The sequence below is a fragment of the Homo sapiens genome, chromosome 1, assembly GCF_000001405.40.
Source record: "Homo sapiens chromosome 1, GRCh38.p14 Primary Assembly".
Classification (NCBI taxonomy): Eukaryota; Metazoa; Chordata; class Mammalia; order Primates; family Hominidae; genus Homo; species Homo sapiens.
The window spans coordinates 244,325,864-244,753,156 of record NC_000001.11 but is presented as its reverse complement, the minus strand read 5'-3'; the positions used below and the strand labels follow the sequence as shown (position 1 = coordinate 244,753,156).

General features: G+C 41.1%; 5 protein-coding genes and 3 pseudogenes across 48 annotated transcripts, besides 24 other annotated features; 5 read left to right on the top strand and 3 right to left on the bottom strand.

Annotated features, from left to right (window-relative positions):
• Nucleotides 16,879-18,078: an enhancer, noted in NCBI's record as "MED14-independent group 3 enhancer chr1:244898381-244899580 (GRCh37/hg19 assembly coordinates)". NCBI's record gives its function as "activates an origin of replication core promoter dependent on BRD2, BRD4, P300/CBP and CDK7 cofactors, and independent of MED14, by STARR-seq in HCT116 cells {active_cell/tissue: HCT116}" and the evidence as "EXISTENCE:reporter gene assay evidence [ECO:0000049][PMID:35650434]".
• Nucleotides 16,952-17,816: an enhancer, noted in NCBI's record as "OCT4-NANOG-H3K27ac-H3K4me1 hESC enhancer chr1:244898643-244899507 (GRCh37/hg19 assembly coordinates)". NCBI's record gives its function as "activates a minimal SCP1, AML or CMV promoter by ChIP-STARR-seq in naive and primed H9 embryonic stem cells {active_cell/tissue: H9 hESC(naive and primed)}" and the evidence as "EXISTENCE:reporter gene assay evidence [ECO:0000049][PMID:30033119]".
• Nucleotides 17,327-17,636: an enhancer, noted in NCBI's record as "active region_2843". NCBI's record gives its function as "activates an Ori minimal core promoter by ATAC-STARR-seq in GM12878 lymphoblastoid cells {active_cell/tissue: GM12878}" and the evidence as "EXISTENCE:reporter gene assay evidence [ECO:0000049][PMID:35858748]".
• Nucleotides 22,142-23,456, top strand: C1orf202 (chromosome 1 open reading frame 202). Its single transcript, NM_001395959.1, has one exon. It carries the CDS (start codon nt 22,234-22,236, stop codon nt 22,780-22,782), a length of 549 nt encoding a protein of 182 aa, NP_001382888.1. The 5' UTR covers nt 22,142-22,233; the 3' UTR covers nt 22,783-23,456.
• Nucleotides 22,221-22,958: an enhancer, noted in NCBI's record as "H3K27ac-H3K4me1 hESC enhancer chr1:244893501-244894238 (GRCh37/hg19 assembly coordinates)". NCBI's record gives its function as "activates a minimal SCP1, AML or CMV promoter by ChIP-STARR-seq in naive H9 embryonic stem cells {active_cell/tissue: H9 hESC(naive)}" and the evidence as "EXISTENCE:reporter gene assay evidence [ECO:0000049][PMID:30033119]".
• Nucleotides 22,959-23,695: an enhancer, noted in NCBI's record as "H3K27ac-H3K4me1 hESC enhancer chr1:244892764-244893500 (GRCh37/hg19 assembly coordinates)". NCBI's record gives its function as "activates a minimal SCP1, AML or CMV promoter by ChIP-STARR-seq in naive H9 embryonic stem cells {active_cell/tissue: H9 hESC(naive)}" and the evidence as "EXISTENCE:reporter gene assay evidence [ECO:0000049][PMID:30033119]".
• Nucleotides 23,406-23,455: an enhancer, noted in NCBI's record as "active region_2842". NCBI's record gives its function as "activates an Ori minimal core promoter by ATAC-STARR-seq in GM12878 lymphoblastoid cells {active_cell/tissue: GM12878}" and the evidence as "EXISTENCE:reporter gene assay evidence [ECO:0000049][PMID:35858748]".
• DESI2 (desumoylating isopeptidase 2) lies at nt 44,124-100,031 on the bottom strand. 10 transcript variants are annotated; one of them, XR_001737208.3, is made up of 6 exons: nt 99,132-99,244; nt 66,488-66,560; nt 63,815-63,908; nt 61,137-61,278; nt 53,124-53,296; nt 44,124-47,601 (listed from the first exon to the last, which is right to left on the bottom strand). XR_001737208.3 is itself a non-coding variant. In NM_016076.5 (5 exons), exons 1-5 carry the CDS (start codon nt 99,841-99,843, stop codon nt 47,368-47,370), a joined length of 585 nt encoding a protein of 194 aa, NP_057160.2. In that variant the 5' UTR covers nt 99,844-100,031; the 3' UTR covers nt 44,124-47,367. The 10 variants fall into 10 exon arrangements, 7 of the variants coding, with proteins under 7 accessions (NP_057160.2, XP_011542505.1, XP_011542507.1 ...); NR_123735.2 differs by lacking the exons at nt 53,124-53,296; nt 99,132-99,244 and adding an exon at nt 99,802-100,031 and having other exon boundaries at nt 61,137-61,273; NM_016076.5 differs by lacking the exons at nt 53,124-53,296; nt 99,132-99,244 and adding an exon at nt 99,802-100,031.
• Nucleotides 53,139-53,339: a silencer, noted in NCBI's record as "peak808 fragment used in MPRA reporter construct". NCBI's record gives its function as "represses an SCP1 promoter by STARR-seq MPRAs in K562 erythroleukemia cells {active_cell/tissue: K562}" and the evidence as "EXISTENCE:reporter gene assay evidence [ECO:0000049][PMID:32103011]".
• On the top strand, nt 58,409-58,778 carry RPL37P8 (ribosomal protein L37 pseudogene 8; annotated as a pseudogene).
• Nucleotides 99,518-100,287: a silencer, noted in NCBI's record as "silent region_2016". NCBI's record gives its function as "represses an Ori minimal core promoter by ATAC-STARR-seq in GM12878 lymphoblastoid cells {active_cell/tissue: GM12878}" and the evidence as "EXISTENCE:reporter gene assay evidence [ECO:0000049][PMID:35858748]".
• Nucleotides 100,368-100,527: an enhancer, noted in NCBI's record as "active region_2841". NCBI's record gives its function as "activates an Ori minimal core promoter by ATAC-STARR-seq in GM12878 lymphoblastoid cells {active_cell/tissue: GM12878}" and the evidence as "EXISTENCE:reporter gene assay evidence [ECO:0000049][PMID:35858748]".
• Nucleotides 100,787-101,360: an enhancer, noted in NCBI's record as "NANOG-H3K27ac hESC enhancer chr1:244815099-244815672 (GRCh37/hg19 assembly coordinates)". NCBI's record gives its function as "activates a minimal SCP1, AML or CMV promoter by ChIP-STARR-seq in naive H9 embryonic stem cells {active_cell/tissue: H9 hESC(naive)}" and the evidence as "EXISTENCE:reporter gene assay evidence [ECO:0000049][PMID:30033119]".
• Nucleotides 109,882-110,435: an enhancer, noted in NCBI's record as "H3K27ac-H3K4me1 hESC enhancer chr1:244806024-244806577 (GRCh37/hg19 assembly coordinates)". NCBI's record gives its function as "activates a minimal SCP1, AML or CMV promoter by ChIP-STARR-seq in naive H9 embryonic stem cells {active_cell/tissue: H9 hESC(naive)}" and the evidence as "EXISTENCE:reporter gene assay evidence [ECO:0000049][PMID:30033119]".
• Nucleotides 112,653-301,915, bottom strand: CATSPERE (catsper channel auxiliary subunit epsilon). 23 transcript variants are annotated; one of them, XR_001737095.2, is made up of 23 exons: nt 300,823-301,915; nt 295,588-295,664; nt 275,543-275,616; nt 275,182-275,251; nt 273,373-273,440; nt 262,686-262,710; nt 254,078-254,155; nt 234,459-234,565; nt 200,343-200,835; nt 192,012-192,489; nt 180,385-180,827; nt 171,303-171,361; nt 169,218-169,293; nt 164,623-164,675; nt 161,426-161,476; nt 159,729-159,762; nt 159,579-159,658; nt 147,363-147,462; nt 142,831-142,917; nt 135,471-135,628; nt 134,898-135,069; nt 117,615-117,668; nt 112,653-113,229 (listed from the first exon to the last, which is right to left on the bottom strand). XR_001737095.2 is itself a non-coding variant. In XM_011544142.4 (23 exons), the coding sequence occupies exons 9-23, from the start codon at nt 234,539-234,541 to the stop codon at nt 113,076-113,078; spliced, it is 2,403 nt and encodes an 800-aa protein (XP_011542444.1). In that variant the 5' UTR covers nt 234,542-234,565; nt 254,078-254,155; nt 262,686-262,710; nt 273,373-273,440; nt 275,182-275,251; nt 275,543-275,616; nt 289,201-289,249; nt 295,588-295,664; nt 300,823-301,061; the 3' UTR covers nt 112,653-113,075. The 23 variants fall into 23 exon arrangements, 20 of the variants coding, with proteins under 20 accessions (XP_011542444.1, XP_011542440.1, NP_001124429.1 ...); XM_011544142.4 differs by lacking the exon at nt 134,898-135,069 and adding an exon at nt 289,201-289,249 and having other exon boundaries at nt 300,823-301,061; XM_011544138.3 differs by lacking the exon at nt 134,898-135,069.
• Nucleotides 128,604-128,804: a silencer, noted in NCBI's record as "peak807 fragment used in MPRA reporter construct". NCBI's record gives its function as "represses an SCP1 promoter by STARR-seq MPRAs in K562 erythroleukemia cells {active_cell/tissue: K562}" and the evidence as "EXISTENCE:reporter gene assay evidence [ECO:0000049][PMID:32103011]".
• Nucleotides 152,920-153,129: an enhancer, noted in NCBI's record as "active region_2840". NCBI's record gives its function as "activates an Ori minimal core promoter by ATAC-STARR-seq in GM12878 lymphoblastoid cells {active_cell/tissue: GM12878}" and the evidence as "EXISTENCE:reporter gene assay evidence [ECO:0000049][PMID:35858748]".
• Nucleotides 154,470-154,767, top strand: CYCSP5 (CYCS pseudogene 5; annotated as a pseudogene).
• Nucleotides 239,508-240,008: an enhancer, noted in NCBI's record as "H3K4me1 hESC enhancer chr1:244676451-244676951 (GRCh37/hg19 assembly coordinates)". NCBI's record gives its function as "activates a minimal SCP1, AML or CMV promoter by ChIP-STARR-seq in naive H9 embryonic stem cells {active_cell/tissue: H9 hESC(naive)}" and the evidence as "EXISTENCE:reporter gene assay evidence [ECO:0000049][PMID:30033119]".
• Nucleotides 291,634-291,983: a silencer, noted in NCBI's record as "silent region_2015". NCBI's record gives its function as "represses an Ori minimal core promoter by ATAC-STARR-seq in GM12878 lymphoblastoid cells {active_cell/tissue: GM12878}" and the evidence as "EXISTENCE:reporter gene assay evidence [ECO:0000049][PMID:35858748]".
• Nucleotides 292,258-293,457: an enhancer, noted in NCBI's record as "BRD4-independent group 4 enhancer chr1:244623002-244624201 (GRCh37/hg19 assembly coordinates)". NCBI's record gives its function as "activates an origin of replication core promoter dependent on BRD2, P300/CBP, MED14 and CDK7 cofactors, and independent of BRD4, by STARR-seq in HCT116 cells {active_cell/tissue: HCT116}" and the evidence as "EXISTENCE:reporter gene assay evidence [ECO:0000049][PMID:35650434]".
• Nucleotides 300,859-301,348: a silencer, noted in NCBI's record as "silent region_2014". NCBI's record gives its function as "represses an Ori minimal core promoter by ATAC-STARR-seq in GM12878 lymphoblastoid cells {active_cell/tissue: GM12878}" and the evidence as "EXISTENCE:reporter gene assay evidence [ECO:0000049][PMID:35858748]".
• ADSS2 (adenylosuccinate synthase 2) lies at nt 301,097-344,663 on the top strand. 5 transcript variants are annotated; one of them, XM_047447581.1, is made up of 14 exons: nt 301,248-301,522; nt 302,167-303,167; nt 315,389-315,491; nt 316,264-316,332; nt 320,562-320,612; nt 328,770-328,836; nt 329,097-329,204; nt 330,241-330,322; nt 332,861-332,987; nt 334,243-334,397; nt 335,405-335,529; nt 337,079-337,176; nt 341,721-341,870; nt 343,519-344,663. In XM_047447581.1, the coding sequence occupies exons 2-14, from the start codon at nt 303,165-303,167 to the stop codon at nt 343,569-343,571; spliced, it is 1,191 nt and encodes a 396-aa protein (XP_047303537.1). In that variant the 5' UTR covers nt 301,248-301,522; nt 302,167-303,164; the 3' UTR covers nt 343,572-344,663. The 5 variants fall into 5 exon arrangements, with proteins under 5 accessions (XP_047303541.1, NP_001352002.1, XP_047303537.1 ...); XM_047447585.1 differs by lacking the exons at nt 301,248-301,522; nt 302,167-303,167 and adding an exon at nt 301,097-301,146; NM_001365073.2 differs by lacking the exon at nt 302,167-303,167 and having other exon boundaries at nt 301,097-301,522; nt 341,730-341,870.
• Nucleotides 301,789-302,068: a silencer, noted in NCBI's record as "silent region_2013". NCBI's record gives its function as "represses an Ori minimal core promoter by ATAC-STARR-seq in GM12878 lymphoblastoid cells {active_cell/tissue: GM12878}" and the evidence as "EXISTENCE:reporter gene assay evidence [ECO:0000049][PMID:35858748]".
• Nucleotides 357,451-358,382, top strand: TGIF2P1 (TGFB induced factor homeobox 2 pseudogene 1; annotated as a pseudogene).
• Nucleotides 358,383-363,493: 5,111 nt separating this feature from the next.
• SPMIP3 (sperm microtubule inner protein 3) lies at nt 363,494-400,522 on the bottom strand. 9 transcript variants are annotated; one of them, XM_017000571.3, is made up of 6 exons: nt 400,423-400,522; nt 389,178-389,454; nt 388,401-388,469; nt 377,690-377,785; nt 374,518-374,714; nt 363,494-364,206 (listed from the first exon to the last, which is right to left on the bottom strand). In XM_017000571.3, exons 2-6 carry the CDS (start codon nt 389,204-389,206, stop codon nt 364,088-364,090), a joined length of 510 nt encoding a protein of 169 aa, XP_016856060.1. In that variant the 5' UTR covers nt 389,207-389,454; nt 400,423-400,522; the 3' UTR covers nt 363,494-364,087. The 9 variants fall into 9 exon arrangements, with proteins under 9 accessions (XP_016856060.1, XP_011542426.1, XP_011542431.1 ...); XM_011544124.3 differs by having other exon boundaries at nt 374,518-374,690; XM_011544129.4 differs by having other exon boundaries at nt 374,518-374,594.
• Nucleotides 390,638-391,463: an enhancer, noted in NCBI's record as "OCT4-NANOG-H3K27ac hESC enhancer chr1:244524996-244525821 (GRCh37/hg19 assembly coordinates)". NCBI's record gives its function as "activates a minimal SCP1, AML or CMV promoter by ChIP-STARR-seq in naive H9 embryonic stem cells {active_cell/tissue: H9 hESC(naive)}" and the evidence as "EXISTENCE:reporter gene assay evidence [ECO:0000049][PMID:30033119]".
• Nucleotides 398,125-398,643: an enhancer, noted in NCBI's record as "H3K27ac hESC enhancer chr1:244517816-244518334 (GRCh37/hg19 assembly coordinates)". NCBI's record gives its function as "activates a minimal SCP1, AML or CMV promoter by ChIP-STARR-seq in primed H9 embryonic stem cells {active_cell/tissue: H9 hESC(primed)}" and the evidence as "EXISTENCE:reporter gene assay evidence [ECO:0000049][PMID:30033119]".
• Nucleotides 402,513-402,572: an enhancer, noted in NCBI's record as "active region_2839". NCBI's record gives its function as "activates an Ori minimal core promoter by ATAC-STARR-seq in GM12878 lymphoblastoid cells {active_cell/tissue: GM12878}" and the evidence as "EXISTENCE:reporter gene assay evidence [ECO:0000049][PMID:35858748]".
• Nucleotides 411,176-411,470: an enhancer, noted in NCBI's record as "tiled region #4511; HepG2 Activating DNase unmatched - State 8:EnhW, and K562 Activating DNase matched - State 5:Enh". NCBI's record gives its function as "activates a minimal TATA promoter and a strong SV40 promoter by Sharpr-MPRA in HepG2 cells, with weaker activation in K562 cells {active_cell/tissue: HepG2 | K562}" and the evidence as "EXISTENCE:reporter gene assay evidence [ECO:0000049][PMID:27701403]".
• Nucleotides 411,176-411,730: a biological region, named in NCBI's record as "Sharpr-MPRA regulatory regions 872 and 4511".
• Nucleotides 411,436-411,730: a silencer, noted in NCBI's record as "tiled region #872; HepG2 Repressive non-DNase unmatched - State 7:EnhWF, and K562 Repressive non-DNase unmatched - State 5:Enh". NCBI's record gives its function as "represses a minimal TATA promoter and a strong SV40 promoter by Sharpr-MPRA in HepG2 and K562 cells {active_cell/tissue: HepG2 | K562}" and the evidence as "EXISTENCE:reporter gene assay evidence [ECO:0000049][PMID:27701403]".

Here is a 427,293-nt window from a genome sequence, read left to right as displayed (position 1 = left end):
CAGGCTGGCCTCAAACTCCTAGGCTCAAGTGATCCTCTTGCCTTGGCCTCTCAAAATGTTGGGATTATAGGCATGAGCCAGCCACTGCCCGGCTACTCCCTCCAAAATCTTGATGACAGCCTATGAATTTCAAAATGTTTCATGCTTGCTGTGGGAGAGGGTTCTGTGAAAGTCAGAGAGGGGGTGGAGAGATCACATAGAAAGGAGAATTAGGGCCAGGCGCGGTGGCTCATGCCTGTAAACCCAGTACTTTGGGAGGCTGAGGCGGGGGATCATTTGAGGTCAGGTGTTCGAGGCCAGCCTAGCCTCGAACATGGTGAAACCTCATCTCTAGTAAATATACAAAAAAATTAGCCAGTTGTGGTGGCGTGCCTATAATCTCAGCTACTCAAGAGGCTGAGGCAGGAGGATCGCTTGAACTTGGGAGGTGGAGATTGCAGTGAGCCAAGATTGCCCCTTGCTCTCCAGCCTGGGTGACAGAGTGAGACTCCATCTCAAAACAAAACAAAACAAAACAAAAGTAAAAAGAGGCTAGGGGTGGTGGCTCATGCCTGTAATCCCAGCACTTTGGGAGGCAGAGGCAGGAGGATCACCTGAGGTCGGGAGTTGGAGACCAGCCTGACCAACATGGTGAAACCCCGTCTCTACTAAAAATACAAACTTAGCCGGGCATGGTGGTGCATGCCTGCAATCCCAGCTACCTGGGAGGCTGAGGCAGGAGAATCATTTGAACCTGGGAGGCGGAGGTTGTGGTGAGCCGAGATTGAGCCATTGCACTCCAGCCTGGGCAACAAGAGCGAAACTCCGCCTAAAAAAAAAAAAAACAAAAAACTAGAAAAAGAAAAAAGAAAGGGGAATTAGGAGACAAAAGATTCGCCGAAATCTCAGAGGGAATGCTTTGGCTTTCCACAGGCCCTGGATTTGGGAGGCTTCCAAGCAAAGACCCTGTCCCCTGTCTGACATCAAGATTACACTAACATTTCAGTAGCCTTGACATACTGATGAAAGGATCTACCCAAACACAGTAAAGGAGAGAGAATCTGGTTCCCTCATAATCGTCGTTATTGTAGCCCATGAACATTCAAGGCTGTAGTTACCCAGTGTCCTTGGATATAGAATTTACTTTCCTAATATGGGAGCAAGGCCTTTCCTAGGATGCATTTATTTCATCAAAAATTTATATCAAAATATCTGGAGAAAACATTTGGTTCTCATAGTAAAGAGCAATTTTGAAATGTTTACCTTGCAAAGTCTATATATTAGAATGGAGTCAATATCTAAATACAATCTGTTGTATTTTGTTCCAATTCCACAGCCCACTTTTGGCCCAGTCACCTGGGTAGTGGCAGATGTCGCTGTGGGTGATCTCATTCTGTCACTTCATGTCTCTGCTTACAAATGTGTCCCCATTCACATATAGGGATGTCACTGACCCCGCCTTGCTGGGGCTGAGCACCAGCTTGATCTCCTCATCCCAGGGCGTGGCTGGCACTGCTCCATCTGCACCTGGTCATATGTCAGCAGGTGTCTGAGACAGAGGCAGAGGTGAGGAAGGTGACACGGGTCCCCTTGGCACCGTGCTGTCTCCCACAGAGCTCACTGACCTTTTGCCATCCATTCCATACCACACACAAAAACAGAAGCCATCTGTTCCCTTCTAGAGTACATCTTCGCATCCCGAGTTTTCCTGGGAGAGTTTCCAGGAGTTTGAGCTCGCCGAGCATGTCATTACCTCTAGGCTTTCAGAAGCAAAGGCACTGATGGGGCTCATGTATGAGAACCCACACAGGCTGGGGAGTGTTTGGAGCAGATGTGAGCAGGGCAAAAATGGAGGGCATTCCACGGCCGCAGCAGCCACAATGACGGAGCACTTGCTTCGTGCCAGGCGCGGTCTTCAGCCCTTATGTGCCTTGTCGTTTTCTTTGTTTGTTTGTTTCTTTGAGACAGAGTCTGGCTCTGTCACCCAGGCTGGAGTGCAGTGGCGCGATCTCAGCTCACTGCAAGCTCCGCCTCCAGGGTTCACGCCATTCTCCTGCCTCAGCCTCCCGAGTAGCTGGGACCACAGGCGCCCGCCACCACGCCCGGCTAATTTTTTTTTTTTTGTATTTTTGGTAGAGACGGGGTTTCACCATGTTAGCCAGGATGGTCTCGATCTCCTGACCTCGTGATCCACCCGCCTCCGCCTCCCAAAGTGCAGGGATTACAGGCGTGAGCCACCGCGCCCAGCGTGCCTTGTCTCATTTACTCCTCATAATGACACCATAAGAAAGGTAGGAATAGGAATCCCGTGTTCTGATGGGACAAGTGGGGTTTAGAGTGGGCCCAGTACTCGCACAACGCCATACTGCTAATTCAGAATCAGGTCTGTATGACCCAAAGCTTAGTTCTTAGTTGTACTAGTCTGCCTTTTTTTTTTTTTCCTGGATTTGGGGTACCATGAGCTATGGCCAAATCTGCTGTCATTTCTTTAGAATCTTGGGGAGGAGGAATGGAAGTTCTCACAGCTTTTTATTTTATAAGGTGAGCTCTTCTCAATTTTGGAGACTCCGGGTCTCTGGTGCTAGGTAGAGTTCCTGATCCAGGACTGGGTGGCCTGAGAAGAGTCTGCCGCTGCTTGGAGTCAGGGCATGTGGCGAGCTCTCCAGCTTCTGGGCAGCTTTTGGTCCAGGAGATCTTCCGAGGTATGTGCAGGAAAACCCCACCGGAAGTGCCTTATTGAGGAGGGGCTCTCCTCACGGCCCCAGTAGGGTAACAAATAAAAATACAGGATGCTCAGTTAAATTTGAATTTCAGGTAAACAAATACTTTTTAAGTATGTTGGCCGGGAGCAATGGCTCACGCCTGTAATCCCAGCACTTGGGAGGCCAAGGCAGGCAGATCACTTGAAGCCAGGGATTCAAGATCAGCCTGGCCAACATGGTAAAACCCCGTCTCTACCCAAAATACAAAAGGTAGCCAGTTGTGGTGGCAAACGCCTGTAGCCTCAGCTATTCGGAGGCCGAGGCACAAGAATCACTTGAACCCAGGAGGTAGAGGTTGCAGTGAGTCAAGATGGTGCCACTGAACTCTAGCCTGGGCAACAGAGTGAGCCTTTGTCTCAAAAAAAAAAAAAAAAAAAAAAAAAAATATATATATATATATATATATATATATATGCAACATCATTTAGGGCTTACTTACATTAGAACATTATTTCTTGCTTATCTGACACTGAACTTCAGCAGGGCATCCTGTATTTTACCTGCAAGCCCAGACCCGGGGTCCTCTGGGACTAGCCTGAGCAGCTGTGGATGGCGACAGGTGTCTGAAAATTCACATCTCTAGGCCAGGCCTGAGGATCTGTCTGCGGCTGCCCAAACCTTTGCTGGGGCCCTGGGTGGCCTGAGAGCATCTGCAGATGCACAGGCCTGGCAGGAGCTGCACAGAGACAATCATAGAAGGGCATCTTTGCATGAAGGAGCCTGGGTGCTGGGCTGCTGAGGAGGTGCCTCTTGGTGCCATGAGGATGGAACGACCTAGGAATAAGAGAGGCAAAATAAAATGCAGTTAAATGCCAGTCTGTCAGCGTATTAATTTGCAGAAGCCCCCATAACAAAGTACCACGAATAGGTGCCTTAAACAACTGACATTTATTTTCTCATAATTCTGGAGGCTGGAAGTCCAGTGTCAGGATGTCAGCAGGGTTCTTTTTTTCTGAAGCTTCTCTCCTTGGCTTGTAGAGGGCTGCCTTCTTGCTACGTCCTCACCTGGTCGTCCCTCTGTGAGTGCTCTCTGTTGCCCAGGCTGGAGTGCAGTGGTGTGATCTTGGCTCACTGCAACCTCTGCCTCCCAGGTTCAAGCGATCCTCCTGCCTCAGCCTCCAGAGTAGCTGGGACTACAGGCATACATGCCTGGCTAATTTTGTATTTTTAGTACAGATAGGGTTTCACCATGTTGGCCAGGCTGGTCTCCAATTCCTGACCTCAAGTGATCCACCAGCGTCCGCCTCCCAAAGTGCTGGGATTACAGGTGTGGGCCCCTGTGCCTGGCCCTAATCCCCTCTTCTTATAAGGACAGCACTAGTATTGGATTAGGGAACACCCTTACGACCTCATTTTAACTTAATTATCTCTTTAAAAGCCCTATCTCAAAATATAGTCCCATTCTGAGGCTTTAGGGGTTACTATTTCAATATATGAATTGGGGAAGGAGGTGCACAGTTCAGCCCATTACAGCCAGAGAAAAGTTCGGGAAACGTGTGGAGTGGTTTGTGCAGGGGAATAGTGCCCTGGGGACCTGGTTCATACCCACAGAGGCCACAGAGGCCAGGCTTGAATTGCAGTGGAAGGTGAGTCTGGATTTAATTTGATCAGCCTGTGATACTCCGGGAGCATGGAGTCATGGGAGGCTTGTGAGACGCTGCAAGACCGTTTTCAACCCGACTCCTACCTTCCTGAGAGGATGGCATGAGATCATTTCCCATCACTTCTCAGGTTTGAGAAAGAAAAAGAAAACTTTTAATCTGAGGAATGTGAGTACTTTTAAAAGATCAGGCCCAGAGAAACATTTAAAATGTGACAGAAGCTGCCTCTCACTCCCCCTTGAGCTAAATAATTTCCTCTTGAAGCCACTTGCTATGTGGGCTCTAGACTCACTGATGCCAAGTAGCCATAAAATGCCCTGCACTAGCATCAAATGCTATAGCTCAGCAACGTAGAGCCAATCAGCATCCAGTGTTCTCCCCGTCCTCCAGTGAGGAGTCCTGGCAGACAACCTTGTATCAGCCCACTCCTTGTTCCTTTTGCCTTTAAAAACCTACTTCTGAGGCTGGATGCGGTGGCTCACGCCTGTAATCCCAGCACTTTGGGAGGCCGAGGTGGGTGGATCACAAGGTCAGGAGATCGAGACCATCCTGCCTAACACGGTGAAACTCCGTCTCTACCAAAAATACAAAAAATTAGCAGGGCGTGGTGGCGCCTGTAGTCCCAGCTACCTGGGAGGCTGAGGCAGGAGAGTGGTGTGAGCCCGGGAGGTGGAGCTTGCAGTTGAGCTGAGATCGTGCCACTGCACTCCAGCCTGGGCAACAGAGCGAGACTCAATCTCAACAAAACAAAACAAAACAAAACCTACTTGTGAAAAAAAAAAACCACTAAAATAAAGAAATAAAACTGAAAGAGAAAAACAAAGAAGAAAGAAAAATAAAAAATAAGAAAAAGAAAAAACAAAAATAAAAAAAATTAAAAAGATAAAAACCACCACAAAAAAATTTAGGCTGTGCACGGTGGCTCATCCCTGTAATCCCAGCACTTTGGAAGCCCATGGCGGCCAGATCTCTTGAGGTCAGGAGTTCCAGACCAACTTGGTCCACGTGGTGAAACCCCATCTCTACTAAAAATACAAAAATTAGCCGGGCATGGTGGCGTGCGCCTGTAATCCCAGCTACTTGGGAGGCTGAGGCATGATAATCACTTGAACTGAACCCGGGAGATGGAGGTTGCAGTGAGCAGAGATTGTGCTGCTGCATTCCAGCCAGGGCAACAGAGTGAGACTCTGTCTCAAAACAACAACAACATAAAGGCCTGCTTGTAACAAAGGCCTAATGGTGCACTCCCCAAGGCAGCCTGGAAGTGTGTCCTGGGCTGCTCTCCTCACTTCGGCTCATGTAACCTCTTTACGTTCTATTTTATGCCTCAGCCCTTTCCTTTTAGTTCAACAGGTTCTGGTGATGTATGGGCCTTCCTCCCTTGCCCTCCCTCATGTCGGGCACAGTTGCAGGTGGTAAACTAGTGGCCGCATGGCAGTAGCTCTTCAGTGACAGCATGTCCCAACACTGGCACTGCAGTCACCTGACCCCTTTTGCTTCAGCATTGCCTGGTGCGAGGGTGATGGGGAGCTAGCATCTTTGCCTACTTTTCCTTTCACCATCTACGTAAGTAATAACCTGAGTTATGGCTTGTTGTTTCTACCCTCTGAGTCTGTCTGTAGGCCTTGCCTTGTGCCTTATACCACAGGAGGCTGGAAGCGTTGACAGCCTACATACAAGGAGGAAGCACCCAGTGGAGAAGAGAGAAGGAGCAAATAAAACATACAGCAATTCTTTTTTAATTTTTCTTTTTAGACGGAGTCTCACTCTTGTTGCCCAGGCTGGAGTGCAATGGTGCGATCTTGGCTCACCACAAACTCTGCCTCCCAGGTTCAAGCGATTCTCCTGCCTCAGCCTCCCTAGTAGCTGGGATTACAGGCATGTGCCACCACGCCCGGCTAATTTTGTATTTTTAGTAGAGACGGGGTTTCTGCATGTTGGTCAGGCTGGTCTCAAACTCCCGACCTCAGGTGATCTGCCCGCCTCAGCTTCCCAAAGTGCTGGGATTACAGGCATGAGCCACCGCACCCGGTCCACATACAGCAATTCTTAAAGGGCAATGAATGGGGTAGGGGAAGGACCAGCTCCTATGCAGTCATGCCAAGGTGAGGGGACAAGCGAAAGACAGTTCGGGTGTGATCAGAGGTGGTGGAAACTGAACACACTCCTGCCCGGATGATTGTGCAGACCAGAATATGCCACCCCAAAATATGCCTCTTTGGCATGGTGACCTAAAAGGAAGAAGCTGAGGCAAAATTAACAGAAGTAGAGAGATTGTTTGGGCCAAACTTGGGGGTGGCAGCTGGGCAGCATAGATTCAAGTTGCCCTGAATATACAGTCTGATGAGTAGCGGTTACAAGTGGACTTTTAAAGACAAAGAAGAGGCAGTTTCTGAGTTGTTTCTCAAGAATTGACATTAAAACAACATAAACTATTGATTGATTATACCTTGTTCTTTGTATCACAAATTCCAGGAACATGAAGATAAAGGGTAAAGCAGCTAGTTAGGAACAAAATGGCTTTAAACAACTACCGCTAGGCGTGGATGTGTGGGCAGCAGGACTGGTCCGTACTCACGTCTTGGTGGGCCTGCATACCTGACATAGCTCAGACTGCTCTGAGCTACTTTTCTTTTCTCATTTCCCCACTGTTGATCAAAAAGCTTCCCATGAAAGTGTCGGTGACCGATCTCTGCTCAGGTGAGAGTGATAGACATCCTTCATAACTCGGCCCTGGGAAGGCTTATTCCGAGATAGTTCTCAGTCAAGCCTCTAATTTATACAACTGATGTTGCTTGTTGAATCATCTCTAGTCTTCAGAATTTCATGCTTTTGGTTTTCTCAGAAGAAGTAAAACAACGAGAAATACATAGTAAAAAAACCTATTCATTTGGAGACTCAGTCCAAATTGTAGGAAAATAATAAAAACTCCTAACAATAGGCAGGGTTAGAATAGAATAACAGGTGTACTATGGTTTTCTTCTGAAACATAACTTTTCCCTTCCTGCAGTCCCCGTTTTTCCCAAAATAAATCTTACTAGGACTGATGTACTTGCAAATAAGTGTTAGTATTATATTTGGGCTGATTATTTGCATAAAGTACAAGAATAGTGATCAGCCATATAGACTCCTTTAGGTCGGCTTCGCTGAACCTTTCATAAGGAATTTCAAACCAGACTCTTAAAAGCCTCAAGGCTAAGAAGCCAAGCCAAGGATTCACTATTAGACTGTACCTGTAATACCTGTGCAAAATGGGTGAGTTCCTCTCTTCTCAGGGTCTCCAAAACATCTTGATGTTTTTGGGTCCATCAGAAAGTGACTTTTTTTTTTTTTTTTTTGAGACAGAGTCTTGGTCTGTTACCCAGGCTGGAGTGCAGTGGTGTAATCTTAGCTCACTGCAACCTCCACCTCCTAGGTTCAAGCAATTCTCGTGCCTCAGCCTTCTGAGTAGCTGGCATCACAGGCATGTGCTACCACGCCCGGCTAATTTTTGTATTTTTAGTAGAGACAGGGTTTTGCCATGTTGGCCAGGCTGGTCTCGAACTCCTGACTTCAAGTGATCTGCCTGCCTCAGCCTCCCAAAGTGCTGGGATTACAAGCATGAGTCACTGCACCAGGCCAGAAAGTAACATTCTTTACTTACTGCAAGATCAGAAACCTTCAAAGGGAACTGTGTACACAAGGTACCAGGCCACTTTTTCGAAGGAGATTTTAATTGACTTTGTAAAGTCAAAATCTCAGTTCCTCAAAGCAGTCTCAAGATATCTGAAAATATGCTATGAGAGTGAAGGCCTTGGTAAAATACCTAGTGTCTTGACTGGGTCCTGTTACATAAAACAGATTCTTATTGAATTTCTACAAATAACTAGATTGCCATAAAATACAATACTCATAGTTTCCAAAGTTTAGAGAAATGAGGTAGAGAGAAAGACAATTGTTTCAATTTTGTTCCTAAAGTTATATTTTACCTAATTGCTATAAGTTATAAGGAGCTCAAAAGAAAAAAGTTTTATTGACTCTAGGAAACAAATATAAAAAGATTCAGCAATGTTTCTAACAAAAAGTCACAAAAATCATTCCAGTCCTCTATCAGGTCAGTCCCATGCAATGAATTCTTGTTCTGCTTGATGTTGGGTTAGCAATCTTCATGAATGCATCAGTTTATCAGAGTTCTAAAAGTTTTTACTTAGTCCAATGATATGATCTCCAAAGTTATCAGAAACCCATATCCGGCCGGGTGCAGTGGCTCACGCCTGTAATGCCAGCACTTTGGGAGGCCGAGACAGGCAGATCACAAGGTCAAGAGATCAAGACCATCCTAGCCAACATGGAGAAACCCTGTCTCCACTAAAAATACAAAAATTAGCCAAGCATGGTAGTGCGTGCCTGTAGTCCCAGCTACTCAGGAGGCTGAGGCAGGAGAATCGCTTGAACCCGGGAGGCAGAGGCTGCAGTGAGCCAAGATCGTGTCACTGCACTCCAGCCTGGTGACAGAGCGAGACTCCGTGTACAAAAAAAAAAAACACACACACCATATCCAAGAGTACTTGTCAGGGCCCTTTTAATGAATGTAAACTGCTTTTTAAGACGAATCAAAGTAAAATAATAATTGTTTGTGGTTGACAAAAGACAGAGAAGTCATGGTTAAAGATGCAATTGACAAGGAATGTGGTTATTTCTATGACATACAACAATTTAGGCCAGGTGCCTAAACTGAATTATCACTTGGGCTAAATGACCTACTATTATTTTACAGGCTCATGCCTATAATCCCAGCACTTTGGGAGGCCAAGGTGGGCAGATCACCTGATGTCAGGAGTTCGAGACCAGCGTGGCCAACATGGTGAAACCCCGTCTGTACTAAAAATACAAAACTTAGCTGGGCATGGTGGCGGGCGCCTGTAATCCCAGCTACTTGGGAGACTGAGGCAGGAGAATCACTTGAACTCAGGAGGCAGAGGTTGCAGTGAACCGAGACCACACCACTACACTCCAGCCTGGGCAACAAGAGCAAAACTCCATCTCAAAAAAAAAAAAAAAAATTAACCATAATTATGTCTGACAATATCAAGACATATCAGAATTTTAGGAATCTCATATAATTTTGGGACACATATTAATAATGTATTCATACAAATATAACTCAAAGAAAGTTGAACACCATTTTTTATTTGACAATGTTTTCTGTATGATTTTAACATAACAAATAGCCTAACATGTACCTCTTAGCCTTCCAGGGCCTCCATTTGCAAAAGACTTGATTTTAGAATTTGAAATTTGATTTGGAAAGCATGTCAAATATTTAAGATTAAAAATACTTGATCAAAATAGAATCATAGGGCTGGGTGCGGTGGCTCACGCGTGTAATCCTAGCACTTTGGGAGGCTGAGGCGGGTGGATCACTTGCGGTCAGGAGTTTGAGACCAGCCTGGCCAACATGTTGAAACTCCATCTCCAGTTAAAAAAACACAAAAATTAGCTGGGCATGGTGGCACTTGCCTGGAATCCCAGCTACTTGGGAGACTGAGGCACAAGAATCACTTGAACCCGGGAGACGGAGGTTGCAGTGAGTCGAGACCGTGCCACTGCACTCCAGTCTAAAAAAAAAAATCATAAGTCACTGTAAAATAATAGTAGGTCATTTAGCCCAAGTGATAATTCAAAGATTTCAGAAAGCAAAAACCTTTGTTTTTTGATAGAGAGGAGACTCAGTTTTCCAAACAATCAAAAGACCTGGGGGACAGGATGGGAAGGGGGTGAGGGATAAAGGACTACAAATTGGGTTATGTGTATGCTGCTTGGGTATGCGTGTACAAATTGGGTTATGTGTATGCTGCTTGGGTATGCGTGTACAAATTGGGTTATGTGTATGCTGCTTGGGTATGCGTGCATCAAGATCTCACAAATCACCACTAAAGAACTTACTCATGTAACCAAATACCATCTGTTCCCCAATAACCTATGGAGATAAAAAAAATTTAATTAAAAAAATCAATCAATGTTTATTTAAAACAACAATAAAAATTGTTGATTTAAACAGCAACAACAAAAACCTAATAAAGATAGCATAAGACTACTAGAATCTGTCTTTCCCTCCTTTTTTTTTTTTTTGGCAATTTACTCAAAAGATGAACAAAAATCTTTTATTGCCAACCCCCCCCTTTTTTTTTGAGACAGAGTCTCACTCTGTCCCCCAGGCTGGAGTTCAGTGGCATGATCTCGGCCCACTGCAAACTCCACCTCCCAGGTTCAAGAGATTCTCCTGCCTCAGCCTCCCGAGTAGCCAGGATTATAGGCACATGCCACCACTCCTGGCTACTTTTTATATTTTTAGTAGAGACGGGGGTTTTGCCATGTTGGCCAGGCAGGTCTCGAACTCCTGACCTCAGGTGATCCACCTGCCTCGGCCTCCCAAAGTGCTGGGATTACAGGTGTGAGCCCCATGCCCGGCCTATTTTCTCTCTCTCTGTTTTTTTTTTTTTTTTTTTTTTTTTTTGAGATAGAGTCTCTCTCTGTCACCCATGCTGGAGTGCAGTGGCAGGATCTTGGCTCACTGCAACCCCACCTCCCAGGTTCAAGTGATTCTCCTCCTGCCTCAGCCTCCCAAGTAGCTGAAATTACAGGCGCCCACCACCATGCCTGGCTAATTTTTGTATTTTTAATAGAGACAGGGTCTCACCAAGTTGGCCAGGCTGGTCTCGAACTCCTAACTTCAAGTGATCTGTGTGCCTCAGCCTCCCAAAATGCTGGGATTACAGGCGTGCGCAACCGCACCGGCCTGTCTCTTATTAATACCATATGAAAATCATGTTCAAAGAGAAAACCAAATTCTATCTTTGTGTCAGTATATTATTCATGCTAAAGCTAATTATTTTTTTGAGAAAGGGTCTCACTCTGTGGCCCAGGCTGGAGTGCAGTGGCATGAATTTGGCTCACTGAAGCCGTGACCTCCTAGGCTCAGGTGATCCTCCAATATCATCAGCCTTTGGAGCAGCTGGGACATAGTTGTGCATCACCATGCTTGGCTAATTTTTTTTATTTTTTTATTTTTAGTAGAGACAAGGGCTCACTATGTTGCCCAGGCTGGTCTCAAACTCCTGGGCTCAAGGGAGCCTCCCATCTTGGCCTCCCAAAGTGCTGGAATTACAGGTGTGAGCTACCGAGTTCAACCCTAAAGCTAATGTTAATAAAACCTAATAAACAAATTAATTCATCTAATCTCAGTCAGCATTGACCACACAGGATAAGATTTCCGTAAACCTTTTTTTTTTTTTTTTTTTTTTTTTAGACAGAGTCTAGATCTGTCACCCAGGCTGAAGTGCAGTAGTGCAATCTTGGCTCACTGCAACTTCTGCCTCCCGGGTTCAAGCAATTCTCCTGCCTCAGCCTTCTGAGTAGCTAGGACTACAGGCGTGCGCCACCACGCCAGGGTAATTTTTGTGTTTTTAGTAGAGACGGGATTTCACCATGTTGGTCAGGCTGGTCTCAAACTCCTGACCTCAGGTGATTCACCCGCCTTGGCCTCCCAAAGTGCTGGGATTACAGGCGTGAGCCACTGCGCCCAGCCATACAAAATTCTTTTCATGAGATTAATCTTTCATAAACCTTCAACAACTTGGAAACCTTCAGCTTTGTCCTACACTTCCTTTCTTATATTGGCATTCCACCTTAAGATAAGAATTTACCACTGGGGACAGTGGCTCACTCCTGTAATCCCAGCACTTTGGATCACCTGAGGCCAGGAGTTCGAGACTACCCTGGCCAACATTGTGAAACTCCCATCTCTACTAAAAATACAAAAAAAAAAAAAAAAAGAAAGAAAGAAAAAAAAGAAAGAAAGAAATTAAAAAAAAAACAAAACATTAGCCGGGTGCGGTGGCGGGCACCTGTAATCCCAGCTACTCTACTCGGGAGGCTGAAGCAGAATTGCTTGAACCCGGGAGGCGGAAGTTGCAGTGAACCAAGATTGCGCCACTGCACTCCAGCCTGGGCAACAAGAGTCAAACTCCATCTCAAAAATAATAATAATAATAATAATAATAATAATAATAATAATAAAGGGGAAAGGGAAGTACCTTTTGTTGTTGTTGTTGTTGTTTGTTTTTTTGTTTTTGAGACAGAGTTTCGCTCTTGTTGCCCAGGCTGGAGTGCAGTGGTGCGATCTCAGCTCATCGCAATCTCCACCTCCCGGGTTCAAGTGATTCTCCTGCCTCGGCCCCGGAGTAGCTGGGATTATAGGCATGCGCCACCACGCCCAGCTAATTTTGTATTTTTAGTAGAGACGGGGTTTCTCTATGTTGGTCAGGTTAGTCTCGAACTCCCGACGTCAGGTGATCTGCCCGCCTTGGCCTCCCATAGTGCTGGGATTACAGGCGTAAGCCACGGCGCCCGGCCTGGAGTTTTATTATTACTCAAATCAGTCTCCCTGAGAATTCGGGGATCAGAGTTTTTAAGGATAATTTGGTGGGCGGAGGCGGGCAGTGAGTCGGGAGTGCTGCCTGGTTGGGCCGGAGATGAAATCATACGGAGTTGAATCTTGCATTGAGTCAGTTTCTGGTTGGGGGACACAAGCTCAGATGAGCCAGTTTATTAAACTGGGTGGTGCCAGGTGAGTCATAAATGCAGGATCTGCAAAATACCTCAAGCACTGATCTTAGGTTTCATAATAGTGATGTTATCTCCAGGAACAATTTGGGGAGGTTCAAAATCTTGCGGCCTCTAGCTGCATGACTCCTAAACTATAATTTCTAATCTTTTGGCTAATTTGTTAGTCCTACAAAGGCAGTCTAGTCCCCAGGCAAGAAGGGAGTTTGTTCTGGGAAAGGGCTGTTATTGTCTTTGTTTCAAAGTTAAACTACAAACTAAGTTCCTCCAAAGTTAGTTCCGTCTACACCCAGGAATGAACAAGGACAGTTTGGAGGTCAGAAGCGAGATGGAGTTGGCAAAGCTAGATTTCTTTCACTGTCTCAGTTATAATTTTGCAGTGCTGGTTTCAAGTGGAAGAAAATAGAAGAACAAGTGTTAAAAGAGGCAATTTGGGGAGATTCTAAGCTTTCTAAAAGGCCAACAAATTTTACACTTTTTTCAGCAGAAATTATGCCAACAAGGTAGGAAGCAAACAGAGGAATCAAACACATTTAAAAAGGGGTTTCAGTCAACTAAGAAAATTCCCAGAAAGAAGATCCAAAAGAGGAAAAAAGCAGGAGGGACTTTTTGTCTTTGTCTAAAAAATGATAGCCCAAGTGTCAGCTTTTAATTATGCTGAGTTCCAATCCTAAAGCTGTAAAAGCCATGGGTGGTGGCTCATGCCTACAATCCCAGGACTTTGGGAGGCTGAGGTGGGAGGATCATTTGAGGCCAGGAGTTCAAGACCAGCCTGGGCAACATAGTGAGACCCAGTCTCTACAAAAAATCAAAAAATTAGCTGAGTGTGGTGGTGCACACCTGTAGTCCCAGCTACTCAGGAGGCTGAGGTGGGAGGATCGCTTGAGCTCAAGAGTTCAGGCTGCAGTGAGCTGAGAATGGCCCACTGCACTCCAGCCTGGGCAACAGAGCAAGACCCTGTCTCAAAGAAAGAAAAAAATAACCCAAAAAATAATATTTTCAAATCTCTTATTATCAGATTTCAGGAAGGACAAACATAAAGGACGTCTTCCACTTGGTTGGTTTGGGTCTAAAACCAGTATTTTTTTTTTCCCAATTGTGTGTGCAGATGAATTATTTTAGACATTTCAGAGAATCTCTCTTTTGGCTACTGCTGCTTGTGGCTCTCCTGGGTTAGATGGTTTCACTTACCTAAACATTTACAAGAGAATTTCCATCAGCGCTATACATAAATCCAGCCGGTGTCTCTAAGAAGAGCACTTAGATTTTGAAGCTTAATTTCCCATAATTGATGAACTATTCTGTTTTGTTTTTTTTTTTCTTTTCCGAGACACAGTCCCGCTCTGTCGCCTAGGCTGGAGTGCAGTGGTGCGATCTCAGCTCACTGCAAGCTCCACCTCCTGGGTTCACGCCATTCTGCTGCCTCTGCCTCCCCAGTAGCTGAGACTACAGGTGCCTGCCACCACGCCTGGCTAATTTTTTGTATTTTTAGTAGAGATGGGGTTTCACCATGTTAGCCAGGATGGTCTCGATCTCCTGACCTTGTGATCCGCCTGCCTTAGCCTCCCAAAGTGCTGGGATTACAGGCGTGAGCCACGGCACCCAACCTAGAATTGGTTGTTGTTCTAAGCAATTAGGTTTCGAGGTGGTTTGTTATACTACAATAGACAACAGAAGTCATGAAACTTCTTCCACATTGCTAGAGTATTCTTTCTCTTTTTTGAGATGGTGTCTCTCTCTGTTGCCCAGGCTGGAGTGCAGTGGTGTGATATCGGCTCACTGCAAGCTCAGCCTCCCAGGTTCACGCCATTCTCCTGCCTCAGCCTCCCGAGTAGCTGGGACTACAGGCGCCCGCCACCATGCCTGGCTAATTTTTTTTTGTATTTTTAGTAGAGACGGGGTTTCACCATGTTAGGCAGGATGGTCTCGATCCCCTGACCTCATGATCTGCCCACCTCGGCCTCCCAAAGTGCTGGGATTACGGGTGTGTGCCACCACGCCTGGCCAATGAACTTTTCAAAAGTGACCAAGGTCAGGGATGTGGTTAGGGTCAAAATGTGACTACACCTGCCAAGTGGCAGCAGAGTGCTCCAGTTATGGGGGATTGGACCCTCATACCTGTTTGGGAGAGCAAAAAGTGGGTATACTTTCAGTTAGGAATAACTGGTCAGAAATGAAAGGCTAAGTCAGAATTTTCTTTTTTCTTTTTTTTTTTTTTTGAGACGGAGTCTCGCTCTGTCTCCCAGGCTGGAGTGCAATGGCGCAATCTTGGCTCATTGCAGGCTCTGCCCCCCGGTTCACGCCATTCTCCTGCCTCAGCCTCCGAGTAGCTGGGACTACAGGCGCCCGCCACCACACCTGGCTAATTTTTTGTATTTTTAGTAGAGACGGGGTTTCACCGTGTTAGCCAGGATGGTCTTGATCTTCTGACCTTGTGATCCACCTGCCTCGGCCTCCCGAAGTGCTGGGATTACAGGCGTGAGCCACCGCGCCCAGCCCTAAGTCAGAATTTTCAAATGATAGAAAACAGCTGTAATCTTAAAATCATGCTATGTAGGCCGGACGTGGTGGCTCATGCCTGTAATCCCAGCACTTTGGGAGGCTGAGGCAGGCAGATCACTTGAGGTCAGGAGCTTAAGACCAGCCTAACCAACATGGCAAAACACTGTCTCTACTAAAAATACAAAAATTAGTTGGACATGGTAGTACTACTTGGGAGGCTGAGGAATGATAATCGTTTGAACCCAGGAGGTGGAGGTTGCAGTGAGCCAAGATCGCACCACTGCACTCCAGCCTGGAAGACAGAGTGAGACTCTGTCTCAGAAAGAAAGAAAGAAAGAAAGAAAAAAGCATATTGTGTAAAACAAAACCACTGGTGCCTAACTGCCAATCCTTTGACTTGAACCTCTGCTGTGAGGCAGAGGTAGAATAAAGACAGTTCTCTGCATAGCTCTTTACACAAATTTCCTGTGCAAAGACAGAGACTGAGGCCCTCACGCTCAAAGACAAGAAAGCATTTGCAAAACAGCTCAGATAGTCTAGACCTTCAACCAAAGAGTGAGAGGTCTGAATTTAGGAGAACTCACCAGAAACACCCAACAGTGAAACCACCATTGCAAAATTGTAACTGAGATGGTGAAAGAGATGTCACCTAACCAACTCCAACTCCATCTTGTTTCTAACCTCCAAGCTGTCCTTGTTCATTCCCGGGTGAAGGCTGAACTAACTTTGAGTGGAACTTTTTTTTTTTTTTTTTTTTTTTGAGACACTGTGTCGCTCTTGTCACCCAGGCTGGAATGCAATGGCACGATCTTGGCTCACTACAACTTCTGCCTCCTGGGTTCAAGCGATTCTCCTGCCTCAGCCTCCTAAGTAGCTGGGATTACAGGTGTCAGCCACCATGCCCAGCTAATTTTTATATTTTTAGTAGAGACAGGGTTTCACCATGTTGGTCAGGCTGGTCTCAAACTCCTGACCTTAGGCAATCTGCCTGCCTTGGCCTCCCAAAGTGCTGAGATTACAGGTGTGAGCCACCGTGCCCAGCCAAGTGGAACTTAGTTTATAATTTGAAAGGAAGATGATAGCCCTTTCTGGAAAGAAACCCCCTTCTTCCCTGGGGACTAGACTGCCTTTGTAGGACCAATAAATTAATCAAAAGATTGGAAATTATGGTCTAGGAGTCATGCAGCTGAAGACTACAAGATTCTGACCCTCCCCAGATTCCTCCTGGAGGTAACATCACTGTTGTGTAAAATCTAAGAACAATGCTTGAGGTATTTTGCAGACACCACCCAGCTGGTACCACCCAGCTCAATAGACTGGCTCATCTGATCTTGTGGCCCCAGCCCCGACCCAGGAACTGACTCAGCACAAGAGGACAGCTTCGACTCCTGACGGTTTCATCTCCGGCCCAAACAATCAGCACTCCTGACTCACTGGCTCCCCTCAACCCACCAAATTATCCTTAAAAACTCTCATCCCCAAACGCTCGGGGAGACCGATTTGAGTAATAATAAAACTCCAGTCTCCGGCACAGCTGGCTTTGCTTGAATAACTCTTTCCCTATTGTAATTCCCCTGATTTGATAAATCGGTTCTGTCTAGGCAGCAGGCAAGGTGAACCCACTGGGCATTTACAATAGGACTCCTGAAGACAGAGAGTTCATGCTAGTATCAAGGCCATTTTCAGAAACAGTGGTGGTGTTAGTCTCGCCAATGCACCACAATGTAGCAGTCTCTTGTTGTGAGGTATCACTTGGAGTTCTTTGTCTCAGGACCAAGAAATTAAGGAGTGTGGATACAAAGGAAAGGGTGAGGTTGGAGCAAATGTTTAATAAGTGGAAGAAAGCTCTCCACTGCAGAGATGGGAACCAGAGGAGGGCTGCTGTTTTTACAGTTGAATGCAAAGGCTTTTATAGGAAACCGATGAGGGCTGGGCATCTCATTTGCATATGGTGCCAATTTCTGGTAGCTTCGCCCCATCCTCATAATGTGAATGTGGGCCCTTAGCTTGAGTTCATCCATATTGCTTTGTTCCCCTTACTGCACATGTGTCAGGGGATGGAAATTTCCATTGCGGGCATGTCTGGGCAAGTCACCCGTGTAGGCTTTCTTGTCTGTGCAGCTGTGGGCATGTCTTAGACAAGCCCCGCTGTGCAAGTTCCCTTATCTGTGCCTTCAGGCTGTTCTTTGAAAGGATTCAACTGAGGACCCACCCTAACTGCCTGCCTGACCGGATTTTTTCCTTTCTCCTTTCTCAGTGGGGATGAGGTAGGGGGACAGTCACTCTGAATCCTGCCAACTACACTGGATATGTCAACTTAAAAGGAAAAAGCAGAGGCAAAACTAATATAAGTAGAGAGCTGATTTGGGCCCAAGCTTGAGAACTGCAATCTGTGAGCATAGATTCAAGTTGCCCTGAAGATACGCTCCAATTAGCAGCAGTTGCAAGTGGGTTTTTAAATGGAAAGAAGGCCAGACGCAGTGGCTCACACCTGTAATCTTAACACTTTGGGAGGCCGAGGTGGGTGGATCATTTGAGGTCAGGCCTCCATGGCCACCAGTTTGGGCTCCATGGTGAAAACTGCCTCTACTAAAAATACAAAAATTAGCCAAGTGTGGTGGCGGGCGCCTGTATTCCCACCTACTTGGGAGGCTGAGGCAGGAGAATGGCTTGAGCCCAGGAGGCAGAGGTTGCAGTGAGCCAAGGTCACGCCACTGTACTCCAGCCTAGGCGACAGAGCAAGACTGTCTCAACAGAAAGAATAAAAAATAAAGGGAAAGAAGAGGCAGTTCCTAAATTGTTACCAAGAATTTGCACTACAGTTGGCTGGGTGCCGTGGCTCATGCCTGTAATCCTAGCACTTTGGGAGGCCAAGGCAGGCGGATCACCTGAGGTCAGGAGTTCAAGACCAGCCTGGCCAACATGGTGAAACCCTGTCTCTACTAAAAATACAAAAAAAAAAAAAAAATTAGCCTGGCATAGTGGTGGGCACCTGTAGTCCCAGCTACTCAGGAGGCTGAGGCAGCAGAATTGCATGAACCCAGGAGGTAGAGATTGCATTGAGCCGAGATCGCACCACTCCAGCCTGGGCAACAAGAACAAAACTCCTCCGTCTCAAGAATAAATAAATAAATAAATAAATACAATAACATTAAGCTATTGGTTGGCCATACATTGTTCTTTGTATCACAAATTCCAAGAGCATGAAGATAAAGGGTGAGGCTAGTCAGGAACAGAGTTAAATAATTGCCCCCAGGCATGTGTAGGAGCCTGGGATGATGTAAAGGGTCCACAACTGAAGTCCTGTAGCCTTGTGGATCTGGGCCTGCACACCTCACATAGCTCAGACATCTCTGAGCTATTTTTCTTTTCTTAGGTATAAGGATTATTTTGAGCTGGTTGTTTTGAGAAACAGCAGAGACAAGAGAAGCTCTGAAAACAAGAGTGGTTACCCTTTTGTAAGAGAAATTTACATTTGTAAAAAAAAAAATACAGGTGGGCCTGGTGCCTTACGCCTGTCATCTCAGCACTTTGGGAGGCTGAGGCGGGTGGATCACCTGAGGTCAGGAGTTCCAGACCAGCCTAGCCAATATGGTGAAATCCCATTTCTACTAAAAACACAAAAATTAGCTGGGCATGGTGGTGTGTGCCTGTAATTCCAGTTACTCGGGAGGCTGAGGCAGGAGAATGGCTTGAACCTAGGAGGCAGAGGTTGCAGTGAGCCGAGATCGCGACACTGCACTCCAGCCTGGGCAACAGTGCGAGACCATGTCTATAAACAAATAAATAAATAATCTCCATTTGTAAGAGTGTCTTCCTCCTGGTACTAGAAAGAGGAAGATGACTCTGCATCACTGGAGACTCTGATTATTGGAGAAGGCACTGATTTAATCTGTATAACAAATCTTGCCCTCTTTTACCCTTTTTATCCCAGGCACTTTCTCTTTCCTGGCCTCAGCTCTACCCTTCTATCTTTGGTTCAGTTGAAGATGGTAAGGCTGGATGCGGTGGCTCATGCCTGTAGTCGCAGCACTTTGGGAGGCCGAGGTGGGTGGATCACTAGAGATCAGGAGTTTGAGACTATCCTGGCCAACATGGTGAAACCCCATCTCTACTAAAAAAACAAAAATTAGCCTGGCGTGGTGGCGTGTGCCTGTAATCTCAGCTACTCAGGAGGCTGAGGCAGGAGAATCACCTGAACCCAGAGGTGGAGGTTGCAGTGAGCTGAGATTGGTGCGCTCCAGCCTGGGTGATAGAGCAGGGGGAGAAAAAAGTATTGGAGCAGGAACTAAAGGAAGTAAAGCACAGTTGAAGAGGGCCAAATGGGCGACTTGAGCGATCCAAGTGCACTGTTCAGCCTTTGACTTGGGGCTTTATACGTTGGCATGCTTCTGGGGGGCTGTGTTCCTTCTCCCAGTTCCTCCCGTGGGGTGGGCTGTCTGCGCGTGTGGTGGGCTGCATGTCGCACTTGAGAGCAGGGGCCGCATGTGCAGTGCGTTTACTGAAGTTGTGTGCATACTCATTTGAGTCAGCTGAGTGTTCCTAGAAGGTCAAATACCAGTTAAACTCCGCCGCTTTGCCTCTTAGTGCACATACTTGAGCCTACTTGCCCAGCTCCTGAGAACTTACTGGCAGGCTGCTAATCACCAGCATCAGGTGTTTTCTACCTATTGGGAGACCGCCTTTTCCTGGTGCCTGCTGTGACCCATTATTATTTTGGAAAGAAAGTATAACAACCACCTGACCATCACCTGGTGGTTGTCTCACGTTCCCGGCAGGGGCGGTCTCCTGCTCAGCTCATGTCTGCCTAGCTGCCTATTCTAACAAGCAGAGGTTGATCCCTACTACTGGGAGTGGAGTCTGTCAGGAGAAAGACGGGAGACAAATGTGGGGATGACCATGGAGGACCCAAGATTTCCAGAACCCATTTCAGGTCTTGGGCATCCTCAGTAGAGTTCACTTGTGGGGGATCCCGGAGCAGACCCTCAGAGCAAGGTGGAAGGGCCAGGCCCAGATGGTCTTGGGAGGGTGCTGGGTACACGGAAGAGCTGATGAAAACAGGCACCTTTAAGGCTGGGTTAGGTCATCCAGACCCTCCCTCTGGGCCTCTGCCTCTCGATTTGCCCTCCTCAGGGGCCCTGCCCATCCGGAACAGGGCCAGCAGCAGAGCCCCTCAGCACCACTGCTCTGTGCATGAGTTGTTAAGGAGAAAATAGGTAGGAGCAAACTTAGGAGCGTGAAGTCATTTTCATTCTTGTGAAGAAGGAACCATGGGCACAGGCTTGTCCCCAAATCTTCTACCTTGCTCAGGGCACAGCGTGTTGGTCTGGACTAGATGATGTAGTCACTTAAGGACCATGAAAGGGAATACAGAAGGGACACAGCTAAGCAGATGTGTTCCTCCCAGGGCCGGCCCAGTGTCTGCTGCAGGGCCTCTCCCGAAGGACAGGGACAGGGCCTCTCTGGTTGGCCTCATGAACAGTCCTGCATACGTCCTACAAGCTTGTCAGCATCTGGAGATACTCTGTCAGCTCTTCTTTTCCAAGCAATCCCCAGTCTTGTAGGAAATGCTGGATTTCCTGGTCTTTGCAAGGAATGGCTCAATTTCATGCTTTTCTGCCAGAATACTGGGATGGACAAACTTGAAGTCCAGTTTCTTCATAAGTGTCTATCCAGTGATAAAATTAATTTCCCATTTGGTAGGAGGGCAACAATTTCATTTAAAAAAATTATTTGCATCAATATTTGCATTGTATTTTAGTGCATAGCATGAACCCTTCATTCCACTCACTCTCCATGGGGAGGGGGCCCCACGGAGTCAGCTGCCAGAAGAGCTTTGGATACTGCCCTGCCCCTCCCTCCAGGGCTGTGCCCAGAGTAGCATTTTTTTTTCTATGCCGTGACATTTTTTTTGTATTTTTTGTAGAGACAGGGTTTCTCCATGTTGCCCAGGGTGGTCTCGAACCCTTGGCCTCAAGTGATCCGCCCACCTTGGCCTCCCAAATTGCGGAGATTATAGGCATGAGCCACCACGACCAGCCCCCATAGCAGCTATTATTATTTAACTTTGCTTTGGAGAAAATTAATAAGCACGAAAATATGTATAAAAAAGCAGAAAAAAGGAGTATTTCTTTTTTGTATTAGTTTTACAACATTTCTTCAAAAATCTTATGTTTGCAATCAGAAAAAAAATTATTTAAAAAAAACAATCATAGTCTTACAAGAAAGAGGCCTTTGAGTGAGGCGAGATGAAGAAAATTAGGTTTTGAGATCTTTCCTGAAACTCTGGTTCCCTGTTAACAGAAAAGTGCTGAGACCACCTGAAACCAGTTCACAAAATACAAATCTCCAGCGCAACACACGCCTGAGGCTGAAACCCACGCCTCGACCCAGGGGAGGCTGCGCAGCCCCCTGCTCGTGGACGCTGTGTGTCTTCGTGAACCAGGAGTTGGGCCCCAGGAACTTCCAAGATTCCTTCTTGTCCAGGTGAGGCCATATGTGTAAATCAGTTCGCAGCGAAATTTGGCCGACTTATTTGAGGGATTCCTTGGGTCGCTGGATTCTGGTGACCCCGTCATTGGCAGAGGGCGAGGGCTCTGCTGGGCATTGTGGGGTCACCGTTGGGGTTTCCTGGGCAACCCAAGCGCGTAGAGGGGGCCTGTGGGTACATTCCCGGGAGAGGACGCGAGGGGCCCTTTGGAGTCCTGGAGGCGGCAGCGTTGTTGTCCAGCCCGACGGTTCCCGAGATGTGGGCCCCGCGCTCCGAGAAGAGGCCTGCGCGGGCCATGGCGGCCCCCCGGTTTGGTGGCCCCCGGCGCGGCGGCGCGCAGCACGAGCTGCTGGAGAAGGCGGCGCGCCTGGAGCGGGGCCCCCCTCCGCGCGGGGATCCGGAGGCGGTCGGGCGGCGCGCGGTGGCCGGCGACGGCGGCTCCTGCTCTGGGTGCTGGTGCTGGCGGCGGCTGTTCCGCGGCCCGCGCAGGAAGAAGCTCAGGCAAGCTCACGCGCGCGCAGGCAAGGAGGCCCCGGAGCGCGGCCTGTGGGGCCCCTCGAGCCTGCAGAGGCTGCTTCAGAGGCTGGCGACGTGGAGGCGGCGCTACCTGCGGCGCAAGGAGCGGCCGGACCGGCTGGAGGAGATCCCGCTGCTGGTGCTGGACCGCGCGCAGGGCGGCCACGAGGCCGCGGCCGGACCCCAGAGCAGCGTCCCCGGGCGGCCCGCGCAGGCCGCCCCCGCGCGCCAGCCCCGCCGCCGGTCAGCCACGAGGAGCCGGTCCCCCGTTGCGCCCCCTGTGCACGCTCAGGATTGTTTTTTTCTTTTTGGTCAACAAAAGCAATAAATGAAAGTAACCCCAGCACCGTAGGAATGAAAGCACATGCAATGTTGGGGGGATGTGCATGGAAACCAAGGGTTATCTTGAGGTTCGCAGCGAGCTAAACGAGCCGCGTCCTCCTCGCAGCCTCTCTTTGGTCCGAGGGCCTCGGAGCAGTAACTAAAGCCTGCGGGTGCCGCGGAGCCCTGGGTTCCCCCCGCTGCGCAGTTGCTGCGGGCTGGGAAGCGCTGAATCGGGGGCGGATTGTCTCTTCCTAAACACTGCAGGGGAGAAGGTGGGAAACGGTTTTCAATCTCTGCAATGCCTTTTTTTTGAGACAGGAGAAAAAAAAAAAAAACCAACTATGTTGCCCGGGCTGGACTCAAACTCCTGGGGTCAAGCGATCCTAAGCCTCCCAAGCGTTGGGATTGCAGGCGTGAGCTACCACGCCCCGTCAAAAAAATAAAAAAATCGTTTAAAGCAGGATGCTGAGCTTCACATCCCACTTTGAAGTGAGCGAACTCTACTTTTATGCTTTTGTTGACAGGCATTTAGGAAGGGTGGCTTGGGGTGGGGGTGGGACAGGGGAGTTTGGAAACCAGGGCTAGACTTAGAAGAACAAAGGGAAAGGACTCCTGGAGGCTCCCAGATGGGTCTTGAATGTCTTCCTTTTCCTCATCAATAAAAACCTGCTAATGATACTCCGGCTCTACAGACTCGTGAGGATGAAAGTAAAATAGTAGAAGTGAAAGTGCTGTGGGGACTCTGAAAGCGCGACACACCTTACGGGTAGTTACTAAACTGTGATAATGGTCTCTCCGCAGGCTGTTCCCAGCCAGACTAGCATCCACCCCTCCCTCTCCCCTCACTGCCTCACGCGCCAAAGCTGGCAAGCTTTTCACTAGCTCACCCTTTTCTTCTTTTTCTTTCCTTTCCGTCTTTCTTGAGACAGAGTCTTGCTCTGTCGCCCAGGCTGGAGTGCAATGGCGCGATCTCGGCTCACCGCAACCTCCGCCTCCCGGGTTCAAGCGATTCTCCTGCCTCAGCCTCCCAAGTAGCTGGAATTACTTGTGCATGTGCCACTATGCCCGGCTAATTTTGTAGTTTTAGTAGAGACGGGGTTTCTCCAGGTTGGTCAGGCTGGTCTCGAACTCGCGACCTCAGGTGATCCACCTGCCTCGGCCTCCCAAAGTGCTGGGATTACAGGCATGAGCCACCGCTCCCTGCTCAGTTTACCCTTTTCACTAGCAAGCTAAAAACGCCAAACTGCGAGCCTGGAAGCTCTCCACTTGATTGTGCAGCTGTTGAAGCGGCTTTGGAGTCCCTGGCGCCTTCCAGGCAGGGATTTCCCCTCCCCGTTGACCTAGAGCGTCAACGCTGGGGAAGGGGCCAGCGTTTAGGGAGGTAAAGGTGGGAATATTGTTGGAGGCCAGGCGTTCAAGACCAGCCTGGCAACATGGGGAGGCTTCTTCTCTACAGAGAAATTTAAAAATTGAGCTGGGTGTGGTGGTGCGCGCCTGTAGTCCCAGCTACTTGGGAAGCTGAGGTGGGAGGATCGCTTAGGCCCCAGTGTTCAGCTGCGGTGAGCTGTAATTGTACCACTGCACTCCAGCCTGGGCAACAGAGCCAGACCCTGTCTTAAAAAAAAAAAAATCACTGGGGGAAGGGTGGGAGGTGGAGGATCATGATGCCTGATACTTGAACAGTGAACCTAGGAAGATGAAAAACAGAAAAACCAAGGTATACGCTAGAAAGCCGAGGCCAGGAGCCGGCGCCCCATAGGGAAGAATTCTCTGTAATTCTGTGACTTGGGGTTGGTTAGGTGCATTTTGTATTTCTCCTAGCTTCTTTATTCTTGTCGTTGCCCAGATAGATGAAATTGCTTTGTAGGTCTGTGATAGAGGAAGGCGTTTTTACCAGAAAAGCCACTAAACCTCATAGCCCCATCCTTAGGAGGAAGGCCATCCTGTTATCCTGCCTATAGCTGACTGGGCGGGGGGTCCCGTGATGCCTGAATTAAAAGCTGTTCTGTAGGTAGCAGCCCAGTTGAACCCTCTCTGCTTCGAGAGGTTGAAGCTAAGAGGCCGGTAAAGAAAAGACCGCTGGAAGAATGCCCAATTGCTGAATTCTCAAATCCTGGACTAGAGGTGCTGTTGAATAATGTGTAAGACATTCCACCTATTTAATGTTTTCTGGGTTTGTTTCCGAAAGGAAAGAGACAAACTACAGTTAATTCTCTGACCCTTAATTTATTTGAATGTAGCCATGCCTTTTTGTTTCGACTGTCTCGTGGCCCTCTGCAGTACTTCCTCTTCACTAGGCTGAGGAAATTGGCCTAGATTATGTCTCCGTCTGTGGGGACCCCTCTCTACTCACACACACACACACACCCAGGCTTGGTGTATAAGCACGTAGCATAATGTAAATGCTCAACTTATTTAGAGAATTTATTAGGGTGGTTTCACGTGTGTCCTCTGTCTCCCTAGTTTCACTCTTAGGTATCCACACAAAGCCTTACCTTTTTGGCACTGTGCTGTCGGCCTTCAATTGGCTCCTCTTGGCTGTTGATTAGAATGGCTGTCTCCCAGGGCAAGAGCAGAGTGGTAGCTTCTACCAGATTTGCTGGGTTGATACACCAACAGATGTCTCCCACTAAGGCCCCAATTCAGCAGAAGCATGGTCCTTGGATGCAGAGAGAGCACCCAGGCTGCATTACATTGTTGGGGTTGAGTACCTGCAGGTGGTTCCTTCTGCCACTGCCCCCTCCCTGCCCCACCTCCACCCCCAAGCTTAGGAATTTGCAGTATTTCATGGTGACAACTTTTATCTCTGATCTTGCAGAGCTGCATTAGGACCAGCATGGGACTTTTTCTTCCTCCCATATCCATCTTCTTTCTAGCTGAAAACCAGTTTAAAAAACCAACAAAAATGTAGTGCCTCATTATTCAGCCATCTGTGGTTGAGTGTTTTCTGGTGTAGATATTCCAGAAACATGTCTCTTGGCCACAGGAGGTAAGTCAGGTTGAGTTTTTGTGTTAGTGAAGCTCTTTTAGTTTCCTCTTTTAGAGACTTTTCTATCTAGCCTCAGATTCCTTTAAGGTAAAGTTACCTTAAAGGGGGGCCAAGCGTGGTGGCTCACACCTGTAATCCCAGCACTTTGGGAGGCCGAGGCAGGTGGATCACGAGGTCAGGAGTTTGAGACCGGCCTGGCCAACATAGTGAAACCCCATCTCTAGTAAAAATACAGAAATTAGCCAGGCGTGGTGGCCTGTGGTCCCAACTACTCGGGAGGCTGAGACAGGAGAATCGCTTGAACCCAGGAGGCGGAGGTTGCAGTGAGCCGAGACCACACCATTGCACTCCAGCCTGGGTGACAGCGTGAGACTCCATCTCAAAAAAAAAAAAAAAAAAAAAAAGGAATCTAGGGGAAATGTGTTTATTATAAGGAAACACTGTGCTGAAAATGGGGCTAGATCACAGCCCTGAGGCGTGTTGGAGCTGAGTCCTCCTGTGGGCTGAGCCTCCCTCCCTGCTCCCCATGCAGGCCTGTCCTCTTTCTCTCTTCCCATTGATAATCACTCTGTATCCTCCCAGACAGATCTGTCTGAGGGATGTGGTCTGATTGACTTTGGTAATTACCACCATTGCTATTGGTGAAGCCAGGCTACTTTCATGGCTGTCTTCCTGGGGTCTAGCTGCCTTTGGATCAGGGGTCCTACCCTTGGTCCAAACCCCTAGTTAAGAGAAGCCTAGTACTGCTTTCCTGAAAAGGCAGTAGGGGTGTGCTGGGTGCTGCAGAGTTTTCATTAGAATAGACTGTTGGGTAAGACAGGCCCCGTGATTGACATGTTCAATTTGAGTTAGTAAAACTCATGGCTATCATTGTGTTTAAGCCCTGAGAGGTGCCCAGCCAGAAAGAAGGAGGATGTCTTCAGCAGTTCTGCACCCTGAACTCTATGAGATGGGGTTTCTAGAACTGCTTCTGCCCTAACAGGTGGCTTGGCCCTTCCATCTTGCTTCCCCTCTTTCTAATTAACAATAAATTTTGGCCAGGCATGGTGGCTCACACCTGCAATCTCAGCATTTTGGGAGGCCAAGGTGGGAGGATTGCTTGAGGCCAGGAGTTTAAGACCAGCCTGGGCAACAAGGCAAGACCCCATCTCATTTTAAAATAATCAACCAATCTTTTTCTTTAACTATAACAACGACAGCATGACTCCCGTGTTCACTGGCTGTTCTTAGGTGATCTGCATATAGTTTTGTGAGTTTGACAGGACAAGGAGTCTTACTATGTATATATATATTTTTGAGACAGAGTCTCACTCTGTTGTCCAGGCTGGAGTGCAATGGCGCCATCTTGGCTCACTGCAACCTCCGCCTCCAGGGTTCAAGTGATTCTCCTGCCTCAGCCTCCCGGGTAACTGGGACTACAGGTGTGCACCATTATGCCCGGCTGATTTTTGTATTAGTAGAGACGGGGTTTCACCATGTTGGCCAGGCTGATCTTGAACTCCTGACCTCAGGTGATCTGCCCTTCTCAGCCTCCCAAAGTGCTGGGCTTACAGGTAGGAGCACCGGCTCTTGCTATATTTTAAAATAAGAATACAAGGCTCAGAGAGGTTGTACTAACTTCTAATGACCAAACAGCGATTTGGAAATATTTCTTATTTCAAGTCCAGTGCAATTTGTGGATCAGAAAAGCTGTGATGGCAGAAGGCCTTTGCAAATAGGAAATCATGTTTATAAGTTTCTGGTACATGGTTGGTGTGCTTATTGAGTGAATGAGCCAATGAAAGTACCTCAGGGAAATTGGGAAACCTTCCTTCCTTTGAAAACTCTTTTTTCCCCAAAGGGAGAATGTCATCAACTTCAGAGCTTGAAGGCAATTCTTTTTCTATTCCACGTACAGCAGGAAAGACACCAAAGGCTATGTCACACAATTTTGAGAACCCATTAACTCCACAAAGTGAGACAACTTGGTACATGAGAGTTTCTTTCTTTTCTCGATATGGTTTATTTAGACTTCTGATCTTGAAGGAAAAAAAGTACTATCTGTGCTGAATTAAATGGATCTAGCCAGCTTGTGGCTGGGGATGAATGAAGGGCCTCGGACTAGCAGGACTGGGGCTCCCCACTGACTATGGGACCCAGGGCCTGGTGGGCCTGAGCAGTCTTGCGTGGTGGTCTTGGGGACCTGAAGGAAGGGGCTTGTGGGGGACAGGGAGCCCCATCTCACCTCACCCCCCAGTGTCTTCGTGAAGAGGGATGTCAGCCTCTAGCAGACCAGTATCCTAAGTATCTGGGTGGTAGTGGCTGGCAGAGGGGGTCACTCATGTGGGAATGATGGGTCCAATCTATGATGCTGGGGTTCCTTGGAGAAAAGAATTCAGGAGACACTTTGAACTGTAGCGTCTGAAGGAAAAGGGGAGGTTGGTGGTACGCTGGGTTATCACTGATGAGCTCAAGAGGAGAAGCCTCATCTCTGCCAATAACTGGTCAGAGTGCTTGCTCTGCCACGGTCCTCCAAGGTACATACATACATAGGGCTAAGTCCTGGTGGTGAGGCAGGCTTCTGCCCCTGGGGAGAGAGGTAAGATTTAAGGCAGCCCAACATTTTTATTTATACAGGTACAGGTAGACCTTAGTTTACACAGCACTAGGTTCCTAAGAATTACTATGTGACTTGAATTCTTCTTTTTTCTTTTCTGTTTTTTTTTTTTTCTTTTTTGAGTCACTTTCTTTTTTTGTCACTCAGGCTGGAGTGCAGTGTTGTGATCTCAGCTCACTGCAACCTCTGCCTCCTGGGCTCAAGCGATTCTCCTGCCTCAGCCTCCCGAGTAGCTGGGATTACAGGCGCACACCACCACGCCTGGCTAATTTTTATATTTTTAGTAGAGACAGGGTTTCACCATGTTGGGAAAGCTGGTCTCAAACTCCTGGCCTTAGGTGATCCACCTGCCTTGGCCTCCCAAAGTGCTGGGATTACAGGCATGAGCCACCATGCCCGGCTGGTCCATTCCTTCTTCAGTGGACATTTGGGTGGTTGCTTCTACCTTTTGGCTATTGTGGATAATGCTGCTATGAACATGAGCAGACACATATCTCTTTGAGGCCCTGCTTTGAGGAACTGCTGTGTCCTATGGTGATGCTAGGTTTAATTTTTTGAGAAATCGTCCTTCTGTTTTCCACAGCAGCTGGACCATTTTACATTCCCACCAACAGTGAACAAGGGTTCCGTTATCTTCACTTCCTTGCCAGAACTTTTTGTTTTTAGCACTTTTTTTTTTCTGTATTTTTGGTAGAGACGAGGTTTCACTATGTTGGCCAGGCTGGTCTTGAACTCCTGGCCTCAAGCAATCCACCTGCCTCGGCCTCCCAGAGTGCTGGGATTACAGGCATGAGCCACTGCGCCCAGCCCCAATCTTCTCTGGAAACCTCTCTGAGAGTCCCTCCAGTGGACTCCACTCATGTCTCAGTGGCCAGAACACACCTCTAAACCAGACACAGCAGGGGGAATGGGATTAGCATTAATGGCCTAGCAACACCGACCTCTTCCCCTGGCCTGGAGAGAAGGTCAACCTCCCAGTCAGAGGAACAGCGGAGTAAGATTGGGGTTTGAGAGAATTCCAGTTCTTGCAGCTTGTGAGCGGTTTGACTTTGGAGGAGTGATTCAGCCACGCTGAGTCTCAATTCTGCAGCTCTAAAATATGGATAATATCTATATAGACTAGTATGAGGACTACATGAAAAAAATGCACATGAGAGGGCCTGGCTCATAGAAGGTGCTCACTTTTCCATTTCTTACAAGGTACCCAAGATGTGAAAAAGATCACAGGCTTCAAAGTAAGACTTGAGTTCATCTCCAGGCTCTTTGCTTTACCCAAGGCCAGTTATTTTCACTTCTGAATGAGGTTTATATGAGATGACGTAAAGGTGGGAAAGGTTCTCAGCAAATCCTGTTTTCCCTCCTTGGAGGCTCATACGCTTTACCAGAGAATTTGAGATGAAACGACCAAACAGGGAGATGTAGATGGGTCTGGGAAGAAGCTTCCCATGTCTGCTAACACAACTCCCCTCCCTCTCCAGCCTCCCTTATGTTCCTTTAAGCATGGGTGGCAGGTATCTGAGTCAGAAGCACCCAGGGAGTTGCTTGGCCTGGCCTGGTGGCTCATGACTGTAATCCCAGCACTTTGGGAGGCCAAGACAGGAGGATTACCTTGAGGCCAAGAGTTTGAGATCAGCCTAAGCAACAGTGAGACCCTGTCTCAAAAAATAATAATAATTAGCTGGGCACGGTAGTGCACACTTGTAGTCTCAGCTACTCAGGAGGCTGAGTTGGGAAGATTGCTTGAGTCAAGCAGGTTGACGTTATAGTGAGCTATGATCATGCCATTGCACTCCAGCAGCCTGGGAGATGCAGCAAGCCCCCATTTCCAAGAAAAGCATATTCCTGGGCTCCCTCCAGGCCTATTGACTCAGACTATTGGGGAGATAATGCCTATTGGAACCTGTGTTTTAAGAAGCTTCCCAGATGATTCTTAGGGATACAGTTTGGGGAACAGTTTGGAATGGGTAGGAATTGTAGGGGAATAGCCTCAGTGGACCACTGGCTAATTCTCTTCCGTCCCCCAGGCCCACCTCCTGGGAAAAGCAGGCCTTTTCCCAAGGCTGTGCCAAAAGTCTGCAAGCTGCCTGGGCACCTCTAGGCAGAACCAGTAGAAAGCGACTGTGGGGACCAGCAACATAGCAGGAAACTCAGATTCACAGAGGGGAAGTGTACTTGTTCACCTGTCAGGACTGGGACTATATCAGAAATTTCCTGTCTTCTATAACACCAGTAAATGGGGTTCTCCATGAAGCTAATGAAGTGCGAGCTCCACGGCCCTCACTGGCCAGGGCCCTAGAGTTCCAGGTGGGGAAGAGAAGCCTGGTGGCCATCAGGAAGGCTTTCCATGTGCACATTTCTGGTAAACTGCTTAAAGAGGTCCTAAAAACAAAACAAAGGGCGGGGCATGTTGGCTCGTGCTTGTAGTCCCAGCACTTTGGGAGGCTGAGGTGGGTGGATTGCTTGAGCCCGGGAGTTCAAGACCAGCCTGGGCAACATAGTAAAACTTCGCTTCTACAAAAAAATGCAAAAGTTAGCTGGGTGTGGTGGCACACACCTGTAGTCCCAGCTACTTGGGAGGCTGAGGTGGGAGAATCACCTCTGAGCCTGGGAAGTCGAGGCTGCTATGAGCTGAGATTGTGCCACTGCACTCCAGCGTGGGTGAGGGAGTGAGACCCTGTCTCAGAACAAAACAAAAGAAACTGAATGTCTGAGACTCCAGAAATTTGTTTTAATTTCTTTTCTCATTCTTAGACATGTATTGACTTTCATATTGTGTGAACTACAGACCATTCATCCTGCACACCAGTGATCTAAGATGATTATAAACTTAAGGCTGTTCCTTGCTCCCAAAATGCCCTTTTCTGAAGCAGCAAAGTGGGGAAGGGAAAGGCAACTCTGACACAGTGGCAGCTTCTAAGCATACTACCAAGCAAACCATCCCCAAAACAATTACCAATTATTGTGTGGTTTATAACAAGTAGAAGCAAAATATATGACAACAATTACACTATGAATGGGAGAGAGGAAACTGAAGTATACCATTTTAAGGCTCTAAAAATACACATGAAATATTAATAGTAAAATATTTGAATGTAGATAGTGGTAAACTAAACATGCATACTGTAAACTGTAAGCAACCACTAAAAAAACCCAACAAAGATACATAACCAATAAAGTAGATATAATAGAATACTAGAACATACTAAATCTAAAAGAAGGCGAGAAAAGAGGAACAAAAAACATAGAGGAAAAATTGTTAAAAAATAGTTGGTAGATTTAGACTCAATTGTATTGATAATCGCAGTCAATGTAAATGTCTAAGAACTCTAAGAGGCAGAGATTGGGCCAGGCGTGGTGGCTCATGCCTGTAATCCCAGCACTTTGGGAGGCTGAGGTGGGCGGGTCACTTGAGGTCAAGAGTTTGAGACCTGGCCAACATGGTGAAACCACGTCTCTACTAAAAATACAAAAAATTAGCCGGGCCTAGTGGACCGCGTCTGTAGTCCCAGCTTCTTGGGAGGCTGAGGCGTGAGAATTGCTTGAACTTGGGAGACGGAGGTTGCAGCGAGCTGAGATTACACCACTGTGTGTCAGGCTGGGTGACAGAGTAAAACTGTATCTCAAAAAAAAAAAAAAAAGATTGTCAGATTGAAATAAAAATGTAAGATCAAAATATGCTGTATTTAAAAAATGCACTTTATATATAATGATGTACACAGATTAAAAATGAAAGAATGGAAAAAAACTGAAAAAACACTAATCATAAGAAAGTTAGTGTCAGTATAGAAATATCAAAGTTGAGTTCGGAACAAGAAATATAGTCTAGGCGTGGTGGCTCACGCCTGTAATCCCAGCACTTTGGGAGGCCAGGGCGGGCAGAATATTTGAGGTCAGTAGTTTGAGTCCAGGCTAGACAACATGGTGAAACCTCGTCTTTACTAAAATACAAAAATTAGCCAGGCATGGTGGTGCATGCCTGTGATCCCAGCTACTTAGGAGGCTGAGGCAGAAGAATCGCTTGAACCCGGGCCTCAGAGGTTGCAGTGAGCCAAGATCACGCCACTGTACTCTAGCCTGGGCGACAGAGCAAGACTCCCTCTCAAAAAAAACAAATGAACAAAAAAACAAGAAATATAACCAAGGATAAAGTAGATTTTCATAATAAGTAAATGGTGAATTTGTCAAGAAGACATAATTCTAAATGTGTAGGCACCCAATAACAGAGATTCAAAACACATGAGGCAAAATTTGACAAAAACTCAAAATGCTGAAAATACTCCTTTTAAGATCAAAGTAGGCTGGGCGCGGTGGCTCATGCCTGTAATCCCAGCACTTTGGGAGGCCAAGGCGGGCGGATCAACTGAGATCAGGAGTTTGAGAATAGCCTAGCCAACATGGTGAAACTCTGTCTCTACTAAAAATACAAAAATTAGCCAGGCTTGGGGGTGGTGGTGTGTGACTGTAATCCCAGTTACTCAGTTACTCAAGCAGGAGAATCGCTTGAACCTGGGAGGTGGAGGTTGCAGTGAACCAAGATTGTGCCACTGTACTCCATCCTGGGCGACAGAGGGAGACGCTGTCCCAAACCTCCCCCCGGCCGCCTACCAAAAAATAAAAAATCTAGGCAACATTGTTTGGGAGGTCTTGGTCAAAGGCGTACACAAATTCTTTTTAAAGTTATATGGATTTGGGAGGAAGAAACAGAATTGTCATTTGCAGATGATACAACTAAGTAGAAAACTGCAAAGAATCTCAGATATGCTACTAGAACTAACAAGACAGCTTAGCAAGATCGTTAGATAAAACTCTGTCTATAAAAGTCAATTGCAACCACAGACTGGGAGAAAATATTTGCAAAACACATATCTGATAAAGGACTTGTGCCAAAATATACAAAGAACTCTTGAAACTCAAGAAAACAAACAGCCCAATTAAAAAGTAGGCAAAAGATCTGAATAGACACCTTGTTAAAGAAGATAACACAGATGGCAAATAAGCATATAAAAAGATGCTTAGTATCATATGTCCTTAGGGAATTGCAAAATAAACCCACTACTCACTTATTAGAATGAATAAAGTCCAAAACATTGAGAACACCAAATGCTGGCAAGGCTGCCAAGCAACAGGAACTGTCATTCGTTGATTTTGCATTTTGGGAATGCCAAATGGTATAGCTACTTTGGAAGACATTCTGGCAGTTTCTTATAAAACATGTTTAGTTTAATATGGTAAATTTATGTTTAAATTTTACTATACGATCCATCAATCATGCTCCTTGGTATTTACCCAAATGAGATGAAAACTTAAGTTCACACAACAATCTGCACATGAATTTTTTTTTTTTTTGAGATGGAGTCTTGCTCTGTCACACAGGCTGGAGTGAAGTGGTGCAATCTCGCCTCTTGGGTTCAAGCAGTTCTCCTGCCTCAGCCTACTGTGTAGCTGGGATTTTAGGTGCCCCGCAACCACACGTGGCTAATTTTTTTGTATTTCTCGTGGAGATGGGGTTTCACCATGTTGGCCAGGCTGGTCTTGAACTTCTGACTTCAAGTGATCTGCCCGCCTCAGCCTCCCAAAATGTTGGGATTACAGGCGTGACCCCCCCACTGCCCAGTCCTGCACATAAATATTTACAGCAGTTTTATTCATAGCTGCAAAAACTGGGAAGCAACCGAGATGTTCTTCTTCAGCAGGTGAATTGATAAAATGTGGTCCACATCCATATAATGGAATATCATCCAGTGACAAGAGAAATGAGCTGTCAAGCCACAAGACAAAGAGGAGCCATAAATGCATATTGTTGAGTGAAAAAAGCTAGTTCGAAAAGGCTACATACTCTTTGATTCAAACAATATGACATTCTGGAAACGGCAAACCTGTAACAGTAAAAAGATCAGTGGTTGCCGGGGTTGAAAATTGGGAAGGGATGAATGGGTGGAGCACGGGTGGTTTCTGGGGCAGTGAAACTACTCTATCATTTGTCATGTAGATATATGAACTATGCATTTGGCAAAATCCACAGAACCGTACAGCACAAACAGTGAACCCTAATGTAAACAATGGGACTTTAGTGAATAATAATGTGTGTGTGTGTGTGTGTATGTGTATATGTGTGTGTGTGTGTGTATATATTTGAGATGGAGTCTGGCTCTGTCGCCAGGCTGGAGTGCAATGGCACGATCTTGGCTCACTGCAACCTCTGCCTCCCGGGCTCAAGTGATTCTCCTGCCTCAGCCTCCCAAGTAGCTGGGACTAGAGGTGCGCACCACCATGCCCAGCTAATTTTTGTATTTTTAGTAGAGATGGGGTTTCACCATGTTGGCCAGGATGGTCTTGATCTCTTGACCTTGTGATCCGCCCTCCTCGGCCTCCCAAAGTGTTGGGATTACAGGCGTGAGCCACCGCGCCAAGCCATAATAATGTATTAATATTGATTCATCAATTAACAAATGTACTGCACTAATGCAAGATGTTAATAATAGAGAAACTGTGGGGAAGAGTGGTACGTGGGAACTCTCTGTATTATGTGCCCAATTTTTCTGTAAACCTAAATCTGCTCTAAAAAGTAGTATATTATTTTAAAAAGTCAATTGCATTTTTACATATGAGAAACAATGGATCAGAAAATATAAGAAATAAAAGATACTATTTATATTAGCAACAACAAAAAATGTAAGGATCCTAGGAATAAATCTAACAAAATACATGAAAACCCTTTATGGAGAAAGCTATAAAACTTTATTGAAAAACATTAAATATCAGTTCACATGGAGTGATATATATCTTTTTTTTTTTTGAGATGGAATTTCGCTCCTGTTACCCAGGCTGGAGTGCAATGGTGCTATCTCGGCTCACTGCAACCTCTGCCTCCTGGTTTCAAGCGATTCTCCTGTCTCAGCCTCCTGAGTAGCTGGGACCGCAGGTGCCCACCACCATGCTGGGCTAATTTTTGTATTTTTAGTAGAGACAGGGTTTCACCATGTAGGCCAGGCTGGTCTCAAACTGCTGACCTCAAGTGATCCACCCACCTCGGCCTCCCAAACTGCTGGGATTACATGCGTGAGCCACCGTGCCTGGCCAGAGTGATATATATCATGATCTTGGTAAAGACTCAATATCAGGCTGGGTGTGGTGGCTTATGCTTGTAATCCCAGCACTTTGGGAGGCTGAGGTGGGAGGATAGTTTGAGCCCGGGAATTCCTTCAAGACCAGCCTGGGCAAAAGAGTGAGACTCTGCCTCTACCATAATTAAAAACTGAAAAATATAAGGATGTTGATTCACTACAAGTTGATACATATATTCTTGGCCAGGCATGGTGGCTCATGTCTGTAATCCCAGCACTTTGTGAGCCTGAGGCAGGCAGATGACTTGAGGTCAGGAGTTTGAGACCAGCTTGCCCAACATAGTGAAATCCCATCTCTACTAAAAATACAAAAATTAGCCCGGCATGGTGGCAGGCGCCTGTAATCCCAGCTACTTGGGAGGCTGAGGCAGTAGAATCACTTGAGCCCAGGATGTGGAGGTGGCAGAAAGCCGTGATCGCACCACTGCATTCCAGCTTGGGTGACAGAGTGAAACTTCATCTCAAACAAGCAAACAAACAGAAAAACCAAAGTTGATATATATATGTATATATGTGTGTATATAGATATATATATATATACACACATACATATATATATACACACACACACACACCAGAATTCCAATATGTGTACACATGTGGGTGTTTTACTTGAAAAGCTGATTCTAAATTTATATGGAAGAGTAAAAGGCCAAAAAATAGCACGTAATAACTCCTGAATAAGGTAGGAGAACTTGCTCTACCACATAGTAAAACTTATAAACCTTCAGTAATTAAGATAGTGTGTCATTGGTCTGGAGAGAGTATTTAAATAGACTGATGGACCTACAGAGTCCAGAAACAGAGTCAAATATATATGGAAACTTGACTAATGGAAAAGTAGGAATTGTAGAACAGTGGCTAAAGGACAGACTATCCAGTGTATTGCGTTAGGACAAATAGTTATTCATACGAAAAAATTACATTGGCTCCCTACTTCACACACACACACACAATCAATTGTGGTTGAATTAAAGACCAATGCAAAAGACAAAATACTTAGAAAAAAATATAGGAGGGTCAGGCACCATCGCTCATGCCTGTAATCCTAGCACTTTGGGAGGCCAAGCAGGAGGATTGCTTTGAGGCCAAGAGTTCAAGACCAACCTGGCTAACAGAGCAAGACCCTGTCTCTTAAAATAAAAAAAAAAGAATATCTTTATGATTTAGAGGGAGAAACATCTCTTAAGATACAAGAATTATTTACTATAGAGAAAACTATTGATATATATATATTTTTTAAATTTTATTTTAAGTTCTGGGATACATGTGCAGAATGTGCAGGTTTGTTACATAGGTATACATGTGCCATGGTGGTTTGCTGCACCTATTAACCCATCTAGGTTTTAAGCCCTGCATGCATTAGGTATTTGTCCTAATGCTCTCCCTCCCCTTGCCCCCAACAGGCGCTAGTGTGTGATGTTCCCCTCCCTGTGTCCATGTGTTCTTATTGTTCAATTCCCACTTATGAGTGAGAACATGTGGTGTTTGGTTTTCTGCTCCTGTGTTAGTTTGCTGAGAATGATGGCTTCCAGCTTCATCTATGTCCCTGCAAAGGACATGAACTCATTCTTTTTTATGGCTGTAAAACTATTGATATTTTCGACTGCATTAAAATGGGCTTCTGTTTCTCAAAACACCTTATAGACAGTGAACAGACAAGTTTCAAACCGGGAGAAAATATTTGCAACTACAGAACTGTCAAAGATTAGTAGTCAAGATATGTGAAGAGACCCTGCAAATAAGAAGTAATAAATAATCCAGTAGAAAAAGGGACAAAAGCCTGGGTGAGGAGGCTTACGCCTGTAATCCCAGCACTTTGGGAAGCTGAGGCAGGTGGATCACTTGAGGTCAGGAGTTGGAGACCAGCCTGGCCAACATGGCGAAACCCCGTCTGTACTAAAAATACAAAAATTAGCCAGGTGTGGTGGCGGGCGCATGTAGTCCCAGCTACTCAGGAGGCTGAAGCAGGAGAATTGCTTGAACACGGGAGGCAGAGATTGCAGTGAGCCGAGATTGTACCACTGCACTCCAGTCTTGGCGACAGAGCAAGACTCTGTCTCAAAAATAAATAAATAAAATAAATAAATTAAATAAATAAATGGGCAAAAGATAAGACAAACGTTTCACAGAAAAAGAAAACTTAAATGGCCCAGAAACATATAAAGAGTCTAAACCTTATTAATAATCAGGAAAATGTAAATCAGAAACACAGCTAGATGCCAGTTTAATACCTACCAGATTGGCAAACATTAAAGACTTGGTCAGCATCAAGTGGCAAGGATATGGAGTAATGGAGACTAAAAGTTTCTGCTGGTAGGGGTGTCAAGTGTTACAGCCACTTTGGAAAATAGTTTTGATTGATGCTATGAAGCAGGAACTGTCAGATGATCTTTTAAATAATATATCTGGCAGGGTGTCAAGGGCTTTGATTTTTTCATCATGCACGTAGAAGAAAAGTGCACAGTCTTCTGATCTTTTCTTTCCTTCCTGTCTCCCTCCCTCCCTCCCTTTCTTTCTTTTTTCTTTTTTCTGGAGATGGAGTCTCACTCTATTGCCCAGGCTGGAGTGCAGTAGAGCGATCTCGGCTCACTGCAACCTCCACCTTGTGGGTTCAAGCAATTCTCCAGCCTCAGCCTCCTGAGTAGCTGGGACTACAGGTGTGCGCCACCATGCCCGGCTGTTTTTTGTATTTTTTTGGTAGAGACGGGGTTTCACCATGTTGGCCAGGCTGGTCTCAAACTCCTGACCTCGTGATCCATCCTCCTCGGCCTCCCAAAGTGCTGGGATTACAGGTGCGACCCACCGCGCCTGGCCTCATCTGTCTTTCAAGTGTGTGTAACTTTTAGGAATATGAAGATGTCATTTACAACATTATAACCAAGACAGCAAATTATCAAGACAAGCAGGCAGATAGAGGTTCTTTTTGGAGGTTATTTTCGCATGGTGGTTATTTGCACAAATATTTTTATTTATCAATTTATTTCCTAGAGTTGTAGGATTCTAACAAGACCCTGTTGCTCAAACAGAGTTGCAAATAGTGATGAATATACACATACATATCCACTCTTCATAGAACAAGACAGTTTTTATTTGAAAGTTCTTAACCAAATCAATCAGATTCTTTAGACCACTTTTGTGATACCGAGTGTCATCTTTCCCAGTGGCTGTGTGGGTGTCGAGCACCAGTTTTGATCTCTTTGACTCTTTTAGTTAATTGTAAAAAATATTTTGAAGGCCAGGCTCTAGAATTTCATTATACGACATTAGAAAAGAATAACTAGCTTGTGGAGCTGTTTGATTAGAAGATGGAGAGAGGGCTGAGTAAGACTTCATTTAATAAAAGTATAATGTCTTTTTTTCCACTTTAATAAAATTAAACCTGCACTTTCCTTACCATCTACCAATCCCATGTCTAGAGAAATCATTACATCTGCAGCAGGAGGTATGCATGATAATGTTCATAGGAGCATTGGTCATAATAGCAATAAAAACTGGCAATAGTCCAAATATCCGTTAGAGGTAGAATGTATGCATAAAATTGTGGCATATTAGTCCAACAGAAAACCACACAGGCCGGGCGCAGTGGCTCACGCCTGTAATCCCAGCACTTTGGGAGGCCGAGGCAGATGGATTACCTGAGTTCAGGAGTTCAGGACCAGCCTGACGAAAATGGTGAAATCCCGTCTCTACTAAAACTACAGAAATTAGCCAGGCGTGGTAGCGTGCACCTATAATCCCAGCTACTCGGGAGGCTGAGACGGGAGAATCGCTTGAACCTGGGAGGCGGAGGTTGCAGTGAGCTGAGGTCGAGCCACTGCACTCCATCCAGCCTGGGCAACGAGAGCGAAACTCTGTCTCAAAAAAACAAACAAACAAAAAACAAGAAAAACCCCACTATGTAGCAGTGAAAATGAATGAACTACAACTATACATATAATATGCATGAATTATAAAAATAATGTAAAAATTTAAAAAATAACTGAAATTTATGATTCCATTTCTATAAAGTTCAAAATAGGCAAAACCAAATCATATAGTATTGTCCAGGGATGCATATGTAGGCAGCAAAGGAACGATTACACAAAACTAGGATTGTGGTTACCCTTCCAGTGGGGGGAAGAGGAAGTGGCTGGGGAAGCCTACATGTGCTGCTGATGTTCTAGTTTGTATGCTGAATGGTTGTTCAGGGAGGTGTTCGTTTTATCACTTTTTAAATTGTACATATACTGGCCGGGCACAGCGGCTCATTCCTGTAATCCCAGCGCTTTGGGAGGCTGAGGCGGGCGGATCACCTGAGGTCAGGAGTTCGAGACCAGTTTGGCCAATATGGTGAAGCCCCGTCTCTACTAAAAAAAACAAAATTAGCTGGGTGTGGTAGCACGCGCCTGTAATCCCAGCTACTCGGGAGGCTGAGGCTGAGGAGAATTGCTTGAACCCAGGGGGCGGGGGTTGCAGTGAGCCAAGATTGTGCCATTGCACTCCAGACTGGGCAACAGAGTGAGACTCCGTCTTAAATAAAGAAACCAACCAACCAACATATACATTCTCTTGCATACATATTTCACAAGGCGTTATTTATTTATTTATAGAGACGGGCACAAATTCAGGTGAGCTTGTAGATTGGGAGATTGCCTAAATTGTCTCTGTATTTTCACTGAAGCGTAAAGCGAGGTTCTCAGCTGAAATGTGCGGGGAACGTGTGGGAGAGGTGAAGACGGAAGCTATGAGTGTCATCCAGGAGAGCAGAGGAGCAGGCTGACAAGGGACTATAGTAAACCATGGCGTGGTGTCATGTCCCCATGTGAGGTTTGTGGACAGGATGAGTAAACTGTAATCAGTCAGCCTAGTTGTGTGGTTTTTCTTCAGCAGCATTCAGCTCATCAGGCGCAGATGCAGAGAGGTCTCAGAACAGTACAGGGTTTGCCAGGCTATTAAAATGGAGAAAGGGGCATAGATCTAGAGGGTACTGAGAAGGAAATGATTGAATTATTGGCCATGGAATTTAGGCTGAGTGAAAGGAGAAACGAAGATGGGAGGGAGGTGATGTTAGGATTGATGGATTTGGGATCTTGATAAGTTGAAGACTTTTGGAATGTAGGGTACTAGCATGAGCTGGGAAGTTCATGGTTAGTGATGGTTAAAATTAAGATTTTTAGAAGTGGTTTAGAATGTTACTAGTGATGGGCCGGGCGCGGTGGCTCACGCCTGTAATCCCAGCATTTTGGGAGGCCGAGGCGGGCGGCTCACCTGAGGTCAGGAGTTCAATACCAGCCTGACTAACATGGTGAAACCCTGTCTCTACTAAAAATACAAAAATTAGCCGGGCATAGTGGCGGGTGCCTGTAATCCCAGCTACTAGGTAGGCTGAGGCAGGGGAATAGCTTCGACCTTGGAGGTGGAGGTTGCAGTGAGCTGAGATTGCACCATTGCACTCCAGCCTGGGCAACAGAGCAAGACTCCGTCTCAAAAAAAAAAAAAAAAAAAGAATGTTACTAATGATGAAAAGTTGAAGCCTTCAAAGAATGGCTGACATGAGATCAAGACATTGAATGGTTCTCAACTGAGGTCAGGCCTGCCAATCCCCTGCGGGATGAAATGTGGGGGATGCACAAGGACACGGGATGTTGCAGACTGTGGAGGGGGTAAAAGGCTGGTAACGTGCAGGGAGGGTGCAGAGATGCCATTAGGCTCATATTGCGGAGGATTGCCTAGCACGAGAATTGTCTTGCCCCAAAGGACAGAGCCCCAGTTAAGAAACACTGGGCTAGGGTACCGGACAGATCACCTACATGAACGTAAGTGGAGAGTGATGACAGGGAAATGCTGGAGACAAAGACAGTATGAGCAGGAAGAGGGACAATGAAGGGGAGTAGCTGGTAGAACTGGCTAGCACAGGTTTCACTGGAGCTGGAGGTTTTGAAGGGAAGAGGAGAAATTATTTCGAAGCAGCAATTGGGAGACGGAGGGTACACTTAAGGAGAGAGATTCTCAAGGGACAGCCAGGTTTCGGGTAAAGCAGAAAGGTCAAGAAACATTTGAAAAAATGGAGTCTTGGGTCATTTGCCTGTCACAGATTGAGAGTTCCAGAGGGCACATTGGAAAGGGGGGACAGTAAGGATGAATAGGGGTGCTGGCCAGATAAGGGCGTGTAGAGTTGTTGGGGATGAGTCTGGGGATGAATGGCCTGGGGGGCTTGAGCTTTCAGTGATGACTCAAGTGAACAGGATGGCCGCCTGAAGCGCCTGGCCCTGGCGGTCTCTCACAGGAGGTTGGATCTCATTTGGACAATAGTCCAGAATCCTTAGTGCCTGGACCAGGGGCTTCTAGGTAACTACTCCCTGCAGCAACACCAGAGGGTTTAAGTTCATGGTTCATGTTTATTGGGGTGGGTAGTCCTCGAATAATTTATATAGCTTGAGTCAAACCCAGTCAAAATTTAGAAAGTCTTACTGCACCTCTACTGAATTTTGGAGGGGAGTCACCTAGCAGGTCCTTCAGATAGTCACATGTCCAGGCTGCCTGACATTAACTCATCCGGGAACCACACAGAACTGCGTCTTATGAAATTCAGCAGTGCTTCTTAAACATGGATGTACTCATAAATCACCTGGGGATTTTGCTAAAATGCCAATTCTCATTTAGTAGACTCGGGGTGGGCAGATTTGCCGTTTCAGAGAAGTATATGCTTGCATGGAAAGAAGAGATGCTTTAGAATTGGCTGAGTTCAAATATGGGCCTTCCCTATGCCATCTGTGTGGTCTTGAGCTAAAAATCTCTCAACTGTCTTTATGTAAAGCAGGAATGATGTCATAGGCTGTTGTGAGAATTAAATAATGTGTGTAGTACTCAGCATGGGCCCAAGCACAAAGCAGAGGTAAAGATTTTCTTTTTTCTTTTTTGTCTTGTCCTCAAAACCCACAAAGTGACCTTCTGTGGATTATCAACTGCTTGCCAGGGGGTAATGCCAGGGTATTTCTGTGACACCCACTCACTGATCCTGGCAGAGGGAGAGGAAGGCATGAAAGTTTTCCTCAGTCTTTTTTTATACCTGAGTCTTGTGGCCTGGCTCCCATACATCTTATTCTGGTTTTTTGATCTGAAAATCCCAGCCCCACTGAAGTGGATATTCACTGGCCACATAGACTGAGAGTGCTAGGTAGACCAAATTGCTTTTCTTAGTCTGATTTATTCTTTACTCCCCTATCAAATGCATATTCTTCCGGTGGAGTAAAGCAGGCCTCATTCACTCCACTCCACTCCACTTTGAGGAGCCTCATGGGTGGGACTTCAGACGTACCTGAAGGCTGCCCAGGTATAAATCCCACAGATCACCTAGAAGTTTGGGGTGTGAAGGAAACAGTCTGGTAGCCAGTGGCTTTGGTAGAACCAGGCAACTGTAACTAAGGGAGGGGGTCCGGTGTCAGGGAAGTGCTCAAAGATGGGGGTTCTACTCCAGCCCTCACCAGTATGGGACTGATTCATTCTCTGTTGGGACCATGACACCTTCCCAGATCAGGGCAGGGCCCCAGAATACAGATGGGCTCATCTACTCTCAGGAGAATGAATGCCTTCCTGAGCATGGTGAGAGGAGGCTCTTCTCTCCTTCCCCTCTTGGCTTTGACAGGAAGGAACGACCAAGGGGCAGGTATGAGAGGCCTCAGCAATGCTCTGGGCTTTGAATCCATAAGGAAGTAAGTAGCTGTCTGCCACTGATTTACTTCCTGGAAAGTATAGCAAGAAGCTGTTAACCTTTATTAGCACTGACTTCTGCACAGTTATTATAGAACAAGGTCAATATCTGGGTGATCAGAACTTCAGGAGCAGGTAATGAAAAACACACAACAAAAGACCACTGTCCTCCAGATACTTGGCCTTCTTTCTCCAAGCAAGATCCTGAAATTGCTTTACCAGATTTGAATTTGTAACCTCCTTGTTATAGTCTATTAGGAACCTGTGTTAGCCTGGGGGAAGAGCTCCCTTTGTTTCTTGTTCTGGAGGCCAGAACAAGTAAGTTGTACATAGATCATTCTTGCTTAGAGTGGACAGGCATTGACAGGTCACAAAAGGCTGGTATTCATTTATTTAACAATAGTTAATTCAAGAGAAATTTTTGAATTAGTAGAGGAAAATATTGCTCCACAGTGTGCAAAAAGGCCAGTGGAGGAGAAAGGGGAAGGGGCAGGTTGGAGGTGCCAAGCATTGGAGAACAGGTCCGTAGGAAATGAGCTCATTCTCTCAGGCTCCTGCTTGCTTTGCTGCTTCAAGACAAGGGACAGTGTGTGCATAAGTCGGGGCTATTCCTCTGCAGGTCTGTTCCCTGCACTCTGGGGGAGGAGTCCGTTCTAGCTTGCCCCTCTGCCTCCATTCCCCAGAAGTCAGGGCTGGCACCCCTCCCTGTGAGCAGGTGTGGCTATGCTATCTGACAGCTAAGGCACTGGGCCCACAGATCTGCGCTCAAGATCAATGCAGGTGAATAAAGGTACATGTGCATGTGAGAGGAAGAAAGGATGGAGGGGCTGGCCGTCATGTTCCTGCCGAGCACACGGGATGCTTGGGTTTTAAAAATATACCTCCCCACCCCGCCCAACACAAATACACAACAGTTATAATCTGAAAGAAAGCACTATAAAACATTTCTTATAAAAGTATTTTTTAATAAATCAATGTATTTCAATGTTGTAACATGATAGCCCAATGCTATATCAAGGTAGCAAAAGTGAAGATTCCTGGTATTTTGATATAAACACTATGAATGACAGTACACTTGCATTCAACTTCACAAGAAATTATCTTCAGGTCCATGAAGATTCTTTGACAGCTGTAACACTTTTCAAACAGTAAAGATGTACATGTATTGAAAGAGAAGACAACGAAAGCCTACTAACTGATCTGGGCTCTAAACCATACTGAAGAGAAAGAGATACAATGGTTGTATGGCTAGCTTGCTGAAAAAACATCTAAATCTTTTAAAGAAAGAAAATACAGCATATATCAAAGTTACAGAGTAGCTTACAGAAATGGAGTCATAAGGAGACACACAGATTAGAACCCTGAAGCAGTGAATGTGTTTCTACCCGTTTTGTGATGGAAAGAAGCCATGGATATCGAGTCCTGCAGCTGTCTGTGGTGTTGAATCTCCTCATACACACAATGCTACCAATGGACTAAAACCAGAATTCCCTGCTCTGTACAAATGCTGGTGATGGGTAACTTGCTCTATTGCTGTGGGTCAGAGCAACAGCTGGCTGGATTCAGGCATCAGGACGAGGCTAAGATCATACACCACTGCCTTCTACACTCCTACAGAGTCACACTTTCCAAAGCTGATGCTCCCCTTGTAAGGGTTTAAAAAAAAACCCCAAGGGTATTTAAAGCAAACAGCAGAAACCAGAAGCTTCTGACCCTCTAACATGTATTACTGTCCAACCCACCATGAGAAGTATGTTCACTTGGTGACAACAAAGAGACTCCGTATCATATGTATGTTAATGACCAGATTGTTCATATGGGATTTTTCTTAACAGATTATCAGGTTGAGAATGATTCTTTTTCTCCAAGGGCAAGAAAAAGCTGGCTAAATGCTAGTTAATTAAATCCATTCTCAATTTTGAACTGTAGAGAAGAACCTGACTTGAATGAGATTTTCTAAAGGAAGACATTTCTTGCTCAACCTCAGGTATAATTAGATTATAAGGAATCTCACGTCCAGAATTTTATCTGCTGATTGTTAGTATGGTAGGTAATTGGCCTTAGGACACTATTTCTACTAGAACCCTTTACATTATTTTTAAACTCCAAATGCTGCAGATGAAAGTAAATACAACAAATGCAAGTAAATACAACAAAATAACAATAAAATCACTTGTGTGCTGACTTGCTGGATTCTGGTTAAGCACAGATGGGATGTTCCTGATATTCACTAAGAAGAGTCTAACTAATGGCTACTGTGTGTGTGTCAGTAGCCCAGGTTTAAATCATATATACTTGAATGAATTAGAAAACACTGTACTCCTCACATTATTAAAAATATTACAAGCAAACTGTATCCAAGGCTTTGTACTAACCGTCTGGGGACAGGACTCTCTCTTTTTAGTGAACAAGTCACTGCTAGAGCCTTAGTGTTTTGCCCTCATTTTTAGACCTGAACCAAGTCGACATCTCATTAAGTTCATATATTCCTTTCTTCTGTCAAACCTCTTGAAACAAGCCTTCTGCCCCTAAAGAACTGAGAGTAATTTGTAAAGGCTTTCCTCTCTGGAAACAGAACAGTCGAAAGCATAAATTAGGTTAAGTGGCTTCATTGTCCTCAGGCTAATGCTTATAACCCAAGGTTTATTTTCCCTATGAACAGGGTGTGCTTACGTTGATAAAATGAACCAAAATCAGCTTATGGAAAAGTTAAAAATACAGTTTACTGAAAGATTATGTATCCTCACACAGAGCAATAGCAAACAATCCAATCTAAAAGTTTAAATAAATGTCAATAATTTTAAAACTAACTATATTTTATATGTATATAAAGCTGAAGTCACTGCCTTGGATAGTGTTACACTGCATCCAATATTTTATGAAGGACATTCATTCTTAAGGCAGAAAAATTGAATTTGACATGTAATGACTTGGTTCTTACATCCAAGGATCAAACTAGGAGTAGACTGGAGCAGACAGATTCCTTGCTAACAAGGATTTACCTGTGGTGACAGTTTCATTCTTAGAGTATGTTACGTAAGAGACATACATTTGAGAGAACATATAAATATGAATCTTAAGACACACAAATATGATTTTTTAACGATTGGTCAATGAGACTAGGCATTCTATTATGTGAAATGAGTCCCATGACAAACGCCAACATACTCTTTCTGACATGGTACATAAAAAGTATAAAATATCAAAGAACTACTTTTTTGGGGTAGACATTAGATTCTAGTTTTCAAGGTTTAGTATAAAAGGTAGCCTGAATAGTTAAAAGCAGCTGAATGTCAACTCACTGCTACTTGGAAGGCTACCACTTAGGATATTCCCACACCATCAAAATCCTGTGCAAGGAGGAAATACATGTGTATTAAAATAAAAATGAAGCGCCTCCCCCAATACATGTGCAACATACTTGTCAGTTACTACCAAGAATATCTTGAACGAAAACCAGCTAAACTATAGAATGAGTGGCATCAAAGTCAGAGAGACGTAAGAACATACCACCCCGCCTAGGTGGACGGATATTTGGGATGAAAGCAGGTGTTCCATGGGCACCTGGGGAGATGTGCTACTCAGAGTGGAAGGGGGTGTGAAGAGGAACTGGACCCAGGGTTCCAAGCCCTCAGGGCTGTGTGCTCCTTCACCTCAGGCCAGTCTGATTCTCTGCATCCTGGTGCCAACAACTTTAACAAAACAAACACAAATCTAAAAGACCATTCTGAAGCAGGTGATGGTGACTATAACTGTTTAAGTACCTTTTTGTGTGCCTATTTATGCCATAGATCTGGCAATTGTCAGAAGTATACAAAGATTACCTGCCTAATTTTTGAAGACATGAAGATTTTCTTCTTTCACTGTGGCAGGAGTCCATGCAAGATTTGTAAACAGCGATACAAGATACTGTAAACATAACTTAACAGAGCTTGTATAAAACAGAAGAAATAAATCCAGATTTACGAGTGGATAAAAAAAACAGAGGGCAGCTTCTTACAAAGTTCTCCCTCCTGCGCCAAGTGATTTTTTTTTTTTGATTACAAATATAATCCTGAGCTGAAAAACTGGGATTTGGGGGAGAGCCATCTTTGCATACAAAATATCTAAAGGATGCTTCTCTGTTTACTTTTCTCTAGTGATATTCGACTGCCAGAGACAGTTCTGAATGTGTGACTTTGGAGACATTTATAGTTTAGTGTGGCGCCCGGGTCTGGAGCCTGCTGCAGTGCTTGCCACGGAAGCGGATGCGGCAGCATCCTCTGCTTCCTCCAGTTCATCCTGGAGTTCTTGGCTGACACTAGACTGCAGGGCTGCGGGCGTGAGCCACTCCTTCGGGAGGCAACTCTGTAGAAAGGGTATACAGGAGCTGAAGTAGGCAAGTCGATTGATCCAGCGAGGAATCTCTTTCCCACAAAGAATCTACAGAAGAGAAAGAGTTCTGTATTAGGTAAGAGAGGTTAAGATTACCTGGTCCACTGCCAGGGAGTGGAGGGTGGGAGGAGGGGGGCGGCGTACAGAGAAGCCACGGCAGACTAGCCTTCAGTGGTGTCACTCCAGGCTTTTGATAACAAGCAGCTCTTTACTCAGGACCTGGGCTCCCTACTGTTGGCTCCATTCCTTCCTTTCTAAAGAACCTTGTCAAGTTGCTTACTTTTCATATCTGTGAAATCAAGCTAATTTCACTTGGCTCCTTTCTTTGATCTCTGCAACTGCTGTGAGACACACTGAAAAGTACTTTGAACACACAGAAGACGCTTGTTAATACAATATATTATTAGAGTAATAGAAGCCCCAGGCAATTGGAAGAGTCAATCTTGGATATTTTCCTATTTGTGAATTCTTCTTTTTCACAGATTCTTTTTGACTTTCCCCTTTTCTCCAGTGTCTATCACTCCATTTCTCCTGGTCTACATTTTACCCCTTTACTTCTCTCCCTGACCCACTTGTTTCAAGGGGCTCATCCTGGTCCAGAAAAAACAGCCTGGGTGATAAGAGTGTCTCAAATTAAAAAAGTGTGGGCCAGGCGCGGTGGCTCACACCTGTAATACCAGCACTTTGGGAGGCTGAGGCCGGTGAATTACGAGGTCAGGAGTTCGAGACCAGCCTGGCCAGTATGGTGAAACCCTGTCTCTACCAAAAATACAAAAAATTAGCCGGGCATGGTGGTGCACACCTGTATTCCCAGATACTCGGGAGGCTGGGGCAGGAGAATCACCTGAACCCGGGAGGCGGAGGTTGCAGTGAGCTGACATCACGCCACTGCACTCCAGCCTAGGCAACAGAGTGAGACTCCGTCTCACACACACACAAAGTGTTTTCCCAGATGACGACCTGGCTCTGTGACTCCTCTGCAGAAGTAGGCCTAGAGTCAGACAAGGCATGGAAGCCTGGCCATGCTTCAGTCTGAAGACACTAGCGGGATAGAATACAAGTGCCAGGAGGAATCCCTGCCCGCTGATGATCTGCTGCTTCTATAGTTGCCCACTTCCTGTCCTTATACTGTCCTTAGGACTCTTGAACCCTTCCCCCCGCTCCTATTTCAAATAGTAAGAACTGGGTCTATTCTGTGCCCCTAACTTTATTCTTTATTATCCTTTTTCTCTTGTGCAGACAATGGACTGGGCTGCCGTTCATGCCCCACTGCCACTTTGTTGTTTTTGCCTCCAATTATACCAAAGATTATGATCATGTGATCTCCAAGTACCATCTTAGATATTTGCATATCTTAGGTAATAACTTTGGAAAGGGGTTTCACAGTACCTTATGTCTAAAAATTAGCTAAAATTTAATAAGTTGGCACCTATAATTATACAACGTGTACCTTTTCTCCCTAAAAGTTTAGCCCTACCTCTTAATGCTTATTACATTTATTTTAAATAGTATGTCTCTATCTTAACTATAGGGAAAGTCAGATGGTCTCACTTGAGGGAAGGTAGCATGTGCTAACCACTTTTGATTACCAAGCACCTATCACACTGCCTGTGAGTACAGAGAGGTAGACACTTAAAAATATTTCGGCCCAGCGCGGTGGCTCACACCTGTAATTCCCAGCACTTTGGGAGGCCGAGGCGGGCAGATCATGAGGTCAGGAGATCGAGACCATCCTGGCTAACACAGTGAAACCCCATCTCTACTAAACATACAAAAAATTAGCTAGGCGTGGTGGCGGGCACCTGTAGTCCCAGCTACTCGGGAGGCTGAGGCAGGAGAATGGCGTGAATCTGGGAGGCGGAGCTTGCAGTGAGCCGAGATCGCACCACTGCACTCCAGCCGGGGCAACAGAGCAAGACTCTGTCTCAAAAAAAAAAAAAAAAGTGTACATGAGGCCAGGCATGGTGGCTCATGCCTGTAATCTCTGTACTTTGGAAGTCCAAGGCAGGAGGATTACTTGAGACCAGGAGTTCAAGACCACCCTGGGCAACATAGTAAGACCTTGTTTACACACACACAAATTTGCTGGGTATGGTGGTGTGTGCCTGTAGCCTCAGCTACTTGGGAGGCTAGGGCAGGGGGATTGCCTGGGCCCAGGAGGTTGAAGCTGCAGAGAGCCAAGACTGTGCCACTGCACTACAGCCTGGATGACAAAGTGAGATTCCATCTCAAAAACAAAACAAACAAAAAAGAATGTATATGAACTACATCTGCTCTTAAAAACACTGCCAAACAGGCCGGGCAGGTGAGGTGGTATCTTATGCCTGTAATCCCAGCACTTTGGGAGGCAGAGGTAGGTGGATCACTTGAGGTCAGCAGTTCGAGACCAGCCTGGCCAACATAGTGAAACCTCATCTCTACTAAAAATACAAAAATTAGCCAGGTGTGGTGGCACACACCTGTAATCACAGCTACTCAGGAGGCTGAGGCAGGAGAATTGCTTGAACCCAGGAGGCAGAGGTGGCAGTGAGCTGAGATCGTGCCACTGCACTCCAGCCTGGGTGACAGAGCAAGACTTCGTCTCACCAAAAAAAAAAAAAAAAGCGCTGGCAAACAAATATTACATTGTACTTTACACCTGGGACATATTAGGGCTATCTGCCTATTTAGAGGTTAATCATGTAAGTCATGACTAAGACTATTTAGTTAATGTGATAGCGACTGTTGCCTATTCAACAGCCATTTCCCTCATTCTCCTTCCCAAGTCCTAATTTCATTCAGTAATCTACCCTCCTCCATATATCCATGTGCTACAGGTGAAGCTGACTTCATTCCAACCCCTGAGGGTGTGGCTTGATTAGCCTACAACAGAGTCCTATCTATAGCCACTTGGTTTTGTAGATAGTTTTACTGAAACACAGCCGTGTCTATTGGTTTATGTATCCCCTATACCTCTTAGGCTACAATGGCAGAGGCAGAGTTGGGACTATGAATAGTCCACAAGCCTAAAATATTTATTATCTGGCTCTTTCAAATAAAAGTGTACCAATCCTTGGTCAAGCCATTTATTTATTTATTTATTTATTTTTTGAGATGGAGTCTTGGTCTGTTACTGAGGCTGGAGTGCAGTGGCACAATCTGGGCTCGCTGCAATCTCCACCTGCCAGGTTCAGGCGATCCTCTTGCCTCAGCCTCCCGAGTAGATGGGATCATAGGCATGCACCACCACACCTGGCTAACTTTTGTATTTTTAGTAGAGACGGCGTTTCACCATGTTGGCCAGGCTGGTCTCAAACTCCTGACCTCAGGTGATCTGCCTGCCTCAGCCTCCCAAAGTGTCGGGATTACAGGCGTGAGCCACCGTGCCCAGCCAAGCCAATGTTTTTAAAACTTTGAGTCATGACCCATTAGTAGGTCACTTAGCATTGCTACCTGAATTTTTAAAACAAAACAGATTGGAGGTAGCGAGGTAACCATGACACATCTTAGTTACATGCCTGTGTGTGTGTAAACTGGGTCACAATGCAAAATGTATTTCTTAGGTGGCTAGTGATCAAATAGTATTTGGTTTATATAGCAAAATGAAATTTTGCATTTAAGCTCCAATCCAGCAATCCCTCTTCTAGAAAATCAAGCGTACACATATAGTGGTAAAAATAAAAAGATGTATGTACAGGGTTATTCATTACAACACTTTTTGTAACAGCAAAAGACTAAAATTAACCAAGTGCCATTAACAGGTTGAATAAATTATGGTACATCCACACAAGGAAGACTATTCAGCTAAAAAAAGAAGTGAGGAATATTTCTATATACTGTTACAGAATGTACTCCAGGATATACTATTAGTGAAAAAAGCAAAATGGAGAAAAGCATATATAGGATGCTCCCAAAATATAATAGTGGAACAGGCAGAGAATAAAATTTATAGACATTCCCGTTCCAAAAGGGAGAAAATGGAAGGAAGAAAGGAGTTACTAGTCCCAAACAATTCTGGACTCCAACATTAGGTTTCAAGGCCTGGGAATAATCTTCTATGGCCCTTGGCTCTGCCATCTGGAGATTCTATCCTCTGAATCATCCTTTTTCTCCGGCCAGTTACCTGCCTATAGAATTTTGACAGTCAAAGCATCTTCTTTAATTTTGTCCCCTCTCTGTCTCTTTCAGTCCAAGCTGGCAGTGTTTCTGCTAATATACCATTCTCCAAACATTGTGGATCTCTTGCGTATGTCATGGGATTGACTCCATTAGAAAAGATGTTCCTCCACAGATCGTTCCTGAATAATCCCATCTCCATTCTTGGTTTCTGTCGAGATGGTTGAGATGATCCACGAGTCACATATTTAATTTCTTCAGCAGTTAAAAGGGCGGGGGGGGGGGGGGGGGGGTGGAGGGGAAGGTGGTCCAGTCATGCCCTTGGCTTTCTCTGTAGCATCCTTTCCTAATAGTGAAGCTCCTAATTTCGCATCTTTTGCAATCTAGATAGGCTGAAAAATTTCCTAAATCATTAAATGTTGATTCCTTCTTGTGCTTTAATAGTTCTTCCCTCTATTGTTGTTCTCACATTTTACTATAAGCAACAAGGCAGGCTGCACCTTCTACACTTTGCTTGGAAATCTCCTCAGCTAAATATCATAACCACATAGAAATAAATTCCAATTAACTGTAAAACACATGAATTTTACTGTATCTATTAAGTCACAATCTAAAGATGAAAGAACAACAAAAAACCTTAACCTTCTATACTCATATTGGTGGTGCTTATGGTAACACTATTATTCTACAGCTGTTTTAGGTATAGAGGAGTAAAACAAATGAGCAATTATGTTTCTTGTTGCTGAGAATTTAGATTTCTGACATGGGAAAGATAAAATGTAGCTATCTCATTGATGAGGTTAAGTAAAAATTCTGTAGCCCAGATTTGTAGTAGAAACGTCACTATGAACCTGTAAAAAAGTCCTAGTTTCATCTACTGGTGGGGGTGAGGAGCTAGAAACAATTATCAATTCAGTAGTAGTGAGCAACCTGAATGCCCAGATAAAAGTTTCTAAATATTTGCTATTAGAAGGAAACAGTTCTGAGGTAGAAAATATGTAGATGAGCCTGGAATATCTTGTCATACCAGATAACAAAACGCTGTAGAAGATTACTAGGGACAAATCAAAAGACTTATGAGCCAACTTGAAGAGGCTCCCATGCATCAAAGATGGGACAAAAACAGTCATTACACTGATCCGAAACGAAAATACTTTTAAATCTGGGGAGGAGATATTCACGATGCTAAATTTTCAAAACAAAAACTATTTTGTGGGGAGAAAAAACCACTTAGAGAATACTAGGGAACTGTGTCAGGGATGCCCAAGACCCAGTTTTTCCACCTCGAGGTTTGATGATTTTAGAGGACTCATAGGACATAGCATATAGCTGTATTCACAGGTAGGACTTACCACAGCGAAAGGGTATGAAACAAAATTGGCAAGCGAAAAGGTGCATGGGGTAAAGTGTAGAGGAAAACAGGTTTCCACTCCAGCCTGAAAACTTAGTTTGAGTTTTTGTTTCAGAGGGACTACCTGAAGACAGTCAGTTCCATGTTGGTCCATGACATCAGGTTATCAGCCTCACGACTGTGGATGACATCTGGAGGTGTTCCGTGTGGGAAGTGCAGGAGCTGAGGCCACTCCCTGCTCTCATAGGTTTGAGCACAGGCTCAGCAGGCTGTTTGAATTCAAAGTGCTTGCAGCATCTTAAAAAGGTAGCATGGAAGTTTTTAGGGAAGAGCGGAAAGGCAGTATTGAAAAACAAAGATGATCAGTCTTTGCCTCCTTTGAGATTCCCTAGGTGCCAGGGTTTGTTTTTTGTTGTTGTTACAAAATCAGTATGTCCCATTTAGCAGTCATAGCTTCGCATTTAAAAAATTGTCCTCTACTCTCATCCAGACCTTTTGTCTGGAAGGGATATATTAAAGCGGGACAAAAGTTTTCACAGAATTTTTTTTTTTTTTTTTTTTTTTTTTTTTTTTTTTTTTGAGACAGTCTCACTCTGTTGCTAGGCTGGAGTGCAGTGGCACAATCTCGGCTCCCTGCAACCTCCCCCTCCTGTATTCAAGGAATTCTCCTGCCTCAGCCTCCCGAGTAGCTGGGACTACAGGTCCGCGCCACCATGCCCGGCTAATTTCTGTATTTTTAGTACATCCTGTTGTACATCCTGTTGGCCAGGATGGTCTCGATCTCTTGACCTCGTGATCTGCCTGCCTGGGCCTCCTAAAGCGTTGGGATTACAGGCATGAGCCACCGCACCTGGCCAGAAAATATTTTTATATAATGTAACCAGAAAGACATGCCATTTTCAGAACTGGTCAGAATTAAATCCTGAATTTTCAAAATATTTCAAAATGGTTTTAGAGAGCCACTCACTGCTTTCCTCCTGATCATTCATTTAGTAAGTGGCCTATAGCATCATTCCATTTCTGGAGACAGCTGCATTTAGTAATCAAACTGCCTTACTAAGGTGTGTGCACCAGTAGAAAGGTAGCAGAGTAGTGGCAAACTGGTAAGTCCACTGTTGCAAACGGCAGCTAGTCCAGAAGTCCCAAGTAAACACAGTGAAACTTTCCTAAGAGGTAGAGAGTAAGATGGGTAGGCACAGGGGTCACAGTCCTAGTGATATGCTTTCCCCTCAACATGTAGCTTTTGTCAGTAATCACAAGTTAGGAATGTAATCAGTCCCTGTATCAGAAATACAGAACAGATCAGCAGTTCGACTTCGTATGGTCCCACCAGAGAAGCCGGTTCCCATGGACACCTGTGATAATCCACGTAGTTCCATCAACATCCATTTTTTATAGTGAAGAGCCCCACAGAGGGGTATCCTGAATCTGCCTTGATCCCCAAATAGAAGTCGTCTTCCCTGAGCCTGTATCTCTTTCAGTTTAACACAGCTTGTGCTGAGACTGAAATAGTGTGTAGGAGGCAATGTCAAGTTTTAGCTCAAGCGTCAAGTCCAAGCAACTAGGATCTATGAATTCAGGATTCCAAAATATGCCAGAGACTTTTCTTTGGCAGCAGTAAAGCTGAGATGCTGAAGGGCCAGTCATGTTTCCAAGGCCAAGCAAAAAGCAAAGCTTTCCTAAGTGCTTTCTAAGACCCACTCAAAATTATGCACATCAGGCTAGAAAATCACCAGCCTCTAGGGTCAGACATCTGATTTTATATGAGCTCACTTGCAATTAAAAACTGCTTTAAAAATGTTTAGAAGTGTATGTCTTCCTTTTTCCAGAGGCTCCAATGGGCAAAAATCATAGTAAATATCATCGGCTGTGAGACATATTTTGCTTTCAACAAACGATTTAAATTTCCGTCTATCCTACAGCAGCAAAAAGCAAGGAAGCTGCGTCCCACTAACAACTTCTTTGCAGCATTGCCTTACTGAGCTAATCCCCCTCGCATCTGCGACATTACAAGCATAAAACATTTTACATCAACTTCTATCGTATATCCATAGATGTAATAACTGCAAAATACAAGGCCATTAACTGCCCCCGCTACCCCACCCTGGCCCGGCACCTTCCTCACTGCAGATGTATTCGACCCCTTGCAGTAAATTTAGCAAAAGGTTTAATATTACAGTTGCGGAGGAGACCCTATCTGGAATGGGGTTGAGGGCGTGCAGGTAGGCTAACAACTGAAGGATGTCCTCTGCCCTTTTTTACTTTGCTCCAGCCCTGAGAACTGATTCAACCTTTTTTCCTCCTACTTGTGAGGAAAGAGTGCCATAAATGTTTAACATTTTTGGCCCAACCAAAGCTCATCTTTGGGAATTTTTGGGCCTTTTTTCTTTCTTCCGGGAGGAGAGAACAAAAACTGAAGGTATTACCTGGGCTACACTTCTTTTTTCTCCTCACTGTAACCAGCATGGCCAAAAGTAGCCAGGTGATCTAGTGAGTCAGTTCTCCTGGAGTTGGATCTATCATTTGAAATTCGACAGGTAACTTTTACCTTTCATAACAGGCAACAGCTCAGCTGCTATTTCATATCATGGATAACTCCACAGCCATCCAGACATCAAAGGTTTTCCATACCTCTACCCATTTCATCCTTTCTTTTCTCAGTCCTTTTTTTTTTTTTTTTTGAGACAGAGGCTCCCTCTGTCACCCAGGTTGGAGTGCAGTGGCACGATCTCAGCTCATTGTAACTTCCACCTCCTGAGTAGCTGGGATTACAGGTGTGTGCCACACACCAGGCTAATTTTTTACATTTTTTGGTAGAGACGGGGTTTCACCAAGTTGGCCAGGCTGGTCTCAAACTCCTGACCTCAAGTGATCTGCCCGCCTCAACCTCCCAAAATGCTGGGATTACAGGCATGAGCCACCGTGCCTTGCCAGTCCTTCTGTTATATTTCTGTGAGTCAAAGGTCTCCACAACCGCCCCGTTTTGGTGATTTGCTAGGACTCAGGAATCAGCATAGCATACTCATGACTATGACTTATTACAACAAAAAGGTACAAAACAAAATCAGCAAAAGGAAAATATACTTGGGGCAAAGTCCAGAGGAAAGCAGGCACAAGCTTTAAGGATCCTCTCCTAATAGAGTCAGGTAGGATGTGCATGCTTAATCCCCCCAGCAATGGTCTGTGACAACATATATGAAATGTCTACCAGGGAAGATCATTACAGACTCAGAACCCGAGACTTCTATTGGGGGCTGGTCATGCAGGCGTCCTCTGCCAAAATCCCAGAGTCCCAGAGGGAAAGCAGGTTTTCAGCATAAACCAAATTAGTTGTACAAACAGGTTAGGCAAAGGGAGCCACTCTTCTCAGTTCTGGGAATGATGAGAACCTTACAGAAGTCCAAGCTCGCAGATGCCAGCTCAGGACCAATCCTGCAGGCAGGCCTTTCTAAGGACAGCAGTTTTAGGCCTATGATGGTAGTTAACTCTTCTGTATAGGAACCAACTTGTTTTTTGAAAACAAGTAAAGGGGGGAAGAAAGCATCTATCTTGCCCTATCACCCAGGCTGGAGTGCAGTGGTACCATCTTGGTTCACTGCAACCTCTGCCTCCTGGGCTTAAGCCATCCTCCTACCTCAGCCTCCCAAGCAGCTGGGACTACAGGCACACACCACCGTGCCTAGCTAATTTTTGTATTTTTTGTAGATGGGGTTTTGCCATGTTGCCCAAGCTCGTCTTGAACTTGTGTGCTCAAGCAACCTACCCGCCTCAGCCTCCCAAAGTACTGGGATTACAGGCGTGAGCCACTGTGCCCAGCTATCTTGCCTTTTCTATGGGGAATGTATCTCAGGGTGACCAGCTGTATGAACTTTTGTTTAGATTTGGATTCAAACTAACCGTTAAAAAATTATGACAACTGGGGAAATCTGAACGTTGTTTATTTGGATAATATTAAGAAATAGTGTTAATTTGTGGAGTGATAACATAATTTTAGGAGTTAATTTTAGGAGTGATGACATCATGTGGTTATGTTAAAAAGAATCTTTATCTTTTAGAGATACAGAGTGAAATATTTATAATTGAAATTAGGCCAGGTGCAGTGGCTCATGCAGGTAATCCCAGGATTTTGGGAGGCTGAGGTGGGAGGATTGCTTGAGTCCAGGAGTTCCAGACCAGCCTGGGCAATATAATGCAACTCCATCTTCACAAAAAATACAAAAGCTGTACATAGTGGCATGTACCTGTAGCTCCAGCTACTTGGGAGGCTGAGGCAGGAGGCTCACTTGAGCCTGAGTTCCCAGCTGCAATGAACTATGATCACATTACTGCACCCCAGCCGGGGCAACAGCAAGACCCTGTCTCTAAATGAAATCTGGGATTTGTTTCAAAACAATTTGGGGCTGGAGTGGTATCTAAGTTACAGTTATATAGGGGCTCATTATATTATTCTACTTTTATATGTTTTGAATTTTCTACTGAAAATAGTAATTTTACTTATTTTTTTCAGATGGAGTTTTGCTCCTGTTGCCCAGGATGGAGTGCAACAGCACCATCTCTGCTCACTGCAACCTCTGCCTCCTGGGTTCAAGTGATTCTCCTGCCTCAGCCTCCTGAGTAGCTGGGATTACAGGTGCCCGCCACCACGCCCAGCTAATTTTTATATTTTTAGTTAGAGATGAGGTTTCAACATGTTGGCCAGGATGGTCTTGATCTCTTGACCTTGTGATCCCCCGACCTTGGCCTCCCAAAGTGCTGGGATTACAGGTGTGAGCCACCATGCCTGGCCGAAAATATTAATTTTAAAAAGACATTTAGATTAGACGAGTGGCATTTAGTAATGGTAATGCCAGTCCTTTTGCTAGTGAGAGGTTCATAATTAGGCATCTGACACAATTCTGGCTGTAAAACATGGCTGCTTTTGGAAGGGTAGGGAAAAGGGAGTTCCAGAAAGAGTTCCACTGTTTCCAAAGGGAGAGAGACATGGTCTTTCTCTGGTGGTTGTGTTAAAATTGTTGCCTCTATCTGAAACCATAAAGGGAGCTGGCCTGCCGGTGGGGCCAACATCCCAAGGATGGCAGCTTAGAGAAATGAATAAAGACCTTACATCCCTATGACACTCACAGTTGAGACACTGACCACATTGGAATGGAGCCTGCCTTATTCTGGACTTGTTTTGTAAGATAACGTTTCCTCAATGTTTAAGCCACTTAGCACCCAATTCGAAGGGACCTATCTTGCAGAGTAGAGGCTGGCAAACTTTTTCTGTTAAAGGTCAAACAATAAATATTTTGGGCTTTATAGGCCATAAATCTTTGCTGCAGCTACTCAACTCTGCCACTGCAGCCGGAAAGCAGTCAAGGAAACAGGTAAACAAATAAGCATGGCTGTGTTCTAATAAAACTTAATGAATCTCTCTGGTCTTAGCCACAGAAGCAAGGTGACGAAGGCAACATCATCGTTTGGAAAGCGTCGCAATAAGACGCACACGTGCCACTGCTGTGGCTCTAAGGCCTACCACCTTCAGAAGTTGACCTGTGGCAAATGTGGCTACCCCGCCAAGCGCAAGAGAAAGTATAACGGCAGTGCCAAGGCTAAAAGACAAAATACCACTGGGACTGGTCGAATGAGGCACCTAAAAATTGTAGACCGCAGATTCAGGCACAGATTCCGTGAAGGAACACCACCTAAACCCAAGAGGGCAGCTGCTGCAGCATCCAGTTCATCTTAAGAATTTCAACGATGAGTAATGCAATAGATGTTCCGGTTTAAAAAAAAAAATTTTATGAATACTAAAGTTTGAACTTTACATAATTTATACATGTCACCATATAATACTCTTTTGGCTTTTTTCAGTCCTTAAAAAGAATGTAAAAACCATTTTAGCCTGCAGGCTGTACAAGGACAGATGACACGCTGGTGTTGGTTCAAAGGCCAGGCTATAGTAGTTTGCTAATCCCTGCTGTAGAGGAAGCATCGGAACTGATAACATTACGGTGTTAAATGATAATTCTTAGAATTTTTAAGAACAATTTAACAGAAAAGTACATATATCAACAATCAATTATTAATATAGTGATGATTTTGCTTATTTGCAACTGCTTATGACATACGTCCCCACACTATGTTGTCAAAGATATAAAAGCATACCAGTTTTACTAAACTTCATTAGAGTGCCTAATATTAATTTGCTTGTCTTCGTTATATGGGAGTTGCATCTATCATTTCAAATTCCAAAGGTAGCTTTTACATTTCACAATCGGCAAGAGCTGGTATTTCCATTTAATGGAATATATACCATATTTTATTATAATAGCTCCTTATCCCTCACTATCCAGAATTCTAGTTCCAGCACTGCCACCAACAGGCTAGGTAACCTTGGGTCAAGTCACTTAACTTCTGGGTCTTCCAGCTTAACAATTCAGCGTTAGGCTGGGCGCCGTGGCTCACGCCTGTAATCCCAGCACTTTGGGAGGCTGAGGCGGGCGGATCACTTGAGGTCAGGAGTTCGAGACCAGCCTAACCAACATGGAGAAACCCTGCCTCTACTAAAAATACGAAATTAGCCAGGCGTGGTGGCGGGTGCCTATAGTCCCAGCTACTCGGGAGGCTGAGGCAGGAGAATCGCTTGAACCTGGGAGGCAGAGGTTGTGGTGAGCCAAGATGGTCCCACTGCACTCCAGCCTGGGTGACAAAGAGCAAAACTGCATCTCAAAAAAAAAAAAGAACAAACAATTCAGCACTCATATGGGGAAAAGCATAAAAACTGTGGCCTAAAAAGATGGCTCCAGGGACATCCAGAATTGCTCTTTGGGCCCCAAATGCAAAATGGTTTTGGGGTTAGACCAGGGCTGATGTGGTGGTATAGATGCTCAATAACGTTCTTAATGTTTTTGAAGGACAGGATGAATTAGAACCAGAGGAAGTAATGGTAAAATATAATAAGCACTGGAGTAAGAAGTCCGGTCTAGTCTGAATTCTCTATGACAATCTTCTTTGATAAGTCATTTTCCCAATTGGGGTCTGTTTCCTTGTCTGAAAAATAGAGTGGATTAGGATGCTGTCTATTTCTCCACTAATTTTAGCACTCAACAGATCTTTGAAAGCATTCCATACAAATGTAATGCCTGGGGTCAAGAAAGCTCAGAACTACCTTCCCCCTGCCTGAAGACTGACTAGGTCACTTCTACGGTACTGATGCATCCGCTAGACTAGAGTGTTTCTTGAACCTTCACGTTCATATGAGTCATCTGGGGATCTTGTTAAAGTGAAGATTTGCATTCAGTGTATCTCTGGTGGGGCAGAGATAATACATATCTCACAAATTACTAGGAGATGCTGATGCTGCTGGTCCATGAAACACACTTTGAGTAGCATGGTAACAGTCTGTGAGAGTTGTCTGAAAGCTGTATTGTAGAAGCCATGAGGGAAGTAAAAAGGGCCAAGGAGCGAAGCATTTCTGCAGAGGAGGCCACTGAAGCAGCAGCTCGTTCTCTCCTTTACACCCTTCACAGTTTCTGTGGCACCTGGACGCTGCCACTGTAACCATCTGCTAAGAATCAGAAAGCTGGGAAGCTGCTTCAAGTGCCAATTCCCTAGACCTTACTTTATAATCTTTCTAATTTCTTTCCTCCATTTTCTTTTTATAGTTCTTTAATTTTGACCTAGTTTTGATCTTCTGCTTGGGATTCAAGAATTGAGAAGGCAAGTAAGTGCCTATGTGTTATGTTAGCAGAAGAAAATTTCAAGATGGAAGACACGAATTACTTATTAATAAGAGCCAGAAAAAAAAATTCAGCCAAAGAGAAACCTTAGTGGCTAAGAAGCAGAAGTTTCTAGGCATTTACTTTTTTAAAGTGAAAGTTTCAGGTTATAATAAAATAGAGTAAGAAGGGACCATTATTTGTACTTACTCTCTACCCACTGCAAAGTAATGAATAGAATTACCATTTAAAACTGCGGACTCTCAAGTTACCAACTCTGGAAAGGTCATTCATACAAGATTGAAATACAATACCATATTTCATACAACACAAAAAATCGGAAAAGAAGTGAATCAAGATCGAATATAGTGGGATATCAAGTATAGTGGGATAGCAAATATTTATTTGAAGAACTTTTAGGATAAAATTTAGCTTACCTCTGATAAAGCTGAAGAAAAATGATTGCAGTTTTTATGCATTAAATGATAAGCATTGCCTTTGTATTCTTTTCCCAGTTCTTCTACAATTTTTTCTATATCATCTTCTAGGAAGTCCGTGCTCCCTAAAACAACAGCTTCTCTTAAAGAACAAAAAGAAAAAAAAGAGAAAGAAAAATAAGGACATAGTTGTGTCAAATATTTATAAAAAGCATGTTTAAATACTTGCTTATTTCCAGGAATATTATGATCGACATAACAAATCAGGGTTAATATAACAAGACTAAAAGTGAAACAAGATACTTTAAAAGTCCTATTTTAGTTTCTACTTTTCTGCAATAAACTCTTAAGTATATTACCTATGAATACTACAAAAGCACAAGTCATTTTCTTTATGAAATATATGTCCTTATGTAACATGTAATATTACAGTTATTTTCACAACTATTGTATTAGCAGTTATATTATTAGGGAACCAGATCCATGCTGCAAATATTCCTGCGTAATTTCACTTGCCATTTAAGGGCTGGCCATAATGTCACCTAGAAACAAACTTTTAAGTTATCTGTCACTGTGCTGCAATGAGACAAACTGTCAAATCTGACTAAACGTTTTTTAAAAAGAAGGACCCTGGCCGGGTATGGCGGCTCACGCCTGTAATCCCAGCACTTTGGGAGGCCGAGGTGGGCAGATCACCTGAGGTCAGGAGTTCGAGACCAGCCTGGCCAACACGGTGAAACCCCCGTCTCTAAAACAATACAAAAATTAGTCGGGCATGATGGCAGGTGCCTGTAATCCCAGCTACTTGGGAGGCTGAGGCGGAAGAATCGCTTGAACGCAGGAGGCAGAGGTTGCAGTGAGCCGAGATCGTACCACTGTACTCCAGCCAGGGTGACAGAGCAAGACTCCATCTCTAAACAAACAAAAATTAAAAGGACTCCAAACTACTACCTTGGAAAGGCGACAGACATTATCCAAGAGAAAGTGGAATTTTAGTCAGATAAAAGGCATCCAAGGAACCTGAAAATACTTAGAAAATCCTTTTATCAAGTAGTCTTGCCAAAAGAGAGCCCGAAGGAGTGGATTCAGGATGGTATCATAGCACTTACGTGCGAAAATCTTTCAATTCAGTGATAGGCTAAGAGAACTATGAACTTAGTAGAGGGCTTAATGTGTAGCTCTCTACTGAAGTTTAATGTTGGAACCTCATTTCACTGTCTCTTTTTCACTTGGCAAGCCATCTATTATAGGCCCAGAAGTTTAAAGCTCCTTGAAACTCACATTCTAAATATCACTTTTTTTTTTTTTTTTTGGTGAGACGGAGATTTACTCTTGTTGCCCAGGCTGGAGTGCAATGGCGCGACCTCAGCTCACCGCATCCTCTGCCTCCCAGGTTCAAGCAATTCTCCTGCCTCAGCCTCCCGAGTAGCTGGGATTACAGGCATGTACCACCATGCCTGGCTAATTTTATATTTTTAGTAGAGACGGGGTTTCACCGTGTTGCCCAGGCTGATCTCGAACTCCTGACCTCAGGTGATCCGCCTGCCTTGGCCTCCCAAAGTGCTGGGATTACAGGCATGAGCCACTGCACCCGGCCCTAAATATCACTTTAAATACAAACCTCAATTAAGGAATGAAAATTTTATTATTAACATTTATATTCTCATTCTCAGCAAACTATCACAAGGACAGAAAACCAAACACCGTATGTTCTCACTCATAGGTGGGAACTGAACGATGAGAACACTTGGACACAGGGCGGGGAACATCACACACCAGGGCCTGTCGCGGGGTGGGAGCCTGGGGGAGGGATAGCATTAGGAGAAATACCTAATGTAAATGATGAGATCATGGGTGCTGCAAACCAACATGACACATGGATACCTATGTAACAAACCTGCACGTTGTGCACATGTACCCTAGAACTTAAAGTATAAATAAAAAAAATTATATTCTCACTGCTTTTTATTACTCGTAAGACTCCAGTGAACACTTACATCCATATATTTTAGGTTTATCATTACATGTAATACATGTACCTTAACAATGGATTCTACGCTAATCAACTGTTTAATTATTTCAAACGTGTAAAGTGTCCCTTTCATTGGGACAATAAAGACATTTTTAATTTGCTAGGTAGGTCACAATAAAACTTTTTCTCCTTTCAAACAGGAGATTGAGGGGAAGAAATCATTAGAAAGGAGTTTCCTGGGCTGGGCGTGGTGGCTCACGCCTGTAATCCCAGCACTTTGGGAGGCCGAGGCAGGTGGATCACCTGAGGTCAGGAGTTCAAGACTAGCCTGGCCAACATGGCGAAACTCCATCTCTACTAAAAATACAAAAATTAGCCGGACGTCGTGGTGCACGCCTGTAATCCCAGCTACTTGGGAGCCTGAGGCAGGAGAATCGCTTGAACCTAGAAGGCGGACGCTGCAGTGAGCTGAGATCACGCCACTTCTCTCCAGCCTGGGAGACAGAGTGAGACTCCATCTCAAAAAAAAAAGGAAAAGAAATGAGTTTCCTGAGGCAAACTTGAGTTATATAAAATGTCAGCAATTAAAACAAAGAGACATTTTTAACTTCTTGGGTTTGTTTTGATTTACAGAATGAATTCTGTATACCTGAAAACAAGCTATGGCACCTAAGACAGTGTAATAAAAATTATCCTCCCTACTTACTTAAATTTAAATGTTTCTCCTAGTTCAGAAGCATTTCCTGGGGAAATTTCAAATATTCCAGAAAAGGGGTAAGGATGGCCACCATAAGCAAATTCTGAAAAGAGAAAACTCATGATTTTTAGTATGTATCACATAAAATTTAACCAGAATGCTGAATTAGCTTTAATAATTGAGGATAACAGTGACACCATCTAAATATTTTTCAGTTTATAAAATGCTTTCACAAATATCTCACTTAGCTATTACTCGTATAAACAGTTGTCACAAAAGACCCGAAACTCAAATAACAGAAGACACTCAAAGATATTCTTGCCTGCCATATTTCCCTTTCTTATCATGGCAGGAAGAGAGTGATCAACACACAGAGGTATATACAGTTCTCTCTGCCTGTCTATATCATGCCAGTCTAGGCAGGTGGTCAGTTCAGTGTTTTGCCACTTTCTAAGTTAAAGTGATCCAATTTCAAACACATATCTTACTGGAGAAACTGTCTAGTAACAGTGAGTTTCATGGTTTCTGGGATAAAGACTATTGGTTTATCTTTGAGTAGGGTGGAACATTACCAAACCTAAAACACTACTCAATTCTCTTCATGTAAGAAAAAAATAAACTGCCAAATTAACACACATACCCATCCACCCTCCCATCCAATCACCACAGCAAGTCTTTTAGCTAGGATAAACTATTTTTTGACTGTACATCCAATACAAAATGTACATCAGATACAAACTCTGGAGAACAAAATGGAGAATAATTTTAGATAAAAAATTCCTGTAATTTTCTGTTATTTCACTTAGATATTTCAGTGGCTAAGTCTTAGTAGACAAATTTAAAGAATTCCAAACCATGCTTAAATCAACTTCATCACTTTAAAAATATACCTTAAAAGGTCTTAGAACAAAGCACAGGAAAGAACAGGCAGATACTAAATTTACTTTTAATTCAGACCTGTTCAAAAAAAGCAATGATGTAGTTTGAGAAATAAAGTGGCTATTTTGAAACATAATTTTTAAAGTTTTTTAGTGACAAAATTTTACAAAATATTGTAGATTATCAGGTTGGAAGGGATAAGATTATATTTGGATTCTTAACTTTCTCAATTATAGTACGGAAAGTCACAGACCCATTCTTTTATTTAAAAAGCAATCACTAATTTTCAGGAATATATTAATATTTGATTCTAGCTTTACTAAATTTACATGAACATGTTTTGAAACATGTTTCTAATTATTACTAAATAATTTTATGAAGGGGAGCAATGATTAGGGAGATAATAGAGCCACGGACTAGCATACAAGAACATTTGGGTTCAAGTTTGAGTTAATTATTAGCATGATGACTTCCAGCAGGTTTGGGCCTCAGTTTCTTCAGCTGAAAAATGGAGAAGATGGCACCTGCCCTTACCTAACCCACCATGATCATGTGGTTCAAAACTTGATGGCATTTTAAGAACAGTAACACATCACACAAATTCAAGAAATACACATGCAAATTTGGCAAAAGCCAAATCAGCCAAAAGAGTAACCCCACAGACTATGATCCCACCCACAGCAATACTCCCAAGCATGAAACTTCCAGCAAGAGCCCCTCAGTATTTCCTGGGATTATTTGGTAGATGCAGACTTTCAAGTAAAATAGAGCTTAAATGGCAGATTTTTATAGCCAACATTTAATATGCTAAACTTCACCTGGAAGCAGGTAAAATGGAATATAAAAAAGAGTATAACCACCATACTGACACATTTAAGTAAATGAGTCTTTTCTTTGTATTGGTTAAAACTGGTGTATAGTGTTCAGGGGTAACCCTCAGTAAACTGCAATAATATATTCTTAAGAGGTCACAAAGACTGCCTAGCTGAAGCGAACAAAGGCATTTCTGCTATAGGGTTAGTTTATAATTCAAAATGATACATTGAATGAAATCAGCAATGTGATCTGTCTTACGCAGACCATTACTATTAGTTACAACTTGATCAGGGGTAGATTATCTTGCATCAAGAGTAGGAATTAGCACAGTGGAAAAAAACTGTTGAAAACACAGCTGCTTGGTTTGAGTGACTCCTGACATGTTTATCCTAATAAAGGGTTTTAATAAGGAGAATGAAAAGGGCTGAGTTAATGACAAAGGGCATGATTAGATGTAATCATGGCAGGATTTGCTCAGCAATGTTTTTAGACTTCAAAAACTTATAGATTTTATAAGACGTATAGGTCTACAAACCAAATTTATTACTGAAATTCCCTCAGGAAATTGGTATTTCAAGTCTGACACTTTCTAGCACCAACCTTTCCGACCAAAATTATTGTTTTTATCATGCTATTTTCGAAATGCAAGGTTTCTTAGGAGCTCCAATATATATGAGAACAAAACAAACTGTCATTTTATGACAATCACAAAAGGAAAATATTTTTTAAAACATAGTATTTAGAATAAAAGATAAAGTGAATGAAGCAAATGTATATTCTTGTATTTTGAGTACTTTCTCCCCAAATACATTCTACTTTGGGCATTTTTCCAAAACGCAGTATAAATGAATATGGGGAGATTTTCTTCTACTTTCTGTAATAACATATGCAAGTGGTTAAAAAAAGAGAGACCTATAGTTATGATTTTGCAACTCTTTTAAAGTACAAAATCTTCAGAGAGTATATTTAGACTGTGTGTACACGTACCTCTGCCATAGACTTCAATTCCTGAATGAAAAACTCCAATTCCAATGGATGAGGTATATTCGTTCATCCAATACTGAGAAAAAAAGAAAGAAAAGATTCAGAATACCTGTTCATTTACAACCCAACTCCGCGCTACAGAAGTGACTGCTCCCCAGTCTTTCACTCTGAAACTCCCATGATAACGATCCAGTGGTCCTGTCTCTGTGGCTCTGTGCCTTTGCCTGTACCACATCTGGAATGCCTTCCTGGGTCAAAATAATTGTCGCGATTTGAGTATAAGCACATTATCTAAGGCTTCTAGGGGAAGCAATACAATTAAAAGCTTGATCAGTTTGTGGGGCGGTGGGGGGAGAGATTATATAAGAGCTCTGCTGTTAGTGACTTACACACACACACACACACATACACACACACACACAGAGTGTGCTTTCATATCTATTTTTCTCCTATCCTAAGCTTTTCTTCTTATTCTTTGGTGAGCTCCCTGAAAGCAGAAATATTTTATTCTTTTTCAACAAACATTTACGGCATGTATCATGTGTCCTGATTCAGCTCAAAGTTTGATAATGGTAATAATATAAGAATAAACAATGCACAAAGGTTAGAACAACATTCTTACTTCTTACCATTAGCATGAATAAAAACCTCCCAGAAAAGTAATATCTGAACTGAGTCTTTAGGAACAAATCAGATTTCCCAGTAAGAAAACTGGGCCATGGGGCCCATGGGGATGGACAGAAATGCCAGGAAGAGGGAAGAGGATGTACATAGGTTATATGATAAGAAATTACAGGAAATGACTGTGAAAGGGGTTAAAAAGGTGAAGTGGAGGGGGTTAAACTGAGAAAAAGGTAAATGAGTTAAGAGCTCACTAAACAAAACACTTAGGTAACACTCAAAAGTGTTACAAACCTATTGGATGTCTCCCAGGTTAGGGGACAGATAATTTATCTTTAATTGTTCTAGGTTTATTCAAGTCTTAACCTTGGCTCCAGACCCCTAGCCAGTCTTTCTCAGACCTACACACATTCTCACGCATTGCTGGAAGAAGCATAAATGAACAAGTCAGTTGTGTTTTTTTCTAAAATGTACCTGGGGCCGAGCGTGGATAAAAATAAAATAAAACGTACCTGGAAGAAGAATTAAGCAATCATAAATAAATATATGAAAACAAGGAATTTTCCCATCTAGAAATTGAAATATTCATTAAAACAATATGGCATTGTTGCAGGAACAGATCCTGGTACAGACCCTTGTATATATAAGAATTTGATATATGATAAAGGAGATATTTAAAATTAATGACAAAGTATGACTTACTAAAAGCATGTTGACAAAATTGATTATGCATAAATTTCATGTATAAAAATTCTAGTGTGTCTAAAAATAACTATATATGGATAGAAGGGAATAGAGTTTTAAAAATTTTAGGTGGGAAAAGACAACCTAAGTAAAGTAAAATCCTAGAATTTACAGAGGAAAATATCAACAGATATTCTACATAAAAATGTACAACTTTTTATTTTATAAAACTACATAAAAACAAGATAAAAAGATAAATAATATGCAAAAAGAGAGAATCTGTGTGGATATAACAAAGATTCATATGAGAATATAAGTATCCCTCTTGATCGGAATTTTTTGAGTTCCTGATTTTGGAGAGCCAGAATTTGGATGGCAAGTTAGGAAACGAAGGCTACATTTTTTTATGTGAATCAATTTGATTTTGGAAGGAGAGTAGTAAGATTACATACAGTAAGGATTCTTCAAAACATTTACCCAAATCTATTTAATCCCAGAGTTTGGGCAGCAAAAGTTCAGATATGAGTATACTTGTGAAAATCAATGAAAGTGACTTAACCATTTCACCTTCTGGAATCTATTCTATAGAAATACTAGTACATATGCAAAGCCATGTCCCAGGATATTAACTGTAGTTGTCTACAAGTACTGAAAAACTGAAGTCTAAATATCAATAGAGAAATGGCTAATTATGGTACATTCATATTATAAACTATCAATCAAAAAAAGAATAAGGTTGACTTGGGAAAATTAGCTGAGATTTTTTTTTTAAAAAAGAAAAAAGAATGAGGTAACTCGATAGATATTTAAAAACCACATAAAATAAAAAGATCAAGTCATAATATGTGTAGCATGATCACATTTTTGAAAAATAAGTTAGCCTGAGGATATACTTACATGTTAAGTATGGGATGACAAAATCAAACTACCACCAATTGCAACAAAAGAAAGGTCTGAAGCACCTGTGTTCAACTGTTAACAATTTGGCCGAGAGGAGTACACGTGGCTAGGGTGGGAGTGGAGGACTAAAATGCAATACTTTCAGTTTTAGCTCCATACATTCAGGATTGTTTGTTCTTCTAAATTTGATAAAGAGTATTACTTTTATAGTTAAAAATGTTATTTTAAAGTAAAATGCTATTATCTTAGTTTAACAGGTTTTTATTTATTTGAATCTTTATACTATAGTAAAAGAATAGGTTGCACATATAAAAAACCATAAGCATAAGACTATTAACTGCAGTATTATTTATGTTAGTAAAATGTTGACAACAGCCTAAATGTTCATTTATAGGGTCCTAGTTACATAAACTATGATATATCTATATAATGGAATACTCTTTAGCCATAAAAAGAGGGGAAGGGCTCAGTGTGGTGGCTCACACCTGTAATTCCAGTACTTTGGGAGGTTGAGGCGGGAGGACAGCTTGAGGCCAGGAGTTCAAGACCCCCCTAGGCAACACAGGGAGACCCAATCTCTTAAAAAAAAAAAAAAATTAGCCAGGTACCCGTGGTCCTAGCTACTTGGGAGGCTGAGGTGGGAGAACTGAGCCCGGGAGTTTGAGGTTGCAGTGAGCTATGATCACACCACTGCACTCCAGCCAGGGCAACAAAGTGAGACCCTGTCTCTAAAAAAAAATTCAAAAAGTGTTGGGGCAGGTGTGATGCTCTTAAGGAACTAAGAGGAAGAGGAAGTAATTTCCAGGATATATTTGTTAGGGAAACAAAAGCAAGTTGCAAAGTAATATATGGCAAAAGGCTGGGCGCGGTGGCTCACGCCTGTAATCCCAGCACTTTGGGAGGCTGAGGTGGGCGGATCACAAGGTCAGGAGATCAAGACCACCCTGGCTAACATGGTGAAACCCTGTCTCTACTGAAAATACAAAAAATTAGCCGGGTGTGATGGCGGGCACTTGTAGTCCCAGCTACTCAGGAGGCTGAGGCAGGAGAATGGCATGAACCTGGGAGGCGGAGCTTGCAGTGAGCCGAGATCACGCCACTGCACTCCAGCCTGGGCGACAGAGCGAGACTCTGTCTCAAAAAAAGAAAAAAGTAATAATATATGGCAAAGACTTAGACTCCTGAACCTTCTCCTAGGCCCATGTGTACACGTACTTGTAAAATCAGGTTTTAGCAAAGAATCTTGCTAATTCAGTTCAGCAAGAACCCCCAACCCTTGCTATCTGATCACCTCCATATCTGGTCAGGTTCCTCATCCTCCACCATCCCCCTGGTGATGCCAGATCTTCACTAGGAAATGTGTTAGGTTGGTTTAGCCAGAACCCCCCTGGATCCCTAATGTTTCCTCTTAGAAATTTTCCATCCACTGACCCTCCACCCTGCTCCCTGGCTGCAAATTCCCATTTGCCCATGCTGTGTTTGGAGTTGAACACAGTTTCTCTACTCCACTGCAAAATCCCATTGCCATGGCCCCTCTACCTATCACAATGGTCTTGAAAAGAGTTTGCCTTACTGTGCTTTAACAAATATCACTGAGTTTTTTTTTTTTTTTTGACAACACACTATATACATGCTTTTGTATGAGAATGTCTGTATCTACATCTTACAGCCAGCAAACAACTCCTGCAGACCAATCTGGCCCCCCGCCTGTCTTTGCAAATAACGTTTTATTGGAACACAGCCACGCTCATTTGTTTGCAAATTGTCTGCGTGGCTTTTATGCCACAATGGCAGAGTTGAGTGTGATAGATAACCAAAATATTTACTATCTGGTTATTTACAGAAAAAGTTTGTGTAAGATCCCTGTCATATGCAAATATCTATTTTTTTACAAAAAAGAAAAAGAAGAAAAAACCAGAAAATTATGAAAATAGTTACCTACCAGAGGTGGATGAAAGGGAAAGAGATAGGAGACTTCCTGGGATATCTTTTCATATATAGTTTTGACATTTGAACGATGTAAATGTTTTTCACAAAGTTAAACTTTGAAATAGAAAAAGAAGTGAGAAGTGAAGCCAGCTGGACTTCCTGGGTCAGGTGGGGACTTGGAGAACTTTTCTGTCTAGCTAGAGGATTGTAAATGCACCAATCAGCACTCTGTAAAAATGCACCCATCAGCGCTCTGTAAAAAACAGACCAATCAGCACTCTGTAAAATGGACCAATCAGTGGGATGCGGGTGTGGCCAAATAAGGGACTAAAAGCTGGCCACCCAAGCCAGCAGCCACAACCTGCTCAGGTCCCCTTCCACGCTGTGGAAGCTTTGTTCTTTTGCTCTTCACAGTAAATCTTGCTGCTGCTCACTCTTTGGGTCTGCACTACCTTTATGAGCTGTAACACTGACCACAAGGGTCTGCAGCTTCATTCCTGAAGTCAGCGAGACCACGAACCCACTGGAAGGAAGAAACTCTGGACACATCTGAACATCTGAAGGAACAAACTCCAGACACACCATCTTTAAGAACTTAACACTCACCACGAGGGTCTGCGGCTTCATTCTTGAAGTCAGTGAGACCAAGAACCCACCGGAAGGAACCAATTCTGGAAACAGAAGTACACCTCAAAACCGAAGTCAAACAAAAACAAATGAACCTAGTTGTGTATCAAATTGATAATCACACAGATAATAAAAAAGAAATTAACTTCTGAATACAGTATTCTGTCTATATACCCTTACTGAGATATATACTAAGGACAAAATGAAGTGCAAAGAAATCTCAAACTGAGACGTGTTGTTCATAGTGGTACTGGTGTAATTCCAAAACTATTTGTATGTACTACAGGACGTGTATGTACCAAGAGGTGGGCAGCTGTGGATGCAAGAGATCTAGGTTGTGCGTTCCTTATGAGAATCTAACAAATGCCTGATGATCTGAGGTGGAACAGTTTCATCTTGAAACCATCCTCCCTCCCCCGCCCCAGGTCCATGGCAAAATCATCTTCCACGAAACTAGTCCCTGATGCCAAAAAGGTTGGGGACTGCTATGCTCTAGTAGAGAGCAAGTGAGTACATATACTGATGGTGGGAACCAGAGTTGTCAGGGTAGTAGAGGGAGATAAAAAACACAGAAGAGGAAATGGAATGGAAGAAGCCCGTGGTACTGGATCGTAACGGGAAGCATCTGTATAAACTCATAAAGAATATATATTATTACCTAGCTTGCCCACTGAAGTAGAAGCAATGAACATACTGTCCAGATCTTGGTTTCTCTTCCTAAAAGGAATCAGGACTCTGGAGAAATGGTTGATTCAAAGTTAGGGCAAAAATGTGTAAGGTGAGACTTGCTCAAAGAATGATGGCCACATGTCAAGATTATAGAGAAGCTGGCCTAAAGCAGTTTTCATTAGTCAACCATGGGAAAAGGTGAACATCAAAAAGAATAATGATAATGGACTATAGCATATTGAATAAAAAGACTATCTCAGAGTCCATGGTAATACTTAAAAAAAAAAAAAAAAAGTAAAAGGAGGAAAGCTCTTTTTTTAATAGAAGCCAGCCAGCTAGTACAAGTAGACGAAAGGGCAAAATTAGGCAATCACCATTTTGTTGCCACCAGTTGAGTCAGGCAAAGATCATGGATGATAAAACCATTAGAAGAAAGGCTGTTTAAGAATGATATACACAATGTCTCAAAGTATCACCTCCTTCTCCCCTGCCATTTCTCCCCATTTGTTGCACCAATGTCACTTGCCAACCCCCACTATTTTTCCTAAATAACAAAGAAAAAAGATATCTTTGCAATGGAAAAATATGGTGTATATCACCTTATCAATACTAAGTGATTGAACTGAGCATCATTAATAGTTGGACCAATTGATATTATGTGCCTTTGGATGTGACGAAATACAAAAGCTACATTTGCTTTGTTAGTTTTCCTGTCAAATGTGTTAAACCAGAAGACAACCATAAGGAAAAATCAGGTAAGTCTGGACTATGAGACATTCTACAAGAAAACTGGCCTGGTCTTTTTTTTTTTTTGAGACAGGGTTTGGCTCTGTTGCCCAGGCTGGAGTGCAGTGGCCTGATCTCGGTTCACTGCAGGCAGGGCTCAAGCCATTCTCCCACCTCAGTTTCCTGAGTAGCTGGGACTCCAGGCACATGCCACCATGCCCAGCTATTTTTTATACAGACAGGGTTTCATCATGTTGTCCAGGCTGGTCTCGAACTCCTAGGCTCAAGCAATCCACTTGCCTTGGCCTCCCAAAGTGCTGGGGTTACAGACATGAGCCACTGTGCCTGGCCATGGATGGCTTGGTTTTTAAAAAAATATCAGTGTTAGCAAAGTCAAAAGAAGGCAGAGGAAGGGTGGGCTACTCTTACGGCAATTAAAGGAAGTGAATGAACCTCGACTGGATCCTAGATTTTTTGTTTAAAAAAAAAAAAAAAAGGCTAAAAAGAACCATTATTGGAACAATTGGGGAAAACATGAATATAGACTATATATTCAATAATACTACATCAATTAAAAACTTCTTGGGTGTGATAACAGCACTATGGTTAGGTAGAAAATGTCTTTTTTTTTTTTTTTTTTTTTTTTTTGAGATAGAGTCTCTCACTCTGTCACCCAGGATGGAGTGCAGTGGCGCAATCTGGGCTCACTGCAACCTCCACCTCCCAGGTTCGAGCGATTCTTGTGCCTCAGCCATGCAAGGGGGATTACAGGCTTGTGCTGAAATACCTGGATAATTTTTGTATTTTTAGTAGAGATGGGGTTTTGGCATGTTGGCCAGATTGGTCTCAAACTCCTGGCCTCAAGTGATCCACCCTCCTTGGCCTCCCAAAGTGCTGGGATTACAGGCGTGAGCCAACACGCCAAGCCAGAAAATGTCTTCTTGGGAAATACATACTAAAGTATTTAGGGATGAACTGCTATGTTTGTGACTTACTTTCTATGTGATCTGTGTGTGACAGAGTGTAGGACGGGTGTGAGAGAAAGTAAATGTAGCAAAAGGTTAAAAACTGGTACATCTGAATGAAGGGTATATACAGATTGTACTCTTCCTTCAACTTTTTGGGAAGGTTTAAAAAATTTCACAATAAAAAATTTGGGGGAACTAAAGAGAATAATCTAGTCCTCGCCTCCTTACAAGAGATGCATTTCTAAGTTTCTTGCTATCCTCTTACTTTCTCCCCCTTTTCACAGAAAAAGACCAGCCTGGGCAACATGGTGAAACCCCATTTCTACAAAATACAAAAAGTTAGCTGGAAGTGGTGGTGCGTGCCTGTAGTCCCAGCTACCCAGGAGGCTGACATGGGAGGATTGATTACCTGAGCCCAGGAGGTCGAGGCTTCAGTGAGCTGTGATTGTGACACTGCACTCCAGCCTGAGCGACTGAGTGAGACCCTGTCTCAAAAAAAAAGAAAAAAAGAGAAAAAGAGTGGAAAATACTGCAAGGTATCACGCCAGTTCACATAAAAATTTTGTTAGGCTTTCTCCACGTAGTGGTTTCCTTGGCAGCCAACTTCTAGGACTTAAATTGCCTTTTCCAATTGAGAAATCCCATTGTTTATACAGTTTGCAACCAATAATTTGGTCTGTATACTGTTGATTTCCTTAACGACAGCACCAAAAGGTTTCTGTTCCGGATGCAGGCGGCTCTATTTTAAAGTGGGCTATTCTCTTCTTGCAGCACAGCTTCTTTTTCAAAATATAGAATATTATCCAAAAAGAGATGTATACATAATGGTTTGGCTACAATAATCAAAAGGTTTTAAATGCTTAGTAAATGGAACATTTCCATTTTATGTTCAATATCACTTAATTTTAACAATCTCTTCAGTTGAGCAGTAAATAGCCTTCTGAAAGTGATTTATTGTAAATTTCCATAACAGGAACCCAAAGGTTTTATTAAAAAATGGGAAAGATATTCATGAAAAAGAGTTATGCCCGAATGTTGACTTTTGGTAAAGAATTAGGATGAGAATGAACTTATCAGAGTGGGCATCCTAAACTCAGAAATCTTTTATTCTCTGCCTTTTCACAAATGAAAATAATTTCTTCTATGCTTGGGGATTCCATGCTTAGAACTCCTATATGTTGCCTGAGTACTATACTTCTTCAGTCTGAAAATTCCTTGTATTCAAGATTTTACATTCTAAAAAATAAAGGTATATTTTGACACATTTTATAAAGGGGAAAACTGTAAAAAGAAACTTAAAAGCAAGAGAAATATTCCATCCACAAATGTGGTCAGTAGTTTGGAATTCACTATAATGAGATGTGGCCTAAATAAAGTTTCTAAAGAAATGCTGAGACAGTACAATGAAAATGAGTATCTGCTTGCTTTGCAAGTGGTACTGTTACCTCCACTCTCAGATAGAAAGTTGAACTATCAGGTCAACTGTTCCTGCTCAAGATTATACAAAGCCCACAAGTTGCTAGGAAAATGATTTCTAAACCTAGAGATATATTCCTTTGGACAGTATTAAACAGTGTAAGTCCACCCCTCACTCCTAACATCATCATCATTATTACTGTTATTTTTTTAGAGACAGGGTCTCACTCTGTCGCCTAGGCTGGAGTGCAGTGGTACGATCATAGCTCACTGCCTCCTCAAACCCCTGGGCTGAAGCAATCCTCCTAACTCAGCCGCCTGAGAAACTGGGACTAGAGGCATGCACCACCATGCCAGGCTAATTTTTTAACTTTTATTTTTGTGGATGCAGGGTCTCGCTATGTTGCCCAAGCTTGTCTTGAACTCCTGGCCTCAAGCAATCCTCCCACCTTGGCCTCCACAAGTGCTGGGATTACAGGTGTGAGCCATGCCCAGTACTGTGCCCAGACTCATTACTGTTATTTTTTTGAAGGCTCTGTTTCAATATTCTGTGCAAGGCAAAAATTAATGTTGACGTTGCTTATTCATTGTTAGCAATAATAATGATGAACTCAGTAGTTCTTTGTTTTTCACATTTCCTTATATTTTCTATCCTCAGAAAGGACCCCCAGAAGTTGAAGAGTTAATTTCTTTGTAAAGTTAAAGTAGCGATCTATTTACTGGTTAAAAATCTATGAAGAGACATCTCTACCAACCTAATGGAAATGAAAAGGATTCCAAGGAAGACTAAGAACAACTGTATGCCAACAAATTATATAACTGAGATGAAATGGACAAATTCACAAGCTACCAAAACTGACTCAAGAAGATACAGAAAATCTAAATAACCTCTAATGAGAAAAGAATGAACTAGTAATTTAAACACTACCCACAAAGAAAAGCCCAGGACCAGGGGACTTCACTGGCAAATTCTACTAAATTAAACAAGAATCAATACCAATTCTTCAGAAGCTCTTCCAAAATACAGAAGAAAGGGGAACACTTCCCAACTCATTCTATGAGGCCAGATAAACCTGATACCAAAACAAAGACATCACAAGAAACAGAGACTAATATCTATTATGAAAACAGACTCAAGGATTATATAACATGACCCAGTGGGATTTATCCCTGGAATGGAAGGTGGGCTTAATCTTAAAAAAAAAAAAAAAAAATTAATGTAATATACCATATAAAGGACAAAATCCCCATGATCATCCCAATAGACAAAGAAAAGCACTGGACAAAATCCAATACCCTTTCATGATATATATATATAAAATATATATAATATATATTTTATACAATATATAAAATATACATTGTATATATTTTTAAAATCTATTCAATAAACTAGGAATAGATGGAAATTTCCCTAAGCTGATAAAGAACATCTATGAAAAACCTCACAGCTAATATCATACTTAACGGTGAAAGACTGAATGCTTTCCCTTTAAAATAAAAAATAAGATAAGAGTGTCTGCTCTTGCCACTTCTGTTAAACACTGTGCTGGAGATTCCAGCCAGGGCAATTACTGAAGAAGGAAAAATTAAAGGCATTCAAACTGGAAAAAAAGAAGTAAAATTATCTCATTTTGCAGATGATATGATATTATATACAGGAAAATCATAAGGAATCCACTAAAAAATTACTAAAACTAATAGATAAGTTAAAAACATTGCAGGGTACAAGATCAATATATAAAAATCGATTGTAGGCCAGGCGCGGTGGCTCACACCTGTAATCCCAGCACTTTGGGAGGCTGAGGCGGGCGGATCACGGAGGTCAGGAGATTGAGACCACCCTGGCTAGCACGGTGAAACCCTGTCTCTACTGAAAATACAAAAAATGAGCCGGGTGTGGTGGCAGGCACCTGTAGTTTCAGCTGCTCGGGAGGCTGAGGCAGGAGAATGGCCTGAACCAGGGAGGTGGAGCTTGCAGTGAGCTGAGATCGCGCCACTGCACTCCAGCCTGGGAGACAGAGCAAGACTCTGTCTCAAAAAAAAAATTGATTGTATTTCTATACACTAGCAATAAGCACTCAAAAAATGAAATTAAGAAAATTCCATTTACAGTTACATAAAAAATAAACTTATGGATACATTTAAGAAGTTCATAAACTGTATCTGAAAACTACAAAACATTGTTGAAAAAAATTAAAGAAGACCTAAATAAATGGAAAGACATTCCACGCTTGTGAACTGGAAGATTTAATACTGTTAGGATGGTAATACTCTCCCAAGTTGACCTGAAGATTCACTGCCATTCTTGTCAAAATCTCAGCTGCCATTTTTTGCAGAAATTGACAAATTTAAAAATTCATATGGAAATTCAAGAGACCTAGAATAGCTAAAACAATCTTGAAAAAGTTATAGGACTCAGACTTCCTGATTTCAACATTTAGCACAGAGCTACAGTAATCAAGACAGTGTATTACTGGCATAAAGATAGACATACAGATCAATGAAACAGAATTCAGAGTTCAGAAATAAGCCCCTATAATGATGGCCAACTGATCTTTAACAAAGGTGCCAAGACAATTCAGTGGGAAAAGAAGAGTCTTTTCAACAAATAGAACTGAGACAACTGGAAATCCACATGCAAATGAATGAAGCTGGTCTTCTACCTCATGCCATATATAAAAATTAATTTAATGGATCAAAGACCTAAATGCAAGAGCTTAAATTATAAACTCTTGGAAGAGAAGCATATCTTCATGATCTTGGATTACGCAATGGCTTCATAGATATGACACCAAAAGCAAAAGCAACAAAAGAAAAAAATTGATGAAAGCAGAATTTAAAACTTTAGTGCTTTGAAGAACACTATCAAGAAAGTGAAAAGGGAAACCACAGCCTGGGAGAAAATTTTGGCAAGTCATATACCGACAAGGGACTTATATGTAGAATACATATAAGAACTCTTAGAACTCAACGAGACACATAACCCTACTAAAAAATGGGCAAAGGATCTAAAAAAAAGTATTTCTTCTAAGAAGATACGCAAATTAAAACCACCATTATCTATCATGTCACACCTACTCAGATGACTATAATCAAAAAGACAGATAATAACAAGTGTTAGGATGTGGAGAAATTAGAACTCGAATACATTACTGGTGGGAATGTATCATGTTACAGCTGCCTTGGAAAACAGTTTGGCAGTTCCTCCAAAAGTTAAACCTAAAGTTACCATATGACCTAGCAATTTTATTTCTAGGCATATGCCCAAGAGAAATGAAAATATATAGCCACATAAAAACTTGTAATTAATGTTCACGGCAGCATTACTTGTAATAGCCAAAAAGTAGAAACAACTACATGTTTATCAACTGATTACTGGATAAATAAAATGTGGTATTATCCATGAAACGCAATATGATTTCTCAGTAAAAAGGAATGAGGTATTTGATGCATGCTACCACAGGAATGAACCTTGAAAACATTATGCCAGGTGAAAGAAGCCAATCACAAAAGACCACATATTACATGATTCCATTTATATGAAATGCCCAGAATAGGCTACACAGACGGAAAGTAGATTCGTGGTTCTATGACTGGAAGTTTGGGAAGATATGGGAAGTGATTGCTAATGGGTATGGGCTTCTCTCTAGGGTGATGAAAATATCCTAAAATTGACTGTGGTAATGATGGCTTCACAACTGTGAATATACTAAAATTCACTGAATTGTACATTTTAAATGGGTGTACATTTTATATAGTTCATCTAGTATATGAACAGTATCTCAAAAAGGCTGTTAAAAAAAAAAAAGACCGTTATGAATAGAAGTAAAGTAAATCGGCCGGGTGCAGTAGCTCACGCCTGTAGCCACTTTGGGAGCAGAGGCGGGTGGATCACCTGAGGTGAGGAGTTCGAGACCAGCCTGACCAATATGGTGAAACCCCGTTTCTACAAAAATTACAAAACAAAATTAGCTGGGCGTGGTGGCGGACGCCTGTAGTTCCAGCTACTTGGGAGGCTGAGGCAGGAGAATTACTTGAACCTGGGAGGCGGAGGTTGTAATGAGCCGAGATCGCACCACTGTACTCCAGCCTGGGCAACAGAGCAAGACTCCGTCTCAAAAAAAAAAAAAAAAAAAAAAAGAGACAGAAGTAAAGTAAATCTATTAACTTGTCCCAAATGACAGAAGAGTATACCATGTTTTAGTTGGCAAACCTAAACAAAAACTCTTCTGTACATGCCTTGAGCCCCCGAGGATAAACATTCCTTTAGATACAGAACATACTTTGCTCCTTAAAGAATAATTCGGCATTATAACAAAGTTTTTCCTCTGTTAGCAAAATGTGAACCAAGAAATTCACAAAAAGTTTCCATTTCCCTGTTTTTATTATTAGACATGGTCCAATAAAGTTTACTATCAGTGAAATATATAAGTTATGGGAATGGAACTCTCAATGGAAAAAAAGTGAAAAAAAATACTAGCTACCATAAAACATTTTCTAGTAACACAAGACAGTCCAATTAGTTTCTTGAACTCTCTATACCCAATCAAAAACCTTTAAATAGGTTACTTCTTAAATTACAGGCTGCATTCCTAATTCTAGCCAGCTGCCTTCTAAAAACATCTGCTTTTAGTCACAAGGAAAACAGGATATAAAAAAGGAATATATCAAGAGCAGAAGAAAACAATTCTAAATATGTATTTTGGTCAGCCACTTCACATATGAACAGTAGCACATTTCTGAATAAATGTTTAGAATATACATTATGAAGCGAATAAATTAGATGTTTTTCTTTGGTGTGACGTTTTTTCTTAATAGATTCAGAGGAAAAGAGGGTAAGCCCTTCCAGGGAGAGTTGGTTAGAGAAAGAGATGCCCTCCAAATGCTTCTGCTCCTGTTAGGGCTTCCTAGATCTATTATTAGAGAACACGCCTGGAAGGCTCAATCTTTACAACTGGGCAGGCTGCCTGTGGAAGATGCAAATTTAATTCAAGGTCAGTATGCCTTATCAAGTCCTTCTGCCTCAAAGTCCTGCCAAAGCTATGCAGACAATATGGATGATGTCTATTTTAAGTGAATATTTAGTGAGATAACTGTAAAAAAAACCAAACCAAAACAAAAAAGCATATGAGAACTGAGCCTTTTACGGAATGATTTCAGTTGTGAAACTATCCTACTCCCCTACAATAATGATTTACTGCTGGCAGTTATTCATGCTGAAATAACTGCTATTATTATTATTATTATTATTATTACAGACAGAGTCTCGCTGTCACCCAGGCTGGAGTGCAATGGGGCGATCTTGGCTCACTGCAACCTCTACTTCCCGAGTTCAAGCGATTCTCCTGTCTCAGCCTCCAGAGTAGCTGGGATTACAGGCATATGCCACCATGCCTGGCTAATTTTTGTATTTTCAGTAGAGATGGGGTTTCACCATGTTGTCCAGGCTGGTCTCGGACTCCTGACCTCGTGATCCGCCCGCCTTGGCCTCCCAAAGTGCTAGGGTTACAGGCATGAGCCACCACGCGTGGCCAACTGCTATTAATTTTTGAAATCAATAGTAGTGTTTCTCAACGCTTCTCTAACCTGGTGTGTTAGTCCGTTTTTGTGTTGCTATAAAGTAATACCTGAGACTGGGTAATTTATAAAGGAGGTTTAATTTGCTCACAGTTCTGCAGGCTGTACAAGCATGGCTCCAGCATCTGTTTTTGGCGAGGGTCTCAGGAAGCTTCCAATCATGGTGGAAAACAAAAGGAGAGCAGGCACGTCACATGGCGAGAGCAGCAGCAAGAGAGATGGAGAAATGGGGAGGTCCCGGCTCTTTTAAACAACCAGATCTCCCATGAACTGAGTGAGAACTCACTCATCAGCAAAGGGATGGCCCTAAGTCATTCATGAGCGATCTGCCCCCATGATTCCAAGACCTCCCACTAGGATCCACCTCCAACATTTCTTTTTTTAAGAGATGGAGTCTTGCTATGTTGCCCAGGCTGATCTCAAACTCCTGGCCTCAAGAGATCCTCCTACCTCAGACTCCCAAAGTGTTGGGTATTACAGGCATGAGCCACTGCACCTGGCCTGGAGGTCACATTTCAATATGAGATTTGGAGGGGACAAACATCCAAATCATGTAACTTGGTTTTATCTTTTGTCATTACATTTAAAAATTATTTTACTACTGTCAAAACTTATGTCACATAGCATCTCTTCAGTAAAAATCTCCCTACACAGGTCAAGAGAATTTCTCAAAATTGCTATGAGGAAATTCATGCTTTTGTAGGATACCATAAAATATTGATATGTTTAACCTCATTTTACAAACTAGAAGCTATTTTTCTAACAGAAAATATTATAAACATGCAAAACAAAATCATAGCCAATAACATGTATCCATAAAAGACAAACAAAACAAGCTGGTGAACTAGATATAACTGGATGTTAGCAAGATTTCTGCTGGATAAGCCTTCATTGATTTTGTCGTCTCAATAGTAGCAGACGCCAAAAGTTTAAAAACACATACTTGAGAAAAATGGATAATCCACGACATTTTTATCCAAATAAAGCCCTAGAAGTTGGCTTTTTATTTGAGCTGGGGGAAGACAACTTTTATTTCTAGAGCTTGGTTCAAGTATAAGAGTACAGTTAGTATTAACATTCAGCAGACTAGTTAAAGAACTATTGCTCTCAGGCAGCTGCCGAAGGTGGGATGAAGAGTTACATATAATGACACTGGGGGCCGGCCTTGCAGAAAAAGGTTAGCACACAAAAGTGGTGCTGTACAAGGGAGGAATATGGCACAGAACATTCGAACCACATCTACTTAAGGTGGCTATATATTCAAGCTTACCCAGTGCCCAGTGCTGACAACTAGATCATCCCTCGGAGATTACACGAACAATCAGACGTTTTCATTTGAAAGTTAGTTTACAGTTTAATTCTTCTCAAACCCTTCCTAACATACCAAAGGAAAACAGTAAAGCAGCCAGATGCTACCACAAAATAGTATCTCTTAAACCGCGAAACAGTAGAAGAGTTACCACAACATCCCAATGTCAACTACCTATGTAAACCATTTGTACCGAAGATATCATTTGGTCAGTTTAATCCAAGGATCTCTTTCCCTTAGGATCAAACTAGAAAGCCCACAATGTCCCCCTAGTTCCAGTTTAGATTCCAAGAGCGTTTCTTCTATTATATTTTCATTAATCTCAGAGATTACTGCTTGAATTTAAAAAAGATTATCCAAGTATTGTAACTAACACAAATTGAAGCATTTGGACTGTAGTGAAGGCGGCAATTAGACTGAGTTGGGAGACCTATGTGCTTTGCCTTGGTTTGTTCATATGTATTTGATAACTTTTTAAGGTACTCAATCTGTCTCAAAAAGTGTTTGATTCTAATTCAGAATCCTGGAGCCAGAATGTCTTGGTTGAAGTCCACTATTTGCTAGTTGTATGGCTTTGGGAAAGATAGTTACTTACCTCTCTGTCCCTTGACGTCCTTACTTACAAAATGGGGATAACAAATACAATCTACCTCAGAGGACTGTTATGAAGAATAAATAAATTAGTATGTATAAAGTACTTAGAAGAGTGCTTGTCCCATAAAGATTATTATGAGTGTTAGTTGTAGCCAGAACGCGTATTTATTGGCAATAAGATCCTTCCCTCAAATTTTGTTCTACATATTGGGGAAGATTGTATGCATGTGTAAATAGACGAGTTCTGGTTATCTGTACAGTGTCAAAATTTTCAAGAATTTTTGGGAGTTGATGTCAAATTACCAAGAGTAGTGACTCACCAAAATGAATAGCAAACAATGGTAGAGTTAATTTGATTCTATTTAAAGACTCCTACAAGAATTATTTATATTCTGCCGGGTGTGGTGGCACATGCCTGTAATCCCAGCACTGTGGGAGGCCGAGGCAGGTGGATCACTTGCGGTCAGGAGTTCAAGACCAGCCTGACCAATATGATGAAACCCCATCTCTACTAAAAATACAAAAATTAGCTGGGTGTGGTGGCATGTGCCTGTAATCCCAGCTATTCCGGAGGCTGGGACAGGAGAATCACTTGAACCCAGGAGGCAGAGGTTGCAGTGAGCCAAGATTGTGCCATCGCACTCCAGCCTAGGAACAAGAGCGAAACTCCCTATCAAAAAAAAAAAAGAATTATTTATATTCTTGAGAAGTATAGGTCTCAGTGAAAGGCTTCTTCAAGTAAGACAGTAGTTTTAAAGGATGCCTATATATTAGTGAAGTACATGAGCAGAGGGCTGGAGAACCACATCTTACTTTGGTGCTAGGACCTTACAGCCCTGTACTTGCTTAAGTCCATGGAGATAGTAATTACACAGAAGGTGGCCAAGGAATGACCACTAATACTAATACACACTTACCTCCTCTGACACCATCCAGTGTCACTGAAGTCTAGTTTCTTTTTTTCTTTTTTTGAGATGGAGTTTCGCTCCTGTTGTCCAGACTGGAGTGTAATGGTGCGATCTTGGCTCACCGCAACCTCTGCCTCCCGGGTTCAGGCAATTCTCCTGCCTCAGCCTCCCAAATAGCTAGGATTACAGGCATATGCCACCACGCCCAGCTAATTTTGTATTTTTAGTAGTGATGGGGTTTCTCCATATTGGTCAGGCTAGTCTCGAACTCCTGACCTCAGGTGATCCGCCCACCTCGGCCTCCCAAAGTGCTGAGATTACAGGTGTGAGCCAGAGCAACTGGCCAGTCTAGTTTCTTTTTTTAAGCAAGAATAAAAAGGTTTTCTTATTAAGATTCTGAAAAGAAGAAAGTAAAATGTACAAGTTTAATAAAAACAGGTTTTCTGGCCAGGCACGGTGGCTCATGCCTGTAATCCCAGCACTTTGGGAGGCCAAGGTGGGACAATCACTTAAGCCCAGGAGTTCAAGACCAGCCTGGGCCACATAGTGAGACCCTATCTCTACAAAAAAATTAAACAATTAGCCGGGTGTGGCGGTGCATAGTCCCAGCTACTCAGGGGGCTGACGTGGGAGGTTTGTTGGAGGTTGGGAGGTCAAAGCCTGCAGTGAGCCATGACTATGCCACTGCACTCTAGACTGGGTGTCAAAGTAAGACCCTGTCTCACAAAAAAGGGCCTTTCAAAATATTTTTAAGAAGCATTCTAAAGTATTAATATGATAAAAGGGAAGAGAAAAAAATTGCAGAAAAATTATCCTCTTAAAATATGGGGGAAGGCAATAACTACAAAAATAAGTACAGTTACTTTTGGGCTCAATCTTGCCTCAATGGAAAAAACTGGCCTAAATATTTTCATTCATTATTTTAAAGTATTGTTTACAGAAACGAATTGATTGTGCTATATTACTGTCATGTTATTCTTCAGATAGAGAACGTTCATTAAACTTCATTTTTGTCAATGATTTGCCCCTCATCAGTTTAATAAAATTTTATGCTTCCTGCTTGAAAGTAACATTGACAAATGCCATCTCTTTTTTCTGTAACTTAAAACACTTAATATAACCACTTAGGGCCTGGGCCTGACTTCCATAAAAGATAGTATTAAATAATCTGGATAAGTATAAGAATAACCATTTCTCCTCAAAAACTAGAATCAGTGTTCATGTTAGAGGTTGAGTGAATTGAAGCAAGTGTTTGACTTATTTCTCAAAAAAGGGTGCTCAGGGAAAAGAAGACATTTCAATTTTTGAGTTTTTAAAAAGCCCCATATCAGTTGTGACTAGTGGAGATCGTGGGCTAATTACTGTCTTTGATGTAAGTTTACACTGTTAAACTACCTTATGAGGTCTTGTTGGTACTAATGCATTGAATCCAAGATAAAAATTGAGAAACACTATTCTAGAAAGACCCCCCTAAATTGTATGTCAGTTTAAATCTCATTTTAAAAAGACAGCATACCAGCAGATCTATAAACAAAGCAACTTTGATTGAACAAAACATAGGTATACCTCTTCTGCTGTGTCCAGAACTTTGCTAGACAGTGGGGATACAAAGATGATTAATTCACAATCCTTGTCCATAAGGAACTCTTAAGTATGTAAATAATCACAATTTGATAAGTGTTAAAACAACAAATGTATACATATAGTCAATACCTCATTTTGTGGATGTCACTCTAAAATGTACTGTCAGCTTTTTCTTTCATAATGAAATAGTCCATGTAAAATACGTAAATTATGTCAGGGATGTTCAGCCAAGTAATTTAACCAAGATCACACAATGAGTGACTACGCTTCAGCACCAGCAATGGCTTGTGTCTTTCAGCCCTCTCACTGGCTGGTCACCTCTGGAGGCCTGCTTCTCTCTGCTATCCTAATGGATCTCCCTAGCCTGTCAGGTGACAGGTGAGAGCCCTAAACCATTGCACTAGTTCAGAGTAAGAGTCAGGACTGAAGAAAAGTTAGGACTGAGGAGGGGGCAGCAAGAGGCTGTATTTGACCTTTTCCTCCTTGGTCAAGCCTGCTTCTGTTATAGCAAGAGGCAGTGTAATGCAGTTTGTGGTACAACCTGGAATCAGGATGCATGGATTTGTATCCTACCCCCTTTTTAGCTGTGTGGCCTTGGGAAAGTTAGTTAACTTATCTGTGCCTCTCTAAAATGGGAATAGTAATAATACCTAGCATACAATATCATTGTAAGGATCATGTGAGTCATTTTAACCCACCTCTTTCATCAGCGTGACCTGGATGTGAGACCCGGAGTCAAAGGAGAACATTTTGCAGCTGTAAAATTTGACTGCCCCACTGGATTTTGGACTTGCATGGGCCCTTTAACCCCTCTGTTTTGGCCAATTTCTCCCATTTGGAATGGCTGTATTTATCCAATACCTGTATCCCCATTATATCTAGGAAGTAGCTAGCTTGCTTTTGATTTTACAGGCTCATAGGAAGGGACTTGCCTTGTCTCAGATGAGACTTTGGACTGTGGACTTTTGGGTTAATGCTGAAATGAGTTAAGACTTTAGGGGACTGCTAAGAAGGTATGATTGGTTTTGAAATGTGAGGACATGAGATTTGGAGGGACCAGGGGTGGAATGATATGGTTTGGCTATGTCCCCAGCCAAATCTCAACTTGTATTGTATCTCCCAGAATTCCCATGTATTGTGGGAGGGACCCAGGGGGAGGTAATTGAATCATGGGGGCCAGTCTTTACCATGCTATTCTCGTGATAGTGAATAAGAATCACGAGATCTGATGGGTTTATCAGGCATTTCCACTTCTGCTTCTTCCTCATTTTTCTCTTGCTGCCACCACGTAACAAGTGCCTTTTGCCACCCGCCATGATTCTGAGGCCTCCCGAGCCACATGGAACTGTAAGTCCAATTAAACCTCTTTTTGTTCCCAGTTTCAGTTATGTCTTTAAAAAGGAACTAATATAGACACTGCGTCTGCCCTCAGGGTCACTACAGAGTGGGAAACTTAAAAAATCCTTATTGCTGTATTATTGTTTGATACCCACAGATAAAAGAGCAACAGGTCAGAATGAATGAGACTGATTAAAACAGTTCTTGTTCACTTATTTGTTAGGCTTAAAAGTAATATATTTCTAAAGAAGTTCATTTAAAAAGACAAACCTTCAGCTTGAGAACACGATACAATATGGTTGATGGTTAATAGAGATAAATATTAAAGTATATCACTAATTCTCCTCAGTTTGAATGAATGGGGACTATAAAATATAGCATATTCATTCACTGATTGGAGTGATAGAGTAGAAAGTAAAAAAAAACTGATGAGGCAGAAAAGAGTGGTGACAATTCTGAAAGAGAAGTCCTTGTATAGATAGGAGAGAGGATGGGTTCTAGTACACAGCGGAAGGTTTCATCTCAGATAGAGACATGGACAATTCATTCCATATGATCAGAGAGAACGCAGACTACATATGGTAAAACAGTGGTGGTGGAAGGATGAGAAAACTGCCTTTTCTTTTCTCTTCAGTGAAATAAGCTGTGAGGTAATCTCTGAAAATAAGCTGAGAGTAGGGAATGGGGAGAAAGTATGACATATTGTAGTTGTCTCGGAGAGTGGGAATGTCAACTGACCAGAGAAATAAGGAAGCACTGCTAGACAGTATTTAGGGCCCTCTTGGGGTTTGTGGTCACAATTGTAAAGTGAGATCTGTCACTATGGTTGTTTTTCTCTAGCCCTATTCAGCTGCCGCGGTGTAGATGGTGAGCTGATTTTAACTACGGAGACAAGTATGACAGAGGGAGTGACTGTAACAGTAGACTGCAGAATAGCCCAGATGAAGAGGGGAGCAAAGAAGTGATTATTTTAAGGAACTGGCTCACACAACTGTGGGGCTTGATAGATCTGAAATCTTCAGAGTAGGTCTGCAGGATGCAGATTCAGGGAAGAGGTGATGTTGCAGCTTGTCTGGAGCCAAAATTCGTTCTTCCTTGGGGAACTTAGTTTTTCTTTTAAGGCCTTCAACTGACTGGATGAAGCCCATCCATATTTTGAAGGGTAATTTCTTTACTCAAAATCTATAAAATTGTTACATCTAAAAAGCACCTTAGCAGCAACATCTAGACTGGTGTCTGACTAAAACTGGGTACCATGGTCTACTCAAGTCGACACATAGCATTAACTATGACAGAAATAGTCACAGAAAAGATTTAGGAGGCAGGGCAGTTTTTAGATCACTGTATATCCATGAGTGCCACAGAGTGCAGAAGTTAGTTCAGGGAGGGGTGTAAGATGAGGACAAACAAAAAGAGAATCAGCATATTTCTGGGTTATGGAGGGGATGAGATGAGGAAAAAGAAATACAGCATGACAGTTAGGAGCGCAGATTTTAGTGTTAAGAGCTCTTGTTCAAGACTGTGCTCTACCACTATGGCGTGACTCTGAGCTTGCTTTTCAACTAGGCCTCAGTTTCATCAACTTAAAAAGGGATAATAATATAAGGAAATGGCTTAGTATAGTGGCATACTGAAAACACTAAAAAAAAAAAATCAGGTATTAATATCGGAAGATTCAATATCAAAACTGATATCAAAACTTGCTGGAAGAGACTAGTATAATTCAACATCTAATAATGGTGCAGGAAGAGGCAGAAATGAATAGCACAGACAGTCTTCAAACAGACCTAAATATCCATGATAATTTAGTACAACATAAACATAGTATGTGCCACAAATTAACATGGGGAAGCATGGATTATTCAATAAACAGCATTGGGATAACTGGCATTCCACTTGGGAACAAACATGTAGATTATTTCTATCATTTTTTGCAAGGAAAAATCTAGGGAAGGACTGGAAGATGAAAGGTTATAAAAGACCAACAGTTTTGACCACATAGAACAAAATTTCTGTAAGGCAAAGGACACTTATAAATACACTTACCAAGCTTAATAGGGGATTTTAATTTATTTACTGTCATTTCATAACTTATATGCTTGGTCCTATTTGTATTTATTTTTGAGACAGGGTCTTGCTCTGTTGCCCAGACTGAGTGCAGTGGCACAATCATGGCTTACTGCAGCCTCGACCTTCTGGGCTGAGGCAATCCTCCCATCTCAGTCCCTTAAGTAGCTGGAATCACAGGCATGGGCCTGGCTAATTTATTTATTTTTTGTAGAGATAAGGTCCCACTACCACCCACCTCAGCCTCTCAAAGTGCTGGGATTACAGGCCTGAGCCACAGTGCCTGGCCTTGACTTCATTTCATATTGAACTTTTCTCTGTTTTTTCTATTACACCATATGGATTACGTCTTCGTTGCTCTTTTCCCTGTAGGTTTGATTTTCTCCCAATAATACATCTTAATGAAAAAAATTAACACATACACTCAAATATAATCTTCCAAAACAAGAATTAAGTATATTTACAACACACGTCCTTCTATATAGGGCTGCTACAAGCTTTTACCTCTTCTCTCTCACCCAAGGTTTGTTCAACATAACCTGAAAACTTAATTTTTAAAAATCATCATGCTTGTTCTCTTCAAAGAGTAATTCTGGACACTGGCCCTGTTTTTAACCACAGTTATAAGATTTAGCTATGTTAAATGAGTATTGATGGCCATGGCCTTTCCTTTTAGTGTAACCACCCCATTGTTAAGTTCTTAAATAATTTTTTTTTTTTTTTTTTTTTTTTCCTGAGACGGAGTCTCACTCTGTCGCCCAGGCTGGCGTGCAGTGGCGCAATCTCGGCTCACTGCAACCTCCGCCTCCCAGGTTCACGCCATTCTCCTGCCTCAGCCTCCCGAGCAGCTGGGACTACAGGCGCCCGCCACCACGCCTGGCTAATTTTTTGTATTTTTAGCAGAGATGGGGTTTCACCGTGTTAGCCAGGATGGTCTCGATCTCCTGACCTCATGATCCGTCCACCTTGGCCTCCCAAAGTGCTGGGATTACAGGCGTGAGCCACCGTGCCCGGCCAAGTTCTTGAATAATTTTTTAACCCCCAGAAAGGTATCTACATATTGTCTATGTCCTTTTGTACATGAATGACAACTGGAGAAGCTATAGTATTCAGACATAAATCTTTTCCCTTTTAATACTCTGTAGATAATGCTCTACTTTATTATTCAGCCTTTGGTATAAGCAAAGAGAAGTCTGAAATTAGCCTGATTTTGTTCCCGTGTAACTTTTTTGCCTTTGTGTATTTGTAGGATTTTTTACTTTATTCTTAAAATTTGCAGCCAGGTGCGGTGGCTCACGCCTGTAATCCCAGCACTTTGGGAGGCTGAGGTGGGCGGATCACGAGGTCAGGAGATCGAGACCATCCTGGCTAACATGGTGAAACCCCGTCTCTACTAAAAATACAAAAAATTAGCCGGGCGTGGTGGCAGGCGCCTGTAGTCCCAGCTACTCAGAAGACTGAGGCAGAAGAATGGCGTGAACCCAGGAGGCGGAGCTTGCACTGAGCCGAGACGGATGCCAGCCTGGGCGACAGAGCGAGACTCCATGTCAAAAAAAAGGAAAAAAAAAAACTGCAAGTTAAACCAGGCTTTGGTTGAATGGTCCTAACTTTTAAAAAGTTTTGCCTATCACTTGATCCTTTTGACCCTTCTACTTGAATTTCTGACTTTCTAAATCTTGTTGTTTTCTCTTTAGTTCCCAATCTAACTCCCTTTCTAGTTAAAAATTAGGAAATGGTGCTTTTCATTTTTGTGGAATCTATCCTAATCCCAGATTTTTCCCTTTCTGGTGGTACTGCTTGTTCTATTTTCAATGATCCTACTGAATCTACCTGAGAACTTAAATCAACAATTCCTTAAAAACTTCTCTTGTTTCTTGCTGTACATTTACTTAACAGGTAGCATGTGGCCCGATTTACAGCCTTGATGTTTGCTTACCCTCTGTCTGGAACACTTTCTCCTTTCTACATGGTATACTTCACCTTTCAGGAATGCCTTCTTAGTGAGGCCTTTCTTGACCACTCTCTTTGAAACTGCAGTAACCGGTAACTATACCATCCTGACTTACACTGTCCCTCCCCTTCTTTGCTTTACTTTCCTCTTTAGCACTAATTACCACTTACTATCTCATATATATTTTATTAGCTTTATTCTGTTTAATAGACAGTTTAGATAGATGAGTTTGGCATTATTTAACTATTTTCTGGATAAAAATTTCAAAAAACAAAAAACATCCTGTTTTCATCAATGGGGGTGGAGGGAAGAATATGATAGAAAAGATGTCAGTTCTTCCCAAGTTAATTTATAAGTTTAGTGCAAGCCCAATTAAAAAAATCTATGGACTTCTGGGTATATATCCAAAAAAATCGAAAGCAGGACTTGAATAGACATTTTTATTTTTATAAACCCATGTTCACACACCATTATTCATAACAGCCAAAGGATGGAAGTAACCTGTGTCTAATGACACTGAAAATTAGCTTGATTTAGAAAAAAACAAACAACCCCATCAACAAGTGGGCAAAGGACATGAACAGACACTTCTCAAAAGAAGACATTTATGCAGCCAAAAGACACATGAAAAAATGCTCATCACTGGCCATCAGAGAAATGCAAATCAAAACCACAATGAGATACCTTCTCACACCAGTTAGAATGGCGATCATTAAGAAGTCAGGAAACAACAGGTGCTGGAGAGGATGTGGAGAAATAGGAACACTTTTACACTGTTGTGGGACTGTAAACTAGTTCAACCATTGTGGAAGTCAGTGTGGCAATTCCTCAGGGATCTAGAACTAGAAATACCATTTGACCCAGCCATCCCATTACTGGGTATGTACCCAAAGGATTATAAATCATGCTGCTATAAAGACACATGCACACGTATGTTTACTGCGGCACTATTCACAATAGCAAAGACTTGGAACCAACCCAAATGTCCATCAATGATAGACTGGATTAAGAAAATGTGGCACATACACATCATGGAATACTATGCAGCCATAAAAAATGATGAGTTCATGTCCTTTGTAGGGACATGGATGAAGCTGGAAACCATCATTCTCAGCAAACTATCACAAGGACAAAAAACCAAACACCGCATGTTCTCACTCATAGGTGGGAATTGAACAAGGAGAACACTTGGACACAGGAAGGGGAACATCACACACTGGGGCCTGTGGTGGGGTGGGGGGAGCGGGGAGGGATAGCATTAGGAGATATACCTAATGTGAATGATGAGTTAATGGGTGCAGCACACCAACACGGCACATGTATACATATGTAACAAACCTGCACATTGTGCACATGTACCCTAGAACTTAAAGTATAATAATAAAAAAAAAGAAAATTAGCTTGATTTCTGTGGCATATACATACACAGTGGAATATTACTCAGCCTTAAAAAGGAAGGAAATTCTGATACATGCTGCAACATAGATAAACCCTGAGGACTATGCTAAGTGAAATAAGCCAGTCACAAAATAAATACTGTATTATTTCACTTAAATGAGGTTATCTAGTCAAATGCACAGAGACAGAAAGCAGAATGATGATTACCAGGGACTGAGGGGAGGGAGAAATGGGGAGTTGTTGTTTAGTGGGTATAGAGTCTCAGTTTTGCAAGATAAAAAAGTTCTGAAGACTGGTTGCACAAAAATGTGAATATACCTAACACAGTAGATTGTATAGTTAAAAACGTAAATTTTATGTTATGTGTATTTTAACACAATTAAAACAAAACAAAAACCTATGGAATTTTTTTCAGCGAGCCTTACAAAGTACTCCTAGAAAAGGAAATGAAGGCCAATAAAGCTTTGGAATAATAGTAAAGGGAAACTGGCCTAATCAGATTCCAAATATAACGTGAAAGTATAATAATTAAAACAGTGTGGTAATAAGGCTAGAATCAACAATTCCGTATGGGTAAGAATTTAGTATTATGATTAAGGATGACATCACAATTTAGAGAGGAAAGACTTATTTCAAATAATGTGGGGCCAATTAGTTGATTTTTAATTTATTGTTTTTAAGTTACTGTCACATCTATACCAAAATACATTCCAGATAAACTAAAACAAAATTATTTTCATGCATCCCATTGTCCTTTTATTATTATTTTTGCCTTTCTTACAGTTTAAGATTATTTTGGCAGTTTCTCACTTTACATTTTATGAACCAACTGGCTGACATTTACACAATAATGTTGCTTTGGAATTCAAATAATCTTGTAGAGAATTCGACAGTCAACAAACGGAAAGTGTAAGTACATCCCATCTTAAGAAAAATCCGACCGGGTGCGGTGGCTCACGCCTATAATCCCAGCACTTTGGGCGGCCGAGGCAGGTGGATCATGAGGTCAGGAGACTGAGACCAGTGTGGCCAACATGGTGAAACCCTGCCTCTACTAAAAATACAAAAAAACTAGCTGGGCATGGTGGCGCACGCCTGTAGTCCTAGCTACTCTGGAGGCTGAGGCAGGAAAATTGCTTGAACCCAGGAGGCGGAGGTTGCAGTGAGCAGAGATGGCGCTGCTGCACTCCAACCTGGGCGACCTCTGTCTCAAAACAACAACAACAACAACAAAACAACAACAAAAAAAGAAAAATCCATAAAACAAAGAATTCATCTAAATAGTAGGCTCTCTGGTATTTTTAAAGTATCTGATTTACAAGTTTCAAATGTTTTGTTAACTTTATCCACCATTATAAATGTGACCATGGAACTGATATACACTGGAACGGTATGCCACTGCAAGTCTGAAGGGGTTTTAGTCACCAATACGCTTGGACCCTACTGGCATCTGAGTTGTATTTTTCAAATACTTCAAATTTTCCAGCTTAAGTTACTAGGTCAATATTTATTCTATGCCAAGTCGAGTGACTGCTATGATGAAACAATTTTTAACTGAACATTTTTGGGTTTACAAAACACCTTTCATAGATGGCACTGTGGCAGAATGACTCCCCAGAATGTTCCCAGAACCTGTGAACATGTTACATAGCAAAGAGACTTTGCAGATGTCATTGAAATTATGGACCTCAATATCAGGAAATTATCCTGGAATATCTGGGTGGGTCTCAATTACCTGGCCTCTTAAAAACAGAAAACTTTCTGTGGCTGGAGGTAGGACAGATGTGGAGGAAAGTGAAGTCAGAGATATTTGAAGCATAAGGATTCCACACACCATTGCCGGTCTGAAGATGGAGGACTGCATGACACTTGAAGCAACTGAGAGAGGATCCCAGCTGACAGCAGGAAGGAATGGGACCTCAGACCTACAAATATAAGCAACTGAATTCTGTTAACAATCTGAATGAGCTTGGAAGCAGATTTGCCCCCAGAGCCTAACACCTTGATCTTGGGCTTGTGAAGACTATAGCAGAGGAACTGGGCTAACCCACCTGGTCTTCTGATTTACATAAGTGTGAGATGATAAATTTGTGTTGTTTTAAACTACTAAGTTTTTGGCAACTTGTTATTGCTGCAATAGAAAACAAATGTACATATGTATGGAAACTGAATTCTTTTCTCATACATACTAGCTTCCCCCACCCCCTTCCCCCCTAAAAAAGAAAAGAGGACAATGCCATAAATAATGTAGGAGGGCAGATGTACAACTGTCCTTTTGCTTAGCTAGACTCATGGGTCACTATTTGCCCAAGAAGCATATTGATACAAGTAAATTAAGGTAAATTCCTTACCGTTTAAAAAAAAAAAAAAAGATGGATGACCAGCTCCTATTATTCCTATTAACTAGTTAATTTATGTTAAAATTCAGGAACTGACAATGTTTTCGGAAAGATTATCTTCCAAAGAGTAATTAAGATCCAATTTCAAGAAATAAACTTATTAAAAACATTTCCTCAGTCTAGTCCCATAGTATTTTAAGTTTTGTCAAAGAAAACTATTTGATTTTTTTCTGTCCCATTCCTATAATCCTCCCCTCCCCTTCATCTGGACACCCTAGTCCAACAATCAAAGCTAAAATCTAGCAATGCACTTAAGCAAAGGTACAAGAAAAAAACACCAGAAATAGGCATTTGGCACAAAGAGGAAGATCACATGATCTTTTCATGCCATTTAAGTTACTGGCAACTCTCCTAATAAAAACCAGCTAAAGCCCCACTCATTGAGCGGATATTTCTAGAACACCATCTAGTGACAGGCCCTGTTCTAGACACTGGTCATAGTATGGCGCTATCGGAGAACTCACAGTCTGGTGGGATGCACGGGATAGTATACGCAGTAATGGAGACAGGCACGAAGCACAACTAGGGCATAGGAGTTCACTCAAGTCTCAGGAATAAAGACTAAGCTACAGCCAGAAGGAGCAAGCAGGAGGTTGCAGGTGATCAATGCTGGACAATGCCACTCCAGACAGAAGGATGGGCATGCATAAAGATATGGGGATGTGATATAGCCTGTTTGGACAGCTAAAAAATTTCACTGTGTGAGAATAAAGACTGTTATATAGAAGAGGGAAATGGACCTTTAACTGTCAGCCAGGGGCCACATCATAAAGTGCATTACACTTTATCCTGGTTATGTTTCAGAAAGGTTACTTTGGTAACAGAATGGAGGAAGGATTAAAATGAAGTAATACTAGAGACTGAAACTCGTAAGGAGGCTATTATATGAATAGAGATGAGGGCCTGAACTTGAGAAGCATTAGTGGAAATGGGGATAAAGTAACCGATTTAAATAATATCCAGAAAGTAAAATATGTGACAGACATCATAGGTTCCCATCAAACTGCCATTTCCAACTTTTTGCCTTCCTCACCCACAACTCACCATAAAGGTTAGAAACACCAGATATCCACTTACTCAGCTTCATCACAGTTGCACACGAGCCAATTCTAGATAATCTCTTCGGGGAAGGAGTGGGGCTCTGGTAAGTTTTTCCTTTCTATTAAAAGAACAGAGGTGCATGTAGAAAATGACCCTATCTTCTTCCATCTTCCTTCACATACTGCTGACTGAGGATACTATTTGGTGCTTATGGCAGTTACTTTACAATTATGAGAGGACGAACCAAGGGCAACAGCCAACGTGCTGAGGATGGTAGAGTAAAAGGATGGAAAGTCCTGGTTCTTGATGGCACAGCTGAGCTGCTGAACTAATCCAGGGCCTGTTTATCTCTGGACTTAAGTATCCTTCCAGCTTAAGCCACTGACTCTCAAGCTCTCTGTTGCTTTCAGACAGAATCAACCAAACTAAAACAAAGAGACAGGGCCAGCTGACTGACTGTGAAGGGTTTATAATAAAGAAGAATTTAAGTTTACTCCCAGGTTTCCGGTTTGGGAAACTACAACAAAAGTGGTGGCTTTTTGGGCAGTGGCATGGGGCAAGAGGAAGAATGTGCGCTGTGGACAGGAGGAAAGGGAAGAAGTTTGTTCCTGGACATGTTGATTTGAGATACGAAGGAACCATTTAGGTGGGATGTGTGATTCTGGAACTTGTTCAAAAAGTCTGAATTAGATCTGCAGATGTATGAGAAATCGGATCTATCACACCTGCCTGACCTGACACCCTGTTGGAGGAGTCTAATGGAGACAGGCGTCAAAAGAACGGAGTCCAGACAAAAATGTCCTTATTTGAAGTGTCCTAGAAAGTGGTTCTTTTCTATTCTTTAAAGACTTTGAAGATGTATAGGTACTACTTTATAATAAAATTGGTACTGGCTGGGCACAGTGGCTCATGCCTATAATCCCAGAACTTTGGGACGCTGAGGCGGGCGGATCACTTGAGGACAGGAATTTGAGAAAAGCCTAGCCAACATGGTGAAACCCACCTCTACAAAAATACAAAAATTAGCCGGGCATGATGGCAGGTGCCTGTAATCCCAGCTACTTGGCAGGCTGAGGCGGGAGAATCACTTGAACTGGGGAGGCAGAGGTTGCTGTGAGCCGAGATCGCACCACTGCACTCCAGCCTGGGTGACAGAGTGAGAAAACAAATAAATAAAATAAATAAATAAAACTGGTAGAAACTTGTTAACACAATGAATTTGCAAACATTATCAAATACCTGCATATTTTTATTTTATAAAAATTCATTAGTCAAGATAACCTGAAAAGCACAAAATCTGGATCTATGAAAAATGAAGACTTAAAATGACTACACCAGAGATTTGTCTCAGTATTTGAAACTAATCTGAGTCACCTGCTTTGCTATGTGTGCCAGTCAATTAGGAATACGTGAACAAGCTCATTCCCACGACTCAGAAAGTAGCTCCAGGACGTTTTTATTGGTGGTAGATTACTCCAAAGTACACAGAGGAACATAATCACTGATAAGGCAGCAAGCAATAGGAACACTATGCATAATTAAGTAACCTTCTGAGGATCACACTCTTCTTCCATGAGAAGGAAGTTAATACTGGTGACCCCCAATAGAATTATTTTCATGCATACGGCAGAGTTATGGAAGAAAAGAAATGATCCGCAGCAGCCCAATCTAGAAAATAGAAAAATACAATCAGAACTGGAACGGGTGACAATCTAACAAAGAGACACAAGGACACATGGCAAGAGGTCCCTATAACCATGATTATAAGGGCATCCCTAAGGTTGATTTTCATATTTACAGAGTTGGAACCAGACAGCTGATGTACTAGGCCTATACAGACAACAGCAACCCTCATCCAAAGCATCTCTGATGAATAGGAAGAATTACCAAAGATAAAAGGAATTTACCCTTGGCATCAAACAAAAATATTTCAAAAACCAAAACTGACTTGAGAAAAATTAGTATAACAGACCAAAATTTGTATCTCAATCTAAACAACTGATCACACTGTTCCCCTCCATGAAAACCTTAAATGGTTCTGCTGGCTCAAGGAGCCCCCTCAGCCCTTCACCCAAGCCCACAACACATCTGACTAAAGAAGTTCTAATCAAACTTTCAGTTTTGTCTCCTTTCATTTATGCTCTACTCTAGTTATACTGGACCAGCTGATAGTTCCCAAATCCCACCTGCGCTTTCCCTATTCCTGCCATTTTGTTCACGTCAATTGTTCTCTGTCCTTGTGGATGCTACCCATTCTTCAAGTTTCATACCTTTGATTTTTCAGCATTCCCTGATCCTACAACTACATAGTCTCCTCCTTTGCATCCTTGTCTGCTCTTATCAAAACCATGCTATTCTGTCTTGAATTGTTGCCACTGTTGTGTATCTCCTCTACAATACTCTAAATTCCTTAAAGAAGAAAGGACAGTTAACTCATCCTTGTGGCTTCTACCAGGTCAAAAATAATAAGTAATGGTAGGTTGCTGAATTAGTGACATAAAACACTCAAAGCCCTCAAAAGAACATATAAGACCAAGTTTATTAAAAGTCTAATAATTCAACTATTTATCATTCCGATAAACATTCATATGCTTCATCTCCTGTTCACAGGCAAAAGCAATATAAAGACATAAGTGCAGGAATTAGTAGAGAAGATAGTGAATCAGATTTTGGTCTACAAATTCTAGATTGTATTTTTAGTTGTTTAGGCAGATCACTTACTCTCTCCCCTGTCTGCTGCTTCTCTAACTACCTATTTTACAAACTTGATGTGAAGAATAAGATCTCGCTCATTAGTCAATATTTTAACATCGTTCAGAACAGTCCTCCCTTCGAAAATACTGAATACCATCTCTAGCTTTTCCCAATCGACCACAATTTGCAGATTTTCCTGTATCACAGAATGCCTCAAGTGTAAAGAAGCCCACTATATGCCAAAACATGCATTTTCGTTTTCATATAAAAGGTAAAACTCTCTTCCTCTATTCTCACAAATTCTTTTAGGCTCTGAAACCATGGCTTCTGGCCACTGTATACTCCTAATTTAAATACGGGTTTGTTTAATAATCTAGGAGAAAAGGCACACTGTGATCTCAAGAGCAGAATATATTCTGAAAGACAGTAATAGCCCTCATGAATAAAAAACAAACCAAATTCAGATTAGGGGGATGTGCACAGAGAAAGTAAAAGGGCAGTTAAGAGTCTTGAAAGATAAAGGTGTTCAGCTGAACACAAAAAGTTTAAATCCAGAGAATTATTTCTCAACCAGTGACACAGGCCACAGAACTTACAAAGTGCCATGGTTTTCTAGGATCTTTTGTTTGGCTTATTCTCCTCTTCAACTTTTTCTGTCCTGTTCCACTTTTCTCAGCATGTTAACTCATCTCCTTTCATCTCCAGGCTCACATCAGAATTCAACAGAGGACTCATCTCAAGTGGCAGGCAGTTCCTACACCCTTCTGACACAATTCCCAGATATGGCATGAGAAATCCCACTCTACCCAAGATATAATAACACTGTAAATTTAGAAACTTATAAATAATACAAGGGAATACAAAGTTTAGAACTGTATAAGACTCTTGGCCTGTAGTATTTCTGCTCTCCTGCATCTTTAAGCCAACAAAAATAACGACGGGCAATTTTTCATTTGTCAGTCAACTTACAAGGAATTTTAAGCACTGCAGTCAGAGGTACTAATCCAGTCTACAGAACAAAAACCCATTCTACAGAACAAAGCAAGCAAACACACCCAAACATGCATCTAACTGCAACGACAATTCTCTACCGGGTGCTTTTTTCTGGGGGCATTTCACTGCAAAAATCAGGCAAACCAGTTCTTGGACTCGATTCTGCGTGCTTGCCATACTCCAAAGTTAGATGATACAATAAACAACTTCTTCCCTTCCCTCTCCCGTGGTCACGTCACCTGTTGCATCACCTGGAAAGTGGTCTTCAGAGTGTAGGAAAGGAGCACCACCAGGATCTCTAAATAATTCAGCTGGGCTATTTTCTTGAGAAATGTTAGCCTCATTCATATTTTAACGAGGTTGCCTTTAACACACAAGGAAAGGGTGTGTTGGCTCCTGTTCACCTTTGAAGAGATTCTAGCACAGGCACCCGAAAGCTGTGACCTTCTGGACTTAGAGGGGCTTGGGAGTTTCTGAAGACGTAGCCATGGAGAGAGACGGACAGTTCGGCAGAAGCAGAGGAGCTGGGAGCGCAGGCGGTCGGGACGGGGGTCCCGGGGCAGCCCCGGGGGCCGGCAAGTGGGGTTGGAAACGCAACGGAAGCTTTGCCGAAAGGACACTGCACGTCGGCCAAGGGGTCGGGCCCAGAGCCGGGGTCGGGTCCAAGCTGAGCGGATGGGAGAGGTTCAAGCCCACCCGAGCTTTGGCCAAAACCCTCGGGCTGACTGGGTTCACCGGAGCGTCGACGAGTGCGAGGATTAAAAAATAACAATACTCCCTCCTTCACCCCCGGCTTCCCCCGAGAACTAGGCTGGAGGCGGAGACGCCAGGCAGGAAGCGCCTGGGGCCGGGGTCCGAGCCCCACGGGCGAGAGGAAGCCGGCCTGGGCCAGGGCTCGGGGCCGCCAGGGGCCGCACTCACCATGTCGTACACGTTGAGCACCACTAACTGGTTAGCCCCCATCCTCCTCCCCGCGGCCGCCGCCTCGTCCTCAAGCCGCTCCGTCTCCGCGGGGCCGGAGGCCGCTCTCACCCCCGCGGGCGCTTCAGGGGGCCTGAGCCGGGCACTAAGCGTACAGCCCGGCCCGCGGCAGCCGGGGCGGAAGCATCGGGCAGCCGAGCCGCTCCCGGGCGCCGCCGACAGGAGCGTCTGTGCGGACGGGGCCGGACCGTTGGCGGCCCGCTCCGGATGAGGCACCTCCCCTAGGCGGCAGACACGTGGGGAAAGGCGGGGCTTGAGCAAGGGGCGGGCGCCAGGCGCCCCGGGGGCGGGGCCGGCCCGGCGCCAGGACTGAGCCCGCCTGCGCTCTGGTTCTCGGCCGGCGCACCTCGGGACCTAAAATGGCGGCAACTCCGGCGCCTCCGCGTCCTGGAGGAACGGGGACCCAGGAAGACTACAGTTCCCAGCATGCAGTGAGGATTCCCCCTTGCTACTATAAGTGCAGAGGCGGAGTCTCAACAGCCCTTCGACTACAACTCCCTGCATGCCGCGGGGGCCCCGGTCCTACCAGACCAGGCCTCCCCGGGAGACTACAACTCCCAGCATGCAGTGCTTTAGAGCTGCGGCAGATCCCTTGCCGCCCGCGGGCGGTGAAATCTCCTACCTTCATTCACCCTCTCATCTCAGGTGCTGCTGCTGTTAGTAGTTCATGTTGCGTTGAGCTCGATGAAGCCAGCGAAATGTGGCAAAAGACCAGAGTGATGACCCTAAGTTTTCCAAATGCTTCCTCACCTTTTATTTGGCAAGGGGAGTGGTGGGGAAATAGAGGAAGACGAGTTACTGGTGTGGGATGAGGTGTAACGTGCATCCAATTAATCCTCAATGTGGAATTTACATTTTGTGAAACTATCCTGCTGAGATGGGAAGGGTACAGTAACCGTAGCTTAGCACAATCCTGGGACGTAGTATGCAGCTCTGCATTAATTCAACAAATGTTTGTTATGTGCTTCCTATGTGCCAGGCAGTGTTGTAGGCCCTCGGGAATGCCGTGATAAACAGGAACAGGGACATACAAAATATCACTGGTATGTGCTTTGCAGAAAATTTAAGTAAGGTGAAGTCATTCTTAAATTGGCTGCACGGGGAAGATCGCTGTAATGAGTTTTAAGCTGAAATGTGAATGACAAAGCCAGCCCCGCAGATATGAGGGGGAGGAGTATTTCAGTCAAAGGGAACAAATGCAAAGATCTGAAGCATGAAGGAGTTTTCTGTATTCAAGGAAACAAAAGATCACTCTTGCTGGGACACAGTAGGCAAGGAGTCGACGGTACTAGATGAGCTGGGCAGGTAGGCAGAGGCCAGATCCCGGAAGGATTTTAAAATTCATAACAGGGGTTGTATTTTAAACGAAGCCATAAGTTTGGACCAGGGAGTGAAATGAGTGTGCGTGTGTTTAAAAATGATTACTTGGGTTGCTGTGTGGAAAATGGATTTCAGAGAGGCAAAGGAGGTGGAAATAGGGAGATGAGTGTGGCAGATTGTGAAAATAGCCACAAATTATTTCCAGTCTCCCAAATTATACTCTTTGGTGGTGTCTACCCCCACTGACTGCACTGGACTGTGACTTGCTGTGGACGTGGGACATTAACATCGTGCAAGCAGAGGCTTAAAAAACACTTGTGAGTTGGGGCTTGCCCTCTTGCTGAACTTGGGAGTCCTGTGACCACCATTTTAGGAATGAGTGTGGGCTAGCCTGATGGATGATGAGGGACACGTGGTCAAGTCACGGCCCACATCCAGCTGACAACCAACCAACTGCGAACATGTGAAGCTCTCCCGGACTATCCTTCCCTGGCCACAACCACATGGATCGGACGAACTGACCAGCCAACCCACAGAATGTGAGAAATAATGTTTTAAGTCACAAAGTTTTGGGGGTGGTTATGTGGCAAAAGTTAATCAAGTCCACCAATTGGATGCTGTTCCAGAAGTGCATGCCAGCAAGTGGCTTCGTTGTGGCTGATAGTGGTGGAGACCGAAATAATTAGAGTTTAAATATTTTGGAGTAAAGTCTGTGGAACTTGCTAATGGGTTAGATGTTGAGTTGGTTAGGGAGAGAGGATTCGAGAATAACTTCTAGATTTTTGACTTGGGGAACTGAGTGGATAGTCCTGGCACTTCTAAGATGTGAAACATTTTGGGGAGGAGCAGGCTGGGGGTAGGGAAATCAAGAGCTATGGTTTGGTCATGCTAAGTTTGAGATGCCTTTTAGACATCCATGACTGCCAAGTAGTAGACATTTGAATAAACTGGAGTCATGGCCATTTATAGACTTGGGGCTTGGTTGGATGACCTAGGAATATGTGTAGCTAAAAAGAAGTGGGCCAAGAACAAAGCTCTAGGACCCTTCACCATGTAGAGGTCAAGTAAAGTATGAAGAGGAAGCACGGAGGCAGGAGGAAAATCAGAAAGAACATGATAACATTGATGTCAAGACTATTGGATTCAGCAATATAGAAATCACTGGTAGCTTTGATGTGAGCGGTCTCTGGGAGGAGTGAGATTTAAATAACTGCTTTAACAGTTTGAGAAGCAAATGTAAGGTGACAAAAGGGAGACAACTTAACTTGGGGGCAACAGCTGGATAAGGCGGTGTGGTCAATGGAGGGCATTTTGAAGATGGGAGATGCTGAGGCATACTTGCATGTAAAGGGAGAAAAATTGATATAGGAGAGGGAAAGATTTGCAAGGGCAAAGAAGGGAGAGGGATCCAGGACACAAGTTAATGGTTGCTGTTTAGTAGGGGGGATGCTTCATCTGTAGTGATGGCATAGAAGGCAGATGCAGGTGCACAGTTACGGCATAGAAGGCACGGAGACGGGTAGGCAGGTTAGAAATACGGGAGTGTAGGAAATGAGGGTGTTTATTCCTGATTTACTTTTACTTTCTCAGTGAATTATGAGGCAAGAATGTCTTCAAAGAGTAAGACGTGAGGAGAGGGGCATAGGGAGTTTGGAGAGACAGAAGGTGATGTAAAATAGAGGAAATAAGTAAACTTGGAAAATATGGTTTGTCAGGTAGTGTTGGGGGACAGTAAATGCTGTGCACATCATTACTTGACTGTCCTCTGGAAGGTTGTTGACAAAGTTCTAAAACCTGTTTTTGGTGCATCAGCTGCCTTGCTTCTCTTTCCTCCCATGGTGTTCCTCCCCACCTTAAGCAATTACAAACTACGTAATCACATCTGCTAAGCCCTTTTTCCTGTGAAAGGTGGGGAAAAGGCACTGTGCATTTGCACCTTATTTAGTCCTGGCTGCAGTCCCCATAGATTCACTTTAACTCTTACTGTACACACTCCCTTTGCCCTTTGTGATCTCATCCACTCTCAGCTGTAACTGTTGCATGTATACTGAAGAGCCGCATGTCTCCATCTTCGGTGCTCTTCTCTCTCCAGAGTGCTAGGCCAGTATAACCTACAGCCTCTTGGACTTCTCTAACAGGATGTGTTGGTTTCCCTTGGCTGCAAATTGCCACAAACTTAGTGGTTTAAAATAACACAAACTTATTTTCTTATAGTTCTAGAGATCAGAAGTCCAAAATGGGTCTCCCTGGGTTAACATCAAGGGCTGTGTTCCTTCTGGAGACTCTAGGGGACAATCTGCTTCCTTGCTTTCCCAGGTTCTAGAGGCTGCCCTCATTCCTTGGCTCATGGCTCATGGCCCCGTCACTCCAGTGCCCACCCCCCACCCCACACGCCATTTCCATCATCATGTCTTCTCTGACTCCCTTATTTCTCCTTCTTACTTATGAAGAGCCTTGTGATTAGATTGGGCCCACCTGATAACTGAGGAGTCTCCCTCCATCTCAAGATCCTTAATCACACCTGCTAAGTCCTTTCTTCCTATGAAAGGCAACAGCCACAGATTCTGGAGATTAGGATGTGAACATCTCCCGGGGGGGCTGGGATTCTGCCCTACCACACAGGATGGCCCATGGTTACTTTGAATTTATCAGGTACAAAATAGAATTCATCATCTAATGATGGAATGAGTTATGCTGCTCATGTAATTCAGGTATTGATCCATCAATAATGAATCATCCATCCTTCATTCATTGAACAAGTGTTAAATGAGTACCTTTGATGTGTCAGCCTCTGCGTCACTAATTCACCTGTGATAGAACAGACATGATCCTACTCTCATGAAGCTTACAATCCAGTGAAACACAGAGAAGAATATATATATTCTTACATATATATAAAATAAATGTAATATAAAAATATATTCTTCTTTTTTTTTTTTTTTTGAGATGGAGTTTCACTCTTGTTGCCCAGGCTGGAGTGTAGTGGTGCAATCTTGGCTCACCACAACCTCCGACTCTCGGGTTCAAGCAATTCTTCTGCCTCAACCTCCCAAGTAGCTGGGATTACAGGTGCCTGCCACCACGCCCGGCTAATTTTTTTTGTATTTTTGGTAGAGACCGGGTTTCTCCATGTTGGTCAGGCTAGTCTCGAGCTCCCGACCTCAGGTGATCCCCCTGCCTTGGCCTCCAGGCCTCCAAAAGTGCTGGGATTACAGGTGTGAGTCACTGCGCCTGGCCAAAAATATACTTATATAATAATATTCTTATATTACATATTATAATATATAATCTGTATTATATATTACATTTTATTTATATATATTATGTATTATATATCTGTATCACTAATTCACTATGATAGAACAGACATGACCCTACCCTCATGAAGCTTATAATCCAGTGAAAGAAAAGAATATAGTTACATATATCCTATAATAAAATATATAATATAAATTCTTATATATAGAATTATTCTATTACATAATATACAATAGAATATAAATATTCACTCATAATTTTATAATTTAAATTGAAGGAGACAGTAGTAGAACATAACATGCAGACTTATTTGAGGTGGTTGTCAGGAAACGGATGAACAAAGAGAATTTAGTATACAGAATTGTAAATTGGGTATTAGAGGGCTGAAACAAAAAGGGAACACTGAGGTGTCAGAAAGCTAGAAACAGCTAGGACACTTAGGTCTGGGGGAATAAAGAGGTCAGAATTGAAAGATTTTTGAAGCTTGCAGGAGAGCCCTATTAAGCTGGAATTGCAAACCCTGAAGAGGAGAACTGCTGGTCTCTGGTATTTCTAAAGGGGCACAATGACATCGGCCCTGGAAAGTTTTAAAAACTTCGAGCTAGGAATTATCCACCGCTGCTGAAATCAAGCGCTACTGCTGCTAGATGAAGAAGCCTGCCTACATTCCTGCTGACCGGAAGGTAGAAAACAGGAAGTCCCTCCTCCTCCTGCCTTCCAGTCTCCCACCAATATCCCTCCCTAGATAGAGAGGCCCCGGCAACAGAAAGCAAAGCATAGAAAATCACTATTTCTTAGGTGGCCTGGGAGAGATCTAAGCTGCCCAAACCATTATAAAGGAAAATTAATTTTAAAGCTTATTGCTCTCTGTGTTGTAGAGATGAACTGAGTCTGTGTTTTATTTATTGTTCTGTTCCAAATTACCCCAAAACGTAGCAGCTTAAAACAGTTTCTGAAGGTCAGGAATCCAAGAGCGGTTTAGGTTGGTGTTTCTGGCTTTGAGTCTCTGGTGGAGCTGCAGTCATCTGATGGCTTGACTGGGGCCTGAGGATCTGCTTCCAAGCTCACTGACAGATCAGCTGGCAGGAGGCTTTAGTTTATCACCACATGGGCCTGTCTGTAGGGCTACTTATGACATGGTAGCTGTTCCTCCCAGAGCAATTGATCCAAAACAGAATGGGAGAGTCATCAACAAGAAAGCTGCAGTGTTTTATAACCTGGTCTCAGAAGTGACCTACCCTTACTTTTGCTATATTCTGTTGATCATACTGACCAACTCTGGAGCAATATGAGGTGATACTGCACAAGGGTGTGAATACATGGATCACTGGAGCCCATCCTGGAAGCTGGCTACCACAGATGGCTATCTAAAACTCTGTCACCTCCACTGAGGTGGTAGCCAGAGTGAAGAATGGCTTATGTGTTCCAGACCCCTGCTGGTTTCCTGTCTGCTCCACCATGAGAAATATTTGAGAGGTCATGCTCAGCTCCCCCCACCCTACTCCCCATGCCCCATCCTCTGTTAGATCAGTTGTTATTGGTTGACTATACTTACTGCAAGATTTGGATATACAGTGCAGTGTTAGAAGATGGGCATATGAATTCTCCAGTAGATCTTGAAACTGTTTATTTTCCACTTCAAAATGACCAGGTCCCTGAGAAGATAGCCTAGTTAGACAATTCAGGGGACAATGGTGCTCTTTGTCTTAGACGTCTTTAGTTATGAAGTTATGCATAATTGGAATTGATATACTTGACTTTTGAAGCCATTGGTAATTGTACCAGGTTGTTCAAATGAAAGTGAAATGTGATTGGCTAGGTTTTTGATAATGCTTTGCTAGTCTATATCTGGAGGTTATATTTCAGGCAAGACAAATAACTTTCCCTAGATAGGTGGTAAGGGTTCAACATAGCTCACTTCTCAATTCTGTGCCTCCCTCGTCTCCAAGAACATGATCCCCTATTGGTGACAAGATGGAGGTCATCCTTGTTGAAACTTGGGCAGTCAGCTTCCCTAGTGCCTTTTCCATTCTTAATGGGTACAACATTGATGCCACAACAACATGGCACCCAGGCATCTAGTCTACCATGGCATCTGTTCTACCGCGATCAGACCAGACATGAACTTGCTTTGTTAGTTATCTAAATGAGGATATCTACTTAGAAATTCCATAGAATAGGTAGATCATTGAATATTGTTGTTGATGTGAATGTGAACAGTTTCTCATCCTCTTTTCTCACTGGGATGGAAAAGAACAGATTTGCAGAGTCAGTAGTTGCATGCCGTATACCCAAGGTCTGATGAATCCGCCCTAGCAGTGACACCATATCTGGCACACCAGCTGCAACTGGTGCTATTACCTGGTTGAGTCTGCGGGAGTCAACAGTCATTCTCTAGGATCCATCTGTTTTCTGCAGACTGGCGATTAAACAAAGATACAACAGGGACCACCAACCCTGCATCTTTTAGGTCTTTAATGATGGTAATAATATCTGCCTCCCCCTGCAACCCGCCAGAATAACAGTTTTCTCACTTTGTCGGGGTTTGTGGAGGGGCCAGTTTCAGAGGTTTCTATTTGGCCTTTCCCACTCTGATTGCTCCTGCTTCACAAACCAAGGGCCTCGATGTGGGCGTTACTCCCACGGCCAAGTATATAATTCTAAGTATGTGCTTTGGAGACTGGGAGAGGCCCCGGGGTGGGTGGAGCCACTGTGGCTCTCATAGGCCCTCACTCTAAAGGGGAGGCTTGATGACACTTTGGGTCTCTGGGTATTAATGTCAACTGAGACCTGTGTGTAATAGTCCTCAAAATGTCTGCTTATTCCTCTTTCCCCAGGAAAGTCACCTGAGTAAACAGCCACAGGTCTCTGGGGGAATTGTCATGGTATATATAATACTTGCCACAGTGTTGCAGGATCCTTCTTCCTGGGAACCTGGCCGCCTCTTCAGTCAATGGGTTCTGGGTCTGAAAATGTACTCTGGGTCTCGGGACTGAGCAAGGGACCATGACTTTTTACTGGGGCAATGTCCCTCAGCCTCTTCTTTCATTCTTGTTTGTTATTATTATTGTAGACATTAACCAACAGCCTTGTAGGTCGGGGGGCACCTGTTGCCCTGTGAGGCCGAGGCTTCTGCAGCATCTTGTAGTACAGCAAAAGGGCTAACCCTTAATAGGGAGCAGTGGGCCATCTCTGCGTGCCCAGAGGCGGGTGGGAGGGGTGGAGGTTGCAGAGCTCAACACCTTCAGAGGCATCCATCCAGATTTTCCTGTCCTAGTTTTTAGGATCAAAAGTTTTCTCTACCAGGGCCTCAACGGCCCAGTAACAGACCTAAAGTAGCTGTGTGCAAACATTTCTGGAGCCCTGTGACTCCCAGGTCTTCAGCTTAGTGTTCAATTGTGTCTGCCTTTTTACTATTGGTGACGATGACCTCTTTATAAGAGACACTGCTTTTTATTCTTATCTCCATTAGCTGCTATGGCTCTCGGTCTCCACTTTGTGCAGGTCATTAGTATAACTCAATCATGTCTTTGTGATCCCCATGTTTTTCAAATCCCTTTACCATTGCACCTGCCATAGCTTTCCCCTCCACCAGGACATTTCCTCGGGTCACTATCAATGAAAACATTAAAAACTGAACCACCACCTACAGCCCAGGACTATCGCTGACCACATATCCCTTAGGATGGCTTCCTGTCTGCCTTCTGGGTGCTGGGTGAGCCAGTCCCAAATTACCATCTGACTGCCTGATTTCTCAGACCGCTCACTTATGACTTGTGCTAATCCAGGTCCTCTGAGAAACAGTTACTAACATGGGATTCAATGTGCAAGGATTTCATGCAGGGAAATACTTGTGTGAAAGGAAATAAAGAGCTGTGGAAGTTGAGAGACTTACCAGAGAGAGAGCGCGGGAGAGAAATGGTGCAGATTGAGATTGGATAGAGTTGCCTAAACTGCTGTGCAATCTAAGGAAGGTTTGGTAACACCTTCGGGAGTCCTTGAGCCAGGCTGATAAGAGTCCTGTGTCTACCAGCACTGGGTCTTCCTTAGTTTCCTCACTGCACTCGGTCACAGGTGGGGAACAGCCTGAGGGGCTGCAGGCTTGGTGCAAATGTGGTGATGAGTTTCAGAGGGCAGCAGCTGATGCTCTGGGTCAATTACACTCCTGCAGTGGGAGACTTGTGAGGGACAATCTCATGGCCTCCAGGAACCACTGATCTTCCTGCGAGCCTACTTACCACTGTGACAGGAGGGAAGCCAGAGTTCATGAGTAATGAACTTTCACGAAATATTCAATTCTTAGTTTTCAGCACAAGATCTAATTCTCTCTTGCTGACTCGAGGATTTTGATCCAGCGATTACCTCTTTCCTCCTGTATCATCAGTTTCTCCTAGCTACTGGATTATTTCCACCCATATTCAGTAACCTCTTCCTGACCTCACTTGTGCTCAGGTGCCTGCCATTTCTTTGCTCCTTGTCAAAAAAAAAAAAAAAAAAAAAAGTGAGGTGGGGGGAACTTCTTGAAAGAGTTGTCTGTACTTGCCTCCACTTCTTCATTTCCCAGCTCTTTGCTCACAGTAAGAGCAGCTTTACTTTTTATGATTAATTAAAACATTTAAGTACAATGTGGTGGGAAGTAGGAAGAAAGCAAATAGCATCCAAAATTACATCATTTTGTTAGGGGGAAGGGAAGGACAGGGAGTGATTTGTTAAAGCAGTGGTCCCCCACCTTTTTGGCACCAGTGACTGGTTTTGTGGAAGACAAGTTTTCCATGGACAGGGCATGGGGAAGGTGGGGAGCGGGAATGGTTTCAGGATGAAACTGTTCCACCACAGATCATCAGGCATTAGATTCTCATGTGGAGTTTGGAACCTCCATTCCTTGCACGTGCAGTTCACAATAGGGTTCGCACTCCTACGAGAATCTAATGCCACTGATCCGACAGGAGTTGGAGCTCAGGCGGTAATGCTCTGGTGGGGGTTGGGGACCCCTGTGTTAAAGGATACAAATTACAGCTAGATAAAAGGAAGAAGTTCTCCTGTTCTATAGCACTGTAGGATGACCGTTAGTTAATAATGATACAGAGTTTCAAATAGCTAGAAGGAGGATATTGAATGTTCCCAACACAAAGAAATGACAAACGTTTGAGATAATGGATGTGCTAATTACCTGATCTGGTTACTATACTTTATATGTATAAAACCAGCACTATGTACCCCATAAATATGGACAATTATTATGTCAATTAAAAAATATTTTCCTCAAAAAATGACATCATTTGAAGTTTGGTGACTTCCTTTGTCTTTACGTGCATACATATTGGTTTACATAGAAAGAACATTTTCCAGGCTGCTTTTCTATTGTTCCCCTTCACCCCAGTTTGGAGGGCCTTGTTTCTCTCTCTCTCCATCTCCATCTCTTGATACAGCCCCACGCCCCCTGTCGTGTACACACACGTGCATGCCTGCACACACAATGGTACGTATACTGCTGAAACGGGGCAGGTTCTCTTATCCCCCTGGCAGGGCATGCGATAGGCGTGTGGCTTGCTTCTTTGGTTCTCTGCCGCTCACACCTCTGGGAGAGCATGCAGACGGGCAGGTTGTGGGGCTCCGACCCCGGGCAATGTCTAAGGGCGAATGTTTACAGCCGAAGCCCCAGTGGGTGTGTGTTACAGGGTGTTCGTTCAGTTGAGCTGTCCATAGCAGCATGTGTTAATCAGCTCAATGAGGCCCTTGCCTTATTGCAAGGACAGAGGCTTTCTGTATCTTGGGTTTCTTGCCTTAGTGTACCCGAAGAATCAGATCACACGTGGGCTTGATTGAAGAATGAATGCAAGGTTTTATTGAGTGGAAATAGCTCTCAGCAGATGGGGGAGCCAGAAGGGAGATGGTTTTCCCCTGGAGTCGGGCACTTGGCAGCCAGTCTCTCCTCCCACCGTCCCGGCCAAACCCCCAAACTCCGCGTGGTTCCGCTGATCAATGGCCTGCCGGCTGTGCTCTCCAGCCCATGTGCTTCTCTCGGTGTCCAGCCGCCTGTGTGTTCTTTCGCTAATGTGTGTTCCTCTCGACGTCCAGCCGCTTGTTGTCTCTGCCCACTAGGGTCTTGGGGTTTTTATAGGCACAGGATGGGGTCGTGGCAGGCCAGGCTGTTCTTGGGAAATACAACATTTGGGTGTGAAGGCAGGAGTGCCTATCCTCACCTAGGTCCGTGGGCACAGGCCTGAGGGCGGATCCCTAGCCAGGGACCTGCCTTTCTCTACCCAGCACTTCCCTGTCCCCCGTCCATATCACTGCCATGCTTTCCTCCATGTTCTCAATCACACAACATTTATTTTGTTTGCATAAAAATAGGATCAGACTATAGATGCTTCCCTGCAGCTTGCTTTTCTCATTTAACAAAACCTTGTTAAAAACCTTCTAAGTCACTTAGCACAGACTTTGTGGTCAACGTACAATCAAACATTTATTCAACCACTCCCTGTTCACCTGTTGCTAGGTGTTAATTCTCTTTCTAGAGTTTTGCCACAGTAACTAATGATGCCATCTCTCTATATATCTGTATCTATCTATATGTATAGCATCTCTATCTATTCATCCATCCATCTACACCCACACATATACACATATCCTGATATACTGGTCCTCCCCATCCCACTGTGTGGAACGATTCCTAACAGTGGGGTTGCTGGGTCCAAGAGAGTCTGTATTTTTAATTTTAACAGATTTTGCCAGATTGCTTAAAAAAAAACTACAGCGATTTACATTTCCTTCAGAACTGCAAGATAATTTCCTTCCCATCCCTGACCCCCATTCCTTCTCAAGTATTATCACCCTTTGGAGTTTTTGCCGTCAGGTGAAAAATGCTGCCACACCGTGACTTTGGTTTGTATCTTTCCGACTGCCAGCCAAGGTTGAGTTTCCTTAGTGGATAATTACCTGATTTTGAAGCCAGTCTGCCTGAGTGTGAATTCCAGTTTCATCACGTACCAATGATATGCGCTTAGTAGATTTATTTACCCTCTATGTGCCAGTTTCCTCATCATCTCTATAATGGGATAATAATAGTTCTTGTTTCATAGGGTTATTGAGGAGGTTTGGTTATTAGAAAAGATCCTGGCATATAATAAACACTAAAAAAATAGTTGTTTTAAATATGTTTATTGGCTGTTTGGATATGCTATTTTGTGGGATGACTGCAACTTTGCTCATTTTCTATTGGGTAGTTTGTCTTTTCTCCCCCTATCTAGTTTCAGATCTTGTTTCACCTCTTTCATTAAATATTTTAAAGTTTTCTTCATATAGGTCATGTTCTTCTCATATTAAATTTATATAATTTGTCACTGCAATGAATAGATTATTTCTATTGCTAACAGATTGTAACTGTTATAGAGAAAGTATTGATTTGTAAATATTTGTCTAGTATAGAGCCATCAAATTCTGTTATTCTGGTAAAACTTGTTGTGAATTTTGGACTTTCTTAGCACATAATATTATTTAAAGAGAGGATTTTGTCTCTTTTTTCCCAGCATTTGTACTGTTTATTTTATTTTTCTCCTGTGACGTCAGAACTTTCAAAACAGCGATGACCAGCAGGTATCTCTGTCCTATTCTTGATTTTGGTGACATGAGCAATTCTTTGTGGACAGCAGCTTTGATCAGTGCCCGTGGAATTTCATCTTGCTTGTGATCTTCCATTCTTGATTGCCTGCACTGTGGATTTCAGACTTGTTTAGCCAGGCTCCACGATCACACAATCCAATTCTTTTCAAATATATCTCTTCAGAGGAGAGTAAGCGCGCGCTGGCGCACACAACACACACATGCACCCACACACACTCACCCACGCACCCCCCCCTCTGGTTCTGCTGCTCTGGTTGAACCCGGACTGATACATCCAAATACTAGTTATTTAGAAGGCTGTGGTAATATTTGGACAAATTAAGAAGCTTGTTTTGAGCATCAAAGTCAAAATGTAAAACTTAGAATTAAAATTTAGAGCCTGCTCCAAATTCTACAGGCTCATGCCTGTAACCTCATGAAAGGCTGGAGGATCACTTGAGCCCAGGAGTTCAAGACCAGCCTGGGCAACACAGCAAGACCCTGTCTCAAAATAAAATAAAATAAAATTGAGAACATCAGCTGCTCATTTTTAATATATTTTACATTTCATCTGTTAATTTACCAGTAGAAAAAAATCTGTTTAGGGCAGGTTATTTAAATCCACACACCTTTATTAAATCCTTTATATATAAATTAACTACAGTCATATAAGGTTTCATGTGAAAAGTTTCATGCAAAATGATACTTGACACATAGATATATTTTCAAAAATTCACTTTCATTCTTACAAAGGATTGTAATAGTCAAATTTAGTTTATTTTTTCATGCCATGTGAGAGTACATAGAGTATCTTTAAAATGAAGGCAAACAAAGGATTAATTTAATAACAATATATATGAAAACATTTCTATTTTGGAGATAGTTCAAGAATATTTTTCAGATCTTGAATTTGGTGATGCCTACTACGAGCTTATATTTAGTATTTCTTGGTCAAACACACACTCTCAATATCACTATGTAATACACTGTTTCTCTATATGCATATATCTGTAATAAACAAACTTTCAGTTTTCCTAATTCTTCTTACGTTTTCTTTGAGGTTTGTGAAGTGGTTCATAAATATATCGTCTATAAATCCTCATGTACCGAAAGTAGCTCAAAACAAGAATAGTGAAGAAGAGCAGCATCAGGACGAAGAGGAAAGAAGCTACCAGGTAGACACTTGGACTGAAATCAGAAAAAAAAAAAAAAGGCATTAGAAGTCATTGTTCACACTTTGGCTGTTAATTTATTTAAACACTTTTTGAATAGCTAGCTACTATGCCATTGACAGAGAGCAAAGGTGAATAAGACACACTGTCCACCCTCACAGTGTTTACCTTTTAGTGTTTGAGGCTGACAGGGAGGAAAATAGACAAGGTGATCAATGCAGTGATGCAATGGGAGGAGGAAATGAAGTTGGTTTTTTTTTTTTTTGAGATGGAGTCTCCCTCTGTCACCCAGCCTGGAGGGCAATGGCTCACTGGAAGCCCTGGCTCCTGGGTTCAAACCATTCTCCTGCTTCAGCCTCCCAAGCAGCTGGGATTACAGGAGGGCACCACCACACCCAGCTAATTTTTGTATTTTTAGTAGAGACGGGGTTTCACCATGTTGGCCAGGCTGGTCTCGAACTCCTGACCTCAAGTGATTTGCCGGCCTTGGCCTCCCAAAGTGCCAAAAGGGATTACAGGCGTGAGCCACTGCACCCAGCTAGAAATGAAGTTCTGTGGGAGCCGCACATCATGGAAGGCCTTCCAGTGGAGGGGATGTCTGAACTGAGCCTGGGCAGGAGTTAGCTTGGTATGAGTATGAGTGGGAGTAGGAGTTAGCTAGATAAAAATGCCTAAGAGTGGAGGAATAGACCAAGGTGGGAACAGTGTTTCAGACAAAGGGAGAAGGGTATGAGAAGGCATGGAAATGTGGTAACACCTCAGGACCACTCCTAGACATTCTGGAACTGCAGCTCCTTCAGTATGACAGCAGCTCAGGTGCCAAGGGGAGTGGTTGGAGATGAGGATTGATAGGTGGGCAGGGCCAGATGAGAAAAACTGCTTAAGTCAAGCTAGAGAGTGGGTTTTAGCCTAAGGCAGGAGAGAGCTTCAGAGGGATGATATAGGATTGACATTTTACAAGGATGATTGTGGAGTGTGAAGAATGGATGAAAGCAAAGCATGAGTGTGAAGGTAGAAAAGGCAGTTATGAAGTATTTGAATAATCCAGGTAAGCTACGATGAGAGTCTTCACAAAATTAATGGCCGAAGACATGGAGAGAAGCGGATATATCTAAGATACATGTAGAAGTTATATTGGATCAATCTTGGTGATTATTAAGATGTGGGGTTTGAGAAATATGAAGGAATAAAGGTTATCTTCCTTCCATATGGCTATATGTAATTGCCCTGACGGATCAGTTTTAAGGTAGATTAAATAATGGAATAGGGGAGCGTGTGATAAGATCATGAGTTCACTTTTGGACATGTCCAGTTTGACTAGTCTTTGAGACACCTAAGAGAAGAAGTTAAGTAGACAGTAGGATGTATGGCTTTGGACTGTTCTAGAGATATTATTTGGGAGCCATGTGTATATAGATGCTAACTCAAGTCATGATTGTGGATGAGCTTGCCAGAGTGGGAAGCTCAGGACAGGACTGAGCCTCAGGGGAGGCCAACATTTAAAGGCTGCTAAAGGAGGGTGAGGCTTTCTTTACTAGGGAGAGAGAGGCAGTGGCTACAGAAGTTTGGGAAAACCCACAGTGTGATACAACAGCCAAAGGTAGAGTCAACGCTGAAGAAAGATCTAATAAGATGAGGACTGGAAAATATCTATTAGCTCCATGAAGGCCAAAGCTATTGTAATGAGAACTAATCGGCAGAGTGATGAGATAGAAACCCGACTGGATGGATCGGAGAAAGAGGGCTGGACACAGGGAAATGGAGACTGTGAGTGTAGACAATACTTTTGAGAAGTTTTGTCCTGCAACGGAGAAACTTGAGGGTCACTAAAAACCTATTAGAAGGATCTAGTTGAAAGGGAAAGTTGAATATACAGAAGAGAGAAGGAATAATTCATTTGAAAGTTTCCTCAGTAAGTGGAGAGGAACAGATAGTGTGCAAAGCATAGGTGGAAGAATTATATTTAAAAAGGAGGAATAATATTGCCTTTGTTGTAACAGGACGGAAAGAGGAGAGGATGGATGTAGATGTTAGTAGATTTTTATGTTTGCAATCTGGAATAGAGGGCGTTCCTGTCTGATGGTTTCTAATTTCTTTGTGAGGGTGGAAACAAGCTCATCTGATGATGATTAAGGAAAGCAGGTTTGAGGAGGAAACTAATTAGATACAATCTGAAATCGCTATTACAGAGAATGCTGCTCAGGTGTAGTCACAGAAAAAGTAGGTAGTTGGGGATTTGCCAGAGGGAGTAACAAATCCCAGAGGGGTGAGGGTGTACTGGTAAGTGTTGTTGAAATAATAGACTTTGAAATGTAAGGAAATGCAAAGTAAAAAAAGAGAGATTGGAAGTAGAGGTGGAGGTTCCAGTAAGGGTGAAGGGGGGTTGCGGTGGGTGTCATGGATTAACAAGCTGGAAGGACAGGAGGTCGTGATCAGAGAATGGGATGTCTGGATTGATGCTTTAGGAAGCAGAGAAGTTACAAGTAATGACAGTGTGGAAGGTGTAACTATGGGAGTGGATGGCTGAAGTGCAGTAGAGGGAGGTCACCAAGGATGTGGTAAGGCCACGATTTTGGATGCTGGATGCGAACACTGATGGTGGGGCTTGACGTGGAGAGGAAAACAGTGTGAGTGTGACGGGGCCAAAGTTGAGAATGAATGCAGCAGACTGTGGGGAGGACATGGTGATGAGGACAGACAGCTGGGGCTGCAGCGGACGCCATGAGCCTCAAAGGATCGGGTAGGTTTTGTGTTTATTTTTTTGGTTTTGTTACAAGAACGAGGATAAATAATATCTGGAATTGGTAATAGGGCCCCCTGAGGTACATGGCAGGTGAAAGAAAAGAGCACCACTCGAGAGGCCAGAAGGTGGAGCAGTGTCCTCGGGGGAGAGTCTGGTTTCCCCAAGGAGAGAGAGGGAGGGCTCAGAGGATGGTTGAAGATCTGGGTGAGTCTGCTGGTTAAAGGATGGCAATTCCAGAGAGAGAGCAGAATGGAGACACTGGGCAAGTGGTGGGGTTGAGTGCTGGACTAGGAGCAAGGAAGTGCCGAGCTCTTTGCCTTCTACAAACTCATCTCCAGTCGCTGCTCTAGAAAAGGACTCAATTAAGAAAATATCAACCACCAGCCAGCCCTTGTCTGCCTCTGCTACCCTTCAGGGCCCAGGTGTTAACAGAGGCTAACCTACAGTCACTAACCAGACTATCCTGTATGCTGTGCTCATATGCCCTGGCTGCTGGACTCTAGCTGCTGGCAGGTGAGAGCGGGGCAGGTGAGTGAGATCCTCCTCCTTTGCTCTTTCTCCTGGCTAACTCACTTGACTCCTTCTTCGGTTGGTGGGTACTTGGGTGGGTATATACCTTAATATTCACCTAAATCAAACATACCAACCCCATGACCTTAATATTCACCTAAATCAAACATACCAACCCCATGAGGAAAAGTCACTAGGAAAAGGTTCTGCATGTTTCCCAAAGTTATGTAGAAACAACTCTTGACTTCATTTGCAGATTATTCACACTATTAACATTCCATTAATACAAAAACTCCAGGAGTCAGTCATATTTACAGTAGGGCCATGAGTAACTTAATTGTTTTTCTTACGCCCTTATTTAACAATCCTCTCCCCTCCCCCGCAAAAAAAACCCATCAAACAAAACCCAAACACCCAAATTCCAAACACCAGGCCCAAAACAGAGTAGCAAAGTCATTTGGGGTCCTAACTTCAGTATTAGGACTTTTCATTCTGCCCTCCAAGGGAACTGGAGCTGAGTCCAGGGAAATCCCTTTACTGTTTCCTAAATGCATCAGAATGAGGGTCTATGGTTGAAAGCTGACCCAGGCTTAGAGCAGAGGGCACAGCCACTGTCACCTCCCAATCCCTACCACTGCATTCTGGCATCTGCCAAGTAGGAGGAGCTGAGACATGTTTGATAGGAAGGCAGTGGCTGTTGAGTGGGATGGCACGAAAGGGGACCTTTGCTGCAGTAACAGTTCTCAGGAATTCCTTCCTGCTGTGCCCCTGTATACACACTATACACACATACAATTTTTAGGATGTCATATAGGGGGCAGAAGTACCAGGGCTTCAGGGAAACAGCAAGTTTCTGTCATTTGGGAAGATAGATTTCATAGCCCCCCAAAAATCTAAATATAGACTTATTAAAACCATTGACTTTGCAGTGAACACTTCATACAAGTTTTTTGTTGTTGTTTTAGGATTCATTTGCATTATATACTGTATAATAATAATTTTCATAATAAGATTTAAGCTGGGGGCCCTGAAAAGTGAGTGCACAGGCTGCTTCTGGGAGACACGGGGGAGAGGTGCTTTTCCTTCTTAGCTGCCATTTGTGTCTTAGAAATTCCCTAATTAAAGTCCAGTTAGGCCCTGCTCCTTACCTGGGAATCAGTCCAAATGTCTCTATTGCAAACATAGCTGTTAGGTTACAGAAACTGCAAAGCAGAAAAATAATATGAAAGATTACACTAAGTACAATATATTTTAAAACGCTCTCCATGTCCCTATGGTAACAATCAAACCATATATAATCCTAGTTAAGGTGTCATTTTCTTGACAAAGGACAGAATGGATACATTTATAGAACAGCTGTGATTATTTTTCCATATGTACAGCTCAGGCTTCTCTGAGATTCCTGAAGAGCTCTCTGTCCTAACAGCCTGACATCATTTTGATAGTGGTTCCCAAGGCAACAGGAATAATGGTATTAATAATAAGTATTGGCAGAAATAAAAAAAAGCTAACATTTATGAGTATTAATACTTATTGAAAATGAATACTGGCAGGCGCGGTGGCTCACACCTGTAATCCCAGCCTTTGGGAGGCCGAGGTGGGCAGATCACCTGAGGTCAGGAGTTTGAGACTGACCTGGCCAACATGGTGAAACCCCTTCTCTACTAAAAATACAAAAATTAGCCAAGCATGGTGGTGGGCACCTGTAGTCACAGCTACTTGGAAGGCTGAGGCGGGAGAATCTCTTGAACCCAGGAGGCGGAGGTTGCAGTGAGCTGAGATTGCGCCGCTGCACTCCAGCCTGGGCGACAGAGTGAGACTCCATCTCAAAAAAAGAAAATGAATACTAATTGAGCATTGCTATGTACTAGGCGGCATGCCAAACGCTTACATGCATTATCTTAGTTGATCTTCACAGCAACCCTTCCTTTTAGATGAGGAAACTCAGATGAGGAAGCTCAGATAGGTTAAGCAACTTGAGAAAGTTTACACAGCTGTTAGTAGCAGAGCTGGGATTTGCATTCAGGTTTTTCTGACCCTGCTGCCCATCATGTTGACCTGATGTAGGCTAACTCCTTCAGGAAGCTGAGTATTAGGGGCTCCATCTGTAAAACTGTATTATCATTTCTAATATTACAGAATGTCTCTCATTATTAAGTATATTGCTTGGAATGAGGCAGGATATAGCTAAGCAAACATTTATGACATGATTTCACCTACCTACATGTGGGAGAACACAGAAGAAAGGAACTTATTTTTATTATTTGTTATGTGCTTGGCAAAGTTAGAGATTTTCACCCAGATGCTTCATTTACCCCTCAGAATACTGTAAGACAGGTATTATCGACCCATTCTACAGATACAGAACGGCTCAAAAAGAGTAAGCAATTTTCTTTAGACTGAATAGCTAGTAGTGGCAAAACTGGGATTCAAACCAAAGTAGACTCTACCATTATATCAACTTGTGGAATTGGCATGTAAATACAACCCACAAACAACAATACAAGATACTATGTTATAAATTCTAGGCTGGGCACGGTGGCTCACACCTGTAATCCCATCACTTTGGGAGGCCTAGGTGGGAGGATTGCCTGAGCTCAGGAGTTGGAGACCAGCCTGGGCAACATGGTGAAACCCCATCTCTACTAAAATACAAAAAATTAGCCAGGTGTGGGGGTCTGTGCCTATAATCCCAGCTACTTGGGAGGTTGAGGCAGGAGAATTGCTTGAACCGGGAGGCGTAGGTTGCAGTGAGCGGAGATCGCACCACTGCACTCCAGCCTGGGCAACAGAGTGAGGCTCCGTCTCAAAAAAAAAAAAAAAAATGAGTGATGTAGACACCTGTCACAGGAATTTTCACAGCACGGCAAAGAGGCTTGTGTTGAGTCCTAAAGGTTGGAGTTTAAATAAGGATGAAGGGTTAGGGCATTCCAGGTGTAGGGAGAGATGAGCAAAGGTTTGGAAATGGGAATGAATTTGTGAGGTTTAAGGGATAATGAGGAAATATCTTGGTGCATGTAGAGGAAAGTAGTGGGGGTTTTGTGTGCGTGTGTGTGTGTGTGCATGCGTGTGCTCATGCCTGCACATGTGTCCTCCAGAGGGCTTTAATGAAAGGCTTAGGAATTTTGACTTTACCCTTTTTGTATAAAGGAGTCATGACTGTTTTTGAATTTAATTCAATAGCAGTTTGTAAAGTGATTTGGAATAGATTAGATGTAAGTGGGCCATATGGAAAAATTATACATAGTAGTAAACAACCCAGCTGTGTGATAATGAGGTCTAGACTTGGGTAGAGGCAATTGTGACTGAAAAGAGGGCCAAGTTGACCTTTGATAGAATGAAATTGTGATGAATCAGCATGGAATAAGTGCAACTGGAACTTTATGGTTTAAAAGTTGTTAGATGTAGTGTTGTCAAATGGATTGAATTGGTTGATAGCACAGTTAGGTATTCTGTATCCTTACTGATTTTCTCTCTACTTGTCCTATCAATTTCTGAGAAAGGAATGTTGAAATCTCCAACTGCAATTAGGGGTTTGTCTGTTTCTCTGTTTAGTTCTATCCGTTTTTGTTTCATGTATTTTGAAGCTGTTTTAAAGGTAAATCCACATTTAGGATTATTACACCTTCTTTATCATTATGTAATGTGTCTCTTTATACCTTCCTTGTTCTGAATTCCTCTTTATCTGCTATTAATATGGCCAATCTGGCTTTCTTTTGACTACTATTAGCATGGTTTATCTTTTTTTATCCTTTTACTTTTAATCAATCTATGTCTTCATATTTAATATAGGTTACTGGTAGACAGTCTGTAGTTAGGTCTTATATTTTTATCCAATGTGACAATCTCCGTTCTTTAATTGGGATATTTAGACCATTTGTATTTAATGTAATTGTTGATATCGTTAGAGTTAAATCTACAGTCTTGCTATTTGCTATCATTTTGTTGTTCCTTTCTCCTTTTCTTCTGTCCCTTTTTGTATTAATAAAGTTTTTTTAATGATTCCACATTATCTTCCCTATTGGCTTTTATAGGTTTGTATCTTTTTCTAATGTGGTTTGTATACAATATCAATCATTAATTTATCACATTTTTCTGGCAAATAGTATACCATTTAATGGTATACTATTTGTATATATACCATTCTTAAGTATAAGAATCTTAAAACACTATGCTTCTAATCCTTACTCCCATCCTTTGTGCCATTGTTTTCATCCATTTTACTTTTATTACATGTTATAAACCCCATAGTATTTTCTTTTCTTTTCTTTTTCTTTTTCATTTTTTTTTTTTTTTTGAGTTGGAGTCTCACTCTATTGCCCAGGCTGGAGTGCAATGGCATGATCTTGCCTCACTGCAACCTCCGCCTCCCAGGTTCAAGTGATTCTCCTGCCTCAGCCTCCCAAGTAGCTGGCATTAAAGGCGCACACCACCATGCCCGGCTAATTTTTGTATTTTTAGCAGAGACGGGGTTTCACTATGTTGGCCAGGATGGTCTCAAACTCCTGACCTCATGATCTGCCCACCTCGGCCTCCCAAAGTGCTGGGATTACAGGCGTGAGCCACCACACATGGCCACAGTATTTTCTTTATTTTTGCTTTTTGTTTGTTTTTTAATCTTTTGAGACAGGTTCTCACTCTATCACCCAGGCTAGAGTGCAGTGGCACCATCACAGCTCACTGCAGCTTCAACCTCCCTGGCTCAACCAATCCTCCCACCTCAGCCTCATTTGGGTGAATACCAATGAGTACGACTGCTGGGTCATACAGTAAGAGTATGTTTAGTTTTGTAAGAAACTGCCAAACAACTGTCTTCCAAAGTGGCCACACCATTTGGATTTCTGTCAGCAATGAATGAGAGTTCCTGATATTCCATATCCTTGTCAGATTTGATATTGTCAGTGTTCTGGATTTTGACCACTCTAGTAAGTGTGTAGTGGTATCTTATTGTTTTAATTTGCATTTTCTAATGACATAAACATGTTGAACATTTTTTCATATGCTTTTTGTCATTCATTTATCTTCTCTGGAGAGGTGTCTGTTCAGATCTTTTGCCCATTTTTAAATCTGGTTATTTTCTTATTGTCGAGTTGTAAGCGTTCTTTGTATATTCTGGATAATAATCATTTATTGGATCTATCTTTTGTAAATATTTTCTTCCAGTGTGTGGCTTGTCTTCTCATTCTCTTGACATTGTCTTTCACAGAGCAGAAGTTTTTAATTTTAATGAAGTCCAGCTTTTCAATGATTTATTTCATGGATCATACCACTGGTGTTTATCCAAAAAGTCATAGCCATATGCGAGGTTAATTAGGTTTTTTCCTATGTTAGTTATCTTCTATGAGTTTTATAGTTTTGCATTTTACATTTAGGTCTATGATTTCTATATTCCCTTTTTTTTATTTTAGAGATGGGATCTTGCTATGTTGAGCTTGAAGTGCTGGGCTCAAATGATCCTCCCCATCAGCCTCCTGAGTAGCTGGTACTGAAGGCATGCAACACCATGCCCAGCTATATTACTTTTACTGAGGTGTTCATGTTGCAAGCATAACCCAGTTCTTATCACGCTCCATCTCAACAAACACGTTGTTTCTAGACAGATTTAGATCCTACCAAGTTCTAGAGAGCAATATGAAAGTCAAACTCAGGAGAGGAAGGGTTACACAGAAAAATAACTGCAGAATTTTGCTAACTTATATAAGCAATACCCTAAGAATATGTATAGAAAAAATGAATTCTGAGAGTGTTAGACCAAGGAAGTGTAAGCATAACTCTAGGTCATATTCAATTGTTGATATGAATGCATTAAATGAAGTTGAGATGCAAGAAATCCTTTATTATAATGTATAGAAATAAGTCTAAAGACTTAGAGAAAGGGGAGTACTGGAGTGAATTGATCAGATGCGAACCACTCATTCTCCCTGAGATAGGACCCATAAGATACTCCTTTCACCATGGCATTGAGAACTACATCAGTGACAGAAACACCAAAGGTTTTGATCCCAGAACACTTCCCAGTAAACTTCCTGCATGCTAACCTTCATCTCAAAGTTTCCTTTCCAGGGAACCTGCAACACCTAGAATAACTCAATTTAAGTTATTTGGTTGAACTGTTCCGAAGACTGATGAGTTTTGGGGACTGATAGAATATTATGAGATTAATCAGTAGTTGCTATCTCCCCCACGCAATGTAGTCTCATCGAAGAAGCAAATCCATACCACCCCCAGCATCTGATAAGCAGCCATTCATTTAGCAAATTATTCCCTCCTCCCCACACCACTAACATGTAAATCTTTAACAAACTGCTATTCCAACCTGAATGAGTTTTGAATTCCAGATACTTAAATATATTACACTGTACAGAAAACAGTAAAACTCAAAAAGTACACATGATGTGGGAGCTTTCACCACCATCCCTCAACACTCTGATATCTGCAGAGCAAAGAACATGAGCTTTGCTATCAGACTGACTGAGGCTCAAGTCTTGTTTCACTACATTCTCTGTGGCCCTGGGCAAGAAACTCAACAGGCAGAAAGGATCAGAGGCCGTTTGCTTTCACCTGGGGAATACCGTAGTCCACCTCCCTTCTTGCTTCAGGACCACATCCACTCTATGATCCTGCTGTCATGGAGTTTGTTTTCATCATCATCTCATAGAACATCATGCTGGTCCACTATATTGATGATACATGACCTGGAGGGCAGGAGGTAGCAGGTACTGCAGATATATTAGTAAGATAAAGGAGACAAGGCCAAGTGTCGTGGCTCACACCTGTAATCCCAGCAGTTTGGGAGGCTGAGGCAGGTGGATTGCTTGAGGTCAGGAGTTTGAGACCAGCCTGGCCAACATGGCAAAATCCCGTCTCTACTAAAAATACAAAAATTAGCCAGGCATGGTGGTGCATGCCTGTAATCCCAGCAACTCAGGAGGCTGAGGCACAAGAATTGCTTGAGCTTGGGAGGCAGGGACTGCATTGAGCTGAGATCATGCCATTGTACTCCAGCCTGGACCACAGACCAAGACTCTGTCTCAAAAACAAAAGATAAAGGAGACAATGCCAAGCCTGCTGGCTCACACCTGTAATCCCAGCACTTTGGGAGGATTGATTGAGGCAAGGAGTTCAAGACCAGGCTGGGCAACATAGCAAGACCTTGTCCCTACCAAAAAAAAAAAAAAAAAAAAAAAGGTAAGAGAGACAAGTCCCATGAGTTGTGGGGTACATGATATACTGTTGAGAGTAAAAGACAAGTTCCTGCTTTTTATACTTCCTTCCACAAGAAAGGGATATGCCTTTTTATGGCACACTTTGGATTTTGGAGGCAACATGTACCGCACATAATTTGGATGTGCTTCTCCAAATATGCAGAGGGACCTGAAAGTCAGCCAGAATGAGGTCCAGGGTGAAAAGCCCGTCTAGATGGTCCAGGTGATGCAAACGGGGCTGAGATCTGACTCTTATGACCTAACAGATCTAAAGGTGCTTGATATGTCTGTGGCAGAGGAGGAAGCTGTGTGACTGCGGAAGTTCTGATGGGGAATATCAGCAGATGCCTCTACAGTTTTGAAGCAAAAGCAAGTACTCTTGGGCAAGTAACAGTTCTCTTGAGAAACCGCTCATGGCTTAGGTATTGGCAGAAATTGAACTTCTGACCCCCAAACACCAAGTAACCATGAAACCTGGGTTGCCTCTTATAACTGAGTGTTAGTCTTATCTCTAACACCAGGAAGTCAGAAGTGCTCAAATGAACTCTGTCATGAAGTGTAAGTACAGAACTGGTCTTGGGATGCCGAAATGCACAAATAAGCACGTGAATAGCTGACTCAGCTCCCATTTGCCTAGATGTGGGGAGTTCCTCGCTGATGAAAAAAATATGAGAAAGATTTACAGATTGCTCTGAATCTAGATGTGGACAGCTGTGGCGCTATAGCTCCATCCAGATGTAGTCTTGAGGAACAGTGGAGAAGAAAAGGCCTCCGAGCATAAAAATCTTCAAGTACGATAATTTTCCCACTTTTCCTAATAGGAGAGATGGCCTGAGGCATAATCACAGGCAGGGGTAAATATGTGGTGACATGGCCAGGACTTGGAAAAAACAAGAGTTGATGAGAAGAAATATTAGGGAAAAGCATGGAGATGAAATTCTTAGAATGAGACTAGTAGATCTGAAATTTGGGGTTTTATGTGAATGTTTATCAAAACACTTTTACTAGAGAGGAAGCTCTTACTTTACCACCTGAGCACCATATGGTTAGCCTATTTCCCCAGCTACTCGAATGCTTGCTCAATGGGCTCATAAACAATGGGGCTGTGGTGCCTAGTATGGCCTTATAAGCATGGATTTCCCTTACCAAGGATGACCTGGATACCACCACTACAAAATACCATGCACTAGTCCCCCTTTATCCACAGAGGATAGTTCCAAGACCCCCACTAGATGCCTGAAACCATGGATAGTACCAGACCCTACATATAGCTATGTTTTTCCTATACATACAAACCTATGATAAAGTTTAATTTGTAAATGAGGCACAGTAAGAGCTGAACAATAACTAGTAATAAAATAGAACAATTATAACGACATGACAGCATCACTACTTTTGCACTTTGTGGCCATTACAAAGTAAAGTAAGGGTTACGGGAACACAACAGTATTGCTTTAACGCTACAATGGATCTGATAGCCAGGATGGCTATTAAGTGACTATCAGGCAGGTTATGCACATAGCACTGATACACTAGACAAAGAGATCATTCACATCCCAGGCTGGATGAGGTGGGACAGTGCTACATTTCATCATGTTGCTCAGAATGGCATGCAATTTAAAATCTATGAATTGTTTACTTCTGGAATTTTCTATCTCATAGTTTTGGACCACTGTTGATTGTAAGTAAGTGAATCATGGGAAGCGAAACTGTGGATAAGGAGAAATAGCATGCAGGTAAACCTTGTTTTATTGAGTTTCCCTTTACTGTGCTTGGCAGATACTGTGAATGGCACCAACAGGCTTGCTCAACACGGGATTAACACAAACCTTTGATTTTTATAAACATCATGTGCTTGCTTTGTGTCTGTCACATTTTGGTAATTCTCACAGTATTTCAATTTTTTTTTTTTTAACAGGGTCTTGCTCCGTCGTCCAGGCTAGAGGGCAGTGGCACAGTCACAGCTCACTGCAGCCTTGACCTTCTGGGCTCAAGTGATCCTCCCTCTCAGCCTTCTGAGTAGCTAGGACTACCGACACATGCCACCGTGCCTGGATAATATTTTTTAAAAAATTGTTGTAGTGATGGGATCTCACTGTGTTGCCCAGGTGAGTCTTGAACTCCTGGCCTCAAGCTGTCCTCTCACTTTGGCCTCCCAAAGTGCCAGCCTTTTTCACTATTATTATATCTGTTATAAGATCTGTGGTCAGTGATCTCTGATGTTACTATTGAAAGTGTCCTGGTGCACCATGAACTGCGACCATATAAGATAGTGGACTTAATCAATGTTACGTATGCTCTGACTGATCACTGACCCCCATCCCGCATCTCTCCCCTCAGCCTCCCTACTTCCTGAGACACGGCAATATTGAAGTTAGACCAATTAATAACCTTAAAATAGCCTCTACGTGTTCAAGTAAATGGAAGAGGCACATGTCTCTCACTCTAAATCAAAAGCTAGAAATGATTAAGCTTAGTGAGGAAGGCATGTTGAAAGATGAGACAGGCTGAAAGCTGGGCTTGCACCGACAGTTAGCCACATCGTGAATGCAAAGTTTTTGAAGGAAAATTAAAAGTGCTACTCTAGTGAATACATGAATGGTAAGAAAGTGAAACAGCCTTATTACGGATATAGAGAAAGTTTGAATGGTCTGGACAGATAATCAAACCACCCACAACATCCCTTAAACCAAAGCCTAATTTAGAGCACTCTCTTCAATTCTAGGAAGGCTGAGGGAGGTGAAGAAGCTGCAGAAGGAAGGTTTGAAGCTAGGAGAGGTTGGTTTATGAGGTTTAAGGAAAGAAGCCATCTGCATAACATAAAATTACAAGGCAAAGCAGCAAGTGCTGATGGAGAAGCTGCAGCCACTGATCCAGAAGATCTAGCTAAGATGATTGATGAAGGTGGCTACACTACACAACAGATTTTCAGTGTGGATGAAGCAGCCTTCTGTTGGAAGAAGATGCCATCTAGGACTTTTTTTTTTTTTTTTTTTTTTTGAGATGGAATTTTGCTCTTGTTGCCCAGACTGGAGTGCAATGGTGTGATCTTGGCTCACTGCAACCTCCACCTCCTGGGTTCAAGCGAGTCTCCTGCCTCAGCCTCCCAGGTAGCTGGGATTACAGGTGCCTGCCACCACACCTGGCTAGTCTTGTATTTTTAGTAGAGATAGGGTTTCACAGTGTTGGTCAGGCTGGTTTCGAACTCCTGATCCCAGGCGACCACCCACCTTGGCCTCCCAAAGTGCTGGGATTACAGGCGTGAGTCACCATGCCCAGCCTCACCTAGAACTATCATAGCTAGAGAAGAGAAATCAGTACCTGGCTTCAAAGCTTCAAAGGATAGGCTGACTTTCTTGTTAGAGGCTAATGTAGCTGACGATTTTAAGTTAAAGCCAGCAATCATTTACCATTCCAAAAATTCTAGGGCCCTTCAGAATTATGGTAAGTCTACTCTGCCTGTGCTCTATAAGTGGAATAACAAAGCTTGGATGACAGCATATCTGTTTACAGAATGCTTTACTCACTATTTTAAGCCCACTGTTGAGACCTACTTCTCAGAAAAAAAAAAAGATTCCTTTCAAAATATTACTACTTGGCCGGGCATGGTGGCTCACACCTGTAATCCCAGCACTTTGGGAGGCCGAGGCAAAAGGATTGCTTGAGCCCAGGAGTTTGAAACCAGATTGGGCAACAGAACCAGACCCTCTCTCTTATTTTAAAAAGTAAAGTAAATAAATAAATAAAAGAATAAAAATAGGCCAGGCGCGGTGGCTCACACCTGTAATCTCAGCACTTTGGAAGGCCAAGGTGGGCGGATCACAAGGTCAAGAGATCGAGACCATCCTGGCCAAGATGGTGAAACCCCGTCTCTACTAAAAATACAAAAATTAGCCGGGCATGGTGGCACATGCCTGTAGTTCCAGCTACTCGGGAGGCTGAGGCAGGAGAATTGCTTGAACCCTGGAGGTGGAGGTTGCAGTGAGCCGAGATCGCACCACTGCACTCCAGCCTGGAGACAGAGTGAGACTCCATCTCAAAAAAAAAAAAAAATATATATATATATATATATATATATAAATAATAATAATAATAATAAAAATAAAGTAAAAAATAAATAAATAAACCCCCCCAAAAAACAAAATATTACTACTCATTGACAATGCACCTGGTCACCCAAGAGCTCAGATGGAGGTGTTCAAGATCAATGTTGTTTTCATGCCTATCATGCCTACTAACACAATATTCATTCTGCAACCCACGATCAATGAGTAAGTTTGACTTCCAAGTCTTACTATTTAAGAATTACATCTCATAAGGCTATAGCTGCCATGGATAGTAAATCCTCTGATGTATCTGGACAAAATAAATTGAAAACCTGGAAAGTATTCACCATTCTAGATGCCATTGAGAACATTCATGATCATGGGAGAAGGTAAAAATATCAACATTAGCAGGAGTTTGGAAGAAGTTGATTCTAACCCTCATGAATGGCTTTGAGGGATTCAAGACTTCAGTGGGGGAAATCACTGCACATGTGGCAGAAATAGCAAGAGAAGTAGAATTAGAAGTGGAGCCTGAAGATGGAACTGAATTGCCACAATGTCATGATAAAACTTGAATGGATGATAGCACTTTGCTTCTCATACATGAGCAAAGAAAGTGGTTTCTTTTTTTTTTTTCTTTGATGGACTCTCGCTCTGTCGCCCAGGCTGGAGTGCAGTGGTGCGATCTCGGCTCACTGCAGCCTCTGCCTCCCAGGTACAAGCAATTCTCCTGCCTCAGCCTCCCAAGTAGCTGGGACTACAGGCGCCCATCACCATGCCCGGCTAACTTTTTGTATTTTTAGCAGAGAAGGGGTTTCTCCATGTTGGCCAGGCTGGTCTCGAGCTCCTGACCGCAAGTGATCCACCCGCCTGTGACTCCCAAAGTGCTAGGATTACAGGCATGAGCCACCACACCCAGCGTTGCTTTCTTGAGATGAGATCTAATCCTAGTGAAGTTGCTGTCAATACTGTTGAAATAACAAAGTGTTTATCATATTACATAAATGCAGTTGATAAAGCAGTGGTAAGCTTTGAGAGGATTGACTCCAATTTTGAAAGTTCCACTGTGGGTAAAATGCTGCCAAACAGCATCGCATGCTACATTGAAATCTTTCATGGAAGGAATAGTTTCAGCAAGCTTCACTGTTGTCTTATTTTAAGAAACTGCCGGCCAGGCGTGGTGGCTCACGCCTGTAATCCCAGCACGTTGGGAGGCCGAGGTGGGCGGATCACGAGGTCAGGAGATTGAGACCATCCTGGCTAACACGGTGAAACCCTGTCTCTACTAAAAATACAAAAAAAAAAAAAAAATTAGCTGGGCATGGTGGCGGACGCCTGTAGTTCCAGCTACTTGGGAGGCTGAGGCAGGAGAATGGTGTGAACCCGGGAGGCAGAGCTTGCAGTGAGTTGAGATTGCGCCACTGCACTCCAGCCTGGGCGACAGAGTGAGACTCCGTCTCAAAAAAAAAGAAACTGCCACAGCCACCCCAGCCATCAGCAACCACCACCCCAATTAGTCAGCATCCATCAACACTGAGGCAAGACCCTCCATCAACAAAAAGATTATGACTTGCTAAAAGCGCAGATGATTGTTGGCATTTTTTAGCAATAAAGTATTTTTTAAATTAAGCTGGTTATATATTTTTTAGACAATGTGCAATGCTGTTGCACACTTAATAGACTACAGTATAGTGTAAACATAAGTTTTGTATGCACTGGGAAACCAAAAAATTCACATGACTCGCTTTACGGCAGGGGTCTGGAACTAAACCTACAGTATCTCTGGGGTGCGCCTGTATTTGGTAGTGGCAGCAACCAACCAAAGCCTTCTCTGTGTATATGAATCCAGAGGCATCAGACAGCCATCTGGTGACAGGTTGATTATGTCATGGAGGGGACAGTGATTTATTCTTTCTGTGACATGTTTGGGATTTGAATTTGCCTTTTCTACAAAGCCTCTGCCTGCAACACCACACATGGATATAACGAGTGTCATATGTATTTTCATGTTATCCCCACAAGATTGCTTCTAGCCAAGGAACTCACTTTAAAGCAAAAGAAGGTAACGAGGTGGTGGCTCACACCTGTAATCCTAGCACTTTGGGAGGCCAAGGTGGGCAGATCACCTGAGGTCAGCAGTTTGAGACCAGCCTGGCCAACATGGCAAAACCCCATCTATACTAAAAATACAAAAATTAGCCAGGTGTGGTGGCAGGTGCCTGTAGTCTCAGCTACTCGGGAGGCTGAGGCATGAGAATCGCTTGAACCCGGGAGGTGGAGGTTGCAGTGAACTGAAATCACGCCACTGCACTGCACTTCAGTCCGGGCAACAGAGCAAGACTCAGTCTCAAAATAAATAAATAAATAAATAAATAAATAAAAATAAGACAAATGGCTGATATACATGTAATTCACTAGCCTCATAGAATAGTAGCATGGACTTTTAAGGCTGCTATTTATTATGAGGGTAATCATAATTACTGGCTACCTAGGACACTTTTGGTATATACCTGCTGCTTGGGTGTAAATGTTAATAAAGCTTTATTTTACTCGCAGAAGTGCTCTGGTGTGGATGATTATATTATAAAGCTGTAAAGCTAGCAGGAAAGGTTATCTGTGAGGTTGGGGAATTCTCTTTGGATGAAGTAAATACTCTTGTCGGTGAGTAAGATTTGGAGGTGTTTCTCCCACAGCCAGAATATGGGAATCTAAGAACCAAAGTGATGGAACTGGGAGTGGAATTTCACGATTTCACTTATGGCCCCAGGAATGTACAGATAGAGATTGCTAAGAGCTCAGATTCCTTAGGAATGAAAATTGACAGCCTGGCCAACATGGCGAAACCCTGTCTCTACTAAAAACACAAAAATTAGCCGGGCGTGGTGGCACATGTCTGTAATCCCAGCTACACGGGAGGCTGAGGCAGGAGAATCTCTTGAACCCGGGAGGTGGAGGTTGCAGTGAGCTGAGATCACGCCACTGCACTCCAGCCTGGGTGACAGAATGAGAACCTGTCTCAAAAAAAAAAAAAAAAAAAAGAAAAGGAAAGAAAATTAAGGTTATTCTGCTAGGAAATAAACCTGAAATGCTGGCTAAAGACATAGTGAACATAGGTTAGAAAATGGAGAAAACAAAAAATACTAACTATAGCTTCAGGACCACATATAGATACTAGGAATATAGTATCTGTACTTATTTTCTACCTAGCTGTCATCTATTTGAACTGATCTTTCTTTCTCCCATTTCCCCTAGTCTTTTATTACATAAAACCTTACGGTGTGTTGGTAGTGGTAAACTCTGCCACCATAAAGGCCACAGGGTACAGAATAGGAAGGCAGGATCATGACAAAATTAGAGGAGGCCTGGGTGTCATTCAGACTTTGGACTTGGAGATAGATGCGATAAACTGTGAGACTTCAGTTTGTTCCCTTTTGGGGCCTAATAAGTACATTTGTGATTATTTACGGTTAATGACACTGTGGTAGGTGGAGGTATTTGGAAGTTGAACTTTTTGGAGAAGTAAATGATGATGTGGACTGTAGTGGACATTTGTTCTTTCAGTTGACTAATTTTCTTTTCATGAATGCAGTCTCTTGTTTAATCTGTGTATTGAGTTTTTAGTTAAGCTGATTATATTTTTCATTTTTAGAAATCTTCTCTGTTTCTTTCCAGGTCTTCTGGTCAGCTTGGATAGTTTCTTGGTCTTTCATCATACTTTCAGAGCTCTCTTATAAATAAATTTCAGCATTTAAGCTAAGATATTTTGTATTCTGTATCTAATAAACCCAGTATTGGAAGACTTTGTAGGTTGGTTTTGTGGATTGTTGTTTCTGTTGACCCTGGTTTGTGGTTTCTCCTTTTCTTATGTTTTGTTGGTTGGCGCTTTTCCTTTCGGGATTTTCTGAGGCTTGAGCTTAAAGCACAATCCTCCAGAGGGTATATACATTTGCTTCTGCTGAGCATATTGGAGGCACTCATAAGCTGGGGCCACTTTAAATTTTTGGCTAGATTATTATTCTTTTTGGACAGTCAGCTAATATGAAATCCAGGCTTAAATCTATTGAGTGTAGATTTACAGTTAAAACTCTTAGGGAATATATATATATATATATATATATATATATTTTATATATTTATATATTTATATAGATATATCTATATAGATATATCTATATAAATATATCTATATAAATATATCTATATAAATATATTTATATAAATATATATATAAATATATCTATATAAATATATCTATATAAATATATCTATATATAATATATATATTTTATAATATATATATTTTATATATATTTATATATATATTATATATATATTTATATATATTTTATATATATTTATATATATATTTTATATATATTTATATATATTTATATATATATTTTATATATATTTATATATATTTTATATATATATATTTTAATCTGGAGCCAAGATTGATTCAGGCATGTATCCTTGCCATCTTCCCTAAGGATTTTGCCCTTCAAAGCCTTAGGTTCTCTGATCTAATCTCTGTCTCTGCTAGGGCCTTACACTTGTCCTCCTTTGTCCTACATGTTGCCTTGTGATCCAGGTCACCAGGGATATGCAGATAACCCTAGGGGGGATAGAGTGTCTTTAGAGAACTCCAATAGGATCTAATGAATCTGTACTTTTTCGGAATTCCTGGCCTATAAATAATCCCCTCAGTTTCCTATCAATGTGGCCACGCATTTAAAAGGTGTATGTGTGTTAAACGTACTGTACAGGAAAGGTTTCCCCTGAACACTAAATCTGTCATATTGTAAGAAATAGAATGCTATTTATATTTTTTAGTTTCTAGCCTGAATTGTAGCCTATAAAATGATGTTCTTTCACTTGTTAAAATTTTATTTTTGGTTCACCATGAGATTATTGTAACTTACAGTGTTTCCCTAGGCACTGGAAGAGAATATGTGTGCTCTGTAGGTATTGTAAGATACAGCAGATTCTCCCCACGACCCACTCAATGTGCTTCTATTCTGAAGTGAATGAGAGATGGGAAACTGGAATCTTCCCTTTTCATAGCTGGTCTTAGTTCTGCTCAGCCTTTCACATGTGAACATCTTACACAACAAATATGATTGCAGTGTTAAAAGAGAAACAGCACCCATTTTTTCTACCACATGGCTTAAAATGTGGATCAAGTATTTGAACTGGGACAAAATGAAAGAAACAGCGATCTGTTGAAATGTTGGTGGAACTACTGGCTCTACTGGACTCACTGAGAGATGCTATTTCAGTTTCTAGCATGACACCTTTTACGAGAAATCAAAAGGAATTTCGGCCACATACAATAATATCCTTTTACAAACTGACTTTAGGTCCTAATTCCTGGATAAGCCAAGACTCCACTTTACTTATCTCTTGACTTAGGTTAATGAATAATTTTATTCACATTCTCCACTTGCTTATCTGTTTTATGACTACTTGATCTATCAGATTCTGAGAAAGATATATTAAAGTCTCCTAATAAAATTGTGGTTTTGTCATATGCTTACCCTGTTTCTAATAGTTTTAGTCTCATGTATTGTCTGGCTTTTTGTTGGGTGCATAAAATTCATGAATATTTTATCTTCCTTATGGATTATACCTCATATCACTATAAAATGTCATTTTTTAAATCCCATTTAATGTGTCCTATTGTCAGTGCACCTGTAGGCATCCTCTTACCTTCAAACTTTCCAGATGAGAATTAGGCATAATACGTGTTCTCCCATCCCCAAACCAGGAGGCCCCTGTTAGTTTCCCTGAGTGGTTTTCCGAAGCCCCCTCTTACTTGTGGGGAAGTATTCTTGTCCCCATGGCATTCGGAAAAGTCTCTTGGAAGAAATACTCTCCATTAGCCTTTCTTATGAACTCCCAGCCTTCTTTCAAAGCTGCCTTTGAATAGCTTAGGGGCTAATAGTGGAAATAACCAGTTTTGAGACACCCTCTTTTCAAATCCTGCATTGATTATCATGATTTTAGAACATGTTTAGGACCTCTCTGTTAGTGACAGTCACCTTTAAATATCCTGTTTTACTGCATTTTTAAAAATTAACTTTCTGTTTTTGTCTTCATTTTTCTTTTATTTGAAGAACTCAGTGGTCTGGCCCTTCCTCATCACCCCAAATTCCTTAACAGTGGGTGTCCCCCAAAGCCCTTCCATTCTCTATTTATAATCAGTCAGCTAACTTATGTATGCTCCTGGAATCCCCATAGAAGGTACCCACATCCGTATTGTTAACTTTTTATCATCAGCTCTTCCTTTCCACTCCAGGCCCAGATTAGAATTCTTAACTGTTTATAGGACATCTTTGCTTAGATGTCTCATTGTCCCCTCAAATTCAAAGTCAGAACTCTTATCTCAATACCTCACCCACAGAAAAACCACCCCATTACCTATTGTGGTCAAAGGAAATGCCACTATTTTAATCACCTGGCCTAGAAAACATGAAACTATATCGTTTCCTTCTTTACTTGCCACGTTAGATCAATAGAATCTCTCATCATTAGACTCTTTTTTCCCTTCTTTCCATTCTTACTGCCACTAGGCCTTCCTTTGACCTCTTTCCTTGTTAACGTCACTCTTCTCCATTATCCATGTAGAGCTTATTTTTACTTTTATTTTTATTTTTTTGAGATGGAGTTTCCCTCTTGTTGCCCAGCCTGGAGTGCAATGAATGGCGCAATCTCAGCTCACCGCAACCTCTGGCTCCCAGGCTCAAGCGATTCTCCTGCCTCAGCCTTCTGAGTAGCTGGGATTACAGGCATGCACCACCACACCCAGCTAATTTTGTATTTTAGTAGAGACAGTTTCTCCATATTGGTCAAGCTGGTCTTGAACTCCCAACCTCAGGTGATCCTCCCGCCTTGACCTCTCAAAGTGCTGGGATTACAGACGTGAGCCACCGTGCCTGGTCTATTTTTCTTCTGCACCATTCTTTCTGCTATTCTCAGGCTAATTTCCCTAGAACTATGCTTTCATCACACCGTTTTCCTAGTGAAGACACTAATGAAGGTCTCTAGGACATGGGCTGAAATTTACTTAAACATTATGAATTGCTGTAAGTTTGTCTCCTTCCTTTGTTTTCTACCTTCCCCATTCAGAGCACTTTCTGCCTTCCTTTGCGACTCCACAAGCCATAGACAATATGCTAACCTTTTGCTAACGTTTAGCTCCATTCCGTTATTAGTGTGATTTCTTTCACTGGAAGCGTCTGTCTCTGTCTTCTGGCAATGTAAATTCTACTGATGTTCTGTGTTCTCCAGAAAGTTTTCTTTTACTGCTCAAAATAGCATTAATCTTTCCCATCTCTGAATTACTATTGTGCCTGTCAATAATGCAAATAATTATATTTGAAAAATACCTCCTGTATTTTGCTCTGATTTAACTTTTCTTGGCTTTTATGTGCATCCCTCCCCCAACTCCTCCTTCTCCAGGCAGCTTAATTGTAAATACCTTGAAGGATGAGACTGTGCCTATATTTGGATCTTTCATGGCAACTGAACCCAGGAAAGTCCTCAGAATGTAATTGTAAATTGATTAATTTAATTAACACAACATAAAATCTTCTACCCACATAGAATGTTTCATGTGATTGCTACAAAATGAAAAAGCAAATATGTAAATAACAAGAATAACAATGATTGAATGTATAGGATGCATCAAATTAAAAAAATAAAGATTTTGAAGAACTAATGCTAACACTATTACAGTAACACATATATTCACCTATAGTTTGGATCCAGGATCTTCACACGAAATACATACATTCCAGAATGGCCCATGGGCCAAAATATATGGTTACCATTAGAACTGTTGATAATCTCGTATGGTTGATTTAAGTCTCCTGGTTTTCCAATAGCATAAGAAAAACAGTGTTTATAGTTCTGAACAAGAAACAAAGACAAAAATTTTAAGGTCATTTTATGACTTTGATACGCAAAATTATAGTCTCATTTATCTTGGAAAATTATTTAGAGATGTAATGGCTATTCCCTTCTATTTTACCCCTGCAGTGCTCTTTATAGCACTTTAAGAGCGATACTGGGTTAAACTTTGATAAAAAGTGAAGCTTAGTGAAAGCAAATGTTGTATTTACAAACAATTACATTAGAGTGTTGAGAATATGTAAGCATATTATTTTCCTAAATCAACAAAATACAAAATGTTCCAAAGATGCTTAATTGGGGACAGAAACAGTTTTGATCATAAGGTACAGACACAACAGTCAAGATGGTACATCCTTGGGTTTTTATCTTGCCCTAGGATCTTCATTTAGCCCCATTACCATTACCATGTCTTTCTGTGGGTCTCAAGATACAAACTATCTCCTGCCTGCCTTTTTAAAAACACAGATGAAACAAGCCTGTATTTTTAAAAGTTACTCTGTTAAAACAAATACAATGAAAGAAAATGATTATTAAAACTGGCAGATACCTGATCCTACTATTACATGGCACTGGTTCTGGGTCCTCTTAGATCCTGTATGTTTTCACACCCTACTTAAAGGACTCTTCTTCTACCATTCTTGCTCTCTGAAAGCTTCTCATTTGAAGGAAACAGGAAGCCTTGTAAGGCAATTACTTTGGATGTGTCTGAGCTTTTGTCTATCAACATCCTTCAAGGTTACTATGGTTTGAATGCATCCCTCAAAGTTCATGTGTTGGAAACTTGATCCCAAAAGTTGAGATGGAAAGTGAGGTCTAATTGGTCCCACCAGGAGTTTGGATCACAGGGGCACTACCTTCATCAATGAGATAATGCCGTTGTCACGGAGTGGGTTCCTTATAAAAGGATGAGTTCAGCCTCCCTCGCCTGCCCTCTCACTCGCCCTCACCCTCTCTCTCCTTTTGCCTTCTGCCATCTGATGATGCAGCAGGAAGGCCCTTGCCAGATGCCAGCTCCTTGATCTTGGACTTCCCACCCTCCAGAATCATGAACCAATAAATTTCTGTTTATTATAGATTACCCAGCCTCTGGCATTCTGTTATAGCAGCACAAAATGTACTCAGAAAATGGTATTTTCTTTTTTCTACGTATTTTGAAATATTCCTCCTTCATGAACATCTTCCCAGTCAATAGAGCTTTGCAATCAATCAGCTCTTGCACAGTCTCAAAGAGACTTCCTCATGGCAACTCTATGGACAAAAATGTTATCATGATTAGATGGCAATAACGATAAGCTCTAGAGGGAAGCTTATTGCTTACTGCTGTATCCTCAGTCTGGCACACAGTAGTCAAGATACATTTGTTGAATTAATCTGTGTTTTGTTTTGTTTTGTTTTTAGGGATGGAGTCTCGCTCTGACACCCCGGCTGGAGTTCAGTGGCATGATCACAGCTCACTGAAGCTTCGATCGCCCAGGCTGAAGCAATCTTCCTGCCTCAGCCTCCCTAGAAGTTGGGACTACAGGCATGTGCCACCATGCCTGGCTAATTTTTTACTTTTTTTTTTTTTTTTTTTTTAGGAGATGGGGGTCTCACTATATCGCCCAGATTTCTGTCGAACTTCTGGACTTAAGCAATCCTCCCTCCTCAGCCTCCCAAAGTGCTGGGATTACAGGTATGAGCCACAACATTTGGCCTGAAATTTTTGAAAATTGTTTTATTCAGATGCGAGGTACAGTTCTGATTATGCCTGCCGTTACTTACCTGGATATCATGAAATGTGAGGATACAGACATATCCTACATACTATTACTTCCATTCCAATAATCAATTACAGTCATGTACTGCATAGCAATGTTTTGGTCACTGACAGAACACATATACAATAGTGGTCCCGTAAGATTACAGTGGAGCTGAAAAATTCCTATTGCACAAATACTTACCATTTCCTTACGTTATTCACTATAGTAACATGCTGTGCGTGTTTGTGGCCTGGGAGCAATAGGCTCTATCATATCGCCTAGTTATCTAGTAGGCTACACCGCCTACGTTTGTGTAAGTGCTCTCTGTGATGTTTGCATAATGACAAAATTGCCTAACAAAGCATTTCTCAGAACATATTCCCATTGTTAAGTGATGTATGACTGTATTCTTCATTTATTCTAGGAGATGAAATAGTCATCAAGGTCTGCAGCTAATTTAACAGTATAACTTTAATTAAAGAATTCCAGTAGCACCTGTTCCTGAGAGCAATGTTTGTGGATATTTGTCTTTTTTTTTTTTTTTTTTGGTCTGCCCAAAGTCCATTGTCATTTTTAATAGAATGCTGATTCCTTTTGGATATCATCAGAGTGAGGGTAATTCCAAGTCCCCACCTTTCATTCCAGAAGCTGACAGGCACAGATTCTTTTGTTCCCAACCCCAGGACATAGCTGGGGTGGTGGCGGGGCAGCTCTACCAATCTCCCAGGAATATGAATTAACAATGAGGGCTGCAACAATGAGAGGAATGTTTAGAGGTCGTTCATCAGAGTGCCAGTGCCCCAGCCAGGTTGAAGGACAATTGTTTGGAGTAATAAAATTTTAGGTTAAAATGCATTCCAGATAAAAATGTAACATGTTACGTAACTGAATTCAGAGTAATATGTGTAGGCCATCAAGATGAGGAGGAGTTTTACATGCATATATTACATGGTAAAAATGAAAATAAAAAAATTAATTTTAAAAATAAGAAAAAAGATGAGGAGGAGAAGGTTGCTTACCCTTTATATTCTGGTAACCACAAGTGTGATTGGAGCCAAAAACCCAGTCTGACTAAATGGAGCAGAAGGCCCACTTGATACTGAGCTGTGTGTACACCCCTGGCTGGTTGCCTTGGCTGTGGGTTCCCTCCTCGTGTTAATGATACTGTGATATGAAACAGCAGAGGAAGTAAACAGTAACCAGGGACAGAGAACACATGTGTTCCCGCTCGACTCGGACAGACCTCTGGGAAAAGTTTGGAAGATGTTTGTATAAAAAGCAAAGGAGGAGATCACAAGGTGGACAGAGTTTTGTTGTGCGTAGAGTTGTATGGACCTGTACTGTCAAGGAACTTTCAGAGAAAACAGGCTTGTCATAGATTCTTTGGCTTCAGTTAGAGTCACTGTAAAGAATCTAAGTGTGTTGTGTGCTCATGTTGCTATACCTGCCCTGTCTGTGGCAGTCTTTCCGGAAAGGAAACTCCAAGGAAGGAGGGGAGAGACTCAACAGCTTGACTCACGTGCAGGGTGGTGCCAGCTGCAGAAGCTCTAGGAACACAGCTTGAGCGACCTGTGCTGAGTTGCGGAGGCTTTCACTGTGTGTTAGTTTGTTTTCTGTTGCTTTTAACAGAACACCTGAAATGGAGTAATTTATAAGGAAAAGGAATTCATTCCTTTCCAAGGAGGCTGAGAAGTCCAAGGTCGAAGGGTTGCATCTGGTGAGGGCCATCTTCCTGGTGGGGACTCTGCAGGGTCCCAAAGTGTCACAGGACATCACATGGCAAGGGGGCAGAGCACGATAGCTCAGGTCTCTCTTCCTATTGTGATAAAACTGCCGGTCCCACTCCCATGAAACCCACAAATCCATTATCCCATTAATCCACTAATCTATGAATGGATTAATCCATGTATGGGGGCTCTGCCTTCATGATCCAATCACCTCTTAAATGCTCCCCCTCTCAATGCTGCTGTACTGGAGATGGAATTTTAACATGAGTTTTGGAAGGGACAAAAATTCAAAACATACTACCAGAACTGACTAATCATCCAGGGAAGGATTTTTGAAGGATTCTTGTATACAGGCCACTGCATCCTTAGTTTGATAAAAGGCCAGGTTCAGGAGTAGGAACTGAGGAACAGAAGCCTCAATGGACACAGATCAGGACTAGTTATTGTAAGGGGAGGGATAAAGGTTGAATATTGCCTTCTCACTGAAAATTCCTCTATTTCCCTTCTTAGCAGGTCATTTTATTTTATGTAGGTGAATTATCCTATAATTACATTTTAATCATAAGTGGCATCCCTAAAACTCTTGATTATATTTAATTTAAAAATATTACTATATGTCTCGATAAACTCTGACGTTGTTTTTCAAAAAATCTGTTTCTTCTAGCATTTCTTGCCGTTGTCTACCTTTTTGCCATTGTGGTCTGTAGCACTTTTATAAAACAATATGTTGGGTTAATGAAAAATAAGTAAAAGACTTGTTTTTTTGATGTATCCCCACTTGAAAATACAAAATATATTTTTTGGTGAAGGGTTCTTCCAGGTCAAAAATAAACTGTGAAACTTGTCCTACCAAGTTACTTAATACATGGGTCCATGAACTTAATTGGAAAAGTATGTGGTATATTCTAAGTATGTTTGGAAGCTGTGCATATATCATACAACAAAGCATTGCTAGTAAAGACCTAATAGCCTTGTATCATTATGTATTTTTGTATATAGACATGCAGGAATATTTATATTGTTTCCTATTTCCTTATTTCCTAATGTGAATGATGATACCTGCTGACTCTTGCTCCTTTTTCTGTGTCACTGCCAGAAAGATATCACTGCCTGATATTCCCTGTTATATTATTAAAACTTCCCCCTCTCCCGCCATTATTGTTTCTTCTCCCATCTTTTTTCATGCGAAAGCCCACTTGATCAAATCACCCAGTCACTTAGAAAACAAATCTCCTGGCCGGGCGTGGTGCCGCGCCTGTAATCCCAGCTACTTGGGAGGCTGAGGCAGAAGAATTGCTTGAACTCGGGAGGCAGAGGTTGCAGTGAGCTGAGATTGCACCACTGCACTCCAGCCTGGGCAACAAGGGGAAACTTCATCTCAAAATCAATCAATCAATCAATCTCCCCTAGCCTCATGCATTATACTCAATTTTTAGCCCAGGACTTCCCAGTCTAGTATTTTCAGCCACATCGAGAAACTCAAATCGGATTCTGTATCGTGTGGATGTAGACAAGCACTCAGCACCCATATTCTCCCTTTCCTTCTCAACCTCCAACCTTACCAGGAGAACCTGTGAAAATGCCACGCTTGCTTATGAGTCCTTCAGTGTTTTCCCTAAGAATTTACAGTCCCAGAGCTTCTTCCCTGATTTTTTTAAAATGTAGGTGTCGTTCATCCTTCTAGAATCAGAAGGACTATGTAGCAATTAGTGTAGCTCCAAGAACTGGAAGGCTTTCTATTTCATTTCAGGTATACGTTTCAGGAAGAAAGCAGCCCTGATTGCCCTGTTGAGTTAAGATACAACGTAATAATGACACCCTTCAGTAAGAGTAGACTTACTCACGAGGACATAACTAGTCTTTGCAGGTACCTGCTTTCTATTATATTCAGACTTCAGACTGAATTCACCCTTTCAGTGGTAAGCTTTAAGCTTCTCATGTAGTAGAATGGAACACGCAGGGCCTGGCGTGGGCACTCCAGAGTCTTTCTAGACTGTACGCTACTATTTCAATTGCTCTGAAACGCAGTCCCCAGATCAGCATATCAGTATCATTGAGGTGCAAATTTTTGGGCCCCAACCAAGACCTGCTGAATTAGAAACTCTGGGAGTGGGACCCAGCCATCTATTTCAACAAGGTCTTTTGGAGATTCTGATGTATGCTAAAGTTTGAGAACCATTGTACCATATCATACCAATTGAGGCAAGCTTCATGATTGTTAATTACCCAGTGAGCTCACTGCTTCTTTGGAGTATGTTATTTCGGCAGAATCTTAGAATATTTAGGTGCCTTTTGTAAGATTTGGGGATATCATCCTCACCTATCATTTATCCCTGTCCCTAACTCCAGACCCTTGGATGTCCTTCAATGAAAAATCAGGAGGGTAAGTTTCGTTTTAACTGATTTAATTACCAGTTTAATTCCTTATGATTTTTATTTTTTAATTTGATTTTTTTTTCTTTTTTGAGACAAGGTCTCACTGTGTCACCCTGGCTGGAATGCAGAGGCATGATCATGGCTCACTGCAACCTCAGCTGTCGGGGCTCAAGTGATCCTCCCACCTCAGCTTCCTGAGTAGCTGGGACTACAGGCATGCACCACCAGGCCCAGCTCATTTTTTTTTTTTAATTTTTGTAAAGATGGGGTCTTACCATGTTGCCCAGGCTGGTCTTGAACTCCTGGGCTCAAGTGATCCACACGCCTCGGCCTCAGAAAGTGTTAGGATTACAGGTGTGAGCCACCATGCCTGGCCCCCTTATGATTTTTAAACAGTAGAAAAGTACTCTTTATAATAGGTATATGATCTATAATTAATTAATTTGGTCCACAAATATTTAATGAGCACCTATAATGCATTAGATGCAGTGAACAAAACAAAATTTCCCTCATGGAGCTTACATTCTAGTAAGGGAGCTAGAAAATAAATAAGATTTTGAAAGTAGGCTATGTAATGTGTCATAGTTATAAACGCTAATGATATTAAATAAAATAGGGGAGGGAGGCTGGGTGCGGTGGCTCACGCCTGTAATCCCAGCACTTTGGGAGGCTGAGGCAGGTGGATCACTTGAGGTCAGGAGTCAAAACCAGCCTGGCCAACATGGTGAAATGCCGTCTCTACTAAAAACACAAAAATTAGCCAGGCGTGGTGGCACATGCCTGTAGTCCCAGCTACTCAGGAGGCTGAGGCAGGAGAATCACTTGAACCTGGGAGGTGGAAGTTGCAGTGAGCAGAGATTGTGCCACTGCCCTCCAGCTTAGCAGCCTAGGCAACAGAGAGAGACTCTGTCTCAAAAAAAAAAAAAAAAGGAAAGAAAATAGGGAGAAATATGCGCTTTCATGAAAGTGATGGTTAAGTTTTTCCATATGGTGGCCAGGGAAGTCCTCATTGACAACTTGATTTTTCAGTAAAGACCTGAGGTTAATGTAAGGGAGCTAGGTCGTCTTTACAAAGACTCACTCTTGATGCTTTCACATGTTTAACACATATTTAATAATCTGCAAACACATATTTACAGCAGTGAAAATTAAAATAGTAACACAGAACCAACAAAAGATCACACAGAAATTAAGATGAAGCATTTTAAAAATACCATGATACAATTTAATATAAAAATAGGATTTGATTTACCAAAGCAAATTTAAATCCAAAATGTTTCCATCAAGTTTTTGTTAATAGCAAAATGCCAGATTAGTTATTCCAAATAAACAATCTGGAAGGTAATGTTTCTCTTACCTCAGGTCCCCAGACTTCTTCTAGTGGGAGGTGCTTGTTAAGTTCAATCATTGACTTCCATGTCTGTGCTTCATGTAAACAACCACTCTGTCAAAAGATGGCACATGTATGTGGGTAGGTAGAAGTTTTCATATCAACTTATTCCTAAGTATTTAATGTTTTGTTGCTATTGAAAATTTTGTATTTTTAAAACTTACATTATTTAAATGTTGGCTGGTATACAGAGGAATAATTGACAATTGATTTTTGTATATTGATCTTGTGTTGAGAGAATTTTTTTTTGAGACAGAGTCTCACTCTGTTGCCCAGGCTGCAGTGCAGGGAAGATCATAGCTCACTGCAGCCTCGAGCTCCTGGGCTCAAGTGATCCTCCTGCCTCAGCCTCTCAAGTACCTAGGACTACAGGTGTGTGCCAGCATGCCTGGCTAACTTTTAGTTTTTTAATTTTTGTAGAGATGGAGCCTCGCTATGTTGCCAAGGCTGGCCTCGAACTCTTGGCCTCAAGCCATCTTCCTGCCTCAGCCTCCCAAAGTGTTGGGATTACAGGCATGTGCTTGGCCGAGAGAATTTCTAAACTCACTTATTAATTCTAATTGTTTCACATGAACAGTTGTGTCATCTGCGAATATGACAGTTTTATGTTTTTCTTTCCCATCCTTATACCTTTTATTTGTTTTTATTATTTTTTTCTTATTACAAAGATCTTCAGGAATAGTGTTGCCTAGAAGTGGTGATAACACCAGAGGTCAGGAGTTCGAGACCAGCCTGGCCAACACAGTGAAACCCTGTCTCTGCTAAAAATATAAAAATTAGCTGGGTGTGGTGGCGTGCACCTGTAACCCCGGCTACTCGGGAGGCTGAGGCAGCAGAATTGCTTGAACCTGGGAGGCAGAGGTTGCAGTGCGCCAAGATCACGCCACTGCACTCCAGACCGGGCGACAGAGTGAGACTCTCTAAAAAAAAAAAAAGGAAGTGATAAGGGCCATCCTTGTTTTCTTCCTGATTTCAAAGTGAAAGTTTTCAAATTTTTACCATTAAATATAATGTTTGCCATAATGTTTTGTATCTACATTTCATTAGGTGAAGGATGTTTCTATCTATTCATAATTTTCTAAGATTTATTTATTTATTTGTTTGTTTAGAGACGGAATCTTGCTCTGTTGCCCAGGCTGGAGTGCAGTGGTACAATCTCGGCTCACTGCACCCTCCACTTCTTGGGTTCAAGCGATTCTCCTGCCTCAGCCTCCCGAGTAGCTAGGACTACAGGTGTGTGCTACCACACCCAACTAATTTTTGTATTTTTAGTAGAGACAGGGTTTCACCATGTTGGCCAGGCTGGTCTTGGAGTTGACCTCAAGTGATCACCTGCCTCAGCCTCCCAAAGTGCTGTAATTTTTTTCTGAAAGTGATCAGCTCCAAGATAGGAATTGAGCAACTCAGACACAGGCATGGATAAAGCAGAAAGATGAGTGTTTAAAGTTGCCCTAACAGCAAGCAGAAATAATACTGGGAAAAATGAGATACAGATAGAGATACAGAGAAATCGATATTGGCAAGATGGTGCTAGAGAATTGAACTATGGAGCTCACGCTGCATAGGAAGGGAAGGGAGGAAACGTGAGAGAGAGGGAGAAGGAGAAAGCAGAGGGTTCAGTACAGCAGATGGCCAGGTTGTGTGAGACAAAGTAGGAGACTGGAGTAGTGTGAATAACAATGAGATAGCTAAAGGATTGGGGGTTGAGGTCAGAGGGTAAACTGTTTGAACTGAAATGCAATTTTTTTTTTTTTTTTTGAGACAGGATCTTGCCCTGTCAACCAGGATGGAATGCAGTGGCATGATCACAGCTCACTGCAGCCTTGACCTCCTGGGCTCAAGCAATCCTCCCGCCTCAGCCTCCTGAGTAGCTAGGACTACAGGTGTGCATCACCACACCTGGCTAATTGAAAAATTTTTGTGTGTGGAGAAGGGGTTCCACTATGTTGCCCAGGCTGGTCTCAGACTCCTAGGCTCAAGCGATCATCCCGCTTCAACCTCCCAAAGTGCTGGGATTATAGGTGTGAGCCACCATGCCCTGTCCTTAAATGTAGTTTTAATGGGGGCTGCTATATTAGTTATTAGTCAAGATAGTCTCTACGTGCTGCAATAATACACCCCAACTCTCAGGGGATTTACAAAATACAAATTTAATTCTTTTTAAAAAAATTATTATTATTATTTTTTTAGACGGAGTCTCACTCTGTCACCCAGACTGGAGGGCAGTGGCGCGATCTCAGCTCACTGCAACCTCCGCTTCCTGGGTTCAAGCGATTCTCCTGTCTCAGCCTCCTGAGTAGCTGGGATTACAGGTGTGTGCCAGCATGCCCAGCTAATTTTTTTATTTTTAGGAGATATGGGGTTTCACCATGTTGGTCAGTCTCAAACTCCTGACCTTGTGATCGGCCTGCCTCAGCCTCCCAAAGTGCTGGGATTATAGGCATGAGCCACCGTGCCTAGCCAACAAGTTTAATTCTTGATCACATATAGCCCAGTGCAGATGTCCCTGGTTAGATGGTTCTGACGGTGCCTCTCCTCAAAGCAGTGAATTAGGAACCAAGGCTTTTAAAAATGTGTAGTGGCTCCTTGCATTCCAGCTCTCATCTACTCCAGCCTTACTTGTTGCTGTAATACACTGATGTGAGGTATGATGGAAAGCGTGAAGGTTCACGTGATTCCTTCTTAAGCACTTCACCTGGAAGTGACACCTATGACTTCTGCTCATATTCCAGCCATGCGAACCAGTCATATGGCCCCAGCTAGATGCAAATGCATCTGGGAAACGTAGTCCCTGTTTAGAAACTTTCCCAGCAATACCCTCATAGGATGGATGGCAGAATTCAGGAATCCATGGTGATTGTTTTCAGGGCAGGAGGAAAAGTGATCCAGTTCTGAGTATACGGTACCAGTAAGTAGGGATGGCATAGATGTCAACTGAATGGCAGGAGCCTCAAACAAATGGAGTTTTACTTAGAGTGAAGAGAGAATGACCTGGAAATGATACTGTATCTCTTAGTGGCCTTTTGGCTAAGACCAAGTGCAGCAATGATACTATGGATGAGGGAGAACATCAACCCCAAATCTCACCCTTAAGTATATGGGGTGAGAGAAAGAGTACTCTTGGTTCGATAGAACTGTAGGGAAAGGGTTGTCCTCTGAGGAACTTTTATTGAAGAAGGATCTAGAGCGTTTAACCTTGAGGCATAATGGAAAGGTTTGAGAAGGAAGAGAGTGATGGGAGTCTGGACCAAGGGAGAAGATGGATACAATAGTATAGGGATGAGACTGTGCAGAGGAAGCAGACCAGGAGAACTTACATATTAGGTGCTGAACAAGCATAGGTGGAATGTGTGGTGGGACGGATGTATTTGGTTACATAACTGAAAGACAATTGCCAGTCACGGTGGCTCACGCCTGTAACCCCAGTACTTTGCGAGGCCGAGGCGGGTGGATCAATTGAGGTCAAGAGTTCGAAACCAGCCTGGGCAACATGGTGAAACCCTATCTCCACTAAAAATACAAAAATTAGCCAGGTGTAGTGGCATGTGCCTGTAGTCCCAGCTACTCAGGAGGCTGAGGCAGGAGAATCGCTTGAGCCCAGGAGGTGGAGGTTGCAGTGAACTGAGACTGCACCACTGCACTCCAGCCTGGGCAACAGAGCGAGACTCTTAAAAAAAAAAAAAAAAAGCAAAAGAAAGAATTCTTGCAATACTCTGGGGGATGGCAGGTGGAACTCAGTTCTCTTGGCTGCCATCTAGATGGGTTATACTTCTGGATAATTAAGGTGTCTGGTAGATAAGAACATTACTTCGGAAAGAGCCATCCCTGTTTTTTGTGTTTTTTTTTTTTGCGAGTGAAATCTGTGGGGAATATTAGAAATCAGTGCTGGTAACTTCTAGAGAGGCTCCATCATGACAGGAGGCCCTCAGGGCAGGAAGGCCCACACAGGGAGGGGAAATGTGTTGATTGGGAGTGGTAAGACCACTCTGCTGCGGCCTACAAAGTGAAAGGATAGAATAAGGGAGATTCACCAAGGAGGCCAAGAGCAACCAGTCCTGGCGGGTGGAAGGAAGCCGGGAGAGTGTAGGGACACTGAAGCCAAAGTCAGCAGGGTCAAATGATGCAGGGAAGTCAAGTGAGACGAAGCCCAGAGTGTCCGTTTGACTTAGTGCACAAGTGATAAATGTCCTAAAGCCAAAGGCAGACCCATAAATAATCAAACACTGAATACAGTTTGGAGAGAAAAGAAGACTCATAGAGTTGCATCATCCTACTATAAATGTTATTTTTTTTCTGACCCCTTTATGTCTGTCTTATGTGACAACTTCTATTTTTCATAAATGAATTTTAGTAGCCATATAATTTAATCTAGAGGTGATTTTTTTCCTACCCACTGCTGCCTTATTCTATTTTCCTTAGATCGCTTATTTATAAATTTAAAACAGGAAGACATTGTCTAGTTGCATGCTAAATTCTGGTTAAATCCAAAGATGCCATACCTGTGCCATAGTATTATTAAAGCTATAGTCATCCCTGCCGTGTATTTCCCACACTATGAAATTTGCTTCAACGTCTTTAACATAGCCATTATCATCAAATCTGAAAGAAACAACAAACAGAAAGATACTAGTTTAATATAAAATAGAGGGGTTAAGAGTTCCAGCTTCTGAGTCAGAAGTGCTTAGGTTTAAATCCTGTCTTTATCACTTCATAAAGTGATAAAGTAACTCTGGGGGAGTTACTTAAACTCTTGAAGCCTTGATTTTTTTTTCTGTAAAATAATAACAGTACCTATTGTTTAGGTGTCTTTTGACAGCTGGATGAAATAAACAGATGTTCTTTCATTCAGCTCTCAAAATAAAACCTGATAGTAATGAAGGAGAAATGTTTTACTTTTTGGACATTTGGAACTCTAAGTTCTCTTCACTGGACAGGGTCCATCTGTTGATCAGGTGAGGGTAGCTTAGGTACTGCTGTCATGGGTGTTAGCAGGGAGAAAGACGGAAGGATGTGATGGATGGAGAAAGGGCAGAGCAAGGGCACAGCAGGATGCCCTGTTGTCTTTTAGCTCATATATTCATTTGCTGCCTATTATGTACTAGATGTACTAGAGAATGAAACCACAGAATTACTATGATGAGAACGGAGATGCTGCAGATCCCCCTAGGAGGAACCAGCTGGAAGGTGTGGCTGAGTCTGGAAGGATCAGTGGTGTCAGTAAGTCGAGGTGAGGCTGAGAAGCAGACGTAGCCTGTACGCTCCCTGGATCTATAGTCACACCTAGCCCATGCTCAGAGAATGCAAGACGACTTCTACCAACAGCAGACACCAGCAAGGGGAGTGCAAGATGGACCGGCTACCCCTGCCTTGATGCTACAGCTGGAGACACAGGTCCCATTGGGCTTATTTACCGCAAACTCAGTAAGTGTTCAAAAGAGCTGTAGTGCTTCATATTAATATTTTTCTCCCTGCTACCATGTGAACATAGAGGCTTGAAATCAGAGCTAAAAGTTCAATTCTTGATAAAGTCGTGCCTTTGCACACCAGAACTTGTGACCGTAAGAATGGTTACATGTTTTCCTTCTCCGTCAGTTACTCCCATATTTCTGAATGAAATTGTCCCCCATGCCTGTTGGGTAGAATTTCACTTAGGACCTTAGTGTCAGGCACTTGCTTCGAGGCTGCTGGCTCTGGGACTGTCGCCCCACCTTCTCCTTCTGGTAGAGCTTCTTGCTGCACTCACTGCTCTGTGTCTATCAGACAAAATAACAGGTCCTTGACAGTGTCTCCTGACTCACTGCCCCATCTCTGCTTCACCTCACATTTGTATCTGGCCTTCTAGGTCTGCTACAGCTTGCTAACACCCAACCCTTGTTATTAAAAGCATTTATTGTCCCATTCTCACAAACTGGGGACAAAAATTTTAAATGTCAAAAAGTGGTACCTGAGAAGTTATTTTCTTTCCATCCTATTTAGTTTTGAGACGTCATGAAGAGATGAACTCAGAAGGTTAGTTCTCAAACAGGCATGACTAGCTAGGGATTGGAGGATTGGTGTTTGGCTTCTTTTCTGATGGGGAGGAAGGCCACAGAGTATTCAAAAACTCTACTGAGAGCTCTGGGACCCTTTCGCAACAGACAAATGCACACATGTGCAGGCATACATGTATTTTTGTATAGTTTCAGAGATTTGGGTCAGGCTTTAGCAAAGCTCTAATTCTAGGAGCTTTGGAAAGAACAGAATGTTTGCATCTTCCAAAAGTCATCAGACTATTGAATTATTACCATTTATTGGTATTTTAGAGATGGGGTCTTGCTCTGTTGCAGAGGCTGGAGTGCAGTGGCACAATCATAGCTCACTATAACCCCTAATTCTTGGGCTCAAGGGATCCTCCTAACTTTAGGACTACAGGTATGTGCCACCACACCCAGTAAATTTTAAAATCTTTTGTAGAGATGGGGAGTCTCACTATGTTGTCCAGCCTCATCTTGAACACCTGGCCTCAAACCACCCTCCTGCCTCTGATTCCCAAAGCACTGGGATTACAGGTGTGAGCCACCATGCCTGGCCAGATTCTTACATTATTAAGAACTAGTTGCAAGCCATATGTTTTATTAAAAAAAAAAAAAAATCTTAATTGAACTGAGCTGGCATCTTTTGCAAGAGCAATATGCTACAGTGCCATCTAGTGGCAATAAGTGTAAATTACATGACCCATAATTTCTGGGTTTGTAAAGATCTTTTACAATGATGTTTAATTTATATCATTGAATATATTTGAAAAAATACTTGTCTATATAAGCATGGCTTATTTTCATGAATGTTCTTTAATGTAGGGTATAATACTAATTAAGCCTAAGAAATGCAGAAATGTTACTAGTTGGCAGCTCTTCCTTGCAATTTGTAACCTCCCCACAGTGGTAGTTCCATTTTGGGAATTGGGAAAGAGACCTCTCTGTGCACCTGCAAACCTATTAGACAAATCCTTGTGGCTATCCCATTGTATTAACCACGACTTTAATTTTCTGTATTCTGATGCCATAACTTCTGGGGCCTTGCTGACTCTAGGGGGTCTGCGGAAGGTTAGCCAATTCCTAGAGATAGTAACCAACTCTTCCAGGAGCCCCTGCCTATGAAAGGGGGTTCTTTATTAGTAGCCCTGGGCTACTATCCTCCTACCCTCATCACCCCAGAGGCAGACACACTACAACCAGGGAGAGTCCCTAGTCCCCAGAGCCCCATTGAAATTATTCAAAGTAGCCAATTTCAAACATGCTTACCCTGCCTCTCCTATTCCTTCCCACAGAAACTGCAATAAGGCTCTGCCCACATTTCCCCCTCACTCCCTCTGCCTCCTGACTGACCCTGATGTTTCCATGTGTGGCCCCATGGAGCATGCCTTGCCCCCAGTTTCTAGGGATCTGTATGTATAATGCACTTCCTTCCTGATGGCCATTTCCGCGTCTGTATATCTTACCGTACCTGACTAAAGCGAATCCTCAGGACCCTTAAAACACCCAGAATATCTGTTCCTGAACTCCCTGCAGGGTAACAAAGAAATCCTGCCCCACTGTTTCCTCTAGGGCTGCTTCTGTGGCACTGAATTCTAGTTTGGGATTGGAGCGTGATAGACTCATCATCAAATGCTAGTAAGTGTGGGGCAAGCCCTGGGACTCTGAATCCAGCTGTGATGACTTGGGTTCCCAGCTAGATCACACTCCCAGGGCTGGCTTCCTTCTTATGAGTGTTGGACAGTCAGTCTATTGTCCTTTTATCGGTAAAACTCTGCCGAGCCTTGTACCTGAGCCATTCCCTATAACGTTAAGGCATTTATTGTAATCCAGAGACCTAGACTATGGGCTAATTTCCCGGTGGCCACCCCTGCCGCTGATTCTCAAAGCTTGATTGATTCAAGTCTGCCAGAGTCTCAGAGTGAGCAGCTAAATTCACCTCTGATGAATACCTGATCGGATACCTGGTTTTCAACTATGTATACTATAATTCAGTGGAACTGGACAATGGACCTTACCCATTTGTCCCTCTGTCGTTGACCTCTAGTATTCAGTTCATTATCTTAGGATAATTGGAAGTAAAAGGTTTTATCAAGTGATTCCTAGTAGCAGACAAATAAGTTATTTCTAGAAACAAGTGCTGCCACAAAAATCCCAAATAGTGCTGTTCCAGTAGACTACTCTCCCACCTCACCCTCTCCCATCCCCCACTTGTCCTCTCATCTGCCCCTTGACCTCATAGAGATTTCCAGTTCCCCAATTCCTCCTTCCTTCCCCTTCCCCTTCTTCTCCTTCCCTTTCTCCCCTTCTCCTCCTTCTCTCTCCTTCCTTCCTTCCGTTTCGCTCTGTTGCCCAGGCTAGAGTGCAGTGGTGCGATCTTGGCACACTGCAACCTCTGCCTCTTGGGTTCAAGCGATTCTCCTGCTTCAGGCTCCCAAGTAGCTGGGATTACAGGCGCCCACCACCCACGCCCGGCTAATTTCTATGTTTTTAGTAGAGACGGGGTTTCACCATGTTGGCCAGGCTGGTTTCGAACTCCTGACCTCAAGTGATCCGCCCACCTTGGCCTCCCGAAGTGCTGGGATTACAGGTGGAGCCACCGCGCCCGGCCCTCCCTGCTTTCTCACACAGCATTTCTCTCTTGCCTTCTCTTCGTTCCCTACTCAGCCCAGTCTCATGGCTAATCATCTGACCCCCAGTTATATTTATCCTATTTTTGCTGGTGAGAAATCTGTCAGTCTAGGTGACATTCCATTGTAGGTAATCTGTCTTATTTATATGACAGCGTATGTGATTTTCCCTTTTTCTTTACTGTTTTATGGCTTCATTCTGAGGTATCTGAGACTTCATGCCAATCCTCAACCTTCTGACTTGGGCCTTAAATTCTGAAAAGTTTTCATATTTTATTTCTTTTCATTGAATGTTGCCTCTCTTTTCAACGCATTTTCTGTAATTTCCCCTTCTGGAAAAAATTATTAAGCACATGTTGAAATTTGTCCTTCTGCTGAAATTGTTTCTTACCCTCTTTCTTATTTCTTTATCTGTTTACCTATTTGTATTGCATCCTGGTTAATTTCCACATCCCTCTTTTTTCAGTAATTCTCTCTCCACCTATATCTAATCTGGTTTGTAATTATGTCTAAAATTTTGAATTTAATGACTACATTTTCATGTCTAGAATTTCAAAATTTTTAAAATATGCCTACTTTCTTTTCATAGTCGTATTATTTCCTTATGATTTCTATTTTATTTTTCCTCTTTATTCATTTTTGAACACATTTTCTATATTATTCAGATTGTTCTGTTATTTTTAAGCATTTGCTTTGTGTGCTCATTTTTCAACTTATTTTATCTGCTGACTCGCCCTCATGGGGGTCCGTTTCCTTAAATGTTTGTAAATTTAGATGATCGATTCTTTGATGGTGGTGACTTTTCCAGTGAGGATCCTATATCTCTGGATTTGATGATCGATTCTTTGATGGTGGTGACTTTTCCAGTGAGGATCCTATATCTCTGGATTTGATGATCGATTCTTTGATGGTGGTGACTTTTCCAGTGAGGATCCTATATCTCTGGATTTGATCGATTCTTTGATGGTGGTGACTTTTCCAGTGAGGATCCTGTATCTCTGGATTTGCTTCTCCAGTTACCTTTGTTTCAAGGGGTTTGCTTAGGGGTTTCAAGGCTAGTTGATAGTTTTTAGCTTCATTTTTCATATGGCACTTTCTGTGACTAAACTCTATTCCTATTAGGTATAAGTTCAGATCCATAGGAGGCCTGAGGTGAACATTTTGGTGGACATCTCCCATTCTTATAGGAGGTATGTTTTTGCCTACAAATTCATGTAGGTTACAACCTTCCTTGTGACTGACCTGGGCATTAGCAGAGTTTTCTAGTCTCTCTCTCTCTCTTTTTTTTTTTTTTTGGACTAGGTAGCTCTTAATATATCCTGAATTTGTGAAAGAGCCTCTTGGCCTCACAGGGGCTTGAAAACCCAGCTTCCAATTTCTAGCTCCATTATCCTGGGCCAGTAGCCCTGGATCGCATAGGTAGGCTGAAAAGCATTGCTCTAACTTTCAGTTCTCTCTTCGCTTCTGAGAGTCCGCCTTCTTTCTTTCAAGCTTAGTTATGTACAAAGTATTTTTGTTATGTTTTATGCAGGATGACGTGTCTATCACGGGAGGGAGTCCCGTCACGTCCTAAGTTGAGGGAGTGACTCAACTTAGCTCAGTCTGCTATATTACTATAATCAGAATGACTCATTTCTAACCTTCCTTTCTTTATCCTCAAACTGTAAACATACTCATCTATCTTCCTCTTTAAAAAAATCCAGGTCATATTTTGTGTTTTTCTCTATAGGTAAATTCCTGTCTCTTTCTTCTATTTTCCAGCCCAAAGCTGAAAAACTGTAGACTATATTTTGCCTCTACTTGTAAACTTCTCATTGATTTTGCAAACCCCCTGCAGTCTGGCTTCTCTTCTCACCATTGTGTAGAAACTACTCTTACTTGAGGAACGGTAAGGAAGCCACTCGCTGCATCTGAGTGAGTGCAGTGAAGTTTAATGGGAGAAAGGTAACAGAGGCAGAAAATCAAATAGAACCTTGAAAGTCATTGTAAGGTCTTGGCTTTTACTCCATGATAAGGATTTCGAGCTTTGGAGCAATGTGCTTTGACTTTGTTTTCAAGGTTTTACCCTTGCTGCTATATGGAGGCAAGAGTGGAAGCAGAGAGAGCAACAAAAAGCCTGTTGTAATAATCCGGGTCAGTGGTGATGACTTGGGTCTGTAATAGCAGGCATTGACAAATAGATAGACCCAATAGGCTTTGTTAATGGATTTGATGTAGGGTGTATGAGAGAGAGAGGAGTCAGGGAGATTCCAAAGTTTTGGCCAGATGAGCAAGGATGGAGTTGCTACCACTTAAAATGGGGAAGGCTACTGGTGGAGCAGGTTTTGAGGGGAAGATCAGGAGTTCAGTTTTGGACAGGTTACGTTTGATATATCTATTGACATCTAAGTGCAAAAGTGATATATGTATTTAGCATCTCAGTGGAGGTGTCAGTCTGGGGTTCAGGAACTGTATCTGATTACATTTTATACACCACCTTGCAGTTAGATTTGAGCCATGGCAATAGGTTCTGGATAATGGGATGTGGGTCGAAACCACCTCTAGTTCTAAGCCTTTAAAACATCCCATACAATCCTCCAGTCTTTTTCCCAGACACGGCGGCAAACCAGGAGAGACCATGTCCGGACGATGTAGTTCTATATATCAGACTATGACATGGAGAGTTAGGCACTGGGATTTTAGGGTTTATTTATTACTGCAGCATAGCCTAAGCATACTTGACAGATACAAGGGGAGACGGTCAGGCTGTAGATGCAGTGTTGGGATATATCAATATATTGAGACATCCTGGCCCATGTGACTGGATGATGACATTCAAAGAGAAAGTTGAGATGGGGAAAAGAAAAGAAATCCCTGGGCCTCCGGGCATTCCAACACTAAGAGGTCAGGGAGATCTCAGAGAGCCAGATGTCAAGCTTCTGAGCGGGAACCTTTGTAGTGCGAGCAACAAAAGAGAGAATTAAATATGGGTGATGTTGAAAAAAGCAAAAGTGTTTTTGTTTAGAAGTGTGTCCAGTGCCACACCGTGGAAAAGGGAGGCAAGCATAAGACTGGGCCCAATCTCCATGGTCTCTGTGGGTGCAAGACAGGTGAGGTGGCTGGATTCTTGTACACAGACACCAAGAAGAACAAATGCATCATCTACGGAAGGAGCAATTGGAGAATCCCAAGTAGTACATCCCTGGAACAAAAATGATCTCCACTGGTGTTAAAAGGAAGGCAGAAAGAATTGGTCACTGCCTTATTTACTTAGAAACCAGAATTGTCTCATGATTTTACGTGTATTGTAGTGTCATTGATCTAATATACCAGGGTTCAGGTCATGTATGACTGGCAGAATATTTTTGTTGGGCAGCCCTGATAAGTAAGACTGGCTTCTGGTTAAATGAATATGATCAGTTTTTTTGAATTTTGACAGCAATTCGGACTCAGTAAATGCTATCCCTGTTTCCCCTTCTACAGATATGATTGAGCTTGATGAGAAACGTCCAACTTTTCACAAAGACGAGAATGCCATCCCCAAACCTACTGGAGACTGGTTTTTAATTTAGATGTGTGTAACTAGTTATATGAATATATTTTAATACTGGAAAAATTCTTGCACTGTCTCAGAACCAAGCAAGACTCACATGTTCTTTAAATTTGTGTTCATTTGCCTGTGAAAGGTAAGGGCTGAAGGTAAGAACGCAATGTTTATGTTTTTGGTCTTAACTCTGCCCAGCTAATTAGAATTCCCTGTATCTAAAATGCTGCCTTTTACTTATTGAAGGGCATTTTAATGGTTTATGTGTCGTATCAAATGAAAACACTTCTCACACTTATAGATGACACTTGTCACCTTTTAAAATCAGTGTGACAAGAAATAGTAGCAAGTTAAACTTTACTTTCAGACTCTTGACTAAGTTGGACTAAGTATTAACTTACGATTGTCATTAAACCGCTATTCAAAAACACAGAACTGTAGAATTACTGTGTGTGTGTGATTGGCAATGGTGCTTTGCCAACTTGTTAAAAGGATTAAAGTAGAGGAGCTATATACGAAATTATAAATTATAGGTGATCGTAAGACTTAAGAAAATTAAAAACAAAATCCCAGATCATGAAAAAAAAAAAAAAAAGAAATCAGGGAGGAACTAAGTAATTAAGGGGGTGCTACCAGCAAGGAAACAGAAAGAATAGGAGAATGAGCTATTCTGGAAGCCAGATGAAGAAAATATTTCAAGTAGGGGTAAATGATTAACCGTGTCAATTCTTGTTAATGAGATCAAGGAAGGTGGGACCTGAGCATTGACCATCGGTTTAGCTGAATGGAGGTCACTGATCATGTTGGCTGCCAGTGCCAATAGAGTGGTGAGCACAAAAACCAGGCTGAGGGCGATTTGGGAGAGAATGGGAGAAGAGTTGATGAGAGTGACCACAGAAGCTGAAGGGCTAGTAGGGTCAAGAGAGGGTTTTTCTGTGATTGTGTTTGTTAATTTTGTTTTGCTTTGGTTTTTGGTGGGAGAAAGACCTGTATATTTGTAGGATGAGTCAGTAGAGAGGGAAAAGTTGATGATACAGGAGAAAGAGGAGGACAGTTTCAGGAGCAATGTTCTTGATTAGGAAAACCGGTGGGGATCTAGCTTACAAATGGAGGGACAGGCCTTAGACAGATACACAGACAGTTCATCTATAGTGACAGGAAGGCAGACAGAGTTCCTGGTACAGTTGCTTGAGGATGGACAGGTATGGTGGTGGAAGTTTGTGGAGGATCCCTTCTAACTAATGTCACCTTGGAGTCATTCATGTTCCTCATTCTCTTACCCTTACCACTCACATCTATCAATTATCAAGCCCTGCCTATTACAATCACTCATTTTCTTTTTTTTTTTTTTTAAATTTTACTTTAGGTTCTGGGATACATGTACTGAACGTGCAGGTTTGTTACATAGGTATACATGTGCCATGGTGGTTTGCTGCGCCTATCAAGCCATCATCTAGGTTTTAAGCCCCGCATGCGTGAGGTATTTGTCCTAATCCTCTCCCTCCCCTTGCCCCCCACCCCAGACAGGCCCCGGTGTGTATAATCACTAATTTTCTTATACAGGATTCTTTTTCTTTGTCCTTGTTGCTATTTCAGTCATCTGTTTTTCTCTTCCTAGTGATGCAGGTGAACCCCACACTTGGGGCTCAGCTTGGGAGGTTTTTTGGCTTCACTCAGGAAAGAATTCAAGATTGAGCTGACAGTGAAAGAAAGCAAGTTTATTAGAGTGAAGCGTACAGCAGAATGGCTGCTCTGTAGACGGAGCAGGGCTATCGCATAGGCAGAGTAGCACTCATGGATTGCTGGCTAGCTATATTTATACCTACTCATAAATATATGCTAAATAAGGGGAGGGCTATTCAAGAATTTTCTAGAAGGGGGGAAGGGACTTTCTGGAACCATATATGAAAACTTCTGAGTTATTGCCATGGCATTTGTACTGTCATGGTGCCGGTGGGAATGTCTTATGCAAATGTATTATAATTCCAAGTGCTAGCTGGTTTTGGCCAGTTTCTTGGCTACATCCTGTTTTGATCGACAGGGTTGTGAAAACAAGTCCTGCTGATCTCCTACCTCACCAGGACTACCAATACAGTTGACTAGCTGGTCTCCCTACTTAGATTTGTTTCTCTGAAATTCATCCTCTACCCCTCTCCCAGAGAGAACTAGCTAAAGCAAATTTTTTTTTTTCTTTTTTGAGACGGAGTCTCGCTCTGTCGCCCAGGCTAGAGTGCAGTGGCGCCATCTCGGCTCACTGCAAGCTCCGCCTCCTGGGTTCACGCCATTCTCCTGCCTCAGCCTCCCCAGTAGCTGGGACTACAGGTGCCCGCCACCACGCCCGGCTAATTTTTTTTGTATTTTTAGTAGAGACAGGGTTTCACTGTGTTAGCCAGGATGGTCTTGATCTCCTGACCTCGTGATCCGCCCGCCTCGGCCTCCCAAAGTGCTGGGATTACAGGCGTGAGCCACTGTGCCCAGCCTAAAGCAAATATTTGATCATGCCACTCCACCGTAAGACTTGATAGAAGGCCTTCCGTGGTGTGGAATCCACCTAGCTAGCTTCCTGGCCTCTTCTCCTGAGACTTCATGACTAATTTTTGCCTCAACAATATCACACCGTTTGAACTATAAATTTTCTTCCTCCAACTGTCTGTTTTACTTGAAAGACTTACCCAGCAGAATTCAACATTACTCTCCCCACTTCTCTCCTTCCCTCCTCTGCCTCTAGCAAAATACTCATTATCCATAAGACTCAGTGACTTAGCTCAAATGCAAGTCTTCTGGAGCATTTCCCAGAGCCTCGCTCTCTTTATAGCTGGGTTGGAATCTTTTGAGTTTCAATACTATCCACCCACACTGCTCCATTCTGTCATTACACTCAGCATATCTGCGCATATGTTTATCTGCTCTATCAGACTCTTCTGCTTCTGAGGGTAGAAATCCTGTCACTTATCTTTCCATTTCCAGGGCCTAGCACCGTTCTTGGTGTAAAGTAGGTGTTTAGCAATGATGAACTGAAGAGTGCACTTCTCTGAGAAAGAAGATTAAGATTTTTTAAACTTGGCAGGTTAAGCATTACATAAACAAACACGAAAACACAAACACACTAGGCCTCTGGTAGGGAAAGCAGTGCTTCAGGTGCCCAGGAAAAGCAGTGACATGATTGGGTGTCTAGAAGAAGATCAAAACTAAGAAAGCAAGCAGATTAGCTGGATAGCATGGAGAGCTCTGAGAGACGGACTGCTGGAGTATGATTTAAGATGGAAAGGGCACATGGTAGAGTCTTAGAAGTGCCATGGGCGAGGGTTAGGGGCCAGACCATGCTGGCAGAGGCCTGCAGGATCCCAGTGGGAAAAGTTCTGGTAGCAAAACTAAACTGGAGCGTCTGATTCATTACTTCTATACCTACCCACCCTGAGAGATCTCAGAAGCTGTCTGCAGCCTAGGAGGTCCCCAAAAGCTGAAAGCCTTGACTAAGAACATTTTGTTGATGTTTTAGACATAGGAATTTTACTTCCAGCAGTCTACCCTAACAGCATACCTGGACTCGTGACCAAACATGTACATGAATGGATATTCACTATTATTTATTTACAATAGCAAAAAATTTAGAAATGTGAGTCGTTTACCTCGTATTTTTTCTATATTTTAAATTTTGTAACAAGCTGTATAACTTTTATAATAATAAGCCAAGAATAAAAGAATAAAGTCAGAGACGAAAGCAAACAAATACAAAATCACTTGGAAAAGTCTTCCTAATAGCATTTCATTCATATTTTTATTATGAAATATTATTCGTTTTTGTTTTTTGAGACAAGGTCTCACTCTGTTGCCCAGGCTGGAGTGCAGTGGTGCAATCTTGGCTCACTGCATCCTCTACCTCCTGGGCTCAAGTGATCCTCCCCTCTCAGCTTCCTGAGTAGCTGGGACCACAGGCACACACCACCATGCCTGGCTAATTATTTTAATTTTTGTAACGACAGGGTCTTGCTATGTTGCCTATGCTGATCTCGATCTCCTGGGCTCAGGCCATCCTCTGCCTCAGCCTCCCAAAGCACTGGGATTACAGGTGTGAGCCACCGTACCTGGCTGAAATATTGTCTATAAGAATTGATTTAGGGATAATATTTTTGAAATGCCCTCAATGTACTTGTCGGCAATCTAGTTTCTTTCCTTATAAGCTTTCATTTATTATTGGCTTGTGGAAAGAGAAGTTATATCACCTGGGGAAGGTAGTTCCTACCAAATAGGCAGGGGTGCTGGTAGGAGCCTGGGGAGAGATTCAGAGGGGATAAAGCAAGGGCTTCCCTGACAGGCAGGCTCTCAGCTCTCTTACCCATTGAAATTTCGGCTGCCAAATAGTGATGTCCCTCAACATGCAGGGACCATCACGGCCCAGCTTTGTATAACTAGTACTGAAAACCAAGTCTCGCATATATTGAGTAGAGTCTAAAATACGTGTTGTTAGATGCATGATCAATTAGTCTTGTTTTCGTGCTTTGAGTTTGAAACTTTCAATATAAGTTAAAATGTTGATGAGAATATACTTACAGTTGAACCACAGGTTGAAACTTTTCTGTGAAGTCAAGCCTCAGAGGGCAGCCATATTCTCCCCAAATATACCTTACTCTCTAGAAAAGGAAAACTACTTTAGTGATTTTATATATTTGGTCCATTGACAGAATTTTATCATTTTCTTACCAAGTTTTTCGATGGCTGATGCCTCAGATATGACCTGTGAAAAAGACATTCCTCATTATTTCTCTTTCCTCTTTTCAAACTTAAAACTAAACCCATGACTTTGTTTAGGTAAGGAGGTATCACAAAGGTCAAACAGATAAATATAATTATGAAATACTGAGGCACTTTCTACATGTATATCCACACATATTAACACGTTCTTACAACCACTAAGGCGTGAATTACTGTCCTCTCTTTGTAGATCTGGTACTATTCTCAGAAACTGTGTGAAACTCGTTCAAGGCTGCAGACCTTGCTTTACTACTGAGCAGGATGTGTGACAATAAAGCCCATGTTCGTTGTGCTATTCCAGTACAGTTCTTCCCAGAATATTAACAGATGAAAGAATAAGATACATCAGAATCAGTAACAATAGATGTGTATTTTAAAACTTCAGATGTTTCCTAATTTAGATTTCTCACGAGAGTGGAATGCTTCACGTTCATGAACTCAAGGACTTATTCCTTCAAAATCACCTCCCCCACATTCCCTGTCTTCTCAGTCCTCACACTTGAATCACTGTTTCCAGCCATATGTTCCATGTATGTTACCACGTTGCAGGGGACAGACTCAGGAAACCCCCATCACAGTGACAGAGTCTATTTCATATTCTTGCCTTTCAGGTGCAGCTGCCAGCTAGACACTAAAAGGTGGTGTCCTCATCAACTATTAAACATTTTCTTCTCATCCTTGTATTTCACCAATGGCTTTCACTAAGCATTGCAACCTGGAGCATCTAGGCTGGGCCACTCTCCACCCTGCCTTAATTAATGAAATCACTTAAAGAATATGCCTACTGGTTAAACATTCTTTCATTTATTTTAATTAATAAATTAGACTACTTATTATTTTAAATAATAATTTCTAATTAGAATTAGAAAATTTCATAGCTTTTCAAAGATGCTTGTAAATATTTCAGAGGCTGTGGACTTCTATATTTTGACAGTCTAACAAATATTTAACATTTAAAAATGAAGATCTTTATCTTACAAAGGTAAAAGTCAAATTTTATTTAGTTATATCTTTAATACATCACATTATTAAAAATAAATATGCATACAATTAAATATAAAATCTAGAAAAAATTCAGTTAGTAGAATATTTGATGTCAGGACTTTCCGGGTAAATATATTACTTCTAACTAGCTGAACTACAGTCTTGTAGAATTTAAGCCACCATGCCCGGCTAGTTTTTTGTATTTTTAGTAGAAATGGGGTTTCGCCACGTTGGCCAGGCTGGTCTTGAACTCTTGACCTCAGGTGATCCACCTGCCTCGGCCTCCCAAAGTGCTGAGATTACAGGCATGAGCCACTGTACCCGGCTTCAGTCATGTAGAATTTGAGAAAAATTATGTAAGGAAAAAAAATTCTTGTATGTCTTCCTTAAATTACAGGGAGCAATATGAGATTTGAGACTACATATATGTAAATGAGGCTTGCTTTGCTTATCCAATTAAATTGAAGGGGGAAGACTGACTCTTGTATGTTTCAGGAAAGTTAATTATACCATCTACACATTTTGCTTAATGCTAAAACTGACTGCACAGTGTCAAGCCGAACACATGGATGCTAATAATAATCCACTGAATAAGTACTGATTGTAAAGTATTGGTACTACGTTAATATAAAACTCAGTGCTTATGTTAAAAAATTTCTTACTTTTCAATCACGTATGAAAAATCATGGTGATGACATCCTTTTTTACTAAATCTACAAAAGACAAAACATAATGAAGTTGAAATATCATTTCTTAAATATTTGCAAAAACATTTAATCATTTAACTCAGTGATTCTCAAACAGGAGAGTGTCAGAGAATCATCATTTACTGAATTAGAATCTCTGGTTAGTGTGTAGCCTTAGCATTTCTGTTTTTAAAACATCAGTTTCATAAATGTTTCAGGAGATACCAGAATTTGAAATCTACTGATTTATCTCTTATATTTGATACATGCTTATTAAAAATTATAGCAGATGCAGGGCTTGGGGAGAGGTTGCTCAAAAGATAGACAATTTCAATTAGATAGGAGGAGTAAGTTCCAGAGGTCTATTGTACAACATGGTGACTTTAGTTCATGATATATTGTATTCTTGAAAAACGCAAAGAGAGTAGATGTGAAGTGTTTTCTTACCACCAAAATGATAACTATGTGAGGTAAGACATATGTTAACTAGCTAGATTCAGTCAGTCCACAATGTATTTTAAAACATCATGTGGTACACACTAAATACATACAATTTTATCTGTCAAATCAGAACAAAAACCAAAAACTCCCCAACACAGAAAGAAACAAGAGTTGGCAAGGAAGCAGAGAAATTGGGACCCATATATATTGCTGGTGATAATGTAAAACAGTGCAGCTGCTATGGAAAACAGCTCGGAGGTTCCTTAACAAGTTAAACATAGGATTACCATACAACCTAGCAATTCCACTCCTAGGTAGATACCCACAATAATTCAAAACAGGTGTTCAAACAAACACTTGTACACAAATATTCATAGCTGCACTATTCACAAAAGCCAGAAGGTAGAAACATCCCAAATATCCATGAACTGCTGGATGGATAAACAAAATGTGGTACATCCATTCAATGGAATATTACTCAGCCGTAAAAGGGAAGGAAGGACTAATACATGCCTGTTGAACCTCAAAAGCAGACTTAGGTGAATGCAGCTGGACACAAAAGGTCATATGTTGTAGGATTCCATTTATGTGAAATATTCAGAGCAGGCAAATCCATAGAGATTATGGTTTTGAGACAGCAGATTATGGTTGCCAGGGGCTGGGGGAAAGGGAGAATGGGAAATGACTGCTAACTGGGTAAAGAGTTTCCTTTTGGGGTGACAAAAATATTGTGGAACTAGATAGTGGTGCTAGCTGTACAACATCGTGAAGGTACTTAATTCCATTGAATTCTATACTTTAGAATGGTAAATTTATATTATGTGAATTTCATCACACTTTTTAAAAAGCTGCCATGGTAAAACACACATGCACACACAAAAAAACTCATAGAAAATCTATCAAAATGAAAACAAATTTCTTTGGACTGTTTTATTAGATGTAAACTTCTTTTAAATGCAAGATTTCTAGTTGCTACTATTGTGCAGGTAAGGAGTTATTTTAAGGATTAACATAATTTCTAGTTAGGGTTCATAAGACAGAAGGCTATAATGATCGTTGTAATTATAGGAGTTTTTAGTTAGGTAAATTATTCATCTGACCATTTTAGCTGGCTGCTTCCAGTGGAACTTAGAAAGAACCCTTGTCACCACCATTTTTAGATAGATATTGGAAGTCTAGACCATCCCTCACCCTGAACACAAATTGGACCCCAAGAGTTGACAACTCTCCTTCATTGACAAGTCCCTGGCTCTCCAAAAGTAACTTGGACCCCATGCTATTCCAGGTCTCCCCTGGTGACTGTAAAATCCATAGGCCCACTGTAACTTGAGCCCAAGATATTAGAGTTTTTAGGGTTCCAGGGAAGTGGGTCATTGACTAAGAGGCCCAGAGTAAGGTCCTAAAATCCATGTTTTCAAAACATGTTCTCCAAGTGATTCTGATGAGTAACTGAGCTTGATAGTTATTATTCGGACCCTTCTAGAAACAGACTGCTTCAAGCTGCTTTCCATCTCACTTTAGAAGGAAATCGGGCCTGAGAAGGCATTCTGCATGCAGCGGTACTGGGAACTGATTTTGGTAACGTTTGCACCAGTTATTCTCAAATGTTAGTGCTCCTTGTAATCTCCTGGAAATTTTGTTAAAATGCAGATTTTGATTCAGCAGGTGTGGGATGAGGCCTGAGAATCTACATTTCTAACAAGTTCTCAGGTGATGCCAGTGTTGGTCCATAGGCCATACTCTAAGGAGCAAAGATGTAAATCATCCCTGAAATAGGATGATACCGGCTATATAAATCAACTAGCCTTTTTGCATTTTCTGGGAAAGGAATTACGGGTGCAAAGATGTTAGGAAATGCAAATTTAGGAAATGCTGAATGAGATGCAAATACTTAATTATCAATCCAGCAACTGATTATTACAACTCAGTAATAATTAAAAGATTATTAGAATGACAGAGGAGTAGATATTTGTTTTGGATGTCAGCAAGTAATTTCATAAATACTCAGATAAGAGTCAATGTTCCCCGACTCTCACTCCCACTCCTAACTGAAGGAAAGGAATCACAATAAATTTCTGTCTCTGTTATACATTTAGCCTCAGCTAAACAGATTTGTGTATGCTGCCTTTGATTTTCTCCCATGTAGAAGAAAGAGAGGTATGGTGAATGGAAGACACAGAGTCCAACGTGCTTCATCATGAACCATAGTAGAACCGACAAAATTCACACGTTGGGATTCTCTAGGGCAATCACTGTGGTTCTGCTAGGCTTGTTCTAAGAAATTTCCCATAGAAAATGGTGCAGAAAACTGAGGCTTCTCTGATATGGGTGTAAGCAGTTCTCTGATGGAAATGAAATTATAACTGGTTTGAGAAGGATGGAAAACTGGTAAGTGTTTCTCCCTCCTATTTTTCTGGGAATGAGCCGTAGACTGAAGAGTTGAGAGAGGCAACTGTGAAGGACAGAAACTGGCTTATTAAAAGGGAAGGTAGAGAAAAAATGCTAGTAATAGAGAAAGAGGCTAATTCTTTTTATTTTTAGTATGATTCAAATGTAGTATTTAACTTGGCAAAAGTTTAAACCAATTGAATCTAGGCATGAACGTCAATTCAGTTTTGGATTTCATTGTGGATGTGTCAGTCATTAGGCTATTATCACTAGCAGTTATCACTTAGTTTACCATTTGTTTTAAAACTTAAAGAGTAACACAGGTCAAATGGAAATATACTTACCCTTTAATTGCAATGAATTTTTTATCATCACAGCCAACAGCTATTTGGAACACCTAAAATGAAGTAACTTAGGTAGTGAGTTCAGCAGTTCTGATTCATATGATCTAAAATATTACAGCTAAAACCAATTGCATTTTAGATTTAAAATAATAACTTGTAAAATGTAGGGTTCTCTTATACCACTGCTCTGCACTGTTTTCTTCCTCTTTCCTTGATCACTTTTTTTTTTCTTTCCTTCCTTTTGTCTTTACTGCTCATGAGGCCCAAAAGTTGGGTCTCTCCTTTCTTACATTTGTGTCTCAGGGAATTGATCCAAATTCATCTTTTTTTTTTTTTTTTTTGAGATGAAGTCTTGTTCTGTCGCTCAGGCTGGAGTGCAGTGGTGCGATCTCAGCTCACTGCAACCTACGCCACCCGAGTTCAAGCGATTTTCCTGCCTCAGCCTCCCAAGTAGCTGGGATTATAGGCATGCACCACCACGCCCAGCTAATTTTGTATTTTTAGTAGAGACAGGGTTTCACCATGTTGGTCAGGCTGGTCTCAAATTCCTGACCTCATGTGATCCACCTGCCTCTGCCTCCCAAAGTGCTGGGATTACAGGTGGGAGCCACCACACCTGGCTCAAACTCATCTTTTACCTGTTTCTCTACAACCATGACTATCAAATCTCTACTTCCAGTTTGCACCTCTGACTCAGCTGGCAGGTTTCTATAATCTGTCCAGCTACTAATCTGACTTGCTGTTTTCACTTTTGTAGACCAGTAATTTCTCAGGGTACTGAGCATCACGTGAAATAGCATCTTACTATTGTTATTCCTCCTTTAAGCAGCAATACTCTATTCAAAGGAGCACTGGTCACAGGCTAATTATTAACTATTAAACCACTGTCCTCATTTTATGGATATTTATTCTAAACATTACTCATAATTGCTTTTTTAAAGAAATGCACATACGTGCTTTGTTTGAAAACAAATGACCTGTGGATCCTATAGCTTTGTTAACACAGCCCACGCTTCTCTGTAGGTCAACTTTGGGATACAGGGGAGAAAGGCAAATGTAAAATCAAACAATGGCATCATATAGCCAGGCTGTTCCATGATGCCTTGTTTCATGGGCTGGAAATGCCCAAGAAGGGCATTTGATATGGAAAAGGCTAACTCTCAACCAAATAAAATCCCATTAGAATCTGATGCAATAAGTATATTGCATCTATCCCCAAATGTACCTCTACCGTTAGTAGCAATTTTTACCTTCTCTTTTTAACAGATTCAATACTTTTGCAGTAAGAACAGGGTAGAATGAATATTACACACAAAAATTAAAATGGAATTTCATGGAACTTTGCTAAGAAGATAGGTTATATCTGGTAGCTGGAATGCATTATATCTAAAGATGAGACTATTAGCTTCATTAAATCTCAGTTATTAGGAAAACGAACTGTTGCAAAATATCTTACCCTGCTTGTAATGCTTAGATACATGTTGCTTAAAAATAATATACAGGTTCCATGGAACTAAAATACAATTAATTACTATACAGATATTAAAGGAAGGCTTACAGAGATAGTGAAAGTTAAAAATAAAGTGGATGAATGCTTTAGCTTTATCTATAAGAACTGTCAGTTTTCCAGGCAGAGAGTCATGGCTGCTTGTAACCAGGGTCCTGGTTCTCCCTCTGCTGGGATACCTACTTCCATTTCCACCTGGCTCCAGGACCCCTGACCTTCCAGCAGGCTGTCTCAACAGGGTCTACACACTTGCGTTCTGCCTTATGCATGTTGTTGGATGTTGCACATTTCCACAAAGCAAATCTGGAAAAACTCTAATACTCCCTACCGTATAAGAAGGACTTAGGGGTCAGGAGGGTGGGGATAGGACGATGTCCAGCCAAGTTTGGTGGCCTTAAAGAGTTGATGCTGCTAAACCAAGACCTTTTGGTCTTCATTTCAAAGGCATGCTTCACAGTGGGAGTGCATATTTTATTTCCTGGACCACTTGACTTCAAGCACAGGGCCTGATTTGTTCTCCCAACCACACTACCCACAGTCCTCACCAGCCACCATCATTAAATCTTTGCTTTCCTGATCAGAATCATTGGCCTGCCCTTTATCTTTACTAAATTATCTATATAAGGGTTGACAAAGGTTCTCAAATCTATCATAGTCAGGACCCACCATCACTTGATGATCTCATTTGCAATGTTTCTTCTCTTCCTTGTCCTAGTTGAAAAAAATCACCCCAAGCCTCAGGATCAAGCACCATGGCTAGGATTAAAAATATGAGTTAACCTGTAGGTGGATATTGAAAAGGAGTTGCAGGTATAGTGTGGGGAGCACAAATAATCCTGTTTCCTAGAGTACCCACTGCTGCAGGGCTGACACATATTCCCAGAACTGGACACCTAATTAGAGAGATTCTGACATATGGCCTAAATGACAACACTTCTCCTTAGTGCAGAGACGGAGCCGGACAGCTCCTGCCTTAACCAAGAGTTGGACACAGCGTATTTCTTCTAACCAGACAGATTAACTGACCTGAGACAGGGATTCTAAAGGCCCTCAACACAAATGCTGTTAGATAATGCACTGCACAAAGCTGTAGTCACCCCTCCCAGGGAAAGTTCATCTCGGAAGGATTTACTAAGGCCCTCTGGGGGCTGGCCTACATTTCTGCATTTCCAGTTCTTGGTGCATGGTTAAAAAGTGAGATGCAGCCTTGTTGGAGCTGCCAGTTCTATTTGCTGCTCTGCTGCAGGCTCTGAACACTAAAAGATAAAGACAACAGGCTCCTATTCAAATAGTGCAGTCCATGTCCCTTCGGTCCAGCAGGTTTAGCAAGGGCCTAACTTCACCCAGTGGGTCAGTCTGTAGGCCATGGTTCTGTGTCTACACAGAGCTGGGTCCTATGTCTCTACAATATTTATCTGGGAGGCTGATGGCTTGCTAAGCCATGAGTGTGGGAGCACAAGGAAGGAACCTTGTGGTTGAAGGCATACTTCACAGTTGTGTGCATGTTTTGATTTCCTTGGCTGAGTAGAGGACCTGCCTCTACACGGCCACATTTCCTGTTGCCTGAAAGGGCTACCGCATCTTTCCTCATTCTATTTCAGTGGGTAGGTCAGGACAAACTACCTGCAGTGGGCACAGAGGATGGCTAGATTTGTCCTGTCCTTGTCTGCAGGGTACCAAAGAGGAAACAGAAGGAAGAAACCAGTATATTAGATAATTACTATGTAATAGGCATTGCTTTGGGTACTTTACATGAATAATCTCATTTAATACTCTCAACAACCCCATAAGATAGATGGTACATTTTCCCTTTTACAAATGAGGCAGCTGAGGCTCAGAGTAAGTAGCCTACCCAAGCCAGTGGATGGTAGAATGTGGATCTGAACTCAGGTTAGATGAACCTGATTTTGTAATGCCTTGGCTGGGCAGGATAGAATGAATAGGGATCCCTAAAAAATTCTATAGATTAGAGAGGGCTGGAGGAAACCACGGTGCTTCGGGAAGGCATCCATAAAGGAAGAGGGTAAAAGCAGTTAAAGACAGAAACTGCAGACCTAGGCTAGGCCAGGACCTTCCTAGGTTGTGGTTTCTTATTTCCTACGTGGATTAAGCTGGCATGTGGTAGGCAGACAGGGGAGTTGTTGGTGTGCACCTGCAGGCGATTTCCTGGGGAAGCAGCGTGTGTCTGCAGTGCTCAAGGATGGATCACGTCTGCCTCAGTTCAAGGCTCCCTCTAAATGTATGGAACCTTGCCCTGGTAGGAACGCAGGTTCCTCATGCTTGGGTTCTGAATGGGAGGGGCCAGGTCCTATTTCGCTTTGTATTCCCCATATATAACACAATGCCTGGTATATAGTAGGTGCTCCATATATGTTTACTGAATGTTAGGCTGAGAAGTAATAGAGAGAGGAGACGTGTGAAATATAGACTCAAAGGAGGCGGGGTTAAGAATTTATGTTGAATTTCACAATACTATAATATAATATATAATATAGTAATAATACTGTTCAGTTACCTGAACACCCTGATACTATTTCATCCCTCCATGCCTTTTCCTGGAATGTTTTTGCACCTGCCTGCTGAACTTCTACCTATTCATCACTGGTCGTTTTGTGTATCCCTTTCTTTTCACCTTTCCCCTCCCAGTCTCAGTAAACTTCCTTAGTTTACTTTCCTCTGGGCTGTTTGAGAACTGTGTATACCATTTTCCATAATAAAATGTTGCAAAATTAAGCTAGTTTACGTTTACCTCTAGGGAAGGTACCCTGTCTTTTTATTTTTGCAACTCCCATTACCGAGCACACAGACTGACACACAGAAACAGAGTAGGCATACAATAAACTTTTTTAAATGAATAAATGATTTTTTCTTTGTTTTTTTATTAAATTATGAATAAACGATTGTTTTGAAGAAATAAGTGCAGAATAAATATGGAACTTGCTAAGTAATAGGAGGATGGTACTCTATGGAGGTATTGTATGGAGGTATTGCATGGAGGTATTGTACGGAGGTATTGTATGCATTATTTGGTTGACCGCCTATACATTCTTGAAGTGAAATATTTGGGTCTTCAGCCCATGTCGCTTACCTTTTGGGCTATTGGACATGCTTTTGAATATTCACTAGGTCGAAACTGAACCAGCACAAGACCCGTGTGCTTGTCTCTAGGAGAAACAATTCGTACAGGTTATTGTATCATGTGAGAGACAGGCATGACACTGTCTTTCTGTAGAGCAAGTGCAAAGTCCCATGTGCACGGTGTGATTGACCTCCCACGCCAATTTCTAGAGGCCTGGAGGATGGTGCTGCTGGTAACAGCTCTCTGCTTCTGCTAAGACAGCTCTGCATGCTAGTCCTATTGTAAAGTTGCTCCCACCTCATCGTATCCCATGTTTTGGCCACCATAGGGTTAATGCGATGGGAAGCAGAAATGAGCATCCTACCAGCATTTCAACCACCCTATTTCATTCACACAGTCCCTGGGCAATGGGGCTCTGCTGCAGACATCTCGACCTGAAGGTGGCAGCCACTGTGTGGGTTCCTCCTCTGGCTCCTACCCGTTTTCCCCTCGTATTGATAGCACCTTTGGACAATAAAGAGTGAGTTGTAAAATTAGTTTTCTGAGCCACATTAAATGGTCTAATATGATCTGACTGGGATTGAAAGCTAGGTCAGATAGAATGCCTTTCTCCACTATGAAGTGCACAAGAATCATTTTGTGTTCAGGCAAAACGTGAGGGCTAAAAAATAATAGAAGAAAACGTGAAAGTTTGATTTATACCTACACCTGCTAAGGTTTTTTTTGTCAAAAAAAAATGAGGACAAACAAACATAAAAAGTGTCCTTGGCAATTTTACGTGTATTCTATAGCAATGTAAATCTTAGTAAATATCCACAAAACCATAAATATCCAAAGGAACCTAGACCATTAGGAGCATAAAGAGATAAGTTGGTGGGTGAAAGGGAAAGAAAGGAATTCAGCCTCTCCTGGGTATGGAGTCGAAAGCAGCATTTCTCCCTACTCTTCCTGATCAGTCTCTGTCACTGATTTATATATATATATATATATATATATATATATATATATATATATATATATATATATATATATATATATCAAATTCTGTTTTCTTCATAGCACTTACCAGTATTTGAAATTACTTATTTGATGATTGGCTGTTTTCTCACTGGAGAATGGGTTCCATGACACTAGAACTTCATCTTTCTCATTTACCCTGTATTTTAAATACCTAGAAAGTGCTTGGCATAGAGCAGGTAGTCAAACTCACTTGGAGTAGCACCAGACTAAAGAAAAATGGATTCTTCCTGCGGGTGCAGTGGCTCATGCCTGTAATCCCAGCACTCTGGGGAGCCAAGGTGGGCGGATCACCTGAGGTTGGGAGTTCGAGACCAGCCTGACCAACATGGAGAAACTATGTCTCTACTAAAAATACAAAATTAGCCGGCCGTGGTGGCGCATGCCTGTAATCCCAGCTACTCGGGAGGCTGAGGCAGGAGAATCACTTGAACCTGCGAGGTGGAGGTTGCAGTGAGCCGAGATCATGCCATTACACTCTAGCCTGGGTGACAGAGTGAGACTCCATCTTAAAAAAAAAAAAAGAAAAAGAAAAAAGAAAAATTGATTTTTCCTAGGGAAAATATGCTATTTTTCCAAGAAAATACTTCCAGGCTGTAATGATAGCCATAGGAATGCCTTCACACAGAATTCCATGTTGGTTGTCTTCCTCCAGGTAGCCTAGCTGCTACCTTACTGCAGTAGTCAAAGACAGCATTTTATCTGGCTCTATGCATAAAGAGTTTCTGTGATATCAGAGTTCTTATTTATGCTAGTGATGGTATGTAGAAACTTTGAGATGGGAACTAGTGATAAAATGTGCTTGAAAATTATTCAACTAAGAAACAGCCCTTTTTTTGCATCTTCATTTGGATGAATGAGAAATTCAGATAGGTCATGTTTCTTATTCAACTACAAGGAGTATTTTACATTTTATACAGCTAAATATTAATTTTACATCTATCCAGACATTGAAAGGAATCTGAAATTTGAATATTTAAAAGAATATGAGGCCATTTAAATAAAAGAACACCCACAAATCAATAACCTGAGTAGCATATTTGATACTGAGAAAGTTCTTTTAAAAGTTATACTTACTGTGTCTCAAAGTAATCAGATATTCTCTCATAATCTACATTCTGATAAAATGTTAGTGTCTGAAAAAAGAAAATTTAAAATTTATGTAAAGCAGGGAAATTGGGGGTGGTGATCCCACTTTAGTAGCATATGGCTTTCTACATCTAGGCATGTAAAATGCCTTCATTAGGGTATGTAATGATGTTCATCACGTGTAAGTAATCAACAAGATTGACTGGTGGATAGACAGGTGCATAGATACGTAATAAAGCAAGTACGCAAATATAATAAAATATTAATGTACATAGTGGGTATAGATATAGAGCTGTTAAATGTAAAATTCTTTCAACTTTTCTGTATGTTTGACATTTTCCATAATAAAATGTTGCAAAATTATAATATAAATTGAATTCATAGCCTCACCAAGAATCTCACATAAAAGTAATTCTACCTGACAGAAATGTTTATATGTGCTTTTCAGGAGGTATATACTAAAATATTCATTGTAACATTATTCAGAATAGCCTCCAAATAGAAACAGACCAATGTTCATCAACAGTAAAATGCCTAAGGATATCTTGTAGTACATTCATACAGAGTGACACAATATATCAGTGAGTATGAATGAATGACAGCTACAGAAAACAACATGGACTTTCATAAGCGTCATATTCAAAGACAAAAGCAAGACAAAAATACAATATATGTAGATGTTTATGGATGGATGTGTGTATATAATATACATGCAATGATTCCCTTCATATGAAGTTCAAAAATAGACAAAGCTTAGCTATATTACTTAGTGATGCATATGTAGGTTGTGAAACTATTAAGAAAAGTGAGGAAATTATTATTATTATTATTATTATTATTTGAGATGGAGTTTCACTCTTGTCGCCCAGGCTGAAGTGCAATGGCGCAATCTTGGCTCACTACAACCTCCACCTCCCAGGTTCAAGCGATTCTCCTGTCTCAGCCTCCCGAGTAGCTGGGATTACAGGTACCTGCCACCACATCCAGCCAATTTTTGTATTTTTAGTAGAGACGGGGTTTCACCATGTTGGTCAGGCTGGTCTTGAACTCCCGACCTCAGGCGATCCACCTGCCTCGGCCTCCCAGAGTGCTGGGATTCAGGTGTGAGCCACTATGCCTGGCCGAAAAGTAAGGAAATTATTACCACAAAAGTCAGACTAATGTTTAACCTGGAAAAGGAGACAATTCTGATCAGGGAAAACACAGGAGGGCTTTGGGTACTTCTGATGTTATATTTTTTTGACGTGAATGGTGATTACGTGGGTGTTTGGTTTACAATAATTTGCTAAATTATGCATAAATGTTTTATTTACTTTTCTATGTGGGTGTTATATTCATTTTTAAAAAACAAATGATTAGCTATGATGCTTAGCATCATACTAGCCAATAATTAGTCCGTGAAGTTACAGTGACCCAGCCTGCATTATATAAGCAAGGTGCTTTCATAATATACTATTGTACTTCATTGAGCCTCAATTCCTATAGGATGTAAGACTCATCCTGATTTCAGAGATGTTAAATGTTAAGAAAAAAGTGCCCTATCGAAGAGATCACTTGAGGTTAGGAGTTCAAGACCAGCTTGGCCAACATGGTGAAACCCTGTCTCTACTAAAAAAAAAAAAAAAAAAAAATACAAAAATTAGCCAGGCATGGTGGCATGCACCTGTAATCCCAATTACTCGGGAGGCTGAGATACAAGAATTGCTTGAACCCAGGGAGCAGAGGTTGCGGTGAACCAACATTGTGCCACTGCACTCCAGCCTGGATGACAGAGTGAGACCCTGTCTCAAAAAAATGTGCCTTTGAATTGATAAAATATGGTAGTTGTAGTGATGGTAGCAGTAGGAGTAGTGGTAGTGTTTGTAGTAATGCATACATATAGTACTTAGTATGCGCCAGGTGCTTTTCTAAGCCCTTAATGTATACTAACTCATTTAATCCTCATAAGAACCTTATGTGTCAAGTTGAAAGAAGAAAAAAAATTAGAATAAAAGAACCTTATGAGGTAGTTACTTTCATTACTATTATTCCCAATTTACTGATGAGAGAATTACAGATTTAAAAACTTGTTCAGTGTCATTTGGTAGTAAATGATAGAGCCAGTATTTAATTAGAAATGCAAATTTTGTATTTTTGCAAAATGCAATGTTTCATTGCCATTGGTCATTTGTATATTTTTTATGAATAACTAGTAGTTTGAAGGTCTGAGTTGCAAATACACAAATATACAGTAGACCCTTGAACAACACATGTTTGAACTATGCAAGTACACTTATATATGGGATTTTTTTTCAATTAGTATACTGGAAAGTTTTTTGGAGATTTGTGGCAATTTGAAAAAACTCACAGTTGAACCATGTAGCCTAGAATACTGAAAAAATTAAGAAAAAGGTGTTTCACGAGTACATAAAATATATGTGGATACTAGTCTATTTTATCATTTGCTACCATAAAATATATACAGATCTACTGTAAAGTTAAAATTTATCAAAACTTACACAAACATTTACAGACCACACATGGCGCCATTTGCAGTTGAGAGAAATATAAACAAATGTAAAGGTGCAGTAATAAACCATAACTGCATGAAATTAACTACAGTACACACTGTACTATGTGATCATTTCACAGCCACCTCCGATTGCTATTGCTGTGAGCTCAAGTGTTGTGAGTATCTGCTTAAAATGCTGTGTGACACTAGTCATCCTGTGGGCAGTTCGTCCTTCCAGTAAATTGCATATCACAGCAAAAACTGATCTCTTGTGGTTCTTGCATATTTTTTTTATCATGTTTAGTGCAATACTGTAAACCTTGAATAACACCATGGGCCCATAGAGGGTGCCACTAGTGATGCTGTGGAAGGTGCTCCCAAGCAAAGAAAAGTCATGACATCACAAGAAAATGTTGAACGAGAGGGAAAATTGAAAAACAGAACAAAACAAAAAAAGAGAAATGAAAAAAAATGTTGAAATGATTGATATGTACCTGTGTGTGTGTGTATATATATATATATATATATGTATATGCACCTATATATATAACCTGTATACATATATATGTACCTGTATAGATATGTACCCATATATATGCCTGTATATATATATATGTGTGTGTATATATATATACCTGTATATATAGAGAGAGAGGGAGAGAGAGAGAGAGACAGAGAGAGAGAGCTATATATATATAGCTGTAGACTGAGGTCTACAGTAAATGTGTTTTCTCTTCCTTATGATTTTCTTAATTGCATTTCTTTTCTCTAGCTTACTTTATTGTAAGAATACAGCATATAATACATATAAAATATGTGTTAATAGGCTGTTTAGGTTAGGCTTCCAGTCAACAGTAGGCTGTTAGTAGTTAAGCTTTTGGGGAGTCAAAAGTTATACCACGGCCGGGTGTGGTGACTCACACCTGTAATCCCAGCACTTTGGCAGGCCGAGGCAGGTGAATCACGAGGTCAGGAATTTGAGACCAGCCTGGCCAACAGCGTGAAACCCTGTCTCTACTGAAAATACAAAAATTAGCTGGGCGTGGTGGTGCACACCCATAGTCTCAGCTACTAGGGAGGCTGAAGCAGGAAGATCAATTGAACCAGGAGGTGGAGGTTGTGGTGAGCCAAGATCACACCGCTGCACTCCAGCCTGGGCAACAAGAGTGAAACTCCATCTCAAAACAAACCAACAAACCAACAAATAAACCAGTAAAAGTTATACCAGATTTTCAACTGGGCAGGGGTTGGTGCCCCAATCCCCACATTGTTCAAGAATCAACTGTATACTATAATCAAATTCTTGGAAAGAAAACCAAGAGTTAAATATATCCTTTTATTTTGGTACATTATCAATCCAGTCCTATTTTATTTATCATACTTTATTTTTTCCCTGTATCATCTTCCCCCATAGTAGGTAGCAATAGATCATATATCAAACAACTATGTTTGTATCCTTGAAAATATGCCTTTGGTATCTTTGTATCCTTGAAATACGTATAATGCCTTTTTGTTTGTTATTTATGTGTATGTATTTGTAATATTCATAAATGTTATTACACTGATAGTGCTATGGTCTGAATGTGTTCCTCTAAAACTTATGTGTTAAAACCTGATCACCAACATGATAGTATTGGAGGTGGAGCCCTTTGGGAGGTGATTAGGTCATGAGGGCACAGCCTCCTGAATGGGATTAGTGCTCTTATAAAAGAGGCCTCTGAGAGTGGCCTTGCCCCTTCTGCCATGTGAGGACACAGTGAAAAGACGCTGTCTGTGAGGAACGGTCCCTCACCAGAGACCAAGTCTGCTGGCATCTTGATCTTGGGCTTCCCAGCCTCCAGAACTATGAGAAAGTAAATTTCTGTTGTTATAAGCCACCTGGTTTGAGTTATTTTTGTTATGTAGCCCAAATGGACTAAGATAGATTTCAAACAGTTTCTTATAATTTTCATTCAACTCTGTGTTTGAAGATCTATCCATGAGACTGCATGTAAATCTAAATCCATGTTGTTTCCAAATCTGTTGATGCCAGATTATATGATTATTTAAAATAAGTAATTATATATAATATTATAGATTGATAAAATAAGTATCAAATGAAAGTAGAGTTACTGTTTCCCTGAGAACTAAGTTGACTTTTTTGGAAAATTTTGATAAAGCAAGTCACTGAAGAAATTGCTGAATTAGTAGGTATGAACAAGGTAATACTAAAAAACTGAAAAAAATTATAAAATTCTAGAGTTTCAGTTGCTTTTCCAGTGCCTTCAAGTATTTTTTTTCTTTATCTTAAAGAAACTGAAATAGGAACTCAGAAATGATGCATTATGAGCAAGGTTACATAAGAAAGGAGATGAAGAACTATAATAAATGGACCTATTTTAAAGAAAAGGCTTTGGTCCTATATGAAAAGTATGTTCATTTATTTAAGTTAAAGTAAAATGTTTCATATATATTTAAGTTAAAGTAAAATGTTTCACATATATTGGTTTCACTTTTTATTATTCTCTGCTTTCACTGACTTTGGAATTAACTGACCACTTCCATTCCATTGTATCAGATAGCAGGCTCACTATTCTATGTGCTTAAGGAAGCTGAGCCTAGAAATGGAAGGTGGGGAACAGAAACTGCCATTTGAGTTACACAGTTTTTAAGAAGAAATTGAAGTAACATGTAAAATGCTCACATTATGATATTAATTTGAAATGCACTATACAAAATAATATACACAGTATATTTATACCTATTGTTATAAGTAAAATGTTTATTCAGAAACAGAATGCTTATTTCTCAGTACTGCAAGGAAAAATTAGCATTCAGATAAAAAGTTTTCTCAGCAAGGCAATTGTACTTTCTGCAGAAAGGATGCTCCTCGCAGATGGAGCAATGGCGAGAGCACCCTTTCTGCAGAAAGTAAAATTGCCTTGCTGAGAAAACTTTTTATCTGAATGCTAATTTTTCCTTGCAGTACCGAGAAACAAGCATTCTGTTTCTGGATAAACATTTTACTTACAACAAAATGGTGACCCATACAGGGATACACTTTCCTCTGGGGGCAGTCTCTAGTCCTCTCTAATGAGGAGGTGCCCCACTGCCTCACTGCAGTGGCCTCAGGGGTAAGGAATTGAGACCCACTCAGTATGATGAATAAATCTGGACTCTCAGCAATATGGAAAGAAACTGGCTGGCAACCTGGAGTAAAGGATCCTCACATACCACGTGGACCAGGTAACCTTGTGCACGAGCCAAGGAAGGAAACACTGGAGGAGCCGGTAAAGTATTTCCTTGGTGGTCAGGACTAAGGAAAGAAAGCCGCAGGGTGGTAAAACATTCCTTGGACAGGATATACCAAGGAAACAGACACCGCAGAGGCAGTAGAGCATTCCTTAGTCAGGACTAAGGAAAGAAAAGCCATGGGAGGCGGTGAAGTATTTCTTAGGGTGTCTTAGAGGTTAAAAAGAGGTGAAAAATCCCCATTAGGGAGAGACTGAACCTCACACAATCCTCCAGCAATAGGAAAAATATTCAAAACTTCCCTTTCCTCTCTTCTCGGTGGAAGAAAGAGGCTAAGCTCCACTCCCACCAGCTGCTCCCTAGGGGAAAGGGAAGGAGAGGGGAGAACAGCAGCGTAGGCGGCTGGCAGAGGCAAGGGAAAGACCAGCAGAGAGGAAAGAGAAACTAGGAGAGGAAGTTAGAGAGAAAGAGAGCAACAGCAGCAAGCGCAGCTCCACATTGTTGTAGATTACTAGCACCTGGAAGAGTGGCAGTGGCTAGGATGCTCTCCTCGCACCCAGCCATGCAGCTAGAGCCATCCAGGCCACCAGCTGTCGAGCCCCAAGCCTTCTGTGCTGCTCAGGTACGTCCTGCCACCCTCGGAGGACAGCTGGCCATGGACGCCTGCAAGTTAGAGCTGAGCAGGAAAGTGTGAGTGTGCCGGGGCCAGGATACCATGCCGCGCAGCCCGGCAGCCAAGAGGTAGGTCCCTCTCCCTAGCCTGGCTCTGCGTGGAAGAAGAGGTCAAGGACTGGTGCCAGGAGGAGAGCAGAGGAGGTGAAAGAGCATGATCGTACAACTTACGGCAGGCACCTGCCAAGCCTCTGGGCCAGCAACAGCCCGGGGCCTGGGCTGTGGCCACAAGGATCCCACCCAGCCCAAGAAACTAAGTGTAAGAGAGGAAGGGAGAAAGTAAAAAGGAAAATCAGAAAGAAACAGGAGAGACAGATGGCGGCACATGCTCTGGGGCAGGGCCCATGCCATTGCCTGGCCCTGCCAGCTGCAAGAGTGGGAGAACTCAGGAGGGAGACAGCGCAAATGAGAGAGAGAGATAGAGGGAGAGAATAAGTGAGCGAGAGACTGAAAGAGACAGAGATCAGAGAAAGACACAGAAGGTAAGACTAGGAAGAAAAAGTGTAAAAAGAAGTCAGAAAGTTAAGGCATGTCAAAGATTGTCTGTGAAAGTCATAAAAAAAGTTATAAAAGGGAATTTATGCAAGAAATATTGTATAATTTAAAAGTAATTAGGCCTCCTGAATATAAAACTATTAAAGTTTGTTAAGTTTCTTAGAAACTTAACAGGATGCAGTGAAGTCAGACACTTCCAAGAGCTGACCCATCAGTCCGCCCTTATTCATCCCTAAGCAAATGTATAATAGTATTATAGAGGACATTTACTGAACACTCTGCCAAATAATTAGAGCAGTATTTGTGCTCTAGTTCAACTGGCTATCCATTTTACTCTAGCATTTCATCAACCAGAAAAACTTTTTCTTTTAAAAACTCAAGCAAAACAGCTAAGCCAAACATGTTAAAAAAAGTTTGAAGAGAAAAAAACTATAAAATCAAGAGGAAGGAATTGTAAAAATAAAAAGTTTCCTCTTCAAAGTTTCCCTTCTTGTTAAAGAATAAATCATAAGTGTTAGAAATAATAGTTTCTTTTAAAGACTAACTTCCTTCAAGCCTTCAAGCCTCCTTACTTTGTGCTAATAACTCTTTGCTAAGCCCTATCCTATGTAGCTGTTAGACATGCTCACAGGCATGTAGTACATCCTGTGTCCTTGTACTTTAACCGAGATATCTGTGCTGGACGTGCTCACAGGCATGTTCCAGTTCGCAGTCTATGCCCCTTTATTATTTAGGAATGTTATTATTTTTCTAAGTCTTTTCGTAAGCAACCTCCTTTTTTCCTTTGTTCCCTATTGCCTTTACCTATTTAGGAAAGTTTTAAATTATTAGCCCGTCAGGTTCAGCTTAGATTGTGAGGTCTAGCTTCAGTCAATGGAGACAAGACACAGTAGCAAGGACAAGCCCTGTAAAGGATAAAAATTGCTTCCCTCCTTTATTCAGGTGCACTCTTGCCATTGTTCCATCTGTGAGGAGCACCCTTTCTGCAGAAACTAAAACTGCCTTGCTAAGAAAATTTTTTGTCTAAATGCTGTTTTTTTCTTGTAGTACCAAAGAACAAGCATTCTGTTTCTAAGTAAACATTTTACTTATAACACCTATTATGACATTGTTTGCAAAGATGGCTGCAAGAATTTTTCCCATTCCCATATGCATGTCCCGTATGCAGTGTAACTTGCTATTTCTCCATAAGAGGTAGAGTTTATGTCACCATCCTATGAGTTAGGGATATGTGGCCAAACCTAGGCTTCTGCTCTCACCGTCTTGGAACACTGCCCTGAGACTGCCACAGAAGAAGCCAGGTCTAGTCTGGAGGATAACACTAGACCTGGGTTATCCAGCAGAGGCAAGTGTTCCAGCTGAGGCCCCTTAGATTAATGAGGCCATCTTAGGTCATGTAGTTGCAGACGAATTAGCAGATGCCCACATCACATCCACGAACCCAGATGAAACCAGCAGAACTGCATGGCTACTCACAGCCCAAACTATTGACGGATAGAATTGGTTTTTTTGTTTTGTTTTGTTTTGTTTTGTTTTGTTTTTTGAGAGGGAGTCTCACTCTGTCACCCAGGCTGGAGTGCAGTGGTGTGATCTCGGCTCACTGCAACCTCCACCTCCTGGGTTCACACCATTCTCCTGCCTCAGCCTCCCGAGTAGCTGGGACTACAGGCACCCGCCATGACGCCTGGCTAATTTTTTGTATTTTTAGTAGAGACGGGGTTTCACTGTGTTAGCCAGGATGGTCTCGATCTCCTGACCTCGTGATCTGCCTGCCTTGGCCTCCCAAAGTGCTGGGATTACAGGTGTGAGCCACCATGCCCGGCCCAGAATTGGTTGTTGTTCTAAGCAATTAGGTTTTGAGTGGTTTGTTATACTACAATAGACAACAGGAGTCTACAGGAAAGCCATGCATTAAAAAAAAAAAGAAGAAGAAGTGAACAATACAATTGACAATGAGTTTTGAAGGAATGTGTTATTAGGTGGCAAAGAGGGCTTGGATATGGAAAGCAAAAATAATGGCTTGGGAATGAATGGCTTATTGTGTTTTTATTTATTAAAAACTCAGACATTCCTCAACATTTTCCCAGCTGAGCCTAGAAGGGAAATCCATTTACAAAAATGTTAATATTATACTTTTATACTTATTAAAATCAAATGAAGAAATTTAAAATATTAGCTTACCAGAGTTTTGGTGCAGTATCCAAAGGCAGCTTCAAAGGAAATCTCATGACTCTCTTGTAATATTTTTGGGCCATAAGATTCCACAATAACATACAGACCAGTGTTTTCTGGATAGACGATCTGAGTCCAAACTGTCAGAGCCTCTCCCTTGTCCAAAAAGTAAAAAACATGAGCAACATTGTTATGAAATGCCATGTATGGGCATTTGTCTTTTGTTGTGAAAGCTATACTTTGTGCTTCCAGATGTAAGGGATAGTCCTGTATTTGTATTGTGCCATCATCCAAAGCATACAGGAAATATGTTTGACCAGATGTACTTAAGAAAATGAATGCTCTTGTTGTGTAATTTGTCCATAAATGCAGCTTTACTGCATCTCTAGTATTAATCTTGGAATAAAATATTACATTATTTTCCATTTTTACCAAAATATCTCCATAATAATCTGGAAAAAAGAGAAAAGTTTGTGTTAGTCTAAGTAACCATAAATCGTGCTGTTTTAGTTAAGTGTACTTTTAACCAAAATAATTTCTTTGATAATGACCGAGTATTTTCATACTTTGAGAAAGTTAGAATGTGCAGATATGAACCCATAACTTTACACTATATTGGGGAACTTCTCTGCCACTTCATTGTATTAGTTTTCTTCTTGAATACTATATCACTTATATAACATCATTTAACATAAAAAGCTGGAATTCATGTATTCAGTAATAACAAGGATGAGCATGGCAGGAATAGAGCTATTAGGAATTCTGCATTGTGTTGTGGATTGAATTGTGTCCCCCCAAATTCTTGTGTTGAAGCCCTAACGTCCAATGAGACTGTATTTGGAGACAGGGCCTTTAGGAGGTAATTAAGGTAAAATGGGCTAAGAAGCAGGGGGTCCTAGTCCAACAGAACTGGCGCCCTTATAAGAAAAGGAAGAGACACCAGGGATCTCTCCGGACACACAGAGAAGAAAGGCCACATGAGGACACAGCAAGACGGCGACTGTCTACAAGCCAGGAACTGAGGCCTCATAGAAACTAATCCTGACAGTACCTTGATCTTGGACTTCTAGCCTCTAGAAATATGAGAAAATCTAAATTTCTGTTGTTTAAGCTGCCCAGTCTGTGGGATTTTGTTATGGCAACCCTAGCAGGCTAATATAGCTGGAATGAAGACATGGAGGTGAGTGGGGGTGAGAGTGGTATAAAGCATAGCCTACCTCTGCAGGTTCACTCATAGCAGATAATCAGCTTTCTCCACTTAATATTCTGCCTAAGTCACAGTGGGTCATAGTGGGTAACTATCTTAACCTCTTTAGTTCTGTTGCTATGTCTGTAAAATGAACAGTTGGGCTAGATGATTTCATAGTTTTCTTTCAAGATATGACATTCTCTGTGTACAGCCTCTAGGAATATACTTTGTCAAAAGACAACACTTGGAGAGGACTGGCTGGAAGGAAGAGGGGAATTCATCAAGTCAGGGAGGTTCAGGCTGTGTTGTGTTTATGCATCTTACATTTGAAATCAGAATAAGTCAGTAACATTTTTACAAATTACTATAAATTGTATTCTACTTAAACTTATCTAATCAGAAATATATGCAGTAGATCACAAGGTGGAAGGGGAGAAATGTGAATGGATGACATAATAACATATAATTCCATGCTGAATAAAAAAGTAATTGCAGGATGCATGCAGTATAATGATATATAAAATTTAAAACTTCAGGAAACAAAACAATACATTGTTTTTGGATTATATATAATGTCCAAGTTGCTTCATGATATGGCCTGTCTGTTCTTTAGCCAGGTTTGTCTCTTGCCATTTTTTGCCTTACACTGTGTTATCTAGTCAGACTGACCTAATTTCAGTTCCCCAAACTTGCCATGTTCTTTCCTACCTCCACATCTTTGCACATGCTGTATTCTCAGCTTGGAATGCTACCTCAATCCCCCAGCCTAACCAGTGAAATCATTTTCTAATATATATACTCTCTCCCTAGTTTTCAGTTTAGAAGTCATTTCCTCCACACCTAGTTTTCTGATCCCATACATCTGGATTGATGTTCCCAATATTTGCTTTCATAGCACCTTCTCTTTTGCTGATCACACTGCTGACTACAAACCTTATAAATCATCCTTGCTTTAAATATGAAGTTAAAATGAGAATTAAGAATGATTTAAAAGATAATGTGGCTAAAGCCACACAGAGAAAAATTCATAGCCTTTTGCTTGTGTGTAGCTTTAAATGCTTAGAAAATAAGAAAGACTAAAAATAAATGAAATAACCATTTAACTTAATAAGCAGGCAAGAGATGACTAAAGTTACAAAAAGAAAGCAGAAGTAAAGAATCAATAATGACAAAAGCAGAAATTAAATTAAAAAGAAAGTAGATAAAATTAAGAATTCTTTTTAAAAGGAAAAGAAAACAAAACCTAAAAAAACACAATCTCTTGCAAGCCAAACTAACAAGGGGGTTAGGCACAAGCAATATTATAAATGAGGAAGATAATTATAGGTACATAAGAAATTTAAAAGTTAAAATAGCCTACTTTTGCCAATAAATTAGAAAATCTACATAAAATGAATTATTTCCTAGAAAGACAAGAACTTCTGAAATTGACTCAAGAAGGGATAAAATATTAGAATAGATCAATTAGAGAAAATAAAAATAATGAAAAGATACAACATTCCTGGTTGGGAAGATAAATATTGCAAACATCTATTCAACAAATGTATTGAATGCTTACTATGGGGCTATACTGTTCTAGGTACTTAGGAGGAAAATATTCATGAAAAAACAGAAAAGTCCTTCTCTTGTGTAGCTTACATTCCAGCAGAGAAGACTGCCAATAAACATGAAAATAAATTATTTAGTGTGTTAGGTGATTAAGGATATAGTAATCAAAAAAGTATAGCACTAGGACAAATAGATTAGTGGAACAGAATAGCCTAGAAACAATCCGGTTAATGTGAGGAATGAATACATAATACAAGTAGCATTTCAGATCAGTGGGAGAGGTTTGCTTAATAGAAGAATGGTTTAAGGCAACATCAGCTTTCAATGGGAAAAATACCATTAGATTCCTAACTCTTGCTAAATATCAAAACATAAAAATCAGAATTATAAGAATAATGAAAATATATAATATCTTTATAATTGAAATGACCTGTCATATTATGGCATATCAGAAGTTACAAATAAAAATATTAATAAATTTGACCATTTAAAAATACAAATTCTAAATACCAAACTCCCTCCAAAAAGTTACAGGAAGTTACACACTAGAGAAAATATTTGCAATACATGAGATAAAGAACATATCAGTATAGATAAACCCAATGCAAAAATGTCCAAACAGTATGAATAGAAAATTCACAGAAAAGGGGGAGTTGTGGGCAAGATGGGAGAATAGGAACAGCTCCAGTCTGCAGTTCCCAGCGAGATCAACGCAGAAGGCGGGTGATTTCTGCATTTCCAACTGAGGTTTAGCTCATTGGGACTGGTTAGACAGTGGGTGCAGCCCACGGAAGACGAGCTGAAGCAGGGTGGGGCGTCGTCTCACTGGGGAAGTGCAAGGGGTCAGGGAACTCCCTCCCCTAGCCAAGGGAAGCCACGAGGGACTGTGCCATGAGGAACAGTCTGGTCTTCCATAAGGAACCCATGGTATCCCTCCCCTAGCCAAGGGAAGCCATGAGGGACTGTGCCATGAGGAACAGTCTGGTTCCTCCATGAGGAACCCACGGTCTTTGCCACCCACAGACCAGGAGACTCCCTCAGGTTACTACACCACCAGGGCGCTGGGTTTCAAGCACAAAACTAGGCAGCCGTTTGGGCAGACACCAGGCTAGCTGCAGGAGTTTTTTGTCTTTGTTTTTGTTTTTGTTTTTTTTCATACCCCAGTGGTGCCAGGAACACCAGTGAGAGAGAACGATTCACTCCGCTGGAAAGGGGGCTGAAGCCAGGGAGCCAAGTGGTCTAGCTCAGTGGATCCCACCCCTATGGAGTCCAGCAAGCTAAGATCCACTGGCTTGAAATTCTCACTGCCAGCACAGCAGTCTGAAGTGACCTGGGACACCCGAACTTGGTGGGGGTAGGAGCGTCTGCCATTACTGAGGCTTGAGTAGGCGGTTTTCCCCTCACAGTGGAAATAAAGCTGCCAGGAAGTTCTAACTGGGCGGAGCCCACCACAGCTCGGCACAGCTGCCATAGCCAGACTGCCTCTCTAGATTCCTCCTCTCTGGGCAGCGCATCTCTGAAAGAAAGGCAGCAGCCCCACTCAGGGGCTTATAGATAAAACCCTCATCTCCCTGGGACAGAGCACCTGGGGAAAGGGGTGGCCCTGGGCGCAGCTTCAGCAGACTTAAACGTTCCTGTGAGCCAGCTCTGAAGAAGCAGTGGGTCTCCGAGCACAGCCCTCAAGCTCTGCTAAGGGACAGACGGCTTCCTCAAGTGGGTCCCTGACCCCTGTGTCTCCTGACTGGAAGACACCTCCTAGCAGGGGTTGACAGACACCTCATACAGAAGAGCTCTGGCTGGCATCTGGCGGGTGCCCCTCTGGGACAAAGCTTCCAGAGGAAGGAACAGGCAGCAATCTTTGCTGTTCTGCAGTCTCTGCTGGTGATACCCAGGCAAACAGGGGCTGGAGTGGACCTCCAGCAAACTCCAGCAGACCTGCAGGAGAGGAGCCTGACTGTTAGAAGGAAAACTAACAAACAGAAAGGAATAGCATCAACATCAACAAAAAGGACATCCACACAAAAACCCCATGTAAAGGTCACCAACATCAAAGACCAAAGGTAGATAAATCCACAAAGATGAAGAAAAACCAATGCAAAAAGACTGAAATTTCAAAAACCAGAATGCCTCTTCCCCTCCAAAGGATCACAACTCCTCGTGAGCAAGGGAACAAAACTGGACAGAGAATGAGTTTGATGAACTGACATAAGTAGGCTTCAGAGGGGAGTAATAACAAACTCCTCTGAGCTAAAGGAGCATGTTCTAACCCAATGCAAGGAAACTAAGAACCTTGAAAAAAGGCTAGATGAATTGCTAACTAGAATAACCAATGTAGAGAAGGACATAAATAACCTGATGGAGCTTCACAGCACGAGAACTTTGTGGAGTATACACCAGTATCAATAGCCAAATCGATCAAGCAGAAGAAAGGATATCAGAGATTAAAGATCAACTTAATGAAATAAGCATAAAGAAAAGATTAGAGAAAAAAGAATGAAAATGAATGAACAAATCCTTCAAGAAATATGGAATATATGAAAAGACCAAACCTATATTTGATTGGTGTACCTGAAAGTGATGGGGAGAATGGAACCAAGTTGGAAAACACTCTTCAGGATACTATCCAGGAGAAGTTCCCCAACCTAACAAGACAGGCCAACATTCAAATTCAGGAAATACAGAGAACACCAAAAAGATACTCCTCGCGAAGAGCAACCACAAGACAAACAATCATCAGATTCACCAAGGTTGAAATGAAGGAAAAAATGTTAAGGGCAGCTAGAGAGAAAGGTTGGGTTACCCACAAAAAGAAGCCCATCAGACTCACAGCAGATCTCTCTGCAGAAACCCTACAAGCCAGAAGAGAGTGGGGGACAATATTCAACATTCTTAAAGAAATGAATTTTCAACATAGAATTTCATATTCAGCCAAACTAAGCTTCATAAGCAAAGGAGAAATAAAATCCTTTACAGACAAGCAAATGCTGAGAGATTTTGTCACCACCAGGCCTGCCTTACAAGAGCTCCTGAAGGAAGCACTAAATATGCAAAGGAAAAACCAGTACCAGCCACTGCAAAAACATGCCAAATTGTAAAGGCCATCGACACTATGAAGCAACTGCATCAAATAACGAGCAAAATAACCAGCTAGCATCATAATGAAAAGATCAAATTCACACAAAACATATTAACCTTAAATGTAAATGGGCTAAATGCCCCAATTAAAAGACACAGAATGGCAAATTGGATCAAGAGTCAAGACCCATTGGTGTGCTGTATGCAAGACACCCATTTCACGTGCAAAGACACACATAGGCTCAAAGGGATGAAGGAATATTTACCAAGCAAATGGAAAGCAAAAAAAAAAAAAAAAAAAAAAAAAAAAAAAAAAAGCAGGGGTTGCAATCCTAGTCTCTGATAAAACAGACTTTAAACCAGCAAAGATCAAAAAAGACAAAGAAGGGCATTACATAATGGTAAAGGAATCAATGCAACAAGAAGAGCTAACTATCCTAAATATACATGCACCCAATAAAGGAGCACCCAGATTCATAAAGCAAGTTCTTAGAGACCTACAAAGAGACTTAGACTCCCACACAATAATAGTGGGAGACTTAAACACCCCACTGTCAATACCAGACAGATCGACGAGAGAGAAAATTAACAAGGATATCCAGGACTTGAACTCAGCCCTGGACCAAGCGGACCTAATAGACATCTACAGAACTCTCCACCCCAAATTGACAGAATATACGTTCTTCTCAGCACCACATCAAACTTATTTTAAAATCGACCACATAATTAATTAGAAGTAAAACACTCCTTAGCAAATGCAAAAGAATGGAAATCATAACAAACAGTCTCTCAGACCACAGTGCAATCAAATTAGAACTCAGGATTAAGAAACTTACTCAAAACTACACAACTACATGGAATCTGAATAACCTGCTCCTGAATGACTACTGGGTAAATAAATTAAGGCAGAAATAAATAAGTTCTTTGAAACCAATGAGAACAAAGACACAACGTACCAGAATCTCTGGGACAGAGCTAAAGCAGTGTTTATAGCACTAAATCCCCACAGGAGAAAGCAGGAAAGGTCTAAAATTGACACCCTAACATCACAATTAAAAGAACTAGAGAAGCAAGAGCAAACAAGTTCAAAAGCTAGCAGAAGACAAGAAATAGCTAAGATTGGAGCAGAAGTGAAGGAGATAGAGACACGAAAAACCCTTCAAAAAATCAATGAATCCAGGAGCTGGTTTTTTGAAAAGAATCTATGAATCTTGAAATCTATGAATCTATGAATCTATGAAATCTATGAATCTATGAAAAAAATCAATGAAACCAGGAGCTGGTTTTTTGAAAAGATCAACAAAATAGACCACTAGTCAGCCTAATAAAGAAGAAAGGAGAGAAGAACCAAATAGACACAATAAAAAAAGATAAAGGGGATATCACCACTGATCCCACAGAAATACAAACTACCATCAGAGAATAAACACCTCCATGCAAACAAACTAGAAAATCTAGAAGAAATGGATAAATTGCTGGACACATACACCCTCCCAAAATGAAACCAGGAAGAAGTCAAATCCTTGAATAGACCAATAACAAGTTCTGAAACTGAGACAGTAATGAATAGCCTACTAACCAAAAAAAGCCAAGGACCAGACAGATTCACAGCCAAATTCTACCGGAGGTACAAAGAGGAGCTGGTACCATTCCTTCTGAAACCATTCCAAACAACAGAAAAAGAGGGACTCCTCACTAATTCATTTTATGAGGCCAGCATCATTCTGACACCAAAACCTGGCAGAGACACAACAAAAAAAGAAAATTTCAGGCCAATATCCCTGATGAACATCGTTGCAAAAATCCTCAGTAAAATACTGACAAACAAAATCCAGCAGCACATTAAAAAACTTATCCACTACGATCAAGTCGGCTTCATCTCTGGGATGCAAGGCTGGTTCAATATATGCAAATCAATAAATGTAATCCATCTCATAAACAGAACCAATGACAAAAACCACATGTTTGTCTCAATAGATGCAGAAAAGGCCTTCAATAAAATTCAACACCCCTTCATGCTAAAAACTCTCAATAAACTAGGTATTGATGCAATGTGTCTCAAAATAATAAAAGCTATTTATGACAAACCCACAGCCAATATCATACTGAATAGGCAAAAGCTGGAAGCATTCCCTCTGAAAACTGGCACAAGACAAGGATGCCTTCTCTCACCACTCCTATTCAACATAGTATTGGAAGTTCTGGCTAGGGCAATCAGGCAAGAGAAAGAAATAAAGGGTATTCAAATAGGAAGAGAGGAAGTCAAATTGCCTCTGTTTGGAGATGACATGATTGTATATTTGGAAAACCCCATTGTCTGAACCCAAAATCTCCTTAGGCTGGTAAGCAACTTCAGCAACGTCTCAAGATACAAAATCAATGTGCAAAAATCACAAGCATTCCTATAGACCAATAACAGACAGAGAGCCAAATCATGAGTGAACTGCCATTCACAGTTGCTACAAAGAGCATAAAATACCTAGGAATACAACTTACAAGGGATGTAAAGGACCTCTTCAAGGAGAACTACAAACCACTGCTCAAGGAAATAAGAGAGGACACAAACAAAAGGAAAAACATTCCAGGCTCATGGATAGGAAGAATCAGTATTGTGAAAATGGCCATACTGCCCAAAGTAATTTATAGATTCAATGCTATCCCCATCAGACTACATTAACTTTCTTCACAGAATTAGAAAAAACTACTTTAAATTTCATATGGAACCAAAAAAGAGCCTGTATAGCCAAGACAATCCTAAACAAAAAGAACAAAGCTAGAGGTATCACGCTACCTGACTTGAAACTATACTACAAGGCTACAGTAACCAAAACAGCATGGTACTGGTACCAAAACAGATATATAGACCAATGGAACAGAACAGAGGCCTCAGAAATAATGCCACACATCTACAACAATCTGATCTTTGACAAACCTGACAAAAACAAGCAATGGGGAAAGGATTCCCTATTTAATAAATGGTGTTGGGAAAACTGGCTAGCCATATGCAGAAAGCTGAAACTGGATCCCTTCCTTACACCTTATACAAAAATTAAGATGGATTAGAGACTTAAACTTAAGACCTAACACCACAAAAACCCTAAAAGAAAACCTAGGCAATACCATTCAGGACATAGGCATGGGCAAAGATTCATGACTAAAACACCAAAAGCAACGGCAACAATAGCCAAAATCGACAAATGGGATCTAATTAAACTAAAGAGCTTCTGCACAGCAAAAGAAACTATCATCAGAGTGAAAAGGCAACCTACAGAATGGGAGAAAATTTTTGCAGTCTATCCATCTGACAAAGGGCTAATATCCAGAATCTACAAAAACCTGAACAAATTTACAAGAAAAAATAACCCCATCAAAAAGTGGGTGAAGGATATGAACAGACACTTCTCAAAAGAAGACATTTATGCAGCCAACAAACATGGAAAAAAGCTCATCATCACTGGTCATTAGAGAAATGCAAATCAAAACCACAATGACATACCGTCTCACGTCAGTTAGAATGGTGATCTTTAAAAAGTCAGGAAACAACAGATGCTGGAGAGGACGTGGAGAAATAGGAATGCTTTTACACTGTTGGTAGCAGTGTAAATTAGTCTATCCATTGTGGAAGACACTGTGGCAACTGCTCAAGGATCTAGAACTAGAAATACCATTTGACTGAGCAATCCCATTACTGGGTGTATACCCAAAGTATTATAAATTATTCTACTATAAAGACATATGCACACCTATGTTTATTGCAGCACAGTTCACAATAGCAAATACTTGGAACCCAAATGCCCATTAATGATAGGCTGGATACCAACCCAAATGCCCATCAGTGATAGACTGGATAAAGAAAATGTGGCACATATACACCATGGAATACTATGCAGCCATGAAAAAGGCTGAATTCATGTCCTTTGCAGGGACATGGATAAAGCTGGAAACCATCATTCTCAGCAAACTAACACAGGAACAGAAAACCAAATACCGTATGTTCTCACTCATAAGTGGGAGTTGAACAATGAGAACACATCAACACAGGGAGGGGAACATCACACACCAAGGCCTGTCAGGGGTTGGGAGGGTAGGGGAGGGATAACATTAGGAGAAATACCTAATGTAGATGACAGGTTGCTGGGTGCAGTCAACCACCATGGCACGTGTATACCTATGTAACAAACCTGCACATTCTGCACATGTATCCCAGAACTTAAAGTATAATAAACAAATAAAAAATAAAACAGAAATAAGGAAATGACAAGAAAAAAAGGAAATTCACAGAAGAATATGGCCAATAAATTTGTGAAACTAGATAAAACATCTAATTATAAAAGATATGTGCAATAAAATAACATTTTTCTTCTATATAACCAGTAACTGTTAAACAGATTCTATGAAAATGATACATTTTCAATACTTTTGGGGGAGTTTAGACTGTGACAAACTTTGCTGGTGGGTAAGTGAGAAGGATTTATCAACTTTTTAAATATTCGTAATCTCTGATTCAGGAATTCTATATCCAGTAATTTATATTACAGAAACACTTGTATCAGTGTGTGTACATATGCATATTTTCTGCAGCATTATTTGTAACAGAAAAAGAACTGAAGGCTAATATGTATCTAAATATCTATCTACACCCCTATTAATTAGACAGTAGTGTGCATAGACAGTGGAACAATACACAGCAGTTAAAATGGCATTCGTTTTATATCTATTATATGTATTGTTTTGAAAACATGCCCATTATATTTAGTATTTGCTTGTTTGAAAGTCTGGACAAACTCACAGGAGCTTTTTTTTTTTTTTTTTTTTTGAGACAGGATCTCGCTCTGTTGTCCAGGCTGGGGAGTTCAGTGAGGTGAACATGGCTCACTGCAGCCTTGACCTCCCGGGCTCAAGTGATCCTCCTGCCTCAGTCTTCTGAGTAGCTGGGACCACAGGCGTGTACCACCATGCCCAGCTAATTTTTAAGTTTTTAGTAGGGATGAGGTCTCACCATGTTGCACAGGCTGGACTCGAACTCCTGGAGTCAAGTGATCCTCCCACCTTGGCCTTCCAAAGTGCTGGCATTAGAAGCGTGAGCCACCACGCCTGGCCTCACAGGAGTTTCTTAATAGTTGGTTATTTGGGAAATGAGAATGGTGAGAGATGAAGGCCTTTAACTTCATACTTCATACACTTATGAATTGTTTGAGCGTGTTATATTTCATTGTTTCTGAATGACCTTCAGTACAACATTCAAACTGGGTATCTGACCTCTAAAATCTATCCCCAATGTATGATTCTAACTTTGTCTTCTTATCACTGTGGCTCATGGTTGTTTAAAAAACACATATGATCCTGTTTCATATGTGCTGTATAACACAAAACCTCCCTCTACAGGTTTCAGAGGGAACACGGCCCTATCAACACCTTGATATTCCACTTCTAGCCTCCAGAACTGTGAAGTCATACATTTATGTTGTTTTAAGTCATCCAGTTTGTGGTACTTTGTTACGGGAGCCCCAGGAAACGTAACACAATACCACAGCACCTCCTACACCCTACGATGTATATATAAATTGCTTAGTTAGAATCTACTGATTGACCAAAATGAAACTCCCCTCTCCCCGGCAAAAAGAAATTGAGTTTGCCCTTTTGCTATGTGAGATCATAGTTAACATTACTTGTATTTAAAGTCAATTCATTTGTAGGTGATAAGAAGTGCACCTTTGGCTGCCAAAAACGCCACACATTGGTACATTAAAAAGTGTTACATCATTATAAGGAAGATGTCTATAGTGAAATCTAGAATAATGTTAGTGGACTGAGAATGCCTTACCTATGAAAACTTCATGAATAATGCTGTCATTTGATAGCATTGATAGATTTCCATGTCCTGCAGGTGTCTGTAAAATCCCAGTAAAGGTGAAATTATGGTAACAATAGTAGATACTATGCTTGTTCCATAGCAGTAATCCTGGCAGTGCTGAAAATGTAAAATGTGGCATGGTAACACTGTCAATAGGGGCATCTAATGTAAAGTCTTGGGAAACCCACTGTTTTGTATCTTCATTATATATCACTAAGAAAATCTTTTTGGTGACGTTACATACAGTGCAATAATTTAAAAACACAGCAATCTCCAGAGGGTGTCCTGTATACTCAACCCTGTCTATGGTCAGAGTAGCAGTCACCGATAGACTTAGGATGTTTTTCAGTTCTGTGGTAGTTACTAATCTGGCAAACTTAAGAAGAATGGATCCGAGGTAAATTTCATTTTCTGTCCAGACTGCAAAGGTGCTTCTTCTTCCTTTAGCCTGTGACAAAATGAAAAATGATGAGAAAGATCTTCGATTTTAGAGACGGGCCTAACAATTTCTCTTTTTTAAAATTTAAATTTTATTTTTTATTTTTTTAAATTTTCTTTCAATAGGTTTTTGGGGAACAGGTGGTGTTATATGAATAAGTTCTTCAGTGGTGGTTTCTGAGATTCTGGTGCACCCATCACCTGAGCAGTGTACACTGTACCCAATGTATAGTCTTTTATCCCTCACCCCACTCCCATCCTGCCCCCCCACCCCCGCCCAAGTCTCCAAAGTCCATTGTATCATTCTTACGCCTTTGTGTCCTCATACCTTAGCTACCAAGGTCTAACAACTTCCATCTTCTAATTTGCTACATTTAAAATACAGAGACCAGGTGTGGTGGTTTCATGCCTATAATCCCTGCACTTTGGGAGGCTGAGGCAGGAGAATCACTTGAAGTCAGAGGTTTGAGACCAGCCTGGGCAACAAAATGAGACCCCATTTCTACAAAAGTTAAAAACTAGTTGGGGGTGGTGGCGTGTGTCTGTAGTCTCAGCTATTTGGGAGGCTGAGGTGGAAGGATCACTTGAGCCCAGGAGTTCAAGGATGCAGTGAGCCATGATCATGCCACTGCACTCCAGCCTGGGTGACAGAGCAAGACCCTGTCTCTAAATAAATAAATAAATAAAAATTAAAGGTAGTAAATACTAAGGTTTGATTTGTTTCAATATATTTTTGAATAATACTTCAGGCATAGAAATATATTAAATAGAAATTGGTCATATTACATATAACCATAAAAATAAATTATCCCAATTATTTGTTTATAAATTGTTTCTATCGGTAGGACTAATAAATTTTAATTCCTTTTAAATCTTTTAAGCACATCAGCCTTCTCTTTGTGTATTTATCACTCTGGCCTGGAGTGTGCCTTTCACCTTGATGTTTACTAAGGTCAATATATAAAGTCTCTTCAAATATTAACTCATTTTTGGAATTCTAGATTCCTTGGTTATCAGATAAAGAGAAGAGAAACTTAAAGCCTTAGACAAATGAATTCTACCCTTTCATGGATATAGGCTGCTAGTATTCAGAAACTGCTGTGCCTGAAACTTGGTGGGCCTAATTTCATCAAGGAGTCCAAGGCCTCCCTTCTCCTCTGCCTCCTCTCCCCACTGTTTCTAATTTTTTGGGATTTTTACTTGAAATGTAATTTCTATGTACATGACAATCAAAAGGAATCTTTTGAAAACATCTTGTTGTCCTCATTTTACTTAATGTACAAATATTTAGTGTATACTGAAACAGGAGGTCGGCAGATATCAAACTGGTAACCAAAGAAAGACACAATTTGGGATAAAAGGTCATTTTGCTAAATGTGGATTCACGTTAAAGTATAGAACTTATGTTGCTGGAAACAATTCTTAAAGAAGAAATAGATTAGAAACAAAATGGTGAGCTATAGAAGAAACCCACAGCCATTCTCATTCTTGTCAGAGAGATGGGAAGAGGAACACGTCATAAACACGATAGATAAGAATTCCAAGGATTCCCAGCCAAGAAGTGAGTTTTCACTCTCACTCACAAACCCTTTCCCACGTAACTCCACTTAATGCTTCGGCATAATCGTGCAGGTGAGGTGAGAGATCCTTTTGAAGCATTCAAGGTCTCTTCAAAATGTAAGGTAGTAAGTCTTTGAAGGCAGGAAAGGGGCATCAAGCTGGACAAGTTGAGAGAAACCCATCCACACTCTGGATTCTCAGCTCTGTGACTAGGAGTGGGGTAAGGGAGTGGAGAGGAACTCTCCTTGAGCCATGTGTGGCCTCTACCCAGAGTGTAAAGCAGCTTCCCTGACAGAATTGGGACAGAGAAATAGGAGACAGAAGGAGAGGGAGAAGGAGAAGGAGAAGGAGAGGGGAGTGCAGAGTGGGCAGGAGGAGAAGGGGAGGAAGAGAGGAAGATACACCAAAATTCAGAGTCAGATGAGAAAGTAAAGTTAATTACCCAATGACCAAAAAGCTGGAAGCTAAGTTGTAAAGCAGAGATAGCTCTCCCAAGGATTTCGAAGGTTGGTGGCACCACTGTGAAGTACTAAGAGGTCTCTGGAATGTTGTCAGTGATAAGGTGCCCAGAATGTCTAAAGAGAAAATAACTATAATAAAAATGCTGAAGGTTTCAGTGGAAAAGATGGGCAACATAGTGAAGAGATGAGGAATTTCAGCCAAGATATAGAAATGATAAAAAAGGAACAAAATGGAAATGCTAGAAATAAAACAAAAATCAAGAATAAAGAAATAATTGGAGGAGTTTGAGACCAGCCTGGCCAACATGGCAAAACCCCATCTCTACTAAAAATACAAAAATTAGCCATTAGCTGGGCATGGTGGCACGTGCCTGTAGTCCCAGCTACACGTGAGGCTGAGGCAGGAGAATCAACTTGAATCTGGGAGGCGGAGGTTGCAGTGAGCTGAGATTGCGCCACTGCACTTCCAGCCTGGGCAACAAGAGTAAAACTCCGTCTCAAAAAAAAAAAAAAAAAAAGAGAGAGAGAGAGAAATAATTGGGCCTGGGCATGGTGGCTCATGCCTGTAATCTCAGCACTTTGGGAAGCCAAGGTGCGAGAATTGCTTGAGGCCAGCAGTTTGAGGCAGCAGTGAGTTTTGATTGTGGCATTGCACTCCAGCCTGGGTGGCAGAGTGAGACCCTGTCTGAAAAAAACTCAGATGCACTTACCAAGAAGCTGGAAAAAGCAGAGGAAAAAAGCAGTGAACATACAAGTGTATACAAGCTGAAATACAAAGGAAAAAACAGTGAAAAAATAACGAGCAGGTCATCTGAGATCTATGAGACAATATTAAATGGTCTCATACAGGTGTTTTTGGAATCCTAGTAGGAAAGGAAAAAGAAAATGAGGTTGAAGAAACATCTGAAGAGAAAATAGCCATTGACATTCCAAGATTAATGAAAGACATAAACCCAGAAATCCAAGAAACTCAATTGAACCTCAAGTAGGATAAATACAAAGGAAATAACATCTAGGCACATAGTAAAACTGCTGAAAACCAGAAAGAAATTTTCCAAGAACCTGGGAGATTTTATATATATATATATATATATATATATATATATATATATATATATATATATGAATATTTCAAATAAAATTATATATACATATATATAAATAAATATATAAAAGAATAAAATACTTAGGAATAAATTTGACCAAGAAGGTAAAAAATCTGTACACTGGAAACTATAAGATATTAATGAAGGAAACTGAAGAAACACATATAAATGGAAAGATATCTCATATTCTTAAATTGGAATAATTACTATTGTTAAAATGTCCATAATAATACCACCTTCTATAGACTCTGATTAACAGAGTCAATGTAATCTCTATCAAAATTCCAAGGGCATTTTTCACAGAAATAGAAAAAACAATCCTAAAATTCATATGGAACCATGAAAGACCCTGAGGAGCCAAAGCAATCTCGAAGAAGAACAAAGTTTAAAGCATCATAGTTCCTCATTTCAAACTACATTACAAAGCTATAGCAATCAAAACAGTGTAGTACTTGCTGAAAAATAGACACATAGGCCAACAGAACAGAATAGAGAATCCAGAAGTAAACCCATGCATATATAGCCAACTAATCTTTCTTAATAATGCAAAGAACACAATCCAGATAGAAGAGTCTCTTCAATAAGTGGTGTGGAGAAAAACAGGATATCCACATGTAAAAAAAAAATTCTTTTATGCTGTAATTAATAAAATTGCTTTCTTACTTTCTCTTTTGTATAGCTTGTTGTTAGTGTATAGAAATGCAACTAATTTTTTTATGTTGATTTTGTAACCTGCAGCTTTACTAAATTTATTTGTTAGTTCTAACAGTTTGGGGAAAAAAAGAGAAAGAAAAGGAAAAAAGAAGGTATAAAAATTGAAATTGTACTAGTTATTAAAATTAACTCAAAATGGATTAAAAACTTAATGTAATATCTGAAACTCTCAAATTCCTAGAAGAAAACACAATAAACCACCTTGACATTGGTCGATATGGTCTGGATCTGTTTCCCCTCCCAAATTTCATGTTGCATGTTATAACTTCTTCCAGTGTTTTACTTTTAGTCCACCTATCTCCTTATATTTAAAGTGGGCTTCTAAATAAAAATGTATAATTTGGTCTTTTAAAAAAAAATCCAATCTGACAATCTCTGCCTTTTAATTAGTGGTTTTAGACCATTTAGATTTAATGTAATTATTGTTGTGTTTAGACTGAGTTATACATTTTATTTTCTATTGTATCCTCAGGGTTTTGTTCCTCTATTTCCCTTTTCTGCCTTCTTTTGGATTTTATAATTTTTTTCATATTTCATTTTAGTTCATTGAATTTTTTACTCTATCTTGTATAAATTTTTTTAGTGGTTGCTATCAGGGTTACAATACATCCACTTAAATTTATATATATATATTCTTTAGAGAAAGTGTCTCATTCTGTCACCCAAGCTAGAGTGTAATGGTGTGATCACAGCTCACTGCAGCCTTGAACTCCTGGGCTCAAGCAACCTTCCCACTTCAGCATTCCAAGTAGCTGGGACTACAGGTGTAGGCCACCTCACCAGATTAACTTTTTAAATTTTTTATTTGTAGAGAACAGGATTTTGCTTTGTTGCCCAGGCTGGTCTCAAACTCCTGGCTTTTAGCAATCCTCCTGCCTTGGCCTCCCAAACTGCTGAGATTACAGGTGTGAACTATTCTACTCAGCCTTATCAGTGTTTTGTAGTCTTCCTTGCAGAGATCTTTCACATCCTTTGTTAAATTTATTCCCAGTTTTTTTGGTAGGTATTGTAAATAGGAGTGCTTTCTTGATTTATTTTCCAGCTATTTCATTATTAGTGTATAGAAATGCTGCTGATTTTTGTATGCTGATTTTATATCCTTCAACTTTACTGAATTTATCATTTCCAAGAAATTTTTTGTGGAGTCTTTAGGTTTTTCTAAATATAAGATCATATTATCTGCAAAAAGGGACAGTTTGAATTCCTCTTTTCCAATTTAAATGCCTTTTATTTCTTTCTCTTTACTGATTGCTCTGGCTAGGACCTCCAGTACTAAGTTGAATACGAGTGGTGAGGGTGGGAATCCTTGTCTTGTTTCAGTTCTTACAGGAAAGGCTTTAAACTTTAAACTTATATACTCAGTATGATGTTTACCTGTGGGTTTATTATATATGGCTTTTATAATTTTGAGGTATGTTCCTTCTATGCCTAGTTTGATTTTTTTTTTTTTTTTTGGGATGGAGTCTCGCTATGTCACCAGGCTGGAGTCAGTGTTACAATCTTGGCTCACTGTAACCTCTGCCTCCCGGGTTCAAGCAATTCTCCTGCCTCAGCCTCCCAAGTAGCTGGGACTACAGGCGTGTGCCACCACACCCAGCTGATTTTTGTATTTTTAGTAGAGATGGGGTTACACCATATTGGCCAGGCTGGTCTCGAACTCCTGACCTCATGATCTGCCCTCCTCGGCCTCCCAAAGTGCTGGGATTTCAGGTGTGAGCCACTGTGCCTGGCCAGTTTGTTGAATTTTTATCATGAAGGGATGTTGAATTTATCACATGCTTTTTCTGTATCTATTGAGAGGATCATATGGTGTTTGTCCTTCATTCTGTGGATGTGATGTAACACGCTTATTGATTTGTGTATGTCAAATTATCCTTACATTGCTGGTATAAATCCCATGGTGTGTTCTGGTTTTGATGTGCTATTTGATTCAGTTTGCTAGAATTTTTTTTGAGGGTTTTTGTGTTTTATGTGCATCAGGAATATTGGCCTGTAAGTTTTCTTTTTTTGTGTTGTGTTCTTCTCTGGTTTTGGTATCAGGGTAAGGGTGGTCTTGTAGAATGAGTTAGGGATAATTCCCTCCTCTTCAATTTTACAACTTAATAGTTAAAAAAAATCCCATTTAAAAGTGGGCAAAGGTCATGAACAGATATTTCTCAAAAGATATACAAATGGCCAACAGGTATGTGAAAAAACAGTTAACATCACTAACCATCAGGGAAATGTAAATCAAAACCACAATGAGATATCATTTTACCCTGTTGAATGGCTATTATTGTTATTTTTTATTTTCTAAATTTTATTTTATTTTTAGAGATGGGGTCTCACCATGTTGCCCTGGCTGGGGTCTCACCATGTTGCCCAGGCTGGTCTCTAACGCCTAGGCTCAAGTAATCATCCCACCTTGGCCTCCCGAAGTGCTGCAACTACAGGTGTGAGCCACCCTGCCCAGCCTGGCAATTATTAAAATGACAAAAATAGATAAATAAATAACAGATGCTGGCAAGGAGGCAGAGAAAAGGAAGCTCATATACCCTGTTGGTGGGAATGTAAATTAGTACGACCGCTATGAAAAACAGTATGGAGGGTTCTCAAAAAACTAAATATATAACTACCATACAATCCAGCATTCCCACTACCGGGTATTTATCAAAAGGGAAAGAAATCAGTAAAATCAGTATATCAAAGGGACACCTGTACTCGCAGGTTTATTGCAACACTATTCACAATAGCAAAGACATGGAATCAACATAAGTGTACATCAATGGATGAGTGGATAAAGAAAATGGGTTATATATACCCAATGGAATACCATTTGGCCATAAAAATAACAAAATCATGTTTGCAGCAATATGGATGGAACTGGAGGTCATTATTGTAAAGTGAAATAAGCCAGGCACAGAAAGACAAATACTACATGTTCTCACTCATATGTGGAAGGTAAAAACCATGATCTCAAGAAAACAGAATGGAATGATAGATATTAGAGTCTGGGAAGGAGAGGGGTGCGTGGGAGGGAGTATAAAGAGAGGCTGGTTAATACGTACAAATATACAGTTAAATAGAAGAATAAGTTCTAATGTTTTATATCTAACTAACATACAGTTCGATAGAAGAAATAAGTTCTAGTGTTTCTAGTCTGTCTATAGTCAGACCAGGGTATCTACACTTAGCAACTATATATATATGTATGTGTGTGTGTGTGTGTGTGTGTGTGTGTGTGTGTGTGTGTGTATTTTTTTTTTTTTTTTTTTTTGAGACGGGGTCTCGCTCTGTCGCCCAGGCTGGAGTGCAGTGGCACGATCTCGGCTCACTGCAAGCTCCGCCTCCCGGGTTCACGCCATTCTCCCACCTCAGCCTCCCGAGTAGCTGAGACACCCACCACTACAGGCACTGTAGGCACCCACCTACAGGCACCCACCACTGCGCCCAGCTAATTTTTTGTATTTTTAGTAGAGACGGGGTTTCACCATGGTCTCCATCTCCTGACATTGTGATCTGCCCGCCTCGGCCTCCCAAAGTGCTGTGATTACAGGTGTGAGCCACCGCGCCCGGCCAGCAACAATATTTTTAACATTTCAAAGTAACTAGGAGAGAGGAAATGATACCAACACATAGACACAGTAAACACTGAAGGAGACGGATACCCCGAAGACCCTGACTTGATCATTACACTTTCTATGCAGGTAACAAAAACTCATTATTCATTTTGGGCAGCTCATATAATCTTTGTTTGGGGAAAATAATTTTTGGGTCTTTTGCCCATATCAAGGTAAAACAAAGCTCTCATGACTGAACTACATAATAACATACAAGATTAATTTTATTTTTAGTTGTTGGGGGTGTATCTCTACTGTAAAGAGGTCTCTGAGAAGTTGAGTTAGAGCTGTTTACAGCCTTAGATAAAACAACTGGGCAAAGAGCTGCATAGTAAGTCTCTGTTTATCACTGAGTAAATGGTATGGTAAATACCTTTGTAAAATATAAATATATTTATAAAATATAAAATATCTTTTACTAACCTTTAATAAATAATTGACCCAACACCATTTTCTTGATGAAATGCCAGTAATTCCACCATCAGGAAGATTTACAATTCCTCCCAGTCTTATAAATCCACGAAAACTCTTTATGTAAAGAACACCATTTATAAGAAAAACGATTCCATCCCGCGATAAGATCACATGAGCCACACTCCGTCTTTCATCATCACTCAGAATGTCTGGAGGCACTCTGATTCTGGTCCAAGATTTGAATGAATCAGTTGTGTGAAAGGTCTCCATATCTGTCACCAAAACAGCAGATGCAACTACACAAGCATCCCAGGAAGCCATTAATTGACTACCACGTGGTGAGGAGATTGGTAAATAACCAGGAATTTCAGGTATGGTCAACAAAGGAAAAGTCAACAGAATAAGAAAATCTGCAATAAAGCAATCCTGAAAAGTAACTTGGTTTCCTCTAATCTCCTTTAGTGCATCATCTTTTGTCATTGGTACTACAATACGCCAGGTCCTAAGAAGAGAAAGAAAAGAGAATAAAATGATCTCTCTCTCATCTGATCCATCTTGTACAGTTGATATCTATCATCTTTAAAACATTTTTAATTTTTATCAATACAAATCTGGATAAGACAAATAATATTAAAATGCAACCACTGCCACATTGTCATTCTTCACTCTGGTCCCAAAGGAACACAATCTTGACTCTTGCAGCTGTTTCTGTCTCTGTATTCTCAAGTAAAGATTCTTTTTTTTTTTTTTTTTTTTTTTGGAGACAGAGTGTCTCTCTGTCGCCCAGGCTGGAGTGCAGTGGTGCGATCTGGGCTCGCTGCGAGCTCTGCCTCTCGGGCTCATGCCATTCTCCTGCCTCAACCTCCTGAGTAGCTGGGATTACAGGCACCCACCACCACGCCTGGCTAATTCTTTGTATTTTTAGTAGAGATGGGGTTTCACCGTGTTAGCCAGGATGGTCTCAATCTCCTGACCTCGTGATCCGCCCGCCTCGGCCTCCCAAAGTGCTGGGATTACAGGCGTGAGCCACCGCGCCTGGCCTCAAGTAAACATTCTTATATGCTCTTTCTTAATACATAATTTTTATACATTATCTATTACCTTCTTTTTTCTCTTTTATTACTGCTGCTTGTGGAGCAGGGCTAACTCCTAGGCAGTGTACCCAGAGCCAGCCCTATTGCCTTCTTATATGGCAGATGAAGATGTATCTCTCATGTACCATGCCTACTTATACATCTTCTCTCCACCTCTCAAATTAGTTATATTAACTTTTTAGTTAAATGAATAGAGTGTTTATATTGTTTAGATTTACTGTGTAAATACTGCTTACTATTGAACCAGTTCTACTATGAGTATGTTTTCTTCTCTCTACATACATACATATACATAAATTTTCCTGGAGTTAATACTTGTTTTGTTTAAAATTTTTGGTTAGTTTTCCAGAAGGTAGTTAAAATAGCATTTTATAATATTTTCCATGTGATAAAGGCAGAGATAATCCAGTACTTGTTTCCTGGGGTTTCCCTTCATTACTGTCTCTCTTAGCCGCCATTTACAGGATCTCATGCTTTGATCTTTTCTGTTATGCTAAAGCACATTCTTTAGCACCTTCCTGTGAAAGGATGTATAAACATACATTTTTTGAGACCCTGAATATCTGAAAAGAGCTTTATTTTACACACCTGATGAATAACAGGTTAGGGGGAGGGCATTTTCTCCTGTCCTTTGATAATCAGAATCACTAATGAGAAAGTCAGGTGATAGATTCATTTTTATTATTTAAATGGTTGTCCTGTAAGTTTTTGGGATCTTTCTTTTTTCTTGCTAACCTAAAATTTGACAGGGCAGAGTCTATCTTTTGAAGTGGGAACATGGAGTAATTTATAAAAGCAAACACTCTGACATATCTTAGAAGTACTGAACATTTCTGAGCAGAGTTTCTCAGCTGGACAATCCAAATGACAGCAGGTTGAAAGATGTTCAGTCAGCACTGCTTGAGTCACTCATTTTCTTAATGAATACATACTTGGGTTGGTGATGATAACACTGTGCCCACTCAGCAGGACCCAGGTGAAGCGGACCTCAAGTTAGGGCAGTTGTAGAACTGTCACCAAACCTCTTATGCCTTAAACCATGCCAAAAAGAAACTCAGTGTAATTTCCACTTTTTGCAAGCCACATCACCTGGCTCTAACATTGGTTCCAATTACAATTTCTTAAATCACAGTATCATTTTGCTACATTGTCCACTGATTATATAATAACCTCACATATGCAGACACCTTGTAACTAGACATTTATGACTGTTTTGTTTGAATGGACAATTGGTTATCTACAGGCATAAACAGGACGGGACAGGGCAAACTGCTCTTTTTCAATTTTCCTTATCAATCATTTTGTTTCAAATTTTAATTTTTAAAACTGTGACTATACGCTTTTCAGAAATTTTTTGGCTTTCCACTGTATAGCATCCTAGTATATATAGTCTCTTATTTTTGTGAAGATGCTATTCATATTAGTAAGTGTTCTCCAGAGAATAGACTAGGATATATAGAAATAGACAAAGATTTATTATGAGTGGTTGCCTTTCACATGATTATGGAAGCTGAGAAGTCCCATGATTTGCTGTCTACTAGATTGGAGGCCCAGTAAAGCCAGTGGTGTAGTTCCAGTCCAAGTCCAAAGGTGTGAGAACCAGGAGAACCAACAGAGTAAGTCTCAGTCTCAGTCCAGAGACCCCAAAACTGGGGTGCCAGTGGTGTGAGTCCTGGTCCAAGTCTGAAGGCTTGAGAAGCAGGAATGCCAATGTCTGAGTGCAGGAGAAGATGGATGTTGCAACTCAAGAAGACAGCGTGCATTCGCTCTTCTTTTGCCCTTTCGTCCTTTTCAAGCCCTCAGTGGACTGCGTGATGCCCAACCACACTGGGGAGGGTTATCTTCTTTACTCAGTCTACCAATTCAAATGCTAATCTCTTCCAGAAATACTCTCACAGACACACCCAGAAATAATGTTTTACCAGCTATCCGGGCATCCCCTAGCCCAGTAAAGTTGATGCATACAACTAACCATTACAAGTCCATTCCTTGTCAACTTGGCACCCATAAGCATCTCAAAGTATCTCCAAATAAAGACAATAACAAGGTCATAATTGTACCTAACATGGTACAACTATCCTGCACAACAACTGAAAATGCACTACTCTTTTCTCCAGAAGAGGAGGTTAAAGTCCTTGAGTGATGTTTACTCTTCTCCCAATATTCTGTAACTTAAATTATATGGTAAAAAGTTAACAATACTTAAATACAAAGTTAATACATGTTATGTTACACAATAAGGGGATAAGAGAGGAAGGAAACAAATATATTTGTTTAATATATGTGTGTGTGTCTATATATATATATAGACATACACACAAATGTATTCTTAACAAAATAAGGAGGAAATACTCATGACAATTACATTCCTCATTTATGTAACTGGTTATGTGGTTATAGGCTGGTATTTATAGCTGACTTCCTCTGCTACCCATTGTGTATTACTTTTGCCTTCTGTGAGAACCTCAGCTGGTCATGGTTCTTTACCTGAGGGATAACTCAAATCTCCATTCCTAAAGTGTCTGGGCCATTTGTAGTTTTGGCTGGAATGGGTTCTTATAGTTTTCCATTGGCCTTAATCACAGAGCATGGTAATACTAGGAGATGCATAAGGGATCTCCTGTATTTCAGACATAGTCTGCCTTATCTCCATTGTGGAATAGTAGTCCAGCTTCCCCTCGGTAGTCTGGATAAATCACTCCAGCAAATACAGTATCTCCTGTCTTTGCCTGTTGACTCAGAGCCATGAGGAGCCCAAAGTGGTGAGGTGGTAGGCCAGCAGAGCATGAAGTCCTGGGAACAGGAGGCACAAATTTGCTAATAGGTCTCTAGGGATAATAGTGAGTGGTGCCACTCCCATTTCCACCCAGACTCCTGGAGTTGAGAATCCTGGCAATCAGAAAAACAACACCATATATTAGGCATGATTCAGAGCATATACAGCCTTCTGGGGAACCTTGCTCAGCCGTTCAAGGTATTGCCACCTGGGGTCACTGTAATTGAGTTTTCAAAAGACTGTTTCACTATTCTATCATGCCAGCTGGAGAACATGGTAAGACCAGTGAATTCCAGGAGCATGGATCCAGTGCTGTCTTCTCTTGCTTTGAAAAGAAATGCTTTGTGAAATACCATGAGAGTGGATAAGATATTCTGTAAGTCCATGGATGATAATTATGGCAGAAGGATTATGTGTAGGGAAGACAAATTCATATCCAAAGTAAGTGTCTATTCCAGTAAGAACAAAACACTGCACTTCCATGATGGAAATGGTTCAGTGTAGTCAGCCTGCCACCAGGTAGCTGGCTAATCACCACACAGAATGATGTCATATTGGGGGTCCACTGTTCATATCTGCTGCTGGCAGACTGGGTACTCAGAGATGGCCATAGCCAGGTCAGCCTTGGTCAGTGGAAGTCCATGTTGCTGAGCCCATGAATAACCTCAATTTCTGCTACCATGGCTACTTTCTTTCATGCGTGCATTGGGTGATGACAATGGTGGCTGGAGAAACAGGCTGACTGGAATCCACAGAATGGGTCATCCTATCCATTTAATTGTTAAATCTTCTTCTGCTGACATCACTCTTCAGTGATCATTCAGATGGGATACAAATATCTTCACAATTTTTGCACATTCAGAAAGGTTTATCTGCATACTTCTTCCCCATATTTATTCGTCACCAATTTTCCAATCATGTTCTTTTGAAGTACCTAATCATCCAGCCAAACCATTGGCTGCAGCCCATGAATTGGTATATAATAGCATGTCTGGTCATTTCTTCTTCTTCCATCCCTTTACTTTCAGTTTATGTGTGTCCTCACAGGTGAAGTGGCAGCTTGTAATTGGGTCTTATTTTTCAGTCCAATCAGCCACTCTATGTCTTTCGAGAATTTAATCCACTTACATTCAATGTAATTCTACTTCCATTTTAAAATTGTTTTTTAGTTGTTTTATAGATCTTTTCTTCCTGTTTTACTATCTTTCTTTTGGCTAAGAGATGTTCTCTAGTAGTATGATTTTATTCCTTCCCTTTTATTTTTGTGAATCTATTACAGGTTTTTGCTTTGTGGTTACCATGAGGCTTACACATAACATCTTATAGTTATAATAGGTTATTTTGAGCTAATAACAACTTAACTTAGATTGAAATTTTTCTATATTTTACTCTACTCTTCCTCACAATTTACAATTTACATCTTTTTATATTGCATATACCTTAACAAATTATTGTGGTTGTTATTTTTAATAGTTTTGGCTTTTAACCTTTATACAGTAAGTGATTTACAAACCATCATTACAGTATGAGAATATTCTAAATTTGACTTATTTTTGCCACTGGTTTTATACTTTCAGATGTTTTCATATTACTCATTAGCATCCTTTTCTTTCAGCTCAATGCACTCCTTTTAGTATTTCTTGTAAGACAGGTCTAGTGGTGATAAACTCCCTCAGATTTTGTTTGCCTGTGAAAATCTTCATTTTTGAAGGATGGCCTGCCGAGCACAGTATTCTTGGTTGGCATTTTTTTTATTTAGCACTTTGAATATGAATATATCATCCCATTCCCTTCTTGCCTGTAAGACTTCTGCTGAGAAGTCTGATGCTAGGTGTATTGGAACTCCCTCATATGTTATTTGCTTCTTTTCTCTTGTTGCTTTCAGGATCCTCTCTTTGTCTTTCATCTTTGACAATTTGATTACAATAAGTCTTGGGGTAGTCTTATTTGGATTGAATCTGACTGATGACCTTTAATCTTTATGTACCTGGATAATTATAATTTTCTGCAGGTTTCAAAAGTTTCCTATTTCTTTAAATAAACTTTCTACCCCACTATATTTCTCTACTCCCTCTTAAACCCCAATGACGTAAGCATTTGCTATTTTGATGCTGTTCCATAAATCCCACTGGCTTTCTTCATTCCTTTCATTCTTTTTTTCCATCATAACTGTATATTTTCAAGTAATCTGTCTTCAGGTTCACAGATATTTTCTTCTCCTTGATCAACTGGCTGTTGATGCTCTCTATTGCATTTTTCACTTTGTTCACTTATTTTTCAGCACTTGCATTTTTGTTTGATTAAAAAAATCAATCTCTGTTAAATTTATCATTCTGATCATGTATTGTTTTCTCATTTTGTTGAACTGTTTCTCTGTATTTTCTTGAAGTGCACTGAGCTTCCTTAAAACAGTTATGTTGAATTATTTGTCAGACAGTTCATACATCTCTATCTCTTTAGGGCCAGTCATTGGCACTTTATTTTGTCCATTTGGGGACACCATATTTCCCTGATTTTTCTTGATCTTTCTGGTCATGCATTGATATCTGTGCATTGAAGTAGTAGATATTTATTCCAATCTTCACAGTATAGTTTTGTCTGGGAAAACAATTCAACAGTAAGCCTGTCCAGAGATTCTAGGTGGGTCAGCTGGTGTGGCCCACAAACCTATGACCATGGCAGCCACTGAAACACTGGGGGGCACCTTAAGCCCAGGACCATCACAGTTGGTACAGCACCAAGCTGGAAACTCTTGGCCACTGAAGATGGTGTAGTGATGGGGTGCATCTGAAGTCCACAGCCTCTAAGATCTGCCTGCTGCTGAGGTTTCTCCAAAACCCAAGGCCTCTGTAGTCAGCTGGCAGTGATGCAGGCCAGAGATTGGGTCAATTCCCCTTAGCATTCTGCTTCAGGGGTGCCCAGAAAGGGTCTATGTTCCTATAGCTGTCCACTTTTTGGTGCTGCTGCATAGCATGCAAAGCCATCTGTAAACCAGGCCCAAATCTTCTTTTCCTCTGTTAACTCATTGTAGGGAATGCCCCATGAGACCATAGGTGCAAATGGGGAGAAAGAAGACAGTGTAGCAGTAGTAGGAACCATGCAAATTTGGGCCACTTCCCCTAAAATTTACTTGTCACTTGAGGGCCTGTTAGGGCCCAATCATGTATATACCACTTCAATCTGATAATGGAGTATTGTGTTGCTGTGCATGTCCAACATTATGACTCACTGGGTCAAGTAACAGTTCATGATGGACAGCTAGGGTTGCATGGTAACTTGTTGGCCCATGATCAAGCATTCGGTCTCTGCTAAAGCCCAATAGTAGGCCAAGAATTGTCTCCTAAAAGGAGAATAGTTATCCAAGGATGATGAAAGGGCCTTTCTCCAAAATACAAAAGGAGTGTGGTTCAATTTACCTATAAGGGCCTGCCAAAGGCTCTACATAGCATCCCTATCTGCCACTGACATCTGCTAGATCAAATGGCCCAAGTGGCAGAGCAGTCTGCACAGCAGCCTAGACTTATTCTAGAGCCTTCTCTTATCCTGGGTCCCACTGAAAACTCACAGCTTTTTGGGCTACCTGGGAAATGGCCCAGCATAACAATCCCAAATGAGGAATATGTTGCCTCCAAAATCCAAAGAGGCCCATTAGGCATTGTGCCTCTTTCTTGGTTATAGGAGGGGCCAGATGCAAACAAATTAACCTCACCTTAGAAGGGATATCCTGATAGGTCTCATGCCACTGGACTGCAAGAAATTTCACTGAGGTAGAAGGCCCCATATTTGAGTTGGATTTTTTCTTCACTCTTTAGCTTGTGAATGTCCTACCGATATATCTAGGGTCACTGCCACTTTTGCTCACTATGTCCAATCAACATAATGTCATCAATATAATGGACCAGTGTGATATCTTATGAAAGGGAAAGGTGACCAAGATGCTTCCAAACTAAATTATGACATAGGGCTGGAGAATTGATATACCCTTGAGGTAGGACATTGAAGGTGTATTGCTGGCCTTGCCCATGGAAGGTAAACTGTTTCTGTTGGGCCTCATAGACAGGGATGGAAAAAAAAGCATTTGCCAGATCAATAACTGCAAAACATGTAGCAAGGAATGTGTTAATTTGCTCAAGCAATGAAACACATCTGGTACAGCAGCTGCAATTGGAATTACTGCCTGGTTAAGCATATGACAACCCACTGTCCACTGATCCATCTGTCTTCTGCACCAGCCACATAGATAAGTTGAATAGGGACGTGGAAATCATACCATCCCTGCATCTTCTAGTTTCTTGATGGTGGCACTAGTCTTTGCAATGCCTCCAGGAATTCAGCACTGCTTTTGATTTACTATTTTCCAAGGTAGAGGCAGTGCTAATGGCTTCCACATGGCCTTACTCACCATAATTATCCTCACTTCACAGGACAGGAACTAATATGGGGATTCTGTCAGCTGCTAAGTATTATCCCAAGTATACATCCTAGAACTGAAGGAAGAATCACAGCATGGGTTTGGAGACCACTGGATTCACAGTGAGATAGGCCTAAGTTAAAACTCCATTGATCATCTAACCTCCATAAGCCCGCATTCTGATAGAGGCCCATGGTGACATTTTGGATCTCCTGGAATCAGTGTCAGTTCAGAGCCAGTGGCCAGTAATCTGTGAAATGTCTGATATTTCCTTTTTTCCCCAATGTACAGTTACCCTGGTTAGAGGCCACAGGTCCCTTTGAGGTAGGCTGGGAAAAAGATTAACAACATAAATTTTTATGGTGTATAAAGGTCCTTCCTGAAGAGGATGCAGCCACCTCTTTATTTAAGGGCTTTTGGGTCTATAGACAGGCTCAAGTCTGCTACACACTTTTTTTTTTTTTTTTTTTGTATATTTTGTGTGAAGTTTTCTTTTGCTCCCTGCTTTGTGCTGTTTCTTCTGATTTCCATTTTTCTGGTATTGAGTTAGGTATCTGACTTTCATGTTGTAGGCTTTCTGTAATTTTCTGGTGGTCCTTCACTGTACACTAATATTTAAGAGAGGAGCCATGACAAGGTGTGAGTTAGCTTTATCACTGAGCATATGACACCTCTTGCTTCCATTGTGACCCACTATGTTTCTCCCCTCACCTCATAATATAAGTTCTTTTAAGTAGGTCTGATCAGTTAATCCAAAGAAGAATCCTCTCTTATCTTGTCAAGAGGATATATATTTCCATATTTAGGGAGGAGGGCTGGAAAAAAGGGCTGAATGCACACTGGGGAGTTCCTACCATATTACTATTTTATTTTTATTTTGTATATATATAAATATATATATATATTTAAAATAAAATTTAAAATAAAGATAAAATACATATATATTACTGTTATTGACTATAATCACCCTGATACACAATAATCTGACAACTTACTCCTCCTGTAAATCTGAACTTTTGTACCCTTTGATTAATACTTCCTCCTTTTCACACCCTCCCCCACCTTAGCTCTGGTAACCATCATTCTACTCTCTACTTCTACGAGGTCAACTTTTTTAGCGTTTTCATATAAGTGAGATCATACAGTATCTGTCCTTCTATGCCTGGCTCATTTCACTTAGTGTTATGTCCTTCGGGTTTCCCTATGTTGTTGCACGTGACAGAATTTCCTTCTTTTTAGAAGGCTGAATAGTATTCCACTGTGTGTATATATATATCACATCTTCTTTATCCATGCATCTTCTGATGGACACATAGGTTGTTTCCATATCTCAGCTATTGTGAATCAGTGAACACGGGAATGCAGATTATCCCTTCCACAGATTGATTTCCATTCCTTTGGATACACACTTAGAAGTGGGATGGCTGGATCCCACTGGTAGCTGTAGTGGATTGCTGGTAATTCTATTTTGAGTTTTTTGAGAAACTTCCATACCATTTCCCATAATGGCTATATTAAATTATATTCCCAACAACAACGTACCAGGGATACTTTTTATCCACATCTTTACCAATACTTCTTATCTTTTGTCTTTTTGATAAAAGTCACTCTAATAGGTATGAGGTGATACCTCATTGTGCTTTTAATTTGCATTTCCCTAATGATTAGAGATGCTGCACTTTTTTTCACATACCTATTGTATTGTTGTTTGGAATCTGTAGTTGGGCAGGGCTGCATGCTGGGATCTAAGGCTAGGTGAGGTCTACAAAGTGGACAGGGCCAGAGGCTATGCTCCACACATATGCATTGGCTGAGCTTATCTTTAGATCCAGGGTAGTCTTATACACCATGGTATACTATGCAGCCATAAAAAAGAATAAAATATGTCCTTTACAGCAACATAAAGGAAGCTGGATGCCATTATCTTAAGTGAAATAACTCAGAAACAGAAAATCAAATACTGCATGTTCTCACTTATAAGTAAGTGGGAGCTAAACAACAGGTACACAAGGACATAAAGATGGAAATAATAGACAGTGGGGACTCCAAAAAGGGACAGGGTGGGAGGGGAGTGAGGGTTAAAAAATTACCTATTGAGTACAATGTTCACTATTTGGGTAATGGGTACACTAGATGCCCAAATATCACCATTACTCAATATATCCGTGTAACAAACCTACACACATACACCTTGAATCTAAAATTTAAAAACAGAAAAGCACAGCATCAAGGCGTGGTAGAGTCGCCACTCAGCTGTTGGTGTTGTGTGAGGCCAGATACTCCCTATGCAGCTAAATGCTGACCTACACTTGCCTCCTGGTATGGGGAAGGCTTCAGGAAAGCACCAGGGCTTGGTTGGAACACTGCTCTACTTTTTTTTTTTTTTTTATACTTTATGTTTTAGGGTACATGTGCACAATGTGCAGGTTTGTTACATATGTATACATGTGCCATGCTGGTGCGCTGCACCCATTAACTCATCACCTAGCATTAGGTATATCTCCCAATGCTATCCCTCCCCCCTCCCCCCACCCCACAACAGTCCCCAGAGTGTGACGTTCCCCTTCCTGTGTCCATGTGTTCTCATTGTTCAATTCCCACCTATGAGTGAGAATATGCGGTGTTTGGTTTTTTGTTCTTGCGATAGTTTACTGAGAATGATGATTTCCAATTTCATCCATGTCCCTACAAAGGACATGAACTCATCATTTTTTATGGCTGCATAGTATTCCATGGTGTATATGTGCCACATTTTCTTAATCCAGTCTATCATCGTTGGACATTTGGGTTGGTTCCAAGTCTTTGCTATTGTGAATAGTGCCGCAATAAACATACGTGTGCACGTGTCTTTATAGCAGCATGATTTATAGTCCTTTGGGTATATACCCAGTAATGGGATGGCTGGGTCAAATGGTATTTCTAGTTCTAGATCCCTGAGGAATCGCCACACTGACTTCCACAATGGTTCAACTAGTTTACAGTCCCATCAACAGTGTAAAAGTGTTCCTATTTCTCCACATCCTCTCCAGCACCTGTTGTTTCCTGACTTTTTAATGATTGCCATTCTAACTGGTGTGAGATGGTATCTCACTGTGGTTTTGATTTGCATTTCTCTGATGGCCAGTGATGGTGAGCATTTTTTCATGTGTTTTTTGGCTGCATAAATGTCTTCTTTTGAGAAGTGCCTGTTCATGTCCTTCGCCCACTTTTTGATGGGGTTGTTTGTTTTTTTCTTGTAAATTTGTTTGAGTTCATTGTAGATTCTGGATATTAGCCCTTTGTCAGATGAGTAAGTTGTGAAAATTTTCTCCCATTTTGTAGGTTGCCTGTTCACTCTGATGGTAGTTTCTTTTGCTGTGCAGAAGCTCTTTAGTTTAATTACATCCCATTTGTCAATTTTGTCTTTTGTTGCCATTGCTTTTGGTGTTTTAGACATGAAGTCCTTGCCCATGCCTATGTCCTGAATGGTAATGCCTAGGTTTTCTTCCAGGGTTTTTATGGTTTTAGGTCTAATGTTTAAGTCTTTAATCCATCTTGAATTGATTTTTGTATAAGGTGTAAGGAAGGGATCCAGTTTCAGCTTTCTACATATGGCTAGCCAGTTTTCCCAGCACCATTTATTAAATAGGGAATCCTTTCCCCATTGCTTGTTTTTCTCAGGTTTGTCAAAGATCAGATAGTTGTAGATATGCAGCGTTATTTCTGAGGGCTCTGTTATGTTCCATTGATCTATATCTCTGTTTTGGTAGCTGTACCATGCTGTTTTGGTTACTGTAGCCTTGTAGTATAGTTTGAAGTCAGGTAGTGTGATGCCTCCAGCTTTGTTCTTTTGGCTTAGGATTGACTTGGCGATGCAGGCTCTTTTTTGGTTCCATATGAACTTTAAAGTAGTTTTTTCCAATTCTGTGAAGAAAGTCATTGGTAGCTTGATGGGGATGGCACCTGAATCTATAAATTACCTTGGGCAGTATGGCCATTTTCATGATATTGATTCTTCCTACCCATGAGCATGGAATGTTCTTCCATTTGTTTGTATCCTCTTTTATTTCATTGAGCAGTGGTTTGTAGTTCTACTTGAAGAGGTCCTTCACGTCCCTTGTAAGTTGGATTCCTAGGTATTTTATTCTCTTTGAAGCAATTGTGAATGTGAGTTCACTCATGATTTGGCTCTCTGTCTGTTATTGGTGTATAAGAATGCTTGTGATTTTTGTACATTGATTTTGTATCCTGAGACTTTGCTGAAGTTGCTTATCAGCTTAAGGAGATTTTGGGCTGAGACAATGGGGTTTTCTAGATATACAATCATGTCGTCTGCAAACAGGGACAATTTGACTTCCTCTTTTCCCAATTTAATACCCTTTATTTCCTTCTCCTGCCTAATTGCCCTGGCCAGAACTTCCAACACTATGTTGAATAGGAGTGGTGAGAGAGGGCATCCCTGTCTTGTGCCAGTTTTCAAAGGGAATGCTTCCAGTTTTTGCCCATTCAGTATGATATTGGCTGTGAGTTTGTCATAGATAGCTCTTATTATTTTGAGCAAGAAATAACTAAAATCAGAGCAGAACTGAAGGAAATAGAGACACAAAAAACCATTCAAAAAAATTAATGAATCCAGAAGCTGGTTTTTTGAAAGGATCAACAAAATTGATAGACCACTAGCAAGACTAACAAAGAAAAAAAGAGAGAAGAATCAAATAGACGCAATAAAAAATGATAAAGGGGATATCACCACCAATCCCACAGAAATACAAACTACCATCAGAGAATACTACAAACACCTCTACGCAAATAAACTAGAAAATCTAGAAGAAATGGATAAATTCCTCGACACATACACTCTCCCAAGACTAAACCAGGAAGAAGTTGAATCTCTGAATAGACCAATAACAGGAGCTGAAACTGTGGCAATAATCAATAGCTTACCAACCAAAAAGAGTCCAGGACCAGATGGATTCACAGCCGAATTCTACCTGAGGTACAAGGAGGAACTGGTACCATTCCTTCTGAAACTATTCCAATCAATAGAAAAAGAGAGAATCCTCCCTAACTCACTTTATGAGGCCAGCATCATTCTGATACCAAAGGCGGGCAGAGACATAACCAAAAAAGAGAATTTTAGACCAATATCCTTGATGAACATTGATGCAAAAATCCTCAATAAAATACTGGCAAACCGATTCCAGCAGCACATCAAAAAGCTTATCCACCATGATCAAGTGGGCTTCATCCCTGGGATGCAAGGCTGGTTCAATATATGCAAATCAATAAATGTAATCCAGCATATAAACAGAACCAAAGACAAAAACCACACGATTATCTCAATAGATGCAGAAAAGGCCTTTGACAAAATTCAACAACCCTTCATGCTAAAAACTCTCAATAAATTAGGTATTGATGGGACGTATCTCAAAACACTGCTCTACTTCTGCTGTTGAGTAGGGCCAGATGCTCCCTCCAGAGGAAAACACAGACCTGCACCTGCCTTCTGGCCTGGGGAAGGTTTAAGGAGAATGCTGGGGCTAGATGGGGAAGCTGGCTAGCGACGTGCAGCTGACCTATGGATCGTGTTTCTTGTGATGCTGTTGGCTAGTGATGCTGTTGGCTAGTCCCTCTGGTGTGGTGCCCCATTTGCCAGAATGCAGAGGCATTACTAATATCACGTGCTGGTTGCTGTATGCTCCAGGCCCTGTTCTTCATTTCTAACTGATCCCAGGTGGTCTAGCCCTGCTGGTACTCCCAATGTGTCCTGTGGGGTGAGACACGACTAAGCCTCCTGTGAAGGGTCCCAGAATGCTGGGAAAGTTGAATATCCAGCTCCACTATCTTTCCCCATGGGGGAAACTGTGGGCCTAGGGGAATCTGTGTGTGGCACTGTGTAGCTTGGGAGACACGTAACATGATCAAAGAGAAACAATTTCTCTTACCCTTTGAATATGGCTTTTCTTAGTTCTGCAGTCCAATGGGGTGTTTCAGCCTCACTTCTGAGTTCTTGGATATTGGCAAAGGTATTCTTGTTTGTGGATAGTTGCTAGCTGGATTTCTAGGGATGTGGGGAGTTGGGCCAGAGAACTCCAATTCTACCATCTTGCTGATGCATTAGAATTATCTTCTATAAGCACTTACTTAACAGAATTGCTAAACACTACTCAGTTACCACTTCCCCCTCTGTTTTCTGTCTTTTGTTCTTGCCTCCCTTCCAATTTTTGACTTTATAGGTTTGTAACCTTAAAAAATTTTTTTTCTCCCTGTCATTTTGGTAAGATTCTGGGAGAGAATAGAGATAAATAAACGTACTTAATCTGCCATGTTTTAATTTATCTTCATTTAACTAAGTTTCAATAAGCCGTGTAACTTTTTTTCTTTTGAAAAGATTTTTTAAAAATAAGAGATGGGGGTCTCATTATGTTGCCCAGGCTGGCCTTGAAATCCTGGGCTCAAGCAATACTCCCACCTTGGTCTCCCAAAGTGTTGGGATTACTGGTCTGAGCAACTGTGACTGGCCTCCCATGCATTTTTACAACTAGTTTTGCCACATATATGTCTTAACATAGAAGTGCAAAGAGAAATAGAAAAATCCACTATTATCTCTTGCAACTTCAACACCTCTCTATCATTAATTAACAGATCCAGCAGGCAGAAAATCAGTAAGGACATAGCTATACTAATCAATCAACTAGATTTAATGGATACTTATAGACTACTTTATCCAACAACAGGAGAATACATATTTTTCTCAGTCCCACATAAGAATTCACCAAGATGCACCATATGCTGGGCCATAAAATGCACCTTAACAAAATTTAAAAGAATAGAAATCATACAAAGTATGGTCTCAAACCACAATGTAATTAAAAGTAGAAGTCAAATTCACATAAAAAGCTGTATCTATTAAATAAACTGGAAAAATAATTAATAATCTTCCAAAACAAAGCACCAGGCCCAATGACTTTCTTTTTAGACTAGTGAATGCTAACACTTAAGGAACAAATAATGCTAATTCTCTAGAAACTCTTCCAATAGAAGCAGAGGGAATTTTTCCCAACTCATTCTATGAAGCCAGCCAGCATTGCCCTAATAACCAAAACCAGACAAAGACATCACAAGAAAGGAAAGCTACAGACCTTTTAAATCCAACAATGGGTAAAAAGAATTGCACACCATGACTAAATGAGATTTACTCCAGGTATGCACGGCTGGTCCAAAATTCAAAAATCAATTAATATAATCCACCAAATTAACAGGCTAAAGAAGAAAAATCATATAGTAGATGCAAGAAAAGCATTTGACAAAGTCAACACTCATTCATGCTAAAAACTCAAAGCAAACTAGCAACAGAGGGGACCTTCTTAAACTTGATAAAGAGAGTCTAAAGAAAGCATACAAAAACTTGACAGTGAGAAACTAGATGCTCTCCTCCTAAGATTGCCTACACGACAAGGATGTCTCCTCTCATTATTTCTACTCAACTTAGCACTGGAAATGCTAGCTAACATGAGAAAGTGAAATAAAAGGCATTCACATTGGGATGGTATAAATAAAACTGGTTTTTGTTTGCAGATGACATAAATGACTGTTTAGAAAATCTTAAAGAACAGAAAAAAAAAAAACTCCTGGAACTAATAAAAATTATACCTGCAGGATACAAAGTCCATACAAAAGTCAATTCACATGCTTTAAAAAACTAGTTTGAGGATGGAGGCAGAACAGGATGAGTGAATAGAAGCCTCCACCAATCTTCTTCTCCATAGGAACATGAAATTTAACAACTATCTACCCAAAAAAGCAACTTCATAAGAGCCAAAAATCAAGTGAGTAATCACAGTATCTAGTTTTAACATCATATCAAGGAAACAGACACTGAAGACGGTGGGAAAGACAGTCTTGAGTTGCCAACGTCACCCCTTCCCCATCTCGGTAGTGGCTGCATAGTGCAGACAACGAATCTGTGTGCTTTGGGGAGACAGAGTGCAGTGATTGTGGGACTTTCCGTCGGAATTCAGTGCTGCCCTGTCACAGCGGAAAGCAACACCAGGCAGAACTCAGATGACGCCCGCAGAGGGAACATTTTGAGCAGCCCTAGTCAGAGGGAATTGCCCATCCTCATGGTGGGAACATGGGTTTTGGCAGACCTTGCCATCACAGGCTAAAGTTCTCTGGAGTCCGAAATAAACTTGAAAGATAGTCTAGGCCACAGAGACTGCAACTCCTAGGCAAGATCTAGTGCTGTACTGGGCTCAGAGACAGTGGACAGGGGTGGCATTCAACCTAGTGAGACACTACCCTGGGTAGCTAATGGAGTGCTTGTGCCACCCCTCCCCAACACTAGGCAGCACAGCTCACAGCTATGAAAGAGACTCCTTCCTTCTGCTTGAGGAGAGGAGAGGGAAGCATACAAAGGGCTTTGTCTTGCAACTTGGATATCAGCTCAGCCACAGCAGAAAGGGCACTGGGCAGTCCTGAGGCCCCCATGCCAGGCCCTAGTTCCTAGACGACATTTCCAGACACACCCTGGGCCAGAAAGAAACCTGCTGCCTTGAAGAGAAGGACCCAGTCCTGGCAGGATTCATCACCAGCTCTTGGGCCCTGAATAAACAGCAGAGGTAGCTAAGCAGTACACACCATGGCATTGGATGAGACTCTGAGATGTGCCAGCTTCATGTGTGACCCAGCACATTCCCAGCTGTGGCAGCTACAAAGAGAGACTCCTTCTGCTTGAGAAAAGCAGAAGGAAGAGTAAAAGGGACTTTGTCTTGCAGCTTAGGTACCAGCTTGGCCACAGTGGAGTAGAGTACCAAGCAGCCTCTTAGGGTCCCCAGTTCCCGGCATTGGTTCTTGGACAGCATTTGCAGCATTTTTAGACTTGACTTGGGCCAGAGGGGAACCAACTGCCCTGAAAGGTGAGTCCCCAGCCTGGCAGCATTCACCACAAGCTGACTAAAAAGCCTTTGGTCCTTAAGTGAACATTAATGGTAGCCTGACAGCACTCACTGCGGGCCTGTGGTGGTGGTGGCCACAGGGAAAGACTCCGCTGTCTGTGAAAAGGAAAGAGAGGAGTGGAAAGGGCTATGTCTTGTGGTTTGAGTGCCAGTTCAGCTGCAGAAAAATAGAGCACCAGGTAGATTTCTAAGGTTTCTGACTCCAGGCTTTGGCTCCCAGATGGTACCTCTGGACCCACATGGGGCCTGGGGGAACTTGCAGCCCTTAAGGGAAAGACACAAGACTGGCTGGCTTCACCACCTGCTGGTTGTAGAGCCCTAGGGCCTTGAGTGAACATAGGTGGTAGCCAGGTTACAGCGGGCCTTGGGTGAGATCCAGTGCTATGCAAGATTCAGGTCTGACCCAGTGCAGTCCCAGTGGCAGTGTCCACAGGGGCGCTGTGTCACCCCTCCCCCAGCTCCAGGCAGCTCAGCACTGAGAGAGAGAGAGAGATTCTGTTTGTTTGGCAGAAAGTAAGAGAAGAGAACAAGAGTGTTTGCCTGGTAATTCAGAGAATTTTTCCAGATTTTTTCCAAGACCACCAAGAGTCATAGCATTACTGGGCTTGGGGTGCCCCCTAATGCAGATATGGCTGCAGTGACCAAAAACTTAGATCACAACACCCAAGTCCCTTAGAATACCTGGAAAGCCTTCCCAAGAAGGATAGGTAAAGACAACCTCAGACTGTGAAGTCGACAATAAACACCTAATTCTTCAATGTCTAGACACCAGTGAACAACCACAGGCATCAAGACCATCCGGTAAGACATGACTTCATCAAATGAAGTAAGTAAGGCAACAGGGACCTATCACAGAGAGAAAGAGATATGTGGTCTTTCTAACACAGAATTCAAAATAGCTATTTTGAGGAAACTCAGATAAATTCAAGATAACACAGAGAAGGAATTCAGGATCCTATCAGATAAATTAAAAAAAGAGATTGAAGTAATTAAAAAGAAACAAATTCTGGAGTTGAAAAATGCAATCGACATAATGAAGAATGCATCGGAGTCTCTTAATAGCAGAATTGATCAAGCAGAACAAAGAATTAGTAAGCTTGAAGACAGGCTATTTGAAAATACACAATCAGAGAAGACAATAGAAAAAAGAATAGAAAAGGATGAAGCATGCTTACAAGATCTAGAAAACAGCCTCAACGGGGCAAATCTAAGAGTTATGGGCCTAAAAGAGGAGGTAGAGACAGAGATAGGGGTAGAAAGGTTATTCAAAGAGATAATAACAGAGAACTTCCAAAACCTCAAGAAGGACATCAATATTCGGTACAAGAAGGTTACAGAACACCAAGCAGAGTTAACCCAAAGAAGACTACCTCAAGACATTTAATATCAAACTACTATAAAGGTGAAGGATAAAGAAAGGATCCTAAAAGCAGCAAGAGAAAAGAAACAACTAACATACAATGGAGGTCCAATATGTCTGGCAGCAGACATTTCAGTGGAAACTTTACAGGCAAGGAGAGAGTGGCATGATATATTTAAAGTGCTGAGGGAAAAAGATCTTGTACCCTAGAATAGTAAATCTGGTGAAAGTATCCTTCAAACATGAAGGAGAAATAAAGATGTTCCCAGACAAACAAAAGCTGAGGGATTTCATCAACACAAGATCTGTCCTACAAGAAATGCTAAAGGGAGTTATTGAATTTAAAAGAAAAAGACAGTGAGCAATCAGAAATCATCTGAAGGCACAAAACTCACTGCTGATTTTAAGTACACAGAAAAACATAGGATATTAAACACTGTAATTGCTGTGTAAATTACTCACATGTTAAGTAGAAAGGCTAAAAGATGAACCAATCAAAAATAATAACTACCACAACTTTCAAGACATGGACAGTACAATAAGATGTAAATAGGAACAACAAGAAGTTTAAAAGCAGGGGTACAAGGTTAAAGTGTAGAATGCTTATTAGTTTTCTTTTCAAATTTCTCATTTGTTTAGGCAATCAGTGTTGTCATCAGTTTAAAATAATGGGCTATAATTATTTGCAAGCTTCATGGTAGTCTTAAATAACATACAACAGCTACACAAAAAATAAAAAGCACCAAGAAATTAAAACATACCACCTGAGAAAATCACCTTCACTGAAAGGAAGACAGAAAGGAAGAAAAGAAGGAAGAGAAGACCACACAACAACCATAAAACAAATAACAAAATCACAGGAGTACATCCTTACTTATCAATAATAACACTGGATGTAAATGGACTAAACTCTCCAATCAAAAGACATACAGTGGCTGAACGGATTAAAAAACAAGACCCAACAATCTGTTACCTAAAAGAAATATGCTTAACCTATAAAGACATGAATAAATTGAAAATAAAAGAATGGAAAAATATATTCAATGCAAATGGAAAGCACAAAATAGGAGGAGTAGCTATACTTATATCAGACAAAATAGATTTCAAGACAAAAACCACAAAAAGAGACAAATAAGGTTATTACATAATGATAAAGGGGTCAATTCAGCAAGAGGGCATAACTTTATTGTAAATATATATGCAACTGACAATGAAGCACCCAGACATATAAGGCAAATATTATTAGAGCTAAAGAGAGAGAGAGACCCCAATACAATAATAGCCAGACACTTCAACATCCCACTTTTAACATGGGACAGATTATCCAGACAGAAAATCAACAAACACTGGACTTAATCTCCACTACAGACCAAATGGACCTAAGAGATACTTACAGAGCATTTTATTCAATAGATATAGAGTGCACATTCTTCTCCTGAACTCATGGATCATTCTCAAGGATAGACCATATATTAGACCACAAAACAAGTCTTAAAACATTAAAAAAATTCAAATATGAAGTACCTTCTCTGACCACAATGGAATAAAACTAGAAGTCAATAACAAGAGGAATTTTGATAACTATTCTAACACATCAAATTTAAACAATACGCTCCTGAATGACCAGTGGGTCAGTGAAGAAATTAAGAGGGAATTGAAGGGCAGGCAATTACAGTTCAGACAACAGGCACGGATGAAAGAAGGATTTGAAATATTTCTTGAACCAAATGATAAGAGAAACATAACACATAACAAAACCTAGGGAATACAGCAAAAGCAGTACTGAGAGAAGTTTATAGCTATAAGTGCCTATAACAAAAATAGTAGAAAAACATCAAATAAACAACCTAATGATACATCTTAAAAAACTAGAAAAGCAAGAGCAAACCAAACCCAAAATTAGTGGAAGAAAAGAAATAACAAAGATCAGAGCAGAGATAAATTAAATTGAAATGAAGAAGGCAATACAAAAGATCAATGAAATGAAAAATTTGTTTTTTGAAAAGATAAATAAAATCAGTAAACTAAGAAAAAAAGAGAGAAGACTCAAATAAATAAAATTGGGGATGAAAAAGAAGACTACCAATGCCACAGAAATTCAAAGGATCATTAGAGGCTACTATGAGCAACTATATGCCAATAAATTGGAAATCCTAGAAGAAATGGATACATTCCTAGACACATACAACCTACCAAGATTGAACCATGAAGAAATCTAAGATTTAAACAGACCAATAACAGGTAATGAGATTGAAGCCATAGTAAAAAGTCTCCCAGCAAAGAAAAGCCCAGGACCTGATGGCTTCATTGCTGAATTTCAGCAAACATTTAAAGAACTAATACCAATCTGACTCAAACTATCCCCAAAAATAGAAGAGGTGGGAATACTTTGAAACTCATTCTATGAGGCCAGTATTACCTTGATACCAAATCCAGAAAAAGACATATCAAACAAAGAAAACTGCAGGTCAATATCCCTGATGAAGACTAATGCAAAAATCTAAGACAAAATGGTAACAAACCGAATTCAATGACAGATTAGAAATATCATTCATTATGACCAAGTGGGATTTATCCAAGGGATGCAAGGATGGTTCAACATATGCAAATCAACCAATGTGATACATTATATCAACAGAATGAAGTATAAAAGCCATATGATCATTTCAATTAATACCGAAAAGCATTTGATAAAATTCAACATCACTTCATGACAAAAAAAAAATTTTAAAAACTGGGTATAGAAGGAACATACTTCAACATGATAAAAGCCATATATGATAGATCCACAGTTAGTATCATACTAAATGGGGAAAAACTAAAAGCTTTTCCTCTAAGATCTGGAACACAAGTATATCCACTTTCACTACTGTTATTCAACAGTACTGGAAGTCCTAGCTAGAGCAATTAGACAAGAGAAAGATATGAAGGGCATCCAGATTGGGATGGAAGAAATCAAATCATCCTTGCTTGCAGAAGATACAATCTTTTTTTTTTTTTTTTTTTTTTTTGAGACTGAGTCTCCCTCTGTTGCCCAGGCTGGAGTGCAGTGGCTCTATCTCTCCTCACTGCAACCTCCGCCTCCTGGATTTAAGCGATTCTCCTGCCTCGGCCTCCTGAGTAGCTGGGATGACAGGCACATGCCACCACACCCGGCTTTTTTTAAATTTTTTTTATTTTTAGTAGAGATGGGATTTCAGCATGTTGGTCAGGCTGGTCTCAAACTCCTGACCTGGTGATCTGCCTGCCTCGGCCTCCCAGAGTGCTGGGATTACAGGCGTGAGCCACTGTGCCTGGCTGATATAATCTTATATTTGGAAAAACATAAAGTCTCTATCAAAAAACTATTAGAACTGATATATAAATTCAGAAAAGTTGTAGGATACAAAATCAACATATAAAAATCAGTAGCATTTCTATATGCCAAGAGCAAACAATCTGAAAAAGAAATAAAAAAGTAATCCTATTTACAATAGGTACAAATAAAACTCAATACATAGGAATTAACCAAAGAATTGAAAGATCTCTGCAATGAAAACTATAAAATATTGATGCAACAACTAAAGAGGACACAAAAAAGGAAAACATTCCATGTTCATGGATTGGAAGATTCAATATTGTTAAAATGTCTGCACTACCCAAAGCAATCTACAGGTTCAATGCAATCCTTATCAAAATACCAAAGACATTCTTTACAGAAATAGGAAAAAAAAATCCTAAAATTTTTACAGAACCCACCAAAGACCCAGAATAGCCAAAGCTATCCTAAACAAAATGAACAAAACTGGATGAATCACATTACCTGACTTCAAATTATACCACAGAGCTACAGTAACCAAAACAGCATGGTACTGGCATAGAAACAGACACATAGACCAATGGAAGAGAACAGAGAACCCAGAGACAAATCAATACATCTACAGTGAACTCATTTTTGAGAAAGGTAGTAAGCACATATATTGGGGAAAGGACAGTCTCTTCAAGAAATGGTGCTGGGGGCTGGGCGCAGTGGTTCACACCTGTAATCCCAGCAATTTGGGAGGCTGAGCTGGTGGGGACTGCCTGAGGTCAGGAGTTCAAGACCAGCCTGGCCAACATGGGGAAACCCCATCTCTACTGAAAAATACAAAAGTTACACGGGCGTGGTGGGCACACACTTGTAATCCCAGCTACTCGGAGGCTGAGGCAGGAGAATTGCTTGAACATGGGAGGTGGAGGTTGCAGTGAGCCAAGATCATGCCATTGCACTTCAGCCTGGGTGACAAGAGTGAAACTCTTGTCTCAAAAACAAAAATGGTGCTGGGAAAACTATATATCAGTATGCAGAAGAATGAAACTAGACCCCTATCTCTTGCCATATACAAAAAACAAGTGAATTAAAGACTTAAGTCTAAAACCTCAAACTATAAAACTACTAAAAGAAAACATTTAGGAAACTCTCCAGAACATTGGAGTGGGCAAAGATTTCTTGAGCAATATCCCATAAGCACAGGCAACCAAAGCAAAAATGGACAAGTAGAATCACATCAAGTTAAAAAGCTTCTACAAAGTGAGACTCAAAAAATAAAAATAAAAAATAAAATAAAAAGCTTCCGCACAGCAAAGGAAACAATCAAAAAATTGAAGAGACAATCCACAGAATGGGGGAAAATATTTGCAAACTATCCATCTGACAAGGGATTAATAACCAGAATATATAAAGAGCTCAAACAACACTATAGGAAAAAAATATAATAATCCAAATAAAAATGGGCAAAAGATCTAAATAGACATTTCTTAGGTGAAGACATAAAAATGGTAAATAGGTATATGAAAAGGTGCTCAACATCACTGATCATTAGAGAAATGCAAATCAAAACTAGAATGAAATATCATCTCACCCCAGTTAAGATGGATTTCATCCAAAAGACAGGCAATAACAAATGCTGGAGAAAGGGAGCCCCTGTATGCTGTGGGTGGGAATGTAAATTAGTATAACCACTATGGAGAACATTTTGGAAGTTCCTCAAAAAGCTAAAAATAGAACTACCATATGATCCAGCAATCCCAGTGCTAGGTATACACCCAAAAGAAAGGAATTCAATATATTGAAGAGATATCTACTCCCATGTTTATTGCAGCATAATTCATAATAGTCAAGATTTGGAAACAACCTAAGTGTCCATCAACAGGTGAATGGATAAAGAAAATGTGGCACATATACACAATGGAGTACTATTTAGCCATAAAAAAGAATGAGATCCTGTCACGTGCAACAATATGGGTAGAACTGGAGGCCATTATGCTAAGTGAAATAAGCCAGGCACAAAAAGACAAACTTCACCATATTCTCACTTATTTGTGGGAGCTAAAAATTAAAACAATTGAACTCTTGGACATAGAGAGTAGAATGATGGTTGCCAGGGGCTGGAAAGAGTAGAGTGTGTGTGTGTGTGTGTGTGTGTGTGTGTGTGTGTGTGTGGTGGGGGATTGTTGTGGGGGAGAGTAGGTATGGTTAATGGGTTCAAAAAAATAGAATAAGATGTATTTGATGTCACAACTGGGTGACTATAGTCGATAATAATTTAATTGGATGTTTAAAAATAACTAAAAGAGTATAATTAGACTGTAACACAAAGAATAAATGCTTAAGGTGATGGATACCCCACTTACCCTGATATGATTATTATACATTGTATGCCTATATCATAATCTCATAAACCCACAAAATATATATACCTACTATGTACCCACAAAAATTAAAAATTTAAAAATTTAAAAAAACTAGTTTACCCAGTACTAAACAATGTACTATTTAATTTTTCTAGTTTTGTACTTTATATAAATGGAATTACACTTTACCTTTCCTCTATGATTTGCTTTTATCATTCCATATTATGCTTGTGAGATTCATTCATACTGATTAGTGTTGCTTTGTATATTTTTACTGTTGTATAGTGTATACATTTTTAGCATGTTTACACCAGGGGTATGGATGGAGCTGGAAGCCATTATGCTCAGCAAACTAATGCAGGAACAGAAAGCCAAACACTGCATGTTCTCACTTATAATTGGGAGCTGAATGATGAGAACACATGGACACATGGTGGGGTGAGTGGGAACAACATATGCAGGGAACCTGCTGGTTGGGGGGAATGGGGAAAGGGAGAGCATCAGGAAGAATAGCTAATGGATGCTGGGTGTAACACCTGGCTGATGGGATGATCTGTGCAGCAAACCACCATGGCACATGTTACCTATGTAACACACTTGCTGTATCCCTGAACTTAAAAGTTGAAGAGAAAAAATAAAGACCAGCTTGGGCAACAGGGTGAGACCCTGTCTTTACAGAAAGTGGAAAAATTGGCCAGGCATGGTGACACATCCCACTTGGGAGGCTGAGATGGGAGGACTGCTAGAGCCTAGGTGTTGCGGGAAGTCAGGGACCCTGAACGGAGGGACCAGCTGAAGCCACGGCAGAAGAACATAAATTGTGAAGATTTCATGGACATTTATTAGTTCCCCAAATTAATACTTTTATAATTTTTTACACCTGTCTTTACTGCAATCTCTGAACATAAATTCTGAAGATTTAATGGACACATCACTTTCCCAATCAATACGCTTGTGATTTCCTATCCCTGTCTTTATTTTAATCTCTTAATCCCGTCATCTTCGTAAGCTGAGGAGGATGTATGTTGCCTCGGGACCCTGTGATGATTGCATTAACTGCACAAATTGTTTGTACAGCATGTGTGTTTGAACAATATGAAATCTGGGCACCTTGAAAAAAGAACAGGATAACAGCAATGTTCAGGGAACAAGAGAGATAACCTTAAACTCTGACTGCCGCTGAGCCGGGCGGAACAGAGCCATATTTCTCTTCTTTCAAAAGCAAATGGGAGAAATATCGCTGAATTCTTTTTCTCAGCAAGGAACATCCCTGAGAAAGAGAATGCGTCCCTGAGGGAAGGCCTCTGAAATGGCTGCTTCAGGGGAGGCTCTCTTTTACGGTTGCAGCTGTAGGGATGAAATAAGCCCCAGTCTCCTGTAGCGCTCCCAGGCTTATTAGGACGAGGAAATTACCCCCTAATAAATTTTGATCAGACTGGTTGTCTGCTCTCAAACCCTGTCTCCTGATAAGATGTTATCAATGACAATGCGTGCCCAGTTGGACATGAAACTTCATTAGTATTTTTAATTTTGCCCCGGTCCTGTGGTCCTGTGATCTCACTCTGCCTCCATTTGCCTTGTGACATCTTATTACCTTGTGAAGCATGTGATCTTTGTGACCCACACCCTATTCATACACTCCCTCCCCTTTTGAAAATCACTAATAAAAACCTGCTGGTTTTGTGGCTTGGGGGGCATCACGGAACCTGCTGACATGTGATGTCTCCCCCGGATACCCAGCTTTAAAATTTCTCTCTTTTGTACTCTTTCCCTTTATTTCTCAGGCTGGCTGACACTTAGGGAAAATAGAAAAGAACCTATGTGACTAGCGGGGGCAGGTTCCCCCGATACCTAGGAGTTTGAGGTTGTGGTGAGCTGTGGTCATGCCACTGCACTCCAGCCTGGGTGACAGAGTGAGAACCTGTCTAAAAAAAAAAAAAAAAAGAAAAAGACTAAGCCAATCTATTGGTTGAATCACAGGTGATTTTGTTGTGGTAGAAACTGGTGAGCACCACTGAAAAGCACTGCCTTATCCTTGCTAGCCTCCCATTGTATAGGCTGGAAAAGCCAGATATTTTTTTTCTAGTCTCTCTTGTAGCTAGAATTGGCCATATAACCCACTGTGGCCAATGAGATATACAAGGACATGTAAGAAATTATTTTCTTTTCCTTTTTTTTTTTTCTTTTTGATACAGGGTCTCATTGTCACCCAGGTTGAAGTGTAGTGGCCCAATCATAGCTTACTGCAGCCTCAAACTCCTGGGCTTGGGCATTCTTCCTACCTCAGCCTCCCCAGTAGCTGAGACTACAGGTGTGTGCCACCATGCCTGGCTAATTTTTGTATTTTGTGCATAGAGGCAGGGTTTTGTCATATTGCCCATGCTGGTCTTAACTCCTGAGCTCAGGCAGTCTGCCCACCTCAGCCTCCCAATGCTGGGATTACAGGCATGTGTCACCACACTTTCCTGACAAAAGGATAGCACCATTAAGGAAAAGGTCCTCTTTGCTACGTTGGCTACCCACTCACTGTCACCTGCCTTTCTCACATTGAGTGCAGACTTGTGCTGTTAGAGCTTCAGCAGCCATCTTGTGACCATGAGGCCACAGATGAGGCCAACACTCTGAGGATGGTGGAGAAGAAGGTTGGAAAAAGCCTACGGCCTTAACCACTGGCTACTTCTAGGCTTCTTAAGTAGCAGAAAAAAATTTTTTTTGTTGTTAAGCCATTATTAATCAAGTTTTCTGTTACTTACAGTTAAACCAAAACTAATAAGTATATGTTTGGTGTCTTCATTATACATTTCTCCATGAGTGGAAATTAAAGTTTCTTTCTTCTTCTTTTTTTGCAATTGCAAACAATGCTGCTACGAATATTATTTTACACATCTCCTGAGGTAACTGTGCATGGATTTCTCTAGGGTATACAGTGGTATTGAGCTTGTAACCATGGGGTATGTGCATCTTTAACTTTGCCTGATAATGTAAAATTCTTTCAAATTGGTTGTGCCAATTTACACTTCCATCAGCAATCCACATTAGTGTTTCATTGTTGCGTATCCTCACCAATGACTTTCTTTTTTATTTTATTATATTTTATTTATTATTATTATACTTTAAGTTTTAGGGTACATGTGCACAATGTGCAGGTTAGTTACATATGTATACATGTGCCATGCTGGTGTGCTGTACCCACTAACTCATCATCTAGCATTAGGTATATCTTCCAGAGCTATCCCGCCCCCCTCCCCCCACTCCAAAAGAGTCCCCAGAGTGTGATGTTCCCTTTCCTGTGTCCATGTGTTCTCATTGTTCAATTCCCACCTATGAGTGAGAATATGCAGTGTTTGGTTTTTTGTTCTTGCGATAGTTTACTGAGAATGATGATTTCCAATTTCATCCATGTCCCTACAAAGGACATGAACTCATCATTTTTTATGGCTGCATAATATTCCATGGTGTATATGTGCCACATTTTCTTAATCCAGTCTATCATTGTTGGACATTTGGGTTGGTTCCAAGTCTTTGCTATTGTGAATAATGCCGCAATAAACATACGTGTGCATGTGTCTTTATAGCAGCATGATTTATAGTCCTTTGGGTATATACCGAGTAATGGGATGGCTGGGTCAAATGGTATTTCTAGTTCTAGATCCCTGAGGAACCGCCACACTGACTTCCACAATGGTTGAACTAGTTTACAGTCCCACCAACAGTGTAAAAGTGTTCCTATTTCTCCACATCCTCTCCAGCACCTGTTGTTTCCTGACTTTTTAATGATTGGCATTCTAACTGGTGTGAGATGGTATCTCATTGTGGTTTTGATTTGCATTTCTCTGATGGCCAGTGATGGTGAGCATTTTTTCATGTGGTTTTTGGCTGCATAAATGTCTTCTTTTGAGAAGTGTCTGTTCGTTTCCTTTGCCCACTTTTTGATGGGGTTGTTTGTTTTTTTCTTGTAAATTTGTTTGAGTTCATTGTAGATTCTGGATATTAGCCCTTTGTCAGATGAGTAGGTTGTGAAAATTTTCTCACATTTTGTAGGTGGCCTGTTCGCTCTGATGGTAGTTTCTTTTGCTGTGCAGAAGCTCTTTAGTTTAATTACATCCCATTTGTCAATTTTGTCTTTTGTTGCCATTGCTTTTGGTGTTTTAGACATGAAGTCCTTGCCCACGCCTATGTCCTGAATGGTAATGCCTAGGTTTTCTTCTAGGGTTTTTATGGTTTTAGGTCTAATGTTTAAGTCTTTAATCCATCTTGAATTGATTTTTGTATAAGGTGTAAGGAAGGGATCCAGTTTCAGCTTTCTACATATGGCTAGCCAGTTTTCCCAGCACCATTTATTAAATAGGAAATCCTTTCCCCATTGCTTGTTTTTCTCAGGTTTGTCAAAGATCAGATGGTTGTAGATATGAAGCGTTATTTCTGAGGGCTCTGTTCTGTTCCATTGATCTATATCTCTGTTTTGGTACCAATACCATGCTGTTTTGGTTACTGCAGCCTTGTAGTATAGTTTGAAGTCAGGTAGTGTGATGCCTCCAGCTTTGTTCTTTTGGCTTAGGATTGACTTGGAGATGCGGGCTCTTTTTTGGTTCCATATGAACTTTAAAGTAGTTTTTTCCAATTCTGTGAAGAAAGTCATTGGTAGCTTGATGGGGATGGCATTGAATCTGTAAATTACCTTGGGCAGTATGGCCATTTTCACGATATTGATTCTTCCTACCCATGAACATGGAATGTTCTTCCATTTCTTTGTATCCTCTTTTATTTCATTGAGCAGTGGTTTGTAGTTCTCCTTGAAGAGGTCCTTCACATCCCTTGTAAGTTGGATTCCTAGGTATTTTATTCTCTTTGAAGCAATTGTGAATGGGAGTTCACTCATGATTTGGCTCTTTGTTTGTCTGTTGTTGGTGTATAAGAATGCTTGTGATTTTTGTACATTGATTTTGTATCCTGAGACTTTGCTGAAGTTGCTTATCAGCTTAAGGAGATTTTGGGCTGAGACGATGGGGTTTTCTAGATATACAATCATGTCATCTGCAAACAGGGACAATTTGACTTCCTCTTTTCCTAATTGAATACCCTTTATTTCCTTCTCCTGCCTAATTGCCCTGGCCAGAACTTCCAACACTATGTTGAATAGGAGTGGTGAGAGAGGGCATCCCTGTCTTGTGCCAGTTTTCAAAGGGAATGCTTCCAGTTTTTGCCCATTCAGTATGATATTGGCTGTGGCTTTGTCATAGATAGCTCTTATTATTTTGAGATACGTCCCATCAATACCTAATTTACTGAGAGTTTTTAGCATGAAGGGTTATTGAATTTTGTCAAAGGCCTTTTCTGCATCTATTGAGATAATCATGTGGTTTTTGTCTTTGGTTCTGTTTATATGCTGGATTACATTTATTGATTTGCGTATATTGAATCAGCCTTGCATCCCAGGGATGAAGCCCACTCGATCATGGTGGATAAGCTTTTTGATGTGCTGCTGGATTCAGTTTGCCAGTATTTTATTGAGGATTTTTGCATCAATGTCCATCAAGGATATTGGTCTAAAATTCTCTTTTTTTGGTTGTGTCTCTGCCCGGCTTTGGTATCAGAATGATGCTGGCCTCATAAAGTGAGTTAGGGAGGATTCCCTCTTTTTCTACTGATTGGAATAGTTTCAGAAGGAATGGTACCAGTTCCTCCTTGTACCTCAGGTAGAATTCGGCTGTGAATCCATCTGGTCCTGGACTCTTTTTGGTTGGTAAGCTACTTATTATTGCCACAATTTCAGCTCCTGTTATTGGTCTATTCAGAGATTCAGCTTCTTCCTGGTTTAGTCTTGGGAGAGTGTATGTGTCGAGGAATTTATCCATTTCTTCTAGATTTTCTAGTTCATTTGCGTAGAGTTGTTTGTAGTATTCTCTGATGGTAGTTTGTATTTCTGTAGGATCGGTGGTGATATCCCCTTTATCATTTTTTATTGCGTCTATTTGATTCTTCTCTCTTTTTTTCTTTATTAGTTTTGCTAGTGGTCTATCAATTTTGTTGATCCTTTCAAAAAACCAACTCCTGTATTCGTTAATTTTTTGAATGGTTTTTTGTGTCTCTATTTCCTTCAGTTCTGCTCTGATTTTAGTTATTTCTCGCCGTCTGCTACCTTTTGAATGTGTTTGCTCTTGCTTTTCTAGTTCTTTTAATTGTGATGTTAGGGTGTCAATTTTGGATCTTTCCTGCTTTCTCTTGTGGGCATTTAGTGCTATAAATTTCCCTCTACACACTGCTTTGAATGCATCCCAGAGATTTGGTATGTTGTGTCTTTGTTTTCATTGGTTTCAAAGAACATCTTTATTTCTGCCTTCATTTTGTTATGTACCCAGTAGTCATTCAGGAGCAGGTTGTTCAGTTTCCATGTAGTTGAGCGGTTTTGAGTGAGATTCTTAATCCTGAGTTCTAGTTTGATTGCACTGTGGTCTGAGAGACAGTTTGTTATAATTTCTGTTCTTTTACATTTGCTGAGGAGACCTTTACTTCCAAGTATGTGGTCAATTTTGGAATAGGTGTGGTGTGGTGCTGAAAAAAATGTATATTCTGTTGATTTGGGGTGGAGAGTTCTGTAGATGTCTATTAGGTCTGCTTGGTGCAGAGCTGAGTTCAATTCCTGGGTATCCTTGTTGACTTTCTGTCTCGTTGATCTAATGTTGACAGTCTCACCAATGACTTTCTAAAACTTTAATATATTTATCAATCTGGTATGTGTAAAATGGATCTCATTAGGCTATTAATATTTTTCTTTGATTACTAATGAGGCTGAACATCAGGTCATGTATTCATCAATGAGCTGAATTTATCAAATGTTTACTCGTATAGTTTGAGTAACTTTTGAATTGTTGTAGAAATCCTTCAGTATCCTGAGACAATAAAGATATTCTATATTTCTAATTTTTTTCAGTTTAGCCTTTCAAATGTACATATTTAATTCATCTGAGATTATTTTTATGTACAATATGAGGTTAAAAAAATTTATTTTATTTTTTACTAAGCCGAGGAAAGCAGGAAGTAAAAAACATTTTGAAATAAAGCTTTATTTTTTCCCTCTTGAGATGATCATCTAATTTTACTCCTTTAAGCTATTAATGTAATAAATTACATTAAAACATTTAAAAATATGATACTGAACTTGCACTTCTGGTATAAATCAACTTGATCATATATCATTTATTTTTCATATATATTACTGGATTTATTTATTTATGTATTTAGAGACAAGGTCTCACTCTATTACCTAGGCTGGAGTACAGTGGCATGATCATAGCTCACTGTGGCCTCAAATTCCTGGGCTTGAGCAATCCTCCTGCCTCAGCCTCCCAAGTAGCTAGGACTACAGGTGCATGCCACTACACTTGGCTAATTTTTAATTTTTGTATAGAGATGGGGTCTCTCTATGTTTCCCAGACTGGTCTGAAACTCCTGGCCTCAAGCAATCCTCCTGCCTTGGCCTCCCAAAGTGCTGGGATTAAAGGTGTGAGCCACTATGCCTGGCCTATTGCTAAATTTATTTGATAATATTCTATTCAGGATTTGGCATCTACATTCACGAATAAGATTAGCTTGTGATTTTCCTTTCTTATATAGCTCTTGCCTGAATTTCAGTATGCTAATAACTTCATCTCACTGTTTAGGATTGGAATTATCTGTGCTAGTGCTCTCTTCCCTTCCTCAATGATTGTTAAATAATAATTGTTTCTTTTCAGTTAAAACATTACTCAAGTTCTATATGTATTTTTTGGGTCAATTTTGACGATTTATATTTTTCTAGAATTTTTCCTTAGTTGCTGTGGAATTGGGGCCCACAGAACAATGCTGCTTGGCTCCCTGGATTCAGCCCCCTTCCTAGGGATATGTACGGACAAATTTTCCACCTTGGCAGGGGTCCTGGGTCCACAGTATGTAAAACTCCTGGGCCTCTGCGTGTGCCTGAGTGGCTGCTCTGCCGAGACTCCACACAGCTGTGTGTATTGGACCCAAGGCCCTGGTGGCATGGGCTCATAAGGGCATCTCCTGATTGTGGGTTGCAGAGACCCATGGGAGAAGTGTGGTATTGGCATAAGGATGAATATGTAGGGCAATGGAATAGAATTTAAAAATCCAGAAATATACTGTCACATTCACTCTTAACTGACTTTCAACAAAAGTTCCAAAACAATTCAATGGGGGAAACAACAGTCTTTTCAGCAAATTATGCTGGGACAACTAGATCTCCAGAAAGAAAAGAATCCATTTGGACCCCTACCACAAAATGAACTCACTGCAAATATAGACCAAATATAAACTCAAAGTAGACCAAGGGCTTAAATGTAAGAGCGAACACTATAATACTCATAGGAAAAAAACAGTTTGGATTTGGCAATGGTTTCCTTGATACGGCACCCAAAGCACACAGAACCAAAGGAAAAAAACAGGTAATTAGGAATTCATAAAAATGTAAAACTTCTGTGCTTTAAGGGTATCATGAAGAACCTGAGAAGACAATTCACAGAATGGGAGAAAATCCTTGTAAATCATGTTTGATAAAGGACTTGTATCTAGAATATAAAGAACTCTTAGGGCTAGTCATGGTGGCTTACAAGTAAGGTAATTATTGACCCAACTCTTGGTGAATCCGTGAGTGAGGGTTATCATAGTGATGGTGGGTTAAATCAAGACATTAATGTTTGCCAAATTGTTAAGAAACACCTCCTACTATCACACAGTTCAAAACTCAACAATCACAAATATGGCGGCTGAGCGCTTTCCTACAGCATTGTTTATTGTCATGTCATACTCTTGTCTACTTTACAAATTTTTATTTTACAATAGTTTGTATTCATCCATCCATTCATTCATTTTCTAACCTGCTTATTCCAGTTCAGGGTTGTGGTTGGCCAGAGCCCATTTTGGCAGCTCAGGGCTCAAGGCAGGAGCCTACCCTGGACAGGACGCCATCCCATTGTAGGGCACACTGACATTCACACCCACACTCATTCCAACTGAGACCACGCAGACACACCAATGAACTTCAAGTGCACAGCTTTGGGATGTGAGAGGAAACCAGAATACCTGGAGGAAACCCACGCAGACACGGGGAGAGCATGCACACTCCACACAGCAGTGGCCCCAACAGGGAATCAAGTTTTTTCTAATCAATGTTATAATGAACATTATTTGAGGACCTGCTGTTTGTCATTTCCTATGTTTGGAATTCTCCCCCATTTGGCTAGGTTTTACTTCTTTTCAATAATGCAGATGTCACCTTTTTAGAAAAGTCCTCCCTGACTCCCTCTCCTCCAGGCCAGAGTTGGTGCACCCTCTTTGTGTTCCTCTGCATCCTGGCCTCACTCCTATATAATACCTGTTTCTTGTTTGTCTCTTGCACTAAATGAAAGATTATTGAAGGCAGGTACTTTATCCTTTAGTTAAAAGCACCTTGCCCTGTGTCTAGGTGCTTAATAGACTAAGAAAGTCTGTCTATACCTTGTGATAACCTACTAACTTTAACAGTAATGTATCTTGCCTTTCAGGTAGAATTTGTGGTGTGTGTGTGTGTGTGTATGTGTGTGTACGGGCACTGGACACCACCGTGGTTGACTTTTATAAGCCAGCAGGACACATTTTGAGATATTTCCAGGATTTGCCACCAACCTGAATGAGGCTCTTGGATTGAGGATTATGTATGGACACAAATTGTAAAACTCTAATCCAAGAGTCTAGCATTTTCTAAGTTAGTAATTAGTTCTGATTATCAAATTTTTTATGTTTTATAAAAGAAGGCACTTGAAAATAACATATAAGACACATTTCATTAAGTTCCACTAGGATTTTAAAATCTAGTTTAAGTTTTCATATTTCTATATTTAAAATTAAAAAAAATTAAATACCCCCTTCTCATTTTCTCATTTGAAGAATAAACTTTTCTCTTCAGAACTGTATGTATGACAGGCTTCTGTCCCAATGTGGCCATCTGTGTGCTGAGTACTATGGAATTCTGTAAAAACAAATTAAATTTCATTTTTTATTATTTTCATAGCTAAAGTATTTTGATGTGACATCAGGATATATTGAATTTGTTATTTTCGTTAAGACATTGCTTACATTTGTAAATTTACCATGTGCTCAAGATTCAGCTTTGTTCTTTCTACCTTATAGCCTCCTCCCCATGCGAACTTTATGAATTATAAATAAGTTGTAATAGTTTCCAACTCGTCAAAAACTCTACACACAATCAGAATCCTGAATGCACTGAAACTATGGGGATACTTAAATAAATAACCCTAGTGTTAATCTCCATGAAATACATAGTAGAGTTTCTGAAACTAATCTGTTTGTTAGAATTCTTCCTACATGAGCCTGCCTTCAAAATGACATACTCTTTCAAGGTAGGTTTCAAACGATACCTGGGGGCTTTAAGGAAAACGCTCTTAGAAATCAGATAGATCTGAAAAGCTCCCTTTTTCTCATGATACATAAGGAGAAGGGGAATTGAGTTGGAATTATTCCTAATAAGGTACTTTTAGAATGGAAGCAACTGTTTTACTATGGGAAATTTCTAGAATTAAAAAATCAGATGATGAGGGCTAGTCTAGAATTCTATCCTAATCCTCTAATACTGCTTTTGTTTAATTTTCTAAAAACATGGCATCCACTCACAAAGGAACCTTTAAGATTGTTATCATGAGTGCCAGTAAGGAGTAATTAGGGGGGTTATGGGGTTATCTGATAGTAGAACCCATTGTGGGAAGTAGGAATAATGGTCAGGGAAGGCCTTTCCTGAAGAATACTCATTTGATGATTTTTTTTTTTTTTGAGACAAGAGTTTTGCTGTGTTGCCCAGGCTGGAGTGCAATGGCACAATCTCGGCTCACTGCAACCTCTACCTCCTGGGTTCAAGCGATTCTCCTACTTCAGCCTCCCAAGTAGCTGAGATTATAGGCATGCACCATCATGCCCCACTAATTTTTTTTATATTTGGTAGAGACAGGGTTTCACCATATTGGTGAGGCTGGTCTCGAACTCCTGACCTCAGGTGATCCACCCACCTCCTCCTCCTAAAGTGCTGGGATTACACGCATGAGCCACTGCACCCAGCCCATTTGATGATGTTTATAGAGAAATACAGGTTTGCCTAATAAATAATAAATAATAGATATTTTAATTTTGTTTCTGAAAATCATATTCACTATTCAGAATTTTAAATACAACTACCTTTTGTATAACTGCTGAGGAAAGAGTAAATGAAGCATTCTTAATGTAGCAAAGAGTAAGATGGAAGTAAAATATAATAAATAATACATATAAGAAGATTGTAGGAAAAATATCAAGAAAAAGTTAATATAATCATATAAACAAGCTTAAAAATATATATTTTTTGATTAAGAAAGTAATTCATGGTCATTAAAGATAATTTTATAAATATGGAAAAAACTAACACATAGAAATTATCAAAAAGGCAAAAACCACATTAGTGTTTTCTTCAGATTTACCAAGTACAGGTTACTGTTTTATATTCATGTTCAGTCTATAAACATCATTTTCAATGTCTGCATAATTTTTCACTGAGTGAATTATCACCATTTGCTTAACACTCCTGTACTGGACATTTTGGTAGTTTTATTTTTTTCACTATTGGTAAATATTATTGCTAGGAACATCATCAGAGACACAGTCTTTTCCATGGTTAGGACTATTTCTTTTGATAAGATTCTTGGAAGTGTGATTGCTGGGTCAAAAGTTATAAACACTTTAAAAACTCTTTTAGGCTGGGTGCAGTGGCTCAATGCCTGTAATCCCAGCACTTCGGGAGGCCAACGTAGGTGGATCACCTGAAGTCAAGAGTTCGAGGCTAGCCTCGCCAACATGGTGAAACTCTGTCTCTACTAAAAATACAAAAAATAGCTGGGCCTGGTAGCACACGCCTGTAGTCCCAGCTACTCAGGAGGCTGAGGCAGGAGAATCACTTGAACTCAGGAGGTGGAGGTTGCAGTGAGTTGATATCGTGCCACTGCACTCCAGCCTGGGCAACAGAGAGACTCCGTCTCCAAAAGAAAAAAAAAAACAAAACCCTTTTAGCATGGCACGGTGGTGCGCACCTGTAGTCCCAGCTACTCAGGAGGCTGAGGCAGGAGGATCACGTGAACCCAGGAGTTTGAGGCTACAGTGAGCTATAATCACACTACTACACTCCAGCCTGGGTAAAAGAGTGAGACCCCATCTCTAAAAACAAACAAACAAACAAACAAACAAAACTCTCTTGATACATATTGCCAAAATAATTTCTAAAAGAATTATACCAATTTATGTTATTACTAGTGATCTATGACAGAACAAGTTTCATTATATTACTGCTAATGTTTGCATTGTTATTATTATTATTATTATTATTATTATTTGAGACAAGGTCTTACTGTGTCACCCAGGCTGGAGCTCAGTGGCTCAATCACAGCTCACTGCAACCTCTGCCTTTCAGGCTCAAGCGATCGCCCAACCTCAGCCTCCCGAATAGCTGTGACAAGTGTGTGCCACCACGCCCAGCTAATTTTGGTATTTTTTGTACAGATGGGGTTTTGCTATGTTGCCCAGACTGGTCTTGAACTCCTGGGCTCAGGCAATCCTCCTGCCTCAGCCTTCCAAAGTGCTGGGATTATAGGTGTGAGACACCATGCCTGGTATTATTATTTTTAATAGCATTATTATTATATTATTATTATTTTTAATAGTATTTTAAAATATACTAAATAGTATTTTAAAATATTATAATAGTATTGTTATTAAAAATAACAATAATTTTTCTAGTTGTATCAACATATGGCTGTACATGTTGTTAAATTTAATAAACATAGTTGATCTTACCTGATTTTTTAGCAGCATTTGATACATTGGATGAATCTTCCCGTTTGAAACATTCTTACTTGGCTTCCATGTTATCACTCCCTCCTGCTCTATTAATGGTTCCCAGGGTCTGGCCTTAGGCCCCCTCTCTTCTCAGAGTATATTCTCTTCCTACGTGATCTCATTTCACTCATGGCTTCAAGTACCATCCAATTCCTGTACAACTCATCAAATTGTAAGCCAGATCCCAAATTTTATATCTAGTTCTAGATCTGAGGATCTAATTAGATTATTAATCGTGACTTCCAGTTGTCTGAGAAGCACTTCAAACCAATATGTTCAAAACTACACTGCTGCCTTGAGGCTTGCCTCTCAAACCTGCATTTATAAATATTTGTTGAACAAATAATGAAAAAAATCTCACCATCCAGAGGAGAGTATGTATCTTTCATGAGACAGCTGTGATCAGGGAATTCTAGACAGAAGGAACAACAGTTACAAAGTCCCTGAGGTGGGAGAGGAGTTACTATGCTTGAGGAATTGACAGGAAAATAACGGCTCGTGTATAGTAGAAGGGGGAGACTAGTAAGTGGATAAGGTCAGAGAAGAGATAGGCAAGGGCTACATCATGCTAAGCATTGTATGCTTTGGAAAATAAGTTAGATTTTATTCTTAGTACAATGGCCAAACATTGAAGAGATTTTAAAATAGGATTTTAAATTATTTTATTTCAAAACTGTTTGACTCACAAGAAGTTTCCATGTACCCTTTCCCCAGCTTTTTCCCAATGGGAATAGTTTACATAATCCTAATGCATTGTCTAAACTAGGAAATTGATGCTGATACGTTATTAACTCGGGTACAGACCTTATTCAGATTTCACCAATTTTTCCAGGCACTCTTTTTTTTTTTTTTTTTTTTTTGAGATGGAGTCTTGCTCTGTCCGCCAGGCTGGAGTGCAGTGACGTGATCTCGGCTCACTGCAAGCTCCACCTCCCGGGTTCATGCCATTCTCCTGCCTCAGCCCCCTGAGTAGCTGGGACTACAGGTGCCTGCCACAACGCCCAGCTAATTTTTTGTATTTTTAGTAGAGACGGGGTTTCACCATGTTAGCCAGGATAGTCTCAATCTCCTGACCTCGTGATCCACCCGCCTCGGCCTCCCAAAGTGCTGGGATTACAGGCGTGAGCCACCGCGCCCGGCCCAGACACTCTTTTATTTATTTATTTAGCATAGTTCTGTAAAACTTTATCACATGCGTAGATTCACGTAATTACCACCACAACCAGAACACAAGAGTGAATACATCACATAGAAGAAACTCTGTCATGTTACCACTTAAGATTCACAGCTGCCCACATATCCTAAGCCCTGAAAACCACTTAACTGTTTTGTATTACTACAATTTGTCACCTCTAAAATGTTCTATAAATGGAATCATACAGTATTCAATACTTTGAAAGTGGCTATTTAACTCAGCATCCATCCAAGTTGTTGGGCATTATCAATAGTTAATTCCTGAAATGTTAAGAGCTAAACGATAAAACTCTTAGAAGAAAACATAGGGAAAAATATTCATGACATTGGATTTGGCAATGATTTCTTGGATATGACACCAAAAGCCCGGGTAACAAAAAGAAAAATAGCTTTCATTAAAATTAAAAACTTCTGTGCCTCAAAAGTCCCTATGAACAGAATAAAAAGATAATCCACAGGATAGAAGAAAATAGTTTCAAATCACATATCTCATAAAACATTAATATCCAGAATATATAGAAAACTTAAACCTGAGCAATAAAAAATAACACCAAACAACCTAATTAAAAAATGAGTCTGGGAGCACAGGGATCAATTTGCTCCACCCACTACAGCCAGTGGCCATACACACCATTGGAGGACCTGAGGTTATACCCAACCCACCTGCAGCTTCCACCAGTGCGGCCTGCATGCATTTTTTATCTGGAGGCCTGGGAATCCACCTGCCCTGCCCACCACTGCCAGTGCCCATGCACACCATCTGAGGGCCTGAGGATGGTCCTGATCTGTCCACTGCCACCACCACTACCAGTGCCCCAGCATGCTATCTGGGGACCTAGGGATAGATCCACCCTGCTCGTTGCAAGCGGCACCCACATGCACCACTGGAGTCATGATGATAGGCCAGACCTGCCTACATCCACCTTCACCAGTGCCCGCATGCATCATTCAGAAGCCTAGGGGTCAACTCACCCCAACTGCCGCTGCCAGTGTATATGCATGTTGTCCAGGGACCTGGAGATTGATCTTCTCCACCTGCTCCTACTGACACTCACATATACCCTCCAGGGGCCTGGGGATTGTTCTGCCCTGCCTGACACCACTGGCACTTATGTATGCCTTTCAGGGGCCTGAGAATAGACCTGTCCTGCCCATCACTTCCACCATGTGGATTTACTGAAGACCTTGGGACTGGCCTGCCCAACCTGCCACTGGCACTGGCACCCACATCTGTGTGCCACCTGGAGGCCTGGGGATTGGCCAATTCAGCCCACCACTGCAATTGCTGGTACTCACGTGCTGCAAGGGGGCTGAAGGGTTGGCCTCCTGCTGCTACTGCCACTGCTTATGCAATGAATGCTGCCAAGGGGCCTGCGGACCTGACACCCATCTGGCCCACTGCTGCCACTGCCAGCACTCAAGCAAGCCACCTGGAGGCCCAAGAATTGGTCTACCCAGACCTGCTACTACTAGTGCCCATGTAGGCTGCCAGGGGGTTCACGAACCTGATGTTTAGCCAGCTGTCCCTACCACTGGTGTCCATGGACCAGCCTGCCTGGTTCTCCTGTCCCCAACAAAGCCCCACCATAGCCTTCAATAACAACCACAGCCTAAGCCACTGCAAAACTCAGAGACATCATTGATGCTGATTATATAGCTGAAGAAATCATGCAGGGACTACACTACTGTGCCCATCCAGAATTAAAGCCAGAGTAACCTACCCAACCAACACTGAAGAAATATCCAAAGGAAAATGTCTTCCACTATGAAAGCCAATCTATAAAACTGAAAGAAGCAACTTTTATACCAGATGCACAGATACCAATGTATCTGTGCAAGACACAAGAAACATGAAAAAGCAAGGAAACATGGCTCTTCCAAAGGAACACAATAATTCTCTGTAACAGATCCCAACAAAAAGGAAATCTAAGAAATGTCTGAAAAGGAATTGAAAAAAATGACAATAAAGAAACTCAGAGAGGGAGGAGGAAAAAAAGAAACTTAGTGAGATACAAGAGAACACAAATAAACAACACAAAGAAAATAGGAAATCAATTCAAGATCTGAATGAGAGATTTAACAAACAGATAGATATTAAAGAAAAAGGTCAAACAGAAATCTTGGAACTGAAGAATTCAATGCATAAAATTAAAAATACAATTAAGAGCTTTAACAATGGACTTGATCGAGCAGAAGAAAGAATTTCTGAACTCGAAGACAGGTCTTTTGCAATAACCCAGTCAAACAAACAAAAAGAATAAGAAAGCATGAAGAAAGCCTATATGACATATGGGATACCATAAAGCAACCAGATATTTGAATTTTGAGAGCTCCAGAAGGTGGAGAGACAGGCAAACACATAGAAAAGCTATTTTACAAAATAATCGCTGAAAACTTCCCAAGCCTTGCAAGATATATAGATATCCAGGTACAGGAAGCTCAAAGATCTCCAAATAGATTTAACCCAAAAAAGGTTTTCTCCAAGGTACATGAATTTCAAACTGCCAAAAGGTAAAGGCAAAAAGAGAATTCTAAAATCAGCAAGAGAAAAGCATCAAGTCACATGTAAGGGAATCTTCCTCATATTAACAGTGGATTTCTCAGCAGAAACCTAATAGGCCAGGAGAGAATGAGATGATACAGTCAAAGTTCTAACTGCCAGTGTGGAATACAATACCTAGCAAAGCTATCCTTCAAAAATAAAGAAATGAAGTCTTTCCCAGGTAAGCAAAACCTGGGGGAATTCATCAACAATAGATCAGCCCTACAAGAAATGCTTAAGGAAGTCCTATATCTGGAAGTGAAAGGATGGTATCTACCATAATGAAAACACACAAAAGCATAAAACTCAATGGTATATCAATAACACAAAGAAGAAAGAGAAAGGAGTCAAATGTTACCACTACAGAAAACCACCAAACTGCAATGATAAACAATAAGAGAGAATGAAGGAACAAAGGATATACAAAAGAACCAGAAAAAAATTAACAGAATGACAGGAATAGTCCTCACCTATAAATAATAACCTTGAATGTAATGTAAATGAATTGAATTTTCCATTTAAATGACATTTACAGGCTGAATGGATTAAAAAAAAACACAATCCAACTATATATTGCCTATAAGAAACTCACTTCACTTGTAAAGATACATGAAGATTCATAGTGAAGGCATATAAAAAGTTATTCCACACAAATGGAGTCAAAGTGAGCAGGAGTAGCTATTCTTATAGTAGGTAAAACAGACTTTAAGTCAAAAACCATAAAAAGAGACAAAGAAAGTCATTAGATAATAATAAATAAATCAGTTCAGCAAGAGGATATAGCATTATTTAGAAATGTTATATGCATTCAGCCAGGCGCGGTGGCTCATGCCTGTAATCCCAGCACTTTGGGAGGCTGAGGTGGGTGGATCACCTGAGGTCAGGAGTTCGAGGCCAGCCTCACCAACATGGTGAAACCCTGTCTCTACTAAAAATACAAAATTAGCCAGGTGTGCTGGTGGGCGCCTATAATCCCAGCTACTCGGGAGGCTGAAGCAGGAGAATTGCTTGAACCTGGGAGGCGGAGGTTGCAGTGAGCCAAGATGGTGCCATTGCACTCCAGCCTGGGCAACAAGAACGAAATTCTGTCTCAAAAAAAAAAAAAAAAAAAAAAAAAGAAAAAGAAAAAGAAAAAAAAAAGAAAGAAATGTTATATGCACTCAACACACCCAGATATATAAAGCAAATATAATTACATCTAAAGGGAGAAATAGACCTCCATAAAAATAATAGCTGGGGAGTTCAACACCCCACTCTCAGCATTGGACAGAACTCTAGATAGAAAATCAACAAAGAAACACTGGATTCAAACTGCACTTCAGACTAAATGGACCTAACAGACATTTACAAAACATTTTGCATAAAAAGTACAGAATACACATTCTTTTAATCAACATGTGAAATGTTCTCCAGAAGTGGCCATATATTAGGACACAAAACAAATCTCAAACATTTTTTTAAAAATTGAATTCATATCAAGTGTCTTCTCTGACCACAGTGGAGTAAAATTAGATGTCAAAAACAAGAGGAATATTTGAAACTATAAAAATACATGGACGAAAGTGGACATTCTAGGGAAGAAAAGAACGCATGGAAATTAAACAACATGCTCCTAAATGACCATTGGGTCAGGAAAGAAATTAAGAATATATTAAAAAATTCCTTGACGCAAATGAAGATAGAAACACAACATATCAAAATCTATGGGATGCTGTAAAAGCACTGCTAAGAGAGAAGTTTATAGCAATAAACACCTAGGTCATAAAAGTAAAAGGATCTCAAATACACAACCTAATGCACCTCAAGGAACCAGAAAAGCAAGAACAAATCAAACCCAAAATTAGTAGAAAGAAAGAAAGAATAAAGATCAGAGCAGAACTAAATGAAATAGAGACTAAAACACATACAAAGAATCAACAAAACAAAAAGTTGATTTTTAAAAAAGATAAAATCGATAAACTGCTACTTAGAGTGACCAAGAAAAAAAGAGAGAAGACTCGATAAAATCAGAAACAAAAAGGACACATTACAACTGATGTGGATCCACAAACCTTCAAAGGATCCTTAAGGACTATTTATGAACCACTATATGCTAACAAATTGTGAAACCTAAAGGAAATGAATAAATTCCTGGACACGTAAAATCTACCATGATTATACCAGGAAGAAATAGAAAACCTGAATAGACCATTAATTAGTAACAGGATTGAATCTCCAATAAAATGTCTCCCAAAAAAGAAAAGCCCAGGACCAGATGGCTTTACTGCTGAATTTTACCAAACTTATAAAGAATAACTAATATCGGTTCTCTGCAAACTATTCCAAAAATTTGAAGGGGAGGAAATTCTCCCTAACTCATTTTACAAGGCAAGCGTTACCCTGACACCAAAACCAGACAAGGACACAACAACAACAACAAACTACAGGCCAATATCCCTGATGACAGAGATGCAAAAATTCAAAACAAAATACTAGCAAAATGAATCCAACAAGACATCAAAAAGATAATACACCATGATCAGGTGAGATTCATCCCAGGGATACAAGGGTGGTTCAACATATGCAAATCAATAAATATGATATATCACATCAACAGAATGAAGAACAAAAACCATATGATTGTCTTAACAGATGCAGAATAAGCATTTGATAAGATTCAACATCTCTTCATGATAAAAAAAAAAACTCGACAAATTAGGCATAGAAGGAACATACCTCAACATAATAAAAGCCATATATCACAGACCCACAACTAACATCATACTGAATGGGGAAAAGTTGAAAGCTTCTCCCTCTAAGAACTGGATCAAAACAAGGATGAAGGATGCCCACTTTTACCACTCCTATTCAACATAATATTGGAAGTCCTAGCCGAGCAATAGACAAAAGAAAAAAAAAAGGATCAAGGTTGGAAAATAAATTGTTCTTCTTTGCAGATGACACAATGACACAATTTTTTTTTTTTTTGGTGGGGGAAGGGGCACAGAATCTCACTCAGATCATGGCTCACTGCAGCCTCAAACTCCTGGGCTCAAGTGATCCTCCTGCTTTAGCCTCCCACGTAGCTGGCACTACAGGCACGTGCTACTATGCCTGGCTAATTTTTTTTTTTTTTTTTTTTAGAGATAGGGTCTCACTATGTTGCCCACACTTGTCTTGAGCTCCTCTCAAGCAATCCACACCACCTTGACCTCCCAAAGTGCTGGGATTACAGGTATGAGCCACCACACCCAGCCAACACAATCTTATATATAGAAAAACCTAGATTCCACCAAAAAAATGTGTAGAACTAGTAAATGAATTCAGTAGTTGCACAATACAAAATCAACATAGAAAAAACAGTAGTGTTTCTGGCCAGGCGCAGTGGCTCACGCCTGTAATCCCAGCACTTTGGGAGGCCAAGGTGGGCGGATCACAAGGTCAGGGTATTGAGACCATCCTGGCTAACACGGTGAAACCCCATCTCTACTAAAAATAAAAAAAAATTAGCTGGGCGTGGTGGCGGGTGCCTATAGTCCCAGCTAATCGAGAGGCTGAGGCAGGAGAATGGTGTGAACCTGGGAGGCGGAGCTTGCAGTGAGCCAAGATCGCGCCACTGCACTCCAACCTGGGTGACAGAGTGAGACTCTGTCTCAAAAAAAAAAAAAAAGAAAAGAAAAAACAGTAGTGTTTCTTACACCAATAACAAACTAGCTGAAAAACAAATCAAGAAAGCAATTCCATTTACAATAGTTACAAAAAAAATTACCTAGGAATAAATTTCAGGAAGTAAAAGACCTCTACAAAGAAAAGTATAAAACACTGAGGAAAAAAATTGAAGATGACATAAACAAATGGAAAGACATTCCATATTGCAGTATCAGACCAATTAATATTGTTAAAACGACCATACTACCCAGAGCAATGTACAAATTCAATGCAATCTCTATCAAAATATCAAGGACATTCTTTACAGAAATAGAAAAAAAAATCCTAAAATTCATATGGAACCACAAAAGATCCCAAGTAGCCAAAACAATAATGAGCAAAAAGAACAAAGCTAGGGGCATACACAACCTGACTTCAAGTACAGTACAAAGCTATAGTAAACAAAACAGCATGGTATTGTTATAAAAACATAGACTGATAGAATAGAGAATCCAGAAATAAATCCACATATTTACAGCCAACTAATTTTTGACAAAGGCACCAAGAACATACATTTGGGAAAGGATGCCCTCTTCAATAAATTGTGCTGGGAAAACTGGATATCCATATGCAGAAGGATGAAATTAAACCTTTATCTCTCACTATATATATATCAACTCAAAATGAATTAAAGACTTAAAGGTAAGACATGAAACTATAAAACTACTAGAAGAAAACAGAGGAAATGCTTTAGGACGTTGGTCTGGGCAAACATTTTACAGCTAAGACTTCAAAAGCATATGCAACAAACACAAAAATAGACAAATGGGACTTTATTAAATTAAAAAGCTTCTACACAGCAAAGGAAACAATCAATGAAGTGAAGAGACAGTCTGTAGAATGGGAGAAAATACTTGCAAACTATTCATCTGATAGGTAACCTCATATGCTGTTGGTAGGAATGTAAATCGGTACAACTCCTATGGAAAACAGTATGGAAATTTTTCAAAAAACTAAACATGAAACTACCATGCAATCCAGCAATCCCACTACTAGGTATTTATCCAAAGGAAATGAAATCAGGATGTCAAAGGGATACCTGAACCCCCATGTTTATTGTAGCATTATTCACAATAGCCAAATATGGAAACAACCTAAATATTCAGCAATGGAAGAATGGGTAAAGAAAATGCAGTCTATATATATGATGTAATACTATTCAGCTATAAAAAAAAAGAATGAAAACCTGTCATTTGCAGCAATATGCATGGAACTGGAGGCTATTATTTTGAGTGAAATATACCAGGCATAGAAAGAGAAATATCATATGTTCTCATATGTGGGAGCTAAAAAAGTGGATTTCATGGAGGCAGAGAGTTGAAAAGCGGTCACCAGATGCTGGGAAGGCTGGTGGGGGTGGTGGTGAAGAGAGGCTGGTTAATGGATATAAACACACAGTTAGATAGAATAAGCTCTAGTGTTTGATAGCATAGTAGGGTGAAGCTTAATCATTTATTGTATATTTGAAAATAGCTAAGAAAGTTGATTTTTAACATTCTCAGCACAAAAAAAAAGATAAATGTTTGAGGTGATGGATATCCCAATTACCCTGATTTGATCATTACACATTGTATATGGGTACCAAAATATCACATATACCCCCAAAATAATCTATACACAATCTAATAAGATTATTAACAAGATTATCAAAAATCTTGTTACTCAATAAAAACAAAATAAAACTCCCTCCTCCAAAGACAAAACAAAACAAGTGTTAGTGAGGCTGTAGAGGAATTGGAACCTTTGTGTACTGTTAATGGGAATGTAAGATGGTGGAGGTGCTATGGAAAATGGTGTGGCAGTTTCTCAAAACAATAAAAATAGAATTACCATGGGATCTAGCAGTTCCATTTCTGGGTATATACCCAAAAGTTTTTAAAGCAGGGATATGAGCAGATATTTGTGCATCCATGTTCATAGCAGCATTGTTCACAAAAGCCAAAAGGTGGAAGCAACCCATGTGTCCAGTGATGGATGAATGGACACACAGAATGTGGTATATTTTATATATATATGATGGAATATTATTCAGCCTTAAAAAGGGAAGAAATTCTGAAACATGCTAAAACATGGGTGAACCTTGAAGACATTATGCTAAGTGAACTAAGTTACAAAAGGTCAAAAATATTGTATGATTCCATTTACATAAATTATCTACAAGCCAGTATGAAACCCTGATCTTAAACTTCTAGCCTCTAGAACTGACAGGAGATAAATTTCTGTGTTTTTTGGTTTTGTTTTGTTTTTGTTTTTGTTTTTTGAGATGGGGTCTCGCTCTGTCACCCAGGCTGGAGTGCAGCGGCGTGATCTCGGTTTACTGCAACCTCCGCCTCCCGGGTTCAAGTGATTCTCCTGCTTCAGCCTCCTGAGTAGCTGGGACTACAGGTGTGTGCCACCATGCCCAGCTAATTTTTTGTATTTTTAGTAGAGATGGGCTTTCACTGTGTTAGCCAGGATGGTCTCCATCTCCTGACCTCGTGATCCACCCACCTCGGCCTCCCAAAGTGCTGGGATTACAGGCATGAGCCACCACGCCCAGCCAAATTTCTGTTTTTTAAGCCACCCGGTCTATGGTATGTTGTTAGGATCACCTGAGCTGACTAATAACATGTATGCTGGAAACATACATGTTAAGCAAATGGATGGCAGATGGTGGGAGTCTAGTTTCTTATTCTTAAGGTAGGAGATTACAGCTAAGCAAGCAAGGAGTCCAGAATGATTAATGTGGTCATAGATTAGGGTTGAAGCCATCTGTATAAACTCACATTTAGCTTAATATAAATACAGATAGTTAAATATGGAAAAATTTATAGATATGTGTGTATATATGCTTGGATTAGTACACACATATATGTTTCCTTGCTCTGACAGCTGAGAGAGGAAAACAACCAAACATCAAAAAGCACACCTAGTACCCCGATCTTGATGTCTAATACCTTTCTCTAATAAAGGAACCGAAACGGTCCAGAGCTCCTAGGAGAAATGCCTGATTCTAGGACTGGGAATGTAAGATGGTGCACGTGCTATGATGCAGGAATTATACCGGATTAGCTTGGAGCATCTTATAGTGCCAGTAAGAAAGAGAGTGTTAACAACAAAGAAAACAACAAAACAACCAAACAACAAAACCCCACGATGATGAGAGAATGTCAAAGGGATGCAGGAGCTGACTGAAAGAGCTCCCAATAAATAAAGTAGTATTGGATTGTAACCCAAAACATAAAATAAATATTCATGAGTCCACAGTGATATAAATAAATGATTGAATAAGTAAATAAATAAATCAGGGATAAGACAAGTTTGCCATAAAATAAGAATTCCAAAAATATTTATGTAGATACTCCTTTCCTTAAGAAGGTAAAGTATAACTGTACTGAGTGACTTACTTCCAAGGCGAACAACATGGACAGGGAGAAGAAAGAGGAACTTTACAGTAGAGGATCACAATCACAAGCCAGGTGATGAACGCAAACATCAGCAGCGACACATCATATGATTGTATGCGCCCTTGATTGCGCGTAATGGGAATGCCACTTTACTTCTGCGGTCTTCCTGCCTGAAACACCTAACTCCAATCTGATTATGAGAAAAATCTCAGATGAATCCCAATGGACTGACATTTTACAAAATATCTGACCAGCAATCCTCAACATTTCCAAGGGCATCAAAAGCCATGAAAGTCTAGAAACTGTCACAATTAAGAACGTAAAGAGACAAGACAACTAAATATAATTTGCTATTCCTGGTGGGATTCTGGAATACAAAATGAACATTAGCTGAGGAAATGTGAATAAAATATGGACTTCTATTAATAATAATGTAACAATATTGGTTCAGTAATTATGACAAATATACAACAGGAAGATATTAATAATAGAGAAAACTAGGTGTGGGATAAACAGGAACTCCTTGTACTATCTTTGTAATAATTCTGGAAAACTAAAACTGTTCTAAAAGAAAAAGTGTTTTTGAAAAGTGAATGAATGCAAGGTGAGGACATAGAAACCTTATATTTAAAAAACTCTTTCAAAATGCTTAGATATGAAATAAAAGGAACATGGTATTGCCATCAGTATTTCAAGTGCAGATAAATAGCTGGATATTTGTGTGCTCTTTTATTTGTTAAACATGGTGAACAGAGGAATATTTAACTGTCCCACATTGGTTTTACATTCTACTATGGTTACCATGTTAAATAAAAAAGAAACATGCTTATACACAGAGTCAAAAATAAAACTTTAGAAAAAAAGGAAAAAAATAAGCATGAAATATCTCCAGGTCATAGAAAACTATAAAAGTGAAACACAAAATTTGTTAAATAACCAAATAAAATGTCTGAAAATAACTGATATGAGTAACTCAGTGAGTGGGTTTAATAGCATATTAGAAATAATTTTCTAGGTGCAGTGGCTCCCACCTGTAATCCCAGTGCTTTGGGAGGCTGAGGTGGGTGGATCGCTTGAGCCCAGAGGTTTGAGACTAGCCTGGGCAATGTGGCAAGACCTGGTCTCCACAAAAATTAGCCAAGTGTGGTGGTGTGTGTCTGTGGCTCTAGCTACATGGGAGGATCACTTGAGCCCAGGAGGCTGAGGCTGCAGTGAGCCATGATTGTGCCACTGCACTGCAGCCTGGGTGACAGAGTGAGACCTCGTCTCAAAAGAAACAAAAATTTTAAAAAGAAATTATTTTAGCAACCTAGAAGTTGGTCAGAAGAAATAGCTGAGCCAAACGTGGCACAGAGAGATAAAAAGAGGGAATATATTGATAAGAGGGTAAACGTGATGGCAGATGAATCAGATGGGTCTAATATATGTTGAAATGGAATTTCAGGAGATAGAATAAGAACATGTTTATTTGGAATCCCAGAGGAAAGGGAGAAAAATGATGAGGCACAGACAATATTTGAAAAGACGTGGCTAATAATTTTCAGAAGATTGTGGAAACCCCAATCCACAGATTCATAAAGTCAAATAATTCCAAGTAGAGTAAATTTTTTTTAATTCACATTTAGATACATCATAGTAAAACTGCAGAAAACAAAAGACAAAGAGAAAAATCTCAAAAGCAGCCAGAGGAGAAAAGATGGATTACTTACTTATTCAACACCTCTTGTAACCTGTAGCACCCTACTTTTTAATCTAGCCAATTCTGGCAACACACTTCACACATTTATAACCTGATAGAATCTCCCATCAACTCTAGCATCATCAACTCAAGCATCATTTTCCCTTCTCTGTCAAGGCCTGTCTATCCCTGCATCTTGGCTGCCCGTGGAAACCTATTCTGCACTTAGATATGCACAACCAGGACAGGAAGTACCAGGAGTTAACAAGCCAGGGGGAAACCTCTGACCAATGGGGGATGGGAACCTTTCTCTCCTCTGTGAGGCAACTCTGAGGCATTTTCTGTTCTTCTGTTGGACAATTTTCAAACCTATTCTACATGGCTTCTTGGAGGAGCTCAGCAAGATTGTGCTCTAGTGGTCCACGGCAGTGATAGCCTAAAAATTGTATCTCCCTCCTTTCCTGGCACACTTTTCCTGGTCCTCCACTCTTATTTCCTGGCATCACCTCCAAAAATGAACTACAAGCACACTTCTGGGGAGCCCAGGTTAAGACACTTTCGAAGGAGTGAACAGGCAGAAAGATGGTTTCCTAACAGCAACAGTGGAAGTAAGGAGCCGGTGAAACAGTGTCTTTAAAACACTGAGACAGAAAAACTGCTAACTGGCAACTGAAGAGAGTTGCCAGTTAAAAAGAATATACACAGGCAGAACAAATATAAAGCAAATCTAAGAATATATTGTGTCTCTATTAGATGAAAACGAACTTAATGCTCTAATTAAAGACATATAATGCCAGTCAAGATAAAAAACAGAAACAAAAACTCAACTTTATAGTGTTTATAAGACACATATTAAAAATATAAGTCTGGTTTGAGTTGGTGTTTGAAAAAAACTGTAAGGATACAGGAAGCTTAAAGTAAAAGCAGGAAAAATGTACAGCCACATACAAATATTCATCCCCCCAAATCTGGTTTAGCTATATCAGAAAAACACATTGTAAAACAAAGCATTTCTAAAGATAAAGGTGGTCATCACTTCATTTCATCATTGTGGATGATTGATCAAAACTGTAGTTTCAAAATAATCCCCTCAATCTGCTCATGTGAAAAAAAAAAGCCCTGATTCGGTTATGGCAGATATCTTGAAGGCAGTGACACCTAATTAGAGACCTAAAACATGAGTAGAAGTTACTGAGATGAAGAAAATGGCTGCGCGGTTGATGTGCAGGGAACAGCATCAGCCAAGACACAGATGCATAGAACAGCAGGTGTGTGTGAGGAGACAGCAGAGTCCAGTGGCCGGAGGCAAGATGTGTAGAGAGCTGAGGCCAGAGAAGAGGGGCAGAGGCAGATAAGGTTTTGTATTTCACATTAAGAGCCTAAGAGTTAAGAGTCTATGCTGTTTCTAATGGAGAGCCATAGAAAGGATTTAATAAAATTATATCATCATGGATAAATGTGCAGATGAAAAGAAAGTATTAAGTATGAATGCACTAAATAACATTAAAATGTGCATATTTACTTAAAATGATTAGAAATTAAGTCAATATCATACTTAAAGTGTTTAATTACCATTAATTTATTTTATTCCCTCTAAAGTTGATTACCAGATGAAACAATTGGTTGCGTATCCTTCTGATTTATCAATCCTTCCCTTGTGAATTTGATTACCATGAGATAGGATAATATGCTATTTAAAAATCAGACAGCTCTTGACTCATTAAAATGTAAACAGTCCCATGAGAAATTAACAGTTAGCTAATTCCTCATTTTAGATTTTTCTTTAATACATTTCAATTGTAACAGAAGACAAAATTTAAATCTTGAAAGAGGTAAATTTGTAACAAAAAAAGAAAGGATTTATTTATTCACTGTGTTGGACCTTTAGAAAATTCATTTATCTTCAAGTGATAAAGGATTCAATAAGTGATTAGACAGATTTTTAAAGAAGGTTTTGATATGGATGCTCAAGGAACATCTCTAAAGCACCTTAATGGTCAGCCCCTTCATGAATGATGAGGTTAATAGAAAATATGCCCTATACACCAATAACAGAAAAGCAGAGAGCCAAATCATGAGTGAACTCCCATTCATAATTGCTACAAAGAGAATAAAATATCTAGGAATACAACTTACAAGGGATGTGAGGGACCTCTCAAGGAGAACTACAAACCCCTGCTCAAGGAAATAAGAGAGGACACAAACAAATGGAAAAAATTCCATGCTCATGGATAGGAAGAATCAATGTTGTGAAAATGGCCATACTGCCAGCAGTAATTTATAGATTCAATGCTATTCCCATCAAGCTACCACTGACTTTCTTCACAGAACTAGAAAAAACTACTTTAAATTTCATATGGAACCAAAACAGAGCCTGAATAGCCAAGACGATCCTAAGCAAAAAGAACAAAGCTAGAGGCATCACGCTACCTGACTTGAAACTATACTACAAAGCTACAGTAACCAAAACAGCATGGTACTGGTAACAAAACAGATATATAGACCAATGGAACAGAACAGAGGCCTCAGAAATAACGCCACACATTTACAACCATCTGATCTTCGACAAACCTGACAAAAATAAGCAATGGGGAAAGGATTCCCTATTTAATAAATGATACTGGGAAAACTGGCTAACCTTATTCAGAAAACAGAAACTGGACCCCTTCCTTAAACCTCACACAAAAATTAACTTAAGATGGATTAAAGACTTAAATGTAAAACCTAAAACCATAAAAACCCTAGAAGAAAACCTAGGCAATACCATTCAGGATATAGGCATGGGCAAAGACTTCATGACTAAAACACCAAAAGCAATTGCAACAAAAGCCAAAATTGACAAATGGGATCTAATTAAGCTAAAGAGCTTCTGCGGAGCAAAAGAAACTACCATCAGAGTGAAAAGGCAAACTACAGAATGGGAGAAAATTTTTGCAATCTATCCATCTGACAAAAGTCTAATATCCAGAATCTACAAGGGACTTAAACAAATTTACAATTAAAAAAACAACTCCATCAGAAAGTGGGCAAAGGATATAAGCAGGCACTTCTCAAAAGAAGACATTTATGCAGCCAGCAAACATATGAAAAAAAAGCTCATCATCACTGGTCATAAGAGAAATGCAAATCAAATCCATAATGAGATACTATCTTGCACCCAGTTAGAATGGCTATCATTAAAAAGTCTGGAAACAACAGATGCTGGTGAGGATGCAGAGAAATAGGAACGTTTTTACACTGTTGGTGGGAGTGTAAATTAGTTCAACCATTGTGGAAGACAGTGTGGCAATTCCTCAAGGATCTAGAACCAGAAATACCATTTGACCCAGCAATCCCATTAGTGGGTATATAACCCAAAGGATTATAAATCATTCTAATATAAAGACACATGCACACGTATGTTTATTGCAGCACTATTCACAACAGCAAAGACTTGGAACCAACCCAGATGCCCATCAATGAGAGACTGGATAAAGAAAATGTGGCACATATATACCATGGAATACTATGCAGTCATAAAAAAGGATGAGTTCATGTCCTTTGCAGGGACATGGATGAAACTGGAAACCATCATCTTCAGCAAACTAACACAAGAACAGAAAACCAAACACCACATGTTCTTACTCATAATTGGGAGTTGAACAATGAGAACACATGAACACAGGGAGGGGAACATCACACACCATGGCCTGTCGAGGGGTGGGGGGGAAGGGGAGGGAGAGCATTTGGCCAAATACCTAATGCATACAGGGCTGAAAACCTAGATGATGGGTTGATAGGTGCAGCAAACTACCATGGCACATGTATACCTATGTGACAAAACTGCACATTCTGTACATATATCTCTGAACTTAGAGTAAAATTTAAAAATAAATAAATAAAAAGAAAAAAGAAAATATGAAGAATGTTCAATTAGAGTTCTAAAGAAAGGTTTATTATTGTAGAGATTAAGCATAAGTTCAAAACTACTATAATGGCTAAACTAAAAGGGATCATGCAAATGTATTTAGTTAGGTGTGGGCAGCTTAAAATCCTGTCTATTGATTATAAATTTTTCACAGTCCCTACAAAAGAAAGGCAGCATTCTGTTCTTACTATGACGATACTAATGTTTCCACCTACTATTGAAGGTTCTTCTGCATTCCCCAGCAACTCATCAGGATCTGCACTTTCTGGATCATATGCCCACACAGTGATAAGCTAGAAAATAAAATTTGTTTGCATTTCTTTACATTTTGTACAAATTTCTTTTTTAGTTGTGGCAAAACATAACCATAAACATGTTTTTATTTTTTTATTTTTTTGAGATGGAGTCTTGCTCTGTCGCCCAGGCTGGAGTGCAGGGGTGCAATCTCAGCTCACTGCAACCTCTGCCTCCTGGGTTCAAGCAATTCTCCTGCCTCAGCCTCCCGAGTAGCTGGGATTACAGGCGCCCACCACCATGCCTGGCTAATTTTTGTATTTTTAGTAGAGACGGGGTTTCACCATGTTGGCCAGGTTGGTCTCAAACTCCTGACCTCAGGTGATCTGCCTGCCTTGGCCTCCCAAAGTGCTGCGATTACAGGCGTGAGCCACCACGCCCAGCCCATCTTTCTTTATAGCCATAAATAGACATGACAACCTCACCCCCCCACTCACATACTTTTTATAAAAATGAAATCACGCTTGTAACTTAACATTTGTCACTTGATGAGAGTTCAATAGATGCAGAACTAATTTTCTTTCTTATTTTTCTTGAATATTCATATACTTAAAAATTATATTAAAAATATAGCAAAAGCTGTCTCTCCCACCCTGTACTCCATCACTCAATTCCCATAAATCCATCTGCACCCCATAGGTAAGTATTATTCGTAAGTTCTTGCTTAGATTCCTATAAAATGTTTGTGTATAACCAATAGATATATTATTTTCATCCCTTTTACAAAATGCTAGCATGCTAAACATATTTTTTCTGAATCTTCTGTTCATCATCTAAAGTTATTTTAGAGATCTTTACATATTTTCACTGATTTTTCAGTTGGATGTTATTCTAAATTATGGAGGAACTACAATTTATTTAACCAGTAACCTACTGATAAACGTTTGTTTCTCCCTTGCCATTATAATCAGTCAATGCTACAATGAGCAACTTTGTACAACTTTGAGCATATTGGTAGGGCACATTCCTAAAAGTGTAATTGTTGAGTCATGGGGTAAATACACTGCAATTTTCATAGATACTGATAAACTGCTCTCTGCAGCAGTTGCACCAATATGCCCTCTCAGTGGTGATGTATGAGAGTTCTTCTTTCCTCATGTTCTTTCCCAACATCAGGTTTTGTCATACATTGATTACTGCCAGTCTGATGGATGAAAAATGGTACTGTGGTATCATTTTTTAAAATTTTTATTTATTTTTATTTGAGATGGAGTTTTGCTCTGTCGCCCAGGCTGGAGTGCAATGGTGCAATCTCACCTCACTGCAACCTCCACCTCCTGGGTTCAAGTGATTTTCCTGCCTCAGCTTCCCGAGTAGCTGGGATTACAGGTGCCCAGCACCATGCCCGGCTATTTTTTATATTTTTAGTAGAGATGGGGTTTCGCCATGTTGGCCAGGCTGGTCTCGAACTCCTGACCTCAGGTGATCTGCCTGCCTCGGCCTCCCAAAGTGCTGGGATTACAGGCATGAGCCAGCATATCCAGCCTGGTACTGCAGTATAGTTTAAATCTGCATTTCTCTTATTTTGAGAAAGTTTGAGCAACTTTCCATATGTTCAAGTTCCACTTGGATTTCATTCGCTCATTTTTTTTTTGTTGGATTGTTTCTCTTTTAATGGTTTATTTGAAATTTTTTTACGTATTAAGAAGACATTGATTTGTTTACTTGAATCAGTTGTATTTTTCTACCTGTATTCCATTTTCTTTTGAGTTTATGATAATTTTTGGCCATGTTATCTGTCATTTACTTATCTTCCAGCTTTATGGAGTAAAAATTATCATATAGCTTGGTTTGCTTTCTGGATTTTGTGATATAGTTAGAAAGGTCTCCAATTACCAGGTTGTAAGAGAATTCTTCCATGTTTTCTTTAATTGTTACTGGATTTATTGTATTTACATATTCAATGTAAAATTATTTTGAATTTATTTTGGTGTACTATGTAAGGTATGACTCCAATCTTTGCTTTTTATTAAGTAAGTGTGACTACCCACTTATCTAAATATCATTTATTGACTAGTCCATCTTCTCCCCAGGGATTTGAGATGCTACCTTCATTGCTTAGTAAAGACCTAACTGTATTTTGGTTATTTCTGGATTCTTATGCTTTTGTATTGATCTTGACTGCCTTTTCAAGAGTTAGTATCTCACACTTTAAATATGAAGGCTTCACTGTGTATTTCAATGCCTGCCATGACCAGTACCCTATCCCTGTTCTTATTCAGTGTTTTTCTGAACACTGTTTTTGTTTAATCCATAGCAATTCTGGAAACATCTTGTCTAGTTCTGAAAAAGTATATTTTTTTCATTAAGATGGCATTGCATTTATAAATTCAGGAAAATCCGTATCTTTATGTTGTAGAGGACATTTATTAAGGAAATAGTATGCCTTTCCTTCAGGAGAGTTCTGAAGTTTTGTCATATAGGTATAATGCATGTTATTAAGTAAAACTCCCATGTGAGACATTGACAAGTGGAGAGAATTATCTTTGCTTTTGTACTCTTTCAGATTCAAATCAGATACACCAGCTCACACATGAGTCAAAAGTTCAACTGGTTTCACCTCATCCCAGCCAAGTCTACCCATCCATCATTGGCCAGTTTGCTCTTCTGTCCTGCCTCCAACCTTAGCTAGTGGTCCTAAGCGTGAAAACACTCTCAGGCTTTTGTTCACCTAGCAAGGACTCATTCTTCTGGAATGTAACACCTTTAGATTTCATTTTACTCACAGCTCTTTGATTCTTTAAAGGATTTTAAAATTTTATCATGTGATTTCTTTTTAAAGCAGGAGTAAAGGTGTTTTGTGTCCTTTACTATCTGCCTGGAGGTCTTAATTGTTTAGTTTAAACGATTGGTTTCTTTTTTGGCCCATGGATACAGAAATGTTTAAATTCCCCAACATGGGGATTTTCTAGGTAATTTTGTTACTGATCCTTTTTTGTTTTTGTTTTTGTTACTGATTTCACACGCCTGAATATAAATCAAAACTCAGCAAGGTCACGTCATGGAAATAGGTTTTGCAATCACTTCCGCCTGGGCGCTATGTGTTTGACTGCTTGCAAAGTTGTATTTGTATTTATTTCTTAGCTGTAGGTTCCGAATCTCTTGGGCTGTTAAATTAGGATGTGCATCTGAAATCTGGGTAATCCCTTATCTGTTTACAGCCCCAAAAAGAGGTGTATCATTTCTTTGTAATTATCCTAAGCCAGTCAGTAGAGCTTTACCAGTCCCCATTTTACAGACATTTATACATTTTAAATATTTTATTATTATTATTATTTTTTAAGATGGAGTCTCGCTCTGTCGCCAGGCGGGAATGCAGTGGCGCAATCTCGGCTCACTGCAATCTCTGACTCCCTGGTTCAAGTGATTCTCCAGCCTCAGCCTCCCGAGTAGCTGGGATTACAGGCATGCACCACCATGCTGAAATAATTTTTGTATCTTTAGTAGAGACTGGGTTTCACTGTGTTGGCCAGGATGGTCTCAATCTCCTGACCTCATGATCTGCCTGCCTCAGCCTCCCAAAGTTCTGGGATTTGTACAGGCGTGAGCCACCGCTCCTGGCCAAGACATTTTCTAAATCCTAACTTCATATAGGGAGGTTAGTTTCAGCTCCCTTTACTCCCACAGGCCGAAACTTTCATTCCCTATTCCCATAAAATCATTAAAACATCACCCCTTTTTCACTACTTTTAACTATAAAATAAAACAAAAAAGGAATAATATTCATTTGTATGTTTAGTTGTATATTTTCTAGAAAGCTCACATTCTGTTCTAATTCAATCTTGCAACTCTGGCTTTGAGTTCCTTAATTATTTCTGACCATCAGGAAATTCCTTTTCCTGCTCTTAAATTCCATATGCACACCGCACCTATATTAACGTAAAGGTCTGTGAGTGTGTGTACTGGCAGTGTACACACATATATTTTCTATAGGCATTTCTGTGTTTTGAGTGAGAAGGAGGTTATTCTGCATTATTTGAGTCTGTAATATATATTCTACTTCTGTAAGTTCTCTTATATTTTCTATGTATATTAAAATTCCTTAATTACTGATAATATTATTATTTGCTTTTGAGCATTGTTATAGTTGTAGCCTCAAAAAATAATTCCGTAATATCAATGGGATTTGGAGTAGGAGTAGTTATGGGCACATGAGCTTACGCAATCATCTTGATCCACTACACACAGTTTATCTTTTTTTACTACTTCTTTTTTTCTGGTAAGTTGCTGCTTTTAGAGACTTACAATATCTATATAGAGGTGTAATTTCCAAATATTATAACCTTATTTCAATTTTCAACATTTTGAATATATCTTTCCATCACACTTCTAATCATCCTCTATTCCAGAATTTTAAAACTTTTTGATCTTAGGACCCCCTTCATACTTTTTTTTTTTATTATACTTTAAGTTTTAGGGTACATGTGCACAATGTGCAGGTTTGTTACATATGTATACATGTGCCATGTTGGTGTGCTGCACCCATTAACTCGTCATTTAGCATTAGGTATATCTCCTAATGCTATCCCTCCCCCCTCCCCCCACCCCACAACAGTCCCCAGAGTGGGATGTTCCCCTTCCTGTGTCCATGTGTTCTCATTGTTCAATTCCCACCTATGAGTGAGAATATGCGGTGTTTGGTTTCTTGTCCTTGTGATAGTTTGCTGAGAATGATGGTTTCCAGTTTCATCCATGTCCCTACAAAGGACATGAATTCTTCATTTTTTATGGCTGCATAGTATTCCATGGTGTATATGTGCCACATTTTCTTAATCCAGTCTATTGTTGTTGGACATTTAGGTTGGTTCCGAGTCTTTGCTATTGTGAATAGTGCCGCAATAAACATACGTGTGCATGTGTCTTTATAGCAGCATGATTTATAATCCTTTGGGTATATACCCAGTAATGGGATGGCTGGGTCAAATGGTATTTCTAGTTCTAGATCCCTGAGGAATCGCCACACTGACTTCCACAATGGTTCAACTAGTTTACAGTCCCATCAACAGTGTAAAAGTGTTCCTATTTCTCCACATCCTCTCCAGCACCTGTTGTTTCCTGACTTTTTAATGATCGCCATTCTAACTGGAGTGAGATGGTATCTCATTGTGGTTTTGATTTGCATTTCTCTGATGGCCAGTGATTGATGAGCATTTTTTCATGTGTTTTTTGGCTGCATAAATGTCTTCTTTTGAGAAGTGTCTGTTCATATCCTTCACCCACTTTTTGATGGGGTTGTTTGTTTATTTCTTGTAAATTTGTTTGAGTTCATTGTAGATTCTGGATATTAGTCCTTTGTCAGATGAGTAGGTTGCAAAAATTTTCTCCCATTTTGTAGGTTGCCTGTTCACTCTGATGGTAGTTTCTTTTGCTGTGCAGAAGCTCTTTAGTTTAATTAGATCCCATTTGTCAGTTTTGGCTTTTGTTGCTGTGGCTTTTGGTGTTTTAGACATGAAGTCCTTGCCCATGCCTATGTCCTGAATGGTATTGCCTAGGTTTTCTTCTAGGGTTTTTATGGTTTTAGGTCTAACATGTAAGTCTTTAATCCATCTTGAATTAATTTTTGTATAAGGTGTAAGGAAGGGATCCAGTTTCAGCTTTCTACATATGGCCAACCAGTTTTCCCAGCACCATTTATTAAATAGGGAATCCTTTCCCCATTGCTTGTTTTTCTCAGGTTTGTCAAAGATCAGATGGTTGTAGATATGTGGCAGTATTTCTGAGGGCTCTGTTCTGTTCCATTGATCTATATCTCTGTTTTGGTACCAGTACCATGCTGTTTTGGTTACTGTAGCCTTGTAGTATATATAGTTTGAAGTCAGGTAGCATGATGCCTCCAGCTTTGTTCTTTTGGCTTAGGATTGACTTGGAGATGCGGGCTCTTTTTTGGTTCCATATGAACTTTAAAGTAGTTTTTTCCAATTCTGTGAAGAAAGTCATTGGTAGCTTGATGGGGATGGCATTGAATCTGTAAATTACCTTGGGCAGTATGGCCATTTTCACGATATTGATTCTTCCTACCCATGAACATGGAATGTTCTTCCATTTCTTTGTATCCTCTTTTATTTCATTGAGCAGTGGTTTGTAGTTCTCCTTGAAGAGGTCCTTCACATCCCTTGTAAGTTGGATTCCTAGGTATTTTATTCTCTTTGAAGCAATTGTGAATGGGAGTTCACTCATGATTTGGCTCTCTGTTTGTCTGTTATTGGTGTATAAGAATGCTTGTGATTTTTGTACATTGATTTTGTATCCTGAGACTTTGCTGAAGTTGCTTATCAGCTTAAGGAGATTTTGGGCTGAGACGATGGGGTTTTCTAGATATACAATCATGTCGTCTGCAAACAGGGACAATTTGACTTCCTCTTTTCCCAATTTAATACCCTTTGTTTCCTTCTCCTGCCTAATTGCCCTGGCCAGAACTTCCAACACTATGTTGAATAGGAGTGGTGAGAGAGGGCATCCCTGTCTTGTGCCAGTTTTCAAAGGGAATGCTTCCAGTTTTTGCCCATTCAGTATGATATTGGCTGTGGGTTTGTCATAGATAGCTCTTATTATTTTGAGATATGTCCCATCAATACCTAATTTATTGAGAGTTTTTAGCATGAAGGGTTGTTGAATTTTGTCAAAGGCCTTTTCTGCATCTATTGAGATAATCATGTGGTTTTTGTCTTTGCTTCTGTTTATATGCTGGATTACATTTATTGATTTGCATATGTTGAACCAGCCTTGCATCCCAGGGATGAAGCCCACTTGATCATGGTGGATAAGCTTTTTGATGTGCTGCTGGATTCAGTTTGCCAGTATTTTATTGAGGATTTTTGCATCAATGTTCATCAAGGATATTGGTCTAAAATTCTCTTTTTTGGTTGTGTCTCTGCCAGGCTTTGGTATCAGGATGATGCTGGCCTCATAAAATGAGTTAGGGAGGATTCCCTCTTTTTCTATTGATTGGAATAGTTTCAGAAGGAATGGTACCAGCTCCTCCTTGTACCTCAGGTAGAATTGGGCTGTGAATCCATCTGGTCCTGGACTTTTTTTGGTTGGTAAACTATTGATTATTGCCACAATTTCAGAGCCTGTTATTGGTCTATTCAGAGATTCAACTTCTTCCTGGTTTAGTCTTGGGAGAGTGTATGTGTCAAGGAATTTATCCATTTCTTCTGGATTTTCTAGTTTATTTGTGTAGAGGTGTTTGTAGTATTCTCTGATGGTAGTTTGTATTTCTATGGGATCGGTGGTGATATCCCCTTTATCATTTTTTATTGCATCTATTTGATTCTTCTCTCTTTTCTTCTTTATTAGTCTTGCTAGCGGTCTATCGATTTTGTTGGTCTTTTCAAAAAACCAGCTCCTGGATTCATTAATTTTTTGAAGGGTTTTTTGTGTCTCTATTTCCCTCAGTTCTGCCTGATTTTAGTTATTTCTTGCCTTCTGCTGCCTTTTGAATGTGTTTGCTCTTGCTTTTCTAGTTCTTTTAATTGTGACGTTAGGGTGTCGATTTTGGATCTTTCCTGCTTTCTCTTGTGGGCATTTAGTGCTATAAATTTCCCTCTACACACTGCTTTGAATGTGTCCCAGAGATTCTGGTATGTTGTGTCTTTGTTCTCGTTGGTTTCAAAGAACATCTTTATTTCTGCCTTCATTTCGTTATGTACCCAGTAGTCATTCAGGAGCAGGTTGTTCAGTTTCCATGTAGTTAGCGGTTTTGAGTGAGTTTCTTAGTCCTGAGTTCTAGTTTGATTGCACTGTGGTCTGAGAGACAGTTTGTTATAATTTCTGTTCTTTTACATTTGCTGAGGAGAGCTTTACTTCCAAGTATGTGGTCAATTTTGGAATAGGTGTGGTGTGGTGCTGAAAAAAATGTATATTCTGTTGATTTGTGGTGGAGAGTTCTGTAGATGTCTATTAGGTCCGCTTGGTGCAGAGCTGAGTTCAATTCCTGGGTATCCTTGTTAACTTTCTGTCTCGTTGATCTGTCTAATGTTGACAGTAGGACCCCCTTCATACTTTTAAAAATTATTAAGAATCCTACAAGGCTTTTGTTTTATGTGGTTTAGATCCACCTGTATTTACTATATAACAAATTAAAATTGAGAACATTTAAAGATAATTTTTTTTCAAGACTATGGTAAATTTATTATATGTTAATTAACGTATTTTTATGAAAAATAACTATTTTTCAAAAGAAAAATATCAGTAAGAATGGATGCTCAATATTTTAAAAACTATCTTTAATATTTGTATTAATAAAAGACAGCTGGATAATCATCTCTGCTCCTTCAGCCAAGTTGTTGGTGAATATTATCTCGGTAGAAGTAAAAGGGGGGAAGATCCATCCTTATGCAGATAGGTGGTTAGAAAAGGGTGAACCTCATGGACCTCCTGAATGGGTCTTATAGAAAGGTATACTCTAAGCAAATATCATTGCAAAATTCATTTGAAAAATTCCTCATCTGGTAAATATGGAAGATAAGAGAGAAACAATATACTAGTGATATATGAAGGCTATACAAAATTTAAAAAATATTTTACCTGGGTAAAGTTGTTAAAGAAATGTCTGCTTGGAAAAAGAGGAAACATATTTTAGTAAACAGCCTGTTAAACATTAGGTCGAATATTCTACTTTCAAGATACATGTTTCTAAACCTTTGCATATTCTCTTTATATTTCATTACGGTATATAAAATTAAAGGCTAAATGTAAAAACAAAAAATCACATGTCTATTTATTTATCAATATCGTTACTGATTCTCATTTGTCATCACAGAAGGCTGAGTGGCTTAAATCTGCATGCTTCCTGCCTCAATAACATCACCAAAACCGCTCACGCTAAGATTAATAATGACCTTGAAGTTACGAAATGAATATTTCAAAGTCCTCATATGATTTTAACAAAAAGCATCATTTGTCCTTGTTGATCACTCTTTGCTTCTTGAAGTACCCTCCTTACCCTCTCCTGTTCATCCTCACACATTTCTAACCACTTTACAATCTCCACTGAATGCTCGTCTGCCAACAATAACCTGTTAAATGTTGAGGTTTCTTAATACTCAGTGCTAATCTATTTCTTTTCTCATTGATGCTCTCTCCCAGTAACCAGTACGGCCAATTTGCTAGCTTGCTTTAAAAAGTAATCCCTCCCTCATTTTTTTTTCTTGCTATACATATATCTAACTACGTGTTTGCTTGAGAATTCCAAAGGCTAATCTTAAAGCAACTCAGGCGTAAAGTGGAGATGGCAGTTAAAGTTTTCTCCCTTCTGAGAAGAAATTGGTGCACAGTTAATCCATACCCTGACCTAAGCAAGTTGACACCAAGGCCTCCAGAGGGTTCATTATTCAAGACAGCCACTGGAAAATGACAAGCAGACCTGCAACCTACATCACTCCTGCACATAGTTTCCATGCCGCCTTCCTCTTCAAACCCCATTAGCCAGCCTGAGAATTTGAGATGGCTTTTTGAGACCTGACTCCAGCTGTCTCTTCAGCTGCTAGCACTTCAATAAACCTCTTTCTTTCCACCAAAAAAAAAAAAAAAAAAAAAAAAAAAAAAATCTGCATGCTTCCTTAATACTGCAAGTTCACAGAATCAAAACTTCATGATTAATCTTCTTTAAAATGTTGATATTGTCATTCTGCATAAAAAACCCTACAGTCTTTACATGTTATAATTTATGTCAAACAGAAATTTGTCTTTTAGCATGACAAATCCTTCCCTCACCAGCCCTGAAAGGAATAACAGGCCGGGCCTGGTGGCTCACACCTGTAATCCCAGCACTTTGGGAGCCCGAGGCAGGAGGACTGCTTGAGCCCAGGAGTTTGAGACCAGCCTGGGACACATAGTAAGAACGTGTCTCTATTTTTAATTATAAAATAAAAAAGGACTAATATTCATTTGTATGTTTAGTTGTATGTTTTCTAGAAAGTTTTTTTCACTGTAAAGTTACCTGCATATTTTTAGCATTTATCATCTCTAAAAGTCAGTGCCTCATGACTATGTCCTTCCATTTGCTGATTACTGCAGTGTCTAGTACATTATCATGCACAAAACAAAATGAAAATGTTTTGGGAATCAGTAAATGAGTATGCAGTGAGTTTCTGAGACCATATAATGAATATTCTATTTCATGTGTTCAATCTGATATGTTAGAAAGCTGCTGAAAATAGCTACTATATATCTTAATAGGTAAACTATGCCCAGAGTTCAACACAGTCCAAGGTTGATTAAAAAGACCCCGGCTCCAGGGCTGATACCTTCTGCCTTGTGTTATGCTTACTTGTCAGAGGCACAGGGAAGAAGAACTGAGTCACTGAGTGAGTTACCAGCGTATCTGGAAGGAAAATTTGAAGGCAAAAGGAAATACTTGTCGATAATAAAAGAAAGGCTTTCGTATTAATACAGTAACCTTGTAGAGAAGGAATCAGTATCAGCTGACATTAAAGTGACAGTCTGAATTTCCATGGAAAGACAATATTAGCAGCATTCTTCTGGGTCTTTATCAGTTTTCTTGGCTTTCTTGAGTTAGTGCACAGGCTGAAGTGTAGAGTTGAGAATAAGACCGAAGAGAAAACCCTGGATTGAATTGACATTTAAGGTAAGGACAGATGACAGAAAGCCAAAGGAAAAGACTGGGAAAAAACCATTATGGAAATAGAACATAGTGGTATTAGGGAGTGAAGGAATGAAAGAGTTTCAAAAAGAAAGTGATTCTCAGAATTAAATGTGGTATAGAAATTAAGTATTACAGTAAGAGGATCAAAAAAATCCCATCGAATTTGGCAATTACCTTCAGTGACTTTGCCACAGCAGTTTCAGAAGACAGAGAGATAGTAGTGGGATACAGTGATGAAACAGAAAAATGTCACAGTGAACTTGGGAAGACTAGTTTCAGCACAACTCCATGGATCCTTTTCCCTTTTTATTAACTCTTGAGAGACAGAGAAAGAAGAAAGCAAGAGAGTTTGGATGTTAACATGATAATTGTTCATGAATTCTTTCTAGTGTCAGAACTCTGGTTTGGGGGCAGAGTCAATAGGTGTCGAGAGCCTGGGGAAAGAGGCAGTGCTTAGAAGGGTCCTGTACTCTACAGTATTTATCTTGAAATTGTTAACAAATTTATCTTTGAAATTATGTTTTGTAAGCGAAGTGTGATGAGACAATGAAGCATGCACTGGGGACGAGGGGTTTTGGCTCCCGTACAGTCCCGCCTCCTGCTGCCTCTCTGCCTCCCTGGGATGGATTATTTACCCCTGATTCCCCTCCATGCTCTGGCACCTTGGGTCCTGACCAGCCTTCCCCTCCTTAATCCCTGTCCCACAAGCTGCTTCTGTCTTTGACCTGGGTGAGGGCCTAGGCTCAGGTGTTGGGGGATTGTCGGGGTAGGGCAACTGCACGCTGCAGTGTCCTGGAGTAAGGCACGTTAGCGGCTGTCCCATGCTGGCTGGCAGCACCATGGCATAATGATGGTGATGATGGCGTGGCTTACTCATCTTGGCAGGAGTAAACCTCTTGCCTCCCCCTAATCCAGGTATCTAGCATGGCCCAGTGTAGAGGCTGCAATACCCTCGGGGGTTGAGGTGGGAGGCCCATGAAGGGAAGCTACACGGCTTGACTACCTCAGACCCCTCCACTGGCTGGGCATGATGTGTAGGTCTATTGAGAAGGGAAATATGGCGGCTGGTGGGCTGTGCACATGTTGAACCACCCACCAGGTGACTAGAAGGGTCTGTACCTGGCCCATAAGTATTCCACATGCTGAACCACCCACCAGGTGATTACGAGGGTCTGCACCTGGCCCACAACTATTCCACATGCTGAACCACCCACCAGGTGACTACGAGGGTCTGTATGTGGCCCACGAGTATTCCACACGCTGAACCACCCACCAGGTGACTACGAGGGTCTGTACCTGGCCCACGAGTATTCCATATGCTGAACCACCCACCAGGTGACTACGAGCGTCTGTACCTGGCCCACGAGTACCCCACATGCTGAACCACCCACCAGGTGACTACGAGGGTCTACACATGGCCCACGAGTACTCCACATGCTGGACCACCCACCAGGTGACTACGAGGGTCTACACCTGGCCCACGAGTACTCCACATGCTGGACCACCCACCAGGTGACTACGAGGGTCTACACCTGGCCCACGAGTACTCTACATGCTGGACCACCCACCAGGTGACTACGAGGGTCTACACCTGGCCCACGAGTACTCCACATGCTGGACCACCCACCAGGTGACTACGAGAGTCTACACCTGGCCCACGAGTACTCCACATGCTGGACCACCCAGCAGGTGACTACGAGGGTCTATACCTGGCCCACGAGTACTCCACATGCTGGACCACCCACCAGGTGACTACGAGGGTCTACACCTGACCCACGAGTACTCCACATGCTGGACCACCCACCAGGTGACTACGAGGGTCTACACCTGGCCCACGAGTACTCCACATGCTGGACCACCCACCAGGTGACTACGAGGGTCTACACCTGGCCCACGAGTACCCCACATGCTGGACCACCCACCAGGTGACTACAAGGGTCTGTACCTGGCCCACGAGTATTCCACACGCTGAACCACCCACCACGTGACTACGAGGGTCTGTACCTGGCCCACGAGTACCCCACATGCTGAACCACCCACCAGGTGACTACAAGGGTCTGTACCTGGCCCACGAGTACCCCACATGCTGAACCACCCACCAGGTGACTACGAGGGTCTACACTTGGCCCACGAGTACTCCTTGTCTAAGGGAGCATGATGTTAAATTGCAAATAAAAAACACCATGACAGGTAGTGAGAGTGACTAAAGGAGAAAAAAGCTTTATATTTGATATCTTTAACAGTATTTCCCCCCTGCTTTCTGAGCAAGAGACCCCCACACTTTCATTTTACACCAGGCCTCACAAATTTATGTAGCCAATTTTGGATGTAATGATGCAGAAATGGCAGAAGAGTATAGCAATTACCTCTGGGTAAAAGGATTTTAGGGATTACAAAATTTAGATAGAGGCCTGGTGTGGTGGCTCCCAGTGCTTTTGGAGGCCAAGGCAGGAGGATTGCTTGAGGCCAACAGCTTGAGACTACCTTGGGCAACAAAGTGAAACCCTGTCTGTACAAGAAAAAAAAAAAAGATGGAGCACAGTGGTGTGTGCCTGTAGTCCCAGGTATTCAGGAGGTAGAGGTGGGAGGAGTGCCTGACACCAAGAGTTTGAGGTTACGTGAGCTACGATTGCACTACTGCACTCCAGCCTGGGTGACAGGACAAGATCCTATCTCAAAAAAAAAAAAACAAAAAAAACAAAATTTAGACATGGATAATGAGATAATTAGTGAACTGAATGAAACACTTAAAAAATAACCAAGAATGAATCACAACGAGACAGAAAGATGGAAAAAGTTAACAAGATTTTAAGAGTCAGGAAGGACAGAATTAAAAGGTGATATACATTTCTCTTAAGAAAATCTAGAAAGAAAAAAAAAGAATAAGGGAGAACGAATATTTAAAAAGATAGGCCAGGCACAGCCACTCATGCCTGTAATCCCAGCACTTTGTGAGGCTTAGGTGGGTGGATCACCAAGGTCAGGAGTTCGAGACTAGCTTGGCCAACATGATGAAACCCCATCTCTACTAAAAATACAAAAATTGGCCAGGTGTGGTGGTGGGTGCCTGTAATTCCAGCTGCTAGGGAGGCTGAGGCAGGAGAATCACTTGAACCCATGAGGCAGAAGTTGCAGTGAGCTGAGATCATGCCACCTTTCTCCAGCCTGGGCAACAGAGTGAGACTCTGTCTCAAAAAAAAAGAAAAAAAAAGAAAAAGAAAAAAGACAATGTGAATTTTCCAGAATTGATGAAAGACACCAATATTCAGATTCAGGAACTGCAATACATCTCAAAAGAAATATACAATAGTAAAACACCAAAGATAAGGCAAGATCTTAAAACGACCACAGAGAAAATATAGATTACCTAAAATGGAAAAACCATTTGAAAGACAGCCGACTTACCAACTGAAGTCGAAGCTAGACACAAGAAAAAATAATTTTAAAGCACTGAGAGAAAACAGCAAGCAACCTATAATCATATTCCCAGAGAAATGACTTTTCCAGAGTGAGGATAAAATAAAGATATTTTCAGAGGCATGAATACTGAGAAATTTAATCACTAAGAAATCTTCCCTAAAGGAACCGTTAAAGGATATACTTCAGGAAGAGAAGGTAATATGAGAAAACATGTCTGAGAATATAAGCATTGTTGAGCAAAGAAATGATAGGTCTGTGGATAAATCCAAATAAATATTGACTGAAAAATGTCCAATATGAAGGATAAACAAACAACTAGAAAGCACCAAAATGATGGTAAGGAGTAAGCCATAAACCGGGAAGGGAATATTTGGAGGTAAAATTCCTACTAATTCTAAAGTTTGCAACACCAATTACAATTGCACCAAAAACATAAAATACTTTAAAATAAATTTAACAGAAGATGCATAAGACCGCTCATCTGAAGCCTACATGGTTGTATCACTTTGCATTCCCACCAGTAATGAAAGACAGTTGTTACTGGTTCATGTCCTCACCAGAAGTGGGTGTTATCAGTGTTTCTCTTCTTCAATATTGTGTTGGCTATTCGGAGTCTTTTGCTTCTCCATATACGGTCTAGGATGTGTTTATTGATATTTATAAAATAACTTGCTGGGATTTTGATTGGGATTGCATTGAATGTATAAATCAAGTTGGGAAGAGTTGGAGTGGGGTGGGTACTTCTACTATCACTTGTTAAGATTTAAAAAATACAGTTATAGTGATAAGGATAATGTAGTTTTGTTCAAGTATGGACAAATAGATCAGCTGAACAGAACAGCCAGCCCAGAGAAACACCCATGCATATATGGAAAATTGATATGTGAAAGAGAAGATATTCTGGATAAATAGATTATGCATTAAATAAGTATGAGAAAATTAATTATTCATGTAGAAAAAATAAAGTGAATTCCTATTCTAAGCTTGTACAAAAACTGATTCCAGGTGGATTAAAGACCTAATTTTAGAAGAAAAAAACATATAAAACTTTTAGAAAACAATATAGGAGAAATCCTTATGATCTTGAAAGTAGGAAAAGATTTCTTAAATAGATTTTAAAAGGCATAAACCCACAAAGGAAAGGATTAATAAATTTATCCACAATACTAAAGACCTCTCTGATCAATAGGAGTCATGGAAAGTAAAAATCTACATAAACTGGGACAGAATACTTTCAATACATATATAAGTGATAATGGAGTAGTAATTAAGACATATAATGAAATACTGTAAATTATTATGAAAATAAAAATAACTCAAAAGTGGATCAAAATACTTATTGAATAGGAAAGAGAAGAAAAATTCCTGCTGAACAGATAAAAAACACTCAACGCATCAGTAATCAGTAAAATGTAAAGAAAAATACAATGACATAATTTCGTACCTAGTAGACTGGAAAAATTAAAAAGTCAGACAATTTTAAGTGTTGGTGAGGATATAGCAAAATGGAAACTTTCACGTACTACTAGTGTGGATATAAAATTGGACAATCTTTCAAAAGTTACTTAGGCATCACCCAGTAAAGTTGAACAAATGCACATCCTACTTTTAGGCAATTGTACTTTTAGGTCTCTACCTTAGAGAAACCTTCATTTATATGCATTAAATCAGTACTACTTCTCCAACTATAATGCACATGTAAATTACTATAGAATCTTCTTAAAGTGCATATTATTATCCCATAGGTCTGGAATGAGGCCTGACGTTCTTCACTTCTAATAAATTTCCAGGTGATGTCAGTGCTGCTGATCCTCAGATTACATTTTAAGTAGCAAGATACTATGAGGTATATTCAGGATCATTCACAGCATCATTTGTAGTTGCAAATAAATGCATCAGCAGAATGAACAGAGTCATACAATGAAATACCATAGAGCAGTCACAATGAAGGAACTAAAGATTCTTATTTAAACATGTGTAAGTCTCAAAAACATAATTTTTAGAGAAGCAACTCATGGAAGAATACTTATCATATGATTCAATTTAAACAATGTTCAAGAACTGACAAAACTAAACAATTTATTATAATCAAATATAGTCGCTAAACTAAAAGAAAAAAGCAAGGAATCATTCATTATATAATATTTAGGATAAAATAACAAAAAGACAAAAAACAATATCCAGGATAGTGTCTAACTCTTGCAGGGTGAATAGAATGTGATTGGTAGCGCATAAAGAGGTGTGATGTTCTATTTCTTGATTTGGGTAATGCATATGTGGGTACTGATTTCATTACTATCCTTTTTATTCTTTATGTACTCTTTCTAGCCATTAATTATTATTATTTTGTTTTTATTTTTATTTTTTCTAGAGATGGGGTCTCACTCTGTCATGGAGGCTGGAGTGCAGTGGCGCAATCATAGCTCACGGTAGCTTTAAACTCCTGGGCTCAAGCGAACCTCCTACCTCAGCCTCACAAGTAGTTGGAACTACAGATGCAAGTCATCATGCCTGACAACTTTTTAACGTTTTTTGTAGAGACAAGTCTTGCTATGTTTCCCAGGATGGTCTTGAACTCCTGGGCTCAAGTGATCCTCCCACCTCAGCCTCCTAAGTCGTTGGGACTACAGATGCAAGTCACTATGCCTGGCAAATTTTTTATATTTTTTGTAGAGACAAGTCTTGCTATGTTTCCCAGACTGGTCTTGAACCCCTGGGCTCAAGCAATCCTCTCACCTTGGCCTCCCAAAACATTGAGATTACAAGCATGAGCCACAATGCTAGGCCTCATTATTATTCTTTAATTGATATTTTTACAGGTGACAGACTGAAAATTCTTACAATATATATTACAGAAAAACTCTTAGCCCCTACGGAGTTCTCTCTTTTGGACTAACCTGCCCCCTGGATAGGTGCTTTTCCTTCTGTTCTTATTTACATGGAGAAAACATGTCTAGATCAGGGTAGCCTGGAGGCCCACTTCTTTCAGCCCTAGCTCTTAGGTCTTAATGTGTGTAAATGAAATTGGTAACCCATTCAGTGCTTCTTGGCAGATGTCCTAGTTTGGGCTGCTATAACAAAAATACCATAGACTGGGTGGCTTTAACAACAAACCTTTATTTCTCATAGTTCTGGAGGCTGCAAAGTCCAAAGATCAAGGTGCTATCTTCTCACTGGGTCCTCGCATGGCGGAAGGGAAAAAGGAACTCTTTGGGCTCTCTTTTGTACGAGCACTAATCTCATTCATAAGGACTGTACCCTCATGACCTAACCACTTCCCAAAGGCGTGACCTTCAGATACCATCACATCGGGGATTAGGTTTCAGCATAAAAATTTGGGGGTAAATGGGGTGGGACACAAACATACAGTCTTATGGCAACAGATTATCTTCTCTGATGGTTCCCAAGAGCTCTACTTGGGAGAAGAGAAAGTAGCCCATTTGGCCAAAGGGGCAGGTCCTTTTTTACAATTCAGCTCTACCAGGAATATTTTATTTTTATTTGTTTATTTATTTATTTTGAGATGGAGTTTTGCTCTTGCTGCCAAGGCTGAAATGCAGTGGTGCAATCTCAGCTCACTGCAACCTCCGCCTCCCAGGTTCAAGTGATTCTCCTCCCTCAGCCTCCCGAGTAGCTGGGATTACAGGCGCCCGCCACCACATCTGGCTAATTCTTTTTGTATTTTTAATAGAGATGGGATTTCACCATGTTGGCCAGGCTGGTCTTGAACTCCTGACTTCAGGTCCACCTGCCCTGGCCTCCCAAAATGCTGGGATTACAGGTGTGAGCCACTGTGCCTGGCCTATTATTTTATTTTATGAGACAGAGTCTCATTCTGTCACCATGCCAGAGTACAGTGGTGTAATTATAGCTCACCGTAACCTTGACACAGTAACTTCAAATTTCTGGGGTCAAGTGATTCTCCTAACTCAGCCTCCTGCGTAGCTGGGACTACAGGCATGAGCCACTGCGCCAGGGCTCTACCAGGACTTGTTATCCCCAAATTTGCCCTTGTCCATTTCTCAACTGGTTCAGAACCCATAGAGGAAAAGCTGGGGACTGGGATTTCTGAAAGTGCCAACAAGGACAGAAGCCTGCCGGTTTCATGAGTAGCAGAGACTCAATCCTCCCTGCTTCTCAATAAGACTCCGGGAAAGTGGCAGTGAGTGAGAGAGGACTGGGTTAATGTGTACTCCTGGTGGGGCTTGCTGAAACCTCGGTATTATTAGGACTTACAATCTAGCTCAGGATGTCCAATCCAAAAATTCCACATAAACTGCAGAACCATCTGACTTTAAGGGACTACGTGGACCAGGACAATAAAACTATCAGCAACAACCATGCTTTACTGAAGACATGAGTATTCTGATTGGTTCTGCCTGGATCGTGTATGTGCCAATCCTCAACTAATAACTGTAACCAAGGAAATGTGGGTTTGTAGTTAGACCATATACGTCACACAAAATTAACAATATTATCACAGAATACGGAGGAATAGTTTCCCCAAGGGAATAAACGTGAAGTGGATACAAAGAAATAAGTATTTTCCAGGCATCTTGGGGTCAGGATCCACATACTACAGTTCCTTATGTCCTACACGGTGCCTGGGATGTTGCCGAGACTATGATGCTAAAGCATATTCCGAATCACTGATACTTTTTTAACTTATTGAATGATTTTTATGCAGTTAATTATGTAGTTATGTACCACTTTTTCCCTCCTTATATTCAGCTACCTTCATTTTGTCATGAGTTTGAAAAGCTATCCAATACAAAGAAGGTATTTTTGAAATGCATATAATAGAAGAGCCCTCTGGATTGAAAAACCAGGGTCAAATCTCAATGCTATCTTTTAGTAGCTTTGTACTTTTTCCAAATTGTTTAACCCATCCATGCTTATGTTTCCACAACTATAAAGACTTACATTTGTGTGGTTATTATAAAAATTAAGAAAGAATTTATATTAAAGCACAAACATGTAGACACAGCATGTGCTCAAATAGTGGTTGCTCTTATTTTTACTGTTTGTTCTTCAGTATTTCTTCGGCAGTATATTTGAGAATAGCTTGGTTGGTGAATGAAAGTTGTATGGAAACCGTAATATAGATAATCTATTTGTGGCTAATTAAAAGTTGAAGCTAAATACTCTTTAAAAGCATAATTACCTATTCAGTACTGCATTACTTACCTAACTCTATAGTACCACAGAAAGCAAGTATGAGAACTTTCCACAAATAAATAGCGTTCTTCTTCATCCTAAAAGAAAATGCAAAAGAAACTGTGATATATTAACATTAAATCAAATGCAAATATGGATATAGCCACAGAAGTCACAGAGGAAGTAAGTTACTTATCCACGATCAGAGGAAGCAGAATAAAGTTCAGAATAGAATTTAAATATATATTTAAATATTTATATATTGCCATCTTTATCATTTTTATTACATTTGTCTTCCTCACTGAAATACAATTCAAAAAATGTTCTCATTCACTGGGGTAATTTTGCTCCCCAGGGACTTTTGGCAATGCCCAAAGATGCTTTCGGTTGTTACAACTGAGTGCTTTTCAAAAGTCAGATGTGGCCTGGCGCAGTGGCTCACACCTGTAATCCCAGCACTTTGGGAGGCCGAGGTGGGTGGATCACCTGTGGTGAGAAGTTCGAGACCAGCCTGACCAACATGGTGAAACCCCATCTCTGCTCAAAATACAACATTAGCTGGGTGTGGTGGCACATGCCTGTAATCCCAGCTACTTCGGAGGCTGAGGCAGAAGAATCGCTTGAACCCAGGAGGCGGAGGATGCGGTGAGCCTAGATTGCACCATTGCACTCCAGCCTGGGCAATAAGAGTGAAACTCCATCTCAAGGGGAAAAAAAACAAAAAACAAAAGGAAAGGGAGTCCCTTACTTCCTCATAAATCTTTTTTTTTTTTTTTTTTTTTTTTTGAGACGAAGTTTGGCTCTTGTCCCCCAGGCTGGAGTACAATGGTGCAATCTTGGCTCACTGCAACTTCCACCTCCCGGGTTCGAGCGATTCTCCTGCCTCAGCCTCCTGAGTAGCTGGGATTACAGGTGCCTGCCACCACACCCGGCTACTTTTTGTATTTTTAGCAGAGACGGGGTTTCACTATGTTGGCCAGGTTGGTCTTGAACTTCTGACCTCAGGTGATCTGCCCACCTCCCAAAGTGCTGGGATCACAGGCGTGAGCCACCGCGCCCGGCATGAATTGTGTTCTTGAAATTGGCAAATACTCATAGACTCAAAGAGACAAATTCAAATATGTTTCACATCATAAGGATTGAAAAATGAATAAATATTCATCTGGCTTCTCCCACATCGCTCTGTCTACTTGTGCCTTGACAATAAAGCTTTTTAATTAAAGAGAAGTCACAAGCCTCAAAGTAAAGGCAGGATTGGTGACATGGTATCTGTAGAACTGCAGCTTCAGGCACACTTGTGTGGGAACATCAGCTGTGCAGTATGTAGCCAGTATTTTGTTACTAATTACTAAAATGCCAGTGTATTAAAATGCTTTACTTTGCCTTTGGGTGTTTTTGGTAAACTAGAGACGTTCAACCTCATTCTAATTCATTTGCATTCTCATGTTTTCTTCAGTTGAAGAAAATGCAGTGGAGTAAAATAAATCTGCTAGAAATTACTCTTAATCTCAGCATTGTCACAGGGGTGTATGACAGGAGACCCACTAATCTGAGAGTCCTATTATCATTAAGGTGGTGGCTATGAACTTTAACATACTTAGTAATAAAAAGACTAAGATAAAAATTGTATATAATTTTATAATTTAGAATTTAACATGAGATATATCTAAAAATTGACATACAATAACTTTAAAATAGGGCTTGTTTATAGTTAACAATTAATACTATTTAAAACAGGTTAAATTAGATTGAAAAGCTCAAAAGAAAGGCAAAATAAAATGTAACAGGATAACAGGATGATTATTCAAGATTTAATAACATATCATTAAAACAACTTACTGGGCCAGTAACAATTGGTTTTATAGCGTGAACACCAGGTGAGGAACAACGCAATTCTGTCGTGGGTGAGCTAGTGTTTAAAAAGATGAGAAAGAATAATTATAGGTGCATATGATATTAATAAAATTCCCTTACTATTTTTTAAGCCTAAAAATTTCAATTGTATGCTGATAAGAGATATTTTTAAATATTTGCAATATTTTACTTCTATACTATATTCGACCTGATTTTGTCTTGCTTTTCACATCTACTTAATGAAAGAAAATTTATATTAAATCACAGCCTTGAATCTCAATGTTCACATTATATGAATGAATTAAAAAATATACACATACATTGATATTCATGGCATAAATCTTACCTTTTATTTAGCACAAAACAAGTTTCTGGCACACTCCACTCAGTAAATAATGTTCCTTCATACTCTAACTTAATCTAAAAAAGAAAACAAGAGTTCGAACAAAAAATATCATTCAAACTTTTCACCTCAGGGTTCCGTTGTAGGATTCAATTTTCTGGGTCCTAATTATTTAAAGAAAGAATAACTAAAATTCAATTCCCTTTAAATTGTACAAAGTAATGTGACAAAGAAAAGGTAACTTAACCCATCTGGGACACTTAAGCAGTCACTCCAAAAAACTGTAAACCTTTAATTTTATTTACTTCAGCAATAATCCATTGGCCGGGTGCAGTGGCTCATGCCTGTAATCCTAGCACTTTGGGAGGCCGACGCAGGTGGATCACCTGAGGTCAGGAGTTTGAGACCAGTCTGGCCAACATGGTGAAACCCTGTCTCTACTAAAAATACAAAAATTAGCTGGGCGTGGTGGCACGCGCCTGTAATCCCTGCTACTCAGGAGGCTGAAGCAGGAGAATCGCTTGAACCTGGGAGGCAGAGGTTGCAGTGAGCCGACATCACGTCATTGTACTCCAGCCTGGGAGACAAGAGCGAAACTCCATCTCAAAAAAAAGAAAAGAAAAGAAATAATCTATTAAGTATCTAAGAAGGGACTGACACTCTGGTAGGTTCTGAGGATTAAAAAACAAAGACGAATGAGAAATGATCCTTCGCTTAAAAACAAGTCACTTTTAATTCTGAGATCCTATTATTTACACGTTACTGACTATTAACATAACTTTCATCTTTTTCTTATTTCTAAAGCTACTTTTTTCCCTGCCTCTCTATTCTTTCATTTAGAAATTCTTTCCCCTCCTGAAGTATACCAATTCACTTTCTAACATTGTCAGTCTTAGTTTTAACACTGATCCTCTTCTTCAGCCAGAGTTGTAACTCAATTTTACCTTCTAATATTTGTGACACAAAATTATATACACATACATAATATATGAAGATTGCTTTGGTGTTTTAACTCGGAAAATGGAGATTATAACTGGTGGTAAACCGTTTCATAGATTTGATATTATAGGATAGTGTATAAGAAGAAAAAAGAGAAAAATTCATGAGAAGATACAACATAACTTTAAAATATAATAAGCAAAATTTGATAGAACTGCTACAAGAAATTTCAAAAGCCATAAATATAGTGGTAGATTTTATAATACATTTTTCTCAAACTAAATAAACTTGGGGAGGGGAGGGAAAGGTAGTCAAAGACTTAAAAAATATAATTAGTAAGTTTATGATATATATGTTAAAACTATATACATTCCTAAAGTTTTTTCTTTTTACTTTTCTTTAATAGAGACAGGATCTCACTGTGTTGACCAGGCTTGTCTCAAACTCATGGCCTCAAGCAGTCCTCCTACCTCAGCGTCCCAAAGTGCTGGGATTACAGGCATAAGCCACTGTACCCGGCCCCTAAAATTAAGCAATATAAAATATATACATCATTTGCAAGCTCACATAGAACAATTACCAAAACTGACCACATTTACAAGGAAAGTTGTAACCAATCTTGAAGAGTTACTATCACATATACAATGCCCTTTGATATTAGTGAAATAAAATTAGAATTTCTCATAAAGTTAGCCAGAAAAAAATCCTAAGATATTTGGAGTCTTTAAAAAAACAAACAAACAAAAAACTGTACTTCTAAATGATTCATAAGCAAAAGTCATAAAGTATAAAATGTTTATGAATAAACAGTAAAAGCATTTAATATTATAAAAATTTGTGGTATGGCCGGGTGTGGTGGCTCACGCCTGTAATTCCAGCACTTTGGGAGGCTGAGGCAGGCAGATCACGAGGTCAGGAGATCGAGACCATCCTGGCCAACATGGTGAAACCCCATCTCTACTAAAAATACAAAAATAAGCTAGGCGTGGTGGTGCGCACCTGTAATCCCAGCTACTCAGGAGGCTGAGGCAGGAGAATCGCTTCAGCCAGGGAGTCAGAGATTGCAGTGAGCTGAGATCGCGCCACTGCACTCTAGCCTGGCGACGGAGTGAGACTCCGTCTCAAAAAAAAAAAAAAAAAATTGTGGCCAGGTGCAGTGGCTCACACCTGTAATCCCAGCACTTTGGGAGGCCAAGGCAGGTAGCTCACTTGAGGCCAGGAGTTCGAGACCAGTCTGGCCAACATAGTGAAACCCTGTCTCTACTAAAAATACAAAAATTGCCCAGGCATGGTGGCACATACCTGTAATCTCAGCTACTCAGGAGGCTGAGGCAGGAGAATCCCTTGAACCCAGGAGAAGGAGGTTGCAGTGAGCCGAGATCATACCACTGCACTCCAGCCTGGGCAACAGAGTGAGACAGAAAAAAAAAAAAAGTCTCTAGATAAGATAATTTGAAAGTGAATAAACTCTGTTTTCAGTGTAAGATGATAATAAAAGGACAACAGAGAAAATCTCCCCAAATAAAAGGAAGGATATAAGAAAGAGAAAAAATAGAAATTTATAAAACAAATGAAAGGGCATTGGGAAGGGGCTTTGGGGATGTAGTTTTAAAAATTTATTTAAATTTCCTAATAAACACAGAAAGAACAATTAGGATAGTCCCCAAAAGCACTGGACAATAATCAATAATAAAACTCACTTAAGCCCAGGAGTTCAAGACCAGCCTGAGCAACATAGGGAGACCCCTCTCTATAAAAAATTAAAAAATTAGCTGGGTGTGGTGGCACACACCTGTAGTCCCAGCTACTTGGGAGGCTGAGGTGGGAGGATCGCTTGAGTCCAGGAGTTAAAGGCTGCAGTGAACTGTGACTGCATCACTTCACTCTAGCCTGGATGACAGAGCAAGACCAAAACCCTGTCTCCAAAAAAAAAAAAAAAAAGAAGAAGAAAAAAAAGAAGGGATTAAAAAATGATTAAGTGATTTAAGACTAAGCAACAAATATGAAAGATAGGCACAGAAAATCCAATATACATATATCCAGAGATCCTGAAGAGGAAAACCAAAATGTTTGGAACAGAGCAATAACAGTAAATATAATCAAAGAACAATATAATCAAATATTTGATAATAAAAACAATATAATCAAATATTTGATCAAATATAATCAAAGAACAATTATAGAATATAGTAATATTCTATAATTAAAGAATAATACATGAAATTGAAAAATTGGAATGAACATAGAAGAAGATCATTGAAAATAGAATAAAATCATTGACTAAAAAATATGGGAGAGAATGAAAAAGGAAAGTAGAATAAGATCATTGCCTGGTTGTTAAGCAGTAAACTGAGTGCGGTGGCTCACGCCTATAATCCCAGTACTTTGGAAGCTGAGGTGGGCAGATCATGAGATCACAAGTTCGAGACCACCCTGGCCAACATGGTAAAAACCCCGTCTCTACTAAAAATACAAAAAAATTAGCCAGGCTTGGTGGTGGGCGCCTGTAATCCCAGCTACTCAGGAGGCTCAGGCAAGAGAATTGCTTGAACCTGGGAGTCGGAGGTTGCAGTGAGTCGAGATCACGCCATTGCAATCCAGTCTGGGTGACAGGGCGGGACTCCATCTCAAAAACAAAAAAAAAGCAAAAAAAAGAAAGAAACCAGGCAGTAAAAGAGTAAATAAAAGAGCAGGGCACCAAAGATGTTCGAAAGGTATAAGCACAAAGGTAGCCACTAAAACAAAAATACAAACGTTTCTAAATATAGAAAGATAATTTTTTTAAAGAAAAGAATCCAACAGAGAAAGAAACAGTAAATACAACACACCTAAGATAAACTAATATGAGAATTGAGACCAAAGATATGTTATATAATTAAATGTGAATGGGCTTAACTCACACAGCAAGACCCAATACATGCTGTTCGAAAGAAATACCAGAAGAAAAAAGTGACCCAGAAAGACTAAAGTAATGAGAGAAGACCTCGGTGACTTTGGGTTTGCCAACAACTTCTTAGATACATCACAAAAAGCACAAATCAAAAAAAAAGGTTGATAAATTGGACTTCATTAAAATTAAAAACTTCTGCTCTGTAAAAGACACTGTTAAGAGAATGAAAAGACAAGCAACAGACTGGGAGAAAATATTTGCAAAGTTACTCATATCTGATAAAAGATGGTATCCAGAATACACAAAAAAACTCTTAAAACTCAACAACAAGGAAACGAAAACCCATCTTTAAAAATGGGCAAAAGATCTGAACAGGCACCTCACCAAAGATAATATACAGGTGACAAAGATATGAAAAGACTCTCCACATCGTATGTCATTAGGGAACTGCAAATTAAAGCAACGAGATACCACAACACACCTATTGGAATTGCAAAAATCCAAAACACTAACAACGCCAAATGCTGGTGAAGATGTGGAGCAACAGCACTGTCATTCATTGCTGGTGACAATGTAGAACGGTACAGCCATCTTGGAGGACAGTTTGGCAATTTCTTACAAAACTAAACATACTCCTACCATATATCTAGCAATTGCACTTTTGGTATTCACCCAAATGGGGTCCACACGAAAACCTGTCCATGAATGTTTGCAGCAGCTTTATCTGTAATTGCCCAAACTGGAAGCAACTGGGATATCTTTCACTAGGTGAATGGATAAACTATAGTACATCCAGACAATAGAGTATTACTCAGTGCTAAAATGAAACGAGCTATCAAGCCATGAAAAGGCATGGAGGAAACTTAAATGTGTATTGTTAAGTGAAAGAAGCCAATCTGAAAAGGCTACATACTGTTTGATTCCCACTAAATGACATTCTGGAAAAGGCAAAACTATGGAGACAGTTAAAAGATCAGTGTTGTAAGGGGCTGGGGAGGGGGAGGATTGAAAAGGCAGAGCAGAGAGAATTTTTAGGGCAGTGAAACTATTCGGTGTGATACTATAATGGTAGAAACATGTCATTAAACATTTGTCCATGCTCACATAATGTACAACACAAAGAGTGAACACTAATGTAAATTACAGATTATAGTTAATAATGATGTATCAATATTGGCTCATCAATTGTAAGAAATGTAGCACACTAATGCAAGATGTCAGTAATAGGGCAAACTGGGGAGGTTTTATGGGATCTCTCTATACTGTTTGCCCATTTTTCTATGAACCTAAAACTGCTCTAAAAATAAAGTCTGTTAACTCTTAAAAAATTTTTTAAAAGCCATGGGCAAAGGTATACCAGGAAAATGGTCCTGTCAAAAAAAAATCAATATAAAAGCAGGAATTGTGACTCTGATATTAGATAAGGTAGAATTCAAGCCAAAATGTATTCAATATGCAGAACAATGAGAACTCTCCTCTGCTGCTCATGGGAATGCAAATGGTACACCTACTTCAAACAACAGTCGTGGGCCAGGTGCAGTGGCTCATGCCTGTAATCCTAGCACTTTCAGAGGCTGAGATGGGAGGACTGCTTGAGCTCAGGAGTTTGAGACCAGCCAGGGCAACATAGTAAGACCTTGTCTCTAATAAAAATAAAATAAAATTAGCTGGGTGTGGTGGTGCATGCCTGCAGTCCCAGCTACTCAGGAGGCTGAGGCGGAAGGATCACTTGAGTCCAGGAGTTTGAGGTTGCAGTGAGCCATGATCGTGCCACACACACCACGCTAGGCAACAGAGTTAGAGTCTGTCTCAGAAAAGAAAAGAAAAAGAAGAAAACTGTTGTGTAGTTTCTTATTTGCTATAAACATATCATTGCCTTATAACACAGTAATCCCATTCCTAGGTATTTAACCAAAATAAAAATATATGTCCCCACATATGTACATGAATGTCCACAGCAGTTTCATCTGAAATAGCTCTAAGTTGGAAATAACCCAAATGGCCATCAACAAGAGAATGGACAAATGGTGGCATAAGAATGCAAATGAATACTCAGCAATAAAAAGGAATGAAGTTCTCATATATGCAACATTATGGATGAATCTGAAAGCACTAAGCCAAGTGAAAGAAAACTGACCCCAAAAGACTATATATAGTATGGTTTTGTTTCTATGACTATCTAGAAAATGCAAAACTATAGGATCAGGAAATAGATTCGTGGCTGCCAATGGCTGAGATGGGGAAGGTAAAGCATGACTGCAAAGGGCATGATGAAACTTTTTGGGGTGAGGTAAATGTTGTATATCTTCATTATTACGGTGATAACGCAACTGTATGCATTGCCAAAGGTCATCAAACTATATGCTTAAAAGGAGTAAATTTCATTGTATGTAATTACCTCAATTAATTTGCCTTTTACAAAAGGAACTAAAGAAATATATAATCATAATGTATAAACCTTATCTGGATCTTGATTTACATAAACAAACAGAAAATGACATTTATATGACAACTGGTCATTTGAATACTGACTAGATATTTGATGACATTAAGGAATGATTATTAATTTTTAGGTGTGCTAATTAGTATTACGGTTATGGTTTTTTAAACAACTTTGAGATATAATTCACGTCATACAATTCATTCATTTAAAGTGTACAATGGTTTTTAGTATCTTCATATACTTCTGCAACTATTACTGTAATCGATTTTAGAACATATTCAACACTCCACAAAAAAACTGCCACACTCCTCGGAGGTTACCACCCCAGCCCTATCTCCCAGCCCTAGGCAGGCACTAACTTACTTTCTGTCTCTATACATTTGCCTATTCTGGACATTTCATGTGAATGAAATCATACAACATGTGGTCCTTTGTGAAAGGTTTCTTGCACTTAGCATAATGTTTTCAAGGCTTTTCTATATTGTAGCACATAAAAGTACTTCATTCATTTTTATTGACAAGTAATGTTCCATTATATAAACATACTACATTTTATTTATCCTTTCCTTAGTTGATGAACATTTGCATTGTTTGCACTTGGGGGCTATTATGAATAATGCTTCTGTGAACATTCATGTACTAGTTTTTGTGTGGACATTATATTTTCATTTCTCTTGGATGTAAAACTGGAAGTGCAATCTTCAGAACATATTGGTAACACTATGTTTAACTGTTTGAAGAGCTACAAGGCTGTCTTCTAAAGTGCCTGCACCATTTGACATTTGACAGCAATATAAGAGTTCCCATTTCTCTACATCCCCACGAACACTTGTTATTATCTGTCTTTTTGATTATAGACATCTGAGCGGGTGCGAAGTAGTATCTTATTATGGTTTTGATTTCCATTTCCCTGATGGGGATGTGCTTATTGGCCATTTGGATATCTTCTTTGGAGAAATGACAATTCAGATCCTTTGCCCATTTAAAAAACTGGGTTGTATTTTTATTACCAAATTATATCAATAGTAGTTCTTTATATATCTAAAAACAAGTCCATAATAAGATACATGAATCACAAAATTTCTCTCCCATCCTGTGAATTGTCTTCACTTTCTTGATGATGTCCTTAGAAGCACAAAAGACTTTAATTTTGATGATGTCCAATTTATCTATTTTTTCTTTTGTTGCTTGTGCTTGTGAGCAACCATCACCTAATCCAAGGTCACGGATTTTCCCTTATGTTTTCTTCTATATGTTTTACAGTTTTAGCTCTTACATTTAGGTCTTTGATCCATTCAGAGTTATAATTTTGGGTGTGGTCTGAGGTGGGGTCCACATTCATTTTTTTCATGTAGGTATCTAGTTGTTTCAGTACCGTTCTTTTTCCATTCAATTCTCTTGGTATCATTATCAAAAATCAACTGACTGTAAATATGAGGTTTTATTTCTGAACTCTCAATTCTATCTCATTGATGTATATTCCTATCCTATGTCAGTACCAAAGTGTCTCAATTACTGCAGCTTTGTAGTAAGCTTAGTATTCAAATGACCAATTGTATAAACGTCAAGAACTGTGAGTCCTTCCACTTTTTCTGTTTCAAGACTGTTTTGTCTATTCTGGTACTCTTGAATTTCCATTTACAATTTCCTATGAATTGCCATAAGAAATTGTTAAGATAATTTATTAGTTCTAATAGTTTTTTGTTAGATTCCTTGGGCTTCCTATATAAAGGATCATGTCGTCTGCAAATAGAAATAGTTTATCTTCCCCTTTCCAAAGTGGATGCCTTTTAGTTCATTTTCTTGCATTATTGCCCTGGCTCTGGTCATTTTTAAAAAGAGTCTTATCATTTAAAGGTACACACTGAAATATGTATGGATGAAAGGATATGTATGGGATAGTTTCAAAATAATTCAGAAGGGAAGAAAGTGGGTGATAAAGTCAATGAAACAAGAATGGCCATGAGCTGTAATACTGGAGCTGAGTAATGGATATATAAGGACTTAATCTCCTTATATGTACTCCATACTTTTATGTACTTATATGTATTCCTTATATGTACTCCATACTTTTATGTATGTCTAAATTATACTAATTTATATATTTTATGTATATTTAAATGTTTTACTAATAAAAGTTTCAAAGATGTAAGTTCAAAACAGAGAACAAATTCTGTGGAAATTACCAAGCTTACATATAAACCTCCCCAATGATTAACTTAAATGTAGTCAAGTCCCTGCAGAAAGTTCCCACTATGCTTACCAACTTCATGTTTAAGTGACTTGGTATTATCTAAACAGAAAACTGATGCACTGTTTCAATTTACACAGAGTAGAGAAGGATTTTTTAGACATGCTTTTCATCAAGAAGAGTCACGGAAAATCTCTGGTATTCTGTACATTCAATATTTCCTTTCTCTCTCTCTCTGAAACAGGGTCTCATTGTGTCACCCAGGCTGGAGTGCAGTGGCATGATCATAGCTCACTGCAGCCTCTCCCTGCCAGGCTCAAGCAATTCTCCCACCTCAGCCGCCCAAGTAGCTGGGACTATAGGCATGCACCACCATGCCCTAATATTTTATTATTATTTGTAGAGATGGGGTCTGGCCATGTTGCCCAGGCTAGTCTCAAACTCCTGGGCTCAAGAGATCCACCTGCCTTGGCCTCCCAAAGTGCTGGGATTACAGGCATAAGCCACAACACTAGGCCCCTTCCTTTCTCTTAATATCACTTTCAAATCAGCTGCAATATCATTGGTTTTGTAATATTACTCTCTTGCCCTTTATCTACCTTTCTTGCTGATAATCAAACTCTAGGGTCCAATTTGCATTTCTAAAATGACATAGCTGTTTTGGTGGTCATTTATGAATTAAAGATGGACCATTTCTGCCACCTACATAAAAATAATAATGGAAAATCGAGATAAAAAAGATGATTCTTAAAAAGACCAATAAGGCTGGGTGTGGTGGTTCACGCCTGTAATCCCAGCACTTTGGGAGGCCAAGCTGGGCAGATCATGAGGTCAGGAGATTGAGACCATCCTGGCTAACATGGTGAAACCCCGTCTTTACTAAAAATACAAAAAATTAGCCGGGCGTGGTGGCACACACCTGTAGTCCCAGCTTCTCGGGAGGCTGAGGCAGAAGAATTGCTTGAACCTGGGAGGCAGAGGTTGCAGTGAGCCAAGATTGCGCACTGCACTCCAGCCTGGGTGACAGAGCGAGATTTTGTCTCAAAGAAAAAAGAAAAAAAAAAAACAATAAAATGGTCCAATACATGGCAAAACTGTCCAGGAAAGGAAGATAAAGTGCCCAAATAAACTCTATTAGAGACATAAAATAGCTAAAAATAGATATTGAAATGGTAAGCAAAGATTATAAACAAATGAATAGCAATAAATTTGAAAACACAATTGTAAAAGAAAATATATATTACATAGATTCCTCTTGCCTGGTATGGAATATTATAAAGTTTATACAGAATGTGTTCTTTTCTGTATGGCTACTTTCACAGAGTACAGTGAGATTCATCCATATTGTTTTGTGTTGACATGTAGACACAATGCACTTATTTTCATTTGCCATATAGTATCCTACTATGTGAATACACAGAAATGCATTTATCCCTCTATACTACTGATTGACATGCTACTGGGTTGTTTCTAGTTTGGAGTTCTTAGGAATAATGCTGTCGTAACCGTTCCTACATAGGTCTTCTGGTGCTGGATGTATACCTAGGAGTCAAACTAGTGTGTCACAGGATACGTATATATTCAACACTATTGGATAATAGCAAACAGGTTTTCAAAGTGGTTATACCAACCTGCATTCCTTCTAGTGGTGTATTAGAGTTCCTACTGCTTTACATTCTTACCACCCCTTGTTATCTTCAGTCTTCTTAATTTTAGGCATTCTGATTGGTTTGTAATTACATCTCCCTGTAATTTTAATTCACACTTCACTAATTTTTCATAAGTTTGCTGGTCATTTGTACATCCTTTTTTGTGAAATATCCCCTTAGGTCTTTTCCTCCTTTCTTTTTTATACTTTAGAAAAATTTAAACAATACTGAAATGATGTGCTTCTTAAAGATTTGGTAGAATTCCCACACAAAACCATCTGGGCCTGGTTCAAATTATAAATATTTATTTATTTATAAAGGGAGCACAACACTGATAGAAAACACAACAGAAATTGTTGAGTTATTTAGTAAAAATTAACTAAAGACTCCTGATTCTAATTTACGAGTGATACCACACAGTGCTAGGAATTGACTGTTGTGTATTGTATTCTCAGCCATGATCATTCATTCCTGCATAACTCTAGGCTATCCCTAGATTGCAGGAGCTGGAAACCAGGAACCCTCAAGGGTTCTGAACGACTGAAAATCAGATGTGGACTGGAACTTGTAAAAAAGAGGAAGCCATTCTTCTTCCTCAGGCAGTGGTACCAAAAGTCCAGGCTTCAAAGATAGGTGGTTTTGGGGAAGGCCTCTGTCCCATCTTTCCATTGAGCACCATCCCTCATTAGGTACTGGGAGAGACTTGTGACATGGGCACCTATTTCCTCCAGGTCCTGATCTCTGGTGGCAACAGCAACTTTTTGACTATTGATAAACCTAAAAATTAGTGGGGGTTTCTAAGACCCTTGCTTTCCTAGCCCTCCCAACAGTTTGGTGAGCACCTAATTTCCTGTAGCAAATAAATTTCTGCTTGAAATATCTAGAGTGGTTACTGCTGTCCTCTGACCCCTGACTGCTACACGCTCCCTTAAAGACAGGGATAATATGACAAGTGTTTAACAAGTTGTACAGCACAGACACTGACAGTTCCAAGCGAATACCAGGCAGCATGCTACCCAAGTGTGTACTGGCTGGATTCTGCCTGCCTTAGAGGGCATCTGGAAATATGGAAGAGTATCTCAGGTCACACAATCCCTGAGGATTGTCACTGCTACTTAGTGTTTGGGAACCAGGGAAGCAAGCTGTTCTGCAAAGCAAAGGATAGTTCCATACAATGAAAATTTTTCCTGCTCAAAATTTCAGTGGCATCCCCACTGAGATAACTGCTGTGGAGCAAACTCATGTATGAATATTGATAAAAGAATCTTATATAAAATATTAACAATAGTCCCTGAGAGCATATTGAACTACTACATTGGTACCGTGTGGGGTTTTCCCAAAATCCAAGGATGATACAATAAAAGTGAATATGTTAATATGATTCACTATGATAACAAGTCTGAGAAAACTCAAAAACTTTTTTCTGTAGACTGTGAAAAGGCATTTCACAATTCACTATAAGTATCACTTATAGCGACTATTTTTTACCATATTCAATAAATTAGGAACCAATGAATACTTAGTTAATTTAATGAAATGTATCTCTCTCTGCCCAAAAGGGAGCATCTGTTTAATTGGGAGATGTTGGAAGAAATCTACTAAAGTTAGGAAGAAGATAATGAGATCAACTCTGGAGGGCTACATCATTCTTCATGAATTGGAAGATTCAATATCATAATGATACCAGTTACTATGATAACAATGTCAGTTCTCCCCAAGTGCAATCCCAATCAAAATCTCAGCAGATTTTTGCTTGTGAAAACTAACAGCCTTATTCTAAAATTTATATAAAAACGCAAATAGCCAAAGTAGTCTTGTGGAAGAACAAACTAGATGTTCACAGGACCAGATCCGAAGACTCATTAGAAAGCTATAGCAGTTAAGAGAGTGTAGAATTGGCACCAGGACAAATAAGAAAGTTCACAAACAACTCATCTACATACGGAACAAAGGTGACATGAGAAAGGTAATAGGGGAACAGTGAGTTGTTTAATAGATTCTGGTTCATTATGTGAAAAAAGTAATGTGAATGCCTATTGTACTATATACAAGGCAGACTCTAGATGGATTTATGACCTATATTTTAAAGGTAAAAATATAAGAAATATAAACTAAAATTATAAAAACATTTCAGTTCAGGGTAAGCAAATATTTTTATTAAATAAGAGCCCTGGACAGGCGCGGTGGCTCAGGCCTGTAATCCCAGCACTTTGGGAGGCCGAGGCTGGTGGATCACGAGGTCAGGAGTTCAAGACCAGCCTGGCCAATATGGTGAAATCCCATCTCTACTACAAGTACAAAAATTAGCCGGGCATGGTAGTGTGCACCTGTAGTCCCAGCTACTCAGGAGGCTGAGGCAGAAGAATCGCTTGAACCCGGGAGGCAGAGGTTACAGTGAGCCAAGATTGCACCACTGCACTCCAGCCTGGGTGACAGAGTGAGACTCTGTCTCCAAAAAAAAAAAAAAGGAGCCTCCAAAAGTTTAAATCATAAGGCAAAGGAGGGGAGAGATTTGGCTCATCAAAATTCAGCTTTTTTTTTTTTCAGTAAAGTATCCATGAACAAAGTTAACAGAAACTTGAGATAACTGAATCTTTGAAACCAACATTTGATTAATTTTTACAACGCAATGTAGATAGCACTGTGTTAACGAGTAAGAAAAAGGCAGAAAATTAAATGAAAAATAGGCAAAGGGTATGAACAGGTAATAGAAGGAGAAGCCTACATAATATGCGAAGAGATGCTCAAAATCACTAGTCATCAAAGAAACTGAAAATAACAACAGCAATAGCTATCACTGGATAATAATGAGATTGGTAAAAAAAAAATAGGAAATTTAATAACACCAAATTTTGGTGAAGATGTACATTGAGTGAGAATATAAATTGTAACTGCCATTCGGGAAACAATCTTGCGGAACTTTGTTAAATTAAGTGTATTTCCCATGGCCAGGCAACTCTATTTGGCTACATATAGCAGGAAAATGATTGCACAGATACACAGATACATAAAAGGACCTATAGAGGACACTCATTCCAGTATTGTTTGTGATGGTAGGAAGCTATATGTCCAGCAATAGGGGTATATAAAATATAATTGATTTACACCAGTAATTAGGCAGATAAGAAGAAATGAAGTAGAAAGTGTTGAATAAGAAAAGTAATATAGAGAATGAGGTCTATAGTTTGGGTGACCATACATCCTGATTTGTCTAGACAGTTCTAATTTATACCTGTTGTATAATTATTAATAGCACTCCCATTCTCATGGGTTTAGGCAATATACTGAATGGTTATCCTACCTATATAATAACATCACATTGTGAACAGTGAATCACGAAAACACTCAAAACAACACTATTTTTGCTACATGCAAATTTAAGGACATGGATTAAGGAGGGGACCTATGTTAGGGTAATACACCGGATGAAAGAAACGAAACAGAAGAGTGACAATGACTGTAAAACTCAATATGATTAACTCTGCTCTCTGCTCTAAAGTTCAAAAAATTTAATATTTAACTATAGTTTATTAAAAATTCAACACTTACAGTACTTCTGGTACTAAAAATGCGATAGTTTGGGCTGTTAGTGGAATACCTGTGGAGGAAGAGGCCAAGTATAAATATTAAAACTAATTTATTCTTCAAATATGAGGATTCTCTACATGGTCAGGGCATAGCTGGGCTGCCAGGAGTGTCACCTTTCTGCCTCATTCCCTTCCTTGACAGCAACTCAGGGCTAAAATTGGGGCTATCAGTGACCTCTACCCACATCTCTAGATGTGTTAGGGTTTGCTCAGTATCTAAAGACAATAAAATGAGAAGTTAATACTCTTTACCTGGTTTTTTTTTTTTTTTTGTAAGATGAAAACTCTTGAAGAACACTGGCTCTAACTCCTTCACTTATAAAGAGTTAAAGTAAGAATAACAAAGATTGGAGTTTTAAAAACGCAGTATTTCTCTTTTTTTTTTGTTTTTGAGACAGGGTCTTGCTCTGGAGTACAGTGCAGTGATCTTGGCTTACTGCAGCCTTGACCTCCCAGGCTCAAGTGATCCTCTCGCCTCAGCCTCCCGAATAGCTGGGACTACAGGCGCATGCCACCACGCCCAGCTAATTTTTGTATTTTTTAGTAAAGACAGGGTTTTGCCATGTTGCTGCGATGGAGGGTTCTTAATTCCCGTCTATCTGATTCATCTAACAGAGCACTGTCCAATATAATACAAGCCACCTCCTATTAATTAAAAATGTTCAAGTAGCTACTTTAAAAGCACAAGAAGAAATGGGTGAAATTAATTTTAATAATTTTTAGCTTTTAATTAAAACTAAACAAATTAAACTTAAAATTAATTAATTTTAAGTTTTATTCAACATGTAATCAGTATAAAATAATTATTACTGAGATATCTTACATTCTTTTTTCAGACTAAGTCTTTGAAATCTGGTGTGTACATTACACTTACACCACATCTCAATTTGGGCTATATTTCAAATACTCAAAAGGCACATGTAGCTGGTGACTATCATAAATCACCACCCTACAATTCCTTCGCCTTCCATTTGCTTCAAGAATCTATTCCATGTCTACATTGCATACCTAATTGCAACTGGAATTGCTCCATCCCTAAAGCTTTAAATCAGAGGCCTTTTTTCTGTATGTAGAGGAAGAGTTGCTAGGATATCATTATGCAATTCCCTTATCAGAATTATACAAGCCTTAATAGCACTCTGAATTCTTATGTTTAACGGAAATCAGTCACCTTTATAATGAAACACATTTTCTGTATATACAGATCGAATTAAAAAAAAGTCATGTATTTTACATATACCTATAAATAAAAATGAAATCTATTGTCATCAAAGGCTTTTTTTGAAGTGTGAACCACCTCACACTTCTTATGAATCTAAGATCCCTTTCAATACAGAGAGAAAAATACAAGTGGCAAATTTTGTACTTTAATTTACAAAGTTAAATTATGTAATTTAATAAGATCTGGTAGTGAAAGGATGAAATGACCTTTCCTGGCAGGCCTTTTCTCCTCACCTGCTCCCTCAACAGCTTCTCACTCCTACTGGGGCTAAGGATAGGCTAGGGAGAGAACAGTAGCTCAAAGAGTCACGTTTAATTTATTAATTTAGTCCCAGATAACAACGATAATACCTTTTCATCCTTGCTTTATTAATTATGTCTTATATTTAATGTATTCTTGTTGGAAACAGATCTAAGAGGCCCATAGGTGTGTGGGGTGTGCAGATGGACATGTGCTATTTTTTAATGAAAAGGGCACTGTTATATCTCACTCTTGGACCACAACGATCCTCTCCTCTGGCAAAAGAAGGCTGCACAAGGTGAGAGGAATGTAAGAATTCACAGGGGCCGGGGCGCGATAGCTCATGGCTCAGAGCTCATAGTCTGTAATTACAGCACTTTGGGAGGCCCCGGCAGGAGGATCACTTAAGGCCAGGAGTTCGAGACCAGCCTGGGCAATATTGTGAGACCCTGTCTCTACCAATTTTTTTTTTTAATTTAGCCAAGCGTGGTGGCGCGTGCCTGTTGTCACAGCTATTTAGGAGGCCGAGGTGCGAGGAGCGCTTGGGCCCAGGAGTTTCAGGCTTCAGGGAGCTATGATGGCGCCACTGCATTGCAGCCTGGGCAACGGAGCAAGAGGCCGTCTCTAAAACAAACAGACAACCCCCGCCCTAAACAAACAAAAAAGTAAGATTTCATTGGGGCTCAGATGTTCTGAGGACAGCAGCATGAAGGTACTGCGACCTTACTGCAGGAGCTGGAGCAGGGTAGCAAAGTGCTAACTGCGTCCCCTCTCGCTCATGGAAAACTCTCGGGTGGGAGCGGTGGGACACTGGGGCTGGTGTTGGGGAGCCAGGAGACGAGGCAGTGGTCGGCCAGGGCGAGCGGTCCCGAGGCGCATGGGGTGGAGAGCAGGACCCTCCCGCCTGCCCCGCCGGGGGTAATCCCCGCCTAGTCGCTCGCCTGCGACTGGCGTCTCTCTACCTCCAAAGGGCGGAGCCATAGCAGCTCAGCCACAGCAGCAGCACGGCCACTTCCCGGGCTGACATGGCGCCTGCTCCGCCTCCGCCCAACCGCCTCGGCCACTCCCGTCCAGGCCTCGCGCATTCCCGTGGGACGTCGGCCCGGCGGGCGGCTGCAGGCGCCTGGGTCCCGGCGCCTCTGGACAGGGCGGGCCGGGCCTGAAGACCAGCGAGGGAGAAGTGTGCGCGTGCGCGTGCGCGCCGCTACCTGGGCTCCCTAGAGGCCTGAAAGTAGCCGGAGTGCGAACCTGCACACGAGATTTTAGGAAAGGCAGAACCAGGCTTTCCAGCAGTGAGATAGCAAAAACACTTCGAAAAATCTGAGTTGCCAATTAAAAGAAAAAAAGAAGGAAGGAAGGAGGAAGGAAAGAAAAAGAAAAATCCAATTTGCCAGAAAGAATGTGAAACTTTTAAGGTAGTGTGTCTTTTAGCCCAAATCTTCATGTGACTGCGTATAGACACTGCAATAGCAAATACATATCTGGCAGTGCTTTCCAGGGAGCAGGCACGCCATAAGTGATTTTTGTTGTTGTTTGTTTTTGAGAGAGTCACACTCTGTCCCCCAGGCTGGAGTGCAGTGGCGCGATCTGGCTCGGCTCACTGCAACCTCCGCCTCCGGCGTTCAAGCGATTCTCCTGCTTCAGCCTCCAGAGTAGCTGGGATTACAGGCGTGCGCCACAAGGCCCTGCTAATTTTTGTATTTTGAGTAGAGACGGGGTTTCACCATCTTGCCCAGGCTGGTCTCCAACTCCTGACCTCAAGTGATCCACCCGCCTCAGCCTCCCAAAGTGCTGGGATTACAGGCGTGAGCCACCAGACCTGGCCAGGCACAGCATAAATGATTTTTATTTAATTAATTTATTTATTTATTGCAGGAGACTGGAGTTTTATTATTACTCAAATCAGTCTCCCCAAGCAATTGGGGAGCACAGTTTTTAAGGATAACTTGGTGGGTTGGCGGAAGCCAGTGAGCCAGGAGTGCTGATTGGTCAGGGGTGAAATCATAGGGAGTAGAAGCTGTCTTCCTGTGCTGAGTCACTTCCTGGGTGGGGCCACAAGATCAGATGAGCCAGTTTACTGATCTGGGTGGTGCCAGCTGATCCATCAAGTGCAGGGTCTGTAAAATCTCTCGAGCACCGATCTTAGGAGCGGTTTAGGGCAAGTCAGAATCTTGTATCCTCCAGCTGCATGACTCCTAAACCTGATTTCAAATCTTGTGGTTAATGTTAGTCCTACAAAGGCAATCTAGTCTCCAGGCAAGAAGGAGGTCTGCTTTGGGAAAGGGTTGTTACCGTCTTTGTGTAAACTATAAACTAAGTTTCTCCCAAAGTTAGTTCAGCTTATGCCCAGGAATGAACAAGGACAGCTTTGAGGTTAGAAGCAAGATGCAATCCGTTCAGTTAGATCTCTTTCACTGTCTCAATCATAATTTTGCAAAGATGGTTTCAATCCTTCCCTTTGGGTAGGCTATGAAGATGGGAGAAGGCCGTTGATAGCTCTGGCTTCTTCCTGCTGACAGGGGAGGTAATGGGAATGGGAGTGAACCCCAAGGTGAGAAGAGTGGAATTGCTTTGCAACTGTCTGAGCAACTCATGCAGGCCTGGTTGAGTTTCCAAGAGTTGCATGGCAAACACATTAGTACTCTCATCTATAGTTTTACTACAGTGTTTAAGTGAACAGCCTGCTATAAGGTAAATAATGAGTCCTAGTTTGAGGAGTACAATTCCCAATTTTAAAAGTAAAGATTTGAAAGCATTAGTCTGGGGACTTCTAACCCACAAATAATTTAGTGTGTAGTCTAAACTGCACAAGAAAACCTCAAGACCAGCTAACAACTGTATACTATAGTTTTTCTTTTGAAGCATAATTTTTCTCTCTCCAGTCCCCATTTTTATTCAAAACAAACCATGATAGAACCGATTTGTTTACAAAATAAACTTTAGTCTTACTGTACTTGGCCTGATTATTTGCATAAAGTGCAGCAAGAATAATTATTTTTCACTTAGGCTTTTTTCATTGGCTCTGATAGAACTCTGTTCCATGAAGGATCTCAGCTAAGACTTTTTAAAAGCCAAGCCCAGGCTGGGCGCGGTGGCTCATGCCTGTAATCCCAGCACTCTGGGAGACTGAAGTGGGTGGATCACAAGGTCAGGAGATCAAGCCTGTCCTGGCCAACAAGGTGAAACCCCATCTTTACTAAAAATACAAAAATTAGCTGGGCATGGTGATGCATGCCTGTAATCCCAGCTACTCAGGAGGCTGAGGCAGGAGAATTGTTTGAACCTGGGAGGCGGAGGTTGCAGTGAGCCGAGACTGAGCCACCGAACTCCAGCCTGGCGACAGAACTAGACTCTGTCTCAAAAAAAAAAAAAAAAAGCTGAGCCCAGCCTCAAATACCTATGAGTTGGTATTTGAAAATTCCTTTCCTCTTGAAGTCCCAAGATAACTTGGAGTTCCTGGGCCTGTTAAAAAGTGACATTCTTTACTTACCACAGGTCAGGAACCTTGCACAGACACTCTGTGTGGACAAGGTATGAGGCCAGATTCCCCAATGGGCTTTAATTGGCTCTATAAGTGAACTTTGATTCTTTAAAGGAAGCATGCCATTCCAGTCAAAGCCTTGGTAAAATAACCAATTTCTCCAATTGTGTTCTGTTACAAAAGAAAACAGATTCTTACTGCACTTATGCAATTAACTATACTGCCATAAATTGAGAATATTCACAAATAGTTTCCAAATTCTGGAGAAATCAGGTAGAGAGGAACAAATATGCTCTAAATTTTGTTCACAGGAGTATATTTTACTCACTTGTTAGAAGCTGCAAATAGCTCTAAAGAAATAAGTTCTCTCGACTCTGAAAACAAAAGGTTTAGCAATGTTTAACACATTAGCTCTCCATGAGAGTCCTAGAAGTTTGTTTTTTTTTCCTCCATTCCAATAGCACAATTTTTAAAGTTATCTGAGACCTGCACTCAGAGTCCTATATCTGACATATAAACTGCCTTTTGAAAAGGACCAAAGCAAGACAAAATGTCTGTGGATGGCAAAAGCCTACACCCACTATTAAAGCTACAATTGACTAGGAATTTTGGTTACTTCTGTGGCATACAACAATTTTACATAACCATTATAATAATTAATAATGTACACTAAATTATAACATTATAGAAATTTCCCATAATTTTGGAACACATACCAATAACATATTTATACAAATACAGTCCCAAAGAAAACCAAACGCCATTCCCTCTTCTATTTGAAAGGTTTTTTCTATTCTAATGTCACAGTCTCCCAGAGTTATTAATCAGAAACCTGCATTTAAGAGCACCTGTTAAATTTTCTAGCCAATTATAAAATCATCTTTTAAAGAGGACCAAAGTGAGACAACAGTTGTCTGTGGATGACAAAAACATTTTAGGGCAGCCACTGTTAAAGGCACAATTGACAAAGACATTTACCTCTGTGGCACACAGTCATTTAACATAATAATTATAATTATTACTGATAACATATCCTAAGTCATATTAGAATTATAGCAGTTTTACATAATTTTGGAACATATACCAATAACACATTTACACAAATATAGACCAAAGAAAGCTGAACACCATTTTATATTTGACAATGCTTCCTGTATGATTTTTGTACCAAATAAGCCAAATGTCATTTTTGGACTTTAGAGGACTTAATATCTAAAATACTAAGTTAGAAAGAGACATAATTTATAATTTGATTTTGGAAAGTCTGTCAAATATCAAAGGTTTAAAACACTGGATATCACAAAATAGAATCCCAGGTCACCATAAGTCATTCATTTGGCCAAAATGATAACTCCAAAACAATTTAAAGAAAAAGAAAAACCTTTACTGTGATACAGATGACTTACCTTTCCAAAGAAGATCCAATGAAGATAGCATGAGGCCAACTGAATCTGTCTCTTCTCTCTCTCCTCCTTTTTTTCCCCTGCCATTTATCCAAAGGAAAAAACAAAACCCTTTCATTATCTTTTAACATTACATAAAAATCATCTTCAAAAGAGAAAACCAAATTTCATGTGCATCTTTAATGCTAAAGCTAGTTTTTTAAATAAAGTTTTATATATCCAGTTTTAATTACTTTGACCATAAGGTAAGATTTTCATAAACTTTATAGAACCCTTTACAATTTTCCATCAAACAGCAGATCAGTTTTCTAAGAAAACCCTGTGATTTGGACACAGGGGCCCAGATTTTGGACACAGGGGCCCAGATTCTGGCCCCACATCAGTACGATTTTAATGTTTTAACCTACAGAAAAAAGCTAAATAATTTCTTTCAGCTCTTAGCCAACTGGTTTATACCCACAGAATTTTTTTTAGATTCACCCTTTACAAACCTTTTTCACTTTGCTTAAACCTTCAGTTTTGTTCCGTTACTGTTTTAGGGTAAGACAATCTTTAAAAGCCTCTGAACTAGACAAAATTACATTCCCTTTAACAAAAGCCATATTCCTATGCCTTCTTACAATCTTTTACCAAAAAACACCTTCCTTACACACCTTGTATGTAAAACTGTTTCTCCAGTAATCTCAATTTCATGTTACAGTGTTAATTCTTAGCAACTTTCATTTTAGTGAAAAACCGGATAAGTAAGTGAGTTAATACTAGGGATGGAGCCTAGGACACCAGACAGAAGTGAAGATAAGGCCTGACTGTTTTCAGCATAACTAGGGGCATGGCTGTCCATGTGTCCCCAGGCCTTATCTATAGCCTAATGCTCCAAAGTAGGTAAATCAAATGATTTTCAAAAGTCAAAGGAACAGTTTGACTTTAAAGCATTTAGCAAATCTGATATCTGATCTTAATTTAGACCAAATGTCTGTATTTTCATGACATTTTATTTTACCAAAAATCTTTAAAACTGTCTTTATTTCCAAAAGATTACTAAAGTCATGTGAATAAAAAGGCATTAAAATTTCTATTTTTCTGACAAAATATGTGATGTAAGCGCTCATTTTTCTAAGGCAATTAATCAGAGCTCTTTTATATATAAACATCACACACCAGAGAGAAGATTCAGCACCTGTAAGATTTTTTGTTTGCCAGTTTCTTAATTGGATTACTGGCTTCAGGGTGGAGCCCCTGGAGGAACAGGGCTAGGAAAGCTTGTGTTTCTAGGGCCAAACAAGCAGCTGAAGGCAAAGACGGATTCTTAAAATTAAGGGTGCCGCTTTACACTGGATCCTGGATCCCAAGAGGACGGAAATACTTCGAGAGAAGACAGTGCAGTGCTTTTACCAACTATGCATTTCACTGCAACGCAACCCAAAGCCAATCAGTCCATTTGTAATTAGACCATCCCCCATGGGATTCTCATCTCTCTGTTGGGGGGCGGGGGGGTGTTTCCATGTCTTCCAGGTGGCCAAAGCATGCTTCTCTGATCCAAGTGTGCGAAGAGCCAAGTATGCCTCCGTAACTACTATTAGCCAACTCCTAAAGTATATTTCCTACCTAGTTGTTATACACCAAAGCTCTCTCAGAATGAGAAGTAATTTCTGATGCCCCTAAAACTCAAAACCGTCAGATAACACAATGCAAAACAGAATAGAGCCTTGGATTTTGAGAGGGATCTGTCTGCTTTTAATTCTTGGGGTTTCATGAGGAAAACAGAGCTTTTTTCCAAAACGGGGTCTGTGGTGCCTCCTGTTTTTCCCAAGGAGTCCCAGGCTACCAGAAGCTATCTCAGGGCCTCTCATGTGTACATTAAGATAGGCAAAACAAAAAAGTGGAGGAAAATAATTCAGTTGACTGAGAAGGAAAAAAAGACCTTTTTCCAGAAAAATAATCTTTTTCCAGAAAAACAAGATCCAAGAAGAGAGAAACATAAAGGCCTTTTAAATATACCTACAGCTTGTTTATCCACTTTTAATTAAGCTGACTTTTAACCATAGCGCTCTTTAAAAAAAAAAAAAAACCCTTAAAAATTTTATACCCAACTTTAGCCACGCCAAGCGGCCAATATTTTTGGCTTTTGAATTCTACCACAGGTAACTTCCCACCTGAAATTAAGTTTTAACTAAGTTTATAACCATGGACACACAGGTGTCTCAAAGAGATGGTAAGCAGTTTTTTTTTCTACAAGATGTAGAATCTCCCCCAGGGTAGTTTAGAGAAAGGAAAATTCAAGACAGGAAATCAGAAGCTATTCATGGGAGCGGGGGGACGCGGGAACCTCAATAAATGGCAAAGTTACAGAAATAAAAAACCAGAAGGGAATCATTCCAGAAGCCAGGAATAGAACCCAGACCCCCCACTGTCAAGAGGCAAAACCTTAGCTACTGAGTTACACAGTATTGAGCAGTTTCTATTGTGCTTCCCAGAAGGAGCCTACAGAAGCCAGTTTCAAGCTTGCAAAGGCTTTTAACTGCTCAAGAAAATTCTTAGGGCTAACCTAAAAATCCCCAAATTCCTGTCTTCTAGATGGTGGAAACCAAGAGAAAGTATCTCCACATGGTCACAAAGTTAAGCTCTTCAGGACACAAAACAAGACAGAGAAATTTCATACAGTATTGGCTTCAGGGACCTGTAGCAAAGTTTGTAACTGACCAGCCTGCCAAGCCGGCTTGAAAAGCAGGCTTATAGGGGTCCTAAACCCACGTTCTATCCTGTGACACCCATCTATCCACTACAGAACACAGAAAGACAAATTCTTAGCACAAAACTACACCAGATTTGCTACAGCCTAAGACTAGTCTCACAAATCCTTTTTTCCATTTATCAAACCCTTGCAGAGGAGGTAAACAGTTTACTATTTACTGAGAAAGAGAGAGAGAGACCACAAACCGGTCCGGTAAGAATTTCATACCCTCTGTGCCGGCATACCAGATTTCCGGGTTCCCTTTCTCTGCAGTTTCCAGAAGAATGGAGTGGCTTTTGATGACCCTGCTTGCTTGTGCTATAGCTGTGGGGTTCAAGCCACTTTACAAGAGAAAATCACCCTTTACTGTTTTATGGAAACATAGACGAGATTCTTAATTTGCAAGATGCTGCCCAGCGGGCTGCATGGGGAACCGAATTAACATTTTCCATCCCAGCAAAACACACATAACAAAACACACATTAGCCACCTCGTTCAGCTCCCAATATCAGCCTGGCAAAGCTCAAAAACTTTTTCTCTTTGGTCCCTGTTGTCTTTGATCCACTCCAGGTGGGGAGGGATGACCTCCGAACGGTAATTCACAATGGGGTCTCTGGGCAAGACGAAGAGCAGATAGTCACCCCGAGACAGGCCTGTTGAGCCTTCTGTAGGGCTCATCAAATGTGACCAGACAAATAAGGAGGGTTTTGAGTTAGGTCTGCTGGACTTCCATCAGCAACCTCTTCTGAGATCCCTTCCACATATACAAACGCACACAAAGACGAGAGGACAGAAGGCGTTCCCAATCAGATCCCTAACCAAGAACTCCGGGAGTATCCCTTCCAAACTATCCTCCTATTCTCCTTCTGAGAAACCTCCTTGAAATCTTCCTGATTCAGGAGAAGTCTCCCAAACCTGGACTCTTCCTACTAGTTAGAAAGAGCCAAATGAGACCCCCCCAGGAGCCGAACAGACACCCTGCAATGGGGCTACAGACACCTCACCATAGGGCTACAGAACCAGTTGGGAGAAAGGAGGCGTTGGCAGCACCTAGGATACTCACCAATCCAGACACCCTGCCCTGCAATGGGGCTACAGACAGACACCCTGTGATAGGGTTACAGTTAAGGGACGTCTCCCCGGGGCTATTTCTCCATTGCAATTAAATCCATGCACACTGGGTTGGCAGCACCCCACCAGTAGAGAGAGTACCAGAGTCAGCCCCCAGTCCAAGAGAACTGGGTGGCCGCTTGGGCAGGCTTCTGGATCCATTGCTGGAGGGGGGCCACTGAACCACGAGTAGGTAGCCACAAAGGCAATGCCAGACAAGCCCCCAAATTTGTAACCGCCCAAGGGGTTCACCTTGTCCACTGCCTAGACAGAGCCAATTCATCAAGACAGGCAAATGGCAATAGAGAAAGAGTAATTCATGTAGAGCTGGCTGTGCAGGAAACCAGAGTTTTATTATTACTCAAATCAGTCTCCCATAAATGATTTTAAAAAATTGAATGGAAATGACTAGTAAGGTGTGCTTATTCAGTATCTACTATCTGCCCAACACTACCTCGGGCATTTGACTAGAAAGAAATAGATGGCATTCTTGTTTCCAAAATGTTTGTGATCTTGTAATAAGGCCAAGATAGACAACAATTATCACATAGTATTATAATTGTTTACTAATCAATAGACCAAATAATTTGAATCCTTGAGGGCTGAATTGTATCTTTATTTCTCCTATGTTATCAGTGCCCAGGACACTTAGTTAGTTAATAGCAGGTTCTCAATGTTCCTGACTTAACTCATTGACTAGAAATAAAATACTAAAGTGTACTCTAGGGACCATTAGTGAACATACAGTATGTACAGGCGATTTGGGAGACGGTACATATAATGTGATTCCATTCCCACTTTTTTTCGAAGCACCTTTTATCAGAATTAAACATCATAGTTAATTTGTGTTGGTGTCGAAAGGGCATTAGATGAACAGTAGGTATACACCAGAATCTAGTTACAAATGTAACTGAGAGACAGTGGAATCTACAGGAAGGACATGGGCTCTGGACTTAGATTATCGAAGTACCAATTCAAGCCTCACTAGGGCAAGTTACCCAGCTTTTAAATCCTGTAAAATAAGGATAATAGAGGATCACCTACCTTATATGGTTGTGGGGATTAAAAAATAAAGAAGTGCATGACGGTATCTGCATATATGTACTATATGCGACATAGGTAATCCACTCCTCCTCTCTGAGCCTTTGTTACTACTATGTAAAATGAGGATTAGGACTTTATTTGATCTATTGATTTCAGGTCTCATGTCCTTTATCTTATTGCCTTACTTTTGAATTTTGTCTTTTTTGATCCCTGTCCCCATCTCTGTTACTTCCGGACTTTTAATTTCCAATTCTACACTTACACGTTCCGATTTTATGCTGTTTGTACTGCGAAATTCCACAGTTTGTATTTTGTACACATTCATTCCTTAATAAAGACAAATCCAGACAAACCTGCAGATGGCAGACACAGTGGCCCCAGAATACACCGCCGCAGCCCAGAGCGTTGCATGCTGGGATTTGTAGTCCGACGCTCCACACGCGCTTCCGCGCCTCTCCAGTTTGAAAGCGAGAGGTAGAGCGGGTAGGCGGGGTGCTGAAGGAGAAGCGCTCTCGAAGCCCCGCCCCTGACCTTTTCCGCTCGCGAGGTTTGCACGGGAGTGGCGCGCCAGGCCGCGGAAGGGGCGTGGCCTCGGTCCGGGGTGGCGGCCGTTGCCGCCACCAGGGCCTCTTCCTGCGGGCGGTGCTGCCGAGGCCGGCCTGCGCGGGGCAGTCATGGTACCCCCTTGAGCGGGCTGTGGCGGAGAGCGGGGCGGGGACTGGCTGGAGGGTGGCGGCCCGGCGGGGCGGGGGCGGGGCCGGCCTCTGGCTCCTTCTTCCTCTGCATGTGGCTGGCGGCCGCAGAGCAGTTCAGTTCGCTCACTCCTCGCCGGCCGCCTCTCCTTCGGGCTCTCCTCGCGTCACTGGAGCCATGGCGTTCGCCGAGACCTACCCGGCGGCATCCTCCCTGCCCAACGGCGATTGCGGCCGCCCCAGGGCGCGGCCCGGAGGAAACCGGGTGACGGTGGTGCTCGGTGCGCAGTGGGGCGACGAAGGCAAAGGGAAGGTGGTGGACCTGCTGGCGCAGGACGCCGACATCGTGTGCCGCTGCCAGGTGAGGCGACGGGGCCTCTCATGGGAAGCCGGGCCCGGGAGCTCGGGCTGCCTGGCTCCTGGTGCCCGGGAACTCGGACCCAGAACCCGGATCCACTGGCCAAAATGAGGTGTCACCTTGAGGCTCTCTCCTCCTGTCCTGAGCTGCGGCTACGTGGAGAAATGGCGGGAGGTCGGGGACCCCTGACCTGGAGCGTCGGGTGAAACTTGGGGTGGCCCTGGAGGAAGAGGTGGGCTGGCGGGGAGCCTTTGAGAGATGCGCGATGCCTGGCAGTTGCAGTTTTGCGTCTGGCGAGTGGTGCTCAGCGCCGGGACTGAGGCCGGGGTGGAGGTGGGATGCGGTCCGAGTTTGAGGAGCTACCGCCCGAGGCCTGCTCCCAACTCTTCCGACTGCGGGCGGAGACCCGGCGCGACGGCAGAACCCCCCATCACCGCCCCCCCGCCCCGCCCAGGGCGGCGGAGTGGGAGTGGATTGTTTCGAAACGTCCTGAAATCAGACTCACCGATCCCCCATCTGCAGGACCGTGGCATGCAGTGCTTTGCTTCCTCTGGTCCACTTTGTTGACATCCAAACCCACCCACCTCTGGGCTTTGGACTGTTGTTTTAGGGCCCTGAGTTTCTTGTTTTTGTTTTTGTTTTTACAGTGTGCTCCATACATGAAAGTTAAGGAGAAATTACTTTTACTAGTTGGTCCCAGAGGAAGGAATCCCTTCTCTGTTCAAAAAAAGTGAGGGAAGTAAATACATGGATGTCAAATTGAGTATTTGGAAATAAATATTTGCATTGTTAAGGTGACATCGAAAGTGAACTTTCGGAAAACGAGGTGGTAATGTACTTCTAACGGGAGACACGTGGTTTTCAGTGTAACCTTTCTTCCTATTTGTCGTTTCCTTTGACGCAGCATACAGGGTAAGGCCTTTGTAAAGGCTCTCAGATAACTCTCTCCAGTTTCAAAATTCTAAGCAGATGAGCAATAACCACTTTCAAAACAAAGCATAATGTAATATTTGAAGTTAACTGCTATCTGTTTAGGTTGCAAGAATATTTGTTTTTGAACATGCATGGCATGATATGATGGTGCCATGCTGTATATGTTCTAGTAAGTTATAGGCCCCCTTGAATACCATTTTGAGCATGCAGAAACAATGAAATCACAGGTATGTTAAAAAGCTAAATGCAAATACTGCAAATATTCTCTGATTTACCTTGTTTCGTTTTGTTTTGTTTTCATTTAGAAATCCACCCTGCCCATTCTGAAATAGCTGTTGCACTAATTGCCTCTTAGGAAACTGTCACTACCACCTCTCCCTCCTTCCCTTCCAGCCTATTATTTCTCCACCCCTCTGGCAACACACTTTGTACCTTAGCAATCTTCAGGGTGTTGCCATTAAATTCCTGCCCCGCACTTTCTTAGGAAATACTCCAGAAATCCAGCCTTTACCTACCTTTTGTCTTACATTCAGATCTGGTCATGCTGTGGGGAAGACGTATCCGAATACCGAGCTTTCTTGCTGTCGACAGCGGGAGAGAGGCTGAGGCCTGTGTGTCTCCTTCACTGACATCTTGACATCTCGTTAATATGGAAATAGCTCAGGTTGAGCTACACTATGGGTTGTAAGAAGGTTTGGAGAACACAACCATTATGGTATTTATTCTAAAGGATCCTCAATTTTAATATTCTATGGAGAAATATTAGAAGTAGTTTGTAGCTTGGAGAAGGTGTTACTAATGTTACCGAGAAAGTAGTCTTGAAGTCATGGACCAACCTGATCTGATGCCCTTGGAAAGGCTAGAGAAGTGATTGAGAAGGAACTAAGTTTGGCTTTAAAATGTTAGCTGAAGATAGTGGAGAAACAAATGAGGGGCCTTGTTGGGCAGACTTCCCTCACCTGTGTATTTTTGACTTAACTACCTTCCTTATAGAATCCTTATGTTCTTTTAGTGCTTTTTAAAAGTGTATCATTAGGATTCTTTATTAGTCTTGTTAGCAAAAAATAGATGAGTAATGAATAGATTTAAGCATTATCTCTTTTGTGATTTACCTTGGTAACTTTGTATTATTTGGTTAGCCCTAGTAAGCTGGCATCTACTTAATGAAGTTCCCCTAGGTTATAAAATTGGAATGTTGAAGTTCTTAGTGAGTGTGTATAGAGAGCTGGAAAAAATCAACAGTAAGACATTGTGAGCTTGGATTGCCTTGTTTGATGTCTTAAGTTTTGTGTGTTAGTGAAAATATGTCCTTTGTTAGAGTTTAATATATTCTGCCATATTTATGTCATGAGTTCAAATTTTATTCAGTACTGTTTCTCCAGAAGTGATGTACACATAATGTATCCGTATTTCACCAGTAGACTCATAAGGACTTTCTCCCAACATAAAATATAGTTTTAAAAAGAAAAACTGGCATTGCATTTAATGATAAATTTTAATGTATAAAATGCCTTTTTGGAAACAATAGATGCAAACCTAGTGGCGTTTTCACTCTTAACAGCGCTTAAGGCCTGTGTTGTTCAGATTCAGGATTTATGGGGAGTTATTTATAACTTGGTAGGTTCCCCAGATCCATAAATATGTAGGACTTGCATCAAAGGACAACCACTACTGCTGCCTTAATTTTAAATCAATATTTATTTTAAGAAGAAGAGAGAAGAATTAAATAGAGGCCCAACCCTGGGTACAGGTCATTCATCTAGTAAACATTGAGTATCTGCAGGGGATCACTTAGCCTGGGAGTCAAAAATCTGAAAAAGGCAGGGATTGTGCCCACAAGGAGCTCACAATCTGGGGGACAACTGCTGTGTAAGCAAAAGTGTTGAGAAGGTCGGGATGGAGAAAGGTACTAGTCTAATACGTTTCTCAAGAGGTTAAAGTATGGGACCAAGAAAGTCCCTTTCTGGCATCACAAAAGGAAGCCTAATACTGTTTTTTCCCCAGTTCTCTCAAAGTAAAATACTGTGCTTTGTTTTCTGTATTTTGCTGAGTAGAAGCTACAGAAACTTCTTAACTATAGTAGTTTATACCAGGCTTTAAGCAAAGGCTTACTTATTTATTGTTCTTGAGGAAAGTAACTTCGGTGGTCTTGGTTATAATGACACACATGAAGTTGCCTGTGATCGGGAAAGGCTAGAGCAGTGTTCCGTGTGTATTCTCTCCAAGGCTTCAAAGTCAATAAAAAGAGAAAATACTAAAGTTAGTCATAAGGGAAAGCACACCCCATCACTTGATATATGTTTATAAAAGCTTGCTATAAAAATAAACATACTGAAAAAATATTACTATTTTCTAGCTAGATACAAGTATCTGCTGAAGATCTGAAACCACTATTAGTGTTAAAGAAGCATAAAAGACATATCAGCAGCAAACTAAAACTTTCTCCTTGAAATAGAAAAGGTGAAAGATAATTTAAAAGAAAATAACGTTAGTATTATTTAATGCCTTGACCTTGTACAGCTAAAATGATCTGCCAGACTACTTCCCATAATTTTAAGGATAGTAGGTAATTAGCATTTAAGGTAAGCCATTCTTCCAGGTTTATAACAATTGCTATTTCCATTTTTCTGATTCTTTTTATATCATTTATAGCATTTCCCTAGTATATAAGTATTTACCAATGTCTGTTATACTATACTTGGTTAAATCTTGTTCTGTTTGGTTACTGTGCTTTCTCTACTATAATGTAAATTTTCTCAAAAGGGAGACTTCTTCCTTTTCTTATTCTGTAGCACCTAATACTATATGAAGCAGAAGGGAAATACTCAACCAATGTATTCTGGGTGGCAAGATCACCCCTGGAAATTTATTTGAAATAAATAATAGTAACCCTTTCTTGTAATTGTTTTAACATCTCTCTGGACAATTTAATTGACTGGTGGCATACATTTAAGGCGGAATTCCTAGCATTCCTTGGATTAACATTTGTTATTTAGTTTTTCAGCTGGAATTTTTTACATTGTACCATTCAAAGTCTTTGTTTATATTAAAATCTTATCTCTTGTTTTTAGGAGAAAATAGGTAACTGATATTTATATCTTTTTCATGTATCTCCTCAACATATTTCGACTGAATACCATGTGGGGTTCTAGTAACTAGTTATTCCCCGCTGAGGACAGTAAATCTCAATGTTCGGTCAATGAGGATGTCCTATTGCAGTTAGTAAATATAGTATCCTGTCAGCTCTACTTTTGAGGCATGAGTTTTTAAACGTGTATGAGACCATCTCAGTGGTGTCTGATCAAAATTATTCTGTTTCTTTAACTTTGGTGGGAATGGATGGGTTTGTTGGATGTTTACAAGTATCTCTAAGAAAAACTGTTGCCTAGAGCAAATCTAGAATGAACCAATAAATTGATATTTACTTAATAGCTTTCTTTCTGTAACTGGATACGAATCCAGCTATCTTATCTCTCAGGGACTGTGTCAGATGTTGACACCAAAGATTAGTGTGGATGAGCTACATATTGATAAATTAAAATTGGTGACTATTGTAATACTTTTAGCAACAGAAACATCAACATTCAGTATTGCCTGCTGAAAGCAATGAAAAGAACAATAAATGAAGGGGAGTTCCTGTGGCTAATCTGGCTCTGGGATGGGATAGTTCTTTACATTGAACCAAAATTTATATTTGATTCATATAACAAAATTCTTTTTTGAAAAGAGGCTCCATGAGATTTCTAAAAATGAGATTTTTGTCTATATTAAGTTTTAACATCTTTTTTAAAGGAAGAATTTTATTATTGAGAAAACTTTTTTGACTTGAAATCTGTAGTTTAATTTCAATGTGTTTTTAAGAAAATATTTTCATGAATTTAATTAGGTGAATTTTTATCAAACATTTACAAAGAGCTGTGTGACATCGTTGGTTTATACATTTTTGGTTGGATGTCTTATGGCCTCATCTATGACCCTGGTTTGGTGAGTGTGAAAGAATATTAGAGTTTGGTACCCAGAGTCTAAAGCTTCTTAGGAACCTAAGATTCTCTCAGGCAAGGCCCCTTTCCACTTTCATTGTGAGAAGTTATTTCATAATAGTAATGTTAGGTCTAAAATATAAGGTATCTGAGGTTTTCATCATTTGTGACATTTATGTGTGTATGAAACTAGAAGGTAACTATAATCATGCAAAGTAAAGTGGATACCTTTAAACCTTTAATGGATAACTGAGCTGGGATATCTTTGCTAGAAAGAAATTCAGATACCCTGTGTATTTTTTTCTCTTGCTGTCTAGTGTGTCTGGTTACTGCTACATAGTTAAATTTGATCAACTTGCTGGTAGTAACTTAACCTGCTCTACTTTGGAATCATAAGCTAATTGCAGTTATGTGAATGCTTTCATGAAAGAACAATCATCATTTATAACTGCTTTATTGCTGTGGATTGATAAGTGCTTTAGTTTTGGTGAATGGTAACATGTTTCATCTGGAAAGGAGGAGACACAGATCTTACAATCTTTACCCTGAAAGCAGCATAGATAATAAGCATTGACTCCAAAGATTTTTAGGCTCTTAAGAAGTTTGAAGATTAGACAAAAAAATAGCAACCCTTTTTTGGTTGCTGAAATAGTTCAGGGGCATGGGATCTGAGACACTGCTGCTCTCTCCTGTAATCCATAGTGGCCACTGACTTCCTGATGTTCATTTTGAGCTCTGTGATTACAGTAGGTTGTTCATATATTCAAAGCAAAAGGACAAAGATAAGACACAGAGGCCTAACTAGCCTGAAAAATGCCTCTGGGCTTTGTGCATGAAATTGGTAGCCCTTGACACTTGGGCCTGTATTCTGGAAAAGAGACCATTGTTTCAGGTTTACAACACTGAGGATCATTCACTGCCTTCATCTCTCTACCACAGCAGAAATGCACTTGGGGGAGCGAAGAAAGGAGTGATTTAGGGAAGGAGAAGGCCCAGTAGTGAAACCAAGTTAAGAATCAAGAGTCACTTTTGTAAACTAATATCATTTAATTCCTTTCCAAACTTTTTTTTTTTTTAACCTCCCCTGGACCTTTGGAGCTTCTTAGCTAGAAGCTTACACATATTAGCATTTCCTGATCCAAAATTTTATTCTATAATTGGATTTGACAGCCTCTGGTTCTGAGGAGTCATGGAAAGAAAATTCAAAACACTTGTCTTCCGACTTCCTTAAACTAAACATCAAATTAGGAAGAAAAGGAATGCATGGAAAAACTGAGAACAGTTACAGAATAACTAAATACTATTATATCATTCCTCTATCCTGCAGTAATGCTTTAAAGTATTGTCCTTGACAGCATAAAATGTTATTAATATCTAGCAATCATTTTAATATTCAGTTTCACTAGTACAAGATGTAAATTCAGCAAGGTGTATATTATGTTGTAGTAAGTTTTTTTTGTGAATCATTTGTGTTCTTTGTTTGCAAGCAATGGAAAGAAACTATCTCAAGCAAAATGGGGATTTGTTTAAAGGAAGAGCAGGATGGTGGCCTGAGATGAAGCCTGCTCCTGGAATTTCAGCAGCTAGAACTGGCAACCTTTTTCTTTAGGATGCTTCCCGTAGGTGACAGGCATCTCAGACTGCTATTGCTTTCCTTCTCAGTACTCAAATTCAGATTCCCAAGGGAGAGGAGCTGACTGGCTCAGGTTGGAACATGTTTCCCTGCCTGGATCAGTTTGCTGTGGCTGGGGGGATGATTCCTATGATTTGCAAAGTAGGGGAAAAGGAGGGGGACTGAGCATACAAAAGCTATAACTAACCTGGAGTTAATTTTGTATAGGAAAATAAGGTATGAGGAAGCATTTGTTCTGGATTGTTCTCATTTATAAATTGTTTTCCAAAACTCTAATGTGCTATTGACCTGTAGTGCTTTTCTGGAACAAAAAATAGAGTTAAATTGGTTTTTATTATTTTAACCTTAATTAAAATAATGAAAATTAGCTATGTATTGATGGTAAAAACTAAAAGCATACATCAGAAACTTTGCTTTTCAGCTTTGAGAACATAGAATTTTAGTCCTGCTTTTTGTTTCTATCATGATGTTCCAGTTTATTTCATAGCTCTGTGATGAGATACATTTTTTCCTGGTAATTAAGAAGCTTATTTAATATTTTCTTTGTATTTCATCTTTTTTTTTTTTTTTTTTTTTTGAGATGGAGTCTCGCTCTGTCGCCCAGGCTGGAGTGCAGTGGCGGGATCTCGGCTCACTGCAAGCTCCGCCTCCCGGGTTCACGCCATTCTCCTGCCTCAGCCTCCCAAGTAGCTGGGACTACAGGCGCCCGCCACTACGCCCGGCTAATTTTTTGTATTTTTAGTAGAGACGGGGTTTCACCGTTTTAGCCGGGATGGTCTCGATCTCCTGACCTCGTGATCCGCCCGCCTCGGCCTCCCAAAGTGCTGGGATTACAGGCGTGAGCCACCGCGCCCGGCCTGTATTTCATCTTAATGTAAGAATAACAGTCAAAGAAAATTGGTAAAATATATACTATATTAGGGGATGTTTTGTGACTGCAATTGAATTTTCTTTCATATATTGTTCACTTTAATAAAATTAACCTGCATTTATTCTTGGTATTTAATATAAGAAGAACATCATATAAGGCATTATAAGCTTATGCTTTTCCTCAAAGAAACCTGCCACGTAGCTACTTGTGGACTCATGCTGTTTTTTGTTTCTTGGGGTGTTGGTGGGGGGTAGGGTATATTTCAGAAGTAAAATGGTTTAAAAATTGGCCTCAACCTGAAAGCCTGCCATGCAGTGTTGTGGCACTGATGGAAGTGTGAATGAGAAGGCGGTGTCAGCACGTGGCTGGAGAGCCGCTCCGCCACTCTGCCACTCCGCCTCCCTGCCACGTGGCTTGTGAGGAGCCACTAAACCTTTCCGTGCCTAGGCCTCCCCATCTGTGGAATAGTCAGTACCACCTACTTCATAGGGGTGTTGTGCGGACTGAAAAAAACAATGTCAAATGTTTTTAATATTCAGATGCAAGGATGATGTCTGAAATCTGTACTGTATAAAGGCTACACAAAAATGGACAGACATTTGGTTGACTGTGCCAGATACCAAAAATGTACGTTCAGAAAAGCATTTTACCAACTCAGAAATATGACTTATTTCTAGGAAAAACAAAGTTCAAAAAATTATCTCTGAGATTTATTACTAAATGTTTTCCCTGTTGGATATAATTGATCCAGAAACAACGTTGAGATTCCACAGCCCTTTGTTTATATAACTATTAATTGAACATATTCTATTTTTTTGTTAAGTAATATAGAATATACAGCTATGATAATGAAAAGTATTTGTTAAATGCTACAAGAGTGACTGGGATCATAAGTGTTACGGGAGTTTGGCAAAGAAGCAGGAGGTAGTTAGTGTAACTGTTAATGTGATTATAAGACTAATACATTTGTGGGAGATAACTTACCAAGTTTGGTTTGTGGAAAATTTGGATTGAGAAGGAAATTGTATGTTTCCGTTAGAAGTAGAACAACAACAACAAAATATCTCCCATCATTTGTTTGGTACTATCTGGCCTCCCCAGTGCTGCTTGGGAGAATCATGAAACATGATGAATCAAACACATCCTTGCTGTTGCTCATCCTGGCACATATTACACAGAGTTGCCCATGGGCCCATGTAGGAGCAGCTCCATCTGCCCTTCTAATACATAGGTGGGAGACTGAGGGGGTGCTCGTATTTGAAACTGTTTTTGGTTATGGTGCTCATATTTGAAATGCTTTGTTTTACTGTCTGCTAATATGTGACCTCTCCTTGAACCAGTATAATCTCTGTTTGAGGACAATTGCCTGAGCTCCCAAGGTGAATTTTGCCTATTTACATAATCTGAATATTTTAGGTTAACATCCAAATGGGCACTTCAAATTTCTTTATCTGTTGCATTTTATAAAATACAGTATACTAAAACTTGCTTCCTATATAGATTACCTCATCAAGAAACTCCTTATGAGCAGCTCTTTCTCAGTTCTCCTGAAGACCCTTCTGTGTAGTGTGCGTTTCAAGATTAAAAGTTATACCCCAACTGCCTCACAGAGCACTAGTGACCAAATATAAATAAGCACTTAGATATTTCCCCCTAAATCCCACGTAGGATAATCTCGGGTGTTTCTGGGTATATTTAACAATGTTTCCATACGGAAACAACTTAAATGATATTTAAACCATATAATAATCAATGTAATACTGGTTATTGAAAAATGTTGCTATTTTTCAATAACTAATATTTGAATGAGCAAACTTTATACCACCATGTGACTTTGTCTTTTACTGCTGAACTTTCCAGCCTGAGCTGCCTATAAACTTGGACAAACTTAGGGAGTTAAGCCAATTTTTCCCCCTAAAGTCATCCATCACAACCATCTGCCTAAAAAATTTGTGTGTGTGTGTGTGTGTGTGTGTGTAGAGCAACCATCATCTCTTTATTATGGTTAATTCCATCATTACTATCTGTCTTGGTAAAATATTAGCTAAGAGAGTAAGCTTTTGTTACACAATAAGAACATTGTCATTCACTACCAGTAATAATTGTCAAATAATAATTCATCAAATGATTATATTGGTATAGCTATAAAAGTAATTTTGTGTAAATTAGGAGACCTACTTTAAGGGTCTACTCCAAAAATTAGAGTAGTTTATTTTTAACCTTGAGCAAATGATGAATTTTTTAAAACTTTTTGTTTGTTTGTTTGAGACAGAGTCTTGTTCTGTGGCCCAGGCTGGAGTGCAGTGGCGTGATCTCGGCTCACTGCAAGCTCCGCCTCCTGGGTTCACGCCATTCTCCTGCCTCAGCCTCCCGAGTAGCTGGGACTACAGGCACGTGCCACCACGCCTGGCTAATTTTTTGTATTTTTAGTAGAGACGGGGTTTCATTATGTTGGTTAGGATGGTCTCAGTCTCCTGACCTTGTGACCTACCCGCCTCAGCCTCCCAAAGTGCTGGGATTACAGGTGTGAGCCACCGTGCCCAGCCTAAAAACTGGTTTTAAAAAAATAAACTGGTTGTAGTTAGGCAGGGTGACATGCACATGCGGTCTCAGGGACTCAGGAGGCTGAGACAGGAGGATCGCTTGAGCCCAGGAATTCAAGGCCTGCTTGGGCTATAGTGAGACCCCATCTCTAAAAAAAAACCTGGTTTGACTTTGATAATAATACCTTATTTGTTGTCTCAAAATTACCAAATACTTTATAACAACTTAGTAAAAATTCATTAAACTTAGTAATTTTTAACAAGAGGAACTGAAATACAGGTAAGAATTATCCTGTGAGTTATTTTTAAAAGACTAAGTTGGCCGGGCGCAGTGGCTCACGCCTGTAATCCCAGCACTTTGGAAGGCCGAGGCGGGCGGATCACAAAGTCAGGAGATCGAGACCATCCTGGCTAACATGGTGAAACCCCGTCTCTACTAAAAATACAAAAAATTAGCCGGGCATGGCGGCAGGCGCCTGTAGTCCCAGCTACTTGGGGGACTGAGGCAGGAGAATGGCATGAACCCGAGAGGCGGAGTTTGCAGTGGGCCGAGATCGCGCCATTGCACTCCAGCCTGGGAGACAGAGCAAGACTCTGTCTAAAAAAAAAAAAAAAAAGACTAAGTTAAGATAATTAATGTTCTTTTGGTGTATAATATATGTCCTAGGATTCTATCAGAATTGATGATAAAATTACACAAGTGTGAAGTAATAATATATACCAGGAAGTTTATTGCAAGATTGTTTATAATAGCAAAAGATGGGAAACAATCTGAGTGCCTCTCATTATGGGACCAGTATGATAAGTTATGATATATATACATTTACAAAAGGGTAAAATACAACTGTTAAAAGAATGAGATGATTCTGTTTGCAAGGTTATGGAAGTACGCAAGCTGCCCACATGTATATAGTTTGCTACCATTGTATATGTAAAATAAAACAGTATATATGTTTTATATGCATAAATCACCTCAGGAAGGACCAAAAACTTGTGCTAACTGGTTGTCTTACAGCAAGGGTATGAGAAAGGCTTCACATTTTACTGTGCATAGTTCTGTGCCACTTGGTGTCTGTATCATATGCGGGAATTTCTTATTAAAAAAATAAATAGTAAAAAATAATGCCTCTGTTCCCTTTTTGGTATCACTTGAAGGTGTTGCCCATCATCCCTGTTTCCGTCTGCCTGTGCCTTTCCAAAGTGTGTCTTACAGATTTTAGCCCAACACTGCCAAGTTGTTTTTTAAAATATATGCCATACATTAGTCTTCAAAGAGTTCTTTGCTTTATACGGTGCAAAACACCGTGTAAATAGGTATTTGCTTTTTGAAGATTTTTTTTAGCAGGGCCTATTTTTCTAGCATTTTTGTGACCTCATAATTGGGATGATTTGGTAAAAGTTGTAACATTCAATTTGTTAAAAATAACCTTGTGAATCGGGCAGAATGGGGCAAGATGGTCAGACAGAACCCTTTACCAATTGTTCTCCTACAGGAACACCAGATTTAATAACTATCCACACAAAAAAGCACCTTCATAAAAACCGAAAATCAGGTGAGCAATCACAGTACCTGGCTTTAACTTCCTATCACTGAAAGAGGCATGGAAGAGGGTAGGAAAGACAATCTTGAATTGCTGATACCACCCCTTCCCCACCCCCAGCAGCCATGGGGCGCTGAGAGAGAATCTGTGTGCTTCGAGGCAGGAGAATGCAGTGATCATAGGACTTTGCATTGGAACTCAGTGCTGCCCTTGTCACAGTAGAAAGCAACACTGGGCAGAACTCAGCCAGTGCCCACGGAAGGAGCGTTTAGATCAGCCCTAGCCAGAGGGGAATTGCCCATCCTAGCATTGAGAACCTGAGTTCCAGCAAGCCTAGCCAGCACAGGCTAAAGTGCTCTGGGGTCCTAAATAAATTTGGAAGATAGTCTGGGCCACAAAGACTACAGTTCTTGGGCAAGTCCTGGTGTTGTGCTGGACTTGGAGCCAGTGGACTTGGGGGGCATGTGACCTAGTGAGACACCGGCCAAGGTAGCTAAGGGAGTGCTTGTGCCCCTCTTCCCCCAACCGCAGGCAGCACAGCATGCAGCTCCAGGAGAGGCTCCTTCCCTCCACTTGAGGAGAAGGAAGAGTCAGGAGGATTTGGTCTTGCAGTTTGGATCCCAGCCACAGTAGGGGCAGGGCACTGGGCGGAGTCCTGAGTTCCCCGTCACAGGCCCTAGTTCCAGGGCAAATTTCTAGACATACCCTGGGCCAGAAAGGAAGTTGCTACCTTGAAGGGAAGGACCCAGTTCTGGCAGGATTCGTTACCTACTAGCTAAAAAGCCCATGAGCCTTGAATAATTAGCAGCGTTACCCAGGCAGATAAGGAACTCTTTGAAGACTAATGTATGGCATATATTAAACTCCACATAAACAAAGTGGAGTACTATTCAACCAAAAAAAGAATGAAATCCTGTCATTTGCAACAACGTGGATGGAACTGGAGGTCATTATGTTACGTGAAGTAAGCCAAGCACAGAAAGACAAACTTCACATGTTCCCACTTAACTTGTGGGAGCTAAAAATTAAAACAGTGGAACTCATGGAGATAGAGAGTAGAAGGATGGTTACCAAACGCTGGGAAAGGTAGTGGTAAGAGTGGGGTATGGGGTGGGGAGATGGTTAATGGGTATACAAATATAGTTAGATAAAAATACATCTAGTATTTGACAGCACAACAGGGGACTACAGTCAACAGTAATTATACATTTTTAAATAACTCAGTATAATTAGATTGTAACACAATGAAAGGATAAATGCTTGAGGTGATAGATACCATATTTACCTGGATATAATTATTACTCATATGCTTGTATCAAAATATCTCATGCAACACATAAATGTATGTAATACTACGTGGCAACAAAAATGAAAAATGAAAAAAATAGCCTCACGATCAGCCTAGTGATTCTGAGGCAATATAGTTTTGATTAGTATTTTTTAATGTTATAGAAGGATGTTGTTAAAGTTTTTATTTGTTGCAAATACATCCCGAGTATACTTTTAAAAGTGTGTTAATATTGTATAGAAGTTTAAACGTGTAATCAGCTGACATAAATGTAAAAACTTGTGTTTTCTTCCATGTTTTTTAAACTTAGAAAAGTTATCTGGTTACTTAATATTTAGTCTCCTTTGTACCTACTTTTTGTAATTTGACTTTTTCCATTTTGTTATTTCTGCATAAGCTTCATAGAATGGAAATTTAATCATGGGTTTATAGTATGATTCTCAGTGTTAGCAGTTCCTTGAGCCAGGATATTACTTTATCCAGAGATGAGCAGGTTCTAGGGATCTGTCACTAACCAAACCTACAAGACTGGTTTATAAATCAGAGGCCAAGGATAACCAGTATTTGGGGGAGATACTTGTTAAGTCCATGTAAGAATACAAATTTCAGGTCACAGAGTTGCTTGACACACTCTTAGGATGATGGGAATTCTATGAATATTTACATCAAGTTAGGGTAACTGGATAGATTACTCTATCTTAAGAGATTTTTTGTGTGTGTGTAGATGGAATATCATGGTTAGATTGCCATAATCCTCCATAGCCAAAGACAGACTAATTGCTCTATGTATTTTTTTCACTTTTTTTCCCCTCTTTTAAGAAGGAATATGATTTTCTGTCTTTCAGAAACCTGAATTCCCCAATTTCTATATTCTTTCAGGATAATCACTCAAGTATTCTACAGTGGGGAAAGGAGACAGCCAAACTATTTTAAAGCCTTTTACAAATGAGTAGAGGTGGTAAATATTTGGGCTCTCTTAAGTTGACCTTTTGGCAGGAGGTCATTAATTCACTTTGGAGGGAGATAGGTTATTTGTAGTATTTATCATCAGGCTCAATTTTCCCCTATCTTACATTTTAGGGAGGAAATAATGCTGGCCATACAGTTGTTGTGGATTCTGTGGAATATGATTTTCATCTCTTACCCAGTGGAATAATTAATCCAAATGTCACTGCATTCATTGGTAAGTATATAAACTGAACTGCATGGAGATTCCCCCCCACCAGTTGATAATGGCGTTTATTTTTTATTGTCAAAACTGTTTTCATCTCTCACTGACCAGATGGTTCATTGATCTCTTATTAATTTTGACCTTGATACCTTCTGGAATATACATGACTTTGGCTATTTGTCACTGTAAGATCTTTTAACAGTAATACTTTTTGGAATGATTACTTTGCATTCATCTGTGCTCACTGACAATCTTAATTCTGTAAAGAAGTATTAGATCATTGAATCAGTTTTCCAAATACTTTTTTTTCCACAAATACTTTCAACCATGACTCATAGTAAGAAATATGAGAGGTTCATGAATTTATTTTGAACCCTTACAATAAATGATGCAATCTGATCTTTTCTACTCTCCTTTTAATTTTTAAAAATCCTTATCACAACCTACTAAATTGATTTATGACCACTAATAGGGTGTGATTCCCCAACTTGAAAGATACTGATTTAGCATGTACTGTGACCATGTTCCATTTGCTTAAAATTACATAATTAGTTTCCTTCAAAATCATATTTCACTTTGTTTTCAAGAAATTTTCAGCTTCATTGAGTATAATTCTAGTGTTTTATATTCACTATATTATGTTCCATTATGTATTTAAATTATACTCCTGTGTAAAACTTGGAATCATTTCTGTGGTAACACCGTGGTAAATCAGAATGTCCTTTAAGTTACATATGTCTGAGTTATAGATGTTTACCGTTGGGATTTGTTGGTTTTCCTTTAGGAAATGGTGTGGTAATTCATCTACCTGGATTGTTTGAAGAAGCAGAGAAAAATGTTCAAAAAGGAAAAGGTATGAAAGAATGAGTCTACTTGGTAACCAGTTGTTCTTTGTAAAGTTTTATTAGGATCTTATGCCAGACGAACAACATGTTTGTCTTATGCTTTAAAATTTCGGGCTATTATAGACGAATTTTTAATGTCAGTTATTAAGTTTTATTCATTATAAACAGTGTTTTAAACAGAAGACCAACATCTTATGTCATTGTATTAAGTCCTGATTTTTTTACACATTAGTCATCTACAAACTTTATCTTAAGATAGCTAGAATTACAATATGTGGGTGACAAAACTAGGAAATTCCTGAGTTTGCACACTGTCAGTCTTGTTTTCTAGAGGATCTGGAGCTCTCCTTTCGTTGCTACAACTCAGGGATAAAAGGGAATTTTTGTTTTTTCCCATGCTACACAGATGTAAGGGGAATCGTTTAGGTCCCTCCTTCTAAATGAAGTAAATGCTGCTTTTATACAATATATCCATGCCCATCTTCTTAAAATAAATAGTCCTGGATTCTTGCCTTTCCTGATCTCTTGGATTTTTAGAGATGTGTTTACATTAACCTTGGCCATCTCATTAGGGTGTGAGGGGAATTTGATAATACAAATACAGGTTAAACATCCGTAATACAAAAATCTGAAATCCAAAATGCTCCCAAAATCTGAAACTTTTTGAACACAGACATGACACCACAAGTGGAAAGTTCCATACCCGACCTCATGCAGCGAGTCACAGTCCAAACATAGGCACGCACACAGTTTATTCAGTGTTTCCAGGGGAAAAAAGGCCTTCTCCCCTTTCAGCTTTCATATATCTTTTCCATGCACGCCCAGATTCCCCCACACCAGCGTTCCCACAGAGGGCAATAAAGTGGCATGTGTACTAGCTGGATGTGCCAACTGTGGTAATAAATGAAATATAGAATACAGGTGGAGACTGGAAGCCTGCTTCGTTGTTGCTGCTGTTTGCCAGCTGATACAGATACTCTGGTGCTGCTGCTGTACTGCTTACTTACCCTGAACACATTTTTCCCACTGTATTGGTGGTATGTCATATTTTTGACTGTTAAGTACTTGTGTGTGAATAAGTGTAAGGAAATGATTACTCATCAGTAGCATATAAATTCAGAGTCAAGAATGTTGGTGTTGGTAAACAACCACAGATGGAGGAGGAAGAGGAGGATGGAGGAGGAAGAGAAGGATGGAGGTAGAGGAGGAGGATGAAGGAGGAAGAAGAGAAGGACAGAGGTGGAGGAGGATGAAGGAGGAAGAAGAGAAGGACAGAGGTAGAGGAGGAGGATGAAGGAGGAAGAGAAGGAGGAGGAAGAGGAAACAAACTTCGTTTCATGCACAAAATTATTTAAAATATTGTATAAAATTGCCTCAATTGATATGTAAGGTGTATATGAAACATAAATGAATTTCATGTATATATTTGAGCCCCACCCCCCAGAGATCTCATTATTTATATGCAGATATTCCAAAGTCCAAAAAAAATCTGAAATCTGAAATATTCTGGTATTTGGAATAAAGGAGACTCAACCTGTAATACATAATTGAGGAAAATCATTAGTATAGTTAGTTTCCCCTTGAATTAGCTCACATTTAAAACACTCAATTACTGTTATAGTATGTTCAGGTTTGTTTTTTTTTTTTTTTTTTTTTTTTTTTTTGGAGACGGAGTCTCTCTCTGTCACCCAGGCTGCAGTGCAGTGGCGTGATCTTGGCTCACTGCACCTTCTGCTTCGTGGGTCCAAGTGATTCTCCTGCCTCAGCTTTCTGAGTAGCTGGGACGATAGGCACGTGCCACCATGCCCAGCTAATTTTTTGTATTTTTAGTAGAGAAGGGGTTTCACCGTGTTAGCCAGGATGGTCTCAAACTCCTGACTTCGTGATCCACCTGCCTCGGCCTCCCAAGGTGCTGGGATTACAGATGTGAGCCACCGCGCCCCGCCCTGTTCAGGTTTAAAAGTAGCAATCTGTCTTCAGGTGTTCTTAACCACTACAGAACCCTGTCTTTGCTACCATCTCTTTTCTCCTTTCTGCGTTTTTACCTGTGACCTAGTCTGTGATTTTTATATTGATGCTGCTCTCTGCTCTCATCTCCTTTAATAAGTTTGTCCTACTCCCTTTTTCCTTCTAGCCTATCCAACCCTGCTCTTTATCTACTTTACTGAATTTCTTGGTCCTATTTTCTTTATTATATCTCCTAAACTAACTTCAGAATACATGTTTGTATGTCAAAACAACCGTAGAAGGGGAGGCTTAATATTCCAGGTTTACCTTTTAGCACATTACCGAGGAGGTTCTCTTCCTTAATCTATAAGGAATATATTTTAAAAATAAATCTTCAGGGAAAAACAAATTTTTCATTGTTAAAGATTAGTTTTGAAATGTTTGCAGCTTAGCAATTTGTCTTTAGTATTGTCTTTAAAGAAAAACATCGATTTGGGTTCATTTGTTCATTCAAGCGTCTTTTTTTTTTTTTGGAGACATGGTCTTGCTCTGTCGTCTATGCTGGAGTGCAGTGGTGTGAACACAGTAGTGAGCCTCTACCTTCTGGGCTCAAGCAGTCCTCCTGCTTCGGCCTCCCGAGTAGCTGGGACTGTAGGCACATGCCACCATGCCTGACTAGGTTTTTTAATTTTTTTTTTTTTTTTTTGTAGAGATGGGGTCTTTCTGTGTCACCCAGGCTGGTCTCAAACTCCAGGCCTCAAGCAATCCTCCTGCCTTGGTCACCCAAAGTGCTAGGATTATAGGCCACTGCTCTCAGCCAAAAGTAATTTTTAAAACCACTTACTGGATAACAGGCCCTGTGCTATGAAAGCTCACAGCCCCTCCTCTAGGTCTTCCACAGTTAAATGGGGGGACAGATATACCTCACAATTCACTGTAGTAAGTACAGTAATTGACAGTAGTACTTTAGAAGAATTAATGAAAAAGTTTATTTTCTTTACCTTTTTTTTTTTTTTTTTTTTTTTTAAAGATGGAGTCTTGCTCTGTTGCCAGGCTGGAGTGCAGTGGCACAATCTTGGCTCACTGCAGTCTCCGCCTCCCGGGTTCAAGTGATTCTCCTGCCTCAGCCTCCCGAGTAGCTGGGATTACAGGCGCCCGCCATCACGTACCCAGCTAATTTTTGTATTTTTAGTAAAGACGGGGTTTCACCATGTTGGTCAGGATGGTCTCGATCTCCTGACCTCAGGTGATCCGCCCGCCTTGGCCTCCCAAAGTGCTGGGATTACAGGCGTAAGCCACCGCACCCAGCCCATATTTGTTATAACTATCTTTTGGGAAAGGATGCCATTCCTAAAATTAACTCCCTTCTGGCAAATTTCTCCCTGCCAGGTACCTAACCTCCCCAGCATGATGTTTTTCTACCATTTGCCTTTTGGATTCCTAGAAGTATTTTATTTGGATGTGACTGGTTTGAATTTGGAGCTTTTAGAGCAAGACATTTGGAAAGATAGCATGTGAGTGAATTTATGTATGGAATGAATGACATGTGAGAAAACTCTTGTTAGACATGATGTTTCCTATACAGAAGAAAAGATACAAACTTGATTGCTTCAGTAAAAACACTTTTAGAGATTGTGTTTCCTTTTTTGTGAGACAGCATCTCGCTCCGCCACATACACTGGAGTGTAGTGGCACAATCTTGGCTTACTGCAACCTCTGCCTCCTGGGTTCAAGTGATTCTCGTGCCACAGCTACCCGAGTAGCTGGGATTAGATGCACCCACCACCACACCCAGCTAATTTCGTATTTTTAGTAGAGACGGGGTTTTACCATGTTGACCAGGCTGGTCTCGAACCCCTGGCCTCAAGTGATCCACCTGCCTTGGCCTCCCACAGTGTTGGGATTACAGGTGTTAGCCACCACGCCTGGCCTAGACATATTTCTAAAGAAATTAAGATCTTAGGCTGAGGTGGGTGGATCACAAGGTCAGGAGATCGAGACCATCCTGGCTAACACGGTGAAACCCAGTCTCTACTAAAATTACAAAAAAAAAATTAGCCAGGTGTGGTGGCGGGTGCCTGTAGTCCCAACTACTTGGGAGGCTGAGGCAGGAGAATGGCAGTGAACCCGGGAGGTGGAGCTTGCAGTGAGCCGAGATCACACCACTGCACTCCAGCCTGGGTGACAGAGCGAGACTCTGTCTCAAAAAAAAAAAAAAAAAAAAAGAAATTAAGATTTTAAAACTGCTATACAAAATATTCAATTAAATATATCTTTTTCCCCTTTCTAGGACTAGAAGGCTGGGAAAAAAGGCTTATTATATCTGACAGAGCTCATATTGGTAAGGTGGATATATTGCATTTATTTGTAACTATCTTTTTATCTGAAATTTATCAAATGAAAGTATTTAGTAACTAATTTTGTCTTTTATTTTTATTTAGCGTAAGTAGGATGGATTGTAGTAATTGAGTTCTAAATACAAAAAATACTTACTAATTTTTTTCTTTTTTAACAGTCTAGGCTGAAATTTACCTGTTTGAAAAAAAGGTTAGCTAAGCAAATTTATAATACAAGCAGTATTTCATAAGACATCTCTAATTCTATTTAAAAATAAGCCATATCAAAATGCAAAGAACATTTATTTGTATACGTAATATTCTTGTAAAAGTAAGTGTACCGTTTTGCAGATAGAGTGACTCTTTGTGCCTAAAATGTAGTAGTTATTGCTTTTTAAGTGATTCAGATTTTATTCAGACTAACCTAAATTTCAACCACTACCAATAAATTTGGGATTTTCTTCTCTGTTATTTTTCTCTTTCAGAACCAATGGAGTTGTTAATTAGCAGTGACATGATTTAAGAGACAATAACCAGAAAAGAAATAAGTAAAAACCACGTAGGAAACTTCTCTGTGATTGATCTGCACTCTTAAATTGTATTTAAGTATGCGTGTGTCCTGTGGCAGTAGCTGCTCTAGTTTTAACACTGGCCTCTATTTAAAAGGCAGCCTCATCAAGATACTTACAGTATTTCTCAGCCAAGCACAGAAATCAAATAACGGTCCCTCCAGATAACAGCCACAGACTTGAATCCTATGTATAATCTTAGTAACCCAATAAAATAACTTATTTGAAGTAAACTCTATTGGATTAACATACAGTTTCTATATGAAACTGGCCTCTTCATTACATTGTTTGCCACAGGCTTCTTAATCTGTAAAGTCTGAAAAGAACAATTTTTTGTTTTTACTGAAAAACAGTTTTATGTTAATATTTGTTGTCCTGTATGTTGTCTATTAGTAGACTGGTTATCCTTGAAAACAAAGACTTTGATAGCTGTTTGTTAGTGTAAGTGGATAAAATGTGGAATACTTCTGTATTTAACATAAAGTAAGCTTGTGAGTAGTTTATATTTCACCTGATTATACTTAAACTATGAAAATATTATCAGTAAAACTTTTATTTAAAAGACACCTTATTTCCAGAATTATTAATGGCATAGATGCATAACCAAGACAAAAAACAAAGGAAACAAAGAAGCTTTGCAGTCCCAAATGATAACATGCAATTTGGATAAGGACAAAAGGGTTTTGTTTTGGTTTTCAGAAGAAGGAGGTTGTCATTTTTGTTGCCTATTTTAAGCTTCTGATTTTAAAAATATTTATATTTTGTTTGTTAGCTTATCTTAGAACTTGAATTTTAAACTTATATATCACTATTGTGCTATAATATAGGAAGCAATAGAGTATTACTAATATTCTTTTTTTTTTAGACAGAGTCTCACTTTGTCACCCAGGCTGGAGTGCAGTGGGGTGATCTCAGCTCACTGCAACCTCTGCCTCCCGGGTTCAAGTGATTCTTCTGCCTCAGCCTCCTGAGTATCTGGGATTACAGGTGTGCTACCATGCCCAGCTAATTTTTGTATTTTTAGTGGAGACAGGGTTTCACTTGTTGGTCAGGCTGGTCTTGAACTCCTGACCTTAGGTGACCTGCCTACCTTGGCCGCCCAAAGTGCTGGGATTACAGGCGTGAGCCACTGCATCCGGCCCAACTAATATTCTTTCTTACTGGCAGTCTCCTAGTTATATAAGGAAAAATATGTTTTTGTGAAGTACTTTTGTAGCATTTTTGTTTGCTTACACTTACTACTCATTAGCTTTATTTATTCTGTTACCAATAGTCATCTTTATCTTCTTTTACCTTCATGATTTTATGTGTAGCTTTTTGGTATCCATTGTTCCTGTTGTGGATAAAGCAAGGCGCTGCATTAGATAATGAAAACCACTGCTTATCTTCAGAACTTTCCAATGGCTTTTTGTTATGTTGTCTGCTCTGTGAAATTCAGTATCTTAATCAGCATACCGCAATTTAGGATTGCAAAACAGAATAATCCCTAACACCTGCCGTTTGAATAACGTATAGCATCAGTGTATATAATCAGATAATTGGGCTATGTGCAGATATAAATATACGCTGATGATATCAGCCTGTTGGAAAGAGGTTAGTGTTAAGAGACATATCCCTGTTCCTGTCTGGATTCTCCATCTTCCTTCTTCATTGCAATTGCTTTGGGTCTGTCACTTAACAGTTCCATCCTTGGTACAACATAGAGGTTAAGCAAGTTACTTAATTACTTTAGACCACCAAAACAAAACAACAAAGTAGTAATGGGAAGGGGTCAAAAGGCCTAGAGTAAAAGGAAAGTAATGTGGTTTAACCATAATAAATGTAAATGAATATTATTATTTTATTTATAGTTATATTTCTTTAATTATTTTTTCCCATAAGTGTATGACCTTAAAGGAAAGTATTTCTGACAGAGGACTGAGCCTGTAGAAGATAAGCGCAGACTGAAATGTAGGTGTTAGTGGTCATATGTGTCATAATGGGTGTGTTAATGCTTTAAAACGTATATCACTAAAAGCCTGTAAGGTTCACTTCCCAGGGCCCTTAAAAAGTCTTATAAGAAACATATTTTTTATTTTATTTTATTTTATTATTTTTTTGAGACAGGGTCTCATTCTGTCACCCAGGCGGGAGTGCAATGGCATGATCTTGGTTCACTACAACCTCCACCTCCTGGGTTCAAGCGATTCTCGTGCCTCAGCCTCCTGAGTAGCTGGGATTACAGGCATGTCCCACCATGCCCGGCTTATTTTTTTGTGTTTTTAGTAGAGACAGGGTTTTACCATGTTGGCCAGGCTGGTCTTGAACTCCTGACCTCAAATGATCCACCTGACCTGGCCTCCCAATTACAGGCGTGAGCCACGGCCCGGCCAGAAACATGTATTTTAGTATAGTCAATTCTATAATAGTGAAAAGGAATAAATAGTATCATTAAAAAATCAAATAACTAATTGGAAAATTGTCTGAGAATCGTTGCTGTGAAACCACTTCGATCTTTGCTTTAGAGACTCCCGCTGTCACCATGGCACTGAACGGACAGTTCTGTAAGCTCCATTGTAATTTAAGGCATTAGAATTCTCATTTCAGAACTGAATACAGGATCTGGCATATAGATGCTTCAGAATGTTCATTTATTTCCAAGGATTTAAAAAATTTTCCATAATATGAGATTCTGTATAAAAGTGTGCTGGGTGATATGGAGCGTAGTACAATGGAAAAAACTATAGGCTTTGAAATGGAGGGATCTGGATCGAAATCTTGATTATGGATCCTCTGGCAAGTGATTTCCTTTCCGGTCATTAGTTCCCCAATCAGTAAAACACCTTACACAGGTTGTGTCCACAAAGGAAAGAATTTTATTTATTTTATTCATATATGTATACACCCAACAGCTAATTTAAGTGCTGTACTTGGTCAAGATGTACTGTTTTTTATCCTGACAAATACTGCTCTGTAGTTTTCTTTAGTTTTGTTGTCTGTTTCAGTTTTAGTGCCTTCTATTTTTCTGAAAGTTATGTGTGAGGTTGGTAATATTTCTTCTTTAAATGTTTTATAGAAAATCTTTGTGAGGAAGTTTTTATGAATTCCATGAATGTTATGAATTTTATTTCTTTAATAGATATCGGGATATTCAGATTTTTCTGTTTCTTGTGTCAGTTTTAGATATTTATGTTTTCTAAAGAAATGTGTTCATCTAACTTATGAAATTATTGGTAACTTTTTTAGTCTTCAGTAATGTCCCTCTTTTATTCCTGGTATCCATTTTATTGATTTTGTGGGTTTTTGATTTTTTTTTCCCCAAAAAATAACCATTTTCTCTATTTTCTGTTTCACTGGGTTCAGCTCTTTCTCTTCTTTCTACTTTCTTTGGTTTAAATTTGCTCGTTTTTGTAGTTCCTTTAGAAGCTTGGATCATGAACTCTCAACCAACTGACCTCCCTCCCTCCCTCTCTCTCTCCCTCCCTTCCTTCCTTCCTTCCTTCTTTGCTTCCTCTTTCTTTTCTAATGTAAGCATTTAAAATTACATGTGTTCCTCTAACACATGTAATTATGTTAGCGATATTCCGCAAATATTATTTTTACAATCATTTCCATTCAGTTCAAAATAACATAATTTCTATTTTAACTTATAAGTTGAGTATGATGTTCATGTTTCCAAATATTGGAAGATTTTCATGATTTCTCTCTATTATTTATAATTTAATTTTATTGTGAACAGAGAATATGTATGATCCTAATCTTTGTTGAGACTTCTTTTATGGCTCAGGATGTGGTCTGTTTTGGATAATGTCTTCATGCACTTAGAAAGAATATGTGCTCTGCTCTTGTTGAGTAGAGTGTTCTTTAAATGCCAATTAAATCAAATTGTTTGATAGTGTTGTTCAAATCCTATATCCCAACTGATTTTCTATGTGTGTATTCTATCAGTTACTCGGAGGAGTGCTGAACCTCCAACAGTAATTGTGGATTTGTCTGTTTCTCTTTTCAAGTCAGTCAGTTTTTGCTTCATGCACATTGAAGCTCTGTTAGGTACATGTATGTTTACAATTCTGATTTTGATGCATTGAACCTTTCCTCATTATGAAATATCCTCTTTGGTATTAACAACCATAGCTTTTTATGATCAACAGGTTTCCCTGGTACTGTTAGTAGGAAAGTTTTGATGCTGTATATACTAATTAGTTACACTTCAGAAGCTAAATTTGTATTATGTGATTTAAAAGTATCTAATAAGCTATGATTGTTAATACCACAATATCCTTTTTATGGTAATATTCCTTATTCTGATATCTACTTTGATATTAATATAGCCACTAGAGTTGCCTTAAGATTACTGTTTGCATGGTGTATCGCTTTCCATCCTCTAATAATCCTTAGTGTATCTGTGTCTTTAGATTTATAATGTATTTCTTATAGACAAAATGTAGGTGGGTCTTGCATTTTATTCATTGTGACAATTTCATCCTTTAATTGGAATGTTTAGACTAGTTACTTTTACTATAGTTAATTATCACTATGGTTGGATTTATGTCTGCCCTTCGTTTTCTTTTTATTTGTTCTTTTCCTGCTTTCTTTTCGATTGAACATTTTTAATATTATCTCCACTGTTAACTTACTAGCTATACCTCTTGTTTTATGAATTTATGAATTTTGGTAGTTGCTCTAGGGGCTGTAATATGCATCTTTTACGTTACTTGAGTTACCTTCAAATATTTCACTTAGAAGGTTTAAACAGTTGATTTTTTTAAGGAAACTTAAAAATTATTAAGTTGCTGGCCAGTTCTTTACATTAGTATACTAATGCAAGGACCTATTGCATTAACCTTTTGCCCTGTTCACTGAATCTCATAATTCAGTTTGTACTATAAGAGATGCTTTTTCAGGGAAAATGGCCTGAGAAGTGGTTGAGACACTTAAAATTTAAATATGAAATCCAGATTAGTTAGGTGGCTGTTCTTTTATTTAATATCTATGTATTAAATGCCTACTGTGTCAGGTATGGTGCTGAGCACTAAGGATTCAGCAGTAGAAAAAACCAAAAGCATCCCTTAATGGAGCATATCATGTATTAGTGAAAACAAATCATATCAATAGAAATATGTAATCGATGTAGCATGGCATATAGTGCTCAGTTCTGAGGAGAAATAGTAACTCAGAGAAAGGAGCTAGGCAATGGCAGGCAGTTTGGAGGAGGAGGTAGGGGCCTACAATTGTATATAATGTGGCCAGGGAGGTTTCACTGAAAAGTGACAGTTGAGTAAAGACCTCAGGGAGATGTGAGAAAGCAAGCAAAGTGGCTATTACATGTACCAAGTCTCACACCAAGCATAGTATAACATTAATCATATTAATAAAACTTAACTATAATAGTAAATTAAAAATTTAAAAATGCTGTTAATAAACTTAGCTAAAGGTGCACAGTTATGATGGTTTTTTTTGTTTGCAGTATCTAGGCTGTAGAAAGTGAAACAGATATTCCAAGGCTGTTCTTTCAAAACAGTAATAGTGGAGGCATTAATGCTCCATGCCATGGTGAAGTCTTATGAAAGTAATTATTCTGATTACAGTAATTGCTTCCTGGGGCCTAGAAAAACCAAGGAAAGCATTAGTTCTATGACAAGGTACTAAATTAATTTCTGAAAAATATGGTTCACCTGCTTTCCATCAACCATTTATTTGTGTGTTGTCAGTTGCTTTTTTACTTTCTTTGAGCATAGAAAACAAAACATTTACATTCAAATGTCTTTTTATTCAAAAGAAATGAGAATGGCGTACTCTAAGATCTCAGTCTTGTCATGACTGATTTGCAAAATCAGGGTTTAAAACAGCCCTTCAGAACTATTCTGGCCTCTCAAGTAACTGAGAAAGACTATTGCTTGGGCAATAAAATGGGAACATGATGATAAACTAACCCTTATAGCTCAGAATTATTGTTTACATAAAGAGTATTTATTCTTTTTCATTGCTATATAGTATCCCCTTATATGACCATTTCACACTTTTAAAAATCCATTCATTCTACCATTGATGAAAATTTGAGTTGTTTCCAATATTGGGATATTACAAATACTATTACCCTGAGCATTCTTGTAGATAGATATCTTTTGGTGTGCAGTATACTGATATGGCTTTAAAGATGTTACTTTTATCTAACTGTGTGGCACTAAGACAGATACTGCTTACTAGATATTTTTAAATCACACATATTTAGCTTCTGAAATATAACTAATTAGTATGTACAGCATCAAAACTTTTCTACTAACACACCAGGGAAACCTTTGATCATAAAAAGATATGATTGTTAACCTTGCCAAACACAGGGGGAGGACTGCCTTGATAGTTTTAGTAGTGTCTCAAAAGGAGGGAATTAGAGAAGAGTACATACATGGTTTTAGGGGCAGGGTTAATCAGAGGATGGGTTTAGATTGGGTTATCAGACTTTTCTAGCTTCACCATCTATAACTTCAGTATCAGTCTTCTAATAGTTCTAAATAGTTCTTTTACAGATGCTACCACTAATCCCAAGAACCTTATATCAGTCTTTCTGTTAAACATCTACACATTTCAACTTAATTATTTGGAAACAGTGACATCATTAGCAAAAAGAAGCTATGGTTAAATATGCTAAAAATCAGTAAATTGTACATCTTAAATGGATGAATTTTGTGGTGTATAAATTATATTCCCATAAAGCTGTTTAAAAACAAAACAGAAAACAAGAAGCCTTGGTTAGAAGTTCAGAGACCAAAATTCTAGTTTTGCCTCTTCTATAAACCATCTATTTATTGAGTCAGTAAATATTTGAGGACATGTTTGCACCGGAAATCAACTAGTAGGCTGAACTGACATGATCCTAATACTCTCAGAGCATTGGCAGGGGAGAGAGGGAGTACAAGTTATGTGTAGGTGTAGAAAGAGGCAATATTTCATGCAGAAGTACATGCCTTGTAGCTGAGGGCTGCAAAGAATGCCAGTGTGACCAGAGGGCAGTGAGGGTGGCAGAGCATGGTATAAGATGAAAGTGTAGACTGAATTTTGTCTCTTTTTTTAGAGCAGTGGAAAGCCATGGAGTTTTAAGGGCAGGGGAGGTGTGAATGCCATATTTGTGTCTTGGAAAGATGGCTTTGGCTGCATGACAGCATTTGGATTAGAGATGTCTAAGAATGGAAAGAGGTACACACATTAGGAGACTGCAGTTTTGGTGAGAGGTGATGGAAGCTCGAGACTAGTGAGGAAAAGGGAGGTGTCAACATGAGCCCTAGATTCTTGGAGTCCAGAACTTGAAGAAAAAAGAGTATTTTTGTAAATTGACCTTTGTTAAATTTTAGGGCAAGATGTTTCAAAATTACCCTCTTAATGACTTATTTTTTAAAATAGTATAGACTGCAATAAATAAGAACGAAAGATCAGACATTTTCATATTAATGTACTAGTTGGTGTTATAAACTTCTATCATCACTTCTAAAAATGTGTTTAATTTATTATACTGAAATGAGGCTGAAGGGATTTATAACTTCAGTAATTTGAAATGCGGTGGATTTTGCTTTTGTGTATTATCTTTGTTTCAACAACTGTGGTTTTATTTCCCCTCAGTATTTGATTTTCATCAAGCAGCTGATGGTATCCAGGAACAACAGAGACAAGAACAAGCAGGAAAAAAGTATGTGTGGGTTTTTGTTTTTTTGGTACAGTTTAAGCATATGCAGACCTTTATATTTTAGTTCTAGACCAGAAGTTTAAGAAAAATAAGTATTAGAATATCCTGTTTTAGAGAAAATCAGTAGGATTATGAACATATACTTAGCAAGAAATAACATAAACAGAAAATAGTCATATGTAACTTTATTCACTGCAATGATCTGACCAGGAGACCTACATCTTTCTTGTCTGACTTAAAGCTTGTTTGGATTTGTTTTTAAGTTTGGGTACAACAAAAAAGGGCATTGGCCCAGTTTATTCGTCCAAAGCTGCTCGGAGTGGACTCAGGATGTGCGACCTTGTTTCTGACTTTGATGGCTTCTCTGAGAGGTAACTAACTTGTGTTTCAAAATGGAAGGAATGAATGCATTTTTTGATTTTTTTTAAAATCTAGGGTGCAAAATGATACAGTCGGTATTCTAGTTAAATAGTGGTGGTTGGCTTTTTTAGGTTTGAAATATTAAAGTTATTTTTATTACATTCTAATTCATCCTTGGTTACAGATTAACTTCATGAAATATAACATGACGGTGATTTAATAGAATGTCCTAAGAAGACAAAGCCAGAGTTATATTTAAGAATTGAAATATGGAATGGTTTCCTGAGAAATAGAATGATTCCAGGGGCTGTGGCTGTCCTTGGGTGGTTACATTCTAAGGTCTTGATCCTTGCATTTTCAGGCCTAGAGACTCCTTATGTCCTCCCACCCAGAAATCATTAGCTCTCAGATACTGGTGAATTATTGTATACCAAGCTCAACTTGAAATCAACAGATGCTACGTTAACACATGCTTTCTGTAGCCAGATCTCCTTGGGAAACCTAGTAGTCATCAAAAAGCTACTCAGTGACTCAATGATAGGGAGTTGGTTGTGTATAATAACAAGTGGCATCAAAGCTATAATGACATTGTATCCCCTTTCGATCAACCACTCAACATTTGTCTGCACTGGCAGTGCACCTTTACTGAAGAATATTAGATTGCTAATGTCTGCCTCTCTCTCTTTTAGAAGTATCATGTAAACTGCCCCCTTTTGTTGTTGTACAGTATAATACAGTTAATTCAGATTTAAGTCTTTTGTGTTTACAGATTTTAGTCATTCCATTTCTCTTCCCTCCCTACACACATATCACCTTAATTATATTGTTGCTATGCCTAAACTTGAGTAAAAAAATAATTTGAATGTCTTACTTATTCATATGGCTGATCTCCTTTATTAAATTTTATTTCTCAGAAGGTGACTTCAGTTTCAGGATTAATTTGCTGTTAAGATCATTTACCATCTGCAGAAACCATTTGAATGAAATGATATTATTTGAAATATTTTTCACAGAGTGGTAATGTCTTGATTTATCTGTGTTTCTCAGGTTTAAAGTTCTAGCTAACCAATACAAATCTATATACCCCACTTTGGAAATAGACATTGAAGGTGAATTACAAAAACTCAAGGTAATGCTTTCTGGCATCTTTAATGTTCTTTTTAATACTTGTTTGCCAAATTGGCATCTAGATCTTTTCATTCATGCAGGCTTTGGGTAAGAACTGGCAAAGGAAATTGTTTGTCTTGGACATGGTATGTTTGAGTGACTTTACATGATATGGCTTAGACAAAATATTGAGTAGGGAGCAGGAGGAGTACCTGAAGTAAAGGAGACAGAGTCCAGATCATATGTCTCATGTGCAGTGACAGGGAGTTTAGATCTTACCCTGGAGATAATGAAAAGCTACTAGGAAATTTTGAACAGAAAGGAGACTAGATTTGCATCATATAAAAATCACTTCTAACAATTGGAGGACAGATCAGCAAAGGCTGAGTGAGAACTTTTGAGGCTAACCAACCCATTTAGGAAGGATAACCCCATAGGGCCAGATTCTTTAGCACTGCACTCTTAAGAGACAAATAAGGTAATTGACCAAAGATTAGTCTTTTCTTGGCAACTAGTAGGTGTCAGTGGTGCTTACATTGGCCAGTAGTTGAAATTCCTGTCCTCTTCATTCTTTCACCTTTTACGATTTTTGATGAACTTCAAACTGTTTCCTGTGAATCTGATTATTACTTCTTCTCATCTATAGATAAGTATCAATATCAGTTCCAGAACTAAGTAGGAATCTACAAACCTCATATGCCATTCTAGAATAAATGCAGACCTTAGGTCTGCCCATCCACTAAGTTCTAAAAAAATATGACCTACAAAGAACATTCTAAATGTTAGGTATTTGTATTTCAGTGCACTGATTATTGTGTAGAATAGACTGCCATTTTCTTTTTATTCAGCTATGCAATAAATATTTTATTTTATTTTATTTTTTGAGACAGGGTCTCGCTTTGTCACTCAGGCTGGAGTACAGTGGCATGAACACAGCTCACTGCAGCCTTGACTTTCTAGGCTCAAGGGATCCTCCCTCCTCAGCCTCCCGAGTAGCTGGGACTATGGGCACACCACCACACCCTGCTAGGTTTTTTTTTGGTAGAGATGGGTTTTCACCATGTTGCCCAGGCTGGTCTTGAACGCCTGAGCTAAAGCAGTCTGCCTGCCTTGGCCTCCCAAAGTGCTGGGGTTACAGGCATGAGCTACCATACCCAGTCTGTTATGCAACAAATATTTTAACTTTTTGACTAGCAACTTGGAAGTATTTACTTGCCAAACTATGAGTATGGCTTTTCAATTCCATTTTATATGTGTTCCATGTGAATGTAAAGTAGGTGAAGAATAATAAATAGAATTAGGTAAGAAGATTCTTATAGGTAATGTATGTTGAACCAGAATTTTAAGGAACAAAGAACGTGATGACTAGTGTGGTCATTTCAGGCATAAAAATAGGACTAAAACAGGAATCAGTCAGAAATTGAAGACTATAGCCCATGAGTGATCATACATTTATCAGTGGGTATTAACACACTCAGGTGGGTTCATGAGTAGATTCTGGAATTTCCATAATAGTCTACATATTTAAACATAGTTGAACCTAGGTTTCATGCAGTTATGCTATAGGCCTTAGGGGAAGCTCTTGGTTATTTTACATTTTTAATTGAGTTCTGAAGTTAAGCAGTAATACTAACAATTAAATGTTTTGAGAAATTTTTATAATGCCCATGTGTTACATAGTATTGGACATTATCTACTAGTAATAGTGTAGAGATAGACATGTTACAGTAATAGGATAAAATTTAAAAGAATAACAGTAATCAATCACTAATAGTTGCATACTTGGCAGTGTAACTCGTGGCCCTGGCAGTGTAACTCGTGGCCCTCACCACATTTTGAGAATCACTGATGCAAGTTTCAAAATTCATGGTTGGCCAAACACAGTGGCTTACACCTGTAATTCAGCACTTTGGAGGCTGAGGTGGGAGGATCACTTGAGAACAGCCTGGGCAACCTGGGCAACTCACCTCCACCAAAAGAAAAAGAAAAAAATTTAGGTGGTCATGGTGGTAGTGCAGCTACCCAGGAGGCTGTGGTGGGAGGATCGCTTGAGCCTGGGAGGTCGAGGCTGCAAGTGAGCCATGTTCCCACCACTGTACTTCAGCCTGGGTGACAGAGCAAGGCTCTGTCTCAAAAAATGAAATAAAATAAAAAATTTATGGTTTTGTGGATTATATTATAAATGCAGCTTTTCAAATACCTCACAAAATTTAAAAGCACATTGTAATATAGTCATTTATTTTTATTTTCCTGAAAGCTGGTTTATGAAGTATGACTACTTTGCTGGGAGGGTTTTATTTGCAGTGAGGTTAATATAGAACCTTTGAATTTCACTGTATCTCTAGTTTTTGTTGAGCAATGCTCTTTTCTGTTCCTGGAAAATCAGCATGAGACATGAAAGCTAATCCAAATGTTACAATAGAGTGAGCACCGTCACCAGCCCTTTTCTACTTTGCGTTTGTCAGTTTTCATGTCATAAAGTCAGGTAATTTATTCTTGTTCTGGTTATGTTAAACGTTTATTAGTATACATGGAAATTGGTTTTTGTCTTTGTGTATAGGGTTATATGGAAAAGATTAAACCAATGGTGAGAGATGGAGTTTATTTTCTATATGAGGCCCTACATGGACCACCAAAGAAAATCTTGGTAGAAGGTGCAAATGCAGCACTATTAGATATTGATTTTGGTAAGTGAGATATGACTTATAGTTAAGGGAGCTTAACTGAGCCCTAAGTAGTTAAAATATAAATAATTAATGTTAGCATTAAGGAGTTTTAAAACAATGTTTTTAGCTTGTATATTCAGGAATGATGAAATTTGTCATCTTGTGGCACTCTTTTTAAAGGAATATTGCAGAACACACAATACATGTGTTACGTTCCCTATTTTATTAGAAAAATAAAATCATCATTTGAGTTCAGTAGGTCTGAGGTTCTGTAAATTGTGGTTTTCGTTGGTTTATGGTTCAAACCCTGGAACTATAAGATAAGATAAATTCTATGGAAGAATCTGCATCTTTAATTCAACCTTTTAAAAATGTGTACATTATTATTAAGCAAGATTTATAAAAGCCTATTTATATAAATTAACTCCCTGGGCATGAGACTCTGAATTCAGAGCATTTCCTTCATCTTCAAAAGGTTAATTAATGCTTAACTTCTTTTGTCAAACTACTGCCTCATTAGTTTGTTGACCGTTTCATTTAAACATGATTTCTCATGATTAGTCTGATTGTTCTCAGCTTTTACTGACATTTCATTGGCTTTTACTGACATTTCATTGGCTTTTGACTCCAAGTAAACTATTAAAGAAAGTGTATTTCTGTATGGTAGATATGTATTTTTGATACCATAGTATGTCTAGCCAGTCTGGAAAGAAAACAGAGTGTCTACTTGGTAGAGTGAATAGTTAAATATGAAGGAGATCTTTGGGGGTGAGAAAGTATGCCACTCTTTAATTAGCTCTTATAATTGGAGGGTTATTCCCTGAGTAGAGATTAAAAGCTGGGGAAATGTTGAATCCTACAAAATTCTTGTGTTGCCGTCACTCCAGGTTGCTACAACACTTTAAATATTCGTATGAGGGAGTCATATTTGTTTTACACTAACAGGAAACTATGAAAATAAGTAGATGAGTTTCAGCATTAAATTTCTTCATAATCCAGTAAGTGAGTAGCTGCTATAAAGAGCTGAGTCAGTAACTGTACATGCATTCAAGGAGCCTCTCTGTATAAGCACTTGCGTTAAAGCTCTGACCTCGTTTTTATGTCATTACAGCTAAAATGAATAAAAAGTAAAACACTGAGTCTTTGAGAGGGCAGTTACAGTTCAGATCTGTTAGATACCTATAATATACTCAAATGCAGAATTGTAACGGTAATTCTGTTTTAAAATGTGTTATTCATGTGTCTACTATATTTTAATGTCTGTTTCTGTTTTTAGGGACTTACCCTTTTGTAACCTCTTCAAATTGTACTGTTGGAGGTGTTTGTACTGGTTTGGGTATGCCACCTCAAAATGTTGGAGAAGTGTATGGAGTTGTGAAAGCTTATACAACTAGAGTTGGTATTGGTGCCTTTCCTACAGAGCAAGACAATGTAAGCCTATTCTAAGTAAATAATCAAAATGTATTAAAAATTCATTCTTCTTTTTTTTCTTAATGAATTATTGTCTCCTGTGCCTTTCACTTAATTTGCAAGATTGGTCAGAACAACATTTTCTTAAATACATAATTTTGGCTGGACGTGGTGGCCCCTGTCTGTAATCCCAGTGCTTTGGGAGGCAGAGGCAGGCAGATCACTTGAGCCCAGGAGTTCAAGATCAGCTGGGGCAACATGTTGAAACCCTGTCACTACAAAAAATACAAACATTAGCTGGGTGTGGTGGCATGCACCTGTAGTCCCAGCTACTGGGGAAGCTGAGTAGGAGGATCACTTGAGCCCAGGAAGCAGAGGTTGCAGTGAGCTGAGATGGCACCATGGCACTCCAGCCGGCGCAACAGAGCGAGACTCTGTCTCAAAAGATAAAATAAAGTCAACAAAAATAAACAAAAACTATGTAATTATAATGATGCCAGAATATAAGAGATAATGAAATGATAGCTTTAAGCAGAAAGGGGCAAATCAAGGACTTCGGTAGATCATAGGAAAAACAAGTTGTAGGGAGTGACCTTAGCTTAGATATTTGAGCATGTTTTCGATCTTAGTTTTCTTCAGAAGGGCATTATGATATCAATGACTTATTAGATACATTTGCCTTATGGTTTTCAGGAAAAGCATCAAACTACAGCTCTTGGAAGAACTGGCTGGATTCGTCTATTTAATAAATACTTTTTTTTCTTAATCTGTCAATCTAAATTTTAGGAAGTTATCTGTATAACATTGTAAAAAATATTAACATAAAAAAATGATAATAAATGAAGCATTCCAAATAATGCCTCCCTCAGATAAAATTCATCATCTCTGTGGAATTCTATCTTCAATTTAGTTATTACCTGAAAGATGTTTATCTCAAAGAGGCTTTGCTATGATCTCTAGCATATATTATTCCACCAGATATATAGCACTGCTATTCTAATCCTAAAGTTCAATTTTCTGTTCTGTAGGAAATTGGAGAATTATTACAAACAAGGGGTAGAGAGTTTGGTGTAACTACTGGAAGGAAAAGAAGATGTGGCTGGTTGGACCTCGTTTTGCTCAAATATGCTCATATGATCAATGGATTTACTGCGTGAGTATTCTTCAGAAACATTTATTTCAGGAAATCATAGATGATTAATGGCCATAGGTTTAATTTTGTGGAGTACCTTAATAGGAAAATTTCACTCTTTAGACTCCATATTGAAATTGTAGTGCCAGGCAGAAGTAGACCAAGATATAGGGGGAAGGGTACACAAGGAGAGAGATCCCAAGTTATCCTCCTAGACATCCAAGGTTGTTGAAAAGAATCGTGATACTCTAAGTATAGAGGCAGGCAGAATAGGGTATGTAGGCAGATAGGTGGACAGATAGACAGGTGGGTAGCACAGACACCATGAGCATGTACAGCCGGGAGGCGATGTACCTAGTGATCCGCGCATGGGCTTAATGTCTGAGTTCCTGGATTCAGATCTCAGATCTGTGCATTATGCTTGTGTAGCTGAGCAAGTTAATCATCCTCTGCCTCTGTTTTATCCTCTCTGAAATCTATATAACAGCATTACCTACTTCATAGGGGTATTTTAAAAATTAGGTGAGAAACGTAGTGAGAGCCTATAGCACACTGCCTGGCTAACTGAAAGTGCTCAGGGAAAGTTAAGTTGTTATTAATACGTATACATGAATAGGTAAATAAATGTATTCATATCTGTATTAGACTGAACTTCCAGTAAATAACAATAAAGTTAAAAATACAGTTTTTGGACGAGAATCCCAAATTTAGTTTGTTATCTAATTTCTGCAGATTTTCTCTTTAAAACCTGTTTTCCAGTCAGTTTGTCGGGAAATTTTGATGTATCATGAAGAGGTCCTTGATGTGGTTTTTCTCACTCTTTGACAATTTCTGACCAGAAGGGTAGAGGTGATGGTAACCAGAGTGAAGAATTGAGGGATGCTGGCATGTGTGTAAATGTACATGTATCTTAATCATCCATGTAGTGTAGTGAGTTCTGCTGTGTTCCACGGCCACAGTGCAACCTTAACTCCAGGCAGCCCTCCCACAAATACATGTTGTTTGTTCATCAATCATAAGAAAGCTGATCTGGGCATGGTGGCTCATGCGTATAATCCCAGCACTTTGGGAGGCCGAGAGGCAGGAGGATCACTTGAGGCTGGGAGTTCGAGACCAGCCTGGGCAACCTGGTGAGACCCTGTCTCTACAAAAAATACAAAACAATTAGCTGGGCCTGGTGGCACACGCCTGTAGTCCCAGGTACTCAGGAGGCTGAGGTGCAAGGATTGCTTGAGCCCGGGAGGTTGAGGCTGCAGTGAACCGTGTTTGTGCCACTACACTCCAGCCTGGGTGACAAAGCGAGACCCTGTCTCAAAACGATCAAAAAAGAAAGCTAAGCAAAATTCATCAGTGAAAATCTGTTACAATTACTAGCAAAGTAACTCAGTGTATATTGTCCTCTAGCGTCTTATGTGTGGCACGCTTTAAAATATAATCCTAACCAGTTTTCAGAATTGCTTTAGAACTTTAAGCTTTGCATGAATTTTTCTTTACTCCTGCATTAATCAAATTAGATATTAGAGGCTTTAAGAGTCTGCTCTTTTAACATTGCCTTTTCTTCCAAAATTAGGTTGGCACTTACCAAGTTGGATATTTTGGACATGTTTACGGAAATCAAAGTTGGAGTTGCTTACAAGTTAGATGGTGAAATCATACCTCATATCCCAGGTATTTTCTTTTAGGCAATATCTAAAGGATATTATAAGGTGAATGTATTAGAGCAGTTTCATAAAGCTCTTCCATATAATTTGTGATAGATAGCGACAGGTTTGATATGCCCTTTATGATTAGTGCAAATTTGCTCACTTATTATTAGTTATTTGGTTCATAGCTAATACTTATTTAGGTGTTGGGTCACAACAAGCATGTGCTCAAACTCAAAAGAAAAAACATGGACCTCTGAGCCTAGCCATACAGCTCTTGAGTCTCATCTTCCCTCCTTTGAAAGCAATTTCCATGGAGGTGTTTCTTCCTTCCTTGGGGAAGTATGCCACTCTTGAGAGTGAATAAGAAGAGGGGTAAGAAGAGCCCTTGTTAAGCTGGCTCTCAGTACATTAGCCCTCCCTATCCTTCAGGCCCCATGAATGACTTTCTCTGCTCTTTATTCTATAGTAGTCATTTGATAAGGATTAGGAATATGCCAAATGAAGGAATATTGACTAGCTTAATAAAACTTGATGAGCTGGTAGGTTTTGTGACTACCTTATGACTTCTGTTTCTTAGGAATTAAGGTTAGCTCTAAGTTCTTAGAAATTAAATGCATATTATCTTTCCTTGTCTTACATGTATGTAAGTATAGAGGGAGTCTAGATATCTTATAAAAAAGTATCTACTGCCATTGTAGGACAATATTCACTTGGAAAACTGGCTGTTCCAGTATATGTTATGTCCTGGTTCTTAATTCTATTTACAAAGCTATTTCAAGAGTTATAACTTCAAACACCAAAAAGAACAGTCTAACCAAGTATAATGACATGTGGCAAGGTCTGTCATCTATGGTAATGTACTCTAGAACATTACAGCAAATTCTTTTAATTAAACTATTAAAAACTAACAAAACACATAAAACTTGTCCATTTCATGTGTTTAATTTTAAAGCTGTTTTTGGTCAAGATCCCCCGGAACCACTCTTGAGATGGAGATTTGTATCCAAGAAGTGTAGTAGAGAATGCTTTCAGCAGTAGCACTTATGAAAGAAGCAGAGGGACTAGTTGAAATACAGTGCAGCCAATCCCATTGGGAGCCACAGAGCTAGGGTGGCCCTTTAGAGTTATACTAAATTGAGGCTAGTAGCCAGAGCTTTGTGCCTCCCAACAACTAGCCACGAAATAAGAGCTGTTCCTCAAGTGAGGTAGCTCCCTTTGGCCAAGAGCAGTTCCTGGAGAGGGACTGAGCTATGAATCAGCAACATGCAGTACTCCCCACCAGCAGCAGAGAGTGCTTAAAGAGGGTAAAATAAGTTGACAGCCTTCTGGGAATAGCTCCTGTAGGATTCTGGTTGTTGTCTTTCCTAGGGAAACTTATAAGAGGAAGGTTAGTGGAGTAAATTAGCCCCTATTGTGGCTATCACAGCAGGAAAGTAGAAGCAAAAGTCCCATTAAGCTTTAAGCTAAGGCTCCCCCTATCATGTTGGATTTCATGTGCCAAAGCCAGCAGGCAAGGAATGGAGTCACTGGAAGAGGTAAATGATTCTGATCAGCATCTCCAATATGCTTTTAAACCCACTGGTGAATTTTTATTTCTAGAATTTCCATTTAGCTCTCTTCTCTACTTCCTATTTCTCTACTGAGATTCCCTATCTGTTCACTCAATAACAATGAAATTTGCTTAATTTATATTAGCTACTTTTTTTCTGTTAGTCTAACATTTAGACCATCTCGAGCTTCTCTTGACTATTCTTTTGCTTGGTTGTGGATCACTGTTTCTATGCCTAATGACTATTGATTGATAGTCATTGGTTGACAGACATTGTGGATGATATATTAAAGAGACTCAGATTCTGTTATCTTCCTCTGAATAGTGTTGATCCTTGTTTTAGGGGACGATTGAATTATTCACTGATCATCTTGAACTTGTATAGTTTGGTTTTATGCTTTGTGTGTAGTTACGTGGAAAACCCAAGATGTTTTTCAAACTTTAAGCTGGTATGAGTCAGTTTCCAGGATCTATAGATCTTGGCAGAGCTTGGTTTTTGGCTTCATTATGGGAGGTTTGTAATAGGTTTCACTCAAGGGCGTGGCTTTTATTCTTAAAGAGCAGCCTTTCTGGTGGCTCTGCTGGATACCAGGAGAGTTAAGGTATAATAATGAGATCTCTTCAATCCAGCAGTGCTGGAGCACCAGTGTACCCTGTCCCTTCCTTTTCAGCAGCACTACTGACTTCTAGAGTCTTTGTTCCACCCCCAACTGTGTAGCAGCTGAGGTCTGGTAAGCCTCTGATGGTCCTGCTCTTTACCTGTGGCGTCCTCCTGTAGCCTTGGGACTCTCACATGGACTTCTGGGGGGCCCTTCTCTCTACAGCTCCTGTCTGATGCCTGGCGCTGCTGATTCTAGCTGCTTCAGCTTTCCTGAAGTCAACTCTCTACCTCCCCAGGTCAGTGGAGCTGCCATTCTCTGCTGACACCAGTGTTCTGAACTGTGGTCAGGAAATGGTCCCTAGGCAGAAAGTTGGGTGGCTTCTGGACTTGCTTGTGAGTTTTCTCTCCCAGGAGCCATGGCTTTGTGCCTGCCTGTCGTTCACTGCCTAGAAAGAGTTGTCATTTTGAGAGCTGGTTGGGAACTGTGTATTTTATGATGACTAGAAATGGAAGCCCCACTGATTCTCTTAATTCCTCCTACCATCTACAACAGCAGTTCCGGCATACCTACTTAGTATGGTTCATTACTTTTTCTAAGCTTCCAAGAGCATTCCTAGCAGTATGTTTTCATCATCTCTGTGTCATGCATCATGAGAGGATAGTCCCATACCAATATAGTCTTACTCAACTTTGTTCTACCACCTGCTGCCCCCCTTGACCCAGCATCCTCAGGATCCAGTTCCATATACACTCTCTTGGTACCTACTGGCAAATGTTGTCTTGTTCCTGCAGATCTTTTAGAATACAGTCCCTTTCCTTCCTTAGTAGGCCCAGTGCTTCCTTAGCCAGGTTACACTGGGACCTGAACCTAGTTATTTACTGGCCAGGAGGGGGAAGGTGAAGGTGGATGTGAGATGGGCACATGCTGCCTTGCAAGACAGAGGCCTCTGCATCATCTTCAAGCAACAGGATGCCACAACCTTTAATAGGAAGTAATGGGACCTTTTGCAGACCCAGAGAGTTTGGAAAATCTAGGGATTCAGGATTTTCAAGTATGTCAACTCAGATGTCCCATTCAGTCTCAGGGCCCCACTTTTTCCCAAACAAAGCTCTGACTTTGCCATAGCAAACTTGCTGGATTGCAGAATTCAGCTTTTTCTGGAGCTTTGCAGTCTGTATGATTGAATTCTCATCTTAATCATTGTCTTTTTCTGCTCTCTGCTGTAGGAGATGGAATTTTGTCTAAGTTCTGCCAGACAGGTTTCATTATCTTTCTCCAGTTCGTGAATAGCGTTCATCAAAAGCCATCCAGTTCTGTTGTTCCACCGTGCTCGAATCTCAGTGCCTCAGATAGAGGCTATCCATACTCTATGTACCCCAGTGGCAGTCCTCATTGCCAGCCAGCCAGCTAGCCAGTGATTCTGCCTCTTAGTTCTCATTTTAGAGCTATCTTCCTCTAACCATTCCTGGTGCCAGCTATCTTAGATTGAGTTCCCTAGGAAACAGACTCCAATGTAGAGATTTGCACATAGGCGGGTTAGCTCATAAGTGCACTGAGCAACAACATCTGTGAGGGAGTGGGAGAAGCAGGATTAGGCAGAGGGAGAAATTGCACTGCAATATAGTTGCAAAAAAGCCTTCACTGATCCCATAGGGAGCTCTGGAGCTAACATAGCCCTTGAAAGTTGTCCCAAATTAAGGTTAAGTGCCCAGGTTGTTTCTATTCCTACATTGACAAGTCAATGGATATGGGCTGCTGGGGGGCAGCAGCTCCCTTTGGTGGAGGACGAGTGCTGCAGAGGCTCTGAACTGTGAGTGGTTCAGTAGGCAGAGCTCCCACAGCTCTCAGTCTTGAGAGAAATCTGGGCAGAGTACCATAGCATCCACTGTATTGACTCAAGTCAAAGAAACTTTTCTTTAGTACATGTTCAGTTTCCATTAGGGGATACAGAGAAAATACGTAGAATAATGAAGAAAATTTCAAGTAGAACCCTAGATTTCTCAGAAGACAGCAGGTATGCAGGCCTTCTTTCTGTGAAGTTGCTGTCATGCAGATCTACAATCCCTAATCAATAGAATGGAAATTCAATAAGCTTTAAAACTGGAAAGTTTTAAGTTTGGCACCCAGATTCATTTGGCAGCAAAACCAGTCTTGAACTAATGTTAGTATTACATAATCTTTATCCTCTTATAGCAAATGATCATATGCGTTGCTGCAGAAATATGTTTGATTATAGAATACTACTCCAGATGGTATTTGCGCTGTTTTACCTTTCTACTACCTGAAGAATTCTAAATCCCAAAACATATGTGGCTCCAAAGATTTTGAAAAGACATTTTGAACCTACAATATATCAAAAAGTTGTTTGACAGTAAACAGTGTGTGCCATGAATAAATGTCCTCTTTAACTTTTAGCAAACCAAGAAGTCTTAAATAAAGTTGAAGTTCAATATAAGACTCTCCCAGGATGGAACACAGACATATCAAATGCAAGGGCGTTTAAAGAACTACCTGTTAATGCACAAAACTATGTTCGATTTATTGAAGATGAGCTTCAAATTCCAGGTAAACATAAACACTTTGTGAATAAGTTTTTTCTTTTCTCTCTCTCTCTTTTTTCTTTTTTTTTTTTTGAGACGGAGTCTCGCTCTGTCCCAGGCTGGAGTGCAGTGGCGGGATCTCGGCTCACTGCAACCTCTGCCTCCTGGGTTCAAGCTATTCTCCTACCTCAGCCTCCCGAGTAGCTGGGATTAGAGGTGCGCGCCACCACGCCTGGCTAATTTTTGTATTTTTAGTAAGAGACGGGGTTTCACCATGTTGGCCAGGCTGGTCTCTCCTGACCTCTTGGTCTGCCCACCTCAGCCTCCCAAAGTGCTGGGATTACAGGCATGAGCCAGCATGCCCGGCCAACTGTCTTTTCTTTTAACTTGCCTATGTGCCTTTGAAATAGAATAAAGGAAAGATCATTGTTACTTTACAGAGTGCACATGATTTGCATAAATGCCCAGGAAGATACAAAGTAATATTTTTATTCCTTAAAGTAAATACGATGCTCATCTTTAAATAGAAGATAATAGATTACTTCTCACCCTTTCTGACCCTGTCTTTAATTCTTAGTCTGTTTTTTTTTTATCCTGTGACATTGTCTCATTCACTTCTCCCTCTTAATAACAAATCCTCATGTATCTCTACCACCACAAAAAATGTTGTGTGTTTTTGGGGGGTTAAAAATGGTTTATGGTTTGTTTGGGTTAAATTACCCTTGAGATTTGGAGTTTCCTGAATATACACTGGGAAATAATTGGTATAGAAAATGGGAAATCTCACTAGAAAAAAATGTAAGAAAAAATTTTTAAAAATAATTAAGCCTATTTATTAAAGAACAAATATAAGATGGCGAGGGAGTTAGGCATAACAACGTATGGCTGTATCTAGTTATGTGAAGTCATTCTTTTAACAGATGGCTTTTTCCTTGTATCGTTTTGTTGGCATTGATGGATATTTGAAACATAAGAAAAAGTGAAGTGTGTGGGATGTGTCCTCCGTGTAAAATCTCTTTTGCCTTGTGCTTCGTTTCCAGCATGATTCTTGTTTTCCAAATTACTAGTTGCCCCTCCCAGCATGATGTCAAATTTAGTAAGCATATTTGCTTACTGCTCTTGGTCAGCATTTTCTTGAAATATAAACAGCAGTGAGTCTAACAAAAATCTGTAAAATACCACGAAGGTTGATCCTAACAGTACCTTATGGAAGCTGGCAATTCTGCAAATAATCTGAAACCATGTGATGCAGATGATTCGATTTCCATAGACTCCTGTAGTGGGCAGTTTCTGAGGCTGTGCAAGTTAAAATCATATTCTCATCTAGATGTTGAAGATGCTTATCTTGGCCTGTTATCAGGAACTTGATCACCAACTTTCTGTAGGTCTCTGCTGGTGTTGGTCAATATTTTACTATCCTAAGTCATTAGGAAAGTGAAAATATTGCACAGTTAAAAAGGGAACAGTAAGGCATACTGTCCTGTGCTGGGTCTTATTTGTACATCCTGTTTAGAAATCGGCACAGTCTGCTAACAGAATAGAGAACAGCAAAAAGGCACATAGGGAAAAGTTATGGTGATACTGAGAAAAGTAGGGGACTACCTGTTTTAATCCCAACGAGTGAACATTAGAGATGAATTGATTCAATTCCTTTTCTCTTTGTATTCTCCTAGTTAAGTGGATTGGTGTTGGTAAATCCAGAGAATCTATGATTCAACTCTTTTAATGATTGCCAGTAATGCAAGAAACACTCCTTGAGAGGGAGGGGAAAAGACTTTCTTAAATATTTCATTTATGACCTGCAAATTCAAGAATAAAGACACTGAAGTAAGTTTGAAGCCCTACAGTTGTTTCCAGTCTTTTCAGATGGATGCCTACTGTGGAGATTAACTTTGGCATATTCCAGTGTCAGCTTTCTTTAGCTGGAATTGCCAAATCATTTGTTGCTCCTGCTGCTCTCATGGTGCCACGTTTTTTTTTTCAATGTTTAGTAATAGTATAATCCATGTTGTTTGATATCAAAAGTAGAATTACTTTTAATGTAGTTTTTCTTCATTATTGTCATTGCGTGTTCTTAAGTTTTACCCCTATTAGATGGTAAGAACAATTAATGCAGTTTTGCACAAATATTTTTACATTCTGATCATTCAGTTCTGTCATTGTAATCTTTGTTGTTAGAAACAAATGATGAAAACATAGGGGTTCTGTAAACTTTTGTAATGCTATGAATTCTGTTTAAATTTTGGGCTGTCTATTTTCTGCTGAAACCATGCAAAATTGAGCTTTGGTGGGGCTGGGAGGGGGTTATGTATTCATGGGACCTTTAATTTGTACAGAACACAGAACTTATTTCTGTCAGTTATTTAATACATTGAAAATTTAGTGAAATGTTCAAAGAGAATAGATGTTTCCCAAAACAACAATCTTTATGTTAAAAATAGTCATTAAAAGATCTGTTGTAATATATGGTGGATATTTTTCTTTAATTTCAAACATTACCTCTGAAATGTGTATCTTTTCTTTTTTATCTTACCATTAATTTTAAATCTAGTGGATTGGTTTTCAACATCGTGCCTGCCGATATGCCTACAGAATCATCTGTAAGTGTCAAAATGAACCCACGTTGTTAGCCATAATTTTGATTATGCCTTTATTTCTCCTTTCTTGAAAAAAAAAAGGTGTTATTTTGACAATTAGGCATAACATTGTTTTGTAGATTATCTTTTAATGAACTATTTTAAATGTTAAATTAGGTGCCACTTAAATTTATTTTATTACACCATGAATAGCTGATTAAAAGAACCAAATATTTCTAGTATGCTTTGCGTATTGTGTTTTTGTTCTACTAAGAGAGGTTAGTAATAGTATATAGGAAGGAGCTTTATCTCTGTAGTGTAATACTTAGTTCAAGAAAAATTCTCAAATAGGAGCAGTATCGTTAGACTCAATAAGTATAAAGAACAATACAGATTATCCTACAAGCCAATTACTGATAGTAATGACTTACATGTAAAAATAATTTATAATGAATATATAATTTCTGTTTAATAGAGAATGAATGGGCTTTTAAAGTCTGCATTCTTATCTTGGTTGCAAGTATTGCACTGTTAAAATGTATTTTTAGTAATGGTTCAGAGACAGATACAAAGAACTCATTCTCCTTTTCAAGTATATGTGTTAGACTCTTCCTAGGTATTGGGTATGCAGTGGTGACAGGAGCACAGTCTTCCTGAAACTTAATGTAGTGGGGGACAGCATGGTAACCAAATAGAGATTTATAAACAGTAGTTACATGCTGCAGTAGAAAAGTACAAGGTCTGATGAATGAGAATCTAGTCTTAATTTAGCAGGGGTTGGAGAAGGCCATTAATGGAAATAATGTCTAAACAGACCAAGCAGATGCGTACAGAGCAGACAGAGGGACATGTACTGTACAAAGGCCCAGAGGCTGGAAAGAATTTGGAAAGTTGGAGCAACTAAACAAAATGAGTGAGGGGCTGATGAGATTGATTAGCTTAGCAGTAAATTCAAGGAGTAAAATCATGGGGGGTTTTTTTGTGTTTTCTTCTTTTTATTTTTTTTTTTGAGGCAGAGTCTCGCTCTGTCACCCAGGCTGGAGTGCAGTGGTGTGATCTCAGCTCACTGCAACCTCCGCCTCCCGGGTTCAATCGATTCTCCTGCCTCAGACTCCTGAGTAGTTGGGATTGCAGTCATATGCCACCATGCCTTTATTTTATAGGCATGAGCCACCATACCTGGCCAAAACCCATGTTTTACATGAAAGAAGAAGACTATAATATAATACAAGACATACAGTAGTTCCCCCCTTATCCATGAGAGATATGTTCAAAGACCCCCAGTGGATGCCTAAAACTGTGGGTAGTAGTACCAAATCATATATATACTGTTTTTTCCAATACATACCTGTGATAAAGTGTAATTTATAAATGAGGCATAGTAAGAGATTAATAACATAATAAAGTAGAACAATTATAACAATATACTGTAATAAAAATTATGTGAATGTGTCTCTCTCTCAAAATATCCTCTATTGTACTGTATTTCCCCTTCTTGTGATCATGGGAGATGCTACAGTGCCTCCGCGATGAGATGCAGTGAGGTGATGTAGGCATTGTGATGTGGCGATGGGCTACTGTTGGCCGTCTGTGTAATGGCTTGGTGTCACTCATTTCAAGGGATTCCTTGCTGAAGTCTTTGCATGGGCTCAGTGCTTTCTGGAGTGACACATTGCCGTTAATATTAAGATGTTTTCTGTTGGTATCTTCCACCCATAAATGGAATGCCTTTTCCATCTTAACTAAGCACTTGTCATGCACCGTGGCCACAGCTTTTGCAGTTTGAGGTGTGACAGCAAAACTAGCGTGAATTTCTTCTTCCTCCTTCAAAATTTCACAGATTTGTTCTTATTGTAAATCTTAGCAACATCAGCATATGATTTGTCTTTATTTCCTTCAGTAGAACTTCCACCTTTTCACTTGAAATGAGTACTTTACAGCTTCCCTTTGGCACACCTGAATTGCCAGCATCACTATTCTTGTGCTTTGGGGCCACTCTTTAGTAAAATAAGGGTTCCTTGGACACAACCACTGAGATACCAGGCAGTCGGTCTGATAACCACTCGATCTGATAACTGAGACAGCTACTAAGTGACTAACAGGCAGGTATTGCAGACAGTGTGGAGACACAGGACAAAGGGATGATTGACATTCTGGGCAGGACAGAGAAGGATGGCCTGATGTCTCATTATGGTACTGAGAGCTGCTTGCAATTTGAAACTCATAAATTATTTTTGGAATTTTCAATGTAATATTTTTGGGGCAGGTTTGGCCTCCAGTAACTAAAACCAACGAAAATGAAACCACAGATGGGGGAGAGACTACTGTATTACGCTTAAGAAGGCCCTAATGGGAGCACAGGAAAATTGCTAAAACTGTATGCTCTAAATTTCAAAACTCAGTAGATGGAAACTGCGTGGCAGAACAAGACACTGAAATGGGAAGAGGGCCTATTTAGTACATATTTTTAATATACTAATTAATGAATATAGTTGAATAGGGATGCAAGAATATCTGAGGCATTTTTGAGAAAGTAATATGTTGAGAGAGGAGTCTTTGTCCTGCCAGATGTTAGAACATTACACAGCTACTGTAATAAAAATATATAGCATTGCTATGAGAAAGAATACATAAGAGAAATGGAATAGACATTCCAGAAATAGATGCAAGCATATTTGGGAACTTAACACAGGCTTATCTAATCTTAGGGAAAGCCGCCTTCATAAAAACAGCAAACTCAGGAACCTAAGGAAAAAATGTTCGGATTGAACTGAGTTTATGTATATATAAATACTATATGTATATAAAATATATATATAGTATTATGAGCAAAGTTTTTTTTAAAGCCTGAGAAAACAAACTTGGGAAAAAATATTTCAGCGCATATCCCTAATGTACAAAGAGCGAATAAAGTGACAAGTAATAGAAAAATGGACAAAAAATTAATATATATCAAGCAATCCACAGAAAAAGAAGTATCAATGGCCCAAAACATGGAAAGTATCCACCTCCACCTTTCGCTATAGATAAAAAAAATATAACTTAACAATGAGAAACCACTTCTCATCTCAGATTGGTAAATATGAAAAGATCAGTGCTATCAAGAATGTGGAGAAATAGATACTTTCACAAACTGCTGGTTACAGTGTGAATTACTACAATCTGTAGGGGAAGCAATTTGGCAATATCGGTTAAAATTTGTATTTGCAAATCCTTTGACCCACCAGCAATCACATTACAAAAAGAAAAAAGAAGGCCGGGCATGGTTGCTCACACCTGTAATCCCAGCACTTGGGAGGCTGAGACAGATGGGTGGATCACCTGGGGTCAGGAGTTCGATACCAGCCTGGCCAACATGGTGAAACCCCATCTCTACTAAAAATACAAAAATTAGCTGGGTATGGTGGCAGGCATCTGTAATCCCACCTACTTGGGAGGCTGAGGCAGGAGAATCACTTAAACCTGGGGGCGGAGGTTGCAGTGAGCTGAGATCGTGCCACCGTACTTCAGCCTGGGGTGACAGAGTGAGACTATCTCAGAAAAAAAAAATACATTTTTAAAAAAGAAAAAGGCAGCCCTATTTCATATGTAATTGAAAACAATGTCAAGGTCTGTTAATAGCATAAGATGGTATTCTATGAACTGGAAGAGAGGAGGGAATAAAATATAAAACTGTGTATATTTGTTGGTCTAAACCAAGGACAAAATATGCAAGGGTGTATATCAAATGGTTAACGTTGGTCACTAGGAGAGAACTTGAAGTTTTCTTTAAATATTTTTGTACTGTTTATATTTTTAAGAGCATATAGTTTTTTTAAATTATTTTTAAGAAATGAGTTATAGGCCGGGTGCGGTGGCTCACGCCTGTAATCCCAGCACTTTGGGAGGCCGAGGCAGGTGGATCACAAGGTCAAGAGGTGGAGACCATCCTGTCTAAAATGGTGAAACCCCCGTCTCTACTAAAAATACAAAAAATTAGCCGGGCGTGGTGGCAGACTCCTGTAGCCCCAGCTACTCGGGGCGGGGCTGAGGCAGGAGAATGGCGTGAACCCAGGAGGCGGAGCTTGCAGTGAGCCGAGATTGTGCCACTGCACTCCAGCCTGGGCGACAGAGTGAGACTCCGTCTCAAAAAAAAAATTAAAAAAAAGAAAGAAATGAGTTATAGCAGTTATTGAGAATAAATTGCTGTTTCAAATGTACCTGAGAACTGAGTACATTCAGTGATTAATAGTTTTAGGAATCCACAGTGTAAATCATGGTCAGTATACTTTTGGGGAAGGATAATTGAGATGTTGACATTTGACATCATTTTACAGGCCTGGTCTTTAGAAACCATATGAACATCCACACTGACACAAATACCGATATTATAAATGAAAGAATATGCTATCATTAGATACCAGAGTCATATACTGTACAAGCTAAAAGATTGCCTGTTTGGAAAATGCTTCCAGAATGTAGGGAAAGAAGAGATTATTGGCTTTGTAACTTGTTGCCCACTGCTTTTTTCTCTTAAGGTTGAAAAGTAATTTTGCTTGGAAACACCAACAACCATTAGCCTAGATGTTTTTGTAGAATAGCGTCCATCTTTCTAGAATCTACCTGAGAAGAAAAGATCTGGGTGACCTTTATACACAGCATCCATCAGTCTTCTTTCACCTTTCTTAGACTTTTTTCTGGCTTTGTCATTTTATTTTTTATCAAAGTGGTGATACATGCATATAATGTTTATTTAAACAACTTTATTGAAGTATGATTTAGACACTGTAACATTTGTCTATTTTAAGGATACAATTCAGTGACATAGTGAATTTACAGAATTATGCAACTGTCACTACTGTGTAATTTTAGAACATTTCCATCCCACCCTAAAGATTCCTCCTGCCCATTTGTAGTCACTCCCATTCCCACACCCAACCTCACAAGTCTACTTTTTGTCTCAATAGAGTTGCCTTTCTTGGACATTTCACATAAATGAAATCACAATATTTAATCTTTTTGCATCTGGCTGGTTTTTTAAATATCTTTTGAGACAATACCATGTGCTTCATTCCTTTTTAATGCTGAATAGTATTCTATTATATGGATATACCACATTTTCTTCATTCATCTGTTCATAGACACTTGAGTTATTTTCAGGGTTTTTTTTTATATTGTGATAGTACTGCTGTGAGCATTTGCATTTAAGTCTTTGTGTGGACATAGGTTTTTGTTTCTCTTAGGTAGATACCTAGGAATGGAATCTCTGGGTCAGATCATACATTTATGTTTAATGTTTAAAAGAAATTTCCAAAGTGACTACATCACTTTACATTCCCCCCAACAATGTATAAGGATTTCCATTTCTTCACATCCTCATCAATACTTGTCATTGTGTATCTTTTGATTATAACCTTTCTAGTGGGTATGAACCGTTGGTTTCTTGTTTTAATTTGTGTTTCCCTAATATGACTAATGATGTTTGAGCATTTTTTTATGTCTATTTATATATCCTTGGTGATGTTTATTCAGATATTTTGCCCATTTTTAAATTGGTTGTTTTAATTATATAAGAAGTCATTATACATTCTGGATACAGATTCTGTATTAGACATAATTTGCAAATTTTTTTTCTAGTCTGTGGCTTGCCATTTCATTGTCTTGGTGATGTTTTTTGAAGTGCAAAAGTTTTAAATTTTGGTCAAATCCAACTTATCAGTTTTTCCTTACCTAGGTTGTTTTTGGTGTCACATTTAAGGAATCTGCCAATCCAAGGTCATTAAAAGTTTCATTTGATGTTTTAAAAAAATGTATAGTTTAAACTTTCACGTGTGAAAGACCATTTCACAAAATCATCTGTGATCCATGTTGAGTTAATTTTCATGTGATGCGAGGTAAAAGCCTTAAGTGTATCTCCTTGTGTGTAGATATTTACTTGTCCTCGCACCGTTAGTTGAAAATACTATTCTTTTCCCATTGAAATGCCTTTGCCCCTCTGTTCTTATACCAGCACCACAGTGTTTTGATACTGTGGCTTTATAGCATGTTTTGAAATTCAGGAGTACAAGCCCTCCAGCTTTGTTCTTTTCAAGATTGATTTTGCTATTCTGGGTCTTTTGCGTTTGATATAAATTTTGGGGCTGGCATCAGAAAAATGGCAGAGTTTTAGCTCCAAACACCCATTTCTCCACAGAATCATCAAAAAACAAATAGGAACTATCAGAATGAACTTTGTCAGAACTCTGGAAAACACAGGTTTACATCAGTCAGGTAAACAATAGATAAAGAAAAAGGCAAATTAAAAATGGTAGGAAAGCTGTGTGGTGTTTTTACTTGTCCTTGCCCATCCCCTTTCCAGGTCAATGGCAATCTTGAAGAAAGCAACCTGCATTGCCAGTGTGGGACCCTGGTCTCTGGTTCTAAAGGGAGCAGAGCAGACCTTATTTGCAAATTATTGTGGTCTTTCTATTTTAACCTCTCTGTGGCTGCCTGAAGGGCTGACACAGAGTGCCCATCTGTGTTTTATCTAACTCAGAATTCACCTAGGATGGAAAAGTGGTGAGCATTGCTTGGAAACATTATAAGGAGAACAAAAAAACCACAACTGCTTGGAGCAAAAGATGATATACACAATCTAAAGCCTGGGAGGAAGAACAGAGGAGAGTTTATTTGAGAAATTAGGTCTTTCAAAAGTGTATATTAGGGAATATAGAAAGCCATATACATGCTCAGGGCAGGACACATGCCCAGAAAAGACCTGAGAAGATCCTAAGCTCTCACCTTCGGCTGATCTCTAAGTTTAGTGCAAGAAGAGAAGGCTGAGGCAGAGTTGGAATCCCTGAGCCCAGAGCTCATGTGTGTGTGTGTGTGTGTGTAATCCTAGTATTTAAGGAAATCTTTGTCAAAGCACTAGTTGAACACAAACTAAAGGAACAGAGACTTCAGTAACTAATACAATAAGGAGTACAGTTTTTGCAAAAACAAAAAAGGTTGGAAAAATCAGTAACACAATCTTAGACTTCAACAATCAACGGCAAACCCTAGGGAAAAGAAAAACTGATTTACAGAGTTTCCACATTATAATATTCAAATGTCCATTTTCAATAACAGCAACAAACTACAAAGAAACAGGAAAGTATGGTCTACTCACAGGAAAAAAAAAAAGAAAAAGACTAAAGCCATCCCTGAGAAAGATGATACATCAGACTTACTAGACAAGGACTTTAAATCAACTGTCTCAAATATGCTCAGAGAACTAAAGGAAACTAAAGAACTAAAGGAACTAAAGGCAAATGATGTATGAACACAAGAATATCCAAGAAGAGAAATGATAAAAGGGAACCAAATACAAATTCTGGAGCTGAAAATTATGGTGACTGAAATGAAAAAATTTGCTAGAGGCATTCAGAAGATTTGAGCAGGCAGAAGTAAGAATCAGTGAACTTGAAGATAGGACAACTGAAAATATTCAGTCTGAGGAGCAGAATGGAAAATGAAGAAAAGTGAACAAAGCCCAAGGAACCCTACCATCAAGTGGACCAACATGCATTACGGGAATCCCAGAAAGAGGCAGAAAGAATATTTGAAGAAATAATTCATCAGAAACTTCCAAAATTTGATGAAAGGCATGAATCTACAAATCCAAGAAGCTCAATGCATTCAAAGTAGAATAAACACAAAAGAGATCTACACTGAGACACATAATCAAACTGTCGAAAGACAAAGATGGAGCATCTTGAAAGCATCAAGAGAGAAGTGATTCATCATGTACAAGGGACCCTCAGTAAGATTAAAAGCTGATTTCTTACAAAAATCATAGAGGCCAGAAAAAAAAAATGGGATAACATTTACTTAAAGTACTAAAAGAAAAAAACTAAGAATATTTGGCAAAATTATCCTTCAAATATGAAGGAGAAATTAAGACATAAGTAGATAAACAAAAGTGGAGGAAGAATATTACCCATAGGCCTTTCCTGTCAAGAAGTGCTACATGTCCAGGTGCAGTGGCTCACACCTGTAATTCCAACACTTTGGGAGGCCAAGGTGTACGGATCACTTGAAGCCAGGAGTTTGAGACCAGCCTGGCCAACATGGTGAAACTCCGTCTCTACCAAAAATACAAAAAAAATTAGTGAGGCATGGTGATGGGTGCTTGTAATCCCAGCTACTAGGGTGGCTGAGGCAGAAGAATCGGTTGAACCCGGGAGGCGGAGGTTGCAGGAGAATCACTTGAACCCGGGAGGCGGAGGTTGCAGTGAGCTGAGATCGTGCCACTGCACTCCAGCCTGGGTGACAAAGCAAGACTGTCTCAAAAACAAACAAACAAAAAAAGCTACAGGGAAAGAGCTACAGGGAGTCTCCCAGTTTGAAATGAAAGGAAACCAGCCAGTAACTTCAAGCTGAATGAAGAAATAAAGATCTCCAGTAAAGCTAAAAAGGTAAAAGCCAGTATTAATGTATTTCTGTTTTGCAACTCCACTTTTTATTTTCTACACAATTTAATAGATAAATGCATAAAAAATAATTACAAATTTTTGCTATTGGGTACACTGCATAAAAATGTAATTTGTGACAACAATAAGGTCAGGAAAGAGCTGTATAGGAGCAGGGTTTTTGTGTGTTATTGAAGCTAAGTTAGTATCAATTAAAATAATATAGTTACAAATTTAGGATGTTAATTGTAATCTTCATGGTAACCATTAAGAAAATATCTAAAATATATACACAAAGGAAATGATAAGGAATTTAAACAAAACCCTACAAAAAAATCAGCTAAGGACAAAAGAAGGCAATAATGAAGGAAATTAGGTATAAAAGATAATCCAACTGTATGCTATCTACAAGCAACTCACTTTAATCCAAAGATACAAATAGGTTGAAAGTGAAAGGATGGAAAAAGTTATCACACAAAATAGACTTTACATTTAAAACTGTTACAAGAGACAAAGAAGGGAATTACCTATTGATAAAAGGGTCAATTCATCAACAAGATGTAACAATTATAAACATATTCATACTCAGCAAGCAACAGAGCCCCACCAAAATATATGAAGCAAACACTGACAGATTTGAACGGAGAAATGGTTCCACAATAATAGAAACTTCAATACCCCATTTTAATAATAAAAATTATTATTACTATTAGAACATTTAGAAGATTAATAAGGAAATAGAGGACTTGATTAACATCATAAATAGTACACTTCCCCCAACAATAAAAATACACAATCTCCTCAATTGCACATGGAACAGTGTCCAGGACAGAGGATAGGTTACAAAACAAGTTTAGAAATGCTGAAATCATACAAAGTATTCTTCTCTGATTACAATGGAATGGAGCTAGAAATCTATAACAAAACTAGAAAATTCACAAATACGTGGAAATTAAACAACACACTCTTAACCAACAGATCAAATAAGAAATTCTAAAGGAAATTAGGAAGATTGCTTTTTTGCATTTTATGGATGTAACTATTTTGACAAATCTCATGTCAAATTATGATATGATGGTAATATGTCAACTTGACTGGGATGAGGGATGCCCAGAAACAAGGTTAAAACCTTGTTTCTGGGTGTGTCTATGAAGGTGTTTCTGGAAGAGATCAACATTTGAATCAATGAACTGTAAAGATTGCCTTCACCAATGTGGATGGGCATCGTCCAATCTGTTGAGTGTCCAGATATTTAATAGAACAAAAAGGCAGAGGAATAGTGAATTTGCTCTCTGCTTGAGCTGGGACATTCATCTTCTCTGGCCTTTGAATTTGGGCTGGTACTGAACACCATTGGCTCCCCTGGTTGTAAGGCCTTTTGGCTTGGACTGGAACTACACCAGCAGCTTTCCTGGGCCTCCAGTTTGCAGATGGTAGGTTGTGGGACCTTCCAGGCATGGTGTTCATGTGAGCCAATCCCTCATAAGTCTCTTTGTGTATGTGTGTGTGTGTGTGTGTGTGTATATATATATGTATATGTATATGTGTATATATATACGCACATTGTATTAGTTTTATTTCCTTGGAGAACCCTAATTAATGCAGATTTTGGTACCAAGAATGGTACTAGAATAAGAAAGTTCTAAGAATTAGTTTTTTGAATTGTTTCTGGGGCTTCTGAAATACTGCATTCTTTTGTCCTTAGCTGATTTTTTTTTGTAGGGTTTTGTTTAATTTCCTAATCTTTTCCTTTGTGTATATATTTTAGATATTTTCTTAATGGTAATCTGATTGGATTTAAAGGGGCTGATGATTCTGTATCCAGTAGTAAAGAGAGCCCTGATAATAGTCCATGCTTGGATACTCCTAATCAACTCCTTATAGGAAGCAAGGAGGCTGGGCACGGTGGCTTATGCCTGTAATCCTAGCACTTTGGGAGGCCGAGGCAGGCAGATTGCCTGAGTTCAGGAGTTCAAGACCAGCCTGGGCAACACGGTGAAACCCCGTCTCTACTAAAATATAAAAAATTAGCTGAGTGTGGCAGCGTGCGCCTGTAGTTCCAGCTACTCAGGAGGCTGAGGCAGGATTATGGTGTGAACCCGGGAGGTGGAGCTTGCAGTGAGCCGAGATTGTGCCACTGTACTCCAGCCTGGGCGACAGAGCGAGACACTACCTCTCAAAAAAAAAAAAAAAAAAAAAAAAAAAAAAAAGCAAGGGACCTCAAGGGTTCTGTGTCTGATACTTTTAAACATTTTTGGAAAACTAAGGAGTATAATAGCATTGGTTGGTTGCTCCTAATGTCACTGAAATTGCTGAGAGTCAAATCCTGGGACTTGATGAATTACAGCGCATGTTGAATTTCCAGCCCCACAGGGCATCCGCTCTTTTATTTTATTTATTTTATTTTATTTTATTTTATTTTATTTTATTTTAGTTTAGTTTATTTTAGTTTATTTTAGTTTATTTTAGTTTAGTTTAGTTTAGGTTAGTTTAGGTTAGTTTATTTTATTTTGTGACGGAGTCTCGCTCTGTCGCCCAGGCTGGAGTGCAGTGGCGTGATCTCGGCTCACTGCAAGCTCCGCCTCCTGGGTTCACGCCATTCTCCTGCCTCAGCCTCCCGAGTAGCTGGGACTACAGGCACCCACCACCAGGGCATCTGCTCTTAAAGTGGGGACATTAATTAGGAAATAGTGGAATCCTGTCAATTGAAATGGGGATGTTTGGGAAGACCTAGATAAAGCTGGAGACATTGAGCCCCTAAAATCTGATGAGTCTTTTTTGCCAGTGTCTCCCAATCCCAGTGGAAGTGCCTTCCCCAAACCCAGTGACAGTGGCATTCCCACTCACAGTGATATCAGCCTTTTCTCCTCTGAGGAAACCCTGCATTACCTAAGGAAACTGACAGGGTGGTGATTCCCACCACATCCCCATTCAACACTATTTGGCCTGTGCAGAAGACAGATGGATCTTGGAGAATGACAGTGGATTATCATAAGCTTAACCAGATGGTGACTCCAATTGCAGCTGCTGTACCAGATGTGTCATTGCTTGAGAAAATCAGCACATCTCCTGCTACCTGGTATGCAGCTATTGTCTTGGAAAATGCCTTTTCTCCATCCCTCTCCATAAGGCCCACCCTAAGCAGCTTGCTTTCAGTGACATGACCAGCAATGCACCTTCACTGTCCTGTCTCAGGGGCATATCACCTCTCCAGCCCTAGGTCATAATTTAGTTCATGGGGATCTTGATCACCCTTTCCTTCCACAAGATACCACGTTGGTCCGTTACTTTGATGACATTTTGCTGATTGGACATAGTGAGCAAGAAGTAGCCATAACTGTAGACATATGGTAAGACATTACCATGTCAAAGAGTGGGTAATAAATCCAACTGAAATTCAGGGGTCTTTACCTCAGTGAAATTTCTAGGGGTCCAGTGGTGTGTGGTGTCGAGATATCTCTTTCTTTCTCTCTTCCTTCCTTCCTTCCTTTCTCTCTCTTTTTTTCTTTTCTTTCTTTCTTTCTTTCTGTTTCTCTTTCTCTTTCCTTTTCTTTCTTTTGAGAGAATGTCATTTTAAACAAATTTATGTATTTGTTTCATGAGAAAGAGCATTCTGAAAGCAGTGTAGCCAGCATACAATCACAATGCTGCAGAACATGGAATAAGCTTTTAAAAAATCGCAGAGCAGAGAATGGGATGGTAAATTGTTAAAATCAGGAAAGAGTCCAACAAAGTAGGAATCCAATTTGGTTCCCACAGTGGGGTAATCAGTTTAGGAAGTCCATTCGTGATGTTAATTACAACAATGGAATAGAAACATTTCAGTTGATACTAGATATTTTCATATGCTTGTTTCGGTAGAGATATCCTTTCTAAGGTGAAGATTAAGTTGTTTCATCTGGCTCCTCCCACAGCCAAGAAAGAGGCACAATACCTGCTGGGCCTCTTTGGATTTCTGGAGGCAACATATTCATTTGGGTGTGTTAACGCTGGGCCGTTTACTGAGTTACCTGAAAAGCTGTGAGTTTTGAGTGGGCCCAGGACAAGAGAAGGCTCTGCAACAGGTCCAGGGTGCTGTGCAAGCTGCTCTGCCGCTTGGGCCATGTGACCAGCAGATCTGTCAATGGCAGGTAGGGGAGCCTTTGGGTAGGCCCATAGAGGTGAGTCACACCTCCAGCCTTTAGAACTTTGGAGCAAGAGCACAAAGTATGTTTTTTCCCTCTGGGCAGGTGGGGGAGGGTGAGGAGGGTGCAGAGGGGAGGAGAGGGGATCCACTGTCAGACCCCCTGTGCTTTCCAGATTTGAGCATTCAGTGAGCTGTCAGGTGGGGCAGGTACTGGGAGCACTGCGCCCCCGCTCCCCACCACCAGTTCCCCTGCCAGGATGCCCCACCCTGAGCCTGAGGCTGCACGGGCCCAAAAACCACTAGGAAAAGTGAAGAGAGGACTCAAGCTCAGAGAGGGAAGGACACTTGCCCAGGGTCACAGCACCAAGTGAAGGATAGGGCCTTGCTCATTCATCTGGATTTTCAGAGGCTGAGTCTGGTACCAGGCCAAGGGGCCTGACCAAGGAGAACATCCAAGAAGCAATCAGTAGAGATGGCTCACCACTGTCTCTGCAAGGCTTGCCCCAGGTCCAGCCTAGCCCCTAGGCACCACATTGGACAGTGATCTAGGTGAAGACGAAGGCCTCCTCTCCCTGGCAGGCAAGAGGAAGATCAGGGGGAGCCTGTCCAAGGAGTCAGTGGAGATCCTTGGGGACTGGCTGTACTTGCACCTCTGTAATGCCTCCCCCTGGGGCCGGGGAAGCTGAGCCTTTCTGGTCAGACCAACCTGTCAGCACTGCAGATGTGTAACTGGTTCATCAACGGCTGGCAGTGGCGTCTCCCAGACTGCAAAGATGCGAATCAGTTTACCCTCTCCCGAGGTGGGGGTGAGGCCTCAGATGTGGCCCAGCCCAGTGGCAGCAGCCCTTCAGGGCTGCCTGTGTCTGTCCCAGCCCCCACAGATGTGCTCTCCCTGTGTGTGTGCTGCGTGCTGCTCTGCTCAGGCCAGCGTGGAAAGCCTGCAGCCCCCTTCCCACGGCGGGAGCCGGAGCCCCCCAATACTCTGACTCCTGGTAGCACACTCACCCTGCTGACCAGGACTGAGGCTGGAAGCCCCACAGGTGCACTCTCCAACATGCCACCAGCCACATCCCTAGAACGAGACAAAGAGGCTTCAGCAGCTTCCAGCTGCTTCCAGTCCTCCAACTACAGAGGGCTGCTGAGATGGAGCTTGAGAAGCAGCAGCACCTGTTACTCCCATTCCTGCACACTCCCATCCCTTTAGTCTCTGAAAACCTCAAGTAGGTGTCTGTCAACAGGGGTGCTCGAGGCTCAAACCAGCTGTCTTGGGTTCCCGTTTGGGTCCCCTCCATACAGAGGGTTTTCTGTGGATCACTGCCAAACATTGGGATCATGTCCTCCGTCCAGAGGTCTTCAAGAGGAAGATGCCAGCTGGCATCGCTGTGCTGTGATGGGGGCCCTCTCCTCTGCTGACTCTTGCCATTTTTCCAGGCCTCCCCTCAGTGAGGAGACCAGGCGATGGGAGACAGGCATGGTGCTGCTTCTGCTGCTCCAGAGAAACCCTGGGACACCTTTGTTCTGCTTGGTTTTCTGGGCTGGGCTCAGGAAACCTGCCCAGTTCAGGCCTATATTGGGTCCAAGCTGCCCCTGTGCTGCTTCTGTCAAGCGAGGTGTGGACATTCCAAGTTCGTAAGCATGAACAAAAGAAAAGAGGAACCCAGCAGATGTAACAGAACTGACTCCAGTTGTGTAGAGTTTTGCTAAACTGTTTATCCCCTTTTGCTGTGGTTTACATTAATGGCAATAGTTAGCCAGGTGTGGGGAATGAGAGTGCATTGCTCGATAGGGTCTGATGAACTGGGAGTAACCCACCATTGCAATTGGGGATTGTTTTGCAAGGAAATAGTATTTTTATGTGGGGGACCAGCAAAATCTCTACATTAGTGTAAAATTTCAAATAGTTGTTTTATCGTTGGTTTGGTTTACCAAAAAAAAAAAAAAAAAAAAAAAAAAAAAAAATTTTGGAGCAGGGCCCTGCCAACATCCTTGGATAGCTTCTCTCCTTTTGAGAGACAACTCTTGGCCTACTACTGGGCTTTAGCAGAGACTAAATGCTTGACCATGGGCCACCAAGTTACCGTGCAACCCTAGCTGCCCATCATGAACTGATGTAATCTGACCCGCCACGCCATAAAGTTGGGCGTGCATAGCACACAACATCCGGTTCTCAAATGCAAGTGGTATATTTGTGATTAGGCCCTAACAGGGCCTTCTGAAGGCACAAGTGGGTTATAAGAAGTGGTCTACATGTCCACGGTCCCCATTCCTTCTATACTGTTTCTCCTTCTCAGCCTGAACCTGTGGCTTCATGGGGAGTTGCCTATGATCAGCTGACACAGAAAAAGAAGACTGGGGCCTGTTGTACAGATGGCCCTGCATGATATGCAGCAGTGCCTGCAAGTGGACAGCTACAGCACCGCAGTCCCTCGCTGGAGCGCCCCGGACAGCGGGAAAGAGAAATCCTCCCAGTGGGGCATAACTTTGCGTCGTAGACTTAGTTACGCACTTTGCTTGGAAGGAGAAATGGCCAGTGTGCAATTAAATATTCATGGGCTGTAGCCAGTGGTTTGGCCGGATGGCCCAATGTGATTGGAAATTTAGTGACAAGTTTGGGGAAGGGGCCAAGTGTGGTGGCTCATGCCTGTAATCCTAGCACTTTGGGAGGCTGAGGCAGGCGGATTGCTTGAGCTCAGGAGTTCAAGACCAGCCTGGGCAACATGGCAAAACCCCATCTCTGTTATAATTTTTTTTTTTTTTTTGAGACAGAGTCTCACTCTGTCGCCCAGGCTGGAGTGCAGTGGTGTGATCTCGGCTCACTGCAACCTCCGTCTCCCAGATTCAAGCGATTCTCCTGCCTCAGCCTCCCAAGTAGCTGGGATTACAGGCACCCGCCACTATGCCTAGCTAATTTTTGTATTTTAATAGAGACGGGGTTCCACCATGTAGGACAGGCTGGTCTCAAACTTCTGACCTCAAATCTACCCTCCTTAGCCTCCCAAAGTGCTGGGATTATAGGCGTGAGCCACTACACCCAGCCCCTCTATTATAATTAAAAAAAAAAAAAAGAAATTTAGGGAACAGGTATTTGGATAGATCTCTCTGGGCAAAAAACACAAAGACATTTATCCCATGTGAATGTTCATTGAAGGGAACCTCAACAGAGGATTTTGTTAATTAATTTTATTTCTGAGACAAGATATGCTCTGTCGCCCAGGCTGGAGTGCAGAAGTTTGATCATAGCTCACTGCAGCCTCAAACTCCTGGGTTCAAGCAATCATCCCACCTCAGCCTTCTGAATAGCAGGGACTACACGTGCATGCCTCCATGCCTGGATTATTTATTTATTTATTTATTTTGTAGAGATGAGATTTTATTATATTGACCAGGCTGGTCTCAAACTCCTGGGCTCAAGCAATTTTTCCTGCCTCAGCCTCCCAAAGTGCTGGGATTACAGGCATGTGCCACTGCACCCAGCCAACAGAGAAGGATTTTAATAATCAAATGGATAGGATGACCCATTCTGTGGATACAAGTCAGATTCTTTCTCCAGCCACCACTGTAATTACCCAATGGGCTCATGAATAAAATAGCCATGGTGGCAAGGAAGGAGATTACACATGGGCTCAGCAACATGGACTTCAACTCACCAAGGCCAACCTGGCCCCCAGTATGGCACCATTCCCTGGAGCAATCGGTCAGCTACCTGGTGGCAGGTTGATTACATTGGATTGCTTCCATCATAGAAGTTTGTCCTTACTAAAATAGACACTTACTCTGGATGTGGATTTGTCTTCCCTGAACACGATACTTCTGCCAAAACTATTATCTGTGGACTTCCAGAATGCCTTATCCACCATCATGGTATTCCATACAGCATTGCTTTCTGATTAAAGAATTCAACTTTACAGCAAAAGAAGTGCAGCAATGGGCTTATGTGCATGGAATTTTTTGATCTTACTATGTTCCCCACTAACCAGAAGCCGCTGGCTTGATAGAGCTGTGGAATAGCCTTTCGGAGAATCAGTTAACGGTACCAGCTAGGCGGCAATACCTTGCAGGGGTGCAGCAAGGTTCTCCAGAAGACTGCAAATGCTCTGAATCAGTGTCCAGTATATGGTGCTCGCTCTCCCATAGCTAGGATTCACAGATCCAGGAATCAAGAGGTAGAAATGGGAGTGGCATGACTCACTATTACCCTTAGTAACCCATTAGCAAAATGTTTGCTTACTGCTCCCAGGATTTTATGCTCTGCTGGCCTAGAGACCTTAGTTCCAGAGGGAGGAATGCTTCCACTAGGAGAAACAATGATCCTGCTGGACTGGACTTAAGACTGCTGCCCAGCCATTTTAGGCTCCTCACGCCTCAGAGTCAGCAAGCTAAGAAGGAAGTTATGTTGCTGGTTGGGGCGGTTGATCTGGACGACCAAGGGGAAATTGAACTACTCCACTACTCCACAAAGGAAGAATATTTCTGGGATATGGATCACTTAGGATGTCTCTCAGTATTACCATGTCCCAACCCAATCCAGGCAGGACTACTAATGACCAAACCCTTCAGGAATGGAGGTTTAGGCCACTCCACCTGGTAAAGAACCATGACTGCTGAGTTATGTGTTGAAGTCAAAAGGGATACAGAATGGATAGTAGGAGAAGGCAGCATTTTATAAATATCAGTTGCAACCGTGTGGCCAGTTACAGGAATGAGGACTGTAATTGCCATATGTCCTCATTTTTTTTTAAGACAGAGTCTCGCTGTGTTGCCCAGGCTGGAGTGCAGTGGCGTGATCTTGGCTCACTGCAACCTCCGCCTCCTGTGTTCCAGTGATTCTCCTGCCTCAGCTTCCTGGGTAGCTGGGATTACAGGCACGCACCACCACGCCTGGCTAATTTCTGTATTTTTAGTAGAGATGCAGTTTCACCATGTTGGCCAGGCTGGTCTTGAACTCCTGACCTCAGCTGATCCACCCGCCTTGGCTTCCCAAAGTGCTAGGATTACAGGGGTGAACCACTGCACCCGGCCTCATTTTTTAATAAGCATGTTTGTACGTATACATACATATTTTAGGCAAAAATGTTTGCTTTATTTCCTGTCTTATTCCCTCATCATATAACATAAGATGTACTGACCTTATATATAGTATTTGAGTATTGTTAATGCTACATCATAGTATTTAAGTTATAGACTATCAGAAGAGTAAACATCATTCAAAGACTTCACCTCCTCTTCCGGGAGGTAAACACCCTGGGATTAGTGTGTTTTCGGTTGTGCGCAGAATGTTAATATCATGTTAGGCAGGATTATGACCTTGTTATTTATTTGGAAGTTAAGTATGGTTTAAGATGTTTATGGGTGCCAAGTTGACAAGGGGTAAACTTGTGATGGTTAATTTTTTTTTTTTTTAATCGAGACAGGGTCTCACTCTGTCACCCAGGCTAGAGTCCAGTGGTGTGATCATGGCTCACTGCAACCTCGAACTCCTCAGGCTCAGGTGATCCTCCCACCTTAGCCTCCTGAGTAGCTAGGACTATAGGCATGCACCACCATGCCTGGCTAATTTTTGTATTTATTTGTAGAGGTGGGGTTTCACCATGTTGCCCAGGATGGTCTCAAATTCCTTTCCTCAAGTGATCCACTCACTTCTGCCTCCCTAAGCACAGAAATTACAGGAGTGAGCCCCTATACCTGGCCTGATGGTTAACTTTATTTGTTCACTTGATTGGGCTAAGGGATGCCTAGTTAGCTGGCAAAACATTATTTCTGGGTGTATCTGTGAAGGGGTTTCTGAAGGAGAGTAGTGTTTGAGTCAGTAGACTGAATAAAGCAGGTGTCCTTCACCAACGTGGACAGGCATTATCCAATCCTTTGAGTGCCTTAATAGAACCAAAAGATGGAGGAAGGATGAATTTGCCGTCTCTGGTTGAGCCAGGACATGCATCTTCTCCTGTCTTTTGACATCAGCACTCCTAGTTCTCAGGCCATCAAACTTGGACCTAGACTTACAACATTGGTTCCCCAGTTTTCCAACCTTCGAACTTGGACTGGAACCACACCACCAGCTTTCACGAGCTTCCAGCTTGCAGATGGCAGATCCTGGGACTTCTCAGCCTCCATAATTGCACAAGCCAATCCATCAAAACAAATCCTCATTTCATACATACATACATAATACATATATATATTCTATTTATATATATAATATATCTATTATTAGATTATTAATAATATATCTATTATTTATATATTATATATAAAATAATATATTATTAGATTATTAATAATATATATTATAGATATATAATAATATATATGTATATATATATATATTCTGTTTCTGTTTCTCTGGAGAACCCTATCATTTGATCATTGATTGGCCCTTCACATTTAAGACTAAGGCAATGGAAAACTATATGGAACTCTGCATTCTTGGGAGAAGTTTATCAGTTAATAGGTGTTACTTTAGAGTGAGTGAGGAGGGAGTCAACTAGTATGCTGGGGAACTGGGGGAGGGCAGGGGTCCCTAGAAGCCAAATGTAAGGTTTTTTTCCTTTGGGATTCTTTCCTCTCCCTAGAGAAGACCCTTTAGCTTTCTGCCTGAGGAGCTGATGCCTAGTTGTCAGGCTTTCTTCTTGCCAAGATAGGGGTGCTAACTCCTGGACACAGACTCTCAGTTAATCCTTTTTATCAGTCCCACATCTCGCTACAGCCTCAGGCTACACCTGGGTTTCTCCATCCAGAGCCCCTTGAGGGTCTCCAGTGCCAGTTTTCTTTATAATTGGCCATGTCCCCCCGGTTCTTTTTTTTATTTTTCCCAACAGCGATGCAATTATTGTGCAGACACAATGATCTTCTTACCTGATCCTGCGTATACATTGGCCTAAATGTAAGATAGCTTGCCAGCATCAGCAATAAGACTGGGAGTGGGGCTTAAATTCAAGTTCTCTTAAGGATAGATCTTGATTCCCTGTTCTAAGCTGACCAACTTAATCTGCAAAGAATTTGCAACATGTAAATATTTTAGGATTATAGCCATCTGTATACACACTGAAACTGAAAGTAGTTCTGCTGCCATTAACTTAGTCTAAAAGGGCCACCTAAGAATGCCAAACGTTATTTTGTTCGAATGCCGTGGTTATTTTAGTTTAAAAGCATTTCTTTCAAAGCTGCTTCTCTCTTCACAACAGTAGAGCTCTGGCAGTGAATTAAGCGGTCGAGGATTCAGCGAAACTGTGGCTAATTTCTGGTTCCAATCTGGAATTTAAAACAAATTAAGGATTTATTTAAAGACTACTCACTCCTAATTTTTAACACACTGTCCTTTTAGCAGTTGTGCACAGTAACAAAATAACTTTTGGGGTTTAAGACAAATGAATGCATTTAAAATGTGGGAAAAAGGACTCAGTCAAAAGGTTGTTTCTTTGGTTCAGTCTCTGATTAAGAGGCATATTATTGAATTATGCCAAAATGTAAATAAAATGAAATAAATTACATAAATTTGCATGTCGACATCTCATTCTGTACCCCCAAACCTTTTTAGTCGTACATTATCAGTGCATTATTTTGTATCAAATTGTACTCATTGCCATCCCTAAATTATTTTTTTCTCTTTTTTCAGAGGTTTCTTTGTTTTTTCAAATTTTATTGACTATAAACCTTTGGATTAGAAAAGTTCAATGAACTCCAAACAGAATAAACAAAGTTCAAAACCATACAAAATCAATCACTATGTTATTTAGGAATAGATACGTATATGGTAAAAACAGTCAATAGCAAAGGCAAGATTAACACAAATTCAGAATAGAGAGTACGTCTGGGGGGAAGGATGGGGGGACTCAAAGGCTTTAAGTATATTAGGGAATTATTTTTCACAACTGACCTAAGGAATAAATAAGTATTTTATTATTACTCTTTAAATTGAATATATACAAAATATTTTTTGCAGGTATGATAGATATCACAATAAATAGAAAATAGGCCAGGCGTGGTGGCTCAAGCCTGTAATCCCAGCACTTTGGGAGGCCGAGGCGGGTGGATCATTTGAGGTCAGGAGTTCGAGACCAACCTGGGCAACATGGTGAAACCCCATCTCTACTAAAAATACACAAAATTAGCCGGGCGTGGTGGCAGGTGCCTGTAATCCCAGCTACTCGGTAAGGTGAGGCAGGAGAATTGCATGAACCCGGGAGGCGGAGGTTGCAGTGAGCCAAGATCGCACCATTGCACTCCAGCCTGGGCAACAAGAGTGAAACTTCGTCTCAAAAATAAAAAAAAAAAAAGAGAAAAGCAAAGAAATCAATGAAGTTCATCCATTCTTTTGTGTTACTTATAATAACACAAACTAGAAACCTGGGAGTCACCCTTGACCACTCTCTCACCAACCAAATCCAATTAATTTTCACTTCCTACTTCTCTTCACTCCCCCATCACACCCTGGTCCAGGCCACCTGGACTTCACCTGAAACACTGATATCCTTTCCTCTTCCTTACACTCCTGCTGTAATCCAACCTCCACACAACAGCCAAAGAAAACACTTTACACCTTATCTTTCTTCAACTTGAATCTATTTCACCATCCCTTTTGCTATCAGAAGCAACAGAGTGACAAGTACATTGCCCAGGGCCACACAGCCAGGAAATGGCAGAGGCAGAACTCAAAATCTACTGGTCTTACTTGAGATTTCACATGTCTACACCCACTCTCCTACCTTGGGTGATACTGCCGTTCCTAAATTCATACCCATTGGTGTTCCCTTGTATTTTATAACCTCTAATCTATAATCATTAACAATTTTGCTTATCTAAAAATAAGGGTTCAAAGAGAGCTTCACTTTAATACAATTATTGCTCAAGGAACCAAAGGCTAGTGTTTCAAAAGCATTGTAACAAAACTTTTTTTTTTTTTTTCAGACGGAGTCGTACTCTGTCGGCCAGGCTGGAGCGCAGTGGCGCCATCTCGGCTCACTGCAACCTCCACCTCCCATGTTCAAGTGATTCTCCTGCCTCAGCCAAGTAGCTGGGATTACAGGTGCCCGCCACCACCCCTGGCTAATTTTTGTATTTTAGTAGAGATGGGGTTTTGCCATGTTGGCCAGGCTAGTCTCGAACTCCTGACCCCAAGTGATCCGCCCACCTTGGCCTCCCAAAGTGCGGGATTACAGGTGTGAGCCACTGCGCCCGGCTGCATTGTAACAAAACTTTATTATATTATTAGGTGAATATTAGAGTTTATTACATTAATATTCAGAGTAATTCTCAGTTGTACACTGATATTGCCATCTCAAAAAGATTAATTTGCCCAAGTATACATAGCTTATAAGAGGTGCAGTCCACATCTGACACAGAACAGACTCCAAAATCATTAATCTTTCACTGTTCTAGTCTGCATTCCTTAGTGCTTCAACAGTATCTCAAGAAATAAACATTTCTGGATATTAAGAATGGATAACATTTCACTAACCCAAGGAGTATGACTAGAAATGAGATCTTTGAGGATTTTTAGATTTAATCGAGTGTGATCCTGTCTGTAGTCAGCAACCACATGACTTTTCAAGTTTTTTTATGGAGTCAAATAGCAATGATGGCCTTCTAATTACACTATATTCTGGAAATGTATTAAAGTAATTTAGAAGTGTGAGGAATTCCATTCAGCAACTCCTCATGATCCTTGCAGGCTGTACGATGGGGTTGAATCATACACAACTTAACCAGGTGAACTCAACAGTCAATGTTGTGAGAACAGTGGGTGTTATCAACCCTGAAACGTGCTACACAGATTGGGGATGCTATGAGAAGAAAGTGTGAAATGATTTTTTGGATTTCCTTATCATCAGACAAAATGCAGTTATTGTTCATGTGGATTTGTGGTGGTGACTCCTTTGAAAGTCATTGTTGGAAAATAAAATGAATAATTAGTTGATAACCACAGAGAAACTTTAACCACCTTGCTGAGGATTCTGTGTATTCCAAATATGTTAATGATTTAATATAATATCACTCTTTAACAATCAAGAGTTTTTGTTTGTTTGAGATGGATTTTCACTCTGTTGCCCAGGCTGGAGTGCAGTGGTGCGATCTTGGCTCACTGCAACCTCCGCCTCCTGGGGTTCAAACAATTCTCCTGCCTCAGCTTCCTGAGTAGCTGGGACTACAGGCGTGAGCTAATTTGTGTGTGTGTGTGTGTGTGTGTGTGTGTGTGTGTTTTGTAGAGATGGGGTTTCACTATGTTGGCTAAGCTGGTCTCAAACTCCTGACCTCAGGTGATCCACCCACCTCAGCCTCCCAAAGTGCTGGGATTACAGGTGTGAGCCACCGCACCTGGCCAGTCTAAGATATTTTTCAAGGATTACTTTGATCATGCATGATTTTTACCTTGTGCACCGATTTTAGAAATTAATCTCAGTGATATATGCAATTCCATTGTATTAGTATTTTACAGATATTGATTCTGGCATACATTATTCTTGATCAATAATACTAATAGTAACTAACATTTTTGAAGGCATAGTAATAGTACATACAGGCACAATGCTTACATTCTTTATATGGGTATCTCAATTCTATTAGGTAGATACTATTTTTATGCTTTTCGCAGGTGAGAATATTGAGGGTCAGAGAGCCTAAGGGCCACGCTGTTGGTAAAGGCATATATTTTATTTTGGAAAAATGAGTTATTTGAATTATTTGGCACCAGGGTGAGTAATACAAGGGTAACTTTCCTCTGAGGGGCCATCTTATCCTCCCAGGCTATGAATTCTCTGAGGACAGAGCCTTCTCCATACCCTCCACTCTGTCTTGCACATAGTCAGTGCCCAAAAAATGTTTCCTAAGGAAATCAATGAAATTATATGTGCTGAGAAATAATTTTAACTGAGGAAGAATTTCTTAAGCAATAACCATGATCTATCATGGTCTATATTTAATCAGACACCTCAGAGAACTGAACATAAATGTAAATCCTTGCTAATCTAGACATACCTTCTGCCCTGAAAATCTGATCAAACACTGGCCTAGGCTGGGCACGGTGGCTCATGCCTGTAATCCCAGCACTTTGGGGAGCCGAGGCGGGTGGATCACCTGAGGTCAGGAGTTCGAGACCATGATGGTGAAACCTTGTCTCTACTAAAAATACAAAAATTAGCCAGGCGTGGTGGTGGGTGCCTGTAATCCCAGCTACTCGGGAGGCTGAGACAGAAGAATCTCTTGAATCTGGGAGGTGGAGGTTGTGGTGAGCTGAGATCACGCCACTGCACTCCAGCCTGGGTGACAGAGTGAGACTCCATCTCAAACAAACAAACAAAAACTGGCCAAATGGTTAGGATAAACAGCCTATACTTTGATAAACAACTTAATATTCTTTCTCTTATTCTGTGAAAAACTCCCTCAAGGAGTGCTTGTCAGGCCTCTTGCAGACCAGCCCTTTGCCAGCCTATTGTTGTTTATACAATCATTGCCACCTAAGCATCTCTCAAATGTATCTAAATCTACTGCCAACACCCATCATCTGCTGCCTAAATCACTGCTTCTCAAACTTGGCTGCGCTATGGAATTATCTGGGGAGTTTTAAAAATGACTGATGCCTGGGACCCCCACTTTGCCGCCCCACACGGAGATCCTGATTTAACTGGTATTGGGTATAGCCTGGGCGTCCAGATTTTTTAAAACTCCAAGCAATGTAACCAAAATTAAGAATGTTTAACCTGGCCAGGTGTGGTGGCTCATGTCTGTAATCCCAGCACTTTGGGAGGCTGAGGTGGGCAGATTGCTTGAGCCCGGGAGTTTGAGACCAGCCTGGGCAACATAGTAAGAACCTGTCTCTACAAAAAATACAAAAAGTAGCTGGGTGTGGTGGCTCATGCCTGTAGTCCCAGCTACTCAGGGGGCTGAGGGAGGAGGATCACTTGAGCCTGGGCTGCCAAGGCTGCGGTGAGCTGAGATTGCACCACTGCATTCCAGCCTGGGCAATGGGAGTGAGACCCTGTCTCAAAAAAAGAAAAAAACTTTAACCACTGCAATTTCCTCCTGACTCTCCACATTCAATCTTCGCCCCATGCTGCTCCCCACCCTGCCCCTCCTTTTCTTCTCCACAGTTAGAGGAACATTTTCAAAATGAATTTTTTTTAATTTTTTATTTCCATAGGTTTGGGGAGAACAGATGGTGTTTGGTTACATGGTAAGCTCTTTAGTGGTGATCTGTGAGATTTTGGTACATCCATCACCCGAGCAGTGTACACTGAACCCAATTTGTAGTCTTTTATCCCTCACAAAATGAAATTGTAATCATTACTTCTGCCTTCCTTAAAACTTTTCAACAGTTTCCCATTATTCTCAGACTAGAGGCCAAACCCTGAATATGACCTGTAACGTCTTTCATACTCTGGTCTTTCTTCCCATCCCTCCACCGCACCCTGCTCCATGATCCCTCCTGATTCCTATACTCCAGCACACCCTTATTGTTTTTAGTTCCTCAAACATGTCATGCTCCTTCCTGCCACAAGGCCTTTGCACATGCTGTACTCTCTATGAACCTGTTTCCCCACTCTCTGCCCAGTTAACTTTTAGCTTATCCTTCAGCTCTTGGCTCATCATTTCCTAAGGGAAGCTTTCTCTGACTTACTATATGCTCCTATAACCCCATATAAACTCTGCCTTATAGCATTTAAGGCAGGTAGACTTTTATGGTTATTTATTTTTTTAGAGTTGGGGTCTTGCTATGTTGCCCAGGCTGGAGTGCAGTAGTATAATCATACCTCATGCAGCCCCAAACTCCTGGGCTCAAGCAGTCCTCCTGACTCAGCCTCCTGAGTAGCTTGGACCACAGGGGCCACTACACCCAGTTAATTTTTAAATTTCTTTTGTAGGAGTGGGTTCTCACTGCGTCGCCCAGGCTGGTCTCAAACTCCTGTCCTCAAGCTGTCCTCCCACCTCGGTCCCCCAAAGTGCTGGGATTACAGGCATGCACCACCACACCCATCCATGGTTATTGAGTGTAGAAATCTTGTGTCTATTTTTGCTTCATGTGGTATGGCTAAAAGCTGTCACATTGACTGGCACTTAAATAGGCCCTCAAATTATTTCCTGAAGGAATATGTGTGGGTAAGTGAAAGTGTTCTTGATATCAAATATATCACCAAGTCCAGTTGATGCCACCCCCAAAATATCGCTGGAATCCATTTATTCCTCTTTATCTTCCCTGCTGGTCCCAGCCACCATCATCTCTGGTCTAACCTATTAAATTGTTTCTCAGTGGTCTGCCTGAGAAACTTTTCCCCTCCATTTAGCAGTGTCTTCACAGCAGCCAGAGGGCCGGGCACGGTGGCTCTTGCCTGTAATCCCAGCACTTTGAGAGGCCAAGTCAGGCAGATCACGAGGTCAGGAGATTGAGACCATCCTGTCCAACATGGTGAAACCGCACCTCTACTAAAAATACAAAAATTAGCTGGGCCTGGTGGTGCGCGCCTGTAGTCCCAGCTATTTGGGAGGCTGAGGCAGGAGAATCGCTTGAACCCGGGAGGTGGAGGTTGCAGTGAGATGAGATTGCGCCACTGCACTCCAGCCTGGGCAACAGAGCAACACTCCGTCTCAAAAAAAAAAAAAAAAAAAAACAGCAGCCAGAGTAATACAAATAATGCCGTTAAAATATAAGATGCCACTCTTCTGTTAAAAATCCTTCAATGTCTTACCATTGCTCGTAGAATAAAATCCAGTTGTCTGATCACTCTCACTCGTTACCCACCAAACAACACTGGTCTCCTTTCTATTCCTCAAATATGCCAAGCCCTTCCCAGTTTCCAGGCTTTTGCACTTACTGTTACTTTTGCCTGAAATGCCCTTTATATGACTCATTCTTATTTTTCAGGGCTTAGCTAAAATTGCATAGACATTTTCCCGGACTGCCCTATTTAAAGTAACTTCCTTTAGCTATCCTCATCTCCCTGCTTATTTCCCATATAGCACTACCACAATCTATGATTTGAAAAAAAAAAAAATGCACTTGGCTATGCTGTATATCCCCCACCAGAATGTCAGCCCTGCGGAAGCAGGTATCTTGTCTTCCCTGGTCACTGTATTCGGCAGATAGCAGTGTCTGGTTCATAACAGTTGCTCAACAAACAACTAAATCATACTGGGGTCACCAGCTTCCAGCATGGACCCCAGTGATTCTTGCCCCCTGGTATTCATGCCTTGTGTAATCCTCTGCACACTGCTTTAGAGCTGGCTGTATGTGACTAACAGGATACATCAGAAGTGACAGTGTGTGCTTTTGTTTTTGTTTTTTGAGACGGAGTCTTGCTCTGTCACTGTCATGCGCAGTGGCATGACCTCAACTCACTGCAACTTCCACCTCCTGGGTTCAAGCAATTCTCCTGCCTCAGCCTCCCAGGTAGCTGGGATTATAGGTGAGTGCCACCACACCCAGCTAATTTTTGTATTTTTAGTAGAGATGGGGTTCTGCCATGTTGGCCAGGCTGGTCTCGAACTTCTCACCTCAGGTGATCCTCCCGCTTCGGCCTTGCAAAGGGCTAGGATTACAGGCATGAGCCACTGTGCCAGGCCTCATCTTTCAACTCCTGCACCTCTATTTGGTATTTAGTCAGTTCCCAAGCCTCATCTTCCCAACTGGATTGTGAGTTCCCTGCAGGACTGAAATCATCTCCTGGACTTTCTATGTCCCGGCACAATACATAGCAGGTGGTGAGTATTTCATTGCTTTGCTAAAATTTATTTAGCTCCATAGGTTTGGAAAGAATTAAAAACTGTTTTCTAAACTAAGCAAGGGAGAACACCTTTTGTGTCTGTTTGTCTGTCTATGAGATCTCATAGCAGAGGAGTTGCAAAGAAGGTCCTGTTGAAGGTCACTTTGGAAACTGGAGGCGCACCTAGATTTCCTTATGCAAAGGGAACAGCTTTCAAACTCCCAGTTGGTCTTGAAAGGACAGCGTGCTCAGCCAGTTCTGTGGGGACCGGAACCCCATTGATGCTTTCTGGCCACCTCTTCTTTTTAGCCCCCTCCTCAGCCCCCAGCAACTTCTACTGCCCCAAGCCTCGTACATCCTTCAGCCCTAACCCGTGTCAAGCTAATCCCCAGCTTCCATTGCCATAGCCCTCCCCAGGGCTCCTTGGGACGGCAACCCCTACCACTCTGCACGCCCTCCCAGCACCTCCTTTCCCAGTGACCTTGACCTCAGCCCCAGCCTCCTCCCCAGCCCCTCAGCTCCCGCCGTGATCAGGCTCCAGTCGTCTCGGAGCCTCCAGAACCCAGCTTTGCCCTGCTTGAAGCCTCTCATCCCAAACCCCTGCTGGCAACCTCTGGCCCCCATGGCTATTGCCACCCCTACCCCTGGCTCAACTCCCCCAAGATCCACCTCTCCCTCCCTTTTCCTGATCTTCCTGATGGCTGCATTTGCTGTTCCCTGGGACCCAGGGGCCCAGCCCAGGCCATCTCCTTTGGCATTCCATATTTTAAGTAAATGGAAAGAGACACTCTTTAAAGAAGACTATTAAATAAATAATAGTACAGGTGACGCTCAGGTGTGACAGAGGCTCTGTAGCTTCTGAGTCAAGCACAGCTTGAAATGACCTGGGGCTGAATTCTGCTTCTCCTACCGCCTAGCTGTGTGACCTGGGGCTAGTTAATAAACTGCCTCTGACTTGGCTTTTCCTACAGTAAAATTGGGAAAATAGTAGGACTTTACTTCAGGGAGCTGCTTTCAGGACTAAATATGTGCCTGCCACAGTGTAAGAGCCTCCAAAATATTGAGGTTTACTCATTTTAAAAGTCTGTTGGCCAGGTGCAGTGGCTCACGCCTGTAATCCCACCACTTTGGGAGGCCAAGGTGGGTGGATCACTTCAGATCAGGAGTTCGAGACCAGCCTGGCCAACATGGTGAGACTCCGTCTATACTAAAAATACAAAAATTAGCTGGGCATGGTGGCGCATACCTGTAATCCCAGTTACTTGGGAGGCTGAGGCAGGAGAATCGCTTGAACCTGGGAGGTGGAGGTCCCAGATGGTGCCACTGCACTCCAGCCTGGGCGACAGAGTGAAACTCCATCTCAAAAAAAAAAAAAAAAAAAAAAAGAAAAACTCTGTGAATGAAGTAATTCATCCCAAGAACTAAAATTCAAAGCACCAATGACAGCAGGAACACAAGCAATGCTTTAATTGGTGTCTACATGTCCTCCCCCAAGGTCCTATACGTCGGGGAGCCTCAGTCCCTTTCAGTATTTTTTTTTTTTTGACAGTTTTGCTCCTGTTGCCCAGGCTGGAGTGCAGTCGCACGATCTCGGCTCACCGCAACCTCCGCCTCCCAGGTTCAAGCGATTCTCCTGCCTCAGCCTCCCGAGTAGCTGGAATTACAGGCATGCACCACCACTTTGTATTTTTAGTAGAGACAGGGTTTCTCCATGTTGGGCAGGCTGGTGCTGAACTCCTGACCTCAGGTGATCCGCCTGCCTCGGCCTCCCAAAGTGCCAGGATTACAGACATGAGCCACTGCGCCTGGCCCCCTTTCAGTATTTTTTTACATGCTGCAGCCTCACATATTACAAGGGGAACTTAGAATTTTTGAAACATGCCTCCAAATGTCAAATCATTGTCATAAAGTTTGAAATCGGGAATAAGAAAAGTTCCCTTAACAGTATGTTTAGGCACAATAATGATTTTGTCATGTGACAAGGGGCTCAGTGAAGAGTGGTCAACCAGGTGTGGTGGCTCACACCTGTAATCCCAGCACTTTGAGAAGCTGAGGCAGGAGGATTGCTTGAGGCCAGGAGTTTGAGGCCAGCCTGGGCAACAAAGCAAGACCCTCATCTCTATAAAAAAGAATTAAACAATTAGCTGGGTGCAGTGGCTTATGCCTGTAGTCTCAGCCACTTAGGAGACTAAGCCAGGAGGATTGCTTTAGGCCAGGAGTTCAAGACCAGCCTGGGCAACATAGCGAGACCATGTCTCTAATTTAAAAAAAAAAAAAAAAAGGCCGGGCGCAGTGGCTCAAGCCTGTAATCCTAGCACTTTGGGAGGCTTAGGCGGGCGGATCATGAGGTCAGGAGTTCGAGACCATCCCGGCCAACATGGTGAAACCCCGTCTCTACTAAAAATACAGAAAAATTAGCCGGGTGTGGTGGCGGCGCCTGTAGTCCCAGCTACTCAGGAGGCTGAGGCAGGAGAATGGAGTGAACCCAGGAGGCGGAGTTTGCAGTGAGCCGAGATCGCACCACTGCACTCCAGCCTGGGTGACAGAGCGAGACTCCGTCTCAAAAAAATAAAAATAAAAATAAATAAAAGATAAAAGAAAGCGTGGTCAGACTTGAGACTGTGTGTTAATAAGGATATATGCATTTCCATCCTCCCTGAAGTCTCCTCTGCAGGGAACTAGGTAGCGGGGAGCCTTGGGAAGCCCCCTAAATTCTTCCTGCACCCCAGAAACACACACACACATATCCATGCCTCCAACTCGACTGGTCCCAAACAGGCTCCCTGAGACAGCAAGCCTACAGGAGATGCTAATCTGTGGCCCAGGCAAGGTTAATCTCAGAGAGTTAAGAGCAGTTGGCCTGACTTACCAATCTCATAAAATGGCAGAGAATAGTCTCGTCGGTAAGTGGTTTCTTTATACCATGGCTCGGCAGGCTTTGAATGTCTTCGAAGACAAATATATCGAATGAGTGTTTGTTGGTCTAATTGAGGCTGATAGTGATATTTTGTCTTGGGTGGAATTGTCAAGTCTATGAGCGGTCTAAATGGAAATAGAAGTAGTTTGCTGAAAAGCCAGTAGAAAAAAGCAGTCCATTTTCTCGTCAGCTGGAATCCATTCCCTGGAAACGGCCGTGAGGCTAACAGAGAGTATTGACAAGACTCCCACAGCTCTGCGACCAGCCCTGGCAAAGCTGCAGTAGATGGTTCAGGGACTTCTGTTCCCTGTTCTTCCCTTTAGCATCCCTCCTCCTCTCCAATGACAGGTCCTAGGAGGTGATGCGTATCACACTCTCCACTAGATCCACCCGTGCACAGCCACTCCCCGCGCTCCAGAGGTCCCCGGTGCCCTTTCCCAGTGTAACTGTTCTGCGGATGTTTGTTGCTTCAAGGAACCAGTGCAGGCCTGGTGTGGTGGCTCACGCCTGTAATCCCAGCATTTTTGGAGGCTGATGGGGGCAGATCGCTTGAGCTCAGGAGTTCAAGTCCAGCCTGAGCAACACGGTGAAAACCCATCTCTACAAAAAAATACAAAAATTAGCCAGGCGTGGGGGTGTACACCTGTAGTCCTAGCTACTAGGGAGGCTCAGGTGGGAGGATCCCTTGAGCCCAGGAGGCAGAGGTTGCAGTGAGCCGAGACTGAGCCTGGGTGACAGAGCCCGACCCTGTCTCAAAGAAATAAATAAAATAAAATAGGAATCAATACAACTGGTTAGACTAACCACTATGTGCCTCTTGGGGTTTGATGGACCTGAAATCATTACAACCTTCCTGTACCCCTACTCAAATAGGTATCCCTTGGAAAAGAAAAGCAAAGAACAACCAAAATGTAGTGGCAAAATATCGCTTGTGGCAGTATACCTTCACTGGTCCAGCTTTGGTGATATATATTAAGACCTTGAAAATCTGCACATATTTTATCCCAACAATTAGGATGTCAACAAAGACTTAGCTCTAAGAATGCTTGTCAAAGTGTTTTTATGATAATAAAAAGAGTGGGACAACTTGCATGTAAAAAAATAGGAAATTATTTAGACAATGACGCAGAAATATGTGGGAATGCCATGCCACCATTAAAAGTGATGCTGTGGCCGGGCGTGGTGGCTCACGCCTGTCATCCCAGCACTTTGGGAGGCCGAGGCAGGCGGATCATGAAGTCAGATCGAGACCATCCTGGCTAACACGGTGAAACCCCATCTCTACTAAAAATACAAAAAAGAATTAGTCGGGCATGGTGGCGGGTGCCTGTAGTCCCAGCTACTCGGGAGGCTGAGGCAGGAGAATGGCGTGAACCCGGGGGGCGGAGCTTGCAGTGAGCTGAGATCACGCCACTGCAGTCCAGCCTGGGAGACAGCGAGACTCCGTCTCAAAAAAAAAAAATAAAAATAAAGTGATGCTGTACGACTGGGTGCAGTGGCTCATGCCTGTAATCCCATCACTTTGGGAGGCCGAGGTTGGCGGATCACCTGAGGTCAGGAGTTCGAGACCACCCTGGCCAACATGGTGAAACCCCGTCTCTACTAATAATACAAAATTAGCCGAGCGTGATGGTGGCCGCCTGTAATCCCAGCTACTCGGGAGGCTGAGGCAGGAGAATCGCTGAACCCAAAGGCAGAGGTTGCAGCGAGCCGAGATCACGCCACTGCGCTTCAGCCTGGGCAACAAGAGCGAGACTCCATCTAAAAAAAAAAAGGGGGATGCTGTAGTATAGGATTATAACTTTTGAAATGGAAAAAAGTCCACGATACATTAAGTTTAAACAAAGGTTTCAATTGAATTATGCATTGAATTGAATTGAATTCATTCAATTGAATTAAATGGATAAATCGTATGGTATGTGAATTATCTCAATGCAGCTATTACCAAAAATAAAAATAAAAAGGTTTCGAAATACCCATCCCGTCCCACTTTGATGTAGATCTGGATGATTCTGCAGGATTATCTCTGGGTGATGATATTGTGGGTAATTTTCAATCATTCCATTTTTGACTGTGAATGTTTTCTAAATGTTCTCATAAACGTTTATGTTTTTAAACTATAAAATAGATGAGATGAGCTGCTGTTGATGTGAAAAATATTAAGTGTTGGCTGAGATTTAGGAACATCTAAATCTAAACGAGTGAGTAGCCTTCTGTGAGTATATCGCTGTGAACTCATCACACTTAGAGGGGAGATTAAGACTGCTTCATCATCAGTTATGTTTGCCTGATGGGGTAACCTTGATTGTGATGGGCCTTCTTTAAGAAAGAGTGTGTTAGCAGAAATGGAGAGGCTGTGCCTGACGTTCAGAAAAAGCAAGAACAAGAATCTGACCGTGCTCGTGGGGTACTGAATGGGGAGAGATGCTGGATGATGGGAAGGTGCTCTGTTGTGGATGGGCCTGAAGAATCATTGAGAATACCCACCCACCTCTGCTTGTTCTTATTTCATGCTTAACAGGTACCTGACCTTGTAAAGTAGGTGCCTTGAATGATGGGTGAGAGTACTCCTTTTCCTACAAAAGAATGTCTCCCATAACACAAAATAAGGTCAAAGTGCCTATGGGCTGGGTGCAATGGCTCATGCCTGTAATCCCAGCACTTTGGGAGGCCAAAGTGGGCGGATGACTTGAGGCCAGAAGTTCGAGACCAGCCTGACCAACATGGTGAAACCCTATCTCTACTAAAAATACAAAAAAATTAGCTGGGTATGGTAACGTGTGCCTGTAGTCTCAGTTACTGGGGAGGCTGAGGCATGAGAATTGCTCGAACCTGGGAGGTGGAGGTTGTGGTGAGGCAAGATCTCGCCACTGCACTCCAGCCTGGGCAACAGAGCAATACCTTTTCTCAAAACAGCAAGATATAAAATAAGAATAATCTCACCACTCATTAAAAAAAAAAACATTAACAGTTTGGTATATTTTCTTGCAAACCTCTTCTATCCATTATTATTTTTGCTATCATCAGTATTATGAGGAGTAGTGTATCTTCCCCCCGCCGACCCCTTTTTATCATTGTAGCTTTCGTGACATTCTTGGACATTGGGATTGAGGAGGTGTCTCACCTGGGAGCTCTCTTTGCACTATGATCAAAATGGAGTCTTGCCAGCTGCCCAGGGTAATAGCCTTGAACGTCTCTTCCTTGGTGAGCGATGAATATACTAGAGCAGAAAGTGAGGAGGTGAGAAGAAAGCCATTCTTACAATTAGTTCATTCCAGAAGAATGCCAGCTGCGGCATAATACAAAACGTATTTGGTCTTTGTCCCCAGTTTCTGGCACTGAGCCCCTAAAACCCATGGAATTTCCTGATAAGGGTCTTTTTCATGCATAACCAGCCCTTTTCTACCATAGCTGAGTGTATGGGCCTCGCAGGCCTCCCTCCTCCCACCACAACCTCCCGCATCTGTAATAAAATGTTATTTATGTTCAGGATTCATAAGGAAATATGTAACATATCAGGTATTAGGTTCAAAACGTTAGGAAAAAAATTAATAAGTGGATATATAAAACCAGTGGGTGGGCAAGCCTATTTCTGGAATAAAATGAAATTAAATGAAAAGAAAAACAAAAAATAAGAAATAAATAAATAAAACCAATGGGGCAAATGTTGATAACAGTTGAAATGTGGGAATCGGGCTGGGCACGGTGGCTCACACCTGTAATCCCAGCACCTTGGGAGGCCAAGGTGGGTGGATCACTTGGGGTCAGGAGTTCGAGACCAACCTGGCCAACATGGTGAAACCCCATCTCTACTAAAAATACAAAAAAAAAGCTGGACGTGGTGGCACATGCCTGTAATCCCAGCTACTGGGAAGGCTGCGCCAGGAGAATTGCTTTAACTCGGGAGGCAGAAGTTGCAGTGAGCTGAGATTGTGCCACTGCACTCCAGCCTGGGCAACAGTGCAAGACCCTGTCTCAAAAAAAAAAAAAAAAAAAAAAAAAAAGAGAAATGTGGGAATCCGTAAACGGAGGGCTCTGTCTGAAAAAAGTACATAAAAATAAAAATAATAAAAGAAATGTGGGAATTGGTAAATGGGAGCTCATTATACTGGTTTTTTCTACTTTTGATGTTTACAAAATTTCATCTTTTTTTTAACTGTAACAAATAAGTCTGTAAAGACTAATCGTGAAGCAGCACTGTGATGTCAAAGCACAAGGCGCTTGCAAGCCTGGGAGGGGGACTCGAGCCCTGTCTAGAGGCTGGATTTTGAGGAGTTTTGGGAGCATCATTGAGCTAACATGTGGGGACTGGGAGGGAGCACTTCTGTGGGGTGAACGTAAGAAGAGGTGGGACAAGGGTGGGTGGTACAAGTGGAATACAACGGGGCTGAGGGAGGCCAGGCTGGAGGGCAATGGTGCTCAGGTTTTATGCTTTAAAATACATCTCATTTTATTTTATTGTATTTATTTATTTATTTTGAGACGGAGTCTCACTCTGTCGCCCAGGCTGGAGTGCAGTGGCCCAATCTCAGCTCACTGCAACCTCCGCCTCCTGAGTTCAAGTGATTCTCCTGCCTCAGCCTCCCGAGTAGCTGGAATTACAGGTGCCTGCCACCACACCGGGCTAATTTTTGTATTTTTAGAAGAGATGGGTTTCACCATGGTGGCTAGGATGGTCTCAAACTCCTGGCCTCAAGTGATCCGCCCACCTTGGCCTCCCAAAGTGCTGGGATTACAGGCATGAGCCACTGCACCCGGCCAGAAATATGTCTCATTTTATAGTACATTGCTTTTCCTTTTATATTATAGTTATAAGACTGTAATGAGATAGGTTGGTGTAAAAGTAATTGCGGTTTTTGCTATGACTTTACTTTCAATGGCAAAAACTGCAATTACTTTTGCACCAACCTAATATTTTTAAATTATATGTGGTTGGTTTATATTATTTACAGATTTTATTTCAGAAGAATAGCAGAGATATTACAAAATATCTATTATTAAAAAGGGGGTATTGTGTCTGAAAGTTTGAGAACTACTGATGGAGGTGATAGGAATCTTTGTGAGGTTTGCTGTTGTTTGTTTTGTTTGCTTTTAGAGATGGAGTCTCACTGTTGCCCAGGCTATAGTGCAGTGTGATCATAGCTCACTGTAGCCTCTAACTCCTGGGATCCAGAGATCCTCCTGTTTCAGCTTCCTAAGTAGCTGGGAGGGACTACAGGCATGTACCATATGCCTGGCATGCATATATATATATATATAATTTTTTTTTGTAGTTTCACTATGTTGCCCAGGCTACTTTGTGAGATGTTTAACAAGGTTCATGACATGGTAGAGAAAGATCTTTTTTGATGGCAATGTGGAAAACCATTTTTTTTAAAAGACAGGGTCTCATTATGTTGCCCAGCCTGGTCTGGAACTCCTGGGCTCAAGTGATTCTCCCGCCTTGACCTCCCGAAGTGCTGGGATTGCAGGTGCGAGCCGCTGCACCCAGCCAGAAAACAAATTTGAAGACCATGTGACTAAAAGCAGAAAGACTGCTTAGGAAGTGATTGTAGTGCTTTATGTGGGACATGACGAAGCTCTGATATGATGGAAATGTGGATGGAGAGGATAGGGCTGATTGAGGATATTTTAGGAGATAGGATGGAGGGTAAAAGACAGGGAAGTGTCCAAGACAAAGCTGCATCTTCAGGCATTGGAAAGAATCCTGCCTTTCCCCAAGAGAGGGAACACAATAAATGGCCATCATTGGGAAGGTGACTTTATTGAGTTTGTGATGCCTGGACATGTGGGGTCTTTCGGGATGTCCCACAGATTCTGAGCAGTCAGTAGATGCCATAAAAATTCAAAGTCAGGAGGCTGGGCTCGCGCCTGTAATCCCAGCACTTTGGGAGGCCAAGGCGGGCGGATCGCAAGGTCAGGAGTTCGAGACCATCCTGGCTAACGCGGTGAAACCCAGTCTCTACTAAAAATACAAAAAATTAGCCAGGTGTGGTGGCGGGCACCTGTAGTCCCAGCTATTTGGGAGGCTGGGGCAGGAGAATGGTGTGAACCTGGAAGGTGGGGCTTGCAGTGAGCTGAGATCGTGCCACTGCACTCCAGCCTGGGGGACAGAGTGAGACTCCATCTCAAAAAAAAAAAAAAAAATTCAGAGTCAGTAGAAAGTAGCACATCATTTTGCATAACGTATCTCACTAAATATGTGTTAGATAATGGATGAAAACTGAAACTATGCCTTCAGTTCGACTCAACCAACATTTATTGAATGCACACAAAACACCCTGCACTATGCTAGGCTCTGCAGATACAAAGCTGACTAAGAAGCAGCGCTTGTCCTCAAAAAGCTCTTCACATGCTGAAATAGTGATCTGAATAAAGGGTCCATAGGACACAGAAGAGGGAGGAGTATCTAGATCTAGGACTCGGATAAGCAAAGGGGTTGGGGAAGAGATTCCAAGCAAAGGGAATTATAGGGGCCAAGACATGGACAGAATTAGGTTCTGAGTGGAGTGTATGAGGGCTAGAGTGGGCCTGACTGTCTAGCATGAAAGGCAAGCACTGAGCAGGGCGAGTTCTGTCTCTGTCTGTGCAAAGACGACCTCTGGGAGCTCTGATTTGCAGAAAAACCACAGGCTGTCTGGGCCTGCCCAGTGGCTGGGATAATATGACTGAGCCCTGGATGGTAAATAACAATGGGGTATTAAGTCATAAGAAGAGAGAGGAACTGGCACAATAAAGGGAACAAATGACATTTCTGAATGCACAGGGGTGGGACACGTAGCTTTCTTAGGCACCTATCCATTTTCTGAAGCACCACCTTGGAATATTACCCCAGGGCCACATTACAGTTTAAGAACCCACCTAAAGGATGCTGGTTTCTACAGTTGCTGGGCTGTGGGCGGTGGGCTGGGTTTTGACCATGGCGTGCATACAAACAAACACCTGCTGAATACAGGTGAGTAAACTCAGCGCTGCTCCTTAGAAGCAGTCAGTAAAAGCTGATTTGAGGATAAAGAATCCCAGCACCAGCACCAAGTAATCCTCCCTGCCACCGCCCCTTGGCAGTGTCTCTTGGCAGGTTTTGGGAGGAGTGAAAAGAAAATGGGAAGGTGTGTGTAAGGAGATGGGTGTGGAGAGAGGGATGGCTGGGTGGAGAAGAGAGTTTTGACCTCCTAAGGGGAAATGTCTAGCCAGGCCAGAGGCTGTGCATTACCCGGCCTCAGTGAATGATTGTGAAAGCACGTGCGGACTCTTCAGACTTGGCTGTGGAGGCCAGCCCAGCTCAGGGCTCTGCTCAGAGTGATTCTGTTGAACCCGGGTTTTAACCAGCTGTAGAAAGCCCTTTCCTTCTCACTGGGCAGGTGCAGGCACCGTGCGTGATTTTGAGTCCCTGATGGCTTGGCTTTTTGAGGTGATGTATTCAGTCCACATGAGAGCAAACCTGTTCCCTGGGAGGGTGGCTGTAAATGGAGTGGGATCTGGGCTTAGCCACAGTCAAAATTCAATATCTATAGGAGAGGCCAGAGGTGTCGGTCCCTCCAGAGCCTGGCCCCACAGCCCCAGGTAGCCTGTGTTCCTGTGACCACGCTCTTCTCTGTTACGGCCCTGCTGGGGCTCATCCTCTACAGAGCATTTTTACAGAAATGATCTCACTTAATCCTCACAGTCACCTTGCAAGGTAAACATGATTAACTCTCTGCTTTATAAGAATAGCCCAAGTCTCAGAAGGGTTAAGTGGACTTTTTAAGTAGTAAAGTCCACTTAAACAAGTAAATGCCAGCGCCGTGTATCAAACCCAGTTCTCCAAACTCCATGTCGCTATTCTGCCACCCGAGGGTATGTGTGATGATTTGTTTTAATAAGAATTCAGTGCTATTTTCATACAAACTCTGTGATTCTCTCATTTTGGGGCAGACAGCAAATAGACATTGTACACTAAAAAATAGGAAAAGCCATAAAGACACAGCAGTGTTAGCTGGAAGATGCTTTTAACTCAACGAAAAGCACTCACTGCAAGCTCTGCTGTGCCTCCAGTGGGCTAGGCACTAGGGATACAGTGATGACAATGTTGTCTTTCCACTCAAGAGTTCATAATCTGGTCAGGAAAGCCACGTTTAGGCAACTATCTAATCACAGACGATGTGGTGAGTGCTACGCCTGATAAGAAACTGAGGCTCAGGGGAAGTAAATAACTTAGCTAAGGACATGAGCTAGTAAGTCCAGAAGACAGAACTAAAGGAAGGACTAGGAAGCCTCCAGACCTGTGCCCTCATCTCCCAGGCTCTGCCGGCTCCACAAGAATCTCCTCAAGGGAGTGGGGAGCCTCAGTTTCCTCATCAGTAAAATGGGAATGATACTGTCTTCTCCTTTAATGATTGCATGAGAGTAAACGAGACATTTGTACTTGGTGGCTAACATCTCCCAAGGTGTTGGTATTGATACAGGAGATGGAAATTATTTAGGCAGATGGAAAGGGCAACAGAGTCCTCGGCGGAATTTCCCTTTTAACAAAAAGCAGCCCCAAAGTCATTTATTTTCTAACAAAGAGTAGCCTGTAAAATCATGCTGCAGACATGAATAAGCAAGCTGGAAACTTGTGTGGGTGAATGCTGGCAGCTGTGCCCATAGAAAAGGGCTACCTGAGGGCCAGCATGTTCAACATGGAGGCGCCATCTTCCCCTTTCTCTGTCACCACGTGTATAGTACAAACAAAAACAGGCAACTGAACGTGACCCGGCTAGGCAGAGAACCCATCTACATAATAAAAGATTAGGGTGGGGCGGCCAGCTTCTTCACGTGCCATGCAAACAGCACACCTAGTCCTAACCAGTTCTTCCCACATTATGCAAACACCACACCTAGTCCTAACCAGTTCTTCTCACGTTATGCAAATGGCACACCTGGTCCAACCAATCTTTCGTGCCCTATGTAAATCAGACACCACCTCCTCAAGCTCGGTTATAAAACCTGCACTTCACCAGGGACCAGAAGACCCACTGCGACTCCCTCTCTCTGTAAGAGAGAGATTTTCTCTTTCTTTAGCCTATTAAACCTCCGCTCTTAACCTCACTCCTTGTGTGTTCACGTCCTTGATTTCTTTGGCGTGTGGCAATGAACCACGGGTTGTACCCCAGAGAAATGACGCTGCTCCAATATCATCCCACGCAGGATGGGCTGACCACACAGTTGCCTCTGGATCTTCAGAGACTGTTTCGATCAAAGTTTTAAAAGTCTATTTAAATCACACACAAATTCTGTATCTTCGATCTTCTACAACACACTGAATTTAATCCACTTAAAGTGATCTTTTCAGGAGTATCCTGGGTTCCACAAACCAATGCCACACCCAGCCCTTCTCTGAGTGACAGGCCTCCAGCCTGTAGCCAGGGGATGGCACCAGTAAACAGTTGCATATAATATGATTTTTTTTTTTGAGACGGAGTCTGGCTCTGTCGCCAGGCTGGAGTGCAGTGGTGCAATCTTGGCTCACTGCCACCTCTGCCTTCCCAGGTTCAAGCAATTCTCCTGCCTCAGCCTCCCGAGAGGCTGGGACTACAGGTGTGTGCCATCACGCCCTGCTAATTTTTTGTATTTTTAGTAGAGACGGGGTTTTACCATGTTGGCCAGGATGGTCTCAATCTTTTGACCTCATGATCCGCCTGCCTCGCCTGCCATAGTGCTGGGATCACTGGCGTCAGCCACCGCACCCGGCCAATATGATGATGAATACAAGAATTTTATGTGGCCACTACTAAGTGTGAACCATTTAATATTTACTTTTATTTAGTGTCCCAAAACCTCAGTTTTCTGTAGCGTAGCTCTGAGGCTTGGCCATTTAAGGATGAATTGGATACATGCTTGTGCAGAACCACACAAGGGCAGGCTCAGGTGCCATCAGTCACCAGGGGTACACACCACACATAAACGATTGGATAACTTTGCTCACTCATTCATTTCAATATTTTCAACAACCGTGCCTACAGGGCCTACCAGGAATGGTAATCTGCAAGGCAGAGGTCATGATAGTGAGTTGCAGAGAAAGGGAAGTAAGCCCTGCCTGGAGGGCTAACCTGGAGATGTGGCAAAATGCAGTGACCACAAGCACAGACGTGAGTTTAAGTCCCATGTCCGCCAGTCAGTAGCTGTGGGATCTGGGGCAGTCATTTAACCACACCGTGCCTTGGTTTCCTCATATGAAACTCACAGTAGTGAAGGTTAAAGGAGTTCAGATGCACCTAGAACAGTGCTTGGCACAGAGTAAGAGCTTCAGAAGTGTTTACCATTATTATTCCAGGGGGTGAGACAGGCAGGATATAAAGAAACAGATAAAGTAGGCCAGGTGCAGTGGCTCAAGCCTGTAATCCCAGCACTTTGGGAGGCCAAGTTGAGTGGATCATTTGAGGTCAGGAGTTCGAGACCAGCCTGGCCAACATGGTGAAACCTTGTCTCTACTAAAAATAAAAAATTAGCCAGGTGTGGTGGTGGGCGCCTGTAGTCCCAGCACTCGAGAGGCTGAGGCATGAAAATCACTTGAACTCAGGAGGCAGAAGTTGCAGTGAACCAAGATCATACCACTGCACTCCAGCCTGGGTGACAGCGCAAGACTTTGTCTCAAAAAAACAAAAACAAAACAAAACAAAACAAAAAACCAAAAACCTTTCCTTCCTGAAACCCGGATGAGGAGGAAGCAGGGGAGAGAGGAATGGAGTTGGCTCCAGTATTTCCTGATTGTCTCCCCACAGCGTTTGCTCTTTCTGTGTGTGTTTGAGATCTGTTTTGTTCACTGAGAGGCCTATTTAACTGTGGTCTTATCTGGGGAAAATGGAAACAAACCTCCATTGGCCACTCCTGCCTAGTGCTCTGTGGTGTCTGGACCTGGCCGGGAGTCCGGGGGTTTGGGTGGAACTGAGCACAGCAGGCCCTGGGGCCCCTGGAGGCCTAAGGCTGGGCTGTCTTCTGCTCTCTGGGGCTTGTCCTCCGAGCCGCACGTGGGTTGGGGGGCACACTGACGGCTCCGGCTCTTCCTGCACCTGAACTAGTCTTGTTGCCCCCACCCTCCGCCCATAGTGCGCACCGTGAGGCAGCTCTGTGTGCCTCTCCTGACCTGTGGGTCCAATCAGCAAGTCCGTGCATTCCCCCTCCAGGCTGGATCTCCCATGGGACGGCTTCTCCAGCCCACGGCCACCCCTTGGTCCAGCTCACCATTGCCTCCCCCTGCTCTCTGCAATAACCCCCACTCTTGTCCTCAGACAATCTGTTCTCAGAGTGAGCTTCATAAAAGTAAATCGGATCAGGGCCCTCCATTGCATAAAACCCTTCAACCCATTGCATGTATAATAGCATAAAACCCAGACTCACTATTGTAGGCCACAAAGCCCTCCGGGAACTTCTCCTGCCTCTACCGTCCCAACCTTCTCCCAGCTCCAGCCCCTGTGTCATCATGTCATGGCTTCTTTCATGAATCAGGGATTTTGGACCTGCACTTCCTCCTCCCTAGACCGCACCCTTCTCCCACCCCCTGCCCCTATCACCCAGCATCATGCTCGGCTGACAACTGCTGAGAGAGCTGTTCCCTGAACACCCTGGCTAGAGAAGGTATTCTCCTTCTGCCTACCTCTCCACCTGATTATTCTCCCTCACACCCTTTTTCATTTCCTTTATCACAACTTCCAATTATTCTATCTGTTTAGTTTTTCTTTCTTTCTTTTTTTTGAGACAGAGTCTCATTCTGTTGCCCACACTGGAGTGCAGTAGTGCGATCTCGGCTCATCGCAACCTCTGCCTCCTGGGTTCAAGCGATTCTCCTGCCTCAGCTTCCCGAGTAGCTGGGATTCCAGGTGTGTGCCACCACGCCTGGCTAATTTTTGTATTTTTAGTAGAGACAGGGTTTCACCATGTTGGCCAGGCTGGTCTCGAACTCCTGACCTCAAGTGATCCACCCGCCTTGGCCTCCCAAAGTGCTGGGATTACAGGCACGAGCCACTGCATCAGGTCTTAAAAGAAAATTCTTAAGATGTAGCCAGGAAGGACACATCCATCCATTCACTCCTTCTGTAGTTTCTGGAAGAAGGACTTCTCTTTTGTTGACCAAACATGGCTAAAATAACTCAATATTAAAATAAACATGAGGCTGGGTGTTGTGGCTCACACCCATAATCCCACACTTTGTGATACCAAGTGGGAGGACTGCTTGAGGCCAGGAGTTCCAGACAGTCTGGGCAACATAGTGAGACCTGGTCTCTACAAAAAATTTAAAAATTAGCCAGGCAGCTTGTAGCCCTAGCTACTCAGGAGACTAAGGCAGCAGGAAGATCAGTTGAGCCCAGGAGTTTGAAGTTGGACTGAGCTATGATCCAGCCACTTCACTCCAGCCTGGGCAACAGAGCCAGACTTTGTCTCTAATAAATAAATAAAAATAAAATAAACTAAACACGAGGCTTGCTCAAAGCCACAAAGCCAACGGGGCTACAGGAGGCTGACCCCCATGTCATGGTGTGAGGTTGCTGTCACAAATTTATAGCTACTACACTGCTGCAGACCCGTCGAGGTGGTGAAGGGGGAGTGGGGTTAGGATTTACGGACTGTCATCTGATACCAAATTTAGCACAACAAGACAGATCTAGGGCTTGTTATTCTTGTGCCATAGAGGACCTTGAAGAAAGAGCGAAACAGCTCCTTAGTTTCCATCTGTGCCGTCAGCTCTCATCAGAGGAAGCACAGGAGCAGTTTGTTTTCCCACAAGCAGAGTAAAATGGTCCAATCCAAAATGTGGGCTTGGATTGCTCAGACTTCTCACTAAAGCTCTTCCCAAGCAAAAACCAATATCCTTCTGGTCTTTTGGGAATTTGGAGTTGCCTGTTTGCTTGGATTCTGCAGTGAGTGTGAGGCTTCTTTTTCTTACAACTTTCCCTAAACCCAATGTGGAGGCTAGAGCAACTCTATGTTGGATGCTAATTCACCATGTTGGCTTCTGATTAACCCCTTGTATTAGCCCATTTTCATACTGCTATGAAGAAATACCCGAGACTGGGTATTTTATAAAGAAAAAGAGGTTTAATGGACTCACAGTTCCACACGGCTGGGGAGGCCTCACAATCATGGCAGAAGGCAAAGGAGGAGGAAAGGCATGTCTTCCATGGCGGCAGGCAAGAGAGTTTGTTCAGGGGAACTCCCACTTATAAAACCATCAGATCTCGTGAGACTTATTCACTGTCAGGAGAACAGCATGGGAAAACCCCACCCCATGGTTCAGTTACCTCCCACCAGGTCCCTCCCACGACACGTAGGAATTATGGGAGCTACAATTCAAGATGAGATTTGAGTGGAGACACAACCAAATCATATCACCCCAGGCCTCTAAGATTTCCAGTTTCTCTATAGTTCCTGGTGTCAGAGCAGGTACTTACTGTAAGTTCTGCCCTTCGGCCAAACAACATTGGTGTTATCGTACTTCAATTGTCCCATATATCCCTTCTGTATCACTCTTCCCCTATGGTATCTAAATCCTGGGTCTCAGGGGTAATGGCGCAGACATCCACCATCTCATCTCACTGCTACCCGAGACACATATATGGCTTCTGTTCGTAAGTCCCTGTTAAATATTTCTTTGTAAGAAACTGGATTTGTCAGCCTCTTTCTTCGGCGTCTCAGCTTCCTCTGACTTTTGCCGGTAGGTTTGCACAGACCTGCTCATCAGGAAATATCCAAAGAGCTTCCCTAGAACTCCCTGGCAGTAGTCTCTGGACCACTGAGCAGCAGGATGTGCAATTCTAACTCCCCAGGCACCTGGCTGCCTGGCTTCAGTCCCGGAGGCTGTGCATCTGGAAGAACTATACCTTGGCGGGATCACTGGGCGACGCTCAATAAATTCTCGTAGTCGGATGGCAGTCATGATGGATGGGAATCTGAAAAAAAATTATGGCATAAAGGATTATATTGCCAGTTTATACATAATTCCATGGGTGAGATATCTAGTACCACAAAGTCCATCTTGAAAGAAATCAGTAAAAATATTTGACATGGTAGAAGGACTATGCATATAGGCTATTTAGGGAAGGAAATACAAGATTAGAAAGGAGCAAAAAGAAATGGCAAGCATAAGGCAAATACACACAGATGTGCTTTTCTTTAAAAACCAAAAGTAAAAAAAAATTAAATAAGTATAAATCAATAAGAAAATAAAAAGCAGGCCGGGTGTGGTGGCTCACGCCTGTAATCCCAGCACTTTGGGAGGCTGAGGTGGGAGGATCACGAGGTCAGGAGATCGAGACCATCCTGGCTAACACGGTGAAACCCCGTCTTTACTAAAAATACAAAAAAAGTAGCCGGGCCTGGTGGCGGGCGCCTGTAGTACCAGCTGTTTGGGAGGCTGAGCCAGGAGAATGGTGTGAACCCGGGAGGCGGAGCTTGCAGTGAGCCAGGATCGTGCCACTGCGCTCCAGCCAGGGCCATAGAGTGAGACTCCGTCAAAAAAAAAAAGAAAAAGCAAAAGCAAAGGTACTGTGCTAATGTTAGCTGGGCATAGTCTCCTGTCTCACTTCATTGTTTTTTTGGTTTTGTTCTGATCAGTTGTGACCCAAGATCCTGTCTCATTTCTTAGTGGGCCTTCCTACCTCACAAGCTTGCAAGCTAAGCACGACATTTCCCAGAGTGCCTCACAACAAGAATCCCGGCTAGGAGTGAGCGCCCTTGCATCGGCTGTACTTGCTTGAGATTTGGAAGGTGGACATTAGGCAGAGGCTGCTGCCTTGATCTTCTCTACTGGCAAGCAAGGTTGTGGAGCATATGGCACTTTTCCAGCGTCTCATCTCCAGCTTTGGGGCATTCAAGAAGCAATTGTTGCGAAGGCAGTGGCTGAAGTCTGTGTCCCAGGGTTCAAATTCCAGCTTCCTAGGTGGCAGAGACAGTGGCGTTGGGAGTAGGTTCTTGAACTCAATACTCCTGGAAGCAGCTTCCTGATCTGGACTGACATAGCTTTACCAGTGATGGGTCAGTTTTGTGGAGATGTTCTAGATGCCTCCTGGGGGCCCCACCCAGAGCCTGTTCTTCCAGCCCTTCTGAGGATTTTTTGTAAGCCATTCATTCTCTATGTTAGCCCCCTTTCTGTTCCCCACTGACCCTAGACTAAACATATAGGTTGTTTCTAGTCTAAAATTTCATATCACATCTGATTGTTTGTTTGTTTTTCACAGGGCCTCACTCTGTCGCCTAGGTTGGAGTGCAGTGGCACAATCGTGGCTCACTGCCACCTCCACCTCCCGGGTTCAAACAGTTCTCCTGCCTCAGCCTCCTGAGTAGCTGGGATTATAGGCACCTGCCACCATGCCCAGCTAATTTTTGTGTTTTTAGTAGAGATGGGGTTTCACACCATGTTGGCCAGGCTGGTCTTGTACTCCTGACCTCAGGTGATCCACCCACCTCGGCCTCTCAAAGTGCTGGGATTACAGGCATGAGCCACCGTACCTGGCCCACATCTGATTATTTACTGGAGAATATGGCTTGCCACAAGCAAACTACTACATTTAAATAATCACATAAAGTGGTGAGACCCCAACTCTATGAAAAATACAACAACAAAAAAAAAAGCCTGGTGTGGAGGTGCATGCCTGTGGTCCCAGCTACTCAGGAGGCTGAGGCGGGAGGATCGCTTGAGCCCAGGAAGCGGAGGTTGCAGTGAGCCAAGATCACACCACTGCACTCCAGCCTGGGTGACAGTGAGACCCTGTCTCAAAAAAAAAAAAAAAAAAAAGTTCACAGGGAAAAGAGTAAACAATGAGAAGGAAAACTGAGTGGCTGGGGGACAAAGGCATACTTTTTACCATTTACCTTAGGAATTTTGCACTCTGCATATCTATTATGTATGCATAGACAGCTGGGCCTATGGTTTGCACAAACATGGCTAGTGGTGTAGCAGGAGAACATCGGACTGAGACCCATGTGACCTGCGGCAGGTCATTTTCCCACTCTCCACATTGATTACAATAGCTCTCTGGAGGGTTGAATGAGGCAAAGATGTGTGCGAGAGTGTTCTGTGTCCTTGAAAACATCTTTGAGAAAGGAGAAATGTGAGTTCCTATTGACAATCATGGATTATGTACCAGGTAACATGTATTAACTCCTATTAGCCTCCCAGCAACCCTACAGAGTTTTACTGCTATTTACTCCCAAGAAAATTGAGGTACTAAGAAGTTAAGTAACTTGTATGAGGTTACCAAGGAACCAGGGCTGGAACCCTCTGGCTGCAGAAATATTTATTTTAACTCTTAGCTCTATCAAAACAATCACAAGGCACCCAGACCATCAGCCAAAACAAAACTAGGACTATTCAGTAACCAGGAGACAGAAAGGACTGGAAAAAAAGAGTGTGTGATGTCTCCTCCTCTTCCCTTTCATAGACAACGGTTAACTCATTGCCTGCCGGCTGGCCAGCTGCTTTATTTCACCTGAGTGTGTTTTTCAAAGCAACTTGAAGATTTTAAACAGCATTACACTATAATGGAATAGTTGGCTATCCAACAGAGCCTAATCATTATATAATGTACTTTTACTGCTGTGATTATTTAAAAAAGAGAGAGAGAGAGAAAGAGAAAGAAGGAAGAAACAATGAGAGAGAAAATCTGAGTAAACACAGCTGAGCTCTTGGTTAATCTGCTAACCCGAACTCCGAAAGCTTCGTGACTGGAGTTTACTTCAGTGGAAGTGACAGGCTGGACAGAAGAATGCCAGGTATTCAGGGCTTTTGAGCTCCTAACAAAGACAGCCCCCACTATCCCTTTGAAGACAGAGTGAGTGCTCAGTGCCTAGAAATTCTGAATCAGTCTTGTAAGGGAATAAATCGGTCATGGGTTGCCATGCTTTTTTAACAAAAATTTTTATTTTTAATTATTATAGATATATAAGAGATGTATGTATTTATGGGGTACATGTGCCATTTTTATATAAGCATACAATGAGTAATGATCCAATCAGGGTAATGCGGGTGTCCATCACCTCAAGAATTTATCATTTCTTTGTGTTAGGAACATTCTAATTCCACTTTTTAAGTTATTTTGAAATGTAGAACAGGCCGGGCGCGGTGGCTCACGCCTGTAATCCCAGCACTTTGAGAGGCCGAGGTGGGCAGATGACTTGAGGTCTGGAGTTTGAGACCAGCCTGGCCAACATGATGAAACCCCGTCTTTACTAAAAATACAACAATTAACTAGGCATGGTGGCGCATGCCTGTAATCCCAGCTGCTTGGGAGGCTGAGGCAGGAGAATCCTTGAACCCAGGAGGCAGAGGTTGCAGTGAGCCGAGATCGAGCCACAGCACTCCAGCCTGGGCAACAGAGGAAGACTCCATCTCAAAAAAAAAAAAGAAAGAAAGAAAAAAAAGAAATGTACGATAAATTATAGACAATAGTCACCCATTGTGCTACCAAACACTGATCTTTTTTCTTCTAACTGTATTTTTGTTCCATTAACCATCCACCGTTTATTCCCTCTTCCCCACTCCCCTTCCCAGCCTCTGCTAACCATCATTCTACTCTCCGTCTCCGCAAGTTCAATTCCTTTTCTTCGACAAGTTCAATTTTTTTTCAAGCTCCCACATATTAGTGAGAACAAGCAATATTTGTCTTTCTGTGCCTGGCTTATTTTACTTGATATAATGTCCTCCAGTTCCCTTCATGTTGTTGTAAATGACAGGATTTAATGCTTTTTTTTTTTTTGAGACGGAGTCTCACTCTGTCACCCAGGCTGGAGTGCAATGGCGCAATCTCAGCTCACTGCAATCTCCGCCTCCCAGGGTGAAGCAATTCTCCTGCCTTAGCCTCCTGAGTAGCTGGGACTACAGGCACCTGCCATCATGCCCAGCTAATTTTTGTATTTTTGTAGAGATGGGGTTTCACCATGTTGACCAGGCTGGTCTTGGAACTCCTGACCTCAGGTGATCCTCCCGCCTCAGCCTTCCAAAGTGCTGGGATTACTGGCATGAGTCACTCTGCCCGACCGATTTCATGCTTTTTTATGGCTGAATAATATTCCATGCATGCATGTGTGTGTGTGTGTGTGTGTGTGTGTGTGTGTGTGTGTGTGTGTGTGTATATCACGTTTTCTTTATCCATTCATCCATTGATAGACACTTGGGTTGATTCCATAGCTTGGCTATTGTGAATAGTGCTGCAATAAACACAGGACTGCAGATATCTCTTTGATATAACAATTTCCTTTCTCTTCGATATATACCCAGCAGTGAGACTGCTGGATCATATGGTAGTTCTATTTTTAGTTTTTTGAGGAACCTTCATACTGTTCTCCATAGTGGCTGTACTAATTTACATTCCTACCAACAGCGTATGAAGGTTCCCCTTTCTCCACATCCTCAGTAGCATTCATCATTGCCTGGCTTTTGGATAAAAGACATTTGAACTGAGGTGAGATGATATCCCATTGCAGGATTCATTTGCATTTTTCTGATGATTAGTAATGTTGAACTTTTTTTTTTTAGATGGCGTCTCGCTCTGTTGCCAGGCTGGAGTGCAGTGGTGCGATGTTGGCTCACTGCAACCTCCGCCTCCCGGGTTCCAGTGATTCTCCTGCCTCAGCCTCCCGAGTAGCTGGGACTACAGGCACGCACCACCACGCCCAGCTAATTTTTTGTATTTTTAGTAGAGACAGGTTTTGCCATGTTGGCCAGGATGGTCTCAATCTCTTCACCTTGTGATCCGCCAGCCTCGGCCTCCCAAAGTGCTGGGATTACAGGCGTGAGCCACCGCCCCGGGCCATGTTGAACTTTTTTTTTATACACCTGTTAGCCATTTATGTGTCTTCTTTTGAGAAATGTCTATTCAGATTTTTTGCTTATTTTAATTAATTAATTAATTTTTTTGAGGTGGAGTTTTGCTCTCATTGCCCAGGCTGGAGTGCAATGTCGTGATCTCGGCTCACTGTAGCCTCCGCCTCCTGTGTTTAAGTGATTCTCCTGCCTCAGCCTCCCGAGTAGTTGGGATTACAGGCGCCCGCCACCACACCCAGCTAATTTTTTGTATTTTTAGTAGAGGCGGGGTTTCATCATGTTGGCTAGGCTGGTCTCGAACTTTTGCCCTCAGGTGATCTGCCCACCTCTGCCTCCCAAAGTGGGATTACAAGCATGAGCCACTGCTCCTGGCCCTTTGGCCTATTTTAAAATCAGATTTTCTTTTCCCTATTGATTGTTTAAGCTTTTTATATATTCTGGTTATTAATCCCTTGTCAGATGGGTAGTTTGCAAATATTTTCTCCCATTCTGTGGGTTGCCTCTGGTTGCCACGCGATGCAAGCATTTTTAGAGAAATGCATTAGCAATGGTGTTTGAGTCCAAGTCTATGCTCCTACAATAATCAGAGGACCTTGTCTGGGAGTGGTTACCGATCTTTAGAGAATTTCCTCTACCTTATGTGAGGGATACCAAATCACTTTTTTTTTTTTTTTTTGCCATTAATCATAATCTCTTGGACACATAAGGAAGTGTAGTTTGCAATAAGATATATCAGTACATTTTATTTTAGTCAATCTTAAAAAATATAGCCCCATACCAAATCTGAACGTGGTAACTCAAGTATGAACATATGGTAAACTTACCATCACTTTCATGGTCACAGCCAGTGCTGTACAACTGTTGTTCTCAGCACCAGGAACAACATAACTTTCATCTCCCTGAAAACATTTAATTTTTTAGTTGCCTTAATAGAAGATTCTCGCTTAGACATGCCCCAAGTAAAATTCTTCCAAAGCAAACAAAAGTGCTGTCTGTGCCCTTGCCCTACCATTCACTCAGTTTCAGTTATTCCTAGGAAATCTTTGAAGATTTTTATTTACAACTGAAAACATTGTATGCCCAGAGTAAATAATGCCATAAGACAATATTAGAACCATCCATGAATTCTACACATAAACAACTATTTTCATGTTTTTGTATCATATATATGTGTGTGTATATATATATATACACACACACACATACACATACATACTTAATTTTTTTTTTTTTTGAGACACTCTCACTCTATCACTTAGGCTGGAATACAGTGGCGCAATCTCAGCTCACTGCAACCTCTACCTCCTGGGTTCAAGCAATTCTGATGCCTCAGCCTCCTGACTAGCTGGTATTACAGACATGCGCCACCACGCCTAGCTAGTTTTTGTATTTTTAGTAGAGAACAGGATTTCTCCATGTTGGCCAGGCTGGTCTCGAACTTCTGACCTCAAGTAATCCACCCACCTCGGCCTCCCTAAGTGCTGGGATTACAGGTGTGAGCCATTATGCCCGGCCCATACATATTTAAACCACAGCAGATATTCTATTTTGTAATTTTTAATTTTCTTTTCTTTTCTTTTTCTTTTTGAGACAGAGTCTGGCTCTGTCACCCAGGCTGGAGTGCAATGGCGTGATCTTGGCTCACTGCAACCTCCACCTCCTGGGTTCAAGTGATTCTCCTGCCTTAGCCTCCCGAGCAGCTGGGATTACAGGCGTGTACCACCATGCCTGACTAATTTTTTTTATTTTCGTTTTTAGTAGAGATGGGGTTTCACCATGTTGGCTAGGCTGGTCTCAACCTCCTGGGCTCAAGTGATCCTCCCCCTTCAGCCTTCTGAGTAGCTTGGACTGCAGGTGCATGCCACCACACTCAGCTAATTAAATACTTCTTTTTTCTTTTTTTGTAGAGATGGGTCTCACTATGTTATCTAGGCTGGTCTTGAACTCCTAGGCCCAAGCAATCCTCCCACCTCGGCTTCCCAAAGTGCCGGGATTACAGGCCTGAGCCTCTGTGCCTGGCCCTATTTTATATTCGTTGTTTCTCATTGAACAATATATCATGAAACTTTTTCCACATTGCTAGAGTATTCTTTTTTTTTTTTTTTTTTTGAGATGGAGTCTCGCTCTGTCACCCAGGCTGGAGTGCAGTGGCACATCTTGGCTCACTGCAACCTCCACCTCCTGGGTTCAAGCGATTTTTCTGCCTCAGCCTCCTGAGTAACTGGGATTACAGGCGTGCTCTACCACGCTCGCCTAATTTTTGTATTTTTAGTAGAGACAAGGTTTCACCATGTTTGTCAGGCTGGTCCCCAACTCCTGACCTCGTGATCCACCCACCTTGGCCCCCCCAAAGTGCTGGGATTACAGCCGTGAGCCCCCTGCGCCCAGCCCAGTATTCTTAATTTTAATATTTAACATTCCTTTGTGTTGTTTAGTAAGGGCCATCCACCACTCTATTTAAAATAAGACTCCACTCCACCCCACTTCTGAACTCCTTTTCCCTGCCTTTGCTTTGTTTTTCTCCAAAACACTTATCCCCATTTGCCATACTGTACGTTTACTTATGTATCTTGTTTATATTTGTTTCAATCTCCATGGTGGGTGCAGTGGCTCGTGCCTGTCATCTCAGCACTTTGGGAGGCCAAAGTGGGTGGATCACTTGAGATCAGGAGTTTGAGATCAGCCTGGGCAACATGGCAAAACCCCATCTTTACAAAAAATACAATAATTATCTGGGCAGGTGGCATGTGTCTGTAGTCCCAGTTACTTGGGAGGCTGAGATGGAAGGATCACTTGAGCCTGGGAGGTGGAGGTTGCAGTGAGCTGAAATGATGCCACTGCAATCCAGCCTGGGTTACAGAATGAGACCCTGTCTCAAAAAAAAAAAAAAAAAAAAAAGGAAAAGAAAAGAAAAGAAGAAAGGGAAGGGTTGTCTATTTTGTCTACTGCTACAGCTGTCAGGTCAAAGATAATAATTAGCACATGGTAAACATTTGACAAATATTTACTGAATAACTGAGTGAGTTATAATTTATGAAACCCAATACCCCAATTTTGGACATTTTGGTCATGCTAAATATCTCTATGAATATATTTCATTCTATTGAATTTATTTCTTAAGGTACATTCCTAAGAATGAGTCAAGGCTTGTGCAGGTTCATGGCTCCTAGGAGGATTCAGCCACCTCCATTAACTAATGTTGGCCCCCAGACCACTGAGGTTAGACTTTCAGTGCACAGAAATTAAAATTTAACAATACAAGTTTTTATCACATTGGTGTTCAGAAGGTGAGCCAAGATAAATGAATTAAAAATGTATGTTGCAGCAAACTTCCTCAAAGTTAATTTTCAACATGCTGACTTCAGGAACAAATCTGTAAGATTTATTTTGTCAACTTTCTCAGTAGATTTTTGGCATTATATAATACGGGTTAAATCAAATTTCTATAATATACAATAATAGTAAAGAACTTAATAAAATTGACCCATTCGTGGTAAAATTTCTCAGCAAACTATGGGGAACCTTCTCAATCTGATAGCGAACATTTACAGAAACCTACAGCTAGCATCGTACATAATGGTTAAAGACTGAGTGCTCTCTTCCTAAAATTGGTGGCAAAGCAAGAATGTTTACTCTCACTACTCATATTAAACATAGTGCTGCAAGTCCTAGCCAGTACAATAAGACAAGAAAAGGAAATAAAAGGTGTACAGATGTCCTTAGCTGCAAATGACATAATTGTCCACGTAGAAAATCTCAAGAAATCTACAAATAAATTCCTAAAACCAACAGCTATGCTTAGTGAGATCATAGGATACAAGATTAATATGTAAAAAATCATATTTCTAGATAAATAAAAAAAAGAACAAACATTTAAAACACAACTATTTACAATTGCTTAAAAATGAAATATGTGAAAATCGAACAACACATATACAGGATTTGTATGCTGAAAACTATAAAATGTTGACGAAAGAAACCAGAGAAGACCTGAGAGGTAGACTACATTCATGGATTGGAAAAGAATATAATAAAGATCACAATTCACTGCACATTGATCTGCTTTATCTTAACAAAATCCCAGCAGGACTTTTTGTAGATATAGACAAACTTATTCTAAAATTTATTTGGGGCTGGGCGCGGTGGCTCATGCCTGTAATCCCAGCACTTTGGGAGGCCGAGGCTGGCAAATCACGAGGTCAAGAGATCGAGACCATCCTGGCCAACATGGTGAAACTCTGTCTCTACTAAAAACACAAAAATTAGCCAGGCGTGGTGGCGCTTGCCTGTCATCTCAGCTACTCGGGAGGCTGAGGCAGGAGAATCGCTTGAACCCGGGAGGCAGAGGTTGCAGTGAGCCGAGATCACACCACTACACTCCAGCCTGGAGACAGATGACACTCCGTCTCAATCAATCAATCAATCAATCAATAAAAAGAATAAAATTTATTTGGAAATGCAAGAGAACTAAAATAGCTGAAGCGATTTTGAAAAAGAGCAACTACCCTCTGGTAGAAAGGGGTGGGGAAGAACCTCAGCTAACACCCACCATCCACCTGACCTTTCACATGGGCTATTTCGTCCAGTCCTTGAAATAATCCTGCAAGTTGTTCATGATTACTGTTAGTTTATAGAAAGTGTTAAACCACAAGTTTAAGTTCACACAGCCAGGTCTGTCTGACCCCAAGGCTCAAGCCCCTTCCACTGTAGCATCACTGATTGACTGATCCATTCAGCAAAGATTTATTAACCAACTGCCTTTGCCTGACCCTGCCAGGCAGCTACAGGAAATGCGTTCAGCAAAAGACACGTGATTTCGCCGCCATGTTGCTTACAGTCTGGTAGAGGAGATAATGTCAGAGATTAATCATAGAGCCACACAAGTGCATATAAAATTAAAGCACAGTCACTGCTAAAACACAATCCTTTCATACCAGATTACCTTCCAGGCAGCTGAGGTGGCTGCACCTCCCTCTCCTCTTTCAGAGGTCTAAGTCACATTTGTTTCAGAAAACCTGGACATTTTCCCTGATATGAAGCATCTGAAAAGCTTTCCTCAAGGTGAAGGACTTTCTAAAGACTTGGTTGAAAAACATTTAAAAAATTGGCATCTCTTTTTATGATAGGAAAGAATTTTTAAAAGTGTTGTTAAATCAGGCCAGCCATGGTGGCTTATGCCTGTAATCCCAGCACTTTGGAAGGCCAAGGCAGGCGGATCACTTGAGGTCAGGAGTTCGAGACCAGCCTGGACAACATGTTGAAACCTGTTTCTACTAAAAATACACACACACAAATTATCCGGGTGTGGTGGTGCACACCTGTAGTCTCAGCTACTCTGGAGGCTGAGGCAGGAGAATCGTTTGAACCAGGAGGTGGAAGCTTCAGTGAGCCAAGATTATGCCATTGCACTCCAGCCTGGGTGACAGAGCGAGACTCCAACTCAAAAAAAAAAAAAAAAAAAATCAAAGTTTGGGTACTCCCAGTACAATGCCAAGTGAAACCAGTAACAGTTACTTAGCAAATTTAATCAACTTATGGGCCCCAATTAAATGAAAACTAGCAAGTTATTAATTAATCTGTCCAGAGAAGGGGCAGAGGAAGGATATTAGAGTCAGGGTCCCAAGACTTGATGTTATGTATCTGGTAAGATTTGGAAAATTCAGTGAGTCAATGGAACCTTGTAGAATAGTCAGAAAATGGCATGTGAGCTGGTGAGTAAGTTGCATCCGTTGACTTTCTGGATGCATTTTATAATGCCCCATTTCCTTGTAAGTGTTGCATCTGTGCTCATGAAATTAGAGGAAATTCAACCTCTGGGGAAAGTCGTGCCCTAGTGATCTGAGGATGCAGAGAAGGCGTGGGTGGGGAAGTGCTTTGGGATTGACATGACTCACCCTGGCTAGGAGCATGGTGACTGTACTAGCTGCCTCTGAGCCTGTGCGATGAGAGGCTGTTTAGAAGAGGGCTCGCAGCAATGAGTTACTTTGATAGTCCCCTGTTGCTTCTGTTTTCTCAGGCAGGCAGTTTTCCCAGTTCAGGAAGGTTGGTTCCCTTCTCCCCTGACTCTCACCAGTTCTGTAATGAATTCTGCTGCCTGAATACTCTTTCTTTTTTCCTTCTCTAGCCTAAATTAAGCCCATTCTTCAGGGCTTTGTTCAGGTCCTACATACGTTCCCTAGGAGGCCTCTCTTCTGAGTTTCAAATGGCCCATTTCCCTCCTGTGAATTCCCAGAGCCCCTGGGAGATTCTCCTACGCATTTTGGTTCTGAGTCCTTTCCTTTTTGGTTTATTGGTTTCTGAATTGATTTATTCATTTTATTATTTAAGAAAAATTAGTGACAACTCTCCACCAGGCTTTGGATAAGGTTCTAGAAATTCTTCAAACAACGAGACATCTGGGTTTTTTGTTGTTGTTGTTGTTGTTTGTTTTCTTAAACAGAGACAGGACCTTGCTACGTTGCCCGGGCTGGTCTCAAACTCCTGGGCTCAAGTGATTCTCCCACCTCGGCCTCCCAGAGTGTTGGGATTATAGGTGTGAGCCGCCACGCTTGGCCAAGACATCTGTTTTATACAGCACTTTGTCTCTTCAGGTAAAATGTGAGCTCCTAGATGTTGGGGACCACTTCGTTTGGTGGCCACGATCTTCACTCTCTTTGTCCTTCTCCTAACTCATTCTCTTGCAAAGTGTTCGCTGTCCAAGGAGTGCTTGATGCATACTTCAGAATGAGTGAATAAATCAATCGATCAGCTAACTCAGTAACCTGTTAATCTAGTTCACAGTTTTTAAAACCTAGGTCTTCTTGTATCACAGAGAACCAATTATCTTATTTAATATAGGTGTACCCGTTTCTAAGAAAAAAAAGACACGTTGAGTTAAAACTATGACAAGAATTCAAAGTTGAGAGAGATGAGTATTCACTTTCCAAAAGACATTTTTGCTTTACCAAAAGGCTTGCCATGAAGTTTCTTTATGTTGTGAGTTCCTGTCTCTAAAATATTTGAAATGCAGTCAACCATTTAGTAATGCAACCTCTAAATGAGGCGAGAGAGAGGTACAGGCAGTAACAACCAACCGCTATTACCTGCTTGGGCTGCCGTGGGCAGAGACCTCCTTGTTCTTAAAAGTACTCTGAGGACAGTGATGGGTACAGCTGCCTCCTGCTGCTGGATCAACTGCAGAGTGGCAGGGCCTGATTCCTTTACATCATTCAAAGGGTATTGTGACGCACACTGGCTTGCAAGGTTTTGCCAGGCAATGCCTTTCAGGTCCTGGGCTTAGAAAAAGAGTGCTCCTTTGGTCTCTAGGGAGAGACCAGCTGCACATGAAAGAAGGGGCAAAAATTACTGTGAAAAGGAAAATCATGTAGGCAAATAACCAGGCTATCTAATCACTAGAGCTTGCTTTCCTGTAAAGATTGTCCCAAGGACAACGTAAGGTGAAAATCTGGGTGGTGCCACACTGAGGAGTCCTGCCCTTTGCAAGCTGGAATTGAGGAAGGATGGTTTGGCACGAGGGGCAGATGAGGCCAGCCCCGCCTTGTCCAAGGTTAGGTCAGGCTCCAACCTGCTCCTTTGCAGGTATCAAAGGATAATTTTAATTATTTAAAAATATGCTGCAAACCAATCCATGGAGTATCACAACAGCACCACTATATAGAAGCAAGCCATAACCTGAGAAGAAGAGAGTGGCAAAAATATTTATTCTGACCAACCTCTGTCAAAACCAAACCAAACCAAAACGAAACACTGGCATTTTTTTTTCTTTTTTTTTTTTTGTGATGGAGTCTCTGTTGCCCAGGCTGGAGTACAGTGCCACAATCTCGGCTCACTGCAAGCTCTGCCTCCCGGATTCAAGCGATTCCCCTGCCTCAGCCTCCTGAGTAGCTGGGACTACAGGCGCGTGCCACCACGCCCGGCTAAGTTTCTGTATATTAGTAGAGACGGGGTTTCACCACGGCCAGGATGGTCTCGATCTCCTGACCTCATGATCCTCCCGCCTCGGCCTCCCAAAGTGCTGGGATTACAGGCGTGAGCCACCACACCCAGCCAACACTGGCATTATCTACAGTAGGTTGTCCTGGAAACAGGGACACTTCTCACTTATATACAGTTTGCAGGTTAGAATGTAAAATATTTCCATAAGATTCCAGAAGGCACTCAGGAGAGACCAGGGGCCAGGCTGGGTTCCTGCTGGGAGCTTAACCTACATGGAACAGGCATAAAATAATGTAATGACAGAGTCTTGGTGACAGCATTTTGTTGAAAGCAGATAAGCTAGGGAAAACTTAAATAAATATATGAGGACAGAAGCAACAAACTGGAACCACACTAAGAGAAAGGATAAATTGGTTTGATTTGTTGAGTGAGCACCACACGTTTTTTTAGCTATTAGACACACACCATCTAGAATCTCCACCACCACCATGGAAGGAGATTCTCTTTTGAAAATGAAGTATTTCTATTTGAAATGAAGGCTAAGAGAAGAAGCTACGGAACTTGCCTAACAGTCACACAACGAGGCCGTAATGAATCTATGATTTGAATCCAGCTATTTGACGTCAAAGGCGTTTTAAGAGTAATAACCAGTATTCTTCACTGAGGAAAAAAAATGAACAAAAAATCCCCATGTTCTTTACGTAAGACATACCTGGCAATATAACAGAAAGTACAAAGAAGAAAGTTTCACTCGCGTTCGTGTGAAGAGACAACCAAACAGGCTTTGTGTGAGCGATAAAGCTTTTTAATCAGCTGGGTGCAGGCCGTCTGAGTCCGAAAAGAGAGTCAGCAAAGGGGAGATAGGGGTGAGGCCGTTTTATAAGATTTGGGTAGGTAAAGGAAAATTACAGTCAAAGGGGGGTTGTTCTCTGGCGGGCAGGAGTGGGGGTGACAAGGTGCTCCGTGGGGGAGCTTTTTGAGCCAGGATGAGCCAGGAGGAGGAATTTCACAAGGTAATGTCATCGGTTAAGGCAAGGACCGGCCATTTTCACTTCTTTTGTAGTGGAATGTCATCAGTTAAGGCAGGAACAGGCCATTTAAATTTCACTTCCTCTGTGATTCTTCAGTTACTTCAGGCCATCTGGATATATACGTGCAGGTCACACCAGCAGGCTATCAGTAAAGTCCTCCTTACCGGTGGGAGGTGGAGTAGGGCTAGCCCCTGGCATTCTGTAGGGAAGCAAGTGTTAAAACTTTCACTTAAGCCGGGCGTGGTGGCTCACGCCTGTAATCCCAGCACTTTGGGAGGTCAAGGCGGGCGGATCACCTGAGGTCGGGAGTTCGAGACCAGCCCGGCCAACATGGTGAAACCCCCGTCTCTACTAAAAATACAGAATTAGCCGGGCGTGGTGGCGCATGCCTGTAATCCCAGCTACTCGGAAGGCTGAGGCAGGAGAATCGCTTGAATCCGGGAGGCAGAGCTTGCAGTGAGCCGAGATCGAGCCATTGCACTCCAGCCTGGGCAACAAGAGCAAAACTCCGTTTCAAAAAAAAAAAAAAAAAAGTTTCACTTACAGCACAAAAGGACAGAGTAGGAGGAGGAGGAAGCAACTGGCAGGTGCAGTTTCTCAGGCATTTGAGAGGTTGGAGAAGTCATTATGAGAGTAATGAAACTGGCTGGTTCCTGATGAGTACAATCTATGCTTTGCAGTAAGACGGTAAACATCATCATTAATTTAGGCAAAGTGTGAAAGCAGGGCTCCCCCTTTGCAGCATACAGAGGGGCTCTCATTTCCTGCAGCAGGGGGGCAGGAAAAGATGAGAATTAGACTAAGGATTTAAATATAAGGGTAGTGGGGCCCCCGAGAAGAACCTGGCAAATCTGCTCTGCCAACATCATGGCTGAGTTTGGAAAGGATTGGTGACCTCAGATTTGGTTGAGGACAAAGAGGTCAATGCACTTGACGGCTTGCAAACTCAGATTCCTCTCTGTCCGGGGTTATTATTCCTCCCTGGCTTGACGGCTTGAAGATAATGCAGGGGTCGTCTCACCACCGCTTCAGGATTTACCATTTCCTCTGCTGGCCGCCAGACGATAATTAGATGGAGCAGCAACATGACCCGCAGGGGAAGTGCCTGACCCACTAAGAGAGGAAAGAAATGATGAGTCAAAGAAAAATAATCTGAATTTCAGTCAGAAGGAAAGATTAGACAAATTCAAACATTCTACAGCATAACTGGCCTGGACTCTTTAAAAATGATAAAGTCAAAAAAGATACCAGAAGGCTGAGAAACTCTTCTAGATTAAAAGAGAACAAGAGATATGACAAAGAAAAGCAATCCGTCCTCTTGGGCTGGGTCCTGGCCCAGACTGGGAAGTCCCCTGCCGCAGAGCCCGATGCACTTTCTGGAGGCCCTCTTGAGGACCAAGGTCCTATTCCCCAGCTGAAAGCTTTGCCTGCTCCTAGATCATAGTTCACTTATGTGCCAAGAATTGGCATTACCCAAGATTACACACCCTTCCTGGGGTAGCCCATGTCCAAAGATTGATTAACACGGGGATACAAAAGTCCAGCCTTCTTGCTTGAATTTGGGACATCTCTGGAGTTCCATTCTAGTTTCAGAGCTTTCCGTGGCATTGGCTGACGCATCTGAAGTAAGTGACTCATAGTTCAGCTTCTCCCTTTGCCAAATCCTGTTTTCTTCACTCCCTTCCACGTGTTGCTACACAAGCACGCCCCGATAGACCACTTCCCAACAGACTGCTTCATGAAAATTTCCATCTCAGAGTGTGGAGCCCAGGAAACCCTGTCTAAGAGACCAACTCAAGGCCAAAGGACCTCCCCCTTCAAAAGAACTGCAACCCTGCCGTTTTCCATCTGTCTCCGGTCAAATGTTGCGATGTTTACACTGGAGCAGGTACACCATGTGCTTTGGGGGTAGGGGAGGGAATGAAGAAGATGGTGGCTAAAGAGCATTCCGTCAGCCATTCCATCCCATTATTCCATTAGACCCATGGTCACGTGCACCTGTAGTCCCAGCTACTCAGGAGGCCAAGTGGCAGGAGGATCGATTGAGGCCAGGAGTTCGAGACCAGACTAGGCAACATAGTGAGACCCTGTCTCAAAAACAATTTTTTGGCTGGACATGGTGGCTCACACCTGTAATCCCAGCACTTTGAGAGGCCAAGGCGGGTGGATCATGAGGTCAGGAGATCGAGACCATCCTGGCTAACACGGTGAAACCCCGTCTCTGCTAAAAATACAAAAAATTAGCCGGGCTTGGTGGTGGGCACCTGTAATCCCAGCTACTCCAGAGGCTGAGGCAGGAGAATGGCGTGAACCCGGAAGGCGGAGCTTGCAGTGAGCCAACATCATGCCACTGCACTCCAGCCTGGGCGACAGAGAGAGACTCCGTCTCAAAAAAAAACAAAACAAAAAACATTTTTTTTATTTACAAAAGCCACATTTTGCAGAACTATCTGACATAATATTCTCAATGACAATTTAAAAATGTCTCTTTATCAGACACACAATACATAGTGTTTAAGGAGAACCTGCCAGGTACTCATTCCTGTACTGGCCAGCTGGGAGTGAGGAAATTCTAGGAGACGTGGAGACGATCATAGGCCAAAAGTGCAGCTCTGCACCTTGGCTATAAAACAGGGCAATAAAACCTACCACATGAGGCTCATTCCCAACGGGATTACAAGCAGAATGTCTGTGACAGCACTTTGTTGTTTGCAAATGTTAGTTATAATTATATAGTACAGCCATAAACCTCAAAAAGCTATGTAGACTGGGAGGTCACACTCTGACTCATTGACATAAACTGTCCTTTGGGACAATTGCATATTGGATATTCTCCTCAGACCTTTTTTCACTTTCCCCTGGATTTTTTTATTGTAAATTGACCATTTATAATTGTATAATCAAATATTTTATTGAGAAAATTTCAAACTTACAGAAAAGTTGAAAGAATACAACAAGCGTTCATGTACCTTCAACCTAGTTTCACCAATTTTTAATATTTTCACATTATATAATTTTTTTCCGAACCATTTGAAAGTAGACATCATGACAGTTAATTCTAAATATTTCAGCATGCATTTCCTAAGAATAGGAACATTTTCTGTTAACCCCAGTGGGCTGTCTCATCTAAGAAAAGTAACACTAATTTTATAATACCATCACATATACAGTCCAAATTTGAATTTTTGTAAATGACCCACAAATGTTTTTCGAAATGTATCTTTTCTTCCTCTCTTATTTTCAGTGACCCATGATCGAATCACATTCTATTCGGTTATTATGTCTCTGGCCTCTTCTAATCTATTTCCCCTCATTCTTTTGTTTACTTTTCATGATAATAACTTGGTTTAAAGAGTGTGTGCCAGTTGTAGAATGTCTCACAGTCAATTTTTTTCTCATTTGCTCATGATAAGATTCTAAGGAAACACTGTTGGCATGAGTACCCCATGTGGGAATTTGTGGCATACTGTATACCTTTAAAGACCTTATCAAGGACTTAAATAGAGTTCTTTTGGTTTTAAGTTACAAAAATAATCACTATTAACTTGATAAAAAAATTAACTTCTTGGAAGGCAGTTTATTGGAGTGGACTATAGAATTGAAGGAAGGACGGGACTCACCATGCCTCAAGGAGGCAGTACCAGGTCAGGTCTTGGGATCCCAGAAGCAGGGGTTCATGGTCCCTTGGGCACTGCCATTGATATGACGCGGCTTCCATGACACCCTGTCTGTTGGGGTCAGGTCACATAGACACAGCCACTGGGGAAATAAGATCAGGCAGCCACCCCAGCTGCTTTCTATTTAAGAGATGAAGACATTTACCATTATATGAGGCTTATACGAAAAGGCTTTTACTTGCTTTCTTTATTTGATTTGCCCAACAGATCAAGAGACAGGAAAGTCTCTGAAGGATCCCCCAAGCAAAAGATTGTCTCCTAAGTCATAAGATCATTTTGTGCATCTCATTAGCCTGCCTTCCCCAGTCCTCACCCTCCGCCCCCAATTAATTAAATCACCGACATCTCAGTCACCCAAGTCATACATTTGGGAATCGCCTAAGAATCCTTCTCCCTCAGCCCTCACTTCTGGTAGCTCACTAAGTACTTTCACTTCTGCTTCCTGATAGTCTCACCATGCTGTTCTCAACTCATCTGCTAGTTCTGTTCCTTATCACTTCTTGTTTGGACCTGTTTGAAAGACTGTGAGCTGAGCCTGTAGGTCCCCTCTCCACCGAGCAGCCCTCATTTCTTCCTGGCCAACACAACCACAATTTTGTTCAGGTTGCAGTCGGCCCAGCCCAAGAGAATGATTATGGTTGATCTCAGCCAAGTTTGGAGATCCCATTCCCTTTTGTGTGTGTGTGTGTGTGTGTGTGTGTGTGTGTGTGTGTGTGTGTGTTTTGTTTGTTCACTTTTTGGTCTCGGGGTTTTTTGTTTTGTTTTGTTTTGTTTTGTTTTTGAGACAAGGTCTCTCTATGTTGCCCAGGATGGTCTCAAACTCCAGTGCTCAAGTAATCTTCCCACTCCAATCTCCTGTAGCTATTACTCCAGGTACAACCTCCTGAGTAGCTAGTACTACAAGTGCACACTGCCACATCCAGTTCCCAATCCTCTTAGTTCTATGCTCATGGCTCTGTCCTTCCTCACAGCTCAGAGCACCTTTGTGACTTAGTTCTAACCAACATAACCAACAAGATGTAAGGAAACATCCATTGGGGGTTTTCTACAGAATGTTTTCCTCGCTGAAAAATGAACTATCTTTTTCCACCTTCCGCTTCCATTCCCCGTGATAGCAAACACAATGTCTGGGGCCCAGCAGCCACTGTGCAGTTGATGCAGCCATGCTGTCACGCGTGCTGCTTCCTGGCTGTAGACACATTGCTCCTCATGTCTGCCTGGCTGATTTCTATTCATTCTTCATCTAGGGAGTGTCCCCTACCCACCTGACCTTGTAAGCCCTCTCCCACACCACTGATCACTATGTACTGTCTACCTGTGTGCCAGCCCAGTTACACCTTAAAGTTGGCACGTATCTTCTCTTCTTCATTAGAAGCAGCATAGGTTTGTTAAGAGCAAGAAGTCTGGCCACAGAGCCCTGGTTTCATTATTTTATTTTATTTTATTTTATTTTGAGACAGGGTCTCACTTGTCACTCAGGCTGGAGTGCAGTGGCACAACCATGGCTCACTGCAGCCTTAACCTCCTGGGCTCAAGCAATCCTCACACCTCAGCCTCCAGAGTGGCTGGGACTACAGGCATGAGACATCATACCTCACTAATTTTTAAATTTTTTGTAGAGATAGGGTCTCATTATGTTGCCCAGGCTGAGCTCTGATTTTAAATTCTCATGCTACTACTTTATTGGCTCCATTGGTCATTCCTTACTTTCAGAGCCTTAATTTTCTCATTTGAAGAATGGCAGTAAGATCATTATGATCTAGATTGTAGGATTGTTATGGGGAATAAAGAATCAATGCACATTAGCTTAGCACAGTGCCTGGTCCATGATAACTTCTCATCGTGCGTTCATTGGCCTTATTATTATTTCCGTTTCTGGCACCTACACAAAATCAGTCACTTACTAGACAGCTGAGCTCTGATTCACCTTGGAGATCTTGACTCCAAGTCGAGTGCTCTTTTTACTGACCTGAAGTTTGTGGGGTTAAAGAGACACAGTCCTACTTGCTAGCTCAGGCCCAAGTGGGCTGCTGGTGTTGAATGTGTGGTGACAAGTGCACAGGTCCATGGCACTATTCATTTATACCCAGATGTCACTTGGTCATCTGACTGCTTAGGATCTAGGTAAGAGTGTTTCAAATCCACAGTATCACTGCATGAATCCATCTGAAGCCTGCTGGGGAGGGAGCAGGGCTATGGTTATTTTGACTTTAAACTCTACTTTTTTTTTTTTTTTTGGTAGAGGCAGGGTCTCGCTCTGTCACCCAGGCTGGAGGGCAGTGGTGTGATCAGGGCTCACTGCAACCTTGAACTCCTGGGCTCAAGCAATCCTCCCACGTCAGCCTTCCGAGTAGCTAGGACAACAGGTGCGCACCACTGTGACTGGCTAATTTGTAAAAATTTTTTGTAGAGATGAGATTTCGCCACATTGCCCAGACAGATCTTGAACTGCTGGCCTCTAGTGATCCTCCCAAAGTGATGTGATTACAGGAGTGAGCCACCATGTTTTTTTTTCAACCAATTTATGGGTGTGATAGAGACTGCTATTTGTCCCTCATATCTATTCCGTCCTTATAGAGCCCTCACTTTTTAGCTGTACTCAGGGGTGACTCACCTAAAGACTATATTCCTCAGCCTCCCTTTCATTTGTTTAAGAAAAAAATATAGAAAGACTAAGAGAGTACAGATGGTGCAATGAGTGGGAAAGTTATATCCTTGAGCAAGAAACTCAATCTAGCACAGATTCTAGGTTCTGGGGGATTTGGTTCAAGGGAGGCCAAATGCAGTCGGTTTTTAAAGCCAAGACTGAGAACTGTGTAGGTCTCATGTCAGAAAATCGCAGTGTCTCAATGTTGTGTTGGCTGGCAACATCTAGATTTGCTGGTTAGGTAAGCACTGGGTTGACTGGAACCGTGCAGCATATGTGGGGTACCTACTTTGGGACGGTGGCATCCAGCAGCCTCTGCTTGAGTGAGGATTATAGTGTTCAGTGAAACATGCATTAATGGCAGCAGGCTGGGTGGCCAGGTCCTTGTATGTCACATTTAAGTGTGGCTATGTGTCTAATTTTGGCCAAGGAAATGCAATGGTGAGAGTGCTCTGTGCTATTTTTAAAAGGCATGGTCTTCTCCTTCCTGTTTGGTGGAGATGCAGACGGGATGCGGGGGTACAAGCAGTCCTGGGTCCCTGTGATGGAAGCCGGGAATGTAGGATGGTGGAATAATACATTTGAAGAAGGCTGGTTCCCTGATGCTTGTGGAGCCACCAAACCAGCTCCTGACTCCTTTCCTCGGGACTGGGTTTAGATGAAAGAGCAGTGAGCTTCTATCCTGTTGAAGCCCATCCCTTTTTTTTTTTTTTTTTTTGACCAAGTCTTGCTGTGTGGCCCAGGCCGGAGTGCAGTGGCAGGATCTCAGCACCTCCACCTCCCATGTTCAAGAGATTCTCTTGCCTCAGCCTCCTGAGTAGCTGGGACTACAGGCACGCGCCACCACTCCCAGCTAGTTTTTGTATTTTTAGTAGAGATGGGGTTTCGCCATGTGAGCCAGGCTGGTCTGGAATTCCTGACCTCAGGTGATCCGCCTGCCTTGGCCTCCCAAAGTACTAGGATTACAGGCGTGAGCCACCGCACCCGGCCTTGAAGCCCATCTCTGCAGAGCCAGACCCTCATATGTGTTGAGCAGGACAAGATCTACCTGTCTGTAAAGGAATTTTGTTTTTAAATAGGAATTTTCTACCCAGTCACCTCCCTTCATTCATTCACTTGTTGAAAAAATGTTAGATATTGTATACCAATATTTCCTTTCCCTTTATACTTAGGAAAGGCAGGAGTTATAGTAAAAAACAAACAAACAAAAACAACAACAACAGAAAACAGGGGTACTGAGAAAGAGCCAGATGCCACTGTCACTAAAATCCTAGTTCCTGAGCCTTGTGTGGCCACAGGGAAGAAAGATTGATGATAACATGGTTGTCACAACACAGTCAGAGCTCACAGTCACGTTTCAGTGCTAATCGTAACCACGGCAGAAGATGAGCTATGTGCTGTTTTACTATGGAAACTTGTTTTATTTCTCTTGCCCCCTCTTTTTTTTTTTTTTTTTTTTTTTCCAGCACCACATAGGATGGCAGGCAAGTACAGTGATGTCTCTGGGCCTCCTAGGAGGCTGTGGAAGTTAGGTGCAGTTTTTCTTATGATGACCATTTGGACTCTGGCGCCTTGATACGGTGTCATCAATAAGTAGCAAGATCCTGGAGAGAAACACCTGAAATGGAAGCCGGAACGTAGACCACAGTCAAAATTAAGTTTATGGAAAATAAAGAAATGTAAAAAAAAGTTATTTATGTAAGTTTTGGAACAAGATTGATACTTGCTACGTAACTTCCATTTGTGGAGCCCTTATTGCAAGCCTGACATGTTGCTGAAGTCTCCTCCTCATGAGGTTCTTTTTCTTTTTCTGTCTTTTTTTTTTTTTTTGAGACAGGTTCTCACTTTGTCCCTCAGGCTGGAGTGCAGTGGTGCAATCATAACTCACTACAGCCTCGACCTCCCGGGCTCAAGCAAACCTCCCACCTCAGCTTCCCAATTGGCTGGGATTGCAGATGCATGCCACCATGACTAGCTAATTTTTGGGTTTTTTTGTAGAGACAAGGTCTCCCTATGTTGCCGAGGCTGGTCTTGAACTCCTGGGCTCAAGCAGTCCTTTCACCTGGGCCTCCCAAAGTGCTGGGATTACAGGTGTGAGCCTCCATGCCCAACAGATTATTTTTTTAAGTTCTCACAGTGTTATGAGGTGGGTACTACAAAATCCAACTTGCGAAGGAAGCAACTGAGGCCTGGAAACACTGAGTGTCTGACCCATAGTTACACAGGCAGTAAAGGCAAAGTTAGGCTCTGAACCCAGGTCTGGGTGACCCCAAATCCCTGCCTCTGTGGAGTGTGCTTGAGGCTGTGGGTCAGAAGACCTGAATTGGGATCCTGGCTTTGCACAGCGTAGCTCCCTGACTTTGGGTACGTTTAGTCTCTCTGGGCTTCTGTATCCTCAGTTGACAGCGTCCCATCCTCCTGTGCCCGTCAGCAGCAGGAGATCATTGCCCCACAATACGGGCATTCTGCTTCTGTTTCTTCCTGTCTCATAGGCTCATGTGATGACTGATTCAACTGGGAGAAAACTCTGGGAGGATCTTACTGGGCGACAGAATGGGCAATGGTGGGGAGGCTCTTGCAGAGAGAGAGAGGAGACTTAAGGTGAATCATAAACACTGCCCCCCTCTCACCTGCAGTTCCTGCCCCATCCTGTCTCCGTTGGACCACAGCCCTTTGTCCCCAGACTGGGTGACTCAGCACTTGCAGGAGAGAACTGACTGAGGCTGAAGTTGCCAGAGGAAACCAAACAATTCTTATTTACCAAACTGTCAAAATCCTATCACTGCAATTAAGGAGATAGGCAATTAACTGTGTCTTAATTACAGCAGCTGCCACTTCTTCTGAATGCTGTAATTTACAGAGAGAATGGGAGGAGACTTTACGTTAATGTGTGTCTTTAAACAACGGAAAACATCGATGGAGCCTGAAGACAATCGTCAGCCTGGTGGGGGGCCCCTCCTGGGAAGAGGCATTGTTACAGAGTGTGCTTGCGGGACCCGTGATTTTCCCTCGCGCATGGGCTGCATTCATAACAAATGCCAGAATGACATTGTTACATCCTGTATTATACACAATACAATTTACTGATTCCAATAGCAACATCATCTGTGAAAACCTCTGCGAGTGTCCTCTCAGTCTTGGTTTAAAAAAAAACACATACAAGCTCAGTTTTAAAACAAAGAGTTTTTTGTTTGTTTGCTTTTGTTTTTTGAGACAGAGTCTCACTCTGTTGCCCAGGCTGGAGTGCAGTGGTGCGATCTCGGTTCACCGCAACCTCCACCTCCTGGGTTCAAGTGATTCTCCTGCCTCAGCCTCCCAAGTAGCTGGGATTACAGGCATGTGCCACCACGCCTGGCTAATTTTTTTATTTTTCTTAGAGACGGGGGTTTCGCCATGTTGGCCAGGCTGGTCTCAAACCCTTGACCTTAGGTGATCCACCTGCCTGGGCCTCCCAAAGTGCTGGGATTATAGACGTGAGCCACCACGCATGGCCCTAAAACAAAGAGTTTTAAACATTAAGTCCAGACTCATGGTCAGAGAAAGAAGGTTTTACTTTTTTATTTATTTATTTATTTTGAGATGATGTCTCACTATGTTGCTGGAAAAAAAGCTTTTAAATTCAGGATTTTAAAGGGTATTCAGATTTACATCTGTACAACCACTCTACGGGGTGGGTTTTACACGAATGAGGAAACCGACTTGCAGAGAAACTAAGAAACTTGTTCAGGCTCACGGAGCAAGCTATTAAGTGGCTAAGTTGGTTTCAGGCCCAGAGTTTGCTTTCTTCCTCAAGGCCGGTTGGCCACGTGGGATGCAAGGTTGACCACAGTGAGGGACCCCACACAGGGGAGAAGACAGAGCCGTGGCAAATCCAGGAGGAGCAGCCGTTAGTGAGGCGGCTGGCAGGTGAGAGAGAGCCCAGACTCGGCTGCAGTTTGGAGCTGCGCTTCAGTCCCGGGGAGGCCCCGAGTGGAGCGGTAGTAACGTGACGCTCTCAGGTGACACTGACCAGGCCTCCAATGCCTGCTCCTCCACTCCCCAGCCAGATGACCTTGGGAAATGTCCTTATCATCTCTGAGCTTCAATAGCGTCAATGTTCTTCATGTATGCTGGGGACCAGTTCAGCCTTGCACAACTGCCATGAGGATATAAAAGGAGAAGATGTGGCCCAGGGTCTGGAATTGTGGCTGGGATGCTGAAGTCACCTGGTAAATGTTTGTACATGCTTCTTCTTCCTCAAAGGAGGCTGGGCAGGGCCTCCAATCTAGGAGGCACGGGGGGTGCTGAGCAGTTACCAGAAAAAGGACAAATCCAGGGCCTGACTGACAGTAAGAACCAGAGCATACACTGAGGGAGGGAGGCTCAGTCTTAGGGATAAGCTGGATGCTTGGTTATCAACATCAGGGACCAGACCAATGCTGGACAGCAAATACCACGGGCTGCATGTTGAGTCCCAGAGAGTTGGGGTCAAGGCTGTCACATCCTCCTGCTTCGGATCAGAATGAATCCTAGGACCTGTGCAGGAGTCTAAGTGGCTGAGTTGTGAGGCTGGGTGGGCTCCAACACCCAGGGTGTCAGCTGGGTGGCCCCGGGCCCGGGCTTCCTCTTGGCAGACTCTCTCTCCTCAGTGCATGGACGTACTGTTCTAGCAGCCTGCAGAGAAATGACAATTGCCTCGACCAGAGGGCTAAGTGAGGGTGCAGTGCCGTGCCTGCAAGACACCTCACCTTAGACTGGTTCCTCTGGGAGCATCTCCTCTCTTGTTTGATTGAAATTTGACCCGTCTTCTGGAGAGACAGAGTTTTCAACACAATTCATTAATTTAGAGATACAATTATATCAAAGTGGCTGGGCACAGTGGCTCATGCCTTAATCCTAGTGCTTTGGGAGACTGAGGTGGGAGGACTGATTCCAGCCGGGAGTTCGAGAGCAGCCTGGGCAACAAAAATAAAAAACTAGCTGGGGATTGTGGCACATACCTACAGTGCCAGCTGCTTGGGAAGCTACGGTCGGGGGATCCCCTGAGCCCAGGCGTTTGAGGCTATAGTGAGCTCTGATTGCAGCACTGCACTCCAGCCTGGATGACAGAGTGAGACCCTGTCTCAAAAACGAAAACAAAAACCAGAAAAAAAGTCACATAAAAGCAAAGTGCGTGCCTGCAATCACCTTCACAAGAGAGTTGAATGTAACCTCAGAGTTGCCTGGTAACCATTGTAGAACAGACAGGGCCAACCCCAGCAAGTGGGCCTCCCCTCCTGACCTCCCCGGCCCTTCTCTTCACTCCTCTGAGCAAAGTCAGCATCCGGGAGGGAAGCTGGTGTTAGTCCTCTGGATCCTGATGGAATCTCCCAGGGAAGCCAGCACTGTAGCATCAACATTTGTGACCAACATAATTGTAGAGGCACCGCTCATCTAACGACCAGCAGCAGAAGTGCCATCCAGAGGCTGTGATCAGAGATCTGTCTCCAAGAGTCACTGATAGTTTCCCAGAAAGGAAGGTCAGAGATGAAAGAGCACAGAGTGATAATGGCACAGATCTGGACCTGGTGGTCCGGCGGGGTTGCGGGGTGATCCTATTGCACTCTCACTGTCTTAAAATTATTGACTTTCTTGTTCATCATTTGCAGAAGCCAAACTCCACATCTTGTAAACTCCTATGCACCCAGACTTAACACAGAAGCAACAAATGTTAACAGGCTACAGGCAAGTGGAATTAACATTGGGCAGAGATTTTAGTGTGGAGATTCCTTAAAGAACTAAAACTACCATTTGATTCAGCAATCCGACTCTTGGGTATCTACCCAGAGGAAAAGAAGTCATTAAGCAAAAAAGATACTTGCACACACGTTTATAGCAGCACAATTTGCAATTGCAAAATCGTGGAACCAACCCAAATGCCCATCGATCAGCAAGTGGACAAAGAAACTGTGGTGTATATATATATATGATGGAATACTACTCAGCCATAGAAAGGAATGAATTAACGGCATTTGCAGCCATGTGGATGAGATTGGAGACTATTATTCTAAGTGATGTAACTCAGGGATGGAAAACCAAACACTGTATGTTCTCACAGATATGTGGGAGCTAAGCTATGAGGACACAAAGGCATAAGGATGATACAATGGACTTTGGGGACCTGAGGGGAAGGGTGGGATGGAGGTGAGGGATAAAAGACCACAAATAGGGTGCAGTGTTTACCCCTCGGGTGATGGGTGCACCAAAATCTCACAAATCACCACTGAAGAACTTAGTCATGTAACAAAATACCATCTGTTCCCCAATAACCTATGGAAAAAAAAAACAACCACTGGGCAGAGTTTTGGTTCCCTGCCCATTATTCTTGCATTCAGTCATATTAAGCCACCAGGAAATCTTTGCCCACAGAATCACAGAAAATAGGGCTGGACAAACCTTGGAGACCATTTGGTTAAATGAGTAAACTGCTTAAGACCATAGTAAAATTACTCCATCCATTCAGAGCTTACTAATGGAGCATGCTGGGCATGGTGCTAGTTGCTGAGTAAACCGTGGTTACAGCATAGGCCGCTGGCAGATCTAGAGAAAAACCTTACTTCTATTGACGCTTGGTCTTTTCTTGTTCATACCTCATGGGAAGGTCAGTGACCCCTATCAGGGTCCATCTAATATGTTTTGCAAGAATAATTTTTTTTTTCTAGATAGAGTCTCACTCTGTCACCCAGGCTGGAGAGCGGTGACATGATCTCGGCTCACTGCAACCTCTGCCTCCCGGGTTCAAGCAATTCTCCTGCCTCAGCCTCCCAAGTAGCTGGGATTACAGGCACACACTGCCATGCCCAGCTAATTTTTGTATTTTTAGTAGAGATGGAGTTTCACCATGATGGCCAAGCTGGTTTCAAACTCCTGATCTCAAGAGATCCGTCCACCTCGGCCCCCCGAAATGCTAGGATTACAGACGTGAGTCACCGCGCTTGGCCTGTTTTGCAAGAACAATTTAAAAAGATTCTCAGGGCAGGAAAACCACTTTTGCCTGTTGTGAGTGAAATGGCCGGCAAGAAACCAGGAAAGGAAAGAGAGGAAGGTTGGAAAAGTTAGGAAGTCTTTGAGGCAGGGATCAGAAAACGTAGATGCTCCAGGAGCCTGGCAGATATGCATAAGTGAGCGGACGTGGTTAGTGACCACAACAGGGGTGCCCTGCAGGGGTCGGAGGTCATCTAACCCTGCCAGAGGGAGCGGCTGCCACTCAGCTCTGAACTCTTGGTGCGTGTTGTGGGACTATGGCCTAGTGTTGCCAGGTCTTCCCATATTTCAAGAGAAACCAGATTTTTAATGGGAACTTTCTCAAATTCTAGTGCACTGAGCAAGCTGAACAAAACATGGAGTTACATTTATCTTATCAGCCATCGGTTTTCAACCCTGTGAATTAAAACATTTAAAAAATTACTTAGATGCGTCAAACAAAAACAAATGGTTACCTCTCCGCTTCTTTAATTCCATTTTGCCTTTCCTGCAGTGTTACTTCCTTTGCTTTAAAAAGGCCCCCAAGTCCATTATGCACAATAATGTAATTGAAAGTTTTCATTTGGTAGTAGAGCTCCACTCGCACAAACCATTCCAGGTGGTACCTGAGGGACGCCTTCAACGTCCAAATATACGAGGCCTCAAAAGCCAAGGAAAGCGCACCTGGAGGAGATGTGTGTCCACCTGGGCAGCAATGTCTTTTCCTGCTGTTTTCTCCTAAGGTTCCCGCATTGTCTCTTCGGCAAAGAGAAATCGTACCCTTTTCATGGACTAGGACACTTCAGCTGATTGAGCAACACCTCTCAGCCTTGGAGCCCGGCACTCCCAGCTGGTCACCAGGCCTCCCAGGGCTGAGGTGTGGTGGAAGGAGGGTTGGGGTCTGGGAGAGGTAATCCTCAGGAACAGGCGTGGCCCTCAGCAGCCAAGCAGAAGAATGGGGCTTGCAAACGACTTCAAAGATTTTAAATATTTGCAGAAACTTAATCCATTCCTTATTCGTGAAGCTAAAAGTATTTTTTAAAGTACCTTTTAGTTACAGCTGTGGAATTTAGGAAACTGCTGTAGGAATTACTTGCTCATAGACACTCCTTACAAGAAGTCACTCCTTACAGTGGCTGCGTGGAGGTGGCTATTTCTGCTAACTGGTCTGCTGCTTAGTCGCCCTTATCCACGAGGATATGTTTCAAGAACCCCCATGGCTGCCTCCAACCATGGATAGCACCAAACCCTATATATACTATGTTTTTATTTTTATTTATTTTTTCTTTTTAAATCCTGCCCCCAATGTGATAGTCACGTTTTTACCTATACATATATACATAGGATAAAGTTTAATTTATAAATGAGGCACAGTAAGAGATTAATAGCAATAACTGGCCTGGCATGGGGGGATCTTGCCTGTAATCCCAGCACTTTGGGAGGACAAGGTGGGTGGATCGCTTGAGCTCAGGCGTTTGAGACCAGCCAGGGGCACGCGGTAAAAACCTGTCTCCGCAAAAAAGACAAAAATTAGCCAGGCATGGCAGCCTGTGCCTGTAGTCCCAGCTACTTAGGAGGCTGAGGTGAGAGGATTGCTTGAGCCCAGGAGGCAGTGGGTGCAGTGAGCCAAGATTGTGCCACTGCACTCCAGCCTGGGTGACAAGAGTGAGACCCTGTCAAAAAAAAAAGCAATAACGAAAGTTAAAAGAGAACAATTATAACAATGTGCCAGCATCACTATTTTTGCACTTTGGAGCCATTATGGAGTAAATAAGGGTTGCTTTAATACACGCACTGTAATCCCTTAACAGTTGAACATCTGATAACCGAGACAGCTGCTGGGCGGCGAAAAGGCAGGCAGTGTAGACAGCGTGTAAATGCTGGACAAATGAAATATTCATATACTGAGTGGACAGAGTGGGATAGCATGAGATGTCCTCAGGCTACTCAGAATGGCATGCAATTGAAAAACTTATGAATTGTTTATTTCTGGAGTTTTCCATTTAATATTTCCAGACTGTGGTTGACCGCATGTAACTGAAATTGCAGAAAGTGAAAGCTTGGAGAATGGAGTCCATCAAAAAATTGTCAGTGTGGTCCTCTATCAGCTGGCTGCAGATTCATCTACTGCAGCTCCCCGCAGATGCCACATTCCAAAGACTATTTGTAGTTCCCTGAACACACTGGAAAGTTTGTTTCCATGCCTCTATTGCTCCAATTTGCTATGACATTTATTTCATTTACCACTTGTTAAATTCTACTCATTTGCTTATTTAAATAATTATTAAGTATTGAGAATAAAATATGAGCAAAATGTGGACCGTGTCCTCCAGGAGTTTAGAATCTGAAAAGAGGCAGACACGTAAACAAGTGTTCAATTCCCACCTATGAGTGAGAACATGCGGTGTTTGGTTTTCTGTCCTTGTGATAGTTTGCTGAGAATTATGTTCCAGTTTCATCCATGTCCCTGCAAAAGACATGAACTCATCCTTTGTTATGGCTGCATAGTATTCCATGGTGTGTATGTGCCACATTTTCTTAATCAAGTCTACCATTGATGGATATTTTGGTTGGTTCCAAGTCTTTGCTATTGCGAATAGTGCCACAATAAACATACATGTGTATGTGTCTTTGTAGTAGCATGATTTATAATCTTGTGGGTATATACCCAGTAATGGGATCACTGGGTCAAATGGTATTTCTAGTTCTAGATCCTTGAGGAATCAACACACTGTCTTCCACAATGGTTGAACTAATACACTCCCACCAACAGTGTAAAAGCTTTCCTATTTCTCCACATCCTCTCCAGCATCTGTTGTTTCCTGATTTTTTAATGATCGCCTTTCTAACTGGCATAAGATGGTATCTCATTGTGGTTTTGATTTGCATTTCTCTGATGGCCAGTGATGATGAGCATGTTTTCATGTGTCTGTTGGCGCATAAATGTCTTCTTTTGAGAAGTGTCTGTTCATATCTGAGAAAGGACACTTTCTTATTCATGTGGTTCCCTCAGGGCTTAGGAAAGCAATTGTTTTGTGAATGAATAAATAAATGAATGAGTGAATGGGTGTGCTAGGCAAGCAAACAGAGGCTAAACCTATCCTAGACCTAAAAGTCAGGGAGAGTTTCCCAGGCAATGCCTAAGTTGAGTTCAGAACACTGACCAAAAGTAAGAATAATCTGTCAATTCTGCTTCCAGATATAAAAACTAACATCTATTGGATGACTCTTTATGCAGAAAACAATGGCAAAACCTGACCATAACACAAAAGGTAACTACCTGAAGGTACTGGAGAGTAAACAGAGGCAAACAGATTCTGGTGGAGAGTTACCCTGGAGAAGGAGGGAAGGGGAGACTAGCAGCTTTGTGGCTTTAGCCTGGGTTGATAGCTGGCCTGGGGAACCAAAAGGGTGGTGCCAGAAAACACTGAATGCTAAATAGAATAGGGGCAGGGAACCATGGAAGGGCGAGAGTCAGAGAACGACTTTCCTAAATCGATCTATCCATATCTCCGACTCACTCCTACAGCAGGAACAAATGGGACAGACTCAAGGTAGATCAGTTACAAACCAAAGGTCTGAACTGAAACCAGAGCTGCTACTTAAAACATAGTTTGCAATTAAACCCAGCCAAGAATATTACCTGCTAAGACAAAGGAAACGACACTCACTGAGGGGGGAAAAACAAAATGCAGAACCTCTACAACTGAACATTCGTAATGTCTAAGCTACAACCCAGAATTCCCTGACACACAAAGAACCAAGAAAACTGAACTAAATTCTCAGAAGAAAAGAAAATCAATCAAGTCTGACCCTGGGATGGAAACATGTTGGACTGAATAGGCAAGGATTTTGAAACTCGATTATAACGATTATAAATGGAAAAAAACATGTTTTCAATGAATGAAAATTTTAGCAGAGAAGAAATCTCAGCAGAGATATAGAAACAATAAAGAACCAAATGGAACTTCTAGACTGAAAAATAAAATTTCTGAAACATAAGTGTACTAAATGAATGTGACATCTAAATGAACTTGACAAAGAAAAGAGTAAGTGAACATAAACAGAGATAAATAGAAATTATCTAAGATATAAAACAGAGAAAGAAGATAAAAAATAAACAGAGCCCTCAGGAATCTGTTAGATGATATCAAACAATCCAGCATGGATGTAACTGAAATAACAGAAAGAGAGGGAAAGAAGAATGGGACAGAAAAACTTGTTTTAAATGGCTGAGATTTCCCAAATTCAATGAAAGATATAAATTTGCAAAAAAAAGATGCTGAACAAACAACTAAAAAACAACAACCCACTAAGAGACACACACAAGGAAGCCCACACCAAGGACATCATAATCAAAGTGCTTGAAGAAAAAGATAAGAGCAAATTTTTGAAGAAGCAAGAGGGTCAGTCACAATGGCTCATGCCTGTAATCTTGGCACTTTGGGAAGCTGAGGTGGAAAGATTGCTTGAACCCAGGAGTTCAAGCCCAGCCTGCACAACATAATGAGACAGACTTTCCTTTCCTTTCCTTTCCTTTCATTTCTTTCTTTCTTTCTCTCCTTCCTCCCTCCCTCCCTCCGTCTCTCTCTCTTTTTCTTTCTGTTTTCTTTCTTTCTCTTTCTTCCTTCCTTCCTTTCTTTTTCTTTCTTTTTCTTTCTTCGTTCCTTCCTTCCTTCCTTCCTTCCTTCTTTCCTTCCTTCCCTCCCTCCCTCCCTCCCTTCTTTCCTTCCTTCCTTCCTTCCTTCCTTCCTTCCTTCCTTCCTTCCTTCCTTCCTTTCTTTTCTTTCTTTCTTTCTTTCTCTCTCTCTCTTTCTTTCTTTCTTTGTTTCTTCTCTGTTTCTTTCTTTCTTCTTTGTCTTTTTTTATCCAGGTTGGGCTTCAGTGGCACAATCATAGCTCACTGCAGCCTTGAACTCTTGGGCTCAAACAATCCCCTCACCTCAGCCTCCCAGGTAACAGGGACTACAGGTACATTCCACCATATCCTGGCTAATTTTTAAATTTTTTGTAGACATAGGGGTCTCACTATGTTGCCTAGGCTGGTCTCAAACTCCTGGGCTCAAGCGATCCTCCCACCTCAGCCTTCCAAAGTACTGGGATTACAGGCATGAGCCACCATGCCTGGCTAAAACCTTGTCTCTTGAAATAAATAAATAAAAAAAGACTCTGTCTCTAAAAACAAAACAAAGAAACCACAACCAAAAAAAAAAAAAAATTAAAAATAAACACAAAAAAACACAAAAAACAACAAACAAAAAAACCCAAAACTCAAACAAACAAAAACAAAGGAGCAAGAGAAAATAATATATTACATACAGAGGAACAATGATCTAATTAATATCAGATTTCTCATCAGAAATTCTGGAGGCTAGAATAAAGTGAAACAGTGTAATTAAAGTGCTGGGAAAAAAACTGTCAATCCAGTATTTTATATCCAGCAAAAATATTCTCTAAGAATTTAGGCGGGGTGCAGCACACCAGCATGGCACATGTATACACATGTAACTAACCTGCACATTGTGCACATGTACCCTAAAACTTAAAGTATAATGATAATAAAAGAAAAAAAAAGAATTTAGGTGAAATAAAGATACAGAGACTTTATTACGAGTAGATGTTCTCTACAAGAATTGCTAAAGAAAGTTCTTCAGGCTAAAGAGAAATAATACCAGAGGAAAATGTGGATCCTCAGAAACAAGGGTTTTGGAAATGGCAAATAATTAGAATATACAAACTTATTTTTCCTTTTGCGTTTTTTCTCTTAATTTCTTTATAAAATATAACTGATTACAGGAAAAATTATAACAATGTCTTTTGGAGTTTTAAATGTATATAGATATAATACATGTAATAACTATAACATAAAAATAGAGGGAAAATATAGATTTACAAAGTTGTAAGATATTTATACTTTACAGAAAATAGTACATATTAACTGTAAGAGAGCTATGAAAGGTTGTGTGTATATAATATATATATATGTGTGTATATATATATGTGTTTGTGTGTGTGCATGCCCACAAGCATATGTATATGTATGTATGTATGTATGTGTGTGTGTATATATATGCCCATATACATATAGTAATCCTTAGGGTAACCAGTAAAAAAAAAAGCAAAAAAGTCTAGCTAAAAATCCATGTGGACAACTAAAATATAATTAACATTTTTTGAGATATTTCCTCCAAGGGAAGGCAGAAATGTAGGAACAGAAGAATAAAGAACAGATGAGATAAGTAAAGAACAATAACAAAAAAATAGACCCAAACCCAAGCATATCAGTAGTTCATTAAAAATTGATAGACTTAACACTCCAGTAAAAGGCGGAGACTTTCAGAATGAAAGTGTGAGAGGAAAAAACAAACTTTTTTTTTTACTTCTACCTGCCAACACAGATCATGTCTATGACCTCTGATCAGCAATCCTCACCAGCAACCAATGCCCTAGCAGATTCTTCAGTGAACACCAGCTGAATGTCCTATAACTCAATTCAATTCTGACAGTATCTACCTGGAGATAGCATCAGATCCCACAGGTTGAGGGCTCAGTCTCACAAGATTGCTTCCCACTCCAAATGCCAACTGCAAGTAATAAGTTGTCACCTACACAGTCATTCCTTGGTAGCTGCAGGGATTGGTTCCAGAATTTTCTGGAGATACCAAAATCTGCAGATGTTCCCATCCCTTTTATAAAATGGTGTAGTATTTGCATATAATTTATGTACATCCTTCTATATACTTTATGGTATCTCTAGATTACTTATAATATCTAATACAATGTAAATATTATGTAAATAGTTGTCATACTGTATTTTTAAATGTTGTGTTTTTTTATTGTTATATTGTTATTTTCTTTATTAGTTTTCTTTTCCCAAATATTTTCAACCCATGGTAGCTTGAACCCGTGAATGTGGAAACCAGGGATGCAGAGAGCTGATTGCACTTCTGATCGATAGGTTATAAATTGGGGATTCTCTGACCCCCTTCTTTAAGTTCAATTGATTTGGTAGGACTGCTCACAAAATCTGTGGAAACATGTATGTTTACTTGTTCATTATAGAGGATATTACAAAGAATACAAATAAACAGGCAGATGGATGGGTGCATAGGGCAAAGTATGTGGGAAAGGTCATGGAGCTTCCGTGCCTTCTCCAAGTGCACCACCCTTCAGGAATCTCCACATGTTCAACTATCTGGAAGTTCTCTGAACCCAGCACTTTTGGTTTTCTGTGGAAGCTTCATTAAATAAGTATGCTTGATTACCTCATTGGCCATTGGTGATCAACTCAACCTTCAGCCTCTCTTTCCTCACTAGAGGTGGAGGGGTAAAATTCCAACCTTCTAACCACATGATTTGTTCCCTTAGCAATGAGTCCCCATCCTGAGGCTATTCAAAAGACTCCAGCCATCAGCAAATCATTAGCATACAAAAAGACACTTATCATTTTGGAGATTCCAATGGTTTGAGAAATTACATGCCAGAAAACAGGGAGGAAAACTAAATAAGTATTTCACAATATCACAGAAAGAAAATAGGACTCAATTATATGCTGTTTACAAAAGACTTCTTTTCAATATAAATACACAAGTAGAAAAATAAAGAGATCTGGAAAGAAATACCATATCAACAGTTAGCATAATAAGGCTGAAGTGGTTATATTAATATCAAATAAAATAGATAAAAAACTAAAATGCATTGCCAGAGATAAAGGGAGACCTTTTGTAGTGTTTCATTGGGAGAAACATAAATGTATATGCTCTGAGTAACAGTTTCAAATACAGGAATAAAACATTGACAGAATGAAACAGGTAAGTAAATAATTTCACAATCATTGTTAGAAATTTTAACACTTCTTTCTCTTGTCAACTGATGGAAGAACTAAACAAAAAATCAGCAATGACATAGAAAATCTAAACAACATTACAAACCACCTCAATTGATATTGATAGAACCCCAACAATTGAAGCATGTAAATTCAAGTGCAAATGGTATGTTAACCAACATAATCCATATTCTAGATCATAAAATAAGTCTCAACAATATTCAAAAGATTGAAATCAAACCAAGTATGTTATCTGACCACAATAAAATGGATTATAAACAAATACAAATAAAATAACTAGAAAAAGCCTAAATGCTTGAAAATTAAACAAACAATATATTTTTAAAAATTATTAGAAGGCCGGGCACGGTGGCTCATGCCTGTAATCCCAGCACTTTGGAAGGCCGAGGTGGGCGGATCACAAGGTCAGGAGATCGAGACCATCCTGGCTAACATGGTGAAACCCTGTCTCTATTAAAAATACAAAAAATTAGCCAGGTGTTGTGGTGGGCACCTGTAGCCCCAGCTACTCAGGAGGCTGAGGCAGGAGAATGGCATGAACCCGGGAGGTGGAGCTTGCAGTGAGCTGAGATTGCGCCGCTGCACTCCAGCCTGGGTGACGGAGTGAGACTCCTTCTCAAAAAAAAAAAAAAAAAAAAAAAAAAAAAAAAAAATTAGAGCAAAGAAGAAATCAAAAGATAAATTATAAGATATTTTGAACTGAAAGAAAATGAATATGTAACACATCAAATATCTATGAGGTACTTAGGGAAAGATGGACAGCTTCAAATGCCTATAATGGAAAAGGAGGAAGGTATCAAACCAGTGATATAAATTATAAGCCTAGAAACTAGTAAAATGAGAATAAATTTAACCCAAACCTAACAGAAAGTAGGAAATAACAAAAATTAGAGCATGACTCAATAAAAGAGAATACAAAAAAATAGAGAAAATCAGTAAAACCAAAGTTGATTCTTCAAAAAAAGAGAAAAGACACAAATTATCAATGTTAGAAATGAGCAATAAGGCATCACTACAGAACCCACAGAAACTAAAAAAGATAATAAGAAAATATTATAAACAATTTCATGCCAATAAAATTGACAACCTAGGTGAATTTAGCAAAGTCCTTCAAAAACACAGATTACCAAAATTGACCAAAGAAGAAATAGAAAGCTTGAACAGCAATATATCAATGAAGAAATTGAATTTATAATCTAAAATCTTCCCACAAAGAAAAACCTAAGTGTAGATTGCTTTACTGACGAATTCTTTAAAACACTTAAGGAAGTGATAATATCAGTTCTACACAAACACTTTCAGAAAATAGAGGAGGGAACACTTTCCAAGGTATATTATGAAGCTAATGTTATTCTGATTTGAAAACCAAAGAGATCACAAGAGAACATCAGACCAATACTCCTCATAAACACAAACATGAAAGAGTTCTCAAAAATATTACCAAATTGAATCAAATAATATATAAAAATGATAAGACATTGTAATCAAGTGGTTTTATCCTGGGAATGCAAGATTGATTTAACATCTAAAAATGAATTTGTCTAATTCACACTATTAATAGAATAAAGGAGAAAACCCATATGATTATTTCAATAAAGGCAGAAAAACGTGACATATTTATCACTCTTTTGAGATGAAAATCTTTGGGAAACTAGAAATATAAGGGACTTTCTTCAACCTAAGAATGTGTATTAAAAACCTACAGCTGTCAATGCTTTCTATCTACAATCAAGAACAAGTTCAGGATATCTGCACTTACCATTTCTATTTAACATTGTACTGAATGTCCTAGCCAGGATAATTAGATAAGAAAAAGAAATAAAAGGTATAAATATTGGAAAAATAGAATTAAAACTCAGGATGGGAATGCCACATAGTACAGCCACTTTGAAAAATAGCATGGCAGTCTTGTCAAGTTAAACATAGACTTACCACATGACCTTGCAACTTCACTCCTAGGTATTTACTCAAGAGAAATGTCAACATACCTCCACACAAAGATGTGTATATGAAGATTAAAGCAGTTTTATTCATAAGAGCCAAACACTGGAAATAATTTAAATGCTCACTCATTGATATACAAATGAACAATTATAGCATATTCATACTGAGGAATACCACTCAGCAGTAAAAAGGAACAAAATATTAGTACATAAGAGAATATAAATGAATTTCAAGGACATTGAGTGAAAGAAGTCAAACACGAAAGAACAAAGACTACATACTGTATGATTTTACTGCAGTGACAGAAATCAGATCAGTGGTTGCTTGAGGGTCAGAAGAAGGGATCAACTAAAAAGGAGCACAAGGAAGCTTTTAGAATAAGAGAAATATTACGTATCTTTTCTTTCCATGCCATGAAGAGCTGGATATCATATATCTTAATAGTGGTGGTTACATGGTTACATATAATTATCAAAATTTATCAAACTGTACACCTAAAATGGATGATTTTTTGCATGTAATACCTTAATTTTTTAAAAAAGATGATTTTTTTAAGTGATTGGGTTAAAAGTTGGCCACAACAAACCTGGTTTGACTTAGCACTTAAGTCCATGGGAAATTTATTTACCCTCTCAAGGCTCAGTTTCTACTTTTATAAAACAGAGATGAGTATCTCTCTTACAAAATTGTGGTGATGAGTAAACAGGATAATTGATGCACCTGCCACCAAATCGGTGCTCAATACACATAAACCATGAAGATAAAAGGAGGCTGGCAGGACAGGTAGAATGCACATTCCAGAGAGAGCAAACAACACATGCAGAGGCATAAAGGTGAATGAGCAGGATCAACTGTTCAGTCTGGTGGGAGTGTAGGGAGAGGGAAAATGTAGGAAATGAGAACCAGGATGCTGATCCTCGAAGGCCCCTGCCTACCACACTAATGAGTTTGGATTTTATTTTGAAGTCCCTGGGAGTTATTAAAGGGGCAGTGCAATGTAGTGTTTAATTATATTTTGGAGCCAGATTGGATTTGAATTTTGGTTCTCTCATTTATTAACTGTGAAACTTTGGAAAGTTCTTCACGTTCTCAGTAGTTTTCTCAACTGTAAAAACGAAATCATCTCACTTGTTATGACGATTAAATGAGTGCTACGTTTTCCACATTCTCTGGCACATAACAATCAATGTGATTAAACTTGCATTTTAGGGTGTGGACAGTGGTTCGTAGGCAACAGGCAGCAAGGAAATCCATGAGAAAAGAGTTTCACTCTCTAAGTGAAAACTGAAGGTGACCCAAGCTAAGGCAATGATCATAAGGACAGGAAAGGAGACAGGTTGGGAAAATATATAGGAGGTGGAGTCAACACAGCTCAGGACAATGGGGTGGTCATGAGGGGAAGAAAGGAATCAAAGGTAACACTCACCGAGGTTTCTGGTCTTGGAGGTAGGGCCATTTATCTAGATTTAGGGGCCTTGCACAGTGACTCACAACTGCAATCCCAGTACCCTGGGAGGCTGTGCCAGGAGAATTGCTTGAGGCCAAGAGCTCAAGACCAGCCTGGACAACATGGCTAGACCCTCATCTCTACCAAAAATTACACACACACACACACACACACACACACACACACACACACGGGAAACACAAGACCACCATTTCTCACATCAACTTCTCACTGAATGAGGTTATTATATCTGCTCATGACTAAAACACATTTCCCCACCCTATCCCCAAGGTGCCCCCAACAAATGCACGCTACATTGAATTGCTGATCAGAGATTAGAGGGGTATGAGCAGGTCTGGAAGGAATGCAGGTTTCTAGCTGGACACTAAGAAAAGGAAAAGTGATCACATTTAAGATGGAAAATGAACAGCTGCCTTCCCCAGGA

What these genes read in the sequence shown, in the direction of transcription:
- SPMIP3 (XM_017000571.3), bottom strand. Translation starts at nt 389,206, where the DNA reads ATGTCGTGCTTAGCTTGCAAGCTTGTGAG. An exon ending in TTAGCTTGCAAGCTTGTGAG is followed by an intron (nt 388,470 to 389,177) that starts GTAGGAAGGCCC and finishes ATTTTTTTTCAG; the next exon opens with ATTCCCATCCATCATGACTG. An exon ending in TCTGCCATTTTATGAGATTG is followed by an intron (nt 364,207 to 374,517) that starts GTAAGTCAGGCC and finishes TTTAAATTCCAG; the next exon opens with ATTGGAACCAGAAATTAGCC.
- C1orf202 (NM_001395959.1), top strand. Translation starts at nt 22,234, where the DNA reads ATGGCGGCCCCCCGGTTTGGTGGCCCCCGGCGCGGCGGCGCGCAGCAC.
- DESI2 (XM_011544203.4), bottom strand. Translation starts at nt 99,224, where the DNA reads ATGAGGCTAACATTTCTCAAGAAAATAGCCCAGCTGAATTATTTAGAG. An exon ending in GGAGAAACATTTAAATTTAA is followed by an intron (nt 61,279 to 63,814) that starts GTAAGTAGGGAG and finishes TTGTTCTTTAAG; the next exon opens with AGAAGCTGTTGTTTTAGGGA. An exon ending in TTTCTTCAGCTTTATCAGAG is followed by an intron (nt 47,602 to 61,136) that starts GTAAGCTAAATT and finishes TCTCTTCTGTAG; the next exon opens with ATTCTTTGTGGGAAAGAGAT.
- CATSPERE (XM_011544138.3), bottom strand. Translation starts at nt 300,880, where the DNA reads ATGCAACGCTCTGGGCTGCGGCGGTGTATTCTGGGGCCACTGTGTCTG. An exon ending in CTGTGGTACTATAGAGTTAG is followed by an intron (nt 262,711 to 273,372) that starts GTAAGTAATGCA and finishes TTTTCCAAGCAG; the next exon opens with ACATTTCTTTAACAACTTTA. An exon ending in TTAATAATACTATGGCACAG is followed by an intron (nt 142,918 to 147,362) that starts GTATGGCATCTT and finishes ATCTTTTGACAG; the next exon opens with AGTGGTTGTTTACATGAAGC.
- ADSS2 (NM_001126.5), top strand. Translation starts at nt 301,340, where the DNA reads ATGGCGTTCGCCGAGACCTACCCGGCGGCATCCTCCCTGCCCAACGGC. An exon ending in ATCTGACAGAGCTCATATTG is followed by an intron (nt 320,613 to 328,769) that starts GTAAGGTGGATA and finishes ATTTCCCCTCAG; the next exon opens with TATTTGATTTTCATCAAGCA. An exon ending in ATGATCAATGGATTTACTGC is followed by an intron (nt 335,530 to 337,078) that starts GTGAGTATTCTT and finishes TTCCAAAATTAG; the next exon opens with GTTGGCACTTACCAAGTTGG.